At 44.3% G+C, this 576,716-nt stretch overlaps 1 protein-coding gene across 5 annotated transcripts; it reads right to left on the bottom strand.

Annotated features, from left to right (window-relative positions):
* Nucleotides 1–276,811: 276,811 nt before the first annotated feature.
* On the bottom strand, nt 276,812–569,739 carry TTC39B (tetratricopeptide repeat domain 39B). 5 transcript variants are annotated; one of them, XM_030194157.1, is made up of 19 exons: nt 569,536–569,739; nt 490,453–490,487; nt 421,660–421,764; nt 405,815–405,946; nt 372,657–372,733; nt 369,732–369,799; nt 365,311–365,375; nt 365,098–365,203; nt 364,264–364,329; nt 362,860–362,968; nt 358,956–359,023; nt 358,787–358,846; nt 345,238–345,399; nt 330,178–330,269; nt 327,838–327,958; nt 312,206–312,317; nt 304,187–304,304; nt 296,328–296,444; nt 276,812–281,382 (listed from the first exon to the last, which is right to left on the bottom strand). In XM_030194157.1, the coding sequence occupies exons 1-19, from the start codon at nt 569,575–569,577 to the stop codon at nt 281,277–281,279; spliced, it is 1,761 nt and encodes a 586-aa protein (XP_030050017.1). In that variant the 5' UTR covers nt 569,578–569,739; the 3' UTR covers nt 276,812–281,276. The 5 variants fall into 5 exon arrangements, with proteins under 5 accessions (XP_030050017.1, XP_030050019.1, XP_030050021.1 ...); XM_030194159.1 differs by lacking the exons at nt 490,453–490,487; nt 569,536–569,739 and adding an exon at nt 437,016–437,033; XM_030194161.1 differs by lacking the exons at nt 490,453–490,487; nt 569,536–569,739 and adding an exon at nt 425,238–425,253.
* Nucleotides 569,740–576,716: the final 6,977 nt, after the last annotated feature.

Here is a 576,716-nt window from a genome sequence, read left to right as displayed (position 1 = left end):
TTTAGTCATCATACTTACATATTGCTATTAAACAACATGTGAATTATCTTAAGCTATTTTGATGTTACTAAGATTTTAGCATTACTACCTAGCGATTTTTAGTCGTTAAAAATGTTCAAGCTAATATGCAGTAAAATAACATCATTCAACTGATATAATTAACTATGGAGCTCATTTTCAAAGCAGAAAAACATCTGAAAGAGCCCAGATAGACATTTATCTGGTGAAAAAGCACAAATCACCATAATCAAACAGCTGCAACGATGTTAGCGGTCACTTGACTGCATTGACATATTGTGACCGATTTTACCTGAATCCCGGTGCGGAAGCTACAATGAAGCTATCGGTCGTGCATTGCATTGATATAAGGGCACTTATCTATCACTTTAAGAGCAAGATTGGTAGCAGCAACTGCTTTGTTATCCCACTGTTAGTTGGGAGTCTGTGTATGTTTATTTATTCTTACAGATACTGTGACTGATTTTACCTGAATTCTTGTATGGAAGCTGCAGTGAAGTTAGCGGTCATGTGACCGCATTGACTTAAGGGGACTTACCTATCACTATAAGAGCAAGTTTGGTAGCAGCAACCATGCCACAGCAGCGTGCACCGGAGGAGTACACCCAGGAAGTATGTCCTGTTCCTTGGGGTGCGCTCTGGAGCGAGCTTTTAAAAAGCTCAAGGACATGTTTCATTTCAGTTTCTGTATATTTAACTTTATTTAGATAGTTCTTCTGTTGTTGGGTAAGGTAGGTGATAATATTTTTGATATGTCTACAGATTCTTCATCCACTCCAGTCATTTGGGGTAATAGACCACAACCTAGATTCATTCCCAGCAGGGATCCATCATGTTACTTGTATACTATTACTAGTAAAAGAGGCCCGTTTCTGGAGCAAATGAAACGGGCGCTAGCAAGGTTTTCCTCGCCAACACCCCCCCTTCTCCCTCTCTCCCTACCTATCTACAAACCCCTTTGTCGTTCTGATGCCATTGCTCTGCACCTCCTGAACGCACACCGTACGCCATTGCTTGACCCTCGGTGTGTGACGCCATTGCTTCGCCCTTGACGTCATCACGTTTGATGTGAGGGCGGGGCCCGGAGACTTGGCGATTTCAGTGGCTTCACCACCACGAACCCTTCGAACCTGTGTTGAAGGAAGTGACGTCAGTGGCTTGGCTTCACTGACGTCAGTGTCTTCAGAACGTTGAGGGTGAGTTTTATTATATAGGATGTCTTCTCTAACCCATAAATCATATTCCAGTGCTGCTGCTAACTATGAAACGGTGCTATTGAATTGCCATTCTTTGAAAACTAAGATGATGTTAATGTATAATTTTCTCTTAGATTATAAGATTGATATCTTATGCTTGACAGAAACTTGGTTAAAAGATAGTGATTAATCCTATTTATTTAGATGTGTGCCTCCAAATTATTCTATTTGTTGACTTTCTCAGTCAAGTAAAAGAGGTGGCAGTTTAGCAATTATAAGTGCACCAAATGTCTTCATGACTGAATTGAAACTGCCAAACCTACCTTATAAAGAGATTCTTTTGATTTACGTGACTATTACTAGTCCACTTTATTTAGCTTTCTTCTATTGCCCGCCTGGATTAACAGCTAAAGTTTGGGATAATATGTTTCAATCTACGGCCAATTTATCTATACACTATCCTGATGTTTTTATTTTAGGTGATTTTAATATCCATTTAAATAATACTCATTAATCCAAAGCTGTGGGGGGTTTTTTCATTCTTTTTTAGATGAATTAGGTCTTTAAAATGGTTTATTGGTTCTAAGCAAAATTACTAATCAAAATTTAGATTTCATTATCTGAATTTAAGAAACTTACTTTTCTTGGACTGATCATTTAACAATACTATTTAAGATTCCTTTGTGTATAGGTTCCGCAGGACATAAAACTAAATCAGAATATAATACATGCAGATGAGGAACCATAGATCCAGAATGTCTTTCTCCGTTATTTCCAGCAGATTTTCTTTCCAATACTTTAAATGAGCAGGCAAATATTTGGAATGATATTTTGCCTAAAGAGATGGGTTGTATTGCTCCTGTACAAACATTTTTGAATGCGCGGAAATCACTGGGTGGTCACACTAAAAAAAAGTCTGTAAATTCACTCTGTTTAAAGATAATCTCATTAAACTTGGCACATAAACGTTAATTGTAACAGCAAATAAAGCTGTACAATTTCATGTTGAAATCCCAAGCGGTTGCTGAAAAAACAGCAAAAATCTCTAGGGGGATACATTTTTTTAGTCTCACCCTATATAGGGTGTGTGCATTGCTAGGCAGACTGACCAGGACACACCCATGCTCCACCCATTGGTATGGCCCATTTGCTGTTATACACCATGTAAGTAGCATGCCAATTTTATAGAACAGCGCCTAGCACATGCATGTAAACATTATTCATGTGTGTGAGTGCGCCTATTCTATAAATTAGTGTACTCAATTGATGCCTATAGTTAGGTGCCTTTTATAGGCTTGCCCTGTAAATCTTTGTCATTTTATCATATTTTCCTTTTTGATATGCTAGCACCAGGAGCATAGCCAGACATCACGGCAGGAGCGTAGTTATGGGGGGCCACGGGGGCCTGGGCCCCCGCAAATTTCATCTGGGCCCCTGGTTTGGCTGGTGGGGGTCCCCAACCCCCGCCAGCTGAAGCCTTCTTCAGCGTTGGTCTCTGGTGCAGCTGCGTTCGCTGCCCTGCTCTTCTTTCTTCTTGCTCCTCCTGTGCACGCTGACGCTCCTTCTCGGTTTCATGTAAAGGAGCGTCAGCGTGCACAGGAGGAGCAAGACAAAAGAAGATCAGGGCAGCAAACGCAGCTGTGCCGGAGACCGGTGCTGAAGAAGGCTTCAGCTGGTGGGGGTTGCGGACCCCCGCCAGCCAAACCAGGGGCCCGGACAAAATTTGCGGGGCCCAGGTCCCCGTGGCCCCTCGTAGCTACGCCCCTGGCTAGCACAGTATATTTCTTTAGTATTTTCCCTCCATTTATTAAGTCAAATTTGACTGTGTTAAAATCAGTTTTGTTAAGGAGCCCTATTACTAAGCTGCACTAAAAAGTGGCCTGCGGTATCAGTAGCGTAGGACTTTCCCATGCACCGAGGCCACTTTCAACATGGCTACAAAATGGATACAATTTCCCCATTCATGGCCCTGTTTTAATTTCCCAATTAGCGTGCAGCCATTAGCGTGTGAGTCCTTACCTACACATATTTACTGTGGTAAGGGCTCACATGCTAACCCCCCCCCCCCCACACACACACACACACACACACACACACACTAATCAGGCATCATCAGGCGATTTACCACTCTACCTGATTAATGCAGGGCATGCCCGATGCTAAAAAAGAAAAACTATTCCTTAGCGTGCGGTAAGCAAGAGTTAGTGCTTACTGCTGCTTAGTAAAAAGGTCCCCAAATCCTGTATTCCTAAGGACCAAATATAAAATTGCTCCCCCTCCTGCTGTTTTCTGATCCAGCTAATCCATGAAACAGTCATTTATTTCACCTAGAAACTTTACCTTTCTAACATGTCCTGATGTGTCATTTATCCAACCATTACTGGGATAATCGAAATCACACATTATTATTGCACTGTTAAATTTCTCAGCTTCCTTAAATTCAGCTAACATTTCATCATCCGTCTGTTTATTCTACCAGGTGGATGATAGTCTACTCCCACCATTATTCTCTTCCTCTTCACACATTGAATTTCTTTTCGTACAGAGTCTACACTGCATTTTGTTTCATGCAGAACTTTTAGGTTCAGGGTCGGATTCAGTTTTACGTAATATACTGCATATCAAAACTATCTAAGCAGTTTACAAGAATAAAAATATAAAGGGAACATAAGAAAAGAATAGAAAAGGAGAGATGAATGGGAAAACACAAAGGCAACTAGGATACAATTCTGCATAATAAAAAGAAGGGGATACAAGGGGAACATAATTAACCCTACGAGAGCAGAGAAAAAAAAAGAGGGAAAGAATTTGGGGAAAAGAGATAAGACATAACTTATGCACATCCCAGGGCCTACAAATGTAGATAAATGACCAATAACAGGGAATCATTTAATCCAGTTTAGGTGTCTATAAAGAATTTATTGAAAAAGAAGGTTTTCAAAGATGCCTTGAAAATGTTACGCGAGAATTCAATTCGGATATCATGGGGTATTGAAATCCAGTGAGAGGGAGCAACAACAGAAAAAACAGGTTGATCTGGCTCAGTAAGAGCCCTTATTAGAGGAGTGCAAGGAGGATGCTGGTAAGTAAGGGATGAGAGATCTGAACAAAAGTTGTGGGATTCCGGAATAAAGAATCTGATGTGTCAATATTAATACCTTAAAAGTAATATGGATGAATGGGAAGCCAGTGCTCAGATTTCAGGAGAGGAGTGGCACTATCATATTTTTTGGCAGTGGCGTAGGAAGGGGGTGGTGGGGCGGTCCGCCCCGGGTGCACGCCCGTGGGGGGGTCCGCCCCGGGTGCACGTCACTGGGGGGGGGGGTGTCGGATCCGCTGGTTCCCTGCTCTCTCTGCCCCGGAACAGGTTACTTCCTGTTCCGGGACAGAGAGAGCAGGGAACCAGCGGAGCCGACGCAGCTCCCAGCGACGTGCACTCCGGGCGGAATGGCACTCCCGCCCGCCTGCCCCGTTTTCTATGGTAGTGGTAAGCGCTCCAGGGGGTGTACACACTGAGGGGGGTGCACCGTGCTGCACCTAGGGGGGTGCGCAGCGGCAACCCGCCCCAGGTGTCAGCCGCCCTCACTACGGCACTGTTTTTTGGTACCGTAGATTAACTTCACTCCAGTGTTTTGGAGCAACCATAGACAAAGTAATTGGTAATGTGGAAGACCATGGAAAAGAGAATTACAATAGTCCAAATAGGAAAGGACCTTTAGCCTGTTTGACTCAATGCCCTCCTTAACATATACAGGCTTATTTTCGAAAGAGAAGGATGCCCATCTTTCTACACAAATCGGGAGATGGGCGTCCTTCTCACAGGGTCGCCCAAATTGGTATAATCGAAAGCTAATTTTGGACATCCCCAACTGCTTTCCGTCGCAGGGATGGCCAAAGTTCACGGCGGCGTGTTGGAGGCGTAGCGAAGGTGGGACTTGGACGTGCCTAACTCATGGACGTCCTCGACCCATAATAGAAAAAAAAGGGTGTCCCTGATGAGCACTTGAATGACTTTACCTGGTCTTGTTTTTCTTACAACCAAGGCACAAAAAGGTGCCTGAAGTGACCAGATGACCACCGGATAGAATCGGGGATGACCTCCCCTTAATCCCCCAGTGGTCACTAACCCCGTCCCACCCTCAAAAAAATATTTTATGCCAGCCTCAAATGCCATACTCAGGTCCATGACAGCAGTATGCAGATCCCCGGAGCAGTTTTAGTGGGTGCAGAGCACTTCAGGCAGGTGGACCCAGGCCCATCCCCCCTACCAGTTACACTTGTGGTGGTAAATGTAAGCCCTCCAAAACCCACCACAAACCCACTGTACCCACATGTAGGTGCCCCCCTTCACCCATAAGGGCTATGGTAGTGATGAGTGATGCACAATTGTGGGTAGTGGGTTTTGGGGAGGGGTTGGGTTGGGAGGCTCAGCACACAAGGTAAGGGAGCTATGTACCTGGGAGCAATTTAGGAAGTCCACTGCAGTGCCCCCTAGGGTGCCCTGTTGGTGCCCTGGCATGTCAGGGGGACCAGTGCACTACAAATGCTGACTCCTCCCATGACCAAAGGGCTTGCATTTGGTCGTTTCTGAGATGGGCGTCCTTGGTTTCCATTATAGCCAGAAAATCAGAAACGACTAAGTCTAGGGACGACCATCTCTATGGACTACCTAAATTTCAAGATTTGGGCTTCCCCGACCATATTATCGAAATGAAAGATGGACATCCACCTTGTTTCGATAATATGGGTTTCCCCGCCCCTCCATCGGGACGTTTTGCAAGGGGATGTCCTCAGCAAAACTTGGGCGTCCCTTTCGATTATGCCCCTCATAGTGTGCCACCCCTCCACTAATTTGAACCATCCTACCATTGTGATTTAATTTGATGTCTACCAGGTCTCTAAGATGCCTATTATATCTATGTCTTCATTTAGTGCTATATAGCAGTGGTTCCCAAACCTAATCCTGGAGGCACCCGAGCCAGCCTGGTTTTCAGGATACCACAATGAATATTCATGAGAGAGATCTGCATGCACTGCTTCCACTTCATGAAAATCTATCTCATGAATATTCATTGTGGTATCCTGAAAACCTGACTGGCTGGGGTGCCACCAGGACCAGGTTTGGGAACCACTGCTATGTAGTCTTCCATCTTTTTAGACTTCTAGCATTGGTATATAGACAATTCAAAGTGTGTTATTTGTTTGTATTTACAATCTGCTTCTCAGTTGGCAGGAATAGTTTGGAATGTAGCATCAAAACTTCTTTTGCCTTTATTGCAACCTGTCCATTAGGATGCAAAATATTGGGATGCAAACTTTCAGTATAAAGCAGAGGCGTAGGAAGTGGGGGCGGTGGGGCGGTGGAGCGGTCCGCCCCGGGTGCACGCGCTGGGGGGGTGTCGGCTCGCTGGTTCTCTGCTCTTTCTGCCCCAGAACAGGTTACTTCCTGTTCCGGGGCAGAGAAAGCAAGGAAGCAGCAGAGCCGACGCAGCTCCCAGTGACGTGCACTGGGGCGGATCGGCCCTCCCGCCTGCCCCCTGCTGCAAGGTAGGGTGCATTTCGGGGGGGATGCGCTCCAGAGGGAGGGCGCCGTGCCCTGCACCCGGGGGGGGGGGGGCGCAGCGGCGACCCGCCCCTGGTGTCAGGCACCCTCGCTACGGCACTGGTATAAAGTCACCTCCCTAATTAATTTTCAGGTCCTCATCACCCCTCCCCCAAGATTTTGCTAAATAAACTGAACAATCATGATCATCCCACAACAGCCCTATGATAACTGTATAACTGGACTTCATACTTTTTAAATTAAAATTTATATATATATATATATATATAGAGAGAGAGAGAGAGAGAGAGATCTATAATACACATCAAGGGTAATTTTCAAAAATCATTTATTCAGGCAATTAGGCTATTTGAAAACTTTTTCCAGCGGGTAACATTGATAGTTATTTGCTTTTGTGTGGCTGTCAGGATCATTGCTTTGCTTTCATTGTTGCTGCTCCAGAGAAACTGCTGCCTTAGGCGACTGCCTAGGCACTGTAAGATACTATTCTGTAAAGGGTGCTCACCCTTAGCAAAATACTAGCTTAGAGCGGATCTCGTGACTAATATTGGACACTGGATTTATATCTAGTGTGAAGCCGGCAGCTATGACATTGTTTTATAACATCATTCCTAACTTCTAGGAATGCCCTCTGATCCGTCCAGGAATTTGAGGTCAGAGACAACAATGCATCTGTCATCTGATGTAGTGTCTCCTATTAGATACTGTATTACTAGATCTGCTACTTTTTCTGTGGCTGGGGTGGAGCTATGGAATGCATTAAAAGGTCAATTGAGATTATGCACTGAAATTTCACAATTTAAGCTGCTATTGAAGACTTCATTGTTTGTTGAGACATGTATGTAAAGCTAGCTGTTATAATGGCGCAATTTTGATGCAAGTTCTGGTTATGATACAGTGATGGCATGCATTTTGTTGCTTTTGTTGCTAGTGTTCTTTTGTATTTTATTTTGTATGTTTTTATTGTTAACCGCTTTGATTTAAGCGGTCTATAAATGTGTAAAATCTCTATATATAAAAGGCACCACCAACGTTCTAAATGAAGCCTCAAGCCGGAAGTGTGAAGGGGGAGAGATATCCGGTTTCCCCATGAGTGTCTGCCCCGCCCTCGCTCTCTCTGTAACACAAACAGTGAAGGAAAACACAGCAAAGCACGAAATCAAATCGCTCTCTCTGTAACAGTGAAGGACTCAGAGGGGGGAGGGGAGAGAGGGCAGAAGCCCTCACTATCTCTGTAACACAAACAAACAGCAGGAAACTTAACACTGAAGGACTCGACTCCGAGGGGGGAGGGGACAGAGAGGACAGACAGCACAGGGGAAGGGAGAGAGGGCAGAGGGCAGGGACACACACACACTCCCACATGCACACTCTAAAGAAAACCTTGCTAGCCCCCGTTTCATTTGCATCAGAAACGGGGCTTTTTTACTAGTAAATAAATAAATACTTCCATAGCTATGTCCCTTTTCAGTTGCATGCTATGAAATGTAGGCACAGGTGTTATACAATAGCAACCAGGGCAGATGTGCCCATAACTTCTCATTACTGGCACTTAAATGACAATTAACTCATTAACTCCAATAATTGATTGTTAGCACCAGATTGATTAGTTTACGTGGGCATCTCGGATCTGCGCCCAACTTTGGGTGACCTATTTGATCCGAGAGCTGGTGCTCATCACCTGATACAGCAAAGAGATGATAGAATTCATGATGTCTCCACCTCGTATCCCTCCCATAATTTTAGAGCGCTAAAATCTGGGATTAATGAGGGACTTTCCCACACACTAAGCTCAGATTTTACACAATGCTGTTTTAAGACTGCATTGTTTTGTTTCCAAGTCATGCACTAATGTTCCCATTAACGTGCCTTATCTGCTGAGAATTATCATCTGCTCCTTCGTCAACTCTGCGTTAACCAGTTAGCACACATTAATAATAATGCACTAGCTGGCTGATGCCTTCATGCTGGCTTTTTCTTCATGCAGTATTTTTATTGTACTTAAGTCATTTTACATAAGTACTTAAGTATATTGCCATACTGGGAAAGACCAAAGGTCCATCGAGCCCAGCATCCTGTTTCCAACAGTGGCCAATCCAGGTCACAAATACCCGGCAAGATCCCAATAATGTACAAAACATTTTATACTGCTTATCCCAGAAATAGTGGATTTTCCCCAAGTCCATTTAATAATGGTCTATGGACTTTTCCTTTAGGAAGCCGTCCAAACCTTTTTTAAACTCCGCTAAGCTAACCGCCTTTACCACATTCTCTGGCAACGAATTCCAGAGTTTAATTACACGTTGAGTGAAGAATTCTTTTTTGTATTCTAGAACATATTTTACCCCTGAAGCAAGCAGTTTTCTGGCAAAACACGGCCCCATGTCAGGTCTTTTTAAGTTGTTGCTTTGTCAATAAAAGACTGTTCTTTACACTTGACTGCTGGAAGTTCTTTGGTCCACCCCTATTCTAGGCATTCTCAATACAAGGAGTTTCTCCTTTCCTTTTGGTTGGTATTTAACATTTCCATGCCTATTATTCACCCATGCCAAATCCCCTAAGATGAAAATACTTTAAAAAGAAATAACCCTTGGTATAATGTGTGAAATCAGAGTAAATGGCACAAGACACTTTAATCCATTGTAGTGTCTCATATTTGTTTTTAGAAAAAAGCACTTATGGCACTTGTATAATTAAATACTTACCCTTTGAGCATGGGAGAAGCTGCGTAGTCTGCTTTACTTGAGTGCAACACTTTAATGATATTCTAACTTGAAGGAAAGAGCAGATCTCATCTTGTCTATTCTTCTCATTTGACATATTATTAAAAAAAAAAGTCATTTGAAATTTAGACTTTTCTTTTTCACAATAAACTCTTGGTATAACTAGGAACCTAGGTTAGAATAAAAGATATCTGGAGCTGCCTCTGCTATTGGTATTAAAAGACCTAACCCTCTTGATAAGGAACCTTTGTAATGGAAGTCTGAAGCTTTTAAAATCACTTCTATACTTGTATCATACACTACAATTTCAATGACATAAAAGTGGTTCATATTCAATTGTGGATACAAATTATTCCCCTGGCTCCTGCTTCATGATTATAGAATGCCATTAGAATACAATCTTTTGGGATAATTCTGCATGGCTATTGATTATAAAAATACAATATATACTAAGAAAGACTAAGCTATAATTAGGCCTGAAGCGGCGGGGTTTTTTAGATATATAATTTTCGTAGATCTTTTGAAGACTTCTTGTCTATAGTGCATTTTACAATAACAGAAGATTGGAAATGGAATCTTATTACATTCGCTATTCATATCCCTTTAGACTGCCACCTCTCCTGTGAAGTTTCAGTGCAATTCTATGTTCCTGGGAGGCAAAGCAATTGATTTACCAGCTGATTCACTGAAGTGTGCTATCCTGTAATAAAGTGCATTATTAGTGAACAGGCCCCATTGGAAACAACTTGTAAGTTCACATTTATAAGGGGCAACTCTATAATGTGGTGCCTCCAGTGAGGCGCACCAGTTCTAGAATGCACCAAGATTCTGTTATAGAATATTAACATAAACTTACATAAGTGCATAAGTATTGACATACTGGGACAGACCAAAGGTCCATCAAGCCCAGTATCCTGTTTCCACCAGTGGCCAATCCAGGTCACAAGTACCTGGCAAGATCCCCCAAAAAGTACAATACATTTTATGCTGCTTATCCCAGTAATAAGCAGTGGATTTTCCCCAAGTCCATTTTAATAATGGACTATGGACTTTTCCTTTAGGAAGCCATCTAAACCTTTTTTAAACCCCGCTAAGCTAATTGCTTTTACTACATTCTCTGGCAACGAATTCCAGAGTTTAATTACATATTGAGTGAAGAAACATTTTCTCTGATTCATTTTCAATTTACTACTTTGTAGCTTCATTGCATTCCCCCTAGTCCTACTATTTTTGGAAAGAGTAAACAAGCAATTCAAGTCTACCCATTCCACTCCACTCATTATTTTATAGACCTCTATCATTATCTCCCTTCAGCTGTCTTTTCTCCAAGTTGAAGAGCCCTAGTGGCAAAACTTAGGCATGACCATCTATTCCAATTCTGTGGCAGGCATGAATGGGCATGCCTAAGTGTGCCATGCAAAGTGCATAACTTTTAGTATTCTGTAAGTTACATGCACACTCTTTTGCTAGAAGGCACATTGGTGGGGGGAGGGGGGGAGTCAGTAAATGGTGCCCAAAGTTAGGCACCAGGAAGATCCATGCTAAATTAGCATTCTGTAAGAGGCACTCTGTGCAAAGCACATTTTACAGAATACTAGCTTAGCGCGGATCTTGCACCTAACTTTAGATGCAAGCACTTATGCCTGCTGAAACCTGGTGTAAATGCTGACGTGCAACTAACGACAGTTGGGCACATAAATGACACTATTTAATACCATCACGTCTAAATTCTGGAAATGCCCCTGAACCTCCCATGCCCCTCCCATGGCCAAGTCCCCTTTTGAGTTGTGCGTCATAAAATTTAGGTACGCATGTTATAGAATAGGGTTCAGGGCACAGCCATGCATAACTCCAAATGACTTCCAATTAACACCAGTTATTGACTGTTAATGGCTCATTAACTCATTAGTTTGTGCGGGATCTGGGATCTGCGTCCAACTTTGGGTGACCTATATTGAATGTGAGGGACTGTATGCAAAGAGTGCACATTATGAATACATGTACAGTGATTCGCACATGTGTGATAGTTCATGCATGTGCAATGGGCATCCACTTAGCAAACTGTGCACACTTTCAAAACAGTGCACACTATTATCGGCAAGATAAAAGATTTTTCTTGTCTGCTTTTTCTGTTCAATTTTGTTTGATAGTGACATGCAACAACATGGGATATGTCTTTGACATTTCTCATATCACTGCAAATGAATGCCAATCCCTAATATTTAGTAGCATTGTCATGGGGCAAGCAGCTGAAAGCATTGAAAGTAGTGACATGGTACATCGAATGATTGCCCTGGATGACCAGCCCCTGCTGGTGCTGGAGAATGTGGGACTCAAGAAACTGCAGCATCTTGCTCTCAAGCAAGTGCTCTGCAGGATAATGTTAGCAGGTGACCCTCCTGCCTGTGTTATCAATTTTGTGCCCAGCTGCTGGCAGAGGTGTCAAAGGCAGAGGCTTTGTATTTTATCAGTGATATGTGGACTAGTCAGAATGCTTACACGTCTACCTCTCCCTGACGGTGCAATGGTAGATGCTGAATGAGGCAGGGACAGGCTGTATGTTTAAGGGGGTGGGGGGTGGGTAACAGCAGGAAGGAAACTGTGAGGATAACAGTTAATACTGGCCCCTACTGGTCAATATATGATATACTGACAATATTTATCAAAGGAGAGAAACAGTTTATCAACTGAAAATCAAGTAATTACTGTCTCTTATAAATGTGAAGGACAATCAACCACTGAATGCCAATAGTGTCTAATTTAAATGAATGAATACATATGGTGGAGAGAAAAAAACCTCAGTGCACTCACCTCAACCAACTTATTCAATCTGTGAAAATAAACAGGGAGTGGGTGATCACATCACAGGTCAAAAAAAAAACACACCATCATCTCAGAATAGCCATTGCTTCAATCCTTCACAAAATGAAGCAGGACAGTGTTTGGCAAACTGCTTTCAAAATCATCCATAAATCAATAGCCATTACTTAACATCTTAATATTGCTGTACTCTTCAATCTTCAGTACTTCATAGAAATAAATATAGCCAACATCCTGACAAGGAATTCTGGTTTCTCTTACTGCTGCCTCAGGGGAAAACTGTTCTGCTATCTCGGGGGCTATTCCATGAGCAGTGGTTTTGCTCACTGGGATGTCTCAGGGGTGCCTACCATCCTCAAAATAAACCTATATCCCCTTTTAGTGTAGTCTAAGGGGCTTACAATATCCTGTCATGGAACCCAGGATGGTGAGCCCTTGGGCTGCAGCCAGGCTGCAGCAGACAAGTCCTCTGGGGAGGCGCAGAGCAGAGGCGAACCAGGCACTGAATACAAACAGGATACCGGACATGGCAAATAGACAGAACACACTCAAGACAAGCAACAAGCAAGACAATACACAAGGTAGGAACAGGATTCAGGATTCTCAAACAGGATTCAGGATTCTTAACCAGGCTTGGCAGGAACAGGATTCTCAAACAGGATTTAGGATTCTCAACCAGGCTTGGCTAGAACAGGGTTCAGGATTCTCAAACAGGATTGGCTGGAACAGGGTTCTGGAACAGACTTGGCTTAGCTTGACTGAAACAGGATTCTGGATCAGGCTTGGCTGGAACAGGATTCTGGAACAAGCTTGGCTTGGCTTGGCTGAAACAGGATTCTGGAACAGACTTGGCTTGGCTTAGCTGGAACAGGATTCTGGAACAGACTGGCTTGGCTTGGCTGGAACAGGATTCTGGAACAGACTGGCTTTGCTTGGCTGGAACAGGATTCTGAAACTGGCTTGGCTTGGCTGGGACAGGATTCTGGAACAGACTCAAACACAAAGCAGGGGCAGAACCTGGCTCAAACACACAATAGGAACAGAACATGGCAGAAACAGAGCTCAAGAGCCGGGAAGCAAACATAGCAGGCAAAGGATTAAGCAGACTAAGGGAAGACAAACAAACAAACAAAGAAGCAATGTTCTTACCAGCACCCACAGCTGGAAAGGGAAAGGCCAGGCAGACTGAGAGGCAGAAGACACAACTACATAACAAAAGTAATCAGGGATGATGCTGGTTTCTACAGACTCTCAGAATAAACAAACAAGATCCACACACACAGGAAACAGAACAAGAAATACAAAAATAGAGCTTGGCTAAATACAGAGGTTGGCTTAAACACAGAGGTTAACTATAGCAAGAGTCAAAAGCAGGGCTAGACTAAAAGCAGGAGCCAAGGGTAGAGTCAAACAGATACAGACACCAAGGGCAGGGTGAGGCTCTAGATCCAGGCTTTCAGGATCAAGGTTCAAAAGCAAACACACAGAAACCAAGCAAAGCATTGAAACACAAGACTCAGAGAAACACAGAACAGACCTTCAGGAGCAAGACTCTCAGGAACAGAGCCGTGCCAACACAGTAAGCGGGGTAAGCACCGCAGGGGGGCGCCAACCTCTGGAGGGCACCGCTGCAGTGCTTACCCTCGCCGCTTACCTCAGCTCCGCCCTGCAAGCAGTGCTCACTTTTCCTCCAGGCCCGCCCAGTGCGCCAGTGCCAGCCCCAGCTCCCATTGCCGGCGACTGCTGTTTTTCCTGTTGAGCATCAGGGCTGGCGCTACAAAAAGAAGAAGCGCTCAGTTGACTGAGCTGAGCACTAACGACAAAAAATGTTTTTTAAAAAAAGCGCGGCACCCCAGGGGCAGTGACGTAAGAGACGGGATGAGCCTGCAGAGCCAGCAGCCAATGCCTCAAGGCTGCCTGCGGTGCCGTGCTTTTTTTTAAAAACATTATTTGTCATTAGCGCTCAGCTCAGTCAGCTGAGCGCTTCTTCTTTTTGTAGCGCCAGCCCTGATGCTCAACAGGAAAAGCAGCAGTGGCCGGTAATGGGAGCTGGGGCTGGCGCTGGCGCGCTGGGCGGGCCTGGAGGAAAAAAACAGGTACTAATAACAGAGAAAGACACTGGATGGAAGAATCGGGAGAGGGAAAACAGATGGAAGGATAGAAGAGAAAGAGGGAAAATGGAAGGATGGAGAGAGAAAGAGGGAAAACAGATGGAAGGATGAGGAGAGATAGAGGGAAAACAGATGGAAGGATGAGGAGAGATAGAGGGAAAACAGATGGAATGATGGGGAGAGAAAGAGGGAAAACAGATGGAAGGATGGGGAGAAAGAGGGAAAACAGATGGAAAGATGGGGAGAGAAAGAGGGAAAACAGATGGATGGGGAGAGAGACACTGGATGGAAGGATTGGGAGAGAAAGAGGGGAGATGAATGAAAGGATGCAGAGAGAAAGAGGAGAGACTGGAAGGATGTGAAGAGAGAGAGAGAGGGGACACAACAGAAAAGGGTAGAGAGATAGAGAGTCACTGGTTAGAAGGAGGGAGAGAGAGACATTAGATGGAAGGATCAGGAGAGAGGGTAGATGGGTGGAAGGATGGGGAGAGAAAGAGGGAAGGCGCTGGATGGAAGGGTAGGGAGAAAGAGGTGACACTGGATGGAAGGATGCAGAAAGAAAGAGGGGAGACTACTGGAAGGATGGGGAGAGAAAGAAGAGAGCTGCTGCATGGAAAAGAAGAGTAGTGAAAGACTGGAGAATAAGAGGAAGGGGCATGGGGAGAACAAGGGTGAGAAAAAGATCAAAAGCCATAAGTAGATGAAGGAAATTAAAGAATGGATAGTAAGAATGAATGAAATCTGGACAGAGAGAGAGAGAGAGGCAGAAAAATATTGAAGAAAGCAAAGAAAAAGGAGAGCAAAATGACAAATGGCCAGGAAACCCTGGCAGAAGAGTTAAGCGAAAATGAAAGAAAGCAGAATCTAGAGACTGGGAGCAACACAATGAGAAAAAGTAAATGGCCATATAACAAAGGTAAAGAAAATAATTTTATTTTTAATTTAGGATAAAGTAATATGGTACCTGTGTTAATAAAGTTTCAGAGACCAATACTTCCTTCCTTAGGTCAGGAGAGGATACCGTAACAGCATTATACTGACCTGAGGCAGGAGGTTTTGGCCTCTGAAAGCTCACTGAAAAGGGTGTTAGGCTATTAAATAAATTTTCTGAAATCTGATGCACTGAAAAGCAGCACTTTACCCTGTGTGACAAATGCGTCTGATTAGTGTGACTAAATTTTGCTGGGGGAGGGGGGTAGAAAGAAAATTTTGTGCCCACCCACTTTGGGTTCAGGCCCATCCAAAATTGGCAGTCTGGCTACGCCACTGGCATGGCTATGACAAAAGCAATATAATGTACACTGTTCACACTCTTCTATGCGCTTTGGAGCCAGGCAGGTCTGGGGGGGGGAGCGAGGGGGGCACCAACTGATAGTCTGCAGGGGGGCGCCAGAGACCCTTGGCACGGCCCTGCTCAGGAAACAAGCCAGGCATGGATATGATCTAAACAGGTAACACAAGATTAAGAGACCGCTTGCAAAGGCAACGTAGGAAAGTTCCCTGAGTCCTTATAAAGGAGTAGGCTGATGATGTCACAAGTAGGAAATGAAGCAGAAGCAGGGAGACCAAAGAAGCGAGGATTGGCTAACAGGAAGAACAACAACAGGAAATGAAGCAGAAGCAGGGAGACCAAAGCAAGGCTTGGCTTAGAACATGAATTAATTTGGGGTTAATTATCCCCTAGGTTCTGCCTGGTATTGCAGTTCAGCTGTCTAGTACCAGAGAGAACCCCGAGAAGGATGATTGCATCCTAAAACTGACTCCATTACTGGATAGAATAGTGCACTTATTGTTTAACCAAACCAAGGGATTATTAACAGATATTAATAAAGAGAAGGAGAGATAGTACAGTTCCAAAGGTTATAAATTTATTTACTTACCAAAGACATCAAAGAATATGCAAGTGGCATGTACAATCAATTGGTTGTAGGAATATAATCCCCCAGTTGCAAACAGGTGCTATCTGGGTTTTAGTCTTATGTGATATATTTTATCACTCAAAGGTAATCATGGGAAAGCAATTGGGTTTTTAGCCAATTCTGGGGTGCTGCAGCTGTTTCCCATGGAGAGAGAGTAGCCGTGGCCGCCCCTCTCTAACTTGAAGCAGGAAGTACCCTAACTTTTATAGGTTTACTCAGGATATGGGTAATATGCCAGTAAGCCCATCTGATTGGATCTATGTTAATGTCATGGTTAGCACTGATTGGCTTATGCTAATGAGTAGCTTCAAATCTTAAACATGTTCTCATCCTTAGCTTGCTTAACCACAAATGTAACCAATTCCCTTGCACCTGGCTGTTCTGACCACAAACACTTCCTTTCCCACCATGTTGCTGAACACAATGTCACTCTGTCAGTTAGACTCCCACCCTTGTGCTTTCCTGTTGTTCTCTGCAGTGCTCCAACACTGGAGATCAAGTCAGTTACACAGGCCTGCAAGCTTTTCTCTCATTTTGGAGCCTGAACCAAAGTCTCAGGCCTGGGCTGTCAAATAACAATGCAAACAGCAATAGGGAAAAAGGCTGGCATAGAGGCTGGCAATCAATATTTTGAAAGATATTTTTTGAGGGTGGGAGGGGGTTAGTGTCCACTGGGGGAGTAAGGAGAGGTCATCTCCGATTCTCTCCAGTGGTCATCTGGTCATTTCGGGCACCTTTTTGTGCCTTGGTCATAAGAAAAACACAACCAGGTAAAGTCGTCCAAGTGTTCCTCAGGAACGTCCTTGTTTCTTTCGATTATGGGTCAAAACAACAATAGGGAAAAAGGCAGACTGAAGCGTTCACAGAGCTAGATACAGAGAAATAGTAGGTCTGACCATAAGGGCACTGTATACCACTACAATAGGCCTTGCGGGTGAAGGGGGGCACATAGATGTGGGTACAGTGGGTTTGTGGTGGGTTTTGGAGGGCTCGCTGTTTCCTACACAAACATAACAGGTAGGGGGGGTATGTGACTGGGTTCCGCCTGCCTGAAGTGCACTGCACCCACTAAAACTGCTCCAGAGACCTGCATACTGCTGTCATGGACCTGAGTATGACATCTGAGGCTGGCATAGAGGCTGGCAATCAATATTTTGAAAGATATGTTTTGAGGGTGGGAGGGGGTTAGTGTCCACTGGGGGAGTAAGGAGAGGTCATCTCCGATTCTCTCCAGTGGTCATCTGGAGAAATACACAACCAGGTAAAGTCATCCAAGTGTTCCTCAGGAACATCCTTGTTTCTTTCGATTATGGGTCAAAGAGGTCCAAGTGTTAGGCACGCCCAAGTCCCGCCTTCGCTATGCCTCCGACACGCCCCCTTGAACTTTGGCTGTCCCTGCGATGAAAAGCAGGTGGGGACGTCCAAAATCGGCTTTCGATTATACCGATTTGGACGTTCCTGGGAGAAGGACGTCCATCTTCCGATTTATGTCGAAAGATGGGCGTCCTTCTCTTTCGAAAATGAGCCTGATAGTAACCTTGCCTTACATACCTCCTCCCTTGAGAAACAGCAACAGCAATTTGTGGTGAATCTGGCAGAATGAAAAAAGGTTCACATGATATAGAGGCTATAGGGGCCAAAGGTTGCCCAATGTGATGTTATTGGTGCATCAAATGACTCAGAGCATCTCTGGCTTCATGTAGAAAGAACAATCAAGTTCAGATAAAAGGGGGGAGGGGAAAACCAATGCTCTGACATATAAAAACAATTTTAAAAACTACTATAAGAGCAGAATAAAAAGCAAACTATGTAAATAAATATACCAAGTGTGATCAAATTTGGGTTTAAATTTGATCACACTTGTAGAAGCTGCTGTATTCACATTTTAGGCAAGGGTTATATTCAGTGGTGTGCTGGAGCCGGCTCGCACCAGCTCACAAGAGCCGGTTGTTAAATTTTCTTCCGACTTGCGAGCCGGCTCTCCTCCCTCCCTCCCTGCTCCCTCCCTCCGGATCCAGTCCCTCACCGACCTGACTCTGAGTCACCCTGCCTTGACCTTCGAATTCTTCGGGGCAGGCAGTCTTGCCTGCCTGCTGCCAGCGCTGACTCTCCCCCGCTGCCGGTTTGCGCTTTAAAAATGGCCGCCGAGACTTCTGCTGAAGTCTTGGAGGCCGCCCTTATACTGTTTAGAGCACAAAATGACATCAATAATGCTTTGCTCCCACAGACGGTTGGCATCCTGAGAGAAATAGATGCCCTCAAATGTAAAATGAGGTATTTCCAGCACAAAGAACCTACCATCATTGTCCAAGTAGGACTGTACTGAATAGTCGGCCTCCTAGTGCCCCAAATGCATTATCCATATTTGGCCAAATACGAATAATGCATTTGAGGTACTAGAGGGCCGATTATTTGGTACAGCCCTACCAGATATGCCAGGAGGTGGCATTTGCCAAAGGGAAAGGGCATATCTGATTGTGGGATAAGGGATGAGCCTCTCTTCATAAAGGCAGTTGTGTTGTAGGGGTGGGATAGGTGTGGTAGAAAGAGAGGTCCTGCAGCCTGACCACTGTATGCAAGTGCAGGGATAAGGGTCCACTGATATGGCAGTATATAGGGGATGTGCAACTTATACTATTATGTGAAGCCTTCTAACATTATTCAGTGGATCAACTTGCAGAATACAGTGCATGTGATTGAGTCAGCCCCATTCATTAGACTAGTTGTGGCATTTGCTGAAGGCACCAACTTCCGAGGGACTAGCTATTATCACTCCCCATCTTCTTATAAAACTTGATCCTGACAGGCACACTACCTCAATGATATTTCACCACATACTTTTACCATTTCTTGGAAAATGATTTGTGATGATGGGTGGGATGGAAGACAGGGAGAAATGCTAACCCCTGTGGGAGTGGACAAGAGAAAAGAGAGAAGGGACAGGAAGATACTGGGAGGGGGAAGAGGGTGAGGAGAGAAGAAAGAGGGAGCAGATGCTGGGTTAGAAGGAGAGAATCACTGGGATGGTGGAACCATGTGGGAGAGGCCAATGGGGTGGTAAGGAAATGAACAAGAGGAGGATAGTGATTACAAAGGATAGAAATATGATAATGGGGAGTAGATTAAAGATGGAAGAGAATGGGAGGCTGGGAAAGGAGTGAGATGGGGAATAGGAGAGCTAGTGGGTGAAAGAAGGAGATAGAAATTTGATAGGTATTCAAAATGTAAAAAGAAGAAAAAGGGTTAGAAAGAGGGTGAAATTTGAGTGGACAGAAAGCAGAAAAGAAAAAGAGAAAGAGCTAAAATGGAAAGGTTAATATGTCAGAGGCAAGTGTAGTGAGGGAATGGAAAGAGAGTGGAGAAAAGACAAATGAACAGAAGCTGTTTGAAGGAGAATTAACAGAAGACAGGAAAGTGGAAAAGAGAAACTGAAATCAATATGATGGAAAAATAAAATGAGCAGACAACAAAGGAAGAAAAGGCATTTTATTTTGAATTTATTGACTGAAATATGTTAGCTTGAGAAATGTGCATAGCGGATGTCATTTTATTGTGTTCAGTAGAAAAGGAAATGCACTTCTGTTTTTATTTCTCCACTGTTGCAGTTCAGTTTTTGTCTACATATTTTTATTTCTAATTTGTGATCCCTTGTTCTGTATTTGGTGAGAGTCTGTCAGTGTGATTGTAATGGTTGGTGGAAAGATTGAAGGGGAAGCAGGGAAGTGAGGAAATTGGGGGGGGGGGGTCCTTCTTTATTTTCTGCCCTGGACGCTAGCATGTCTAACACTAGTCCTAACCCTTGTTATAACTGATAGGGATCCCCAAGCTCTGTCAGCTGAGGACCTCCTCTGAAGGCAACCAAAACTTGGTAGATGGTGGTAACATCCTTGAGCCACTGATAACTAAGCATGCCTGGGGTGCTAGCATCAGTGGCTCAAACAGTTGCTGCTGCTGCCTGCCAAGCTTGGTAAAAGGGAGTTCTGGCTGTCTTTGAAGGAAATCTTCAGCTGAAAGAGCTTAGTGATCCTCATGAGCTATTTTGGGTTGGGATATGCTGGGGGAGGGGTGGAGAGTGGGGGGAAGGAAGGGGGCTGGCCGAAAGGGAAAATTTTGTGCCCACCGCCTTTGGACTCAGGCCCACCCCAAATTGGCTGTCTGACTATGCCACTGGATAGGAGGCACAGAGTTTGGAGTTGGAGGTAAAGGAGAAAGGTGCAGATGAGAATGGCTTGCCTGATGAATGGAGTTCTCAGCAAGATGAGTTTGAATTGTATGTGGACACAGATAGGGAGCCAATAAAGTGACTTGATAAGAAGGGTTGTGTGAATGTAGCAACACTGATGGAAGATAAATACTGCAGAATTTTGAACATATTGAAGGGAAAAGAGATGGTTTAGTGGGAGACCTTGAGATGTAAATTGCAGTAATCTAACTGGGAGGTGATGATAATGTGGATTTGTAGCTGGCTAAAATGACTAATAATATGACCTGATAAGGTACTTTTTCTTTCCCAAATGAACATTTAGAAGAACTGCTCTTTTTCTTTGATTTTTCTTTTTGTATTCATTTTTCCCATAAATAGTTTTCCTTGCCCCCCTCCCCCCTCCATCTGTATATTTGTTTCCTTATTATACTTTGGCTAATGATATTAATTAGCTTATGGAATATCACTGAATTTCTATTCACAGTTTATTCTTTGATATAATATATAAATCTAAATTTACAAAAAAAAAAAAAAGAAAACATTTAGAAGAACTGTTGGAAACTGCCCCTTTAGTTGATAATGGTTCAGTTTCAAATCATGATCTACAGTGGATTGATCTCCTACAGTTATAAAAACATTGAGGGGTCCTTTTATAAAGCTTGTTTTTAGCACCGGGGGGGGGGGGGTGTCTGGGGCGGAGAGTAAGCATGTTTTGCACTGATTGATTAGCGCAGCTACATCACCATATGCTAACCAAATAATGTGTGGCTAATGTGTGAGCTTTTACTGCCTATAAAACAGGCGTCGTCAGGGTTCACACGCTTATGGCCACACATTCTAATTTTGATACACATCCAAAACGAGTGGCAGAAAATAATTTCTACTTTCTACCACGTGGCGCTAACCAGGCAGTAATCGGCAGTGTACCTGCGCTGACGATTACCGCCCGGTTAACATGTGAGACCTTACCGCTTAGTCAATGGGTAGCAGTAAGGTCTCAGGCCCAAAATGGACACGCACTGATTTTTATTTTGCCGCACGTCCATTTTCTGCAAAAAAGGCATACTAAAAAATGGACATGCATGTATCCAATACATGCGCTTACACCAGCGCAGGCCATTTTTCAGCGCATCTTAGTAAAAGGGCCCCTAAATGAATATTCAGTGCTGGCCGGTTAAGCTTATAGCGACCAAAGGTAGGACTGCCATTTACGCAGTTTGATTTGGCCACTAAACTTAGCTGGCCAGCACTTGAATATTTGCAGATAGCTGGCTGTTTCATTTGATTTAGCCGGTTAACTGCTATGCGCTAACCATGAATGTTCAGCAGAGATAACCGGTTATCTCCCACTGAATATTAGCAGTTAGCTGGCTAAATGCTATTTAACCGTCCAGGAGCCATTCCTGGCTGGTTAAATAGCACTGAAAATTGGCCGGTATGTATTCAAAACAAATCTAAATTATAGATGCTTCTTTCCTCTATAAGAGAAATAGTATTTTGAATAAGTGCTCATTGAAGTTAATGATTGAGATTCATTTAGCAACTGTTAAATTATATCCTGCTTTGGATACTTCTGAATCAAAATATATCTTTTAAAAAGACACTAGTTACCTTAAAGTTTCAAAGAGATGAGACTGATTATTTAAAAAAGGTATTAATTATACCTGGATGACAAGGGAGAAGTTTCAAAAGAGACATAGGTTTCTTTTGAATTCTCATTAAAGAAAGTACCTGTATATCAAACATATAAATGGCAAGTGGCCGACTCATCTGCAAATGCGCAGTAGAGACTTCCCTCTCTGTGCCGCCCTCGCGTAAAGACGTGATGATGTCAGAGGGCGGAACAGAGAGGGAAACGGAGTCGGACTTCGGACGCTGCCGCTGGAGCCTGGAAGCGAACATCGCGCGCACCAACCTCCACCCTCCCCCCCATCCCCGCCGCCGCTCCCGCCCCCCTCCGTATCGGGCCCCCTGCACTGACCTGACAGCGCCTCTCACCTCCATGTGGAAGCGCTGCAGTCAGCAGCAGAGCGATCTGCTGCTGCCTGTAGCGCTTTCACACGGAGGTGAGGGGCGCTGTCAGGTCAGTGCAGGGGGCCCGGCACGGAGGAGGAAGGGAGTGGCGGCGAGGAGGGTAGCTGGAAATCTTGCCCGTTTTAACGGGCTTAACGGCTAGTAATATATAAATTGCTTTGGTTCTAGAACAGAAAGGCAGTATATGAAATGCATGACCCCGACCCCATTTCAGTTTGTAATATTATATTTCATTAATATTTCTTTAGATGATAGCTCTTCTGCTATTGAAGGCATTTATGAATTTTCATATTCTAAATTCCATTACAGTTTTCTAGGACATCAAGTACAGAGGGTGAGAGAATGAAACATTTGTTCAATACAATGACCATTCACAAAGTCTCAAATGAAGAATCTGCAGTGGTAAATTTGAGTAACAGATCATTATCCCATCACCAGCTAAGGCTCTTTAAAACAAGGATTGTCTTGTTCTCCAAAAGGTAGGATGGAACTGTTTTCACTGAAAATTAGCGTATTTAAGTGTCTATTGTTATTAAGAATTAAACATTATTTTGTCACTGATGAGTCTGGTATTGACTGTTCCATCATTTGTGGTTAATCTAAGTGGATTCTTCCTGGCTGTTCTGATGCTGCTAGACACACTTTTCATCACCTAGAGAATAAAGAATTGATTTAGATGCACAAACATTCAAGCTCTAGATATTACAATCTGACTTGAACTGGAAACAAACTATTGAAAGAATTACATAGTGATGGCACTTTGACTATAAAAGCAGCTGATAAAGGAGGCTTTGTTGAAATCAAGACTTCCTCTGAATACATTGCAGAAATCAAACAACAATTATGAGATGCTAAACTTTGTTTAAAATTACTTATTATTATTTATTTTATTATTTGTGACATTTATATCGCACCTTATCCCATACAAGTTTGAGTTCAATGTGGCTTACAATAAACAGTATAGGATGCAAAACAAAGAATAATGCATAAGAAAGTAATCTGTTGTAACAATCCAATTTTACAATACAATATCATAAACATAGTGGGATAACTATGGATGTTTTACATTTAGAAAATCTATTATGAATGAGAAATTGTACATGAAGCAAAGAGAAGGTTAATGGTAAATAGAGTAATATCCAATTCAGGTAATAATTAATTGTTTAAGATGTGGTCGTTCTTTGCGAGGGCTTGTTTGAATAGGAACAATTTGAGGATTTTGCGGGATCTAGTATATTCCTGTATATTTCTTATTTTGGGTGGTAAGGAGTTCCACCATTTGGTTACTAGGTAAGTGAAGTCTGCAGAGTGGACAGTTCTGTAGATCACTTTTTTGCAATTTGGGAGGTGTAGTCTGAGATAATTTCTTGCCTCATATTTAGTGTTTTTTTTGAGGTAAGTTTATTAATGGTACCATATAATCTGGAGCTTTGCCATTTAGTATTTGAAAGATAAAGGTACATAATTTGAAGGTGATTCTCGCTTTGATGGGAAGCCAGTATAATTTGATTAATAAAGGGGAGGCACTTTCAAAACAGTGTTTTGAGCTGTTTGGAGTGTTTTCAACAGGTACTACTTACAGCCAGCATATAAGGCATTACAATAAATGAATTGGGATAATGTTAATAATTGTACCAATAGTCTGAATGTTTCTGATGAGAAATGGGGTCTGATTCTTTTAATTTCCAAAGAGACCTGAAAGATTTTGTGATTACTGAGGAAACTTGAGTGTTAAATGTTTGTTTATAATTTTCAGCTTATTGTCAATGGGAAATGAAGTGTTGTCAATTGTGAAACTGTTGTAGTTGTTTTGGTCAAATAGGTTAATAATGACCATGAATTTAGTTTTTTCTTTATTTAGCTTTAGTTTGGATTCTGAGGCCCAGGTTTCCATCAAATTTAAGCCAAGTTTTGCCTTTTGTAAGATGACTTTAATGTTCTTTTTGAAGGTTATGTATATGGTAACATCATCAGTATATATGAATGTTTTGAATCCTGCTGTTTCTAGTCTGTTGCCTAGTGGTGACATCATTACATTAAACAGAATGGGCGATAATGGAGAACCCTGAGGGACGCCACAGTCCGGTGAACAAGGAGAGCATAAGGCTCCTTTCATTTTCACTTTGTAAGATCTTGATTTCAGGAATCCTTGAAACCATTTGTGGACTGTGCCACATATACCAAAATTGTCTAGTATGTTTAGTAGGATATTATGATCTACTACATTGAATGCACTAGACATATCAAACTGCATTATTAATATCCTAGACTCTATGCTAATTTCTTTTCTGAGATTTGATACTAGGGTAGTAAGGACAATCTCGGTGCTATAGCATGGTCTGAAACCTGATTGCGATTTGTGTAGTAGGGAGAAACGTGAAAGGTAGTCCATAGTTGGTGCTGTTACTATTCTTTCCATCACCTTTATCATCACAGGAATGGAGGCTACTGGTGATTGAATTGTTTTTTTTTGGTATTGGTGTTAGGATAATAGAACCTTTATTATCATGGAAAGTGCCGTGGAATTGTAGGAAGGAGATATGCTGCTGGAGCAGATTGATGAATATATTAGGAACTTCCTTCTTAAGATAACTAAGACAAGGATCTAGTATGCAATGTGAGTTTGAATATTTTAGGAGGTAATATTTTACTGTGTCATGAGTTGGTAGTTGGAAGGAAGACCAGATTCTGTTGGTAGCTATTCCTATATGTGTTTTTGACTGTTTTTCGTAAATATCTTGATGGTTGACTTTTAATTTGAGGACTCCTTCTCTGATTTTAACTATTTTTTGTTTGAAAAAAGTAGTCAGTTGTTCTGCTGTTGGTGGAGACTGTTGCTGTGGTTATTTCTTTCGTGGATAATAGGCTTTTTATCAGATTGAAAAGTTTACTGGTATTAAGGAAAATTACCACCAATTATTTTGTTATATTATTGAGCTTTTGCAATTTTGATCTCATTTTTATATGTTTTGATGGCAATTTTCCAAGTTAATTGTTTTCGTTTGATTTGTCTTTAGCCCCTTTTCTTTCCAGTTTTCTACAATTTTCTGTTTTCTACAATTGGACATTGATCCTATTGTATCAGTTAACGTACTTGTAGATGAAGTTTTGTCAGCAGCAGATATCAGTGGCTTTTTCACTCCAAGAGAACAGGCATTTTTGCAAGTGAAGCATCTGATTATGCCAGGTCTGAACATTTTGTCCAAATTGCACAAGAGACTTGAAGCCCAATCAGTTCTTCTAAGGAATTCTTACTCGAGCAATTATCAACATGTGTTGACAATTTTTTTTAATTTGTTTTTAATTTATGCCATTAAAGTTTACAAAGACAAAACATCTTTTAAAGAAAATATGCTGAGGTATGCACATTAGTAATAATAAGAAGAAATAATTTGAAGAAATATTTTTAAAATATAAACTAGGCTCATTAGTCCACAAAATATGAGGATCCAAAATGATACATCCAAGAGAAGCTGGCTAAAGAAAAAGTAACAAAGAAACAGGGTAATCTTCCCCAAACACATCTAACCAGCTGTCCTGCAAATTAAGGGGGTCTTTTACTAAGATACACTAGTGTTTTTAGTTTCCACTAAAAATCAGCTGGCACAAAACACTGAGATGCCCATAGAACTATAATGACTGTCAGCATTTAGCACCAGCTGATTTTTACCGTGAGCTAAAAACGCTAACACACCTTAGTAAAAGGCCCCCCCTAAGAAAGCAGTACAACTAAACAGGTTTAACAAAATATACTTCTTATTCTTAAAAGAAGGACACATTTACAAGGAAAGCGAAGCTGGAATCAAACTGCCATAGATAGCACCCCTTGAAATTAAAGTAGTCTTTATTAAATAATGAGAGATAATACAAAGAGTCAATCACAACAGCATATGCAAACAATAATAAACAGCAGAAAAGTATCATAAACCCCCATATAATATCAAATAGAACACAATATAACAGCTTCTATATTTTATAGTAATTTTTGAAATATAACCCCCAAACGCAATTACAGTTAGAAGGAAGGTGTAAAAGAAGAAGAGAGAAAATAAAACCCCCGCCTCCATAAAATGCTGTGCTTAAAAGGAACAATGTGAAATAAAAGACTCCCAAATCACCTCCCATTTAGATATAGTTTTACAATGAATAGCCCTCAATCTTTCCATTTCACAAATATACCACAACTTATTCAACCACTTAATCAAGGAAGGGACTTGTTGACTCATACCCAAGAACTACTTCATCCTTTCCTGAGACCATTTTGAGACATAAGAGTAGCCATAGTGGGTCAGACCAATGGTCCATCTAGCCCAGTACCCTGTTTTCCAAACAGTGGCCAAGACAGGTCACAAGTACCTGACAGAAACCCAAATCGTGGCTACACTCCATACTACAAATCCCAGGGCAAGCAGTCGCTTCCCATGTCTGTCTCAATAGCAGACTATGGACTTTTCCTCCAGGAATTTGTCCAAACCTGTTTTAAACCCAGTTATGCTAACCGCTGTTACCACCTCCTCCGACCAAGAGTTCCAGAGCTTAACTATTCATAGAGTGAAAAAATATTTCCTCCTATTTGTTTTAAAAGCATTTCCATATAACTTTCTCAAATGTCCCCTAGTCTTTGTACTTTTGGAACAAGTAAAGAATCAATTTAATTCTACACGTTCTACACCACTCAGGATTTTGTAGATCTCAATCATATTTCCCCTCATCCGTCTCTTTTCTGGAAATATTTGTACCTTTCCACCTAAAAAGATGGGTTGAGATTTCTGAAGATATAGCCTCAGCAAAGCATCCTGTCTTGCAAGAAAACAAATGAAACAGGCAATGATTGAAGTCTACAAAATCCTGAGTGATATGGAGCAGGTGCATTTGAATTGATTTTTCACTCATTCAAAATGTACAAAGATCAGGGGACACTCAATGAGATTGCATGGAAATACTTTTAAAACAAATAGGAGGAAATATTTTTTCACTCAAAGAATAGTTACACTCTGGAACTCGCTGCTGGAGGATGTGGTAACGGCGGTTAGCGTATCTGGGTTTAAAAAAAGGTTTGGACAAGTTACTGGAGGAAATGTCCATAGTCTGTTATTGAGATAGACATGGGGGAAGCCACTGCTTGCCCTGGGATTGGTAGCATGAAATGTAGCTACTAATTGGGTTTGTGCCAGGCACTTGTGACCTGGATCAGCCACTGTTGTGGCACTTGTCTTCATTTCCTCCACCATCTTCTCAATCAATGTTGATACATCCAAACATCCAACAGTACTGCTCATCCTGCTTTTCCTGCTTTCCCCCCAAATTTGACGGAATAGTATGAACATAATATAACTTTTGCACAGGTGGGAAAGACTTCTCTGGATACTTAGAAGTTTCCTTTAAAAGTCTATGAAACATATTTCTAGGCAATATAAGTCTAGAATAAGGAAAAGTAAGTATTCTCAGGTTTACACTTCTCATAGAATTTTCCAAATTTTCCACTTCACGGTGAAGCAACAGTCTGTCTTTAGCAAATTGAGCCTGATTGTCCTGAATTTTTGTCACTACTGATTTCATCTGAGTAAGTTTAATCCCAATAGAACCAACTCATCCCTTAACTTGTCTTATTTGCACAACATTATTTAAGGAAATTGAGACAAAAGATGTGCAAACCTTATACAGAGATTCAAGTGCCGTCCAAATTGAGTCCAGCAAAATCTCTTGTGGTCCTGCCAATGGCTGAAGCGTGGCAGCACATAAAGAAACTTCTTCCAAGGTGTAGCCAAATGATGGGGGACCTACCTCTTCAAGGGTCTCCACTGACACCATAGCCAGAGATCACTGACTTCCCTCCACTATATGCAGCAGAAATGTCCCCCAACACAACCACAGAAGGGGACTGCTTCTTCTCCAGCTCCCCTGAACCGCTGCCTACGGAACCAGGAACCAGTACAAACCGCTCACCAGGTTGCAGATGTGAGGGGTTGCCGATCTTGCCAGTGCTTTCCAGTCCGGGTCTCTTCCCTGTCCTGCAAACAGCAGAAACACCCAAAATCAGGGAAGGAATGGCATAGGCTGCAATTCAAGCTTGCCAAAAGGGGGAGAAGACTCTTCAGCTTCCCCTTCCTCTTCAGCATTCTTATGGTCAAGAACCAAAGGTAATGCTGAAATTGCAAATCAAACAAGAGCACTCCTGGGAGCTGCCCCTATCAAGCCGCCATCTTGGATCCTCATGCATTGTTGACAATTCTTTACAAATTAAAGTGACTTTCCAGCTTATTTTCGAAGGAGAAGGGTGGCCATCTTCTGACACAAATAGGGAGATAGCCAGCCTTCTCCTAAGGCCAGCCAAATCGGTATAATCGAAAGCCAATTTTGGCCGGCTTCAACTGCTTTCCGTCGCAGGGACGGCCAAAGTTCAAGGGGGCGTGTTGGCAGTGTACCGAAGGCGGGACGGGGGCGTGGTTAAGGGATGGCCGTCCTCGGCCGATAATGGAAAAAAGAAGGGCAGCCCTTACGAGCATTTGGACGACTTTACTTGGTCCCTTTTTGTTCACGACCAAGCCTTGAAAAGGTGCCCGAACTGACCAGATGACCACCGGAGGGAATCGAGGATCACCCCCCCTTACTCCCCCAGTGGTCACCAACCATCTCCCACCCAAAAAAAAAAAAAACATTTTTTTGCCAGCCTCTATGCCAGCCTCAAATGTCATACCCAACTCCATTACAGCAGTATGCAGGTCCCTGGAGCAGTTTTTAGTGAGTACTGCAATTCACTTCAGGCAGGCGAACCCAGGCCCATCCCCCCTACCTGTTACTCTTGTGGTGGTAAATGGGAGCCCTCCAAAACCCACCTGAAACCCATTGTACCCACATCTAGGTGCCCCCCGTTACCCTTTAGGGCTATGGTATTTTAAATTTTTGTTACATTTGTACCCCACGCTTTCCCACTCATGGCAGGCTCAATGCGGCTCATGGCAGGCTCAATAATAGTGGTGTACAGTTGTGGGGAATGGGTTTTGGGGTGCTCAGCACACAAGGTAAGGGAGCTATGCACCTGGGAGCAATTTGTGAAGTCCACTGCAGTGCCCCCTAGGGTGCACGGTTGGTGTCCTGGCACGTGAGGGGGGCCAGTGCACTACAAATGCTGGCTCCTCCCGTGACCAAATGGCTTGGATTTGGCCGGTTTTGAGATGGCCGCCATTAGTTTCCATTATCGGCGAAAACCAATGGCGGCCATCTCTAAGGATGGCGATCTCTAAGGGTGGCACGAATGTTGAGATTTGGCCGGCGCCAACCGTATTATCGAAACGAAAGATGGCCACCCATCTTATTTCGATAATACAGTCGGGTACGCCACTTTACGGGGCCATCATTAGAGATGGGTGCCCCCCGTTCGATTGTGCCCCTCCACATCTCCTTCTTACATGAGGGATTTAGCAGACTCCATTTCCTCAGGTACAACACTTAGATTGTGAGCCCACTAGAGATAGAGAAAGAATCTACATATATGTAACCCTACTTTGGTTGTACCACAGAAAAGTGGAATATCAAATCCATAACATTGTAACAACTCTTGAAAAACTTCCCCATGCCATCCCTGGGCTTGGCATTGAATTTTTATACATGAATGTCCCCTAGGCCTTGATGTTGAACATCAGACATGTTCTTCTGTGAAGCTCTAAGCAGGATTCCCACATCCTTTTTATGTAAAAACAATTCATCAGTTTTACAAAAAAACGTTTTTTTGATTTGATGGCACATATATTCAGATTAAAGGGACAGCCATTTTGAAAAGTTGTTCTTTTCAGTGATTAAAATGACACCTCTAAATATCTTGAGCATTTTTGATTGGTTAAATTTAATGTTAATTTGTTTCTTCATTCAGTTCTTGTACTGTAGATTTTCTAGACATCACTGTTTCCATTATGAATGATCATTTTGAATTTTCTTTTTTTTTACATTATCGTTATTGTGATTTCCAAAGACTGCAATTTAAGACACATAAAACTGCCCCCCTACAATAACATAAATACAGTAGAGCAGGGGTCCTCAACTTTGTCCTCAGGGGACACCTTGCTAGTCCGGTTGCACAAATTAATTCACTCAGTAGAAAATTTTTCTTCAAGCTTAGACAGTTTTGTTTAACCAGAGCATCACTCCATCTGCATAACTGTGGATACTGGCTCAGGTTATTTTGCTACCATTGTTAGATTATTGTAATTCCCTGTATGGGGGGTGTTTTAGCTAAATTGCAATATCATCTATAACTGTTACAAAATACTGTGGTGAGGCTGATATTTAGCAGAGGTCATTTTGATTCAATATCTTCTTTTATGAGACATCTCCATTGGATAACTATTAATAAGTGCATTAAATTACAGCTGACTTGTTTGGTTTGTATATCACTTTGCAGCTTGAATTTAAAAGATATTGTGGATCTTTTGGTTTTTCCAACTTAGCAAAGAAACTGTTTTTTTATGTACTCTGCAATTGAGTTATCCCTCTTCTAAAAATATTTGCTTAAAATCACTTCATGAGCACTCACTTCCTTTTGAAGCACTTAAAATCTGGAATGATCTTCCCAGGGAAATTTGATTTGCACCATCATATTTTGTGTTTAGAAAGGTACTGAAAACCTTTCTTTTTGAACTAGTATAATCGTATGATTTACAATGTAATTCCCTTACATGTGCAGGTCTATCTTGTTTGTAAACTGCTCTGAATCCCAAGAGAGAGCTAGCGGTATATATATATATATATAACATGTATAGACTAGAATAGACAAAAATGTATGGGATCTGCACCAAAAGATGTATGAGAAGACATGAAGACCTGAATGTATACCCCAGAGGAAAGGGGGGACAGCGAAGATATAGTACAGACATTAAAATACTTGGAAGATATTATACAAGCAAATCTTTTTCAGAGATAAAGTTATTGCAGGGCCTCCAAGAAGGGGGGAAGATTCTCCAGACCCGGCCTCCAAGGGCAAGGCTTCCAGTGGCAAGTAGGCAGAAGAAGTCTGCATTGGTCTCCTGCTCATGTGTGCCGGCCGGAACCCAGGGGTTATCACGTTAATGCGTTGTCTTCTCTGCCGTAATAGGTTCTTCTTCCTGCCTTGTCCCACTTCCTCCTGTGTGGCGTACTTCCTGTTTCCGCCTGGGAGGGAACACGGCAGGAAGGATCAGCGGTGGTAGAGAAGATTTAATGTGCTAACCTCTAACCCAGGTCCCAGTCAACGCACACAAGCATGAGCGTAGGAGAGAAGACAGATGACCAAGGGAGCACTGCAGATGCTCAGGTGTGGGGGCTGGGCTGAGTTCACACAGCTAAGGAGCCAACTCCAAAACTCACTGTTGTTCCCCTGGCAGGCAAGAACAGAACAGAGGCAGCTGCCATCATCGAGTTTGCCCAGAGCTGTACCGAGGGCTGTGTGCCCTTCTTAACATCTTCAAGTTAATATCATTGCACACAGGCTAGTAAGTAGCAGATCTTTGAATTTAAAGGCAAGAAACTAATATAATTTGTGGGGAGGAGAGCTATCTGAATTTAAAGCAAGTAATATAATTTGTGGAGAGAGGAGAAGGGAAGGGAAGGGAGAGGGGAGGTGAGCAGCATGGAGAATTTCTGTTTTTAGTTTTCACACAGTGCAACTGCAATTTTGTTTGGAAATGGTATGGAATGTAATATTTAAACCATGTTCTCAATTAAACATGATGCAGGAATTAGGAAATACCACTGATTGGAATCTGTATCAGTTTTGCTTGTTCAAAGCTTAAACTCAAGTTTGAACAAGCAAAACTGATGCAGATTTCAATCAGGGTTGTGGGAGTGGAGGGGCCACTTAAGATTGTTTGCCCCAGACCCAGCTTTATCTTTCGATGGCCCTGAGTTGTTGAACTAGTGGACATGAAGTGAAGTTACAGGATGATAGACTTAGGAGTAACATCAAGAAATACTTTTTCATGGAGAAGGTGGTGGAGACCTGAAATACCTTCCCAGGAGAGGTTGTGGTAACAAAAACAGTGACGGAATTCAAAAAATGTGGTATAAACATGGAGGATCCCTGTAGAGAACGAGGATGGAATCAAAACAAAATCACCTCCACCCATTAAAAAGGACATAGAGCGGTGTAGCCTTCATGGAGCAGCAGGTATAACTCCGGCCTCCTTTTCGGGCAGACTGAATGGACCGTCCTTGACATTATGTGCCTTCGTTTACTAGGTTATGGTGCTCATTTCCAAAGCATATGGACATCCAAGTGCTTGAAATGTCTAAATCCTGATTTTGCAAAGGCAGAATAGGGATGTCCAACAATGTAGTATGTCCAAATAGCAAGATGGAATGTCCAGAGTGTTTTACAGATGGGACTACAGAGGGCCTGAAATTTGAGCATCCAACAGCAATTACCAAAGGGGAAGAAACATCCATGTCTAAAAGGATGTCCTTGTTTAAACCTTGTTTCAGAAACATCCAGGTTATAGAAAGGTGCTCTGATTGAGCAGCTGTCCACTGGAAGGATTAAGGCATGACACCTCCTTAATCCTCCAGTGGTTGCTCTCCCCCTCCCTCTCCCCTGAAAGTGAAATAGGAAGAGGATACCAGACTCTATGGCAGCTTCAGGTATTATGGGCATTCTTTAAAAGGCAGGAAGCAAGTCTGAGGGGTAGCCTAGTAGTTAGTACAGTGGACTGTAAACCAAGGGACCCAGATTCAAATTCTACTTTAACTCTTTTTTTTTTTTGTGAGTCTTCCAGAAACAGAAAAATACTTACTGTACCCAGGGCCGCCGAGAGGGGGGGACAGGGGGGACAAAAGTCCCCGGGCCCGGGCCTCCGGAGGGGGCCCGGCGCCACCGCAGTCAGGCCCGCCCGCCGTCACTCCCGAGCTAACCTTAAAAGCCTCCTTCCTTTCCTTTCACCACCTTCGCGGCAAGCAGCAGCAGGGCAGGCCACGCCTTCCTTCCATTTCCCACCCTCGCCTGACGTAACATCCGCGAGGGCGGAGAACGGAAGGAAGGAGAGGTCTGCCCTGCTGCTGCTTGCCGCGAAGGTGGTGAAAGGAAAGGAAGGAGGCGTTTAATGTTAGTTCAGGGCCCGGCGACCTTGGGTGGGGGGTCCCGGCGGTGACGATGACCTCGGATGGGGTGGGTGGGGGGGCCCGGAGGCAGCCTTGTCCCGGGCCCAGCTCTGGCTCTCAGCGTCCCTGACTGTACCTAAATATATAAGCCACCTGCAAGCCTGAAGGCTATTGAAGTAATGTACATTCAGGTATAGTAGATATTTTTCTGTTCCTGGAGAGCTCACAATTACCAAAAAACAGAAAGAAAAAAAAGAGTTCAAGGGATTTAAACCCAGGTCCCTTGATTTACAGTCCACTGTTCTAACCACTAGCCTTCCAGCTGGTTTGATTTACATGACAGACTAAGGATCTGAGCATCCCTTGGCTGGATTTCTTGTCCCAAGTCAATGCATTATTTTCTTCTGACACATTTCTAAAGATTGCTTGATATGCTTTCAGGTTTGATCTCAGTAGCTGACATCGATGTGTGAAGTTTTTAATTTTAATACAAAATTGCTACATACTTTGACAACAGTTCTCCCATGGACAATGAAATCAATGACAACTGTCAGAGTCATCAGGGGCTCATAGGAAACTAAAGGAAACATTTGGTCCCAGGTTTTTTTTTTATTCCACTTTGGGTATTAAAAGTTGGCAAGGTAAAAAAAAAAACATTCATTTGTGAATTGATATAAATGAATGCTGTTAGAATCAGCAGTATTTGGCTTTCAAAAAAATTTAAATTGTGCCTGTTTCCATGTATTTTTTATGGGAACATACATTTGTTTAGACGCATTTGCATTGACAATTATGTAAAGTAGAAAAACAAATTTATTTTTTGACAAATTAGGGGCATGGTGGAGGAGTGGCCTAGTGGTTAGGGTGGTGGACTTTGGTCCTGGGGAACTGAGGAACTCAGTTCAATTCTCACTTCAGGCACAGGCAGCTCCTTGTGACTCTGGGCAAGTCACTTAACCCTCCATGGCACCATGTAAGCCGCATTGAGCCTGCCATGAGTGGGAAAGCGTGGAGTACAAATGTAACAAAAAAATATATATAGGCTACTGTTAAAGATGCATTATTTTGCCACTAATGTGTGCTATTTTGAGGCAGGTCCCCCTTTATGCAATGAGACCACTAGTTACTAATAACTGGGGTTAACAGTAAAATAACCCATCTTAATGGTAGCCCATATTGATAACATCCTCTCTTAGATTATAGATATAGAGATATTTCTTTGAATTGCCCCTTTTTCTATTGTTTGAAGAATCTATGTTCCAGGTGGAAGCTGCCTTCCCAAGGGAGGCCTAGGAGAAAATCCTGTATGTGAAGGCAGTGTAGCTGGGGGATGCTTAACACAGAGGACAGCAACTATCAGAATGAAGATGCACCTCTCTGTTGCATCAAGTTATAAAAGCCATTGCCCTATCAGGCAACATTAATTTATAGACATTTATAAGCAGCTTGTTTTAGCACAGATGGTGGTGCAGGATGTATTGATGTCCAGGAGTTGAGACAGGGTGAGTTATTTCAGATTAGCCAGCCTTCCCAATACAGACCAGCAGTATGGCCCATCTAGTATCCCCAGCAAAGTGGCAACATTTGTAGCTGCCATGCTGTATAAAACCTTCAGGTTACCTCCTCTATGCCTTTGTATAGGATTGCATCTACCACACTGTTACATCCCTCTATGTTGTTCTTTTTCCTTTAATCCCATCATTTTGCAATATAAAGATTCTCCTAACAGAGGGTAGGGTTAAAAGGCAATTTCTCTCAATGAAGGAAGGTGAATAATGGCGTGCCCCAGGGATCTGAACTGGGACCGGTGATATTTAACATATTTATAAAAGGTCTTCACGCACATTCCTAAATCTTCACTTCCCTAGCTGCAAAGGACTAAAATATAAGTTAATTCATTCATCCAGTTTTTCTTACATAGGAGCACAGCTTTGGAATGCATTAACACCTGATGTGAAAAAAATAAGTGACCTTATCAATTTTCGGAAATCACTGAAGACCTATCTCTTCAATAGAACATATCATAACGACCCATCACTTGAACTCTAGTACATTACTGTTTTAACTGTTATTTCATTATTGATCTTGTTGTACCTAATGCCACCATGATACTCATATTCTTGTATTATTATTATTAATTGTATTTCTATTCAGCCATGGCAATAGCCAGGGCAGGGCAATGCAAGCCACATTGAGCCTGCAAATAGGTGGGAAAATGTGGGATACAAATGCAACAAATAAATAAATAAATCTGGAAATGGGAACAACTAGTGAGGTGATCAAATTTGCAGATGATACAAAACTATTCAAAGATTTTACAATGCATGCAGACTGTAAAAAATTGCAGGAAGACCTTAGGAAATTGAAAGACTGGGCATCCAAATGACAGATGAAAATTAATGTGGACAAATGCAATGTGATGTACTTCAGGAAGAATAATACAAATTATAGTTACTTGATATTAGGTTCCACCTTAGGAGTCACCACCCAAGAAAAAGATCAGGGTGTCATTATGGACAAAATGCTGAAATCTTCTGATAAGTGTGCAGCGATGGCCAAAATATCAAACAGAATGCTAAGAATTACTAGGAAAGAGATAGAAAATAAGGCAAATATTATAATGTCTCTGTATTGCTCCTCACCTTAAGTACAGTATGCAATTCTGGACACCACATCTCAAAAAAAAAAGATAAAGCAAAATTAGAAAAGGTTCAAAGAAAGGCAGCCAAAATGATTACCGGGATGGAATTCCTCTCATGTGAGGAAAGGCTTAAGAGGTTAGGGCTCTTCAGCTTGAAGAAGAGACAGCTGAGGGGGAATATGATAGCGGTCTACAAAATCATGAGTGGGGTCAAAGGGGTAAATGTAAATTGATTGTTTACTCTTTCAAAAAGTACAAAGACTAGGAGGCGCCGTGAAATTACAAGGTAATGCTTTTAAACAAATAGAAGGAAAAAAATGTTTCACTCAACGAATAGTTAAGCTCTGTAACTCGTTGCCAGAGGATGTGGTAATAGTGGTTAGCAATAGCATATTTGGGTTTAAAAAAGGTTTGGACAAATTCCTGGTGGGAAAGTCCATAGTCTGCTATTAAGATAGACATGGGGAAAGCCACTACATATCCCTGGAATCGGTAGCATGGAATGTTGCTACTATTTGGGATTGTTGTAAAAGATAAAGAGGAGTATCCAAACCGATCAAGGGTGGTGAAAATCATTTAGGGCTATACAGACAAAACTACCCAGCAGTTTTGAGGCTTCAGCAGCAGATAGTGTAAACCTTGACCCCTGAGACAGGCAGTTCTTCCTGCCGAAACATGGCCCCATGTCAGGTCTTTATTTGGCTCAATAAAGGTATTTTGATAAACACGCACATACACTTTCTACTTCTCTACTTTTCAAAGAGTTGGCTAGAATAGCAACCCGACTGAGAGGAAAAGCTGCAACTCTCAAAGGAAATAAGGGCGAGAAACTCAGGGTAAATAAAAGGGGAATGACTTAAGGAGATGGTGAATATTCTGGATAGAATTACAGCAAATTAAGGAGGGATGAGCCCCTAGAGCAGCTGCTGATCACAAAGGTATGCTGGGAAGACTGAACTTTCTCGTACAGCCTGCAGGGGCAGAGAGGGAAGGCTAGCCCTAGCTCAGAGCTAACAGCCAATTGGGAAAGCTCACAAGGAGTCAATCACAGGATACTGCAAACTATAGGGGGGGGGGGGGAAGAGCCCCAGTACACAGTGCTATCTATACACAGACAATGTATTGAATACAAATAATACTCATATTAATATACATAAAAATGCACCCTGCCTCCAAGAATATTGGGGCAGAACAAAATCTCAGCTTGAATTCTAAACTGTTTCCCTGAAATTCTTTTTGGATTTAGAGCATAGCTACTCTTAAGTGCTTCTTTAATTTAAAATGTCCAAGTACTTTGGCTATTATCAATTAGATTTTTATTATTTTTATTATTATTACAGTTCTCCTGTTTACTAAGGTGTGTTAGCATTTTTAACGTGCCTGTAAATTTAAGGCATGTTAAACGCTAACGCACCTATACATTTCTATGGGTGCATTAGCGTTTAACGCACGTAAAACATTTACGTGCGTTAAAAACGCTAATGTGCCCATAGCCTCAGTTAATAAACATAGGCTTTAATTTGGAGTCACTGTTTTCTGGTAAATATTTGTTTTTGCTGTGACTTAAGTCACAGCTAATTTGCTTTAAGAGATACGCTTTCCTTTTTAATTTTCTTTAATACTGAAGGATTTTTTAAAATCAACCTTCAGTTTATATCTCTCAGGTTTCTGAAAAAATTTCTTCAAAGTTGTTTAAGCGATCATTTAAAGCTGTCATTTAAACAGGTGTGGTTGGCTTCTTTCTCAAATATCACGTAAGCATAAACAGCTTTACTAAAGAGAACTTTTACCAGAACATTGAGTTCTGTATTCTAGTCCATTTTAGTTTTTCAAGTCAATTTAATATTTAGATACTTTTTGTCAATGTTAATATGCTGGGAACTCAACCATATGAGAATGGTGTCCGTGTTTTTCAATAAAAAATATTGAACTTAAAAGAGAAATCAAAGCAGAATAATCCAGAAATGTAGAGGAGTTGGGTAAACAGTGAACAAGACTAATGGGCTACAGGGCACAAAATTAAATATCAGGGAACAACAGAGCTGAGAAATATTCATAGAATTAACTTATGTTGCAAAATCAGCTATAACTAAGGCTGAAGTTGCTTAGGATCATAAAAACATATTTATATCCTTGGTATTTTACAACACGCTTATAAGACAAATCTGATAAATACCTCTAACCCAGCTGAATTACAGCAAGCTATAAATTCGTAAATGTTTTGTGTTTTGCTTGAGAAGCCCACGAAATGCCAGAGAAAAGAAAAATCTAATAACCCAGAAGGCTAGCGTTCTTTTCATGGAAACACAGCTTTTGAAACCAAGTCTTAACCAGTTCTAAAATAAAGGTTACCAACGAGATAGTGGTTCCAATCACAGTGTTGTGCTCTGGGTCAGTCACCTGGGTGAAGTTCTTTTAGGAAAAAGCCCTGCTTGAGCCGTAAATATCGCTGATGCTCAGAATCCTTGACCTTCATAACTGAAATAGAAAGACAATATACATTTTGGAAGTAGGAGGTACGCCACATCATTTTGAGGGATAGATAAAAACATCTGTTAAATATATATTTTTTAAAGTTCAGGGGCAGCACCATTAGCATTTTTTGGAATCCTTAAGGAGACAACGGATTCTGTTTCATTGCTTCAGCCTCATGATTGAAAAGGATGCATAAGGGTACATGCAGATTATATACAGCTAATCATATGCCTCCACTAGGAGGCGCACATGACAAGTTAAAGAGTAGGAGAAGTAGGTGATAGAAGCAACCCCCACTGAATGGTGACTGTGGACGTAGAGTAGTTATAAAAGCAGAAGCTTGGAATGCTGTGGGGCGTTTGAAATTGGATCCAGGGTTCTAGGAAGAAGCCTATGGGTTTCACAAGAAGACAGTTTCTAGAACAAATTTCAGGAGAAATCTGGAGAGAATTCCTGGAGAAAGAGTATAGGAGACTCAGGTGGTCTTTTGAGATCATTTGTACTTTTAGAACTGAAAAAATAAATAGCATAAAAAAGTCAAAGAACTTAAAAAAAAAGAACACGGCGATGACTATTTATTAAAACTGATGGAAACAAGCAAAGAAGTCAGAATGGCAAAAATGTGAGCAGAAAAAAAGCTAGTTAAATACATAAAGGGTCCCTAGTGGCAACGGGCTTGCTGTGCGTCAATCCAGAAATACCACAGGAGCCCGGCAGTATTTTCCACCCCCAGCACATGCCATTTCCAGCACTACAAAAATATTTTCAAATTTGTAGCACCGGTGCTTACGCAGCGGTAATCAGACGGTTACTGCCAGGTGACAGTAGGGTTGATCCTTCTACTCATAATATTTACCATTCGTCAATTTCTACACGGGTTAGCACAGGAGCCCTTACTATCACCTCAATGGATGAAGGTAAGTTCTCCCTCCCAAAATGACTACGCGGCAAATGGTTCACTTACCTCATGGCCATTTCTTTTCCCCAAAAAAGACAGCCTTTTACCCACTGTGGTAAAAGGGGGCCTCAGCACACATCAAAAACATGCACTGATACGGTGGAGTCAAGATGGCGTTTGAGCTACTCACTTATTTATGAGCTCTGCAATGACCTGAGTTGTAGCTGCTGCGGACTGCTTTCTATCATGGGGAGAAAAAGAAAAGGAGCAGTCAAGGTTGCTCCCCCAGCGGCTGAACCAGCCACGGCTCCTAGACAGCTCACTTTGGAAGCTTGTGGGGTAAGGACTGAGTCAGCACTACTGGCTTTGTCTTTGACCAGGTCCGTGCTGTTGGACTGCATTGCTAAGGAGGTCTCTTTGAGTCCCATAAGGACAGTACTCTCCCAACCTGGAAGTGCCTTGCCTAAGGGAGGAGAACGAAATGGTGGAGCCCAACTGAGGCAGACACCATCTTAGCTGGGGGGGTCTTCCTGTGGTGTTTTCCTCTCCCAGTGCTGGGAGTATGGTAACATCATTTCCACAACATGGCTGCTCCCTCTGGATTGCCTGGAGAGAGTCGAGTAGACGAACTGCAATCCAGAGGTTTGGAGATTTAAAAACCCAGCTGCCGTGACTTTGGAGTCACTCTGGGAAGTGATTCGGGCTGTGAACTGTTCTTTACAAACTGTTGTTCAACAATTGATGTCAGATATTAAAGATTCCAAAAAGGTCCAGCAGGAACAGGCTGTCTGTATGGAACAATATGATGAGAGGCTAAAGTCCATAGAGGGGAGATCTGCTCAAACCCAGGAGGGAATGGTTGTCTTGATGAAGGAGAAAGAATATTTGCATTGTAAGCTTGAATTTTGGGAAAATCAAATGAGGAAGAATAACTTGAGGTTATTAAATTTTCCATGTTCCCCATTAATTTCTGCTCTTGATATGATTCGCAAGTACTTCCTTGAAATACTGAAGATTCCATCTGAGGCATGCCCCCCCCCCCTCGCCCCTGGTTAGAGCTTACTATGTACCTGGCCTTGGAAGAGTAGCTGCATAACCAGGTGAAGAGATAGCTACTATGGACTTGATTGGCTTCCTTGAGTCATCTTTGGAAGTGGTAACACAGATGTCAACTATGATTGTTACCTTTGCGTTGGAACCTAACCAGGACTGAATATTGTGTATTTACTTTGGTCATTTAAATCCTGTTTTTTGGGGGTCACAAATTTGTATATTTCCTGATTTATCAAGAGTTACACAACAGAGATGTCAGTTTTCTTGGCTTTAAGACCTAGAGCTCTGGCTCTTGGAGCAAACTATAAAATAAAATTTCCTTGCATTTGTCTGGTTGTTTTTGAGAGCAAATCTTTTTTATTTTTTTGACCCAAAACAACTTCTTGAGTTTCTTAAGTTAAAAAAGAGTTCACATGCAAGGCAGTCATTACCAGAGAATTAAGCACTGTTAAGGTTGGCTGATCAGTGTTGTTGTAGTCTAGCTCTTTGATTATATTGTAATTATTACCTTATTATAATTTTGATGACAATGCCTTATATTTTGGTGGTCTGTTGAGGTATTTTCATTGATAATGGTTGTATAAACATTTTCCTTTTTGTATTCTTTGTGTATATTTCTTTGTTCACTTTAATTTATGAATTGATCTTTAAAACAAAAATAAAAAGTTTTAAAAAATCACATGCTGATGCTAGTGCAGGCCCCCATGTACTGCAGCTTAGTAAAAGGACGCCGAAGTGAGGTGATAAGACATTTTTCAGGTATGTGAAAGAAAGACAGGAGGCCACAGGTGGAACTGTAAGGTTGGAAGGTGGTGAGGGGCAGTATGAGGGCAGTTCTATAACAGTGTTCCTTTATTCCAGTGCCCAGGGGGTACTTATGTGGTGGTTATTCTTGAAAGCAAAGTAGGTATTTACTTTCCTTTATAGAATATGAATTTATTTATTTATTTGTTACATTTATACCCCACATTTTTCCACCTATTTGCAGGCTCAATGAGTCTTACAAGTAACCGTAAAGGCATTTGCCGTTACAATTGGTAACAAATACAAGATTGTGTTGTGGACAGATGAGGTAGATGTGATTCAGGCGTCATTGGGTTGAGGAGAATGATGATAGTAGGTTGTCCAGTACGATCCTTGATTATGTTGTGTTGCTGGGTGTGGGGAGTTATGTTGGATCGGAGGGATGGGCGTTTTTGAAGAGGTAGTTTTTAATGATTTCCTGAAGTTTAGATGGTCATGTATTGTTCTCACAGCATGCGGGAGTCCATTCCATAGTTGTGCGCTCATGTAGGAGAAGCTAGATGCAAATGTTGTTTTGAATATAACTGCATATAGACATGTGTATTCAGTTAAGAAGCAGAAACATATCACCCATAGATCAGATGTAAGTGCTTATGCCTAAATGCCAGATATACACATGTGATTATAAATGACATGTGTAAGTGTGGGTCCCTGCCCACACTCCACCAAGAATCCACTCATGTGTGCACCTGCCTGTAAGACATGCATGATGTAAGATATGTGTGTATTTACAGTATAGTGCTAAGGTGGATTTTTGGCCCTATTTATTTATTTTAAAAACGTATAACCCACTCAAAACCTAAGTTGCTACCATAAAAACATGCATAATAAAAAAATGCAAGCAAAATGTAAAAATCAAGACAAATGCACTGCTACAGTCATCCCTACCATTTTTCGATGTACCACCATTAAACATTACAAAATGAACCAAAAGCTGTGCCTTTAGCGGTTTCTTAAATTACAAACCATTTGAACATAAAGGTAGCTGACCAGATAAAGCATTCCACTTCATTGGCCCTGCTAATGCTGAAGCCCTCATCACAGCATTTATCTATGCTGGTATTCTAATTACATTCATGCATATTTGGAATGTAAATATTAGCACCTTATACACATAATTACCCCCATGTGGAGAGAGATGAGGAAAAAGCAGAAATATTTTTTAAAGTCAGTAGTGAGGATGGGAAGTCATTTCAGAAGACAGCAACCCCCAGATTCTACATATGGCACTCAGACTTGGATGCCTAGCTTTGCATGCAATCTCAAGATGCAGGCACAGCTTAATTGGCTAACGAACCATTAACAAGCAATAATTGACCGCCAACAACCAATTATTGACATTTCGGGCCAAATTATATATATGCTCGTTCCTTCCTCCACCTTCACTTCCCAAACTGTAAGGGTGTCAAGTACAAGTGGATCTTCGCCTCATCTTTCCGCTATTGGAGTCCTAAGCACTGGAATTCTCTCCCGCAACACCTTAAAACTCAAGTGGACTACGCCCTCTTCAAGAAGTTGTTGAAGACCTACTTCTTTGCCAAGACCTACTCCTCACTTTATACCGCTGCCTGATGCACCCTCCCTGGCTCCTACCCTGCTAGTTCACCCTGTTAGATGCTTCTCCCCCTGCATACTCCTTGTATATTCTTGTAAGTTTTCTTATTCTGTATTTTATTTAATGTTTGTAAGCCGCATTGTGCCTGCATGAGTGGGAAAATGTGGGATATAAGTGAACAATAAATAAATAAATATGTCGCTTAAAAAATCCACACAGAAAACATTTCCACCTAAGCGCATTCTATAAGTGGCGCCTAGATTTAGGCATGGTATATAGAATACGGTTAGTTGATATCCTAGCACCTAAAACTACATGTATCTATTAACAGCAACAAAAAAGTGGCATAAATCCCAGCACATTGATTTAGGTACAGCGATCCATATTCTATAAACAACATATGTAAATTTTGGAAGGCCCATGAAATGCTCATTTCCCTACCTATAACCATGCCCTTTTTGCCTGCATGCATTAAAATTTAGGCTTTACAGAAAACGCTGAAGCCCTCATCACAGCATGTATCTATGCTGGTATTCAAATTATATTCGTGCATATTTGGCATGTAATTATTAGCACCTTATATACAGAATTACAATTAGGGAATTGTGCATGTAAATTCTAATTATTGCCAATTAGTGCTCATTATTGCTTGTTAAGTGCAGTTAAAAATGCTGATTGGCTTGTTAACCCAATTAAGTTACGTGTGTTGTTATAGAATACACTTGGATTTTGGCGCAGAACGCTAGTAGAGGCATATTTTCAAAGCACTTTGGGAGGCTAAGTTCCATAGGTTTCTATGGAACTTTGGGAGGCTAAGTGCTTTGAAAATGAGCCTCTTGGTGTGCTATATAGAATCTGGGGCTAATTGGCTCCAATTAGGATTTGTGCATGCATCCAACTGTACACTATTCTATAACACACGGTGCCCCAATCCCATCACTTGCAACTCAAAAGGGGGCATAACCATGGGAGAGGCATGGGCGTGTCAAGAGCATTTCAAAAAGTTGTGTGTGTTGTTACAGAATACTGGTCTCTGCACTCAACTTGGATAGCAGCATCTACACCCAACTTGGACAGCAGGCATAAGTCTGATGTCCAAAGTTAGGGCACGGAAAAATCAGTGCTAAGCGTGATTCTATAAATGGTGCATGTGAATTCATCTGCCTTTGGGACCTCACTGTATACCCATGCACCTGTTTGACTTATCATCAGCACTGTTAAAATAGAATGACTTTATTGGGGAACATCAGGTTGGAGAATTGCCACTGGGTCACACCATAGGTCCATCGAACCCATCATGTTATTTCTAATAGTGGCCAGTTCAATACACAAGTATCTAGCAGGACCCAAAAACTAGCAAGATTGCATGCTATCTATCCCCGGGGATAAGAAGTGGCTTTCCCCAGGTCTACCTTAATAACAGTTTATGGACTTTTTTTCCAGAAATCTGTCCAAACCTTTTTTAAACCCCAGCTATGCTAACTGCTTGTACCATATCATCTGGCAACAAGTTTCAGAACTTAACTATATGCGGAGTGAAAAAATATTTTCTCCAATATGTTTGTAATGTTCTAATTAGTAACTTTATAATGGGTTCCCTAGTCATTGTACATTTTGAATGAGTAAACAATCATTTTGTATCTACCTTTTCCACTACACTCAGGAATTGTTATATCTCTGTCATATCTCCCCTCAGCCAGCTCTTCTCCAAATTGAAGAGCCCTAGCTCTTTATCCATTCCTCATAGGCAAGTCATCCTATCTCTTTTAACATTTTGATTGTCCTTCTCTGTACCTTTTTCTAATTCCGCAATATCTTTTTTCAGATGCTGTGACCGGCCAGAATTTCACACAGTGCTCAAGATGGGGTTGTACAAGGGACTTCTGGTTGACACGCATGGGGATTGGACATGCCTGAGGGAGCTCCGGTATACCTATCTTAACTTCCCCACAGAGATCGGGAGTATAGTGTTCTTCAATAACACTAAAGGGAGTAGTGGATGATCAGGATAGCCAAAAGCTAGAGCTATGCGGAAACAACTGAAGTCTAAGGTGCCTACCTCGATCAAAGACATGCACGTGGCCAAAGCTGCCAAGGCCCTGAATGACAACAGGAGGGAAAAACCCAGGTACATCTTCTTTTGCTTTGGAATATGCGGATTCAGCTCCAGATGGGTGGCAAAGAATTCTTGCAGAAATCCAATCCTCCAAAGCAGAAATTGCGAAACTAGTAGTGATCAAATTAGAAGGGAAACTCTCGGAGATCAGTACATGTGTGGATGCCACCAAGGCATGCATAATGGACCTGGAGGAAGAAGCAGCAGGTGAGTGCAATGAAAGTGCATGACTTATGCAAACGTTGAGGACCAAGAGAACAGAAACTGGAGGTCGAACATCAGAATTGTGGGAATGCCGGAAGGAGCAAAGGGAACGACTCCAGCAGATTATGTTCATAAGTTTTTGTTGACCTGCTTTCCAGATTACCCCAGCGCCTCACTGCATGAAATCGAAAAAGTGCATAGAGAGTTACGTCCATGTCCAGACCGCAATTTGCCCCCACAAGTTATAATTGTAAAATTGCTTAGATATTCGGATGTTGAATATATATTGTGCAAGGCCCACAAGGACAAGAAGGCCCAGTTTGATAATGCGGAGATTCGGGTATATCCTGATTTTAGTCTGGAAACCATCCATAAGTGGAAAGAGCTTTGAGGCTATAAACAGGAATTGCAAGACAACGGCTATCAGGTTGGCCTAAGGTATCCAGCGAAGCTGATGGTGCTTGTCGACGGTAAATGCCAGTTTCTTGCTTTGCCTAAGGAGATTAAATGTTTCCTGAAATCACATGGCAAAAATGGCATCTCAACAGCGACTGTGAGGAGGCCAGCATCGAAACCGTTGTTCCAAGGAGGGACGTGGAAGGTACTGCCGCAAAGACGTAAAGAGAAGGACAGTAAACATGGGCAAAGGATAACTGAGGATTCAACAAGAAGAGTCCCAATTCGTAGCCCGGAAAGAACTACCTGGAGGTCAGAAGAGGACAGTTCATCCAACATGGAAGATTGCCATGTCTTAGAACCGGAAGGGCAAGCACGAGGAGATGGATCAGAGGCTGTGGTAGCTATTTCCTGAGAACTGAAGGCTTTGTGACAGCCTTATTCTATGTGGAGTGATGGTGGATTTCAGCATTAGTGACATGTAGAGGTTGTTTTGGTACTGCTGGGGAACCAAGCTGGATAAGACTGCTGGAGGGAAAGTAATGAAGATAAGAGGCTGATGTTTTGCTTAACCCCCTTGGAAGTTTTTCTTCTTTTTCTTTCTTAAAACTCATACCTTAGTTGGGCTTACTTCCCGCAATGTCTGTTAATATTATTGTAATGATAATTTTGCTAGCCTAGCAGAGAAGGGGTACAAAATCTTATGTTGGTTGGGGGAGGACAGGTTTTGTTGGGTTAACTAGAGAACCTGATGTGGTGCTGTGTTGGGATGGGGAAGGGAGGGGCGTGGGGGAAAGAGGAGTGGGGGTAGGGGGAAGGAGGACAGGGAGTGCATTGATATGGACGACTAAGTGTGAGGTGAGCATGGCACCAGTACAAGACGGATGGATGCTGTACAATGGAGTGTTGCATATGAAGTGAATGATCCATTTTGATACCTGTGGGTCAAATTAAGTTTGGTTATTGGAATGTCAGGGGGTTAAATAGTCCTATTAAAAAGAAACAGATCTTAGCAGCTTTGAAAAAGGAATATATTGACATAGCATTGTTGCAAGAAATCAAGCTTACCCCAGAGGAATCTCTTAAGTTAAAAAAAGGGGGGATGGAAAGAGGTATACTTCTCGACAGGAAGCTCCAAAAAGAGGGGGGGTCATTATCTTAGTTAGGAATACCTTACCTTTTGTTTTACAAGAATCTAGGGCAGACGAGGAAGGGAGAGTTCTCTAGAATAAAGGCAGGGTAGATTATATGAATCTTGCAATTCTTAACCTTTATGCAGCAGTAGAAGCCAATCACCACTTTTTTGAGAAGGCATTTAAAATGTTTCTACCACCTGAGGAGGGGGTTTACTTAAAGCAGGTGATTTTAATTGTACTGTCAGATCCTTGGACTCTTTGAGTAAGAGTTCTTGAGCCTCCACTCATGACAGTAAATGTCTTCGGGTTCTTTTGACTAAATGGAATTTAGTGGACCTGTGGAGGGAACAGAACAAAAATGCACATAGTTATATATACTACTCAGCCCAACATCAGTCTTATTCAAGATTAGATTCTATGGTGGGTTCAGTTTCGTAATTGGGACAGTCGATAGAGAGAGAACAAAGAAAAGAGGCCCTGTTAGCTGAAATTGCCTCACTTCAGGCCTCACATGTGTATAGGGAATCCAGCAGTATTGGGCAAGCTGACCAAAGCAAAGCAACAACTAGTCAATAGAAACACACCACATGGAGTATTTGTTGCCTAGGGCAAAATGTCAGTACTTAGAACATAATAACAAGTTGGGTAAACTTTTAGCTTGGCAGCTTAAAAAATAAAGGGAATCTGGGTGGGTGCATTATTTAAAGAATTCAGAGGGTAGTAGTATTTTTTCCAACCAGGACATAGTGGCTGAATTCAAAAAAATTTATGAAAAACTATATACTTCTGAAAATATTGCTTCAGAGCCAGATATGTAAATGATCGGACTGGACAATATACAACCTTCCCTCTCTTCAACCCCATTGTGCCTGTATCGTACCTACCTATTCGACCACAACATAACCTTGTATTTCTTTCTCTACCGGACTTGGCGAACACCTTACGGTATTAAGTAATCCACATTGAGTCTGCAAATTGGTGGGAAAATATGGGATATAAATGTAACAAATAAATAAATAAATATGTGAAACTACCTTGACAGGTTATCTCATCCTCAATTCCCAGAAATGGATCAGTTGTAGCTAAATAGAGATATTGATAGGAGGGAAGTGGAGGACGCTATAAAAAGCTTAAAACCAGGTAAAGCAGCAGGAGATGATGGCTTTCTGACAGAATATTATAAACCATTAGCCCTAATAATGGCCCCCTTTTTTTGGCTAAGCTGTTTAATTCGATCAAAGAAGGGACTCCGCTTCCCAACAGTATGTATAAAGCCAAGGTTGTAGTACTGCCTTAACCATGGAAAGATGCCACTCTGAGTGCCAGTTACCACCCCCATTGCCCTCGAACACTGACATGAAAATTTTTGCCAAGATTCTAGCATCTAGGTTAGAGAGATACTTGCCTAAATTAGTGCACTGTGACAAAACTGGGTTCGTACATGGCAGACGGTTGGGGGGCAGATGGTTGGGGGATAATGTGCGAAGGATGGTTAATTTAATAGCCCGGATTCAGCATGATAAACTTCAAGCTATGTGTGTAGCTATTGATGCTGAAAAAGAATTCGATAGAGTTGAATGGAAATTTCTGTTTTTTGTAATGCAGAAGATGGGATTACAAGGGCAATACGAACAGTGGGTTAGATCCTTATATGTGGCCCCCTCCAGCCAAATTATAGTTAATGGGGAAGAATAAAAGCCCTTTCTACTGGGGAGGGGGGTACACCAGGGATGCCCAATGTCCCCACTCTTGTTTGCCTTAGCAATAGAGCCGCTGGCGCAAGGAATTCGGTTTAACTGCCAATTCGGGCAGGGCAGCAAAAGCACAAAGTTCTGCTTTATGTAGATGATACTTTATTTTTAGTTAAAAACCTTAGGACCTCGCTGGCCCCTTTGTTAACTGAACTAGAGGAGTACTCTACCTATTCGAGGTATAAAATCAGTAAAGATAAAACAGAGGCCTTATTATTTAATATCTCTGCTGCAGATGGTCTGCAAGATCTTCTGTTCCAAACTAATACGAAAGGCTTCACTATTTAGGGGTTAAGCTATCGGGGAAGGTTCAGGATCTTTTTCAACTTAACTACTTACCCGTAGAACGTGGAGCGTGGAGACAGCTTATGCTCTCTTGGATGGATAAGATAGCAGTTATTAAAATGATGATCATCCCTAGATTTTTATTTTTGTTCTCCCAGCTTCTCATCTTGTTGCCTAGAGTCTTATTTTGGAAGTGGGAGAGCATGATCAGACATTTTGCTTGGGAAGGTAGGAGGTTCAGGCTTAGTTTAGCCAGACTGACCCATGCAAAGGAGGCTGGAGGTTAAGCTCCCAAATTTATGGCTTTACTATAAAGCTGCGGCACATCGATCTATAAAGGAACACCAGGATTGCCCAGTAGAAAAGTTGTGGGTTGCCCTTGAATGGGACCATATGTTCCCCCTATTCCATTCATGAATATATGTGGAGGAGACAGCAGGGAGAGTCAGGGGGGGAGGTATCCACCAGTGCCCATATTTTTTTGGATGCCTTGAGTAAGTGTTGGACTGAGGTGAAGCAGATGCTGGGGATCCCATGGATGATCCACCCATATTGTAGATCATGTGACTATCTGCCCCTTGCCACCAGGTACTTCAATAGGGAACTATTGGGTCTGTCCCACTGTAAAGATGTATGCCCTTTGGGTACTATGCCTTCGTTAGCTCATTTGCAAGATCTGCTGGGTGTTAAAATTCCCTTCTTTCAGTATTTTCAAATTAGGGATGTTCTACAGTATCCACTGGCACGGGCTCATTTATCTCGTAAATTATAACTCTTGGAAACTTTTTTGTTTAAATCAAGTAATGCGGCAAATTTTTTGTCCCGACTTTAGAGAACTCTTTACACTATCTCGGAGTCAGTACATGAAACTAGTTGTGAAATATGGCTGGGGGGTCACAATGAATGGGAGAACTGGTTACAAATTTATGACTATGCGCTTCGATGTTCTGCAGTTTCTAATTACCAGCTGTTACAATTTATACTGGTTTTAAGGCTTTACTGGTACCCAGCAACTATACGGGGTTCTGGAGCTCTCTCTGCAGAGACCACCTTTGTTGGAGAGGTTGTGGGGAAGTGGGCAGTTTTGAACCCTTGTGGTGGGAGTGTACCTGCAGTTGGGCCTTTGGAGTGAGGTGTGGCAGCAGATACAGTCTTGGTGTCCCTGTGGATGGATATTTGGTCTGGAGGTGTGTTTGTAGGGGAAAGCCCCTGTATCTTGGCCGGGCTCCCCATCTGACCAATTGATCTTGATTCTGCTCTTAGCAGCTAAGATGACCATTGTTAGGACATGGAAAGACTCAGAGGGTCCTCCCGTCACCTTTTGGCTGCGCATATGTGTGAAAAAATTAAATCCACCATGCATGGGAAGACTAAGCTATTTGAGACTTTATGGTCTGTAGTATCTTGCTAGTCTTTCCATTCTGCTGTAACCCTGTTTATGCTAAACCCGGTGTATCATGAAAATATGATATTATGTTCATGCTTGCCTCAAGAGATTAGTATAGATACTAGTATTTGTAGATATCAGGAGAAGGGGGATAGGGGAAGAAGGGAGGGAAGGGGTGGGTTTAGGGATGGGAGGATGGATGCAGTACGGGTCTGGTGTGGAAAACTGTTGTATAGTATATCAGAGCTTGTCAAGCATTAGACTGTTGATCTGTGCAGTTGTTTTAATACTTGTACTTGTTAATGAACCTTGATGCTGGATTTTCTTTGTTAAAATTGCAATAAACATGAATTTACAAAATAAAATGGGGTTGAACCATGAGTGATATAAAGGTATTATGATATTCTTTGTTTCATGCTCTATTCCTTTCTTAATAATTCCTAACATTGTTTGCTTTTTTTGGCCATCACCACCACACACTAAGCAGAAGATTTCAACATGCTGTCCACAATGACACATAGGAGCTCTTTTACTAAAGGGCATTAAGCACTTCACACATTTATTTATTTAAATTTTGCTCACACCTTGTTCAGTAGTAGCTCAAGGTGAGTTACATTCAGGTACTGTGGATATTTCTCTGTCCCAGGAGGGCTCACAATCTAAGTTTGTACCTGAGGCAATGGAGGGTTAAGTGACTTGCCCAAGATCACAAGGAACAGCAGTAGGATTTGAACCGGCCACATGTGGATTGCAAGACCGGTGCTCTAACCACTAGGCCGCTCCTCCAATCCACATGGTTAATGCACGGAAACTACTGCATAATACCTTAATGCAGTGGTTCCCAAGCCTATCCAGGGGAACCCCCAACCAGTCAGGTTTTTAGGAGTTCCACAATGAATACTCATGAGAGAGATTTGCATGCTGCTTGCAGATCTCTCTCAAGAATATTCATTGTGGATCTCCTGAAAACCTGACTGGCTGGGAGTTCCCCGAGGACAAGTTTGGGAACCACTGCCTTAACATAATCATGCAGTAGCATTACCAAAATTTTCAAAACTTTTCTGTCCAGGGGCGTAGCATGGGTGGAGAGTGGATATGGAAGAATTAGCCAATTAGTTCATTACATTTGCCAAGTTAACCTGAAGCAGGTACAGCACATTAATCTTAATGTGCAAAATAAATACTGAGAATGCCCCTTCCTGATACAGTGTTAGTTTGGGGCTTGCTGTGTATTACAATCCTGTGTTATAACACTTAAAAAGGCCCCATAGTTCCTCTTCCTCGGTGGTGACTCCTAATGTTCTAACCACAAAATAAGTTTACTGATACATAAAGAACTAGTAAAACAGTAGGAAGATGGTGAGAATAAAATAAATAAAAATCAACTCAAGTCTGTAAATTCTACAAATTCAATCTTCTGCAAATACACAGATATGAAATGGAAAAAACCACACAAAATGAACTGGAAATCTAATTCTCCAGTTTTTCTAACGCAATGGCAAGAAACTGAAATTCCTTAATATTACCACTGAAGATTTTCTCCCTTCATCTCAACAAAACAGCAGAAACATCACATGAAATGTCTTGCGGTGACCACTGTTGCAAGGAGCAAGACTGCTATCTCCATAACATGGTAATAGTCACCTTCCTAGAAACTGATCAAATGAATCCCTCTTCAGGACCCCACTGCTGGTGTCAGGAGAGCAACTCATCCTTCTACTAAGAAGAAAGGGATATCCTGAAACTTGACCTGTTTGCAGCAGTCAAACATCTGCATCCCTGCACTATAGGTATCTTCCCAGATCTGAAACATTCCCTACCCATAGCCAAAGAAATATTCCAGCAGAGTTCTATGGATCTATATGACTGTCCAAGGTAGAACTGAGAGTGTGCGAGAAAGAAAGAATTAAGGTATCAGTCAGTGTATGAAAAAGTAGTTTAATATACACAGTGGCAAATTCTATCTGGAATTTGAGTAGTTTAAGTTTAGATATATTTATTAATAGACATCTGTCAGCATTCCATGGATGTCTCAAGGTACATAACAGAGAATCAATGAAGCCTATTCAGTGCGCTGCATTTACCTTGGTGCATGTGGTACAAATGGATACACAGTGTTCATACTATAGGCAATTTAAACAATACTGAAGTGGTTTTTTTTAAAGAAAATCTTCAGGCAACCCCCCCACCCGCGAAACCTAAGAATAACACTAACAAATAGATGTTAAGGACTTTTAGGAGCAGCTTCCAACATGAATTAAAGAGGGGAAAAGCACTTTTCTTGACAAATAAAGCACATTAAATAGAAAAATCATGCATTATTTCACCTTTATTCGTGATTTTTTAGTGCAATGCAGATTACGTAATAATGAGATGCAAACTGTACAAATGCAAAGCAGCTAATTATTATAGCAAATGAATAAACTAGGTTGCATTTGACCTCACATGCTGTGTTGTTCATTGTAAGATAATTCCAGATTTAAGCTGGTATTATCTTTCCTCCCTCGGGGCATCTGGCCACTAATGTTTGGCCTGATGCTTCTAAGGAGACTCTTAAAGGAGTTTGTATTCAAACAGCCCCACACCCCTGAATCCCATGATTGCAGCTCTTAGACCCCCCCCCTCCCGAAAGCTCCTTCTCAGAGGCAGATGCACTAAACTTTAATGACCCTTTAACGACCAATTTTTGAACAGTGGCATGCATTAAAGGACATTTTCCGATGAGAGTAGCAGCTAACGAAAACGGAATGCAGATGAGGGATTCCTGTAGAAATTGTATTGTAACGAGATGCACTAACCTTTTCCGATTGACTTAACGCAGGAAAAATGCCGGAAAATCTACGAGAGGTCTGTACCTCTCGTTGTGGCTCTGTGGACTCGCAAAGACTATCATGTAAAAAAAAAAAAAAAACCTAGCCAATCCAGATCATGTGTGAGCCTTACCCAACAAAAAAAACAGAAACACGTGGCTCCCCGCTTCCCCCTGCATATAGAAAACAAAAATAAAAAAAAGGATCGGGAGGGGGCAAAGGCGCTCGTCAGGAGTGTCCTGTATGGACGGCCTTGCTCCCCACCCCCCCCCCCCCCGCCCGAGGTCGCCACTGCTCCCCGCTTCCCCCTGTATAAAATAAAAACAAAAATGAAAAGTTTAGCAGCCCCGGCCCCCCTCCCTTCCTGTGTCTCTCTCTTGCTTCTTTTGCCAATAGCTCTGTCTCCCGCCATCCTCCGCCCCGTGCCCTTCCCCGCTTCCCCCTGTATTACATAAAAAATAAAAACAAAGATGAAGAGTTTTGCAGCCCCGGCCCCCCTCCCTTCCCGTGTCTCTCTCTGTCTCCTTTTTGCCATAGCTCCGCCTCCTGCCATCCTCTGCCCCCTTGCCCCACCCCCCTCCACTGGACCCCCCCCCCCTCCGCATTACCGGGCCCGTGCAGCGCCTATCACCTCTGTATGAAGGTGCTGCATGGGCAAGAAGACTGTCTGATCAGTAAGTTACTTACATCAGATGGGGGCGGGCCCAGCTCAGGGAAGACGAAGGAGAGAGACGTCCTGAAGACTCACACTGATCAGACGGTCTTCTTGCCCGTGCGGTGGAGGGGGGGAGCAGCAGCGAGGACCTCAGGAGGGCGGGGCTATGGGAGAAGGAGTACAGAGAGACACAGGAAGGGAGGGGGACCGGGGCTGCTAAACCTTTTAGTTTTGTTTTAATTTTTTATTTTATACGAGCAGAAGCGGGGAGCAACGGTGACCTCGGGGGGGGGGGGCAAGGGGGGTGCAAGGCCGTCCATACAGGGCGTTCCTGACGAGCGCCTTTGCCCCCTCCCGATCCTTTTTTTGATTTTTGTTTTCTATATGCAGGGGGAAGCAGGGAGCCACGTGTTTCTGTTTTTTTTTTTTTTTTGGTGTTTTGACATTTGTGGCATGCGCAGAGCAGCCAGCAAAACGCTTGGCTGCTCTGCGCATGCTTTAGGGACCCATTACGGACGGGGATTACGATTCTTTGATACATTGTACTTTTCAATACCGCACCGAGCATGTGCGAATTGTTTTTTTGGTGCATTCTTCGTTTTTTAAAAATCGTTAGGGACTTTAACGATTTAGATTTTTTAACGTTTGGTTGATGCATCTGGCTCTCAAAATCCCTAAACTCCCTATCCCCCTGACACTTCCTGGAAGTCTCTCTAGTAGCTAATTGGGAGAGGAGGGTTAAGCATGATTCCCAGTCACTCTTGCCCTATCATTGCCTATATTAGACAGCTTGAGCTCTAGCAGTAGTACCACAAGATTGCCACTAGGGGGATTTGGGTGCTATTGTGAACCTGGGCAACAATTAGGCAGGAACAACTAGGGATTGCTCCTCCCCATCCCCACTCCTCTCCACCAACTAGTAACTGAGATCCCCAGTAGGTATCAGGGGAATCAGGGGTATGGGAGTATTTTATGAAGGGTCTTTCAGGGACTGGGGAACTCATGATTGGGAATGTTAGTGGTGAGTGGGTTGTGATCACAGGTATCTGAGGATGGGGAGCTCAGGATCATGAGTGTCATGGGTGAGGTTTATTTGAATATGCACCTGTCTTTTATAAGATGGCAATTCCCATTTGGAGCCCGCTCTCTTTGTGATTCTGTGTCTGGGTCCATACAATATTCCTGTCCACAGCAAAACAGGTACTGAGATTAGAGACTCAGGTAGTAAATATTTTTGCAGAAAACTAATTTTATCACAGCTTCATAACTACTCCTTTTTATGAGCACATGCTGTACTCAGGCCTAGCGTGCTCATAAAGAGGGGTGGTTACAGGACAGACTCAGGTCTTAGGGAGGTATTTGCAGGGCCGGTGCTAGAGTTTCTGGTGCCTCCCCGCAACATAGCGGTCGGTCCCCCATCCAGCATCTTCCTTGCAATTAGATACTCAAAATGTACAAACCTCACCTGTGAAAATTCAGCACTGCAGATATTCTAGAATAGCAGTTCACCTCCACCTTAACTCCAGTATCTATCCTTCTGCCTCTCCAAATGTAAAACATAAACCATTACCTTGATTAAAAGAGAGAGAGAGAAAGAGAGAGAGAGATACTACAGATGAGAAACATATAGCTAGACAAAATCTGAAACTGAAAAGTCAAGAAACCAGACTGTGAGCAGCAGAACACTACCTCTCCTAAGTCCTTTTCTAGGCTCTAATTTGCATTTTTTTTGTTTCTTCCCTGTCCATCTTATTCTTTCTTTCTCTCTTTCTCTCTTTCTTTCTTTCTTTCTTTCTTTCTCTCTCTCTTATATCTAATTCTGACTGATCCTTCTGTTCATTTTTTTTCTCCATTCTCTCTTCTGCTTTTGCTTTTATGTACCAGTAGCTAGATTTTATTCTTCCTCCCTCTCCTCGCCCTTCCCACCCAGGTGCATCTCTAAACAGAAATATTTGGGTGGCAGCAGGGGGGCAACTAGGGATGTCTTTTATGAAACCGCGCTACAGTTTTTAACTCGCTGTAAAAATCAGCTGGCGGTCAATGTTATGATGCCCATAGTAATATAATGGGTATCTCAGCATTCATTGCCAGCTGATTTTTACCAAGAGCTAAACATGCTAGCGTGGCTTTGTAAAAGGCCCCCTAGGTATGGGGGAGCAGGTCAAAGTGACATTTCCACACATCCCACCCTTCTTTCCCTCCACTCTTAAATTAGCATTTTAATTGGTATCATCTTTCAACATATTCTTCTGTACGGATTCTTTACAGGATTGGTCAGAATCTGAATATAGACACTGAAGCTCCAGTTCTATATTCCCCAACAATGGAATTGTCCCTCTTACAATTCACTATATAAAAAAAAATTCAGATTATGATTATCACCTCATGAACAACACATGCTCCTTCCACTGACAGACACTGTTTACAGCTGATGGGTTTGGTTTGTGTGGTGACTCTACTGGATGTGGAGACCACTAGTCCTGACTATTTTAATTTCGGGTGACAATGCCCCAGAGACTGCTTTCACACAGGCCAGACCATTTGCAAAATAACACAAAGCCCTGCAATTTGATACTCAGAACCTAAATTGGAAAAATTTACCAAACCATTACAGCCCTAACAGCACTATAAATATTACACTGAGCCCTAGAGCACCAGTATACCTGCTATTGGGGAAACTGGAACAAGTGGGACTGTTATACATTCCTGCATAGACAGTACATGCTAACAGAATTCTTCACCTCAGTCCACATGCAGATCACAGATGGACCCTTCCCTGACACAGAATAGGGAACCACAAAAATCATGCAGACAAAAACTGAAATGGAGACACCCATTACCCCCACCCCAAGAAAGCCAGACTCTATAAGCCGTGAAACGGAAATGCATTTTCTCCTGTATTCTGCTAAATACTAAAACAGAACAGATGTACATTTCCCCCAAAGTAGACACCTTCCAATCCTTTAAAGTATTAAAAATATACATTTCCTCTTTTTATCTTTGTTGTCTAGGCACATTTCTAATTGGGCTGGTCCCAGTATGTTCCACTTTTTCTGTCAGTCTTCTCCTAAATTATTTTCCATGTTTGCCTTTCTATTTTTTCTCCCTCTTCTTGTCCTTCTTCTCTTCCTTCTCTACATCTGCCTGGAACTGAACTTTTTTTATGTTTCTTTTTTCACTTTTCCCTTCTCTGCCTCTATATCCATCCACATATGATTTTTACCCCTCATTCTCCCACTCTCTCACCCTCTAGTCTCCTTTTCACCTCTCATCTACCTACCAGCTTTTCTCATCTCCCTCTCATCCCCTCTCTAGCAAATCCCATTTCCCCCTCTGCCTTTATTCTTCCCCAATCTGCTATCCCCCTCTATCTTTAACCCTTTCTACAATCCCCCATTTCCAGTACTCACCCTCTCAGTGCTCATCTACCCTCCACTGCTTCTCATTCCCTCAGCAGCCCCAGCTCCATCCCTGCCTCTCTTTCCTTCCCTTGTCTCCAGGCCACTTTGTCTCTTATCTTTTACCCCTTCTCCTATTGCCTCTCTTTGGCCATATTATTTATTTATTTATTAGGATTTATTTACTGCTTTTTTGAAAGAATTCACTCAAGGCAGTGTACAGTAAGAATAGATCAAGAATTAATTAACTCTGTTTCCACTCTCGCTCAACCCCTTCAGAGACCTATCTCCTTCCTCTTTCATACCCTTCTACTGCACCCCATCCTGACCTCAGTCACACATGCAGAACACAGTTCCTGTTCAAATACAAGATAAGCAACCACAAACTAAAAGTACTAATGCAGACAAAACTTAAACTGAAATCCGAGATGCCAGACTTTGCAGAGATGCCAGAGAAATAGAAAGAAATGCATTTCCTCCTGTACAGTTCAAAATAACACTGGCAGATGTAAATTCTTAAAACTGACATAATTCAATCATCAAACTGAAAATAAAATTATTTTCCCACCTTTGTTTTCTGGTGACGCTATTATTCTAATCATCTTATTCCCAGTCTCTTGTTCTGCCTCTCTCTGTCTGAACTCTTAACTCTGTTTGCAGAGCCTCCTATCCATCTTTTCTCACATCCTTTCTTCTTCACTTCCTTCCATACATCCATCTTTAGCACTGGCCTTTCATGTTCAGCTTTCTTCCATATTTCTGGTTTTCCATCTTTTCCCTTCTCTTCCATTCACATGCAGCATTTCCCCCTTCTCTCTTCTCTTCCCTTCCATTCCAGGTACAGCATTCTCCCCCTCTCCCTCTCCCTTCCTTTCCATCCATGTGCAGTGTTTCCTCCAATTTCTTTCCTTCCATCCATGTACATTTCCTCCCTCTCCCTTCACTTCTCTTCCATCCATGTGCAGCATTTCCCCCTTCCCTTCCATCCATGTGCATATGCAATAGCAGTACAAGCGGTATATTAGGTTCAATAAATGAAAGAATGAATCCCTCCTCTCCCTTTTCTTCCATCCATGTGCATTCCTTCTTCTTTCCCTTCCCTTCTATCCATGTGCATTTCACTCATCTTCCCTTCCATCCATATACAGCATTTCCCTCTTCTCCCTTCTCTCCTATCCATGTGCATTTCCCCCTCTCCTCTCCTTTCCTTTCCCTATATGTGCATTTCTCTCATCTCTCTTCCCTTCCATCCATATGCAGCTTTTCCCACCTTCTCCCTTATCTTCTATCCATGTATATTTCCCCTTTTTCCTTTCCCTTCCCCTCCATCCAGATGCATTTCCCTCCTCTTCCATCCATGTGCATTCCCCCTCCCTTCCCTTCCATCCATGTGCAATTCCTTCCTCTCCCATTGCTTCCATCCATTTGCACTTCCATCATCTCCCTTTTCTTTCACCTGCATTTCCCCCTCCCTTCCCTTCCATCCATGTGCAATCCCCCTCTTTCTTCCCTTCCTTTCCTGTGAATTCCCTCCTTTCCCTTTCTTTCCCTTCCATCCATGTACAGTTTCTCCCTTCTCACCTCCCCCCCCCCCCCCCCCCCCCACCATTCCCTCATGCAGGTCTGGCAACTGTCCTTACCTCCCTCTATCCCCCCTTCTCTCCTATAGGTCTGACATCACCTTCCTACATCCCTCTGTTTGCCCCTCCTCCCCACCAGCCTTACAGTATTTGCTAGCACTGATAGCGGTAATTATATCAGGCTCCCTTCGGCTGCCCTGAGGCTTTCCTTCTACTGGGCCCTGACCTTGTTGCAGCAGGAAGTTGTGACAAAGGAAAGGACCCCAGGGCTGAGTGGAGATAACCTGATATAATCACTGCTGGCAGTGCCACTGAAGACCACAAGTTGGTAAGGTTCGTGGAGAGGGGAGAGCTGAGGGAGATAGAAGGCAATGTTGGACCCGCAGGAGGGATGAGGATAGGGAGATAAGGAAGCACTGCCAGAAATGTGCTGATTTTGGGGTGGTAAGGCAGTTTTTTTGAGGTAACACTGGCCACCTGTGCCACCCCATAGTGATGCCTATACCCCCTCTCACAATTCTCGGGCTTCTCTGTTTACCTACTTGCCAGTGTTTTTACTTCCTGTGCTTTCCTCCCTAATTCTCCCATTCCAACCTGTGTCTTATTACTACTACTACTACTTAACATTTCTAAAGTGCTACTAGGGTTACGCAGCGCTATACAATTTAACATGGAAGGACAGTCCCTGCTCAAGGAGCTTACAATCTAAAAGACAGGTGTACAATCTAGAGACAAGTGTACAATCTAAAAAACAAGTGTAGAGTCAATCTGATAGGTCATACTATATTTCTCGAAAGGTTAGGTGCCGAAGGCAGCATTGAAGAGGTGAGTTTTAAGCAGAGATTTGAAGATGGGTAGGGAGGGGGCTTGGCGTAGGGGTTGAGGAAGATTGTTCCAGGCATAGGGTGAGGCAAGGCAGAATGAGCGGAGCCTGGAGTTGGCAGTGATCCCCTATTGCCTGTATCTCACCCACTTTTTAGTCTGCCATTTCTGCCCTCTGTATTCATTGCCTCCCCAGCTTATCTGCCTCTGCCTCTCCTCCCCTTATGAACCTCAGGTCCTTCACTGTCACGCAATACCTCTCCAGGTTTAATCCCTTTAAAAAGCAATTCTATAAGCTGGCACCTAAATTTAGATGCCAATAGTGCATGTATGTTGTGGAATACTAGCACTTACGTATGTGATTGGTGCCAGTAATTGAAATTTACATGTATAAGTGCTAAGCGCTATTCTGTAACTAGTGCACATAAATCACGTAGCATGCAAATTCAAGGGGGCATACACCAGGGTGGATCATGAATTTTATTGAATACCATCAGCTGTGCATGTTGAATGGTCCACTTAGACAAACTAGCTTACATCAGCCATTGACATAAGTTAGCACGCCTAACTTTTGGTGCAACAAAGCTGCTTTGCACTACTAGTTTATCATAGCTTAGGCACTTCCGGAAGCCATTTCTAAAGTCCACTGCAGTGCCTCCTAGGGCGCCCAGTTGGTGTCCTGGCATGTCAGATTGACCAGTGCACTACGAATGCTGGCTCCTCCCACGACCAAATGACTTGGATTTGGTCGTGTCTGAGATGGGCGTCCTCGTTTTCCATTATGGCCGAAAATCGGGGATGACCATCTCTAAGGACGACCTAAATTTCACAATTTGGGCATCCCCGACCGTATTATCGAAACGAAAGATGGACGCCCATCTTGTTTCAATAATACAGGTTTCCCCACCCATTCACCGGGATGTCCTGTGAGGACATCTTCAGGAAAACTTGCGTGTCCCTTTCGATTATGCCCCTCCAAGGGGTTCTTTTACTAAGGTGCGCCGAAAAATGGTCTGCACTAGTATAGGTGCGTGGTTTGGGCGTGCACAGATCCATTTTTCAGTGCGCCTATAAAAAAGGCCTTTTAAAAATTTTAACAAAAATGGATGTGCAGCAAAATAAAAATTGGTGCACATCCATTTTGTGTCTTATTTAATTATTTTTATTTATTTGTTACATTTGTATCCCACATTTTTCCACCTATTTGTAGGCTCAATGTGGCTTACATAGTACCGGAGAGGCCTTTGCAGGCTCCGGTGTGAACAAATACAGGATGATGTTGTGGTAAGATCAAGTTCATGTGGCACAGCCACATTAGGGAATCGGAGAACGGAAGAGTTGTGTTATATCCATTACATGCTTTAGTTTGGTTGTGTTGCAGAGATTAGGCATTTAAGTTCGATCGGTAGGGTATGCCTTTTTAAACAGGTTGGTTTTTAGTGATTTCCAGAAGTTTAGGTGGTCATACGTCATTTTCAAGGCTTTTGGTAATGCGTTCCACAGTTGTGTGCTTATGTAGCAAAAACTAGATGCATAAGTTATTTTGTATTTAAGTCCTTTGCAGCTTGGGTAGTGCAGATTTAGATAAGATTGTGTTGATTCGGATGTATTTCTAATTGGTAAGTCGATCAAGTCTGTCATGTAACTCGAGGCTTCTCCATAGATGATTTTGTGAACCAGGGTGCAGATTTTGAAGGCGATGTGTTCTTTGATTGGGAGCCAGTGTAGTTTTTTGCGGTGGGGTTTTGCGCTTTCAAATCACGTTTTACCAAATATAAGCCTAGCTGCCGTGTTTTGAGCGGTCTGAAGTTTCTTTAAGGTTTGTTCTTTACATCCCACATAAATTCCATTGCAGTAATCTAAGTGGCTTAGTACCATTGATTGTATCAGGTTGCGAAATGTTTCCCTCAGGAAGAATTGCTTCATGCGTTTGAGTTTCCACATTGAGTGGAACATTTTCTTTGTTGTGGTGTTAAGATACGGTCCATTGTAACGCCGAGGATTTTCAAGCTGTCTGAGATAGGAAGGGTGTGATCTGGGGTGCTGATACTTGTGGGGATGTCCGCGCTGTGTTGGGATGAGAGGATGAGACAATGAGTTTTTTCTTTATTGAGTTTTAGTTGAAATGCATTTGCCCATGAATCCATGATGCTCAGGCCGAGCTTGATTTCGTTGGTGATTTCTGTCAGTTTGGTTTTGTGACTACCTTACCGCCAGCCATTGACATAGCAGTAAGATCTCATGTGATAACCGTGTGGCAATCGTCTACACACATATAATGACGATTGCTGCTTGGTTTCTGGTGCACGTAAAAAATGAAATTACCGCATGTAGGACTCGCATACATGCCTACACGGCTTAGTAAAAGGGTCCCTATATTAGTAATCACGGGAAGAAGAAGAGCGGGATATGACTGGATCCATCTTGTATTCTTGTGTTTAGAATTTGGCAGAAAAGCCATTTTTATCAGTGGCTCATCTGCATTTGGAGAGTAGAGTCTTTCGGATCATTGCTCAGGAGAATGGATGAGTGAATGGTTTTCTTCTGAAAACCTTTTAAAGTGTACATGTGATAAATAAAATGCCTTTAGTATTTGATTCACTCTCCCACCCCCACATAATGCAAGTTAAAAAAACTCAAAGCCCAGGCTTATGAAGAAACTAGACCTTTTACGAACAGATTTACCATTCAAATTATTCATTCTTCATATTGCTTAGGGTTATTTAAATTCATAGATTTTCAAACTGGTGTCAAGGTACGCACACTAGGAAGAAAATAGATACTGTTAAGGGTTAAATGGATGGTTCCATAATTTAAAGTCATTATAAATTCACTCCAGGCTATCTCCCACTGGTTTTTCTTTTTATTATTTTACCTTGCAATCAAGATTTTGTCTGTAATTGTGGCCCATGCTGACAGTCAACATGACAGGAAGATGATTCAAAGAAAACAAACCTGGTACAGAAAAGATCATGTTTGTTTAAAAAGCAATGCAACAGCAGTAGAATACTTTTGCCAATGTGACTTTCCTAGAGGACAAAGACAATACTACTCAACCGAACTCTTCTAATCTATAAGGTCTGGAAAGTGTGTTTGTAGCTGGCTGCAAAATATATTTCATTTAAAGCAAACTAATGCATGCCTGCCAGGCTTCTCATTATGAGTTACAGTTCTATATCTGTCGTAGTGGGATTTTAGAATTTTAGTGTTACATTTTCAAGCATGTAATAAGTATAATGACATACAAAAATAATTGAGAAATAAATATTAGATGCACAAACATCTAGATAGAGCAGGCACATCTGAACTGTCTCTGTGTATCAGTGCCATACCTAGTAGATGTAAAAAGAAAAAAAAACCCTTCAGTGCTAACAATATTTTGCCTTTTCACAAGTACAAGCTGAGTTGGCGCAAAAATAAATTAGCGCTCCTGGTGGGGTGTGGGGGCGGAAGCACGGGGTGAAATAATTCAGAGAATAAGTAATAAACCTTTAATCCTCATTCAAATGCCAGAAACTGTTCTGAAAGACCTGTCTATAGTCAAATATATTAGTGCATTCTGTATCCATGTTTGTCCACATTTAGTATTTCAATTGGCCACACACACAGTGCTGCCATTGGCTCTCACAGTCCAAAGGATGGCCTCCTCCTTCACTCATAAGCAAAACAGAGATGGGTCAAAAATGATATTCTTTGGTTTTGCAAACCAAAGATTTTGAGGTTTTCCCCAAAGCATCCTAATTTGTTTTATTATAGTATTGTGGTTCCTTTTTACCGTTATTTTAAATTATGTTTCCTGTAGTGAATTATAAGATGGTCTAAAATATGACAATCATTTTATTTTTTTTTAATTATTATTTTACATAATATCGCAAGTATACCACTTGCAAAATAAAAGAAGAGATTACAGGTAAAAGATAAAACAATCAGGAAATCAAAGAAGGTACTATACAAATGTAAAATCTCCTACTAGTCCACAGTTTTAGGGAGGACCAAACCACAATACAAAGCAATTTACAAAAAGAAGAAATAGGATCTATGAAAACACTCTTTCATAGAATCACTAGGACAATCACCGAACCTCCACCAGTGGTTCAGCTACGGTTCTCTGAACTCCCAGAATCACACGTGCTGTAATTTTATAATCATTTCATATTTGTCCCAAGATGGTTGGAGCAAAACTCTCATCTACTACCTCCTTCTCCAGCCAAGCTCAATGGGATTCTGCTTCTCCTTCCCTCATCTAGGGATGATGAGATGCTACTGCTTCATCTCCTTCTCCTCCTAGGAATACTCCACCCCCATCCAGGAGTGGTGGAATAGGCTGGTGGTTAGAGCAGTGCATAAAATTCAAGGTTCGAATCCTGTTTCTTCCACTGATGATTCTTGTGATCTTAAGCTAATTGCTTCCTCCCCAGGGTTGGCCCTGCAACTAAGTGAACCTGTTGTTCACCTATTGTGGCAGCATTTGGGATATGATAGCACAGCAAGAGAGCAGCATCTTCTCTCCTCTCCCTAGGACTGGCTTTAGGAGAGGGGGGCAAACAGGCAGTGGCGTTCCTAGGGGGGCTGACACCCGGGGCGGATCGCTGATGCGCCCCGCTACCCGGGTGCAGCGCCCCCCTGGAACAGCGCGACGCCCCCCCTGGCGAAAGAACCCCCGATCCCCCGGTGAAAGTGAGGCAGCCTGGGCAGCAAAAGAAATCATATTAATTATTAATTTGGTGTTTAAAAGTTTGGTTCAGTTCTGCAAGTAAAGTGGAGGAATGCCATATGGTTTAGATTACTTAGAAGTCTAACTTTTGCTAGACTACAGGTTAGAAAGGTCAGTGAGAAATGAAACTCTGTCCCTTTTTGAGTGATGGATTGCTAATGCTACCACATATGGATACCATTATGAGCCAGGCAGACTGTAGTTTTAAAAGGATTAGTTTGATGCTTGTTTAGAAGAAGATAGAGTAAATAATTCTAAATAATTCTAGAGAGTTAGATTTTGTTTTATAAGGAATTCTGATTTCTGCTTATTTTAGAATATGTTTTATTCTGTGTAATTAATAATTCTATGTAGAATATCTTTTTAAATCCAGTTACATCTTTGACTGACTTTTCAAGTGAAGCTTTGTCTGCAGTTTAAGAGGTCAGCATCTGGTTTGAATTATCCACAGTCCTAGCGAGTTCTATGTAAGAAGCTAATAGGTGAAAGAGGTCAGGATACGTCAACTCTCTTCTCCTTGATGAATAGCTAAATGAAGGACTGGTTTTCTGAAAGTAATAATAAATGTAAGATTGGCCCCTTAGCCCCTCAATGAACCTAAGTTATGAAGTTAGCTGAGAATTTAATCATAATAAAATGCTAAGAGATAGGTGCCCAATTGTCTAGTGTGAGAGGCCCCAGGTCATAGGTCAGTTTAGGAAATATCAAACCTATGTAACTGATATTTTGGAATAAATGTATACAGATGATTGGTTCAGACAGGGTAATCAATCTATTCCTTACCATCTGGAAAGTAAGGGGGGCTAGGAGGGGGTTAGAACTGTATATAACTGGGAGCAGAAGCAGCTTACGTCAGAAGAAGGAGAGAAGAGAGCTGAAGAGGACAGACAGAAGCCACAAGATCCAGAGAGCTGAGAAAGAGAAGAAGAGACTTAGTGCTGATGTCCTACTTTGTTTGCTGGCAAATAAAGAAGATTTCTCTCTCATTCTGGTGTGTGCTGTTTGACTCCTGAAGTACCACAGATTCTGCTAACACTAGTGGTAATTCCTGCAACAAAAGAACCCCCCCAGGTGCACGCCGTTGGGGGGGGGTTCCGTGCGCCTGCTGGCTCTTTGTTTTCATGCTCCCTCTGGCCCGGAACAGGAAGTAACCTGTTCTGGGGCAGAGGGAGCATGAAAACGAAGAGCCGACAGGCGTGCGGCACCCCCCCAGCGGCATGCACCCGGGGCGGACTGCCCCACCGCCCCCCCCCTTGGTACACCACTGCAAACAGGGCAGCTACCCTGGGCCCCATAGCCCCAGGGGGGCCACACAGTCCAGGCATCTCTTCCCCTTCTCCCCACCACAGTCCATCTCCTGCTCCCTTCCCCTCAGTTTCCCAATCTTCTTTAAAATCAATTCCCCTTCTCAGAGGGACCCCAGTGTGGCAGCTATCCTCACAAGCTTCCTGCAGCTGCCCCGAAGTTTTTCCAATGCCATGATCCGCCCCATTGTGATGCAACTTCCTGTTTCCTCCTGGGTGGATCACGGCAGAGGGAAAGTTTCAGGGCAGCTGCAGGTAGTTTGTGAGGATGGCTACCACGCCGGGACCAGTCTGAGAAGGGAAATAAATTTTAAAGACCGAAAAGGTGAGGGGAAGGGAGGGAAATGGACCATGATGGGGAGAAGGGTAAGAGATGCCCGGACCACATTGTAGCAATGGCAGGTGGGGAGATTGGGGGTAGGAAGGGAGGAGAGGGGATCAGGGGCTCCCTCCTTAATTTCTGCCCTGGGCCCCAGCATGTCTAAAACTGGCCCTACCTCTCCCCTTCCCTATCCCCCCATTCAGTGTCCAGCATATCCTCCTTTTCCCTGCCTCCACCACTGCCCTATCACTTCCTGGACCCAGGTCATATTTGCAAAAAGACTCAGCCCCAGCATGGGACCTTGAAAACACAGACCTGCACTCAAGCACTACAGTGTACTGCTCTCACCCTGACAAGAAGTCCTGTATTTAAAAACTCTGTTTCCTCCCCCTGGCAGGAACTTCTGTGTTTAAAGGCTGCATGCTGGCACTGAGTCTGCTTGTAAGTCTGGCCTGGGTGTAGGAAGTGGTAGGGTAGTGGCAGCAGAAGCAGGGAAGAGGGAGGAAATGCTGGTCATGGGATTGGAGTAGGAAAGGAGAGAAGAAATGCTAAATGAGAGGCGCAGAGAGTGGAAAGGAGATGCTGGATTTCTGGGGGAGTTAGAAAAAAGACGGCGAGATGCTGGACCAAAGGAAGAGAAGAGGAATGGCGATACTGGACTACAGGGACCTTGGACCTTAAGGCACCCTGGGGGGAGGGGAGGTGCACATAGCTAAAGGTTCATCTTGGTATCAGATACTCTTGCAACAGCCCTGTTGAACCCCCACTACTTCAGGTACAAGATTTAGATTATCAAACCTGATGCTTTTTATGAAACAAAATAGCTACCCCCTTTACCTACTATTAAAGGAGGAATAAGATAGCTTACCCACCCATTGGTGCCTCAACTTTAAATGTTCCGTCTGCGAGAGGTGCGTCTCTTATAAAAACATGACATCCACCTTCATTTTAGAACAATAGGACAAAATCTTTGTGCACTTTATAGGAGAGTGAATGCCATCTACATTCAGGGAACCAAATCTCAGATTACTCATATATCGTAAAACATACATTCATACTGCCTAGACTATCAAAAAAGAAAACAGTCCGAGGGGCGACGTCCCAGTTTCACCGCCCCCTTTGCTCGCACCCCAAGTATCAAAGAGACACTTAAGCAAAGCCCAAGAGAATCCCCAAGTATCCAGAAATCCCACCCTAACCTTAGACCACTGCCTTAAAATCAAGAAGGGCGTTTTTGACGAGAATTTGGTCCGCTTTATTTGGACCCTTTTTTTTCAGGTCCAAGTCCCAAAAAAGTGCCCCAACTGACCAGATGACCACCGGAGGAAATCGGAGATGACCTCCCCTGACTCCCCCAGTGGTCACTAACCCCCTCCCACCAAAAAAACCCCCACTTTACAAACTTTTTTTTGCCAGCCTGTATGCCAGCCTCAAATGCCGTACCCACCTCCATGACAGCAGAATGTGTTCTATCCTCTGACAGCCTTTCCATGGTTCTGATGTGGCTCTCGGGTGAGTGTGACACCTTTTCTGTTAAGGGCACTGCAGAGTCACATCAGCAATGCATTGTGGTGGGTGTAGGGTATTGGGCTCCATGATTCCACTAGCTTGTTTTAAATGCTCACGATGTTGGTAGTTGGTAGGCTCTACTCCCATGGTGCTTTTCCCTCTGCTTACTGGGTCAGAGTGTGCCCTGTTTTGTTTCCGGTAGTCCATGAGGTAGTGGCCATTTGTGTAAGACACTTTTAGATCCCTTTCATGTGTTAGCCACAATACAGCACTTAGTTCTTACCTTGAATGTTGAATGTTGCTGAAAGAGGGCATTGTACACCATTCTGCCAGCTCGGACCTACTGCTAATCTCAGTACCAGTGAGACTCATTGCCAGTGGAGCACAACCTCTGATCTGCAGTTAACTGTGAGTAAAGGTGCTTATTCAAATAAAGAACGTTTTCAGCTAGATTAGTCTTCAGGTGTCAACTGCTGTGCCAAGGTTATACACCAGCACCAAGTCCTGTCCCTGGAGCACTTCAGGCAGGCAGACCCAGGCCCATCCCCCCCAACACCCGTAACACTTGTGGTGGTAAATGGGAGGCCTCTAAAACCCACTGTACCCCTTCACCCCTAAGAGCTATGGTAGTGTTGTACATTTGTCCCTTCCACAACCAAATGGCTTGGATTGGGACGGGTCTGAGCTGGGCGTTTTTAGTTTCCATTATCGCAAAAAAAGAAAACCCATCCATCGCAGAAGGGACCAAATCCATGGCATTTGGTCCGTCCAATCCGTATTTTCGAAACGAAAGATGGATGCCCATCTTTTTCGATAATACAGTCTGTCCCGCCTCTTCACATACATGTTTTCGGACATAGACGCCCATGCAGATGGGCGTTCGCGTTCGATTATGACCTACATTATCTCCTTAATCGCTGCCTCCTGCAGCGCGATCACTGGCAGTGCTTGGGTCTCCCCCTACGTTCCCTGCTCAGATGCCATTTTGACTGCGTGGCTCCCTCCGCGCTTTCTAGCCACCTGCGGGGTCTTAGCAGGCATATCCAGTGCACCACCCTTCCACAACACCGCAGATTGGATCCCGAACAAGGTGGAAAGCAGGTAAGAAAGCTGTTTTTTCATAACAGGGGTGAGGAGAGCAGCTGGCAGGCATCTGCTCAGGTCTCAGTCATCACGTGACCCCCAGCCCTATTTTCAGACTTAATGCAGAGGCTTGGTACTGTGTGAAGGCCTTGAGGTGCATAAGTACTCATCCAGTCTGAGAAAAGGCAAAACAACTGGACATTAACAATTTAGTGTTGTTATATTGTTATCAACATGGACGTCACTACTGGAACGATAGGTTGTCAGTTCCAGACCAACTGGCACTAAGAAAGGTTTAAAAATCCCTTCCTTGAAGGTGTTATCAGCTTAGCTGGCATGTGCGCTGTTATCTCCTCAAACTCGGTAACAGCCCTCAGCTGCCTCCGAGCCCTGCCACCCGATGAAGGCTCGATTGCTACCTGAGACTTCCTGGCTGGGGAGTCCACCTGCTGCCTGTGCCTGAGTTCCTGATCCATCGTGAACCGGTGTTCCTGATTCTGATCTACCATCATCGAGTGCCTGTGAGGTTTCCTGATCCAGTGTCCTTGAGTGAGGCCATCGGTCACGTCTGAGCTGTTATCTCCTTCGTGCTTTTAAGTGCCTGGGGTTTGTTAAGTTATCCTAATTTTAGGATTAGATGAGTGTGTGCCTTCTTGGCAAAACCTAGACCCTTTTGCCTTAATTTTGGGTTAGCATGATTCATTGTCTCTGAGTACATCTATTATTATTTGCTGCCTATGTCATAATAAACAGCTTATCTTTTTATAATAACATCTGAGCCTTGTGTCTTACTCTCAGTATAAAGTATACATGTGCATAATATATTAGGACTGTGAATTCAGATTGCTAGAGTGAGAAAAGTTTTATTTTCCATTGTGCTACATAATAAATCATTCCTCTCACTCATTTCCCAACTCCCTTTTGGATTTGGTAAAAATGTGATTAGTCCCCACAACACGATGTGATACCCGCAAGCGTTCCTTCTCTGGAGTAGCCCCCATACTCTGGAATGCACTCTCTGAAAGGCTCTGCTTAGCACAAGACTATCTCTACTTCAGGAAGCAGATAAAAGCTTGGATCTTCAACCAAGCCTTTAATGGGAAAAGTAACTAACTTGTTAGTCTAATTCACACACACAAGGAGTGACATGGGCTGCACTGACTGCAACAGGATATGTTTATCCACTCCTACCCTAGCTGAGATAATATTTAATTACCTCTCTGACCTCATGTGTAATTTTCTTTAAATTAGTCCCCTTATTTTCTAACTCCTCTCACTCTCTTACCTATTTATATGTTCCATCTTTGCTTTCTAACTTTCAGCGCTGTTTCCATGCAAGTGGCCTAAGCTAAGTGGTCATAGTTTTATAGCTTAATTTGTGAATTCATTTTGATATTAGTTTAATAAATGGAAAGGTATTTATTGGTGAAATAGATTTTTTTTCAAGTTGTGTTAGCACTCCAAAGGCAAATGATAGATGACAGTATAAGAGAGCTAGGATTTGGAACAGCTGTGCACTGTAAAAGATCCAATAGCTCACGTTCAATACTCTTCTGATGCCTCTGGGCATGATTTATGTTATTGCTAAAGTCTACTCCTCTGATTCTTTTTGAAGGCTAAGGGCAAGGCAGGAACCCAGCATAGGTACTAGTGCTGGGATAAGGAGGTTTCCATGAAGTAGAATCAGGCTCTGAAATGCAAAAAGAAGATATTTAGGAAGCCAACTATGAGGCAACACTGAAATAGTGTAGAACAAGCTATGGCAAAGAACCAGCAAAGACTGGGTTTAACTACAAATCTACCAGAAAGAAGATAGCATCTGAATGGAAGTGGCAGGCATGCAGCAGACCAAAGCAGCCAGCCAGAATTCCTGATGAAGCCTTCTGATATCTACTGACTGGAAGTCAGAGGTTCACCTGGGCAAGACTCTCCCAGGAGCTGAGAAAGAACCTCTCATTATTCCACCAATACACCCACTCCTTCAGGGATGGCATCCAGATGATCCACTGCATGTTTGGCCATAAGTTCTTCAGTAGGGCAGGAGTATGAGGCCCTTCCAGTGTACTAGATATCATGTCTTCTAAAAGAATAATATGTATACCAAAATCTCCTGCACCTCAAATTTTGGCGGCCCTGCCCCACCACCAAATGGGATCAAGAGGAGCTCCTTATCTGCCAAAAGGATTAGGCATGATGAGTTTCAATAAGAACACATAGAATATGGCATATAGCTTCCAGGGTTAATTTTTTGTGATGATATAATGCCTGATGAATCTCAGACCTAGCTTAGTATATGGAAAATTTAGACATATATTGTGGACAACCAAACTTTTGTTGATACATGACTCTCTCTAGACTGCAGTTCACCTGATCTCAGATGTTCTGGAGGTGCTGAACCACATCATCAACTGTAGGAGCTTCTGTAGATGAAGTAGAAGAGGGAAGACAGACAAGATATTGGCCATACATGGCAAATAATTTAGAAATACATATGGACATTGATTGTTTTCGGTGTAATTGGCCTAAAGAAGCAGATTCACCCATTAATCCTGAAGATCCAATACAAAGCATCAAAAGGATTTTTCCAGAACTTGAGTAATTCTTTCTGTCAGGTCATTAGTCTGAGGATGGTATCCAAGGCACAACTGGAAAGTGATACACAAATTGTTATAAAAGGGATTTGGATTTAACTCGTGTCTTTCTCAGTAATTCAAGGCAAGTTATTCAGGTACAGCAAACATGTTCCTGTTCCTGAATGGTTTAAAACCTAAGCTTGTACCTGAAGCAATGGAAATTTAGGTGCCTTAGCCAAGATCACAAGGAGTGGCAGTGGAATTTGAACCTGGCATCTTTGGTTCTCAACCTGCTTCTCTAACCAATTAGGTCATACCTCTATTCCAAAAGACCCTCTAAATAAACTGAAGGCAATGATCAGATGTAATACAGGCAGGAATCCCATGGAGGAATACAATCTCCTTAGCAAATATCACCTCCAATTGAGGAGTGGACATCAACTTAGCAACAGGCCCAAAATGTACCATGTGGGAAAACTGATCAATTATCAAGATCACTGTACTGGTGTTTGAAAGCAGAATATTGGATATAAAGTCCACAGACAGACAAGACCACAGCTTAACTGGTACAGCCCATGGCTGTAGGAAGACACAATGAGCGATCTCGCTCCAAGCATACCTAAGGTAGGCCAAAATATAAGATGCAAAACATCTGCACATAGAGAACCACCAGAAGGCTCTGGAGGTTAGTTCAACAGTCCTTCTAATTTCTGGATGACCAGGCAATTCTGTTTCCCCATTTGAACACTTCTAGACAACAAGCACTAGGAACAAAGGTCTAACCATCAGGGACAGAACCATAGGTTTCTTGCAAAAGTTTCTTCAGAAGCTCTGAATTTACAATATCCTCAATAGGTGTCATTAAGTGTAACTGCATTATCTGCAATGCAGTTAAGGTATAATAAGTGCATTATCTCCACGTTTCCAAGTTTAATCAATATTTTTCTTTTTTAAGGAATGCAATTTGATATACCTATTATTTCATGGAACATGCTAAGTGGTGTTCATAAAACAATATAAAATCAGCAAGAAAAGAAATCCATCTTTAATACAAAGAAGAAAATATAGTTAAAAGCAGAGCAAAGTGACTGCACATTACTTCCACCCCCCCACAAGGCTACCCGAAAAACCACCAAAACCACTAGCTACCACCAGAATTAAATGCATCCCTAAATAAAAATATCTCCAAACTTTCTTTAAATGTTTGGAATTCTCTTTCCAGTCTACGATATTAAAGCAAGGTGTTCCAATATGTAGGACCCATAACACTAAAAATGTGTCTATGTATGGCATCAAGACAAATGATCCTAAAAGATGATATAACTTAAGTGTTATGTTGAGAAGATCAAAGAGATATATTGGGAATATAGAGAATAATAAAACAAGATAAATAAAGTGGATTACCAGAATGCAATTGTTAAAATTTTATTGATAATTCTATGGGAAACTGGAAGCCAATGTTCAGTCTTGATCAAAGGTGTAACATGGTCAAAGTTCCCAGAATTTAATAACAACTTAACCGTCATATTCTGGACAACTTGTAGGTGTCGCAAATCTGATACACAAATACCAATTAATAATGCATTGCAATAATCTAAGTGGCATATAACCAGTGCATGAATCAATATATTTAACGCAGATCTAGTAAACAGATCCTGATAGAAAAAAATCATTCTTAGTTTATATTAACAATGTTGAACTATAGAGGAGACCTGTTGGTGAAAGGTTAAATGCTGATCCAAAATGACTCTAAGAATTTTCATTGTAGATACAAATAATATCTTGGAATTAGCAATTATATTTAGAATAGATAACACTGAGCTTTCATAACAAGAAAATATGAAGCCCTTAGATTTTTCTGGATTTAATTTCAATCTGTGTGTATATGTAACCAATCAGTGATAACAGATTTTTTTTTTTCCTTTATTTATTCATTTCACACATACAAGATCAAGAACACCTCTTGTACAATCTAGGAGATCTGTAAGAACATCTTTTCACAGGAAATCACTACCCGCACACACTCACCCGCCTCCCCCATTAGTCCACAAATAGAGCCAAGGAACCAATCTCCATCTTGGGCAAATCAAATCCATATAAACCAACACAAAAAAAAAAAATGACTCTGATGGGAGTAGTGGCAGCAATTATAACTGAGGTGGGGATACAATCTCCGCCCCTGCCTCCAGAGAAGGAGCTCCCCTATCCCCCCGGGACTCCAGGAATGCTTTCAACTGCTCAGGTTCAAAAAACACATACTTAACAGCAGTCATCTTCACCACACATTTACAGGGATAATTGAGCCAAAAGAGGCCCCCCAACTGAAACACAGTAGGGCGCAACTTAAGAAAAGCTTGTCGCCTCCTCTGCGTTACCTTGGTCACATCAGGATACATCCGTACTTGTACATTCAAAAACTTTTCTTTCCGAAATTTAAAGAATAACTTCAATATCCGATCTCTATCAAACTGAGAAACAAATGTCACTATAAGAGTAGCTCGCTCCTGCCGCTCCTCATCACCCTCCAACTCCCGAATAAAGTCCAACGTGTCAAACCGCCCAGTGAGATCCTCACCAGCAGTCCGCTCACCCTGGACCGCTCGCTTAAAGGGCTGCAAATAGTAAATCTGCGAGACAGGCGGGCATGCCGGTTCAGGCACTTTCAACACTTCAAGAAGATATTTTGTAAAAGTCTGTAACGGTGCAGTCAGCTGCACCTTAGGAAAATTGATCAACCGCAGAGTTTTTACCCTCTGCCGGTTTTCAAGCGCCTCGATCTTCCTGTGCAACCATTTATTCTCCCTTATCATGGTGGCTTGCACCTCTTGAACCGATTGAATGGCCCGGTCATGGGCCTCAGTTCTTTCTCCCACCTTCTTTACTTGCAAACCCAACTGAGTAACAGTCTCAGTTGGAAGCTGAGAGGCCTGCGACAGTAACAGCATTTTAGTAGACAATGAAGTTTCCAGAGTTAATAATGCATCCCAAATCGTTTCCAACGTAAAGTTAGGAGGCTTAGGTAACAGTGAAGACTTACTCAAGACTGCAGCACTCCTCTCGGATCCCAAGGCAATACCAGCTCCCTCCTCCAGAAGCGATCTCACCAGAGCAGTATCTCCCTGCAAGCTGAAACTCCCCCCTTCCGGGGATTCGTGCGAGCTCCCAGCTGCAGCGGGTCCCAGCACAGAGCCAACCGCCCCTTCTTCGGGAGCCAGGAGACCCTTTCCGCTGACAGCCCGAACCGACGCAGGCATAGGAGGCGGTTCCCGCACCTCCTGGCTAAGCTCCGTCTCCGGCAGCAGGGACGCTTCGCCTCTCTCCGCCCCTCCCGACAACGAGACACCCGAACTCAGCTGGCTGCCGCCCACCACAACGAAGCGGTCCAGCGTTCCCAAAGCGGTCCCGCGAGTGCCCCAGGACCAGGCACCCGCTTCCCCTTCCTCTTCGGCATTCTCCAGGCAAACAGAAATGAGGTAAGCAAACACCGCCGAACTGCCACGCCGTCCTCCCTTCAGGCCACCATCTTGGTTCCTCTCCTTCCTCCGTGATAACAGATTTTAACCGCAAACTGAATATTAACTCCTATTGGTTATCACTATTCAAAACACCTAGGATCTGAATATCATCTGCATATGCATATGATGTAAGATCTAGAGATTGAATTAAACACAATAGGGGAGCCAAAAAATATTAAATAAAGTAGGAGCTAATAATGACCCTTGTGGGACATCACAAGTGAGATCATAGTCCTAGAGCCCTGCTGTAGTACTGTACTAGTACCATCAGAAAAATAGGAATGAAACCACTGTAATACAGTTCTCGCTAAACCAGTTTCTGATAGTCTATCAAGCAGAAAACTATGATCAATGAGATCAAAAGCAGCCAATAAATCCAATGATACTAATGATCAAAATGATATTAATGATCAAAATGTTGTTGAATGACTGTAGTAAGACCTATAAGAGCAGTTTCTACACTATGCAAATGTTGAAATCCTGTCTGGTTAAGTTGAAGTATATATTTTTTGTTATGTAATCTTCCAATTGTTCCAGGACTACAATTCAACAACTTTAGCGATAAAGGTAAGGTTCAGGATCAGTCAATAGTTGGAAAGAGTGGAGGATCCTAGGTTAGGGTCCTTCATATGTGGGCAATATACCCACATTTATATAATTTTGGAACCAAGCCTTGTGCTAAACTTGAACTAACCTTCTGATATATAAATGGAATCAATAAAGTGGCACAATTTTGATTAAAAAAAAAAACTAATGGCAGAGGATCATGTGGCATAGTAGTAGGTTTTACACCAAAAAGAAACTGTTAACGTTGAACGAGAAGGAATTTTCAAACTTGAAAATGTACTACTCAGGTGAGTTCTAGGTGATGATATCACAGAGGTAGATAATGGTAAAATAGCATTGGACAAAGAGACCTGAAGAGCAAGGGTTTTATTAGAAAAACGTGTTGCTAAATCAACTGCTGATATAGCTCAATCAGGGATAGTAGAGTTGCCAGGTGGTGTAGTCAGAGAACACGTGAAGGGGCATAATCGAACGGAAACGTCTATCTCCATGGGCGTTTATCTCCGAGAACGAGTCCGCGACGGAGTGCAGTTGAAAACGTCCAAATTCAGCTTTCGATTATACTACTTTATTCGTTTTAGTGAGATAAACGTCTATCTCCCGATTTGGGTCACAATATAGGCGTTTTTCTATTTCGATTATAAGCAGGATAATCTTGTAAAGTTTTGCTGAGTGAAAAGCTCTAAGAATTTGTTTAGAGCAGTATTCTTTCTTAGCATTTTGAATCAAGGATGTATGTAGTTTTGCTGTAGATTTATATAATGCTAAATGAGGAGTCTTTCTCCATGGCTAAGTTGGCGTATAAGAGTAGCAGTGAGTGGTTAAATCACGGATCTTTATTATGACTAGAAATATTTGATGTTGTAGTTATAGGAGGGGCCAAAGAGTTGCATACCTGTGACAAGGCTACATTCCAAATAATAAATTGTATTTTCAATGTACAGGTACTGAAAGTGTCCTCTGAAAGAGTAAGAGAACAGGCAAAATTATGTTGTTATTTGAGTAAAATCTCTATACGATTTAACTGCAGTAAGTAACGGTCTTGAATCCTGAAAATGTCTCACTGTAATTGTAACTAAAAAATGATCAGATCATGGAATCAGTATAGAATGTGTAATAAAAATACTGTTTAAAAATACTTGAGGAACAAGTATGACATCCAGTGTTTGACCCGCAGTGTGTGTAGAATGAATGACCGGAGGTGTTAAACAGAGATCATATATAAGATCCATAAATTCCTTACTGAATGGGGCAGACAGATTATCTAAGTGAACATTAAAATTAACAAGCACAAATGAATATTTCAGTCCTAAACAATGTGAACTCAGTAGGGATTGCAAATTATGAAATGAATGCATGGAGAAAGGTGAGGGTGAGTAAACCAAAAGAAAATCTATAGGAGAATCAACTATTAAATGAAAAGCCAATGATTCTACTAATAATGAATGAGGAAGGGAGAGGGGCTAAATCTGCAAACTAGATTGATATAAGACAGCAACGCCACCACCCCTTCGACCCTTCCTGGCAGAATATAGGTAAGAATATTCAGCTGGGGAGGCGTGAAGTAAGTATGCTACCTCTGAATTCTGAAGCCGTGTCTCAGTTAAACAAAGAATTTCTGTGTTCTTAGTCTCAGTAAGGTCTCTTGGAAGAAACTATTTCCCCTTTAGGGATCTAGTATTAAGAAGACCTATATGATAAGATGCCTTAATGTCATTGGAGTTGATGTTAAAGGAATTAGAGGGAGACATCAATGAGATAGGACACAATGTTCTTACCTGGGTGGAGGTATATCGGTGCCTTCTGGTTGGTCTGAGGCCCCATTGCACCGGGATATGGAAAACTGGATCCATAAAGAGGGAACAAAATAAAACAATGGATAACAGAAATAAAATATAAAAAATCCAAAGCTAAAACAGGAGCATAGTGAAAACCAAAGAGCTACAGATAATATCGACAATTATGCCCAAAGTTGCACATAGCCTGCTTTTTATATGTGTACCACGGAGCATACCACTAACTACAACTAAAATGTAAAGTAACCAATATCATACTTCAGGAACTGAGCAAAAGAGGTAGCACTCAGATCTGCAAGAGTTAAAAGGAACATACAGCACACTTCAGCACAGAGTATAATAGTTACATGTGACACTAAAGGTAACTAAAATCTCCACATAAATGGTGAGGTTGATGCAGACAACCACACGATAGAATGAATGTAAGACTTCTAATACAAAATTATCTCCAAAATATCATGTGGTGATGCAGTAATCAATGAGCATGCAGATAAGGTGGCAGTAATCTGCAGCTCATTGCAAAAATGCCCCTCTTCTTGTCCGTGCACATTAAAAAGAAAGTTGTCAGGTCTGCATCCCCCAACATCACAAATTCCTGATGGTCTAGCCGTCCCCTCCCATTCCAATCCTCCCCACCCCCACCCCACCATAAAAATTCCTTGGTAGTCTAGTGGCCCTCTCCTACCCCCGACTCAACCTCACTGCTGCCACCATTTAAAAATATCCCTGGTAATCTAGTGCCCCCTCTCCTGTACCCCCAACCGCTCTGACAATGCCATTAAAAAAACTCCCTGATATCTAGTGGCAACCCTCACCCATCATAACCCCCTAGATCTCTCCATCCCCCCCCCCCCCCCCCCCCAGTGTACCTTCAAGACACAAGAGCAATGCTCACTCATTCCTGATTCCATTCCACCACCTTGGAAAATTTGGTAGACTGACCCTACATGGTGCATCAGGCCCCACCATTTTCCTAGATTGCAGCACAAAGGCAAGAGTGAATTGGCAGAACTAGGGAGGGGAGGCAAGGGGCTCAAAGATGGTGGGGGTGCCATTAGACACCATGCAATATTTTTAAATTACAGTGGTCAGGAGGGGAGCCTATCAGGGCTAGACTATCAGAACCTTTGTTTTGGAGGTCAGAGGTGGTGGGTTACCAGTAGACACAGAGCTATTGATTTAGGATTCAGGGTGGTGAGTGCTTCTAGACACCAAGGCTATTCGGGGGGATCAGGGTTTCAAGGGGTGGGTGATTAGAAGATCAAGGGTCATCTTGGGAGGTGATTGAGGATTTGAGGGACTCAGGAAGGGGGCTATTAGCTATTCTGCCCCAATGCTGTGAGCTAACCCTTCTATGCCCCCTCGGACTTGGCGCAGATGTCTACTGTGTATGGTAACTCCCATGCTGAACCTGTTTCTGCATTGTTCTCCTGCTAACATGCATGCATTCCTCCAATCAATCACGCCCTGCCGTCCAAGGTAGCTTTCTGTATTGGTTGCTGTGTGGAAAGATTTTGGGCATACCCTGAACAGTTAATGCAGTAGCTTAATAGTTTACACATTAATTTTGACAATTAATATATTCTAAGATCTCATAATCTCAAAGTAAGTATATTCTCAGATGGAATGAATGCTACTCAAAATAAAAGGAAGAAATATTTTGCTTTTATGGCCTGGGATTTACAACCAGGGGCCATGTTTTGGTTACCTTTCCTTTCTACGTGTGTTAATTAATATCAGAATATGAAATGTATATTTTATGGTCCATCTCAGCTTATTACATTTTTGACCAATAAGTCAGTACATGATATACTCTTCACCTCATCTCCATTTAATACCCATGCAAGCACTTAAGGTATCCAGAATGGAGGAGTTATCTAATAGTTAACAAAGTGCTCTGCAAACTGGGGGAGATGGGTTTAATTCCCACTGCAGCCCCCTATGATTCTGAGCAAGTCATTTAACCCTCCATTGCCCTAGGTACAAAATAAGTTCCAATATATATTCTGCTTTGATTGTAACTACAGGAAGGTCATATGCCAAATCCCAACCTCTTTTCATTATATAATTTTTGTATTTAAGTGCAATGTTATCACCTTCAAATCTGAATTTTAAAAAAATGGATTCAAACAGCTTGATCTTTATCATATCTTTGCTTTTGTCTGTTAAGCTTCATGAGACATCTAAATGTCCCACGATAAGGTCCAGAAAGTGCAGTATCTAAATGTTGATATTTTATTCTCTCAAAACTGTTAGGGACTATTTCCTTAACTGAAAGATTAAAAAAATCTTTCCTTTAATCTGGAGGCCACCTGCTCTTAGAATATAATGAAAGATATAGGAAACCCTCCTGGACCAAATTATTATTCAGTGTCTATACAAACAAATCTCCAGTATAAACTGCAAAATGCTCAGCGTTCCCTCCAGGATTATGATAGAATTACAGTTATACACAGCTCTCAGTATTCCAAGGTATAAAAGAAAGCAGACCAAAAAATTGTTTTATCTCGGCTGCGAAAAGCACATTAAAGCTGAATGAAAATTTAGGCCCATGAGGGTAAGTGTCTGAAATTCACAGATCCAATATGGTTATGCATGTAACAGTATATTGTTTGTCTTTCTGCCCCCTTGAGTGTATCATAATCACTTCTAACCTTGAAAACTTAAAAAAAGAAGATGCTAGATATTTCTTTTCAATGAAATGCGCAACTAGGAGCCAGTTTCCTCACATCCTTACCTTTATGTACAGCAATGTATACTTTCAGCAATCTAGAACTCTAAATCTCAACACAGTTCTAGCAAATGAAAAAAGAACAGAGGACCTACCATACCAGACCAGACCACACAAGCTTATATCCCGCTAGTACCTTGCAGTTCAAAGTGGGTAAGAAGGCAAGGCAAACCAGAGCAGACCTCTGGGATATAATTTTTAAAAAGAAGCAAATAAAATAAAGATTATGTTAAAACAAATTTCTGAAACATTGATTTTTTTTTTACCTTTCTCCTAAATATCATATGTAAATCAGGAGAAAAGAATATCCGAGCAAGCTCTTTCCAGTGCTGAGCGGCTTGAAATGCTAAGGTGAGTTCTAGCATCTTTAAAAGGCCCTATTTACTAAGTCATGTTATAGGCGCGGTAGCGTTTTTAGCACATGCTAACGCTAGAGACACTCATATATTGCTATGGGTGTCTCTAGCATTAGCACATAAGCACATAAGCAGCAGTCAAAATATTCAAATAACAATACAAAGTATGACATAGTACACTACTTACAATGTCAACACAGTATGTACTAGAACATTTTAATAGACAGTGTTGGGTATAAGCAAAGAAGGAGCATATAGATAGGTAAGAGAGTAAGAGGAGTTAGAAAATAAGGTGACTAATTTAAAGAAAATTGAGCATGAGGTCACAGAGATGATACAGCTTAAAAAAATATTGCAGTTGGTAGAAACAGCAGTTATAAACTCTATTTTGTGCTGACATTTCTGCACTGTTCTATACAATACAGATGGTCAAATTTCAGTGAGGATATCTTGTTTCCTGATGGGTTCATAGTAACTGTTGTAATCTGCCTTTGGAAGTCTGGTGTTATAGAGATGGAATATACTGAAAGTAAATGGAAGCAAAACTAAACTCTCCTTTCATTGGGGCACATAGAATCACATCTTCACTTCATCTGTTTTGTAGAAATTTACATTTTAGATATAGAAATGGATTATTCTGTTTTGACTATATTTCAGGGACAACTGGTTTTATAAGTCAAAATAAAAATACATATTTTGTTTCATGCAGATCTCTTTTGTTTAAACATAATTAAACTAGGAGAAAAGGCCAGTTTCTGACACAAATGAAACGGACGCTAGCAAAGTTTTTCTCGGAGTGTGTATGTCTGAGAGAGTGTGTGTGAGAGTGACTGTGTGAGAGAGAGAGAGAGAGAGTGAATGTGTGAGTGTGTGTGTGTGTGTGTGTGTGTGACAGAGAGAGAGTGAGACTGGGTGCGAGTGTGTCTGTGAGAGAGAGAGTGTGTGTGTGAGAATGAGAGTGTGTGCCAGGGCCCCCCCTCCCTCCCAGTTACAGGGTCGTCCCTCCCCCCTCCCTCCCAGTTACAGGGTTTTTCTCTCCCCCTCCCTCCCAGGGTCATCCCCCTCCCCCCTCCCTCCCAGTTCCAGGGCCTCCCTACCTCCCAGTTCCAGGGTTGCCCTCCCCCCTCCCTCCCTCAGTCACCTTTGGGGGCATACCTTACTGCAAGGTCCCCGCCTCACCCTGTAGTCTCATCTGACAGGATTCTGTGCTCTCTGCTTGGCTCTCTCATTCTCTCCTCACTTAAAAAAAAATCTGAGAACCATAAAATATATTTTAAACAAAGAATTTGCGGAGAGTTAGGGAGTTAGTTTCTGTCTGACTGACTGCTGCTGTTCTCGGAGCCAGAGCATTTCCCTTGGCTCCGGCTGTCAGTGCTGCGCTGCAGGGGGGATCAGCTGGTAAGTGCCAGCTTTGATTTTCTTTTTTTGTAGTGGCATGGCGGCGGAAACTGTTAAACACTGTTCCCATTGTGGGAAGTGGCATTCAGCGGTGGCAGTTTGTAGTGCTGAGTGTGCTAATGAGTCTGAGGCAGAGGGGCCTTCCTCCATCACAAAGTTGATATTTTCCCACGCTAGGAAGGCGAGGGGCTGCCAGAGGACAGGTCGTGCTTGGAGGGCTGAAAGAGAGAGGGATGGAGGCACGGGGGCTGGCAACTCTACAGAGTTCCCTCGAGGCGGAGCAATTACAAACCCTCATGTGGTTGGTCACTGCTTCTTGTGATGAACCTGGAAGTATGTGACATCAATTCAGGAGATGGATACAGAGCACGAATGCTTCAAAGGTTTCAGTGCCATGGAGTCAGCTTCAGAACGTTGGAGGTGCTTTTCATTATATAGGATGGGCTATAAGCCCCTAATGCAGTCCATTGGTTTTCTTATATTTTGTTCTTGTGATGACTTATACTATTATCCTAACCCTAGGGGTTACTCACAATGTAAACTAGAGCAAAAAGTAATATCAATTTCAAAACTAAATACTCTAGATTTTTCTTACAAAGAAATTTTGTATTACAAATCTCTTGAAATAATATCAAATTGTAAGTATACCATTCACTCATCCATTCATCCCAGTCATACCATACCACCATGTGAACAAAAATATTTCCCCTCAAAAATTATTAGTAATGTCAATAAAAAAAAATCCAATGGAAGATTTCAAAAGCCACTTATTCCTCTTGTAAAAAGAATGACAAGTCGAAATCGACCAAAGTCCCTATTCTATAAATCCACACAGGTAATGTCACTGTTGTGCAGATTTAACCTGCTGAATCTCTCATGATGTTACATCTCTGTGGCCATTTTTGTATAAATGATGCCAGACAGAGGGTTTTTAGCATTCATATTTTGGACATTTCATTTTGGAAAATGGCTGTTCATTTTGGAAGTTTTTGGTGCAAGAACATCCTTCGCACATTCTTGAATAGGAAATCCTGATGTTTTTCCTGTTCGAAAAGGGCTGTGAAATGGACAATATTTTTGGATGTTATGAGCAGAACATCCCAAATCTGACTTGGACAGATGTTTTTTCTAAAATGCTTCTCTGTGGATTGGACTTAACTACTCTGAGATCATTATGTCTTTTTTCTTTCTCAACCACCGCAGCTGTCAGTTAACTAAACTATGCAGCCATTTATTTCCTCCTTCCTTTTGTATATCTTACATTGCAATTTACAATAATTTAGTTTTGTATTCCTCTCCCTCCCCCATGCATTTTCCTATATATGTTAGTACTGTAACATTATTTACACAGGTTTACCCCAGTCTTCATTAAAACAAACTCTCCAGAATATTGCCATCCGACTGCTTTGTCACACCCACTACTCAGACCATACAGCTCCACTGCTTAAACGTTTCCATTGGCTGCCCGTTGAGTATTGATTAACCTACAAGGTAGCTTTACTAAAATTCAAGGTGCTGAGAGTGGGTCTCCCAGATTATTTTGCTTGTCCCATTGTCCCTTACTTGCCTGCAAGGGTCCTCCATTCCCTCAATGATCACCAGCTCGTCCTTCCTGGTCTCAAATTTGCTCATTACAAGTCAACCAGGCGTTGTGTCTTTTCTTTTTCTCCCCTCACATTTGGAACAATCTCCTACTCCCTCTCCATAGTGAACTCTCCTTTAAGAACTTTAAAGTTAACTTAAATGCCTGGCTCTTTAGGCAGGCTTAAAAGGGCCTGATTGATGGGATCCACTAGCTGGAGGTCATCTTTAATCCACCCTCCCTGCCCTTATCTGACTCTCTTCTTTTCTCTCCTCATGAGTGTGTAAGTTTACTATTATTAAATGGTGTTCCTTTCATGTTCTGGAAGTTTTTTTTTCTTTTTTTAAATTTTAGCCTGTACACCGTTCTGCCCTGCCCAGGCAGCTTGAGCGGTCTAGCAAGTTCAAATGAAAACTCCTCCGACTTCTGAAAAAAAACTACAAAAAAGAGAAGGTAGGCTCGGGGGATGAGGGAGAGATGCTAGATCTCAGCTGGAGGGGCAGAAAGGAGTTTGTGAGGGGCGTCATTTCATCCCTGCCTCAGGTGGCAGATTGCCTTGGGGTCCCCCTGTTAGCATTGACACACATATATGCACATATACACGTGTATATACTAACAGGCCACCTAAGCACTTTTCTGCAAAACCTGCTTAACTTACATAGCGTGCATTTGCATAGGGGGCATGCACATAGATGGAGCATGTAACTTAGGGCCCTGTTTACTAAGCCGCGCTAGAGGTTGTGATAAACACAGGACTGCCTTACCCTGAGGAGGCCGCCAGAGGGCGCTCTCCTACAGAAAGCATGGGAAATGCCATGATATGGTCCCTAGAGGGAGCTCCAAATGGGACATCAGGGTAATGACCTGAAGGAGCCAGTAGAGGGAGCTCCAGCCAAGGCCTGAACATGGGGACCAGGGAGTATCTGTAGCAGGGGTTCCCCATTAAGAGAAAAGGACACACAGAAGGCTCTGGACTCTTCCAGAACTAGGAGGAGGGGCCCAGAAATGGTGTGGTGGGCTATTAGCAGCTCTATATAAACAGTACCTTCTGTGGAGCTGGAGGAGAGGGGATGGGGGGCCTGAAGCCAGTTGGAGATGGGGGACCTGGAATAAATGGAGCCTGAGGTCAGAATGAGAAAGTGAAGGAAGAGACCTGCTGGAGGAGAACTCCTGGAAGCGGAGAGAGAAAGTTCCCTCAAAACCCCAGAAGGTACTTACCTGACTGTGGACATGTTGTTAATGGCATTGAGGATTATTGGAGATGGACTAACAGCCGTGGGGTGGAGGACAGGATGGTAAAGTTAGAGAGAGTGAAGAACATTCTGTCCAGGAGAGGAGGCTGTTTTACACTGAGACCCAGGTCCCCCAAGAGAGTGGGCTCAGTAAAGAGGAAACCAATTGAATAATAAGCTGGAAAGAAGTTGTTCCCCCACAAGACTGGCTCCAAGTACTAATAAATTGTATTTGCATTTACTTGACTAATTTGCATATTTCTGGAAGCAGAGAAACCCTGGTTATATTCTTAAGGAGGGTGTCCCAGGGACTCAGCCGGAGTACCAAAAGGGTGACCAGTTACCAGAGGATGCAGTGGAGAAGAATTTCCAGAATTGGGGTAATGAAGGACCAGTCACCTGAGTTGAAAGGGGAGTCTAAATATTGAGGCTGGGATTACAGGATGCTGTAAATGAGAACTGTCTGAATCCTTCTCAAGAAGCCAAGTGCTAGTGAGGCTGGGCAGAGAGTATGTGAGACAGGCCAAGAGCCACTAGAGGGCCTCAGCACATGTGAGAGACCCCTGGGGGTTTAGAAGGTCTGTTAGTGTTTTTAGTGTGCGCTAACTGTGTAGGTGCCCACCATATTCCTATGGGTGCCTACACAGTTAGCGTGTTCTAATTTTGTGCATGCGCTAAAAACATTAGCGCACCTTAGTAAACAGGGTCTTTAAAGATTACAATGTTACACACATATCTGCAGCATTTATGCAGTAATATTTACAGTATACCAGCTATAATGCAGAGTTAAGTCACCTTGTAATACATAGTAATGAGATGCAAAACATGCAAATGCAAGTAAAGCAGCTTATTGCTATCTAATGAGACTACCACTGGGGGTCACCAGCTCCATTTTGGATTCCAGCACTGACATGTGCGGGAGAGATTGGGGATTGCTCTTGCCTGGACTCTACTAAACACTACAGACTTGTTACGGTAGGCCCAGGGGGACCTTCAGGAGGGTGGGGTTCCTAGTGGGGTGGGTGTCTACTCTGGGAAGCGTCTTCCAGTTGGGGGGGAGGACTTCCAGGGGGTGCACTTGATGAGGGGAATCAGGATGGAGTGGTCAGATTGGGGACTGGTACTGGTGGGACACCCTTATTTTGGGGGGAGGACTCAGCAGGGGGTTTCTGCTTGGAAGACTGGGTGTCACCTGGAGGATGCTATGGTGTCCCCTTTAAGAAGCAGCCAGGGAGTATCAAGCAGCAGCTTTGCAGCCCAGTGCTCCTGGATCATGGCATAACGCTGCTTGCAAGGTTGTACCCAGTCAGCATTATTTATATCCCATGGGAGATAGGAACCTGTAGTACTGCAATACTGCAGGTTGGTGACTACCATGGTAAATCAAGGTGCGGTATAAACCCAACTTTTACTGCACCTTGATAACTTCCCCCTCCCCTTAATTGGAAACATGGAAACATAGGGACCCTTTTACTAAGACGCATACGTGCCTACACGCGTACAATGTGCATCAAATTAGAACTACTGCCCGGCTACCGCATGCCTGGGGTGGTAATTCTAATTTTTATGTGCGTCTGTTACACGAACTGGAAAATTTCTGGCATGCGGTACTAACCGGGCGGTAATCGGCAGTGTGCACGCACTGACAATTACCACCCAGTTAACACGTGAGACCTTACCGCTAAGTCAACGGGTGGCAGTAAGGTCACAGACCTAAAATGGACACGCGCCAATTTTTATTTTGCCGCACATCCATTTTTGGCTAAAAAAAAGGCCTATTTTGCAGGCGCGCTGAAAAATGAACCTGTGCATGTCCAAAACACACGCCTACATTAGCACAGGCCATTTTTCGGCATGCCTTAGTAAAAGGACCCCATAGTGCAATTTAAATATATTATTATTATTTATGCTGTCACTTTTCTACAATTCTTTACCCCCTCATCTGCTGTGAATATTGCACAAAAAAGTACTTATTTAGTGTCTCTGCTTAGTTTTGCTCCCCCTCCACACTTTCTACCCTCCCTTCCCATAGTCTCACTCCTGCAAGTTTCCCTTTCATTAATACATTATTTACCATAATTAATCATTTCACATGTTTCTTCCTGTTTTAACTATTTTCTGATTTCCTTCCCCATTGGCTTCTATTTTTCCAGATATTATATAATCATCCACAAGTTTATCCATGGAATCTATCAGTAAATTCATAACATTACTTAATGCATTCACAGCCCAACATTATCAGCAGAGCTCAGAATCTACCATACCCTGGGCAATAAATTGATTTTCTAGCTATTCACTTATGTGAAGGTAATAAAAGCATTACTTAAGAGTCAAATGTAAGTAATGGTTTAAAACATTTGTTTTGTTCAATGAACAAATGTGTTTTCTTAAACCCTAAAATTTTCTTTCCTAGAGCATTTGTTCTTTAGTCTCGAGATTGCTAAAACATTTTTCCAAGAGATCAAATTTTGTCTAAATAACTCATTGGCTGTATTAAAGACTGAATTTATACCTTTAACACGTTTGTGCTATAAAAGCTGTCAAAAATGCAACAGTCCTGCCTCCTTTAATTTCTTCTGCTTCTCCTGAAGAGTAGGGAAATGCCTTATTGGTATGCAGTGTTACCCGTTATCTGACAGAACCAGACTGTATTTCCAGCTAATCAGAAAGAAGCGCACAGAAGTACATCTCCTGTGTGAAATCACCATTTGCATATTTATGATTCAGAAATGATAATACAGCTAATGAGAAGCTCACGCACAGTCTTTAAAAGTCAAGCCAGTGTTACATTTCATTTTCAAGAGAGATAGCTCCTTCTACATAGCACTCCAAAAGGTAACGTTTGTGGATTGCAGTTTATTTTAATTAAAGATTACACACTATTTGCAGGAATTGGTGTTACAGCCTGCATTAAAGAAAATGGTCAGAGGTTATCAGGCTTATTTTCGAAAGAGAAAGGCGTCCTTCTCTCAGGGTCGCCCAAATCGGCATAATCGAAAGCCGATTTTGGACGTCCCCAACTGCTTCCCGTCGGGGGGACGACCAAAGTTCCCGGGGGCATGTCAGAGGCGTAGCGAAGGTGGAACTGGGACATGCCTAACATATGGGCATCCTCGAGCGATAATGGAAAAAAGAAGGGCTTCCCTGATGAGCACTTGGGCGACTTTACTTGGTCCATTTTTTCTTACGACCAAGCTTCAAAAGATGTCCAAACTGACCAGATGACCACGGAGGGAATCGGGGATGACCTCCCCTGACTCCCCCAGTGGTCACTAACCACCTCCCACCCCGAAAAAAACAACTTTAAAAACTTTTTTTGCCAGCCTGAAATGTCATACTCAGGTCCATCGCAGCAGTATGCAGGTCCCTGGGGGTGGGGGGAGGTATGTGTATGTCAGCGGAGGCATAGCAAAGGCGTGGACGTCCTTCTTTCAAACATTGTGGACATTCTGAACTGCCCCCCCCCCCCCACAGGGACGGCCAAATTTTAAGGAACTGAGTGGAGGTGTGGCCTAGTGGTTAGAGTACTGGTCTTGCAATCCAGAGGTAGCCAGTTCAAATCCCACTGCTGCTACTTGTGATCCAAAATCCAAATAAATCAAAAGGGGTGTGGGAGGCATAGCTAAAGGCATGGATGTCCTTCTCCCAGAAATATCCACATCCTGAACTGCCATCACCGAGACATAGCCTCCTTCACCCATACTCTAAAAAAAAAAAAAAAAAAGACATCCCTGACAAGCACTTGGACACTTTCACCTGGACTTGTATTTTTCTAAGGCTGTAGAAAAGGTTCTATTTTTCAAAGGTTGTAGACGCCAATTTATTTAAGGTTGTAGATGGCTATTATACATGCAGCTTGTATGCATGTATGAAGCCATCTTTGGCATGCGCAGAGCAGCCACGCATAATGCTTGGCTGCTCTGCACTGGCTTCCCCTCCTTAGGAAGGAAATCGTGTGCAAATGAGCTAACAGTGAGCAGCTCATTTGCATGCAATTTCCGAATCACTAAGGGAACGGTAAGGGAAGGGCTTTTTCCATTCAGTTAGTGCATCAGTTAGTCCACTGCAGTGCCCCCTAGTGTGCCCGCTTGGTGTCCTGGCATGTCAGGGGGACCAGTGCACTACGAATGCTGGCTCATCCCATGACCAAATGAGTTGGATTTGGTCATTTTTGAGATGGGCATCCTCAGTTTTCATTATTGCCGAAAACCGGGGACGTCCATCTCTAAGGTCGACCATCTCAACATTTATATCGACCATCTCTAAGGTCGACCTAAATGTTGAGATTTGGGCATCCCCCGACCGTATTATCGAAACGAAAGATGGCCACCCATCTTGTTTCGATAATACGGGTTTCCCCACCCCTTCGCTGGGACATCCTGCGAGGACGCCTTCAGGAAAACTTGGGCACCCCGTTCGATTATGCCCCTCCACGTGATATAGTAGCTAGTTCTGTGTTTACTAATTTTCTTGTGGCTATGACCCCATGATTAAGGCCAAATAAAATTCTGTGACCCCTCTGGAGGTGCAAAATAATGATGCATTTATGGGGAGCCTATCTAGGCCATGACCCCAAACTTAGGGGCCCTTTTACTAAGGCGTGTAGGCGCCTATGCATGTATAACACACGTCAAATTAGAACTACTGCCAGGCTACCATGTGCCCCGGGTGGTAATTCCATTTCTGACGTGCGTCCAAAAAACGCAGTAAAAATTTTATACAGCGCGGCGCTTCCACGGCAGTGTATGCACGCTGACGATTACCACCCAGTTAACATGTGAGACCTTACTGCTAAGTCAATGGGTGATGGTAAGGTCTCACGCCAAAAATGAATGCACACTGGTTTTAATTTTGCCGCACGTCCATTTTCGGCCACAAAAAAAGGCCTCTTTTGCAAGAGCGCTGAAAAATGGACCTGCGCACATCCAAAACACATGTCTACACCAGCTCAGGCCATTTTTCGGCATGCCTTGGTGAAAAAGCCCCTTAGGTCTTCTGATTCCCACAGTTTGGGAAGCTCTACCCTAGCTAAGATAATGTTCAAGCAGCTTTTTGACCTCATTTGCAACTTTCTTTAAATTAATTCCTTATTTTCTTACTCCTGTTACTCTATATTATCTATCTATATGTTCCATCTTTGCTTATACCCTAGGCTATGAAAATGTTTTATTGTGTATTGTGTTGCTATTATAATGTAGCATATTATCAGGGGCATTTTAGAAAGAGAAGGGCGCCCATCTTCTGACACAAATCGGGAGATGGGCGTTCTTCTCTCAGGGTCGCTCAAATCGGCATAATCGAAAGCCGATTTTGGGCGTCTTCAACTGCAGTCCGTCGCAGGGACAGCCAAAGTTCACGGGGGCGTGTCAAGGTGTAGCGAAGGAGGGACTGGAGCGTGCTTAAGAGATGGGCGTCCCAATAACGGAAAAAAGAAGGGCATCCCTGATGAGCATTTGGTTGACTTTACTTGGTCCAATTTGTTTCACGACCAAGCCTCAAAAGGTGTCCAAACTGACCAGATGATCACCGGAGGGAATCAGGGATGACCTCCCCTTACTTCCCCCTCCCACCCTAAAAAACATTTTTTTTTAATTTTTTGCCAGCCTCAAATGTCATACTGAGCACCATGACAGCAGTATACAGGTCCCTGGAGCAGTTTAGTGGGTGCAGTGCACTTCAGGCAGGCGGACCCAGAACCACCACCCCTACCTGTTACACTTGTGCTGGTAAATGTGAGCCCTTCAAAACCCACCTGAAACCCATTGTACCCACATGAAGGTGCCCCCCTTCACCCCTTAGGTCTATGGTAGTGGTGTACAGTTGTGGGGAGTGGGTTTTGGGGGGTTTGGGGGGCTCAGCACAAAGGTAAGGGAACTATGCACCCATAGGCGGTCGGTGGCCCAACTGTTTGGGAAGGCTAAAAGGGGTGGGGTTAGGGGTGGGGCCAGGGGCAGAGCTTACATCCATAATTGTCTGACAACACACAGAAAAAAAATAAGTAAAAATAAAAGTCACAATTAATACCTTTTATTAAATGTAGATACTAGATATGTATCACATGTCAAAGAATAAAGTGGTTGCTCAAAGCATGTATTAACCACATCGCTCAACTGCAAAACATCAAGGTCAAGTATACATATAAAGTAGCGCATATGAGTTTATCTTGTTGGGCAGACTGGATGAACCGTACAGGTCTTTTTCTGCCGTCACCTACTATGTATGTTATGTTACTATGCACAAATTTGTGCAAAAACACACTCAGAACCTTACTGTAACATAAATATTACACTGGGCAGATCCTAATACACCATGCACAACACTATTGTAACTCAAACAAAATGGTAAGCCACTTTGAACCAAAACTTATTTTTGGATAATAATGGGTACAAGAGTGCATAAATAAATAGATAAATAAAATACATATTTCCTTTTGCTCTCTGTCACATGGTCCATTCTGCTGCGTGTTGCACAAATGCTCTAACCTTCAGCACAGTAAGACACACCGTAAAGAGAGGGAACAACTCATAATGTGATCTGCACAGGTAGCTTTCTACAGAATGTGTGTTTGGGGGCCTTATTTGTCTTGGTCCCAGGAGTTCGGCTATTACCAGTCTTGATTCTAAGTGTTTTTGCAGCTGGGGGTGGGAACAGTGGGCTAGATACAGAAGGCTTGAAATCTGTCTGTGCGACCCGCTCAGCAGGTTCCTGCTAGAAAGTATACATGGATCTCAGCACACCCACAGGCAGGAGTAATGGGAAACCATTCCCTTGCAGAGTTTTCTGGGAAAAATGTTTGAAATCCTTCCCAGCACAGCTTTTTAGTAGGGGTGGGAGTGAGAGAAGCTGAGAAGGACTTAAATCTATGCACATTCTTTCTGGGGCTTCCTGAAGCTCAGCAAAGCACTTACCAGTAGGTGGGTAGGTAGAGTATTTGACTACCATTCAGTGGGCCATTGATCTTTATCTGCTATGTTACTTTATATCCAGAAGTCCTGGGACAAGCTCACTTCTTGTCACAAGTGACACATCTCTCTGAATAATAAAGAACTGTTATAATCATCTCAAAATAAAGAATTTTGTGTCTTTCATTTGATGTACTTTCCTTTTGAATATATGTAATAAGGCAGTGACCAAACACTTCTTCAGAATATTTTTGTTATTATTATTATTTAATGATGACCAGTATATTTCTGCAAGCTGGCGCGTGTTTACCTGTTTTACTTTAGTGGCAGCGAGTGGCGACGGCAGTGATAAAGAAGAAAGCACTGCGGGATCCTCAAGCTTCTCCCTTCCCTTCCCTCACACGTGTCCTGCCCTCACGGAAATAGGAAATACGTCATCGCAGATGGCAGGACACGTGTGAGGGAAGGGAAGGGAGAAGCTGGAGGATCCCGCAGTGCTTACTTCTTTATCACTGCCGTCGCCACTCGCTGCCACTAAAAGTAAAACAGGTAAACACGCGCCGGAGGGGGGGAGGGCTGTCATCGGGAAGCTCAGCTGAGGGCGGGAAGGATCGGAGGAAACTTCCGACAGCTGCTTGGATGCAGTGCCAGGCAGACCCACATTTGGGGGGGGGGGGGGGGGTAGCAGCAAGGGGAAGGTTACAGTTGGGCTGGGGATGCTTAGCCTCCCCAAGCCTCTTATACGGGGTGCCTATGTATGCACCTGGGAGCAATTTCTGAAGTCCACTGCAGTGCCCCCTAGGGTGCCCAGTTGGTGTCCTGGCATGTGAGGGGGACCAGTGCACTACGAATGCTGGCTCCTCCCATGACCAAATGCCTTGGATTTGGTCATTTATGAGATGGGCATCCTCGGTTTCCATTATCGTCGAAAACCGGGGACGACCATCTCTAAGGTCGACCTAAATGTTGAGATTTGGGCATTCCCGACCGTATTATTGAAATGAAAGATGGACGCCCATCTTGTTTTGTTAATAGCGGTTTCCCCGCCCCTTCGCCGGGATGTCCTTAGAGATGGTCGACCCCGTTCGATTATGCCCCTCTACGCCATACTTGTACTGTTATTTTAATATTTTTACTGCTGTAATTGTCTATTGCTTATGTTTGACATTCTTGCTGTACACTGCCTTGAGGGGCCTTTTTACTAAAGGGTTGGCCTGTGGAAATGGGCTTGCAGCACGCCAATCCAGAACTACCACCGGGCTACTGCAGGAACACGACGGTAGATCCCACCCTTAGCACGAGCCATTTCTGGCACTGTAGCAACGGTGCTTACCCGGCAGTATTCAGGCAGCACGCAGTTACCACTGGGTTAGCATGGGAGCCCCTACTACCACCTCAATGGGTGGGGGTAAGTGCTTCCCTGCATAATAGCCACACTTACCGCATGTCCATTTCTTTTGGAAAAACAAAAATACAGCCTTTTACCCACTGCAGTAATAGGGGGCCTCAGCGCATGTCAAAAACACATGTTGATGCTAATGCTGGCCCCCTTTTACCGCTGCTTAATAAAAAGACCCCCGAGTGAATTATTTCAAAAAGGCAATAAATAAATCCTAGTAAATAAGTAATAAACTGGTAAATTGCATTTATCTCGGAGAGAGTGTCTAGTGCAGAGCTTCTCAACCCAGTCCTCGGGACACACCTAGCCAGTCAGGTTTTCAGGATATCCACAATTAATAGGTATGAGATAGATTTGCATACCAAGCGGGCAATGCATGCAAATCTATCTGATACATAATGTGAAAATCTTACTGGCTGCGTGTGCCCCAAGTACTGAATTGAGAAGCTCTGCTCTAGTGTCCTATGATTCTACAGCTGTGGCTTACACCAACTGCCACAGAATCAGCCCCAGTGCACAACGTGGCCCGGGCTACAACATCTTGGAAAACTGCCCAGTACCAAGCTGCCCTCTCTGCTGACAGAAGAGACATGGCCCCAGTCTGACCTGACTTCTTCAAATGCAAGGCAGGTTCAGAAGAGTGGACAGAGAGGAGGAAAAGAGAAACTGAAAGGGTTCAATGCAAGGAGGAAAGAGAGAATGGGAGGGAGAGAAGATTGCAGGAGGGAGCTGTTTATTCTTAATACTGGGGAAATTAAAGGAAAGGAGAGCAGAGTGTCTTGAATTCCATGCCTTGCAGTATCCATGGCAGCATGTTTTATGATAGGGAAATCATGTCAAGCAGAGCAGAACAGAGAAAGAAAGAGACAGCAACACAAAACCAAAATGCAATAAGACAGTGAAGTTGGCCGCAGATGGAACAACGAAGCAGAGCCAATCACGGGAGGAAGCAATATTTAAGGGACCTGACACGGCCCGTGTTTTGGCAAACGCCTGTGTCAGGGGTCTATCTGCATAAAAATACACAATATACTTAACACTTAAAAATATATTAAAGAATAAATACAAATGGCATGTGTACAAAAAACTCGAGTACCGGATGGAATCCCAGCACAATGTATCTTCTAAAATCTTCCACACCTCAGCAACAAATGAGGAAACAGTTAAAAAACCACAGCAATAAAAATTAAAGAAAACAAACACAAAAGCACAAATCATATGGACATAATATATAATACAATCTTGCAAAAATCTATTTAGGCCGCAATGGAAATGTACCAAGTTACCTATCCACGTTTCTATCCTGTCACCTAGCAAGTTAAGTGGGAGCTTCATAAAAAACTTTTGCACAAAAGATGTTCATTTAGCACTTGGAGGCATTATTTTAAATGGTAGAGTCGTACTATGATTATATGCCTGGACAACTTTGAAGACCACCGAGTCTGTGATTATCCCTTGGAAACATATGAACATGTTCCTATATACACACATATATGAAAAACTTGCACTGAAAATCAACTGTTAGCGTTATATGGCATATTTTTGTATTTGATGGTAATTTAGTATGGTATATATTCTATATTTGTTGGCCATGTTTTCCATGAGTCACTTGACCGTGTTTGGTAATATGGAATCCCTGGAGAACCTCATCTAGCTACCTACCACTAACCAATAGGCTACTCTTCCACTCTGCTAAGCTTTATAGGTTGCTGTGATCCCATGTCAGCTATGGCCAAGGGCAGAGTGTGCCAATATACCAACTCAATGCCTATATGACACAGTACTTTTAGCTTGGTTCTTAGAAGTACAGCATACTAGTCTGTACTACATTGCCTTTTCATTTCGGTTACTATACTATGGCTCCATACTGCACCTCTCCTTTTAGGTTTTCTCTGGGTATGAAGCTCCTTGGTTATAATGTTTGAGCAAGCATGCCCAGACCTGGCTCTGGCCTTCGGTAAAGAACAACTTGTGTTGTTGCTCCACTATGAGTTGAGCCAGTAGAAAGGTATCAGCATGGCCAAAATTAGACTTTTTGGCCTTAGTTGCCCTTTGCTGATGTTCCTGTGGGCACATGTCAGCAAGCAAGGGGAAGAACGATCCATCTGAGGATTAGCTACCTGGTTGAAATCACCAACCATGAAAAGAGGGATAGTCATATCTGTCAGGGCCACTTTAACCAATTTTTGAAAAAAGGCATGTTCATAAGTATTAGGAGCACAGACCACAAGGAGATGAAATGCAAAACAAAAGAAATCTACCATATGTGTCTTTTGTAACTATGGAGGCCTGGCAATGCAAATCTTTATGGATCAACACTGATCCTAGCATGCCTACAGTTGGTGGAAGAGTAGAAGGTCTCCCCCACCCAACCCTTACTCAGTTTCCGGTGTTCCTGGTCCATCAAGCAGGTCACTTGGAGACAAGCAATATCCACCCACCTTGCACGATTTCAAACAAGTTAGAATCTTAGTCCGCTTGATGGGAAAGGACACACCAGAAACATTCCATGATACAATCCTGAGAGAGCCTATATGCATAGTAAGATGTCATTGTGGAACAAGTATGCACAACCAATAAAGTTTACCATCAGTTCCAGGCACCTAGCCTCACCTAGAACATGGAGAGAATAACCCAGCCTATACACCACATGTCTAGCACTTAATAGAAGCAGAACATCCCATTCAGACAAGAGGGACTTTCAGAGCTTCTTGACAGAGACATATACTTCCTTTCTCTTAAAATGAACAAACATTCCATCCCCCCAAATTCACATAGCCCAATTCCAAAAAAACACCAAACAATGTAAGAATAACCTTCTCCACCCCTCTCCTCCCACTCCCACCCTCCACATTTTGTAGGCCCTGCATGATCCTCCATGCTGTGAAGAGAGGCAAGCCATCACTGAGGTTCCCCCCTTACTACAGATTAGATAAATGGATGCAGAAAATACACTCCTAAACGGACACAAATTAATGTAGAAAGTTGTAATAAAAGATTATTACATACAGCTTCATGTGGTCTACCACAGTCTATGAAACCACCCTTAAAGATTCATATTGTCAAATTAGGAAATGTAATATCTTGGGTCCGTAGAAAATAATCACAGCTTAAAGCTCACACTGGATCAGGTTCATTAAGGTACACAGCTAGATCATCTGGAGAAGAATATCTCACCTACCAGCCATCTATAAATATGACCGGGTACTGAAGTGCAAAACGATATTTATGTGCAAAGAATTTTGAGCATACCAGGCAAAAGGCTCGACGCTTCTTTGTATGATCCACAGAGGAGGAGTGTTGTCATAGTGTATGGCCTTGCAACAACCCTTGTACACTCTGAAAAAATCTGCTTTTTGACTGTATGAGTGGAACTTAGCTACTATGATGTACAGCCTGGTGTCTCCCGCATGAAGGTTGTGCCCACCTCCGGAAATGTCACCTGCAACCAGGTTTCCAATGTCTGGCAGAGAGAACAGTCAGGGACAGACTCAGGGAACCCAACAAATCGTATGTTGTCTCTCCACGACCTGTTTTCCACATCGAGTTTTTGTTGCTGAGTTGCAAGAAGTACCGCCATGTGTTTCAACTCTCCTGCCTGTGTCTCCACCATCAGACGAGACATTCACGTTCTCCAGTTTGCTGAGATATCAGAGGTAAGTTGAGAAAGATTGGCAATTTGCTCTGAAAGCTGTTGAAACTGCAGGTCTAGTGCATGCACTACTGCCTCAATAAGTTCCATAATCATCGCTGTAGAACAGGCCATCTTTGGGGCCGGGGACAACTCCGCTATCTTGCTGGTGCTCTGTCGATGCAAGCCTCTCTTTGCGTTGCTGCTTTTGTGCCATCGAGGGGCTGAATCAGATTATATACTTGTCCATAAAATGCCAGAAGCTATTAGTGTCCAGGTGGTATTAAATAGATGGTCCCGGGATACAGATTAAAATGATTTATTGGAGGATCCCAGAGCAGCCTCCAAACATACACCCGGAGCTCCTCACAGCATCACTTGACTCCAGCTGCACACTTTATAAGATACATACTTTTAGGCAGTCCCATTTCCTAGCAAACATCTTTTCTTACCCAATAGATTTAAAATTATCATCCATGAGGCCAACATGCTAAGTGCAAATAAAGGATGTAACATGAAAAAATGCATAAAATGCTCAGAAATGCCCCAAAATGGAAAAGATTTGTATTTTGCATTTTTATCATATGTTGCACCCTTTTGCAAACTGATTATATAAAATATGACAAGCTTCTGAAGTAAATTTATTCGTATGATAGTCCACTATGCATGAAAGGATATGAACTCATAAATAAGAACATAACAGCCATACTGGGCCAGACCATTGGTCCATCTCGTCCAGAATCCTGCTTCATTTAATTTCACTTTTTTATTTGTTCATTCTTGTACCCAATTATCCAAAAACATGTTTCAGTTCAATGTGGCTTACAATAATATGAAATTACAATAAGCAAGGGGAATACTAAATAAAATTAGCTGAAAATTCTTAATTATCCAAAAACTTTCTAAAGGTTTACAAAATCTATATATATAAAAAGCACCTCCAACGTTCCAATGAAGCCTCAAGTCGGAAACTTGAGGTGCCAGAGATATCCGGTTTGGCCTGCAGTCAGTGTAGCTCCGCCCTCGCATCAAAACGCGATGATGTAGAGGGCGGGGCAGGCCTGTAGTCACTGTACCTCCGCCCTCGCATCAAAATGCAATGACGTGCAGGGCGGGGAAGGCACAACGCACGAGTTCCACAGATTCTGTGACAGCAGCGGGGAGTCCCACACATTCAGTGACAGCAGCGGGGAGAGCACTGCGAACTTTAATCACAAACTCGCAACCAAGTGACTGAGGGATGGAGGAAGGGAGAGGGGTGTGTGGAAATTGGAAGAGAGGGACGGAGGAGGGGGTCTGGAACTCGGGAGGGAGGGAGGGAGGGAGGATGGTGGGGGGGGGGGATTACCTTGCTAGCACCCGTTTCATTTTTATCCGAAACGGGCATTTCTCACTAGTAGTATATAATTACTAACATGCCTTATATTCTTGGGGATTAGATTTCACCATTTAGAGCCCTGGTAACTAAAGCCTGCCTCATGAACCGGCTTATCAACCACATTTGTTTACAACTAGGGAGATGAAGAAACAAATAATCCCTCGTTTGTAATCCTGTATTCCTAGCTGATAGATCTATTAAGAACAACATGTATCCTGGTGCCATACCAAACAATATTTAAAAAATTTATGAACATGCCTTCAACATTAACCTCCAGATTCTATATACAGCACCTAGAGTTATGCATGCAAATTGGTACACGTAGTCAATTTGCATGTTTAACTTAATTGAGTAATGAGCCAATCAGTGCTGATAACTGGATGTTAACAAGCAATTATCGGCACTAATGGGCACTGCTTAGAATTTACATGCAGTACTCATTAAGCATATTCTATAAAGTAGTGCACATAGGAGGCATGGCTACGGGAGGAGCATGGGCGAGTTGTAGACATTCCTAAAATTTACATGCAGCATTATAGAACAATACCTTCCACACCTAAAGTTAGGCATAGGCATTTATACCAGGTTTTCATTGGCGTAATTGCTTGCACCTAAATTCTAGGTGCGTGGACGAGTTTAGGCATATTCTGTAAACTGCGCCTAACTTTTGGCACAGTTTATAGAATACACCTAAGTCTGTTTTCCATTAGCACCAATTTTTTCAGCCCCATATATAGAATCTAATCCTAAATGAGCCCTGATTGGAATCCAGTGAAGCACATAAAGCAACGGAGTTGCACTTCCATACCTTGATACCCTAAAACTTAGATGAGCTACTGTATACTAAGCCATCTGCAGCATCTTAAGCACATATTCTTTAAATCCCACATAGACTACACTACAGTGGTCACCCAGAGCAAAAACCAAAGTTTGTACTAACAATTGAAAGAACTTGTTCAAAAAATGAACTTTAATCCTCTTCAATTTCCACAGAGTCTGAAAAATCTTAGCTACTATAGCAGATACTTGTTTCTCAAAAGTTAGATGTTGATCAAAGACTACACTTAAGATTTTCAACTGGGTTTCAATTGGATACAGTTTGACCAATCTTAAAACTAGTGTAAGAAGTATGACAATAGGGATTAAAAATGACCAAAATTTTCATTTTATCCCTATACAGCTTAAGTTTGAATGTATTTGCCCATTTAATTGTATCCACTATCTCTGAAATGTCATTATTACAAGGAATATATATAGTTATATCATCTGCATATATGAAGGGATTAAGCCCTATTTGTGCTAATTTCTTCCTAATGGGGTCATTAGAACATTGGATAAGATGGGCAAAATAGGGGAGCCTTAAGGTACTCCACACTCTGAAATCCATGGAGATGAAACAATAGACATCTTAACCTGATAAGACCTATTTTTAAGGAAACCACAAAACCAGGTGAATACAACTCCGTTATTCCCTATGTATTATCTAACAATCTCAACAAAACAACATGATCCACTACATCAAATGCACTGGACATATCAATTTGAACATAATTTTCTGTCCCTTGCTAATTCCTCTTCTAAATCATGCCACGAGTGTTGCTAGTACAGTCTCAGTGCTAAATTGTAGCCTAAAACCAGACTGAGATTCATGCAAAATTGTGTAATGAGATAAATACTCCATTAGCTGTTGTACTACCAGACCTTCCATAATCTTAATTACGAGTGGAATAAAAGCAACTGGTCTGCAATTGATAACCTCATTTCTTTTGATCGCAACATTCTTAAGGATAGGCATTAATATAATGTTACCTTTATCTTCCGGAAAGAGATCATGAGAAAACATAAAACCCAAATGCTGTGTGTGACATTCAATAAACCAATCTAGAGATTCCTTCATAATATAGCTTCCAACAGTGGCAGAAACCCAAATAGTAGCAACATTCCTGCTACCGACCCCAAGGCAAGCAGTGGCTTCCCCTATGTCTATCTCTATAGCAGAATAAGGAGCTAATGCAATGCAAATACATACAAAGCAGCTCTTTTTTATGAACTTTTTGAAATCCATCATTCAAAAATGTGTTCCTAGGCCAGCTTTCACTAAAATACTAACTATTCCTCAATGAATTGGAGTTGTCTATTCTTAGTCCATTTTGGGAGCAAAATCTTACCTGTAATTTTAGCTGATTCACATAGGTAGAAAAGTTACACTTGAATAAAACCACTGTCTCATGGGTTATTACATCAGCCTCTTTCTAGCAAACCATAGAATGAGGTCTTTTATGGGGGAAGTTATCAACAGAGTTAAGATGGGTTATTTTACTACAAGTTGTGTTAGAACAGCACAATCCGTGGTACAATAACCACAGTTGCTCAAATTGCTAGAGTTAAGGAACTAGTGGTAATTCTTTCAGGGGCCCTTGTATTAAGCTGTGGTAGGGCCTATCCGCATTCAGCGCACACCAAAATGAGACTACCGCCAGGCTAGCGTGCTCCCGGTGGTAATTTTAAATTTGGCGCACGCTCGTTCCGGCAGTAGAAATTATTTTTTTATTTTCTACCACATGTAGCATTTCCGGCAGTAATTGGCAGTTGGCATGCGCTGAATAGATACCACACATGTAGCACGTGAGCCCTTATCGCTAGATCAATGAGTGGCAGTAAGGGCTCAGGCCATAAACAGGTGCATTCTAGTTTTAATTTTAGTGTATGCCCATTTTATGGCCCATTAAAAAATGCCCTTTTTCCCCAGACGTGGTAAAAAATGCGCCCACATTACTAAATGCAACTTTTTACCACGGCTTAGTAAAAAGGCCCCTTAATGTTGCTACATCAACAAACTTGTTAATTAGATTTTCTCCTATTTTGAGATTTTAGTTTTGAGATATATTTTTCTATAATCCATTTTGTCTCTATCATTTACACATAAAATTACTTTTCTTTGTAATTGGTTTATTAAATATAATTGGAGGTTGTTAATCTGAGATGAGCAGCTATGTAGATGTTTAACATTAGATTTTTAGCTCTATAAAATTTCCAACTGAAGCATGAATAAAGTTAGTTATTTAATATGTCTTCTTGTTTTGAATATATTCACACATTTACTAATTAGCACTAATTGTATTTTGTTTATATAAATGTTTGGCTTTTTGTTTAATCAATTTAACTGAAATGTCTTTATGGGGAAAATAACAGGATTTTCAGTTTTAAAAAAATTTCAAATAAAAAATTCTATTAAATAATTTTTGCATTGAATGAAATTGTGAGTCTCCAGCCATACTCTAGAAATTTTACTCTCAATGCTTATTTACACAATTTTGTCTGCGTTGGGTATGCATAGCTTAGCCTACGTATTGTATTTAGATGTGACACAGTTGTTCATGAAGTTGTGCTGTTAAGGCTATCCAAGATTTGATGTACACATCTTGAACTGGTTTTCATCTTTCCCAACTAAGCTTACACAAAGGGTGAACATTGAATTAGAATTGCCCATCCAGAGTACACCTGGAGAGAGGATCTGTATTACCATTGTTCTATTTAGGGGCCCTTTCAAAGGGTAAAGTATAAAAGGTCATGGATTTGATATACTGCTTTTCTGTGGTACAACCAACGCAGTTTACATTATATACAGGTACTTTCTCTGTCCCTAGTGGGGCAAAGTTTTACTAAACCGTGTTAAAAATGGGCTTAGCGCATTTTAACACAGGACTTTCCTGCATGCTAAGCCTATTCTTAACGTGGCCAATAAATAGTACTTTATTTTTTTCTTTTTGCAGGTCCCACTAGCTGATTAACACATGCATGCCTATTTCCCGCCCATGATATACTTCCTTCAAAGAATACACTTACGTGTGCTTAGCACACAGAAAATGCAAAGTTAACACAAAATGCTTTTAACATGTTTTGTGGTAAAGTGTTTTCCTGTGAACTAGGGCTTTGCCCCTTAATTTGTAGATGATTCCATTATATAGATTATTTTGACCTCATAATATCAATGTTAGATTGTTAGCAGACAATATAGTATTGATGTCACCCTATAGGGATGGGGATGATATTTGGATGGTCTTACAGACAAGTGGGTTAACCATCAATTTACTAATTTGCGGCTTTTTGGGTTTACTGCATCAAGACATCAATATTTACCTATGGACAAGTGGACTAAGCTAAAAGCCAATGAATTTTGCAGATTTTTGCACATGATTGAACTGGTCTACAAAATCCTGAGTGGCGTAGAACGAGTAGAATTAAATTAATTTTTTTACTCGTTCCAAAAGTACAAAGACTAGGGGACACTCAAGGAAGTTACATGGAAATACTTTTAAAACAAATAGGAGGAAATATTTTTTCACTCAATTAATAATTAAGCTGTGGAACTCATTGTTGGAAGATGTAGTAACAGCAGTTAGTGTATCTGGGTTTAAAAAAGGTTTGGACAAATTCCTGGTGGAAAAGTCCATAGTCTGCTATTGAGACAGATATTGGTAGCATGGAATGTTGCTACTAATTGGGTTTCTGCCAGGTACTTGTGACCTGGCTTGGCCACTATTTGGAAAACAGGATACTGGGCTACATGGACCATTGGTCTGACCCAATGGCTACTCTTATGTTCTTACGGCTATCTCCATTGACCACATAGACATTTGGGCCAGCCATCTCAGGTGTGAAAAACTCGGTTAGCCCACTTGTCCATAAGATCATCCATTTAGCAGATGAAATTGTTATCCAAATATCTCATTCAGTTATGGCTTATCTAAGAATAGATTGGTTTTGATCTTTTTTTTTTTATTTACTTTCAAAATATACATTAAGAAAATCTTGAAACACATCAAGCATGATTATAAGTAAATATAGCAAGTTAACATTATTAACATAAACATAAATATAATCAAACTAGCATAGACCACATAGTAGGAGAAAATCCAGTCCCATAAACCAGAGGAAGTTGGTCTAACTAAAAGAAAAACATTTTAACAAAGAAATTGCAGAGCATTGATCTATAATCTAAATTGAGTGACTCAAAGCCAGAGGAGTTGACAATGATATACCCTCTTAAGAAAAAAATTTAAATGGGAGGGTTCATAAAACATAAGTATTCTGATCCAGAAAAACTAAACATTTACAGGGAAATCTCATTTGCAACCTTGCTCCCAGAGAATCCACATAAGGCTTATATATTAAGAACTTCTTCCTTTGAGTGAGTCCATTTAGATATATCAGGAAAAATAGACAATTTCCCTCCCCAAAAAGTGGAATCCAAAAACCTGAAAAAGAGGTATAAATCCCCTTTCTCTGTCTTGAGGTACACGTCAGGGTTGTGCTTTGTCCCCTTTACTTTTTGCATTGACAGTTGAACCCTTAGCTATCAAGATACGGGCACATCCGAATATTAGAGGTCCTTATTATGGGAGTATTGAATCTCGGGTTGTACTCTTTGTGGACGATGTACTTCTTACGTTGATAGAACCGCTGACGAACATTTGGTCAACTTTACTTGGTCCCTTTTTGTTCACGAACAAGCCTCAAAAAGGTGCCCGAACTGACCAGATGACCACCGGAGGGAATCAGGGATCACCTCCCCTTACTCCCCCAGTGATCACCAACCCCCTTCCACCCCCAAAAAAATGTAAATACATTTTTGCCAGCCTCTATGCCAGCCTCAAATATCATACCCAGCTCCATGACAGCAGTATGCAGGTCCCAGGAACAGTTTTTAGTGGTTGCAGTGCACTTCAGGCAGGCGGACCCCCCTACCTGTTACACTTGTGGTGTTAAATGTGGAGGAGTGGCCTAGTGGTTAGAGTGGTGGACTTTGGTCCAGGGGAACTGGGTTCGATTCCCACTACAGGCACAGGCAGCTCCTTGTGACTCTGTGCAAGTCACTTAACCCTCCATTGCCCCAGGTACAAATAAGTACCTGTATATAATATGTAAGCCACATTGAGCCTGCCATGAGTGGGAAAGCACGGGGTACAAATGTAATAAAAAAAATAATAAATAAATAAATAAACTGTACCCACATGTAGGTGCCCCCCTTCACCCCTTAGGGCTATGGTAGTGGTGTACAGTTGTGGGGAGTGAGTTTTGGGGGGATTTGGGGGGCTCAGCACCCAAGGTAAGGGAGCTATGCAGCTGGGAACAATTTGTGATGTCCACTGCAGTGCCCCCTAGGGTGCCCGGTTGGTGTCCTTGCATGTGAGGGGGACCAGTGCAAATGCTGGCTCCTCCCACGACCAAATGGCTTGGATTTGGCCGGGTTTGAGATGGCCGCTATTAGTTTCCATTATCGGCGAAAACCAATGGTGGCCATCTCTAATGCCAGCCATCTCTAAGGGCGGCCCAAATGTTGAGATTTGGCCGGCCCCGACCGTATAATCGAAACGAAAGATGGCCAGCCATCTTGTTTCAATAATACAGTCGGGTATGCCGCTTAACGGGGCCGTCATTACAGATGGTTGCCCTTATAGATGGCCGGCCCCGTTCGATTATGCTCCTCAATGTGTCCCAGAAGGGTGCAAGTCAGGTTATTTTAGTACAAGATCTCATTGCATAAAATGAGACCCTGTGCTAAAATAACTGAACTTGTGGTAAAATAACCCAACTTAACATTAGCCCATGTTGATAACTTCCCCCCTTAATCTCAATATTTGTTTTTTTTATTTTTTTGGATTGTTATACCCTCTCCTTTTTAACTTTGCTGGTTCTACTAACTGGCAATATTTCTGACAGTATTATCCGTTAAGACTGTTTCTGAAGGTGACAGTGATAAGAACTGCTTTGATGTATATGTTTCAGGATACCTTTTGAGGTATGTTATGCTTTTGGTTTAGTTTTTGGGGGGGGAGGATAGTTTATTGCGCTTGAAGTAATGATGATCACTTGAGGGTGTTTGTGGTGGTTGTAATTGATTTGTGGTTTCTAATTTTTTTAAATGTTCTTTATCTCCCCCCTTTTGTTCTTTTTTGTTTGTTTGTTTGTTTTCTTTAGTGCCTCTCTGGTATTTTATCCTATATAAGCTTCCATGCTTTGATTATGCTTTTATGATGTTGCTTCCCATTTATCTCTTTTGATATGTGCCTCACCTAATTTTATGTACAATCAAAGATAATTTGGGTGATTGGATTCTTGTAGTCAATTAAAGGCCTAACCTTGTGCCCCCCCCCCCCCCTCCATTCCTCCACCAAAGTGTAGATTTTGGTATTTATTTTCAGAGATCATGGTACAGAGAATTTTGGTTGAAACATAGAATCAGAGTAGGACAACAGGGATATCACTTCTCTTTACATAAGGGGCAGAAAGTTCAACAACAAAAGTGTTATGTTCATATCTGACTACATGCGGGTCATGGAAGTCATTACTCATTTCATATTATGTGTCTGTTAGAACCCTAGCATATGGTTTTCCTACTGAAAGGCTTGCATTTGCAAGTCTGCGGCTATCAAACATTTACTCTTCACAAAAGCTAGAGATAAATAATTACATAGATGACTCACTCTCCCATCTTAAGTAGACCACTTTTAAGTCCCTGGTTGTGTCTACTGATGCTGAAAGAATTCTTGTTCCCATACTTTTCCCACAGGTGCATGGCAACTGATGTTGAGATCTCTATTTCCGAATTGCAGACCTACTATTAGTAATTTGTAAACTATCATTAAAATTGTCAGTCGTACCTGAAGATTGGAGGGCGGCCAACATCACACCAATTTTTAAAAAGTGTTCCAGGGGAGATCTAAGAAATTACAGAATACTAGGAAAAGCAATATTGGAGCTATGCATGGGAGTAGTTTGGGATAGTGAAGAGGCAAGGGGGGGGGGGGGGATTCCTCCACACACACTCCAACATTGTTCCCACATGGTCCATCAGCTACACCCTCTCCCTTTCCCAATCCAACAGCTTCCCCACTCCTCCCCTTCCCCTCAAACCTTCCTGTTGCAATTATTTCCCATTACTCCAACAGAGTCATCAGAAAAAGGTAAAGCAATGCACAGTGGAGCCTTTCACTCAAGCACAAGGCAAGTTCTTGCTGGGTCGGTAAGCAAAAAATAAAGAATTTGGTAGAGAGACAAGGATCAACCTAACTGGAAAAATAAAATGATCACACAAAAGGTACAAAATATTTATTTTCAAGTTTTAGAGAACAAAAACTACCAACTTTGAAAATATGCATTACCTGATATACCAAGTCCCATTCCCCCTGCTCCTTCCTATCCTCTGCTCTCCTTGAGTCTCTCTCCCCCATCCATCTCTCCCTCTCCCCTTCTGTCCCCTCCCCTGAATCTCTTTCCTTTTCCCCATTTCCCCTCCACCCTCCCCAACTCCATTTCTCCCTCTTCCCCTTTGGCCCCCTCTGTGCTCCACTGAGTCCACCTTTCTCTCTCTCTTCCGCCCCATTTCTCCCTACCCCTTCCACCCCTCCATCATCTCTCCCTGGCCTCCTTCTACCTCTTCTGCCCTCCCCAAGTCCACCTCTCTCTGTCCCCCCTTCCACCCCATCTCTCCCTGTCCCCTTTCCATTCCCCTCCTCCATCTCTCCCTGTCTTCCTCCTTCCAAGCCGCCACCATCTCTCCCTGCCCTCCCCATCTCTCCCTCTCCCTCTTCTGCCCCCACCCTTCCCATCCATCTCTCCCTCTCCTGTCCACTCCCAAGAATCCCATTACCCTATTCCCAAGACTGACATCCCTCTCTCCCCAGAGTCCATCGCTCTCATTTCCCCCACTCCCTCCCCCAAGTCCATCTCTCTCTCTCCCCCTTCCACCCCTCCCCTGTGTCTGACATGTCTCCCTCCTTTCCTTTCTAGCACCCCCTCAGCCCAACATCTCTTCCTTCTGCCTCCTGTAATCCAGCATCATTCATTGTCACCCCACCTACCAGGCAGTGATCTGGTATCTCCCCTTCCTTCCTCCATCCCCCCCCCCCCAGGCATCTTCTCCATTCCTTCCTGAACACCCCCCCCCCTTCTGGGTGGCATCTCTCTCTTCCTTCACCCCCTATCTCTTCACTTCCTTAACCCCCCACCCCACCCCCAATTCTACCTTCAATTTGTTCTAAAAGTCATCTCTCCACTGTGGGCCACACTGTCTGACATAACTTCGTGTTTCCGCTGGGGAGGGCCACAGTAGAGAGACAACACTGAGGCAGGTGACAAGGTAGCATGTGTTAATTGCTGCTGCTACCCAGCAACTTTAAGAACAAATTGAAGGTGGACCCGAGGGTGGGGTTAAGGAAGGGAGGAGATGCCGCCAGGAGAGGGAGTTTGAGAAAGCTGACAAGTAGGAAGATGCCGCTCCTTTAAGAATGCTGCCTGAGGCCGCCACCTCAGTTGGCCTCATTATAGGGCCACCCCTGGGTCAAGTGGTCCCTGAGGACTGGGTTCAAAACCACTGATCTCCACCATCTTTCTGCTTGTACATACCATATTTGTAAGGGCCAACATGGCAACCATAATGTTTTTTCCAAGGTAACTGCTCAAAAACTTGTCCAGTGAGAAGGATGATCAGCTCCCTCCAGGGTAAGACACCAAATTAAAATGAATCAGATAAATTAGGGGCTTCTGACAGATGTATAATTCATACACATTTAATTAATTAGTTAACTGGTAAAACTGACTCAAAGCAAATACCTGCACATCAATAACGATACCCTATTCTTTTCATATTATGTTCTTGACTTTTGCCTTGTAAAGTAAAATGGATGCTTTGCATAAAGCTTTAATGTCATTCTGGACATTTACCATTTTATCACTAGCTTAGCAGATCCCACTCCCCAAAATCAATATGCATTCTTTTTCACATGTTGCAAAGCATAACAGAGCAACAACTTTTTCATAAATAGTCTAGCAGTGTTGACATTTATATCAAATGGATTACAGTGTGGTTGTTGAACATGTACTGGGATGATTTTATAATCCCATTTTAATTAGCTGGATGCTGCAGGCATACAGAAATCACAGGCTACACTCCCCCCCTGGCGATGCCACACTGGCAAGGAATTGATCACCAGGCTCCGGTTTCCATGGAAACTGATAGCGCCTGCATTACCAGCTAAGTGGCAAATGATTGGTGGTATATTCACAACAGAGGGGAAACAAATGAGCTTTATATCCTGTGCGGCGGCGATGCCAGAGAGTTAATTAAAAGTGTATACAACGTGAAATAAATCTAAATCTGTGAAGAAATGAAATGTACAGTACAAATTGAATTCCCACGTTGGATGGAAAATTAATATGGAGTGAAAACCAACAGCCTTGCCTGAACAAGCAAGAGGGGTGGAGAGCAATCCTGAGCAGACAGGATACCCGAAGCCCTTGGAGTTGAAGAGAGCGTCTCCTTATCTTTTGACTTAAAGAGGCACTTTGCTCAGCGTTTGTGCTGATTGATAAATGCAAACTACAGCCTCTCAAATGTTAAAGGTTTGCTCCAAAGCAGGAAGGACGAAGAATAACCAAAGATTCAATTAACAGACTCTGAGCAGCTGCATCTTATCAGCTCTGAACATGTTGGCAGCATTCCTTGGTTGGAAAACCCACCGGACAACCTCTGTGAAAGTCAGTGGAGCTTTGTTTACCCAAAATAGGCCAAGAAAGGAAGACTTGCCACAGATATTCAGCTTTTACAGCTAAGGACAGTCATTGGATTATATACTCAGGCAAATAATAAAATATATTCACCATGACTTTGAAGAAAGAGTAACTCTGCATAAAAGGAAGGGTTGCTACATATAATCCACTAGTGCCCTCAGTTCTGCCTAAGGATATTACAGTAAAGAAGGACTGATTCACTCAAATAATACACAATCTGCATGATATTCAAAACGATTTAGCCAGCTGCTGACCAGTTAAATTGCTTGGTCAGGGCTAGTTACTAATATTCACTGACACATAACTGGCTAAGTGCTGCTGAATGTTGCAGTTAGAGCCAAATACAAAACTGGCTATTGTGGGGGTGCTCCAGAGATGGTCAGTGCTCAGCCACTTAAGTGCCAATATTCAGCACTTAAGCAGCCAGGATTAACGTATAAATGGAACCGCATAAATGTCTGTCCCATTTATACACCAACCCATGGTCACTTAACTCCTTCTGCCTCCACTAAATGCAAATCTCTCTCACGAATATTCATTGTGGATATCCTGGAAACCTGACTGGCTGGGGTGCCTCCAGGACCAGGTTTGGGAACCACTGGCTTAAGTGATGAGTATTGACTTAAGCAGCTATGTGTTAGCCAGCTTAAAAATAACCAGTTATTCAAAACCAAAGCTCGCATAGGTACTGGGCTTTGAATATCTGGGAATAACACCATTGGCAGTAAGTAAAACACTCACCACCGATGGTTGAATATTGACCCCACTTATTTACATAATTTCTGGGGTCCTCAGATTTGAGTAGAATTACTCATCCTGCCTCAGACTAGATTAGTGGGCTTGGATAGCTATCCCACCCCTCACCTGGTTCAGGCACCTAATAGAATCCTGCAGCAGAGTGCTCTACACTCCTCCAGTGCTTCAGCAACAGGCTTCCAGAATTGCTCTTACTCTAGTGTTTGTTGACGTGCCATTTCTGTTTATCCTAGTCTTCCAGCCCCACTTATTCCTATACCTAGTTCTGTTGTTCCAGTCTTCCAGTCCTGTGTGTTCCTGCATCCAGGCCTACGTGTTCCAGTCCTCCAGTCTGACTTGTTTATGCTCCTAGTCTTATCCATTCCAGTGACCCTGCCTTTCTCTGTTCCTGCTTGGCCTGTTCCTGAGGTCCTGTCCTGTGGACTTCCTGCCCTCCTTCTACCCAAGGGTCCTCTAAAGGGCCAACCCCCAAGGGCTCTTCTAGAACCAACAGCTAGACTGTTCCAGCCCATCAGTGTTAGGCACTGCCTAGCTCCTGCCTTACAGCCAGTCCGAACCATGTCCTGCCTTCTGCAGCTTCCTAAATTCTGCCAGGTGTTCCTGTCAGCAGCTGTTGGTGAGAACCACTACAGCCAGCCTCAACACAATACAATGGCTCACTTTTCTTAACTGTGACAACAGCTAGTGTCACCATACAGAACCAGTAATGTCTATGTATGAAAATATTTTTCTTGATAGCCATTAAAATGATTTTCCTACCTTCAGCTAAAAATCTGCCTTTATATAATCGTTCACCTGCTTCCTCTATTTTAATGAATTCTTTTCTTTCAACAAGCCTGTGCTATTGCTCCCTGGAGTACAAGGAATGCTTTACCTTCAAAAAACACCTGATCCTTATTATCTCATAGACTAAGGTAATATTCCTTCTAGTTTCCTCTCTTGCTTTCCCTTCATAATATACTGTAGCTCAGTGGTTCCCAAGGCACCCTTAGTGTATCAGTAATATTTTCACAGTACCCCCATTCAGAGTCTCTCCTTCCCACCCACCACAGCCTGGTTTATATGCAGAGAAAAAGCATTTAAAATGTTAGTACCACGCTAAAGGAAAGTTTCTGCTTCAACAGATCTGTGGCAGTGATTCACACATGCTGTCCGCCTACCCCAGGGGCGGGAAGTGGCAGGCAGCATGTTGGAATCGCTACCGCTGTTGCGCTGCAATTACCTGAAAACCCCCAGAGTTTAATGGATCTGCATGTTATTTCCTACTCCCAGGATAACAGCAGAGAGCATGTGTGAATTGCTGACCATGATCCATTGAAGCAGGAACAGCAGTAGATTGAGCAGACAGTCACCTTAAGAAAAGTAAGTGAAGAGGAGTCTTGAATATCCCTGGCCCACCCGTGACGATGCAGTATAATACCTTTGTAATGCTTCAACCTCTGGAGGTGGCAAGGCCTGGGATTAACTGTGGCATGTGTATGGCACATGGCCCATGCCCTTAATAAAGATCACTCCCATCTCCCCCTGCGGCACTCCTGTGAGTTTGCCGCAGTGCGCTGGGGCACCACGGTGCACAGTTTGGGAAACCCTCCCCTAAGTCTAATCTGATTTAAAGTTTCTCTCTTCTATTTGTCTTGGTCTGTGCCCAGTGGTGTACTGGAAATTTCTTAACTGGCTCTCTCTCCGGGCATAGCCAGTACTGAAATATTTTTGTAGGGGGGCTGAGGTGGACTGGGGGGCAATGCATTCCTCTCTCTCCCTCTCCCTTTCCCCCATGCGGGCATGCTAGGCATACCTTTGCTGGAAGGGAGGCTGAGCCCCACCAGCCAAATAAATGGACTACTGCCATTCCACACTGCTTGTTTCTGGCTCTGAGCAGTATGCCAGGAATTCTCACGCACACTTGCACGAGAAGTCCTGGCATGTTGCTCAGAGCCAGAAACAAACAGAAGGGAGCAGCGGCAGTCTGTTTATTTGGCTGGCAGGGCTCAGTATCACTGCCAGCAGGTAAAGGAGTTCAGAGATGCCAAGGGTGGCCCATCTCAAAGCTGGAGATTTATCATCGCTATTCTGGAGATTGAAGGCCAATGAGTGAGGTTCTTGTGGTGGGCTCCAGCCATGTCTAAAACCAGTTCTGACAGATGCACATTCAAAAACTGACATATACATAATTCATTTAAAACTTAATTATTATCTTCTCATTTCCAGGTTCCAAAATTCCAGACAGCAGCTTTATAGATCAGCAGGATCCAGAGTAGTCCAAAACAAGTACGGCCAGAATTTACGCTTAATTATTCAACCACCTTAGGATTCACCTTTGCGTTTAAAAAAGCAAAACAATGTGTATATTAGGACTGGATAAACGAACTAAAACAAAGTTTAAAACAAATACCTTAATATGTAATTATTGGTAGCAATAATGAAACAGTGATAGAATATTCACATAGCAAGCAGCCTTAGCCACCAGATTTATTTTCCATTGAACATAATTAACTTTGTATGAACTTGGCAGCTAATAGTGTGCTGAACTGGACAATGTTGGCATATTTAAACTGACCAAAGTTCAATGAACAGTATGGGCTGTTAATCACACTAAGGTAATCTAATACTGCAAAAACTGAAAAACAGCCAAATCCAATCTCAAAGGGTCAAATATAGTGAATATACACTACATTACTGAGCACAAAAAAACTCTCCAAGCAGCAGCATTACTTAAATAAACAAACTTAGCTGTCTCATTGCTGGCTGAATGCCCCACACTTCAAACTGGTGACTTTCAAGGGGCCCAGATCATTTCGCCCACCTCAGGGCTTTGTCAGGAACCACTCAACTTTAGCATAATTGTTGGGGTATGAATCTACAAAAGAAAAGTTTTGTGTCTCAGAAAATTCAAAGTAAATGCACCATTCACACACTCTCACCATCCTATCCCACAATTAAAATGTTCAAAGATAAAAGATAAGAAATGAAGAAACCCACCTAATCCAATAGCACTTACTTCTAGCTATCCAAACTTTTTGGAGACCAGCTCTGAATTCCACCTACACTCTCAATGCTTCACTTGTAAAGACATTGAAAAAACAGCCATCCTACAGAAAATCTAATGTCAGAGCAACCTCAGCTGTATCCTATCTTAACTAGGGATTCAGTGGAGCAATTTAAAGGGACTGCAGACAAGAATTGTTTAAAGTGACAGTAACCAAAAAACGAGACAAGGCAACCATGATTCAAAAGCCACAGTCACCATCCACTGCACTGTTCTTTAATATCACACTGATTGAACTTTCTCAGCCACATTTGCGAACAGGGGAGGGGAGAGAGGAGAATCGCTGGACATGGATGGGAGGGGATGGGAGGGGAGAGAGGAGACATGCTGGACATGGATGGGAGGGGAGGGCAGGAGAGAGAGGAGAATCACTGGACATGGATGGGAGGGGAGGGCAGGGAAGAGAGAATTGCTGGACATGGATGGGAGAGGAGGGCAGGGGAGAGAGGAGAATCACTGGACATGGATGGGAAGGGAGGGCAGGGGAGAGGAGAATCACTGGACATGGATGGCAGGGGAGGGCAGGGGGCAGATGAGAATCACTGCACATGGATGAGAGGGGAGGGCAGGGGAGAGAGGAGACATACTGGACATGGATGGGATGGGAGGGGGGGTCAGTGAAGAGAGATTCGCTGGACGTGGATGGAAGGGGAGGACAGGGGAGAGAGGAGAATCGTTGGACATGGATGAGAGGGGAAGGAAGGGGAGAGAGATACGCTGGACATGGATGGCAGGGGAGGACAGGGGGCAGAGGAGATTCGCTGGACATGGATGAGAGGAGAGGGCAGGGGAGAGAGGAGACATGCTGGACCTGGATGGAAGAGGAGGGGAGGGAAGAGAGAATTGCTGGACCTGGATGGAAGGGGAGGGGAGGGAAGAGAGAATTGCTGGACATGGATGGGAGGGGAGGGCAGGGGAGAAAGGAGAATCGCTGGACATGGATGGGAGGAGATGGGAGGGGAGAGCAGGGGAGAGGAGAATCACTGGACATGGATGGCAGGGGAGGACAGGGGGTAGAGGAGAGTCACTGACATGGATGAGAGGGGAGGGCAGGGAAGAGAAAAGAATCACTGGACATGGAGGGGAGGGCAGGAGAGAGAGGAGAATCGCTGAACATGGATGGGAGGGGAGGACAGGGGGCAGAGGAAAATCACTGTACATGGATGAGAGGGGAGGGCAGGGGAGAGAAGAGACATGCTGGATATGGATGGAGGGGAGAGAAGATAGGAAGAAGAAGCACATGGATGGGAGGGGAGGGCAGGGAAGAGAGAATTGCTGGACATGGATGGGAGGGGAGGGCAAGGGAGAGGAGAATCGCTGGACATGGATGGCAGGAGAGGACAGGGGGCAGAGGAGAATCGCTGCACATGGATGAGAGGGGAGGGCAGGGGAGAGAGGAGACACACTGGACATGGATGGGATGGGAGGGGAGGTCAGCAAAGAGAGATTCACTGGACATGGATGGAAGGGGAGGGAAGGGGAGAGAGGAGAATCGCTGGACATGGATGGCAGGGGAGGACAGGGGATAGAGGAGAACCTATGGACATGGGAGGGGAGGGCAGGGGAGAGAGGAGACATGCTGGATATGGATGGAGGGGAGAGAAGATAGGAAGGAGAAGCACATGGATGGGAGGGAAGGGCAGGGTAGAGAGGAGAAATGCTGGAAATGGATGGAGAGGAGAGCAGGAGATAGAGGAGAATTGCTGGACATGGATAGATGGAGGAGTTGGCGGGGAGAGAGGAGAAATGCTGGACTTGGATGGAGGAGAGAGGAGAGAGAATTATTGCTTTATATGGATACAGGGGAGGGAAGAGAGAGGAGAAGTGCTGGATATGGATGGAGAGGAGGAAAGAAAAAAGAAGAAGATGCACATGGATGGAGATGAGGGAAAGAGAAGAGAGGAGAAAAACTGCACATGGATGGAGAAAATAGTCAAAAGCTGGATCCACGTTATACCTCCTCCAGTCAATTCCATGGAGGAGGACCCAGCTTTTACTTATGGATGTAGGGCAAGAAATGAAGAAGAAAGGAGGAAAGTAAAGAAATATATGGAAAGGAAGCCCTGGAAACGGAGTTAAGAGAACAGATAGAGAGCAGCAGAATCAGAGACTGGGACCAATATAGAAAAACAAAGTCACCAGACAACAAAGGTGGAAAAAATCATTTTATTTTCATTTTAGTGTTTGGAATATGTCCAATTTGAGAATTTACATCTGCTGTCTTATTTTGCACTGGGTATACTGGAGCTGTAACAGCTTACAGAAATTATTTATAAAGAAAAAAAATCACGTTATTTTTTTCTCCTATACTAGTATAATATTTTCAATGATGTCTGTTTATATGCGCCATGACTGGTATAAGGGGTGTAGCTAATGTGGATGTGGCTATAATAGGGGTGGAGTCATATGTGGTGACCACGCCCATAATGAGTATCAGCACCTTTTTTCTACAAAAAAAGCACTGGTTCCTACAAATAAGCTCAATTTTTTATGTGTCTTATAAAGTATGTTTCGGGTGTCAGAAGGCAGCCCTAATATAGGGGCGGTGCATGTTGTGATTAACTCCTTCCATAGCCAATGAGGAAACGAAAGAGGACAGGAAAAGGTGGGACTGAGTGCCGGCTGACACACTTACTTGTAATGTTTTACATTTACTTGCAATGTTATCGTGGCAACAATTGTGGACAATCAGCAGTATATAGTCATATAAAAGAAAAAAGAACAAGCCCAAAAACAAACTACCCGCAAGTTCAGAAAAAAAAATGCAATTTCAACAAATAACAAGCCCAAACTCGTGGGAAATAAGCTAGGTTGGCAACACTTGCATTTCCCTTTCTAGACTTCTAGCCTTTTCCAGGCCTACTAATGTCAGGCCTTTCAAGACTTATAACTCTAAAGCCTTATTATCCTAGGAGTATAACCTTGGCACACCAGCACACACCTGAAGCCTCTTTATTTTCTAAAATGTCCTTTATTGAATAAATATAGATAATTTCAGTCAGATGTTCAGAAGTATTGCCCCATGGCAACAGAGACTCCATAATTCTCAGAGCTGAATCAGTGGTTCAAGGTAGAAATCTGAAGAAAGGCAGCTTTATTGCAGAGGTGAGAAAATAGTTAAACAGGTAGAAGTAGCTCAGAGCTGGGTGGTTGGAAAGTGCAATATCTCATTAGAGAGATATATTACAAGGTAAAAACTGAGTTCATTACAGGGAGTTTAGCAGGACAAGTGCTGTCTGAAGCAAGATGGAGAATGCCTCAAGGAGAAAGAGAGGCCAAGAAGGGGCTCATACAGGCCCAGGGAGGAGGAGGTAAAGGGACCAATAGGGACAAGGCTTGCCATCAGGTAGCAGGGGTGGTCCCAGAGGGCAGCCCTCGATTGGAGGGAAAGGTCATACCTGGCTCGCCTCTCAGGACAGAGATAGTAAGAATGACCAGGAAATGATAGCAGGTAGACAAAGAAGCCAAGCTTCACTGAGAAAGAGAAGAGGTCTTTGCAGCAGGATAGACCAATAGTAAAAGTCCTTATACAGACACTGGACTACCAGGCTCTCACATCTTTGGGGGTAGGGGGAGTGATTCCTGACCCTTTCTGGTCCCTCCATTCCTTTGCAATGCCTTAGCAAATCCTAACACCAAACTGGCACAGGGTTTGCTCCAAACTGGCATAGGGTTTGCCACGGGAGGAGCACCCTTGTTTAGTGCGCTGCCCACTGAGCATTGAGGAGGAATAGGAAATTAGCTCATCAGCATACATTTGCATGCTTGATGTGCTATCCCTCAGCACGCTCGTTATTCCACTCAGTGGGGGCCTTCGAGCATGATGCAGGCGCTAGTCTGGCGCTAATGGCCTCTAGCACCCGCGTCATGCTTGAAGGCCCCCACTGCAGGGAATAATGAGCGTGCCAAGGGATAACGCTTGCTTCTGATCATCGGGGCTTAACTGTATTGAGTAGTTCATACATAATCTCCACCCACTCCTACCTAGTCACTACCCCATTCAGTAGTAAGCAGTTAGCATTAGTTTACTATACTAGCCACTTGAAAGAAACATAGAAGCATAGAAAATGATGACAGATAAAGACCATATGGTCTATCCAGTCTGCACATCTATACCATCTACTAATCTCTACTATCCCTTCCTCTCCCTTAAAGATCCTTTCTGCTTGTTCTATGCGTTCTTGAATTCAGATACAGTCCTCATCTCTACCGAGTTGGCCGTTCCACGCATCCACCACCTTTTCCACAATGAAGTATTTCCTTAGATTACTCCAGAGTCTGTCCCCTTTCACCTTCATTCTATGCCCCCTCATTCCAGATCTTCCTTTCAATTGAAAGAGACTCACCTCTTGTGCATTTGTGCTATGGGGGTGTTTAAATGTCTGTATGTGATCTCTCCCCTCCCCCTACCCTCGCCTTTCTTCCAAAGTATACATATTGAGATCTTTTATCCCCATACACTTTATGATGAAGACTGCTGACCATTTTAGTAGTTATCTGCAATTTGAAGTTTGTACAGGTGTACAGAATTATCATGAGCTGTTGAAGTGTGGGTGTGAAACAGGGAGACATTTTATCAGGAGTTTTGCTAAAATCTGGATGAGTTAAGTAAGTCTGAGGTCAGTCAGCATTTTTCAAGGAGCCAGTTTTCTCATCTCCTCTTTCAGCTCTACGTACAAACTTACTGGTTTCTTAGCTTGCACCAAAATTTATTTTATTAAAGAACCCCATGGGTTCTCTGGATATAACTCCTCTGAGTATGCTTTGCCTCTTTGCTTTAGAGCTCGGCTCCGGATTAAACAAGAACTGAGAACTACAAAGATTGTAACAACATGGACATATAAATATGATGGTATCTTGTGATCCACAGAAATGTTATTAATGATGTTGTGAATTTAATGAAACATTGTGAATTACGATATTCTCGTTCATGATTAATATTCATGAAGATTGCAGTTTGATGAAAATACCAACACCAGGGCACTAAAAGATATGTGGAGATTTTTGTGGAATTTTAGTGATATGGATTCAGAAGTGGTATGAATGATTGAGTGAAAGTGGTGGGGAGTTTTAATAACAATGTTAATAAATTGTCATATTTAAATATTTAATAAAGATTTGCATAAGAAGCAACGGTTGGTGTAATTAGTATATAGTTTATATGCAACCAGTTATTGAGTGTTAACTCAAGTGAAGAATTTTGCTTTAGAGTGAAGACATCTAAAATAGTTTTGGTTAATTTCCTAAAAGAAAAGTCCATAAGCCAATATTAAGATGGACTTGGAAAACTCCACTGCTTATTTCTAGGATAAGCAGCATAGAATCTCTTCTACTCTTCTGTGATCTTGCCAGGTACTTGTGACCTGGATTGGCCACTGTTGGAAACAGGAAACTGGGTTTGATGATCCTTTGGTCTTTCCCAGAATAGCAATGCTTATGTTCTTATTATTTCTGAAAGTTAGTTTTTGAAATCTGCAGACCAGAAAGGATTGCTATGCCAACGTTCCTTGCATAATGCTAAGGTAAATGGTGAGTTGACTGGCCAGGGATTAAAGATAAATTTAATGGGGTTGCAGCCACACCATAACAGCACTATCATGCTATCATAATACAAATAAAATAAATCTAGATGAAACTAGATTTTCATATGAACTCCAATAATGGCCAGATTTCCAGAAGTCTGGGATCACAGCCAAGAGCTACTGTAACTCACTCAGCTCTAATTATTGTCTTAATAATTATGTTCTTACTTAGAGATCATAATATTTAGACAAAACACCCTTCAGGGTATATGCAGCAATAAACTAAATGCAACATTAAAAGCGCTGAACAATGTGATAAAGTGAGCTGGCAGAAGTACCCCATCATTTTCCCACGTGACTCGATTGAACTAATAATGTTCTGCTATGCTGCCTTTTGTCATCAGGCCTAACAATTTGCAATTAAGAATGAAGAAAAGGAAAAGAAATCTGTGATGCAGAAGAAAAGAGCCACACCCTTGGATCCTGGTGGTTTCATTTTGTTTCATTCACTCTACCATAGATAATAACAACGATGTCATAAAAGAGGCAAGACTGTCTGTCCCATCATATTCTTCCTATCTCTTTCTCTTGGTACCACATGCAAAAACTGACCAAAGTGGGTTCACTGGAAATTAAAGGCCACATTTTTATTAAAGTAATAATTAAACAACCAAGTGGTCCTTACAAACTGTCTTCCACTGCCTGCCATAGAAAGTTTGATATATTCTTCCTCTTGCTCAGTCTGATATGGTAAAAACTAGGGACTCCTTTTACAAAGCCTGCACTAGCAATTCCAGTGCGGCAAATGCGATGAAGCCCATAGGAACTGAATAGGCCTCATTACATTTGCCGCACCAGAATCGCTAGCACAGCTTTGTAAAAGGAGCCCTAGGTCTGACTTAGTACCTCTGTCAGTGGGCCCTCTGTCATATTTCTCAGTCAAAATACACTCTTCAAGGAGGCTATACCCACCAAAATGCACCTATTATTTCACTGGAACTGCTCTGTGTTGTGCAAGTGTGTCAGGCCCATGTAGTCAGAATGTCCATTTGACAGGCAACCTCTCAAAAGATGGTCCTCCCACTCTGACAGTATGCATTCCACCAGTGTATGACTAACGTTAAGCCTTCAATTTTGCTTCCTATTTAACTCTTGATTCAGGTATGTCATGGGGTAATCTATGACTTGGTTTGCTCCACACAAACACACACAGCCTGTACATAAGCAGCTATTTGCTATGATTATATGTACAATCATTCCAGTACTGGTATAATACAATAAAATGTTTATTTAGGGGTTCTTTTTCAAAAGTTGTCCAAGGATAAAATACAACAAATAATAAGGCAAAGCAAAACAATCCATTAAAAAATAAAATGAAAAAACAATGCCTCAAAGACATAAGTTAAAAACACAAAATTATAAAACATAATCTTATAAAATAAAATACAACTAATTGGTGTCAGAGTAAGTAGTGTGGGCAGGCTACTCCATCTTACCTTCTGAATTATCCTTGAAATCTTTTTCTTTTCATGCCAAAATGTTGGGGCAGAACTAAGGAAACTCTTCCCCCTGTGTTTTTACCTGTTAGCATTCATCAGACCACAATAACTTCTTTCGTGGTCTCTACTACCAGGGGCAATGCCATTGCCAAGCATAGAAATGGCCCGGTTTTGGCCAGTGATGTTTCACTGAGACCTTCTGAACCTGAGCCTCCTCATGCCCAGAATTAATGGCTGGGACTCTGAACCATGAGGAAGGAGAGCCTGGCATTTCAGCCAGTAGTGCGGGACAGGTTTTCCAGTCGACTCCTGAGAGGGTGATACCAATCAAGATGTCTAACACAATTCATTTTCATCGATGAAGGAGAGCTATATTCTGGCTGGATTACAGGAAGGCACAGATTCTGGTACATCTCTGATTTTTCTCGAGCCATTGAAGGGACCAGAGATTGTTACAGTGGATTGTAGTATCTACAACATTAGAGGTTAAAAATAAAGTTTCTCAGCAAACCACTAATGTTGAAGATTTTGAAAACACAGTTAGGGCCAGATTCAGTAAATGGCGTTCAAAATTAGGTACCGATAAAATTCAGTGCTCAATGCTATTCTGTAAAGGGCGCCCAGGATGAGTGCTCTATGTAGAATAGAGTTGAGCAGGAGGATTTATGCCAGCTGAAGCATGGTGTAAATTCAGATGTGCAAGTTTGGCATGGATGCCCACTATTCTGTAGCACTGCGTGCAGCTTTTGGAAACATCCCTGACCCACTCATGCCCCTCCTATGGCCACACCCCCTTTTGAGTTGCACGTGATCCAATTCAGGCACCCTTTTTACAAAATAACGTGCAGCCTAGAATTGGTATATAATATGGAATATAAATTTTGAAACAAATAAATAATTAGTGCCAATTAAGTTCTTGTTGGAGCCCATTAACTAATTATTTTGGGCACCGATCTGGAAACTGTGCTTAATTTTGGGCAACTTTTATAGAACCCAGGGATTAATAACAGTGGGGCCAATATTCAGACCACTGGAGGCAGTTAACTCCTGCGGTTGGTGGCGAACCTGGAAATTCAATGCCAGGCCTTATCTGGTGACCAGCATTGAATTTCCAGGGTTGTTTTGACTGCTATGAACATAGCCAGTTAAGCCAATATTCATCAGCTGATTGGCTAAGTTATAGCGGCCAAAGATAGACCTGCTATTTATGGGGGTCTACTTAGCCAGTCAGCGTTGGTGCTAACCTGTTGTGTCATGCGACATAGCCAGTGACCCTGCTAGCTGCTAAGTGCTAATATTCAGCCGAGATAGCCGACTATTGCATGCTGAATATTAGTGCTTATGGCTTTAGGCTATTTAACCAGCCATGAGTCGACCCTGGCCAGTTAAATAGCACTGAATATCAGGTGGAGTGCAGTCAATCTGATAGAAGATAAATTACTGATATTTTAAAAAAGTGAAGAATTTTGAAAACTTTAATAAAAGTCTTAATTTATGGTTTCTCATTTTCCATTATTCTAATGTTACCTCAGCAGAAGACCTTCTCCTTAAATTTATCACAACAGTGCTTGGTTACCAGGATCATCTAGACCATTGTTTCAGAAAATATATTATTTGTTTCAACCAAATAATTCTGTGGGAGAACAGAGTCCTTTAAATGTATCTACTATTCTGGAATTTTCACAAGAGGAAGTGATGATAGAAGCACACTTCTGGTTTCATTTTTTTTTTTTTTTTTGCAAGACAAGGAAGCCATAATGAAACTATTCTATCATGCCAGAGATACTACATTTCTTGGTTCTAAAGTTCAGTTCTTTCCTGATGTCTCAAGGTGGACCCAAGTAAAAAGAAAATAATTTCTTGAACTGAAGTAGCCTACAGTATCGTTGGGAGTATCTTTTCAGTTAAGATTCCTATGCAAATGTGTTATTTTCTAACAAAATGTTCATTATATATATTTTTTTGAACCAACTCAGCAAAGACTTTGCTAGAAGAAAGGGGTGTTTCCCTATAGAGTGTAAATTGTAACTCCTATATCTCTTTTCAGGTTAGTTATGATATTGGTAGATAGGTTGTATTATTTATTATTATTATTAACATAGTAACATAGTAAATGATGGCAGATAAAGACCTGAATGGTCCATCCAGTCTGCCCAACAAGATAAACTCATTTTACATGGTATGTGATACTTTATATGTATTGTAAACATGATGAGGTTAATTGTGAGGATGGAGCTCTCACCTCAGGCTCCCAGGTCCCTCTTTCACTCAGGGTGAGCTGGTTTAGTATGCAGAGTTTATGCAAATTCAGATCCTACCCCTTTTTACTCGGGGTGACCTGGTTCTCAAAAAAAGCAAACAGAGTCAGGTCTTATCAACAGGATTTCTTCCACACAAATCTTTATTTCAGCCCATGGGGCACACCTCTCTTAGCTTAAAACACTTTCACAAGCTCAACAGTTCTTCCAGCTTAACCATTTCCTTTCTTCCTCTCAGTGCAATCTTCCAGTTTAAACATTTCTTCTTGCACAGTCCCATGTCCCTTTATTTCTTCCCCCTGAGCCCTTTCCCACTGGCATTTTGGCTCAGTACTAGCTCAGTCCAGGACACCCAGTCTCTTCTCAATATTAACTCTGGGACACACAGTACCTCTTCACTGTTCTAACCACAGCCTTGGCATCTGGGACACACAGTAGTTCTCTTCACTGTTCTAAACATAGCCTTGGCATCTGGGACACACAGTAGCTCTCTGAACACATAGTTCTTATCCTGGCACTCTAGGGCCTTCTTGCCCCAGCCAGCTTCCCTGCCTTGCACCCAGTTCACCACAAGTCAAAAGGGCTCAGCCAGTACTTCACCTGGGGATCTCCAGCTCCAGCTCTCTTCTTCAGCTGCTAGCTCTCCCCTCCCTTCTCCCTTTCTCAGGTGGGGTATTAAGGATTTAATGGCAAACAGGACCCAGCCCATAACCGGCTGCACCTGTTTCCACCCCCAGGACTCTCCCTGGTCCTAGTGAGCTCCAGCTATACCTCCCCTTTGACTCACCTAGCCCTTCTCCCTGGACATTTTAGGGGGGTCAGCGCCCTCTAGGGGCCTAACCAGGGTAGGACAGCCTCATAATCTTTACATACCCCCACCCTTAAGATAATTGCTGCTCAACCTCAGCAACTCTTTAAGCCTTTTCCACTGAGGAGCAGCAATTCCTCCATGAGGGTACACTTTTCAGGCTCCTTTTTTTATCCCTGGGTCTCACCAACCCCCCCCATCTAGGCTCCTCATCCCCCTCTTAGCACATCCCATGGTCCCGGGCCCTTCCCATTCACCAGGCCCTGAGGGGTTTCCACTGCAGCGGGCCCTACCTGACCCTCTTCTCCCGCAGCCCCCTCCCGCCTCTTCGGCGCCCGCCAATACCATGAGCCCTCCGAGGGAGGGGTCACCTAGCCCGCCTAGGTCCCTTATCTTTCTCTTAGCACCTCACATGGCTCGGCCCATCCCCCCGTTCCCGGGGACCTGAGGTGCCTAGCCGCAGCAGGTCCTGTCTGACCCTCCAACTGCAGCCACCTCCTACCGCCTGGGGCTTCCGACCTCACCACGATCCCTCCGAGAAAGGGGTCACCTGACGACTCTTCTCTTAGCACCACACATGGCCCGGGCCCTTCCCTCTCACTAGGGTGCCCGCCGCTACCATGCTCCCCCAGGCTGGGACCCCTGCAGTAGGTCCCTTTTGACCCTCCCCCTGCAAGTCCCAAAACCTGGTTCTTAATGTCCAACTTTAATAGATCCTCTCCAGCGGCAGTTGACTCCGGTGAGTGCTCTGGCCTTCCCCTCTGTGGCTTGACCTTTTCTCCAGCTTCTCAGCCATCCTTCCTGGCTGTCCGATGGGGTGCAGCCTGCAATCACACAAAACAAAATCCAAGTGTGGCCTGTTTTGTCTCCTGGCCCCCTCACTTGTGCTGCACCTCCCTGTGTGTCCGCCCCCCTCCCAGGGAGGGTCTTGTGGCCTCCTCCATCCCCTACAGCCACTCCCAAACCTCCAGTTCTCACTTACGTATCCACTCTCACCTCCCCCCTAGGTACCCTTTACCTGGGGTAGGTGAGCAAAGTGCTTTTGCTAGTGTTGGCCCCCTTGACGGGCTTCTGGAACCACCGCCTCTGGAACCTCCAAGGACATCTCCATCTCACGCCAACCCCTCCTCTGTTTTTGAACCGGAATCCAACTGCTCCCACGTGGATGTTCAGTATAGATCCCACCACTGCCACCATTTGTAAACATGATGAGGTTAATTGTGAAGAATTGTGAGGATGGAGCTCTCACCTCAGGCTCTCAGGTCCCTCATTCACTCAGGGTGAGCTGGTTCTTAGTATGCAGATTTTATGCAAATTCAGATCCTACCCCTTTTTACTCGGGGTGACCTGGTTCTCAAAAAAAGCAAACAGAGTCAGGTCTTATCAACAGGATTTCTTCCACACAAATCTTTATTTCAGCCCATGGGGCACACCTCTCTTAGCTTAAAACACTTTCACAAGCTCAACAGTTCTTCCAGCTTAACCATTTCCTTTCTTCCTCTCAGTGCAATCTTCCAGTTTAAACATTTCTTCTTGCACAGTCCCATTTCCCTTTATTTCTTCCCCCTGAGCCCTTTCCCACTGGCATTTTGGCTCAGTACTAGCTCAGTCCAGGACACCCAGTCTCTTCTCAATATTAACTCTGGGACACACAGTACCTCTTCACTGTTCTAACCACAGCCTTGGCATCTGGGACACACAGTAGTTCTCTTCACTGTTCTAAACATAGCCTTGGCATCTGGGACACACAGTAGCTCTCTGAACACATAGTTCTTATCCTGGCACTCTAGGACCTTCTTACCCCAGCCAGCTTCCCTGCTTTGCACCCAGTTCACCACAAGTCAAAAGGGCTCAGCCAGTACTTCACCTGGGGATCTCCAGCTCTCTTCTTCAGCTGCTAGCTCTCCCCTCCCTTCTCCCTTCCTCAGGTGGGGTATTAAGGATTTAATGGCAAACAGGACCCAGCCCATAACCGGCTGCACCTGTTTCCATCCCCAGGACTCTCCCCGGTCCTAGCGAGCTCCAGCTATACCTCCCCTTTGACTCACCTAGCCCTTCTCCCTGGACATTTTAGGGGGGTCAGCGCCCTCTAGGGGCCTAACCAGGGTAGGACAGCCTCATAATCCTTACAGTATACCCGAGTTTGATTTGTCCCTGCCTTTCTCAGGGCACAGACCGTAGAAGTCTGCTCAGTACTGTTCCTGTACTAAAAGTTCTGAAGCTAACGTCGCATCCCCTTACAGTTTACACTCCAGACCATCCATATCTATTCAGCCATTATCAGGGCACAGACCGTAGAAGTCTGCCCAGCATTGGTTTTACTCTCCAATTACTGGCGTCGCCACCCAATCCCGGATAAGATTTCATAGATCCATTCCTTCTAAACAGGATTCCTTTGCGTTTATTCAACGCTTGTTTGAATTCCATTCATCTCCACCAGCAGCTCCCTAAAGTACAGTTAGATGGCCACATGCACACCTTCTTTACCCCCGTCCACCTCGGCTGACACACCACCTTTGTCCATATAATGCATACCCTCCCACCAAGGCCCACAGCTCCCATTTGCCTGTTGCCATCTGTCACAGCATATGTGAAGAGCATTGCACAATTGGTATGAAAACATAATAATGTAGGGAAAGGCAAGAGGGCACGTCATCTGAACCCTGTCTGTATGTGCTGCAGGTGGTTTGCAGTGCACCAGGAGGTTGAGTGTGAAAACCCAATGCTGATCCAGCATATGAGGGAACACCTCCGGCGCCAAAGTAAGTACCAGTACCAGAGCACCCCTATAACACCTTTGTCCTGAATCAAGGGCTAAGGGTGCAGCTACCCTCCTTAAAGTGAGCCTGCAAACCTCATATGTGTTATACACAACCCACAACCTATGAGATGGCATAGAAAGGAATGGAAGGAACCCTTTGCTCACCCTCCACCAGCCACCAATAACAAAGGTCTTGGTGTGGTACACACAACAACCTACTTAGCACAAATCAGCTGCAACAGCAGGAAAATAAAAGTTACTTCAAACGCCCACTGTAGGAGTCAAACCATCAACCCTGCATCCAGAGTAACCCCTCTGATCACAAAGGACTCAGAGGGAGAAGAAGTTAGGAGTGCAATGGGAGGAGGATGTTTGGAAGAAGATCTTAGGAATACAGACAAACTGTCACTCCACTGCTGTAGTGGAGAATGCCTATAAAATCCTATATAGAGCCTATTTTCACCATTTAGGCTAAATCTGATGGTCAAGTGTAATAGCCCCCAATGCTGGAGACCAAGGATTCAAGAGCTTTGGCATTGGAGTAATGGCCTTTGTCAATGAAATAATTGGATTGGAACTGAAACGTAGCAGTGAAGCAGAAAAATGGTAAATTAATATTGGTTTGTGCTAGAGTAGAATTAATGGAAATTGCAAGGCAGTGGAAGTATCCAAACCTACCATGAACAAAAAACAAACAAAAAAAGAAAGCATAAATCAGATGATTAGAATTTGTATATCAAATGACAGAAATTACAGTGTACAAAAACCATAGTGTGAACGCATTTCAGAGAGTTTGGACACCCTTTATGAATTGGAGGAAGAAAGAAATACTATTATTTGTAAGCTATAAGAAAATAACAACTATCTGCATAAGAACGGATGATGTTAGAAAATTCCTTTAAATATTAGGAATATTCTTTTTAAACAGATATGCCAGAACCAGGGGAGGGTGGAAGGCATAAGGGATTCAACAAAGTATTGGCAAGTAACAGTTCTTGTTGACTGGAATATTCTGGTTAGAGTCAATATTATGTATATGGAAAGTTCTATGTTCTTTAAATATTTAAAAAAAACAAAAAGAAATAAGAGTTCTATAATTTTTGGCCTTTTAATCTCAATAAATTGTATTTTTAATGAGATTCTGGCCTGGATCTTGGATTTTGTAGTGTGCCTAATGGGGTAAATGATTGGTATAGCCAGAGGAGAAAGACAACATCCCACAGTAGGTAGGGCCATGAGAATCAGTTCTCCCTTTTCCCAACATGGTCTCAAGGAGGATTCTGAGAAGGATGCAGAGGGAAGCATGCCATGTGCAGAGACTCATTGCTGGCCTTCATTTCCATACGTCAAAAGGGGTTTAAAAAAAAAACAGAAAACTGGAGTCATGTGTCAGTTGCTCAATGATAGGGCTGAACTTGAAGACCCTAATGCCCCAAGGGTCAGAAGAACATAAGTAAATTAGTAAATTAACATTGTCATACTGGGACAGACCAAAAGTCTATCAAGCCCTGCATCCTGTTTCCAACAATGGCCAATCAAAGTTGCATGCACCTGGCTGGGTCCCAAAAGAGTAAAATGGATTTCATGCTGCTTTTCCCAGGAACAAGAAGTGAATTTTCCCAAATCCACCTTAATAATGGTTAATGGACTTTTCTTTTAGGAACTTGTCCAAATCTTTTTTTTTTAAACTTGTTTCACAACCTGCTTGGAGTTTGGCATCTCAAACATGACACTCACTATCAATGGGTCATGCATTTGATATACTGCCTTTCAGTGATGCATTGCCCTACATTGTATACCTGCTGTTCAGCTTCCCAGCCACCCAAGACCATTACAGAAAAATTCATTATCCTTATTAAAATGTGTTCTACAACACCTTTCCTCGAGGATTTTTGAAGCCATATGGGGCAAATATCATATTCACAGATTGTATACGGTAACATACAGTATTAGATGACGGCAGATAAAGACCTGTACAATCCATCTAGTCTACCCACCAAGATAAACTCATAGCATAGGGTATGATGTGATACTATATATGTATGCTTGATCTTGATTTGTCTTTGTCATTTTCAGGAAACAGACCACAGGAATCTGCCCCACTCCAGCTAATCCAAATCTGTCCAGTCATGATCAGGGCACAGAATATAGAAGTCTGCCCAGCACTGTCTTTGCTTCCAAATTACGCTGTTTGTTTGGTTCCATTCTTTTTCCATACAGAATTCCTTTGTGTTTTGCTTTCCATGCAGGATTTCTTTGTGATTTGATCTTTTCTAACAGCTTTTCCGTAGTGATAGTACAATCAACTGAATTAAGGTATTGCATAGGCCCAGAGAGTTAACACCAAACCTAGTAATGTATTTCATAAGACATTTTGGAGCACAGAGGTGATGAAAAGGGAGCAAGCAGAAACTGAGACAGGAATGGAGGACCCCAGGATTGAAGCACTGAATTCTAGCTTCTGAACATTAGTGGTCTGAAGTTTTGTGCTTTTCAGCATTCTACTCACAAGAATATAAGAAGAGTGTGTTTTTCTAGAACCTGTAACAGGCTCACAGGTATCTCGTGTTGTCAAATCTGAATATGAGTGTTCTAAAGGGATGCTTCAAAATCTAAGAAAGTGAGAAAGGTATCATTTCAAATCAGCAGATTTGTAAAGCATCCAAAGATGCTTCAGGGCAGAGTAAGTGGAATGAAGGACTATGTCGCAATATTCTGAAATGAAAAAATATCTATAAGGTTAGAGTGACAGCTCTATTAACCTTGTGCACTGTCTAAAACTGCTTGTCATTGTACAGTATCTGCCTTGGAGGCAAGACCCCTTAATCTTGCATCAAAAGAAAACCTTGTTTCTGTATTGCTTCTGCTTTTCCACATTTCATTGTACTGTGAAGGCTCACAGAGAACTTGTCATTTAATGCGGAAAACAACTTTTGTATTTTTGGAACTGTTGAAGCTATAGAAAATGGCACTGCAACTTAAGCAGCGATGATATATTACATGTTATGTTATACGAGGCTTATATTCTGCAAATTCCAAAATTAGTTCAATGTTTATTTGGATTTAGCTCACACCTTTTTCAGTAGTAATGTGGATCACAGAACCAAGATAACCAGAATACAATCCAGAAGCTAGAAACTCTACGTACAACCCAATATTTAGATCAGAAATGTTCACAAAATAAATAAGTTTTAAGCGCCTTTCATAAAATTAAATAACTTGACAGAACGCAAATTTGCAATGGTAATATGTTCCAAGTAGAGGCGACTTGGTAGTAAAGGGAAGAATTGAATATTCGTCACCTTGTAACCTGCTTTGTAGAGGGAAAACATAACAACATTTGATTAAGGGCTCTGCCCCGGGTTATCTAGAGAGAAATACAACCTAATCAGCTAGGTAAGATGGAGCAGTGCCATACATAACCTTAAAACTAAGTGCAAAGCTTAAACTGTGCCCTAGCGTGAACAGGTAACCGATGCAATTGAGCAAGTAGCAGAAAGGCAGAATCAAACTTGCCAGCAAAATATATTTATTTATTTATTTATTTGCATTTGTATCCCACATTTTCCCACATAGCAGTAGGCTCAATGTGGCTTACAGGTTCCGGAGAGGAGAGTACCAACTCCGGGAATATATACAGAGTGGAAAATAGATTAAAAGTAGGTGCAAGGAAGCTGATAAGGTTCCAGAAAAGAGGATAGTGACCATTGGGGGAGTCAGGGGAGGTCATTCCCGATTCCCTCTGGTGGTCTTATGGTCAGTTCGGGCACCTTTTCATGGCTTGGTCGTAAAAAAAAAAGGACCAAGTAAAGTCATCCAAGTGCTTGTCAGGGACGCCCTTCTTTTTTCCATAATGGGTCAAGGACGCCCATGTATTAGGCATGGCCAAGTCCCACCTTCGCTACGCCTCTGACACGCCCCTAGGAACTTTGGTCATCTCCACGATGGAAAGCATTTGGGGACGCCCAAAATCGGCTTTCGATTATGCCAGTTTGGACGACCCTGGGAGAAGGATACCCATCTTCCGATTTATGTCGAAAGATGGGTGTCCTTCTCTTTCGAAAATAAGCCTGTAAGCCAAATCAACAAGTTAAAGAGTGATAAATCACCTGGACTGGATAGTATACACTCCAGGGTACTGAAAGAACTCAAATATGAAATTGCTGATCTGCTGTTAGTGATCTGTAACCTGTTGTTAAAATTGTCCATAGTACCTGAAGATTGGAAGGTGGCCAATGTAATGCCAACTTTTAAAAAGGGTTCCGGGGTGATCCGGTAAGCCTGACTTCAGTGTCAGGCAAAATAGTGGAAACTATTATAAAGAATATAGGGTGTCTTTTACTAAGGTGCGCTCACGTTTTTAGCACTTGCTAAAATTGTGGGCACGCTAAACATTAGCGATGCCCATAAGAATGCATTGGCATTTCTAATGTTTTGCGCACCCACAATGTTCACATTTGCCAAAAACGTGAGCACGCCACAGTAAAAAACCCTCATAATTAGGGATCACGTGGACAAACATGTTTTAATGGGACAGAGTCTACATGGGTTCAGCAAAGGGAAGTCTTGCCTCACCAATTTGCTTCATTTCTTTGAAGGTGTGAATAAACATGTGGGAAAAGGTGAGCTGGTTGATGTAGTGTATCTGGATTTTCAGAAAGCTTTTGACAAAGTTCCTCATGAGATACTCCTGAGAAAATTAAAACGTTGTAAGATAGGAGGCAGCTTCCTTCTGTGGATTAGGAATTGGTTATTGCATAGAAAACAGAGGATTGGGTTAAATGGCCATTTTTCTCAATGGAGAAAAGTGAATAGTGGAGTGCCGCAGGGATCTGTACTGGGACTGGTGCTATTTAACCTATTCATAAATGATCTGGAAATTGGAACGACAAGTGAGGTGATTAAATTTGCAGATGACAGAAAGCTATTCAAAGTTGTCAAAACTATTCAAAGATGTGAAAATACAAGCTGTGATAAAGTCACATCCAGGATAGTTGGGTTAAGGCAGCTTCAGTCTGAACTACAAGTCCCAGAAGGCATTGCAGGCAAGGAGCCAGGGGGCGAGATGGAAAACCCGGACTGGACTCCTAGCTGCAATAAGGGAGGACAAGGGAATAAGCTGACAGGATGTGTAGATTGGCTGCCCCTAGGGGGAAAGAGAGCTAGGAAACCCTGTGTGCAGGAGCTCCTCATTAGGCTCATGCTCAACTCAGCTGCTTTGGGTGTGTAGAGACGCTAATGAGTGGAGAATGATTGGTTGTGAAGGCAGAAGCCAGGGATTGATTAGGCAGGTGGGAAGGAGTCTCAGCAGTTCAGTTCAGGGAGAGCAGCAAGGAAGGTGAGAAGCAGTTGTAGGCTGAAAACCCTTGGGCAGGGAGGTCCCTAAAGTACTGAAGTCTGAGAAGTATTTGTAGGCTGAAAACCCTTGGGCAGGGAGGTCCCTAAAGTACTGAAGTCTTGGAAGTATTTGCAGGCTGAAAATTCTTGGGTAAGAAGAAGTCCCTGAAGTATTGACCTTACTAGTGAAGCTGTTGCAGGGGGAATCCCTTGGGTGTGAGAAGTCCCTAAAATATGGAGCTTATTATGAGGGTGAAGAGAATAGAAAGTATAACTGCAGCTTTGTGATTTAACTATGATGATGAATTGAATGGACTGCTGCTGTTTGGAATTGGACTAATGTTTATGGTGCACTGGATAAAGAACCTAGACTAAAGCCGACTGTAGCCTATATTGAGTCCTGACATGTGCTAAGAGCCTTCTGCTTAAAGGGGACTACTGGCCACACCCTTTCAGGTGGCTTATAGGTGTTTAGGATTGATGGTGAATGCTGCTGTTGGAACTGTGTACTAGAAACCTGCATGGAATAAAGTCCTTGAGTTTGAAGTTACTGGTGAATATCTGTTTCTTCAGTGTACTGGGAGCCTGTGGTTAGAGGATATTGTTCTATTCCTGGCTGCACAAGAGAGGTGCCTGGTTACAAAGCACACTGTGAAAATTGCAGGAAGACCTTAGGAAACTGGAAGACTGGGCATCCAAATCGTAATATGAATAAATGCTAAGTGATGCACATTGGGAAGAATAATCCAAATCATAGTTACCTGATACTAGGGTCCAACCAATAAAAAGATTTAGGTGTCATTCTAGAGATAACGCTGAAATCTTCTGCCCAGTGTGTGGTGGCAGCCAAAGAATCTACAAATTCCTGAGTGATGTAGAATGGGTAAAAGTGAATCAATTTTTCACTCTTTCAAAAAAATACAAAGACTAGGGAACACTCAATGAAAATACTTTTAAAACAAATAGGAGGAAATATTTTTTTCACTCAAAGAATAGTTAAGCCCTGAAACTCATTGCCAGATGATGTGGTAAAAGCAGTTAGCGTATCTGGGTTTAAAAAAGGTTTGGACAAGTTCCTGGAGGAAAAGTCCATAGTCTGTTATTGAGATAGACATGGGGGAATGTTGGTGAGGAGGCTTTTTTTTAATCTTCTGATCTCTAATATAGTCTCTTTGATTGCTTGTTAACTTGTTTATTTTGTTTTATATTTATACCTCTATTTTAAACTATTTTGTTATAAATATTATGAAAGAGGATATAGAAAATCTGTGAATAAACTAAAGTAGCTTTTCTGTAATAGGCTGGTGTATGTAGACATTTTTTTTCAAGAGGTGAACCTCTTGTCACCTTTCCTTTTTTGGCACTTAAGAGCGTAACCCCCCCCCCCCCCCCCCAAACACACACACACACACACACTTTTACAAAACTGCGTGGTAATGCTGAATCAGCCCATTACCACACCGGCAGCTGCTAGCGCGGCTTTGTAAAATGGGGGGGGGGGGGGGTAAATTTGGCACTGCTTATTTTAGTTAGATTTGTTGACTTTGCAATTAATAATTACTTCCATAGACTATATTAGACTATATAACAAGAGCTCTGGTTTTGTAAGAAGGGATGTTCTGGAGATCCTAGAACCCTAGGTAAATGTATTTACATTATAGGGCTCTGACGGGGAAAATCAAAACAGCGTTAAGTATTGGTAAATAACCCTTTGTGGACTGGTTTGTGGCAGTCTATGATGAATTGATGATTCCGCTTCTGGCTTGCCTCTTTTTTGGTAGCTATAAATATTTGCATTACTCCCCTCCCCCCCAACACACACACACACATATTGCCGCAATAGCCCGTTTTAGGCAAGTTGCTATTCAACAAAATTCAAATACCCCCAGATATTCAGCCTCCAGAGCCTACAAAATACTAGGGATAAATTGACTCTGGTGTGCTTTATTCAAGAAATATTTTTTTCTGTGGACAGAGACATGGCAATCTGATTGACTGACCATGTTGGTATAATTTTTAAGGATCAATCATCTTGACCTTTTTCAGTCAATTCAAAGATGCTCTATAGAGTTCAGGACATTTTTTTATCCATGCTACTTTCATAGTCTCAAAGGAAGTAACTTCAAAGTTTTTCAAAGCTTTAAACAACCACTTTTTAATGACTAAAATTTGAATTCTTGCCATCTTTGAATAAAGAGCATCTAAGCATGTGAATCACCCATGAGTATTTTCCATTTGTTCCAGTCATGTCTGTCTTCACTAGATAAGTCTCTCAGGTAATTTAAAACACAAAACATAAAACAAAATCTGTTTCATAGCATGAAACTAGCAATTAATTGCCTGTTTTTGTTTCTTTCTAAACTCTCATTCTTGTTATCTCAAAGGCCAAACCCCACCCTTTACTCTCATCCACTGATGAACTATTCACGATTCTCCCAAATAGTTGACCATGGCAATGACGGCAGATAAGGACCAAAATGGCCCATCTAGTCTGTCTGGAAAAGTGGTTAGGTTTGTAATTGCTCCTCTGTGGAGGTTAGTACCTCCCTCTCCATATCTTCATTTAGGATTGTAACTGCAACTCCATGCTGTCAGTCACCCCCTTCGACTCCCTCCCCACCCGATCTTCTTAGAAATGCAGAAGTCATTTCACTGCTGTTCTGAACTGAATACCTTGATGCTTTACAAATCATTTTATTTTCTCTCTAATGTTTTGAAAAGGCATTCAATCTCACTTTCAGATTACTTGAAGCTGAAATGGAATGAACATTGAGTGCATGTATTGTGATTTTTTACTGTAGAAATGGTTTCATTTTGTGATGCACAAAAAAGCATCTACTTCGCCTGCTATTAGATTGTAAGCTCTTTGAGCAGGGACTGTCTCTCTTTGTTAAATTGTACAGCGCTGCGTAACCCTAGTAGCGCTCTAGAAATGTTAAGTAGTAGTAGTAGTACTATATAATTCTAAATCAAATATTATGTACATTGGAAGATAAGCAAAGAATGTATATCAAAATTATCTATATTGACATAGTATAAAAATACTGCCAGCTGGCACAATGCAAAAAACAGAGCCTGTTTCACGATTTTACGTATAATGCATAGGCGTAGTTTGTTTCATTTAGGGGGGAAGGGTGGGTTGTGACACATTAGCATACTCATTTGCATATATACATCTCATACATATTCATTATGGTTATCTCAAAAAATAGACCAGATAGGAACCCAGTTTATTGTACAGTGAAGATTTATTTTTCATTGAAATGAGCTAGCACCAAGGGAAGTTTGTCTCATAGTGCCCCACACTCACATCCACATGAATTAGCAGGGGGAGCGCACACTGTCACTCTTCCCTTCCCCTCACTCTCCAAAGCCCTGCTCGTTCTTTCTTTCTTCCTCTTCCCTCCTTTAGCCAGCATTCTCTCTTCCACCAGTACTCCAGTATTTTCCCCATTCACCATAACATGCCAGTGTGGACCTTTAGAAATACACAGGCTTTAATAGAAATGCTGTATTGGGGAGGCAAAATGGCTGACAGTGACAGCACGTAGTTTCTTATCTTCCAGAATAACATTTTTTAGTTTGCTTAGTTTTGTGTATTCCATAACAGTTATTGGAATGAACCTCACTCTTTACCTTGCCAGGAGCTCTCATACTTTCAGATGTACTGTTAATGCTCATCTCAACACTTCATTGTGTCAAAAACATCCTACTTGAGAAGTTTATAGGGTGTAACATCGACAAGCAACATATCTAAGTGTAGATGTTGCTTGTCGATGATACATCGTACAAATTTCTGAAGGAAGCTAACACAATTAGAAGGTTGAGATGAGCATTAACAGTACACCAGTTTACCATGTCACTATTTGGAAAACACTTCCTTGAACATCAATACACCTCCTACTGAGAAAACAGAACAATCTGGACTTTTACAAAACCCTAGGTGGAAAATATACCCCAGCAGAACACGAACACCACACCAAAAAAAGGGACTCGGCAACCCCACCCTTCATGAGAGACTCCTGCGAAAATTTAAAAAGTCTTGGGATAGGAGGCAATGTCCTTCTGTGGATTAGGAATTGGTCACTGGACAGAAAACAGAGGGTAGCGTTAAATGGCCACTTTTCTCAAGGGAGGAGGGTGAATAGTGGAGTTCTGCATGATCTGGATCTGTACTGGGCCTGGTGCTATTTAACATATTTATAAATGATCTTGAAATTAGAACAACAAGTAAGGCGATTAAATTTGCAGATTACAGAAAACAATTGAAAGTTGTCAAAACACGTGCGAACTGTGAAAAACTTTAGGAAGATCTAGGAAACAGGAAGACTGGGCAACCAAATAGCAGATGAAATGTAATGTGGACAAATGCTAAGTGATGCATATTGGTAAGAATAACCTGAATCATACATACCTGATGCTAGGGTTCACTTTAAGAGTCAGCACCCAAGAAAAAGAGCTAGGTGTCATTGTAGATAATACTCTGTGGGATGGCACCAAAAAAGCAAATAGGATGCTAGAAATTATTAGGAAAGGGATGGTAAATAAGACCAAGAATATTATTATGCCTCTATTGCTCTATGATGCAACCTCACCTTGAGTATTGCATTCAATTCTGGTCAACATATCTCAAAAAAGATATGGAGGGGCATAATCGAAAGGGGCGCCCACGTTTTCCTGAGGACGTCCTCGCAGGACGTCCAGGTGAAGGGGAGGGGAAACCCGTATTATCGAAACAAGATGGGCGTCCATCTTTTGTTTCGATAATACGGTCAGGGACACCCAAATCTTAACATTTAGGTCATCCCTAGAGATGGTCGTCCTTAGACTTGGTCGTTTCTGATTTTTGGCGATAATGGAAACTAAGGACGCCCATCTCAGAAATGACCAAATGCAAGCCCTTTGGTCATGGGTGGAGCCAGCATTCGTAGTGCACTGGTCCCTCTGACATGCCAGGACACCAACCGGGCACCCTAGGGGGCATTGCAGTGTACTTCAGAAAAAGCTCCCAGGTACATAGCTCCCTTACCTTGTGTGCTGAGCCCACCAACCCCTCCCCCAACCCCACTCCCCACAACTGTACACAACTACCATGGCCCTTATGGGTGAAGGGGGGCACCTAGATGTGGGTATAGTGGGTTTCTGGTGGGTTTTGAAGGGCTCACATTTACCACCACAAGTGAAAGTGCTAAACCCCTACGAGAAAAGCTACACTGGCTCCCACTTAAAGAGCGTATCATGTTCAAAATATGTACCCTAGTTCACAAAATCATTCACGGAGACGCCCCAGCCTACATGTCAGACCTGATAGACTTACCACCCAGGAATGCCAAAAAATCATTCCGCACATTCCTTAATCTTCACTTCCCCAACTGTAAAGGTCTAAAATACAAGCTAACACATGTGTCGAACGTTTCCTACCTGAGTACACAATTCTGGAATGCGCTGCCGCGCAACTTAAAAACGATCTATGAACTAACTAACTTCCGCAAACTACTGAAGACCCAACTCTTTAATAAGGCATACCACAAAGATCAACAAATGTGAATTCCTATACATATATCCAGAACTGTCTTACACTACTTGCTTGTTAAACTACTATCATGTTCTATCATTATCATTATCCTTCTGTAATACCAAATGTATATTTTCTTATACATTTCCACCATTCATGATGTATTGTAAGCCACATTGAGCCTGCAAAGAGGTGGGAAAATGTGGGATACAAATGCAACAAATAAATAACAGGTAGAGGGGATGGGCCTGGGTCCGCCTGCCTGAAGTGCTCTGCACCCACTAAAACTGCTCCAGGGACTTACATACTGTTGTCATGGAGCTGGGTATGATATTTGAGGCTGGCATAGATGCTGGCAAAAAATATTTTTAACATTTGTTTTGAGGGTGGGAGGGGGTAAGGGGAGGTCATCTCCGATTCCCTATGGTGGTCATCTGGTCAGTTCGGGCACCTTTTTGTGGCTTGGTCATAAGAAAAAAAGGACCAGGTAAAGTCGTCCAAGTGTTCATCAGGGACGCCCTTTTTTCTTCCATTATGGGTCGAGGACGCCCATGTATTAGGCACTCCCAAGTCCCACCTTCACTACGCCTCCAACACGCCCCCAGGAACTTTGGTCATCCCCACAACGGAAAGCAGTTGGGGATGCCCAAAATCGGCTTTCCATTATACCGATTTGGGTGACCCTGTGAGAAGGATGCCCATCTTGTGATTTGTGTCGAAAGATGGGCGCCCTTCTCTTTTGAAAATAAGCCTGATTGCGTAATTAGAAAAGGTTCAAAGAAGAGCGACCAAAATGATAAAGGGGATGGAACTCCTCTCCCATGAGGAAAGGCTAAAGAGGTTAGGGCTCTTCAGCTTGGAAAAGAGACAGATAAGGGGAGATATGATTGAGGTCTACAAAATCCTGAGTGGTGTAGAACGAGTAAAAGTGAATTGATTTTTCACTCTTTCAAAAAGTACAAAGACTAGGGGACACTCAATGAAATTACATGGAAATACTTTTAAAATAAATAGGGGGAAATATTTTTTCACTCAAAGAATAGTTAAGCTCTAGAACTCATTGCTGGTAACAGCAGTTAATGTAGCTGGGTTTAAAAAAGTGTTGGACAAGTTCCAGGAGGAAAAGTCCATAGTCTGCTATTGAGAGAAACATGGGGGAAGCCACTGTTTTCCCTGGGATTGGTAGCATGGAATGTTGCTACTATTTGGGTTTCTGCCGGGTACTTATGACCTGGATTGGCCACTGTTGGAAACAGATTATCGGGCTAGATGGACCACTGGTCAGACCTAGTATGGCTAATGTCCTTATGTTTATCGCTTATCGTTTATTAGTTTACTATACTGTCTCTCTTGCAAGGCAAATCAGAATGGTTTACAATGACTGACTATCATACATAGAATGAAGGAAATCCATACAGTGATAGGAAAGTAAAAACAAAGTACATTCAAATTAACAAGAACATACAATTCTAAAATAAAAATTACAAAGGAATGTCTCCACAACATAAGTCAACATTCCTGCATCATGCTAAATTTCTACATTGCAGGATATCCACAAAGTCTCACATTTTGTTGAACGTTGCATCATCGGGAGCCAAATGCTAATTGAAAGAAATGTGTTTTCAGCATGGTATGGAATAGCCTATATGATTTTTCTAGTCATATGTAACTTGTCTTGAGCTACTACTGAAAACAATATAATCAATTCAAATCAAAAATGCACTATCAGACATTTCTTAAAGTAATACAAAACCCTTTAAGTGTCACTCAGGAATTATAGAGCAATTCTACCATACCATAATAGCGCTAATTTCCAGGAGTCGCGCAACAAGGGCCTACCTAAGAAAAGGTTGCACTGTAAACATTGTGGTGGGCACTGGAACATAAACACACTTATTGGAAAAATAAACAAGCCAGATTAGTACAGATTGATCCTGCACAGACATTCGTTGCTAACAGAATAGCTGGTCCCTTCATACATGCAGAATGTAGGTAGACCCTCACCAAATATAGAATAAGCAACTACAAACTAAAAATAGAAATATAAAGACAAAAAATAAATTAAACTCCCAATAAACCAGACTTTGCACACAATACAACACCAGAGAAACAATAGTGTGTGTCCCTCTATACTATACAAAATAGAAAAATAGCAGGTGTAAATTTCAATACCTGATCTATTCCAAATACTACATTACAAATTAAGGGCCTTGTTTACTAAGCTGTGCTAGAGGCATGCTAGTGTTTTTAGCATGCGCTAAGTATTAGTGTGCGCTAACCGTGTAGATGCCCATAATATTCCTATGGGCATCTACATGGTTAGCATGCGCTAAAAACGCTAGCGCACCTTAGTAAACAGGGCCTTAAATATAGTATACTGTCCTATACTGGAAGAGGGAAGTTTTAGCCTCTGAAAGCTAACTGACAATTGTAATAACTTAGTCCAATCAACAGCTAGATCCTACTTTACATTTTTTTTTATATTTGTAATGTACTGTTTGGAAAATGTCAGTTTTTGACATTTATACCTGCAATTTTTATATTTTCCACAGTACAGGTTGACATACGCGTTAGGAGTTACGGATCAAGAAAGGGATCTGGGTGTCGTCGTCGATGATACGCTGAAACCTTCTGCTCAGTGTGCTGCTGCGGCTAGGAAAGCGAATAGAATGTTGGGTGTTATTAGGAAGGGTATGGAGTCCAGGTGTGCGGATGTTATAATGCCGTTGTATCGCTCCATGGTGCGACCGCACCTGGAGTATTGTGTTCAGTACTGGTCTCCGTATCTCAAAAAAGATATAGTAGAATTGGAAAAGGTACAGCGAAGGGCGACGAAAATGATAGTGGGGATGGGACGACTTTCCTATGAAGAGAGGCTGAGAAGGCTAGGGATTTTCAGCTTGGAGAAGAGACGGCTGAGGGGAGATATGATAGAAGTGTATAAAATAATGAGTGGAATGGATCGGGTGGATGTGAAGCGACTGTTCACGCTATCCAAAAATACTAGGACTAGAGGGCATGAGTTGAAGCTACAGTGTGGTAAATTTAAAACGAATCGGAGAAAATTTTTCTTCACCCAACGTGTAATTAGACTCTGGAATTCGTTGCCGGAGAACGTGGTACGGGCGGTTAGCTTGACGGAGTTTAAAAAGGGGTTAGATAGATTCCTAAAGGACAAGTCCATAGACCGCTATTAAATGGACTTGGAAAAATTCCGCATTTTTAGGTATAACTTGTCTGGAATGTTTTTACGTTTGGGGAGCGTGCCAGGTGCCCTTGACCTGGATTGGCCACTGTCTGTGACAGGATGCTGGGCTAGATGGACCTTTGGTCTTTCCCAGTATGGCACTACTTATGTACTTATGTACTTATATGTACGTCACTGTTTCTCTTTCTATGGTGTTGAATTGTATGCCGAGTATGGCTTTGTAAGGGTTCAGTTTAATTTTTGTCTCCATATTTATTTTATTTTTATTTATTAACCTTTAGAGAAGAGTGACACAGCTGTGACACTACTTTAGCCATTTAAAATAAAATTCTTTTTTCTGCCTGTGTGGTCTGGTCATTTCGGGGCTCTTGTGGAGTGAAGGAGTAACCTAGTGGTTAGTGCAGTGGACCTTGATCGTGGGGAACTGAGTTCAATTCCCACTGCAGCTCCTTGTGACTCTGGGCAAGTCACTTAACCCTCCATTGCCCCTGGTACAAAATAAGTACCTGAATATATGTAAACCGCTTTGAATGTAGTTGCAAAACAAAAACCTCAGAAAGGCGGTATATCAAGTCCCATTTCCTATTTGAGATTCTACATGGAATGTTGCTACTATTGGAGATTCTAGATGGAATGTTGCTACTATTGAGATTCTGTTGCTACTATTAGAGATTCTACATGGAATGTTGCTATTCCACTAGCAACATTCCATGTAAAAGCCTGCCCTTGCAGATCAGCAATGCGGCTGCGCAGGCTTCCGTTTCTGTGAGTCTGACGTGCAGGACGACAGACTCACAGAAACAGAAGCCTGCGCGGTCGCATTGCTGATCTGCAAGGGCAGGCTTCTACATGGAATGTTGCTAGTGGAGGAGTAGCCTAGTGGTTAGTGCAGTGGACTTTGATCCTGGGGAACTGAGTTCAATTCCCACTGCAGCTCCTTGTGAATCTGGGCAAGCCACGTAACCCTCCATTGCCCCTGGTACAAAAGAAGTACCTGAATATATGTAAACCACTTTGAAAGTAGTTGCAAAAACCTCAGAAAGGCAGTATACCAAGTCCCATCTCCCTTTCCCTTTTACCAACCGGCAGTGAAAAATGGCCCGCAAAAATGTTGGCACATAGGATTGTGGCACACCAAGGCCACTTTTTACTCTGGTGGGTGGGAAAGACTTTTTTTTTCTGCGTTGTTAATGGCTGTGTGCTAATATCAAAATTAGTGTGTGGCCATTTATTGCCTGAGTCCCTACCGCCACTTGTTTAGTGGGCTGTAAGGGCTCATGTACTAACCTGGCATTAATTAGGCAGCGCATAGCAATGTGTCCCCACTGTCCGATTACTGCTGGAACACCTACTCCCCATCCTTATGCTAGAAAATAAAAATTAGTTTCTCACACAGGAAATGATGCATGGCAAACTCAGAACTACCACTGAGAGCCTGGGCACACTCAGCAGCAGTGCTGTTTTGCTGCATGTTACCCACATGGTAGCCCTACCGCCCTTTTGTAAAAGGGTCTCTTAATTTTTCTAATCATGTTGATTTCAGTCTCTAGTTTCTGCCTTCCTCTGTCTCTTTTTAACTCTCTTGCCAGGGTTTCCTGTCCATTTGTCGTCTTCTGCCTTCTTCTTCATTACATCTTTTCCTTTCAGTTTCTTCTTCTCCTCCATTACATCTTTTCCTTTCAGTTTCTTCCATTTATTTTTCTGCCTCTCTGTCCAGATTTCATTATTACTACCCAGTCTTCAGTTTTCCTCTTCTTACTGCATCTACCTACAAGTTTCCATCTCTTTCCCTTACCCTGGCCTTACTATTCTCCTTCTTCATTTCCCCCAGACTTTCACTAACTGTTCTCTTCTCCTTCCATCCTCTCTCTTTCCCCATTCTATCCCACATCTCCTTTTATTCCCTTTCACATGTCCTTCATCCCCTCTCTCCCCCTATTCTCCTCCCTCTCTCACCCCGTCATCCAGTGACTCCACTCTCTTCCTCCCCCTTCCATCCAGTGTCTCCCCTTCCCCTTTCCATCTAGCATCTCCCTCTCTTGCCCCTTTGTCTTCACCCTTCCACCCACTGTTTCCTCATTCTATCTCCTATTCCATTCAGTGTCTCTGCTTTTCCATCCAGTGTCTCCCCTTCCCCCTTCCATCTAGTGTCTCCCCCTTTCCATCCAGAATCTCCTCTCCCCCTTCCCCACTACAGCCATCCAGGATCGCTTCTCTCCCCATCCCCCATTCTTCCCTCCCCTGCCCCACCCCACCTCAGTGATTCATGATCTTCTCTGTCTCTCTCTTATGCCCCCATCATCCAACTCACCCCTCTGTCTCTATAACCCCTCCCCACCATCCAACATCGCATTTCTTTCTTCCTTCCCCATCTTTCTATTTCTACCATCTCCTAGTCATTCATTTGAACCTTCTGGCTGCTTTCCGCGGTGTCCTGGAGGAACCACACGCATCCTTTCCCTGACCTGTCTCTCACTCACTTGTTTTGCCCCATCCCCTTTGCTGCCTTGTGGCTGCAAACAAATCAAAACCATGCATGGATCTGTAATCCTTGGTGTGCCACTGCTGGCTTGCCTCCTCATCTTCCCTCCTGAAACAGGAAGTTACATCATGATGAAAGGTGAAGGGAAACTAGCAATGGTACACACAGGGTTACGGCCCCATGTATGATTTCATTTTGTATGTAGCTATGGAGTAGCTGCAGGAGGGGAACAAATGAATGAGAGGCAGGGAAGGAAAGTTCTCAGTTCCTCTAAGCTGCCACTGAGTCCATAAAGAAGCAGCCGAGATGAGTATCTAGTGGTTGGGGCCATGAAGGCTTATATGAAGCACCTGGTAAGGGCAACTTATTCCCCCCCCCCCCCCCAAAAAAAAAAAAACTATGCCCATGGAATAATGGTATATCATATACTCTTATCAACTCCGGTCTACCTGATGCTTTTGGCACTGTTGATCAACACCTACTCCTACTCCTTGATAGGCTATCCACACTTGGATTTCAGGGCTCTATTCTTTCTTGGTTTTCTTCTTATCTCTCCTATCACACTTTTAGTATATGCTCTGGTGGTTCTCTTCCACTTCTATCCCACTTTCACTTGATGTACCTCAAGGCTTTGTCTTGGGACCTCTTCTTTTCTCTTGTAAGTCAATAAGAGGAGTTTGAACTGTAGGCAGAAATGGATAGGGAGCCAATGAAGTGGCTTGAGGAGAGGGCTAATATGAACATAGCGACACTGGCGAAATATAAATCATGCAGCAGAATTTTGAACAGATTGAAGGGGAGATAGATGGCTTAGTGGGAGACCTGTGAGAAGCAAGTTGCAATAGTCTAAGCGAGAGGTGATGAGTGTGGATAAGGGTTCTGGTAGTGTGCTCTGAAAGGAAAGGATGAATTTTGGTGAAATATAGAGAAAGAAGTGACAGGATTTAGCAATCTGTGTGAGAAGAGAAAGGAGTCAAAGATGTCCCCATGGTTACAAGCTGATGAGACAGGGAGGATGAGAGTGTTATCTACAGAGGAGAGGTTGGTTTGGGGGAAAGATAAGAAACTCAGTCTTGGTCATGTTTAGTTTCAGATGGCAGTGAGACATCCAGGCAGCAATGTCAGCCAGGCAAGCTGATACTTTGGCCTAGATTCCTGCTGAAAATCCTGGTGTGGAGAGGTAGATCTGGGAGTCATCAGCATAAAGGTGATAATGAAAACCATGGGATGAGATCAGAGTACCAAGGGAAGAAGTATAGATGGAAAAAAGAAGAGGTCCTAGGACAGATCCCTGACGTACACCAACTGATAGTGGGATAGAAGTGGAGAAGGATCCACGAGAGTATACACTAAAAATACAATGGGAGAGATAAGAAGAAAACCACGAAAGAGCAGAGCCCTGAAATCCAAGTGAGGACAGCGTATCAAAGAGTAGGCAGTGCTCAACAGTGTCAAAAGCAGCAGATAGATCGAGAAGGATGAGAATAGAATAGAGACTTTTGGATCTGGCCAGCAACAGGTCATAGGAGACTTTAGCAAGTGCTGTTTCAGTTGAATGAAGAGGGCAAAAGCCAAATTGAAGTGGATCAAGAATAGCTTGAGATGAAAGAAAGTCAAGACAAAGGCTGTGAACAGCCTGTTCAAGTATTTTGGATAGGAAAGGAAGAAGTGAGATGGGGGCGATACTTGTAAGGTCCAATGAAGGTATTTTGAGGAGTGGTATGACTACAGCATGTTTGAAGGCATCAGGAACAGACACAGTGAAAAGTGAACGATTGAGGATATGACAGATAAAAGGGATAACAGTAGGGGAGAGAGTGCTAAGTAGATGGGTAGGAATAGGATCAGAGGAACAAGTGGTTAGTTTCGAGGAGGAAAGAAAATTTGCAGTTTCCTCATCAGTGATTTCAGAAGAGGTAGGGGTTGAAGGAGGGTTGAGAGACTGGACTAAGGGAAGGAGAGGCGGAGGTGACTTGGTTGAGAATTCAAGTTTAATCTTGTGAACCTTATCATGAAAGTACTCAGCCAGAGTCTGTGGAGAAAGTGAAGGGGGAGTTGGAGGTGAAGGCACTTTGAGGAGAGAGTTCAGTGTGGCAAAGAGACATTGAAGGTTTGAGCCAAGAGAATTTGTCAACTGTATGTAGTAGTCCTGTTTGGCAAGTGAAAGAGCAGACTGGAAGGAGGTCATCAAGAATTTGAAATGTATGAAGTCAGCATGGGCACTAGATTTCAGCCAAAGGTGTTCGGCAAAGTGGGCACTGGAATGGAGAATGGGAGGAGTGACAGTCTCCAGAGGAAAGAACAGTATTATAGGAAGAGAGAGCCTCACTGACAGACTTGGATAACATAGTGGTTGAAAAGAGATTTGAAACACTGGAAGATAGAGTAGAAGGGTCAACAGCCTGAAGATTCCTAAATGTATTGGTTGAGATTGGACAGGACTGGGGGGAGGGTGTTTAAGTGTGATTGGATGGGACTGGGGGGAGGGTGTTTAAGTGTGAAAGTTATCAGATGATGGTCAGAGAGGGAAAGAGCTGAGGCAGAAAAACTGGAGAATAAGCAGTTTGAAAAGATAAGATCAAGACAGTGGCCATACTGGAGAGTGGGGATAGTGGAGCACAATTGAAGATTGAAAAAGGATGTTAAAAGCGAGAAACTGAGAAACATAAGGGTCAGAGGGATCATTAGCATGAATGTTAAAAGAAGGAGATGAAGGTTCAAGAAATAAGGAAAGGCAGGATTCAAAGTCAGTGAGAAAGGAAGAAAGGGACTTATCAGGGGGTCGATAAATGGCTGCTACTTGGAGAAGCAGAGGAGTGAATAAACAGATGGATTGGACTTTGATGGAAAAAAAAGCAATGAGACTGAGGTGGAAGAAGAGGTTGAAATCTTTAGGAGAGTGAAAATAGCAGCCCAACACCACCTCCCTGGCCAACTGGGTGAGGAGTATGGGAGAAAAAGTAACCTCCATGACACAGGGCCGCGGCTGAAGCAGAGTCTTCAAGGCAAAGCCAAGTCTCAGTTAGGGCAAGGAGATGGAGAGTACGAGAGATAAAGAGGTCATGAATGTAGGAAAGTTTGTTGCAGACAGAGCAGGCATTCCACAGAGCACATGCAGGGAAGAAGAGAGGAGGAGAGGAATAGAAATTAGATTGGAGACATTAGTGTGACCTGCACAAATAAGATGAGAACTGATGTGGAGGACCAGGATTGGGATTGATATCCCCAGTGGAGAGCAGGAGAAGGAGCAAGAAAGAACGGAGAAGAGTAGGAGAGGCATGACAACAGCGCCGAAGGTGAGATGTACTCAGATAGAATGGAAATGGTTGAATGGAAGGAAGGAAATGTTGAAGGTTGAGAGCTGAGAAGAAGGAAGAAGACAAAAGAGATGGTGAGATGATGAAAGCAGAATGTGTTCCTGCAGTATACAGTGGTATCAGATGGAGAAAGAGATTTGGATGGGACAGTACCAAGAAGAGAAAGTGTACTGGAGCCATGAGTAACTGGGAGAAAATACAAAGTGTATAGAGAAAATGCTTCGGATCAGAGTGGACCTGGGAGTCACCCCGGCGAAGGCTGTGAGGATATGCAGATGGGATGCAAGTCCTCCACAGCACCTGGAAGGCAGCTGGTGGGAGTGCTGGACACCTGGAGCAAAGGCCCTGAGCGAGCTGAAGTAGACCTGGGAGTCACCCCGGAGAAAGCTGTGAGTATATGCAGATAGGCTGCAAGTGCTCCACAGCAGTATAAAGTGGCCTTAGCATGCACTTAAGTAGTTTTTTCCAATGCACTAAGACCACTTGTACTGTAGCAGTAAAATGGCTGATTTGCCATTTTTCAATTAAGGGCCATTAGCATGAGGCCATTAAAAATTATTAGTGCATGAGCCCTTACTAGCACTTTATTTTGTAGGCGGTAAGTTGGTAAGGAATCACGTGCTAATTCTGTGCTAATCAGCGCACAGTAATGTAGCTGTACTAACTGATTAACACAGAAACACTCACTCTGCACCCTCAGACATGCCCCTTCCATAATAAAATAAAATATACTTTTTTAGTGCACAGTTTGCAAGGGATCATGAAATTACCACAACACCTGACTGTGTCCTGTGGTTAGCCATTTTAATTTGCAGTAAGCATTCACTAGCACTTATCAAAACTTAGTAAAAGGATCCCTTAGGGTCCCTTTTACTAAGGTGCACTACCATGTTTAGCATGCACTAAAAATTTGTGTGCACTAACCATGTAGATGCCTATAGGAATATTATGGATGTCAACATTGTTAGCACATGCTAAAAATGCTAGCGCACCTTTGTAAAAGACCCCCTTAGTTATTAATTCCCGAGGTGCTGGTGCTGCTGCAAAAAAAAAAAAAGTTACTTTGTAGAGTGGGGGTGGGCAGATTAAAAGGGGGTGACAAAGGCTTACTTGGACTCCTGCCCCAAGGTGCCTCCCAGTGGCGATCCTAGGTCAGCTGCCACCGGGGGCGGATTTCCGCTGCACCCCCCCCCCCCCCAGGGTGCAGCAGCGTCCGTCCCCCCAGGGTGCAGCATGACACACACCCCCGGCGCATCAATCCCCCCTCCCTGGCACAATGACACCCCCTCTCTTGCGCATCAAGCCCCCCCCCCCCCCGGTGCATTCTTGGCTGCTGGAGAGTGCAGAGAGCAGTCGCGCGCCTGTCGGCTCCTCTGGCTCCCTGCTCTCTCTGCCCTGGAACAGGAAGTAACCTGTTCCGGGGCAGAGGGAGCAGGGAACCAGTGGAGTCGACAGGTGCACGGCTGCTCTCTGCACCCTCCAATAGCGTGCACCCGGGGGCAGACCGCCCCCACCGCCCCGCCCTTGCTACGCCACTGCTGCCTCCAAGTCCTGGTGGTTAGTGAGCCCAAACGCCCCTCTCACCTGCCTTAAGAGGCATAAAAGTTTAAAACTCCCTTCTGACAAAGCTCTGATTGGTCCATCCCCAGTTCCTCCCCCCAATTGATCCCTTACCACTGGAACTCTAACTCATTCCAAGTGATCCAGAGGGCCTCCAGTCACTATTGTCCTGTCAGCTGATGCTTCAAAAATGGTGCCCCAAATTAGAAAAACAAAATAGCCGGATAACAAAGGCAGAAAAAAAGAATTTTATTTTTTGTTTAGGATAAAGTGGTGCGGTAGCTCTGTTAATAAATGTTAATAAATAGAAATGGAAATGGAAATAAGGTGATATCTTTTTTTATTTTATTTTTATTCAAATATTATTTTGCATCCAACAAAGAACTGAATGTCAGGAAATCAGAACTATCAAAAGGAAATAATACAGAAATCATCAGTCATTGAACACTAAGAAATATTGCTTCTGGTAATTAGTCCACAACAACAAAGAAAGGAAACAAATTAAAGAGGAAAAAAAGAAAACTAAATGAAATGAAGCTGGATGAAAGCATCCCAGTGAGACCGGCTAGTATAAGCTTTTAAATTTTAAACACAAACAGAGTTAACCTACGTCAACCCTCTTTAGCAGCTAAGAAATTTTCTAATTGTTTAGGATCAAAGAACAAATAAGTTTATCCATAGAACAAGACAAAAAGGAAGAACAGGTTCCTCACAAAGAAATCAATTCAAAATGCGGGCATTACATCGACATGCATCTAAGTGTACACACTGCATCCTTTTCACTGGAGTTCATGTGCCAATGTGATTTTTATAGAACCATCAGCTTTGGCGACTCCTGATGCAGGCAATTCTGCCCAAACACAGCTGTGTCAAGTCTTTGATCTCTACTTTATGGTTGTATGACTGAGATTTGGTTGTGTTGGACATTCAATAAATTCATTATATTCCATTGGAAGTCTTTGAATTCCATCTTTTCCGTTGTACTTCCTTGGCCATTGTGTGGACTTCCTTGCTACATTTTGCATGAAATATCTACAGGGAAACTTTATATTTCAACATTTTAATTAATGAATTCTCAAAGCATACACACCAACAAAGAAGCATAGAGAGAGTCAAATATGAGAGAGTGCATAATAGGACCAAATGGTTAAATCAGTCATCACTTTAAACCATTTTATCTCCCCTCCCACCCACCCCCCCATAACAGTCAATATCTAAATATCTAAAGACCAACTATAGGTCAACATCCACCTACTTTAGCCAGCATATAATACCAACAAATACTAGGACTGTATACCTTCCCTCCCTCCCCCCTTTCCCCCTCGTCCCTGCCCCCCTTTTTAAGCACCCCCCCCCCCCCCTCTTGCAATCATTAAAGGTCTGTTCCACCAATAGACAGTGTCTGTCCATGGAAGAAGCCTTCCAAGCTTCCAGCGTTACTGATAAATCATATGGGAAATTTTAGACACTTACAATTCCCCATCTAGGCATATGGACACTATACCGCATTACAGTCATGCAAAAGCATCCATACCCCTTACTAACACCTACCTTACCCTATCCTATACCCCCCACCCCCATATATATTACTTGTTGAGCATGCTATATCGAGGCCTAGTTTGTCTTGGAGACAAAGCTACTATATATGGTTCCCAAATTGACCAGAATTTTTTCGCATGCTTTGGAGTCCAAATTTTGAAGTGCATTTCTCCAAGATCAGAAGTTGGGAGCCGAGCTCTGCGTCCAGCATTGCAGTATGCATTTCTTTCCCACCACACATGCTTTGTAAACAAATAGTCGTTCACTCTTTGAAAGGGTGGCACTGTCTTCTATCAAAGACGCACATAAACTCTACCAACTCGTGAATAAACTAATAGACACCACACCAATCACCACAACTAGCACAGACACCCCATCGGCAGACCAACTTGCCAAATACTTCAATGAGAAAATTATAAAACTCTGATCCACATTACCACTCAATACCACTGATCACGAAAAATTCATGGACTGCCTGGACCCTACTCCCGGTGAATACCCAGCAGACAGAACCTGGAATGACTTCGAATTGCTAACCGAAGATACCATCATTCAAGCACTCAACAAATTCTCCAAAACCCACTCCAAACTGGATATTTGCCCCAGTAGCCTAATAAGATGCGCCCCCAAATGCTTCATAACAGTCCTTACATCACACCTGAACTACATGTTACAACACGGACTTTTCCCCAAGGACAAAGGAAATATATTACTTACACCCATACCCAAAGACTTAAAGAAAAAATTAAATGACACAGCCAACTATCGACCAGTAGCATCCATCCCCCTGATAGTAAAACTAATGGAAAGTATGGTAACCAAACAACTCACCAATTACCTAAACAAATTCACAATACTACATGAATCACAATCAGGATTTCGATCCAACCATAGTACTGAAACAGTGCTAACCACTCTCATAACCAAATTTAAACAACTAATTGCAACTGGAAACAATGTGCTACTCCTACAATTTGATATGTTCGACATGGTCAGCCACCAAATACTCCCGAACATCCTAGACTACTTCGGGATTGGAGGAAACGTACTAAGGTGGTTTAAAGGTTTCTTAACAGCAAGATCTTATCAAGTGATTTCAAACTCAAAAACGTCAGCACCATGGAAACCTGAATGTGGAGTACCACAAGGATCACAGCTCTCACCAACCCTTTTTAACTTAATGATGACAACTTTAGCCAAATCGTTATCCAACCAAGGACTCAACCCATACATCTATGCTGATGATGTCACGATATACATCCCGTTCAAACAAGACATAACCAAAATAACAAATGAAATCACACACAGCCTCCAAATAATGAACTCATGGGCGGACGCATTCCAACTAAAGCTAAATGCAGAAAAAACACAATGTCTCATCTTGTCCTCACAATATAACACAAACAAACCCGATACCATAAACACCCCAGACTACACACTTCTGGTCTCAGAGAGCCTGAAAATTCTGGGAGTCACAATTGACCAAAATCTCACACTTGAAGACCATGCGAACAATACAGCAAAGAAAATGTTCTACTCAATGTGGAAACTTAAAAGAATCAAACCTTTCTTCCCAAGGAAAGTATTCCGCAGCCTAGTACAATCAATGGTGCTAAGTCATCTATGCCGGATGCCATTTATGCCGGATGCAAAGAACAAATCATTAAGAAGCTTCAAACCGCTCAGAACACAGCAGCCAGACTCATATTTGGGAAAGCGAAATACGAAAGTGCCAAACCCCTAAGAGAAAAACTACACTGGCCCCCACTAAAAGAACAAACTATGTTCAAAGTCTGCACCCTGGTCCACAAAATCGTCTACGGGGAAGCCCCGACCTACATGTCAGACCTTATAGACTTGCCTACTTGGAACGCAAAAAGATCATCACGTATATTCCTCAATCTCCACTATCCTAACTGTAAAGAGCTAAAATATAAATCCACATACGTGACCAGTTTCTCATACATCTGCACACAGCTATGGAATGCACTACCGAAGGCCATAAAAACAACGCAAGACCTAGCCATCTTCCGAAGGCTACTGAAAACAGATCTCTTCAAGAAGGCATACCATAAACACTCATCTTAAATATTAAATAATAACATTAAACATGACCTATACAAAACCGAACTTTTATCACATGACTGACTAAACACTCTGTTATTAATGATCTAGCATTACCACTTTAAACCTTATGTTGAATAGGGTCTTTCTACAGTCAATGACCTAATGTATATTACAATCCAATGTGTTACTCAGGAACCTTCACACAATACCATAATGTATTCTTCTTTAGCATGCATGTATATACATGGTATATATATATACCATGATCTGTTCCATATATATATTATGTTCCATGTATGTTACCATGTATGTATGCACCTTAACGCAATACCATTTGTGATTCTGTAACCCGGAAATGGCAACCGCCATTACGGCAAATGTAAGCCACATTGAGCCTGCAAATTGGTGGGGAAAATGTGGGATACAAATGCTATAAATAAATAAATTAAATAAATCTGTCCAAGTATTAGACTGATAGGAGTAGCAATTATACGCTTATGCAACAATTGCTCCCAATATCTAATCAACTGAGTCCAAAACAATTGTATAGCCGGACAGTACCACACTGCATGTGCTAAAGTAGCAGTGGAGCTACCACATTTGATACAAATTTATGTGTCTAAGCATCCAGCATAATACGCTTGTTTAGGGGAAAATAGGATCTGGTAAGAACCCTATATTGACATTCTCTATAATTTGTGCTATATATATATCTCATCTGAATTAGCCGCAAAATACCTTCTTCACTCAAAGAGTACCCAATGTTCACTCGCCATCTCAACCTCAGGTCAGTGAAATCTTTGTTTGGAGCAGCTAAGATTAAAGCTTTATGTACTGTAGCCACCGATATAGAGGTTTGACTAGACGGTTTAAAGAACGCTTCCAATAGCAAAAAAAAACCTCGAGAACAGTTTGACAAACAAGTCTTAACATAATGGGACACCTGTAAATAGGCAAAAACATTCAATGCATGTGTTTGTAAAGTATTCAACAAATGATCAAGAGATTTCAATTTACCATCCTCCTGTAACAAATCTGCCACATAAAAAAATACCTTGCAGTGCCCACTTATGGAATATCCCCCTAGTTTGGCTTGGTTCGAATTCTAAATTACCCACTATTGATAAAAAATCAGTTCAACATGGATTTTTTTGTAAGAGCTGCAATACGTACTACCAAGCCTGTCGCATAGAGTATAGTAGAGCATGATTCTTCAAATCCGTAGGCAGCTTATGTCAAGGGGCATGTAAAAGATAATGAGGGTGACTTGGCCAAAATAATTCTCTTTCCAGTGACTAACATGTATAATAATCGGTTCCAAGCAGGGGTGTGCTGGTAAATGAAAAAATTGTGTTCCCTTTTGTTTTTAAAGGCCCTTTGTGCTGTTTTTTTGTGCTTGGTAAATTTTTAACAACAGGCTCTTTCTCCAGACGTAGCCAGCTCTGCAGTTGGAAGGGCCAGGGGTGGCCGGGTGAGGGTGGGGAGCAACACTTGCTTCTCTCTCCTCCCTCCCTTCGTGCGGGCACGCTAGGCATACCTTTGCTGGCAACCAATAAATGGACTGCCACCACTCCCAACGTCTTGCTCTGAGTAGCATGCTGAAACTTCTCACACATGCTGGTGAAGTCCTAGCCTGCTGCTCAGAGCTGGAAACAAGCAGCTGGGAGCAGCAGTAGTCTATTTACTTGGCTGGCAGGGCTCAGCATCCCCACCGGCAAAGTACAAGAGAATTCAGCAGGGGGCCCAAGCCCACAATTTGGGAGCCAGTTGTTAAAGTAGCCATGGAGGGCCCTACTTTAACAACCATCTTCCAAAATTCTTAAAAACTTAACAACCGGCTCTTGCGAGCCTGTGAGAGCCTGCTCCAGCACACCACTGGATCTGGGGCTATGAAAACGTTTCCTTGCTAGGCTGCTATTGTCTAAAATTAACCACGTGTTTTTAACTGTAGTATTCTTACGTTTCAATTCCCACCATAGTTCCTAGTAACTGTGGGTGAGTCACTTTAAACTTCTATTGCCCTAGGTACAAAAAAGTTAGAGTGTGAGCCCACTAGGGATAGAGAGCACCTGCAGGAGTTTAGGATAGCAGTGAGTTGGGAATTTCAGTGGAAAGCCCCAAGGTACTAAACCCTGGTGATTGGGGTGAGAGTCTTCTCTTGAATAATTGGTTCATCATTTCGGTCCTTTTACTAAGATGTGTCAAAAAATGGCCTGCGCTGGTGTAGAAACGTGAGTTGGATGTGTGCAGGTCCATTTTTCAACGTGCCTGCAAAAAAGGCCCTTTTTTTGGCTGAAAATGGATGTGCAGCAAAATTAAAATTGGCGAGCGTCCACTTTGGACCTGAGACCTTACCGCCACCCATTGACCTGATGGTAAAGTCTCATGAGTTAACTGGGCGGTAATGTTCTACACGTGTACAATGCCAATTTTAGTGCTGCGCCCCGGAAATTTTCTGGCGCGCCTACTGGACGCACGTAAAAAATGAAATTACCATCTGGGCCTCGCGGTAGCTGGATGGTAGTTCAAAACTGATGCATGTAGGACGTGCGTACACACCTACGCAGCTTAATAAAAGGGTCCCCAACTTAGGTGAAACAGTAGGATACTTGTAAAAATCCCAGTTTGCAGTGCCTTGCTTGATTTTCAAGTCTTTCCATCTTACAATACCTAACTCAGTTATCCTTAATCACTATGGATGTTTGTGTAACCCACTTTTAGTAAAAGAGAATGAAATTGTATAAGATGTCTTACTCATGGAACTGAATGGCAGAAAACAGCACTGTCTCTTTAAGATCAATACTTAGCTTGTAAAAGCAGTCAGCTGGAGCTTGCTAGTCCATTGCAGAAGGGAATGGGTTCTGGTATGGTGTCTAAAAATTATTATTTGCCTTTAATTAAGCTTGGCAGCCCTCCATATACACTGTCACTAAAAACTGAGCTGGGGATTGTTTGTGCCTCTTTGTTATCTACCTGTATTTTATCTCTGTGTATTAATGCAGGCTATTAGCTATTCAAGCCACTATTATTTAGTTGCATGGGCAGAATGAGTCAATGCAAGGAAAGCATTTAACATTTCAAGAGTATGTAAGGAGGTAATCAATTCCCTTTACTATAACAAGCTTACTTTCTCTGGGGTTTCTGCTAGCAGTGTGTGATAATGTGGTAGTGGGAAGTGGGAACGTTAATGCAAATTTGCCTGCCTAAAGGTGGAGAGATTTATGAAGTAATGGAAAAATCTAAAACCCTTCATAAAGAGGGGATTCTTGATTAATGTGTCCCCCCCCCCCTCCAGTCTTTGGGAGTAGTTGGGGCTCAGGCGGTATCCCAGGACTACTTCTAATTGTGTTTAAATCCATGTTGATTATAGGGCTTAGTTATGAGTGTGGGCGACCATTAAGTTGTGCTATTTAACTAGGTGCCATTGCATAAAATGGGACCTGTGACAAAATAGCACGAGTTAATGGTAAAATAACACATCTTAACAGGAGCTCCCATGCAGGGCTGCCGAGAGGGGGGGACAGGGGAGACAAAATTCCCCGGGCCTCCGGGGGGGCCCAGCGCCGCCGTCTGGCCCGCCCGCCATCGCTCGCTGGCATTGAATTTAAGTGCCTCACCTTTGAAAGCATAGCAAGCACCGGCAGACCACTCCTTCCTTCCATGTCCCGCCCTCGCCTGACATAACTTCGGCAAGGGCGGGACACAAAAGGAAGGAGTGGTCTGCCGCTGCTTGCTGCACTTTCGAAGGTGAGGCGCTTAAGGTCAGTGCAGAGGGCCTGGGGGTGGAGAGAGGGCCCGGTGGCGGGTGGAGGAGGGGCCCGGCGACCTCGGGTGGTCTTGTCCCGAGCCTGGCCCAGTCTCTCGGCGGCCCTGCTCCCATGTTGATAACTAAGCCCCTACACCTCCCCCTCCCCCATTATTCAAAGTTATAAAGTGTCCAGACACAACTGTTGACCGGTTAAACAGCATATCAACACCTAAATGCTAATATTCAGCAGGAGATCTCTGGTTAGCTCTACTGAATAATGCCGGCTAGAGCCTAGTGCATAACCGGCTATATCACGTGACTTATCCGGTTAGGTACCGATATTCAGCGCTTAACCAGATAAGTTTAGTGGTCAAACAGGATCACTTAAATAGCTGTCCTATCTTTAACCGCTAAAAAGCTAACCTATTAGCGCTAAATATCACCATAAACAGTTAACTTTTCAGTGATTAAAAAAAACCGAGATAGTCAATGCCGGTCACAAGAAGTAGCCCAGCATTGAGCATCTGAGTTTAATGCCGGTAATGGACAGCAAAAGAGCTGCCCACCGCCAGCTGAATATCGGGCCGTATATTTAAAAAATGAAGATATTGTACATGTATATAAAATTTACATTTGGTGTAACATGCGAATTAGGACTGCACATTTACAGGAGTCAGCTGGATCCTGGCAGTCCAACAGGGTAGCGAATCTGTTCTAGTGCAATGCCAAGAAGTTACTGTTTGTTTGTGATTTAAACTCAATGCACGGTGAGGACTTTAGGTTTTCTGGTACAGGTGAGGCAAGAGGATCTCTTCTGCTGTCTGTTTTGCCAGGGAACTCATTAGCAGAAGCAGCTGCTAAAACTGCCAGAAAATTGTGCTGGAACACTGCTAGTTTCAGTGAAAGGACTTACTGTAGTCTATAGCAGGGTTTCCCAACTGCTGGTCCACAGACATGTACGGGTCCCTAAAATGTTTCTGCTCGTCCAACTGTAATGGTAACTGGCGGGGATCCCAAGTCCTGCCAACTTCCGAAAAGCACTAAAAACAAACCTGTTCAGAAAAGCATACCCCACCGACCCAACATAAAAAACCTGGATACCTGCAACATAACTTAACCAAAGACCGTAATGGACATATCCTAACTCTTCCTCTCCCTCTCTAAGTTCCCCCAATGTATTTACCATACATGAACCTCAATCTACCACAATATCACCTTGTATTTGTTCACACCGGAACCGCTAACGACATTACGGTACTATGTAAGCAACATTGAACCTGCAAAAAGGTGGGAAAATGTGGGATACAAATGTAATATATAAATAAGACTCCCCTCCGCCCCATAGGCACCCACTATAGGCAAAACCTCCCCAGCCTGAAACATAATTTCCCCACCTCTCTCCCACTGCCACTGCTGCCACTTCTTCCAACCAGCAACAGCAGTGGCAAAAGAACAAGCAAGCATGGGACCTCAGTGTTCGGGTGCACACTTTCGGCTCTGCTGATCCCCTGCCCTGGAACAGGAATTGACCTCAGATGGGGCAGAGGACCAGCAGAGCCAAGAAAGTGTGCCTGAACACTGTGGCCCTGTGCCTGCTTGTTGTTTGGCCACTGTTGCTACTGCTCAGAAGAAGCAGCTGAGGTGACAGGGAACAGAAGATGATGGTGACCTGGGAAGGAAGAGAGGGCACCAGATGGAAAAGAGAGTGAGAGAGAGATGGATGCTGAATGGAAAGGGGGAAGGAAATGGTGATAGAAGAGGGGAGAGATGAGAAAGAAAGGAGACACTGGATGGGAGGTAAAGAGAGAGAAAATTAGTGGAAGGATAGGGAGAGAAAGAGAGGACACTCTGGGTGGAAAAGGGGTAGAGAGAGAAGATGCTGGTTAAAAGGATTGGAAGAGAAAGAGCAGAGATGTTGGATGGAAGGGTGAGGGGAGAAAGGGGGAGACCCTGGATGGAAAGGTGAGGAGAGAAAGAGAGGATACACTGAATAGCAAGGGGAGAGAGAATGAGGAGATGCTGGATGACAGTAGGAAGAGAAGGGGAGATGCTGGATGGAAGTGGTGGGAGAGAGGGGGCACACACTGGATGGAATGGGGAGAGAGAAAGAAAGATGGAAGGGGGAGAGGATAAAGTTAGTAAAAGACTGGGGAATAAGAGGAAGGAGAATGGGAGGGCTGGTGTGAGAGAAAAGAGATGGAAAGCTGTAGGTAGCACAGTAAAAAGAGCAAAATTGAAGATTGTATAGTAAGAATGAATGAAGAGAGGGAGAAAAACACATGGAAGAAAGCTGAGAGGAAAAAACAGTGTTAGAGATAGATGTAGTGGAGGAGATAAAGAAGACAGGAGGAGAGAGGAAAATGATAAATGGCATGAGAGTTAAGAGAATATGGAGGAAAGCAGAAATTAGGACCAATACGATTTGAAAAATTAAATGGTCTAACGACAAAAGGTAGCAAAAAGAATTTTATTTGTAATGTTGGATAAAGTGGTGTAGTAGTCATGGAGCTAGAGAGAGATGCCCAACAGTTGGTGCCAAAAATAGAAACACTGCACAGGCCACCCAAGAGGTCCCCGAGGGCCACCAATAGCTCGCAGGCATTACATTGAAGAACATTGATTTATGATGTGGATAACATGAGGAGACACCTAGTGAAGCTTGAAGAATGGTCCAGAATTTGGCAGCTAAGATTTAATGCTAAAAAATACAGGGTCATGTATTTGGGTTATTTGGAGGAAGCATTTTTATGCATGAAACAGGAGCAGAATTCGGGTGTGATCATATGTGATGAACCTAAGGTGGACAAACAGGTAGAAAAGGTGACAGCAAAAGCCAGAAGGATGTTTGGGTTAATAGGAAGAGGAATGGCCAGCAGGAAAAAGGAGGTGATAATGCCTCTGTATAAGTCTTCGTTGAGACATCATTTGGAGCACTGCATATAATTCTGGAGACCGTACCTTCAAAAAGATATAAACAGGATAGTCAGTCGAGAAGGCAGCTAATAAAATGGTCAGTAGTCGTTGTCATAAAGGATATGGGAACAAACTTAAAGATCATATACTTTGGAAGAAAGGTGAGAAAGAAGAGATATGATAGATTTTTTTTATTAGCAATTCAATATGCATCAAAAGAAATTTGAATCAAGATACAAAGTTTCAATGGATAATTAAACTAATAATAATATTAGAAAAAGAAAACAAATAGAAAACAACAATTACTGAACTTATCTGTAAGACCACATCAAGGGGAGAAATCACAATTTACACTCTAGAAAAAATATAAATTGGAAGAAGTGCTGGTTTGGTGAGAAAACTGTGTGTGTTTTAACTAGATATTTGATATCAAAGACTGCTCTCTTGTTTGAAATTCCTCCTTGCTACTCCATCTTGTGCATGGGAGTAAATTCCACCCAATTCTTTGACAGCTGAATTGAGGCGTGGGAACAAGCTCCGCCTACCAGTGACACATACACACTGTGGGGAACTTAACAGTGGCATCTAATGCCACGTAATGTAAGGCGCAAGTCAAAGGCACGTGCCTTTGCATAGTGCCTGAAGGAGCTCCATTGTTATAATTGTTTTTTAAATTTTTTTTAAAATTTGATTGCATTTATAATTTAAAATGGGCGTGGTTGCTTTGCTATTTTGTTTTTTATCTTCAGTAAATATGTGTTTTAGCGCGCATTTTTTAATTTAGTAAATAGCTTTATTTCTTGCTATTCAGTTTATCCACACAGACGTACTATAGAATTGCTTTCTGATAATGCACTCTCTTACTCTCAGATGTTTCCTATTAACGTGTTACAAAGATCAATACGTTCACAACGAACAGAATAGGAAAAAGGTTCCGTTGGGTCTAAAGGATCACAAACATTCATCACTTAAAAATATAAAATGTGAAAGAAGTTATAATTCAGACTATGTCCCCATTCCCTATTATTATATCAATATCCAATCAGTGGGTAATAAATTAACCATAATTAAAGATTGGTTGAAGGAACATCAGCCAGGCTGTCTGTTTTTGACAGAGACCTGGCTTTTTGCTGACGAGGATCCTCGTCTTAACGATCGGTTAACATGCATTTTATGTTACTTTCCACTAAGTAAATGGTCTTCAGCTTATCCTCGCTTTTGTGATTTTATTTAAAAAAAAATACTCTATGGAAAGTATTTATAGCTTAATCTTGGGTGACATTAATATACATATGGAAGATCTGCAAGACAGGAGGAGAAATGAATTATATTCCTGCTTGTCTGCTTTAAACTATGATATCCCACCTTCATGTCCAACTCACAGCAGAGGACATCAATTGGATTTGGTGACCCTTAGTGAGGGTGAAGTGTTCAACCCCAGTATTTATCTGATATTGTTTGGAAGAGTCTTTGTGGTCTGATCATTTTAAATGTTCTTTTACTATACTGGAATCATTTTCAATAAGCAACCAATGTAATCCCCCCAACACATTACTGCTAAAGGGAGAATAGATCTCAACATTTTTGGGGATACTTTATTACCGAGATTACCAGTGGGTAGAGATTTGATGTGGAAAATGAATGTCTAGTTCTTGGTCAAGAAGTGTTAGATAACATTGCTCCACTCTCTTCCGGAACTGTTGGAAGTTAAAAAGAGAATGTAGGAAATTGGAGCGAAAATGGCTTAAAGTAAAATTGCTACAACTAGAGGCTAGTGGAGGAATGCAATCAATAATTACAAGAAAGCAATCACTTTAGCTAGGTGAGCATATTATTCTCAGTTAAATTTTTTTTTAAATGGTAATACGAAGCAACTGTTCTCTATTGTTAATTCATTTTTCAAACCTGTTGATTGCATCAAAGCTGAATAAGCAAAATATCCTAGTGCTTAACAGTTAACCTCTTTTTTCTATGATAAAGTTTGTAAATTAAGATCTACTTTTTCCTCAGGCAATAAATTTGATTCAGAGTTGTTGTTGGGTCAAATTTCAGGACGGGGCATACCTGTAGATAGAATATGGAAGGAGTTTTCAGTTCTTTATTGGACACTATTTCATAGATATTGTTCTGCTCATTGTATATTGGATATCTGCCCCCCGCCCCACCATATTTGATGGAATGTGCCCCAACAATTTTCTGAGTAAATGTATACTTATGGATTGAAAATCAATTAGCTCAGGGAGTCTTTCTTGCCAGTTTGTCAGAAATTATAATTAAAAATGAAAGCTGTAGAGGCAAATGATTGATAAGAAATTAAAAATAGAACTCAGATTCAGAACAGCTGTGTGCTGTAAGAGATCCAATAGTTCTTGTTATATATATTTTTATCTGATGCCTCTCAGCGTTATCTCAGTGTTACCATCACTTTTACTACTGTGTTAGTTTCACTCTTCTTTTTGTGTTTGAGAAATTATAATTACGCCAATACTAAATGACTCAATGAAATCTAAAGAATTGGTCTTGAATTAAAGGCCGGTGACATCAATTCCTTTTTTTGTCAAATTAATGCAGGGATTAGTGACTGTTCAGCTCAATCACTATTTAGACTTACGTGATGTGTTGCCTCCTTCACAATCGGTGTTCCGCACATTTTTCGTATGGAGACAGTATTGTGTTCTTTGTTAGGTCATGTAAAGTTATTATTGAGCTTAGCTTAAAATGCCTTATTTCAGTTTGATTTATCATCGGCTTTCAACCTTGTGACCACTCCCTTCTGTTGTATGAATTGAAGGATTTATGGATTACAGAGGTGTTGTTGGATTGGTTCAGAGGATTTCTGATGAGTAGGTTATATAGAGTAAAATCACATGGGGAATTGTCCATTAGTTGGAGTAACCCTTGTGGTATTCTGTAGGGTTCTCCACTTTCTCCGGTATTATTCAACATCTTTATGATGAGATCCTTAGCCTTTTATTAGAGAAACATGGCTTCATTCATTATATTTTTGCTAATGATATTTCATTACTAATTCCTATACAATCGATTACTAATTTAGATAATACAAATATTCATTTATGTATGAAATTGGTAGAAGGATGGATGCAGGATCATAAGCTAAAATTAAACTCGGAGAAAGCTAAAGTTTTATGTTTTAATTTTCATCCACTTTTAAATCCTCTGATGATTACAATTAGCAGTGTAAATTTCACTCTTTCCCCAATTATTAAAATCCTGGGTGTTTATTTGGATTGTTCTATTTCATTAGAATTTCACATAAACTCAGTTATTAAAAATGTTTTTTAGGTTGAAAAAATTATCTAGCTTATTTTTGAAAGGGAAGGATGCCCATCTTCCAACACAAATCGGGAGATGGGCATCCTTCTCCCGAGGTCGCCCAAATTGGCATAATCAAAAGCCTATTTTTTGCGTTCTCAACTGCTTTCCGTCGTGAGGACAACCAAAGTTTATGGGAGTGTGTTGGCAGTGTACCGAAGGTGGGACGGGGGCGTGGTTGAGAGATGGGCATCCTCGGCCAATAATGGAAAAAAGAAGGGCGTCCCTCTCGAGCATTTGGTCGACTTTACTTGGTCCCTTTTTTTCATGACCAAGCCTCGAAAAGGTGCCCGAACTGACCAGATGACCACCGGAGGGAATCGAGGATAACCTCCCCTTACTCCCTCAGTGGTCCCCAACCCCCTCCCACCTTAAAAAAATTTTAAAAACTTTTTTTCCAGCCTCTATGCCAGCCTCAAATGTCATAGCCAGCTCCATCACAGCAGTATTCAGGACCCTGGAGCAGTTTTTAGTGGGTGCAGTGCACTTCAGGCAGGCGGACCCAGGCCCACCCCCACCCCCACCTGTTACACTTGTAGTGGTAAATGTGAGCCCTCCAAAACCCACCCGAAACCCACTGTACCCACATGTAGGTACCCCCCTGCATCCCTAAGGGCTATGGTAGTGGTGTACAGTTGTGGGGAGTGGGTTTTAGGGGGGGGTTGGGGGGGGTTGGGGGGCTCAGCACCCAAGGTAAGGGAGCTATGCACCTGGGAGCAATTTGTGAAGTCCACTGCAGTGCCCCCTAGGGTGCCCAGTTGGTGTCCTGTCATGTGAGGAGGACCAGTGCACTACAAATGCTGGCTCCTCCCATGACCAAAGGGCTTGGATTTGGTCATTTTTGAGATGGGCGTCCTTGGTTTCCATTGTCACCAAAAACCAGGGATGACCATCTCTAAGGACGACTATCTCTAAGGTCGACCTAAATGTTGAGATTTGGGTGTCCCCAACCATATTATCGAAACAAAAGATGGACACCCATCTTGTTTCGATAATACGGGTTTCCCCGCCCCTTTGCTGGAACGTCCTTAGAGATGGACGCCCTTAGAGATGGTCATCCCCGTTCGATTTTGCCCCTCCACGTTTTATAAGGATTTTTTTTAATTAGCTCAATTTGAGTGGCTGGTTCTTTCATTGATATTCTCATCACTTGATTATTGTAATGTGGTATACTTGGGCTGTACTAAGCATTCATTTAAAAGACTTCAAACGGTGCAGAATACTGCAGTTAGATTGATATATGGCCTTTCTAGATTTGGCAGTGCTTCTCCCTTCTACAATAGACTCCATTGGTTGACTATAGAAGCTCGGGTAAACTTTAAGGGGGTCTTTTACTAAGGAATGCTCACGTTAATAGCGTGCGCTTTAATTGGGCGTGCGCTAAACGTTAGAGACGCCCATAGGAATGCATTGGCATCTCTAATGTTTAACGCATGCCTATTTTTAGTGTGCGCTAAAAACGTGAGCGTGCCTTAGTAAAAGACCCCCTAAATTTGCATGTTTCCTTTATAGACCATTGCATGGTCAAATTCCTGGTTATTTACTGACTCATTTCTGTCTCATTTCAAAGAGCCAGAAGAGTTGATATTAATTTTTTTTTACTTTCCCATCATCTAGAGGGATAAAGAGACATTCAGTTTTTGATACATTTTTGGCTGTTCAAGTAGTACGTCTATGGAAAGGCAATTTTCTTTTTTTCTCACTCGTATCTCTCCTTTAGGAAAAATGTAAAGACTGCCTTGTTTAGAAAATTCACTTGTTAATTTGATATCCTAGGAGAATGTCCTCTTAGAACTTAGTGGTATTAGCGGGACATAAAACAGAGTGTAATGTAATACGTCACTTCCTATTACCTATAAAAGAATAACTGTGGACAACTCCAATAATACTAAGTCAGACCGAACTTAGAGAAAACCCTCAAGACAGACATTCCTCTACCTTCAAGAAAACATTGCAACTGTGAGGGTTCATAAAAAAAATATAAGAATGTTGGTCTAAATAGATCAAACCTTTACCTGGGTATCACAATTGAAATCTAGCCCCCAAAGAAATAACCTGTTGTTTCAAAGACAGGAATTTCTTCCTCCTGGTTTGAGTCCACTTGGAAATGTCCAGAAAGATAGAACTTTTTCCATCAAAATGAAGAATCTCAGCAGACCTAAAAAAAAAAGAGGCACATTATTGCTTCTTTATCCTGCTAAAAAACAAAAGTCACAAGCAATGTAGTTTTTAAAGTTACTTCTTCAACTGAACTTTCCAAGATGTTGGTAATATTCAATCTATCAGAAGACACTTCCACCAAAGAATTGCCAGCAGGGGAACTCGTACATCTAGAAACTGGCAAATAATATATTTTATGAAGAGGTGAAAGACCAGAGTCAGAATATTTAAATTTCTCTTTTAAGAATCTATCAAATAATTCTTTAGGAATAGAAGTCAGAATCATAGGAAAATTCAGAAGTCTCAAATTTAAATGTCTAATATAATAATCCAAATTTGAGACTTCTGAAATTGTGAATCTAAAGTATTCAACTTATCTGACTGATTCTTCAGTTCCTCTTCACACTTGTCTATTCTTAGAGCATGTTGCTGATTGAGTGAAGAAATTTCTGCACAGACCTTATAGATAGTCCAGGACTGTCCAGATGGCGTCAAGCATTACCTCCAAGGGACTCACCAGGGGTGAGACAGCTGGAATTGTCACTTCTCCCGGTAGACCTTCCACCCACCCACCACTTGACTGAGGGGTTTGAGTCACTTCCCTCAGCGTTGTTCCAACCAGTATAACTTCCTGGAGAGCCGGTATACCCTTGGCTGTATTAGACAATGCCTCTTCCATATTCTGATGCAAATCCAGTGCCACAGGTTTCAGGGGAGGTGCCATTCCAGTGGGGCTGAGTGAAACTTCACTCCCGAGGCCCGAAGTGTCTCCTTCACCATCAGGCCAAATGGTGCGCCCCAAGGCGAAGACGTCGTGAAGCTGGTGATTGTGGCTTGCCGCACCAAAGAAGAGTCTTGCTGCGACCAGGCATCAGAAGAAGAAGAAATCCAACAGGTAATCTACCAAAAAGAGGAATCTAGGCAACAGCGAGACAAACCAGCATTCTCACCGTGCGGCCATGATGGATCCTCCACAGAGTGAGAGAGATATGAATACTTCCATGGCATAAATACACAGGAGACAAGTCTCTTTCAATTGAGAGAAAGCTCTGAAATGAGGGGGCACTTAACTGGTTAGTACCTAAAGCTAAACTGGATATTTTGGACGCATTCCAGGGTGGATTTGGCACTTGGTTGGTTAAGTGCTGGTATTCAGCATTTAACCAAAGTCACCGCAAAAAAAGGACTGTATAAAAGTCAGTTCTATTTTTATACGGTGTCCCTTAGCCGGTTAAATGCTGAGTATTGCACTTAACTGGCTATGGTTTAACCGGCTCCATAAACCTGGAAATTCAATGTCAGAGACTGGACAAAGTTCGACATTGAATTTCTGGGCATAAAGCCAGCAGCACTCCGCTACGCACCGCTGGCTGAATATCAACCCCAGGATTTCTAAGGGAGAGGAAGGGATAGTAGATGCCATGCATAGACAGACCAAATAGGCCATATATCTTTATCTGCCTTCATTTTTTTCTGTTTCTATGTTTCTCCCCAGTCTTCTACATTCTCTAGTCAGGAAACAAAGAGAAGTACCCAAGGGATGTTTACAAGCTTTTGTATTTTGCACTGACTTGTTTAATTGGACATTTTTCACAAGCATGGACCAGTTTAACATTTGTGTGTGCTCATTACACTTAGCCAAAACTGCACTGCTGTTGCTACAATTGTCATAATATTAAGTAGGAGAAGCACAGCATTTATGAATATACAGACATATATGGGGTTTCTTAAATATTTGTTTTTTTAGTCTTCCATAATAGTAGATTTATCAGAGTAGTTTTCCTTTTCCTCAGGGTTATCCGAGTCAGCCTTGAGCTGTTTAATATGATGGTTATATCCTCTCAAACACTAACAAGATCTGATAGGTGCTGTATCAGTCAATCCCATTTCTCCATTATTAGCTTTTATTTGGATTTAGCGCGTGTCTTTTCATTACAAGCTCAAGGCCAGTTACACTCAAGAACAGTTGGTATTTCCCTTGCCTCAGAGGGCTTCAAATCTAAGGCCCCTCTTTACTAAGATACAGTAAAACAGTTTAGCATTGTGCTATTTTACCACTCAAAATTTTACAGCATTGCTCACGTTACCTGAGTACTGTAGGATAGTGAATTCTGTGTAAATCTACTTTTGTGTTACTGCAGCCAGGAACATTGAAGTTCTCAGTTGCAACAATGCAAATATAAATGGCTCCTTTTGACCCTGGGCAAATCTTTTGATCTTATATTGCCCAGATACAAAACTATGATTGTGAACCCACTAGGGACAGAAAACATACTGTACCTGTGTGTAATATGTAAACCGCTTTGGTTGTACCACAAAGATGGTATATCAAGAAATGGAAAAACAAAAAGATCTCAAGTCTGGCCCACCATCTTTTAAAAGGAGGGGCTACTGTTTATAGAAATATACAGAGTGGAGGAGTAGCCTAGTGGTTAGTGCAGTGGACTTTGACCCTGCGGAACTGGGTTCGATTCCTACTGCAGCTCCTTGTGACCCTGGACAAGTCACTTAAGCCTTCATTGCCCCAGGTACAAATAAGTACCTGTATATAATATGTAAACTGCTTTGAATGTAGTTGCAAAAAAACACAGAAAGCCCCTTTCCCCATTCAAGAACACCATACATCGCCAATCCCATTTCAAAGAGTAGCTGAGTGGTTAAAGTAGTGGGCTAAATCCAAGCCCAGTTGCTGCTCCTTGAGATCTTGGACAAGTCACTTTCTGTGGTCTCAGCTACAAGCTTACACATTAAGTCCTGAATGTAACTTACTTTGAACTATCAATGAAAAAGTGTGAGCTACATATAATAAATTTTTATCTGGATATCATTAGGCCTGCTATATATGTGGCTGAGGTAATGGATAGAAGTTAAACATGGTTGCTATCTAGTTAACTTTTTAGTATCAGACCAAAAGTTATCCATTTGCTAGGCTAGAAATTTTGCAACTAAAGACTGATCCAGGTAACTCCCTATCTTCATTTTACTTGCATTCCCTCCATACACCTGATAGTTTCTCCTGGTGATTCTCATTAATCTAATCTGTTTACTAATCTGTTCTATTTGATTTATCCTGTAGTTATTTCTGGAATTTCTAAAAATGCTTTACATTCTTTCTCTTTGGTTTCTTTGAGGATGTCTGATTGTTTCGCCAGTTCTCTTTTCCTTTCTTAGCTAGGAAAACTAGAAAAAGGTTCAGAAAAGGGAGACAAAATGATTAAAGGGGATAAAACAACTCACTTATGAAGAAACACTAAGCAAATACTACTACTACTATTTATCATTTCTATAGCGCTACAAGGCATACGCTGCGCTGTACACCAAACACAAAAAGACAGTCCCGCTTCAGCTTGAAAAAGACAACAGCGAGGTGATACACGTGGAGGGGCATAATTGAACGGGGCGCCCAAGTTTTCCTGAGGGCATCCCCGCAGGACGGCCCCATGAAGGGACAGGGAAACCGCTATTATCGAGACAAGATGGGCGTCCATCTTACATTTCGATAATACGGTCGGGGACGCCCAAATCTCAACATTAAGGTCGACCTTAGAGATGGTCGTCCCCAGTTTTCGGCGATAATGGAAACCGAGGACGCCCATCTCAAAAATGACCAAATCCAAGCCATTTGGCCATGGGAGGAGCCAGCATTTGTAGTGTACTGGTCCCCCTCACATGCCAGGACACCAACCGGGCAACCTAGGAGGCACTGCAGTGGACTTCACAAATTTCTCCCAGATGCATAGCTCCCTTACCTTTGGTGCTGAACCCCCCAAACCCCCCCCCCCCAAAACCCACTCCCCACAACTGTACACCATTACCATAACCCTAAGGGGTGAAGGGGGGCACCTACATGTGGGTACATTGGGTTCAGGTGGGTTTTGAAGTGCTCACATTTACCAGCACAAGTGTAACAGGTAGGGGGGGATGGGCCTGGGTCCGCCTGCCTGAAGTGCACTGCACTCACTAAAACTGCTCCAGGGACCTGCATACTGCTGTCATTGAGCTGGATATGACATTTGAAGCTGGCAAAAAAACATTTAATTTTTTTTTTAGGGTGGGAGAGGGTTGGTGACCACTGGGGGAGTAAGGGGAGGTCATTCCTGATTCCCTCCGGTGGTCATCTGGTCAGTTCGGGCACCTTTTGAGGCTTGGTCGTGAAAAGAAATGGACCAAGTCAACCAAATGCTCGTCAGGGACACCCTTCTTTTTATCATTATTGGCTGAGGACACCCATCTCGTAAGCACGCCCCAGTCCTGCCTTCGCTACGCCTCCAACACGCCCCCATGAACTTTGGTCGTCCCCACGACAAACTGCAGTTGAGGGAGCTCAAAATCAGCTTTCGATTATGCCGATTTGGGCGACCCTGAGAGAAGGACGCCCATCTCCCGATTTATGTCGGAAGATGGGCGCCCTTCTCTTTCGAAAATGTCCATGTTTGTAACATAGTAGATGATGGCAGAGAAAGACCTGTATGGTCCATCCAGTCTGCCCAACAAGATAAAATCATATGTGCTACTTTTTGTGTATATCTGACCTTGATTTGTATCTGCCATTTTCTGTATGTGCTATTTTCAGGGCACAGAACGTAGAAGTCTGTCCAGCACTAGCCCCGCCTCCCAACCACTAGTCCCACCTCCCACCACCGGTGCTGCCACCCAATCTCCACTAAGCTTCTGAGGATCCATTCCTTCTGAACAGAATTCCTTTATGTTTATCCCACACATTTTTGAATTCCGTTACCATTTTCATCTCCACCACTTCCCGCAGGAGGGCATTCCAAGTATCCACTACTCTCTCCGTGAAAAAATACTTCCTGACATTTTTCTTGAGTTTGCCCCTCTTCAACCTCATTTCATGTCCTCTAGTTCTACTGCCTTCCCATCTCTGGAAAAGGTTTGTTTGCGGATTAATACCTTTCAAATATTTGAACGTCTGTATCATATCACCCCTGTTTCTCCTTTCCTCCAGGGTATACATGTTCAGGTCAGCAATATGATAGAAGTTTATAAAATTATGAGGAGCGTGGAACAGTTAAATAGAGAACAGGTTGTTTAACCTGTCAAACAACAGAAAAACAAGATGACATTCCACAAAACTAAAGACCGACAGATTTAAAACAAATGGTAGCTGTGATATATGTTACCAGAGAATGCGATCAAGGCAATTAGTATAGCAGGGTTCAAAAGAGGATTGAACTAGTTCCTGGAGCAGGAGCATTGACTTCACTGAAAAACATATTCAAGAAACAGTGGCATCCCTTGGGGCTTTACATATTTATTTATTTATTGTTCACTTATATCCCACATTTTCCCACTCATGCAAGCACAATGTGGCTTACAAAACATTAAATAAAAGTACAAAATAGGAAAGTATACAAGGAGTAGATAGGGGAAAAGCATCTAACAGGGTGAACTAGCAGGGTAAGGGCCAGGGAGGGTGCATCAGTCGGCAGTATAAAGTGAGGGGTAAGTCTTGGCAAAGAAGTAGGTCTTGAACAGCTTCTTGAAGAGGGCGTGGTCCGCTTGAGTTTTGAGGTGTTGTGGGAGGGCATTCCAGCACTTAGGGCTCCAATAGCGGAAGGACAAGGTGAAGATCTTCTTGTACTTGACACCCTTACAGCTTGGGAAGTGCAGATGGAGGTAGGAACGGGCAGCAGGATTGGCATTCCTGGGCGGAAGGTCTATCAAAGGGTGCATATACTCCGGGGCAAGCCCATAGATGATTTTGTGGGTCAAGGAGCAGAGCTTAAAGGCAATGCGCTCCTGTACAGGCAGCCAGTGTAATTTGAAACGCAAGGGTTCGGCATGTGCAAAGCATTGTTCTCTTAGATTGAGTCTCGCAGCAGTGTTCTGAACTGTTTGGTACTTTTTCAACAGTGAGGCCTGGCAGCCCGCATAAATTCCGCTGCAATAGTCCAAGTGGGAGAGGACAAGCCAGTGGACAAGTGTGCGGAACAAATCTCTAGTAAGGAAGTATCTTATGCGCCGAAGCCTCCACATGGCGTGAAACATTTTTTTAGAGACCACGTGCACATGATTGTCCAGCTGGAGGTGTGCGTCCAGTTGCACACCTAAAAGCCGCAGGCTGGTGGCAATCGGAAGGGCAGAGCCCAGTACTGGGAGCACTGTGTCAAGTACTGGGGTGTGGATGGACGAGAGGATGAGACACTGTGTTTTGTCCTTGTTTAATTTGAAACGGAAGACCTGAGCTCAATGTTCTATGGTGGAGAAGCAGGCATCAATGAGGTGAACAATTTCCGACACGGTGGTGCGAAAGGGGATGTAGACTGTAATATCGTCGGCATAGATGAAAGGGTTGAGGTCCAACTTTGCTAGAGCGGCAGCTAAAGGCATCAACATAATATTGAATAAGGCAGGTGAAACTGGAGAGCCCTGCGGAACCCCAGAAGAGGCCTTCCACGGATCAGAAGTGGCCGGATTCACTGTGACCTGGTAAGTTCTTGTTGTTAAAAAGCCCGCAAACCAGCATAAGACAGGACCTCCTATGCCGAAAGAATCCAGCAGATGAAGTAAGATTTCATGGTCCACCATATCGAAAGCACTAGACATGTCGAATTGAAGCAGTAAAACCTTCCATCCGATTGATAGCTCTCGTTTAAAGTCAAATAAGAGGGTAACCAGGACAGTCTCTGTGCTATATTGAGCACGGAAACCAGACTGAGAATGGTGGAGGATATCGAAAGCAGTCAGGAAGTCGTTGAGCTGGACGTCGACCATACTCTCCATTAACTTGGTAACTAGGGGTATCGAAGCCACTGGGCGATAGAGACAACATCTGGCTTAATCTTTAGGTTCTTCGGAATGGGGATGAGAAGGATATTACCATGGCCTGGCGGGAAAGATCCAGTACTTAACATGAAGTTAAGGTAACTAGTCAGATCTTCAACAAAACACTGTGGTGCAACTTTCAAGAGATGAGCCAGACAAACATCCAATCTGCAGGGTTTGTTGGAGAACTTACGTAAAGCAGTGGATACCTTGTCAAGTGATAGGCGGTTGAAGTTGGTCCAAATGCGATCAGCCGGGCAGACACCCGTCGGCATGATCAAAGATTCCAGGAAGTCATCCACATCGGAGAGGCAGCTAACAGTGGAAGACCGTAAGGTCAGGACTTTCTCATTGAAGTAAGTTGCAAGTTGGGAAGCAGAAGGAAGATCAGCTCTGGAGAATTCTAGAGTACAAGTGTCAAGGAAAGAGTTTATCAGCTGATATATCTTTGTGGTGTCCCGGCCAGCAGACTGTAGCTTGGTGGAAAAGTACTTTCGCTTTGCTTGCCGGATGGCATACTTATACCTGCGGTGACAGCTTTTCCAAGCACCCAGTGCAAGATCCGATTTCCGTTTACGCCAAGTTCTTTCCAGACATCTTGACTCTGTTTCTAAGGCTCTGAGATCAGCTAAGAACCAGGGTGTAGAGTTGCGGATGTAGGAAGTCTTGAGATGGACAGGTGCAATATGATCCAGCACAACCTTGCAGTGGTTTTCCCAATTAGAGAGGTAGGTGGGCGTGATTGGTTGCAAATCCACGCCACAACTGTAAAGCACATACAGCTCCTGTTTACCACCACTCGGAGCACATACAGTGGTGGTAAACAGGAGCAAGACTGGGTTCTTCAGAGCCAATACTGAAAGTGCCACAGAAATAAAAAGTCACAACGAATAGTTAAGCTCTGAAACTATTTGCCAGAGGATGTGGTAACAGTGGATAATGTATCTCGGTTTAAAAAAAGGTGTGGACAAATTCCTGGAGGAAAAGTCCATAGTCTGCTATTAGTGGTGGAGCCAGGGGTGGAGCTTAAATCCATAATTGTCTGATAACACACAGAAAAAATAAATAAATAAAAATAAAAGTCACAATTAATAACTTTTATTAAATTTAGATATTAGATATGTATCATATGTCAAAGAATAAAGTGGTTGCTCAAAGCATATACTAACCAGAATCGCTCAACTGTAAAACACTATGCACAAATTTGTGCAAAAACACACTCAGAACCTTACTGTACCATAACACTAGGCAGACCCTAATACACCAATATACCACCCATATGGAAAATGCAGACCGTCAACAATATGAAACAAGGGATCATAATAACACAATTCTCATGTAGAGCCACAAAACACCCTTTTAGGGTGGATAGTGTTCACAATGAGCTCCTTTTATTAACGACTATATGTAGATCCTTCAAGAGGTACTGTGTCATGATTTAGGCTCTAAAACGCTTTCTGATGTTTTGGTGCCACCTTAGTAAGGCCAATACACAATCTCTCCACTGCAAAACACTATACACAAACTTGTGCAAAAACACACTCATAACCTTAGCAAACCATAACAGCACTAATTCCAAGGACAGGACGAGCTACAACCTTATGCATGGAAAGGCAGCACTGTAATTACACCGGGCTCTAAAACCTAGTGAAACAAAAAAAAAAACCAAAAAGGGCTGTAAATACTACACACTAGTAGAATACTGCACCTTGATTACACATGAAAAACACATGACACAACAGATATGAAGGCAAAACTGGAAAGTTACCTCAAGAAGTCAGACTCAGCATGCAGCAATACTAGAAAAATTGAAACTTACATGCAAAATATCACAGATGCACATTTCCAAAAGCTGACATATTCCAGTTAATAAATTCTGAATAAAATACTTTTTTTTACCTTTGTTGTCTGATCATTTAGTTTTTCTATTCGCTTTGGTCCCAGTGTCTTCTTTCCATTTGATATTTTTTCTCTCACCATGTCCTCCATCCTCCTGTGTCCTTATGCGTCCTTGTGTGTCCTTATGCGTCCTGTCTACCATCTGTAGCCCTGTCCCTATCCTTTCTCCAGTTTCAGCATCTGCCCTCAAAGTGTTCCGATCCAGCCCTTAAATTCAGCAATTTCCCCTCCATCCATATCCAGCATTTCTCGTCTCCCCTCCATCCATGTGCATGTACTTCCTTTGTCTTTCCTTCCCTCCATCCTTGTCCAACATTTCTCCTCTGTTCCCTGCCCTCCACTCCATCCATGTCCAGATTTCTCCTCTCTTCCCTCCCATCCATCCATGTCCAGCACCTTCCCTCTTTCTCTCCTACCCTTCCATCCAGTGTCATCCCTCTTTCTTTCTCTCTCCATCCTTCTACCCATTACCCTCTCCCAATCCTTCCGTCTATTGTCTCCCTCTCCTTCCATCCATTGTCTCCCTCTATATCTCCTTCCTTCTAAACAGTTCTCTCTCTTGACCCTTTTCCATTCAGCATGTCCTCTCTATCCCCATCCTTCCAGTGTCTTTCCTCTTCCCCCCCTACCCTTATGTCCAGTGTCTTCCCTCTTTCTGCCCCCTCCTTCCAGCTTTTCCCTCTTTCTCCCTCCTTTCATTCAGCATTTCTCCGTCTGACAGCAAGGGTCTCCCCCAGTTTCTCCCCAGCAGCTTCTGCCCATGTCCCCTCTTTCTCCCCCCATCTTTCCACTAATCTCTCTCTCTCTCTCTCTCTCTCTCTCTCTCTCTCTCTGTACCCCTCTTCCATCCAGCATTTTCTCTCTGGCTCTCCCCTGCTCTTTTCCATGGCCCCTCTTTTTCTCCCCATCTCTCTCTGGCTCTCCCCTGCACTTTTCCACTTTCTCTCTCTCTCTCTCCTCCAGCGTCCTCATGCATCTCTCCTCTACCTCATGCATCCCACCTTTATCTTCCCTCCCCTTCTTGCTTCCATCACTCTTACTCCTTTCTCCACCCCCCTTTTCCAATTCCCATGCCCTGCCATTGCTTTCCTTCCTCCCTCTTCCCCTTAGATGTGGCATCTCACATCCTCCTCTCTCCACCCCCTTTCCCTTTGGTCGGTCTGTCTGTCTGGCATCGCTTCCCCTCCCCCCCCAGACTAGTGTGGTACCGTATCGCTCTCCCCCTCCGCTCCTGTCACGTCGTCTTTCAACTTCGAGGCTTCCTTACCGTAGCAGCAGCATCAGCAATGATGTAAGCAGCCTGCCCCGGAAGCACTCTCTGTACAGCTTTCCGCATAGGAGGGACACTATCCAGAGAAGGCTTCCGGGGCAGGCTGAAAGCAGCGGCGCTTAAATCATTGCTGATGCTACAGGAAGGAAGCCTCATTGAAAGATGACGTGACAGGAGCGGAGGGGGAGAGCGGCACCGCACTAGTCGGGGGGACGGGGGGGTAAAGATCGGGACCGGCATGCACCAGTCGGGGGGGGAGGGAGCTGGAAGACGACATGACAGGAGCGGAGGGGGAGAGCGATACCGCACGAGTCGGGGCTAAAGATCGGGACCGTCGCGCACCAGTCGGGGGGGGGGGGAGGGAGCCGGGAGGGAGATGTTCACGAGCTGCACCTGCCCCGCCCTTGCTGCACTTTCTGGCTGGGGAGGCTTAGCCTCCCCAAGCCTCTTATACCGGGCGCCTATGGAGTTCACATGGGATGTATCATGCTGTTTCAGAACTGATAGGAAAGAAAAGTTCTTTGAATGAACCTACAACATGACTCAAAGCAATTAAACATATTAGGGACATATGCTTTACACAGTTCTAGTTATATTTAATGCAGAACAAAATCACATTTAAACAGTGCAAATTAATGAAAATAAAGTTCCTAAGAAAAGTAATTAATAGCTTGCATGACAAATAAGATTAGGGCACCAAGTAATCAAGGAGGTGCACTGTTTCTCCATTGATACAAAACAAGGCTCATAAAGGACACAAAGTGGGAGAATAATTTTAAACAGCTGGAATGTTAAATTTAACATCTAAATTGTATATATGCTAGGTAGAAACATCAATCTTGTTGCTAAAATAATAAAGGAGACAAGGAACTCTTCCTAAGTTAGGGGGAAATGCATTTCAATTACTACTACTACTACTTAACATTTCTAGAGAGCTACTAGGATTACGCAGCGCTGTACAAATTAACGAATAAGGACGGTCCCTGCTCAGAAGAGCTTACAATCTAAATTAACCAAATTAACCTAAAACAATACATTTAGAAAGGGGGGTCATTCAGATAATGGTTCCAGATGGGAAATCTAACGACCTATCTCATATTTGGTGAAAGGGAAAACAATGTAAACAAATTAGGAACATTTTTTTTTCGGGAAGCCCAAAACATGTTCATGCAAGGTACAGAAAAAATCTTAACAACTGCTGAAGCTAAACATTCATCTAGATTCACTCTTCCTGGGATACAGAACATATATGTTGTGATAAGCACAGGGATGGCCCTAGCCTGAGGTGGCCATCAGAGGGCGCTCTCCTACAGGAAATCAGGAAAAGGCATGATACGGTCCCTAGAGGGAGCTCCAAGGAAATAACTGGGTAATGACCTGAAGGTGCCAGTAGAGAGAGCTCCAAGGTGAAATCAGGGAAATTCCCCAAAGAGACAGCTAGAGGGTGCTCAGGTCATAGGACCGGGTTTTCCCCCAAAGTAGCCACCGGGGGGCGCTGTCAGAGTGGGGGGAGGGAAAGGTATTGAGGGAGAGTTCTAGACCCAGATCTTTCTGGAACCAGGGGGCCGAGGTCTAAAGAGGTGGAGAGGTTTATTGTCCCCTCCATCCACTGTCTGCCCTCTCTCTCCCTGCCCCTGCCATCCACTGTCTGCTCTCTCTCTCTCTCTCTCTGAGCCTTCCATCCACCATCTGCCCCTGTCTGCCCTCTCTATCTCCCCCTTTCATCCACTGTCTGCCCTTTCTCTCTGCCCCCTCCCCCTTCTGTCTAGGATCTGTCCCCTTTCTCTCTGCCCCCTCTCTTTGGCCCCCAGTTCCAGCCCCATTATCCCACCTGCCCCTAGTTCCATCCCCAGCCCATGCTTCCCACCTGCCCCCCTTTTCAGCCCCCAGTTCCAGCCCCAGCCCTTTTCTCCCACCAGTCCCAGCTTCAGCCCCAGCCACTTCTCCCTGTCCCATTTTTAGCCCCCAGTCCCCATAGTTTCAGCCCCTGCCCCTTTTCAGCCCCCATATCCCACATACCTTCCTTTTCAGCCCCCAGTTCCAGTCCCCTTCATCCACCTGCCTTGCATTAGGGCTTCCCCTTTCAGTCCCAGACCCATTCTCCCACCTGCCCCTGCCCCAGGCATGTCCCATTCTCTCTCCTGCCCCCTTCTCAGACCCCAGTTCCAGCTTCAGGTCCCTTTTCCCATCTGAGCCCCCCCCCCCCCCCATCCCAGTCCCCTTCTCCTATCTGAGCCCCCTCCGACCCAGTCCCCACCTGCCTACCCTCAGCTCCCTCGACAGCCCTCTTCTCTCTGCCACCCGGCCCCCTGCATTTTAAAAAATCTCTGAATCGGCGGTTCAGCACCTCGCGTCTGCCTGTAAAAGAAGCGGATCGCCTTGTCGGGCCTTCCCTCACTATGTCCTGTCCTCCTCTGATGGTGGGACATAGTGAGGGAAGGCCCAATGAGGTGATCCGCTTCTTTTACAGGCAGACACGAGGCGCTGCACCACCGATTCCAAGATTTTTTTTTAATGCAAGGGGCCGGGTGGCAGAGAGAAGAGAGCTGTCGAGGAAGCTGAGGGTAGGCAGGTGGGGACTGGGGGACTGCGGCGCCAGCAGCCTTTGGGTCGGGAGCAGTGAGAGTGGAGCACCCCCTCCTCGTTCTTACACCCGGGGCGGACCGCCCCCACCGCCCCGCCCTTGGTACGCCACTGGGCCTTGCAGTACCACTTCCTTTATAAAGCTCTTTTGCTCATCAAGAAATTGATTCTGGAAGATTCATCACCACTATCTGCAGCTATGGTTGTTAATATAAGAGAAATGGCCTTTTTTGAACTTAGGATCTAACAGCACAGCAGTCCCACTGTCTCCCACAGCTGATGATAAGAAATTCTGTGGTACAAGTTTTTACACTTGTACCCTGCAACTACTTAGACAGTAGACTCATTCATTTTCAATTTGGTATTGCTCTGTTGTTATTGTTTTAGCTGACTGTTGCAAGAAAATATATAACAAAAAAAAGAAAGGTGAATGTAGTCTAAGACTATTTTTTTTTGGCGGTGGCAGGTGCTGGTGGGGGATATTGGGTTGCGTTCATTCAGCACCCCCAATCGTTTTGAAAAGTTGGCTCTTGTGCGTCTGGACTATGATTTCTCTCCTTCTGCAAACCCACAGGTTGCCAGTTCTTAACCAGGGACTCCTTTTTACTCCACACTGGTCTGCGGCAGGGGAATTCTGAACAGCCAAAAGACCATGTGCAAACACATGGTAATACTTTTTATCACCCAATATGCCACTCATCCCTTTGCTGCACCATCTTGCTTCATTTTGTTTCCCCGTGGCCTCCAGGACCACTCCCCCCAGTGACCTTCTCTCAGGGCTCTATCCTCTCAGTAACCTCATACAGCAGGGGGGGTTACATTTAGGTGAGAACAATATATGTTTCATGAATTCTTTTATAGTGAAATATTTTGGGGAAAAAAACACATTCTGTGCTATGACAGACCCTGTGAAGAGAGCTGCGCAGCTGGAGAAAAGGGAACATTGGCTATAGAAGGGTCAAATCCATTTCTAAAAAGTTGAGCCTATTAAGAGGGTTTCTGTCTCAGGGCCAATGCTTACAACCCCTGCGCTAAAGCCAACAGCACAGAGTCCATACCGCTGGAACAGCGCAGAAAACTAGCTCTCTAATGCTCAAAGGAAATGGTATTTAAATTATATGCATGCTATATAAGCAAAAGAATGGGACAAGGGGGAGGGGGAATACGCTTGGCGCACATAAGCGCAGCTCTTGTTCAGATGTGCCAGGCAAACCCAAAAGTGAAGCAGACATTAGCATCTCTCTCCTGCGCCTTTAAATATACATGTAAATTTTATTTTTATTAGGAAGGCTTATATTAAGTACAGAAAACAGGTGCCATTGTGTGCTTACACTTTCAGGTTTACCTCTGACTGGTGCACACTTCTTTCTCAGTACTGGCACTTGCAAGCTTCCACGGGCTTTCTTCCGCTTCAAAAAGAAATCAAAAATGGCAGATTTTAAACTGAAAATCAAGAGATACTCTTCAAACTCCCCTGCTCTCAGCAGTAAGACTGGACTTTGTGCCTTGTTCTCCAATCATTACAAGGGTACAGCTAATCACCTCATTAACATCCGTCTGACTATATTTAAATACAATTTGCGGCCCTCTCTGGCACACGTTGATTCCTGCATTAAAGCTCTCTGTATATTCTGTGAGATGAAAAAGAATATGGTAGGATGGTGCTGACTTATGAGGAAGGGTTGGCGCAATATGAAGTTTGCGCTTCGGCTCTGGATAAAGGAATTGTAGCCATTTTTGACCCACTATATTTCTGAGGTCCGCCATAGTGAAAAAAATAAGTAAAAGAAAAAGGAGTACAATGGATAAGACATATGGAATTTAGAATTATTTTATTATCAGTGACAGAAGTTGAATGGGAATTATAACTGACATTTGAGTGCGCTGGGCAGTCTACGTTATAGTGACATTTTCAACTCTGCAGCATGGAGCTTTCTTCTCCAAACGTGCAGCAGAGAATATTGGGAGGGGTGCTCAGCTACCCACAGAGCGGGTGCCTAGAGTCAAACAGTGGATAGAATTGAGGTGGAGTCCGTTAATGAGAGTATAAGTGTTCCACTTCCTGCATGGCCTGAAAACATTAAAACACAGCAAATAGCGGCCAGATATCTCCTTTTACAACAGTGGAAGTTAAAGTTCAAGGTGAATAGACCCTTTATGGATGGTTCCCTAGACACAGAATGGGACACATGCCTTAAAGAGATTTCACTGCAAAATTCATCTTACAGATTAAAAAAAAAAGAATCAGAAAAGCTGAGGGCTAGGTCTAGAGTAATGATGGCACAGAAGCAGCATTCTGACCTAGAACTTATGAGGTCATAGCTGTTGTCCAGGGAGACTCAGCTTGTCCTGCTGCTCATTCCATTTATTGGTTTCAGAGCGAGAGTAGGATCTGTATCTTTCTCTAGCTATAGTCGGCATTGAGTGCCTGTGAGTTTGTACATTTTAGTCCAGCAGAGATAGTTCTCTGAGGACACCCTGGAAAGGGAATATTACCATATATAAGACCCGAATTCAATTGAATCTCTCTGGGTAAGTGAATGTTTGCTCTGTTCTTTGGTGACTTAAAGCATTGGGATAGAAGATAATTTGTACATCTTTTGAGAAAAACAGTTTGAATTTCTTAAAAAAACAAACTTTATTAACTTTGTTTAAATAATGTAAACCTCTTTTCTCCATAGTTTTAAACCTAAGACTTTCTTTCTTCCAGAGGCTTGTGTTCTGTCCTCTGACAGCCTCGCACTAGTTTATAACATGATCCTAAAATGTATGTAATGCTTTTACTATTATTCTCATTTCTAAGGACTATCATTGCTGCAGTTCTCACTCTGCAAAGATACGTGAGCAAGGCATTGTGTGTAATGTAGTTCACAAGCAAAACAACCACACTTGCTTGGCTGTATAAGAACTGTTATCACTGGTTGTGAGGCTGCCCAGACCTCCTCTCTCTCTCTCTCTCTCTCTCTCTCTCTCTCTCTCCCAAGCTTGGCTCTTTTGTCTTCCTGCTATCATTTCCTGGTCATTCTTACTATCTCTGTCCTGGTAATCAATAGAAATCAAACAAAATAAAACATGGAAAAGAAAATAAGATGATACCTTTTTTTATTGGACATAACTTAATACATTTCTTGATTAGCTTTCGAAGGTTGCCCTTCTTCGTCAGATCGGAAATAAGCAAATGTGCTAGCTGACAGTGTATATAAGTGAAAACATTCAAGCATTACTATGACAGTCTAACAAGGTGGGTAGGAGGTATGCATGGGGACATCAAAGCATTCAATTGATAGTCTAACAGGATGGGCGTGGGTAGGTGAGGGGAGGGTGATAAACAGAGAAATACAACTTTATGGTTTATAATGGGCTAGAAAACCCAGATCCTTGTTAAGTCCTGTCTGTTGGGTGTCAAAATATTTAATCATTCTGACTTCAAAGGTGTTACGTTCCTGTATTGTTTTAAAGTTACCTTTCAGGATTCTTACTATGAAATCACTAGTACAATGTTCTGGTCCTGTAAAGTGCTGACCAACAGGGGTGGGAACCCTACTGGCACCAGTATTGTTCATATGATGTCTATGTAAATTAAATCTTGTCTTAAGCATCTGGCCTGTTTCTCCAATATAGCATCCTTCATTACATTTTTTTACACTGAATGATATATACCACATTAGAAGATGAGCAAGTGAAAAATTCCTTTCTGTTGAATATCTTTCCTTTGTGAATGACTGTGGGGTCCTGTGAAATGTTTTGGCATAGCTTGCAGCTGGATATATTACAGGGAATTGTGCCCTTCTGTTCCTTTTGAGTCTGTGTTGGGAGTTTACTTCTGATTAGCTTGTGTTTTAAGTTGGGTGGCTGTCGGAAAGCCAGTACTGGTGGGGATGGGAATATCTCTTTCAGTAATTCATCCTCCTGGAGTAGAGGTTGTAGATCTCTTATGATTTTCCTCAGTTTTTCCAGCTCTGGGTTGTGTGTCACTACAAGGGGGATTCTGTCTGTGGCTTTTTTCTCCCTATACTGTAGCAGATTTTCCCTGGGTGTTTTGAGGGAGGAGGCAATATTCTTTGAGATTATTTTGGGGTTGTAGCCTTTCTGTTTGAAGGATGCAGTCAGGCTTTTAAGGTGTCTGTCTCTGTCCCCTGGGTCAGAGCAGTTACGGTGGTATCTTGTGGCTTGGCTGTAAACGATGGATCTCTTTGTATGTGAAGGGTGGAAGCTGGAGTTCTGGAGGTAGCTGCATCTGTCTGTGGGTTTCTTGTATCTAGATGTTTGTATACAGCCATCACTGATTGAGACCTTGGTGTCCAAAAAATTGACTTTTTCTGGGGAGTAGTCAATTTTGAATCTGATTGTAGGATGGTATGTATTGAAGGAAGAGTAAAATTGTTTCAGAGTTTCTTCACCCTCCGTCCAAATCATAAAAATGTCATCGATGTACCGGTAGTATTTTAGAGGTTTGGTCTGGTGTGTATTCAGAAATGTCTCTTCCAGCTCAGCCATAAAAAGGTTGGCATACTAGGGTTGTCAGGTTCTCAGGTTCAGAGCCCGCGGGGCCGGGCTCTGGAGCAAACGTGAGCCCTTGGGCTGCTGACGAGGAGCGACAGCAGCAGGCAAAACCCACCAACCAACACTGGGTAAGCACAACGGCAGGGACTGCAGGCACTGCCCAGCGAACCGGAACACCTGGACTGGAATCCCCCGGACTGGAGGACACAGGACTGGAACACTGGACTACAATCCCCCGGACTGGAACACACACCGGACCGGAACACACTGGACTGGAGTACACTGGACTGGTCCCCCGGACTGGAGGACACAGGACTGGAACACAGGACTGGAGCACACTGGGCTGGTCCACACAGCTTCACCTGCACTTAGCTACTAAGCCCCCCAGAAGTTGAGCTTCTGGGTTCGAGTAGCCGACAGGACTTACTGGATACCGGATGACATAGGGACCAGGACTGGAAACAGAAGTGCTCCTAAACCTAAACTGATCTACGTGCTCCCAATCCCTAAACCAGCAGGAGTGTTCCTAACAGTAAACTTACAAAAGGACTTCCTAAGCCCTATACTAAACAGGAGCTCCTAAGCCCTGCTCAAGAAAGGGACTTCCTAAGCCCTAAACTAACAGAGCAGGGAACTAAATACAAAGCTAACACAGGTGCTACTAAGCACCAAGCTACAAGCAGAGCTTTACACTAATAAGCTAAACACCAAACTAAACCAGCTACCTAAGCACTGCTCTAGCAAGCTAGATACAACTAACAAGGTGCTTCCTAAGCACTACTCTGGCAAGCAACCAGAAGAGCTCCTAGCACTAAAAGGGAAGACAGGGGAGCCACAAGGAGGGAAGCTAACACATAAGCCAAAAGTGCTTCTAAAGCACCAAACACCAACAGCAAAGACTGCAATGCTCCTAATAGCACAAACACCAGAAGTACTTCTAACAGCAAACTCTGCAGTGTTCCTAACAACACCAAACCCTGAAGTACTTCTATCAACAACAGAGCTTCCAAAGCCCTACACACAGTAATGCTACCAAAACCAAGAGGGAACAGAAGGGAACCAAAAGGGAAAAGCAGGAAAGCTAAACACACAGTCACCAGTGCACACTGCACTAACACTAACCTGGCCCTTAGCAAAAGCAAGCAGGGAAACTAGACACAACGTCAGAAGTGCACACTGCACCACCCTACCTACAGCAAACACCACTGATGCCAAGGCCCTGAAGGAAAGAACCCACTTCCTTATCAAGGCCCTCCCAGATGATGTCACTCTCCCTAGACCTAGGCAAAAGCACACTGACCCAGAGAGGCCCAACCCACACCAATGCAAAACCGTGAAACACTTGAAGCCAGTACACCCAAAGAGTGTTAGAGCAACTCAGACTACACCCACAGCTGCAGTGAAGAGACAATCAGAGCCCTGCTGCTGGAAGCTGCCAGCACAGAGAGACAGAGCCAGCTCAGAAAGGACAGACAAAGAAACAGAAGCCAGCTAAGAAGCTGACCCCCAGGAAAGAGGTAAGTTTGAGAGGGGTTCAGACCCCAATCATAACAGCACCTCCCCCTCAAGGCTCCCGTGTCCCCACGGGAGCTCCAGGTCTCAAAAGACAATTTAGGTCTCCATGGGTAGCTGTGATGAAATCTCCCAATGGGTTTCACAACATAAATCTGGGCGGCTGGGCAGGACGTGACAAGTACATCTGGAACTAGGAAACCAGAATGGCTTTGGCCGCCACGAGGCTCTTTAGAACGGCTGCTAGGCAGGATCAGAGTCTTGGATGCAACAAGCGGAGTTCTGTTCAACAGGAACCATCTCCTGAAGGAGTCCACAACTTCCTTGACTTCTTGGCACTCTACTGTAGCAGCCAGAACTGGGCTAGAGCCAACACCCATCCTAGAATCTGAAGCCGGGAAAGAACTTGAACTGGACTTCAGACTAGACCTTGCCCCTTGGCTGGAGCTGGAACTCAGAAGGAGTTCAAAATCTTGGCTGAAATGGGAACTCGGAGTAGACTCAGCATCTTGCCTGAGACTGCAACCTGGTCCGGCCTCAGCATCTTGGCCGGAACTACCACTCAACTCGGACTCAGCATCTTGGCTGGACTCGGTACTCAGCATAGACTCAGCATCTTGGCTGGCACTGGAACTCGCTCCGGACTCAGCATCTTGGCCGGAACTGCCACTTGACCTGGACTCAGCCTCTTCACCGAGACTGCAACTTGACCCGGACTCAGCATCTGGCCTGGGACTGGAACTCCAACTTGACCCAGACTCAGCATCTTGGCCGGGACTGCAACTTGACCCGGACTCAGCATCTTGCCTGGGACTGGAACTCCAACTTGACCCGGACTCAGCATCTTGCCTGGGACTGGAACTCCAACTTGACCCAGACTCAGCATCTTGGCTGGGACTGCAACTTGGCCCGGACTCAGCATCTTGCCTGGAACTGGAACTCCAACTTGACCCGGACTCAGCCTCTTGCCTGGGACTGGAACAACTTGACCTGGACTCAGCATCTTGACCGGGACGGCAACTCTCACCGGACTCAGCATCTTGGCCAGGACTGTAACTTGACCCGGACTCAGCATCTTGCCCGGGACTGTAACTTAATTCTGATTCGGCATCTCGGCTGAACTCTGCACTCGGTGCAGACTCAGCACTCATCGTGGACTCGTCATCTTGGCTGGACTCTGTACTCAACGTAGACTCAGCATCTCGGCTGGCACTGGGACTTGCTCCGGACTCAGCATCTTGACCGGGACTGCAACTTGACCCGGACTCAGCATCTTGCCTGGAACTGGAACTCCAACTTGACCCAGACTCAGCATCTTGGCCGGGACTGCAACTTGACTCAGACTCAGCATCTTGCCTGGAACTGGAACTCCAACTTGACCCGGACTCAGCATCTTGGCCGGAACTGCAACTTGACCCGGACTCAGCATCTTGCCTGGGACTGGAACTCCAACTCGATCCAGACTCAGCATCTTGACTGTCAATGCTGCAACTCACTCCAGACTCAGCATCTTGACTGGAACTACAACTCGATCCAGACTCAGCATCTTGACTGGAACTAGAACTCGATCCAGACTCAGCATCTTGACTGGAACTAGAACTCGATCCAGACTCAGCATCTTGACTGGAACTGCAACTCGATCCAGACTCAGCATCTTGACTGGAACTAGAACTCGATCCAGACTCAGCATCTTGACTGGAACCGCAACTCGATCCAGACTCAGCATCTTGACTGCCAATGCTGCAACTCGCTCCAGACTCAGCATCTTGACTGGAACTACAACTCAATCCAGACTCAGCATCTTGACTGGAACTGCAACTCGATCCAGACTCAGCATCTTGACTGGAACTACCACTTGATCCAGACTCCGCATCTTGTCTGGAACTCCAACTCGATCCAGACTCAGCATCTTGACTGGAACTGCAACTCGATCCAGACTCAGCATCTTGACTGGAACTACAACTCGATCCAGACTCAGCATCTTGACTGGAACTGCAACTCGATCCAGACTCCGCATCTTGACTGGAACTGCAACTCGATCCAGACTCAGCATCTTGACTGGAACTCCAACTCGATCCAGACTCAGCATCTTGACTGCCAATGCTGCAACTCACTCCAGACTCAGCATCTTGACCGGAACTACAACTAGATCCAGACTCAGCATCTTGACTGGAACTGCAACTCGATCCAGACTCAGCATCTTGACTGGAACTGCAACTCGATCCAGACTCAGCATCTCGGCTGCCACTGCTGCAACTCGATCCGGACTCAGCATCTTGGCAGGCAAAGCCCTTCAAGCTGGACTCAGAAGTTTGGCGGGAAAAATCAGGAAGCCACCTTCTTTCAGCTTGGGCTTCAGGAGTATCCCGTAGGGTTGGCTCCGAGAGGAGTTGGAAGCGGTAAAAGAACAGCTTGGTAGATGGATCAATAGCAGAAACTGGGTTTTCTTCGAACCCAAGCCAGGAGACACGCCTTCTTTCCGCTGCAGCTTCAGGAGTATTCTTCAGGGCTGGATCAGACAAAAGTGCAACCCGGTAATCCTGGAGTGTCAGAAACGGATCCAGATCAAAAATGGGGTTGGAACTGGGATCCAAACTGGTACTAGGAGGCTCAGTAGACAGCGCCACTTGAACTGGATGCAGAGACTTGGCTTGAAGCGCTGCTTGGACTGGAATCGGAGACTCGGTCGAAAGCATCCCTCGGACTGGACTCGGAGACTCGAATGGAAGCGGCACCTGAACTGGGATAGGCGGCTCGGTTCGAAGCGCCCTCTGGACTGGACTTGGAGGCTCGGTCAGAAGCATCCCTCGGACTGGACTCGGAGGCTGGAATGGAAGTGCCACCTGAACTGGCATCGGAGGCTCGGTCAGAAGCGTCCCTCGGACTGGACTCTGAAGCTTGGCTGGACGCGCTGCTCGGACTGGATTCAGAGGCTTGTCTGGGCGCACTGCTTGAACGGGACTGGACCCCTGCTGGGCCCAGAGCATGGAATTCCCAAGATGTCTCCTCTCAGAGCTTCAGGAGTATCCCACAAAGCTGGATTCAAGACCAGGCTGCGGCGATATTCAGCGAGCGTGATAAAAGGGTCCATATCTGAAACTGGGTTTTCAGCGATTCCAAGCCACCGGACACGTTTTCTCTCAGCTGCCGCTTCAGGGGTCTTCTTCAAAACAGGATGAGACAAAAGTTTCCCACGATACTGACGAAGAGTCATAGAAGGATCAAGCACAATGATGGAGCTGGACCCCAGCTGGGTCAGCTGGGCGGGGGTTCTTGCCGGGCTCATGGCCTTTGCAATCTGTCAGGTTCTCAGGTTCAGAGCCCGCGGGGCCGGGCTCTGGAGCAAACGTGAGCCCTTGGGCTGCTGACGAGGAGCGACAGCAGCAGGCAAAACCCACCAACCAACACTGGGTAAGCACAATGGCAGGGACTGCAGGCACTGCCCAGCAAACCGGAACACCTGGACTGGAATCCCCCGGACTGGAGGACACAGGACTGGAACACTGGACTACAATCCCCCGGACTGGAACACACACCGGACCGGAACACACTGGACTGGAGTACACTGGACTGGTCCCCCGGACTGGAGGACACAGGACTGGAACACAGGACTGGAGCACACTGGGCTGGTCCACACAGCTTCACCTGCACTTAGCTACTAAGCCCCCCAGAAGTTGAGCTTCTGGGTTCGAGTAGCCGACAGGACTTACTGGATACCGGATGACATAGGGACCAGGACTGGAAACAGAAGTGCTCCTAAACCTAAACTGATCTACGTGCTCCCAATCCCTAAACCAGCAGGAGTGTTCCTAACAGTAAACTTACAAAAGGACTTCCTAAGCCCTATACTAAACAGGAGCTCCTAAGCCCTGCTCAAGAAAGGGACTTCCTAAGCCCTAAACTAACAGAGCAGGGAACTAAATACAAAGCTAACACAGGTGCTACTAAGCACCAAGCTACAAGCAGAGCTTTACACTAATAAGCTAAACACCAAACTAAACCAGCTACCTAAGCACTGCTCTAGCAAGCTAGATACAACTAACAAGGTGCTTCCTAAGCACTACTCTGGCAAGCAACCAGAAGAGCTCCTAGCACTAAAAGGGAAGACAGGGGAGCCACAAGGAGGGAAGCTAACACATAAGCCAAAAGTGCTTCTAAAGCACCAAACACCAACAGCAAAGACTGCAATGCTCCTAATAGCACAAACACCAGAAGTACTTCTAACAGCAAACTCTGCAGTGTTCCTAACAACACCAAACCCTGAAGTACTTCTATCAACAACAGAGCTTCCAAAGCCCTACACACAGTAATGCTACCAAAACCAAGAGGGAACAGAAGGGAACCAAAATGGAAAAGCAGGAAAGCTAAACACACAGTCACCAGTGCACACTGCACTAACACTAACCTGGCCCTTAGCAAAAGCAAGCAGGGAAACTAGACACAACGTCAGAAGTGCACACTGCACCACCCTACCTACAGCAAACACCACTGATGCCAAGGCCCTGAAGGAAAGAACCCACTTCCTTATCAAGGCCCTCCCAGATGATGTCACTCTCCCTAGACCTAGGCAAAAGCACACTGACCCAGAGAGGCCCAACCCACACCAATGCAAAACCGTGAAACACTTGAAGCCAGTACACCCAAAGAGTGTTAGAGCAACTCAGACTACACCCACAGCTGCAGTGAAGAGACAATCAGAGCCCTGCTGCTGGAAGCTGCCAGCACAGAGAGACAGAGCCAGCTCAGAAAGGACAGACAAAGAAACAGAAGCCAGCTAAGAAGCTGACCCCCAGGAAAGAGGTAAGTTTGAGAGGGGTTCAGACCCCCAGTGCTTTTTTTGTGCCGGTACGCAACGGTACGGCGTACCGGCACCTTTTTCTCCTCCTCCCCTCCCCTCCCATTACTTCCAGCGATTCTCCGCCTCTCTCCTGCCCTCCCATCGACGTGCAGCGATTTTTCCGTCCCTCCCCTGCCCTCACCTCTCTCATATCCAGCGATTCTTCGTCCCCCAGGGTCTTCCTTCACTGCCTGTCAGCCAGTCGGACTCAGAAGCGAACGGTGCTGGCAGCGTCGTAGCTTCCCTCTGCAAGTCCCGCCTATGCGTAAACAGGAAGTTGTAGGCGGGACATGCAAAGGGAAGCTACGACGCTGCCAGCACCGTTCGCTTCTGAGTCCGACGCTAGCTGGCAGGCAGTGAAGGAGGACGCTGAGGGACGAAGAATCGCTGGATATGAGAGAGGTGAGGGCAGGGGAGGGACAGAAAAATCGCTGCACGTCGATGGGAGGGCAGGGGAGAGGCGGAGAATCGCTGGAAATAATGGGAGGGAAGGGCAGGGGAGAGAGAACTGCTGGAAATCAATGGGATGGGAGGGAAGAGCAGGGGAGAGAGAATTGCTGGACATGGGATGGGAGGGAAGAGCAGGGGAGAGAATTGCTGGACATGGGAGGGAAGGGCAGGGGAGAGAGAATTGCTGGAAATCAATGGGATGGGAGGGAAGGGCAGGGGAGAGAGAATTGCTGGACATGGGATGGGAGGGAAGAGCAGGGGAGAGAGAATTGCTGGACATGGGAGGGAAGGGCAGGGGAGAGAGAATTGCTGGAAATCAATGGGATGGGAGGGAAGGGCAGGGGAGAGAGAATTGCTGGACATGGGATGGGAGGGAAGAGCAGGGGAGAGAGAATTGCTGGACATGGGAGGGAAGGGCAGGGGAGAGAGAATTGCTGGAAATCAATGGGATGGGAGGGAAGGGCAGGGGAGAGAGAATTGCTGGACATGGGATGGGAGGGAAGGGCAGGGGAGAGAGAATTGCTGGAAATCAATGGGATGGGAGGGAAGGGCAGGGGAGAGAGAATTGGACATGGGATGGGAGGGAAGGGCAGGGGAGAGAGAATTGCTGGAAATCAATGGGATGGGAGGGAAGGGCAAGGGAGAGAGAATTGCTGGACATGGGAAGGGTAGGGGAGAGAGAATTGCTGGAAATCAATGGGAGGGAAGGGCAGGGGAGAGAGAACTGCTGGAAATCAATGGGATGGGAGGGAAGAGCAGGGGAGAGAGAATTGCTGGACATGGGATGGGAGGGAAGAGCAGGGGAGAGAGAATTGCTGGACATGGGAGGGAAGGGCAGGGGAGAGAGAATTGCTGGAAATCAATGGGATGGGAGGGAAGGGCAGGGGAGAGAGAATTGCTGGACATGGGATGGGAGGGAAGAGCAGGGGAGAGAGAATTGCTGGACATGGGAGGGAAGGGCAGGGGAGAGAGAATTGCTGGAAATCAATGGGATGGGAGGGAAGGGCAGGGGAGAGAGAATTGCTGGACATGGGATGGGAGGGAAGAGCAGGGGAGAGAGAATTGCTGGACATGGGAGGGAAGGGCAGGGGAGAGAGAATTGCTGGAAATCAATGGGATGGGAGGGAAGGGCAGGGGAGAGAGAATTGCTGGAAATCAATGGGATGGGAGGGAAGGGCAGGGGAGAGAGAATTGCTGGACATGGGATGGGAGGGAAGGGCAGGGGAGAGAGAATTGCTGGAAATCGATGGGAGGGAAGGGCAGGGGAGAGAGAATTGGACATGGGATGGGAGGGAAGGGCAGGGGAGAGAGAATTGCTGGAAATCAATGGGATGGGAGGGAAGGGCAAGGGAGAGAGAATTGCTGGACATGGGAAGGGTAGGGGAGAGAGAATTGCTGGAAATCAATGGGAGGGAAGGGCAGGGGAGAGAGAACTGCTGGAAATCAATGGGATGGGAGGGAAGAGCAGGGGAGAGAGAATTGCTGGACATGGGATGGGAGGGAAGAGCAGGGGAGAGAGAATTGCTGGACATGGGAGGGAAGGGCAGGGGAGAGAGAATTGCTGGAAATCAATGGGATGGGAGGGAAGGGCAGGGGAGAGAGAATTGCTGGACATGGGATGGGAGGGAAGAGCAGGGGAGAGAGAATTGCTGGACATGGGAGGGAAGGGCAGGGGAGAGAGAATTGCTGGAAATCAATGGGATGGGAGGGAAGGGCAGGGGAGAGAGAATTGCTGGACATGGGATGGGAGGGAAGAGCAGGGGAGAGAGAATTGCTGGACATGGGAGGGAAGGGCAGGGGAGAGAGAATTGCTGGAAATCAATGGGATGGGAGGGAAGGGCAGGGGAGAGAGAATTGCTGGACATGGGATGGGAGGGAAGGGCAGGGGAGAGAGAATTGCTGGAAATCAATGGGATGGGAGGGAAGGGCAGGGGAGAGAGAATTGGACATGGGATGGGAGGGAAGGGCAGGGGAGAGAGAATTGCTGGAAATCAATGGGATGGGAGGGAAGGGCAAGGGAGAGAGAATTGCTGGACATGGGAAGGGTAGGGGAGAGAGAATTGCTGGAAATCAATGGGAGGGAAGGGCAGGGGAGAGAGAACTGCTGGAAATCAATGGGATGGGAGGGAAGAGCAGGGGAGAGAGAATTGCTGGACATGGGATGGGAGGGAAGAGCAGGGGAGAGAATTGCTGGACATGGGAGGGAAGGGCAGGGGAGAGAGAATTGCTGGAAATCAATGGGATGGGAGGGAAGGGCAGGGGAGAGAGAATTGCTGGAAATCAATGGGATGGGAGGGAAGGGCAGGGGAGAGAGAATTGCTGGACATGGGATGGGAGGGAAGAGCAGGGGAGAGAGAATTGCTGGACATGGGAGGGAAGGGCAGGGGAGAGAGAATTGCTGGAAATCAATGGGATGGGAGGGAAGGGCAGGGGAGAGAGAATTGCTGGACATGGGATGGGAGGGAAGGGCAGGGGAGAGAGAATTGCTGGAAATCAATGGGATGGGAGGGAAGGGCAAGGGAGAGAGAATTGCTGGACATGGGAAGGGTAGGGGAGAGAGAATTGCTGGAAATCAATGGGAGGGAAGGGCAGGGGAGAGAGAATTGCTGGACATGGGAAGGGCAGGGGAGAGAGAATTGCTGGACATTGGATGGGCTGGGAGGGAAGGGCAAGGGAGAGAGAATTGCTGGACATGTGAAGGGCAGGGGAGAGAGAATTGCTGGACATGGGAGGGAAGGGCAGGGGAGAGAGAATTGCTGGACATGGGATGGGAGGGAAGGGCAGGGGAGAGAGAATTGCTGGACATTGATGGGAGGGCAGGGATGAGATAATTGCTGATCATGGAGGGGAGGGCAGGCAAGATAGAATTGCTGGACATGGAGGGGAGAGAGGAGAATTGCTGGACGGGGAGGGGAGGACAGGGAAGAGAGAATTGCTGGACATGGAGGGGAGAGAGGAGAATCGCTGGACAGGGAAGAGAGAATTGCTGGACATGGATGAGAGGAGAGAGAGGAGAAATGCTAGAAATGGATGGAGAGGAGAGCAGGAGATAGAGGAGAATTGCTGGACATGGATGGAGGAGTTGGCTAGGAGAGAGGAGAAATGCTGACTTGGATGGAGGAGAGGAGAGAGAATTATTGCTTTATATGGATATAGAGGAGGGAAGAGAGATGAGAAATGCTGGACATGGATGGAGGGGGAGGAGAGGAGAAGTGCTGGACATGAATGGAGGGGAGGAAAGAAAAAAGAAGATGCACATGGATGGAGATGAGGGAAAGGGAAGAGGAGAAAAACTGCACATGGATGGAGAAAATAGGCAAAAGCTGGATCCATGTTATACCTCCTCCAGTCAATTCCATGGAGGAGGACCCAGCTTTTACTTATGGATGCAGGGCAACAAAAGAAGAAGAAAGGAGGAAAGTAAAGAAATAAATGGAAAGGAAGCCCTGGAAACGGAGTTAAGAGAACAGATAGAAAGCAGCAGAATCAGAGACTGGGACCAATATGGATAGAAAAACAAAGTCACCAGACAACAAAGGTAGAAAAAATCATTTTATTTTCATTTTAGTGTTTGGAATTTGTCTTATTTTGCACTGGGTATACCGGAGCTGTAAGAGCTTACAGAAATTATTTATAATGAAAAAAAAATCACATTATTTTTTCTCCTATACTAGTATAATATTTTCAATGATGTCTGTTTATATGCGCCATGGCTGGTAAAAGTGGTGTGGCTAATGTGGGTGTGGCTATAATAGGGGCGGTGCCATGTGTGGTGACCCCGCCCACAATGAGTACCGGCACCTTTTTTTCTACAAAAAAAGCACTGCAGACCCCAATCATAACAAGGGTGCTGTCCTCGTGCCCATCGCAGTGCCCATTATTTAAAGATTGATATCATTGCTAAAGTGGAAGTAGTTGTGAGTTAAAATAAATTTTATTAATTTTGTAATAGTTTCTGGTGAGTATTGATGGTCCAGTGTGGATGTTTTTAGGAGTCTCCCACATGCAGCTATGCCATCCGCATGTAGAATGTTGCTGTATAGTGATTCTACATCCATCGTGACCAGAAGGGTGTTAGGTGGTAGTTGCTTGATATTTTTCAATTTATTCAGAAAGTCTGTGGTGTCTTGTATGAAGCTGTTAGTTTTGTGCACAAGAGGTTTCAGAATTCTCTCTATGAGTCCAGATATTTCCTCTGTGAGTGTGCCAATACCTGATATGATTGGCCTGCCCGGGTTTCCAGGTTTGTGGATTTTGGGTAGCATGTAGAATGTGCCCACAGACGGTTGGTTTGGTATGAGTTTCTTCAGGTGTGGCTGTACTCGTTTAGGAAATGTTCTGATAAGGTCTTTTAGCTGCTTTGTATAATCCTGTGTGGGGTCCTCAGTTAGTTTCCTGTAGTATGTATTGTCTGAGAGCTGTCTGTGCCCTTCTTCAATGTATTTTTGTGTGTCCATAATTACCACTGCGCCTCCTTTGTCTGCGGGTTTGATGGTAATGCATTCGTTAGTTTGTCTCTGTCCTGAAAGGTCAGCCAGGTATGACCTTTCCCTCCAATCGAGAGCTGTCCTCTCGCACCTCACTTGCCATCCGGTGGCAGGCTCTGTCCCTATTGGTCTTTACCTGCCCCTCCCTGAGCCTGTGTGAGGCTTCAAGTCCTCTTTGTCCCCCCACCATAAGGCATTTCACCATCTTGCTAGAGACATGGGGCATGCACCATCTTGGCCCAGACAGCTATGTCCTGCTGAAACTCCCCGCAACGAACTTGGTTTTTTACCTTGAAAATATCTCCTCCTTAATGAGATATCGCACATTCCAGTCACCCAGCTTTGAACCATTTCTACCTGTTCAACTAGCTTTCTCCGCTGCAATAAAGCTACCTCTCCTCAGATCTCCACCTCCAACAGCTCCCAGAACTGAGGCAGCACTTATGAACATCTGACTGTGAGTAAATTATCTTTGATTTATTTATCAGCAATCAATCTTCCACTACGAACTCACAGGTCACATTAGGAACAGAGATTCCAGAAACTTCCATATTATATCAAATAGGGCAAGGGTTTGGTGTTCTACTATCTAATACTTTCAGGTTCCGGGAGAATATATAAGCATAAATAAATACAATTATATCAGTTATAGAAGATCAGGTATCTTATGTGATGTGATTTATTTAGCATTTGCTTCTCAGCAACTATAAAATTGTTAAAGCCAATCATTTACAACTCCCCCTGGTTCTCTTAATTGGATTAATTTGCTACAAATTAAGTGTTTGCAGACAAGTCCTAAACTTCTCTTTCCTTTTCAGGAGCAGAGGAAGCATAAGGCGTGGGTAATTATAATAAATTTTTAAATTACCGGAAAGGTTTTTTTTTTTTTTTTTTAACTGTGAGACTACTGCTAGGGGTTATCACTGGCATTTTTGAACCCCAAGCCAGAAGAGGGCAGGAGCCTAGGGGGACAGCTCTCACCATAGCCCACTAGATGCTAGGAATCACCTCTTTGGGGGGTTGGGAAACAGAGTGGGGGGGGGATAGCATCAGAGATCCAGGAGGATTAGAACTGGGGAGGTTGTAGCAGCAGGTACCCGCAGAGATAAATCAGCCTTCTGTATAGTTCTATCTGGACACAAAGGTGCCAGCTTCTCCTCGACTATGCTTGCACAATCTGAGCCGATATTCTGTAGCACTGCCCGGTTAACTGCTGCTAAATATCAGCAGCCAACCTGCTCAGTGGAGTGTAAGTGAGTGCAAAATACATTTAACTGCTATATAAACTCTCTCTAATATTTTATCCAGCAATATATATTTCTAACAAACATTTCATTTCCTGGGCTATATGTGACCATTTCTGGGAAAACATGATGAAAGACTGGTGACTTTACTCATTCATGTTATCCCAGAAGAGGTCACATATTTCATTTTAAAAGATGTAAGTACTTAAGGCTTCATTTACATCTATTTACCTGAAAATGCTTGAAATAATGTTTGTAATCTGTTTTATTATATACAGAATAAGAAGATTATGCAGAGAAATATGCTCCTGCTTTAGATGTTGTTCTAGCGAGACTTCCACTTAATGAGCCCTGCACCATCTGTTCCATCAAGACATCCATAAGTCCTGCACCATCTGTTCCATCAAGACATCATGAGCCCTGCACCATCTGTTCCATCAAGACATCCCCTTCATGAGCCCTGCACCATCTGTTTCATTGAGACATCTTGAGCCCTGCACCACCTGTTCCTTCAAGACATCCTCTTCGTTAGCCCTGCACCATCTGTTCCATTGAAACATCCTCTTCATGAGCCCTGCACCATCTGTTCCATCGAGACATCATGAGCCCTGCACCATCTGTTCCATCAACACATCCTCTTCATGAGCCCTGCACCATCTGTTTCATTGAGACATCTTGAGCCCTGCACCACCTGTTCCTTCAAGACATCCTCTTCGTTAGCCCTGCACCATCTGTTCCATTGAAACATCCTCTTCATGAGCCCTGCACCATCTGTTCCATCGAGACATCATGAGCCCTGCACCATCTGTTCCATCAACACATCCTCTTCATGAGCCCTGCACCATCTGTTTCATTGAGACATCATGAGCCCTGCACCATCTGTTTCATTGAGACATCATGAGCCCTGCACCATCTGTTCCATCAAGACATCATCTTCGTTAGCCCTGCACCATCTGCTCCAGCGAAACATGCTCTTAATGAGCCTTGCACCATCTGTTCCATCCAGACATCCTCTTCATAAGCCCTGCACCATCTGTTCTATTGAGACATCATGACCCCTGCACCATCTGTTCCATCAAAACATCCTCTTCATGAGCCCTGCACCATCTGTTCCATTGAGACATGGTCAGGGTTAGGGTTAGGGTCAGGGTTAGTGTCAGGGTCAGGGTTAGGGTTAGGGGATAGGGTTAGGGCTTAGGGATTAGAGTTAGGGTTAGGGGGTTAGGGGTTATGGTTAGGGGTAGGGGTAAACGTTAGGGTTAGGTTGGGTTAGGGGTTAGGGTTAGGATGAGGGTGAGGGGTAGGGTTGGGGTTAGGGTTAGGGGGTAAGGGTTAGGGTTAGAGGGTTAGGGTTAGGGTTGGGTTAGAGGTTAGGGTTAGGGGGTACGGGTTAGGGTTAGAGGGTTAGGTTTAGAGGGTTAGGGTTATGGATTAGGGTTAGGGTTAGCGGGTTAGTGGGTTAGGGGTAGGGGTAGGGTTAGGGGTTAGTGGGTTAGGGTTAGGGGTTAGAGTTGGGGTTAGGGGGTAAGGGTTAGGGTTAGAGGGTTAGGTTTAGAGGGTTAGGGTTATGGATTAGGGTTAGGGGGTTAGTGGGTTAGGGTTAGGGGTAAGGGTTAGGGTTAGAGGGTTAGGTTTAGAGGGTTAGGGTTATGGGTTAGGGGGTTAGTGGGTTAGGGTTAGGGGTTAGGGTTAGGGTTGGGGTTAGGGGTTAGGGTTAGGAGGTAAGGGTTAGGGTTAGAGGGTTAGGTTTAGAGGGTTAGGGTTATGGATTAGGTTTAGGGGTTAGTGGGTTAGGGTTAGGGGTAAGGGTTAGGGTTAGAGGGTTAGGGGGTTAGGGTTAGGGGTTTAGGGGTGGTTAGGGGTAAGGGTAGGGGTAAGCGTTAGGTTTAGGGTTAGGTTGGGTTAGGGGTTAGTATTAGGATGAGGGTGAGGGTGAGGTTAGGGGTTATGGTTAGAGGGTTAGGTTTAGAGGGTTAGGGTTATGGATCAGGGTTAGGGTTAGGGGTTAGGGTTAGGGGTTAAGGGTTAGTGTTAGGTTTAGGGGTAGGGGTAGGGGTTAGGGTTAGGTTGGGTTAGGGTAAGGGCAGTGGCGTACCAAGGGGGGGCAGTGGGGGCGGTCCGCCCCGGGTGCACGCCGCTGGGGTGGGTGCCACGCCGTTCGGCGTCATCGGTTTCCATGCTGCCTCTGCCCCGGAACAGGTTACTTCCTGTTCCGGGGCAGAGGGAGCATGGAAACCAACGACGCTGACCGGCGCGCGGCACCCCCCCCCCCCCCCAGCGGCGGGGCACATCGGCGATACGCCCTAGGTGCCAGCACCCCTCAGAACACCACTGCCCTTACCCAGTGGCGTTCCGAGGGGCGCTGACACATGGGGCGGATCGCCGATGCGCCCCGCCCCCCCCCCCCCGGGTGCAGAGCCCCCCCTACGTGCAGTGCGACCCCCCCTGGCAAAGGGACACCCGCCACCCCGGCGAAAGAAACCACCCGGGTGCACGCCGCTGGGGAGGTGCCGCGCGCCGGTCTGCGTCATCAGTTTCCATGCTCCCTCTGCCCCAGAACAGGTTACTTCCTGATTGTCAAAGTGAACATATTCCAAACACTATAATTAAAATAAAATGATTTTTTTTTCTACCTTTGTTGTCTGGTACTGTTTTTCTGATCATACTGGCCCAGTGTCCGATTCTGCTGCTATCTGTCCTCTTAACTCCGTTTCCAGGGCTTCCTTTCCATTTATTTCTTTCCTTTCCTCCTTTCTTCTTCATTTCTGGTCCTAAGCTTCTGCCTATTTTCTTCACCCATGTGCAGTTTTTCTCCTCTCTTCCTTTTCCCTAATCTCATCTCCTTCCTCACTCTTCCCACCCCTCCGTCCATGTCCAGCATTTCTTCTCTCTCCTCTCCTCTCCCCTGCACTCCATCCACCCATGTCCAGTGACCCTTCTCTCCCCCTCCCCTCCATCCACCCATGTCCAGTGACCCTTCTCTCCCCCTGCCCTCCATCCACCCATGTCCAGCGACCCTCCTCTCCCCTGCCCTCCTTGCACCCATACCCATCGATCCTCCTCTCCCCTGCCCTGCATGCACCCATACCCAGTGACCCTCCTCTCCCCTGCATGCACCAACACCCAGTGACCCTCCTCTCCCCTGCTGATCATGCACCCAAACCCAGTGACCCTCCTCTCCTTTGCTCTGCATGCACCCATACCCAGTGACCGTCCTTTCCCCTACCCTCCATCCACCCATCCAGCAGTGACTCTCCTCTCCCCTGCCGATCATGCACCCATACCCAGTGACCCTCCTCTCCCTTGCCCTGCATTCACCCATACCCAGTGACCCTCCTTCCCCTGCCCTCCATCCACCCATGTCCAGTGACCCTTCTCTCCCGCTGCCCTCCATCTACCCATGTCCAGCGACCCTTCTCTCCCCCTGCCCTGCATGCACCCATACCCGACGACCCTCCTCTCCCCTGCCCTGCATGCACCCATACCCAGTGACCCTCCTCTCCCCTGCCCTGCATGCACCCATACCCAGTGACCCTCCTCTCCCCTACCCTGCATGCACCCATACCCAGCGACCCTCCTTTCCCCTGCCCTCCATCTACCCATGTCCAGTGACCCTCCTCTCCCCTGCCCTGCATGCAACCATACCCAGCGACCCTCCTCTCCTCTGCCCTGCATGTACCCATACCCAGTGACCCTACTTTCCCCTGCCCTCCATCCACCCATGTCCAGCGACCGTCCTCTCCCCTGTCCTCCATGCACCCATACCCAGCGACCCTCCTCTCCCCTGCCCTGCGTGCACCCATACCCAGTGACCCTCCTTTCCCCTGCCCTCCATCCACCCATGTCCAGCGACCCTTCTCTCCCCCTGCCCTGCATGCACCCATACCCAGTGACCCTCCTCTACCCTGCCCTGCATTCACCCATACCCAGTGACCCTCCTTTCCCCTGCCCTCCATCCACCCATGTCCAGCGACCCTTCTCTCCCCCTGCCCTGCATGCACCCATACCCAGTGACCCTCCTCTACCCTGCCCTGCATTCACCCATACCCAGTGACCCTCCTTTCCCCTGCCCTCCATCCACCCATGTACAGCGACCCTTCTCTCCCCCTACCCTCCATCTACCCGTGTCCAGCGACCCTTCTCTCCCCCTGCCCTGCTTGCACCCATACCCAGCAACCCTCCTCTCCCCTGCCCTGCATGCACCCATACCCAGTGACCCTCCTATCCTCTGCCCTCCATCCACCCATGTCCAGCGACCCTTCTCTCCCGCTGCCCTCCATCTACCCATGTCCAGCGACCCTTCTCTCCCCCTGCCCTGCATGCACCCATACCAGTGATGTTCCTAGGGGGGCGGACACCCGGGGCAGCGACCCCCCCCCCCCCCGATGCAGCGCGACCCCCCCCCCCCCACGAAAGAGCCCCCCAGGGAGCATGCCGCTGGGGGGGGGGGGTGCCGCAGCACGCGCCTGCTGCGAGTTTACTAACTTTGCTCGTTCGCTGCAGCTCCCTCTGCCCCAGAACAGGAAGTAACCTGTTCCGGGGCAGAGGGAGCTGCAGTGAACGAGAGAAGTTAGCGAACTCTCGCAGCAGGCGCACGCCGCGGCACCCCCCAGCGGCGTGCACCCGGGGTGGACCACCCCCCCCCACTTGGTACGCCACTGATCCATACCCAGCGACCCTCCTCTCCCCTGCCCTGCATGCACCCATACCCAGTGACCCTCCTCTCCCCTACCCTGCATGCACCCATACCCAGCGACTCTTCTCTCCCCCTGCCCTCCATGCACCCATACCCAGCGACCCTCCTCTCCCCTCCCCTCCATCCACCCATGTCCAGTGACCCTCCTCTGCCCTGCATGCACCCATACCCAGTGACCCTCCTTTCCCCTGCCCTCCATCTACCCATGTCCAGTGACCCTCCTCTCCCCTGCCCTGCATGTACCCATACCCAGTGACCCTCCTTTCCCCTGCCCTCCATCCACCCATGTCCAGTGACCCTTCTCTCCCCCTGCCCTCCATGCACCCATACCCAGCGACCCTCCTCTCCCCTCCCCTCCATCCACCCATGTCCAGTGACCCTCCTCTGCCCTGCATGCACCCATACCCAGTGACCCTCCTTTCCCCTGCCCTCCATCTACCCATGTCCAGTGACCCTCCTCTCCCCTGCCCTGCATGTACCCATACCCAGTGACCCTCCTTTCCCCTGCCCTCCATCCACCCATGTCCAGCGACCCTTCTCTCCCCCTGCCCTCCATCCACCCATGTCCAGTGACCCTTCTCTCCTCTGCCCTGCATGCACCCATACCCAGTGACCCTCCTTTCCCCTGCCCTCCATCTACCCATGTCCAGTGACCCTCCTTTCCCCTGCCCTCCATCCACCCATGTCCAGCGACCCTTCTCTCCCCCTGCCCTCCATGCACCCATGTCCAGTGACCCTCCTTTCCCCTGCCCTCCATCCACCCATGTCCAGCGACCCTTCTCTCCCCCTGCCCTCCATGCACCCATGTCCAGTGACCCTCCTCTCCTCTGCCCTGCATGCACCCATACCCAGTGACCCTCCTTTCCCCTGCCCTCCATCTACCCATGTCCAGTGACCCTCCTCTCCCCTACCCTGCATGCACCCATACCCAGCGACCCTTCTCTCCCCCTGCCCTCCATGCACCCATACCCAGCGACCCTCCTCTCCCCTGCCCTCCATCCACCCATGTCCAGCGACCCTCCTCTCCTCTGCCCTGCATGCACCCATACCCAGCGACCCTCCTCTCCCCTGCCCTGCATGCACCCATACCCAGTGACCCTCATTTCCCTAGCCCTCCATCCACCCATGTCCAGCAGTGACCCTCCTCTCCCCTGCCCTGCGTGCACCCAAACCCAGCGACCCTTCTCTCCCCTCCATCCACCCATGCCCAGCTACTCCCTTCTCTCCCCTGCCACCCCCTCCCGAGTTGTTCAACAAATTCTCCTCCCTCCCTCCTCTCTCCGGATCCATATGGAAGTAGCTATCTAAAAACATACACGTAAATTTACCAGCAGCTATACATTTTTAAGTGCTAGATTCCAAGACTGTACATACAAGAGGTAGCAATGAAGGACTTGAGTGAAGCAACTTTTTTTTTTTAGGTGGTGCTGAGATCCTACTCCATATGCCCTAACTTAGGAGTGAGGTTCATGCCTGTCAAAGTATGCACAAAACTAGTCTATTTGGAGAAATTGCCCTCAAGATTTTCTTAGCATCAGGGACACTATTCTGCATGAACTAGTGTTATCCCTTCCTACCAGCAGGTGGAGGTAGAGAAAAGATTGAACTCTACCAGAGACATCACCAGTAATATGCTGTGGTGCTCCCTTGAAGATTCCAGTATGCATCTGCCCAAGCAGCAGGAAGTCCCTTTGTAACGCACCCATCAACCACTGCAACTACTGCAGCTGCAATGATAACCAAGCAAGCATAACACCACAGAGTGGCACTCGCTACCCTGCATAAACCAGGATATAGCAGCTTCATAGGAACGCCATACTGCTGCCAAATGTTTTTTAAAACATCAGAAACAATACTGAAAGAAAGCCCAGGCCTCCACCCAAGACATAGCAGGTGCCCTAGTCGAGTGAGCCTTCAAACCTATGGCACCGGACGATTCTTGCAAATGTAGATGGCCTCGATAGCCACCTTAAGCCACCTCAAAATTGAAGCCTTGGAGGCTGCCTGGCCCTTCCAAGGGCCATGGAAAAGCATGATGGGGTGATCAGCGAGAAGAAACTGATTTGTCTTCTGTAAGCAACGTCCTCGGCATCCAGTTTATAATGCCTCCACTGAACCCTCCGCCAAAAAGTAGGGCAAGCAGATCTCCTGATTTATGAGGAACGCTGACACCACCTTCGGCAAAAGGAGGGAACCGTGCGCAGAGACATGGAGTCCTCCATAAAGAAAAGGAATGGATTCCTGAGGAACATTGTCTGCAACTCCAAAACCCTCCTAGCAGAAGCAATAGCCACCAAGAACACCATCTTGAGAGTCGGATCTCTGATCGAAACTGAGTGAAGGGGCTCAAAGGGAGCCTCTGACAATGCCTGAATAACCAGATTGAGGTCCAGGAGGGGAAGGAAGGACATAAATGAGCCACCCCTTCAGGAAATGGGTGTCACACCTCTCACATATTTTCTGTGGTCTCCAACAGCATTCCATGCCAGAAGAATCTGTTTTATTTCCTGGAACCCTGCACTTCCTTTTATAGTCCTGTGAAAGGGTGCTGACTGATGATGTCACGTCCTATCTAGTGGTATATAAGGAAGTTCCTGACTCTCAATCAGTGCCTTTGCAACAGGTCTCCTAGCTTTTGCCTGGTGTGTTGCTATGCCTGTCCTGGTTCCGGTTTGTATCTTCAGTCTGCCTACTCTTGTTCCATTTTGACTCTCCAGCCTTGCCTAGCCCTATTCCAGGTTTCCTGCCTTGTTCCTGAGTCCTGTCTGTCTGTTCCTGCCTTGCCTTGCTCTAGCATTCCTGCCTGTCCGTCCATGTCTTGCTCCATTGGGTCATCCAGCTGGTTTACTCTACCCAAGGGCTCTTATAAGAGCCACCTACTGACCTCTGGCCTGTTCCTGACTTCATCTGCCTGCTACTTGCCCTGACCTCCAGGATTGCTTGGACTTTCTTGAGCCTATTCAGTACCATTGTCCAGACCTGCTAGCCTGCTGTGGCCTCTGTTACAGTAATCCTACTCTTCTGGTGTACCTCTAGACTTGGTCAGCCCTGGTCCTAGCCTGGGCATGACTCACCTGTCACCAGTTGGGGCCCACCTAGCCTCTGGTTTAGTTAGGTAGCGTCAACTCGGTTGCACCCAAGTGCTCACCCTCCTCAGCTCATGACAATGGGACGTCTCTCTATGCAAAGCCAAAGAGACACACTGCACATTCCCATGAATTCTGGCCAGGGCAGCCACATGATCCCTCAGCGCATTCAAGGTCAGCCCCTGCTCCAGGTCTCACTGCAGAAACCAAGGGACTGTTCCCCACACCAGGACTCAAAAACATGCCAGACCCTAATATAAGTCAGGGACATGGAGAACTTCCTGGAATGAAGAAGGGTAGAGACCACTGCAGGACAGAACCCTCACTTCTCAAGCCACCTCCTCTAAATGGCCAGACTGTAGCTCAAAAGGTATCTGGATCTTCCATTTCTTCTAGCCCTTGCTGAAGTAGAACCCAACCCCTGGGGAGTGGCAAAGGATCCCCCACCAGAAGGCACTGCATATTCACATACCACAGCCTGTGAGGCCAATCCAGGACCACCAGGAGGACCAGATATGGATGATGCCTCAAATATTGTTCTGTTCTTACAACTACCAAATATATTACATTCCTGCTTTTTATTTTGGGAGGTAAAAACTTTTATCCACTACATTTAACAGGGGTTAAAGGTGAGGATCTCATTTCAAAACTTAGCCCTAACTAAACTATATGGAGGAGTAGAGCCTCAAATGGAGTGCTTGTCTGTGAGCAACATATTGATATGGATGAGCCGGGGGAAGGGAATTATTTGCATGGATCGAGTTAGAAGTATGCTGGTTGAAACCATTACCTCTCCCACTTATGTCTTTATAGATGACCCCCCAGTGCCTGGGTTAGAGCAGGGGTTCTCAGGACACACCTTGCCAGTCAGGTTTTCAGGATATCCACAATGAATATGCATAAGATAAATTTGCATGCACTGCCTCCATTGTCTGCAAATATAACTCATTCATATTTATTGTGGGTATTCTAAAAACCCAACTGGCTAAGTGCACTCTGAAGACTGGGTTGAGAACTGCTGGTCTAGAGCAGTGGTTCTCAACCTTTTTTCAGTTGGGACACACCTGACAAACAATGCTTACATATGTGACCTACCACACACATGACCTTCACGAACATTTGGTCTGACACAGTAAAGCAATTTTTTTGAGTTAAATGTAAACATGCTCTGCGTACACAAAACTCATATTCCCCATCTCATGTCATCTGATTATTAGCAACATAAATCTCTCCACATTGTTTAATACAAAATCTGAAAAAGAAGTCCTAACTCTACATGTAGCGAACCTACCATAAAAAGTAGCACTAATTCCTATGATTCAAACAATTTGAACCCTACCTTTGAATAAGCAGCACTACAAATATTACATAGGCCCTAGAACACCCATACACCTACTATTGGTAAAACAGAATATGCAAACAAAATACCACACCTCAGTCACAGGCAAAACATATACAGACCCTCACCAAATACATAACAAGGAATCACAAATGAGAACTAGAAAATAAAATGAAAACAAAAACTGAACTGGGAATCTCAGTAAGGCAAACTAGGCGTGCACCACAACATGGGAGAAATAAAAACAGAAATGTCTTTATATTTTGTTCAGTAAAAAGGAAATGCGTCTGTGATATACATTTCCCAAAGCTAACATACAGTGGAGCAACAGTTGATAGTAAGCCAAGACCTTGGAACTGCGTACTATCAGTGCGCATATTAGTGAATCTGTCTTCGGAAGTGCTCATACAACTGTTGAGGCAGGCGGGAGGCCCCCAAAAAACCTTGTTGTATGCATGCATTTGTGGTGACTTTTGTAAGACAACTCCAGAGGCAGGCAGGGGACCGCTGATTTTTTAGAAAAACAAAAAAAACTAGGCATAGGGAAGTCATCCCATCTCCGCTATCATTTTAGTCGCCCTTCGCTGCACCTTTTCCAATTCTACTATATCTTTCTTGAGATGCGGCGACCAGAATTGAACACAATACTCAAGGTGCGGACGCACCATGGAGCGATACAACGGCATTATAACCTCCTCACACCTGTTTTCCATACCTTTCCTAATAATACCCAACATTCTATTCGCTTTCCTAGTCGCAGCAGCACACTGAGCAGAAGGTTTCAGCGTATTATCGACAACGACACCCAGATCCCTTTCTTGGTCCGTAACTCCTAACCTGGAACCTTGCATGACGTAGCTATAATTCGGGTTCTTTTTTCCCACATGCATCACCTTGCACTTGCTCACATTAAACGTCATCTGCCATTTAGCCGCCCAGTCTCCCAGTCTCGTAAGGTCCTCTTGTAATTTTTCACAATCCTGTCATGATATAACAACTTTGAATAACTTTGTGTCATCAGCAAATTTAATTACCTCGCTAGTTACTCCCATCTCTAAATCATTTATAAATATATTAAAAAGCAGTGGTCCTAGCACAGACCCCTGAGGAACCCCACTAACTACCCTTCTCCATTGTGAATACTGCCCATTTAACCCCACTCTCTGTTTCCTATCCTTCAACCAGTTTTTAATCCACAATAGGACATTTCCTCCTATCCCATGACCCTCCAATTTCCTCTGTAGCCTTTCATGAGGTACCTTGTCAAACGCCTTTTGAAAATCCAGATACACAATATCAACCGGTTCCCCTTTGTCCACATGTTTGTTTACTCCTTCAAAGAATTGAAGTAAATTGGTCAGGCAAGATTTCCCCACACAAAAGCCGTGCTGACTTGGTCTCAGTAATCCATGTCCTCGGACGTGCTCTGTAATTTTGTTTTTAATAATAGCCTCTACCATTTTCCCGAGCACTGACGTCAGACTCATCGGTTTCTCTTTTCTGCTTTCCTATCTTCTCTTGTCCAGTGTGTGCTGTCCATTTGTCTAATTTCCAATTTCCATCTGTCTTCTTCCATTCCCTCACTTCCCCTCCACCCTTATGGTTCAGTATTTTTCTGTCTCTTCTCCCTTCCTCTCCACCCTTATAGTACAGCATTTTCCTGTCCTTTTCCCCTTCCGCTCCACCCCTATTATCCAGTTTCACCCTATCTCTCCTGCACCCTTATGGTTCATCAGCTTCATGTCCCCTCTCCCCCCCCCCCCCTAATAATCCAGATCTGTGCCACCTCTCCAACCCACTACCACCTCTATAGTCCAGCAGCTCCCTGTCCCCTATATCTTATGGTGCAGCAGCTCCTTCAACCCATGATTCAGCAGTTCCTCTCTTCCCTCACCCCTGCAGGTCAGCAGCTCCATGCCCTCTCCCCCCCCCCCCCCTTGTGGTCCAGCAACTCCCTGTCCCCTCTCTCTTAAGGTCCTGCAGCTTCATGTACCCCCGCTACCTTCCTCCCCTACCACCTCTATAGTCCAACAGCTCCATGTCCCCTCTCTTTCCCCTACACCTATAGTCCAGCAGTTCTCTGTTCTCTATACTTTATGGTGCAGCAGCTCTGTGTCCCCTCTAACCTATGATACTACTGAAAATGGAGATGTCCCGACCTGGATGTCTTGATTCTGACTTCTACATCCTTTCTAAAATGGGCCTGATTGTGTGAGGTAGCCCAGGGGCACATGGTTGCCCAGGTCATTGCTGGCTGAGGCTGTCTATGTGTCACATGTTATCTAAACATTTATGTCTGCAGCCGGAGCCTGTATGGATAGCACTATACATATGACACATGAATCCAGCACTATATCTTTATTGCTACATGTTATTGCCACTGCTGGAACCATTCCACATAGTAGTAACAGACAGCAGATAAAAACTAGGTCCATCTAGTCTGTCCAGCAAGGTGGCTAGAGTCATATCTCCTACTCTGCAGAACACAAAAAGTTGCCTCCTCTATGCATTTGTTTAGGATTGTACTTGTCATCCTGTTCAGAACATGCAGGTTACATCCTCTCTTTTTTTGTTTAGGATTGTATTTGTCTCTCTGTGCAGAATATGCAGGTTACCACCTCTGTGCCTTTGTATAGGATTGTATCTGCCACTCTGTACAGAACACGTGGGTTACCTCCTCTATGCCTTCTTTAGGACTGTATCTGCTGCTCTGTGCAGGTTACGCTCCTATGTGCCTTTATTTAGGATTGTACCTGTCAGTCTGTGCAGATCATGCAGGTTACCTTGTAGGGGTAGGACCCCTGCCTGTAGTACTACGGAGCCTGGCTAGTTAAAACTCACTTGCAAGAGCACTCAGTGGCGTAGGAAGGGGGCGGTGGGGCGGTCCGCCCCGGGTGCTTGCCGCTGGGGGGTGTTGGCGCCTCGCTGGTTCCTTGCTCTCTTTGCCCCGGAACAGGTTACTTCCTGTTCCGGGGCAGAGAGAGCAGGGAACCAGCGAGGTGCCGACACCCCCCAGCAGCGTGCACTCGGCGGATTAGCTCTCCCGCCCACCCCTCACCGCCTTCAGGTATGTTCTCGGGGGGGGGGTTGCTCCGGAGGGGGGAGGGTGCGCCGCGCTGCACCCGGGGGGGGCGCAGTGGCGACCCGCCCCGGGTGTCAGCTGCCCTCGCGATGCCACTGAGAGCACTACATACTACAGGCATGGATTAAATTCAGTATAACATCTGACCTGAATTGGCCAAGGCCACTGAGCAGGCAGGAAGGTGCCTATGACATATTTGAGTGATGCAACCCTTGTGCTTTGTTTCCTCAAGAAACTGTGTTTAATCTAGGCAAGGACAGTACCCCAGACACTTTGGTGCCTGAATAAGGGCCTTTCCAAAGTGATATAAAAGAAAACATTCTTGGGGTTCATGGAACCAGAATGTCTGAAGATAGGTCCCGAAGTGGTGAACTGGATTAGGAACTGGTTGATGGATAGACGACAGAGGGTGGTGGTAAATGGAGTTTGCTCGGAGGAGGGAAAGGTGAGTAGTGGAGTGCATCAGGGATCGGTGCTGGGGCCGATTCTGTTCAATATATTTGTGAGTGACATTGCCGAAGGGTTAGAAGGTAAAGTTTGCCTCTTTGCGGATGATTCTAAGATTTGTAACAGAGTGGACACCCGGGAGGGAGTGGAAAGCATGAAAAAGGATCTGAGGAAGCTAGAAGAATGGTCTAAGGTTTGGCAATTAAAATTCAATGCAAAGTGATGCACTTAGGGAGTAGAAACCCACGAGAGACTTATGTGTTAGGCGGTGAGAGTCTGATAGGTACTGATGGGGAGAGGGATCGTGGGGTGATAGTATCTGAGGATCTGAAGGCGACGAAACAGTGTGACAAGGCGGTGGCCATAGCGAGAAGGTTGCTAGGCTGTATAGAGAGAGGTGTGATCAGTAGAAGAAAGAAAGTGTTGATGCCCCTGTACAAGTCATTGGTGAGGCCCCACCTGGAGTATTTTGTTCAGTTTTGGAGGCCGTACCTTGCAAAGGATGTTAAAAAAATGGAAGCGGTGCAAAGAAAAGCTACGAGAATGGTATGGCATTTGCGTTCCAAGACGTATGAAGAGAGACTTGCTGACCTGAACATGTATACCCTGGAGGAAAGGAGGAACAGGGTTGATATGATACAGACGTTCAAATATTTGAAAGGTATTAATCCGCAAACAAATCTTTTCCAGAGATGGGAAGGTGGTAGAATGAGAGGACATGAAATGAGATTGAAGGGGGACAGACTCAGGAAAGATGTCAGGAAATATGTTTTCACGGAGAGGGTGGTGGATGCTTGGAATGCCCTCTCGTGGGAGGTGGTGGAGATGAAAACGGTAACGGAATTCAAACATGTGTGGGATATACATAAAGGAATCCTGTGCAGAAGGAATGGATCCTCAGAAGCTTAGCCGAAATTGGGTGGCGGAGCAGGTGGGGGGAAGAGGGGGGTTGGTGGTTGGGAGGCGAGGATAGTGGAGGGCAGACTTATACGGTCTGTGCCAGAGCTGGTGATGGGAGGCGGGACTGATGGTTGGGAGGTGGGGAATCCTGCTGGGCAGACTTATACGGTCTGTGCCCTGAAAAAGACAGGTACAAATCAAGGTAAGGTATACACATATGAATTTATCTTGTTGGGCAGACTGGATGGACCATGCAGCTCTTTTTCTGCCGTCATCTACTATGTTATGTTACTATGTCTGAACAAAGAGCACTGTTGTGATAATCCTTGGAGTCACAGATTTTCCAAGAACTGAACATAAGGAGCATCTTTTGAGCTGGAAGTTTGTCTGGTTGTAACTGTTCCAATTATATAGTGCTGGAAATATATAGGTGCTCCAATAGTTGTGGGTCTAGGGTACAAGCGGTGCATTGCCTCTAAAATATCTGATATGTTCTCATTGCTTTCCTCTAGATAATGTAGTGTTGTACCTTATTCTCGCATGTTTATTATTTTTACCTGCTGCTAAACAAATAAACAAGCTATCTATTTTTTTTATAATACTTGGGCCTTGTGTCAGATACTTGTTAGTATAATTGGAGCTGTGGACTTGGATTTATAAGTCAGGGAATGTGTGTCTGTTTTCTCAGAGTGCTAACGACAATAAAATTAACGTTCCTATTTGCACTGTCCTCTAAGAGGCAGTGTGATCTGCTTTGCCCCTACAGATTTGGAGGCTCCACCAAGATACAGATTTGGACTGGTACCACCGTATTTTAAATTTGAAAGTAGTTCCGCATTTTATTGTAATTCTTTTTTATTATAATCACTTAGTTAATACACTGACAAGGTTTTAGTATTATAATTTACAAGGCTCTGGTGTGAAGCACAAAGGTTTTAAACTTTTGTTGTGCTTCCCAGTGTTTGCCTCTTATAACTTTTTCAGAGCTAAGTGTCCTTGATTAAAGTAAGCATCTGTGTAGCGGAAAGCAACTGAGAGAACCAGATAGGCAGTTCTGTAGTGCGAAGCAAGGCCGCGGACTGCAATAAGAATTAATTGGTTTTAGATTCTGTGTTTCTCTTGCTTCAAGCAAGAGGATTTTTCTTTTTATACACTAATTGCTAGTAATGTCAGAAGCCGTTTTGAGTAAGATGCCTATACACAAGTTATAAGTAGGTTAGCAATAGCCAGCCACTCAAAAAGACAGGCCAAGGCTGAGTTGGCACAGTGTCAGAAAGATTTAAAGACCACATGTCAAGTATGAGATCAGACACATAGTGTTTGTTGAGAAGCCCAGGACCACTCCCAAGCTCTAAGATTAGCCAAGAAAAGGATATGTTTTTGTTTATATTTAATAAAAAAAATTACTATACCACCTAATCCAAGTCAATCAAGAATCTAGGCAGTGTTCATTAAAATTCAAAACATAAAATTATGAGTAAGGAATGCCATTAAATTATAGGGCAGAAGACAAGCATTCAGTCAAAGAACATAAAAGCACATCAAATCTCTGAAGGTCCAGGATAGACTCCAAATTGTTCTAGGTCTTAACTGAAACATGTTGATAAAAATAAGTTTTAAGAAAGGTTTTGAATTTTACAAAAGATTCTTCACTGCAAATGTTTTGGTCAGGTTATTCCAAAGTGAAGGGGCTAAATAGAAAAATGCAGACTGACACGTGGACTCATAGTGGATTTGTCTAGGACATGGAAGTTCAAGATAGTTGGCATCTAGAAACCAGAGATTATGAGAGGGAGTGTACAGGATGACTAAAGATGATAAATAAGCTGGGTCTCCAGTGGAATAGGCTGTGTGGACCAGTACAAGAATTTTAAAAGGGAATAGGGTCCTGCAATGAAGCTTTTGAATTATTTAACTGAACAAGCATCGTGGGCTTAGGAGCCACATGTACAGGTCAATTACTAGGCTCAACAACAATTAGCTCTAGAAGGCCTAAGCAATTTGATACTCAGCACCAGAAAAATATAAACTGGCCTTTGCCAGGTGTCCACAAACATTGCATTATTGCAGGAAAAGGGACAGATTGTGTCTGCTAAGTATCAAGAATTACAACAGTGTGTTTCTTATAATATCACCCAGCTTAGATTGCTTGAGAGTGATATACAAACCTTGTTTCAGATGCTTGGTGAAATGTCCATTTAATTTCTAAAGACAGTAACCATTCTTTTACTCACAAAAGAGTTAAAAGACTACCAAGGGTTCTTATCTTTGTTGCCTTGCTACGCAAACATGGCATCTAAAATAAACCCAGGTAATTTCCAACTTAAGAGTAGAAGCAAGAATTTACATCATGTAGGTGAAATGTGTGACACTTTAACCACACCTACTGTAGCTACTAAAACATGCATGAATTATGTGAAACCCTTCAAGCATTAAGCATGCAAACACCCAAATGATTTCAGGGTCCAATAAAACATGTGATGTTTCTGTATAAAAATGTCCTGATCCTAGAGCATCCCAGTGTTTATGTATGAAATTTGGTAATGCTGTTATTTATAAGCACTATGGAGTGCCAGACTCTGTACAGAAAGTTGAAAGTGTTGCCTTTGAATGCATTCCCTGGAGCTGAGACAGAATTGTTTACTAGGTCAGTCTCTGCTATGGCCATGGAGAGGGGTGTGGACACACATGCTTCCCCTGTGCGTAAACAGGACATTGTACTCCTTAGAAACTCTAAGCAAACATCCACCTTGGGAGATTTAATTAGTGATAAGGAACAAAAGCAGACAGGTAAAGCAAATGTCAGCTCCTCAGATGAAGAATCTTTAAAGCACATACATTCCTCTAAATTTTATGAGAATTTCCCTACCAGAATAGTTAGGCTTTATCAAGAACTAACAGAGATGAAGGAATTATTGATACCACTTTTAATCCAAGTGTTGTTAAGACAAAGCAATTAACATTTCAAAAGTTGGTGTCTCCTACTGATCCTCCTTTGGGCCTTTGTTTAGGATTGTACCTGACACTAGAACATGCAGGTTACCCCCTCTATGTCTTTGTTTAGAACTGTGGCTGCCACTCTGTGCAGAACATGCAGGTTACTTCCTCCATGACTTTTCTTTAGAATTGTACTTACCATTAACTACAGAACATGCAGGTTACCTCTTCTATGTCTTTGGTACGTACCTGCCGCCATGTGCAGAATATGTAGGTTACTTCCTTTGCGCCTTTGTTTAGGATTGTACCTGACACTAGAACATGCAGGTGACCCCCCTCTATGTCTTTGTTTAGGATTTTATCTGCTGCTCATGGCAGAACATGCATGTTCCCTTTGTTTAGGATTGCAGCTGCCACTCACTGTAGAAAATGTAGGTAATCTCTTCTGTTTTTAGGATTGTGTCTGCCATTACGTGCAGGTTATACCCCTCTGGAATTTGTTGCCAACAATCACTCAGGAGCGCATGGTTCGGAGTGAGATATCCTTGAAGGATACTATTATAACAGGACATTTAGGGAATCCTAATAGAGAGGTTTCAACAAAGGTGAAAGAAAGCCAGGAGTATTTAAGGGTAGAAAAGAGCAAAGGTTGCAAATTATCCCTGTCAACTTTAATCAAACCCTGGTAGACGTTTTTCCATGCAGATGTTAGAAGAGCAGCTTCAATAGTGGGGGGAACCTTGTGGATGTTAATTATTACATTTCCAGTACTGGCGCATGCATGTGATTACTCATGTGGAGCTGGATTCTGTGTCATAGGCATCCTTTTATAACATTCTGAATTTCCACATTTACCAGAGCAGTATTTTATGAGACCGACACTTACACCGTATCTCCTATATGATTTTCGCTCTTTTTATATGTTTTGGTAGGTGGGAGGGGGGGAGATACCCTGATTTACTGTTCACTTATATATACGGCACTGGTAATCTAAAATATGTAACTGGTTTGACACATTTCCGCTAAAACATTTATAGTCCAACATCCACGACTTATCTAAAATGGCGCTGCATGTGTATTGTATGGCTTTCCTTTTTCTGGATGTGTCTGTTGGATACTTGTTAATAAAAAGAATTGAAATTGGCAAAAACAAAATCTGTGATATTGTCATGCTCCTCACCTCCTCGGTGACGGAGCACTCCTGCGATGCGGAGCGCCGACCATCTTGGCGGGCTCGGCGCTCCGAGCGTTGCTTGGATCCTTGGACATGGAGCTCCGGCCATCTTGGCGGGACCGGCGTCCCAGGAATCGCCCCTGCCTGCTCCTGCCGGATGCGGGATTCGTATCAGTAAACCAGCTTGCGGCGTGCCTTGCCCTCCTGGAACGCTGAGTTCTTCGCCCCACCTTCTGCTCCACAGGATTGGAGCCTCGCAGCCAGGCCCCACCTCCTCCTCTGGTGGACCAGCCAACGGGAGGCTCCGTTCGCCAGCTGATCCTTTTCCCCTTGATGTTGGGGGCTATTTTAGGAGCAGCTTCTCCCCACTTCATGGCTTCGGCTTCTACTTCGGTAGGTTGGCTTGTGCTCTTGTGTGGTTTTCTACTACTTTCATTGCTGACTATCCTGTTGCTGACTACTGCCTGGACCCGGATACTCTCTGCTTGCTGCCTGTCTCTGACTACTGCCTGAACCCGGATACTCTCTGCTTGCTGCCTGTCTCTGACTACTGCCTGAACCCGGATACTCTCTGCTTGCTGCCTGTCTCTGACTACTGCCTGAACCCGGATACTTTCTGCCTGCTGCCTGTCTCTGCCTACGGACTGAACTCAGATTACCCTCTGCCTGCTGCTTGCGGCCCTCTGACCCCTGCCTGCATCCAGAAGTCCTGTCGGCCTCCCGCACCTGGGGGCTCAACCCTCGGGGAATGGCGGTCACCACAGGTGAAGCCTCGGGGTTGTTCGGCTGCCCAGCAGAGCACAGGTTCAAGTCTTCATCTCTGTGCTCTGCCCAGCACAAGGACTCACGACTGTGTCAGTAAGCCGAAGCCTTGAGTTTGCTGGACAAACTCGACATGGTGGACCTGGCACAGGTCCTTCAGCAGCAGCAAGCTCAGTTGAACAGGCTGTCTGGAGTGTTACAAGACGTGTGTTCTCAGATGTCCGCTCTCCATGCCCAGCGTCAACCTGCTGTTCCAGTTCCTAGATCTGCTCTGTCTACTCCAGGACTGTGACTTCCAGAGCCTCTGCGGTTTCACGGCACCCCCTCTGCATGTCAGGGATTTTTGAATCAATGCCAGATGTTCTTCGAGATGCAACATGGGTCTTTTCCCTCTGACAGTCTTAAGATCACCTACTGTATATTGTCTCCGTGCTCTCTGGCCCGGCCCTGGCCTGGGCCTCCCCTCTCTGGGAGCAACGAGATTCACTTCTCTCGGACCTGGGGGAAGTCCTTCGTCGGTTCAGGATGGTTTTTGATGTTCCTGTATGGCCCTCCTCTGCGGCGGCGGATTTACTACATATTCAACAGGGTAGCAGCTCCGTTGGAACTTATGCAGCTCACTTTCGAACCTTAGCTGCTGAATTACGCTGGAACCAAGAAGCTCTCACTGCCATCTTTTGGCAAGGATTAAATGGTCGGATCAAGGACGAGTTGGCTGGTGGGGACCTTCCGACCACCTTGAACGCCCTCATCACCCTTTGCATTCGCTTTGACGTCTGATTCCAGGAGAGATTGCAGGAGCATACTTCTCAAGGCCTGCCTCTCGGACGTCTCAGCCTACTTCACCTAAGGGAGCAACGAGTTCCATAGCGGGGGCCTCTGAGGAACCGATGGTGATTGGGCAACATCGCCTCTCTGAATCGGAGAGGTCTCATCGACGGAGCAATAGACTCTGTCTATATTGTGGCCAGCCTGGTCACTTTGTAAACTCATGTCCGAATAAGTCGGGAAACGCCAGGACCCAGGCCTGTGAGGGGGGTGGCTTTGGGTCGGTCCTCTCCCTTCACAGAGAATCTGATTTTGGTTCCTATCACTCTGCGTTGGCAAGAATTCTGTATCGATACTATGGCCCTGCTTGACTCTGGAGCAGGAGGGAACTTCATTAATGCTGACCTCCTTGACCAATTGGGAAACCTTTCTGTTCCATGTAAGCCTGCTCTGCAGGTAACCTCTATTCAAGGATCGACCCTACATCAGCCCATCACTCAGGTCACACCACCCTTGCTGATGCAAGTTGGGGTCTTGTACCAAGAAGAGATTCAACTCTTGATACTCCCTCAAGCTATCCACCCAGTCATCTTGGGGCTGCCCTGGTTGCGCCTCCATGTGCCCAGCATCAATTGGGTCAGCAGCGAGATCAGCAGTTGGGGATACCGCTGTTTTCACACTTGTCTCACGTCGGTCGAGCCTCCTCTGAAGGCCATTTTGGCTCTTCCCGGAGCCCTTTGTTCTTGCGAAGCCTGTTTACCTGCGAAGTACCAAGATTTCCAGGACGTCTTCAATGAACAGGAGGTGGAATCTCTGCCCCCGCATCGCCCTTTCGACTGTCCTATTGACCTGCTTCCGGGCAAGATGCCCCCCAGAGGCCGTCTGTACACCCTCTCCCGAGAGGAATCGAAGACCATGTGCTCGTGCATTCATGAAAATCTCCAGAAGGGTTTCATCCGACCATCCTCTTCCCCAGCGGGAGCCGGGTTCTTCCTTGTGTCTAAAAAGGACGGATCTCTGCGACCCTGCATTGACTATCGGGGTCTGAATGACATCACTATCAAGAACCGGTACCCACTTCCGCTTATTCCTGAGTTATTTGATCGCCTGCAAGGGGCGGTAATTTTTACCAAGTTAGATCTCCGGGAAGCCTACAACCTGATCCGTATCCACCAGGAAGACGAGTGGAAGACGGCGTTTAAAACCCATGAGGGCCACTTTATTTATTTATTTATTTATTTATTTATTTATTGCATTTGTATCCCACATTTTCCCACCTCTTTGCAGGCTCAATGTGGCTTACAATACATCAAGAAAGGTGGAAATATATTAGAAAATAGACATTTAGTGTTACAGAAGGATCTTGGGCAACATGATAATGATAAAACATGATAGAAGTATAACAAACAGATATTGTAAGACAGTTCTGAATATATGTGGAGGAGTTGTGTATTGGTTGATCTTTGTGGTATGCTTTGTTAAAGAGATGGGTCTTCAATAGTTTGCAGAACTTCGTTAGTTCGTAAATCGTTTTTAAGTTGCGCGGCAATGCGTTCCATAACTATGTGCTCAAGTAGGTAAAGTTTGACGCGTGCATTAGTTTGTATTTTAGACCTTTGCAGTTAGGGAAGTGCAGATTAAGGAATGTGCGGGATGATCTTTTGGCATTCCTGGGTGGTAGGTCTATCAGGTCTGACATGTAGGCTGGTGCATCTCCGTGAATGATTTTGTGGACTAGGGAGCATATTTTGAACGTGTTGCGTTCTTTAAGTGGGAGCCAGTGTAGTTTTTCTCATAGGGATTTAGCACGTTCATATTTTGTTTTACCGAATATGAGTCTAGTTGCAGTGTTCTGGGCTGTCTGACGTTTCTTGAAAATTTGCTCTTTACAGCCGGCGTAGAGTGAGTTGCAGTAGTCTAGATGACTGAGCACCATTGATTGTACCAGGTTACGGAAGTCAGTCCTTTGAATATCTCGTGATGCCTTTTGGCCTCTGCAATGCCCCAGTAGTCTTCCAAGACTTTATTTTTCAAGATCTCCTGTACTCATCCATTATCGTGTACCTAGACGACATCCTGGTTTTCTCTGCCTCGATTTGAGACCATACCCACCACGTTCGCATCTTTCTTCAGCGGCTTTGGGACCATCGCCTCTATGCCAAGTTGGAGAAATGTGCCTTTCATCAGCAGGTAATTCCCTTTCTGGGATATATTGTCTCCTCTGAAGGGCTCCAGATGGACCCCGCAAAACTCCGAGCTATCCGAGATTGGCCGGTACTCCAGGGACTCAAAGCCTTGCAGCGTTTCCTGGGATTTGCCAATTATTATCGATCACCGCACCATTGACCGCCCTTACTAGAAAGGGGGCTGATGTTAAGAATTGGTCTCTTGAAGCCCAGAGTGCCTTCTCTACATTGAAGGAGGCCTTTTTGTCTGCCCCGGTGCTCCGTAGCCCAGATATAACAAAACCTTTCATTGTGGAGGTTGATGCCTCTTCCCTAGGAGCCGGGGCAGTGTTGTCTCAGATTGCCCCTTCCGGCAAGTGGCACCCCTGTCCTGTTTGTTTCCCTCCCTCACCCTACCCTCCAAACAGGAGTTGCCTTTCTCCCCTTGTCCACCACAGACTGTGTTTTGGGCCTACCAGCCAGAGGCCTGCTTAAGACTGTGCTTCTTTAATTATAGAGGAATTTTATCTTGTGTGCCTGGTCCTATGATGTAACAGGCCTCAGTATTCAATTAAATAAACACTTATTTTCAATTATATTCCTTTGCCCGGCTGTGTTATTTCACAGGCCAACACTAAACTCTCACTCTGGGTATCACACACATTCTCACAAAGTTTCTGCCTCAGAGGATATTTAACTACATCTGCATTGACTTGAGAAACTAAATATGCCAGACTTGCTGAGAGAAGTCCTTGTTAAAATGCGTCCCCCCAGTTGTCAGCCCATGCTTGCAGTTCCTAGAACTGGAGGGTAATTGTGGGTTTAGCAGAGGGCTGCCATCTGCAAGCTCTAACAATCCCCAGTGGGTTTCATTGGTTCCCATTTACACAACCAAACTTTAATTTTCAGTTTTGGTTTCAGCAAAAAAATAGGTGATAAGTTTTGATTTTGGTTGAAAGTGTTTAGACAGTTTTGGTTGCAGTTTCAGCCGAAACTGGAAAAAAAGGTTTTGGTCGGTCGGCCTTTAGATGAAATATATTTTATGACCGAGATAGGAGTGCCCTAGAAGAGAATTACAATTACATAGGTGATTCCACCCCCTCAGCAGTGAAATCATAGAAAGTGTGACTCTCTCCTGTATACATAATCACCAACTTGCTCCAAGCCTGTGGATCATGGCACATAAGAAAAATTATCAAGATTCCTGGTTTTTAGTTTATTTTGGTGCCCCCGCCCCAGTAGCTTCCTTGTGCTCCTTTGCCTTTTCAGCTCAATAGAAGCCTCTATCTAGTATGGCTTTCACATTGCAAGCCTCCATTCAGGGCTACGTTAACTTTTTCCTTCTTTTCATTCCTTTTTCACTTCCTAAATAGCTTAATCATTGCAGATATGATCCTCTGGCTTAGAGATACAGGCTGTGAGTTTTTCAGGTGGTCTGCTCCAGTGCATCATTAAACAAATCTCTGTGCCATTCCAAATAGCAATTCACTTCTTCAGAGCAGTGAAACCTACCTCTGAAGCATTCTCCAGTTCCTGCTACCCACTTAGCAGGAGCCAGGTCTGGGGTTTGAATCCACACTTCCTGCATTATAGAATATAGCACATCTGGTGTGCTATCTGACCAGTACTCTTCTAATTTAGGGGGGGTTGCAAGTAAAATTCCTCCCCAGCTACACACAACATACTATAAATGAATTTGATGGGCACCTAGAAACAATGGATTAAATTAACATCTCGTTCCCTAGAAATGCCTGACTGACAACTTCAAAGGCTGACATCCAGGTGGGGAAAAGACATTTGCTTTATGCCACAGGCTCTTTGCTTTGTTTCCTTGTCTGAGATGATATCTTGGTAGGGGGGAATGAAGGAAGACATTCTTTTTCCTGAGGGAATAATGGTTTGAATAAGAAATATTTTTTAGTGAAGGATCAGAGCACTGCAAGTGTATAGACACACAGTTGGATTTCTATAAACAGATGTTAGGAAGGTTAGGCAAACAATTTCTTGCATAGTTTCATTACAGATTTTGAAGTCTTCAAAGCTATAACTCCTGTGGAAATACACTATTTGTTTTAAGCTATTAAAATTGTTTCAATATAGTTTTTCCTTTATGTTCAATCCCTTTTTCTATTGAATTTTACTGTAAAAATCTGTATATAATTTGCAGTTGCTGAACTACTAAGATTAAATCAATTCTTTAATTAGTTATTGTATTTGGTTTCTTATAGAATCTATTAGTTCCTGAATATGATTTAAAATTGGTATGCTTATCAGTTTAATTGCTTTTTCTCCGGAGACACAGAATGGGATAAAAGCATTAGTGAATTAGGTTGCATTTGGCTAATGTTAAATTATATTCAATGAAGCATAAATTACTACAGTCTGGATTTAAGTCGTCTAGCTGTGTTCAAAAGATTAATCTGGTCAAGTTTAGGACTTGACAGAATAAATACTAACTTTGGAATTTCCTGTCCTGCTGACCAGTTAACTTTTGTCCAGAAAACTTATTAAGCATGGGAGGAGACAGAGATATGCCAGGGGTATGGTACATTTAACTTAATTATACCAAAGTTCAGCAGGCTCTGCTTAAAATTAACTTGTACACTCGGGTCTAAAAAAATACCTGTTCATAAAGACATAAGCAAATTATTTTCTTATGCATTATTCTTTGTTATGTATCCTATACTGCTTATTGTAAGCCACATTGAACTCAAACTTGTTTGGGATAATGTGGGATATAATTGTCACAAATAAATAAATAAATAAGCATTGCCATACTGGGACAGAACGAAGGTCCATCAAGCCCAGTATCCTGTTTCCAATAGTGGCCAATCCAGGTCACAAGTACTGGCAATGTTCCAAAAAAACAGATTTTATGCTCCTTATCCTAGAAATAAGCAATGGATTTTTCCCATGTCCATATTAATAATGGCTTATGGACTTTTCTTTAAGGAAATTATCCAAACCTTAGCTCTGTTAAGCTAACTGCTTTTACTATATTCTCTGACAACAAATACCAGACTTTAATTACACATTGAGTGAAGAAATATTTTCTCTGATTTGTTTTAAATTTATTACTTGATAACACCCTCATCCTCCCCGTCTCATCTGCCCGCAACCTCGGAGTCATCTTTGACTCCTCCCTCTCCTTCTCTGCGCATATCCAGCAGATAGCCAAGACCTGTCGCTTCTTCCTCTTTAACATCAGCAAAATTCCAGACATTGAATCAGGCTGCCTTGGGGGGACGTTTAGGAGAAAAGATTCGAGGGTTTTTCGAGGACCTGGCGTCTGAGAGGCACACGATTTCTGATTTATATGGAGCCCTGGTCCGGGGGGGACCAATAATAAAATATGAAGATATTAAACTAAAATGGGAGCAGGATCTTGGGACGTCCTTGGCGTCCTGGGACATAGCGGCTTCACTGAAGGGGATCCGACAGTTAGTTAAGGACGAACGACTGAGAGAATGTGGCTATCGGGTGATCCTACGGGGTTACATGACCAAGAAACAGCTGGCTCACATACAGAGGTCGGAGAGTGCTAATTGCTGCAAATGTGATGGCGGCCCAGGCTCATTTTACCATGCTCTCTGGCAATGTCCAAAGGTGCGGGCATTTTGGCAACGTGTCCGTGGTTTTTTGGTAAAGCTGGGCAATAAAATCCAGGGAACCGACAGGCAATTTTTGCTGGATCAATCTAGAGCTTTTGCCCCTCTAAAGGCGCCGGCGGCTCTTCTGTGTAGGAAACTGTGCTTGGTGGCTCGCAAATGTATTATGCAATACTGGACTTCCAAGGAAGCTCCTGCTTATTGGCATTGGAGAAACCAGGTACATCTTCTGGCCTCATGGGAAGCTCGTGACGCTAAAACATCACCCAAGCGCAGAAAGCAATTCCTTCAAATATGGGCCCCTTATCTGCAAATACTGAGTCCGAGAGGGAGAAGCTTGCTCGTTAACACCAGTTGAGGGCCCCAGAGGTTTGTTCGAAACTGCTGCTTAGCTAGGGAAGGCGGGGAGGGAGGGTGAGGGGTAGGGAGGGGGGGGGGATGGAGGGGGGGATGGGGAACATCTGGTTTTGCACTTTGTAGTTCACTGGGTGCAGTGTTGGTATATTAGTTTGGGCGGATGGCGAGTTTTGACTGTTTTGTGTTATGGTTACATAGTGAAATGTTTACAGTTCTGTACCACAGATTGGCGCATAAAAAAAACTGGCAAATACTCATTTTTGTATGGAAACAGCTTAAGTAACTGCGGGGGGGAAAGTAGTTGTACGCTACCCGTAAGTAGTTGATGAGTACAGATGCACAGTGCACAAGTAATGAGGGTTCGCACAGAGGAAGAGTGTATAGGCAGGGGGCTATCAGACACAAGGCCCTTTTGCCTTTTGTGATGTATTCTCTTGACTGTATTGGTTATGGTGTCACAGGTCTTATTATGTAATAGCCATTTCCTTTTGTGTACAATGTTATATAAACCTCAATAAACAAATTTGAACACATAACATCAGCAAAATTCGCCCTTTTCTCTCTGAACACACCACCCGAACTCTCGTCCATGCTCTCATTACCTCTCGCCTTGACTACTGTAATTTACTCCTCACCGGCCTCCCACTTAGTCATCTATCCCCCCTTCAATCTGTTCAGAACTCTGCCACACGTCTTATATTCCGCCAGAACCGATATACTCATATCACCCCTCTCCTCAGGTCACTTCACTGGCTTCCAATCAGATACCGCATTCAATTCAAGCTTCTCCTTCTTACCTACAAATGCACTCAGTCTGCTGCCCCTCACTATCTTTCTACCCTCATCTCCCCTTACGTTCCTGCCCGAAACCTCAGTTCACAGGACAAGTCCCTCCTCTCTGTGCCCTTCTCCACCACCGCCAACTCCAGGCTCCACTCATTCTGCCTCGCCTCACCCTATGCCTGGAACAACCTTCCTGAGCCCATACGCCAAGCCCCCTCCCTGCCCATCTTCAAGTCTCTGCTTAAAACCCACCTCTTCATTGCTGCATTCGGCACCTAACTCTTACCATTCAGTAAATCCAGACTGCCCCAATTTGACCGTTCACTTGTCTACTAGATTGTAAGCTCTTTGAGCAGGGACTGTCCCTCTATGTAAATTGTACAGCGCTGCGTAACCCTAGTAGCGCTTTAGAAATGTTTAGTAGTAGTAGTAGTATTACTTAGTAGATTCATTGTGTTCCCACTAGTTCTATTCTTGTATTTCTGGAAAGAGTAAACAAGCGATTCACGGCTATCCATTCCACTCTACTCAGTATTTTATAGACCTCTATCATATCTCCCCTCAGCTGATGAGATCATAAGAATAGCTATACTGGATGAGACCAATGATCCATGTAGCCCAGTATCCTGTTTCCAACAGTGGCAAATCCAGGTAACAAGTGCCTAGCAGAATCCGAAATAGTAGCTAGATCCCATGCTACTGATCCCAGAGCAAGCAGTCGCTTCTCCCATGTCCATCTCAATAGCAGACTATGGACTTTTCCTCCAGGAACTTGTCCAAGCCTTTTTTAAACTCAAATGTGCTAACGCTTTAACCACATCTTCTGACAAATTCCAGAGCTTAACTATTGTTAGGTTGAACGTGAGCCCTTGGACCTAGGCCGAGTCCTAGGACAGACCTAGGCCAAGGACAAAGCAGACCAAGCTCATGCTACACAGAAACAACAGGCTACGAAGCCCAGCACACTCAGGGAGATCAGCAAGCACCACAAGAAAGGGAAATAGACCATTCATACGGTCTGCAAGGGCAAACTGGAACCCTCACGTACAGAGTCCAAGCATACGGGCTGCACGGCCAAACTGGAACCCAAACATGCCTTTTTCTTTAGGGTAGATACCCTGCTGAAGCATGAAGTTTAAGTGGGATGTGAGATCTGTTATGAAGTGGTGGGGGGCAGATTGTATTAGGTAGTTGGGGCAGGTGTCCAGTTGACAATGGCTGTTGGAGTATTGTTTAATCGCCTTGGTAACTGTGTCAGCGCTGAGGAGAGCAAAATTTGACCATATTCGGTCAGCAGGGTATTCACCAGGGGTTGGGTCTAGACCATTAATGAAGTTTTCTATGTCCATGTTGTTCTGAGGTAGGGTTTTGCGTAGGTTTACAATTTTTTCATTGAAATATTTAGGAAGGATGTCTGCAGATGGGATGTCAGTGTTGGTTGTGGTTACCGGCATTGTGTCTAGTAGTTTGTTCACGAGATGGTATAGTTTCTTCGTGTTTTTGTAGTCTGGCCCAATTTTAGTTTTGTAGTATGACCTTTTGGTCTGTCTTATTGCGTATTTGTATTTCCTTTGTAGTTGTTTCCATCAGTGGCATAGCCAGACTTGACATTTTGGGTGGGCCCAGAGTTAATATGGGTGGGCACTATGTATATAGGTATGAGTAGTGTTTCTTGGGATACTATAAAATAAGGCCTTAGAATGCACTTGATGATGGATTTCTAAGTAGTCTCCCCCTAACAGCTGCATCAGCGTAAACCACATACATAACAGAAAAACCAATTTTTTTAATATAATTACATTTTCCCATATCTTAAAATTGACCAGACATAAGTCTACTACAGTGGCAAACCTCTCAACACACAACAGGATCTTGCAATATAAATACACAGGAAAGATGTATTCAAATTCTGGTAGCACCTCAATAATAGCAATACAAAATCCCTTAACTGTCAGGTACTTTGTGAAGTAACACTAAATCCTGCAAAGAAACTTCTTAGAGCCTATGTTGCAAATCTCAACACCAATTCTGAACACGAATACCAATAACAGTACTTTTATAAATGCAGCAATGCATATACATAACAGCAATACACTTCCTATTGGAAAAGTCAGACAAGTCAGACTCATACAACCCGACACAACCTACATGCCAGCAGAATCTCTCACCTTGGTCACATGCAGAGCACATACCAACTCTCATCAATTATAGAATAGAGGACCAAACATTAGCAATTGTCCTGTAGACTGGCATCAGTCCATCCCTGCCCTTCAGCCTGGCATCGGCTTTTCCCTTCCCTACCCCACCTCACCATCCATCTCCATAGCCCAGCATCAGCCCTTCCTACCTTACCCTCTTCCCCATTTTTCCCCGTAGCACTGTATCAGCCTTTCCCAATCATTCATCCCATAGATAAGCCCTACCATAACCCCCACCCCGCCCTTTAGCCTAGCATCAGCCTTTTCCTATCCCCTACCCATCCTCCCATGGTCTGGGATCTCTTCCCCCAACCATGAAGGACACCAGCATTAAATATAAGACTTTTTTTTATGTCCTGGGCACTGCAGAGCCCACCTCCACCCAGAAACCTGCCTATATTAAATTTAAAACACTGCAGAGAACAACCCCCCAAACTCATCAACATGAAAAATATACAACCTTTTTTAGATTGCAACCTGAGCATTAAAACAAATTTATTGTTGGTGGGCTACTGGGTGGGGGTGGGCTCTTCTCTGCCTAGTGAAAAAAGGTATATGAAAATTATTAAATATGCCTTTTTTTTTTTTTTTTTATCTAGGCAGTGAAGAGCACACCCCCACCCACCATTACACTGTACAGGATGTTAAAATTTAAAAAAAAAATATTTGTTTTACCTGGCCTGGGCAGCTGGGCTTTGGTGGTGGTGGAAGATAGTGGAGCAGACTCAGAGCGCAATCATTGTGCTCTTGCTCCATGTGTTTTGTTATGGGGCCACGGGGGAGTGCTGCTGAGGCAGGGCAGACCGGCAGAGTGGAGGAACAGGAACCGCAACCGCGACTCCCCTCCCATGCAGCACTGCGGTGCCGTTGCGCATGAGGGAGGGGAGGAGCAGAGCTCAGGGAGTGAGGTGAGCGACGGAGTAGCGGCTCCCAGCGTCTAACAGTACAATGGCTGCAGCCGCTGCACTAAAAACAAAATTAGGCAGAGGAGGACCGGACAGCTGCCGGCTGCCTGGGTGGGCCTGAGCTGAGATTGGGTGGGCCTGGGCCCACCCAGGCCCACTCGTAGCTATGCCCCTGGTTTCCATGCGTTGAGTGTGTGTTTGTCTTTTTTTTTTCCATGCGGGTTCCAGTTTCCTAGATTGTGTTTTTAGTTTTTTCAATTCTTCATTGAACCACGGCATTGAGTTGTGTCTACGTGAAGTTCTTATTTGTATCACAAGGGAACATGTCTGGGCAGGATTTTGGCATTCCCAAAACTTGGATGTTTTTCTGCCATAATGGAACAAAACAAAAATGTACAGGGCTAAAAGTTAGACAGTTTGGTCTAGACCTGTTTCAATCATGACTAAGTAACAAAAGGTGCCCTAAATGACCAAATGAATACTGAAGGGATTAAGGAATGACCACCCTTTACTCCCCCAGTGGTCACTGAACCCCTCCCACCCCCAAAGATGTGAAAGAAACAGTACCTACAAGTCTCTATGACAGCTTCAGATGTGATGGCCAGTCCTATTAGAGCAGCAAGCAGGTCCCTGGAGTAGCCTAGTGGTAGGTGCAGTACACTGTAGAGAAGAGGACCCAGGTCCATATCCCAATCTGTTACATTTGTAGTGGAATGTGTGAGCCCACCAAAAACCTATTGTACCTACATATAGGTGACACCTGCAGCCATAAGAGCTTTTGGAGTGGTATATAGTTGAGTACAGTAGGTTTTTGGTGGGTTTTGGAGGGCTCACCATACAATATAAGGGGGTGAGATGTGTACCTGGGACCATTTTATTTGAAGTCCACTGCAATGCCCCCTAGGATGCCCCACTGTTCTGCTGGGATAGCTATGTGGTCAGTCTACTAAGAATGCTGGCCCCACCCCATACATCCCAATGACTTGTTTTTGTGCATTTTTTACCTTGGATATTTTTTTGTAAATGGTCCAAAAAGATTGACACACTGAGCAAAAAAACATCTAGCAAATAGCTATTTTTGAAACAAAAAGTTGGACTGTTTCTGGTTTGAAAACAGCCATGTTTACTATTGGATTTTTGGACGTTTTCTGCAAAACATCCAAAAATAGAATTTAGATATAATATCAAAAATGCCCCTCCACACCAACTAACTCATTTCCTGACCCTGGTGGGGAGGAGTCACCCCAGAATCTTTCTTAGTAGCCAAAGAGGTGGTTAGGTGTGTAAAATATTTTTTTTAAAAACATATTTAAATGACTGATAGACAATAATACATTTACATGGAAATTTAAGATAGAAAGTAGCATCTAACTGGAGAACCCCGGGGCAAAGCAAAACAAAACAAACTGCTTTCACCATTTCTGAATCATCCTACATGTATCAGGAAAAAGAAACACTATAATGCATGACTCTTCTGGGGTAATGGAGAGTTAAGTGACTTGCCCAAGATCAAGAGGAGCTGTAGTAGGAATTGAACCCAGATCACCAGGCTCAAAGCCTACTGCACTAACCATTAGGCTATTCCTCCACTCCTACCATTGACCTGGTATAAGTGGGTGCACCAAAATGGAGATTCAGCTTTTGCTAATATTCTGTAATGGAATCTTGGCACCCAAATTCCAATATAGAATTAGTGCTCGGCATGTGGAATTGAGGTGTTTACATTGTGTCAGCCAGTTATAGAATTGCCCCCTGTATTTTTTTATTTCACTGTTTTTTCAAACATAAATTGTAAAACAAGTTACAGTGTACAAGTTACAGAGTTATGGTTCACTCCGCAGATCCAGGGCATACAAAGCAAAATTTAAACCTCACGCTTATGAGCCTGAAAGTAGGCCAGGTGGCTGTCTCCTAAGGTGGCCTAGTCAGTGGCGTTTCTAGCTTGGATTGCACCCGGGGCAGATCGCCGATGCACCCCCCCCCCCCCCCCCCCCCGCCTGCGAAATTACACCTTCCCCCCCCCCCCGGCGAAATGACACCCCCCCCCCGGGTGCACGCCGCTGGGGGGGGTGCCACGGCGAGCGCCTGTGGGCTCCGACTTTGCTAACTTCCCTCATTCGCTGCAACGCCCTCTGCCCTGGAACAGGAAGTAACCTGTTCCGGGGCAGAGGGAGCTGCAGCGAACGAGCGAAGTTAGCGAAGTCGGAGCCCACAGGCGCGGGCCGTGTCACCCCCCAGCGGCGTGCACCCAGGGTGGACCGCCCCCACCGCCCCCCCCCCCCTTAGTACGCCACTGGGCCTAGTCAATATGTCACTAGATACATTCCCTCATTCCCTGTCAGAGTCATACCACCCCATCTGTATCAAATTAAAACAGAGGTTTTCATGATGTTATTTGATTGCACGTCTAATACAGTCCTATGTCCAGAGCATTTGACCTGGTTGAAGGGGAGATTTTAACTTTTATTTGCCATCTATCTGGAATACAAGCTAAAGCTCTCACTTGGTTGGAAGGCTTCCTGACAAGAAGTTATAGGGTTAAGAAAGATGGAGTACTGTCTAAAAAATAGGAGGATGCAAGTGGTGTGCCCCAGGGATCACAACTTTCCCTGTTGTTATTTAATGTACTGATGAGATCATTGGGCATGTTATTAGATAGATTCCATTTTACACATTATATCTATACGTATGACATCACTATCTTTCTCCCATGTTCTTTAACTTGGGCGGAGACATTATTACATATAAAATTATGTCTGTCTATAACAGATTCTTGGATTACTAATCATCAGTTGAAATTAAAGTTTTTTTGGTTACAATGAAAGATTTACAGTATGTCTCAGTTTAAAATAGATGGAAATGAATTTTTATTAAATCTCCAATCCAAAGTCTTAAGTCCTGAATTAGACAACCTACTTACAATGCAATCATATGTTTCAATGATTTTGCAGAAAATGTACTGTGCTTTACAGTAACTTAGAGCTATCAAAAACTTTTTGATTATTTGTGCAAATATTAGTGTTAGCCAGACTTGATTATTGCAATTCAGTACTAACCAGTAGCTCCTTGAAATTATTAGATTGATTGCAGCTGTCACGACTGTGGTCGTGACTCCACTTTTCAGTCTCACCTTGTCTTCCGGTGGTCAGCTTCAGAGGTGGCTCCAGTCTGTTCCTTTCTTTGAATTGTTGCCTCTGCTTCCACTTCCTATGTGTTCGAAGTCTCTTTCCTGTAGTTGTGACATCATCAGTGAGGGCCTTCATAAGGAAGGTGAGGACATTCATTCAGGGCCTTTGCAAAGCCAAAGGTCTCCAGGTTTGTCGGTGTGCTTGTGTACCACTTCTGCCCTGTTTCCTAGTTGGTATGCGTGTATAGCACTTCTGTCTTGTTTCCTAGTTAGTGTGCCTGTGTGGCACTTCTGCTTTGGTTCTTTCTGTCTGTCCACGTACTAGGGATAGCACTTCTGCCTGAGTTCTTCTGTTTGTCTTTTGTGCAAAGGTTAGCACTTCTGCTTGATTTCTACTGTTTGTCTTTGTGCAATGGTTAGCACTTCTGCCTTAGTTCTTCAGCTTATCTGTGTGCTAGTGTTAGCACTTCTGTCTTGGTTTGTGCCTGTTTGCTCTGTTGTGTGTTTGTGTGGCCATGTGGCCCAGCCTTGAGCTCTGCCTAGTCTGCCTCACCTAGAACTCTGCCTAGTTTCTTCTTCCTTCTGCTGTTGTGTTTGGGTTCCCGTTCGGCCTTGCGGCCCGCATGAGAGGGCTTTGTGCGCATCGGTTCTAGGTCAGCCTTGCGGCCCATTTGAGTATTTTCTCTTCTGGCTTTACTTAGTTCTGTTCCTGTGTTCCCTGCCTAGTCCAGTCCTGGTTTGTGTCTTAGTACTGCCTGTGTGCTTTGTGCACGTCTGGTCTGTTCTTGCCTGGGTGCTTATTGCACTTCTAGTCTGCTCCATTCCTTCTTGGTTAGTCCAGTCCTGGTTGGGGGGGTTTTGCCTGCTGCTGCCGTTCCGTCAACAGCAGCCCAAGAACTCACATTGTTCCTGAATCCGTGACAGCTAAGAGCCTGGGACTGTGACAGCAGGTAATGCTAAATATGGCAGCAACAAATTACAATTCAGTAAAAATATATTACCTGAAAATACACTGGCTACCAATTAAAGAATGTATCAAATTTAAAGTATATACAATGATATTTAAGATTCTGTTGAGAGTAGCCTCTTTGTACATGATGGATTTAGTAATTCTTCTCCACAGATCCCAGACACAAAATCAATTTTTCTTATGATTTCCTAAGGTTACTGCTTTAAAATCGATTAGACATTTTTCTGCCTCTCTCCCCTACCAGATGGCCTCTTTTTGGAACTCACTACCTCAAGTTTTGCAATGTTGTTCACAATATACTATATTTAGAAAGAACCTGAAACCTTTTCTGTTTCTGTGAACTATGTCTAAATTGTGGTACTTTTTGGTTCTTGCTTTTCGCTTGTTGGAATTTGTAATTCCGAGAAGATTGTATCTGGTTTCTTTGATTTTGTAACCCATTTTGAACTGATAAGGCATATGGCAGGCTATAAAACATGTAAATTAACATAATCTTCTGTCAGCACAGAGCACTCAAGCAGATTGAGAAGGAGTGAATTAGAATTATGCCTATCTGTCTCTTGTGTTTCCTCTTGTCTTTCTCTTTCTCTTTCTCTCTCTCTCTCTTTCTCTTTCTCATCCACTTCCTCTCCATGTTCTCTCCTATTGTCTCCATTCATAGTGTTACCAGCTGCCCTACTATTCACCAGAAACTCCTCATAAAATTCTACACAGAACTCTTACAGATAGCCCCTTTCATAAACCTGTGATAAATCTGCTGACAAATCCCACCAAACTTTTCTAGGTGATGGATCATTCCTGCAAATGTATTAAACCCAGTTTGAATTCCATTGGCTTTGCCAGACTTCCTAGAAATTTTGAAAAAATCTGGGAAATTTCTATCAACCACTTTCTGAAAGATGCACTGTATATGTCTCTACTGGAAGGAAGGGAAGTGGTTTCTGTCACTTTGGTGGCTGTTACTGGCTGCAGACCTATGCCAAAGGATCCTTGCAAGGGGGTCATTGCTCCACATCCTCGGAGTCAATAAGAGTATAACAGTCACTTGGGCATGTTTGAGGGTGGGTGGTGAGAGGGGGGTTTATACGTGGAAGAAGATGGGCATGAAAATTAAAGCAACATCAAACAAGTTTAGTAATCTGCTAGGCAAAAAAACAGTAAATACGATTGCTTTCTTGTAAGATTGTCAATTTTGTTACAAAGAAAGTTTTCTTGACCTAGTTGCAGTCTATGTATATTAAAAAAGAAAATATTATTGAACTCACAAGCAAAACAACTCATGGAAAGTGTGTAAGATAGTGACATTAACTTCCCCATTTTCCATTATATGCATTGAATGCAAAGGTATGTGTAAAACAATTATCAGTCTGCTGGAGATCAAAGTACATTGTTTGCACAGCTTGGGTTGCTGCTTGATTCTTGAACTGCCCCCATTCCTCATTTTACTAGCTTGACAACTTCTAAAATGTCTGGAGTGGATACTACTAAAGATTATGTTGCTACTTCTCAAAGTACCAGGTGTCAGTCTAGTGACGTTAAAACATTTACGAGAAAAGCTCTCTGACAGAGCCTCTAACACATTTTACAGATGCATCATGAATATGCAATCAGAAAGCAATTTCTGAGCCTGATCACCATCTCTCAATTACAGCAGTCACTTTCTGAGGTGTTGCCTTGGCATTTTGACAGTGATTAGTCCTTTCTGTGGTGTACTGCAGATATCATGCTTCAGTTGTTTACAAATAGAACCATATCTCAAACTTTCAGAGTAAAGGAATGCTTTAAGTAGGCAAAACATTCCCTATGATAATCCTACCACTTAAGCCAGCCATGCGTAAGTCAAATGGTAGCAGTTGAGAAAATCCTGCTGTGCCAGAACGGCATGACAGAAAGAGTTCCAGCAATATTTTTTATACCTTAAATGCTAAATCAAATGAAACTCGTTATGTTGTTAAGGTCAAACATACATAAATCTATAAGCAAATCAGTTCACATTACTATGTGGTTTCAGTTTCTGGTAAAACTGTTCTAACAAGCTGTGTTCTCTGTTTCAGTGATTTGCATTTTATGAACACAAAAACATAAAGAAAGCAAAAATTGTAAAGATCAGGAGTTCTAAACCTTTTTGACTGTACAGACCTAGTATTGGCCTCAGAAATCTTTGGGTAGCTTCACTACAACCTCAACTGCCCCCCCCCCCCCCACCTTCCAGCCAGTGATGTAGCCATGGGTGGGCCTGGGTGGGCCAGGGCCCACCCTATTTGGACTCAGGCCCACCCAAAATTGTGGCACTCTTGCTTTGGCTAGTAGAGATCCTCAAACCCCTCTAGCTGAAGATTTCCTCCTCAGGCAGCTGGTGCTCTTTCAAATGGCAGCTGGCTTAACTTGCCTCGAGCTGACACCAGCACCAGCCCCTCTGCACATGCTTAGTTTGTTTTCATGCACGTAGAGCCTGCTGGCCATGGCATCAGCTCGAGGAAAGTGCTGCTGGCTGCTGTTTGGAAGAGTGCTGACTGCCCGAGCAGGAGGAAATCTTCAGCTAGCGGGGTTTGTAGATCCCTTCCTGCTTAGGTATTTAATATTGTGGGCTTGCAGGTGGAGGGAGGGATGAAGAGAAGACAGCGGAGCAAAGCAGAGCAGAGGGGGCCTAGGGATAGGGGGGCATGAATTCTGTGCCCACCCACCTTGGACTCAGGCCCACCCAAAATTGGCTGTCTGGATACGCCCCTGCTTCCAGCTTGTCCCCTTCTAGTCTTATCCCTCACACTCTTCCTTAGCGAGCCTCCTTCAGTTTCTCTCCTCCTCCTCACACCCATCAATCAATATATCTCTTTCCCAGCCATCCCCACTTACCCACATTAATCTTTCTATCCCCCCCCCCCCTCACCTACTGCTACTAAACTGTTCTTTCTGTCCCTATGAGCTATCGTTGGCCTAGCTGCTACCAAAATTCCCACTGCACCTACTTTGGGTCAAGGCTCCACAGCTGATCCCTGCCACTATCATGCCTGCTGATTCAAGTCATGGAGAGGAGCATTTTCGATATGATGTCCAAGTCCAAAAGTAAACGCCTATCTGAAAATGACCAGAAAAGCACTGGTATGTCAAGAAATGCATCTATGAATGTTCAAAAATACCTAGATAAACTGTCCAAAATAAAGACACACAGCAGACTGACATAGACGTAGTCAGTCATGTCCACAAGTGGAAAATAGCACTCGAAAAACATCTACATGTGGAAGGGATCCCACGCTGAAAAAAACGTCATCTGTGAATGTCAGGATGTCCCCTCCACATGTACCATATCTATATATGGTGCTGCACATGGAAGGGTGTTTTCTATAGTGCATCAACTCCCAACCACCTTTTATCTTTCCTTCTGTTAGAGGTAGAAAAAGATTTAAGATACAAGAGATGTCGCTAGCTTATCAGGCTCCTAAAATTTAGCAAGAGATTTCTATGTTTTCATAAGTTTTATTCTCCTGTCAGGTTTTTAGAAAAAATTCTCAAGACTTTGCTATTTAGGAAATAGGTTTTGAGCTAAAATGTTGTCACATTATTCTTTATCACTGTTGTACTGTATTCTCTGTAATCCTAGGAGTGTGTCCTGGTATCTTGGATTGTGAACTGCTTAAAACTTTATGGTAGTAGCAGTACACAAGTATCAATGTTACGTTATGTTAGATCTAGCAGGAAAAGGTAACCAACACTGTTTAGGTCACTGGATCCCAGACCGGTCTTGAGGTCATCCAATCATGTTTCCAGGATATTCACAATGAATGGCACTGTTCCCTCTAAGCTGAGTAGGAGTCCTCCATCTACAGTTCAGCCAGCAGGGTGTGCTGTTTCACTATCACATGTTCAATAGTGAGGGACAGGAAAGCTCTGCAGGATTACAGGGAATGCTAGTGATTGAAAACACAATATTGAAGCACAAACACCCCCCCCCCCCCCCCCCCTCGGCAGCAATAAAGTTGGAGGACTCCTGCTCAGCTTAGAGGGAACAGTGCTCATAGGTCATACAGACCAATGATGTCCTCCAGCCACCCACATATAGGCCTCTAACTCGCCCTGTACTTGCCTAGCACTGCCCATCTAGCCCTTGTTACAAGAAACAGAATGCAGGCCAGGTCTCAGATCATCTCCCATCAGAAAGAGAAGGGTGGACTCGGTGGTGTATAGGTAACTTATCCAGATGCGTTTGGGAATTCTTTTCGATCAGGTATGAGGCTCCCAAAACAATGGGAAATATTTCTTTATCTTTCTGCCACATTTTCCTGCTCAGACTGCATTTTCTGATACTTCAGGATCTTCTCACTCCACAAAATTCACAAATAATCACTTGGGACTGATGCCTCTATGGTTAATAATGTTTTGGTGTGTTTTTTTTCTCTTTTAGTACTATGTCCAGTTTTCTTTCTTTCTCTACTTTGTGAAACCTTTTATGGGCCTAACTCTGTTAGATGACTCTTTAGTGAAAGTGGCTTTTTGGTTTACTGATAATTGCCTGGTACTTAATCCACATTGCCTGACGCTTTGAAAGATTACTAGGACTGTTGCAGTACCTTCTCAGTCTCCATATATTTTAGATCATTGCATTGCTTTGCCACCCTCATTAAAAATTCTTGGTGTCACAGTTGACAATCAATTGTCTTTTGAGTCCCATATCTTCTCAGTTGTTAAGACCTGCTTCTTCATGCTATGCCAAATTATATCCTTTCACGCATTACTGACTACAGATGCTAATCACATACTCATTCACACCCATATTACTAATCACCTTGATTACTATAATTCCCTCTTTAATGGTATTCATCAAGTGGGTAACAGATAGCTCCAGTTGGTTCAGAACATGGCACTTAGACTTCATAATGCTCAAACCAAAGACCATGTTATTCCCATCTTTGCTCAATCCAATTGGTTACCAATCAGCTATCGGATAAAAGTTTAAGATTCTGGTAATGACTTGCAAAGTCATTAGAGTGGGCCTTCTAGCTACACTATTTGATGCTCTGATTCCCCGAGCTTCTCCACATCTTTTGCACTCATTCTCCACATCTTTTGCACTAACATTTATGTGCTGATTACATATGTAAATGATTAGAATGATGGCATATATGCATGTATGTGTGCACATATGCATATAAATACCAGAAACCTTTTGGAAAGCAGTTCAATATAGACTCCAGGGTTGGCTTTCTAAACCTATTAAGTGGCCCCCCCCCCCCCCCCCCCCCGAATATTTTCTGTTTTTTAGTAAACCTCCAGGACTAACAATGCCTCAGTCATTGTTGGTGCGTCATGCCATGTCCACTGCAAGAGTTACATTAGCTGCTTCTTGAAAGTCCCCACAGGTCCCTTCTTTAATTAAGTGGTTAAATAAGTTGTGGTATGTTTGTGAAGTGGAAAGGTTGAGAGGTATTAGTGGTAAAACCTTATCAAAGTGGGAGGTGGTTTGGGAACCTTTTACTTCACATTGTTCTGTTTAATTATAGTCTGCAGAAGCTTAAGGGGTAATATGATGGGGTTGAGGGGTGGGGGGGGTTTCCTTTCTTTTGGATGGGTTGAGTTTTTGTTTCCTTAAAAGTACTATAAATTATGGAAGTTTCTAGGTTGTGTACAGATAATTGCTTTTGGGTCTCGCTTCCATTTGGGAAATTCGATGTTGTTTGTTTTCAAATTTGGCTTTCGCTGTAACAGTTATTTTCTTGGTTTTTACAAGTGTCTCTGAGTGTTTAATAAAGACTTCTTTAAATTTCAAATACCAGAAACCTCCGTAAGCACTAGCCACCCAATATTTAAAACCATTTAACCAGCCAGCAATGGCTCCTGGCTGGTTATATGGCACTTAACCAGTTATCTGGTGTTAATCAGCGGGAGATGGCCAGCTATCACTGTTCAGCACTTAGCAGATACTGGGTTACATCATGTGATATAACTGGCTATCTGCCAATATTCAGCACATCACCAGCTAAGTTTGGCAGCCAAATTAGGTTGCTGAAATAGTACGCCTATCTTTGGCTGGTTTCAACTTAAACGGCAAGCGCTGAATATCAACTTGGCCGGTTAAGCCAAAACCAGCCAAAAAACACCCGGATATTATCCGGGCTCAGCACCAACCATGGGATGTAGCCTGGCTACCTCCCGCGGTCTGAATATCGGCCCCTATGTATCTTACATAGCCTGTAATTTGCAGGTTGGCATTAAAAATAGGTGGAATCTGGGTGGGGCATGGGTGGGATTCCCACTTATGCATGCAGCTTCCAGAATTTGCATATCTCTGGCATTTTGGTGCACATACCCCAACCCTATAGCTGGCGTAATTGCTCGTGTCTAAGTGCATACACACTATTGTGGATTGTGAACTGGTTAAAAGATAGAAAACAGAGAGTAGGGTTAAATAAGTCAATATTCTCCATGGAGAAAGGTGAGTGGTGGGGTTCCCCAGGGATCTGTGCTGGCACTGCTGCTTTTAGACATATTTATAAAAGTCATGAAAACAGAAATAACGAATGAGGTGAGCAAAATTTCTGATGATTCAAGATTATTCAGAGTTGTTAAATCCCAAGAAGATTGTGAGAAATTGCAAGATGACCTACAAGGCTGGGAGACTGGGCATCCAAATGGCAGATAACGTTTAGTGTAAGCAAGTGCAAAGTGATGCATATAGGAAAGAGGAACCCAAACTATAGCTACATGATGCAAGGTTCAGTGTGCAGCGACGGCTAAGAAAGCAAATAGAATGTTGGGAATTATTAGGAAAGGAATGGAGAATGGAGGAGTGGCCTAGTGGTTAGCGTGGTGGACTTTGGTCCTGGGGAACTGGGTTTGATTCCCACTGCAGGCAGGGGCACCTCCTTGTGACTCTGGGCAAATCACTTAACCCTCCATTGCCCCAGGTACAAATAAGTACCTGTATATAATATGTAAGCTGCATTGAACCTGCTATGAGTGGGAAAGCACAGGGTACAAATATAAATAAATAAAAAATAAAACTGAGGATGTCACAATGCCTCTACATTGCTCGCTCCATGATACAAGTGTGTCTCAAATATTGTGTACTATTTTGGTCACTGCATCTCAAAAAAAGATATAGCGAAATTATAAAAGGTACAGAGAAGGGCAACCAGAATGATAAAAGGATTGGACTGGCTCCTCTATAAGGAAAGGCTAAAGAGATTAGGGCTCTTTAGCTTAGATAAGAGACAGCTGGAGACATGATAGAGGTCTGTAAAATCATGAGTGGATTGGAATGGGTAGATGTAAATCGCTTTTTTACTCGTTCTACAAGAACTAGGGGGCATGCAATGAAGGTTTTAAGCAGTAAATTGAAAACAAATCAGAGAAAATATTTCTTCTCTAAAGGTATAATTAAACTCTGGAATTGATTGCCAGAGAATGTGTTAAAGCCATTAGCATAGCAGGGTTTAAATAAGGTGTGGACACGTTCTTAAAATTAAAATCCATAAACCATTACTAATGTGCTGTTTATCTCAGAAATAGGCAGTGGATTCTCCCCAAGTCCACAATGGGAAAAATCCACAGCCTATTTCTGAGATAAACAGCATAAAATCTGTTTTACTGTTGGGATCTTGCCAGGTACTTGTGACCTGGATTAACCACTGGGCTTGATGGATCTTTGGTCTGTTTCAAAACTTCAGTGCTTATGTACATAACTGGCATTGCTATTATTCTATAAAGGAAAGTAGGTATACACTGTAGAATTACTCCATACAGAGTACATATACATACGTTTACACATATAAACTGTGGACAATGTCAGAAAGTCTTTTTCTGTACTTAAAATACAATTTTACTTACAGAAATCCCTTATAAAATTATCCACTAAATGGATCAGGCTACATGTTTGATTTTTAAGCAACAAAGCAATGCATGCTTGTTTTTTTAAAGAATTTTTTGCTATAATATCAGGATAAAGAAAAATCTTGAAGAGAAACATGCATAAATTCAGTACAAGGTGGTAACCTACAAGGAAATATAAGAAAGAAAGAAAGAAAATGAAATGTAAAACACTGTAGGCTTTAATTAAAGAATGTTCTCTATTTTATGTGTGGCCCATGATGCGATAAGGAAAACTCAGCATGCATATAAATATAGATATAGATATACATCTTTGACCTGGATCTAAAGTAGGAGTAGGAATTGGATTCTGCTGCGCGCCAGAAAATAAAAATTATTATCCGGTGCGTGTAGCGGATACGTGTCAAAAATGAAATTACCACAAGGGCCAAGCGGTAGCTGGGTAGTTACTCCAAATTGACGCATGTTGGGCACGTGTAGATGCCTATGCGGCTTAGTAAAAGGGCCCTTCTATCTCCACCAACCCATCGCACTCGTTTGCCAGAAATTTGTTTCACTCAGAAATTTACTTTAAGAATTTTTCTATTTAACTCTCTCTCCACAGCTTTTAGTAGTTCCGTTGTCCTTGTGTCCTACAATTTAATCCCTGAAAGGATACCACATATGTCCCTTCTCCTCAATAAATACCTTCCAGCTGTCAAATTTTGACAGTTGAGAACTTTACTGTTCCGCTTACGGTTTGTGGCGGGCTTGAGGCAGCCAAGCCAGCACGAGATAATGATACCCTGCAGGCTCATGCTCCCTCCAACCCTGGATCCACACTGCCTCCAAAAGCAATTCCCATATTTCAGCATTCACACCTCTTGGCCATACACTCACAGTCTATCAGGTTCACCCAGTACTCACCTATATATATATATATATATATATATATATATATATATATCGCCGTTCCCAGTCCTTTTTGTTGCCTCCACTGCTTCATGTGCATGCAACCGCACACACCCTCGCAGGTCCTGGGCATGTGCTTACCAGATTTGTTGGCCACTGGCAATGGTGATGCCCTTCCCCAATCTTCCCCCTGCAAAGCCTTAAACTTGGCAGCTGCAGTCTACTGAATTTGACTTTCTCCATTGGACAGAACACTATACCCAAACTAATGCTGTTTAAACTTCCCCAACACTTCTGTGTCTCTCACCTCTAGGCTTGCATCCATACACACGGAGGCTTGCGTGCATGCACACGTGCCCAAAAAAAACTCCTCGGAAATACAAGGTCACTACAACTGTGCTACCCCTTGGAACCCCAGGTCATTTAAAATTTTCTCACTCCTCAAAAAAAATGTGAGAAATGGAATGCAGGTTCAACAGCTGGAAATACAAACTATTGTGTGGGCAATAAGTACATAAGTAATGCCATACTGGGTAAAGACCAAGGGTCCATCGAGCCCAGCATCCTGTCCACGACAGCGGCCAATCCAGGCCAAGGGCACCTAGCAAGCTTCCCAAACGTACGAACATTCCATACATGTTATTCCTGGAATTGTGGATTTTTCCCAAGTCCATTTAGTAGCGGTTTATGGACTTGTCCTTTAGGAAACCGTCCAACCCCTTTTAAAACTCTGCTATGATAATCGCCTTCACCACTTTCTCCGGCAACGAATTCCAGAGTTTAATTATACGTTGGGTGAAGAAAAACTTTCTCCGATTTGTTTTAAATTTACTACACTGTAGTTTCATCGCATGCCCCCTAGTCCTAGTATTTTTGGAAAGCGTGAACAGACGCTTCACATTCACCTGTTCTACTCCACTCATTATTTTATATACCTCTATCATGTCTCCCCTCAGCCATCTCTTCTCCAAGCTGAATAGCCCTAGCCTCCTTAATCTTTCTTCATAGGGAAGTCGTTCCATCCCCGCTATCATTTTAGTCGCCCTTCTCTGCACCTTTTCCAATTCTACTATATCTTTCTTGAGATGCGGTGACCAGAATTGAGCACAATACTCAAGGTGCAGTCGCACCATGGAGCGATACAACGACATTATAACATCCTCACACCTGTTTTCCATACCTTTCCTAATAATACCCAACATTCTATTCGCTTTCCTAGCCACAGCAGCACACTGAGCAGAAGGTTTCAGTGTATTATCGATGACGACACCCAGATCCCTTGCTTGGTTCGTAACTCCTAACGTGGAACCTTGCATGACGTAGCTATAATTCGGGTTCTTTTTTCCCACATGCATCACCTTGCACTTGCTCACATTAAACGTCATCTGCCATTTAGCCGCCCAGTCTCCCAGTCTCCTAAGGTCCTCTTGTAATTTTTCACAATCCTGTCGCGATTTAACAACTTTGAATAACTTTGTGTCATCAGCAAATTTAATTACCTCGCTAGTTACTCCCATCTCTAAATCATTTATAAATATATTAAAAAGCAGCAGTCCTAGCACAGACCCCTGAGGAACCCCACTAACTACCCTTCTCCATTGTGAATACTGCCCATTTAACCCCACTCTCTGTTTCCTATCCTTCAACCAGTTTTTAATCCACAATAGGACATTTCCTCCTATCCCATGACCCTCCAATTTCCTCTGTAGCCTTTCATGAGGTACCTTGTCAAACGCCTTTTTAGAAATCCAGATACACAATATCAACCGGTTCCCCTTTGTCCACATGTTTGTTTACTCCTTCAAAGAATTGAAGTAAATTGGTCAGGCAAGATTTCCCCACACAAAAGCCGTGCTGACTCGGTCTCAGTAATCCATGTCCTCGGATGTGCTCTGTAATTTTGTTTTTAATAATAGCCTCTAACATTTTCCCCGGCCCTGACGTCAGACTCACCAGTCTATAATTCCCCGGATCTCCCCTGGAGCCTTTTTTAAAAATCGGTGTTACATTGGCCAAAAGATATTGATGGAAATTGTGACAAAAACCTGTCATGGCCATAGATAAATAATAGAGCACAAAAATAGTGGTGGAATACTCATAGCAGCCTAAGAACAGGCTTTCTAAACAAATGTCATGAAAGCTAAGACCGAAAAAATTTTCAAATGACAGCAAATGCCAATTTTGCATAGCCAAATGTGAAACCATAGACTATCTAATCAGTGCCTGGAGAAAGAAAGTCCAAACTGACTATAAAACTACCATGATCAAGTGGCCAAACTAATCCACTATAACCTCTGCAAAAAGTATGGTTTTACTGTAGCAAACAATTATTGGGATTATACCATTAAAAGGTTATAGAAAATGAGCAGGTGAAGATATTTTGGGACTTTAAAAATACAAACCAACAGGCACTAGAAGCACAACACACCTGACATCACCGTTTATAGATGTGGCAATACCCAGTGACAAAAAAAACTGATGTAAAACAGCTGGAAAAAAATTGAAGTGGAAAACATTTGGAGCAAAAAAGTGAAGGTAACAGCAATTGTGAATGGAGTTCTTGGAAGCAACAGTGACTGGATTCCCAAAATTCTTGGGGGCCCTTTTACTAAGCAGTGGTAGGCTCTACACACATGCAACGAGCGCCAAAATGAGACCACCGCTAGGCTAGCGCACTCCTGGTGGTAATTTCAGATTTGGCGTGCACCCATAATACCCGAATGAATTATTTGTTTATTACCTCCTACGCATGCCGGTTCCAGTGGTAATCGGCACTTGACACACGCCAACCTGTCCCCGCGCATATAGCGTGTGAGCCTTTACCACTAGGTCAATGGTGGCGTTAAGGGTTCAGGCCAGTTTTGGGCGCACGCCGGTTTCATTTTTACCGCAGGCCCTATAAATAACATTTTTTCAAAGTCATTTTTTGTAGATACAGTAAAAACTGGCCCGGCACATACCCAATACAAGCATCTACGCTACTGCAGGCCACCTTTTCCAGCAGCTTAGTAAACGAACCCCTTGGAAATTTAAAAGACATAACTCCATCAATTTTGCAAAAACTGCCCTATCTGAAACAGCATATATTTTTTGCTCTCTATGATTCGCAGGTCCTTGGATAGGACCAGAAGTAATGGAGTTAAAACCAGTCAATGTTGCCTGTGATGTGCCACAGAGTGAGAAAAAGAAGAAAAGCTGATATAACACTGACTTTTATTGACCAAGCTTTTGAAAATGCATCTCTATATGTATATGGAAGCAAATGGGTGTTCACAATTAATCACAATTACCCTAGCGCCTTGTCTTGGTTAACTACTGCAGAGGTTTACCAATGCCTCCTGAAACCCAGAAGACCCCGTCCATCCTTAGCGGTCTCCTAGCTGGCGGATAGGGAGGCCTGGCTCGGGTTAGCTTCTCAAAGCCAAAAAATTCAAGGTGAAGGATCATAGAAACAGTAATACCAGGTAAACTTGTACTATCTTTAATACCTAATGTACCTGAATGTGCTTCACTCAGTGCTGTAGCGAGGGTGCCTGACACCCAGGGCGGGTCGCCGCTGCGCACCCCCCCCCCCCCCCCCGGGTGCAGGGCATGGCACACCCCCCCTCCGGAGCGCACCCCCCCAAAACGCACCCTACCTTTCAGCGGGGGGCAGGCGGGAGGGCCAATCCGCCCCCAGTGCACGTCACTGGGAGCTGTGTTGGCTCTGCTGCTTCCCTGCTTTCTCTGCCCCGGAACAGGAAGTAATCTGTTCCGAGGCAGAAAGAGCAGGGAACCAGCGAGCCGACACCCCCCCCCCAGCGCGTGCACCCAGGGCAGACCGCCCCACCGCCCCCCCCCCCCCTTCCTACGCCACTGGCTTCACTTCGATAGCTTTTGGGCTTGTAGGTGGTATATGAGAAAGTAAAATAAAATAAATAAATAGATCTCTCTATAACATCAATAGAGACAATAAAAGTGCTACAGCCAGAAGAGATACAAATTACCATTCCTAACAAAATAACATCTAAGCAGAAACATCAAAAAGGATGAAAGTCTTCTCTGTATAAAACTGGTAATGACCACATATATTCATCCACAGCAGGTTGCTGCCTGGTCCCTGCAGGAATGTGACAAATAAGTGAGTCTTTAATATTTTGCTTGAATGTTTTCTTTTTCCTTTCAGAGAAAACTATTTGCTGCAATAATGAAAGAAACAATGCTACAAAGAGAAGCATATCATCTCATAATAGTTTCTGTACCCTGAGTGAGTTTAGTAGCTAAAATGATCATGCCCATTTTGCATTACTTCTTCCAGCATCTACTAAGGAGGTGACCCGTGGAGTCACTTGTGTACTGCAGCCTCCCACATTTCTCATGCATTTTTAAATTTAGCCATTCAAGAAACCTACAAAAACACTCCGAGATCAATATTCAAAAAGTACTTAGACCGGTGGTTCCCAAACCTGATCCTGGAGGCACCCCAGCCAGTCAGGTTTTTAGGACACCCACAATGAATATTCATGAGAGAGATTTGCCTGCAGTGGAGGCAATGCATGCAAATCTCTCTCATGAATATTCATTGCGGATATCCTGAAAACCGGGCTGGCTGGGGTACCTCCAGGATCAGGTTTGGCAACCACTGACTTAGACATTTAGCACTGCACTGAACATATAAGTGCTTTTCTACTTTAACTTTCAGCACAATCTATATATATAAAAGGCAAGACCAACGTTCTATGAAGCCTCCAGCCGGAAGTGTGAAGCGCCAGAGATATCCGGTTTCCCCATGAGTGAAGGAAAACAGCACAGCACGAAATCCCTCTCTCTGTAACAGTGAAGGACTCAGAGGGGGAGGGGAGAGAGATGCCCTCACTCTCTCTGTAACACAGAACAGCAGGAAACTTAACACTGAAGGACTGGACTGGGAGGGGGAGGGAGAGAGGGCAGGGACACACACTCCCACATGCACACTCTGAAGAAAACCTTGCTAGCCCCCGTTTCATTTGCATCAGAAACGGGGCTTTTTTACTAGTTATATACATATATGGCCAGATCCTATATATAAGTAGACAATAGTAGAAGATCACCATACAGGACTCCAAGATATAAGATCACCAAACATATAAAGAGGAATCCAATAAAATTTATATGGAAATATGATGTTTGATTTTAACAAAATATTTCTAAAAAGCAAGGAAAAGACCTCAAAACGCCCGACTGCTTACTTTCAGTTTTCAGCAGCTTTAACTGGGGGCGTGGTGTTCATCACTGGTCATAAAAACCTTGCTTGGAAAGAACTGTTTTAATTTTTATTTCCAAAAAGATTTTAGCAATTTTGCTCTTTTTTTTACAAAAAAGGTTTTTTAACTATATTGTCAATATCAATGCTAACTTCAAATTTTATTTGGTTCATGAAAACCTTCATTAATTCTCATGAAGTGCTATAAAGCAGCACTAAGCTATGATCAGATCAAGAGATAGGAAATAAATTTTCTCAATGCTTTCTCTGTTGAAGCACAGCCCTTGAAAAAGCCTACACGCAAAACGGATGGGGCCACCGTCGGGCAACAGATAAGTGCTCAACTTTACTTTATTTTTGTAAAGCTGCTTTATGAATCAAACATCATATTTCCATATAAATTTTATTGGATTCCTCTTTATATGTTTGCAGATCCTATATATGGCACCTAGAAAATCCACACAGAAAACATTTCCGCCAAAGCGTATTCTATAAACAGCGCCTAGATTTAGGCACGGTTTATAGGATAAGATTAGTTGCTATCCCAGAGCCTAAAACTACATGTCTCCATTTACACTGAAAAAACACGGTGTAAATTCTGCCACAGAGATTTAGGCGCGGAAGGACAAATTCTATAACTATGTGCGTAAATTTTGACATACCCATTACCCTTTCCATAACCACACCCCTTTTGCCCGCACGCATTAAAATTTAGGTGCAGTGCGTTACAGAATACGCTTAGGAAGTTGTGCACATTTCTAATTATTGCCAATTAGTGCTCATTATTGCTTGTTAAGTGCTGCTAACAATGCTGAGTGGCTTGTTAAGTCAATTAAATTATGCGCATTGCTACAGATTATGCTTGGATTTTGGTGCCGATCTCTAGGCACAGTAAGTAGAATCTGGGGGATAATATTACACATATGGGACTCAATTCTATAAAAGGTGCTGAAAAATAGGCGCTGTCAGGGGAGCTATTTTATACACAGTGCTCTAATTTAGGCACCATTTATAGAATAGCGATTAGTGCTGGACTCGGCATCTAACTTTAGGTGCAAGGATTTACACCAACTAAACCCTGGTATAAATCTTCATACCTAAATTAGGTGCAGAACCCCCTTATTCTATAACAGCATGCATGCATTTTAGGAATGATCCTGTTCCACCCATGAGCCTCCCATGGCCACGTCCCCTTTACACACTACTCCCAGCATCTAAAAATGCACATGTAATTTTAATTGATGCCAATTAGCACCAATAATTGATTATTAGCACCCATTTATCATGCTAATTGGCTTGTTATTCAATTAAATTGCACAAGGAAATTGAGCACAACATACACACAAATACAGCCATCACCACCCTTAGAGTATACCAAAACAGAGAGAAACAAGATGCACACACAAGCACAAATATATGCATGCCCACCTGTGCTTATTCATATACAACACAGATGCACATACCCATAAAACAAACACATATAGACACACAACACAGACATCCACAGCCACATTCATAAAATAAACTCATATACAGAAGATATAAACACAAACAAATCATACATATAAAATACAGGTACACAAAACAGATACACTCACAAACAAATCAGACTAAATGGACACATACACATGCACATACCTGGAAGCTGGTTGGAAATAATACCTACCTTCCTATGGGAAGGGACAGAAAAGATTGCAAAGGACTGAGAATTTCAATAGCTGGCTCAAAGCCTGGTGTCACCAAGAAGGATGTAGGTACATAGGAGGATGGGGCAATACATGGAAAAACAAAAGACTATACTGTAACGATGGGCCGCATCTCACTGTGGCAGGAAAAAAAATCCTTGGGGAGAAATTCAGACAATATATTTTTAGGCATTTCAACTAGAAGGCTGGGGTGGCATATGGAGGCAGTTCACTTCAAGTGGTCACTCCCAGCTAAAGCTAAACACAAGATGCATCAGTAGATAAGAAAGCAATGAAAACAACAATCTTAGCAAATCACTTCTTACCAACACAGCAGGAAGTGAGACTAAACAAGAAACTAAACAGAAGATAAAAATTCCACGGAAATGTAGATGGAAAGCGATGACCACAAATGCTTGCAGTCTAAGCAATAAAGTTCATGAACTTCAAGCCCTGATGTTGGAAGCAGATTTAGATGTTGTTGCAATCACGGAGACATGGCTCAATGGTTCCCATGAATGGGATGCAAACATACCAGGCTATAATCTATTTAGGAAGGATAGAGATGGTCGTAAAGGTGGAGGAGTAGCTCTGTATGTGAGAAATGATATCGCAGCGAATGAAATGACAGGTGCCTGGGGAAAGGAAGAAGCGATATGGATCACCTTAAAAAAAGATGATAGAACCTCTGTCCATGTGGGTGTTGTCTACAGACCTCCGACACAATTAGAGGAACTAGATAAAGATCTGATCGCAGATATTCAAAAGTTGGGAAAGAAGAGAGAGATGTGCTGTTGCTGGGAGATTTCAATCTGCCAAATGAAGATTGGAAGGTTCCATCTGCGGAATCGGAAAGAAGTAGAGAGATCGTGGATACTTTCCAAAGTGCTCTGTTCAGACAAATGGTGACAGAACCCACAAGGGAGGGAGCGACGCTGGATCTGGTGCTCACAAATGGGGATAGTGTGTCAAATATCCGAGTGGGTGCCCACCTTGGCAGTAGTGACCATCAAACAGTTTGGTTTGATATGACAGCTGAAGTGGAGGACAACCACTTAAAACTCAAAGTCCTGGATTTCAAGCATGCTGACTTTAGTAAAATGGGGGAATACCTGAGGAAGGAGCTGATGGGCTGGGAGGACGAACGAGAAGTGGAAGGACAGTGGTCCAGGCTGAAAGAAGCTATAAATATGGCCACAAACCTTTATGTAAGGAGAGTAAATAAAAGCAAGAGAAAAAGGAAACCAATATGGTTCTCCAAGCAAGTGGCTGAGAAAATAAAGGCTAAAGAGTTGGCATTCCTGAAATACAGAAAAACTCAAGAAGAGGAACACGGAGAGGAATACTGGATGAAACTGAAAGAAGCCAAGAGAGAGATACGTCTGGCAAAAGCGCAAGCGAAAGAACAAATGGCTAGAAATGTAAGGAGGGGTGACAAAACTTTCTTCAGGTATATTAGTGAAAGGAGGAAGACTAAAAAGGGAATTGTGAGACTGAAAGATGCTGCGAACTGCTATGTAGATAATGATGAAGAAAAAGCAAATTTGCTAACTAGACACTTTTGTTCTGTTTTCACAGAAGAAAATCCTGGAGAAGGACCATGATTGACTGGCAAAAGTACATATGAGGATGGAGTGAATATAGCACCGTTCACGGAAGAGAATGTGTATGAAAAACTTGAAAATCTAAAGGTGGACAAAGCCATGGGACCAGACGGGATCCACCCCAGGATATTGAGGGAGCTCAGAGATGTTCTGGCGGGTCCTCTTAAAGATTTGTTTAATAAATCCTTGGAGACGGGAGAGGTTCCATGGGATTGGAGAACAGCGGATGTGGTCCCTCTTCACAAAAGTGGTGATAGGAAAGAAGCTAGAAACTACAGGCTGGTAAGCCTCACTTCAGTTATTGGAAAAGTAATGGAAGCAATGCTGAAGGAAAGGATAGTTAATTTCCTGGAAGTCAATAAGTTGCAAGATCCAAGACAACATGGTTTTACCAAAGGTAAATCGTGCCAAACGAATCTCATTGAATTATTTGACTGGGTGACCGGAGAATTGAATCATGGACATGCTATAGACATAATCTACTTAGATTTCAGCAAAGCTTTTGACACGGTTCCCCACGGGAGGCTCTTGAATAAACTTGACAGGCTGAAGATAGGACCTGACGTGGTGAACTGGATTAGGAACTGGTTGACGGACAGATGCCAGAGGATGGTGGTTAATAGAATTCGCTCGGATGAGGGAAAGGTAAGTAATGGAGTGCCTCAGGGATCGGTGCTGGGGCCGATTCTGTTCAATATATTTGTGAGTGACATTGCCGAAGGGTTAGAAGGTAAAGTTTGCCTATTTGCAGATGATACTAAGATTTGTAACAGAGTGGACACCCTGGAGGGAGTGGAAAACATGAAAAAGGATCTGCAGAAGCTAGAAGAATGGTCTAAGGTTTGGCAATTAAAATTCAATGCGAAGAAATGCAAAGTGATTCACTTAGTGAGTAGAAATCCACAGGAGACATATGTATTAGGCAGTGAGAGTCTGATATGTACAGACGGGGAGAGGGATCTTGGGGTGATAGTATCTGAGAATCTGAAGGCGACGAAACAGTGTGACAAGGTGGTGGCCGTAGCTAGAAGGTTGCTAGGCTGTATAGAGAGAGGTGTGACCAGCAGAAGAAAGGAGGTGTTGATGCCCCTTTATAAGTCGTTGGTGAGGCCCCACCTGGAGTATTGTGTTCAGTTTTGGAGGCTGTATCTTGCTAAGGATGTAAAAAGAATTGAAGCAGTGCAAATAAAAACTACAAGGATGGTATGGGATTTGCATTACAAGACATATGAGGAGAGACTTGCTGACCTGAACATGTATACCCTGGAAGAAAGGAGAAACAGGGGTGATATGATACAGACGTTCAAATATTTGAAAGGTATTAATCCGTAAACGAACTTTTTCCGTAGATGGGAAGGCGGTACAACTAGAGGACATGAAATAAGATTGAAGGGGGGCAGACTCAAGAAAAATGTCAGGAAGTATTTTTTCACGGAGAGAGTGGTGGATACTTGTGGCAGAGCCGGTGATGGGAGGTGAGGCTAGTGGTTGGGAGGCGGGGCTAGTGGTTGGGAGGTGGGGCTAGTGCTGGGCAGACTTCTACAGTCTGTGCCCTGAAAATGGCAGATACAAATCAAGGTCAGGTATACACATAAAGTAGCACATATGAGTTTATCTTGTTGGGCAGACTACATGGACCGTGCAGGTCTTTCTCTGCCGCCTTCTACTATGTTACTATGAGTCAAGCTGAACATGCTTTTCCGACCACACACTCTGTCACCTCCTGCTGTCATTCTTCTATTCCTACTGGGATGGCTCTTAGTGATTCAGATGTGCACTTCATTTTCTTTGTTGTAAATTCTACCATGGAACCTAGCAACTCAACTATATAGCTTTCTTATGTATGGTGTGACACCTAATGACTGTGTTGGCTCTCTGTTTCTCTAACCTGGAGAGGAGAGGAGAGGGGAAGGCAGTTTAAAAAAGTGTAATTCTCTAACCAATATGTTACAGTCATTCAATGTTTATTCTGCAGCTGATGGAACTGCTTCTCCCCTTCTTTTTGCCAGTCTTTGCTTCATGCTGCATTTAGTACCATTATGTTGAATTTTCAGATTTATTTTGGCCCCAGAAACAGACATTTTTCAACCCCTTTCCATCACCATCTACAATTTATACAATGACTTTTTCTACATATTCAAGAAGACTAGCGCAGCAGTTATAATACTTTATCTGCCTTGAAAATTTAAATGCACTGTATCTTTAAAATGTGCTTTGATGCTCTGCTTCTAATATCTGTTGTGTTTATTTAGTTTAGCAAAGGGGTATGAAAACAAGTAACTGCAGAGCATGTCAAATGAAAGTGAGGTCAAATGTGAGGTGAAAAAATCATCAAGTCCCTCAAATGAGGTCTAATGAGAGTTCTAATGAGAAGTAAGAAATCCTTTGAGGAGGTTTAATGAGAGGTCAAATGAGAGGTGAGAAAATAGTAGCTGCAATGAATTAGTGTTAGGTCTATATTTGAAATAGAAATGAAAAGAGTGTGAGAGAGAAAAAGAATTATGGAAGAGCTGAGGATAATTTGTCTAGAATCCTGAATAGAGAAAATGTAGAGATATAAAGGGGGCCAAACCTGTATTTAATAGACTAGACTAATACTTGATAGTCTAAGGGGGGGGGGTCTTTTGCTAAAGTGCATTAAGCACTTACCCCTGGATTCTATAAAGGGTGCTCAAAACTGGGCACAGATCACAGATCCGCACGCAAAACAATTAGTCAATGAGCTCCAATGATTTAATTGTTGGCATTAACAAGCACTTAATTGACACTAAATATGATTTTTGTACAGTCGGCTGCACGTTATTCTATAACAACGGGTACCTAAACTGGAATGCATGCAACTCAAAAGGGGGTGTGGCCATAGGAGGGGCATAGGCGGGTCAGTGACATTCACAAGATCTAGATGCAATGTTATAGAATAATGGAGATTTATGCCCAACTTGCGTGCCAGGATTTACACCAGGTTTCAAAAGGCATAAGTCCTCGCCCCCAAAGCTGGGCTCGGAAATCTGCAACAACCCCCAAATTCTATATATATGGCGCCCTAAGTTGTACGTGCTAATTTGACTGCATGGCCAAATTGCGCCCACAACTTAATTGATCGACAAGCCAAACACCACCAATAATTGATACTTAACCAATTAGCGGCACTAATTGGCTTTAATTAGAATTTACTCACACAACTTTCAAGGCATATTCTATAACGCGGTGTGCGTAAATTCTAATGCACAAGTTGAAAAGGGGGTGTGACCATGGGCATAGAATGGGCAGGTCATGGATGTTTCTAAAATCTATGTGCACTATTATAGAATACACCCGATCTGCGCCTAATTTAGGCCTGGTTTTAAATGGCCTAAATGGATGCGCCTAAATTTTAGTCACAAGAACAGCGTGTGAGCGTATGCTATAAACTATGCCTAACCTTAGGCATAGTTTATAGAATCACACTGTGTGGTTTTACAGTGCGGATTTTTAAGACGCCATATATAGAATTTCACCCTAAGTGCTATTCAATAAAGGGTGCTCATCCTGTAACACCCTTTAATGAATAGCGCTGACCACGGATTTTTCCTGGCACCTACTTTTCAGCACCATTTATAGAATCTGGCCTTAACGTGTGACTTAGTTTGTATTAGCTGCTACGGCGCAAGTGTGCCCACTGCTAATGCGTTGGTTTAGTCAACACTAATTCTCGCAGTGCGTACTTTTTGTGTCAGGGGGTGGGAACTAGGCAGGGCATGAGCAGAGAATGGACGTAGGTAGAATATTGAAGTTGGCACAGGAAAGATACCACATGCTCTTGGTGCAGGATCACTTCGCACCTGGGAGGCGCTAAGTATCCACACTACTTGCATGCAGTGTTAACACATGGTAATAAACATTTCAGGATGGTAATTGCAGAGGACCTGTTGGGTACGCCCCCCACAATTAGAGTGCAGCCTTTGCACTTAAAGTGCATTCATCATGCAGAATTAAAAGGTGGATGAATAAAGCAAGAGGGGGTGGGTGGGGGGAGGGGTCTTTAGAGGAGATGAGTAAGGGAGGCTGGGTGGGGGGAGAAGGGTGGTTTAAGCGTTATTGAGGTACATGGAATAATGTTGTATATGATTATGGCTGCTGTTATACCAGAGTATTGTTTCAGAATATGGGGAAGCGGGGAGATAATGGTTAAATAAACTAATTGATGGAGCAATGTCAGCTTAGTTAATGTACAGATTCTGTTTTTCTAGTCCAAAAGACTGTATATGAAACATTTGTAATGTTCTATAACTGACACCATCAATAAAAAAATTGTGAAAGTTAAAGTGCGTTCATTTTTGCTGTTGAAGCACATTAGGGGGCCCTTTTACAAAATGGCGGTAAGCCCAACACAGGCTTACCACGTGCCAATCTGGAGCTACCACCACTGAGAAAAATAGGGCTGTATTTTTTAGCATGGTACTAACCCAACGGTAATCGGGCATGACCGTGCACTACCTGGTTACCGCTGGGTTAGCACAGGAGTCCTTACCGTCACCTCAATGGGTAGCGATAAGTGCTCCCCCGTCACATGGTCATGCAGTAAAATCAATCATACCGCATAACCATGGCTATTTCAGCCTTTTTTTACCCACTGCAGTAAAAAGGGCCGTAGCGTGCAGCAAAAAAAAAAAAGCTCCTGCCGCTAGCGCAGGGCTTTTTCTACCGCAGCTTGGTAAAAGGACCCCTAAGTGCAGAAACTTTGCACACTTTACTAAAAAGTTTTATAGCCTGCTTTCCCTCAAGGGAAATTGTTCTTTATCCCAGGCAGGATGGATTTCCTTGCATGAAATGTGTACATGCAGACAATCATACACATATGGCCAAACATGAGTAATGTAATAAAAAATGCCCACTATATAGTATCTCTTAGCAGCAATATATATTACGTATACTCACACAAAAAGAATATATTCTCATTACTGCTATAACCAATCAACACACATTCATATAGAAAGGTATCTTCGGACCATCAGAGGCAGTACTCCGCTGTCAAATACTGGTGCAATAGCAATATCCACCATTCTCGTCATCAGTCCATGATATAAAAGACCTTTCAAATCTTTTTTTCACCTTTTTAGAACAGCACAATGCTTATAGTCAGAAATAAATTTGTACTTATCTTAAAGAATTCAAGGTTTTTTTTCAAAATTGTATGGGGCTGCATATCGACACGTGTTTCGCTTCAGCTTTTTCAAGGTATGCCCCTACAGAGAAGAGAAGCCGATGAGAAGTTCCCAATATTCATAAAAATAACAAGACTCAAAGAACAATAGAAAAGGGGGTTTGGCCATGGGCATAGAATGGGCAGGTCATGGGGTGTTTCTAAAATCTATGCGCACTATTATAGAATATAGGTATTTAGGCCTGGTTTTAGGTGGCCTAAATGGGTGCGCCTAAATTTTCCTTTGGAAATTGATGTAAGGTATGCAGGTCTAGCTTAAATGGTTGTGGCACCCTGATCGAACTTTTGCTTTCGTGACCCCATCTTTGGGCCTGTTTTCCAGTATAAGCCACACAGGTAAAGGCAAATTTTCATTGTGTCACCTGTGTAAAGCCTTCTATAGGCTCTTTCCTTCCTATCTTTTTGAGATGCTTACCCATATGTACCCCAATGCTTCAATGTTCACAGACTCAGAATCTCAGTGCTTCCTCTCCTGTACTTGCTCGCTTGGACAGCACTTGTGTAGGGCTACCATATTTGCCTTACGGAAAAAGAGGACACATGCCCCACCCCCTGTTATGCCCTGACCTGCCCCCCGTCACACCCCCATCCTGCCCCATCATACCCTGCCCCACCCCCTGTCACCCCCAAAGAAAGTCAGATTCCATCTCTCTCCCCCCATGTATATCCCCTCCCCAATTTTCCAGCCTCCCTCCACCCACATGACACCATTCACTACCCCTCCCCTCCCCTCCTGTTCCTTATTGTAGTGCCCTGGTGGTCTAGTGGTCTCTTTGGGGCAGGAAAGAGCCCCCTCTTTCCTGTCAGGTGTGGCTGTAGACCTCTCTTGCTCTTGGTGCCGATTCAAAATGGCTGCCAAGAGTTCAAGCAGTGGCCTTGCAATACTTCTGCGGAAGTCTCACAAGGCCGCTGCATGAACTCCCGGCAGCCATTTTGAAGTGACGCCGGGAACAAGACAGTCTGCAGACGCGCCAGGCAAGAAAGAGAGGGCTCTTTCCTACCCGGAAGAGATCACTAGACCACCAGGGCACCACAATTAGGGGAGGATAGGATAACCGCCCACCCATCCGCCCGCCAGCCAGCCTGCCCATTCGTCCACAAATCCAGACAAATGGACAGGCTGGCAAAACCCACATGGATGCCCAGCCATGTCCTCAAAAAGAGGACATGTCCGGATAAAACCGGACATATGGTAACCCTACACTTGTGAATCTATGTTCTTTTATCTTGCCCAGCATTGTTAAATTCCCTCCTACAGTTTCTGATGGGCCAATACTCAGAAACTAAAGGTCATTAGTGCCAGACTAATGTAAATGCATTTAAATGTCATTAAAAACCTCACAGCAATGCTTAAAAAATAAAGTCTCTCTCACCAAACCGACCACCCTACCCCAAACAGGCTTCCCCAAAAATGCCACTACCCCCTTCCCCATCAGCCTGACCCCTCCAGCCCCCAACCTTAAAAAAAGTCCCCTGTGGTCCAGTAGACCCCTCCCGGCCCCTCCACAAATAATTAACCTGGTGGTCCAAATCAAAACACAAAATAAATATAAATTACAAAAGATAATTGCAAGACAAATATGTCTTTAAAAGTCTGCAAAATCAAAAATAAGCGTTAGAAGATCGCAAATCATATGGAAGAGAATTCCAAATCTTTGCTGACTGGTAAAAGAAAGATTATTCATGGAAAGTCTTAAGCTACAAACCAATCAAGGAAGGGAAACTTAATAAATAACAATCTCTACTTTGACATGAGTAATCATAAGTACATAAGCACATAAGTATTGCCATACTGGGAAAGACCAAAGGTCCATCAAGCCCGGCATCCTATTTCCAACAGTGGCCAATCCAGGTCACAAATACCTGGCAAGATCCCCAAAAAAGTACAAAACATTTTTGTACTGATTATCCCAGAAATAGTGGATTTTCCCCAAGTCCATTTAATAATGGTCTATGGACTTTTCCTTTAGGAAGCCATCTTAACCTTTTTTAAACTCCGCTAAGCTAACCGCTTTTACCACATTCTCTGGCAACAAATTCCAGAGTTTAAGTACAAGTTGAGTGAAGAAAAATTTTCTCCGATTCGTTTTAACTTTACTACATTGTAGCTTCATCGCATGCCCCCTAGTCCTAGTATTTTTGGAAAGCATAGACGCTTCACATCTACCCATTCAACTCCACTCATTATTTTATAGACCTCTATCATATCTCTCCTCAGCCGCCTTTTCTCCACTTTAGCTTTTCCTCATAGGGAAGTCATCCCATCCCCTTTATCATCTTCGTCGCCCTTCTCTGCACCTTTTCTATTTCCACTATATCTTTTTTGAGATGCGGCGACCAGAATTGAACACAATATTCGAGGTGTGGTCACACCATGGAGCGATACAAAGGCATTATAACATCCTTTTTGTTTTCCATTCCTTTCCTAATAACACCTAATATTCTATTTGCTTTCTTAGCTGCAGCAACACACTGAGCAGAAGGTTTCAACATATCATCAACGACGACACTTAGATCCCTTTCTTGGTCCGTGACTCCTAACGTGGAACCTTGCATGACGTAGCTATAATTCGGGTTCCTCATTCCCACATGCATCACATTGCACTTGCTCACATTAAATGTCATCTGCCATTTAGATGCCCAGTCTCCCAGTCTAGTAAGGTCCTCTTGTAATTTTTCACAATCCTCCCACGATTTAACAACTTTGAATAACTTTGTGTCATCAGCAAATTTAATTACCTCACTAGTTACTCCCATCTCTAGGTCATTTATAAATATGTTAAAAAGCAGCGGTCCCAGCACAGACCCCTGGGGAACCCCACTAACTACCCTTCTCCATTGAGAATACTGACCATTTAACCCTACTCTCTGTTTTCTATCTTTTAACCAGTTTTTAATTCACAATAGAACACTACCTCCTATCCCATGACTCTCCAATTCTGTCTGGAGTTTTTCATAAGGTATTTTGTCAAACGTCTTCTGAAAATCCAGATACACAATCCTGCTTATAATCGAACGAGAAAAATGCCCAAGTTCCGACCTAAATCGGGAGATGGATGTTTATCTCACAAAAACGAATAACGCGGTATAATTGAAAGCCGAACTTGGACGTTTTCAACTGCACTCCATCACGAAAGCGTACAAAGTTGACGGGGGCGTGTCGGAGGCGTGGTGAAGGCGGGACTGGGGCATGGTTATCACCCGAACAGAGATGGGCGTCTTTCGCCGATAATGGAAAAAAAGTATGCGTTTGTAGCTAGAATTTAGGGCACTTTTCCTGGACCCTGTTTTTTCACGAATAAGGCCCCAAAAAGTGCCCTAAATGACCAGATTACCCCCAGAGGGAATCGGGGATGACCTCCCCTGACTCCCCCAGTGGTCACTAACCCCCTCCCACCACAAAAAAATGATGTTTCACAACTTTTTATTTTCACCATCAAATGTTATACCCACCTCCCTGGCAGCAGTATGCAGGTCCCTGGAGCAGTTGTTAGGGGGTGCAGTGGACTTCAGGCAGGTGGATCCAGGCCCATCCCCCCCCCTACCTGTTACAATTGTGCTGCTTAATGCTTATTAGTCGTCCAACCCCCAAACCCACTGTACCCACATGTAGGTGCCCCCCTTCACCCCTTAGGGCTATAGTAATGGTGTAGACTTGTGGGCAGTGGGTTTTGAGGGGGATTTGGGGGGCTCAACACACAAGGGAAGGGTGCTATGCACCTGGGAGCTCTTTTACCTTTTTTTTTGTTTTTGTAAAAGTGCCCCCTAGGGTGCCCGGTTGGTGTCCTGGCATGTGAGGGGGACCAGTGCACTACGAATCCTGGCCCCTCCCACGAACAAATGCCTTGGATTTATTCGTTTTTGAGCTGGGCGCTTTCATTTTCCATTATCGCTGAAAAACAAAAACGCCCAGCTCACAAATTGTCGAATAAAACATGGACGTCTATTTTTTGCGAAAATACGGTTCGGTCCACCCCTTCACGGACCCGTTCTCTGAGATAAACGCCCATGGAGATAGACGTTTTCGTTCGATTATGCCCCTATCAACCATCTCACCTTTATCCACATGTTTGTTCACCCCTTCAAAGAAATGTAGTAGATTGGTGAGGCAAGATTTCCCTTCACTAAATCCATGTTGATTTTGTCTCATTAATCCATGCTTTTGAATATGCTCTGTAATTTTGTTCTTAATAATAGTCTCTACCATTGTGCCCGGCACCGACGTCAGACTCACCAGTCTATAATTTCCCGGATCTCCTCTGGAACCTTTTTAAAAAATCGGCGTTACATTGGCCACCCTCCAATCTTCCGGTACCACGTTCGATTTTAAGGATAAATTGCATATTACTAACAATAGCTCCGCAAGTTCATTTTTTAGTTCTATCAGTACTCTGGGATGAATACCATCCGGTCCAGGAGATTTGCAGCTTTTTTTGGGCATGTGTATTTGTTTATTTGTTTCCATAATGCTGTCATTCTGGAACCTAAACAGGAAGCTTGCCTTTGCTGTAACAACATTCCAACCCCCTGACACAGGCATTTGCTGAAACACGGGTCATATCGGCTCCAATAAAAGCTGCTTCCTCTGATCTCTGGCTCCATCTGGTTGTTCCATCTGTCTTTGTTCTACATTTGGTCTGAGTTGCTGTCTCTCTCCAGTCTGCTCCCCTTCCTTAATATTAACCATGCAGTAATAATTTCTATTAATTGAATCCTATTTAATAACTTACTTAGGAAGATCAGAATTCAGAGAATTGCAATAAACCAGTTGTGAAAATATTAACAACTAGACTAGCATCGCATAACTGTTTGAGTTTGAAAAAAGGTTTTCTTAATTAAATTGTTAATTTGGGGTTCCATACTTAAGGTAGAACATAATAAAACTCCCAGAAATCTTCAGGACTTTTCTGCTTGAAAAGAAGTACCATCACTACTCAGCATACAGTTAGGAATTTCTTTAACATGTAGACTAAACTAGAGAACTTTAGTTTTGTCAGTATTACGTTTCAACAAATGATAGAAAGATCAGTCTTTAATTCTCTTTAAGCATTGCTCTTGACTGAGGGAAACACTATCCAAATTATGAATCATGGGAACTAACATAAAAATTTCATCTGCATACAAGACGTATGAGGAGAGACTTGCTGACCCGAACATGTATACCCTGGAGGAAAGGAGAAACAGGGGTGATATGATACAGACGTTCAAATATTTGAAAAGTATTAATCCACAAACGAACCTTTTTCGGAGATGGGAAGGCGGTAGAACGAGAGGACATGAAATGAGATTGAAGGGGGGCAGACTCAAGAAAAATGTCAGGAAGTATTTTTTCACGGAGAGAGTGGTGGATACTTGGAATGCCCTCCTGCGGGAGGTGGTGGAGATGAAAATGGTAACGGAATTCAAACATGCGTCGGATATACATAAAGGAATCCTGTGCAGAAGGAATGGATCCTCAGAAGCTTAGCCGAAATTGGGTGGTGGAGCCGGTGGGGGGAGGAAGGGTTGGTGTTTGGGGGGCGGGGCTAGTGCTGGGCAGACTTCTACAGTCTGTGCCCTAAAAATGACAGATACAAATCAAGGTAAGGTATACACAAAAAGTAGCACATATGAGTTATCTTGTTGGGCAGACTGGATGGGCTGTGCAGGTCTTTTTCTGCCGTCATCTACTATTTTACTATGTATAGAGTTTCTCCTACTTCCAAATCGATTGAACCTAATGTACTCATATAGATGATAATGTCTATTCTTCAGAAAGAAACTAAACCAATCAAAAACATCAGCAAATGTAAATTCACATAATTTAAACAATTAGAAAATAAAAGAGTTAAACTAGGATTTGAACCTGGGTCCCTTGGTTTAAAGTCCACTGCACTAACCATTAGGTTGCACTTCTGCTCCGCAGGAATATCTGTGTGGCCATTCTTCTATGAATGCTACCAGACTGATGTTCTTGTCCTTGTTTTTTTTTTCTCATTCATTTGTTGAACGTTCCAGTTTGTAAAAAGGCTGTTCATGCTGGACATCCTCAGCACACAGACATCCATCTCATGTATTTTTGAACAGGAAAGCCTGGCATGAAACTCCGTTTTGGGTTGTTATGAGCTGGACGTCTCTATTCTGACTTGGCTATCCTTTCAAAAATGCCTCTCCATGGTTTTTAAAGTTATTAAATCATGAGTAGATAATGATAAGCCAATGTTTACATTTGCATTCTCTGTCCCCCAAATGCAGTCAAATCCAATTTAACAGCAAAAGACTTCACATGGGATATTTAAAATGGTTTCAATCTTTGGATGGGCAGATCTTGTGCCACACCTAGCCTTGTCACTCCTGAGTTTACATGCATACTCTGGTCTCTGCCTCTTTTGAAGTCACAGTGGCTGAAGTTTATTTGTTTATTTCATTTATCAGTCATCAAAATTCCAAAAGACTCAGGATGGAAAACAAGATGTAGCTGACATTGAGGGGCATAATCGAAAGGGGCGCCCATGTTTTCCTGAGGACGTCCTCGCAGGATGTCCCAGCGAAGGGGCGGGGAAACCCGTATTATCAAAACAAGATGGGTGTCCATCTTTCATTTCGATAATACAGTCAGGGACACCCAAATCTTGACATTTAGGTCATCCCTAGAGATGGTCGTCCTTAGTCTTGGTCATTTCTGATTTTCGGTGATAATGGAAACTAAGGATGCCCATCTCAAAAACGACTAAATCCAAGCCCTTTGGTCATGGGAGGAGCCAGCATTCATAATGCACTGGTCCCCCTCACATGCCAGGACACCAACCGGGTACCCTAGGGGGCACTGCAGTGGACTTCATAAAATGCTCCCAGGAATATAGCTCCCTTATCTTGTGTGCTGAGCCCCCCAAAACCTACTCCTCACAACTGTACACCACTACCATAGCCCTTACGGGTGAAGGGGGCACCTAGATGTAGGTACAGTGGGTTTCTGGTGGGTTTTGGAGGGCTCACAATTACCACCACAAGTGTAACAGGTAGGGGGGGATGGGCCTGGGTCCGCCTGCCTGAAGTGCACTGCAGTACCCACTAAAACTGCTCCAGGGACCTGCATACTGCTGTCAGGGAGCTGGGTATGACATTTGAGGCTGGCATAGAGGCTGGCAAAAAAATATTTTTAAAGTTTTTTATAGGGTGGGGGGGGGGTTAGTGACCACTGGGGGAGTAAGGGGAGGTCATCCCCGATTCCCTTCGGTGGTCATCTGGTCAGTTCATGCACCTTTTTGTGCCTTGGTCGTAAGAAAAACTGGACCAGTTAAAGTCGTCCAAATGCTCGTCAGGAACGCTCTTTTGGTTTCCATTATGGGTCAAGGACGCCCATGTGTTAGGCACACCCAAATCCCACCTTTGCTACACCTCTGACATGCCCCCATGAACTTTGGTCATCCCGTGACGGAAAGCAGTTGGGGACGCCCAAAATCGGCTTTTGATTATGCTGATTTGGGCAACCCTGTGAGAAGGACAGCCTTCTTCCGATTTGTGTTGAAAGATGGGCGTCCTTCTCTTTCGAAAATGAGCCTGAAAGTGGACTCTGGTTCTTCAAAAGCTCATGCCTCAATAAACTGGTTAGTCTATAAGGTAACACAACAGCAAACAAGGGAACAGCAGACTCCCACAGTACTCAAAACAAACCAAAAGGAGTGGAAGAATAATGTTCCAGGAGATCAGAATAAAACAAAATGTGAATTCCAAGTCTTCTTAAAATTCTTTATTCTTCAAAAAATGCTCCAATATACATACAGTCTTAGCCCATCGAAAGCATATGGAATCTTATCCCTACACGGGCCATGTTTCAGCATAAAATGCCTTCAGCAAGGGTCTTCTGTAGAATCTTCAAGGGTAATAAATGCAATTGGAGAACAGCGTTGCTACCACCAATCATTGAACTGTTGACTGGTACACAACAAAAATCATAATAAGAGTCTGAAGTGTACAGGATGCCAAACATCTGAAAAGAATTGGGAAACCCTGAACCATAAGAGGAAAATTCCTTTCTCTCACCCTTCTACTCTGTAGCCTCGGAGTCCAGATGGGGTGATGAACTGGTTCCTCTTCAGACTCTAGCTAGTTTGTGGTTTTTGCCTATGAAGGACAGTTTTGCTCAGGTGCATGGTCATTAGCCTACTTTACTGCTAAGATGGTGCTCTTAGGATATATTGTACTTGTGTAATTACATGTACCCTACGCCTTGAATAAACTTCCTGAGCCCCTACGTCTTGCCCCATCCTTGGCCACCTTTAAATCTAGACTGAAAGCCCACCTCTTTAACATTGCTTTTGACTCGTAACCACTTGTAACCACTCGCCTCCACCTACCCTCCTCTCCTCCTTCCTGTACACATTAATTGATTTGATTTGCTTACTTTAGTTTTTGTCTATTAGATTGTAAGCTCTTTGAGCAGGGACTGTCTTTCTTCTATGTTTGTGCAGCGCTGCGTACGCCTTGTAGCGCTATAGAAATGCTAAATAGTAGTAGTAGTAATTTTCATATATCTATTGGTGTAATCCTTAGTATATTTTGTGCACAGTACATATTTTTGTATATTGCTTTCCTATATTACTATTTTTATATCTATAATAAATAATATATATTTTAATTTTGGCATTATTCCTTCATTGGTGGACAGCCTAGGAAGAACCTCTAGTTATAGGAGTCCAGTGCATTGATGTCTAAGTGATTTTCTGTCACACTAACAGTGCCTATATAATGGGAGCTCGTCCTGTAGGTCGTTAGTGATTTCTGTCTATTGAAGGGATTTTGCTGTGTACATGCATATATTCTTGGCAGCTCATCCTATAGGTTGGTGGTCACTGTCTGTTTGCTGTGTGTGTTGGCAGTATGGCACCTCTTGCAGTTTTGTTGTCTGAGCCAGCGTTCTCTGCCTTTTTTAGGGTTGCACCTGTTGTTTTGGGCCAGTCTACGTCTTCTACTGTTGCTGAGCTCAGTCGCCAGGCTGCTTCCATGCTCTTGCCTGCGGGGGGGGGGGGGGGGGGTGGTGTTGGGAATGACCAGGGCTCTGCCATGATATGTCTCTCTCAGCCTTGTGTGAACTGTCAGCAGCTTCAATGGCAATGCAATTCATTGCTGGATGACAAATGCACTTTAGAGGGTCGCCTAAGTGAGTTGCAGTCTCTTTTAGATCAGAGGTGTGCAGCTTTGAATATGGATTTATTACGGTCATATACTGATAAAGATTCTGTCAGCCATGCTCTTTGCAGAGCTAATCTGGAGTTAGAGACACTCCAGGAGAAACATGATTCTCTGCCCATTTTCAGCATGTTGTTCGTGAGAGGGATGCTTTCTCCAGGTCACTGACACATTATGCTGGGGAGCTTCACGCTCTAATACAGGAACTGCAGTTTGTGAGAAGTGAAGTGGATCTTTTATGCAAGGATTCCAATGGAAGCTGTGGTTCTCGGACTGCCATCCCTACTTTTCCTTCTGATCTCCTTTTTCCTGCGGTCTCAGATCAACAGCTCGCTGTCTCTGAGGGCTTGTCTTTCAGACAGTCTCACCCTGCCCCCCTTCCGAGCGGGTTTCTGCTACTTCCCCAGTTAGCTTTCACTACCATTGTTTGCCTGGGGAGGGGAGAGGATAATGGTTACTAAGATTTTTGCTTTCTTTTTGGGGATAGGACTGCATCAGACCTCAAGCTATACCCTTCAAAGTCTAGTTTTGCATTTCATGATGTTTGCTGTACACATGATACCAAGTTACACCCACTGAGCTCTGAGTCATCTGCATTCACTAATGATGTCTTCAGTAGATCTGGATGTCTGCTTTCTTATACTGCTGGTGAACAGTGTTCCCACAAGTCATCACAAGAGGGAGCTCCTATACCTCCTGACTTGCCTACACTGGAACATGACATGCAGCAAGCACCTTTTCCTAGCCTTCTTAGGTAGATAATGGACAGCTTTGCTGTATGTCCTGCCTGGACTGACAGCGGAACCTGCTACTACGTCTAATCCTAAGACTAGACCTACGGAAAATCAACTGTCAGTGCTATTCGATCCTCACTGTCTCTTCAGAATAATTTGCTCCTGCTTTATAGGTTCCTTCTGGTAATAACCTTGGTGACACGGCTACCCACAAACATTGAAAAGGCCTGCATCCCTCCAAAAAGAAGTGTTTCTACAGAAGGAAGTGGGCTGCAGAGAAGCTCCAGACTATGGAGGCACATCTCGTCCAACTTAAAGCTGCACAGCATGCCCTTATTGCTAGTCCCCAGCAGAAGCTGCCCTCTTCTCCAACAGGGGGAAGGAAGTTCCAGAAGCTGCAAGATCAATCTTCTGGGTCCAAAGCTGCTGCGGAGCCTAGTATCATCAACTCAGTAGGTGGTCTCTCAGTCCTCTTCAGAGGAGGATGAGGAATGACTAACCTCTCATCCTTTTTCTTCACAGGCTGTTGTCTCTACTGTGCAAGTGAGTGCTCCATCTGCTGCCATTGAGAAGCTTGTCACTATATCCGCAGCTGACCAGTCTATGGACCCGGAGTGGCTTCCTTTGTTGGACTCCGTAAGGGAACACAAGCGCTTTTTGGTTAATCTTATGCCTATGGGCCCCAGGTATGCATTGCCTTTGTTGGCATGTGTTCCAATGTCAAGGTCTGTTTGATACTGCCTCTGAGCTCACGCTCGTTACCCGAGGCCTGTTTCTTAAGTTTGAGGCTTTCCAGGTGTTACGTTCCTCACCTGGTTCCAGGCCTGAGCGGCCGATTCGCCGGCGAGGCACGGTCCGGCAGAGATAGCCGGCTATTTTGGATGTGGTTTCTCCAGGATGGGTCTGTTTCTGTTTCCTATTTCTGGCAGCCATCATCTTGGTTGGATCAAGAACAGCAGCCATCTTGGCTAGCTCAGGAGGGGGCAGCCATCTTGTATACAAGAACAGGAAGAAAGCCCATATTTGGGTGTTGTGCTACTCTGCTGATGGGGGCAGCCATCTTGGATCAGCTGCACATGCTTGAGCCTAATTCCTTCCCTACTTAAGGCACTGCCTCCAGCCCTTTGTTGCTTCGGCTTCTGCTGCTTAGAGGTTGTGGTCCACATCCGTGTTCCTTGTCGGTTATCCTGGTTCCAGTATTTTCGGTGTTCCAGACCTGACCACACGTTGTGTTGCTGCCTGCCTCTGACCCTGGACTGTGTTTTGACTATTCTCAGCTCTACTGTTTTCCTGGCTCTTGGACTGTGTCTGTTGGCTACCTGTCTGGTCGGTGGTCCTGCAACCCCGCCGGTTCCGGAAGTCCTGCCGGCCGCTTGAACCCAGGGGCTCAACTCCTGGGGAATAGTGGCTAAGTGCAGGTGAAGCTAGGGGTTGTCTGGCTGCCTGACAGAGTGCAGTGCACTCATCTTCACTGTGCTCAGTCGCGGCACAAGGGCTCACATCCCCAGTCATAATACCAGGAGGGGGCCAGGAGGGGGCATGTTATTCCCTGCAATATATCACTTGTTGCTTTTGGCGATAATTGGAACATTGGATCAGGCTTGGCTTCCTTTGCAGCTTGGGACAATGACTGTCACACATCCTGTCAGCACTGTCACACATTTAGGTGCGGCCTATTTTGGATTATGTCCAGGAAGTGATCTGGTCATAAGTTAACTGCCCAGTTCCTTATGGGAGAATTAAGCGCTTGAGCAAAGGCAGAGGTTCCAGCTCCATAGAACTTAGAGACACTTCCATTCGAATTCATTACCAGTGTTCAGTAGACCCTCATGTTTTGGAGCTCCGGTTGGATAACACTTCGAGGGGGGTGGGGGGGGGGGGGAAACAAGCATGGTGAAGTGATCAGAGTCCAGAAAGATCTGGTAGCTCACACAGTTCTTAATGCTGATAATTTGGAGATTGTTTGGACAGACTTGTAAGTTGCATGTGATCAGCTGAATGCTGCCAAGGATGCGCCTCAGGTAACCTCTTCTGCTCTTTCCAATCCTGACATATCAGATCCTGGCATGTTAGCCGGCCTTCACCAGGAGGGTAATTATTTGACAGTCAGCGTCCATTTGGATGGTACCCAGCCTATCTGTTGTGAGTGACATCTCCTTGATCAGTGAACCAATTTGCTGAAGGCTTGTGACGTTTCTGCAGATCCCATCTGTGAAGTATCCTTCCACTTTTGTGCAGGTACCTGGGCATGGTGACAAGCCACATGGGGATTTGCAGCCTTCCCTTGACCTTGGGCATTAAGACTTTTACCCACCACTTCTCTATTGTCTGAGGCCTGCAACAGTCCTTATGTTTGGGTTCAGAGAGTTTAATTTTACTTCCAATCTTTATAACACCAGGCTTCCCAAGGCAGATTACCTCAAAAGTTAAGATGAACCCTTCAGTAAACACGATATCCTCACTGAAATTTGGCCATGTATCACTATATTGTATAGAACCGTGTAGAAAAAGGAGCACAAAATATAGCCTTTATTAGTGCTGTTTCCACCAGCTACAATAATTTTTTTAAGCAATTTTAGTGATATTCAATTTTATTTCAATATTTATATCTACGGCAAGCTTTCAAATAAATTAAAAAGCTGTGAGTTAAAAAAAAACTTTTGTTCTTCAACTTTTAAGGCACTGGGATGAAAAAGGGTGCAGATTGGGAGAAGGGGGAGGGAAAAGAGAGAAAGGAGATGCTGGACTGGGGGGGGGGGGGGGCACCAACTGACAGTTTGTGCCAGAGACCCAAGCATCAGCCCTGTTTCTAGCCCAGGTACTATGCTGGTAAGGCAGACTGGAAGGTTCTCCCTAGCTGTAGTCAGAAGTGGGAGATTCAAACCTAAGAAATGTTTGCAAGGGGAAACCTCCATTTTATAGTCAAAAGGGGATTCTGCTGCCACCAAAGCCTCCCACTGATTATAATGGATACTCTTTTTGTTTTTCAAGTTTCCTGCATCTTCTATGCTCTTCTAGAAAGTCAGGAACTTAGAAAGTTCATTTTTCCTGTCTACATATGAAGTCAGCCAGATGGTTTTATTCTATTGGTGGATTAAAGTAAAAACACTGAGGGTTACTGCTAACCTCAGACTGTTACATATCCAACTCCTATTATTTGTATCTCTGAAGCAACAGATTGATGATCTTGACTTTGCCTTGTGGAAACGTGGTGGTATCTTTCTTCCTTCCAAGTTCATCCCATTTCTTATCAAAGAGAATTGTGCTGTAAGGCAAGCCACTTTTAAGATGAACCCTTCAGTAAACACGATATCCTCACTGAAATTTGGCCATGTATCACTATATTGTATAGAACCGTGTAGAAAAAGGAGCACAAAATATAGCCTTTATTAGTGCTGTTTCCACCAGCTACAATAATTTTTTTAAGCAATTTTAGTGATATTCAATTTTATTTCAATATTTATATCTACGGCAAGCTTTCAAATAAATTAAAAAGCTGTGAGTTAAAAAAAAACTTTTGTTCTTCAACTTTTAAGGCACTGGGATGAAAAAGGGTGCAGATTGGGAGAAGGGGGAGGGAAAAGAGAGAAAGGAGATGCTGGACTGGGGGGGGGGGGGGGGGCACCAACTGACAGTTTGCAGGGGAGTGCCAGAGACCCAAGCATCAGCCCTGTTTCTAGCCCAGGTACTATGCTGGTAAGGCAGACTGGAAGGTTCTCCCTAGCTGTAGTCAGAAGTGGGAGATTCAAACCTAAGAAATGTTTGCAAGGGGAAACCTCCATTTTATAGTCAAAAGGGGATTCTGCTGCCACCAAAGCCTCCCACTGATTATAATGGATACTCTTTTTGTTTTTCAAGTTTCCTGCATCTTCTATGCTCTTCTAGAAAGTCAGGAACTTAGAAAGTTCATTTTTCCTGTCTACATATGAAGTCAGCCAGATGGTTTTATTCTATTGGTGGATTAAAGTAAAAACACTGAGGGTTACTGCTAACCTCAGACTGTTACATATCCAACTCCTATTATTTGTATCTCTGAAGCAACAGATTGATGATCTTGACTTTGCCTTGTGGAAACGTGGTGGTATCTTTCTTCCTTCCAAGTTCATCCCATTTCTTATCAAAGAGAATTGTGCTGTAAGGCAAGCCACTTTTAATGGCTGACTCACTGTGATTCTCACGCATTAGCAGGGTTGCCAGGTGGAAAATTTTTTCCCACCCAAACGAGCCCAAATCCAGCCCAAAACCTGCCCAAAGTCAAACCCCGCCCCTGACACCCCCACCCCCACGTCATCAACCCCGCCCCCGCCGTCATCAACCCTGCCCCGCCGTCATTGGCCCCGCCTCCCCCGTCATCGGCCCCGCCTCTCACATCATCGGCCACGCCTCCCACGTCATCAGCCCCGCCCAGAATGTCAATAACCCCGCCCAAAACGTCACTAACCCCGCCCCCCACGGCCGAAAAAAACGCTTAAAAAACCCCCCCAAAAGACCCCAAACAAGCCCAAAAAACCACAACCCGCCGCGGGCAAAAATTTCCCGCGGCGGGTCACGGAAAACCGCCCAATTGGGCGGTAAAACCGCCCACCTGGCAACACTGCGCATTAGTACCTTTAGGGACTGCAGCTACTTCATGAACTAAGGGAGGTTTCAGTTTCAATATCTTTTTGACCATCCTGTTTGGAGCTTTTGACTATGTGTAGTGCTGCCAAAGTTGTTTCTATTTTACCTGATTCAATACTAACCGTGGCAAATATTAGAAAGAAGCAAGTTTGATTATATGACTTACTAATTTTTGGCTTGTTCATCAGACAGCAGCAAGCTCTCTAGAGCCCCCCCCTCCCCCCCAACTGGTAGGAGGGAATTGTGAGGTAAGAATGGAGTGGTGGAATGATTGTATTGGGCCTGGGACCACATCATAAATTGTCATGGGAACAGTGATGACATTTATTGAGTAGAAATGGAAGGGGGAGTGAATTGGTGAATTTGGGGGTCTCATGTGAAATTCTAGCATGCTAGCCTGGATGAATGGTTAACTGTGGCTGATGAAACGAAGAGTGGTGGCAACCAAGGGGAGGGATGATAGACAACTCAGGAAGTCCACCAGGATGCAAACGTTTTATTATGTATAACAACCAAATAACAAGGCACTCATAATTACCCAATAGGGCCATGTTTCAGCGTAGTATGCCTGTGTCAGGGGTCCACACTGGATAACACACATAGGGGGGTCTTTTACAAAGGCACACTAGCATTTTTAGCACACACTAAACACCAGAGACACCCATATATTCCTATGGGTATCTCTAGAGTTTAGCACGCACCTTATTAAAGGATCCCATAAAAACTAAAAAAAAAACAACTTTAAAAATCATAATCATAACTCGTAGCATGGAGTAAAGAATGACTACAACAGAAAATATATCAATAACGGATTTGATAATGTACACATATAAAACATAAGTTGATAAATAATGTACATTTCTAAAAACATACAGAAAACAGGTCCAACCTGTGATATGCCAAAATTCTGTACACTAAGTAGTGAGAGATTTTGAGTGTTCCCTTTGAATCCTAGTGGTCTCTTGAGTTTTCTATCGTCCCTCCCCTTGGTCACACGCTCCTCATCTTCATCTTTGTTTCTGCGGGGCCTCCTTCTCTTGCTTTTTTGTGGTTAATTGTGAGTGCCACAGAGGGTACACAGTTTAAAGGTAATGCAGAGGATGGAAAATTCTCATGGGCCAATGCTCAACTCCCACAGTAAACGAACACAGAAACCATACCGCTGGAACAAGACAGAAACCTATCTCATTAAGGCTGGTATTCAAGTTTCAAGCTATGTTATTGCTTGATATACCGCTAAAGAGCTAGAGCCATCAAAATGGCTTACAAAAAATACATAATATATATATATTCAAATTATATACACACTGTAAAAGCAAAAACGGGGGGGGGGGGGACATACTTGATGCATGCGCATAAAGGTTTTGCAGCAGGGGCGTAGCCAGACTTCGGCGGGAGGGGGGTCCAGAGCTCGAGGTGAGGGGGCACATTTTAGCCCCCCCCCCCGGTGCCACCGACCCCCCACCGCCGCCGCCATCACCACCACCAACTTTGACCCCCCAGCGCCAACCCTTTCGACCCCCCCTTCCTGCCACCACCTACCCTCCTCCGCTGCCACCATCACCACCACCGTTGGGTACCTTTGCTGGCGGGGGAATCCAACCCCTGCCAGCCGAGGTCCTCTTCTCCAGCGCGGCCACGTTGCTGGCTGATCTGCAAGACGTCGGACGTCAGACTCACAGAAACAGAACGAAGCCTTGCAGATCAGCAACGCGGCCGCACCGGAGAAGAGGACCTCGGCTGGCAGGGGTTGGAGTCCCCCGCCAGCAAAGGTACCCGATGGCGGTGGCGGGTTGGCAGCGGGAGGGGGGTCGAGAGGGTCGTCGGCAGGGGGGGGCCAGGGCCAAATCTATGGGGGCCCATGCCCCCACGTAGTTACGCCCCTGTTTTGCAGTAAGCTCAGCTCCTGTGCACATGCGCCAGGCAAACCCAAAAGTGAAGCACACATTGGCGTCTGTTTTATGCACCTTTAAATATAAGCGTTTCAATTTTTTTTTTTACTTGGAATGCTTATATTTAAACACAGGAAACAGTCACCAATGTGTGCTTTCACTTTTGGGTTTGCTCTGACTCACAACCATTTCATCTCTCACTACCAGTGCTTAGGGGCTTACACGGGCTTCATTCTGCTTCCAAATTAAATAAAAAATAGCAGATTTGAAAGGCAGAATCATGAGAAATCCTCTCTTCAAACACCCTAACAGCTGCTCTGAGCTGGCATTATTTTTTCAGCAGTTAAGGCCAGGGGCGTAGCTACGTAGGGCCACGGGGGCATGGGCCCCCGTAGATTTGGCCCTGGCCACCCCTGCCGACGACTCTCTCGACTTCCCCTCCGCCGCCAACCCTCCCCCGCCGCCGCCGTTGAGTACATTTGCTGTCGGGGGACCCCAACCCCCGCCAGCCGAGGTCTTCTTCTCCGGCACGGCCGCATTGCTGATCTGCAAGGCTTCATTCTGTTTCTGTGAGTCTGACGTCCTGCACATACGTGCAGGACGTCAGATTCACAGAAACAGAACCAAGCCTTGCAGATCAGCCAGCAACACGGCCACGCCGGAGAAGAGGACTTCGGCTGGCGGGGGTTGGGGTCCCCCACCAGCAAATGTACCCAACGGTGACGGCGGGGGAGGGTTAGTGGAGCTGGGGGAGCTAAAATGTGCCCCCTCACCTCGAGCTCTGGCCCCCCTCCCGCCGAAGTCTGGCTACTCCCCTGGTTAGGGCAGCTTTGTTTTGTACGCTGTTCTCTGAGCATTGGGAGGGAATAGAGAAAGACCTTATTAACATCCATTTGACTACATGTGCATGTAATTTGCACTCATCATTAGCATGCACGTTGTCTCCCGTGCTAGAGACTAGGACCTGCGCTGACTAACGCCAGCGCTAATTGTCTCTAGTGCCCGCATTTGGTTCTGAGCATCGGCCCACCAGTTTGCCAGTTTATAGAGGATAATGTTTGCATTGATTCTTGCTTGGTGGTGGCCTGGGTTTGGCGAGTTGGTCTATTTTCCCGATTTCTCTGTAAACATGAATGCTGTATCTTATGGATGTGATGCCATCTCCACTTTATTTTTAAATGTGCTGATGTGTCTGCTTTGTTCAGATGGGGAGGAAATATGCTAGTGTTATGCTTGCTAGGAGCACCCCTTCAGGTTAATTCAAAAACATGTGTGGGAGATGATTAAGAGCTAAACAGTGCTAGAGACACCATATTATACAGAAACAGAAGAGTATTAAATGCATAAATGCATGTATATTAGGTGTATAAAAGAAATCAAGTGTGGGGTAATGTCCATGAGAAGAATGTGAAGCTTCAAATGTGTTCAATTTCTGGTCTCCAGAGCAAAACAGTTTAATATTATTTTCTAGTGTTCTTTCATAATAGCAGAAGACACGTATTACCTTGTTTAATGCAGAGTGTAGTTGATCGGTGAAAGGTTGTGACTGATTTAGGGGAGATTTTAGGTAGCCTCTGGGGTTCTGACATATTCAAGAGGTTGTGGGAGTGATGTTGAATAAATTTACCATTTGTTGTGTTTTTCATATTTTACAACTTGAAATTAGGGGAAACATGATGAGAGTGAGTAGAGGAGTTGCATGTGTGTATAGTGCCATCTAGTGACGGTATAGGAAAACTACAAGCATATGGATAATAATGAGGAAATAAGGGTGGATTTTCAAAGGCTTAGTTTGGATCTACACTGGTAAAAAAAAGAGGCTGCCTGGAAACAATGCCTGAGTTTGTATAAATGGATTTTAAACTACCAAAAGGTATGAGTAAGCTGCCTCATCATTTAAAAGCCAGCTGTTTAATTGTACCTCTGTGGAGGGTTTGGCCTTGGCTTTGTAAGATGAACCATATTGACAGCAGTGGCATAGCCAAGGGTGGGCTCGGGTGAGCAGAGGCCCACCCAGCAGAAGCACAACAGCAATATGGCTAGTGGGGATTCCCAAGCCCTGCCAGCTAAAGACTCCCAGCATCTCTCCTTCCAGGAGATCAGGTGGAGGGTCACTTAGCTCTACTCCTCTGTCCCCCTCCCCTGATACCTTTAAATCCTTTAAGTCTTGAATGGCAGTGAGCAGCAACACATTCCCCCTACTTAAGCTAACCCGAGCCATTCCTCTGATGCAAACTCTTGTTTGCGGAGACTAGGAAGTTTGGTCAGAGGGAAGGCTTGGAGCCGGCACGAGCAAGGGGAATGAGATTTACAGGTTCCAGGGTGGTCGAAGGAATAGAGTTAAATGGCACCCCCCCCCCCCCAATTCACCAGGCTGGGTTCTCAGGCATGCCCACCCAAAACTGGGTGTTTTGCTATGTCCCTGATTGACAGGAGAGTAACAGCTTGGTGCCTCTAAGGGATCATTTGGATTTTTCTGTGGGACTTTCAAGCAAATCTTTTAAAATTTGGGTACAAAAGGGTGCTTCTTTGTTAAAACATTGTGTTGATGAAGAAGGGGAGCAACTTTCTTTTCCGAAATTATGTGATGAATACCACATTGCGAGAACCAATTGTCTGGCATATCTACAAATTGATATTATAGGTCTCCTGCCTTTGAATTTTATATATAAAAAAACAAAAAGTAAAAGAAAAAAGTAAAGAAGAAGAAAGATAAGTTCTATATGTACTGTTATATTTGAATAACTTGGATCAAATGAAGATTATGAATTCGCCCTGTTGCTTCTAAGCTGGTTAAGGGCTGAATATTATTACTCTGATGGATCCAACAATATTATAACGTGCTAAAATAGATGATTTATAGTAAGCTGGAGAAAGTGTTTTATGCATATGATATCTACAAATGTGACATTATGGGGCTTATTTTCAAAAGAGAAAAATGTTTAAAAAATGTGATAAAGCACCATTTGGGCGGATTTCTTCTCAAAACGTCCAAATCAGTATTTTTGAAACCTGTTTTGCAGACATCTATCTATGCATTTCACCTGCAGTGCATCCAAATCTCAAGGGGGCGTGTTGGGGTGTTTAAAAGGTGGGCTTAGGGTGGGCTTAGGGCATGCCTAACACTTGGATGTTTTACAGCCAAATGGACTAAAAACACCCCCCCCCCCCCCCAATTTTTATTTTTTATAACTTCATTTTTTTATGTATTTAATACATCAACTCGAGGGAAAATTCTGAAAAACAACAATTTCTCTGTTTTCAATCCAATATATCAAAAAAGGGAAAGAAATAAAACTTATCTCAGACTCTTCCGTCCTGTTGTGTGTGAAGTAGGCAAGTTCCAGCTCATAAATGAATGAGCGTGCGGTCCCGTTTCGCTTTGCTTCTTCAGGGAACCACACCGCAAAATATTAAACTTTATGGATTGCTGGAGCGTACGCTTCTTTCCGTCCCACTCGCAAACTTATTTGCCACAGATTGATGAGACTTTTTCCCCATTTTTTGACAAAGTCGCTTTTCACTGCAAGGGGCGTTTTGTGACATTGATCAGCATTGAGGTACAGTGAGTTTGATCTGTGGGGTTCTTTACAGCCAAATGGAACAAAACCAAAACGTCTAGGGTGAAAACTTCAACGTTTTTGTCTAGCCTGTTTTTTTAACGAATAAGACACAAAAAGGTGCCCTAAATGACCACTGGGGAGATTAAGGAATGACCCCCCTTACGCCTCCCCAGTGGTCACTGACCCCTTGCACCACCAGAAAATGTGAATAAAAAATAATACTATCCAGCCTCAGATGTTATAGCTAGGTCCAATAGAGCAGCATGATGGTCCCTGGAGTAGTGTAGTGGTGGGTGGAGTGCACTGTAGACAGGTGGACCCAGGCCCATACCTCCTCCTACCTGTTACACTTGTGGTGAAAACTGTGAGCCCTTAAAACCTCACTAAACCCCCACTGTACCCACATATACCCACCCCTCAGGGCTATTGTAGTGGTGTACAGTTGGGACTAGTGGGTTTTGGGTAGGTTTAGGAGGGCTCAGCAGACAAATTAAGGGAGCAACGGTGAGATGTGTACCTGGGAGCATTTATTTGAAGTCCATATCAGTGGCCCCTAGGGTGCCCCATTGCTCTCCTGGGATGGCTGGGGGACTGGTCTACTAAAATGCTAGCCCTTTCTACATCCCAATGTCTTGATTTTGTGTGTTTTAACTTGTGCTTTTTTTTTTTTTTTTTTAAATAGCCTACAAAGATAAATGCACAAAGCACAAAACCTTGTTCAAAACAGTATTTAAAAAAAAAAAAGCTAGATGTTTTTCTTTTTCAAAAATGGGTATATTTGCTATTCGGATTTGGTACATTTAGTTCAAAACACCCAAAGTCTGACTTAGACACACTATTGAACATGCCCCTCCACATCTCTTTGCTACCTATAACTACCTTAAATGATGATGCCACTGAGCTAGTGAAGGAAGCTTTTCTAATGGGGGGCGATAGCCTAAGAGTATTCTTCTATTTTAAAGTTCTGAGAGCTGACCTGCTATCCTTAAACTTTCAAAAGCTAACTGATGTTTGGGAACACCAATTGTAGCGAATTTATTATGTGCATTAATCTGCAAACCTTTAGTAAACCTGACCTCCATGATATAAGGGCCTCTTTTACTAAGGCACACTAGCGTTTTTAGTGCATGCTAATATTTAGGGCGTGCAAAATGTTAGAGACGTCTATTTATTCCTATGGACATCGCTAACGTTTAGCACGCCCTAAATATTAGTGCGCACTAAAAATGCTAGCGCACCTTAGTAAAAGAGGCCCTAAATTTCTTTCTAGAGCTTATATATCTCATCAAAGGACATTTTTGATAGGAGTGGCACAAAGCAATCAATGCTTAAAATATATGGGGCAGGAAGTGAATTTAGGCCATATGTTCTAGTCTTGTCCTATTTCTCAACCCTTTTGGGGGTGAAGTTTCCAACAAAGTTAAACAAATTTTTGGCTTTCATCTCCCCCTCCTACCAAAATGTTTTTGTTTGACTGTTATGATACCATTGTGCCCAAACCAAATAAGATCATAAGAACATAAGAATAGCCATACTGGGTCAGACCAATGGCTCATTTTGAACCTGTCTTTTAATTTCACCAAAATACTCTATGTGGCAGGTTTTGAGGAGAAGTTTTGAGGAGAAGTTTCTGACTCATTGCACATTCAAAGGATTTGTTACAGCAGAACAAGACCGACTCTCTTTTACAAGTACACTCAAGAAAAGCTCGAGACAAAATAGTCTGTATATTATATTATGACCATTTGTCTACAGACATAATATGTGTACTTAAGAAACATTAGCCAATTATACAATGTATACCAGAATTTGAGAAGAAAGAGATAATGGTTGCGTTTAAAAGAAATAGAAATTTGAAGGATATATTGGCACCTTCTGCTCTCCCAGTTCCACAAAAGATGGATACTGTTTGGGAACATTTTCTCTGTCTAAATTGTTCAGTCTGTCATGTCATTTCTAAGACTAAGGTTTTTGTTCATCCCATTACTGTTAACAGAATTGAGTTACGCCAATACCTTCAATTGTAAAACCACACATGGTGCATGTAGTTTTCTGCCCACGCAAGTCGCCTTATGTTGAAAAGGCAAAGCATGTACTAAATAAGCGCATTATTGAACACCAAAGTGTCATTAAAAAAACATAACCGAGAAACCTTTAATAGAGCACATGCAAGCCAAAGGACATAGGTGTGATAATTTGAGATTTACAGAGGGGCATAATTGAATGGGGCGCCCAAGTTTTCCTGAGGGCGTCCTCGCAGGATGTCCCCGCGAAGGGGCGGGGAAACCCGTATTATCGAAAGAAGATGGGCGTCCATCTTTTCTTTTGATAATACGGTCAGGGACGCCCAAATCTCAACATTTAGGTCGAACTTAAAGATGGTCGTCCCCAGTTTTCGGCGATAAAGGAAACCAAGGACGCCCATCTCAAAAACGACCAAATCCAACTCATTTGGTCATGGGAGGAGCCAGCATTCATAGTGCACTGGTCCCCCTGACATGCCAGGACACCAACCGGGCACCCTAGAGGGCACTGCAGTGGACTAACTGATGCAGTAACTGAACGGAAAAAACCCTTCCCTTAGCGATTTGGAAAGGAATGGGCATGCATTAAGAAAATTGCATGCAAATGAGCTGCTCGCTGTTAGCTCATTTTCACACGATTTCCTTCCTAAGGAGGGGAAGCCAGTGCAGAGCAGCCAAGCGTTATGCGTGGGTGCTCTGCGCATGCCAAAGACGGCTTCATAAACGCAGAAAAGCTGCATGTATAATAGCTGTCTACAACCTTAAATAAATTGCAGACTACAACCTTAAAAAAACACATCCAGATGAAAACGTCCAAGTGCTCATCAGGGACATCTTTTTTTTTTAGTATGGATGGACGTCCAAGTGTTAGGCGCCTTTGCTATGCCTCCGTCCCTGCGACGGGCAGTTGAAGACGTCCAAAATGTGGATGTTTCTGTGAAGACATCCATGCCATTGCTATGCCTCCAACACCCCCTTTATTTATTTATTTGGATTTTGGATCACAAGTAGCAGCAGTGGGATTTGAACCAGCCACTGCTGGATTGCAAGACCAGTGCTCTAACCACTAGGCCACTCCTCCACTCCACTCCTTTGAAATTTGGCCATCCCTGGGGGGGGAGAGTTCAGGACATCCAAAATGTTTGAAAGAAGGACATCCATGCCTTCACTATGCCTCTGCTGACACACACACACACACCTCCCCCCCCCCCCCCCCCCCCCCCCAGGGACCTGCATACTGCTGCGATGGACCTGAGTATGATATTTGAGGCTGGCAAAGAAAGTTTTTAAAGTTGTTTTTTTCAGGGTGGGAGGGAGTTAGTCATTACTGGGGGAGTCAGGGGAGGTCATCCCCGATTCCCTCTGGTGGTCATCTGGTCAGTTCGGGCACCTTTTTGAGGCTTGGTCATAAGAAAAAATGGACCAAGTAAAGTCGGCCAAGTGCTTGTCAGGGACGCCCTTCTTTTTTCCATTATCGCTCAAGGACGCCCATCTGTGAGGCACGATCCAGTCCCGCCTTTGCTACGCCTCCAAAACACCTCCGGGAACTTTGGTTGTCCCTGCAATGGGAAGCAGTTGGGGATGTCCAAAATAGGCTTTCGATTTTGCCGATTTGGGCGACCCTGAGAGGATGTCCATCTTCCGATTTGTGTCGAAATATGGGCATCCTTCTCTTTCGAAAATAAGCCTGTTAATCTCCCATTGCCTCAGGTATCAACTTAGATTGTAAGCTCTTTGGGGCAGGAGTATATCGTGCTTATCACTACTGTACAGTGTGCTGTGAACATCCAGTAGTGCTATAAAAATGGTATTGTGGGTGCTTATTATAGAAGCTCTATTCGTGTTTTGGATGCCTTAAACTAGCATTTAGACATCTGTATAGTATGGGTATTGCCAGTGCTTTTTTTGTGCCGGTACACCGGCACCTTTTTTGTGAGATCCTGCTCACCTGCCCGCTCCCTTCCGTTCGTGCACCCGTGCTCCCCGACTTTCCTTGAAATCTTTAATTTACCGGAAGTTGCGGCAAACCGGCAGTAAAAACAGCTGGCTGGCAGGCAGGCAGGCAGGCAGGCTTGCCTCCTTGTCGCTTCCCTTCCCTCTCAGTGCATCCCGCCTTCCTCTGATGTAATTTCCTTTCCGCAAGGGCGGGACACACTGAGAGGGAAGGGAAGCCATGAGGAGGCAAGCCTGCCTGCCTGCCAGCTGTTTGTGCTGCTGGTTCGCCGCGACTTTGGGTAAATTAAAGATTTCAAGGAAAGTCGGGGAGCTGAGGGAGGGGGCTGGGGTTTGAATGAATCGCTGGACATGGAGGGAACGGAGGGCAGGGGAGAGAGGAGACATGCTGGACATGGATGGGAGGGGAGGGCAGGGAAGAGAGAATTGCTGGATGTGGATGGGAGGAGAGGGCAAGGGAGAGGAGAGGAGAATCGCTGGACATGGATGGCAGGGAGGACAGGAGGCAAAGGAGAATTGCTGGACATGGATGAGAGGGGAGGTCAGGGGAGAGAGATTCGCTGGACGTGGATGGCAGGGGAGGACAGGGGGGCAGAGGAGAATCGCTGGACATGGATGAGAGGGGAGGGCAGGGGAGAGAGGAGACATGCTGGACATGGATGGGAGGGGAGGGAAGAGAAGAGAGAATTGCTGGACATGGATGGGAAGGGAGGGCAGAGAAGAATCACTGGACATAGAGGGGAGGGCAGGGGAGAGAGGAGAATCGCTGGACATAGAGGGGAGGGCAGGGGAGAGAGGAGAATTGCTGCACATGGATGAGAGGGGAGGGCAGGGGAGAGAGGAGACATACTGGACATGGATGGGAGGGAAGGTCAGCGAAGAGATTCGCTGGACATGGAGGGCAGGGGAGAGAGGAGAATCGTTGGACATGGATAAGAGGGGAGGTCATGGGAGAGAGGAGAATTGCTGGACATGGAGGGGAGGGGAGAGGGGAGAATCGCTGGACATGGATTTGAGGGGAGGGCAGAGGAGAGGAGACATGCTGGACATGGATGGGAGGGGAAGGCAGGGAAGAGAGAATTGCTGGACGTGGATGGGAGGAGAGGACAGGGGACAGGAGAGGAGAATCACTGGACATGGATGGCAGGGGAGGACAGGAGGCAAAGGAGAATTGCTGGACATGGATGAGAGGGGAGGTCATGGGAGAGAGATTCGCTGGACATGGAGGGCAGGGGAGAGAGGAGAATCGTTGGACATGGATAAGAGAGGAGGGAAGGGGAGAGAGGAGAATCGCTGGACATGGATGGCAGGTGAGGACAGGGGATAGAGGAGAATCGCTGGACATGGGAGGGGAGGGAAGGGGAGAGAGAATTATTGCTTTATATGGATACAGGGGAGGGAAGAGAGAGGAGAAGTGCTGGACATGGATGGAGGAGAGGAAAGAAAAAAGAAGAAGATGCACATGGATGGAGATGAGGGAAAGAGAAGAGAGGAGAAAAACTGCACATGGATAGAGAAAAAAGGCAAAAGCTGGATCCACATTATACCTCCTCCAGTCAATTCCACGGAGGAGGACCGAGATTTTACTTATGGATGTAGGGCAAGAAATGAAGAAGAAAGGAGGAAAGTAAAAAAATATATGGAAAGGAAGCCCTGGAAACGGAGTTAAGAGAACAGAGAGCAGCAGAATCAGAGACTGGGACCAATATGGATAGAAACACAAAGTCACCAGACAACAAAGGTAGAAAAAATCATTTTATTTTCATTTTAGTGTTTGGAATATGTCCAATTTGAGAATTTACATCTGCTGTCTTATTTTGCACTGGGTATACTGGAGCTGTAACAGCTTACAGAAATTATTTATAATGAAAAAAAAATCACATTTTTTTCTCCTATACTAGTATAATATTTTCAATGATGTCTGTTTATATGCGCTATGGCTGGTATAAGGGGTGTGGCTAATGTGGGTGTGGTCATAATAGGGGTGGAGTCATATGCGGTGACTCCGCCCACAATGAGTACCAGCATCTTTTTTTCTACAAAAAAAGCACTGTTTAAAACAGCCACATAAGACACAGAGTTTAACATCTATCTCCAGGAAGAGGAGGAGAAGGAAGAGGAGGAGCAGCCTGATTGAGCTCACACAGACTGGCACAGTTTAAGACCAGCATGATTGCTGATCTCTGTGTATGAGAGCTGTCCTGCAGAAGGACCACGATTGACTGGAAAAGTACATATGAGAATGGAGCAGATATAGAACAGTTCACAGAAGAGAGGGTGTATGAACAACTTGAAAATCTAAAGGTGGACAAAGCCATGGGACCGGACAAGATCCACCTCAGGATATTGAGGGAGCTCAGAGAGGTTCTGGTGGGTCCTCTTAAAAGATTAATAAATCTTTGAAGACAGGAGCGGTTCCGTGGGATTGGAGAATAGCAGATGTTGTCCCTCTTAACAAAAGTGGTGATAGGGAAGAAGCTGGAAACTACAGGCCGGTAAGCCTCACTTTGGCTATTGGAAAGTAATGGAAGTGATGCTGAAGGAAAGGATAGTGAATTTCCTGAAAGCCAATAAGTTGCAAGATCCAAGACAACATGGTTTTACCAAAGGTAAATCGTGCCAAACGAACCTCATTGAATTCCTTGACTGGGTGAGCAGAGAATTGAATCAAGGATGTGCTATAGATGTAATCTACTTAGATTTCAGCAAAGCTTTTGACACGGTTCCCCACAGGAGGCTCTTGAATAAACTTGACAGGCTGAAGACAGGACCCAACATGGTGAACTGGATTAGAAACTAGTTGAAGGACAGACGCCAGAGAGTGGTGGTTAATGGAATTCACTCGGAAGAGGGAAAGGTGAGTAGTGGAGTGCCTCAAGGATCGGTGCTGGGGCCGATTCTGTGCAATATATTTGTGAGTGACATTGCCAAAGGGTTAGAAGGTAAAGTTTGCCTTTTTGCAGATGATACCAAGATTTGTAACAGAGTGGACACCCTGGAGGGAGTGGAAAACTTGAAAAAGGATCTGCAGAAGTTAGAAGAATGGTCTAATGCTTAGCAATTAAAATTCAATGCAGAAATGCGAAGTGATGCACTTAGGGAGTAGAAATCCACGGGAGACGTATGTGTTAGGCGGCGAGAGTCTGATATGTAGAGATAGGGAGAGGGATCTTGGGGTGATAGTATCTGAGGATCTGAAGGTGACAAAAGTGTGACAAGGCAGTGGCTGTAGCCAGAAGGTTGCTAGGCTGTATAGAGAGAGGTGTGACCAGCAGAAGAAAGGAGGTGTTGATGCCCCTGTACAAATCGTTGGTGAGGCCCCAACAGGAGTATTGTGTTCAGTTTTGGAGCCCATATCTTGCTACGGATGTAAAAAGAATTGAAGCAGTGCAAAGAAAAGCTACAAAAATGGTATGAGATTTGCGTTACAAGACGTATGAGGACAGACTTGCTGACCTGAACATGCATGCCCTGGAGGAAAGGAGAAACAGGGGTGATATGATACAGGCGTTCAAATATTTGAAAGGTATTAATCTGCAAACAAACCTCTTCTGGAGATGGGAAGGTGGTAGAACTGGAGGACATGAAATGAGGTTGAAAGGGTGCAGACTCAAGAAAAATTTCACGGAGAGAGTGATGGATACTTGGTATGCCCTCCTGCGGGAGGTGGTGGTGATGAAAACAGTAACAGAATTCAAAAATGCGTGGGATAAACATAAAGGAATCCTGTTCAGAAGGAATGGATCCTCAGAAGCTTAGCAGAGATTGAGTGGCAGCACCCGTGGTTGGGAGGCAGGAATAGTGCTGGGCAGACTTCTACGGTCTGTGCCCTGAAAATGGCAGATACAAATCAAGGTCAGGTATACATATAAAGTAGCACATATGAGTTTATCTTGTTGGGCAGTCTGGATGGACCGTACAGGTCTTTCTCTGCCATCATCTACTATGTTACTATGTACATTTAGAGGAGAGGGGCATGAGGATGAGAGGAAGAGGAGGAGGGAGACAAGGCTTTTTGCTACACCGTTCAAAAAAGGAGTTTAAAAACAGCATGATTTGATATATGAGCCCTGACAAGCCAGACCCCTCTGGGTTTTGTGAAAGTTAGGATGGAGTCAGGGGCATTTGACATTACTTCCTGTCACATGACTCAACCAAGATGGTAGCGAGTACTGTGAAACAGGACATGATGGGGCACCCAGTAGTCACTACTATCTTGGAAATGGGGCGTGGCCTGGGTGGTTATGTCATCACTTCTTGTGATAATCCCAAAAGGGGCAGGATTTGGGGCATGGTTATGTAAATAAGGTGGGGTTATGGGTGGAATTATGCAAAAGTGTGGGGCTTGGGCAGGGCTATTACACCATATCTGGTGCTGTCATCAAAGGGGCAGGATGGGCAGGGCATAAGAATAGAGGCCAACTGAATTTCAGTTTCAATATTTGCACCGAAACCAGCCGAAATCCGGGTTTCTGTTTCAGCTGAAAATGCCATTGCATTTTAGCTGAAACCAAAACTCTCTCCCCTCCCCCCCCTGCGATCACTCTCCACCCCCCCTTGGGTCGCCAACCACCCAAAGGCCCTCCCCAGGCCTACCTTTAAATGCCCTGGTAATCTAGTGGCCTACTACTACTTAACATTTCTAAAGCGCTACTAGGGTTACGCAGCGCTGTACAGTTTAACAGAGAAGGGCAGTCCCTGCTCAAGGAGCTTACAATCTAAAGGACAAGTGTACAGTCAGTCAAATAGGGGCAGTCTAGATTTCCTAAATAGAGGCATAAAGGTACTTTCTCTGTCCCTAGTGGGCTCACAATCTTAAGTTTTTGTGCCTGGGGCAATGGAGGGTTAAGTGACTTGCCCAAGATCACAAGGATCTGCAGTGGGAATTGAACTCAAGTCACTAGGATCAAAGCCTGCTGTACTAACCATTAGGCTACTCCTCCGCAATCCCCAGTTGCTCTTGCTCCTGCTGATTCCTCAGTCAAAGTGGCTTGGCAGCTTCACAAGACTGCCATGGGAAGTCCCAATGGTCATTCTGAGATTGGAAGTCGCATAAGCAGGGAAAGAGATGATGAATGAGGAAATTACAGAGAAGTGGGGAGGAAAAATGTGTGTGGAGGGGTGAGTGAGGGATGTAAGCAGGAGGAGGAAAGGTCAATGGAAGAGATTAGGTGGGATGAAAAGAAACACAAGAAAAAGATTTTTTTTAAATGAGGGGAGAAAGCTAATCAATGCCTATCTGAGGGGAGGGGGAGAAAACTCTCCCTCTGCCACTATTCTGAACTCCCTATCTTATTATGTCCCTCCCCCCAACGAAGTCAGTAAATCATGCCTATGGGTTTTATACGGTTTGTCAGCCCTATAGATACCGCACACACCCTCCCAAGCACAATGGGCCTTGTCCCACTACTCAGTGGGAATTCCTGTGGAGGAATTTATCAGCCCTGTGGTATGCTGCTGCTAACATTGTATTCATCCTGAATGAATACTATTGTAGGTCATAAAGTTGCTTTTAATGATCATTGAATACTTCTGAACGATTTGACTTGAGAAGGCAAAATTTTATTATTATTTTAGAACAGAAATACAATCTGACATGGATGCCGCATGGGATCTAGACAGTACACAGGAACTGTTCAGAAGTCTGTCCATCACCCTGAAGGAGAAAAATGCATGCTCTAGGCATGACTGAAGAGAGAAACTAGAGAAAGGCTATAAGACACCAAAGGAAAATTAACCTGATACAATGGTAACAGCTGCTTATACAAAATCCTGTCATATATCGCCACAAATGAATTTGGTACAACCATAACAACTAAAAGATCAATTCTGTCCACTTTGGGACTTAGAAAAATATCAGGCAAAAATAGTATGTGCCAGAGACTGGGAGAAGGCCTAATGCTTAAAGGATTTTAATCAGGCTTACTGAAAGGGCCAGAACCACTTAAATATGCATGTTCCCCATTATACTTTCCATGAGGATATGTAGTCGCTTCTCTGACCCCTTGGACCTCATGACATGGCATCAGCGCATTGTAGTAGGCATTAAGCTGAATAAAGCTGCCCATTTGCTGTCAAATATTGCTCAGGTTACTGTTCCAAATGTTTACATAACCTTCTTCTCATGGGAAAAGTATTGAATAAGCAGAGTAAGACAAACATGTTAATCACATACAAGAAACAGAAGCTAGTTATCTGACAGAGTTTTAAAAACAAAACTAAAAGAGAAAAAAGTTAATCAATGGAATCATATCACTCAATGAACATCGTTATTTCTACCAGTGTTCTATAAGATCATAAGACTTGCCATACTGGGTCTGACCAAAGGCCCATCTAGCCCAGTATCTTGTGTCCCACAGTGGTCAAGCTAGGTCGCAAGTACTTGACATGTTCCCAACGAAAGGCATTCTTCCACTGTTCCTGCTGCCTTACAACACAGAAGTCATGAATAGCTCCATAACCTCTCATAAGTGCAAATAATAAGTCACAAGGCCAAGATGCTACGCACATGACCATATCATTACTACTGCTACTTTTATAGCACTTTATTGATAGCAAACCTGGTGTCCTATGTCCTTCTGCTTAATAGTCAGGCAACTTTGGGGATATTCAAAGCCTAAGGAGTGGGTAACTTTGCCTGGTTATTTCCAACCAAGATATTCAGCTATGTTTACCCAGGTAATTTTGCAGCTGAATATCTAGGCTTGTGGCTAGATGTACCCATTCTAAAGTTTGAGCAGGTACATGTAGGCACCAAATATCACATTCACTGGCTAAACACTGAGAACCTGCTCCAGGAATGCTTCTGGCCCATTCCTTTTTTTTTCTCTCTCTTGCTGAGATTAATTTAAGCAGCTTGAAGTTCTATCCGTGCAAATTTAGCCAGATCAAGGGGCCAGATTTTGAACTGGTTTTAACCAACCAATCTTTTGAAAGTCGATCCCTTCATGCCTGCTTAAAATATCCATCCAATTGAAATGGTGTACATGAGATGGCATGCTGACCTCATGGTGTTACTGTAGTGAATGTACCTGCTTTCTCTTTTTGCACACGTTATCTAAGCTTATCAGCACCTGCTATCTTCTAACCAACCCTGGCAGTGGCCCTGAAGACCCTTCTTCCTACAGATAATTCAGAGAACGGAGGGTAGGGTTATGGACAAAATACCCTGACTTGTCCTCCTGCTACATAAGGTTACGAAAAAATGCCCCCCTTTATAATCTTGCTTTCCCTCTTATATGTGCTTACAGAGTTCATGTGTCCTTTATGCATTAGCTTTATTACTACTATAAGGCTGTACAAATTTGCATTCAAACTTCAAAAAAAAATATAAAGCTATTTATGGTTTTTTTTATGAATTTCATTGAGATCTGGAATCCTAGAAGTGCATTTTTATGATCTTGGGCATCTAGAGCAACGAATGGTTCTCAACCCGGTCCTTAGGTACATTCCTTGCCCTATAGGAAAACCTCATGAATATCAGACTGACTAGTGGGTACTCAGGGACAGGACTGACAATGGATGCTCTACAGCAGACTTGTCCACTATCTCCCATAGTATGCAACTCTCTTTCTCATACATATTCATTAGGGAAATCCTGAAAATCTATCTGGTTTGCAGCTATTGAGGGCTGAACCTGCTCTAGAGGGACAGTCTTGCCAAGCTCCTCTGTTGGGGGGGGGGGGGGTATTTACACTGGTGATGCTGACCCTCTGACACTGGGAATGCCCCAAACAGGGCTGTGACTCTTCCAGACACGAAGAGAGGGAGATCTTTAGTCATCCCATAAATATTTTCTTTCATTTTGTCCCATTTCTGCAATTATGCTTTTCCTATGACTATACCCATTCCTTTTATCACTAAAGTTATAGACGTCTTGACTTCTGATGACTGCTATTAATGATCTCACTGATTGGCTCTTAGCAGTGACTGAAACACCCTTGAGATGACATCTGGGAGTCATGTCCTTTTAATCCTTCATCTTATAGTGCTCAACGTTGACACGGTGTAAATAATAGAGCTTTGTATATATCTTACATTAATTTTCATTTGTTACCCTGTTTACAGATGGAGAGGGGACTCTCAATGAATGTTACTTCCTGCTAATGTTCCACAACATTTATACTGTATGTTTTTCATATAGAGATCTAACTTATATGCTAAGACAATTGTACATATATTTTTCCTACAGATGAGTCAAGGTTTATTCACACTTGTAGTTCCACCTGGACCTACTATGTTGGAGGCAGAGGAGGATCCGTCCTTGTCAGAAGAAGAGGAGGAGGTCCAGCCACCTCCAGTGTTCCCCAGAAACCAGAACCCCTGAAAGCGAGCCACACATAACAGAGAAAAAGGCATTTGTAATATTCCCAATATTTAAAAAATATTTTGCGGGGTCCACTGTTTTAGTTCTAGTTCTCTATTAAAAGGATGCCTGCAGATATAACCAGTCAACACAACCTTTTGTTTGTACATGCTTGTGTTGTGTGCTTTCATCCAGAGGTAGGTTACAATTGTGAAGGATGTAATAGGAAAACGTGATGTGATATTATGTGAACAGGCGGGTATGATTTAATAGATAGGTTTGTACGTGTGTTAAAGTTTATACAAGGGTAGTAGAAACTAAGGTGATGCGATACAGCACAAGTATGCATGGGCACGAGCTATACCAATTGTAGCAAAATATACAAGACTGGGCTATGTTTTAATGCTTGCCTCTATGAGTTGAAAGCATATGTGTTGGAGTGACTGTGGCACTCTGCAGACCCTGGAAGAGTACATGTGACAAAGTGCTGTGAAGTAGGTGTTAGGGAAGTGACAGTAGTGATGTGAAGGGAGGCCTGCACAGCAGTTTAGAAAAGTTTCCGCTAAACACTGTGCACTGGATAAAGTGGTACTGTTCTTTTAAAATCGATGAGAAATGGCTTCTGAAATGGGACATTTTTATGAGCTTTGCTCTCACCTTTCTTTCCTATTCCACAGAAGGCATGAGTTGGCTCTCTTGATTTTCAGCAGGACCTATATATTCTATTTCAAGCCTGCTGGAGACCAGTAAAATATTACATATACCTGTGAGTGGACACCTTACGTGGATAAATCCTTGTGGGCCGTTTCCAGGATGCAGAGGCCATTAACAAATGAAATTGAAGAGGTGAATTCCAAAAACTCTTAAGTACATTTTATGTTTTTAAAAAATAAGTTCATACCAGAAACAGACTGCCTTTATAGATAGCCATAGGGTGTGTGAAATTTGCACATTTATTCATAAGGTATATGATATTCAGTGAAAAGAAAATGTCTTATGTTAGCCAGAATTCTTGAAAATAAAATTTGCATTTATTCAGGGAACAGCTTTTCATACTTAATATAGGTTTTGAAACTCACTTCTTCAATTATACAGATTCCTGTGTGTTCGTTACACAGATCTCCCCAGGAGACCATTTCAGAAAGACAGTTGCTACTTGTCAATACACACTTTTCCCAAGATATTTGCTCTTTGGAACCTAAAAACAGAGGACATGTTTTGACCCCATAACTATGGGTTGGACAGCATGCAATAATAAAACATAATGGCGCTTTAGTAGGCAATACAGAGATTGTCATCATAGCTAGAAAGGATCTGATAAATAAAATTCTTTGAACACATAAACAACGTTCATCTCTATGTAGAAAAAAATAAATTGTATTATAATTTATTGTGCCAGCAATGCTCTTTAGAATACCTTCAGTCAGGTCAAACATTAAATTACCCTGTCATGAAAGAAAATAGAGACATTTTTTTTCCTCAAGTATTTGATAAAATCACCACAATTTGAAAAAAAAAACCCATCTACACCAGTAAAACAATAGCAGATCATACAGAAGCTAATTCGAAAATATTTATAATTTAAGAATACATTTCTTCTTTTCATCTGCTTTGCACTTATACAATCATTCCTATGCTTGTAAACCAGATTTTAGTTACTGTAGGCCTCTGTACCAATGAGGCAACCACAGAATCAGCCATTGAACTCATGTGAAGGAGGTGCTTGAAGGCGATGAGCCTTTGAGGCTGTTGAGTGCTGCATGAATCCTGAAGTGCAACCTGGACTCCATGGAGTAATCTTTGTAATTAGTCCTACAATGCACAAAACCATTCCGTTAGCGCGTTCATTTTGTTATCTGTGTTTTGCAGTTGCTCAGGGTGTGTGAAAGAAGCTGCTAGGCAACACAAAGACAAATAAAAAAAAAAAACCCAAACAAATCAATCTTATTCTGATCAATTTCTCAGCTACTCTTAGAGAAAGCTTTTTCTAAATCTTGCATTCAACAGTGAAACTTGCTTATTGAAGTCTGGCTTACAGTATAAGACAAGCACCTGCTCTGTGTCAGAGGGCCAGGTGTACAAAGCATTTTTTCCACAAAGATGAAAAATATTTTGTAGATCAGCCCCATAGACAAATGAAAGGGGTCACAAGAGTACTTTTTCAGTATTTAGCTCCTGTGTTTTACTGAAGTACTTAAAAATTAATCTGCCTGCTCTCCCACTGATGCATGTGCTTACATTTCAGAGCATGCATGATAGGAAGAGGAAAGCCATGTTGCAATATATGTCATCTCTGTGTTTGGATGGGATAATTAAGGAGCCACCTAGTCAGTAGTGTAGCCAGACCTCAATTTTTGGGTGGGCCTGGGGGTGGACTGGGTGGGCATGACCCACATATTTCCTCTCTGTCCATCCCCCTCCCGTAAAGATAAATACCTGGGCTGGCGGGGATCTCTGGGCCCTGCCAGCTGAAGAATCTTCTGGAGGCCCCCAAGGCTTGAGAAGTCTCATCCCTGCACCAGTCACCAGCGTGGCGGGAAGCAGCGTTGCCTACCTGCTTTTTAAAATAATTCGTCTCCCCAGGTTCCGCTGCATTTACTTCTTCGCCCATCGCAAAGCGCTGCCATTTGTACAGGCAGCTCCGCTCCCCTTTGCCGCGTCCATCTGGCCCTCTCTGATCCACTTCCTGTAGTGGATACTTAGGGCAGGATGGACGCGGCAAAGGGGAGCAGAGCTGCCTGTGCAAACGGCAGCGCTTTGCGACGGGCGAAGAAGTAAATGCAGCGGAGCCTGGGGAGACAAATTATTTTTGCAGGCAGGCAGGAAACACTGCTGAATGCTGCTTCCTGGACCCGGCGGAGCCGCGGGAGAAAAGGTAGCGACAGCAGCAGGATGTTGAATGGGTGGGCCTGGAGGGAAAGTGGCTGGGCCTGACCAGGCCCACCCATGGCTACGCCCCTGCCTAGTCTGAGGAAGCAGAATGCAAGCAGATAACAATATTCTGGACATTTACCATGAGGTGGTTGCTTATAGGCGTAAGTGACCTCTTACAGAATACCAAGAAGGAAAAGAATGTGTAATGTTTGGTGACACATACTTTGCCAGTGGGCATGCGCATGGGTGGAGTTTGGGTAGAGCATGAGCAGAGCACACAGATATGCTTGTTAATTATAATACTGTATAAGTTACATGTGCTTTGACTAATATCTATGCATGAGCATTTACGCAGCTATGAAGAAATTAGATCTTACCTGCTAATTTTATTTCCATTTGTAGAACCAGACCACTCCAAACTTGTGGTTGTTGTGTCCATTGACCAGCAGGTGGAGACAGGGAGTGCAGAATTGTGCTGTGCCTTGATAGGAGTGCAGTATTTAGATAGCAACACCGTAAAAACATGATCAAAACAGAACATCCTCCTTCTGCCAATAAACATAGCAAGAACTAGAAACACTTGCTTAACAAGAGAACCTAGAAGATTAGATGAAAAAGGTTTTGTCTGCGATAAGTCACAAAAATCACATGGAAATAATATCAACAGGTAGTTGGACTGGTCTGGGTGCTACTAAAGGAAAGAAAATTAGTAGATAAGATCCAATTTTTGCTTCCTTAGTGTTGGCACCAGACCAGTCCAAACTTGTGCAATGTAAAAAAGCAGCCCTAAACACAGGAGGGAACCAAACACCCTGCTCTGAAGCACCAAACACCACTTTCTCTTTAGTTGCCGAATCCAGAAGAGTATGAAGGGAGAACCACTTGGCTGCCTTACAAATATCTAAAGGCGAAACAGAATTATGCTCCACCCAAGATGGTGATTCCCTCTTTGTAGAGTGAGCTTTTAACACCGTAGGCAGCTGCTTTCCTGCCAGAAGATAAGCAGAAGAAATCATCTTTTTCAACCAATGAGCATTAGAGGCCGACTCCCCTTTTTTTACCCTACCAGAAAGAATAAACAATTTGTCAGATTTACAACAATCATTAGTAACCTCCAGATACTGCATGAGAACTCTTTTTGACAGCCAATATATTGCAAGGAAGAAAACTCCGAACCATAGTCCTCCCTGTGAAAGGAAAGAAGATTGACTGACAAGATAAGGCTTGACGTTGCAACACTCACCTAGCTCAAGAAAGGTCTGCTAAAAACACAAGGATAAATATTCAGCTGGCAGCAGTCAGCAATTTTTTAGCTGCTGCTGGATTTATGACCAGACATTCAATAATGAGCCATATCTGAGCACCAGCATTAAATATCTGGGTATGTATGGCTGACCAGCACTTATGTAGTTAAGGACCAATATTTAGCCTTTAACTGTATAAATGAAACCAGACAAAGATAGGACTATTTTATAAGGTCCAATTTGTCCAGTTACCTTATCCAATAAAGTATTTAATATCAGCACTTAACCACATAAGTGCTGACTCCGCCCCGGACCAGCCAACATAGCCAGTTGAAATTTAGGTCGTTCGAAGAGATATTCAGCAGCACTATCTAGTTAAGTGCTGCTGAATATCTCCTGGTAGCCCCACACATGCGATTTAATAGGGCAAGAGAATCGTTTTGAATATCGACCTCACAGTCTTCAAAATAAGATTCTTAAGTGTGATATTTTCAAAGATTCAAAAGGTTCTCGCTGAATGAACTTAAGAAACAGATTCAAATTCCAGTGTGGACAAATCATGCAAAAAGGGGGACACAAGTGCCTGACTTATTTAAGGAAATAAACCATATTAGAATGTGCTGCTAAAAAAGAATTTTGTAAGGGACTTCTAAAATGCTAAGGTTGCCACCTGGATTTTCAAGGAGTCTAAGGCTAACTCCCTTTTAAGACCCTCCTGAAAAAAGGCTAAAATGTCAGCTATTAATGAGTGGAAGGGAAGAAGACATCTCCGAACACACTAGCCTTCAAAAATTCTCCACATTGTTGCATAGGCCACTGACATAGATCTCTTTCTCGACTGAAGTAATCACTACCTAAAAATAGTCCTTATTCTTTAGTCGAGACCTCTCGATAGCCAAGCCACAAGACCAAAATGGGATGGATCTTCCACAAGACTTGGCCCCTGACTTTAGAAACCCTTGTGCTGAAGAAGAACAAATGGTAGATTATTTGAAGATGGACTAGATCCATGAACCAGGGTCTTCTGAGCTAATACGGAGCAATCAAAGTTATTCAACCTGGTTGACTTGCAATACAACATAGCACCTGGCCTATCATTGGGCATGGTGGAAAGACATATGTCAGATCCTTTATCAACAGCCAAACAGGGGTGAAGTAACAACACAGAGTAGGATGTGCAAATCCAAACAGCCTTTATTAATGAGACCTGACATGACCACCGTGTTTTGGCTGTAAAGCCTGCGTCGGGAGTCAAAGATTCAGGCTGATATACAAAAACCTTCAGATATGTATTGTAGAAATAAACACCAGAGCCAGCAAGAGAACTGGCTCAAAATGTGGTACAATGTATCAGGTAACAAATAAATGTTGTGTAGCACTTCAAAGAGCTGGAAAAGATATTGCGTTTTGTATATCCTTCTTTGTGTTGTTACTCAGATCCTTTATCAGCAATAATTTCTCCTTCTTACCTACAAATGCACTCAGTCTGCTGCCCCTCACTATCTTTCTACCCTCATCTCCCCTTACGTTCCCGCCCGTAACCTCCGTTCACAGGATAAATCCCTCCTCTCAGTACCCTTCTCCACCACCGCCAACTCCAGGCTCCGCTCATTCTGCCTCGCCTCACCCTATGCTTGGAACAACCTTCCTGAACCCTTACGCCAAGTCCCCTCCCTGCCCGTCTTCAAGTCTTTGCTTAAAGCCCACCTCTTCAATGCTGCGTTCGGCACCTAACCCTTACTGTTCAGTGAATCCAGACTGCCCCTATCGGACCGACCGTTCACTTGTCTATTAGATTGTAAGCTCTTTGAGCAGGGACTGTCTCTCTTTGTTAAATTGTACAGCGCTGCGTAACCCTAGTAGCGCTCTAGAAATGTTAAGTAGTAGTAGTAGTAATAATTGCAGCATGCATCTTTCCCTTCCATGCCATACTCCTTCCAACAACTCAAGAAGCGTGGAGCTTTGGCATTTGTCCTTGTTGCCATGAAATCCAAGACTGGAGGGCCCAAGCAACTCACTACTAAAGGCCACTTGGGACAACTCCTTTTCCCCTGGATCTAGGGAATGTCTGCTGTATGCTGCCGATAAGCTACTGAGGCTCTTCACCCAGCTGAATAGAAGGTGCACTTTCAGAGTCAACGGAATGAAGGCTCATTAATATAAGCTACTGCTGAGGCATTTCCCAATAATATTCAGATTTTCCTGGAAGGTGGTTGGCAAAAGCAAGAAGAGCATTCCATATTGCTTTCAATTCTAGGAGTACAATGCCTCCATCAAGGACCATTTGTTCTGAGCCCGCTGGTCTTGAAAGTGAAACTAGCTGGTAAAACTAACATCTATGGTAACTACCACCACTACCAATCCAAGATCGTTAATGGAATTCCTTTCAACAAATCGAAGGGTTGAAACCACCAATGCATACTGTGTCTCGCTCATGGCACCACTTCCAAGGTTGGAGCCACAGACCCTAGGACTTGCATGTAATCCCAAGCCTGAGGAATGTGCTGAAGCACATGGAGTCTTATTTCAGACTGAAGCTTTCTAATTCTGTGATTTAGGAGAAACACTCATCTCTTCTGTCAAACAAAATCCCTAGATATTCCAGTGATTGAGTGGGAAGGAGCTTGCTCTTGTCAAAATTGACTATCCAGCCAAGATTCTAAAGGAGCTACAGCACTCATGACATGATTTGAATACTCTCCTAATGGGAGGACATCCAGATAAGGATGAACTCGGATCCCCTCCAGATAAAGAAACACTGTCACTACTACCATTACCTTTGAAAAGGTTTGAAAGTTGTCATTAAACCAAACAGCATTGCTCAAAACTGAAAATGTTGGCCTAGAAATTGCAAATCTGAGGAATTTTTGATGCAAAGGCCAAATGGAAATGTGGACTAAGCCTCCTTGAGATCCAGAACAATGAGGGATTCCCCCGACAAACAGATGTTTTCATGGAGTGCAACATCTTCATTGTGAAATGAGAAACTCAAAGTCTATGGTTGAAATTCTTGAGGTCCAGAATGGGTTGAAAAGTTCTCTCTTTCTTGAGAACTACAAAATAGACAATGAAGCTCATTTTCAAAGCACATAGACTTACAAAGTTACGTGGAGGGGCATAATCGAACATCACCAGCAAAATAGATCGCCGGCGATCTATTTTGGCAGCGGCGCAACAGCTGGCTGGAACCGGCGATCTTTTTTTTCGATAATACGGTTTAGCCCGGCCAAATGCCAGAGTTCGCCGGTTTTGTTTTTCAGCGATAATGGAAAAAAATGCCAGCCATCTCAAACCCAGCGAAATCCAAGGCATTTGGTCATGGGAGGAGCCAGCATTTATAGTGCACTAGTCCCCCTGACATGCCAGGACACCAACCGGGCACCCTAGGGGGCACTTCTAAAAATGCTTAAAAAATACACAAATAGCTCCCAGGTGCATAGCTCCCTTACCTTGGGTGCTGAGCCCCCCCCAAACCCCCCCAAACCCACTTCCCACAACTCTACACCATTACCATAGCCCTTATGGGTGAAGGGGGGCACCTACATGTGGGTACAGTGGGTTTTGGGGGTTTTTGGAAGGCTCAACCCTTAGCACCACGAGTGTAACAGGTAGGGGGGGATGGACCTGGGTCTGCCTGCTTGAAGTGCACTGCACCCATTAAAAACTGCTCCAGGGACTTGCATACTGCTGTCAGGGAGCTGGGTATGACATTTGAGGCTGGCATAGAGGCTGGTAAAAAAAGGTTTTGATTTGTATTTTTTTTAGTGTGGCAGGGGGTTGGTGACCACTGGGGGACTATGGGGAGGTCATCCCCCATTCCCTCTGGTGGTCATCTGGTCAGTTGGGGCACCTTTTTGAGGCTTGGTCGTGAAAATAAAAGGACCAAGTAAACCTGGCAAAATACTGCTTAATGCCGCTTTTTTTTCCATTATCCGCGAAAGCCGGCTATCTGGTAGCCACACCCATGCCCGCCCATGTCCCGCCTTCACTATGCCGCCGACACACCCCCTTGAACTTTCGCCGGTGCGGCGACAGGAAAGCGGCGATAGTGTCAAAAAAGCCACTTTCGATTATACCGATTTCGCCACCTCCCGATTTATGTCGGAAGATCGCCGGTGATCACTTTCGAAAATAAGCCTGAGAGGTTACTATCAGGCTTATTTTCGAAAGAGAAGGACGCCTATATTTCAACACAAATCAGAAGATGGGCATCTTCTCACAGGGTCGCCCAAATCGGTATAATTGAAAGTCAATTTTGGGCGTCCCCAACTGCTTTCCGTCATGGGGATGACCAAAGTTCACGGGGGCATGTTTGAGGCGTAGCAAAGGCGGGACTTGGGCGTGCCTAACACATGGGCGTCCTCGACCCATAATGGAAAAAAAAGAGCGTCCCTGACGAGCACTTGAACGACTTTACCTGGTCCTATTTTTCTTACGACCAAGCCACAAAAAGGTGCCCGAAATGACCAGATGACCACCGGAGAGAATTGGGGATCACCTCCCCTTACTCCCCCAGTGGTCACCAACCCCCTCCCACCCTCAAAAAAACATCTTTAAAAATATTTTCTGCCAGCCTCAAATGTCATACTCAGGTCCATCACAGCAGTATGCAGGGTCCCTGGAGCAGTTTTAGTGGGTGCAGTGCACTTCAGGCAGACGGATCCAGGCCCATCCCCCCCTACCTGTTACACTTGTTGTGGTAAATGTGAGCCCTTCAAAACCCACCAGAAACCCACTGTACCCACATCTAGATACCCCCCTTCACCCATAAGGGCTACGCTAGGGGTGTACAGTTGTGGGTAATGGGTTTTGGTGGGGGCTCTGCACACAAGGTAAGGGAGCTATGTAACTGGGAACAATTTGTGAAGTCCACTGCAGTGCCCCCTAGGGTGCCCGGTTGGTGTCCTGGAATGTCAGGGGGACCAGTGCACTACGAATGCTGGCTCCTCCCATGACCAAAGGGCTTGCATTTGGTCGTTTCTGAGATGGGCGTCCTTGGTTTCCATTATCACCGAAAATCAGAAACGACCAAGTCTAGGGACGACCATCTCTAAGGACTACCTAAATGTCAAGATTTGGGCGTCCCAGACCGAATTATAGAAACGAAACATGGACATCCATCTTGTTTCGATAATACGGGTTTCCCCGCCCCTCCAAAGGGACGTTTTGCGAGGACGTCCTCAGCAAAACTTGGGCGTCCCTTTCAATTATGCCCCTCTATGTGATTTTGTAAGTCTCTAAGTGCTTTGAAAATGAAGCACCTAAATATCTGACTTGATGCTTTTCTGCGCTTGTAACTAGAATACCTGCTCCCAGAATTTTGAGTTCAAGCAAAGTGGAGTTCACTGCCCACTTCCTGAAAGGATTTCTGCAAAGAGATTCTAAGAAGAAATCTGTGATGGAGCAATAAAATCCCAGTTTGTACCCATCGATTATTTCCCGGTCCCTAGAGGAAGCTGGAGAGATGACTTCCTATCACCTCCTTCTCAGGCATTGTATATCATGAACGATTGTCTTTACTTTGGTTCAGGGCTCAAGTCCTCCTAAAAGCTGACAGGCCCTAAGTTTGCGTAATACTGCCCTGAGCTTCAGATCAGTACCAAGCCACATGATCAATTGAGAAACCTAAGTGCAAGCTAGAATGAGGAACGGGCATAGGTGGGCTGACAGATTAACATAGTGCAAACATCATATTGTCACAGATGTTCTGCAGTTGCAGAACCTGATAACTCCAAAGGAAGGTGACTTTGTATTCCTAGAAGAACCAATATTATTATTAGCATTTCTAGGTAAAATTATTATTAGTCTTTCTGAGTACTAACCAACTTATTATCATATATCCAATAAGTGCTAACCATGATATTATCATAGCCAATAAGTGTGTTTATTGCCTTATTACCTATGAATAATTTGTTGCCACCATGAAGGTATAAGAGTGATTGTAGTTCCTACTTCTAGGGAGATCTGGATTGCGAATACCTTTGTATAACAACCGTTCTCCCCAAAGCAATTACCAATTGTATCAGTATTTGGTAAGTTACTAATAAAAGATTTGAATTGCTTTCTCAACTGCACGTAGCCTCGGGTGATTTATTTCCCACTAACAAATTACAAGTGGCTGGCCCATTAGTATTTGGGAGGAGGGATAAATTCACCCTAAAATTCAGCATGGATCTAGACACCATCACTGACTGCTTCTAGAACAATGGTTCTCAATCTTTCTTTTCTTGTGAAATACCTAACAGAGTGCATGTACGATACAATTTGCAGCTAAATAAAGAAAAAACCCTCTATATCATTTCATTGTTGCTAAAAATGATGCAAGAGAAATACAGACACCGGAATCTGTATGAAGTTGGGGTGGAAGAGAGGGATGGTCCAGAGGCCTGCAACATTTCCAGTTGGGGCTTGTGATAGAAGTAGGGGACTTGTAAAGGAGATTTCAAGTACCTGACTTCTTGGATCTCAACTTTCCCTGACCTGCCACACATGCTACGTTTTGGTGACACACCTCCCAGATCATGGTAACACACCAATGTGTCCTGACACACTGGTTGAGAACTACTGTTATAGAGGCATCTGCAGAGCAGGATCCCTGCAATGTCAACCTTGCTTGAAAGGAAGTTTGTCTGGGTTGGAACCTAGATCACTGAGAATAAGTAGCCTACAACACTTGACATTTCAGAATTTTAACCTGCTAGAGGAGGCCTTAGAAGATATCTTAGGCTTGTCTTCAAGAAGCCTATGAGGCTTAATCTATCCCAATTCCTTGACAATCTTGTTCAGCTCCTCATCAAACAGTAATTTCCCTTTAAATGGACATTTACTGAGCCTAGCCTTAGATGCTGCCAGCTGCTGACCAATTTCTCAACTAGAGAAAGTGTCAAGCTATCACTGAAATAAAAACCATATTCCAAGAGAGAACGGTAATCAAATCATAAAGACCATCAGCTATATAGGCCATAAGTATTGCTATACTGGGAAAGACTGAAGGTCCATCAAGCCCAGCATCCTGTTTCTAACAGTGGCCAATCCAGGTCACAAGTAGCTGGCAAGATCTTTAAAAAGTATAATACATTTTATGCTGCTTATCCTAGAAATAAGCAGTGGATTTTCCCCATCCATCTTAATAATGGTCTATGGACTTTTCCTTTAGGAAGCCATCCAAACCTTTTTTAAACCCTGATAAGCTAACTGCTTTTACTACATTCTATGGCAATGAATTCCAGAGTTTAATTACATATTGAGTGAAGAATATTTTTCTCAGATTCGTTTTAAATTTACTACTTTGTAGCTTCATCGCGTGCCTCCTAGTCCTAGTATTTTTGGAAAGAATAAACAAGTGATTCACATCTACCGTTCCACTCCACTCATTATTTTATAGACCTCTATCATATCTCCCCTCAGCCATCATTTCTCCAAGCTGAAGAGCCCTAGACACTTCAGCCTGTCCTCATAGTGAAATCTTCCCATTCCCTTTATCATTTTCGTCACCCTTCTATGTACCTTTTCTAATGTTTTTTGAGATGCAGTGACCAGAATTGAACACAATATTCGAGGTGAGGTTGCACCATGGACCGATACAAAGGCATTATAATGCCCTCATTTTTGTTTTCCATTCCTTTTCTAATAATACCTAACATTCTATTTGCTTTCTTAGCCACCACTGCACACTAAGCAGAGGGTTTCAATGTATCATCAATGACGACACCTAGATCCCTTTCCTGGTCGGTGACTTCTAACGTGGAACCTTGCATTATGTAGCTATAATTCGGGTTCCTCTTTCCCACATGCATCATTTTGCACTTGCTGACATTAAATGTCATCTGCCATTTAGATGTCCAGTCTCCCAGTCTCGTAAGGTCCTCTTGTAATTTTTCACAATCCTCTCGTGATTTAACAACTTTGAATAACTTTGTGTTGTCAGCAAATGTAATTACCTCACTAGTTACTCCTATCTCTAGATTATTTATAAATATATTAAAAAGCAGCAGTCCCAGCACAGACCCATGGGGAGCCCCACTATCTACCCTTCTCCATTGAGAATACTGACCATTTAACTGAACTCTCTGTTTTCTATCTTTTAACCAGTTTTTAATCCACAATAGAACACTACCTCCTATCCCATGACTCTTCAATTTCCTCTGGAGTCTTTCATGAGGTACTTTGTCAAACACCATTTGAAAATCCAGAAACACTATATTGACCGGCTCACCTTTATCCACGTTTGTTCACCCCTTCAAAGAAATGTAATAGATTGGGGAGGCAAGATTTCCCCTCACTAAATCCATGTTGGATTTGTCTCATTAATCCATGCTTTTGAATATGCTCTGTAATTTTGTTCTTTATACCATTTTGCATGGCACCGACGTCAGGCTCACCGGTCTATAATTTCCCAGATCTCTTCTGGAACCTTTTTTAAAAATCGGTGTAACATTGTCCACCCTTCAATCTTCCGGTACCATACTCGATTTTAAAGAGAAATTACATATTACTAACAATAGTTCCGCAAGTTCATTTTTCAATTCTATCAGTACTCTGGGATGACTATCATCTGGTCCAGGAGATTTGCTACTCTTCAATTTGTCAAATTGCCCGATTACATCCTCCAGTTTTATAGAGATTTCATTCAATTTCTCCGACTCGTCAGCTTTGAATACCATTTATGGCACCGGTACCTCTCCAAAATCTTCCTCGGTGAAGACCGAAGCAAAGAATTAATTTAATCGCTCTGCTATGGCTTTGTCTTCATTGATTGCCTCTTTTACCCCTTGGTCATCTAGCGGTCCAACCGATTCTTTTGCCGGCTTCTTGCTGTTAATATACCTAAAAAAGTTTTAACTGTGTTTTTGCCTCCAAGCAATCTTTTTTTCAAAGTCCCTCTTTGCCTTCCTCATCAATGCTTTGCATTTTACTTGCTTTCAATAAAAACAGGTGATCCTGGTGGGGCTCCTGATCAAGAGTACAAGAAGGGGGTCCAAATCTTCCACAAAAAAAGAGAAAGCAAAAACACAGGGGTGGAGGTGAACCAAATCCAAATGACCAGCCCAAAACACAGTAGTAAGAGCACCGAAAACAAAGTTTATTTGGACCCTACACGGTCTGTGTTTTGGCTAAAAGCCTTCCTCAGGGGTCTAAAAATGTAAAATATGGCATCTGAATATACAATATAAAATATAAAAAATATATAAAAAAAATATAAGTATAAGACATGATGTATAAGGAGAATAAAAAATTAAAAATAAGAGTAAATACAGATATATTTATATATATCTATAAAACACACACACTATGAAAAATGAATAACAAATAATTATAGAGATATATACATAAAACTATAAATGTATATAAAACAAGGCACATATAGAAAAGACCACATGAAACCTCAATGTGCCAATATAAAAATGACAAGGTAAGGAATATCTAAACTGCAGCTACAATTGTGCATCACTGGAAATTCTATAAATGAAAATGGTAATAAAGTTTTACATACCAAAAAAGCATTTAAGAATGGAGCTACGGTCAGGAGCAAATGAATTTCTAGGAAAGAGGTACAAGTATACTGCTGAATCCAGTGAAGACAGGCTTTCACTACATAGGAACAAATAAGAAGCCTGAAGACCTACAGCATCTACCTCGGAGGAGTGCTTTATCGCTGCCACTATCTTATGATCTTGGAAACCCTTCAAAGCTATACCGTTTCCATAGGAATGGTAGCCTTCTTTGTGACTACTGAAGCCACAATATCTATCTTGGGCTGCTGAAGCTTTTCTTTTTCAGCAATGAGCATAGAATATAATCTAGACATGGCCCTGCCAACATTAAATCCTACTTCAGGGGAATTCAGCTCCACCAAGATGGTCCTGAATCACTGTATGCATATGAAAGACTTCTGAGCATCTACATAAAAGAATCCACCAGAAGGGAAGAAGGCTGATCTAGAGAAGGTTAAATATTCAAAGATTCCAGATACTTAGTAATCAGGAGTAGAAGCTCATCTTTCTTAAAAAGATGAATGACCTTAAGGTCATCTCCCTCCTCTGAGGAGATTTTTTTTTCCTCCTCTACAGGTTCTCTAAGGAATGAAGATCTAGGTGTGAATGGAGTACGCTCAGACCCACCAGAGTGTAAAGATTCCATCACCAAGGTCTAAGTGCTCCAATGTAAGTCTCTTAGGGAAAATAGGATCTGTATAGGAGACTGACTGAGAAGAATCCTGCAACTGAGACCTTTTTAATAGATAAGTCTGATGTAATGATAAAATATGGAGCTTATAGCAGGTGGAGGAAAGAAACTGAAAATAGCAGGCTGCTGCTCTGTGCGGGGTACCATGGTCTCTGAAGCCACTGAGGCCAACTGTAAAGCAGACCTGGAGATAGAGCATCCACCCAAAATAGATGCCATGTACACAGTTCTCTCGGGCAACTCTGATGACTGCAGTGATTCTGAAATACAGTTGCAAAGCAAAACTCCCAAAGGACGCTCTCCCAGACTGACTCTACCTTGCTGTTTCATGCAGCTGGCAAGACAAACAATAAACCGATGCTGCACACCAAGCTCTGTGGTGGGAGTACCTTTTTACTCCTTTAGTGGAAGATGCCATGACGTAAAAGAATAAGCTTTGCTAATGGCAATAACAGCACTTAGAGCAGAAAAACCCTGCAGCTGAATAATAGGGTGTCCACAATACTGCACTCCCTCCCCAAAAGGGCCAGCACAAAGTGGAACTGAAGAGAAGACTAACCAAAGCTGAGTTTCACTCAAGCCCCCGTGCTCTCAACAGCAAATGCCGAGGTTCCTCAGACACTGAAGGGTCCAGCACAGAAGAAATGGCAGAAGGTTGGGGCGGGGGGGGGGGGGGGGGGTTAGAACCTGACACTGCCATGAATACCCTCCAAAGACTGAGCCTTTCAAATGGGAACAGTTTTTCCCATCAGCTGCTGAATCACCTATCACCAACTGGTTCAGGAGCTATCACAATTGTCCAGACCACCCCTCTCTCTGAAATTTTCTTCTTCCTGACCTCCAAGCTGAACTATCCTATTTCCAATTAAAGGCTTCCCTAAAAACCCACCTTTTTTCCAAGGCTTTTGATGGTGTTCCATAGCTTGGCCAGTGGACTAGCGGAGCAGCAGATGTCCAGGCTCTCTGCTCCCTTTATTCCTTAATTTCTTCTCTCTTTGGCTTTCCTATACTTTACCGTAGTTCTTTTCTATCTATTATTTTAGCTGTTAACTGCTTTGATTAATGTTTGTGTTAATCAACCTGCTGGTTGATTAACACAGCAGCCACAAGTCTGGATTGGTCTGGTGTAAAGTATCATACCATAATGTTTAAGTATGTTTTCTGCTACTTGCGCCTATTTTTCTTTATAGAATAAGCTTGAAATAGGCACCCACTCACTCTTTTATACTAAGCATCCTGTTATATAATTAATGGAGCATTTTATAACGTCAGTTTCATGCATATTTGGCCATATTCACACATAAATGATCTCTTATAAGTAAGCGCCAAGACATCATGGCATGTACTTTGCCACTAACATAGTAGGCGATGGCAGATAAAGACCTGTATGGTTCATCCAGCCTGCCCTACATGATAAACTCCTAGGATATGACAGCATAGTATTGTCCTTCTCTTCTACATTTCTTTTGGACAATTGTAACCTTCTTTTCATCTTTTTGTACAATGCTTTCTGTTTGTAATGATATGATTTTATTGTGAACTGCTTAGATAGTCCTCCAACATTATCCAGAATGTACAATATTATTAGTTCATTGATATATCCATCAATATATACCGTTATTCTATAATACTAAGCCACTGTAGTATATTATTTTAATATTGTTCTACTCTATACTTTGAATTTTAAGCTAATTTTAAGCCACATTGAACTTGAGTCTATTTTCGGGATAAAGTGGGCTATAAATGTCATAATAATAATAATCAAATGAATACAAAACCTGCAATGAATTACACACATTCAGAAGGACCAATCACACTTTACTTGATGAGCAATTCTCTGCCCCCCCCCCCCCCCCATAAAAACCTCAGTAAATTCATCAGACAACACAAAGGTATTGTTGAGGTCATGTGATCAGTTTCTACAGCAACCCTCTGCAGCCTTATCAGAGATGAACTTAGGTCCATGGCACTGGTTTGCTTTAGTGATACCTCAAGCTTACTGGTGGTTTTAAACCATGGGGTCAATATTCAAGTGTTTATCTAGTTAGTTTTTGAGGTTAGTGGGACAAAGCTTGAGATTCGATTCAACCCTTACTCACTGGCTAAATTTCATCCAGTCAACTTGCAGACCTTAGAATATACATTCGAAAATAACCTGGTGGCAGGGGTGGTTACACTCTGTCTGGGCAGAGCCAATATTCAAAGTTATTCAGCTAAGTCAGGACATAAAGATTTGTAACCACTGGATTACCTTAGCACCTAAAGACCTGCTGCATATTTCCCTCCATCGGTACTACAGAAGGCAAAAAAGTGTTTACTTATGTACCACCTCTAAGATGATTAGCATTAATTATTGCACCACTATACCCCCTCCGAACATAGTACTGTATTGGCTTCATAAGACAAATCAATCTTTTCCAGGACAAAGACAGACGTATGATGGCAAGCACTTACTTTGCAGTTTCTATGTGTTTGATTGCTTTGTCTCTCTCTCCTCGCTCTTTGTACAGAAGCCCAAGCTCGTAATAGGTGAATGGCACCAAATAATGGTCATACTTTAATCTTTTGTCACTGAATCAGCAGTCAAAAAGTTGGTTACAAGAACAAAACAAAATTAAGAGTGACACATGATCTGAGTTGCACAAAGTACCAAAAAACATATTTCAGATTCTATTGGTCAGGCTCATTTAGACACAACTGACCTCTCCATCTTTTGTCTGAACCACAGCAGAAATTCCAACATTACATTTGTTAAACTTATGAGCAGAGACCCTTAACTGCATTTATTTTCCATTCAGACTACATGTAGACTTCCACATGGCACATCTCCGATACGGACAGAATATGCTGGAAGCTCACATGTAGCCCATTAGGAAGTTTTTCGCCTTGATGGTGAAAGTTTCCTCTGTGAGGAAAATGAGCATCATCCAGACAAGCTTCTATCTGACTTCATATTTTTATGACAGCTGAGGCACTACAAATTTTAATAGCATGCTCAGTGCAAGATTCTCTAGAACATACACTCCAACCTTCAAACCACCACCACCCTCCCACCTAAAAGAAAAATGTTAGCATGACTGATGTGTTCTGCCCCCACTTTGTGTGTCCACGTTATGCTGTTCGCATTTGTAGTCCAAGTTAAGTTTTTAAGTACTGATTGCCTTACTTCCTGGTTAACTTGTAGTTTCACCCTCAGTGGTCACCTCCCTATGCATGTGACACTTGCTCCCACTGTCACATGCTCTTTCCTTATTGGCCAAAGGGCTGCCCAGGCCCAGCCACTTTGAACGCAGGCCAACCCAGCAGCGGCACATCCATGATGTGGGTGGTGGGGATCCCTCCCTTCCCTTCCCCCAGATGATAAGGAATCCCCTAACTGCACTCCTCTACCCCCCTCCTCCAGTACCTATTAAATCCTTCACTTCTTCGCCAGCAGTGAGTAGCGACTCATACTTGCTGTTCACGCCGGCCCCAAGCCTTCTCCTGATGCAACTTCCTGTTCAATGGGCCAGGAAGTTGCGCTCAGGAGACTACACTCAGTAACTACACTCGCAACCCTTCTTGGTCTGAAGGGTTGAACTGAAGTAACAGACTGTCCTGCTTGGGGTAGCGCTCCTGGTTCATCTGCATGTTCACTGTAAGTGCTTATTTTGTTTGTTTGCATTAAAAAACAGATGGAGCTGAGTTTCCTCCTGGTGAATGTTGGGATGATGGTTCAGCTCTCTGCCAATCATTCTGCTGGGAGGGGGGACAAGGGAGGGGGAGGGAGAGGGAGGGGGGAATGGCACTTTGCGATAAATAATTAGATTTTGGGTTGCTGTTTGGGCACTCGGTCTCTGAAAGGTTCGCCATCACTGATCTAGGGCCTTGCTGTCACACCAGACGGCAAACCTCCTCCATTTGAAAGAATAACACTTTTTCGTGGAATCTTTCCTGGAAGCAAGCAAGACTCGGGAGACACCCTCTGAAAGGCCTAAAGAGGCAACTTCTAAGCTCTCAACATCAAGGCTGTGACAGCCAGAGACTGGAGGTTGGGATGTAGAAGCGACCCCTCGTTCTGGGTGATTACACTCCAATCTCCACGGTTCTTCGGAGGACAACTCCAGAAGAAGAGGAAACCAGATCTGACGAGGCCAGAAGGGAGCAACCAGAATCATTGTTCTGCGGTCTTGCTTGAGTTTCAGCAAAGTCTTCCCTACTAGAGGTATGGGAGGAAACGCATACAGAAGGCCTGTCCCCCAATGCAGGAGAAAAGCATCTGACAGCAGTCTGTCGTGGGCCTGAAGTCTGGAACAGAACTGAGGGACTTTGTGATTGATCTGAGTGGCAAAAAGATCCACCGAGGGGGTGTCCCACACTCAGAAGATCTTAAGGACAACGCCCATGTTGAGCGACCACTCGTGAGGTTGCATGACCCTGCTCAACCTGTCGGCCAGACTGTTGTTTACGCCTGCCAGATACATGGCTTGGAGAAACATGCCATGACGGCATGCCCAAAGCCACATCCGAATGGCTTCCTGACACAGAGGGCGAGATCCGGTGCCCCTGCTTGTTGGTGTAATCCATAGCAACCTGATTGTCTGTCTGAATCAATATGATATGGTTAGACAGCCGGTCTCGGAAAGCGTTTAGAGCCTTCCAGATCGCTCATAATTCCAGGAGGTTGATCTGAAGACCCTTGAGTGTGAAGTCCATCTACATGAGCTCCCCACCCCATGAGGGATGCATCCGTCATCAGCACTTTTTGCGACTGAGGAATTTGGAATGGACATCCCAAGGTCAAATTGGATCGAATGGTCCACCACTGAAAGGATCTGCAAAAGTCAGTGGAGAGATGGATCACATCCTCTAGATCCCCTGTGGCCTGGCACCACTGGGAAGCTAGAGTCCATTGAGCTGATCTCATATGTAGGCATGCCATGGGAGTTACATGAACTGTGGAAGCCATGTGTCCTAAGAGTCTGAACATCTGCCGAGCTGTGATCTGTTGAGACGCTCGAGCCATGGTCACTAGAGCTAGGAGATTATCTGCCCTTGCCTGGGGAAGATAAGCTTGAGACGTCCATGTGTCCAAAAGAGCTCCAATGAACTCCAATTTTTGAACCGGGACAAGATGGGACTTGGGATAATTGATCACGAAGCCCAGAAGTTCTAGCACCCGAATAGTCATCCGCAAGGACTGTAGAGCGCCTGCCTCTGAGGTGCTCTTTACCAGCCAATCGTTGAGATAAGGGAACACATGCACTCCCAGTCTGCGTAGCGACGCTGCGACAACTGCCAGGCACTTTGTGAAAACACTGGGCGCAGACGCGAGACCAAAGGGCAATACACAATACTGAAAGTGCTGAGTCCCCAACCAAAATCGAAGATACTTCCTGTGAGCTGGGAGTATCGAGATGTGAGTATAGGTGTCCATTAAGTCCAGAGAGCATAGCCAATCATTTTCCTGAATCATGGGAAGAAGGGTGCCCAGGGAAACCATCCTGAACTTTTCTCGGACTATGAAATTGTTCAGGGCCCTTAGGTCTAGGATGGGACGCATCCCACTTGTTTTCTTTTGCACAAGGAAGTACCTGGAATAGAATCCCAGCTCTTCTTCCCCTGGTGGAACGGGTTCAACCACATTGGCCTTTAGAAGGGTGGAGAGTTCCTCTGCAAGTACCTGCCTGTGCTGGGAGCTGTAAGAATGAGCTCCCAGTGGGCAATTTGGAGGTCTGGATATCAGATTGAGGGTGTATCCCAACCGGACTATTTGAAGAACCCACTGGTCGGAGGTTATGAGAGGCCAAAAAATATCAACCTCCCTCCGAGAGGCAAGTCATCTGGCACGGACACTTTTTCTGAGGCTATGCTGCACTGGAGCCAGTCAAAAGCCCGTCCCTTGCTTTTGCTGGGGAGCCGCAGGGGCCTTAGGCGCACGCCATTCACGGGAACGAGCGCACTGGGACTGAGCCTGGACAGGCTGCCAAGAAGCAGGAGTGTACCTACACCTATTGTAGGAATAGGGAGCACTCCTCTTTCCTCCAAAAAAACCTCCTAGATGAGGAGGTGGTAGCAGAAGACGCCCGGGCGGGAGAGATAATCCATAGCATCATGGTGCTTCTTGATCTGATCGACCATATCCTCTACTTTTTCTCCAAAAAGGTTATCCCCCTGGCAAAGGGCATCCGCCATCCGCTGCTGGGTCTTATGATCCAGGTCAGAGACGAGCAGCCATTAGAGTCTGCGCATCACTATACCTTGAGCAGCTACTCGGAATGCCACATCAAAAGTGTCGTAAGTACCCCTGGCCAGGAATTTACAACACGTCTTCTACTGCCTGACCACCTGGTGAAAAGGTTCGGCAAGCTATGGAGGAAGTGCTTCGACCAAACTGGACAGTTGCGTCACCAAGTTCCGCAAGTGGATGCTTGTGTAGAGCTGGTATGTTTGAATCTTGGCTGTGAGCATAGCGGCTTGATACATGTTTCTCCCAAAAGAATCCAAGGTCCTAGACTCTCTGCCTGGGGGAGCTGAGGCATAGTCCCTAGTACTCTTGGCTCTTCTGAGAGCAGAATCCACCACCATGGAATCGTGAGGTAGTTGAGACTTCACCATTACAGGCTCTCCATGGTGGACTCTGTACTGGGACTCAGCGTTTCTGGGGAACTAGATTAGAGAGAGGGAACGACCAGTTTCAAATAAGAACGTCCCTGAGTGTGTTATGCAAGGGAGCCATTGCAACCTCTGTAGGTGGAGAAGGATAATCCAAGACCTCGAGCATCTCAGCCCTGGGCTCATCCACAACCTCCATAGGGAAGGGAATATCCTTGGACATTTCCAGAATGGAGGAAAAAAAAAGACTCTCAGGCGGAGACATCTTTCTTTCAATTGGTAGAGTAGGATCAGAGGAGACCACATATGACTCTTATTTATTTATTTATTTATTTATTGCATTTGTATCCCACATTTTCCCACCTCTTTGCAGGCTCAATGTGGCTTACAATACATCATGAATAGTGGAAATAAGAAGAGAATAGACGTTTGGTATTACAGAAGAATTTTGGGTTACATGATAATGAAAAACATGATAGTAATATAACAAGAGAACATTTTAAGACAGTTTTGGATACATGTGGGGGAGTTCACGTATGTTAATCTTTGTGGTATGTCCTGTTAAAGAGATGGGTCTTCAGTAGTTTGCGAAAGTTGGTTAGATCATAGATCGTTTTTAGGTTGTGCGGCAGCGCATTCCAGATTTGTGTGCTCATATATGAAAAGGTTGATGCGTGCATTAGTTTGTATTTTAGACCTTTACAGTTGGGGAAATGAAGATTAAGGAATGTGCGAGATGATTTTTTAGCATTCCTGGGTGGTAAGTCTATCAAGTCTGACATGTAAGCTGGGGCTTCGCCGTGGATGATTTTGTGAATTAGGGTACATATTTTGAACGTGATGCATTCTTTGAATGGGAGCCAGTGTAACTTTTCTCGTAGGGGTTTAGCACTTTCATATTTTGATTTTCCGAATATGATTCTGGCTGCTGTATTCTGGGCTGACTGGAGTTTTTTGAGTATTTGCTCTTTGCAGCCAGCGTAGAGTGCATTACAATAGTCTAGGTGACTGAGTACCAATGATTGTGCCAGGTTACGGAAGACGGTCCTTGGGAAGTATTGTCTTGCTCTTTTTAATTTGCACATTGAGTGGAACATCTTTTTGGTTGTGTTTTTCGCGTGACTCTCAAGCGTTAGGTGTCTATCAATGGTAACTCCAAGAATTTTTAGGGTATCCGAAATTGGTAGATTCAGTTTTGGTGTGTTGATGGTGGTGAATTTGTTCGTATTGTGTTGAGAGGTGAGTATTAGACATTGGGGGTTTTTTCTGCATTAAGTTTCAGCTGAAATGCATCTGCCCATGAATGCATGTGTAGACTTTGGTTGATTTTGTTGGAGGTTTCCTTCAGAAAAGTATCTGGGATTCCTCTTCCTCTCACGAGCGCTTATCATTGGTATCGGACAAAAGCTCCCTAAGAGCAGCCCGAACCTGAGCCTGTCTCAACGTCGAGGAACGGCGACCTCGAGGGGGATGTCGAGGTCGACCCCTGCCTGGACTGCGGCGAAGCTTCCTCCGCTGACGTCGAAAAAGAGTCGACCCGGGTGGCAGCCGACGCCGATGCGGACCTCACCAAAGGGGAAGGACCAGTTGGCGCTTCAACAGTCGGCGCAAGCACCCCTGGCACCGAAGTAGACTGGCGCAGCAATCCCTCCAGAAGCTCTGGAAGAAGGGCCCTGATGCACTCATTGAGAGCTTCCATCGGAAAAGGCTGAAGGGCTGGCGCAGGAGTCAGTGGCAGAATCCAAGGGGAATTGAGAGCCAGTACCAGGCTGCCAGAAGACTGACACATCGGCACCTCCTGTATAGAGGGAGAGCGGTCCTCTCGGCGCCGACGTTTCTCGGGTGCCGAATCCCTCGGCTCCCCGGAGCTCTCGGTACCATGCATGGAAGAAGATGAATGACGTTGTTTCTTAGCCTTCGCTCGACACCCGTCATCGAGACTCCTCGGTGCCAAAGAGGAGGGTGTGGAATCCTCATGCCTCCTTGGGGCCGGGGCCGACGAAGGTCGATCCCGGGGGGGGCCTGCATAGCACTAGGCCTCGAGACAGGTGGAGACCCACTCGATGCCTCGCTGTTCCCAACGTGAAAAGGTCGTTTGGCAGCCATTACCTGCGCTCTCGAAGACGATGCTTCCCTCGACGTCGACGCCACCGACCTCGGTACCGATGCCGAAGGACCGGACCGATCAGCAAAACGTTTTTCACGTTGAGCCTCCCGAGACACTTGGGTTCGTTTTTTCATTAAAGAGCACAGCTTACAAGCAGCTGGCAAATGATCGGGCCCAAAGCACTGGAGATACCACACGTGGGGGTCGGTACCCGAGATGGTCTGGTTGCACCGGGTACAACACTTGAAGCCACTGGGTGTCCTCAATGACATGGACGGAAAAACGGCGGCTGCGAAATTAAAGGACTCGATTGTGCCAATTAAAAAGGCACAAAAAAAGAAATAAAACCCGGCTGAGCAGCCTAAAAGCCGGCCGTGACAAAAAAAGAAGGAAACTTAAACTTAGTAAAAAAACTAAGACAATAAGAGAAAGCAAAATGTTTTTTTTTTAATATTTATGATAAACACAACAACAAAGAAAAAAGGGAAGCGGTAAACGCTAGACGAAGTCTCCTGGGCCAAAAATGAGCACAGCGGAATACTGTGTCACTCAAGACACGGATGAAAAAGAACTGAGGAGGGCACGCTTGTGCCGCGGGCGGAAAGCCGTTTGCGCATGTGTGGTGCGCTCTGCCCGAGCGCCGGACCGCTCTCGAAGGATTTTTGTTTTGCCTAAAGATTTGCCGATCTCCTGGGCCATCGCGGACGATGACCCAGTCATGAGAACAAGCAGCCTGCTTGTCCTCGGAGAATATCCATTATCAGTGAAAAAGAACAACGGTATACAGATGGTACTTCATGATGAGGAAAAAACCAACACTGCAGCGTTTCGGCAAAACCTTACCTTCATCACGGGTCCAAAATTGAAGTACTCTTAAGACATGTACTAAACCACACATCACTGCAGGAATATCATTGAGAAGCAAAAACTAGCAAAACATTGACGGCGTCTCTGGTGTTGAAAATGTGGTTTACCTCCTTCCGTCCTCTTTTTTCCCTTTGGCTGCTAGGTAAACACATGCATTCCTCTTGGAATTTGGGATTTCTTATAGCTTAGCCCTGACAAACAACATATATTTTACTTGCTTTCTAGCCTTTCCCCACTTAAGGCTATAAATAGGCTTGCTACAGAGTGATCAGTTGCTAACCCTCAGCCCAGTGACTAACCTCTCCTACTGAAATCTCAATACCTGTCTCCCTTCCCATCACTTTGGCAGTATGTGCATGCTATCAAAATTATAGACCCTTTCCATGGATTATCCAATTGAAATGATTTACAAAGCATAAAAATCATTCAACTATAATTTTTGAAGGCTATAGAAAAAACCAACAATAAGGTGCAACAGCAACAATCCTAATACCACAATGTCATAAAAAAATAACACTTCAAACCTCTCCTAAACAATGCTAAGGATATAATTGTTTTTAGTTCCTCAGGAAGCTGACTGTAAAAATTAATTATATGATTGTAAGAAATGTTACAATCTCAGAGAATGATGTTAGTCCTCTAAAATATGAGATTTATTCTCTGGTCCACAGCATACTTGCATTGTATGATGCCCTGGAAGGATATACACATTAGCTACAGACACATCTTAAGAAATGATTCATACCTTTCAATAACTTGATTGAAGCAAAGCTCAGCTAGCAAAAGTCGCCCCATATACTTCAAACACAGACCTTTCAGTAGTTGGACCAAACACTGGTCATCCTCATAATATTCTGTGGAATCTTAAAATGGAGAACAGACTAAGGACAATGATACTGAAGTATTAAAGGAAATGAACATTAGAATCATAGTGGTCGATATTCAGGAGAACTTATTCAGGTAGGAATGACTCCTACCTGGATGACTCCTGCTCACCCAAGGCTTTCAATGGCAAGTATTACAGCACTATTCCCCAGGTCCTCTATAGTGCAACTTGAGTTGTGCACACAATTCAGGTCGTATTCTATATTATGTAGGTAACTTAATTATCTTAACAAGCCAATCAGCACTGATAATTGCCACTTAACAAGCAATTATTGTCACTAATTGGCTTTAAATAGAATTTACGTGTATAACTTGCTAAGCGTATGCTATAAAGTGATGCTCATAAATTCTAATGTATACTGCCAAAAAGGAGCGTGGCCAATGGGCATGGAATGGGCTGATCGTGGGCATTTCTAAAAATTATGCACGCTGCTATAGAATGCACCTGCTCTGCGCCTAAGTTAGTCACCAGCATTTACACCAAGTAAATACGTAAATTCCCACAACTAGATTTAATCACACTGACGGGCCCTAGGCGTATTCTATAAGCCGTGCCTAAAGTTAGACACAGTTTATAGAATATGCCTAGGCATATTGTTATGGTGCCATATGTAGAATCTAGCCCTATGTGGCTAGTGCTGAGGCAGTCTGTGGACAGAGACAAGGCACAGCTAGGAGTTATCTAGGCACCGCATATACTGAGTGCTGGTACCCAGATATCTACCCAATTAACTTAGAACAGAAAAAAGGCTGTCATAAGCCAACTAGGCAGCTACCCAGGTACTGCTTCTGAATATCTGCAGTACCTGGGTAACTCCCAGCAGCTACCAAAGACCTGGATCTTCAGTGCCAGTAAATTGCTAGGGGCTGGCAGTGAATATCTGGGTGAAGACAGCTCCAGCTGCCGACTTTTAAAAGAAACGTTGACTGCCACTGGCTAAATATTGACCAGATAGATTCCTCAAGTGAATACACACTTATTCATGTGCCTGTGTTTGATGAGAAAAAAAAAATAAAGAGGCTCATTTTCAAAGCACATAGATTTACAAAGTTATATGCTACTATGGAACATTGTAAGTCTATGTGCATTGAAAATGAGCACCTAAAGCAAATTGATTTATCGATGGGACATTTATTTATAAGCAGGGCATTTTTGAGGGGGTACTTGGAGGTACTGAGTACCAGAACCTTTTCCATTGTCTGCTAAAATTGACCCATGGTCCCCAAGTTTTAATGAAAGAGCTCTGACTCTACACACTGATTCTGCCTTGTCATAGATTGTGACTGGTTGCAGGGGGCCTGGCTATTGTGGGGTGGGTCCCTCAGTGATCACCCCAACCCTGAAGGGTGGCCTGGCATTTGAGTACTGGCACCTTTTTTGCTAGAAAAAATGCACTGCTTATAAGGTATAAAGAGCACCTTAGATCAGTGGCTCTCGACCAGTGCGTCCCCAAAAGGTGGGAGGTGTGTCAACAAATTTGGTGTAGATAGTACACCTGTGTTTTCTTTACAAATATCAGTGCCTGCAAGCTGGAAAGACCAGAAATCTTGAAAATCAGGTTTTTGAAATCCCTCTAACTGGTTCCTATTTCTGCTTCCCCACTACCCCCAATAATAACAGCTGCCTCCAGCTCCAACTGAAAATGTTGCAGGTCTGCTGTCCATAGATTCTGAGTAGCATTTTCTTGTGTTGCTTCACAGTATCTGGCAGTGGGATCTGGTGTTGCTGTTACTGAAGTGACAATAGAATTTGAATATATATTTGTTTTGTTGTATGACAAGTGAAAAATCAGGGAAAGATGTGTTCCATACAGCATTTTCATATTGGATAGGCAAATTCATACTAAACGTACAGTTAAACAATGAAAATGTAGGTATGGTTTGTTGAGCTGTGAATTTTAGTGTTTGATGTGTCACATACATGAACGTTATCTGTCAGGTGTGTCCCAACAGAGGAAGGTTGAAAACAACTGCATTAGACAAATGATGAAGATGCTATTTGACATTTTGATGATTCAAGAACTTATTTGAGAGGGTCTAGAAGTTTAGCAAATTCATCTCTCTGCTTCATTCTCCGTTTTTGCCAGGTAAATGGCTCTTATGGATAACCATGAAAAATAGCCCAGTCCATTCTGTAGCTGTTGCCCAACATGGGAGGCTTGACGCCACTGCTTCCTGCTTGTTCAAGTAGGACATGACTCCTTGGCTGTCAAAATTATACTAGGTACACCAATTTTGGCCATTCAATTGCCTATATGGGGCAATTCTTTAACTTGGTGCCAAGATGTAGCACCACAATGGGAAGTGCTTAAGCCACACAGTCACTTTGGTGCACTGAAATAAGTGCGCCCACTTATAAAAAGTCAATGGCTGAAGTTGGCACTTCTAAGTGTACTATGCAATGCCCGCAACTGATAGTATTCTATACGTTGTGTGCATTGCTTGGCAACATGTCCATGACCTGCCCATGCTCCACCCATGTATACAACCCCCCTTGCAGTTAGTCACTAACCCCTGAATTCTATAAATGGTGCACAAATTTCTCTGCGCAGAATTGCACGCTATCCTGAGATGTGCGCATTAAATTGGCTAACAACCCAATTAGTGCTAGTAATTGAGTGCTATCAATTACTAACATTAATTGGCACCAATTTGAATTTTGCATGCACATCTTGCCAAACACTATTCTATAAAGATCCGCACGCAAATCTTATAGTATGCAACTCAAAAGAAGGTGTGGCCATGGGCGGGGCAGGGACATTCACTAAATCACTAAAGATGTGCACAGTATAAATGAATTCCATCCACGGCTATATTACGCGTCCGGATTTACACCAGGTTTCAGTTGGTGCAAATCCTTGTGTTCAAAATTCGGTATGGAAATCAGCTCTAAGTGCTACTGTATAAACAGCACCAAACTCACAGCGCCGTTTATAGAACAGCACTCTGCACGGATTTTTTCGGCGACGTTTTTTTGAGAACCATTTACTGAATCTAGTCCTATGCGACTTTGGCATGTACGTTATAGAATAGTGCCTAGCATGCATGTAACTGCCAATTATTGACGTCTCTGGTACGTGTAACTGCTATTATTCTATAACTTACATGTGCACTTAACGGCCAATATTCAGCGCTATTTAATTGGCCAAGAATGGCTCCTGGCCGGTTAAATAGCACTTAACCATCTATCAATGAATATCCAGCGAGGGCTAGCCGGCTATCTCCCACTGAATATTCATGGTCAGTGCATAGAGTCTAACCGGCTATATTGTGCAATATAGCTAGCGAGCCGCAAATATTCAGGATTTCACCGGCTAAGTTTAGCAGCTATACTGGACCACGTAAATAGCAGGCCTATCTTTGGCCACTATAAACTTCATTGGCCAGCGTTGAAGATTAACTTAGCCGGTTAAGTTTATAGCGGCCATAAAAACCGGATATTCAATGCCGGTCACTGGAAACATCCCAGAATTGTGACTATCTGGGTTCGGCACCAACTGTGGGACTTAGCCAGCCTGCCTCCCATGGGCTGAATATTGGGCCCTTAGTGCCTAACATTAGGTGCTAACCCATTCAATTGCCCTTTTAGAGTGTTCACCCAGATCCTCATCTTCAGGAAGTCAATGTGACATCTTTTCTGGAAAGGACCAGGAAAACCTTGGATGTGAAGATCTTACAAGGGAGTAAATTTCTAAAGCCTATTTCATGTGAATATGCCACTATATGCATACAACAGGGTTCATATAAAATTACCCAAGGCATAAAAGTACATGCAATGCCAAGAACACAGACTTTTATGTGTCCCAGGTGTAAATGTGTTCTGGGGGAGAGTCTGGGCATGGAGTGGGTGGAGTTGCACATAAATGTTCACAGCTTCATTTTAGCCATGATTTCTGCAAAATTTGTGCTGATATTTTATAGACAAATTGGTCACTAAGGTGCTCATTTTGAAAGTATATAGACTTACAAAGTTCCATACTAACATTTGTAAACATTTCCATGACATACCTGAAAAAGTTTTGTCACCTCTCTTTACATCTTTAATCATATTTATTTATTCACCTCTTTGAGCTTTATCTGGCATTCTTCCCTGTGTTCCTCTTCTTGCATTCTACTGTATTTCGTGATTGCTATCTCTTTTACCCTTATTGTTTTAGCCACTTGCTTTAAGAACCAAATCGGTTTCATTTTCTTCTTACTTTTGTTTACGTTTTTTTCATGAAAATCTATTGCCATTTTTATAACTCCTTTCAGCTTGGTCCACTGCCTTTCCACTCCTCTCTTCCCATCTTCAGGTGTTCCCCTATCTTACTCAAACATGTTTGAAATCCAATACTTCGAGTCTAGTGTGTCTGCTCTCTTCTTTAGCTCTTATATCAAATCACACCATTTGTTGATCAAGACAGCCCAAATGGGCAACCACCCAGGCATTAGACACACTTTCTCCATTTGCGAGTACTAGATCCAAAGTTGCCTCTCTTTCCTCTTGGGTTCCATCACCATTTGTCTAAGCAGAGCACCTTGACAGGCACCAACAATCTCTCTAGTATTAGGATATTTCAATCCATATCTAGCAGGTTAAAATTTCCCAGCAACAGCACCTCCCCTTTCTACCGAACTTTTGGATATCCATAACCAGATCTCTGTTCACACTGCAAATAATGCATGTTTTCCCAGCCTATGCAGATATACTGCAATGGAGAATAGTCGGCTGATGAATATGCAGATGCCAGGCCAAAAGGCAAGACAAAAAAGCAAAGGTGCTGAGTCACTACCAGAAATCTGGTATCTCCTGGAGTATCTCACCTTGAATGTCTTTTCTTTTTAAGGTACCCATACAAGTCCCTCAGGTCTTGAAAAGGTTTGAATCCTCTGGTTTCCTTCAGAATCAGGAATTACTGCACCTAGAGTAAAATCCCGGTCCTTTCTATTTTGGTGGCCCAGGTTCAACAGCATGGCCAATGAGGGAGATCTGAACTTTTGGAAAGTCCTAGTGATCAGTGGGTCTGAATTCCCTTTTGAGGACAGTTTGGAGCAGTGAAACATGTAGAAGTGAGAGGAGCAATCGCAGAAAGTAATGTGTACGAGAACAACCTTTCTGGAGATCCATTTGCTGGTTAATGAGAGCTTCTGGATATTCAACCTCCAGATAAACAGTGCTGTACTGTACACTATGGAAGTACATTTATAAAATACTTTCTAAATGTTAAAAAAAAAACCATGCGGGGATACACATGTGAAACGTGGGTGATTCAACAGTGTACACCAACTCTTACATGATCTGTATGTAGGCATTCCTTGGGGCATAGGCTGAGTACAGACAGGGCACAGTAGCAATGTATGCACATATTTTATATAATAAGTGAGTACATGCATAGAATGCATGCACAAATTTACACCATCTAACATGTATACATTTATGCTGTACCTCATTGATTGTATTCATGACTATATTTGACCATTTTACCATTGTTTATATGTTAACCAAATTTTAAGTTTATGTTGTATTGTACCTGCTGTACACCACCTTTGGTGAATCCATTCATAAAGGCACTTAACAAAATAGAATACAATTAAATACAAACAAAACAGAACAAACCATAGCAAAAGCTAGTAACTCCCGGCAAGACCAGAGAAGACCTGGAATGTCAATGTCATAACAAAACTATGTAAGCCACATTGAGCCTGCAAATAGGTGGGAAAATGTGGGGTACAAATGCAATAAATAATAATTAACTCTTATTTTTAAATTCACATGAGAACACTAATTTATCCTTTCAGAATTACAGAATAGAAAACTTATGCAGCTTTACCTCTCCTAAATAGTAGCCCAAACTCAGCAGATTATTCTGCCAGTGTCTTATTTTGCTGGAAGTTCTTTCTCCGGTATAGTGAAAGGCACTTTGGCATTACTATTTGGATAAAAATGGGTCAGTGGAAATGTATCCTGCTACAGTTTCTGAATTGTTAAAGATATCACTGTAGCTTTCTTAGGGTATATAATGACATTCTGTTATGAATGTTAAACTTTCTGCTTCATTCCATCATGGACTTGTCTCGAGGGGCAATTTTGAAACACTGCATACTGCGACAAAGCTTGCAAGTACTTTTCACTCAAGGGTTGTTTGCACTAAACTGCAAAGCACCTACAGATATTTGCACCTGCTTTGTATGCAATCACTATTTGAATGGAAGAATGAGTGTAGGGTTCAAAATGTACTCTAGAGATAATTTTATAACTTGGCACTTTAAAATATGTCAAACACTACACCTATTTTATGCCTACTTTTTAAAGATAGACACCTATGTACCTTCATAAAATAGGCTTCCAGAACTACCCCCAGTAGCTCACACAAGAGTCTAGTTTTACTTGGTATATCAAAATTGGAAAAATCCTTGACTACTACTACTATTAAACATTTCTATAGCGCTACTAGACTTACGCAGCGCTGTACAAATTAACATGAAAAGACAGTCCCTGCTCAACAGAGCTTACAATCTAAATTGGACAGACGAACAGACAGCTAGGGGTGGGGAAATTGCAGTGGTAGGGGTGATAAGTGAGGGTGTTGAGTAAGAGAGTCATGGTTAGGAGTCAAAAGCAGTAGTAAAGAGGTGGGCTTTAAGCCTAGACTTGAAGACAGCCAGAGACTGAGCCTGACGTACTGGCTCAGGGAGTCTATTCCAGGCATAGGGAGCAGCGAGATAAAAGGAACGGAGCCGGGAGTTAGCAGTAGGGGAGAAGGGGGATGACAGGAGACATTTACCCAGCGAACGGAGTTCACGGGGAGGAGTGTAGGGAGAGATGAGAGCAGAAAGGTACTGAGGAGCTGCGGAAAGAAAAATCCTTGAGCTCAACAATAGCACAAGTGCATATTGCAATGGTAGCAGTCTCTCCAGAAACAACCTTCCAGCAATACTGAAAGGTAGCCGGAAGAGTTTTTCTGGAGAGACTGTTACTAGTGTGATATGTGCTTGCGCAATTGCTCAGCTCAAGGATTTTTCCAATTTTTTTTTTTAATTTGTAACCAGAATCTTTATTGAGTGAATCAAGCAAATATACAGTATCAAAACCATATACAACTACAATTTTGATATACCAAGTACATCCAGACTCCTGAGGCAGGCGCCAAAACACGGGCGCTGCGTCGAGTCGATTTGGTGTGCTTCCAATAAATATCCTTGGTTGTTTTCTACATCGTCATCCTTGTAGATTTTGGACGTGCCTTCCCTACCCTACTCTACTCCCTCACCCGTCTTGGGTGTTTTTCCTTCTAAGACAATTTGCAGACAGGCAGACAGATGGTGTAAAACTTAAAAATACTTTTTATCTTCTATACATGGCTTGAGAAAACAGCATGTATCTTGTTTTAACTCCCAATAAAATTATGTTTAAATAAAAATGTAATGATTTATTAGCAATCAAGATTAGTCTGAAGTAATAGCCTTCATAGCAAGTTTTAATCTTGTAAATTTTAAGCTAGCTCAAGGCACATAAATCTAGTTAAAACTAAAATTGTGTTCACTCATTTTTATAGCGATGCTGGGGAGGGAGAAAGGGTCTTTATTTTACCCTTCGTTTAAAATGTATTCTTTTCTTGAAGCATGTTTGGCAGTGGTGGCTTTCTCACTTCAGCAGAGTTCAAGAGAGCAGAAGGCAAAGAAGAGAAAAGGAACAAGCTGAAGGGATGATTCCCAAACCAACCTATGTTCCCAGGGTAGGGGAACACACCCAAAACTCTCAAGAGTCACTATGGTCAGTTATCCAAAATTGACTCTCAATTCAATCAGTTCCTTTATGGATGGAATTTCCTGTGGCCTGCAAGACTGACTAGATAGCTTGGGTGACTGTAGGCAAACATGACAAATTCTCACTTACTTTTTTCATTTTGTAAAACAGCTTCTCCTTTTTCAACAGTAGACAACAACAATTCAGTGACATCCTGTCTATTCCCAGCTATTGTAAAGCCATTCCAGACATACATCATTTCCTGCAGATAAACAGAAACCCACAGCAAAGTTATGGAGCTTTCTAATTTCTATAATTTCTTCCTGAAAACACACATTATTATTACTTGAATTCCTGTTTTCTATTAAAGCATACCTATGCTATATGTTCTTAGAAAAGTACAAATGTTACTAAACACATTTAAGAGGTTAAGAATTGAATGAACGGAACAGACCTGCCCCTTCTCTCCTCTATAGATACATAGAAAATGAAGGCAGATAAAGACTACAGGGCTATCCACTCTGCCCATCCATATCATCTACTATCTCTTCCTCTCCCTTAGAGATCCTATGTGTTTGTCCAACGCTTTCTTGAATTCAGATGCAGTCTTCATCTCTACCACCTCCACTGAGAGGCTGCTTCATGCTTCCACCACCATTTCCATAATAAAGTATTTTCTTACATTACTCCTAAGTCTATCCCCTTTCACCTTCATCCTATGCCCCCTCATTCCAGAGCTTCCTTTCAACTGAAAGAGACTCACCTGTGCATTTATGCCACCAAAGATATTTAAATGTCTCTTTCATATCTCCCCTCTTCCACCTTTTGTCCAAAGTATAAATATTGAGATCTTATGTCTGTCCCCATGCACTTTATGATGAAGACCATTTTAGTAGCCGCCCTCTGGAATAACTCAATCCTGTTTATATTTTGTTGACGGTGTGGTCTCCAGAACTGAACACAGTTCTCTAAATAGGGCCTCACCAGAAACATGCACAGGCATTATGACTGCCTTTTTCCCACTGGCCATTCCTCTCTCTCGGCACCTTAAGCACCCTTCTTGATTTGCCATCACCTTTTTCTGCCTGTTTGGCCACCTTAAGATCTATAGGTTAAGTCCTTCCAGGGCACAGTAAAGACTGAAAATAAATCAGCATGGGAAAGCCTGTGTTCTTACTGCCCTGCTCATACAGATTCTTACACTGCTTTCTACTGAACATACTGGACTGAATTCTCTCTAATTCTGTTGGCCATTGGAGAATGGAAAATGGACGAGATCCAATGAACTGCCATAAAAGCAGATAGTTAGAAGATATTTTATAAAACTAGAAAAATATTTCTCACTGGTTGAAGAAAATATCTGAAGCAGAAAGGACAATAAGGGAGCACATATAGAGACAGCACCATACATGAGTACATGGTCACCACATCTCAAAAAACAATAGTGTGGGACACCTCCCGTCTGGTCTTTGGTAGCACACCCCAGTAGAGACCTCTAGCACTGAGGGGAAGTCCTGAGTACCAAGATAGGAAATTTGCAAGTATGGTGTTTGGAAGCTTCTGCACCAGCCAGAAGGTGTCTGGGAACATAGGAGGAGTGCTTGTGGATAACCGCCTCAGGTGGGAAAAGTGGGAGCAGAAGTGACTCACTTCTGACAGAACTTGCTTTGCATGAGTGAATGGATCCTGTTACAAGATGGGACAGAGTGATTGAAGAGATCATGTAAAACTGATTCAAAACTGATGGGGACATAGTGCAACAATTACCATGCTCTATCTCTCCAGTCTTGAACAGAGCAGGCTTAAAAAAACTGAACAGGAGAAATAAGTGAAACTGCAACCGTTTTGTGTGGAAACGATTGTGGACTGAGTTTAATCAAGAGGAGAACCACTAAATACTGTTTCTGGTTTTTGTAAACAAAGGAAATAAGATTCGAACTAAGAACCCTAAATGCCCTGATACTGACTATTCTGTTTTGAACTGTGCTGACCATCTGAAGGAGAAAAACACCCTGAATTCTACAGACCAATTTGACATTTATGAACTGTTTTTCCAAGTTTGCTAGTAAAGGAAGTTAAAGTTTTCTGCAACTGGGACTGCTGACTAGTCGTTGGTGTGCAAGACAACGAGAGTGTGCCCAGAGAAAGAGTACCCTCGGCCTACCCAGAGTAAGTCCAGCCTCGGCCCACGCCCAGCTCGAGTGATCCAGCAAGTGGGAACTGTGTGTGCTGGCACAGAAAGAACTGAACTGGGAAATTTCATTTGTGTGTGCCTGTCCAGGACCCTGGGTGGAACGGGGGAGCTGAGCCGGAGGTGTGTGTGAGCTGTCCAGGTGGGTAACAAGTGGAATTAGAAAAAGCACAGAAAAGGGCAACCAAAATGATCAAGAGGATGGAATGATTCTCATATGAGAAAAGGCTGCAGAGGTTAGGTCTCCAGCTAGGAGAAGAGATAGCGGAGGGGGAATATGATAGAGATCTACAAAATCCTGAGTGGAGTGGAACGGGTAAACATAATATTAATACGTTTAAAACAAATGGGAGAGGACTTCCGGTTGGGTCGCTGCTCACTACTCCTGAGTAACCACTATAATCTGCTATAGAAAGCCTTTCCCCCCCCCCCCCCCCCCCCGCACAGAACTGAGAAAGAAAAGCTGCCAGGAGAGAGTGGGTCCTACCAGGGTGATTACTGTGCCGGGTCCAAAAAGCGGATGGCGTCCAAGGTCGCGAGGAGAGAGACTAAGGAGAAAAGTCATTAACATGAGACAAAGATGGTAGTTATAGGCATGCCGCCTTCGCCAACACCAAGCTCACAATGGACAGCTGAGATTACAGCAGAGGTGAAAACGGCTGTGGAACAAATACTTGGCAGGAAGTTACAATTAATTGTGGATAAGCTGGACGGCATGGAAGAGCATTACATAACTTTTTTTTTGTTTTTTTAACATTTGTATCCCACATTTTCCCACCTGTTTGTAGGCTCAATGTGGCTTACATAGTACCGGAGAGGCCTTTGCAGGCTCCGGTATGAACAAATACAGGGTGATGTTGTGATAAGATCAAGTTCATGTGGCATAGCCACATTAGGGAATCGGAGAACGGAAGAGTTGTTATGTCCATTACGTGCGTTAGTTTGGTTGTGTTGCAGAGATTAGGCATTTAAGTTGGATCGGTAGGGTATACCTTCAGGTTGGTTTTTAGTGATTTCCGGAAGTTTAGGTGGTCGTACATCGTTTTCAAGGCTTTTGGTAATGTGTTCCATAGTTGTGTGCTTATGTAGGAAAAACTAGATGCGTAAGTTGTTCTGTATTTAAGTCCTTTGCAGCTTGGGTAGTCTGTCATGTAACTCGGGGCTTCTCCGTAGATGATTTTGTGAACCAGGGTGCAGATTTTGAAGGCGATGCTTTCTTTGATTGGGAGCCAGTGTAGGTTTTCGCGGAGGGGTTTTGCGCTTTCAAATCGCGTTTTACCAAATATAAGTCTAGCTGCCTTGTTTTGAGCGGTCTGAAGTTTCTTTAAGGTTTGTTCTTTACATCCCGCATAAATTCCATTGCAGTAATCTAAGTGGCTTAGTACCATTGATTGTATCAGGTTGCGAAATGTTTCCCTCGGGAAGAATTGCTTCATGCGTTTGAGTTTCCACATTGAGTGGAACATTTTCTTTGTTGTGGATGCCACTTGGCTCTCTAGTGTTAAGTTACGGTCCATTGTAACGCCGAGGATTTTCAAGCTGTCTGAGATTGGAAGGGTGTGATCTGGGGTGTTGATACTTGTGGGGATGTCCGTGCTGTGTTGGGATGAAAGGATGAGACAATGTGATTTTTCTTTATTGAGTTTTAGTTGAAATGCATTTGCCCATGAATCCATGATTTTGTTGGTGATTTCTGTCAGTTTGGTTTTGTAAGGAATGTATATTGAGACATCGTCTGCATATATGAAAAGGTTAAGGCCATAGTTGGATAAGGACTTGGCAAGTGGGGTCATCATTAAGTTGAATAGGATCGGTGATAGCGGTGATCCTTGCGGTACTTCACAGTCTGCTTTCCACGATGATATGTTTGAATTTGATTTTACTTGATATGTTCTTGTGGTTAAGGAAGCCCTTGATCCAGTTAAATATGTTTCCACCAATCCCGAACTTATCTAGTAATCCTATTAATATATTATGGTTTACCATGTCGAATGCACTTGACATGTCGAATTGGAGGAGAAGGATGTTTTTTGCCTGTTGCTATTTCCTGCTTGAATTTGGCTAGAAGAATGAGTAATACTATTTCCGTGCTATGGGAGGGGGCGAAAGCCTGACTGTGATATGTGTAATATTGAGAATTTGTTTATGTAATCTGCAAGTTGTTTGGTTACCATGCTTTCTATCAGTTTGACCACCAACGGGATAGATGCTACTGGATGGTAGTTAGTGATTTCGTTTGTTTTTTTCTTGGTATTTTTTTGGTATTGGGGTGAGTAGGATATTGCCATTTTCCTTAGGGAAGAGGTCTTGCTGAATCATGTAATTTAGGTGGGATGTGAGGTCTGCTATGAAGCGGTCAGGGGCGGATTTCATTAGGTAGCTGGGACAGGTATCTGCGGGTGGGGAATATCGAGGACACCATGCAACAGACGGCGGCAGAACAGCTGCGGCTCATAGCACAAATTATGGATTTGGAATCGAAAGTAGAGAACCTAGAGAACAGGTCCTGCCGCAACAACCTCCACTTAGTCAGATTGCCAGAAATGCTCCCTGAGAGGGACCTTCGCAAGTTCCTGGAATCATGGCTCCCGCAAGTGTTAACGCTAAACAGTCCGGGCAGGCACCCTTCGGGTGGCGAGAGCCCTAGGATTGGTGCATTGGAAAGAGGGAGCTGACAAACCTTGAGTGGTAATCTTTAAACTGTTAAATTATGTGCATAAAATGGCGATATTGCAGGCCTTACGGGGGGGAGCGCAATTGGAGTACCAAGGCGCACGAGTATTGTGTTTTCAAGATTACTCCAAAGTATCGGTTGTACGCAAAGCATTTGCTCCGCTGTGTTCCAAGTTGTTTGGCATGAAAATTCGTTTTAGTCTTCTCTACCCAGCGAAGCTTAAGATAGTGAACAATGGGCAAGTTCACCTGTTTGCTAGAGTGGCTGAAGCACAACCATATGTGGATGGGTTACAAGCAGCATGCGATAAGTTTCAGATCTGAGTTGCCTAAGAAGGAACCCAAGGAGCACTCCGTATAATTCTGTATAGTTCTCTGGATATGGCTGGCTTGATTCTATGTTCTTAATAAGTGGACAGGATCATTTGGCGTATCGAGATGCAACAGACGGCGGTACCAATGCAGTCTTGACTGGATGAAGCAGAATTCTGGGGTTTTTTTGGACATGGATTGCTTGTCTTTATGATCTTTATAATTGGAGGAGTGAGTGGATGAACAGGATCGTTCAGAGTATGGAGATGCAACAGACAATAGGGGCGTTGGAGCCTCAAACAGATGCTGCAGCTTATTTTTTTTCCTTTCTTTTTATGTGTTCCTCCCGAAATGGCAATAGAATGGGCTGATGTTGTTTTATATGCTCTATTGCTGGGGGCCCAGGGACCCCTGGTGGACTTGTTAGGAGCATAATCGTTCCCAGCCCGGCAGGACAGAAGCATGTGGGACCTTGGTTGGGAGGAGGTGGAGGATAAAAGGGATATTTTTTTTCTCTTTAACTGTATTATTTACATGAAGACTGTTGAATGAAGGAGCATAAAGGAGCTCACTCAAGTGTGTTTGGAGGGAGGAGGAATGAAATAAAAGGCAATACCTTTGATAGGTTTTGGGGTTACTCTGGACTCTTTTACTGGGGGGGCTTCATTTATGGAAGTGGTGAGATTGGGGAAAGGCAAGGGGTGGCACAGGTAGGGGGGGTTATAGTAGGGGTCGGGAGAGGAGGGGAGGGGATAGGGTGGTTGTGGGAGAAGTGATGCCTGGTTGCTTGTCTGGTTGCCCTCGAAGGATATATGAAGTAAAAGTTGGCAGATTTCAATTTTACCTGGGGGGATGGTGGCTGGGACGCCCCCTCGGAAGGTTACATGTATTTAGACCAGGGCTTGGACTGAGTCATTTCTCTTTAGGCTCACTTACTTAGAATATGAGTAGCATACAAATATTCACTTGGAATGTTGGAGGAATCCACTCTCTCGGATTAAGAGACAAAAGATTTTAAAGACTCTCAATGACCAGGGGGCCTCTGTTGCTTTCTTACAGGAGACCCATCTTTCTGCTTTGGAGCAGGCCAAGCTAAAACAGTGGTGGGTTGGAGAGATTTATGGTGCCCCGGCAGTAGGTAGACGTGGAGGGGTGGTGATCCTGATTAGAAAGGGGTTGCATGTGGAAAAAAAGCAGGTGATTACAGACCCTGCGGGCTGTTTTGTATTGGCATCTGGGTCTGCTCATTTTAATGATGGGGTTCAAAGCCAGTTTGGCAAGGACGGAGTGCACTAGTCTGTTCAACATAATCAGATAACTGAGTTGCTACAAAGTTTTCCACAATTTTGGATATAAAAGGTAAATTAGAGATGGATTATAAATGATTTGGAAACAGAAATGACAAGTGAGGTGATTAAATCTTTAGATGACACAAAACTATTCAAATTTGTTAAAACACACAGGGACTGTAAAAACTTGCAGGAAGACCTTAGGAAATTGGAAGACTGGGCATCCAAATGGCAGATGAAATTTAATATGGTCAAATGCAAAGTGATGCATACTGGGAAAAATAATCTGAATCATAGTTACCTCATGCTATGGTCCACCTTGGGAGTCAGCTCCCATGAAAAAGATACAGGTGTCATCATAGATAACACACTGAAGTCTTCTGCCCAGTGTATGGCGGTGGCCAAAAAAGCAAACAGGATGCTAGGAATTATTAGGAAAGGGATGAAAAATAAGATGACGAATATTATAATGGCTCTGTATCTCTTTATGGTTTGATCTCACCTTGAGTATTGCGTGCAAGTCTGGTCACCGTATCTCAAAAAAGATATAGCAGAATTAGAAAAGGTTCAAAGAAGGTCAACCACAATGATAAAGGGGATGGAACCCCTCTCTTAAAAGGAAAGGCTAAAGAGGTTAGGGCTCTTTAGCTTGGAAAAGAGATGGCTAAGGGGGGATATATTTTTTCACTCAACGAATAGTCAAGCTCAGGAACTTGTTGCCAGAGCATATGGTTAGCATATCTGGGTTTAAAATAGGTCCTAGAGGAAAAGTCTGCTATTGAGATAGACAAGTGGGAAGCCATTGCTTGCCCTGGGATTGGTAACATGGAATCTTGCTACTATTTGGCATTCTGCCAAGTACTTGTGACCTGGATTGGTTACTGCTGGAAACAGGATACTGGGCTACGTGGACCCAGTCTGATCCAGTATGGCAATTGTTATGTTCTTATGAACAGAAGATGGATGGGACTGATGAGGGTGGGAAGAAGGGGAACAGAGCATAAGATGTATGGAACTAGGGGGGGGAAGAAGAGGAACAGAGAAGAAGATGGATGGGAGTGGGACTAGGGAGAAAAGGGAAACACAGCAGAGGATGGATGAGACTAGGGAGAGAAGTGAAACACAGCAGAGGATGGATGGGACTAAGGACAGAAGGGGAACAGAGCAGAAGATGGATAAGACTGGAGGGGAAAAGGGAAACAAAGCAGAAGATGGATAGCACTGGGGGGCAGAAGAGGAACAGAGCAGAATATAGATGGAACTAGGGATGGGAGGAGGAGAAGGGGAACATTGCAGAAGATGACTGGGACTTGGTGATTGAATGGTGGAGTGTTGGGGAGCAGGGCAGAGAATTATGGATGGGAAAGATGGAGTGGAAATTTCAAGGGGTTAGTAAGTACTTGGCAATTGGTGGGTATGTTAATGGGTTGGAAGAATGAGTGAGGGTCTGAAATGAGATGTAAGAGAACGGAGATGAAGTGTAGAGAAAGGGTATGATACATACCTGTAGCAGGTGTTCTCCGAGGACAGCAGGCTGATTGTTCTCACGACTGGGTGACGTCCGCGGCAGCCCCCACCAACCGGAAAAAAGCTTCGCGGGACGGTCGGGACGCAGGGCACGCCCACCGCGCATGCGCGGCCGTCTTCCCGCCCGTGCGCGACCGCTCCCGCCAGTTGAATAACTAGCAAAAGATGAAACACACAACTCCAAAGAGGAGGAGGGAGGGTAGGTGAGAACAATCAGCCTGCTGTCCTCGGAGAACACCTGCTACAGGTATGTATCATACCCTTTCTCCGAGGACAAGCAGGCTGCTTGTTCTCACGACTGGGGTATCCCTAGCTCTCAGGCTCACTCAAAACAAGAACCCAGGTCAATTGAACCTCGCAACGGCGAGGGAACAACAGAAATTGACCTACGAAGAACAACTAACTGAGAGTGCAGCCTGACCAGAATAAATTCGGGTCCTGGAGGGTGGAGTTGGATTTACACCCCAAACAGATTCTGCAGCACCGACTGCCCGAACCGACTGTCGCGTCGGGTATCCTGCTGGAGGCAGTAATGTGATGTGAATGTGTGGACAGATGACCACGTCGCAGCCTTGCAAATCTCTTCAATAGTGGCTGACTTCAAGTGGGCCACTGACGCTGCCATGGCTCTAACACTATGAGCCGTGACATGACCCTCAAGAGTCAGCCCAGCCTGGGCGTAAGTGAAGGAAATGCAATCTGCTAGCCAATTAGAGATGGTGCGTTTCCCGACAGCGACCCCTAGCCTGTTAGGGTCGAAAGAAATAAACAATTGGGCGGACTGTCTGTTGGGCTGTGTCCGCTCCAAGTAGAAGGCCAATGCTCTCTTGCAGTCCAACGTGTGCAACTGACGTTCAGCAGGGCGGGTATGCGGCCTGGGGAAGAATGTTGGCAAGACAATTGACTGGTTAAGATGGAACTCCGACACCACCTTCGGCAGGAACTTTGGGTGGGTGCGGAGCACTACTCTGTTGTGATGAAATTTGGTATATGGAGCATGAGCTACTAGGGCTTGAAGCTCACTGACCCTACGAGCTGAAGTAACTGCCACCAAGAAAATGACCTTCCAGGTCAAGTACTTCAGATGGCAGGTATTCAGTGGCTCAAAAGGAGGTTTCATCAGCTGGGTGAGGACGACGTTGAGATCCCATGACACAGTAGGAGGCTTGATTGGGGGCTTTGACAAAAGCAAGCCTCTCATGAATCGAACGACTAAAGGCTCTCCAGAGATGGCTTTACCTTCCACACGATAATGGTAAGCACTAATCGCACTAAGGTGATTCCTTACTGAGTTGGTCTTGAGGCCAGACTCTGATAAGTGCAGAAGGTATTCAAGCAGGTTCTGTGCAGGGCAAGAACGAGGTTCTAGGGCCTTGCTCTCACACCACACGACAAACCTCCTCCACTTGAAAAAGTAACTCTTTTTAGTGAAATCCTTCCTAGAGGCAAGTAAGACCCGGGAGACACCCTCAGACAGACCCAACGCAGTGAAGTCTACGCCCTCAACATCCAGGCCGTGAGAGCCAGAGACTGAAGGTTGGGGTGCAGCAACGCTCCGTCGTTCTGCGAAATGAGAGTCGGAAAACACTCCAATCTCCACGGTTCTTCGGAGGACAACTCCAGAAGAAGAGGGAACCAGATCTGACGGGGCCAAAAGGGCGCGATCAGAATCATGGTGCCGCGGTCTTGCTTGAGCTTCAGTAAGGTCTTCCCCACCAAAGGTATGGGAGGATAAGCATACAGGAGGCCGGTCCCCCAATGGAGGAGAAAGGCATCCGACGCTAGCCTGCCGTGTGCCTGAAGTCTGGAACAGAACAGAGGCAGCTTGTGGTTGGTCTGAGAGGCGAAAAGGTCCACCGAGGGGGTGCCCCACGCTCGGAAGATCTTGCGTACCACTCTGGCATGGAGCGACCACTCGTGCGGTTGCATGACTCTGCTCAGTCTGTCGGCCAGACTGTTGTTTACGCCTGCCAGGTACGTGGCTTGGAGGAGCATGCCGAACCGACACGCCCAACGCCACATCCCGACGGCCTCCTGGCACAGGGGGCGAGATCCGGTGCCCCCCTGCTTGTTGACGTAATACATTGCAACCTGATTGTCTGTCCGAATTTGGATAATTTGGCAGGACAGCCGATCTCTGAAAGCCTTCAGTGCGTTCCAGATCGCTCGGAGCTCCAGGAGGTTGATCTGCAGATCCTTTTCTTGGAGGGACCACAGACCCTGGGTGTGAAGCCCATCGACATGGGCTCCCCACCCCAGGCGAGATGCATCCGTCGTCAGCACTTTCGTGGGCTGCGGAGTTTGGAATGGACGTCCCAGGGTCAAATTGGTCCGGATGGTCCACCAGAGCAGTGAAGTGCGGCAACTGGTGGAGAGGCGGATGACATCTTCTAGATTCCCGGTGGCTTGGAACCACTGGGAAGCTAGGGTCCATTGAGCCGATCTCATGTGAAGACGAGCCATGGGAGTCACATGAACTGTGGAGGCCATATGACCCAGAAGTCTCAACATCTGCCGAGCTGTGATCTGCTGAGACGCTCTGGTCTGCGAAGCTAGGGCCAAGAGATTGGTGGCCCTCGCTTCGGGAAGGTAGGCCTGAGTCGTCTGGGAATTCAGCAGCGCTCCTATGAATTCCAGAGACTGAGTTGGCTGGAGATGGGACTTTGGGTAATTTATCACAAACCCCAGCAGCTCCAGAAGGTGAATAGTGCACTGCATGGACCGGAGGGCTCCTGCCTCCGAGGTGTTCTTGACCAGCCAATCGTCAAGATATGGGAACACGTGCACTCCCAGCTTGCGTAGGTAGGCCGCTACCACCACGAGGCACTTGGTAAACACTCGTGGGGCAGAGGCGAGCCCAAATGGCAGCACACAATACTGAAAGTGGCGTGCGCCCAGGCGGAATCTGAGATACTGTCTGTGAGCTGGCAGTACCGGTATGTGAGTATATGCGTCCTTTAAATCCAGGGAACATAGCCAATCGTTTTTCTGAATCATTGGCAGAAGGGTGCCCAAGGAAAGCATCCTGAACTTTTCTTTGACCAGGAATTTGTTCAGGCCTCTCAGGTCTAGGATGGGACGCATCCCCCCTGTTTTCTTTTCCACAAGGAAGTACCTGGAATAGAATCCCTGCCCTTCCTGCCCGGGTGGTACGGGCTCGACCGCATTGGCGCTGAGAAGGGCGGAGAGTTCCTCTGCAAGTACCTGCTTGTGATGGGAGCTGAAAGACTGAGCTCCCGGAGGACAATTTGGAGGCAGGGAGGCCAAATTCAGGGCGTATCCGCACCGCACTATTTGGAGAACCCACTGGTCGGAGGTTATGAGAGGCCACCTTTGGTGAAAAAATTTTAACCTCCCTCCGACCGGCAGATCGTCCGGTACGGACACTTGTAGGGCGGCTATGTTCCCGTGGATCCAGTCAAAAGCCCGTCCCCGGCTTTTGCTGTGGAGGCGCAGGGGGCTGCTTAGGCGCACGCTGTTGACGAGAACGAGTGCGCTGGGGCTGTCCCTGTGCCTGACGAGGCCTTCGGGCCGGCTGGTTGTACCTACGCTTCGCAAAAGAATAGGGTGCAGCCTGCCGGGCCCGGGAAAAACGTCCACCTGTGGAGGTGGATGCTGAAGGCGCCCGGTGGGAGAGCTTGTCGAGAGCGGTTTCCTGCTGATGCAGTTGGTCCACCATCTGCTCGACCTTCTCACCAAAAATGTTATCCCCCCGGCAAGGGACGTCGGCCAGTCTCTGCTGGGTACGGTTGTCCAGGTCAGAGGCACGCAGCCATGAGAGCCTGCGCATCACTATACCTTGGGCCGCAGCACGAGATGCCACGTCACAGGTGTCAAAAATACCCCTGGACAGGAACTTTCTGCACGCCTTCAGCTGCCTGACCACCTCCTGATAAGGCCTGGACTGCTCCGGCGGGAGCTTATCGACCAGGTCCGCCAGCTGTTGCACATTGGTCCGCATGTGGATGCTCATATAGAGCAGGTATGACTGGATGCGGGTCACGAGCATGGAGGATTGGTAGGCCTTCCTCCCAAACGTGTCCAGAGTGCGAGACTCCCGCCCCGGGGGCGCCGAGGCGGTATCCCTCGAACTCCGTGCCCTCTTGAGAGCAGAATCCACGACCGCTGAGTCATGGGGCAATTGGGGCCGCATGAGCTCTGGGTCAGAATGGATCCTGTACTGGGACTCTGCTTTCTTGGGAATGGTGGGGTTAGTTAATGGTCGCACCCAGTTCCGAAGCAGCGTCTCCTTTAGGACATTGTGCAGCGGCACCGTGGAGGACTCTCTAGGTGGTGATGGATAGTCGAGGACCTCGAGCATCTCGGCCCTCGGCTCTTCCACAGAGACCACGGGGAAGGGAATGCTGATAGACATATCCCGTACAAAGGAGGCAAAAGAGAGACTCTCAGGAGGTGAGAGCTTCCTCTCCGGTGAAGGCGTGGGGTCCGAGGGAAGGCCCATAGACTCCTCTGAGGAGAAATATCTAGGGTCCTCCTCTTCCCCCCACGAGTCCTCATCCTCGGTATCGGACATTAGCTCATGTAGCTGAGTCCTGAACCGGGCCCGGCTCGACGTCGAGGCACCGAGGCCTCGGTGTCGTCGAGCGGTGGACTCCCGCGCCGGCGGGGACGGAGCTCCCTCCATCGACGTCGACGGGGACTCCACCTGCGTGGCGGTCGAGACCGGCGCCGCAAGCGGCGGCGGTGTCGACGGCCCCGGCGCCGGGCTAGAGCTCACCGGCGCCACAGTCATCGGCGCCGAGGGCGCAAGCACCCCCGGCGCCGGCACAGCCTGGCGCATCAGCCCTTCCAGGATCCCCGGAAGGATGGCTCTGAGGCACTCGTCTAGGCCCGCTGCCGGGAAAGTCGGTGGGGCCGGTAAGGGTGTCGGTGCCGGAAGCTGCTGGGGGCCAGGAGACGGCACCGAGGTGCCGGAACCCCGACGCGTCGGTACCTCCACAACCGACGGAGACCTCTCCTCTCGACGATGACGCTTCGGCGTCGCCTCCTCTCCGACATCCGGATGCACCGAGGGCGACCGGTGACGGCGCTTCTTATCTTTCTTCCGATGCCCGTCACCGGTGCCGGAAGGCATGGAGGAGGAGGAGGTCGATCCCCCTCGGTCTCGAGGTACCGGGTCAGACAGGGTTCGGTCCCGTGGCCCACGAGCTGAGGGAGTGACCGGGGCCGATTGCCCACGCGGCCTCTCACCCCCACTCTCACCGGCGGGCCGACGGGACCTGTTCTCCTGGGGTCGCTGCCATCGGTGCCGATGTCTCGGGCATCGATACCGGTACCGAAGGACCGGCCGTCGATACCGATGCCGTCGAGGTCGACGTCGAGGGGCCGGCGCAAGTTCCAAAAAGACGGTCCCGCAGAACTTGCCTCGCAACCTGAGTCCGTTTCCGGAGACCTAGACACAAAGAACACGACTTGAGATTGTGCTCCGGCCCGAGGCACTGGAGGCACCAAGCGTGGGTGTCGGTCTGCGAGATCGGCCGGCCGCAGCGACCACACTTTTTAAATCCACTCGGGACCTTCGCGGACATCGACGGAAAAATCGCGTCGGCGAAGTCAAAGTCGTCAATGGTGGCTGGAATCACACCACGGAAAAAGAAACGACCGAGCGACCACTAGGCCGCAACGTGGCGTCCCCGCTAGAAGCGAGGGAAAAGGGGGAGCGCGTGCTCCACACGCGCAGGTTTTTTTTTTTTTTTTTTTCTTTGTTTTGAAACAAAAAGGGAAACCGTACGGTAACCAGAAGCAAAGCGACGATCCGCGTAAACGCGATCGAGAAAATCCGGCGGCTGAAAACAGAGAGAGTGGCAAAAGCACAACTCTCTCCAGTCGCGGAAAAAAAGGAACTGGCGGGAGCGGTCGCGCACGGGCGGGAAGACGGCCGCGCATGCGCGGTGGGCGTGCCCTGCGTCCCGACCGTCCCGCGAAGCTTTTTTCCGGTTGGTGGGGGCTGCCGCGGACGTCACCCAGTCGTGAGAACAAGCAGCCTGCTTGTCCTCGGAGAAAGGCTGAGACATAGGTTGAATGACCTGGAAGAATGGAGAGAGGATGAGAGACATTGAAAAGGGATGGGGGTACTGGGGAAAGATATGAGAAGAAGGAGATGGGTCTCCCAAGGGATTGAGTGAGGGTGGAAATAGGGTTAAAAAGATGGAGAGGGCAAGGATATGGGGTATAGAAGAATGGCCTGGAGGCAAGAGAAGGAAGGAGAGACAGGGATGGGGATGAGAAGCAATAGAGAGTAGATGGAAATGTACAAAAGATGGAAATGGGGGACTGAGGAGGGGAATAGGAAACTTGTGAAAAAGAAAGACAGACAGAGGGAGCAATGAGATTGCTGGAGAGGGGATGAGAGGGAGATGGGAAAAGCTGGTAGGTAGATGAGAGGTGAAATAGAAATTAGAGGGTGAGAGGGAGAATGAGGGATAAAAATCATGAGAAAAGTAAGAAAAGAAACATAGAAAAAGAAAGATCAGTGCCAGATAGATATAGAGAAGGAAGGGAAGACAGACAAGAGAATAGAGAAGAAACAGAAAGGCAAACAAAAGAGTTTAGGAGAAGGCCGACACAAAAAAGTGGAACAGATTAGGCCCAACCCAATTAGAAATGTGCTCAGACAACAAAGATAGAAAAAATTATTATTATTTAATTCGTTTTAATGATTGAAATGTGTTCAAGAAATGTACCTTATCAATTTTTGTATTTTAGCAGAATGCAGGAGAAAATGAATCTGTTTCTTTTACCAGAATTGCACTGCTTATAGAGTCTGGCTTTCTTTGGCAGAGGGGAAGAGGGTCTCTATTTCAGTTTTTGTCTGCTTGTTTTTTGTGGTCTCCTATTTTATATGAGGCATTACTCTGGAAGGTATGAAACTACCTACTATCACTGTCAGCTATTTTGCTTCCCCAGGACTGCATTTATACATTTAGAGCCTGTGTATTTCTAAGGTCTACAGTGGGGGGATTGTTTGCATCAACACTTGAGATACAACTAGCACGTTATATGGTGGTATTGTGAAGAGTAACCCAATGAATGAAATGCTATTCCACCTGGCATAAGTTATTATTAACTACTAAAGCAGTGCATATCTCTGAGGGTACTCTTCTTAAAAAAATCTTTAAAAATCTAAAAAAAATATTAAAAAATAATATGAGGAATTAGTAGCAGTTGTCCTGGCTTTTGTTTACAGTACTTTGGAAGAAAGGCAGGAGAGGAGACATATGATTGAGAAATTTAAATACCTGAATGGTATAAATGCACAGGAGGAGAGTCTCTTTCAATTGAAAGAAAGCACTGGAATGAGGGGATACAGGAAGAAGGTGAAAGGGGATAGACTCAGAAGTAACCTGAGGAAATACTTCTTCATGGAAAGGGTGGTGAATCACAGAACGGCCTCCCGGTGGAGATGAAAACTGTATCTGAATTCAAGAAAGCTTGGGACAAGTGGATATGATCTCTAAGGGAGAGGAAGGGACAAGTAGATGGCATGGATTGGGAAGAATGGATAGGCCATATGGTTTTTATCTGCCTTCATTTTTCTGTGTTTCTATATGGTATACTTTTTAATTTATTTGAACATTTTTTTGTCTTTGGGAATGAATGATTCTCAGAAAGAAAATAACTAGAGGATTTTACTGGTTTTAACAGCTGAAAGAAATACTGAAAACAATATTGGATTTGGCAGCACGTTTGCTTCAAGAAGAAAGCCCTCCCTCCTGCTCCTGTGCTAGAAGCTTTGCAATACAGCACTGTACAATGTCAATAGTGCCCACCAATGCAGGGAGAACCAACTTCACAGGAGTGGCACTGTTGTAGCGCCGCGACTTCCTCACAGCAAACTTTTCTGTTGGTATGGACTTCCCTGCAATCTTTTGTTTCAAACCTTCCACTTGCCTGCAAAAAATAATAAATACAAAGCAATAAAACAATAAGCATAGAAATAATATTTTTCGAATTTATTTTCATCACATAAATGCAGTTTTCTTGGGGTCAAAAATTCTGATTTTTCCTGATTTAGCAAGGGAAACACAAAAAAAGGACAGAATTCTTGGCTTTAAAACCTAGAATTCTTAATTTAGGTGGTCTCTTTCTGTTGAAATTCTCTTGTAGGTGTTTAGTGTCTTTAAATTTAATTATGTTTTTTTGACCCGAAGAAACTGTTAGAATTTGTTAATTCCAAAAAAGGTATTAGGGACGCCTTGGTCGCATCTAATAATTGATTATGCTGTAAATTGGCTGCGAGTGTTTAGCTCTGTACTTCTCTATTGATGATGTTTTTTTTCTTTTTGTCCTTTTTTTTTTTTTCCTGGTACTTGGATCTTATACAATGTGGACAAAGTTAATAGTTTTATTTCCAAGGTAAATTTTATTTTTCCTGTTGGTTAAAGATATTGCTTAAACATTTATGTTAATTATGTAATTATGTTAATTACCTCTCAACCCTCATCTCCCCTTACGTTCCTACCCGTAACCTCCGCTCTCAAGACAAATCCCTCCTTTCAGTACCCTTCTCCACCACCGCCAACTCCAGGCTCCGCCCTTTCTGCCTCGCCTCGCCTCACCCCACCCCACGCGTGGAACAAACTCCCCAAGCCCATACGCCAGGCCCCCTCCCTGCCCATCTTCAAATCCCTGCTTAAAGCCCACCTCTTCAATGTCACCTTCGGCACCTAACCTCTACACCTCTACCCAGGAAATCTTGACTGCTCCAACTTGACATTTCGTTCTTTAGATTGTAAGCTCCTTTGAGCAGGGACCGTCCTTCTTTGTGTATTTTGTACAGCGCTGCGTAACCCTAGTAGCGCTCTAGAAATGTTAAGTAGTAGTAGTAGTAAATGTAAAATAAAAACATACGAATCATAAAAAACAATGGGAATCATGCTCCAAGAAGGTGTAGATTTATACAGAAGGCACAGAGATGTGCAAGATATCGGAACACTATGGGAGCAATTCTATTAAGGATGCTAAAGTTAGGTGCCAAAAATCTGAGTATTAAGCTAGTATTCTGTAAGGGCAAATTTTCACATCAAACCCATTCTAGAATACTAACAGAAGTTGGCAGTTACACATCAACATTTAATCGCACCCACACACACCATGTCAACAGCAGCCATAAATATGCAAGCCTAAATGTGGCAGTCTGTACACACAACTGACAGTATTCTATAAGTTGGGCAGATTGCTTGGCAACACTCCCATGGCCCGCCCACGTGAACACCCTCCTTGCAGGTACATATGAGAACACTTAGGTACCAGTTACAGGATACTTAACTGCCTTAAGTGCAGTTACACACATACCTCACTCACATCCAGACCCAGCAAAACTCCTCTTAATCTTCTTACATAAGATCTTAATTAGACATGATCTCAATCAGGAAACAGCCCTCAGCGGCGACTCTATTCATATGAGCATACAAGCCCATAGCTCACCTGCTTGTTCATCAGTCTTGTTTTTTTATCATATTTTACATGTTTTTACAAACACTCAATAAACTTTACTTCAATATATGAAACTGCAAAAGCAACACTTAACTTATCAAAGCACAGGACACGGATACTTAAGAGGCGTATTTTCAAAGCACTTAGACTTACAAAGTTCTTGGAACTTTGTAAGTCTAAGTGCTTTGAAAATGAACCCTTAATCACCTTGGAATGTTTGCAACTGCTGCCTCAGGGTGTGGGTCCGGCATTCCTCAAACTGCTCTCAAACATAACTCTGAACACCAAGTCCTGCTTCTTTCATTATTGAGTTTTTGTAAAAGTATGGAAAAACAAGACCGATGAACAGGCAGGTGATCTGTGGGCTTATATGCTCATATGAAAGACGCTGAGGTCTGTTTGCTGATTGAGATTATGTCTAATTTAAGATCACATGTAAGAAGATTAAGAGGAGTTTTGCTGGGTCTGGATGTCCCTGCAAATAATCTAAAACTGACCATTAATTGGATTACACACATACTTGCTATTCCCCCCCCCCCCCCCCCCCCCTCTGTTTTGGCACATAACTGCCAGTGTAATGTGAAAGTAATAAACCATATTGTTTTGGCGCACTATATAGAATGAGAGTGTGTGTGAAATAAGTCATAATGCTGAAAATAGTACAATTCCAGTACCTGAACAAGGCTACAATATCCTCTCCTGTCGTTTGCACAAGATCATCTGGAAGCATACTCAGAATTGCTGCTTTCTGATACACGTATATTGCCTGCAAAAAACATACATAAAGCAAAGTTACTCAACTGTAGCAGATATTTTCCAAGGACTGCAGGCCATGACTTATCACAGTTGGGTAATGTCATCCAATGGAGCCTGGTGCAGATGCTGACTAGTGAGATTAACTGAGTACTTTCTAGCACTGTCTCACCGCACATGCGCTGATATCTTCCCACCTAATGTGGTCATGCGGATTCCTCAGTTATTTAAAAAAACTAAAGAAGGGGAGAGGAAGTGACATCAGCTGCCTGAATGGGTGCCTGATTTTGAATTTCTGCTCTCTCTCTCCCGATTAAAAGCTATTACACCCAAACACATCGGGCCCTCTGAAGCTTGGATTTTTCTTATATTGTGCTGCAAATATCCCCTGATGTCGACAGACATTAAAGAGACTTTGAAACAATTCCACCAGATTGGCTCAAAAGATTCCTCGCAGTCTGCATCTCTGTCACATCCCTTTATAATGAACCCGGTAGTTGCTCGAAAGATGATGGAGAATCGGAACTGGTAAACCTCAGAAGTCTTGGCCAAGAGATACAACAAATCTTTCGCCCTTTGCATTTAGAAATAAAAGAAACTAGGGGGGAACTCGTGACCCACATTGATACCATACATCAGGACCTGTGCAAACTCGAAGCATGCTTTGAGGAAATGGAAATGCAATTCGAAGAACAAGGGGAAGCAGTTTTGGACCTACAAACTAAGTACTCTACCTTGGAAACTCAATATGAGGAGCTGCAGTATAAATTGGACGATGTCCAGAATAGAGGGCGCAGGAACAACCTTCGTTTTCAAGGGGTACTGAAAAATAATAACCAAGAAAATGTGTGGGAGGTGATTCAATCATTATGCCGCCAGCTGTTGGATCTTAAAGAGGTTGATTCCGATACTGGACTGGAGAGTGCATTGGGCCATTTGGGCCGCTGCTACTAGACCGCAAAACATTGTGGTCTGCTTTTCTCGCTTTGCAGACAAGGAACTGATCCTGCAGAAGGCATGCTCGGTATCCTTGATCCAGTTTCAAGATGCAACTGTTTTTGTTTCAAGACCTGTCAGCCTTCACTCTGGTGAAGTGGCAGGAATTCAAAGCTATGCTTGAAGTTTGGCGCAAGGAACAGATCAGATATCGCTGGTCTTTCCTGCTGGTGCTCAATTTTCCTCTGCAAGTCTCTCTGTAAGGTCTGAAAACCTGATGAAGCCTTGAAAGTGCTCAAGGAGGTTGGATTGGGAATGATTCAGCAACTGTGAGTAAAGCTACCTCTTCCGCCACTGGTAGCAAAGCCAAGTGATGAGCCTGTGCATCTAGCAGGGGCAAAAGACTGCTGTGTAATTTAGATACAGCTCAGATTTGAGCATTTTTATGTGACTCTTACATTAGGTCATTTTTGCTTTGACTGCTATCCTTTTGGTACTGGTTTGTATCCTGCAGGGATATTGTCCAGGGCTCTATACTTGATATAGGGGGCCTGGACATTTTTTTTTTTGTTCTGCTTTAACTTGTTTATTGCTGAGATCAATGTTTTGTGTTAGCCATTTGTTCTGGGGAAGGGGGAGGATATCCCTGCAGGGGAGGGACAGACTTACTCTCACTAAAGTCTTATCCTTCTTTTTGAGGGATTTTTGGGAGATGCATAGGGGGGGAGGGTTTGGGGGTGGTTTGGTGGAGTGTGGGGGATTGGTGTATGTGGGGGGGGAGAGGATTTATCTTTTGGTGTGCATGGCTGTTGGGATGTGTTGGTGTGATTGTGTTTTCTTGGGTGCTTCATGATGACTAATGTTCGTGCTTTCACAATTAATACTCATGGCCTTAATTCACCTAGGAAGCACCATCTATTGTTTCAGGAACTGACTCGACAAGGGGCTCATATGGTTTTTGTGCAGGAGACACATTTTTGTAAAATACATGAACATCTATTATACCATAAACTGTATCCATATATTTTCTTTGTCACTGATACTGCTGGGGAAAAAATGGGGTGTTGCTGTGCTTTTGCATAAAGATTTAAAGATTCAGGTACAATTCAAAAAGACCCTCAAGGGAGGTATATATTTGTTCAGGTTCAAACACAGGAGGTTGAGTTGACCTTGGCCAACATATACGCTCCCAACATGGGTCAAATAGACTTTTTTGCATCCATTAAGCTTTAGTTGAGAGGGTTTATAGAAGGTTCATTTTTGTGTGCTGGGGATTTTAATGCTTGTCTTAATTTAACCTTGGATACCACAGGCAACTGTGCTCCTGGGGACAAAATTGTTACAAAGGCTTTTGTTAATGATTTGGGCCTCTATGATGTTTGGAGAGCATAGTGGTTCCCAAAGGGATTATATATATTATTTCTCTCCTCATGCTCAATATTCCCATATAGACTACATACTGTTAGACACATCTTTTAAAGATCAAGTGTGGGGTGTATCTCTTGGTAATATCACCTTTTTGGACCATGCCCCTTGTAGGGTGGATTTCTTGACATTGAGATCGGAGGAGCCAGTGGACAGATTCTGGATATTCAATATCACCTTACTTAAGGATGAGTTGGTGGTGCAGGAACATAAGGCTCTTTTGAAAGACTATCTAGCTCAGAATCTGTCATCTGGTCCATCTTTCTCTATGGCCTGGGAGGCTTTGAAAGTTGTTACATGAGGTTTCTTTTTAAAACATGCCTCTAGGAGGAAGAAGCGGAAAGAATCTCTAAAACAATACTTTTTGTCATTGATCTCTCAACTTGAGACTCAACTTAAGAGGACTGGCTCTTTGAACACCATGAAGGAGTTTTGTGAAGTTAGGCTCTCTCTTGAGAGTATGCATCGAGAAGATCTTCAATTTGCACTGGATAGGGTGAGACAGAGGCACTTTAAATACTCTGGAAAAGCCAGCTCTATTTTAGCTTATAAACTGCGAAATGCCCAGGCAGATAGGGTGGTGGGGAAAATTAAAAATTGGGGGGGGGGGGGCAGACACACTTGCTTTTAGGGCCCGTTTTAGGGAATTCTTAGAGGGTTTGTATACCAGGGATAGTACTATTGGAGTCTCCTGGCCTGGATGGTTTGCCATTGTAATTCTATAGAGATTTTGCTCCTGAGTTAGCACCTTTGCTTGCTGGCATTACGAACAGCAGCTCATATACCTCCTTCTATATTGGAGGCTTGTATTTCTGTCCTGTCAAAAGAGGGAAAAGATCCTACTGATTGTCAATTCTATCATCCAATCTCTGTTCTTAATGTGGATGCAAAACTTTTAGCTAAGGTCCTGGCCATCCGGTTAAGCTGCATGCTGCCTTCTCTTGTGCATCCGGATCAAGTGGGCTTTGTTACAAAGAGGCAGGTGGCAGACAATATTCATATGATTATTAACTTGAATTATGTGTCTCGTAGATTTGAGTCTCAGTCTTTTCTCTTGGGGTCTTTGACAGGGTTCACTGCCCGTTCTTGGATGGGGTTTTGTTCGTTATGGGGGTTTGGACTGTTTTCTGGGCCTGGACTTATGAATTTTATTCTAAATCTACTACCTGTGTGCGTGTGAATGGAGGTAACTCAGCTAAGTTCCCACTTTCTACAGGAACGAGACAGGGGTGTCCCTTATCTCCCTTGCTTTTTGCCCTTGTGATGAACCCCTGGCCTCGGCCATTAGATCCAATCCAAATGTTAAAGGTGTTAGGGTGGGTGATGAGGAGTACAAGATAAGCTTGTTTGCTGATGACATCCTATTGTCTCTGACTTCTTCTCTCACTACTCTACCTAATCTGATTTCTGCTTTAACAGCATATTCCCAGGTTTCGGGATCCAAAATCAACATAAGTAAGACTGAGGCACTTAGGTCCTGATGATCAAAACTCCAGTGCAGCACAGAACAGCGCCAGAGTTTACCACCCCAACAGCACCCTAATATAACTCCCTCATGATCAAAGCTGATAGTATGCAAATGATATGTATGCTATTAGTTTTGCTCATGAGGGAGCAAATTGGGCGGATGGTGCCCAGCACGTTCGCTGAACAGTTGTGCATTAAGGACAGCTCTCCTGCATATGTGCTGGAATGCATGGGCGGAGGCGGGGGGAGAGGAGGAAGAGGGAGAACAGCACAGCTCCCCTGCACATGTGCTGTAATGCCTAGGTGGAGGGGGGGGAGAAGAGGGAGGACAGCTGACCAATAAGGCTCCAATGCTGCCAGGTTGTTTTCTAGTCTCCCCTGCTGCAGCAAATGCTGCATTGAAAAGTGGACGAAATGTTGGACGACAATGCTTTCCCTTCTCCTCCCCCCCCCCCAAGTGGGAGCCCGAGTCCTGGAGAAGATGGTGAGTGGCTAGTTTGCAGACTATCTCTTGAAGGCTCAGCACTGCTTCTCCCTTCTTAACCCTAACACTAGCTCCAAGCTGGCATAGAGTTAAAGCATTAGGAGTGACCGAGTTCTGAGCGTAGTTCTCTGAGCATGGGGGGGGAGGGGGGACAAAAGAAACTATAAATATCATTTAAATGAGCTCTGTGGTATCCCTTGGCTAGGAATAATTTGTGATAATATCCCTCTTTGATTTTTCAGCTTCCTCTTGTATTGGGGACTAAGAGGCTAAAATATTTAGTATAACATTTATTTTAGGATCTGTATATTGTTTTTGCAGACCTATTTCATAGCACTCGACTCGGAATCCTGAACTCTATTACTAAGACTTTTTCTTTGCAACTTATATCCTGCAGTGCACTTCCTCTGGGACAGTGCCCTTGCATTTCATATTTAAAATTACACTAATATTTTTGTTTTCTTTTGCAGCATGGGACAGATGATTTTGAAGGGGCACTTTTGTTGTCTTATATACATTGTCATGTACTTATGCTAATTTTCTTTGTATTTTTAATTTCTTGTAATGTCTTTTTCTTTTCAAGTGAAAGATTGTATTTTTGCTTGATGGAAATTTGAAATCTAATATATATAAAGTAAATTTAAAAAAAACACAAACAAAATCAAGCCATTGGGATGTAGGAGGGCCAGCATTTTTATTTATTTATTTATGTCATTTATACCCCGCCTATTGCCACACAGAGCAGCCTCTAAGCGGCTTACAATGAACAAATAAATCAGTTACAATGGCAGAAGAGAAGGACCGGAGGAATAAGGGAAGGAAGGGGCGAGTTAGAAAACAATATATCATAAGTAGAAATAGAAAACAAAAGAAGAAGAGAAAGCAGAAGTTCTAAATCAGGTCTTGACTCGCCGGGACACTCAAGGCAGGAAACCAGGAGGAAACGGGCCCCTTCATCATAAGCACGGAGAAGCCACAGAAGAGAAGACCAGCTGCCCGATCAATCCAAGGGATCCAGGCAGTGCAGGTTCTAACGGACCACCTCCTAATGTCCAACCATCGGGCTCTCCGCCATCCGCTACTGCTCTGCCGGACCGACAGAAGAGGCGGAGCCAGCGAAGACAGGGGGAACAACTCCAGGACTAGAGCCAAAAGCTCGCCGGGAGAAGGACAGCAGAGGCAGCAGACTTCCCTCAAGCGACGAGACCGCAGCGCCAATTGCGGCTCATGGATCCAGCTCCATGCCCGGTAGCACTCACCACCCGTCTCCTCCATCGGCAGCACCTCCCCGCTCGAGTCCACCACAGGTGAATCACACCGCAGCACTAAGGGCCTGAACTCCGTCCCTCCTGACATCGGTCTCCCCTCAGTGGCGCTGGCAGGAACGGGAAAGCAAGCAGGGAACCAGACAAAAGACTAACAGATCTCCACAGCATACAGCAGAGCGACAGCAGAGAAGATTGGGCCAGATTGAAGCCAGGCAGACGGTACGGTACAGCAAAAGCATCAGGAGCCAACAGATCCTGCGTCCGTTAAGCGGCGGCCATTTTAGCAGACTGATCCCCCAGACATCCCAGGAAAGCAATGGGACACCCTAGGGGACACTGCTGTGGACTTCATATAAATGCTCCCAGGTATACACATCTCACCATTGCTCCCTTATCTTGCCTGCTGAGCCCTCCTAAACCCACTACCCCCCAACTGTACAGCACTACAATAGCCCTTATGGGTAAAGGGGGTACTATAAATGGGTACAGTGGATTTCTGGTGAGTTTTGGAGGGCTCACAGTTTCCGCCACAAGCGTAACAGGGTAAGGTATGGGCCTTGGTTCACCTGGCTATCAAACACTGCACCCACCACTACACTAATCTGGGGTCCTGCATGCTGCTCTAATGGACCTGGCTATAACATCTGAGGCTGTCATAAAGGCTGGTGAGTACTATTTTTATTCACATTTTTGGGGGGTGGGAGGGGGTCAGTGACCACTGGAGGAGTAAGGGGGATCATCCCTGAATTCCTCCAGTGGTCATCTGGTCATTTAGGGTAACTTTTTGTGTCTTTTTCGTTAGAAAAACAGGTCTAGACCAAAATGTTGATGTTTTCGCCCTAGACATTTTGGTTTTGTTCCATTATGACTGTAAAATGTCCAAGTGTTAGGCACGTCCTAAGCCCGTCTTAATCCCACCTTTAAAACACCCCTGACATGCCCCCTTGTGATTTGGACGCACTGCAGATGAAATGCATAGATAAAAGTCTGTAAAACAGGTTTGGAAAATACCAATTTGGACTTTTTGAGAAGAAATCCATCCAAATGGTGTTTTATGACAATTTTTGGACGTTTTTCTCTTTCAAAAATGAACCCCAAAGGCAGTTAAGTGTTGCGGATCACAAAAGATATAACCTGCACCCTGGTATTGAACCAAACATTTACAAGGAAAGTGCAAAAAGAATAACACTCATAATTTCAATAAAGCAGGTTTTAATAGTAAAAATTGATGCCTCCTTTTCTGTGTATCCTTAAACACGTCAGGAAAAACCTGCACGTCCGCATTCTTTAAAAGTAGTATCTTTTGTACGAAAACACATCCTGAGAAGTCAGTCTCTATCTGGTCTAAGACACATTTTATTAGAAGAGTAGCCACCAGAAGATCTGAGTCAGATCTTTGCAATAAGTTAGTGAAGTCCAAGCTATCCATCTCTCCAGCAAGGGAACTCACTCTGCACCCTCCTTCCTCTTTGCTGTGGAAGATAATACATACTGGAAACTGGGGGAACAGAATCTACAAAAAAAGAAAAAAACTGCCCATCCCTATCATAAGTCTTGACGCAGTTACTTAACATCCAAATTTGAGTAAACCATCATGGGGTTGGAACATATATTCTGGCATTACTATTTATTGCCCAAGAAAAGTGTGTGAAGTCCTGATCCTGACCTTCAAAATCCAGTCCAGGAACTCTTTAAATAACTTGCACTGAGGTTCACAGGCAACATAGGGTTACATTAATCATAAAGGAGGTTGATGGAGGGGGAGGATACAAAGCAAAGCTTCTGATCTTTTCTCATCCTAAATGTTATCATTACAAAAAGTCCATCTATTTGTACTTAAGATCACATGAACAAGTGAGCATTTTATGAGATGAGATCGGAATAGAGCATTGGCTTCCATTAAAATTAGTTTTATGGAGTGGCATTGGGAAGGGGGGGGGGGTCTGGTTAAGTACATAAAAAACGTTATATAAATTTTGGAGTGTGTTTTTTTGCTTTCAAATGAAAGGTTGAACAACAATAACAGGACTGTTACTGTTAGGTTTTTAATAATTGCGTTGAATGTCGATTGATCTAATGTGGCTTGGTGTTATTTTCTTCTTCCTCTTGTTGTATGTTTACCTTGTTAATAAAGACTTCATGCAAATAAAATAAAAAAAAATTCGTTTTATGGGGAAAAGTTCTCCCAAAATGTTTTAGTATCGTGCCCAGGGGCCAATAAAACATGAGCTATGGACTTCTAGCCCCTCTCAGGGGGCTTCCACGCTTTGGTGTGCTAACTGAGGCCTGTCAAGTCCAGCTATTGGTTAATGATACTTCAAGTCCTCCTTACCAACAGGAAGTACAATGGGTAGGGTTTCCCACATTCTCTTCCATGCATCCTGAATGACGTTTGGATGGGTGCTGTTAGCAACTCTTTAGTGGGATCCAGGTACTTCATGAAATTGAGAATAGATAAAATCTAGAAAGCACAGCAGACAAAAGCACAAAGGGCCCCAAGTATTGGAGTGAAGGAACAAAATTTATTAGAAGGCCCGACTCGGGCCTTGTTTTGGTGTTATGCCTGGATATGCTGTATGAATACTACTACTACTACTACTACTACTACTACTACTATTTAACATTTCTAAAACACTACCAGGGTTACGCAGCGCTGTACAATTAACAAAGAAGGACAGTCCCTGCTCAAAGGAGCTTACAATCTAAAGGACAAAAAGTGCAGTCAATCAAGATTGAAGCAGTCTAGATTTCCTGGATAGAGGTACAATGGTTAGGTGCCGAAAGCGACATTGAAGAGGTGGGCTTTGAGCAAGGATTTGAAGATGGGTAGGGAGGGGGCTTGGCATATGGGCTCAGGGAGTTTATTCCAAGCATAGGGTGAGGCGAGGCAGAAAGGGCGGAGTCTGGAGTTGCCGGTGGTGGAGAAGGGTACTGAGAGGAGGGATTTGTCCTGTGAGTGGAGGTTACAGGTAGGAGCGTAAGGGGAGATGAGGGTAGAGAGGTAGTGAGGGGCTGCAGATTGAGTGCATTTGTAGGTTAGTAGGAGAAGCTTGAACTGTATGTGGTACCTGATCGGAAGCCAGTGAAGTGACTTGAGGAGAGGGGTGATATGAGCATATCGGTCTAGGCGGAAGATAAGACGCACAACAGAGTTCTGAACGGATTGAAGGGGGGATAGATGGTTAAGTGGGAGGCCAGTGAGGAGTAGGTTGCAGTAGTCAAGGCGAGAGGTAATGAGAGTGTGGATGAGAGTTCGGGTGGTGTGCTCAGAGAGGAAAGGGCGAATTTTGCTGATGTTATAGAGAAAGAAGCGACAGGTCTTGGCTGTCTGCTGAATATGGGCAGAGAAGGAGAGGGAGGAATCGAAGATGACTCCGAGGTTGCGGGCAGATGAGACGGGGAGGATGAGGGTGTTATCGACTGAAATAGAGAGTGGAGGGAGAGGAGAAGTGGGTTTGGGTGGAAAGACAATGAGCTCGGTCTTGGCCATGTTCTGTTTCAGGTGGCGGTTGGACATCCAGGCAGCAATGTCGGATAAGCAGGCCGATACTTTGGCCTGGGTTTCCGCAGTGATGTCTGGTGTGGAGAGATAAAGCTGGGTGTCGTCAGCATAAAGATGATATTAGAAACCATGAGATGAGATCAGCGAGCCCAGGGAAGAGGTGTAGATTGAAAAAAGAAGGGGTCCAAGGACAGATTCCTGAGGAACTCCAACAGAGAGCGGGATGGGGGTGGAGGAAGATCCATGAGAATGTACTCTGAAGGTATGGTGGGAGAGATAAGAGGAGAACCAGGAGAGGACAGAGCCCTGGAACCCAAATGAGGATAGTGTAGCAAGAAGTAAATTATGATTGACAGTGTCAAAAGTGGCGGATAGGTCGAGGAGAATGAGGATGGAGTAGTGACCTTTGGATTTGGCAAGGAACAGGTCATTACAGACTTTAGTGAGTGCCGTTTCTGTCGAGTGTAGAGGGCGAAAACCGGATTGAAGCAGATCGAGGATGGCATGAGAGGAGAGAAAATCAAGGCAGCAGCTGTGAACAGCGCGTTCAAGTATCTTGGAGAGGAAGGGTAGGAGGGAGATGGGGTGGTAGTTGGAAGGGCAGGTAGGGTCTAGTGATGGTTTTTTGAGGAGTGGTGTGACTACAGCATGCTTGAAGGAGTCAGGGACAGTTGCAGTGGAGAGAGAGAGAGGTTGAGGACATGATAGATGAGGAGGTGACAGTAGGAGAGATGGTGTTTAGTAAGTTAGTGGGGATGGGATCAGAGGAACAGGTGGTGCATTTCGAGGAGGAAAGAAGGTGGGCGGTTTCCTTCTCGGTGATATCAGGAAAAGAGGAGAAGGAGGCCTGGATTGGTTGGTTGAGGGAGTGGATTAAAGGGTGACGAGGAAGAGGTGACTTGGTAGTGAATTCGAGGTTGATCTTCTGCACCTTGTCGTGGAAGTAATCAGCCAGTGATTGAGGAGAGAGTGAGCGGGGGGGTGGGAGCGGAGGGCACTTTGAGGAGGGAGTTAAGGGTTGTGAAGAGACCACAAGGGTTGGAGCCGAGAGAATTAGTCAATTGGGTGTAATAGTCCTGTTTGGCAAGGAATAGGGAGGACTGGAAGGAGGATAGCATGAATTTGTAATGAATGAAGTTGCTATGGGTGCGAGATTTCCTCCAGAGGCGTTCAGCAGATCGGGCGCAGGAGCGAAGGCATCGGATGCAAGGGGTCAGCCAGGGCTGGGGATTAGTACACCTTGTGGGATGGGAGATGGATGGTGCAAGGGTGTCCAGAGCAGAGGAGAAAGTGGCATTGTAAGTAGAGACAGCTTTGTCGACAGACTCGGAGGACATGATGGAAGGGAGGAGATTAGAGATACTAGAGGATAAGGTGGGAGGGTCGACAGCCTGGAGATTCCTGAAAGTAGTGGTTAGTGTTGGGCTGGACTGAGGGGGAGGGTGATGAAGGTGATAGGTGATGATCTGAGAAAGGAAGAGCAGAGGTGCAGAAATTGGAGGGGGAGCAGGTAGAGGAGAGGATGAGGTCAAGACAATGGTCAGTTTGGTGAGTAGGGGTGGTGGAGCTCAGCTGGAGGTTGAAGGAAGATGTCAGAGTGAGGAACTGAGAAGCGTAAGAGTTGGATGGGTCGTCAGCGTGTATGTTAAAGTCTCCAAGAATGAGGGACGGAGATGAGGGTTCAAGAAAAACAGAGAGCCAGGCATCGAAGTCAGTAAGGAAGGAAGAGGGGGACTTATCAGGGGGTGGTGGTAAATGACTGCAACTCTGAGTGGCAGCGGGTAGAATAGACGGATGGAGTGAACTTCAAAGGATAAGAAGCAGTGAGACTGTGGTAGGAGGAGGGGTTGAAAACTACAGGAGGGTGAAAGTAGAAACCCGACGCCTCCTCCGCGGCCAACTGGGCGGGGAGTGTGGGAGAAAAGATAACCTCCATGGCATAGGGCCGCGACTGAGGCAGAGTCGTCAGGGGTGAGCCAGGTTTCAGTTAGGGCGAGCAGTTGAAGGGAACAGGAGATGAAGAGATCATGGGTGAAGGGAAGTTTGTTGCAGACCGAGCAGGCATTCCACAGGGCACACGAGAAGGGGAGGGAGGAGGGGGGAAGGAGGGGAATAGAGATGAGATTGGAGACATCCCGGAATCGTTTGCATGGTTCTGCTCAATCACAGGGGAATGCTAAATGTTAACCACTGCAAATGAACTGATTCACCCTGCAGTACAAAGTTTGTATGATTATTTGATTGATGCAAGTTACATCCGATGTCTCTGCAACTGACACCGTGATCAACATTTACCATTCCCCGTGACTGAGCAGAACTATCAAATTGTATTGAACAGCATATCACCTAAACACAGTCCCTGTCAAGTCATGTAATAAATTTTGTTCCTTCACATCAATTCTTGGGGCTTTTTGTTTTGTTTTTTTTCTGCTGTGCTTTGGACGCTGCATTTCAGATTCCATCTCTTTTGTTTGTTTCTTTCTTTCTTTCTTCCAAATCTAGAAAGGCCAGGTCTTCAGAGAAAGAATCATTCCCAGGATAAGATGAAGAGGACTCTGATTAGAAGTCAGTAGACTTTTCCTCACTGGAACAGAACTTCTATGACAGGTAAATAAGATCTCAGGACTTCTCAGATCCTGACTCAGAAAAGACAAATTGGATGGATGCCTGGGAGTGCACTGGATATGGCATTAAATACCTTGGTTTGAAAGTTGACTTCTTGGGCATCGAAGTCAACGGTGTCAAGAAATAGCAGAGTTTTATTGCTCCAGATCTGTTCCATCTGGGTTGGCACAGATGGAAATGAAATTCACATGGGAGGTCCCAAGCAGAGGGTCACTTGATCCACCAAGAGATGTTGAATTTCTTGACACATACATCTTAATTTATTTAGTAGCTCATGCAGGCAACTCAGGAATTTTTCTATCCTGATCTGTCTCAAAGAGCGCTGAAGATAACATCAAAGTCAGTCTCAGAAGGGAATGGTTATCTTCTGTAGATTTTGAGGCCAAAGGCTGTGGTCTGGACCTCTGGAGACAGTGCACCAGTGTGAGAGTGTCTGGGAGGCAGAGTTCATACCTCCAGACATGGATGCTCCTGATGGTGCAGAACTTCCAGCACCGCCTTGCTCTCAGAGAGATATGGGACAATCCACTGAAGGTGAAAAAGCATTCCATTGAGAGGCCTGGATCTCTCAGACATTGTAAGCCTCTTTTTTTGTTTCTTGTTGATTAAGGGAGAAAGGCCTTCAGAGTTTTTCTGCTCAGGTTGAAATAACTACAGTTTCATCGTGCCACTGCAGAAAAATAGTTGTGGAGAAAAGAAATATATTATCCAGACCCAAGATTATGATCCTGGACTCCATGTGGACTGCTAAAACTGGTATAAAAAATTCTCAGCTCAACTGGGAAACAAAAGGCTTCTCAGTTTCTAGGTCATCCTTTCACCAACGAGGCAAAGATATTAAAAGCCTCTTTGACATGGCTTCATAGTCCTCGTGTCAAGTCCTTGGCATTAGGTTCTAAGAAGTGGACTTCATCTGTACCTTGCTGTAGAGCATAAATATGACCTTATCACCAAATATCTCTAGGTAACACCCTCATGCACTTTTATTTATTTATTAGTATGTATTTACTGCCTTTTTGAAGAAATTCACCCAAGACGGTGTAGAAGATCAAACTGAACATAGGCAATAGACATTATCAACAGAAAATATATTCAAGTAACAGTACATATAATGGCACAGTATGCTACTTACAATATTCACACAATACACAATTAAAGGGACCAAGAATATTATAATGCCTCTGTATCGTTCCATGGTGTGACCTCACCTTGAGTATTGCATTAAATTCTGGTCACCGTATCTCAAAAAAGATAGAGTGGAATTAGAAAAGGTTCAAAGAAGAGCGACCAAAATGATAAAGGGGGTGGAGCTCCTCCCATACAAAGAAAGGCTAAAGAGGTTATGCCTCTTCAGCTTGAAAAAAAGACAGCTGAAAGGGGATATTACTGAGGTATACAAAATCCCGAGTACAGTGGAACGGGTAAAGTGAATTGATTTTTCACTCTTTCAAAAAGTACAAAGGCCAGGGGACACAGAAATACTTTTAAAACAAATAGGAGGAAATATTTTTTCACTCAAAGAATAGTTAAGCTTTCGAATTCATTGCTGGAGGATGTGGTAAAGGTGGTTAACACATCTGGGTTTAAAAAAAAGTTTGAACAAGTTCCTAGAGAAAAAGTCCATAATCTGTTATTGAGATGGACATGGGGGAAGCCACTGCTTGCCCGATATTGTAGCATGGAATGTTGCTACAATTTGTGTTTCTGCCAGGTACATGTGACCTGGATTGGAAACTGTTGGAACCCAGGATACTGAGCTAGATGGACCATTGGTCTGACCCAGTATGGCTGTTCTTATGTTCTTAACAGACAGCAAAGGGTATAAGAGAAAGTGAAACTAAAAAGGAAAAACCAGGCTCTATGTCAGCTGCAGGTATTATGGTCATTCTGAACAAAGCAGTAAGCAGGCAAAGTCCTATTTCAACTTTTTTTTTTTTTTTTAATAATTTTGAGCCTTCCAGGAACAGAAAAATACCTGTTGTCATTGGAGCCGACTCTGTGGGTGCTGTGGGTGCTTGAGCACCCCCAATGTTGAGAAAATTCCTTGTATGTGTCCAGGGAGGGGTTATTTTCATTGGGCTTAGCACCCCCAATAATTTTGAAAAGTTGGCTCCTATGCCTGTTGTACCTAAATATATGACAACTACATGCCTGAAGGCTATTGAAGTGGTGTACATTCAGGTACAGTAGGAATTTTACAGGTCCTGGAGGGATCACATTTACAAAAAAAAAAAAAAAAGAATTATTGTACGGTTTGAACCTACATCCCTTGGTTTACAGTCCACTGCACTAATCACTAGACTACTCCTCTGTACTGCAAGGACATCTATAGCCATATTTTTGAAAATTATGCCAAACAGAAATTCATATCCCTGGGCTTTTGTCGTTCAAAAGTTAGATGTTTCACTTTAGAAAATGGCAAATCATTTTGGATGTTTTCAGTGCAAAAATGTCCATCTCATAGCCATAATCGAACAGGAAATGTAGACGTTTGATTATGGCTGTGAGATGGCCCTTTTTGTTTTTTTGGACATCATAAGCAGGATTTTTTTTGAACTTAAGATATTTTTTTTGAAAATGCCCCTCCACATGTGTGAGACTAGCAAGTTAGTTCCTTCTTCTAGTAAAGGCTTAGGAGAAGAGTAAAGCTTTCACCGCTTCCTGAAGTAGAGACAGATATCTTACTCCCATGTACTTGTAGAAAATTTCACAGTGGACAGTGATGGATATCCTCTGTTTGCACTTGGAACAGATTTTAAAGCCACTTGTCTTGACATTGTGAGAAAATTCAAAGAGGAAAAAACAAATATGGAGTTTTCTCGTTTTAAAGATGGCTCAACAGAGAAAATATTTTGACAGGCAGATGGATTAGATTGACTTTGGAAGGAAACATTCCATGAATCAATTCACTAGGAAAACAGACATACAAAAAAACTTGTCAAAAGTGAAGGAAAACCTAAGGAAAATCTATAGGGTTTTCAAAAAGAAGCCTAAAGATAAAGACAGAAGACCTGAAAACATATTAGCAGTGCTGAAAAAAAAAAGTAAACCATAACAGATAGTCTTGGCAAGAAAAGAAATTAGTAAGAAAGCACAGGGCTATGCCAGTGCTGAAACAATAAGGCCTTTAGGTTTTTCCAGAAATTTCTGGATCTGTCTGCTCAGCCCCCAGCAAGGCCACATGTATGACTCACTGAACCTGCTTATCTGCAGGGAAATAAATGTCATATTTTTCATGTCATATCATGACAATTACTTTGATTGGCTGAATTACCTTTGACCACCTGCTCTCTTTGCAAAGAAGGTCTGCATAGCGATATGCTTGAAGCCAGTCCTGCTGGTAAATGTATGACCACATCAGCTCCCAGTAACAAAGGTGGTGAATCTGCTTCCACTCCTGCTGGGCAGCAACGCATTTCTGAAAGGTTGCCTGTGCCTACAATTTAAGAAACCAAAGATAACAAAAGTAAAGTGCATCACATTTGTAAAGGAGTGTGTTCAGGGCCTACAGACTAGATAGGAAGAAAGGTTAGAACTCTTATCTTTCTGGCAAAACCAATATGTCAGTTGACATCAAAAAACAAGATGCCTGAGCTCCAAATCTGTCCTGAGCAACTGTAAACAATTTGCCTATATACCTGGCCAGGGCTAGACCAAGGCAATCTGCCGCCTGAGGCAGAGATGAAATGCCGCCTGCCCCAGTGCCTGGTCTAGCATCTTCCCCCGTCCCTATATTTACCTTATTTTTTTCCCCAAAAAGCGGCAGCAGCAGCGATTCCCATAGGCTGCCCTGCCACCAGAACTGGCCTCTTCACTACTGCGTTCCGCCTCTGAGGAAATAGCAAAGATACATACCTGTAACAGGTGTTCTCCGAGGACAGCAGGCTGATTGTTCTCACTGATGGGTCGACATCCACGGCGGCCCAGGAACGGCAATTTTTCACAGCAAAAATAGACAAAGTTTTGCCAGAGCCTTCTGGAGGACGGGGCGCACACACCGCCGTCTTCCCGCCCATTGTGCGAGTCCCCGCTCAGTTATATTAAAAAGCAATAACAAGGAGAACAACAACTCCAAAGGGGAGGTGGGTGGGTTTGTGAGAACACCTGCTACAGGTATGTATCTTTGCTTTCTCCGAGGACAAGCAGGCTGCTTGTTCTCACTGATGGGGTATCCCTAGCAACCAGGCTCACTCAAAACAACAAAAAAGGTCAATTGGGCCTCGCAACGACGAGGACATAACTGAGACTGACCTAAAAGCAGAAACATCTAACTGAGATTGCAGCCTGGAACAGAATAAAAATGGGCCGAGGGGGGTGGAGTTGGATCTAAACCCCGAACAGATTCTGCAGCACCGACTGCCCAAACAGACTATCGCGTCAGGTATCCTGCTGAAGGCAGTAGTGAGATGTGAATGTGTGGATTGATGACCACGTCGCAACCTTGCAAATCTCTTCTATAGTGGCTGACTTCAAGTGGGCCACTGACACTGCCATGGCTCTAACACTATGAGCCATGACATGACCCTCAAGATTCAGCCCAGCTTGGGCGTAAGTGAAGGAAATGCAATCTGCTAGGCAATTGGAAATGGTGCGATTTCCGACTGCGACTCCCCTTCTGTTGGGATCAAAAGAAACAAACATTTGGGCAGACTGTCTGAAGGGGCTTGTCCGCTCCATGTAAAAGGCCAATGCTCTCTTGCAGTCCAAGGTGTGCAACTGACGTTCAGCAGGGTGGGTATGAGGACTGGGAAAAAATGTTGGCAAGGCAATTGACTGGTTCAGATGGAACTCAGACACCATCTTTGGCAAGAACATAGGGTGCGTGCGGAGGACTACTCTGTTGTGATGAAACGAGATAAGGAGCATGCACTACCAAGGCTTGGAGCTCACTGACTCTACGAGCTGAAGTAACAGCCACCAAGAAAATGACCTTCCAGGTCAAGTACTTCAGATGGCAGGAATTCAATGGCTCAAAAGGAGGTATCATCAGCTGAGTGAGAATGACACTGAGATCCCAAGACACTGGTGGAGATTTGATAAGGGGCTTTGACAAAAGCAAACCTCTCACAAAACGAACTACTAAAGGCTGTCCAGAGATAGGCTTACCTTCTACACGTTGATGATAAGCACTAATTGCACTAAGGTGAACCCTTACGGAGTTGGTCTTGAGACCAGACTCTAAGTGTAGAAGGTATTCAAGCAGGGTCTGTGTAGGACAAGAGTGAGGATCTAGGGCCTTGCTATCACACCAGATAGCAAACCCATTTGAAAAAGTAACACCTCTTCGTGGAATCTTTCCTGGAAGCAAGCAAAACCCGGGAGACACCCTCAGAGAGACCCAAGGAAGCTAATGCTACGGTCTCAACATCCAGGCCGTGAGACCCAGAGACTAGAGGTTGGGATGTAGAAGCGACCCCTCATTCTGAGTGATGAGGGCTGGAAAACACTCCAATCTCCACTGTTCTTCGGAGGACAACTCCAGAAGAAGGGGAAACCAAATCTGACGCGGCCAGATGGGAGCAATCAGAATCATGGCTCCGCGGTCTTGCTTGAGTTTCAGCAAAGTCTTCCCCACCAGAGGTATGGGAGGATATGCATACAGAAGGCCCTTCCCCCAATGAAGGAGAAAGGCATCTGACACTAGTCTGTCGTGGGCCTGAAGTCTGGAACAGAACTGAGGGACTTTGTGATTGACCTGAGTGGCAAAAAGATCCACCAAGGGGGTGCCCCACTCTCGGAAGATCTTGCGTACGACGCCCGAGTTGTGTGACTACTCGTGAGGCTGCATAATCCTGCTCAATCTGTCGGCCAGACTGTTGTTTACGCCTGCCAGATACGTGTCTTGGAGAAACGTGCCGTGACGGCGAGCCCAAAGCCACATCTGGACGGCTTCCCAACACAGGGGGGCGAGATCCAGTGTCCCCCTGCTTGTTGATGTAGTACATTGCAACCTGATTGTCTGTCTGAATTTGGAAGATTTGATTGGACAGCCGATCTCTGAAAGCCTTTAGAGCGTTGCAGACCGCTCGCAACTCCAGGAGATTGATCTGAAGACCTTTTTCCTGGAGGGACCAAACTACTTGAGTGTGAAGCCCATCGACATGAGCTCCCCACCACATGAGGGATGTATCCGTGGTCAGCACTTTTTGTGGCTGAGGAATTTGAAAGGGACGTCCAAAGGGCAAATTGGATCGAACTGTCCACAACTCAAGGGAATTGTGAAAATCGGTGGACAGCTGGATTGCATTCTCTAGATCCCCCGCAGCTTGATACCACTGGGAAGCTAGGGTCCATTGAGCTGATCTCATGTGAAGATGGGCCATGAGTGTCACATGGACTGTTGAGGCCATATGGCCTAGAAGTCTCAACATCTGCCGAGCTGTGATCTGCTGAGACACTCTGGCCATAGAAACTAGAGACAGAAGATTGTCTGCTCTCGCTTCGGGAAGATAGGCACAAGCCATCTGTGAGTCCAGCAGAGCTCCTATAAATTCCAGTTTCTGAACAGGGAAAAGATGGGACTTGGGGTAATTGATAACAAACCCGAGTAGCTCCAGCAGTTGAATAGTCATCTGCAAGGACTGTAGAGCTCCTGCCTCTGAGGTGTTCTTTACCAGCCAATCGTCGAGATAAGGGAACACATGCACTCCCAGTCTGCGTAGCGACGCTTCAACTACTGCCAGGCATTTTGTAAAGACCCTGGGCGCAGACGCCAGACCAAAGGGCAGTACACAATACTAGAAGTGCTGCGCCCCCAGACGAAATCGAAGATACTTCCTGTGGAGCTGGAAGTATCGGGATGTGTGTATAAGCATCCTTTAAGTCCAGAGAACATAGTCAATCATTTGCCTGAATCATGGGAAGAAGGGTGCACAGGGAAACCATCCTGAACTTTTCTCAGACTAGGAATATGTTCAGGGCCCTTAGGTCTAGGATGGGACGCCTCCCTCCTGTTTTCTTTTGCACAAGGAAGTACCTGGAATAGAATCACAGCCCTCCTTGCCCTGGTGGGACGGGCTCGACCGCATTGGCGCTGAGAAGGGCGGAGAGTTCCTCTGCAAGTACCTGCCTGTGCTGGAAGCTGAAGGACTGAGCTCCAGGTGGACAATTTGGAGGTCTGGAGATCAAATTGAGGGAGTATCCTAACCGGACTATTTGAAGAACCCACTGATCGGAGGTTATGAGAGGCCACCTTTGGTTAAAAAATTTTAACCTTCCTCCGACTGGCAAGCCGTCCGGAACGGAGACCTTTATAGCGGCAATGCTCAGCTGGAGCCAGTCAAAAGCCCGTCCCTTGCTTTTGCTGGGGAGCCACAGGGGCCTGCCTTGGCGCACGCTGTTGATGAGAACGAGCGCGCTGGGGATGAGCCTGAGAAGGCTGTCGAGAAGGAGGTTTGTACCTACGCTTGTTATAAGCATAGGGAGCATTCTTCCTTCCCCGGAAAAATCGTCTACCTGATGAGGTAGTAGCAGAAGGCGCCCGGCGGAAGAGACTGTCCATAGCGGTTTCCCACTGCGTGATCTGATCAACCACTTGCTCGACTTTCTCATAAAAAATATTATCCCCCCGGCAAGAGACATCCGCAATCCGCTGCTGGACTCGATTGTCCAGGTCAGAGGCACGCAGCCATGACAGTCTGCGCATCACTATACCTTGGGCAGCGATTCTGGATGCAACATCAAAAGTATCGTAAGTACCCCTGGACAGGAATTTACGACACGCCTTCTGCTGCCTGACCACCTCCTGAAAAGGCCTGGGCTGCTCCGGAGGGAGCTTATCAATCATGTCCGCCAGTTGCTTCACCTTATTCCTCAAGTGGATGCTCGTGTAGAGCTGGTAAGATTGAATTTTGGCCGCGAGCATAGAGGCCTAATACGCCTTCCTCCCAAAAGAGTCCAGGGTTCTAGATTCTCTTCCATGGGGCGCCTAGGCAAAGTCTCTAGAACTCCTAGCTCTCTTGAGAGCAGAATCCACAACCATAGAGTCGTGACGTAACTGCGACTTCATCAGCTCAGGTTCTCCGTGAATCCAATATTGGGACTCAGCTTTCTTGGGAATGGTGGGATTACTTAGTGGTTTCATCCAGTTCCGCATAAGTGTCTCCTTGAGCACATTATGCAAAGGAACAGTGGATGACTCCTTAGGTGGCGAAGGATAGTCAAGGACCTCGAGCATCTCAGTCCTGGGCTCATCCTCAGATACCACAGGGAAGGGAATAGCCACAGACATTTCCCGGACAAATGAAGAGAAAGAAAGACTCTCCGGGGGAGAAAGCTTTCTTTCTAGTGAAGGAGTAGGATCAGAGGGATGAGCACAAGACTCCTTGGAAGAGAAATACCTGGGATCCTCCCCTTCATCCCACGAGGCATCCTCATCGGTATCGGACAAGAGTTCTCTTAACTGCAGTCCAAAACCGGGCCCGTCTCGACGCTGAGGAACCCTGTCCTCGATGGCGATGTTGAGAAGTCAACTCCCATGCTGGCAGCGATGAAGCTCCCTCCAGCGATGGGGAGTCGACCTGGGTGGCAGCTGACGCCAATGCTGCAGGCGGCACCAGCGTAGGAGACCTCAGCACAGGCATAGAGCCAGCTGCTGCTTCCATCAACGGTACGGAGGGTGCAAGCACCCCCGCTACTGGAGTAGACTGACGCAGCAACCCCTCCAGAAGACCTGGAAGAATGGCTTGGATGCGCTCGTCTAGAGTTGCTGTCGAGCAAGGCTGTGGGGTCGGTGCAAGAATCGGTGTCAGAATCTGTGGAGGTCTAGGGGGCGGTACCGGGCTGCCCAAAGACCGACTCTCCAACACCTCTTGAATGGAGGGTGAGTGGTCCTCCCGGTGTCGGCGCTTCACGGGTGTTAATCCTTCGACGCCCCAGAGCTCCCGGTAACATGCTTGGAAGGAGACTGATGATGATGGTTCTTCGCCTTCACTCGATGCACGTCATCGATACTCCTCAGTACCGACGAGGAGGACGTGGAATCCACATGTCTCCTCGGGGTCGGGTCCGAGAGTGGTCAGTCCCATGGGGCCTGCACAGCAGGAGACTTCGAGGCAGGTGGAAACCCACTCGACGACTCACTGCTCCCAGTGTGTGGTGATCTCCGGACCACCATTACCTGCGCTCCTGAAGTCGATGCCATCTTCAGTGCCGATATCGACGCCGCCGACCTTGGTACCGATGTCAACGTCAACGCCAAAGAACCAGTTGAAGCTCCGAAAAGATGATCCTGAAGAGCTTTTCTCGATGCCTGCGTCCGCTTTTTAAGGCTAAGACACAACTTACATGTGTCTGGGAGATGGTCGGGCCCAAGGCACTGAAGACACCAAGCTTGGGGATCGGTACCTGAGATCGACCGGTTGCACTAAGTACACTTCTTGAAGTCGCTGGGAGTCCTCAATGATATGGACAGAAAAATAGCGGCGGCGAAGTCAAAGTTTGCGATTGTGCCAAAATAAAAGGGCACAAAAATGAGAAACAGAGTATGTGCGGCCTAAGAGGGCCGCAACGGAAACAAAAAGAAACTTAAGAGGGCTAAACTAAGAAATAAAGGAGTTTTTTTATTACTTTTGAAGGAAACAGAGTAAAAGAAATAGAACAGGACAAAAAGAGAGAGAATAACTCTCAACAACGAAGCTCTTTCTCTGAGCCTGAGGAGAGAGATGGACAAAAGCAGCCACTCTCCACCGCGGAAAAAGAAAAACTGAGCGGGGACTCTCACACAACAGGCGGGAAGACAGCCGCGCATGCCCCGCGCTCCAGAATGCTCTGGCAAAACTTTGTCTATTTTTGCTGTGAAAAATTGCCATTCCTGGGCCGCCGTGGACGTCGACCCATCAGTGAGAACAAGCAGCCTGCTTGTCCTCGGAGAAAGAAAGTTACATCAACAGGTGGGCCGCAGTGGAAGAAGAGGCCAGTGCCGGTGGCAGGGCAGCCTATGGGAATCGCTGCCACTGCCGCCTTTTGGAAAAGAAACAAATAAGTTAAAGGGTTGAGGAGGGAGGGGAAAGTGCAGATCCTAACAGAATGCTTACCCTGTGGTTTCCGGATAACACAGGGAGACACAGCAAGCATGTGTGACATCTACAACATTCTACAGTCTCTGTACTACATTTACTTTCACATATTTGTATAAAAAAAACAACTTTGGAGTGGTGACGTCATGTCCTGACATGGCTGCCTGAACAAGAAGTTCTGCATACCCCTTCATCAATATAAGCTCAATCCCAGCCAAATCGGAGGATTTCGAGGCTTACTTTACCTGTAATCTCTCTCTTAACTTCTTCTGCAAAATGGGTGGAAGTGATATTCAACATGCGCTGCGTAAATCGCTGAAAGATTTTGCTTATCATTCGCAGCCACGAGCTGCCAAGATGGCGTCCCAGTCAGACCACTTGGATAAATGCAGAAGAGCAAACTGCCTCGTGTGCTCAAACAATGGCACAGGAGGCTTAGGAGAATCCCCTTTCAGAATTTCCTGAAATATTACAGGAAATTCGTTCTGACATTAAAGTGGTCGGTGAGGAGCTCTCAGCGCTAGCAGCTGATTTGCACTGAGAAATTTCAGAGCTGGGCCATCACATAAAGGATACGGAAACCCGCATTGATGAACGTCAGAAAGCCTTGGTATCCCTGGAAACTACTATAGTGGAACACCAGCATATTCTCCTCCTGGACAAGGTTGAAGACCTGGAAAATCATGGCTATCAGGCCAACATACGCATCTGGGAGCTACCTGAGCAGGCATAATATATTAATTGTGAGCTGGAGATTCAGCTGATAGCGAGTATGTTTCTATCTTCGGAGGAGCAAGCAGTACTTCTGGAGATTTTAAAAATAGAACAGGCCCTTAGAGTGGCAACTCGACCGAGAGCCAATGTGCCATGAGATATTATAGCCTGTTTTGTAGACTATAAAATTAAAGAACAGGTGCTGGCTAAGGCTTGGAGTTCCGCCTCACTGAAATGGGATACATTCCCAATAGAACTTTATCAAGATCTGGCAGCAACAACTCTGAAGAGGCACTCTGAGTTTTGACTCTTCACTAAACACCTTCAAGAGAAAGAGATAAAATACTGATGGCAACATCCTTTTGCCCTGTACTTCTATTTGGAAGGGAAGCTTCATTGGGTGTGCATGCTAGAGACCTGAGCGATTTTGCCTGAGGTGGATCCTCCATCATCTCCGCTACAGGGCCAAGCACCTTGGACCAAGGCCTTAGTGGTACATTCATCACGTTCCCAATGGCAAAGAGTCATGCGAGGCAAGGGTCGCCTCACTCGCCAACATTCTGGGCTCAAATAATACCTCTGAATGCTAATTGACTCTCTCCTCTGGCTAACTCATGGAGATTTACAGATTTATTGAGATTCACTATCTCTGCATATCTTATTTTGTCTTGAAATGTTACTCTAGTTATCATGATGGAAAGGTTGATGTTTTGCCATTATTTGTTTTTCTTTTGTAAATTGAAAGTCTGGGATTGTCTGTTGTAATTATGCAAGTTTGTGATATGTCTTACATGGGGTATATTCTCTTGCTGCCGTTCTCTTTGTTTCAATGAGGCTGTTATGGCTCGCCTTCTGGTCTTTAGGGGCTTGGGGGTGGGAGGGGGGATACGGGATGGGTGCGGGACTGGTTGAGCTGTTATCGAGATTTGAAGTTGTTCTTGGGGCATGTGAATGTATATAAGTTGGAACTTATACTATGCTGTTTATTTCTTTTTTAAATCGCTGTCTTTAGTGAATTTTATGTCTCTTAATGTACAAGGCCTTAATACACCCATCAAACGCAAATTGCTGTATAAGGAGGTGAAACGGTTGGAGGCTGATATATTATTTATACAAGAGACCCGTCTGCTTACAAAATATGAGTACTTGCTTACTCATAGTCATTATTGAATGTCAGCAGGGGTGGGAATTCTTTTAAAGGGACATCCTTGGAATGTTCACAAAAGTATCCTCGATAAAGAGGGTTGGTATATTTTGCTAATAATAGACCTAGGGGGGTTCTTTATACTTTGTTGAATATATATGCTCCCAATCAAGCACAACGTGATTTCTTTGCACAGATATCCTCCCTGTTGACCAAACATATAGAAGGGGAGTTGCTGATAGGTGGGGACTTTGTTCTCAGGTAGAGGGTATTCATGCAGAATATTTAGCTTATTATCAGCAACTCTATATACCAGAATGGAAGATATTCACGCCTTCTTAGAGGGGGTGGATTTACCTGTTTTATCCCCCTCGGAGCAGGATATGATGTCGGCCCCAGAAGAAGATAATACTGCTAATGCAGTCTCTTATGCTAAAACTGATAAGGTGATATTTCAGAGATTTGTTGTTCGGTGGGGGCTGGTGGATTTGTGGCGGGTTACACACAGGATAGAGTGGGACTGTACTTATTAATCCGCAGTATATGACTTGTATTCTTGAATAGATTTATAGCTGGGAGATGCCTCGGTTTATGTATGTACTTGGTCAGATCATGCCCCTATAATTTGCTTTCTGAGGACATGGGGAATCCACCCCCTATAGCGGGTGGAAATTTCCTGACAATTTATAAGATGAACCAACAGCTTGAAGGGGAGCTGCAGGAATTTCTCAAACTTATGATACCCCTGAGACATCTCCATGGGTACTGTGAAAAAGTTTAAAAGTGGTTCTACGGGGAATAATTTTCTCTTTACAGGCTTATATTTTTAAGTCCACTAAACAAAGTCTGATCTTAGACAACTTATACAACATCTGGAAGGCTTAAATATAAAGCAGCAGGCCACCCCAATGCAACTTGCAGCATTGCATAAAGATCAACTGAAGCTTTCCTCGTTAATATTATACAAGAGCAAACGCAACGGACACAGCAAGAATATTATGAATTTAATAATAGGGCTAGCCGGGTCTTAGCATATAAATTGAAATAGGTGACACAACATAAATCTATTAGCTCTTTGATGACTAGAAATGGGCAGCTTTGTTCTCAGGTGGAGGGTATTCATGCGGAATTTTTAGCTTATTATCAGCAACTCTATATATCCAAGGGGACTCCCTCAGTGGAAGATATTCACTCCATCTTTGGGGAGGGGAGGGATTTACCTGTTTTATCCTCCTCGGAGCAAGATATGATGTCAGCCGCCATTACAGTTGATTAAATTATTTGGGCGATTAAGAGCTTGCCCAATGGAAAAACCCAAGGTTTAGATGGTTATAGTAATTGTTTCTACAAATGCTTTAAGAAAATGCTGGCCCCAACATTAGTTAGAGTATATAACTCTATAGATGAGGATACGACCTTGCCACTTTCTTGGAGAATGGCAGGAGTTACAGTGTTACTCAAGGCGAATAAAGATTCGCCTTATTGGGCTATTGTATTCAATAGAACGCATGCTCAGGGCGACTCAGTGGTGCTGTTGTCATTAGATGTGGAGAAGGCCTTTGATTGGGTCCTCCGGCCCTATCTGTTTGAGATTTTGTGAACAATAGGGATATCAGGGCCTTGTCTGCATTGTATCCAGGCTTCATATAGACATCAATTAGCCCAGATAAAAATAAATGGTGCCCATACATCCTCATTTGAGTTATTTCAGGGTAGTCGACAGGGATGTGCTCTCTCGCTGCTACCTTTTGCTCTCTCAATGGAGCCTTTAGCCCACCTGATACGTGCTTCCCCATTTATTAGAGGGATCCAGATTGCAGGTCATGACACTAGAATTATGTTACTTGCTGCTGCTGCTGCTGCTGCTGTTCTTCTTCTTACATTAGTTAATCCACAAGTTTCACTATCGGCTATCATGATTATTTTATATTCTCATAGTAAAGTTTTGGGGTTCAAAATTAATCTCCAGAAATGTGAAATCCTATCTATTGGAGTTTCTCTGGCACTAGCAACCTCCCTGCAGTCAAATGTTTCCAATTCAATGGGCCCAGAGGTCTATTAGATATCTGGGGGTCAATTTGGCTCCTACTTTAGTTGAGATGTATCAATTAAACTTTCCACCTAAGCTGCGAGAACTGATGGTAGAATTGGATAGATGGGATGGCCTACAGTTGTCATGGGTGGGGCAGATAGCAGCTGTTAAGATGACTTTACTGTCTAAATTGCTTTATTTATTCATGGCCCTGCCTATAACTATCCCAAAATCATTTTTTCGATCCCTCATAAGAAAATGTTTTGCTTTTATTTGGCGTAAAAGACCTCCGTGGGTGAACTGGAAAGTCTTTTATCAGTCTAGGAAAGACGGGGGAATGGGAGTACCTAATTTTGAGTTTTATTACACTGCAGCTCTTCTTCAAACCACGGCAACATGTCAAAGGGGGGACCTCAAACCATGGGTACATATTGATCAAAAATTAGCGGGGGTACTCTTCTCTGGGCCCTCCCTTGGCTCCCCTTGCGCATACTTTCGGCCATAGTGGGCGGCCAGACCAGCATTTCCCTGGAGGTCTGGATTTGCTGTACAACTCAAATGTTTCCAGATCACCAATACTATTTAACTACTCCTACCCTATATGCCTCGGGGTTTGTCCCTGGCACGCTTGACCCTGCATATCGGCGTTGGGCTGCTTCATCTCTTTGCACAGTAGGTCAGGTATGGGAGGAAAGGGAATTTATTTCCTTTGCTGATTTAAAAGGTGAATATGGATTATTGGATAGGGATGCCTACCAATATAAGTTGAAAGATTTTAACACTCGCAGAGCCAAGACTGAGCTGACATTAGCTGAAATGGATGGAGTGTGCACTACGCTCTGGTACAGGGAGGGGTGGGATCTCTAGAATGTATCAAGCATTGCTACACAGGGATCAAATGATAATCCCTTTTCAGGCTAGGTGGGAATCTATGCTACTTTCTCATTATGAACAACCACAATGGATGAAAATACTTGTTTAAAATTTAAGTGGCTACCCCCTTGGTAGAAAATGAGAAAATGGGTACAAGAGGTTCTATCAGTGGTATTTCACACCTCAAAAATTGTTAGATATTTAAAACGGGGTCGGAGAGCTGCTGGCGACAATGTGGGGGAGTGAGTACTTTTTACCACAAATGGTGGACCTGCTCTAAAGTTCAGGCTTTTTGGTCTGCTCTGCATACTCAGCTTCTATGATTTCTACCGGGGCTTTCCTCATTATAACCGGCTAGCCTCTTGTTCAATTTCTGAACAGCTGGTATTAAGAAAGAACTTCAACTTTTGATTCATATTTATAGTGCTGCTCGGATTTTGGTGGCAAAACTTTGGAAACAGATTTCCCTACCATCAGTGGACAGTGTATTTAACAAGGTGGACTATTGTTGTTTAATGTCTAAGCTTACAGTTAAAACATATGGGCGCCTTATTCAATATCACAAAATCTGGGATGCTTATTTGCCATGGTGAGGATCTTTGACATAGTCGATATAACGTTCTTCATGGACTGTATTTGAGATGCATCATGACTCCTGGAACATTTGCGGTCCTGTAGGGACGGGAGGTAGGTGGGATCCTTCAGGGTTGGTATATTGTATTGCTTGTTTTTCTTATTTATTGCAATTGTAAACGAGCTGTTTTTGTGCTGTTGGAAATTAAGAAAAAAAAAAGAAAAAACAACTTCCACAGTCAGCCTTTTATCACCGCTTTACAAAAAGAATTGACAATATGTGGGTAATAAAATATATCCTCAAAGTACCAATGAACAGAATTAATTAGGCATCACAAAACAGAGACCAGGCCTGTAGAATTCTGATCGTCCCTGGAATAAGATGTACTTATATGAACACTGGCTACGGACTTGCCCTTTGGGGAGGAAAACAGTAGGGGGGAAGCGCTCAGGCTCAGACACTGAGAGGAAGTGGATACCAGTGATGTGTATCCAACTGAAATGACATGAGAAATGTCAACACTTCCCATGTCATTTTTACCTTAGATCAACAGGGATCCCCCCCCCCCCCCCCCTAAATCTTGGGAGGAGGTCCCTGTGCTGTCATAGGATGCACTATTGCTCAAACAGCACACCATATTGTTCAATAATGAATACTATGTATCACTAGGCCCCTTTTGACAACACTTCACCTGAAATGAAAAAAGAAATTTAACTCACAAACCTGAATAAAATGAATAATGCTGCAAATGGCATGTGAAAGAAAATGAAAACTTTTGGACAGCACACTACTAATACAGACAGCTGTAAAAACAGGTTAGATTCCTGAGACAAGTTATTTTTTACATTTATTTTCAACATGAATACTATACGTTCTGACTCAGGCATGTCTGTGACTCAGTGGGCAGAAACATGGCAAAGTGTCTCTTAGGGGGAAGGATATGTGAGTATATGGGCAATTTTTCCAAATGGGCAAGTTTTGCGCATACTATGACAGGAATGAACCTCACTCCGAAGACAGGACTATTATGGGATGGCTGATGGCATATTGTGCAGGTTTCTGGGTGGGATGATGTCTTATGTACGTGTTTGCGGGTATGTCCTGCAGATATATGGTCTGTGTGGGGAGATGTTGGGAGTAGCTGGGGTCTATCATCTGATGGTTGGTGGGGCAGGTGAGGAGTTCAGGGGGTATCTTATAGGAGTGTCAGGTTGCTTGAGGGTATGCTGGGGTGTGGAGGTGTCGGAGATATGTTTCAGCGTTCTCACTGTTCTTTTCCCTCCCACACTCTTTCCCCACTCCTACTCCCTCTGCCCCATGAATTGTCCTTCACTCCCTACCCCTCCTGTCCTGTAAGAATGGATGGACAGACAAACATGGGGACAGACTCACCCTAACAAGTCCTACTGCCAGAGCAAAATGCATCTTAAAAAGAAAACTAAACAGAAAGTAAAATATTAGACAGGTTACCTTTTCAAAGTTTCCTTTCAGTATATCTATCCTGGCAGCATAAAACAAAATTATTGAACCCTATAGAAAAAAAGAGAAAATGGGCAAAATAAATATTCTCCAGCACAATGTCAGGTTTATATTGTTTATCTTTTTTGCATTCATTGTAACAGATATTCAGTATACATACATTAGGGAACTTCTTGAGGTAGGGTTGAATGAGCATTTCTGCTTCCTTAAGATTAGATTCTCCAGTACCTGAAAATAAACAAACAAACAAAAAAAAGATTACCTCAGACGCACATGCAGGATGACACACACAGAAGTGCTAAGTAAAAACAGAAATAAAAATAAACACAGGCATCCAGTCCCCCGCTTCAATAATTTATCAAGTTTAATGTTACCACAGAGCATCTATGTGTGTTTAGTGCCTGATGAAGACTCATGATTGAAGTTTGAACGGCTGGAACAGTTAATGTTGAAAATACTGGGACCCAAGTTCTATCTGGTTTCCTGGTAACTGAAGCACCCTTCTTCTCCTCTGGGCTCCCTCTTTTACCTTTTTTTTTTAAGGCCAATTAGGATCCCTGGAACACTAGAAAATGACCATTTGAAAACAAAGGGGTTGATATTCAAAGCGATTTAACCGGCCAGAAGCAGCTCCTGACTGGTTAAATCGCCTGTTCTGGAATAACTGCTAATTTTCAGTAGTTAGTCCAACTAGTTATTGATGCTGAAAATAACCAGTTAGTGCCACTGAAAATAACCAGTTAGTGCCAAACTGAAATCAGATATTTTGGGAGTGTTCCGGGAGACGAAGTTGACACTTGGTCGGTTAAGTGCCAATATTCAGGTTAACCACGCTCTCATTACCTCTCGCCTTGACTACTGCAACTTACTCCTCACCGGCCTCCCACTTAGCCACCTATCCCCCCCTTCAATCCGTTCTGAACGCTGCTGCACATCTTATATTCCACCAGAACCGATATACTCATATCACCCCTCTCCTCAAGTCACTTCACTGGCTTCCGATCAGTTACCGCATACAATTCAAGCTTCTCCTCCTTACCTACAAATGCACCCGGTCTGCGGCTCCTCACTACCACTCTACCCTCATCTCCCTCTATGTTCCCGCCCGTAACCTCCGCTCACAGGACAAATCCCTCCTTTCAGTACCCTTCTCCACCACTGCCAACTCCAGGCTCCGCTCATTCTGCCTTGCCTCACCCTATGCCTGGAACAATCTTCCTCAACCCCTACACCAAGCCCCCTCCCTACCCATCTTCAAATCTCTGCTTAAAACTCACCTCTTCAATGCTGCTTTCGGCACCTAACCTTTCGAGAAATATAGTATGCCCTATCAGATCGACTCTACACTTGTCTTTTAGATTGTATACTTGTCTCTAGATTTACACCTGTCTTTTAGATTGTACACTTGTCTTTAGAATGTACACCTGTCTTTTAGATTGTAAGCTCCTTGAGCAGGGACTGTCCTTCCATGTTAAAATTGTACAGTGCTGCGTAACCCTAGTAGCGCTTTAGAAATGTTAAGTAGTAGTAGTAGTAACACATGAAAGTCTGTCCTATCTTTGGGGCCCTTTTACTATGCCACGGTAGGGCTAAAGTGCGGGTAGTGCATGCTAAATTGACACTACCGTCGGGGTACCGCAAGCACCCTGAAGTAGTTTCAAAGTTAGTGCTCGTTGTTTCCCGCGGTAGAAAAACTTTTCTGTTTTCTACTGCAGGGGGTGTTCCCGGCGGTAATTGGCAGCACGGCCACATTAACGCGTGCTGTCTGATTACCAAAGGAGTAGCACGTGAGCCCTTTCCACCAAGTAAATAGGTGGCGTTAAGGGCTAAGGCAGTAAACAGACACGTGCTACTTTTAATATTAGCGCACAGCCATTTAACTCATCATTAAAAAAAGGCCTCTTTACCTGCCATGGTAAAAAATGGCACAGTGCACGCTAATTTCACTCGTCCAAACTAGCACAGAACACTTTTTACTGCAGCTTAGTAAAAGGGCCCCTTTAGGCAGTAACCCATAGCCGGTTAAATGCTGAATACCGCACCTAACTGGCTATGCGTTAGCCTGTTATGGAAACAGGAAAATTCAATAGTGGAGCCTGGATGTGGTCCGGCACTGAATTTCTGGGTTTAACACCGGTGGCAGTCAGCAAAATGCTGATCGCCACCGGCTGAATATCGAGCCCATAATGCTTTGGGAATATGTGCAAATGTGATAGTGATTTGTGTCTGAACTGTGCAGAGTCAGGTATGATAATTCCCAGCAGCTTTTATGGTTAAGTTCACCTTATAATACCACAGGGAATGTCTCTGGTTCCCCTGCCACCTCCTGTTTCACAGAATGGAGGATCTGAGTAACACTGTAAAAACACGCCCCTTCCAGGTCCCATGAGGGCCATTTGTGGGAACCACTTTGTACTTCTTTTCTTAAAATCACAGGGTCACCAAACAGAGAACTGAACTGCATCCTTCCTGCATCTCAAATGCCCGATGCATCACTTAGGTACAAATGATCAGAAGCCCTGCACTGTTCCAAACAGCGCTCTAAAATTAGCACTGGAACAGAGCGGGGCATTAATGCCCCTATGATTAGAGCTAATAGCATACAAATGTAGGCATGCTATTAATTCTGATCATAGGGGTACTTCTGCAGGAGGATTGTGCCTGGGCATGCGCCCAAGGCACAATCCTCCTGCAGAAGTTGTCTGACAGCTCTGGGCTGTCAAGAAAAAAAAGCCCTGCCCTGTCAAACCTAAGCCCACCCTCCCAAACACAAGACCTGGAGGTCCAGTGGAACTCTAGGACCCCCTTCCCCCCACCGTACAAACACTAAAAAAGACCCTGGTAGTCCAGTGGGACTGCTAGCTCCCACCCCCAACACTATAAAGACCTCTAAGCCCTCCACACCCACACCAGCACTGCCCCCCCCCCCCGCAGCCTACTTCATAGTTGGAGGAAGGAGGGACTAGCACTCACTCCTTCCTCTGCGGGTGTCTCCTCAAAATGGCAGCGCCATGCCCGTTGCATCCTGGGATGCGCTAGGCAGGGCTTAACTCATACAAGGTAGGCAGGGGGGGTACAGGTGCGGGTGTGAAGGGCTAGCAGTTCCACTGGACCAACAGGGTCTTTTTAGTGTTGGAGGTGGGGGGGCCTGGAGGTCCACTGGACCTCCAGGCCTTGTGTTTGGGGTGGCAGGCTTAGGTTTGACATGTCCGGGTGAAAATCCTGGACCTGTCAAACCTCTTCTGTTGGTCTCCCCCATTCCTCCCTTGCTGGAAAACCCTAACGCCATTTCCAAGCTGGTGTAGGGTTTGCAGCGGGAGCAGCAGCCTTGTTTGGCGCACTGCCCACTGATCCTAAGGGAAGAATGTGGGAGACTCTCGTTTGCATGCAATTAGTGATCAGAGCGGCTCTGATCCTGGGGCGCAGGCAAACGTGGGCGCTAGTCTGGCGGTAAAGGCCTCTAGTGCCCCTGTCTGCTTTAGATCATCTGGCCTTAATGAACATAAAACATCTGTCAGAACACCGATTTCAGCAACAACAGTTTCCATCTTGCTGGAACCAGATGCTACATTTCGTACAGATATTTATAACAGTGTTGAATTGCCCCAGAAGCGGGTGTGCAAAGGTTCTGCTCTTGAAAATAAATTCCAGGACTTCTCTCTCGAAATGTCTGCATCTATTTACATGGGCTGCTGAGGATTTCAGCTAACTAACCTTCAGAACAAAAAAGACAACCAAGCGTAAATTCAAGTGCAGTGCTTAGAGTGCAGACACTACTTTGATTCACTTGGCCATCCCTTACTCTTTTTGGTAATGGCACTGCCACCAAAGAAACCATTTGTGTGTGCATTGAATGCGTTTCAGAAATAATAATCTCGCAATGAATAAAGCGAAAAGGTAATGCGCTATAGGGGTTTGCAAGCATCTTACTTTTTACACCATTCCACCAAATTTTAGGATATTTTACAATCCAAAAGAGAATTGCTTCAATTAAAAATGAGATATTTCAGACTATGAAAGAAGCATATGGAAAGCAGCTCTAGCACACTGAAGGGTCTTCTTACCGAGAATTAAACAGACATATGTATGGTATAGCAGCAGGGTCAGCGCACACAGTGTCGCTCTTAAACTGGTACCAGCCGCACCTTCCCTTAGCTGAAAAAGGCCCAGGTCCTGTGAGGGATCCAAACAACACAAACTACATAGTACATCAAGGTGGTATCTTAAAACACTAGGGCAACATACAAAAGCAGTGTCGTATACAGCCTGGTGCTGCATTCAACTTTACCTTCTGTTACCTCATGCTGGCACAGACAGGACTTACAAAGCAACTGAGAAAGCAGCAAGGTCTCATCCACTAGCTGACTACATGAAAGCAGGAGTGAGGCAAATGAAATTTATCTCTTCTGAACTTGTTTAACCTTCATTGACATCTGGGCTTTCAGGGCATCTGGAGCCTGCTCCCAATGCCTCTTGCATACAGTTATGACAGGACAGGACCACAGGTTGAGACAAAGGCCGGTGGAAAAGGAGTCCTTTGGCTGAGACACAGTGACTGCATCTCCTTTCATAGCTTGCTCCATTTATACCTCTAGACCAGACCCTCAGGACTGCAGTCAGGGCCTCTTCCAGTCTAATGAGCAGGCTTAACGCCTGGGATTAAAACCTATGGCCTACATATGATAGCAGCATTATTAAGGCAGAGGCTAGGCTCCAGGTTTGTTTATATTTTTGGAATCTTGAAGCTGCTCAAATGGAACCAGCACTAGGATCCAGCCCCTCTAACAGCTGTTCAGACATTTTCCCCCTATTTTGTGGTTCCATTCAAGCTCTCTAAACTCAGTCATAAAAGCAAAAACCCTCAACTGGGGCCATGCTCTAGGCTAGGGCTTCTTATAGAACAGTACAATCTTGGGCCCTATATCCGGCCACTAGGTGGCACCATTGTGTGATGACTGGAAAAACTAGCTTCAGCCAACCCAGGGAGTACAAGACCTACCTGAGCAGGGCTGTTGTTAAACACACTGTGACCCTGGGTAGAAATTTGGAAGGGGGCCCAAAGCCCACTAAGCAGGCTGTACCTGCAGGTTTAGGCAGGCTGGAGCTCTCTATAGCATGGGTATCCGGAACAACTGTCTTGTTTGCACCCCTCACTAACACCGGCCCTGGACCTCAGAATCAAATCCTAGACTCAGACATGGCAGTGTACAGCATAGAAATTTTAAAAACTACGAGGGGCACTGGCATTAACACTTCTACGTTTGCAAAAACCTACTCTGACGTTAATGGCCACATAGCGAGTTTTACAGTTAATGCTAAGGATGACATTTCCAATCACACATCAACTCTTTATAATAGGGTAGTCTCCAGTAAGAGATATCAGTTACTGACTCAGTTGGGAGGGAGCATTTTTAGGTGTCATAAAAAAGCAAGCTACTGAACACACAGCAAGAAAATACACTTAGTACCCTATTGCCTGAAAAGCCAATGAATTCTAGCAATCGAAGAATTCTTGCTGGTAAAAGGGACAGCATCTGAAACCAATAAAGAAAAGGAATGTTATTAGATAAAACATACAAATTTTACAAATGTTACATCCAGTCACCCTGATGAAGAGAGGGAGACTCTTAAAAACTAGTCACTGGTATATGAAGGGCCCTGTTTACTAAGCCGTACTGTAGGAGCGCTAGCATGTTAGCACGTGCTAACGCTAGAGACACCCTAGCGCGCCTTAGTAAACAGCACCCTAAGTTACTGAAACAATACGGTTATCACCTACAAACTTGCTTAAAACCAAACCAGAAATGTTGAAGTGATTTTGCTGAGTGATTTCAGCACTTGCTGAATGGAACCTCACTGCAGGTTTGGTAGACATTGGTTTATGCCAGGTCTCAGAAAGTTGTTCAGTCATAGGCAAGATTTTTTGCTTTTCTACTTTTTCCCCTAAGTCTGTTTAAGGGGCAGCTGCCTGCTGTACAAAAGGAATCAAAAAGTTTTTACTTTGGAGGAATACATTTATGAGTTTCTTGAGTAACTGTAAGCAAGTCTCAAGATGATGCCCTCCACCAGGTATTTTTCTTTTAATTATAAGTACAGTTTTAACTAATCACATGCATTCACACATGTGCACTTTCTCTTCTCTTTCTGTAGGGATAACTTCATAAATGCTGCTCCACATTGCAAACCCCTTCCCTTGCCAAACTAATAAATCAAAAAACCTCATCCACATCATCCTCTGAAAAAAAAAATAACTACAAAACCCATTACTTTTTTTACATTCCAGAAAAAAAGCAAATCCTTACCAAGTTGAAAGTGCCTATTCCAAGTTTGACGCCTCCTTCAAACTGATGGTATGTTTCAGGTTTCTTCTTGTTGACCAATGTTCCTTTCAAAATGTGGTGACATTCTCTAATGAGGTGGAAAGTAAGTTAAGACCAGAAAACTATCTCTTTATACTATAAACAGAAATAGCACATAATACGATAAAAATAACGTTACCATTTGCAATCACATACTTGTATATTTGGTAGCTTGTCCTGATTTTGATCCCGCCTTTGATAAAGTTGATCATATTTTCATCCTGAAAGAAATCCAATGCACTTGTGTTACAGAAAAATGTACAAGGGCTGTTTCTCCTTAAAACACGGACGTGCACTTCAGCGATCAGTGAAATTCTTCACTTTTCTCTCAGCAGCTCCAGCACACACTTATTCTGGATATAAATCCATCATTACTTTGTGACAGAAATCATAACTAGCATTTTCCCCTAGAAAAGTCTCAAAAGAGCTTCTCCCTATTTCAGGAAATAAAAACTTGGTCTTGAATGCAACTTAAGACATGACAACATTAATGCAGCCAGTATAGAAGCATACATCATGGAAATACATTCATCCAAAAGAATAACAGGAAAGTCAAACTGCAAACAACCTGTAATTAATATACCTATACATGGAAAATAGGTGACATCATCTAGTCAATTGCAACTGTGTTATCTTGTTACAAGTGCTTTCCACTCAAATCGTTATCTATAGATCATCTTTATTTTACTTCACCAAAATCTTCAAATTTTTGTTATTACTTTTCCTAATTTAATAACTAGTACACTTCAATCTAAAATAAACTAATATTATAATATAACATAATAATAATGTAACAACTATAATAATATAATAACAAAATAATAAGGGAACTGATTTTACCAGATTCAACATTTATTCTATACCATTTATTCAATGGTAATTCTATACCAGCATGCTTTGGAAAAGGAAGGGATCATATATGTACTGGGCTTCAATCAACAATGCCACCACATAGAACAAGCTGCATAGTCTCACACGAAACCCCCCTAATACTGCTACAGGACAGTCCAGCAGCCAAAACTGTTTTTATCATGATTTCTTGGGACATGGTCCAGCTAGCATCTATACTCTTTACCTGAACTAATGAGCCAAATATTTCAAAGCACAGAATCACTATTTAAAATAAGAGCATAGCTCATCAGGAACAGTTTCAGCACATCGTGGCTTTATTTTCCAGTACCAGTAAAGGAAGGGAAATGGTAACTTTGCTAGTTAAAAAAATTAAATTAATTACAGAACTACCATCCATGCATGTATTAAGATGAAAAGCAAAACTGATTCAGCCTGTCTATCTCCTCAGAGTTCTTTTATAACCTAGCACGATACTTCTCAACCCTCTCCCAGGGTCATAGCTAGCAAATCGGGTTTTCAGGATTACACAATCAATATACATAAGATAAATTTGTATGTAACGGGTTTCCAGTATATTATCTGGCTCAAACACATTCAGAGCACGGTTTTTTAGTTGTGCCTAGTTAATGTGTGCTGTCTTGTGCCTATTTTATAAAATGAATCACGTCTACTTGATTTTATTAAATACTAGTGCAAGTGTGAAAGAACTTGTGTTCATGAAATGTCGAGGGCTAGTGTAAATGTTAGCTTGTACATGCGGATTCTGCCCATGCTCTACCCAAACTCTGCCCCCTGTGCACGTCCACATGTTATAACGGGTCATTTACGCATTTAACTGGTCACTTACCTGCAGAAATGCATTTATTTATTAGGATTTATTTACCGCCAATTACAGCAGTAAAAATATTCAAACTAAAATACAAAGCATGGCATAGAGGGGCATAATCAAACCGGGGAGTCCATCTCTAAGGACGTTCCGGCAAAGGGGGGGGGAACCCGTATTATCGAAACAAGATGGACGTCCATCTTTCGTTTCGATAATACGGTCAGGGACAACCAAATCTCAACATTTAGGTCAACCTTAGAGATGGTCGTCCCTGGTTTTCGGCCATAATGGAAACCGAGGACACCCATCTCAAAAACGACCAAATCCAAGCCCTTTAGTCGTGGGAGGAGCCAGCATTAGTAGTGCACTGGTCCTTCTCACATGCCAGGACACCAACCGGACACCCTAGGGGGCACTGCAGTGGACTTCAGAAAAAGCTCCCAGGTACATAGCTCCCTTATCTTGGGTGCTGAGCCCCCCAACCCCCCCTAAAACCCACTCCCCACAACTATACACCACTACCATAGCCCTTAGGAATGAAGGGGGGCACCTACATGTGGGTACAGTGGGTTTCGGGTGGGTTTTGGAGGGCTCACATTTACCACCACAAGTGTAACAGGTGAGGGGGGGATGGGCCTGGGGCCACCTGCCTGAAGTGCACTGCACCCACTAAATCTGCTCCAGGGACCTGCACACTGCTGTGATGGAGCTGGGTATGACATTTGAGGCTGGCATAGAGGCTGGAAAAAATGTTTTTTAATTTTTTTTTTTTAGGAGGGGAGGGGGTTGGTGACACTGGGGAAGTAAGGGGAGGTCATCCCTGATTCCCTCCGGTGGTCATCTGGTCAGTTCGGGCACCTTTTCGAGGCTTGGTCATGAAAAAAAAGGGACCAAGTAAAGTCAACCAAATGCTCATGAGGGACGCCCTTCTTTTTTCCATTATCAGCCGAGGACGCCCATGTCCTAACCACGCCCGACCCACCTTCGGTACACTGCCGACACGCCCCCGTGAACTTTGGTCGTCCCTGCGAAGGAAAGCAGTTCAGGATGCAAAAAAAAATCGACTTTCGATTAAGCTGATTTGGGCGGCCTCGGGAGAAGGACACCCATCTCCCGATTTGTGTCGGAAGATGGGCGTCCTTCCCTTTCGAAAATAAGCCTGCTAGTATGCTACAGTACAATGTCAACTCAATACACAATAAAACGTTTTAATAGCATAGGGTGTGAGCAAACATAGAACATATAGATAGATGTGTAAGAAAATAAGGGACTAGTTAGAGATGCAAATGAGGTCAGAAAGGTGTCTGAACATATCTTAGCTAGAATAGGAGTAGATACTACAATGCTTGCATTTATGCCAATTCTTAGCACCTAAAACTAAGCCAACTCCTTATAAAATTACCCCTTAATAATAATAAGAAGAAGCAGAAGAATATTTATTAATAATTAGAAATAATAACAAAAAAGGAAAATAAGGTGATTATCTTTTTTATTGGACTAACAATACATTTTTGACACGCTTTTGAAAGCAGAACCTCCTTCTTCAGGTCATGTTTGAGCAAAAACGACAATATAAGAATACATAATTAAGTAAAACATGGAAGGAGTTGCGATGACAGTCTGGAGGGAAAGGCAGAGATCGGGGAGGAGGGGGGACAGAGTGAGAAACAGGGAGAGAGAGTTGGGTGATCAGAGGGTGACAAAGCAGTATAATTTTATGGTTCATAATCTCATAGGACGCCCAGATTCCTGTTAAGGTGGGTGTCAAGATATGTCATCATTTAAACTTCAAAGGTCTTACATTCCTGGATTGTTTGAAAGTTACCTCTTAGTGTTCTGACTGTAAAGCCATTGATGCACTGCCCAGATCTGGAAACATGTTCACCTTTATTTGCTTTGTGGTGTTTGATGTGGTACCATGTCAAATATCACAAAACAAATAACAGTGACAACTCTGTGGCTGAACATTTTTCAAAACCTTGGCAATATATCAATGACTAGGGGTCAGGCTGCCGAAGTAAACTTCACTGCCTTAGGAATTATAATTAATAAATCAGAAATTCACTCTTCTTCCACTGGTGGCTTCATCTCTTTCCACTTCAAGACTATTCTCCTACATGCCAGTATGCAGAGATACCCAGATTGCAGTGCCAGTAGATTTATTGGTATGCATAAATAGATTCAGAGGAGTTTTACTTTTGTAGACAATAAAGGTCACCTCTATCCAATATCTATGAGAACACTCATTTCGCCAAACCAAATTTAATTTTAAAAAATGCACCCACACTATATAAAACTTGAAGATCTAAGCCAACCAATTTTAAACATTCTATCTGCTGTTGTATTCATAGTAACATAGTAGATGACGGCAGAGAAAGACCTGTATGGTCCATCCAGTCTGCCCACAAGATAAAACTCATATGTGCTACTTTATGTGTATACCTGACCTTGATTTGTATCTGCCATTTTCAGGGCACAGACCGTAGAAGTCTGCCTGCCACTAGCCCTGCCTCCCACCACCGGCTCTGCCACCCAATCTCCGCTAACCTTCTGAGAATCCATTCCTTCTGAACAGGATTCCTTTATGTTTATCCCACGCATTTCTGAATTCCGTTACCGTTTTCATCTCCACCACCTCCCGCTGAAATGTTAACTGACACAAATCTTGGAGACAAAAGCAGGCTCTTCCAGTTTTCTATTATCATCAGCTGCTGGGCCATTTCTACTTTTTTGTCTCAGGGTCTTAAACTTTTACTGGTAGACCTGTACCTGTTTCTGGTAGGGGAGCAATTACAGCTCAGTTATCCACCCCATGATGTGACAGCGGCTGCTAAAATAATCCAGCTATACCAGGCTATTCAGTTGCTGGCTAGTAAGGAGGAGAAGCTTGCTTCATTACCTGTACAAAGGTCAGAGACGCTTTCTGCAGCAGACATTCAGCATAACATATCTCTGCATGCATTTCCTCTGTTAAAACAAGAGAAAGAAGCAAAATATAATATCTACATTATTTGTTGCAGATACAGTGCCATAATAATGCTCATGCTAGGTTAGTAGCTTCCACTTCTAAAATCACCACTAAAACACAGCAGAATAACAGTTCATTAATGTGAAATTTATAAGGTGAGAATTTGTGACATCAGATATGGCCAGGATAGGTGTCAAGAACGTGTCATCACTAATGCTGAAATTAGACATCAAGGCTCTAATTTAGAGACTGTGCATCATTAATGTTGTCCAATTTGAGGTAAAGTCCACAAACTTTTATCCTCTCTCTCCCCCCATCTGCTGGTATGGGTGGGAAACCTATGTGTCTGGACTGCTCTGGTGGGACGATAAGGAAGTTTAAGTTAGACTTCTAAGTGCCATCACCCCTGGAATGCCCTAAATCCTGCCCCTTTTCAGATGGATAATTTTGCTTAAATTTCTTTCTTTGAAATAAAAGTCCTATATGCGCCATTTGCATGGTTTAATCTATAGAATACTAGCAGAGAAGGGCGATGAAAATGATAAAGAGGATGGGATGACTTCCCTATGAGGAAAAGCTAAAGCGGCTAGGGCTCTTCAGCTTGGAGAAAAGGCGGCTGAGGGGAGATATGTTAAAGGTCTATAAAATAATGAGTGGAGTTGAACGGGTAGATGTGAAGCGTCCGTTCACACTTTCCAAAAATACTAGGACTAGGGGCATGCGATGAAGCTACAATGTACTAAATTTAAAACGAATCTGAGAAATTTTTCTTCACTCAACGTGTAATTAAACTCTGGAATTCGTTGCCAGAGAATGTGGTAAAGGCGGTTAGCTTAGTGGTGAATGCCCTAAGAGAAAGTACCTCCTCTCTCTCCCCAGGGCAGGAGGTAAGGCCAGAAAAATGGGAGTCTATACTCCCACCTGTTCACCCCATACCCCCTCTCTCTCCCTTCCCTGCTCACTTCTATGATGACAGGCAAAAACAAATAGCAGAGCAGAAGGAAGCTGTCTCGAAAAAAAAGTGTTCGCAGAAACAAAGGGCCACCAACAAATCGGGGTTAGGATATCCCTAACAAATATGCATAAGAGTTGATTTGCATGACTGCTACCTCCAATGTATGCAAATCTCACTCATGTATATTCATTAGTGATATCCAGAAAACTTGACCCATTGGTGACCCTTGAGGACTGGAAGTGAAGACCAAGGTCCTTATCCATTCTGCCAATCAAAGAGGAACGAGGACTGAGAGGGTTACTTGTTGAGCTATGTTGGAGCCTTATTTTACAAAGGCGCCTTTTGTAGTTAGTTTTGTATTTTTGGGAGACAAACACTATGGAACAGAATGGGCAAAAAGAGAGAGAGTGGCGGCATGGCTTATGTTCATAGGGGCCCTTTTACTAAAGGGTTGCCACATGGCCAACCGGAACCCCTGCCGGCCCAATGCGGGTGCTGGCAATAGTTCCACCCCCAGCGTATGCCATTTCCAGAGCTAGCAGAAATATTTAAAAAATATTTCCACAGGGGATTACCGAACCGGGTTAGCGTGGGAGTCCTTACTGCCACCTCAATGGGTGGCAGTAAGTGATCCCCTTGAAACAGCCATTTCATTTTTTGGCCTTTTTACCCGCTGCGGTAAAAGGGGCCCTGGCACATGGCAAAAATGGCTGTTGCCGCTAGCACAGGGCCCCTTTTATCGCAGTTTAGTAAAAGGGTTCCAAAATGAGGGCACCTTTCCTCACTTCACCACTCATTGACTAGAGCTGAGGAGGATTCCCCTTGAAACCTAGTACCTTGGAGGAGGGGGGGATCTATCTCATACCTTATCTCAGGCAGAAGACTGCCTTGAGCCACCCTGATAAAATGGCCAGGGCTGTGCCGATGCAATAAGCGGGGTAAGCGCCGCAGGGGAGCGCTATCCTCTGGGGGGCGCCACCGCTGCGTGCTTACTCTGCCCTCCCGCTCCCATGTAGGAACTACCCGCCCTCTTCTCCCCCCCCCCCCAAGATCCCGTTCCTTTTTTTTTCTTTTAAATTTACCTTCCTCCGGCAGCGCAGCATCAGTGAAGGAGGCGGCGCTCCCAGTCCCGACGTCAAGGATGACGTCAGAAGAAGGCGGGACAGTGAGCAGCGAACAAGGGAAGGCTAGAGACGTCGGGACTGGGAGCGCCGCCTCCTTCACTGACGCTGCGCTGCCGGAGGAAGGTAAATTTAAAAGAAAAAAAAAGGAACGGGATCTTTGGGGGGGGAGAAGAGGGCGGGCAGTTCCTACATGGGAGCGGGAGGGCAGGGGAGAGAGGGGAATCGCTGCCTTGGAGCCAGGCAGGTGCGGGGGGGGGGGGGGCGCCAACTGGTAGTCTGCAGGGGGGCGCCAGAGACCCTTGGCACGGCCCTGAAAATGGCCTATCCCTAAATCATACTAATGAGGTTTATGTTAATTCACTTTTTTCCTGTTGTTATTCTTGTACCTTTCTGTATTTGAATTTCACTTAATATTAATTTGGAAGTTTAGTTTTAAAAAAAGAACAAAACAAAGAGTAATAAAGCTGTGAAGATTTCACCCCTCCCGCTGAGTTTCTCAAATTTTGGCTGGCGTCTATTTCTTAATAAACAGATTACAGAAGTTCACTGAAATTTCAAATCACTTATCTGTTGAGCAAAAAAATTTTTTCTTTTTTTTATTAGTTTCACAAATCTAAATGGAAGCCATTGAATAACATTTATGATTGTAGGAAACCACTTGAGTGCTACATGAACACAAAAGCCTACATTAAATCAAGAACATTAACCAGAATGAACACGTTAACCAAATTTTGTTTTCTAATTTTAATCCTTAATGTAATATTACCAGTCTCCTACCTTCAGAGAACTGTTCCCCCATCTGCCTAGTAACAAGGTTGGAGAGAGACTCGACCACCGAGTTTTTTTTTCTGAATCTAGAGAATGGGGATAAGAAAGCACACAGGAGGGAGATTTTAATTGAGAGCCTTCCTCTTCAGGGTTTCCAAAATCTATTACAATTAACTTTCATTTACTGGAAATCTATTTAGGAGGGAACAAGAAAACCTGAAATCAATACTGTCATTCTACCTAGTAGAAAACAACTTAATTTAAAGTGTGGAAATAAAAAAGCTTTATGACAAGGATGCTACTTCTCTGCTGATTTAGGAAAAGATATTGAATGCTAAGTTGCATTTTCTCTTAAACACATTTCACTGTACAAACGTCCCAAGGCTCATAGGGGTCCTTTTACCAAGCTGCAGGAAAAAAGGCCCTGCGGTAGCAGCGGGGGAGGTTTTTCAAGTACACCAGGGCCCTTTTTACTGCAGTGGGTAAAAAGCCCCAAAAACAAAATGGCCATGTGGTAAGAAAACTCTTACCGTGCGGCCAAGAAGCGGGAAGCCCTTACTGCCATCCACTGAGGTGGTAGTAATGGCTCCAGCAGTAATCGGGGAGCGTGCGGCAATGTGTGATTACCGCCGCACTAACCATTTTATGGGGGGTGGGGGGTTCCCCCGGAAATGGCACACGCTCGACCCGGAACTACCACCGGCGGCCACATTGGGCCAGCAATAGTCCTGAAATAGCAAGCAGTAAGCCCACATTGAGCTTACTGCAGCTCTGTAAAAGGGCCCTATAGTTCCAGCATACCCCTCACATTAGAGTTGTAGGCCGGGGAAAAGAAAAGAGGAAGCCTCTCTCTTCAGAAGCACTTCAATAATCTTCTTTCTTTAAAAACACAAAATATAAAACAAAAAAAACCAAAAAGGCACACAACTGCTTACAAAACAGTAGATAAAAAACAACAAAGCAGTGGAATCAAATGCATTTATTGGAACAATACCCGACGTGGCCACGTTTCGCCCTCAGGCTGCGTCAGGGGTATAAACTATAAAAACAAAACACAAGTATAAAAACATGTATAACCATACATATTAACAATGTCATAAGCATGATTCAACTAATAAAAGGCAATTATATAAAAAAGAGATTCAACATATATAAAACAATCCTTTAAGAGTTCTAAAAAAACATGTATATACATGATATCATCTGTAAAACAAAATATTTATAATTATCATTAAAATCATACATCACATAAAATTTTATCAGAACATCTACAATTACTCATATTGTTGCAGGAATTGAGATAGGAATTTGTGATACTTCAGGAGTCAGACAGCACACACCAGTATGAGAGAGAAATCTTCTTTATTTGCCAGCAAACAAAGCAGGACATCAGTTCTAGCTCTCTTCTCTTCTCTTAGCTCTTTGTGTCTTTCTCTCAGCTCTCTGTGTCTTTGTCTCAGCTGCTTCTCTTCTTATGCTGTCTTCTCCTTCTTCTGTCTGTTCCTTCTGTCCTTCTCTTTCTTCTGAGCTCCTTCTGACGTAAACTGCTTCTGCTCCCACTTAAATAGGGTCCTAAGCCCTCCTCCTAGCCTAGCCCCCTTTACTCCCAATTGGTTAAGAAACTGATTGGCTACCTTGCCTCAACCAATCATTACTTTTGAAATATCAGTTACATAGGTTCCAGACATCCTAAACTGACCTGTGACCTGGGGCCCCTCATGCCAGACATTTGGTCTCCAGTCTCTTACATTTCTCATTATGATTGATGTCTCATCTATAGCTTAAACTGGATTCCCTTTGAGACTAAGAGGCCCCATCTAACATTGGTTATTCTCATATTCCTAATCAGCTTCATACTACCTACTAACTAAACTCTGGCATTCATTAAAGAGGTCAAAAGTCAGTCTTACTTAATAGCATACATATCAGGCTATTACTTCCAGGAGGCCAGTCCTACACTTAGCTATAATTAATCAAGGAGAAGAGAGCTGACTAGCCCTGACCTCGTTCACCTTTCAGCTTCCTTCACAAAACTAGCTAAGACCACAGAAAACTCAAAACATATGTTGGCCTCTCCACAACAGACAAAGAGTAACATTAGATTTAAAAAAGTATTCTACATTTAACTACACAGAGTAAACATATTCTAAAATAAGCATTCTTATAAGACATATCTAAACATCAGGAATATCTAGAATTATTTAGAATCTAACTATTTCCTTATAACAAAATCTACATATCAAGAACTTCTGAAATAGTATTTCAGCCTTTTAAACTTCAGCATGTCTGGCTCATTCCTTTGTTCATTCATAATAGTTTACAGCTGTGCCAGCATTTAGCAATCCATCCCTCACAAGGGTCTTTCTGACCTTTCTGACCCAGCCCGGCAAGACTTTCAAATAATATGAACCATCTGGCATACCTTCACTTCAGTTGCAAAGTAAAAAGTTAGAATTCTAACTTCAAGCTTTTAACAGAATTAACCCTTCATATGATTTCTTATATATATAATTATTCTTTGCTCATGGCTGCCTCATTCCCCCCTTTGAGACTAAAATCAGCTTATGCAGAGATAAGTCTCACAACTCAAACTCTGGAGATTATAGTGATCCTAATTAGGAATAGACTTGTGAATCACCATTACCCTACTTGTTAAGGTCCGACGGCATACTGCCGAAGCACATGAGGCCAGGAAACAAAACAAAAACCCTGCTAAAACTAAGACTATTAGGGAAATGAACAAGGGACGTATCCAGGAGGTCAATGACCACCACCAGGAGGTAAGGTCTAATCCTCCTCGGTAATCCTCCACATTAAGGCTAGCCAACTGTAGGACTTTATCCATGGCATGCCTAACTACATGCGTCCTATTTATGACAATAGTACAGCACTCTGAAGAATTTAACACTGTGCAGAGACCACCCTGGGCTGCAAAGAGATAGTCAAGGCCCATACGGTTATATCTAGAAACTATACTTAATTCATTAATTTGATCCTGCAATGCATTGACTACCACGTTCAGCTCATGAACTAAAACATGGAGTAGGGATTGAAGTCTCCGGGTAGCCATACCTAGTTCAGTAATACCCGCTACCGGGCCTCCAATTGGAATCCAGGCCGTGGCAGAAAGGGCTACAAGTCTCTTTTTAGTCAGAGGATAAGTAGAATTAATATACTGGAGGGCTAATTCAATCGCCTCATCCTCTGTGGCAACGGAGGAGGGTAAGGACAAAGCCTCTCGCTTAGAGCGGTGCGGGAATAGTGGCTTAAGAGGAATAACTTTAGGAAAATAATTCAAGGTTACCAATACACAAAAATCATATGTGGAGGGAAGAATCATGTGGAGGACATTATCACAGAGCCAGTAATGACCAAGGAGAGGGCGACGAAAGTTCCCAATAAATGTAGGCACAGGATGGAGATTAGGATGCCCATAATGCGAGCCCCTATCCCAGGGGGAACGAAGAAGAAATGGAGACTTTGTACACCATAGGTGCCAATCCCCAATTGTAACAGACCGCTCATATGATGCAACCCCTTCATACCCCGGGGACTTATGAAAGTAGAAAATAGGATGGGACACTATAGTCTTCTCAGTAGTATAGTTAGGAGCCAGATAATCACCTTGGTCATAATCTACAGGTATGGTAGTAGGGCACATAGGAGTACCTGGAGAAACTACCCACACAGGTTCCTCCTTCTCTGGGAGAACATTAGTATAGTTACAGGGAATGGGAAGAACAGTTGAGATGCTTCTTGTTAAACAAAACACTCCAGAAGCTGGATAGGGAGACGTAAAAACTGGCCTTAGAGAAGAGTCAGAGGGGGAAGTAGCATTATAAAAGGACCACCAAGTATAATCCTGGCTCCAAGGGCCTGAACTCGAAAAGTAGGGAGGTATAAGAGCTGGGAGTTGCACAGGGACAGGAACAGCTGGGACATCTGTAGTATAAGGAGAAAATCGGGAACACACAATACAAGGGGAAGTAATCTTTGCCTGGCTAATTAGTTCCTGGACTGAGTGTAACCAAAGGTTGGAGCGAGTTGGGGTATTAGGAACAAGGAGGCAAGGAGTAGAAAACAACAAAAGCATCCAAACTACTAACATTTTCTTTCTTCCTAATCTAAAACAAATACAGCAAACTAATTAAGCAATAATATTTCGACAGTCTGTGCTAATCACAGATTACTCTAATATAGTGTTCTCAGTCTTTGAGTTCTTATACCAGTTGGGATAGACCCTCAACTGACAAGGATCAAGCTCTCAAATTCCAGGAAAGCCAGAATCCGGCAAGAAAGAGTCTCAGTATGAAGCCGAAGTTCAGCCGCTCCTGCAGTATGCAGTTGACCCTTCTTTTCAGCTAGTAGATTCTTTGGTTCGGGTCAGGCGCAACTTCAATGGCTCCGCTGGATCTCTTTCTGCTCTCCACTGTCTAGGCTCCGTCTGATCCGTGCTGGGCTCAGTCTGGTCAGCAGACTTAATTCGAGACCAATGGACCCATGGAGTTATCCCTGCGACCTTCACAGCTGCAGGGGTAGAAAGCAAAACAGTAAAAGGTCCTTTCCATCGGGGCCCCAGAGGCTGGAGCTTCCAGTCTTTCACCCAAACTCTATCCCCTGGCAGGAAGGAATGTACCTGAGCCTGGAAGGGGACAGGGTTTATTTCTCTCACATAAGACTGAAGCTCAGAAATTATCTTCCCCAAGAGGGCTACCTGCTCCTGCACCTGGGCAGACCCTAAAATCCCTATGTCTCCCTTAATTCCTTGTAAAATGGCTGGGGGCTTCCCATACACAATTTCAAAGGGAGAGAGGGCTGTTCCTTTAGTTGGGGTGCATCGGAGGCGGAAGAGGGCTAGTGGCAATGCCTGTGGCCATTTCAATTGGGTTTCCTGACAAATCTTTGCTAGGCTATTTTTCAAGGTTCTATTTGCTCGCTCAACCTGCCCTGAACTCTGGGGACGATAGGCACAATGCAATTTCCAGGTAATGCGCAATGCGCGGGACAGGGCCTGAAGTGTAGCTTCAACAAAGGCGGGACCATTATCTGAACCTATGGCAAGGGGCAGTCCATACCTGGGGATGACATCCCTAAGGAGAGCTCGAGCTACTTCTGTGGCTTTCTCAGTGACTGTAGGATATGCTTCCACCCACCCAGAAAAGGTACAGACCATGACTAAGAGGTATCGGAACCTACCACTCCTGGGCATTTCTGTGAAGTCTATAACTAGGGACTCAAAGGGTGTTAGTCCTCTAGACTGAACTCCTGGTGGAATACGGGGTCCCTGACGGGCATTATTCTGGGCACAGAGAGTACATCGGGCAGAGGCAGTGGCAACCAGACTATCCAATCCTTCCAGCACCACTACTCGACTGAGTAGGCGGGCTAGTGCTGTTTTCCCTAAGTGTGATAGGTCATGAGCTTGAGACACTACAGGCCAAGCTAGGTGGCGTGGCACCAGAACTCTGGTATCAGGGAGATGTAACCAGCCATCAGGTCTCCTTACTGCACCTTCTTCTTGAGCCCATTTCTCTTCCATTTGGGTATACATAGGTGTCCATTCTTGCAGTCGAATTTGGAACAGGGGGGTCACAGTACTTGCTGGGGGTCCTCGAGCAGCTTCCTTGGCCACCCGATCAGCATGGCGGTTCCCTCGGGCCACTGGAGTATCTATTCTTTGGTGTCCCCTGCAATGAATAACAGCTACCTTCTTAGGGGCCCACACAGCCTCTAGCAGCTGAAGTATTTCAGGTCCATACTTAACAGGTTGGCCTGCAGCATTTATAAGTCCCTTTTCCTTATACAAAGCTCCATGAGCATGTAGGGTTGTGAAAGCATACTTAGAATCAGTATAAATGTTGGTCACCAGTCCTGCTGCTAGCTCCAGAGCTCGTATGAGGGCCACAAGTTCTGCTTTCTGGGCTGAAGTTCCTTGGGGCAGGGCTCTTGCTTCTATCACCTTGTCCTCTGTCACCACAGCATAGCCTGCCAATCGCTTGGAGTTCTCCACATAACTGCTTCCATCTGTGAAATAAATTACATCTGGGTCCCTCCACGGAACATCTTTAAGATCTGGTCGACTGGAGTACACTTCATCCATAGTTTGGATACAGTCATGATCTGGTGGTCCCTCAGATGCTGGCAAAAGAGTGGCGGGATTAAATGTAGCCACTGTTTCCAGGTGTATCCGTGGATTCTCACACAAGCTAGCTTGGTACTTAACCATACGGTTATTTGTAAACCAGTGGTTGCCCTTATACTCCATGAGGGTGAGAACTGCATGGGGGACTTTAACAACCAGTTCTTGCCCCAAGGTCAACTTATCAGCTTCCTGGACCAGTAAGGCTGTTGCTGCAATGGCCCTCATGCAGGCTGGCCATCCTTTAGCCACTCCATCCAGCTGTTTAGACAGGTATGCAACAGGCCTCTGCCAGGATCCCATCATCTGGGTCAGCACACCCAGAGCAACCCCCTGTCGCTCGTGGACATACAATGAGAAAGGTTTCTCCACATCAGGAAGGCCTAACGCAGGGGCTTGGAGTAGGGCTTTCTTTATGGCAATGAAGGATTGTTGAGCAGTAGGTCCCCATTCAAATGGTTCCTTTTCACCCCCCTTTGTGGCTTGGTAAAGGGGTTTCGCCATCAATGCAAAATTTGGAATCCAAATTCTGCAGAATCCGGCTGCTCCCAGAAATTCCCTAACTTCTCTTCTGGACTTGGGTTGGGGAATTGCAGCTACCGCTTGCTTCCTACTAGCATCCAGTCTCCTACTTCCCTGGGAAATGCAAAAACCCAGATACTTCACTTCTGACTGACAGAGTTGGGCCTTTGAGCGTGAGACCTTATAGCCTGCATCCAAGAGTAGCTCCAGCAATTCTCTAGTAGCCTCAAAACACTCTTCCTGGGTCACTGCTGCAATCAGGAGGTCATCTACATACTGGAGTAAAACTCGCCTGGAAGGCTCAGATTTAAAAGTCTTAAGGTCTTGCCCTAGGGCTGTCCCAAAAATAGTGGGGGAATTCTTGAACCCCTGTGGCAGGCGGGTCCATGTATACTGAAGCTTCCTTCCTGTTACTGGGTTTTCCCATTGAAAGGCAAAAAGCAATTGACTGGCGGGGGCCACCCGAATACAAAAGAAGGCATCTTTTAGGTCTAGTGTCGTGAAATGGGTAGCTCCAGAAGGTATCAATCCTAGCAGGACATATGGATTAGGCACTACAGGGTGTAATGAGATAGTGGATTTGTTGACCACTCGTAAGTCTTGGACTGGCCGGTAGTCCTCAGTCCCTGGCTTCTGAACTGGCAATAGTGGCGTATTCCATGGAGACTGGCAAGGTCGAATAATTCCATGGGATAACAGACGATTCAAATGTGCTTGAATCCCTTCCAGAGCCTTTCTGGGAATTGGGTATTGGCGAAGATGGATTGGCCGGGCACTTGGAAGTAAGTCTACATGTACAGGAGGAATATTTCGGGCCAACCCTGGGGGATTATCTTCTGCCCATACCCCACTGACCTGAAAGCTGTCTGCCAGGGGTAGGTCAACTTGGCCATGCGACTGATGCAGCCGCCATTCTTCTTCAAGAGGGCAGCAGAAACTCAATATACCCTTAGGGCTGGATGTCGGAGGCCGAAAGGAGACTGAAGTCTGGCCATCAGAGTCAAAAGAAATTTGGGCCCTAAGCTTGGACAGCAGGTCTCGACCTAACAAAGGGATTGGACAGTCTGGCATATACAGGAATTCATGAGTGACTATGTGTGAGCCTAATTGGCATCTACGGGTTGTCAGGAAGGGCCTCCGGTTCTGCACCCCCGTGGCTCCCACCACTCGGACAGTTTTTCCAGACACAGGCGCTAATCGCTCCGTCACAACAGAATGTTCAGCTCCTGTATCAATCATGAATGGAATTGAGCGGCTCCCTATAGTTAGCTTGACCATAGGTTCCTGGGAGCCCAGTTTATAGGAACCCGGTCTGTCCTATTCGTCCCATTCTGCCATCTCGGCTATCCCGATGATGTCAGATTCAGGAGGCTCATATCTTCCCTCTCGAACTCGGCCTCGGCTTCCTCGATCTCCTGGTCCCCTTCTCAGTCCCTGGCGCCTCTGGGGGCATTCATCTTTCCAGTGCCCTCTTTCCTTACAATAGGCACACTGATCCCTCTCCAATCTTGGTCTGGGATTCTCCCCCCTTGGCCGGGATTGATTGAAGGAATCTCGGGCCCTGGCTGGTGGTCCGGGGTCCCACTTTGGCTTCCCATTAGCTAGAGGTCGACCTCGGTTAAGGGTGGAATTAGTAATGGCTGCCGCTAAAAGGTCGGCCTTCTTCTGCATCTTCCGGTCAGCCTCTCGGCGCACCTCCTGATCTCTATTAATGAAAACCTTGGTTGCGATCTCAATTAGCTGGGTGGTATTCATCCCTGCGAATCCCTCCTGACGCTGCAACTTCTTCCGGATATCTGGCATACTCTGGGCCACCAATGCGCTATTCACCATTCTCTGGTTTTCTTGGGCTTCAGGGTCAAATGGGGTGTATGTTCTGTAGGCTTCAATTAGTCGCTCTAGAAAGGCCCCAGGGGATTCAGTTGCCCCTTGGAGAATTTCAGAGACCTTTGCCAGATTAATGGGCCTCTTTATGCCTTTCCTCATACCTTCCAGTAAGTCCCGGCAATAGCCAGACAACAGTTCATAGTGCTGCCCATCATTTGGATCCCAATCTGGAGCTGCGCGAGGAAACCGAGCTCTAACCCATCCCTCTGGGTCCTGTGTCCTCTCGGGAACACGCTCTCGCGTGATGGCCTCAGCATTTTGCAAAATCTTCCGCCTCTCCTCAGTTGTGAAGAGGGTCAAGAGAAGTTGTTGACAATCAGTCCAGGTTGGGTTATGGGTGGCCATAATGCTAGTCACTAGGTCCACCACTGCCTGAGGCTTTTCAGTATAAGAGGGGTAATGCGTCTTCCAATTCAGGAGATCGGTGGTTGTGAAGGGTACATACTGGTAGGCCTGTGCCTGTATAACCTGACCCTGATTATTAGGATCCGGTCGAGTGGTAGTTACCTGACGAAGTGGCAGAACTCTCGAGGAAGTGGGAATGGAACCTGAGGTAGAGCTAGGAGCTACCCTCCTATCATGCTCAAAGGTGATTGCAGCAGGTCTAACCCATTCAGTGGAGGTGTGTTGAACCCCTGAGGGATGGGGAGGGGTACTCATAGACTGAGAGGTGGTCACAGGTGAGTCAGTCCATTGAAAGGGATGCCGGGCCCCTAATGAGTGGGTAGGGGTACTAGAGGGAGAGGCTGGGCTGTCAGGAGTTGAGGAGTCAGGGAGTGGAGCCCAAAGTGGGTCTTCGGAGGTTAACAGGGGAGGATGTGGCACAGAAGGGTAGAGGCCAGGTGAAAAGTCCAACCTAGGGTGTGGCAGGTTTGGCACAGGAGGGGAAGAACTATCCGGAGAAGCCTGTGCTGGAGAGGCTTGGGCTGGGCGGCGTGGATCTCTAGGGGTGGCACGGAACCCCAACAATGGGCCATAAGGTGGTGGCTCAAGATCTGAGGGATCATCAGAGAGTATGGGTTTCTCAGACAGGGTAGGGGCGGAAGCCACCGATTGGGTGGTAAGCTTCCTGGGGCTCTTTCCCTCTTCTAGTTTAGATTTTCTAATCTTTCTTTGAACACGGCCTAACATGAATTTTACTGGGGATCCCATATAAGTTTTCAACCAGGAGGGAGGGTCAGTCACAAGGCTGTCCCAGGAATCTATATAAGGGAGTTGTTCAGAATATTCTGATTCTCCTACTACTATGCTATAGACCTTCCGGATTACTTCAATATCTAAGCTGCCACTAGGGGGCCACCCCACTCCCATAGATGGCCACTCAACTTCACACAAGGTTCTTAAAGTACCTGAGCTTAAAGTCTGTCCATAGTCATTAATTAAAAAGCCTTTTTTGAAATTTCTAAGCATACAATCTAGGGGGGTAACAATTTGTCTAGATGATGTCCCACCCATAATGCTTACAATTACAACACACAAAAGGGAGGGAGTTTTTGAGAGTGCAGTAAGGGGTCCGCACTCTCGAGACACTAGGTAGACAGACAACAATCGCTTCCTTCCGTTGCTGACCAATTGAACTCGCGTTAATTGGAAATGCAGCTATAAGAAGTCCGCACTCAGTTAGCATTCACGCATCACACATTCCATACAGAAAATCCCACCCAACAATTTCAGATTTCTCAAATACAGATAAGCTCAAGCGTTTTCGCTTCTAGTCCCCGCGACTAGAAGGTACTAGGGCCTTTGCTGAGAATTGATCAGATTCTCCTTCCCTCCTTCTTGAGGGGCTGGTTTACAATTTCCTAGCTAGGATTACAATACAAAATACAGAATACATACCCGGCGAATGTTCTCCAGTCAGTTGGGTGCTGGGATTAATGCAGGATTCATCCCACCGCTGCCACCAAGAATTGTTGCAGGAATTGAGATAGGAATTTGTGATACTTCAGGAGTCAGACAGCACACACCAGTATGAGAGAGAAATCTTCTTTATTTGCCAGCAAACAAAGCAGGACATCAGTTCTAGCTCTCTTCTCTTCTCTTAGCTCTTTGTGTCTTTCTCTCAGCTCTCTGTGTCTTTGTCTCAGCTGCTTCTCTTCTTATGCTGTCTTCTCCTTCTTCTGTCTGTTCCTTCTGTCCTTCTCTTTCTTCTGAGCTCCTTCTGACGTAAACTGCTTCTGCTCCCACTTAAATAGGGTCCTAAGCCCTCCTCCTAGCCTAGCCCCCTTTACTCCCAATTGGTTAAGAAACTGATTGGCTACCTTGCCTCAACCAATCATTACTTTTGAAATATCAGTTACATAGGTTCCAGACATCCTAAACTGACCTGTGACCTGGGGCCCCTCATGCCAGACATTTGGTCTCCAGTCTCTTACATTTCTCATTATGATTGATGTCTCATCTATAGCTTAAACTGGATTCCCTTTGAGACTAAGAGGCCCCATCTAACATTGGTTATTCTCATATTCCTAATCAGCTTCATACTACCTACTAACTAAACTCTGGCATTCATTAAAGAGGTCAAAAGTCAGTCTTACTTAATAGCATACATATCAGGCTATTACTTCCAGGAGGCCAGTCCTACACTTAGCTATAATTAATCAAGGAGAAGAGAGCTGACTAGCCCTGACCTCGTTCACCTTTCAGCTTCCTTCACAAAACTAGCTAAGACCACAGAAAACTCAAAACATATGTTGGCCTCTCCACAACAGACAAAGAGTAACATTAGATTTAAAAAAGTATTCTACATTTAACTACACAGAGTAAACATATTCTAAAATAAGCATTCTTATAAGACATATCTAAACATCAGGAATATCTAGAATTATTTAGAATCTAACTATTTCCTTATAACAAAATCTACATATCAAGAACTTCTGAAATAGTATTTCAGCCTTTTAAACTTCAGCATGTCTGGCTCATTCCTTTGTTCATTCATAATAGTTTACAGCTGTGCCAGCATTTAGCAATCCATCCCTCACAAGGGTCTTTCTGACCTTTCTGACCCAGCCCGGCAAGACTTTCAAATAATATGAACCATCTGGCATACCTTCACTTCAGTTGCAAAGTAAAAAGTTAGAATTCTAACTTCAAGCTTTTAACAGAATTAACCCTTCATATGATTTCTTATATATATAATTATTCTTTGCTCATGGCTGCCTCAATATCACATTTATAACTCTCAATAAAAAATGTTAAGATCATACAATTAGAATCAAAACATTTCAATGAAGAGGGGAAGAAATTTCTTTATACATACCTATCAAAAGTGTATGTAAATATATCAATCTTAAAAACAACATCTAGCTGTTTATTTTAAAATCTGGCTCTCCAATGTAAAATAGCTATCTGGCCCTTTAAGATACTTGCAATGTGCTTAGAGATGACCTTTAACCTTATGATGATGCTATATGAGTCATGGGTCTCAGAAGCTAGTAATGCTAATGCATATCAGTTTAGTTGGAAGTAGCAGATAAGTGGGTAAGTGTTTGCTTTATTTCTGTTCATCTTGCACATCTTTGGAATATGTAGGGAGTCTAGCTGTGATCTGATGGAGATGTACTAGATGTTGTTTTTAAGATTGAATGCTTGCAGTGCTTCCTCTGTTGTTATATTTTTGTGAGAAGTCTTTTATTCAGTGAACTGTTTTCTGCCTCTAGCAGTAATGTGGACTGGTTATTTATTTCTAAGGAGTTTTTTTGGTTTTGTGTTAAGAATATCAGTGGAGAAACTAGAATGTCTAGAGTCTTTTAAAAGTTTTGTGCACATTTAGATATGCTTCTTGTCTGATGATGTTTTTATTTTTTGTTTTTATATCTGTGTAGAACTAGATTTTTGGAACTACTAGTGTGTATGATATATTTACATACACTTTTGATAGGTATGTATAAAGAAATTTCTTCCCCTCTTCATTGAAATGTTTTGATTCTAATTGTATGATCTTAACATTTTTTATTGAGAGTTATAAATGTGATATGAGTAATTGTAGATGTTCTGATAAAATTTTATGTGATGTATGATTTTAATGATAATTATAAATATTTTGTTTTACAGATGAAATCATGTATATACATTTTTTTTAGAACTCTTAAAGGATTGTTTTATATATGTTGAATCTCTTTTTTATATAATTGCCTTTTATTAGTTGAATCATGCTTATGACATTGTTAATATGTATGGTTATACATGTTTTTATACTTGTGTTTTGTTTTTATAGTTTATACCCCTGACGCAGCCTGAGGGCGAAACATGGCCACATCTGGTATTGTTCCAATAAATGCATTTGATTCCACTGCTTTGTTGTTTTTTAAAACACAAAATATATACAGTGATGTGAAAAAGTCCAACCCTCACCCCCCATTACTCCACTATTGCAAATAAATATCACACTGAATGGTTTCTCAACTTTAGAAAAAAAAAAAAGGTAACATTAGGCAAAGGGAACCTGAGTAAACACACAATACAGTTTTTAAATTATTACTTTATGTATTTTAGAAACATAGGGCCCTGTTTACTAAGCCATGCTGTTGGAACGCTAATGATTTTAGCGTATGCTAACACTAGATACACCCATGGGTGTCTCTAGCGCTAGCGCGCACTAAAAACGTTAGCGCACCTTAGTAAACAGGGCCCATAGAGGCCTTTTTACTAAGCAGCACTAAAATGCCACCTGTGCTAGTTCCAACACTGGTCTTTCCTGCGCACTACGGCCACTTTTGGCACTGCTGGTAAATTGCCGAATTTTCCATTTTTGCAATAATGGCCATGCACTAATTTTCCCATTAGTATATGGCCATTAGTGCATGAGCACTTACCGATACTTATTTTGCAGGTGATAAGGGATCACATGCAAATCCTGCACTAAGTGCATAGCAATGTCCAAGCGATAACCGATTAGCATTACCTTGCCCACTATCCACCCCCAAAGATGCCCCTAGTTCTTAAAAAATACATTTTATTTTTTAGCACGTGGGTAGAGAATGAACATGCAAAAACTATCATGGGACGCTTAAGCATGCCCCACAGTAGTGCATTTTAACCTGCGGTAAGCGCACGTTAGTGCTTACCACAGCTTAGTTAAAGGGCCCCTAAAGTCAGTCAACACCCATATCACCCACATGAAAATTTAATTGCCTCTAAAGTTAAGAACTGGTTACAACACCTTTAGCAGCAATAATTGCTTCAAAATGCTTTCTAGAATGCTCACATCACTTTTGGGGAATCTTAGCTCACTCTTCTTTGGAGAACTGCTGTGTCAGACACATGTGTAGGTGTTTGTGCACGAACTGCTTGTGTGAAGTCCTGACACAGCATCTCCACTGGGTTCTAGTCAGAACTTCAGGCCAATCCAAAACTTAATTATGTTTCTCCTCAGCCATTCAGATATAGACTTATTTTAGTGTTTTGAATCATTGTCTTGCTGCATAATCCAATTACATTTCAGCTTCAGCATACAGATAACCAAACATTCTCCTTAAGAATTTTCTGGTACTGTGCAGAATTTATGGTTCCTTCAATAACAGTAAGATTTCCAGGTCCTGAGGCAGAAATGCATTCCCACATTATCACCATCATATTTGACTGTTGGTATGATGCTCTTACTGTGGAATGCTGTATTTGTTTTATGCCAGACATAATTGGGCCTATGTTGAGCAAACAGTTCCACTTTTGACTCATCCATCCATAGAACATTATCCCAAAAGGCTTGAGGATCATCCAGTTGTTTTTGTTAATGTGAGAACTGCACCAATGTCACTCTTTGACAGCAGCAGTGTCTACTGATCTGCTCGTCCATGCTGGATCCCATTTTTGCCCAGTGTCTTATTGTAGAGTCATGAGCACTGACCTTAGCTGAGGCTAGAAAGGCCTGCAGTTCTTTGGATGTTCTTCTGGGAAGTGTGACTTCCCAGATGAGTTGTCGCTGCACTCTTGGAGTAATTTTGGAAGGGAAGCCACTCCTGGGGGGATTCACCACCATTACAAGTCTTCTCCCTTTGGAGATAATGGTTCTCACTTGCCTCAATGGAGTCCCAGAGCTTTAGAAATGGCTTTGTCATCCTTTCCAGACTGATATATTTCAACAACTTATTTTCTCATCTTTTCTGCAATTTCCTTTCATTGTAGCATAGCATTCTTGTAGAAACTTCACTTTCATGGTAACTTTTAATATATAGTGAGGTTCAGATTCAACAAGCCTGACTGTCTTCATTCAGCTGAATCTAATTATCAATTAAATTGGTCAATTGATTGACTGAGTAACTAAGGGCATGGTTACTTTTTCAAATGGACAATATGGGTATTGGATTACTTTCATCCTTAAATAAATAAGTAATCATTTAAAAATTCAGTTCCCTTTTGCTAATGTTGCATTTTGATTAAAGATAAGAAACCATTCAGTGCAACATATATGCAATGAAACAGAAAATTGGGGTAGGGTGACTTTTTCACATCACTGTGTATCAAAGTTATTCACCTGAAGCAGGTGCTCTCCAAAGACAGCAGGCCAAGTATTCTCATAGCTGGGTGATGTCATCCAACAGAGCCTGGTGTGGATGCTGACTAACGAGATCAAGAACTTTCTAGTAGCATTCCACCGCGAATGCACTGGTGCCTTCCTGCTTGACGCACAAACAAGGGTCCCTCAGTTATTGTAAAAAACTAAAGAATTCAACTCCAGGGGAGGTGGGAGAATATGTGAAAATACTTGGCCTACTGTCCTCAGACAACACCTCTTACAGGGGAGTAATTTTGTTTCTCAGAGGACAAGCAGGCTGTCGTATTCTCACAGCTGGTAATCCCTAGCCACCAGACTCACTGAAAGCAACAATGCTAGGACAATAGGGACTCGAAACGTCAACGCATGTCATTCAATCAACCTGAAACAATTTGCTTTTGTTGTGAAGGCACAGCCTGTAACAGAAGAAAATTGGGCCTAGGGGGATGGAGATGGATTCTAGACACCGAACAAATTCTGCAGGATGCTTGCCTGAACCGGCTGTCTCATCAAGTATCCCACTCAAGGCAGTAATGAGATGAAAACGTGTGGACAGATAATCACTTTGCAGCTTTGCAAATCTCCTCTACGAAGGATCACCTCAAGTGGGTTACTGACATATCTATGGCTCTGGACATAAGTAAAGGAGACAAAATCTGCTAGCCAATTGGAAATTGTGTGTTTGATGATGGCTATCCCCAACCTTTGGGTCAAAAGAAACAAAAAGCTGGGTGGACAGTATATGGGCTTTAGTCTGATCCAGGTAGAAGGCTAAGGCTCTCTTGCAATCCAAGGTATGGAGTACACGCTCACCAGGATGGGCATGTGGTTTGGAAAAAAATGTTGGTAGAAAGATTGACTGATTACGATGGAACTCTGAAACTACCTTAGAAAGGAACTTAAGGTGTGAGCGGAGAACTATTCTATTGTGGTGAAACTAAGTGTAAGATGGGTCAGCTACTAAGGCCTGAAGCTCACTGACCCTGCGAGTTGAAGTGACTACCACCAGAAACACAACTTTCCAGGTCAAAGCTGAGTGAGAACAACATTGAGATCCCATGACACAGCTGGAGGTTTGATAGGGGGTTTTGTTATTAACAAACCTTGAAAGTGAACTAGAGGCTGTACAGAGATGGGTTTACCTCCCACACAGTGAAAAGCACTAATTGCATTGAGATGAACCCTTACAGAGTTGGGTTTCAAACCAGACTCAGAGAGGTGCACGAGGCATTCAAGCAGTTTTTGCGTAGGAAAAGTGATGGAATCTAAGGCCTTGCCCTGGAGTCTTTCCTGGAAACCAGCAAGATGTGGGAGACACCCTCCGGTAAATCCAAGGCTTCAAATTCTATATTAGCAACATCCAAGCAATGAGGGCCAGGGCTTGGAGGTTGGGATGGAGAAGAGACCTCTCGTTTTGCATGATGAGGGTTGGAAAACAATCTAATCTCCACAGATCTTTGGAGGATAACTGCAGATGATGAGGGAACCAGATCTGCCTCTGCCAGTTATGTGCAATGAAGATCACAGTTCTCTGGTCTTACTTGAGTTTAAGCAAAGTATGAGAGGTATTGGAGGATATGCAAACAGAAGACCCTTCCCCCAAATGTAAGAGAAAAAGCATCCGACACTAGTTTGCTGTGTGATCTGTGATGTGAGCCTGGAACAGAACTGGGGAACCTTGTTGTTGAGGTGAGTGGCAAAAAGATCCACTGAGGGGGTGCCCAATCTCGGAAGATCTTGTGGACTACGCCCATATTGAGAGACTACTCGTGCGGTTGCAAAACCCTGCTCAGTCTGTCCACCAGGCAACTGTCCTTTGCAATTTTCCTTTCCTGAGAGGTATGTGGCTCAGAGGTCCATCCCATGAAGGAGGGCCCACTGCCACATCCCCACTGCTTCTTGACATAAGGAGTAGGATCCCATACCCCCCTTCTTGTTTACATAAAATATTGCTACCTGGTTGTGCATTTAGATAAAATAATTTGGTTTTGCAGCCAATCTCTGAAAGCCTGTAGAGCGTTCCAAATGGCCCTGAGCTCAAGGAGATTGATATGGAGATCTGTTTCCTGAGCAAACCAAGTCCCCTTGATCTGAAGGTCATCTACATGAGCTCCCCACCCTGGGTTGGATACATCCATTTTTAGCACCTTCTGAGGAAGTGGAATTTGGAATGATAGTCCCACAGTCAAATTTGTTCAAATTGTCCACCAGAGAAGGGCATGAATCAACTCTGGAAGGATCTGGATAGCATCCGCTAGATTCCCAGGCACCTGAGACCACTGGGAAGCTAGGGTCCACTGGGCTTCTTTCAAGTGGAGATGTGCCATGGGTGTGACATGGCCTACCAATCTCAACCTTTGTTGAGCTGTGACCTACTTGCTGCTTCAGACTTGCGAGGTGAGTGCTGATAAGGTCTCTGTTCTTGCTTCTGGAAGAAAAGCCCAAGCAGAGCTCCTATATATTCCAATTGCTGAACTGGAATAAGGTGGGACTTGGGGTAGTTTATGACGAACCCTAGTAAATCCAACACTTCAATAGTTAGGTGCATTGACTGTGACGCCCCCTCCTGTGTTGTGCTCTTGACTAGCAAATCATCCAGTTAGGGAAGCATGTACACTCCTAGCCTGCATAAAGACATTTATGTTACTGTTAGACATTTGGTGAATTCCCTGGTAGCTGATGCAAGGCCAGTGACAGTGAGGGATCTGAGCCCGCTGGAGATAATTTGATTGAGAGAGTAGAAAACAGCTTTTGGGATTGCCTCACGGAATAGGCATGGAATGAAGAAAACTGTATAAATGTACATAACCCTGGGAAGAAATATCCCCTGTAAATATTCCTTAGAAGCATAGTGGTGAAGCTGTTCCTCATGAAACCACAGAAGTCAGAGTTTGCTGTACATAACAGTTTATATTAAATATCCAGAGTACCTAAATGTGACTCACCTTGAGCTACTACTGAAAAGGGTGCGAGCAAAATCTAAATAAATAAATAAATATTATTGACTGAGGTGAAGCATTATTGAAGTTGTCATCTCCATGCGACACAATTGTAACCAAAGACCGTAATGGGCACTACCTGACTCTTCCTCTCCCTCTCTAATTTCCCCCCAATTGTACCTACCCTACACGCACCTCATTCTATTACAATATCACCTTGTATTGTTCACAACTTGTAATTTGTTTCAGACAGGAATCGGCTAACGCCATTAACGGTACTATGTAAGCCACATTGAGCCTGCAAAAAGGTGGGAAAATGTGGGATACAAAAGTAACAAATGAAATGAAAGGCCAAATGCCAGTATACAATACTGGTAATGGTGTTTCCATATTCAAAATCTGAGAAAATGTCCAGAGAGCATAGCCAATAATTTTCCTGAATCATGGGGAGAAGGGTGCCTGAACTTTTCTTTAACCAGGAAGTTTTTCACGGCCCTTGGGTCTAGGACAGGACAAACTCACCCCGCTTTCTTGGGCACAAGGAAGTACCTGGAATAGAATCCCTTCCTTTCTTCCCCTGGTGGCACGTACTCGACTGCATTGGTCTGAAGAGGGGAGGAGATTTCCTCTAAAAGTACCTGCTTGTGCTGAGAGCTGCATGACGACGATCTCAGTGGGCAATTTGGTGGTCTGCAATGCCAATTCAGGTTGTAACCAAGATGGACTATTTGAGGAACCCACTGGTCAGAGATTACAAGGGGCCATCTGTGATGGAAAAAATTCAGCCTCCCCACTACTGATAAGCCGACCAAGATGGTTACTGCGAGTGTGTCTATGCTCTCTTGGAGCTAGTCAAAAGCTCAACCCTCACTTCAACTGGGACACCAGTTGGGGCTTCTGAGAACAGGGTTGGCAAGGCCGAGAACACTGGGCCTCTGTCACGTTCCCAGGCTTTGAACAACCAGGCGTGAACTCTGGAATAACGTGAGCCCTTGGCCTACTGTCGTCGAGTGGCAGCAAGAGGCAAAACCCTCCAAGCAAGACTGGGCAGGATTCAGGATGCACTTGGCTTGGATAGAGTCAGATACTGCAACAAGCTTGGCTTGACTGGGCTGGAGCCAAAAGCTGGAACCGACTTGGCTTCACTGGAACCGGATACTGGGCCTGTAAGAGGGACATCCTTCAGCAGTGCTGCAAGAAACATGTCTTTGTTACTGTATTTTGCACATTAATATTCTTTATATTTCCTGTACCTGGATGTCCGCGACTACATGCGGAACATGCAGCTATGGGAAATATAAGGAACATACATATTTTATTGTGTACATACGAATAGGTTTGCACACTTGATAATGATCCATATAAGGAAGACTCCGCACATATGAACACACACTCATCCAGATAAGGCCCCGCACGCGTGACGACAGTCCATGCACGTCATGGACGTCCTTGCATGACGGCCGTCCACGTGCGGACCCATTATATATGCCAGGACATCCACGTGCTGACCCATCCATATATGGGATGGTTGTCCATATATGGAACTGTGCACGTAAGGACGTCCATCACGCATGGGCGTCCATATAAGGCGATGCACGCTTTCCAACAGTTATTCCTTGACAAACATGTCTTTACGGCGAGAGCCAAATTTCAGCAATGCTGAAAGCTTGTGTCTGGTCTACCATTGTCTGAAACACCGGCGCATTCTTTTTATGCACCACCACCACCTGCCCCCCAGGACTGTCTCTATCCAAGCCTGGTGTCAAATAAGAGACAGGTTGGAAAGGTAAATGTTTGCTTTCCCCCCCACCCAGGCTATCAGGTCCCACTCCTGTAGCTACACATATAAGAGCTCCCTCAGCAATGTACGCACTAACTGTAGTCTGCATTCAAGGGTAATCAGTGATATGTGCACATGCACATTCATTAATAGAATCTATGTACTACAAAGGAAAAACATTCCCACATCCCTATAATACTGCACACAAACAGTACTCTCTGTCCTCATGGCCACCTCAATGACATCACCTGTACCAATGTAATGTGTCCCCCCCCCCTCAATCAGTGTTGTGTGTCTCTCCTATTTGATTTCCAAATGAATTTGTGTGCTGAAGGCAAGAAGGGCCATCCCCTGACTCTTGCTGTACAAACATATCTTACAGAAGATTTGGCATTCGGAGGGACCTCAAGTCCTTGCGGCGCAGGTTCTGCCGAATCAAGCAGGATAGCCCTGACATGATAAGAGTAGTGAGACGGCGCCTCAGGGCTCGAAGTAAGTATTATAAACAGGGCACCTGTACTCATTTGTAAATGTATTTATTTAATAATGCAAATGTTGTGTACAATATCAGTTTCCATGTGGCTAATAGGCAACTAGTAAGTCGTAACACCTCTGTCCCAGATCAAGGCCTGAGGTTGCAGCTACCCTCCCATGAGTGTGGCTGCAACTTCCAACTAACCTCCTCTGAGATGAATGAGATGACATGCCTCACTTCTGTATCCCTCTTTCTGGGGTGGATACTGTTTCGTGGTATTCCTGCCTGAGGTCCTATTCTTAGTGGATGTCATTCCCTCATATTAGAGTTATGTGCTTCCCCCCCCCCCCCCCCCAAAAAAAAAAAACAACAACAAAAAATAAATTAGTCAGCCAACCATAGTCACAAATCATAATGCAAACATGCTGCTGACCAATGAGTGTGGTCTGCCAACATATCCTGTGTACTCTGTGTCAGACCATCTTCCAGGGTTCCCTGTCATGTCATCTCATGCATCTCACATTCCATGGGTATAGCTGAGGGCTCACCACACCTTTCCCCATCTCCCGCCTCAGGCCAGCCAGCTCCTGCACTATGCAAGCCATATTGGATGTGCTGATCTCAAGGACAGTCCTTTTACATACACAGGGCGGCAGCAGCAGCTGGAGGAGGCGGTGCCATCACCAGTGGCCGAGGAGGAGGAGGAGGTGGTGCCACCACCAGTGGCCGAGGAGGAACAGCAAATGGTGGTTGTGGGTGGTGAATGGGCAGATATGCCTCCTCTGGAGGGGGAGGAGCAGGAGGAGGAAGAGCACCCACCAGCCCCAGCCACACCACCACCACCAGCCCCAGCAGTACCACTGGACAACAGTGCCACAGCACTGCAACTCCTGCAGCAACTGATCGCAGTAGTAAACCAGTTGCTGCTGGAGGTTGCAGCACTGTGGCAGGAAACACACAGCCGTCTCCTGCTGCTGATAATAGACATTTTAAGAAGGGTCATGGAGGGACAGGAGAGGCCTCATTGATGGGACCCATAAAATGTATTGTAAATAGTTAATTTGTTTAATATTATATTACAATGTTAAACTTTTTCACCAACCAGGGTCTGTGTCTCTACTTTGTTCACTACATATGTGGCATTATCAAATGCTGGGGTTGATGTGAGAGGAGGCAGCAATCTGGGTTGCATGACAGGTGAACTGTGACAGACATATGTGTCATATGTGTGGCCATACAGAAGGCCACCTGTTCCTTTCAAACTGCATGGCTGTATGGTAAGGGGGAGGCTGGGTGGGCATTTCTGTTAAGGAACAGAAATGCCCATCCAGCCTCTCCCCCCCCCCCCCCCTTACCATAGAGCCCCACAGCACAAAGTTGTGTAAATAATAGGTATGCTGTCTAGCACTAGTGATCTGCCAAGTATAAACTTGCAGATAAACATAGATAGCGCATAGACGATGTTTGCTCTCTGATCACCAGACACCCTTACCCACAACCAAACCACATTGGTGAGGGCCAGGAAGGAGCTACAAACAGCTGGGTCATCTTTTCACATTGAATGTATCAGCAATGGTATATACTGCTGAGGAGAAAAGGGAAAACAACTGTAAAAGCATTAGATGGATGTTTACTTCATCACAATTGCAATATAATACATCAGGTACAGAAGGGCACAGGCTAGGGGAATTATATAGGCACCGGGCTGTAGCCACCTGCAGGTAATTTAGAGTAGGAACTGTAACCAGAACCCCTCTCCCTCACCATGACTTAAGGGCTCAAGGCCATGGTAGGCACGCACCTGTGGCCACCTTGAAAATAGTTTGCAGGATAGAATTTAGAAATGTTGTTGTTCCATAACTATGGAGGATTGTAGGGCTGTGTTAAATAATGTTGAAAAGACATTCAGTGCATATATGCTTCCCCCACCTCCCACCCCCAGCAACCATGAGAATGGGTGGGCACTTCATAAAAGGGGACTGGGGTTCACCACATAAAGAAGGATGGAACCTGGTGATCCAAGATGGCTGCGTAGTGACTTACTGCTGAGGATGTGCCCAGAACTTCTCCAAACGCACGCTGCGAGGATCTCTTAGACCCCTGAGATATGGGGAAGCAGAGAGGCAAAGTGCAGGAGGTTCCCTCTACCCACACTGGGTCTAACCTTCGACAGCAAGCAACATTGGAGCAGTTCGGGATGTCGACCACTCCCAGGCAAGCTTCCTCCCCTGCTATCGATGCCGACGTGTCAGCGTTGGCCGGCAATGTGAACGGGGTTTCTCTAAGCCCCGTACAGCATGCGGCCCCCCCACAGCCAAGAGGGAGAGGAGTGGAGGCAGATCCTGTAACACGGATTCCAGAACGGAACACGAATGTTCAGGGAGGGAATCTGCTCATTCCAATGGAAACGCTGAGGACAGCTTCAATGGAAGAACAAATTTCTTCAAATATGCCTATACAAATTATGAGTACATTGAATCAGATTCTGAGCGCTCCCCCTCCTGTCTCTATTTTGGGAAATTTAGAAAAACCAGCCGTAGTGACAATGGAGTGACTCTGGGACCTAACTTATACATTGCATTCCTCTTTGTTACAAATGACTGAGAAAAATGCTGGTGAAATTAAAGTATGTCAGAAGCAGTCCTTTCACAGGCACAGATATCTACCCAACATACTTCTCAGTTAAAAAAGATGGGGGAAAAGTTACAAACACTAGAAACAATGGGACGTCTCAATAAGAGACCAGAATTTTACTTTCCGGCTTTTAGAATATTTGGAAAACCAATCTAGGAAGTTGAATTTGAGACTAACTAATTTTCCAAGATCCCCCTTGATTTCCTCAGTGGTTATGGTAAAGAAATACTTCATAGAAATATTAGGAATGTCAAGTGAATCACTTCTTCCTATTGTGCAGGCACAATATATACAAAGTAATAGAAAAATGGATGGAGAGATTTCTCAACCACAAATAAAAGATGCTATGAACTTGACAGCATTTTTGGAGTCGTCGCTGGAAATAATTACTCAGAGAACAGTGGTGGTATCTTTTGCACTTGAACTAGATCGTGATGCTGTTTTAAAACTTTCCTTTAGACATTTGGACTCATTGTTTTTGGTGCTAAAATAAGAGTTTATCCTGATCTTTCCAGAGAAACTCAGAAGAGGCGTAGGGCTTTTTTGGCCATGCATGCTAGGACTCTAGCTCTTGGTGCGAGTTTTGTTTTAAAATTTCCTTGTATTTGTCGTATACTTTATCAATCTAAGCAATTTCAGTTTTTTGACCCTAAACAATTAGAGGAATTTTTGTTAATTAAAGAGGATGTTGTTGTAATAGTTAATCAACAGACAGCATACTGTAAGATAGGTTCAGAGGAGATGTGCTGGGAAGTAGTAAATATTAATTTCTTTAATCTATTGTTTGATTATATGTAAATTTCTTTATCTTGGATCAAATTGCTTATTAGTTTTTTTGGTCAAAAATTATTATCTTTTATTTCTGATATTGCTCAAATTTGGACAATTGAAATAAGACTAGTGTTGTATTTTTGTTATTACTAATTACTTATCATCTCTTATTGCGTTGTAATATTATAAATGAATAAAAACAAAATATTAAAAAAAAAAAAAAAGGATGGAACCTAGCGGGGAGACTCATGAGCTGCAAAGCGGGAGAAAAACTACCAGCTGTGGATACCCGTGAACCTGGTGAAAATAGAGGTAAGATTTGAATGCAGAGAACATTCAGAGAATGGGGAGCCCTTGACTATGAGGGATGCACACATCCATTCTCAGGGCCTCTTCCCCTCCCCCTCCCCACCCCACAGGCAGCCACAACTGAGTGTGTCCAATAGAGAACAAGACATCTGTACAATGAATTGGGTAGAAACAATCATGGCTCTCAGAGTGCAATGTATTACAATCCACTGCTGTCTCTTGCAATCCTCTTGACCAGATGTCCTGCAAGTTGCAAGAAGTGCTTGTTTAGCACCTACATAGCATAAAGGGAAGAGGTGGCTGAGAGGTGTGAGCTTACCTTGAACTTGTGGTGCAAGAATCTGTTGGCTCCAAGGGACCAGTGGCTGCCTGCTTCCACAAAGGAGAGAGAGAATGGGGGCAGTGAGGGAGCATATCACACACAGCAAGCAGCTCCTGGAGGGTAGAGAATGGAAAGTATATGCTAAGCTACCAGCTAACACCCAGTCTGAAACTTTTGGAAAGGAAAAGAACAAAGCCCACACACCAGTTATCTTTCAAGAATTGGCAAAAAAGTGCCCCTCCCCAAAAAAAAACAAACAGGTGTACAAAAGCATATAGTGGCAAAAACAAGGTTTACTATAACTGAAGCTAAAACGCTTTGAAATACCACCCCATAATCTAAAGGAAAACCTCTAAAGTGCAAGCACAGAGAAAGCAGTTTTAAAGAGGCACCAATAAAGGGAAAGCAAGCTTCCAAAGGAGAATAGCAGCTGGGGACGTTTATCATTTTCACCCATAATCGAAATGAGGACGCCCAAAACACAGAGCAGCTGGGGACACCCCAGCGATAATCGAAATGAGGACAGCTGTGGACGTTTAGGGATTTTGTCAATAATTGAAATTAGGACACCCATCGCGTTCTTACATGGGCGTCCCTGGGAGAGTATTTAAGCACCCTTCTTTGTATTTTCAGTTCTTTGCATCGCATTGGTACAATGACACCAAAGCAACCACCCACCCGCAAGGGTAATTTCAGCGACCCTGAAACTGAACTGCTGGTTCAGGAAATCCAGAGGAGGCACACTCATCTCTTTGCTCCACAGGCCAGATGCTGGCTGCTACAACAAAGCAGAGAGAATGGGAGGCAGTAAGGGACCGGCTCAACACGGTCTTCCACTGTGGCAGGGATGTGGAAGACTGCAAACGGAAGTGGTGCTGAGGCGTGATGTCAGGAGGAAGGCTGGAGCCAACCCCCCAGCAGATGACACCGCTAACGACCCCCATCAAGCGCATCATTCATGGGCTCTTGAACCAGGAGGGGATCCGTGGCATTGGGTCCCTTGACACATCAGCACAGCCTGAGGGCTCAGGTAGGTTCACCATTAGGAAGCTGGGGTATCTGTTGTGCTGCACTACACTCTGTTTTACACAAGTGGGGGGACAGTGTGGTGCTCCTCAGTAGAGGAAGGGGTGAGACCACAACATGTAATACAAATCACTATTCATTACAGACCATGACACAGGGAGTAGCCGGGGGAGGGGGTGGGGGGAGAGTTTCCAGCAATGTGTTTGTAGGTTACCACTGTTTCACAGCTTTGGGGGCCTTCCCCATCCCCAAACTCTGCATATCTCCTTCCCACACCTCTGTGCTGTAGCCACTGTGTCCGCTGCACTCCTTCTACAGTTATCTTACCCACCTGCCTGTGTGGCTCTCTTGCACATCAGTCTCTGTACTACACTGCGCTCCTCATCTCCAGCTCTGTACCATGTACAATGACATCTGCGGCTTGCCTGCCAATCCCATTCCTCACCATCTCTTTGCTGGTTCATTGCATGTGGGGCTATGTATATGAATGCTGAAAAACAAAAGTGGGTTATTTTGACCAACACACTTCCTCCCCTTTTGCTATGCAGGTGATGACAGCCAGTCAGAGGAAGAAGCTGGCCCTAGTGGCCACCAGCCCCAGCACACAGGGCAGCACCCTCCAACATGTAAGCCACCATAAGAAACCACACAGGACCATGGGGTGGAACCACAGGACCCAGCAGCAGCAGCAGTAGCGCCGGCTCTCCCTCCACCACCTGCAGCAGAGGCTCACCCGCAGCAGAGGCTCTCTCTCCACCACCCGCAGCCTTTGCCGATGGTGGCACTGAAGAAGAAGAAGAAGATGCAGAAGTGGGGGGCCCCTCCTCAGCAGAGGCCATCCAGCCAGAGGAGGCAGCTACTGTGCCTCATCACACATTGCTGTGCCAGAATGTGCACACGGAAGACTACCAGCGCCAGAAATTGGAGCTGCAACGGGAAGTGCTCCAGGTACAACGGGAAGTGGTACAGGCCCAATGTGAAGTGATACAGCATCGAAGGCCTACGCCGTGACCTGAAAGCACCTAGTACAGCCCTGATGCAGCAACAAGTGGCGTCTACTTCCACCACTGCACAGCAACCACCCACTAAGAAAAGGAGCTTGAGATACTCAGCCTCCACACCAACTCCCCTTCTGGGACCTGTGCCCAGGTTGCAGGGCAAGCCACAGACTGCAAGGTGGACGGACTTCCACAGGGCAGCCGAGGCACAGAGGAGGAGAGTGGAAGCTCATCAGAGGACTCTCACCAGAGTTCCCCTGCAGCACCAGCTGCAAAGGAACACGGTGGGAGGTGTATTAGGGGACGGGGACGGGGCCAGGGGAGGGGGCAGGGAAAGTGATGGGACATGCTAGGGGGGTGGGGGGTGAGGGTTGGAGGGAGAGCAATATGCACAGAGCAGGTGATGGTGGTGGGAGGGGTGATGGTGGTGGTGGTGTGTAACTACTACAGTGGTGGAAATAAGTATTTGATCCCTTGCTGATTTTGTAAGTTTGCCCACTGACAAAGACATGAGCAGCCCATAATTGAAGGGTAGGTTATTGGTAACAGTGAGAGATAGCACATCACAAATTAAATCCGGAAAATCACATTGTGGAAAGTATATGAATTTATTTGCATTCTGCAGAGGGAAATAAGTATTTGATCCCCCACCAACCAGTAAGAGATCTGGCCCCTACAGACCAGGTAGATGCTCCAAATCAACTCGTTACCTGCATGACAGACAGCTGTCGGCAATGGTCACCTGTATGAAAGACACCTGTCCACAGACTCAGTGAATCAGTCAGACTCTAACCTCTACAAAATGGCCAAGAGCAAGGAGCTGTCTAAGGATGTCAGGGACAAGATCATACACCTGCACAAGGCTGGAATGGGCTACAAAACCATCAGTAAGACGCTGGGCGAGAAGGAGACAACTGTTGGTGCCATAGTAAGAAAATGGAAGAAGTACAAAATGACTGTCAATCGACAAAGATCTGGGGCTCCACGCAAAATCTCACCTCGTGGGGTATCCTTGATCATGAGGAAGGTTAGAAATCAGCCTACAACTACAAGGGGGGAACTTGTCAATGATCTCAAGGCAGCTGGGACCACTGTCACCACGAAAACCATTGGTAACACATTACGACATAACGGATTGCAATCCTGCAGTGCCCGCAAGGTCCCCCTGCTCCGGAAGGCACATGTGACGGCCCGTCTGAAGTTTGCCAGTGAACACCTGGATGATGCCGAGAGTGATTGGGAGAAGGTGCTGTGGTCAGATGAGACAAAAATTGAGCTCTTTGGCATGAACTCAACTCGCCGTGTTTGGAGGAAGAGAAATGCTGCCTATGACCCAAAGAACACCGTCCCCACTGTCAAGCATGGAGGTGGAAATGTTATGTTTTGGGGGTGTTTCTCTGCTAAGGGCACAGGACTACTTCACCGCATCAATGGGAGAATGGATGGGGCCATGTACCGTACAATTCTGAGTGACAACCTCCTTCCCTCCGCCAGGGCCTTAAAAATGGGTCGTGGCTGGGTCTTCCAGCACGACAATGACCCAAAACATACAGCCAAGGCAACAAAGGAGTGGCTCAGGAAGAAGCACATTAGGGTCATGGAGTGGCCTAGCCAGTCACCAGACCTTAATCCCATTGAAAACTTATGGAGGGAGCTGAAGCTGCGAGTTGCCAAGCGACAGCCCAGAACTCTTAATGATTTAGAGATGATCTGCAAAGAGGAGTGGACCAAAATTCCTCCTGACATGTGTGCAAACCTCATCATCAACTACAGAAGACGTCTGACCGCTGTGCTTGCCAACAAGGGTTTTGCCACCAAGTATTAGGTCTTGTTTGCCAGAGGGATTAAATACTTATTTCCCTCTGCAGAATGCAAATAAATTCATATACTTTCCACAATGTGATTTTCCGGATTTAATTTGTGATGTGCTATCTCTCACTGTTACCAATAACCTACCCTTCAATTATGGGCTGCTCATGTCTTTGTCAGTGGGCAAACTTACAAAATCAGCAAGGGATCAAATACTTATTTCCACCACTGTATGTGATAGAAATAAATGTCAACTTACTCTCACACAAAACTTGTCTCAATCAGTCTTTGCCTGGCTCTGACCCCCAGCTGGTGTGCACTCTGCTCTGCTCTGTGGGCGGGAGGTGGAGGGGGCTCCTCATCCTGTTCATCTGGGGCCTGCTGCTGTGGTTGCTCTGGCTTTACTGGGAGGGCCTGTCCTCTGCGGATTTCCAAATTATGTAGCATGCAGCAGGCCAGGAATATATCTTTGCCACCTTTTGGGGGCTGTACAGGAGCTCCCCTCCAGAACGGTCCAGACATCGGAACCTGTTCTTATGTTGTTTGAAGGTGCACTCGATGATGCCACGGGTGGTCTGATGTCTACAGTTGTAGTTCTCCTCTGACCCTGTTTGTGGGTGCACTATGGGGGTCATGAGCCAACTCCGCTGTGGGTAGCCTCTGTCACCTTTGGGGAGAAGCAGGATGAGAAAGATGAGTGTGCATTGTTTGGAGCGGGTACCTTGTGGAGGTGGGGGGGGGGGGGAATAGTGGGTTGTGGAGTGAGCTGGAGGGAGACAGTGCTGAGGGTTGCCCGGTGGAGAAGGTATAGTTTGGGCAGATCCATGCTGCACTTACCTAGGAGCCATCCGCTGGTGATCTCCCCTCAGCCAAACCTGCGGAAGATTCCTGAGTGCTGCAAAATATAGGCATCATGGGTGGAACCTGGGTATCAGGCACACACGTCTAGAATATCCCCCTGGGCATCACACACAACTTGCATATTGAGTGAGTGGAATGCTTTCCTGTTCCTATAAGTGGCCACTCATGGCCGGGGGGGGGGGGGGGGTCTGAGTGCGACATGTGTGCAGTCAATGGCGCCTATGACCGAGGGGAAACGAGCTACGGCATAGAAGTCAGCCATGTTGTTCTGCAGGGCATAGGGGGTGGTGGAGAAGGTGATGTACTCAGAGGTGTGGGTAAGGAAGGCATCAAGGAACTGGGTGAGGCAGTTAGAAATGGAAGCCAGGGTGAGACCCGTGTTCACAGATAGGACAGACTGGAAACTCCCAGTGGCCAGAAAAGATAGAGAAGCAGTGATCTTTAGGTGCACAGAGATGGGGTTGTTCCTAAGGGTCCTGGGCTGCAGGAGGGGTTGGAGCTGGTCACAAAGCTGCTGAATGGCAGCCCTATCAAAGTGGTACCTAGTGAGACACTGCAGGTCAGTGAGGTCTAGGAAACTGCTACGGGGCCTGAAAACTCTGGGGCGCGAGTATCTCCTGCGGTTACTCCCCTCTTCCTCCAACATGTAAGCCACCAGTGCATTTAGTGCCTCTATTTCCCCACACTACAGGTGCAATGCAGTGACACCAGTACTCACCTCTCCCTACCAACTTGGTGAAACCCAGCAGCAACAAACAGAAGCTGACACTCACTCTCCCACCCACTCTCCCACCACCGACAAACAATGCGGTCACACACAGCAGAACCACACTGCAAGCACTCTCTGACCCACTACAAACTCTCCTGCCACACCCTCTTCAAGCAGCAAATGACAGTCTTCACAAACACGCTGCAGCAGTACACAGGACAAAGAGACAAACAGAGACTACAAACAGGTAAGGGAATGAACTATGAACTTGGGGACAGTGAATGGAGAAGAATAGGGAGAGGGGATGGGGGAGATAGAGGAAGGAGTAGTGGTGTCTGGGTTTGAGGGCTAGAAAGGGTAGGGAAAGCTGAAAAGGTAAAACATAAATGAGGCAGGTGAGGGTGAAAACGTTCCGACTACGGCACACAGACAAAGGTAACAGGTATTGAACAAACTCTCAGCTTTCTCTCCCAACAACGCTCTCGCCACTCTCCAACTGCACAAAATCACTAATGGGTCTAAAGACGACTTCCCCCTTACCTTGGTCGCTTTTATTTCAGATCTAACTAAGGATGCCCATGTTCCCACCCATGCAAAACCATTTTGCTAGCCATTATACGCTGGGGGCACCCATCTCGTAACGCCACCCATAACATGCCCCCTGTGGGGATGACCATAAATGGGCGTCCTCGCGCTGAGGACATCCTTACAGCCCTGTTTCGATTATTGGATTTGGGCGTCCTTCTTTCACGGGGACACCCATGGGTCTTTTGTGTCACTTTTTGGACGCCCTTCTCTTTCAAAAATGAACCTGTTAGTGTACTGTGGACCAAAGACTGCAAAGTAAAGGCTCATGTAGAGCTGATAGGACTGGATATGGGCAATGAGCATTGAGGCCTGAAAAGATTTCCTCCCAAATGAGCCTAGAGTCCTGGCCTCTCTACCCGAGGATGCTGAGGCATGAGTCATGGAGCTCCTACCTCATTTGAGAGAGGATTCAACCACCAGAGAATGGTATGGCGGTTGAGCCTTTTGTATACGGTACTGTGTATCCATCTTCTTAGGTGCAACCTGCACTGAGAGGGGAGATTTCCAGTTCTTCATTACTGCATTCTTAAGGCTAGGGTACAATGGTACAGTGACCCCTTCCTTAAGAGAAGACTCATAGTCCAGGACAGTCAACGTCTTCGCCCTTGGCTCTTCATCCATTTCCAACTTAAATAGGATGGCAGAAGCCATCTGACTGATAAAACTGGTGAAAGAGAGATTCTCAGGTGGAGATTTACATCTCTCTTGATGTGGCAAGGGATCAGAAGGCATCCCATAAGACTCCTCCTCCAAGAAGTAATGTGGGTCCTCCTCTGAATCCCATGAGCGGTCCCATTCAGACTCTTGTATTCAGGCTTTATTGAATGAGTCTATGCCTGCCTCAACTCAGTGGATCTATGTCCATGCCCCAAAGAGCACTGAGTTACAGCCCTACTCTCTGACTCCAGGAAAGCTTCTTCTTCCAACGTCAAGAGAGGTACTGTATGCATCCAGGTTGATGCTGATACCCTTAAAGGTACGAGCTTCGAGGATCTCTGCACCAGCATGGAAGAAGCCTCAGGAAGAATATGGGCTGGATCCTAAGCTGGCGCAAGTGCCCTCGATGCCTGAGCGGTTTGCAACTGCAGCATCTGCACCAGCTTCTCCCTGAGAATGGCTTGGAACCATTTACTGAAGGAAGGTATCTACAAAGGCAGGAGAGCAGGAAGAGAGGCAGCCTGAGATGGTGTCAGTTTCAGACCGGTGGTGGCAATCTGGCTGCTGTGAGACTTGTGCACTGGCACCTCTTGCAAGGAGAAGAGCGCTCCATCCACTGCAGGTGCTTCTTGTGTACCTGTGATGCTGGTGCTCCTTGTGCATCGAGGGAAGCATAGCATTGTGATCATTCAGTGCCGACGATAAAGGCGTAGAACCCATGCATGTTCTTGGTGTCTGGTCTGATGCTGACTGGTCCCAGGGCCTACTCTCAGCGCCCATTGTTGAGGGAAGTGGAGACCTACTTGATGCCGGTGCACTCGCAGTGGATACTGAAGTCTTGGCAGCCATCGTTTGATGCTTCTGGTGCCAATGTTGACGTATCGGCTTTCAAGGAGCCAAAAAGCTTCTCCAGTTGAATCTGCTATGACCTCTGTGTCCTCACCTGCATTTGCAAATAGAAAGAACAAGAGTGAGTCTCATGGTCAGATCCAAGGCACTCAATGCACCAGTTGTACGTGTCCATCACAGAAACACTCAATTACATTGGGCGAATCTTTTGAAGTCACAGGAGGTCTTCTTGGACATCGAGAAAAGAATCGCTGACAAATTAAACTCCTCAATCTTGAACTGGAAAAAGGGGCAGTGCTTAAATCGAGGTTGGGGCTCTGGTCTAAAAGGGCTTAGCAATACATGAAAAGGACCAAAAAAACTAAAAGAAATTAAAAGGGAAACTGAAGAAAGGGTAAGATGACAGAAAACAGTTATCCGAGAGGAGTTGAAAACACACACGGGAAGGCACAAGAAAAGAAGCACAAACTGAACTTGTAGAGAACACGAAGATGAGTCCTCCCTGCTCCACAGAAAAACCAAGACTGAGGGACCCGCACTCATACATTGGGTGGGAAGGCACCAGCGCATACACACTGGGATGCTACTAAAAAGTTCTTGATCTCATTAGTCAGCATTCACACCAAACTCCATCGGATGGTGTCACCCAGTGGTGAGAATACAACAGTCTGCTTGTCCTCTGAGAAGCTCTTTTACATTTTTTAAAAACTTTTTTGTTTCTATTCCCTGCCAGTAGAATGGTATATATCATCAGAAAGAGAAAGAGGAAATCATCTCGCATTTCACCAGGGCATTTCCCCTACCTTGTATGTCATCCTTATGCAAAGTAATCAACCCAACAATTATTGAAATACTGTGGAAACCACGAAGGGTTTTTGTCTGTATGCTTTTGATTCTATTAAATAAAAAGAAGGGTTTTTATCAAAATCCAAATCGCTCTCCTTCGATCTGATCACCTTACAGCTGGGATGTACATTATCAGATACTATCATGCATACAGTATCACTGAATACAGTCAGTACAAATATTTCCACCAAACCCTTCAAAGGTTTCATGAAGACAATTAAATAAAATAATTCATATTCTGTTTCAATGCCATGGCACCTGGTCAGCTCCACAGATGAGAGACAATCTCATGTCTATTTGTACAATGCTGTGTAGTCTCGTGGACCTACAGAAATGCTAAGTAGTCCAAGTAATGTTATGCAAAAATATGTTGATGTACAGTAATCAATGGTACGACAATTTCAGTTATTTTACCAGCTCCTGTATACATTCAACCAGAAAATATCAATGACTCCTTCCCTACCCCTTCATCCAGACTGCCCAGATATAAACATTGCACAAAAAGCGAGTGATTTGCAAAAGCCAGCCACATGCCTGAATTATTTAGTCTTACCTCTGACAGGTCTGCAGCGCTTCTTTCATGGTGCTCATTCCTGTTTGGATGTCCTGCTGCTCGAAGGTCATCATAGCCTGCATAACTAAAATGGTGCTGTAGCCAAGGGCATGATACATACTGTCTTTAGACCTGGATGGAGGAGGAAAAAAATACAAAATATTCTCAAGCGCTTAAGCTGAGCAAATAAGACAGCACGTCTAGTGTTTAAAAACAAACTCAAAAGTCTGCCTACATGGGTATATAACAAGAGATTACAAATGGACTCAGTATCCCTTCTGAGGGTGCTAGCTACTAAATTGCATTAACTGCTTAACATGGGAATAAATGTGCAGTAACAATTAACCCAGCACATTGTTACCGCATGCAAACTGCTATGTCCAAGAGTTAATGTGGAAACGGGTGTGAAATAGGCCGGGTCTTTTCCTTACAGTTAACTCAGAAGTCAATGTCACATATTACTTGCTAATGCAGCGAATAGCACAGGTAAGTGCTACCTTAAGAGATGTATCTAACTAAACTGCACATTATCAGCCTTGCCATCAATGTGCAGGTACGGACTTTCTCTGCGTTAACTGCACAGCTGCTTTCCCCAAATTACCAGAGCATCCCCAACAGCTAACGCAGAAGTTTTGCAGTAACTGGGGTTTAATATAATTTATTACATACTTTAATAGCCTGCCACTTTCCACCAACTGGCTGTATAGAGTGTATTACAATTAAAAGTTAAACAAAATGACAGAAATTATTAGGAAAGGGATATAAAACAAAACAAAGAATATTATAATGCCTCTGTATCGCTCCATGGTGCGACCTCACTTTGTGTGCAATATTGGTCTCCGCATCTCAAAACATACTTAGCAGTATTAGAAAAGGTTCAAAGAAGGGTGGTCAAAATGATCAAGGGGATGGACCTCTTCTCATACAAAGAAAGACTTAAGAGATTAAGGCTTTTCAGCTTGGAAAAGAGATGGCTGAGGACGGATACAACAAAATCCCGAGTGGTCAACAAAATCCTGAGTGGTGTAGAACAGGTAAATGTGAATCGACTGCATACTCTTTCAAAAAGTAAAAAGACTAGGAGACACTTCATGAAGTTACACAGTAATACTTTTAAAATAAATATAAGAAAATATGATTTACTCAACAAAACGTTAAGCTCTGGAACTCATTGCCAGCAGTTAGCCTATCTGGGTTTAAAAAAGGTTTGGACAAGCTCCAGGAGGAAAAGTTGATAAACTGCTACTAAGGTACACATAGGGAAAGTCACTACTTATCCCTGGCATTGGTAGCATGGAATGTTGCTACTCTTTGGGTTTCTGCCATGTACTTGTGACCTGATTGGCCACTATTTCAAGCAGGATTCTGGCCTAGATGGACCATTGGTCTCTGGCCCAGTATGGCTATTCTTATTAAAAGGAAGCTGAAAAAATGAGTAATATAATCAAGCAAAGGAAGTCCAATCTGGTTTAAAAAGGAGTCTAATAAATACTACATGCATCTACAATAGTCAGTGGCACAAAACAGAAGGATTCGACATGGCCGTATTTTGGCGATGATGCCTTCGTTGGGAGTCACAAAATCTAGGACTATCACTAAAATAACATGAAGAACTGTATCTAACAGACTGCTACACACAATACATAAGAACATAATAGACATACTGGGTCAGATCAGTGGTCCATCTAGCCCAGTATCCTACTTTCAACAGTAGCCAATCCAGGTCACAAAAGTGCCTTGCAAAAACCCAAGTAGTAGCAACATTCCATGCTACCAATCCCAGGGCAAGCAGTAGCTCCTCTATGTCTATCTCAATAGCAGATTATGGACTTTTCCTCCAGAAACTTGCCCGAACCTTTTTTCAACCCAGATAGTCTAACTATTTATGACTTAACCAACTTTCGAAAAATACTAAAAACTTATCTCTTTAATCAGGCTTATCATAATTAATCAATTATAAGAACTGTATAACATTACTACTTCTTGATAGTTTGTCTGTTTTCTGATGTCTGTATAGATTTTACCCTTCTATGTTACATCTATTTCTTTGTGTAATTCATTTGTTTACTTATGATGATTGATGCCTGTCATGTTGTAATATTGTATGCCACATTGAGACTGCAAATAGGTGGGAAAATGTGGGATACAAATGCAATAAAAATAAATAAATAAATAAAATAACCGCTGTTACTACATCCTCCAGCAAAGAGTTCCGGAGCTTAACTATTTGTTGAGTGAAAAGAATATTTCCTCCTATTTGTTTTAAAAGTGTTTCCATGTAATTTCATTGAGTGTCCCCTAGTCTCTGTACGTTTTGAAAGAGTAAAATATCGATTCACTTCTATTTGTTCAACACCACTCAGGATTTTAAAGACCTCAATCATATCTCCCCCCTCAGCCATCTCTTTTCCAATCTGAACAGCCCTAACCTCTCATCATATGAGAGGAGTTCCATCCCCTTTATCATTCTGGTCACTCTTCTTTGAACTTTTTCTAATTCCGCTATAGCTTTTTTTTTTTTTTAGATATGGTGACCAGAACTGAACGCAGTAGGCAAGATGAGGTCACACCATAGAGAGATAAAAAGGCATTATCATATTCTCAGTATTATTTACCAACCCTTTCCTAATAATTTCTAGCATCCTGTTTGCTTTTTTGGCTGCCACCACACACTGGGCAGAAGATTTCAGTGTATTATCTACAACCACACCTAGATCTTTTTTTGGGGTGCTGACCCCCAAGGTGGACCCCAGCATCAGGTAACTATTATTTGGATTATTCTTCCCAATGTGCATCACTTTGCATTTGTCCACATTAAATTTCATCTGCTATTTGGATGCCCAGTCTTCCAATTTCCAAAGGTCTTCCTGCAATTTTTCACAGTCTGAATGTGTTTTTAACAATCTTGAATAGTTTTCTGTCATCTGCAAATTTAATCGCCTCACTTGTTCTAATTTCCAGATCATTTATAAATATGTTAAATAGCATCGGCCCCAGTACAGATCCTTGCAGCACTATTCACCCTCCTCCATTGAGAGGAATGGCCGTTTAACCCTACCCTCTGTCTTCTGTCTAATAACCAATTCCTAATCCACAACAGAACATTGCCTCCTATCCCATGACTCTCATGAGGAACTTTGTAAAAAGCTTTTTGAAAATCTAGATACACTACATCAACCGGCTCACCTTTATCAACATGTTTATTTAAATGAAGCAAATTGTGGAGGCAAGACTTCTCTTGGCTGAAACCTGAAACCATAATGACTCTACACTCCACCAAGGCCTAGATCTAAAATGGATCCCTCTCTTGTGTGTTTATTTCTTACCATGATACCCTTGTTTAATTGAACATGTCATTTACTATGCAATTTGAAAGGATATAATTTAAACAATTCCATATTCCCTGAGACACGCCCCCTAATTTTATAAAACTGGGGACCCAACTTTAAGCTTTGCATGCAAGTTGGCCTCTCAATTTACAGAATAAGGTCAGTTGTAAGCACACTTTATGTAACAGTTGGCTGTTACTTGGAGTTAACACCAATTTAAGCCAATAATTGGGTGTTAAGCGACACCAATTGACAACTGTGTGTGCAACTGGCCCTTAGTTGATAATCTGGAAGCTGCACAAGCCATTTCTATCATGCACAATTTCTAGGCAGTGTGGCCATGGGAGGAGTATGAGGGGTCAGGTCAAGCCTATAAGTTACACATACAGGTTATAGAATACTGGGGGTTACATGCCTAAATCAGTGGCATATCCAGTAGGCAATTTTTGGGTGGGCCAACAGGTTGGATGGGTGGGCACTAGCCAGCTTTTTGAAATATAAAAACCCATCACCTGATGCACCCATGACCTGCCTCACCCCATGCTCCAACCGTACCCCACACCATACAAATAAATATTTGTCTCGTGTAATCTCAATAACAGACATAGTGTAAAGTAATATAAGTTACTCAGAACCTAGATCAAATCTACAATGCCAACATTAACTCCCAAAACAAGGATTCTACTTCCAATATTTTAAGGCCCTAAATATTACAGTGAGGCCCTAAAATATCAATACATCTATTGGGAAAACTGAACAAGCCAAATGCCAAATTACTACATAGAAAATTCATACAAACAGAAATTCATTTGTGTTCTGTGGTCAAACACACAGAACACAAATGCCAAATATAGAATAGGTGACCACAAACATAAACATAAATTAAACCGAAATCCCAAGAAGTCAGACCTTTCATATAGTACAACACCAGAGAAATAGAAAGAGATGCATTTTCAATTATACTGTGCAAAAAAGAAAGATGGCACATGTCAAGGATGGTGTTAGAGGAGTGCAGCTAGGGCAACAGCCCTTGGCCCTCTGAACAGAGGGAGACCCAAGCCTATAGGAACCTGAAGGAGGCTAACACCACACACATCAGGATATATATTCCAAATCTGACATATTGTAATAAAAAAATATCATGTTAATCCCAGGCTCTAGTTTCTGCTTTCCTCTGTTTTCTCTTAACTCTCTCACTAGGATCTCCTGTCCATTTGATATTTCTTCTCTCTCAATGCCCACCATCCATCTTCCATCTCTGTGTCCCTATCTTTCCCCATGTTCAGCATCTCCATTCTCTTGTGTCCCTATATTTCTCTGTCCAGCATCTCCCTGTATCCATATCCCTACATCTATCATCACCACTCCATGTCCCTATCCCCTCCTCCAATCTAGCACCATCCCTCTGTGTCCCTATGTCCCCCACGTCTAGCATCTCCTATCTGTATCCATATACCCCCTTCCTCTCTGCATCTATATACTGTCCCTATATAGCATCTTCCCTTTGTGTCCCTGTCCCTATGCTCTTCCATAAGTACATAAGTATTTCCATACTGGGAAAGACCAAAGGTCCACCAAGCCCAGAATCCTGTTTCCAACAGTGGCCAATCCAGGTCACAAATACCTGGCAAGATCCCAAAAAAGTACAAAACCTTTTATACTGATTATCCCAGAAATAGTGGATTTTCCCCAAGTCCATTTAATAATGGTCTATGGACTTTTCCTTTAGAAAGCCATCCAAACCTTTTTTAAACTCCGCTAAGCTAACCGCCTTTACCACATTCTCGGGCAACAAATTCCAGAGTTTAATTACACATTGAATGAAGAAAATTTTTCCCTGATTTGTTTTAAATTTACTACATTGTAGCTTCATTGCATGCCCCCTAGTCCTAGTATTTTTGGAAAGCGTAAACAGACGCTTCAAATCTACCCGTTCAACTCCATTCATTATTTTATAGACCTCTATCATATCTCCCCTCAGCCGCTTTTACTCCAAGCTGAAGCGCCCTAGCCGCTTTAGCCTTTCCTCATAGGGAAGTCGTCCCATCTCCTTTATCATTTTCGTCGCCCTTCTCTGCACCTTTTCTAATTCCACTGTATCTTTTTTGAGATGCGGCGACCAGAATTGAACACAATATTCGAGGTGCGGTCGTACCATGGAGCGATACAATGGCAGAATAATATCCTTACTTTTGTTTTCAATCCCTTTCCTAATGATACCCAACATTCTATTTGCTTTCCTAGCCACAGCAGCACATTGAGCAGAAGGTTTCAACTTATCATCAACGGTGACACCTAGATCCCTTTCTTGGTCCGTGACTCCCAACGCTGAACCTTGCATGACGTAGGTATAGTTTGGGTTCCTCTTTCCCACATGCATCACTTTGCACTTGCTCACATTAAACGTCATCTGCCAATTAGACGCCCAGTCTCCCAGTCTCGTAAGGTCCGCTTGTAACTTTTCACAATCCTCCCACGATTTAACAACTTTGAATAACTTTGTGTCATCAGCAAATTTAATTACCTCACTAGTTACTCCCATCTCTAGGTCATTTATAAATATGTTTCCACATGTTTGTTCACCCCTTCAAAGAAATATAGTAGATTGGTGAGGCAAGATTTCCCTTCACTAAATCCATGTTGACTTTCCTGCTTATAATCGAAAGAGAAAAACACCTATATTGCGACCCAAATCGGGAGATGGGCGTCTTTCTCCTGTGGGCGCCCAAATCGGTATAATCAAAAGCCGATTTTGGGCGTTTCCAACTGCAATCCATCGCGGAAATGGGTAAAGTTGACGGGGGCGTGTCGGAGGCGTGGTGAAGGCGAAACTGGGGTGTGGTTATCGGCCGAGGAGAGATGGGCGTCTTTAGCTGATAATGGAAAAAAAAATGGTGTTTTGACAGCGATTTTGGGTCACTTTTTTTTACCCTTTTTTTTCACGAACAAGTCCCAAAAAAGTGCCCCAACTGCCCAGATGACCACGGGAGGGAATCGGGGATGACCTCCCCGGACTCCCCCAGTGGTCACTAATCCCCTCCCACCAAAAAAAACCCACTTTAATAACTTTTTTTCCAGCCTCTATGCCAGCCTCAAATGCCGTACCCACCTCTATGACAGCAGAATGTGTTCTATCCTCTGACAGCCTTTCCCTGGTTCTGATGTGGCTCTCGGGTGAGTGTGACACCTTTTCTGTTATGTGGGTGTAGGGTATTGGGCTCCATGATTCCACTAGCTTGTGGCAAATGCTCACAATGTTGGTAGTTGGTAGGCTCTACTCCCATGGTGCTTTTCCCCCTGCTTACTGGGTCAGAGTGTGCCCTGTTTTGTTTCTGGTAGACCATGAGGTAGTGGCCATTTTTGTAAGACAGTTTTAGATCCCTTTCATGTGTTAGCCACATTACAGAGCTTAGTTCTTACCTTGAATGTGGCTGAAAGAGGGCATTGTACACCATTCTGCCAGCTCTGACCTACTGCTCATCTCAGTACCAGGGAGACTCGTTGCCAGTGGGGCACAACCTCTGATCTGCAGTTAACTGTGAGTAAGCGTGCTTATTCCAATAAAGGACGTTTTCGGAGAGATCAGTTTACACCTGAAGACTAATCTCTCCGAAAACGTCCTTTATTGGAATAAGCACGCTTACTCACAGTTAACTGCAGATCAGAGGTTGTGCCCCACTGGCAACGAGTCTCCCTGGCCTCTAGGACTTGTTGCTGCTATATAACATTGGCACACCAGTTTACACCTGAAGACTAGTGTGCCAATGTTATATAGCAGCAACAAGTCCTAGAGGCCTGCGTGTATGCAGGTCCCTGGAGCACTTTTAGTGGGTACCGCAGTGCACTTCAGCCAGGTGGACCCAGGCCCATCCCCCCTACCTGTAACACTTGTGCTGGTAAATGGGAGGTCTCCAAAACCCACTGTACCCACATGTAGGTGCCCCCTTCACCCCTAAGAGCTATGGTAGTGTTGTACATTTGTGGGTAGTGGGTTTTGGGGGAGGGGGGTTGGGTGCTCAGCACCCGTGGTAAGGGAGCTATGCATATGGGAGTGTTGTCTGAAGTCCACCGCACTGACCTCTAGGGTGCCCAGTTGGTGTCCTGGCATAACAGGGGGGCCAGTGTACTACGAATCCTGGCCCCTCCCACGACCAAATGGCTCGGATTAGGATGTTTTTGAGCTGGGCGTTTTTAGTTTCCATTATCGCTAAAAAAAAAAACAAACGCCCAGCTGAAAAACGTCCATTTTTTCAAAAATATGGTCTGTCCCGCCTCTTCACGTACCTGTTTTCGGACATAGATGCCCATGGAGATAGGCGTTCGCGTTCAATTATGCCCCTCTTTGTCTCATTAATCCATGCTTTTGAATATGCTCTGTAATTTCGTTCTTACAGAGTCTCTACCATTTTGCCCGGCACCCATGTCAGACTCACCGGATCTCCTCTGGAACGTTTTTTAAAAATCGGCATTACATTGGCCACCTTCCAATCTTCCGGTACCACGCTCATTTTAAGGAGACTATCATCTCTCCTCTGTTTCTGTATACCTCCTGTGTATAGCTTCTCCCCTCTCTTCCTCCCCCATACCCAGAGGCAGCATAACATCTTTTAAATTGAAGGGGCCAAACAAGTCAAACTCCTTAGTTGCTGATACTGTTTGGGCAAAATATTGGTGGGGCCATGGCCCACCCTATGCCATTGTCTATGCTCACACCAATGTGCCTCTCCCCTCTGACCCACCCCAACCAGCTTCTCTCCCCTCCATCCTTCCCCTGCCCACCTGAATCTGGCTTTCCTGCCTTCCCTTCTTTTCTCATTTGTGCTGTGCCTGTTCGTTTATCCCCTGGCTTCGGTATCTTTCATGTCCCTTCCCTTCCCTCCTCCCTCAGGTCCAGCACCTTTCTCAGCCACCCCCTCCCATGAGTCCAACATCTCTCTTCCTTCAATCCAGCCCCCTCATGGGTCAGTGGCATAGCCAAACAGCCAATTTTGGTGGGCACACAAATATTCTCTCTGTCCCTGCCCCCTTCCTCCTCAGCACCTCCCAACTCAAAATATACATTGGCTCATGAGGATTCCCAAGCTCTGTCAGCTGAAGATTTCCTCCGAAGATGGCCAGAACTCCCTTTTACAAAGCTTAGCGGGAAACAGCAGCATCGATGCCAGCACCCCACACATGATTAGTTGTCAGAGGCTCAAGGATGCTGCTGCCGTCTGCCAAGCTTTGCAGAAGGAAGTTTTGGCTGCCTTCAGAGGAGGTCCTCAGCTGATGGAGCTTAGGGGTCCCCCACCAGCTACAGTGTTAGGCATGCTAGGGCCCAGGGAAGAAAATAACCCCCCCCCCCCCTCCCAACCAATTCCCTCTCTTTTCTGCCTCCCCTCCAATCTTCCCACTTACCATTACAGTCACACTGACAGCCTCTCACCAAATCAGAACAAGAGCTCAAAAGTTAGAAATAAAAATAAGTAGACAAAAATTGAACTTGGAACTTCAACATATACTACAACAGTGAAGAAATAAAAACAGAAATGTATTTCTTTTTCTACCGAACACAATAAAATGATATCCGCTAAGCACATTTCTCAAGCTAACATATTTCAGTTAATAAATTCAAAATAAAATGCCTTTTCTACTTTTGTTGTCTGGTCATTTTATTTTTCCATCATTTTGGTCCCAGTTTCTCTTTTCCACTTTCTGTCTTTCTGCTAATTCTCCTTCTAGCAGTTGCTGTTCATTTGTCTTTTCTCCACTCTTGTTTCATTCCCTCACTACACTTGCCTCTGACATATTGATCTTTCCATTTTAGCTCTTTCCTGCTTTCTGTCCACTCAGATTTCACTCTTTCTAATCCCTTTCCTTCTTTTTACTTTTCAGATACTATCAGATTTCCACCTCCTTCTTTCATCCACTAGCTCTCCTATTCCTCATCTCATTCCTTCCCCAGCCTTCCATTCCCATCTATCTTCAATCTACCCCTGTAATCACTATCCTCCTCTCGTTCATTTCTTTACCACCCTCCCGTTGTCCTCTCCCACATGGTTCCACCATCCCAATGTCTCCCTCCTTCCAACCCTTCTAGCCCAGCATCTGCTCCCTCTTTCTCCTCACCACACCCTCCACCCCCTCCCAGCATCGTCCTATCCCTTCTCTCTTTCCTCTTGCCCCTTCCCCTGGGGGGCAGTATTTCTCCCTCTCTTCCCTCCTACCCCTAGTCCAGCATTTCTCCCTCACTCCCTTCAACCCCTGAATCCAACATTTCCTTCCTTCTTCCCCCCTCCTGTGCAGCACCTCTCCTTGCCTCTTCTTCACCCTCATATGCAACATCATTCCCTCTCTTTTTCCTCTTCCCTCTCTGCCATTGTTCCCCGTCTCTCTCTCTCTCTCACTTTTGTATCCCAAGTCTAACATCTCTCTCCCCCATGCAGCATCTCTCCATCCCCTCCACTACCATGTCTAACATTTCTCCCTCATCTCTCTCTCTCCCCTATGCAGCATCTCTCCCTCCCTCCCAGGTCCAACAGTTCTTTTCTCTTATCCTTCACTCTCCTATGCAGCATCTCCCCTTCCCTACGACCCTACCTCTAACAATTATCCCACTCTCCTCCCTCCTTGCAGCATCTCTTCATCTCTACCCCCATGTCCAATAATGATCCCTCTCTTCTACCTGCCCATGTAGCATTTCTCCATGCCCTCCATTCCCATGCCCAACAATTTTTCCTCTCCTTTACACCTCCCCTGAGCAGCATCTCTCCTTCTCTCTCTCTCCCCTCCACTCCCATGCCCAACATTTTTCCCTCTCTCCTACACACACCCCCTGTGCAGCATCTCTCCTTTTCTCCCTCCCCTCCACTCTATTCCCATGCCCAAAAGGTTTCCCTCTCTCTAACCCCTCCCTCCCCAATGCAGCATATGGACCACAGAACTTCAAACTTTGAAATTCAAAGGGTTGCTGGCAGCATATAAGAACTGATGTGCTGCTGCCGGCTGACCCGGAAGCCTTCCCTCTGCTGCATCTTTCCTCCTAGGAAATTACTTCATAGTGCGGGGGGGGGGGGAGGCTTCCGAGTCAGCCAGCAGCAGCAGGAACAACAATTTTTACATGCTGCCAGTGACCCTTTTGAACAACAGCAGCTGCAGAGGGAAAGGCGGACACAAGAGCCTAGCTTGCTCTGGCATTGGTAAAGGTGCACTGCTGCTGGGTGGGCCTAAGCCCAAACTGGGTGGGCCAAGGCCTACTTGTGGCTATGCCCCTACTGAATAATATGGCTCCTATCAAAGTTTTGCCCAAACTCATCTACAGGATGTCACCCTGGTACAATCAAGATATTCTTCTCCTGAAGAGGCAGTGTAGAAAATTAGAGAGAAAGTAGTGCAGGCATAAATCTGATGAGAACAAAATGCTTTGGAGGAAGGCTATCAGAGATTTTATGAAAACGACTGTAGAAGCCAAAACCCTCTGCTACAAAGAGCAAATTGGTTGCAGCCACTTAATACCAATAAGCTCTTTAGCCTTCTTAATAGGCTTCTGCCAAGTGAAAACATAGCACTCCCTCTGCTGATCAATTAGACAATGTACTTTGAACAAAAAGTAACTAAAATTAGGGGGGGCTGTACTGCACCTTAAGGCCATTAGTGTTCAATCTCGCATCAAGCAGCCTAGTCTGGATGCTGGTATTGCAGCTGACTGACTGTGGCCCTCCTTTCTGCTATCCACTCATGAGACTATCAAATCCTTTCTCAAAAAGTATCTTCTTCCCATTGCCTACTGGATGCTTGCACTGGCAGGATTAATTGACCTTCTACAAGCTCATATCTCATTTATGCTGACTCAAGATGCACCAAGGACCACATGTACAGGCTTGTGTAGAGCTGGTATGATTGGAAATGGGAGAAGAGCATGGAGGCCTGATGCATCTTCTGTCCAAAAGAATCCAGGGTTCTAGCTTTGTAGTAGTAGTAGTAGTAGCTTCTTTGCCAGGGGGTGCCGAAGCATAGTCTCTAGAACTCATGGCCCTTTTGAGCATGGATTCTACCACTACAGAATGATGTGGAAACTGTGGTCTATCAAACCCAGAGGAAGACTGAATCCGGTACATGGTATCAATCTTCTTGGGGAGGAGAGGGACCGACAGAAGAGACTCCCAGTTCTTTACTTGAATGTCCTGTAAGATCTCATAAAGTGGTACCATCACAGCCTCTCTAGGAAGAGAGTCATAGTCCAGGACTTCAAACATCTCAGCCCTGGGCTCTTCCTCCATGTCCAAAGGAATTGGGATGGCAGCCGCCATCTCCTTTACAAAAGAGGGGAAGGATCAGATGAGATGTCATAGGACTCCTCTTCCGAGATGTACTGTGGATCCTCTTCTGAGTCCCATGAATGGATCTCAATGGTGTCAGCCAAGATTTCCTCATGGGAGGGCTGAGATCAAACCCACCTCAACATACAGTACCATGACCCCAAGAGGGGTGTCAAGGTGTCAGCTCTGGCTTTGACTCTGACGAAACTGTCTCCACTGATGTCGAGGGTGTGCCAATACGGGTGGCAGTTGACGCTGAGACCACAAGTGGAATTGGTATCAGAGACCTCACCGAAGGCTGATGGCAATGCGGGACTGTAGGAAGAGACATGGCTGGCGCAAGCATCACTGATGGAGTCTGTAAGAACCCTGCCAACAGCTCAGGGAGCAAGGCCCAGAGGCGCTCAATGAGGGCCAACATTGGGAAAGGCTGGGGTGTCGGTGTAGAGGCAGGCTGCTGAATCTGTGGGGTCGAAGTGGGTGTGGGTGCCTAGTCCTGGCTGTGTCGAGACCCATGCAACGGGACCTCCTGTATGGAAGAGAAGCAGTCCTCCTGACACCAATGCTTCTCGGGGAGCAGTGAAATCCTCGGTGCCCGGAGCTCCCGGCACCATGTGTCGAGGGGGATAGATGCCGATGCTTCTTCCAGTGCCTGGCATTAATGTTCCCCTGTGCCAAAGAGGACGAAGTTGAGTCCTCCCATCACCTTGGGGTCGGGTCCAACATCGGTCAGCCTGCATAGCATCCAACGTCGAGGCAGGTGGAGACCCATTCAATGCATGGTCTCTCCCAGGGTGCAAGGATCTTACAGTCATATGGATCGACGCACCCGATGCAACATCCGATGCTGAAGACACTGATGCCAATACTGACATTGAGGATTTGGACCTGGCGCCAAAAATATCTTTTCTCTCTGAGCCTCTCTGTCCAATTGTGTTCTCTTCCTCATATGAAGGCAGAGAATGTAATTTGTAGGGGTATGATCAGGCCTCAAACACTGTAGACACCAAGAATGGGTGTCCTTGCCAGAGATGGTCTTGACAGCACTTGAAGTCACAAGGAACCTTCGATGACATGAAAGGAAAAACAGCTGTAGCCAAATCAAATGACTCAATGGTACTAAACAAAGGAAGAGCACCAGAAAAGAGGAAAAGGAAAAAACATCACTGGAGATCAGGCCTGAACGCAGCCTAGCAAGCGTGGTAAAACAAAGAAAACTTAGATAAAAGGCAAAAATAATCTAAAAAAATATACAGAGAAGGAAATAAATAACTTAAACCCTGAAAGAGGTACTAAAAAAGAAAAAGGAAGGCACAAAAAGACCAAATCCAAACCAGCTGTGAGGAGTCGATAACGAAGCGTCCTCTCTTCACTGTGGACAAAAGAGAACTGCTGGTCCTATGCTCTTGCACCAGGCAGGAAGGCACTTATGCATGCATGGTGGAGCTTGTTTCACACTCAAAGTCCTGTTTTTAAGCTTGTTACAAGCTCCGGACCGGCAATGCGTACCTGTGTTACCCATATGTGAGAATTTTAGGCCTGCTTGTCCTCGGAGAAAATACCACTACACTGGTGGTAACCTTTGGAAATGGCTACACTTTCTATACTAAAGGCTTTCTTTTTAAAAAAGGATGATCCTTATTGTGAACAAAGGATACATTTTTCCCCAGTGTCTCCAGAGTAACACAGATGAGGATGACACAGTTTCAAGAGATGAAGAATCATATTTTGGCTATTCGTGCAACTTTTTTTTGTGCTTCCTTTGTAACTGTTTGACAGTTTTGTATATACAGATCTTTCTCAACTGGAAGCTTTTCTTTCTAATAAGTTATTTTCTAATTGTCCCATCCTGTTAATGGGTTTTCTCCTTTTCCTTGGTGTATGTTTCTTGTTTTAATTTTTTCTATTCAGGTGAAGATATAGCTCCTTTATTTTGGTATATTTTCAGAGCTTGGATACTTTGGTAATTCCTCTGTGATGTGGTCCCATCTGCTGACAAGGTCCTTGTTTGGCAGACAACAGTTGCTGCTTCAGGGCACAATCAGAAGGCACTGCTGGTGCCTGGATTGTTATTTTCATTTTTTGATTTTGAACATGCAGTGCCTTTGAATGGTCCGATTGTGCCCTGAAGCAGTGGCTGTTGTCCACAAAACAAGGACATTGTCAACAGCTAGAACCATAACCTACTTATATTGTTCCAATGGAGGAAATACTTACACGATAAGTCTACATTGTTTTGAACCTTTTTTTTTTTGGTCATTTATAAATTGTGATGCTATTGAAATAAAGAAAAATCTGCACACTGCACTGCTCTTTCCATATGGAGGGTTTCTTATGCCTATGATTCAAGGTGGGAAGTACGAATAAGTACTCCAAAATATTCTGGGGCTTTTTCCTCCATTTATGGTTTCCACTATTAGCAAGGTGTTTTTGTTTTCTTGTATCTAGTACCTCGTTCTCATATTTTTTTTTATTTTACTAAAGCAAGAGTATTTTGATCTCTACCAGGCATTAATTTTGGCCCTGTACATCTAAAAAATTAAACCTGGGGCTGCTATTGTCAAAGAAACGCTAATCCTTAATCCAATTCTTCTAATACAGTTGACGGCAAGATAAAACAAATCAATCATTTACAATTGTGTTGAGACAGATTATGGATTCTGTACATACAGAGTGAGTTCATATCTGATTAGCCCCTCTCCCAGAGAGGTGGAACTGTCAGTGACTGATAATTTGAAATACTGAAACAGAGCACTAACAGTGACCGCAGCAGCTGCAACAGGTGAAAAATCACTATCAATTACTACTCTGAGAGCAAAAACAAACAGTAGTTTACTACCTCAGGATGGAGAGTTCAAACTCTCTGCAAGATGGATCTATGCCCTGAAGGAAAAGTCCATAGTCTGCTATTGAGACAGACGTGGGGAAGCTACTGCTTGCCCTTGGATTGGTAGCATGGAATGTTGCTACTATTTGGGTTTCTGCTAGGTACTTGTGACCTGGCTTGGCCACTGTTGGAAACAGTATACTGGGCTAGATGGATCTTTGGTCTGACCCAGTATGGCTATTCTTATGTTCTTATGTACAATTACCATCTCTCTCAATTTACAGACAGCCATCAGCGGGAGGAGGAAATTCTGCTCCTCCCAGCATGCTCAGAGGCAGGCAGTAACAACAAAGCTCCAAAGGCACTGAGAGCAGAAAGCTAGTGTTCATAAACGCTAATCACAGAGGACCACAGAAATGCAGGGACCAGGTCTATTATACACAGCTTAATCAATATATAGAAAGCACAAGCTAACTTATGTAAGGGGGCAGAACACAGAGTATTTTAGAAATCTATACAATATAGACTTTATACCTTGTTGGGCATTTTGATACCTTAGGACCTGCAAGGTTTTTGCTTTATAAAGCTGTACCAGCAATTTGTTACCCATTGTTTGAAAGCAGCCTATCTGACCTTACCTACTGCCTAAAGGTCAGACGGGGTTCCCCTGGTCTATAAATGGATTTCTAAGCTCTGGTTTATTTGTGATATGGAGAAACTAAGAGCTCAGTGTAACAAAACTTTAGTTAAAAGAGAAAGGACAGGGGACCTTACGGGATCTAAAGAGAGTTCCTTTGGGATATTATTGTATTACTGGGTTATGCCACTTTTTTTTTCAGTGGTCTTTATTAACACATGCAAATCTGAATACAAAATCACAGAACCTATAATAGATCACAGTATATATAAACATATAAAAATGTACCTCTACTTTTCTTATTTTATATAGAAAAAAGGAGGACAACCCCTAAATAGGAGGCAGTAAGTGCTCCCACATTCATATTTTTGCAGGTCTTGCATGCTAATCAAAAAATAGCATTAGAGCCACAAAAAGAAAAAAAACCTTATTTTTGAGCTGCATTAGAAGTGGGCTTAGTGTGCAGGAAAGTACCGTGTTAAAATGCACTAAGCCCATTTTTAACGCTTTTTTAAAAAAGGGCCCCTAAAGTTATTGGTAAATTAGAAAAACACATCTATACGACCATGACCATAAGCTACTGAACCTGTGGCGCAAATGAGAATCACAGGCTTGTAAAGCAGTTGTATTGATTGTTATGGTGATGCAGTATGACTATTTTAGTAAGAGACAAGAGAATCTAAATAACATTCTATAGAAAACTAAATCCTCAGAAAACAGATGGCACATGAACTCTAGGAAACAAATTACCTTACCAAGGACGCAACAAATTCAGTGCTTCTGAGAATTTGTTATTTAGAAATAAATTCAGTGCCATTGTACATTCCTCCAGAGAACATGTAAGATCCATCTTGGATGCCCTAATAAAAAGAAGGTATATATTAATAACAGTTATAAACATCATGAGAGTGGCCTACAACACTTGCATGAAAATCAAGTTCTACATGCCTTGAACTTTTTTTTTTTTTAATCTCAAAGGCCTATTAGCCTAGTAGTTGGTACAGTGGGCTGAGAATCTGGGGAACTGGGTTTAGTTCCCACTGCAGCTCCTTGTGGCAAGTCCATTAATCCTCCATTGCCCCAAGCAAAATATTTAGCCCCCTGTTTACTAATCCGCACGCTAATGCTGACACAGTCCATTCACTTTGAATGGGCTATGTAGGCATTGCCACGCAGCTTATTAAACAGGGGGGCTAGATTGTGCTTGGGGCAATGGAGGATTACGGGACTTGCCACAAGAAGCTGCAATGGGAACAGTGAAAAATACATGTAAATAATAAATGTAAACCGCTTTAATTGTACTACAAAAAGGCAGTATATCAAATCCCAATACCCCTACCCACTGGTAAAGCTGTCAGACACAATGTTCATGATGACAGGTTTACCATGGTCTTAAAATTTTAACTGCAGCTATACTTTTTTAACTTATAATTTTGGTTTACAGTTGTAATACAGCAACCTTTAGGGTCAGGGAAATCATGACACTAATAAACTACTAGGTGACGTGCTCTTGGCTTTATGGCTTTACCTTACCCCATAACGTTTTTGCATCAGATCATACCTGGCAAGATATCCTCACTATTGATCATAATTGCATAATTCAACAATGAAAGAGATCATCCAAATGAAAACAAAAGGCTGCCAAGACATCCAATAGCTGTGGTCATCAACAAGTCCCATTAACGGGATCGTCAGAAAGAGTTCAGACCTTGAACCCATTGTTATTAGGTCACATGGATTATTTACTGTATTTGAATATTATGAAAACAGGAAACTGCCCAAATCTGGGGGTCATTCGCTAATGGTTATTGAACATTATATGTCACAGGGCCAATTGAATAAACTGGGCACTGTGGCCGATAACAGCATTATCATGTGTACAGGCCACAAGGTTCTGCTCTCTTAAGGAACTGTAGAGACTCCCAGGGTTCCACTTAATAATTGTACTTGACTTTTACATACTCCCACAGCTTCAGTAACAAGGGTTTGGCATTGGTAGGAGGAAACACCTCTTAGAAGAAAAATGTATCGATATAAAACCCCAGCCCAATTCAAATTCCTTGTCTTTGGCTCTTGCTTCCCTGACCACTATGCTAGTTAAGAACTGGAACTCATTGTCGGAGGATGTGGTAACAGCGGTTAGAGTTTCTGGGTTTAAAAAAGGTTTGGACAAATTCCTGGAGGAAAAGTCCACAGTCTGCTATTAAGGTAGACATGGGAAAAGCCATTACTTATCCCTGGGGTCAGTAGCCTGGAATCTTGCTACTCTTTGGGTTTCTGCAGGTACTTGTGAGCTGGATTGGCCACTGTTGCAAGCAGGATACTGGGCTAGATGGACCATTGGTCTGACCCAGTATAGCTGTTTTTATGTTGTTAAAAAGCATCAAATTGCCGGCAACTAAGTGTTGCACCAAGCAATCTCTCTTTAAGACCAGTTTGGTTCCTCAGAGGCATGACTGAAGTTCTCACTCCATCCTAACCAGATAAAAACGGATTCAGTGCCAGCTAAAACATTTAAGTACTTGAGTTAAAGCCAGCAGGTTGCTATGTATAATCCAGGAAGGCCAGATGGTCTGATAACAACCTCACTAATTTTGGTAGCTGTTTATACTACTATAAAGCTTGGTGATAAAACACATGGAGACAGCTGTTGGATTAAGTTTGGGAACTGGCAGAGGACCAAAAAGGAACACAACAAAAACTCACCTGGAGAAGGCTAAATACCTTATCAGAACTCAAGCTTGTAAGTGCCTGGTGACTAGATCCTAGCGATGTAATAAAAATGTACTAAGTTGGCTCTTAGGGGTATGTTTACTAAGGTGCGTTAGCGTTTTTAACACGCCTGTAAATTTAAGGTATGTTAAACGCTAACATGCCTATACATTTCTATGGGCGCGTTAGCGTTTAACGCATGTACACCATTTACACGCATTAAAAAAATGCTGCTAACGCACTCATAGCGCCGCTTAGTAAACCTAGCACTTAGTCTAGTATCAGAGATCATGCCATATGTAAACCGCTTTGATTGTACCACAGAAAGGCGGTATACCAAATTCTATCCCCTTTCCCTTTCAGCCTAGCAGATGGGATATTTATTATTCATTTAGTTCATACCTTTTTCCAGCAGATATTTCCCTGTCCCCAGAGAGCTCACAGTCTTTATACCTGAGGCATTGAAAAGGGAAAGGGAATGAGACTTGATATAACACCTTTAAAGCGGTTTACAGCAAGCCAGCGGAGGAGGCGCAGGTGGAAGGGCACTGGTGGTCCCTGACTGGACGGGAGACAAGTCCAAGGCGCTGCATTGGAGCGGTTAAGGTGCCACCGTGACAGAAGATGATATTTATATTATGTTACTAGGGTCCACCGAAGGATTAATCATTCCCTGTCTAGGAGCTAAGGGAAGGAGAGAAAGCACAGGGGTTGCCAATCTGGTCCACAGCTGTCCCCTGGGGCTGACAGACAGAAACAGAGGCCTGGTCTTGAACGAATATCAGAAGAATCAGGGGTTGCCAGCTTAGCACACTACTGTCCCCTGAGGCGCAGAGTGCCCTAAAGAGGACAAGAGGTAGATCAGAAGGGAGATCTGAGCCTCTTTTTAAAAGAGAAAGATGAAGCCTGAAGTTGCTATCTTCATCTCATGAGAAAATTCTGATTGTATTGTCTTCAATTACAGGTATTAAGACACAACATTTGGTGGGATACTGAAAGTACACACTGAGGGAAAGGAAAAAAAATGAATCATTAAGAAGGTAATTGTATAAGGAGCTGCCAAACAAAGTACATGCATAAATGCTGCTTTCCAGTCATTTATGCACATTTTTTAAAAATGATTTATTTATTGGGATTTATTAACTGCCTTTATGAAGAGATTCGCCCAAGGCGGTCTACAGCAAGTACAGTTTAACTTAAAGCGTACAATTTTTTAACAGCATAACAATAGCACAAATAGCCAAATATAAACATAACTATAATAAATGAGGTAAATTTGAGAACAGCAAATTAAAACCTAATAATAGGACTACCGTGAAACAGGATCAAAAATATACACATTTAACAGCACTGAATTCAAATAACAGAGATATAACACAATGTCAGCATAATACTAATGAAACCCCTAATAAGCACACATTAGAACATTCAAACAACATAGATATTATGCTAATGCTTTTCTACAATACAGCTTACCATATGGCTGAGGGGCCAAGTGCAGATATATAGATGGGGACAAGATGAGTGGTACAGAGTCAGTTGGGAAAAATAGATGGGTGTCTAAACTCAAGGCAAGTTCTTTGCACAGTTAATTGAGATATAAGGAACTGATCTAAGTTACCATGTGTGTAGCAAGCTAGTCCAGGTGCAGAATGAGAGTACAGTCAGTCACCCTATGTATTAAAGGCTTTGGAGAAGAGCCAGGCTTTCACCTGCTTCCTGAAGTAGAGGTAGTCTCGAGTTACATGTACCACATGAACACCTATGCACACAAATAATAATGCTGCTACTGGCTATTTCTGTACATACACATACATATCTTCGATACTGCATATTTTGCAGGTAGACATTAGAATGAGTGGAGGTAGGGTGGGGCCCACATTTACAGGCTTCAATCATACCGTGAAATACTAGAAAGGTTATGTGTTTATCTCCCAAACCTAGGCGCAAGCGTATGACTGGCTGATGTGCTCATACCTAAATACATACGTGGTACTTAAATACAGGTACTTCTTTACAGAATTACCTACCATTGCCCTAATTCTACAAATGGCGCCCAAAGTTAGGTGTGAAGTTACAGAATTGGATCAGTTGCGCGTACAACAATTAACATTCTCACTAGATTGGTGATTGGTATCAACTTGTGATAACTGGCGCTAAGTTGCTGTTGCGTGCATAACAGACCTACGCCCCCTATTCCATTAACAGCATGCTCGACTTCTCTCGCGTGCAAATGCAAAGGGGATGTTAACAAGGGAGGGGCAGGGGCGTGTCAGGGGCATTTTGACCATTCTCGCATCTGATTATAGAATGCTTGCATTTACGCGCTCGTCTGCCGCATTTAGGAGCCACCATGTACGCCGGCCGTAGACATGGCGTAAGTGGTCGTTCCTAAGGTCTGGAGCATAACTGTGGACTTACGCTAGCATTCTAAAACAGATTTGGGGGGGGTCATTTAAAAAGGCGCACTAGCGTTTTTAGTGCACGCTAATGATTAGTGCATGCTAAATGCCAGAGACGCCCACAGGAATATACGGGCACCTCTAGAGTTTAGCACTTATTTTTAGCAAGCACTAAAAATGCTAATGCAGCTTTGTAAAAGGGGCCCTTGACGTGCAATTCTATCATTATAGAATACTAGCTTAGCGCCCAGTATTTGGCACCTTTTACGTAGACGTTTTTAGCGCGCATTAAAAAAGGCACACGCTAAACGTTAAAGACACCCATAGGAATACATTGGTTTCTTTAGCGTTTAGCATGCGCCTTTAATGCACGCTAAAAACGCCAGCTCACCTACGTAAAAGACCCCCTCTCCCAAGTTAGTGCATCACTAGTATAGCCAGAGACCAAGGTAAGCCAACAAATCTGCTGCAAGGGTATTAGATACCCTAGCGGACCCTTTAGCATTGCAAGTTCGCACCCTGCCCCCCCACCCCACCCACCCACATACACGCACCTGCAAATTAAACTGACAGATCCATAGGCCACTTTATTTATTTTATTTAAAATGTATATCCCACCTTAACAAGGCAGGTTACAGATACACATATATAATCAATATGCACTTACAATTAGAGAATGACAGAGGGACAAAGTTTGTCCCCGTCTCCGTGAGTTCTGTCTCTGTCCCCACCCATCCCATCCCCGCAGGTTTTGTCCCCATCCCTGCTCCATAGCAGGCTCTGTCTCCATCCCCGTAGATTCTGTCCCTGTCCCCGCAGGTTCTGTCTTCATCTGAAGAAGCCTCAAACAGTTATGATTTTATATTTAAATCTTTTTATTAAAGTATAAAAAGGAACAATATGCTGTGCAACTGTTGTTTATAAATCACAAATAGAAAACAATAATAACAACGAGCAACTATAATAACCCCACCACCACCACCACCCTCTACCAACCCCAACAATAGCTGACTTCTACTATCCCAAGAAACCCTAATCTACTCTGTTAAAATGTCCAGGGGTACAAAATACAACCCGTTCTATATGTCCTAGTGGGGGAGAAATATGCCCTATGAAGCACTGTTATGATTTTTTAATCTGTGGATGAACATTACGGCAAATGTAAGCCACATTGAGCCTGCAAATCGGTGGGAAAATGTGGGATACAAATGCTACAAATAATAATGTCATCAACAATCTCAAGATTCAGTCTAGCTCTCCTGTCTTCCACAGTCCTTCCTGCAATGGAAAATGTCTTCTCAGAAGATATGCTGGTAGAAGGAATGTACAGGATCCCCCATGCAAATTTTGCTTATTTTTCCAAAAAATGAAATCAACCTGCATCACTTGAACATAAATAACTGTCCAATTCATTAACAGCCTTCAAAGTAGAGAATGACATGGGGATAAAGTTTGTCCCCATCCCATCCCGATACCGAGAGTCCCCTTCCCCCTGCCATTCTCTACTTACAGTCAATAACAGGCCCAACACAATTGCATTTCCCAACACAATTACATCTCAGTAATTCCATCTGTCCAGAGAGGCCTATCATAGTTGAATTAAATTATCATGATGATCCCATTACAACCCCTTTTAGAAGAAATTTATAAAACATAATTGGACACAGACAGAACAATTTTCAAGTTCTTTTACACAAAACAGTAAATTAGTCAAGTAATATATTTTCTGAAGCCAGCCCTTCTTCCGTGCCTAAAAGAATGCACAATTCAAAGGGATAGCAGGCTCAGTTCCCTTTGAAAACTGGTGTAAAGGCCACAAAAGTACACACAGCCTTTGCATTGAAATGCAGTTATAAATACTGTATCCTGTACCTTTAATATGCAAACTTTATTTTCTAGATATAGTGCCTTGTAAAAAAGTTCACCCTCATACATTTTTCACATGTTGCTGACTGAAAAAAATGCATTTCAAAATGCATTAAAAAACGGGAGTTGTTTCATTGGTCTACACAACCTATGCTACACTTTCAACATGAAAAGACAATGACAGAAATATTCAAAACGAAATTAAAGAAAAAGAATCATAAAGTCTTGACTGCCCAAATCTTCAAGCCCTTTGTCAATGTAAACCCTATTGGAATTGGAGATGAGCCCCGGTTCCAAAAACTGACTTAACAAGGCCCATGTTAATAGAGCCGACCTGTAGCTAATCACAATAGTCAAGCTAATTCAAATACTGATTCAAATGAGGAATTGAGCTATTTCACATGTTCTCAATCCAGTCCTCGGGACATATTTAGCCAGTCAGTTTTTAAGGAGATCCACAATGAATATGCATGAGATAAATTTGCATGCACAACCTCTACTCTATGCAAGCATATTCATTTTGGATATTGTGATCACCTACCTGGCTGGGTGTGTCCTAAGGACTGTATTCTGAACCCCTGTCCTAGCGCCTTGGAAACAGATTCTACAAAATACAAAAATTGTGCTGTAGTCCCATTAATCCATCTCAGCCAAAAACATTTTTTAATGTTTTTAAAAAGGGGTGGCTCACCACAGACCCATCAACACTGCAAAAAGGAGATTCCACCAAGTACTGAATCAAGGAGTGAAAAAAACTTATGCAATCAAGATTTGTTGGCTCTTGTATGTTGGAAGTGTAGAATATGTTGTGTGTACATCAATGAAACAAAATTCCTAATTTAATTCATTTCGAAGAAACGAGAGATTTGCAGAAGGATAACGTAATGACTCACAGAGCTACCTTTAGTTAAGGCCTTCCAGAGTAGTACGTGACCTAATGCATTTCATTTAAACCAATCAGATGGAGACAAGAACTCCTTTTTGCGGAAAACAAATCTACAAATCACAGCCCACATTCAAGAGTGCTGAGCTTCACCTCAGACTCACCAAGGACTGCTGATCATCACTTCAGGGATCAGAAGACACATTCCTGGTCACGGGGCTTTCCCGATTGATTATGTGTATAAGAGATGTCTGCATACAAAGCTAAATAATCTTTATATTACCCCCATAATTCACTGTGCAACACAAAGGTAGTATTTAAGAAAAAAAAATAAGCTATTTTCTCTCTCTCTTTCTCTCCAGGATAATTAACTAGATTTATCTTGATACCTGCTAAGATATATTTGAATACCTGGAATCACTGTGCTATTGCTGAAGTGGTTCCTTTTTTTCTTGTTTACAAACTGGATTTTTTTTTTATACAAAGAATACAAAAAATTTAAAAGGGTGTGATGAATGCACACAAAAACTGAACTCTCATCTGCCTCAGTCTCACTCCCTCCACACCCACTGTCTGTAGAACAGAAGTGAAAGGGGGCCACAGGCAATGCTGTTCAGAGTACTAGGTCAAAGTACTTAAGTAAAAATAAACGTATATTTTAATACTTAAGTAAAAGTACAACGGACACAGTTAAAAATATCTTCTTATATAATAAAACTCACCCTCAACATTCTGAAGACACTGACGTCACTTCCGTCAGGGTTCGAAGGGTTCGTGGTGGTGAAGCCACTGAAATCGCCAAGTCTTGGGGCCCCGCCCTCGCGTCAAACGTGATGATGCCGAGGGCGGAGCAATGGTGTGCGGTGCGTTCAGGAGGTGCGGAGCAATGGCGTCAGAACGACAAAGGGGTCAGTAGGTAGATAGGGAGGGAGGGAGAAAGGGGGGGTTGGGGAGGAAAACCTTGCTAGCACCCGTTTCATTTGCTCCAGAAACGGGCCTCTTTTACTAGTATTTAAATAAAAGTAAAAAAGTTACTGCTTAATATAGGGGCCCTTTTACTAAGCCGCGGTAGGCTCCAACCATGTGCAGAGCATGCCCAAATGAGGCTATCACCAAGCCAGCACGCCCTCCTGGCGGTAATTTCAGATTTGGTGCGCGCCCATAACACGTGGGTGAATTATTTCATTATTTCCTCCTATGCGTGCCAGTTCCGGTGGTAATCGGCACTTAGCGCACACCGACCAGTCATCGTGCATGCAGCGCATCAGCTTTGACCGCTAGGTGGTGTTAAGGGCTCAAGCCACTTTTGAGCACGCACTGGTTTCTATTTTTATCGCCGGCCCTTTTCCCGTCCCATGTTTAAAAAGTCCTTTTTTGTAGATGCAGTGGCCCGGCGCGTGCCCAATACACACGCTACATTTCCGCAGGCCACTTTTTACCGCTGCTTAGTAAAAGGGTCCCATAATACCATCTGAGTAAAAAGTACTGTAACTACAGTGAACGCAATTGTTGTTAACATTTTTATCCCAACTATTTTATTGCTCTACAATTCAATCTACTTTGACTTTAGTAAAACTAAATTTTGAAAATGGCTGTCACTCATGCGAGTGCGCTTGTGAGTCTTTAATCCACCACAGCTAAAAAGATGTTCTATAACTGAACTATCAGGAAGTGGATTGTTCAGTCAGATAAAAAGTTCCATCAAATCAAGCTGGGCCACAATATTATGGATGCCTTTTAACTGGGTCAGTAGGCATTTATCAATGGAATCTGTCTGAAACACTTGACTTCCTTATAGCAAAGAATACTTTATCATGATCATTATCTTTATCATCTGCTTTAGTAGCAGTGCTAATTCATCACTTGCATCTTTATCTTCATTATTATCGTCATCATGCTGTCCAATTACAAAGAAGGTTTTCACAAAGTTGAAATCATTGCCTGTTGTTGTCTTAACTATTTTTCGTCTGATGGCAGACTCTGAATATCTTCAAGAACTGATGCAAGAATGTCAAATGTATGCAAACCCAGTCTTAAGGCCAGACAAGCAGACTACCGATCCAGTGGTCTGTCACGCCAATGTAAAATTTTCCATGGGATGTCCAGCAGTCTGTTGTGATAGAGACATAATGTCTGTTCACCAAGAACTGCAACCTGCTTCAGCTTCATCTCCGCTTCAAAGTGACTGAACTCATCACTCTACTGTTCTCATAGGCTGTATTCCCTGAACACCAGCATTTAAGATGGGATGATCCACTGTTTATGTGGCGAGGTTTGCAATAGCAAAATCCTGTTCCAGGTTTTGTTGTTTCATTTGGTTTACTGAGGAATCATCATATAGGTCTCTCTGCCACTTTTACTTTTTACTTTTAACTGCAAACACTACTACTACTACTACTACTATTTAGCATTTCTATAGCGCTACAAGGCATACGCAGCGCTGTACAAACATAGAAGAAAGACAGTCCCTGCTCAAAGAGCTTACAATCTAATAGACAAAAAATAAATAAAGTAAGCAAATCAAATCAATTAATGTGAACGGGAAGGAAGAGAGGAGGGGGTAGGTGGAGGCGAGTGGTTACGAGTCAAAAGCAATGTCAAAGAGGTGGGTTTTCAGTCTAGATTTAAAGGTGGCCAAGGATGGGGCAAGACGTAGGGGCTCAGGAAGTTTATTCCAGGCGTAGGGTGCAGCGAGACAGAAGGCGCGAAGTCTGGAGTTGGCAGTAGTGGAGAAGGGAACAGATAAGAAGGATTTATCCATGGAGCGGAGTGCACGGGAAGGGGTGTAGGGAAGGACGAGTGTGGAGAGATACTGGGGAGCAGCAGAGTGAGTACATTTATAGGTTAGTAGAAGAAGTTTGAACAGGATGCGAAAACGGATAGGGAGCCAGTGAAGGGTCTTGAGGAGAGGGGTAGTATGAGTAAAGCGACCCTGGCGGAAGATGAGACGGGCAGCAGAGTTTTGAACTGACTGGAGAGGGGAGAGGTGACTAATAACAGTAAATAACTGAGTGAAAGTCGTAAAATTATTACTTCAGTAAAAGTAACAACTGCTATCCTGTACTTCTTTACAAGTAAAAGTACAGTAACTAGTTACATTTACTTACTATACAACACTGGCCACAGGAGGGAAGGGGCTGGATTAGCTCTTCTTTATTTTACTCTATTTTGCTCTGTCCACTCTGGCCTTTCTCACACACCACATAGGAGAACAGGTGCAGGAAGCTGTTTTCTGCTGACTGAAATTCAGGACACTGGCCAATAAAAACAACATTCAGAACTTTGTGATCTTACCACAACATCACCCTGTATTTGTTCACAAAGGCCTCTCCGGTACTATGCAAGCCACATTGAGCCTACAAATAGGTGGGGAAATGTGGGATACAAATGTAACAAATAAATAAATAAATAAAATATCGAAGCCTCTGGCAGTGCCCTCAAAATTACTGCGCTCACTCTGTGTGATTGACTGATCCTAACAGAAGTGTAATTTCTTCAGTTCAAGCATAGGGACAACAGCATGGCACCATATGTCGCACTCACTAAGAAACCCACAGAAAGGTGGTAGAAAAAATGCAATTCAACATGAGCATTTATAGTCACTGTATCAAACATCTCAATGAAGATACTTGTGAAAAAGCCAAGTTTTTAAATGATCATCTACAAGTTTGACAACTAGTGACAGTTCTCAATTCAGTTGGCGATTATTTCTCCAAAAAAGCCTTATTAATACCACCTAGTGATCTGCTCTTTTGTTTGCTTCCACGTTGGATTTGGCAGATCATCTGCCCTCTTGTTTTCTTGGCATTCTGGAAAGAATGTCTTAAGCATCTTAAGGAAGTACATAAAGAAATGAAGAGAGAGAAAGTACTTGGGGCTGAGGCCATATCGAATTATTAAAATAAATGTCAACAATTTAAACTTGATCCTTGCTTCCTGAACTGGTAGGAAATAAACAACCAATCAATAACCTCTTCAAGTATAAGACAGTTATTCTCTGGGAAAAAATAAATCTATTCTACAATGCTGGGGTACAATGCCTCCCAACAGGTTGTACCAAAGGTTGACTATTTATTAAATAGAACCAGATAACCCAGTAGTTTATCTCTAGTGAGATTTTAAAAAGGCTGGTTAAAAAAAAAAATTATAATTACAGGGTTCATTTAAAATAAAATCTGCGCATGACCTTTCTAGAATACATTATACTCAAGTCCATTCTTCCATGTTGGAAAATACCAGGATCTGATATGTTTATGAATCAATTTAGTGCACCATTTAAAAAGGACACACAAACCCTTATGACCACTGCTCCTACAATAGTTTCACTACAGACCACACTTCTTACCCCCAGACAACACTCTAAAACTACTAGGTGTAATTATAGACCAATACCTAATGTTCGAATCCCAGGTATCTTCAGTAGTTACCGTTTACTAAGGTGAGTTAGCATTTTTAATGCGCCTACAATTAGCACACATGCTAACCGTGTAGGCACCTATAGAGATATTGTAGGTGCGTACATGGTTATCGCGCGTTAAAGACATTAACGTGGCGCGCCTATAACACGGCTTAGTAAACAGGGCCCCAAATCAAGTCCCTTTGGAAACTGAAATGAATTAAGTCCTTCTTTTCATCTGATATCTTACTTGCACAAACTCTTGTCCTAACCCAATTTGACTACTGTAATGCCATATACATAGGTTGCAAGGAGTGTATTTTAAAGAGACTGCCTTTTGCATATCCAAAATAAAGCTAGAATCATTTTCAAACTCTGTGCTTTTATCTTTCAAATATTACATGATACTGCCCCGGACTATATACATCCTCTTATTGATCTCCCTCTATGCTATATCAGTTATGGAGCTAGGGATTACGTAAAAATTAATTTCTTGAACAGCAAGAGAGTAATATACAAATCAGTTTATTCTGCCAATTTCACCTATCAGAGCACTAGATGGTGGAACTCTTTGCCGAAAACAATGAGATGTCAACAAAATTATTTGATATCCCACAAAACTCAGAAAGTATTCCTCTTCAAAAAGTTTCTATCAATTGAAAACGAATCTCAGGTCTAATCTAACTTGTTGACAAACTATGTTATTTTCTGTACCTTTATCCTTCTATCTGTCAACTATTTTGAACGTAATATATACATTCGTTCACAATCAGCCCATACTTCTATATTGAATGCATTATACTATAAATTACTGTATACTTGTTACAGTACTTCTTTACTGTAAGCCACATTGAACTCAAATTACTTGGGAAAATGTGGAATATAAATGTCATAAATAAATAAATATTTCAAGTTCTTCTAATATTTTAGAACAATGTGCCAGCATGGAGACTGTTCTAAAATATGCTGAGGAATGGACGTTTATACATCAGTTACACATAGTGGAAACATCCATTTTCCCCTGGATTCTATATAGGACGCCTAGAGATCCGCGCTGAAATCTAAGCATATTCTATAACAATGTGCGTAACTTAATTCGTTTAACAAGCTAATCAGCTCTTAACAAGCAATAATGAGCACTAATTAGCAAGAATTAGAATTTACACATACAACTCGCTAAGCATATTTTGTAATGCAGTGCACCTTAATTCTAATGTGTGCAGGCAAAAAGGGGTGTGGTTTTGGGTGGGGAAATGGGTGTTTTGTGGCCATTCTGAAATTTACATACATAGTTATAGCATATGGTCCAGTGCGCCTAAATATAGACACTGGGATTTATGCCACGTTTTTGTTGGTGTAAATGGAGGCTCACAGTTGTAGGTGCTGAGATATCAACTAACAGTATTCTATATACCACACCTAAATCTAGGCACCGTTTATAGCATACTATTATGATTTCTGAGCTGATTTTTTTTAGGTGCCATATACATAACCTCCCCCTTTAGGAACATAAACATCTAAACTATGAACACGGCAAAACAGGCACATACATATGTTTGTTCTGATATAGCTTAACAGGGTAGGCAGTCCACCTAAGTGGATGAACACCAAATCCCATGAAGTCAAAACATAAACAGAGAAGTGGGAAGTTGTCTTTTTTCAGATATACAGTCCTTTCGCTCTTTATTGAAGCAGGAAGATATACTCAGACAGGGCCGCCGAGAGACTAGGCCAGGCCCGAGGCAAGGCCGCCCCGCCTCCCCCCCCAGTCCCCAGTTTCACCTGCCTGCCTCCTTGGCTCCGGGCCCCCTGCATTCAAAGCGGCAGTCGCAGATCGCCTCTCTTCTGGCCTTCCCTCCCTGTGTCCCTCCCTCGTCTGATGTAACTTCCAGTTTCCGCAAGGGCAGGACACAGGGAGGGAAGGCCCGAAGGGAGGCGATCTGTGACTGCCGCTTCGAATGCAGGGGGCCCAGAGCTGAGGAGGCAGGCAGGTGAGACCGGGGACTGCAGCGCTGGCAGCCTGACCCCGGTGCCGGGCCCCCCTTGGAGGCCCGGGCCCAGGGAATTTTGTCCCCCCTGCCTCCCCTCTAGGTGGCCCTGTACTCAGCGCTTTACTGTGTTTTCAAATCGCAAAAGGTCTTTTCCAAGACCAGTTTATATCAGGACTGTATATCCAAAAAAAGACCACCAAAGACTCCTTAGGCAGGCCTGTGGCCGAAACACATTGGTCCACTTCCCACTTCTCTGTTTATGCTCTGAAAAAGCAACATATACATGTATATGCCGAAACACACAAGTATTTTTCCTGTCATCGCGGAGCCCGATATCCCTTGCCAGTTTCATTTCAGGGGCATATAAACAATGGAGGAATTTAGATTTAGATTTATTATTTCTACTCCTCTTTTACCCAAGGCGGAGTATAAAAATACATACACAGTGCAATTTTTCTAGCAAAAAAGGTGCCGGTACTCAAATGCCAGGCCACCCTTCAGGGCTGGGGTGATCACTGAGGGACTCACTCCACAATAGCCAGGCCCCCTGCAACCAGTCACAGAATCTATGACAAGGCAGAATTGGTGTCTTGAGCCTGAGCTCTTTCATTAAAACTTGTGGTCCATGGGTCAATTTTAGAAGACACTGGAAAAGGTGCCGGTACTCAGTACCCCTGAGTACCCCCTCAAAAAATGCCCTGTACGTACATAATAAAACAAAACAAGTGACTACACTAAAAGATTCCACATTAGGAAAGGAAACCTCTCCTAATCCCTCCCGTGGTCCACTGCTCAATACAACTGTTCTCAAACTGAATGTCCCATGTAGTAGGTTTTATCCCATCATTGATCTGTTTAGAAACAGATGTGCATTCGTCCTGCCTATAACACGCCCTCTTGTCTGATGCACATTTTTCAGTTTTAAACCTTTATGCAATCTAAATGTCTAAATGCCAGTTTGTACATGTCTAAAATGCAAATAAGTGCTTCTAAAATAAGCAGCTTTGGAAAAAGGCAAACACAAAATGACATTCATATTCATTTTTAAATGTTAGGTAGGTTTTAGGAGATTCAGCACATAGCCCAAAGCCTATTCCAAGCAGTCCTGCTATCAATACAAACGCTAGCCTGGATAGCACAATCAAACCAGATGTTTATAACACTAATAAGGATCTCCTTGCAAATGCTGGCCCCAGTCCAAACAATTAGAACTAAGTGGTCGGACACTGCCACCAGTCTAGTATTTATATCATAATTTATTCCTGTATCTGTGTTACTCAGTGACGTAAGCTTCTGTTATGCACCATGCTGCTATCTGCCCTTCAAAATCTGCACTAAATAAACCCCACGCACTAAATAAACCCCACACCCAATTCAAGCACTTTCAGAAACCTCTTCCTAAATCTACATTGGGCGCAAAAGAAGCTGATAACATGCATACGTACATCGGTCAGCAAGCTGGGGCTGCAGGGATACAGGAAGATAACTGCAAACAAACAGTACTGCAAATAATCCCAAGGCTACTGCCTTTAGGAAAGCGGAAATTGGCATCTCAAAAAACGCATACCTTGCAATATTCTACATCCCAGCCTCCTGCTCTCTGGCACAGTGATCACTCGTTTAAGAGACTGAAGTCCCGAGGATACATCAAGGTGAAATGCAAAAATACAATCACTCATCCTCTGCATCGCCTACTTTATTAACTTTCAAAATAACTGTGACCTAATACTTAAAACTGCACATTTCTGAGCTATATTTCTGACTTTTCACTATAAGCTGCAAGTTAAAACAAAACCAAAGCACAGGGCTGACAAGCTGGATGTGAAACCAGCAACCATGATGTTCACCAAGTAATACTTACAGAATGAAATCAGCAAAGTTCAGATGAATAAATACAGTTCCACTAGAAATTGAGGAGGGGGGACCCCCAGAGGATATCCACTTCCTTCGTTTTAGTTCTTTTTATCTATGGGTTTCTAATTCATTATCAGGCTGAAAACAAAGGCCAGATGAAGTTCACAAGACAGCAGCTGACATCGCAGGAGCTCTCCATATCAGAATTTAAAAGAAATGTCAACCGAGCAGGGAGCTACAGAGGCTGCTGTTAGCTGCTGATGCAGGAAAGGGATGCTGGGAGGTTGGGCTTTTTTCTTTTTTTTTTTTGTCCAATCTCTACTGCAGCCTACTTCTACTCCATTGCTACTGAGCTAGGAGGGACAAAATGAAAAATTAGAAACAGAGCAGAAAAGAATACACAATGAGCTTCATTTACACAGCGTACCCTTACAACACGGAGACTCGTGCTACAATCAAGGTAGGGGTGGGGAAATTTGCAGTCTGTGAATCAGGACACAGAAGGGCAGAGAAATGTTTTCTCTAGCTTTTGCCATCCCCGGAGAGTGTTGGTATAAACTAACCAAATCTCTCTGATGTTATGGTCCTGATACCTCACTTGTGGCTGTACCACAATATGCAACAAAACATTAATTTAGTGTTATTGCCTACCTGTTCCCACAATTTTGTTTTAGACATGCAATAGGTCAGTGAGAAAAAAAAAAACTGGGAAATTTACTTTAGGAACAGCAGCAAGTTTTGCTATTTATGGAAAGGAGACCTTATTTATTTATAACGCTTTTTATACCATTTTCTTAATAAAACAGTATCATTATCATTTAAGCGATCACTATAAAGAAATTAAGCTATCCAGTTCTTTCAAAAGGAGAGACAAAGACTAATGACCTTAACAATCAAGCTTGAGCAAATAGTCTTCAGTCCCTTTCTAAATGAAAGCACAGACCAGCGTTTCCCAAACTATGTGCCGCGGCAAACTCACAGGGGTGCCGCGCAAGGAGATGGGAGATAAGGGCATGCGTCATATGCATGCTGCCACCATGCAGCTGGCCTGTAACTTGGGAGAAGGCAGAAGACTGCAAGAGCAGCGAATCCTCGCCCCCCTTCCGCCACTGCCCGACGCACAGTTTACCCAAAGCTGCAGCTGAGAAACAATGCTGCAGTGATTTATAATCATTGCCTGCGCCGACCCCGCAGGTTTCCCTCAGCCGCATCCCGCCCTCACTGACATCACTTCCTGTTTTCTCAATGGTGGGACGTGGCAAAGGGAAGCCTGCGGGGCCGACAAAGGCAGCGAATATGAATTGCTGCTGTGGCCGGTGACAACTCGAAGTGGGACAGGGATTCAGAGAGAGAGGCAGATGCCATGAAAACAACTCTCCAGCAAGCTCAGGTATTTTTCTCACATTGCAAAGCTGCCAAAGCCACTCACAGACAACTCCTTGTGACTGTGGGCAAGTCACTTAACCCTCCATTGCCCCAGGTACAAAATAAGAACCTGAATATATGTAAACAGCTTTGAATGTAGTTGCAAAATACCACAGAAAGGCAATATATCAAATTCCATTTCCCTTTCCCTTCCCACACCATCCTCTCCCTCAATTCCCCACAAAATCTCCTCCTCACTTTTTTCCATGTTCAGTACCCTTCACCCTTGCCTACTACACATTTAACCACATAGGGGCCCTAATATATATGATTTTAAGACTAAATGATATTTACGATTTTCATCACATTGCTCTCATTTTTAATATTAAGATCAATAATATAAAAATTTTGAAAGTAGTATGCATATTGCTTGCCTCTGACGTAGTAGCAATAAGCCGCTGGCAGCAGGGGGAGCGGACCTGGCCCTATAACCCGGCATGTCTTTCCTCCATTTCTCATATTTCACAGCCTTATCATCTGGAACCAATAATACATTTCTGTGCCAAAGACAACTTTAAACACTAAGGGCCCTGTTTACTAAGCCACTTTATAGGCGCATTAGTGTCTTTAATGTGCATTAACCATGTATGCACATTAACCGTATAAGTGCATACAATATCCCTATAGGCGCCTACATGGTTAGTGCGCACACTAATTGCAGGAGCATTAAAAATGTTAACGCTCATTAGTAAACAGGGCCCTAATGATAATTTTACACCATTCTTTTCCAGGAAGCCAATAAAGTTGAAATAAGGGGTGGGCACTTTCCTACTTTATATTCCTAAAAAAAAGTATAGCTGCCATATTCTAAAGTATCTGTAATTTTGTCATCATATTGACTAACCTTCCAACGTACAACACATTGCAGTAATCTAATAGTAATCAATGATATCAAGAGTGGATTGAACATCATGCACTCATGGGCAAACTCATTTCAATTGAAGCTGAACACCGATAAAACGCATTGCATTATCCTCTCATCCCAGTACAACAATTACAAACCCACAACCTTATTCACTTCAGATCATTCCCTTCCCATCTCTGATAGTCTTAAAATACTAGGTATTATTGTTGACCGAAATCTTACACTTGAGACTCAAGTCAACTCCACCGTAAAGAAAATGTTTCATTCAATGTGGAAACTCAAGCGTATAAAACCTTTCTTCCCAAGGGATGTTTTCCGTAATTCAGTTCAATCAATGGTATTAAGCCACGTTGACTACTGCAATGGAATCTATGCAGGATGTAAAGAACAACTCACAAGGAAACTCCAGACGGCACAAAACACAGCAGCCAGATTGATATTTGGTAAGACATGATTCCAAAGCGCCACACCACTCCCGTGAAAAATTGCACTGGCTTCCTATCAGAGAACGTATCTCTTTCAAAATCTGCACCTTAGTCCATAAGATTATCTACGGTGAAGTCCCAGGTTATATGACTGACCTAATCAACCTCCCAATCAGAAATAGTACCATATCATCACGGTCTTACTTGAATCTTCATTACCCAAATTGCAAAGGACTGAAATACAAGACAGCCCATGCATCCAACTTCTCTTACATAAGCACGCGACTGTGGAACGCACTGCCACAAGTGGTGAAAACAACCTACGATCACCTAAAATTCAGGAAATTATTAAAGACTCACCTTTTCGGAAAGGCATACCCGACTGACCCAACTTAAATGCCTCAACCCTGCAACACTTAACAATCAAAGATCGTATTAGACATTAACAAACCCTTTACCTTAAACCCAACTTGACTGATTCTTAGCTTCCCTATCCCACTACAACATTTATGGTACTTATCCCCTACCGGACTTGGTGAATGTCTTTACGGTATTATGTAAGCCACATTGAGCCTGCAAATATGTGGGAAAATGTGAGATACAAATGTAATAAATAAATAAATAAAGGCATATGAATAAGGTCTGCATCACTATCCTTAAGTTTTATCTTCTAAGTAATGCTGTAGTCAGCGAATAGCCTTCGATTTAATCATAGTTCTGCGTTTCAAAAAGCCTTCAGAGCAAAAGTGGGCCATGTCCACTTTTTTTGCATTATTTCAGCTTTGCACCGATTCATAGCCTCTATAGCCTAATGACTCAGAACAAAAATCAGGCCATTGGGCTATACCAAATATTCATATTCGATTCGGCCCTGAATACATTATTCGTATTCAGCAGAATAGTGATTTATTTATTTGTTACATTTGTACCCCACATTTTCCCACCTATTTGCAGGCTCAATGTGCCTTACATAGTACCATCAGGTGATAGCCACCTCCAGTGGAAAACAAATACAGAGTGATGTTCGTGTCAATGAAATAAATATGTACAGACATATCAGGGAATCGTAGAGAGGGAAGTTATATAGTGATCATAGTGTTCATTACAAGTTTAGGTTTCTTTGTGTTGCTGGGTTCAGGCACTTAAGTTAGGTCAGTGGGGTATGCCTTTTCGAACAGGTAGGTCTTTAGTGATTTCCAGAAGTTGAGGTTTTTACAGCTTTTGGAAGTGCATTCCAGAGTTGGGTGCTTATCTAGGAGAAGCTGGATCCATAAATTGATTTGTACTTGAGTCCTTTGCAACTAGGATGGCGGAGATTTAAGTATATTCGTGATGATCTGGTTGAGTTTCTGGTTGGCAGGTCTAAGAGATCAAACATATATCCCGGGGCATCACCATAAATGATTTTTAAATTCCAATATGAATAATCTGGGGCTCTACTGTGCTAAATCCTACGGAAATAAACACTTGATCTCTGATTTCACATTGCTTCTTTTATTATTTATGTTAAAGCACCATGCCCATTATACGCATTCGGTATTCATAATAAACTATGCTATTCTGTACAGCTCTAACATCCATACTTACTGATATACAGATTAAAGCTGATTCAGGCACTGCTTATTCTTTTTCTTGAAATGCACACCTCACAACTTAAATGGCCAATATCTTCCACTGTAACAAAGTGGATTTGGCCCACTTTTGTTCTCGGGGGCTCATATGCTCTTGACCCCCCCCCCCCCCCCCACACCAAAGTACTACAGACAACCATAGAATAAATTTGGTTAAACCATGGATTTTCACTCAATTCATTTTGATCTTTCATAAAGCCATTCCTTTAACTGAACCAGGCAGCGGGTTCAATGTAATAATTTGCTCCTTATATTATGTGTTAGTGGGACCAGAATTTGAATATCATCTCCCTATCCTAAACCCTGCTTGAGCCTTATCTAACAACCTGTTGTCTTCCAAGAAACCTGAAATAGGAAGAAAAAGATACTTCTGTCTCAATTAGCACATTTGAAATGAGTCTATAATTATCATAGCTTAATCTAATGCTTCCTTCCTTCTTTAAAACTGGAGTTACAATTGCAGGTTTCAAACATGGGGGGGGGGGGGGAGGTAATATTTGCTGTTATAAGAAAGCATTCAGCAAATCAATAAGCTACCCCTCAAAGAGAGTATGAACCAGAACTATAAAACAGTCTGATGGAAAAGGATCCAGAGCACTGTTCCCTCTAAGCTGAGAAGGACTCCTCCAACTGAATTGCTGCCAGTGGTGGGTGGTGCTTCAATATTGTGTTTTCAATCACTAGGGGCAGGCAAGTTCTTTGGAGACCTGCAGAGCTTGCCTGTCCTTCACTATTGAAAATGTGATAGTGAAACAGTACCCCCCCCCCCCCCCCCACTGGCAGGACTATAGGTGGAGGACTCCCAGTGCACAGAATGAATCATTTAATGCCTTGACCAACTCCTTCATTCTATTCAATGAAACCAAAGAAAACTACCTCCCCTAGAAACAGCCTCTTCAATCATAGCTAACATTATATTCTGATGCTGTCTATTGCCTTTTCATCTTCTTAATTTATCTAGAAACAGCTGGCCAATTATCAAATTATTCCACAGATGGGGTAGGAACATCAGCAAGCTTAACAGGACCCAACAAAAATTTCATAGCCCAAAAAAATGTCTTTGGTTTTATTCTTAGCTTTTTCAATCATGAAGCCAAACTAGGCTTTCTTCGTCAACTTAATATTTCTCAAAAACAACTTAACTTGCATTTTCCCTTTTATCTTCTACCTTTCTAGATCTTCTCCAACATCTCTCCAACTTACGTAGTAAAACTCTATGATCCCTTAGCTCCTTAGCGTATCATCTCCTTTTCCAATAAGGGTGAATGCATCATAACATCATCAGGACCATCTCATTTAGCACTAAGGAGAAAAAAGAACAATGCTCCTCTAGCTGAGCCTCTACAGCAGCAGACACAGTTAACTTTCTATTGTTTTTTAAATGATCTCTTCCCATTGACTTTGATCAATACACCCTCTAATCATATTGGACTCAGTAGATAATGAATTCTTATGCATACCACTCCAGAATTGTAACCCAATTGTAACCCAAATTCAATAGGAACAAATACCAACATGTGTACTACCTATAATTGTCTGAACAAGACCACTCAATTATTATTGTTTTTTTTTTTGGGGGGGGGGGTGTTTAGGGAAAGGGGATGGGATTTGATATACTACTTTTCTGTGGTTACTATCAAAGGGGTTTATATATTATATACAGGAACTTAATTTGTACCTGGGGGAACAGAGGGTTAAGGGGCCCATTTACAAAGCAGCAGTAAACCCAATGCGGTTACCACTCGCTAAAAAGGAAGTACCGCTAGGCTGCTGCAGCAGCCTGGCGGTAATTCACCCCAGAACACCGTCATATCTAGCGCTACAAAAATATTTTTATTTCTTTTCGTAGCGCCGGTGTGTACCCGACAGTAATCGGGCAGTGCTGCACGCTGCCCAGTTACCACCAGGTTAGCGCGGGAGCCCTTACTGCCATCTCAATGGGTGGCAGTAAGGGCTCCCCTCCCAAATGTCTGCGTGGCAAGTGCTTCACTTGCCGCACAACCACTTCCTGAACAAAATAAGGAGCTACCTTTTACCTGCTGCGGTAAAAGGGGGCCTCGGAGCGCGTCAAAAACATGTGCCAATGCCCCCCTTTCGCCGCAGCTTGGTAAAAAGGGCCCTAAGTGACTTATCCAGTTCCCCTGGTTCTCAGGCCACTTCACTAACCATTAGACTATTTCTCCTCTCTGTAATACACACCTCAGAGATTGCACCCTAATGTCCTGTAATTCATTCATATTTATATTAAAATCGCCTAAAATCATTAAATGATCAAAATCTATACTCAACATGAAAAAAAATCTTCTAAAAATTCTTCCAGTTCTGCAAACAACAGTCTGGGAGGACAATATATGGATACCAACCTCTTTAGAGTTATTACATTTGATTAGTAATCCATCAGTGTTCTTAGTATATGAGATCTCAACGCAATACCAATACAAATAATCTTGATATATACATGCCAACCCTCCCCTCTTCTTCCCACGTCAAATTAGAAGGACCAAAGTGCACCTCCCCCATAGCAGGACAAAAAGAGTTCACTGTAGAAATGCATTTTCCCTAACGCTCCTAGGATTTCCCTGCTAGCAGGACTTCCTGCAGTTGTTCCTGCCCATGAAGCAGTTTGATCTGTCAATCAGGGAATCCATTGCTTCAGCAGCAGAAAAAAAACGTGCCAGAGTTCTGCCGCTAGCTCACATATGTTGCACAGTGACATCCCCTGTCAATATTGTGTGTGTAAGGGGGGGGGGGGGTAGGAGTGGTGTTCTCTGCAGTCAAAGAGGATTTGTGCTGAAACTTCCTACCTGCCAGCACTATCACTCCTACAGCCACAGAAAGCAAGAGCTTGCCTTCTCTTGTTACAAACACACCTTTATGGAGCTCTCACTGCTGCTAAAGAGAGGGAAAGTGGCTACTCTTCCATCCTCCTGTGTCCCACCTGTCCCCCCACAAGGACAGGGATCTGTAAAACACACTAGGGGAACCTATTTCCAGAAGGTCTGGTTACCAAGGAGGAAGGGAGGATCAGTCACTTGTTGTGCTGTCACCTGTAAACCTCCTGACCCTAGGGTCTTAGCCACCATTGTATAAGCAGCCCCAGAGGGCCTATGCCATGGGAGTATGCTCTTCATTGATAAAACAGTCCAGGCAACTGCTCTACTGCTGGAGATAATGAATACAGATGATTTCCGCTGCTGCACCAGCCTCTATATCCAGAAGGCAAAACTCTGTCTCCCTCTGTTGGCAGTGGGAGATAACCTACTTATCCGGTCTGGTCTGACAAAAGCAAAAAGGGAACTTAAAATTAAATCTAAGGCAGTGGTTCCCTCAATTTTAATGAGGGAGATTTGCATGCACCACCTCCACTACATGCAAATCTCTCTCATGAATATTCATTGTGGATAACCTGAAAACCTGACTGGTTGGGGGTGCCTCCAGGACCAGGTTTGCGAACCACTGTCCTAAGGCCTTATGGGTTAGAAAATCTATTTAACAAAAAAACAGTAATTGGGCTGGATTATGTGACTTTCTTGCACAGATTAAGCCAGATTTTGGGTATTATTTGTGGGCTCTGACCTGAAATTAGTTAAGTTATAGTTAAGAAAATCTTCTTGTGTCTGTTTGCTTTTGGCAGATCTGTACAAGTCTGTTCAGTGTCTAAATTGCACATGGACTATTGTGATATCTTGTTTCTGGACCTGCTAAAAACAGTATTATGTAAATTTCAGTTGGTTCTGAACAATGCTGGGGAATGGCTACAAGAACATATTTAACTTGTGCAAGAACTGATCTGCTTAACAGTAACCAGTGTTATTTGATTTAAAACACTGTATGTTCTAGCAGCTGAACATCTGAAAGAGCTGCTGGTAACGTACAGGAACAGCTTTGTTGTTCACCAGGTGCAAATGTATTACAATTTCCCTCCATGAGGGGCCCTTTTACAGCCCAATGCGGGCTTAGCGTTCACTTTTCTGGGACTACCGTCAGCCCAACGCAGCCGCTGGCAGTAGTCCCGCCCTGAGTGTATGCCATTTCTGGGGGAAAAAGAAAACCCCCCAGAAATGGCTTGTGTGGCAGTAGCTGGGCATTGCTGTGCACTGCCCGGTTACCACCAGGTTAGCGCGGGAGCCCTTGTCGCCAGCACAGTGGGTGACAGTAAGGGCTCCCTGTCACATAGCCACGTGGTAAGAGTTCTCTTACTGCATGGTCATGTGTATCTAAGGGCTTTTTACCTGCTGCAGTAAAAAGAGCACTGGCACGCAGGAAAATGTCCCCCCCCCCCCCCCCCCCCCCCCCCCCCCCCCGCAGGGCCCTTTTTCCGTAGCTTGGTAAAAGGACCTCTGAGTGATGTAAAGTTACAGAACAGACCCTATGCGAAATGTGCTAGCCATGAAGCATAATTGATTGTGGGTTACTTATCCTTTAGAAAACAGGTTAAAATCGATTTCAATCTCTAGCAAATAAAGAGCAGAAGAAGTGGAGCCCTTGCAGTACACACTGTAATGTGATGAGATATTTTTGATTTGCATAGTTATATCTGGAGTTTGTGAGGAAAGGAGGGTGGTTTGGGGCATATTAATTGGGTGGATACACACATCATGATGTGCATTTTCTTTTGCTGATGAGTAAAACTCATGTATGCTTCAATTGCGCTGCTATTGTACTTCATGTTCTGTATTTTGTATGCTTTTCTTTGAAGTATAATTGATAATATGGTGACTTGCCTGGAAAGGAAATTAAATAATTATTTTGTAATAATTTTATTGATTTTCAAAATAATGTAAAAAGAATATACAGCAACTATTGAAATAGTTGAAATAGATAAGTGGCAGCATAAATGCTCATAGATATTGAACACACAGACAGTTTAATGATATAGTAGAAGATAAATAATCATCTAGTATTTGCCATCTACGCACTTTGGCAGGAATATTTGGAGAATGGAAGATCATTGACTGCTCATATTTTTTATATAAAAGTATCCAATTACACCACATATAGATATTAATGATGGAATAATTTTTACAGTTGGACATAATTAGTTTTAAAGCCACTGTGATCAAAAAGTCAAACACTGATTTTTCATCTTCTGAGAGGTGAAAGGGAATAGAAAGCGAAGATACTTACCTGTAACAGGTATTCTCCGAGGACAACAGGCTTTATATTCTCACAAGTGGGTGACGCCAGTGCGCGTCACCCGATCCGGTATTTACCAAGCTAAATGAGAGCTTTTGTGAAGCGCGAGCCGCACTCCACCTAACATGTGCGACTGCCTTCCCACCCGTCACGCGAACAGGGTCTCCTCAGTTTAATACTAAAGCAAAAACTAAAGTAAAAATAACAAAGGAAACAACTCCAAGGGGAGGTGGGAGGGATTGTGAGAATATAAAGCCTGCTGTCCTCGAAGAATACCTGCTACAGGTAAATATCTTTGCTTTCTCCGAGGACAAGCAGGCTTCTGTCTTCTCAGAAGTGGGGAATCCCTAGAATCCAGGCTCACCAAAAACAACAAACATTTGTCAATTGGGCCTCGCAATGGCGAGTACATAAGTACATAAGCATCGCCATGCTGGGACAGACCAAGGGTCCAAGGAGCCCAGCACCCTGTCATCGACAGCGACCAAAAGAACAAGCAATTTGTCCCGCCCCTCCTAGAAATTGTGTATTATTCCCTTGTCCATTCAATAACATTCTACGGCCACTTCCTCCAGGAAGCCGTCCAACCTTTTTTTGAAGTCCGCTAAGTTAACCGCCTTAACCACTTTTTCCGGCAGCGAATTCCAGAGTTTTACGTATTGAGTGAAGAAAAATTTCCTCCGATTCGTTTTAAATTTACCACACTGCAGTTTCATCGCATGTCCCCTTGTCCTAGTATTTTTGGAAAGCGTAGATGCTCCACATCGACCCGTTCCATTCCATTCATTATCTTATAGACCTCTATCATATCTCCCCTCAGCCGTTTCTTCTCCAAGCTGAAGAGCCCCAGCCTCTTCAGCCTTTCCTCATAGGGAAGTTGTCCCATTCCCTGTAACATCTTTGTTGCCCTTCTCTGCACCTTTTCCAATTCCACTATATCTTTTTTGAGGTGCAGCGACCAGAATTGAACACAATACACGAGGTGCAGTCGCACCATGGAGCAATACAATGACAGAATAATATCCTTATTTTTTGTTTTCAATCCCTTTCCTAATGATACCCAACATTCTATTTGCTTTCCTAGCCGCAGGAGCACAATAAGCAGAAGTTTTCAACATATCATCAACGATGACAACTAGATCCCTTTCTTGGTCCGTGACTCCCAACGCTGAACCTTGCATGACATAGTTATAGTTTGGGTCCTCTTTCCCACATGCATCACTTTGCACTTGTTCACATTAAACGTCATCTACCATTTAGACGCCCAGTCTCCCAGTCTCGTAAGGTCCTCTTGTAGATTTTCACAATCTTCCTGCGATTTGACGACTTTGAATATCTTTGTGTCATCGGCAAATTTGATTATCTCACTAGTTACCCCCATCTCTAGGTCATTTATGAATATGTTAAAAATCAGAGGTCCCAGCACAGATCCCTGGGGGACCCCACTAACTACCCTTCTCCATTGCAAATATTGACCTTTTAATCCTACTCTCTGTTTCCTATCTTTCAACCAGTTTTTAATCCACAGTAAGACACTACCTCCGATCCCATGTCCCTCTAATTTCCTCTGTAGTCTTTCATGAGGGACTTTATCAAACACCTTCTGAAAATCTAGATGCACAATATCAACCGGCTCACCTTTGTCTACATGTTTGTTTACTCCTTCAAAGAAATGCAGCAGATTGGTGAGGTAAGACTTCCCTTCACTAATCCATGTTGACTTTGTCCCATTAGTCCATGCTTTTGAATGTGCTCTGTAATTTTGTTTTTGATAATAGTCTCTACCATATTGCACAGCACCAACGTCAACTCACCGGTCTATAATTTCCCGGGTCTCCTCTGGAACCTTTTTTAAATATCAGCGTTACATTGGCCACCCTCCAATCTTCCGGTACCACGCTCGATTTTAAGGATAAATTATGGACGGGAACATCAAAGCATTTCAGTGACAGTCTAACAGGATGGGGGGTGGATAGGTGAGAGGAGGATGACAAACAGAGCAATACATCTTTATGGTTTATAATGGGCTAGAAAACCCAGATCTTTGTTAAGTCCTGTCTGGTGGGTGTCAAAATATTCAATCATTCTGACTTCAAAGGTCTTACGTTCCTGTATTGTTTTAAAGTTCTTACAACGAAATCACTGGTACAGTGTTCTGGTTTTGTAACGTGCTGCCCCACAGGAGTGGAATCCCAGGATTCCACTCCTGTGGGGCAGCACTTTACAATATTTTGACAACCACCAGACAGGACTTAAAGATCTGGATTTTCTAGCCCATTATCCTATATAATAATTCTCACCTCCAACGCTCTAATCTTGCTGCCTCAGACCGTGGCTCCTTTGGAGTTGGTCTGCTGGGCTCCGTATATCGCCGACGTCACTGGACTCATTATGATCCGCAACCAATGGATGCACAGGAAAACGTCAAAACCCAGAGAGTCAGCGGGGAGGAGGAACAGAAAAAGAGAAATGTAAAGAAAAAAACAGCCAGCCAGCTAGTTGCGGATACTATTATAACAACAACCGTGCTCCCGCTGCTTTCTTCCTTCAACACCAGCCTCTATTGTGCCGAGAAAAAAGGCCGAATGAGTCATTCCATGCCAAGTGGTCTAAACCTTCCCACCATCATGTCTCCAATTTTGTTCAAATTTTATCTGTTGCGCGAGTCAGGTGTTAAACGAAGTTTCCCAAAATTTGAGGTCTCTAACTGCAATAGTTGCAGATCTAGACCCCCTTTTCTGAAAGGTTGTCAGTCCATGAGCGCGCGACATTTACCAAAATGCCATTTTTGGGGTCTAATAAAATCCAAACACATTTATAAGAATGGCTAAAAAATTTAAATCCTGTACAGTTTTTGATGCTAATTCCGATGAAATACATTTTAACATTATGGAGACCTGGCCGAAGTCAAGGCCTGAAAGTGGCCCAATGACGATGGATAAACAATAAAACTTAAAAACCGGGCAAAACAATTCTAAAGAAATTAAAGGAAGGGAAAAAAAGGTTCCAATAAAAAGAGCCCACTTATAAAGACAGAAAAAAATTGCCAGAAGGCACAAAAACAGCTCTCTAAGACGAAGTGAATGAGGAGAGGACAAAAAAAAAAAAACCCATACCTTCTAACGCAGAAAAAGAAGAACTGAGGAGACCGTGGAGCGCGGCTCATGCTCCACAAAAGCTCTCATTTAGCTTGGTAAATACCGGACCGGGCAACGTGGACCAGTGTCACCCACTTGTGAGAATATAGAAGCCTGTTTGCCTCAGAGAAACAGATTTCCATAAAATTGGTTTTGAAGTGACAAATATCTTGGATTCTTATCCAAATGTCTTCCCAAAATGTCTGCAGATTAGAACATTAAAAAATGAGATGAAGAAGCATACCAGGAGCTGATTGGCATGACCAACAAAGATCAGAAGTACTTGAGCCTGATAGATTACTTTTTCTGGGTGTCTATACGGCTCTCTGGTACAGGGAGAACAGACTGAGTCAATGAAGCTGACATTAAGGCTCTGGGGCCTGATAACCAGACTTCAACCCACTGGAGATCAGTCAGTCACCCAAATGAAATTAAATAAATAAAATGCGCAGGTCAACTGAATTCTGAGTAGGACAGTAAACCATCCCTAACAATGGCACCCCCCCCCCCCAACACACACACACACATACAAGGTACATTTTTAGGCAGATCAGACTTCATATTGATTGCCTAAAAAAGGAAGCAGAATCTTTATAAATTAAACACATCAGATGTGAATCTGAATGCAGGCTGATTCAGGACCGTGCAGGTCTTTTTCTGCTGTCATCTACTATGTTATGTTACATGTACTGTAGTTGAATACGATATACAGTGCACTCCATTTAAGTGCACGTCGGATAAGCGCATGCTCTGTTTAACTGCATGCCGTACGGGGATCACGTGGGGGCATGAGCTGAACGGCGGCACGTTGCTGGGGCTCCGAGATCCGTGCCCGATAATTGAATAAATAGAGCTTCTCTGGACAGTATTCTGCCTAGCGAATCGATCATTGTATGGACAGATACTTGAGGAAGACGGAAGGGGCGATGGCACAGCGATCTTCCAAGAAAGAAAAGACAGAAAAGGTAAAAACAAACAGCCCCGGCCAAAACAATATGGCGGAGGACGATGCGTTGCAGCCAGGAGGATTCTCCGAGGCACAACTCGCGCAAATAACTACAGCCGTGGCAAAAGCCTGGGACCCGAAATGGGCAGAAATGGAGAAGAAACTAGAGAGCCTAGCTACGCGGTTGGATGGTGTGGGAACGCGCGTGGGAGATCTTGAAACGCGCGTGGCGGCCCTAGAAGATGATGGCCGCGGGTATGGCCCAGATATTGCGATCCTTACAAAACAATTAAAAGAAAGCCATGAGAAACTGGAAGAGCTAGAAAATCGCTCTCGCAGGAATAATATCCGAGTAGTCGGTTTACCAGAGACTATTCCAGAACGTAATCTGACCTGCTGGCTCGAGAATTGGCTTGCAAAAGAGCTCGCGCTCTCAGACACCATAGGCCCCCTCGTAATAGAGCGGGCCCATAGAGTTGGTCGCAGGGCAGAAAAACAGACACGACCAAGAATAGTAATGGCAAGAATCTTTAATTTCCGCCATAAAAATGAAATCTTACAAGGCTTCCGATTGCGTAGAGGATCTTTGATGCATGATGGAAACAAAATCCTAATATTTCAGGACTTTTCAGCAGAGGTGCAACAACAACGACGTAAATTCCATCCGATATGCTCTGCCCTGGCACAGAAAAGCATAAAATTCACCCTAAAGTTTCCAGCCACCTTGAGAATCTTAATCAAAGATCAATGGGAATCATTCCAAACAGTACCTGCAGCTTCAGCTGCAATAAAGGAGGCCGGTTTGATGGAAGCTACCTGAAAGTCGATCACTAATCCAGGGAAGCAGTGAAAAGTATTAATGTCGGGTAAGCGAAGGGCATGGACTCACGTCCTAAGGTGATCTCCACATCCATCTTCGAGGTTTTAGAAGATGGAAATTGGGTGTTTATGGTTATGGGGAAGGGATAGTTGGGGGAAAGGGTTAGTGGAGGGGGGGGCACAATTAGGATACTATACACCTTGGCATAAGAGATTTGGAAGGAAGAAGTGGAAAGGCATCACGTGTTTGATACAAGCTATTGTAAATACTGGACATGACGGTTAGAATTGTAACATGGAATATAGGGGGAGTAAGCTCACCAATTAAGAGGGCAAAAATCCTAACAGCCTTACGGAGACACAAAACAGACATTGCCTGCTTGCAGGAAACACACCTAAATGACCTAGAGCACAGTAAACTGCAGAAGATGTGGGTGGGGGAGGTATTCTCGGCACCCGCACAAGGGAAGAAAGGAGGGGTGGCCATACTGTTCCGTAAGGGGTTAATATACAAAGCGACACAGATAGCCACTGGGAAGGATGGGAGATATATCATCATTAAGGTATGGATGCCGGGAATAGAGATAAGACTAGTGGTCCTCTATGGACCAAATAATTATGACCCAGCCTTTCTTCGAAATTTGAGAGGCAAATGTGTTACCAAAGGGAGAGAGAAATTGGTAATAGTGGGAGACTTCAATTTAGTGGTGGACCCTCAAATAGATTGCTCAAATAGCACCTCCACACATCACATTGGACAAAGAGCAAGGGCTATGACATCTTTTCTTAGAGACCTTGAATTAATGGACATTTGGAGAGCCCTACACCCTACAGAGAGAGAATACACACATCGGTCTAGAGCGCATGGCACACAATCCCGGCTAGACTATATATTGGTGGAGCGGTCAATGTTCACACACGTGGTGACGGCGGACATCGGCCCTGAGGAAATCTCAGACCATGCCTTTGTGTGGGTAGACTTAGAAATGCACATAGATCGTGAAGGACATAGGGGCTGGAGATTCCCAGCCTACTTGTATACAGACCCAAAATTTGCAAAATACTTAGCGGCCAAGTGGGAGGAATATGCAAAAATAACGCGCAACATGTGCATACTCAGCCTACTCTGTTCTGGGCAGCTTCTAAAGCAGTCCTGAGAGGGGACATAATTGCTTATTGTAGTAAACGTAATAAAAACAGGGTTGCAGGTATTCTACTATTAGAAAAAAGACTTAAGAGAGCCCAGAGAGCACATGCGCAACGGCCGTCACCAGCCACATTAGATGCCCTCAAGTCCATACAAGTTACACTAAATTCCCTGTTGCACGAGAAGGAAAGTAGATCCACTCTGTATTATAAGTATAGATTACATAAATTCGGGAATAGAACAGGAAGGTTACTAGCTAGAGTAATATGGTCGCAGGGAGGCCCCAGGGCAGTGACCACCTTGCAGGACACAGCAGGGAACTTAATACGAGATCATGAGGAAATTGGCCACCTATTCACAGAGTATTTCACTAAATTATATAAGAAGCAGCAGACAACTCAAAGGGCAGAAATGATAAAATATCTAGTTGAGGCTCAGCTCCCCAGACTGACAGACCACCAATTAGGACTGTTAAATGCCCCACTGACAATAAAGGAGCTACAGAAAGCGGTAAAAGCGCTGAAACTCCGATCAGCCCCAGGTCCAGATGGACTCTCCGGCGAGTATTACAAACTGCTCCCTCCCAAAGCAATAGTGCACCTTTTAAGTTACTATGAGGAAGTGCTTGGTGATGGTTGTTTCCCAGCTTTTGCTAACACAGCTTTAGTGTCGCTAATTCCTAAAATGGGGAAACCGATAGAACAGCCGGGGTCTTATAGGCCCATATCTCTACTAAATGTAGAAGTAAAGCTCCTAGCAAAAATCTTGGCAGATCGCCTCGCACTGTGTTTGCCTAACATTATTGGACCCGAGCAGATGGGATTTATAAAAAAACGGAGAGCAGTCCACAATGTACGGAAATTGCTACTGGCGATGGCAATATGTAAAGAGAGGGGGGTGCCAGCGTGGGTGGTTAGCCTGGATGCGGAAAAGGCTTTTGACCAAGTGAGTTGGGAGTTTTTATTTCAGGTGTTGGCAACCATAGGTATTACGGGCTGGTTTGCGAGAGCGGTCCAGGTCCTCTATACAAAACCCAAGGCTAGTGTTATAGTTAATGGCAGGAAAGAGAGAGAGTTTCCCATCTGTAGAGGCACCAGGCAAGGCTGTCCGCTTTCGCCACTGTTGTTCATATTGGCATTAGAACCCTTATTAAAACACCTGCTCCGCAACGAAGAAATAAAAGGAGTTGAGATGCAGGGCAGGCCACTGAAAGTACTCGCATATGCGGATGACCTGCTACTGACACTGACAGACCCTAATAGTTCCTTAGCAGCAGTGCTGGGAGAGATCGAAAATTATGGTATTTACTCTGGGTTCAGATTAAATTACAACAAATCATTCATACTTCCCTTAAAGGATGGGGAGGGGGGCAGGTGGAGAGGCCCCAGATCTTTGCAATGGACCCAGAACCCAATCACATATCTTGGTATACAATTGCCTGCAAATTTGGAAGCTCTATATAAAGAGAATGTTAGGAGGTTATTGACAGAGATAGAGGAGAAGTTGAGCATGTGGAGATCACTGCCCATTACGCTTATGGGAAGAGTTGCCCTTTACAATATGTGTATAATTCCCAAGTGGTTGTACGTATTCCAGACTATACCACTATACTTGAAAAAGACAGACGAGAGAAAATTGACTAACATTACGCAAAGATTTCTCTGGCAGGGGAAGAGAGCGCGCCTTCCATTGTCCACCTTAACAATCCCAGTGGAATATGGAGGTCTTGGACTACTAAGTGTGAGACATTTGACAGTGGCATGTGGAATGCGGCATATAAATGACTGGTACCGAGGGACAGAGGAGTTCTCTAATACCACTCTGGAGACATAATTAGTACCCCGAGTACACTTTTCTAACTACTTGCACGTGGGAGGAGGACCCATTCCGGAGGTGCTAAAGTACTCAGGGATAATGACTTCAGCTAAAGCGACGTGGGCCTGGATATGCCGGCTACACAATTTCTCCGCAAGAGTGACTCCGTTCCGGTCCATCTGTGGAAACAGAGACTTTGTGCCTGGAAGTTTGTACGCGGTATTCCACAGGTGGAGACAAAAGGGGGTGGAATACCTGTTGCAGGTACTCACCTTAGAGGGCAAGATAAAGCCGTTCCCGGATCTACAGAGGGAATATGGGCTGGAGGAGCGAGACAGATTTTATTACTTACAACTCAAACATTATATTGGAACTCTGTCATGGGAATGGCTGGCAGAGGATGTGCAAGAGGAGCTGGGGACAGCATTTTCGCTGGGGGCGCAGCAAGAAGTACCTCTAACCTACCACCATAGACACATTCGAGACACAGCGGCGGAAGTAGATTATTTGCGACTGGCAGAACAGTGGAAAGAAGACTTATTGATTGACATCACGGTGATGCAAATGAAGGCACATATTCTATCCATCAGGCGCTTAACTAAAGCAGTGAGTCAGTGGGAGGTGCAATACAAATTTGCGATGAGACTGTATGTTGCCCCCCGTAGAGCTTTCCATTTGGGAGTGTCTCCTTGGGGCTCATGCCCCAAATGCGGAAGAGAGGGGGCAACACTGGGGCACATGTTCTGGAGATACAAGGCAGTAGAGAAATTTTGGAGAGACTTACTAATCTATGTATCTCAGATATGGGGCTCAAAGTGGACATATGACGCTATCCTGCTGTTCGGACACCCTAGACTAAACACGCCTAAGCCCAAAGGATATATGGAATTTGTGTTGAAAGCAACCATCGTTGCCAAGCAAGTGATTTTGGCGGAGTGGATAACAAAGAATCCGCCCACCCAGCAGTCATGGAGAGTCAGAATGTTATATCTAATGCGCCTGGAGCGTCAAGAACATTTCACCTTAGACTCGGTAGCGGGGAAGAAATTCCAACGATGCTGGGCACCCTTGTGGCAGACTCTCACTCCGGCAGCCCGGAGTCACCTGTTAAATCTCTAGAGATTACCTTGACTATATTGAAGCGAGAGACTGATGTTTAGATACTTATGCCTAAATTGGGAGATAAAAAGGGGGGGAAGGTTAAGATAGATAAGTTGGGGGGAGGGGGAAAGGAATAAATGATGTAACCAGATATGAGATAACTAAGTAAAATGCAAATTTCGTAGTTGCCCTATCTGTACATGTTTGAACTGTTGGACAGTCACTGTTTATTATATTGCTATAGTTGGTTACAATAAAAAAGATTGAAACATAACTGCATGCCGTACTTCGGTCCCGTTTTTGGCGCCATCAATTTCTATGGGGACAAACTTCGGTTTAGTGCACAACTGATAAGTGCAAGATTCGCTTATATGCATGGTTTAAAACTGCTCCTCTGCAGGAAAGACTCCGCATAAGCGCACGCACGGAATATGGAAGCTGACTGGCACGTGACAAAGGGGTGGTAAATTTGAAATCTCGGTTAACTGCCACAGGCAGAATAAGTGAAAGAATGTTGTTAGAGTATACACTGGAGTCGTCGTCGTCGCACAATTGTAAAACTTTAACACTGGCTGAACAAATAGAAATTCTTAAAAAATTAGAAAGCAAAGTCAAGCATCTATTGCTAAAGAATATGGTGTCAATCCCAGTCAAATTTCATGTATCTTGAAGCAGAAAGATCAATTTCTGGAAGACTGGCAAAACAATACAAATCCACATGGGAAACGAAAATGGGCGGGAAAAGCTGAGGATGTAGAAGATGCTGTTCTTCGGTGGTTTTCTTAAGTCAGGAGCAGACAGTTTCCTGTCAGTGGCCCACTGCTTATGGAGAAAGATAATCAGCTAGCTGAAAGTCTTGGACTAACTGAATTCAAAGCCACTGTTGGATGGCTGGAAAGATGGAAGGAGAGGATACAGCCATCAAGCTCCATTCAGACTACTCATTTTCCCTTCCTACTACAGTTAAGGTAGACCCTGCTTAATCTTTTGGATTTATCAGCACTTCTCGGCATCTAAGGATCCTTTGCGCTTGTCCCATGTTTTTTTGAATGTTGATACCATTCTCCCTCTTTCCCCTGAACCACCATCAAGGCTGTTCCATGCCACTGTGAATGGAGCTGATGCCATAGGTAAAAATGAATGGCAATTACTACCTCTTTTATATTAGCAGCAGTTAAAACAAGGGTGTATTTCTCTTCTCCCTTTTTTAGGATGGAGTAGCAGTGAACATCTGCCTATTTATGGAATGGATGGGAAAACTGGATAGGCCTTATTGAGGCATATTTTCAAAGCACTTAGCCTCCCAAAGTTCCATAGAAACCTATGGAACTTAGCCTCCCAAAGTGCTTTGAAAATATGCCTCATAGCCTTTATCTCCTTTCATTTTTCTATGTTCTAATGCATCCAGGAACAGGAGAACTGCTCGCTTCATTTTTATCTATTGGACCAGCCAAAGTGAAGTCTGCAGCTTTACACCAGCTGGTAATCTTGCCCCCGACGTAACATAGCCATGTCGGGCACAGATGTTTGAATTCCTGAGAGTTTTAAGTTAACAAATAAAGGGGGTCTTTTACTAAAGATTAGCTCGAGTTATCTGCAGCGGGGCCCATTTTATTCCAATGGGCCCTGCTGCAGATAACTCAAGCTAAGCTTTAGTAAACAACCCCCTGTGTTTTTTCTTACAAGGTCTGCCTCTTTGTTTTATCTTCCATGTTGGATTTGGTCAACCACTTGCCTTGTGGTTTTCTGATTCATTTTTGTATATTCTGTTTTTTAATCAAGTCAAACTCTAACAGCAATATGAATATGAGATTATAATTTGCATAATAAGTGAGAAAAATGTTTTCAGAATATATCTTATCGAGGTCTGTATTGCTCTTTGTACAGATGGTGCAAAGGTCTAATTGGGACGAATTTGTGTTTGTCTATGATTCTTAGATTTGCCCAGTGACAGACTATTTCAACTGGCTGAACAACTTCTGTTCTTGATAGCTCTACAGAAACAGTACACAACACCAATTAAACCCGACATTTTAGGAGCTAGATATGGAAAACTAAGATAAATAATTGAGTTGATTTGTGATGGTATTATGCTTGGTTTAGTTGATTTCTTGTAAAAAAAAAAAATTTTAGGGAAAGAGGATGGGACTTGATATACCGCCTTTCTGTGGTTACAATCAAAGCAGTTTACATATTATATACAGGTACTCATTTTGTATCTGGGACAATGGAGGGTTAAGTGACTAGCCCAGAGTCACAAGGATCTGCAGTGGGAATCGAACCTAATTCCACAAGATCAAAATCCGCTGCACTAACCACTAGGCTACTCCTCCATTCCTTTCATTTATATGAACTTTTGTTTATACACATCACAAAGGTTGAAGAAGAGAAAGAAATATTCAGTTAAACCGCTTCTGCAGGGCTATCTGCTGATATTCAGCAAAACTTAACTGATTAGTGCTGCTATATATCAGCACTAACCGCTAAACTGTAAACTGATATTTTGTGGACGATCTAGGTGTTGAGTCAGAACTTATGTGGTTAAGTACCGATATTCAGAACTATGTTAAACAGACAAATCAGACTACATTAAATATAGCTCTGTCTTTATATGGTTTCACTTGGGCGGTTAAAAGTGCTGAATATCATACTTAACCATAAAAGGCACAGCCGGTCGCATAAACCTGGATATTTAATGCGGTGCCTGGACATTACCCGGCATTGAATATCCAAGCATAACGTTACCACAAGCTAAAAGAAAAAAAAACTGTCTGCCACCAGCTGAATATTTATCCCTAAAAAAAACAAACAAACAAACACGCGTGTTAGTCATTTTAGAAATATACACATACATCTATGTTATACACATCTATACATTCCAAAGCTGACTCAATATCCTTTTGAGGAGGGAAGAGGAGGATTAAGGGGGCAATCATTCCCAATCCCTCCAGTGAAGCCCTGCAAAAAATCTAACCTGGATGTCCCTAGGAGCAGATGTAAATCCAGACATCAACATCAGAAGCTAAATGTGCATTCTCCATCTGAAATGGGGAATGCACGTGAATCTTTTAAACCTGCCGAAAACAGCCCAGAGCACACTCTTGCAATATGCATGTATTCAAGTTTCAGAAATGTATATTCTGGTGTTCTAAAATCAAGACTGCAAATGCAAATATACTCATCTAAATGCCAGTTATGTAGGTCTCAGAAGCCCTGTGCATGTTTAAACAACTGCTCAAATATTTAACCGAATAAACAAGGTGACCAGCCTGCAGTCTCACACCCCTTTACTGTTAAAGTCCTGGCATTGTGAGCCTTTGTTGGATGATGTCAACAGAGATGGCCATGAAACAACTGTGTCCTCGTTTCCCCATTCAGCATGGGATGGGTAAAAAAAAAAAAAAAGTGGCATTTATGCAACTGAATAAGGACCAAGCTGCTGGGCAGATAGAAGGAGGATCTGCCAGCTACCACATGGCAAAAGCTTGTGGTAGCTCACTGGACAAAAATGAAAGAGTGTCAGAGGTTCGGGGGGGGGGGGGGGGGAATGCTGGTGTCTGGTTGAGAATACAGAGTCAGTATATTTTTTTTATACTCTCAGGCTACATTAAACTGCTACAAGCACTGCAAATTTTATTTTATTATTTTTTTTAATGTAGCCTATGAGTTGTAATTTTTTTTTCTTCTTTTAGCAACAAGCAAGAGCCACAAATGTGGTCCAGCATACAAAAAATGTTTGCCCTGGCGTAGACTCTATATGTTATGCTACCATCTGTTAACTTTCCAAAGAATTCCATCAACATCTTAACATATATAATTGTTACTCTGATAAAAGACAAGCTGCTCAGAGAATTATGGAAATTTTCTCCTGTGGAGTCTTCATTCTGTGGGCCAGAACTCTAAAGGTTCTACAACTCGGCCTCATCTGCCTGCCTTTTTGGAGTATTCAGAAGGAAATTTTTGTTTGTTTTAGTTACCAAATAATTCTACAAATATACTCTGAGAACTCATAACTGTTCCTGGCAGCTTGAGAACATTAAGACTGTTATTCTTGATTCTGTTTCAGTAGAATATTAAACAAGTAACACCTGCATCAACTCAGAAAATCCATTGTGGTATAAGGTGGAAGAGAAGGGCACAAACAAGAGCCAACTGCTCAGTGAATGAAGATCAGAAGAAGGGGTATAGGGAATAAGAAAAGAGATAGTGACAATAAATGCACTAGTAAGTAAGTGAAAGAAGCTTCAACTATACATGGTATCTGATAGGGAACAATGTAGTGATGTGAAGAGAGGGGTAACTTGGGTAGGTATATCGACGCTGGGATAAGCATACCTCAAGCAGCTGAATGTTGAACAGACTGAAGTGAACATAGATGATTCACTGGGAAACCTGGGAAAAGCAGGCTGCAGTAGTAGTCTAAGCCAGATATAAGAGTGTGGATGGCAAGGTGAGCAGCAGAAAACAGGCTTCCCAGTGAATCATGGAGCCAGCATAATGCCCTGTAAATTACCTCAAGGAAGCAGCCTGTGCCCTGGAAGAGTGGGCCTTCAGCCTCTGAGGCACCAGACGATTCCTGCAGATGTCGGCGGACTCAATAGCCACCTTGATCCACCTCGCAATGGAGGCCTTAGAGGCTGCCTGACCCCTCCAAGGTCCATGAAAAAGCATAAAGAGGTGGGCCGAGAGATAAAATTAATTCATCTCCTGAAGATATCAAAGGAACATCCTCCAGACAGACAGCTTGTGAAGCCTCCGATCCACCGAAGTCAAACCCCCTGCCAAAAAGGAGGGCAAGCAAACCTCTTGATTCAAATGGCATGTAGAGGTAAGACTCTTGCATAGGTAACCACTAACAGAGTTGGTAACAACCTCAACACCAGATACTCAAGCCATGTATTAATACAGCATGAAATGTACCATGTTTTATCAAGGTTCTGCTTCAGCAAGAAGGAATTGCTTAAGAACTGCTTGCCTAATGCAATCACCTGACAAACATTCTTGCACAGTGATACATACCCCAGGACAGGCTAACCCAGTCATTTCAGAACCTTGATATGAAAGAAGGCCACAGAGCCCATGTCACCAGAATCTTCAGTGCTCGAGTTCCAGGAATTACAACTTTATTGACGCAAAATGGACATTCCAGTAATTTCTCAGGAGAGCAAGTTCGGAACAAGGAGCGATAGTCATTTTGCTTTTATTGTTTTCAATTTGTACTGCTCTGTGAACTCCTGAGCAAAGCAGTTGTGCGGAAACACAGTCCGTGTCAAGTCCTATGTATGAACTAGGGACTCATCAGATTGCACCGGGTTCAGCGCTTAAAGCCACTGAAAACCTTTGTGGACATGAAAGGAAACACTTCCTTGGCTAAATTAAACAAAGCGAAGGTGCCCGAAAAAGGGGCAAGGCACTGAAAAAGAAAGAGAAAAACCCAGCCCAAGTCAAGGCCTAAAAATGGCCGGATGACAACCCACTTGTGAGAATAAATAGGCCTGCTTGTCCTCGGAGAATGGAAGTAATTGTCTATCCCCAGTGGGCAGCATTGTAGTGATTCAGATGTATTTCATTTTCTTTGCTGTTAATTCTACTGTGATCCCACTTACTGAAATCATATACAGTAGCTTTCTTGATGGTTGCTGTGTGTATCTCCAGTTAATACAGGTTGCCAAGGGAGGGCTGGATTAAGGCATATGCAAACTAGGGCCAAATTTTTAGGGAGCCCTGTCAGTTGTGCTCAGGATTTGGGAGGCTAGGATTTTAAACTGGCTTTTTCAAGAAGCTACATATTTTGCATTGATATCTGAGTAAAGTGGTGTGGTAGCCATGTTAGTCCACTTTCAAAAGGTAATAAATAGAAATAAAACAAAACATAGAAAAGAAAATAAGATGATATCTTTTGTAACTCGAGTCTCACAGTCCCCACTAACTCAGGTCCCTCCTGAGTCACAAAGCACAAATTCTCTTTACCACTACTAGATGTGTTAAGGGACCACACAGACACACTCAGAATTCCAGTTCGCCTGTAGCCGGGAGTGGGTTAATAGTCTGGAATAGTGCTATTTGAGGTGTTGGGAAGCTAAGAGATTTGTTACCAATACCATTGTCTTAGTTCAAGATCCAGCGTACTCACTCTCTACCAAGAATCACTCTGGACTCCAATAGTTTTATTTAAATGCAAACAAACTTTACTGGAACTTTTGCAACTGGCAATCAAACTCTTCAATTCTGTTATATACACTGTCCATCCAAGACTATTTATGGTAATCTTGGCCACTCCACCCCAATCTTTAGGAACATTCCAGACTATAGCGAATGCTACATACCTGTAGAAGGTATTCTCCGAGGACAGCAGGCTGATTGTTCTCACTGACGGGTGACGTCCACGGCAGCCCCTCCAATTGGAAACTTCATTAGCAAAGGCCTTTGCTAGCTCTCGCGCGCCCATGCGCACCGCGCATGCGCGGCCGTCTTCCCGCCCGAACCGGCTCGTGTTCGTCAGTCCCGTATGTAGCAAGACAAAGACAAGGGAAGACACAACTGCAAAGGGGAGGCGGGCGGGTTTGTGAGAACAATCAGCCTGCTGTCCTCGGAGAATACCTTCTACAGGTATGTAGCATTCGCTTTCTCCGAGGACAAGCAGGCTGCTTGTTCTCACTGATGGGGGTATCCCTAGCCCCCAGGCTCACTCAAAACAACAAATATGGTCAATTGGGCCTCACAACGGCGAGGACATAACTGAGATTGACCTAAAAACTTATCCAACTAACAGAGAGTGTAGCCTGGAACAGAATAAAACATGGGCCTAGGGGGGGTGGAGTTGGATTCTAAACCCCGAACAGATTCTGAAGCACTGACTGCCCGAACCGACTGTCGCATCGGGTATCCTGCTGCAGGCAGTAATGATATGTGAATGTGTGGACAGATGGCCACGTCGCAGCTTTGCAGATCTCTTCAATAGTGGCTGACTTTAAGTGGGCCACTGACGCAGCCATGGCTCTGACATTGTGAGCCGTGACATGACCCTCAAGAGCCAGCCCAGCCTGGGCGTAAGTGAAGGAAATGCAATCTGCTAGCCAATTGGATATGGTGCGTTTCCCCACAGCCACTCCTCTCCTGTTGGGATCAAAAGAAACAAACAATTGGGCAGACTGTCTGTTGGGCTGTGTCCGCTCCAGATAGAAGGCCAATGCTCTTTTGCAGTCCAATGTGTGCAGCTGACGTTCAGCAGGGCAGGAATGAGGACGGGGAAAAAATGTTGGCAAGACAATTGACTGGTTCAGATGGAACTCCGACACTACCTTGGGCAAGACCTTAGGGTGAGTGCGGAGGACTACTCTATTATGATGAAATTTGGTGTAAGGGGCCTGGGCTACCAGGGCCTGAAGCTCACTGACTCTACGAGCTGAAGTAACTGCCACCAAGAAAATGACCTTCCAGGCAAGATGACTTCAGATGGCAAGAGTTCAGTGGCTCAAAAGGAGGTTTCATCAGCTGGGTGAGAACGACATTGAGATCCCATGACACTGTAGGAGGTTTGACGGGGGGCTTTGACAAAAGCAAACCTCTCATGAAGCGAACAACTAAAGGCTGTCCTGAGATCGGCTTACCTTCCACACGGTAATGGTATGCACTGATTGCGCTAAGGTGAACCCTTACAGAGTTGGTCTTGAGACCAGACTCAGACAAGTGCAGAAGGTAGTCAAGCAGGGTCTGTGTAGGACAAGAGCGAGGATCTAAGGCCTTGCTGTCACACCAGACGGCAAACCTCCTCCATAAAAAGAAGTACCTCCTCTTAGTGGAATCTTTTCTGGAAGCAAGCAAGACACGGGAGACACCCTCTGACAGACCCAAAGAGGCAAAGTCTACGCTCTCAACATCCAGGCCGTGAAAGCCAGAGACGCAGAAGCGCCCCTTCGTCCTGTGTGATGAGGGTCGGAAAACACTCCAATCTCCACGGTTCTTCGGAGGACAACTCCAGAAGAAGAGGGAACCAGATCTGACGCGGCCAAAAGGGAGCAATCAGAATCATGGTGCCTCGGTCTTGCTTGAGTTTCAACAAAGTCTTCCCCACCAGAGGTATGGGAGGATAAGCATACAGCAGACCTTCCCCCCAATCCAGGAGGAAGGCATCCGATGCCAGTCGACCGTGGGCCTGAAGTCTGGAACAGAACTGAGGGACCTTGTGGTTGGCTCGAGATGCGAAGAGATCTACCAAGGGGGTGCCCCACACTTGGAAGATCTGGCGCACTACTCCGGAATTGAGCGACCACTCGTGAGGTTGCATAATCCTGCTCAACCTGTCGGCCAGACTGTTGTTTACGCCTGCCAGATATGTGGCTTGGAGCCACATGCTGTAACGGCGAACCCAGAGCCACATGCTGACGGCTTCCTGACACAGGGGGCGAGATCCGGTGCCCCCCTGCTTGTTGATGTAATACATGGCAACCTGGTTGTCTGTCTGAATTTGGATAATTTGGTGGGACAGCCGATCTCTGAAAGCCTTCAGAGCGTTCCAGACCGCTCGTAACTCCAGGAGATTGATCTGCAGATCGCGTTCCTGGAGGGACCAGCTTCCTTGGGTGTGAAGTCCATCGACATGAGCTCCCCACCCCAGGAGAGACGCATCCATAGTCAGCACCTTTTGTGGCTGAGGAATTTGGAAGGGGCGTCCCAGAGTCAAATTGGCCCAAATCGTCCACCAGTACAGGGATTTGAGAAAACTCGTGGACAGGTGGATCACGTCCTCTAGATCCCCAGCAGCCTGAAACCACTGGGAAGCTAGGGTCCATTGAGCAGATCGCATGTGAAGACGAGCCATGGGAGTCACATGGACTGTGGAGGCCATGTGGCCAAGCAATCTCAACATCTGCCGAGCTGTGATCTGCTGGGACGCTCGTACCTGGGAGACGAGGGACAGCAGATTGCTGGCCCTCGTCTCCGGGAGATAGGCACGAGCCGTCCGAGAATCCAACAGAGCTCCTATGAATTCGAGTCTCTGTACTGGGAGAAGGTGGGACTTTGGATAATTTATCACAAACCCTAGTAGCTCCAGGAGTCGAATAGTCATCTGCATGGACTGTAGAGCTCCTGCCTCGGAAGTGTTCTTCACCAGCCAATCGTCGAGATAAGGGAACACGTGCACTCCGAGCCTGCGAAGCGCTGCTGCTACCACAGCTAGGCACTTCGTGAACACTCTGGGCGCAGAGGCGAGCCCAAAGGGTAGCACACAGTACTGGAAGTGACGTGATCCCAGACGAAATCAAAGATACTGTCTGTGAGCTGGCAGTATCGGGATGTGTGTATAAGCATCCTTTAAGTCCAGAGAGCATAGCCAATCATTTTGCTGAATCATGGGAAGAAGGGTGCCCAGGGAAAGCATCCTGAACTTTTCCTTGACCAGATATTTGTTCAGGGCCCTTAGGTCTAGGATGGGACGCATCCCCCCTGTTTTCTTTTCCACAAGGAAGTACCTGGAATAGAATCCCAGCCCTTCTTGCCCCGGTGGCACGGGCTCAACCGCATTGGCGCTGAGAAGGGCGGAGAGTTCCTCTGCAAGTACCTGCTTGTGCTGGAAGCTGAAGGACTGAGCTCCCGATGGGCAATTTGGAGGCTTCGAGGCCAAATTGAGGGTGTATCCTTGTCGGACTATTTGGAGAACCCACTGGTCGGAGGTTATGAGAGGCCACCTTTGGTGAAAAACTTTCAACCTCCCCCCGACCGGCAGATCGCCCGGCACGGATACCTTGACATTGGCTATGCTCTTCTGGAGCCAGTCAAAAGCTCGCCCTCTGCTTTTGCTGGGGAGCTGTGGGGCCTTGCTGAGGCGCACGCTGCTGACGAGAGCGAGCGCGCTGGGGCTTAGCCTGGGCCGCAGGCTGGCGAGAGGGAGGACTGTACCTACGCTTACCAGAAGAGTAGGGAACAGCCCTCCTTCCCCCATAAAAACGTCTACCTGAGGAGGTAGATGCTGAAGGCTGCCGGCGGGAGAATTTGTCGAAAGCGTTATGCCGCTGGTGGAGCTGTTCTACCACCTGTTCGATTTTTTTCTCCAAAAATGTCCGCTCGGCAAGGGGAGTCCGCAATCCGCTGCTGGATTCTATTCTCCAGGTCGGAGGCACGCAGCCATGAGAGTCTGCGCATCACCACACCTTGAGCAGCGGCCCTGGACACAACATCAAAGGTATCATATACCCCTCTGGCCAGGAATTTTCTGCACGCCTTCAGCTGCCTGACCACCTCCTGAAATGGCTTGGCTTGCTCAGAAGGGAGCTTGTCCACAAAGCCCGCCAACTGCCGCACATTGTTCCGCATGTGGATGCTCGTGTAGACGTGGTAGGACTGAATCTTGGCCAAAAGCATAGAAGAATGGTAGGCCTTCCTCCCAAAGGAGTCTAAGGTTCTAGAGTCCTTGCCCGGGGGCGCCGAAGCATGCTCCCTAGAACTCTTAGCCTTCTTTAGGGCCAGATCCACCACACCAGAGTTGTGAGGCAACTGAGTGCGCATCAGCTCTGGGTCCCCATGGATCCGGTACTGGGATCGATCTTCTTGGGAATGTGGGGATTAGTTAGAGGCTTGGTCCAGTTCGCCAGCAATGTCTTTTTTAGGACATGATGCATGGGTACTGTGGACGCTTCCTTAGGTGGAGAAGGATAGTCCAAGAGCTCAAACATCTCAGGGGAGGGAGTGGGATCAGAAGGCAGGCCATCAGACTCCTCGTCAGAGAAATATCTGATGTCCTCCTCCTCCTCCCACGAGGCCTCACCATCGGTATCAGACACAAGTTCATGAACCTGCGTCTGAAGCCGTGCCCGACTCGACTCCGTGGAAACACGGCCACGGTGGCAGCGCCGAGAGGTAGACTCCCTCGCCAGCACCGGTGAAGCTCCCTCCACCGACGTCGTCGGGGAGTCTTCCTGGGAGGCGGCCGCAGCCGGGTACCGCAAGCGGTACCGATGTCGGAGACCTCACCCTGGGCAAAGAGCCAGCCGTCGCCTCGCTCGACGGTACCGGTGGCGCAAGCACCCCCGGTACCGGAGAAGGGCGCAACAGCTCTCCCAGAATCTCTGGAAGACCGGCCCGGAGACTCTCGTGCAGAGCGCCTGTGGAGAAAGACTGGGAAGCCGATGCAGGCGTCGAGGTCAGAGTCTGTTCCGGGCGTGGAGGCGGTTCCGGGCTGTCCAAGGTGGAGCGCATCAACACCTCCTGAACAGAGGGTGAGCGATCCTCCCGGTGCCGATGCCTACTGGGTGCCGACTCCCTCGGCGACCCAGAGCTCTCGGTACGGAGGCGGGAAGGAGACCGGTGTCGATGCTTCTTTGATTTCTTCAAACGAAGCATGTCACCGGAGCTTCCCGGTACCGACGAGGAGGACGTAGAATCCAACCGTCTCTTCCTCGGGGCCGAGGCCGAAGAAGGTCGGTCTCGGGGGGGATGTACCGCAGGAGCCCTCAGGGCAGGAGGAGACCCACCCGAAGGCTCACCGCCACCAGCAGGGGAATGAACAGCCCTCACCTGCACTCCAGTCGAAGCACCACCGTCCGACGACATCAGCAACAGCGGAGGTCCCGGTACCACCGACGTCGACGCAGCCTTCCGATGTTTCGGTACCAACGATGCAGAGGGTCGAAGCCTCGATGCCGTCAATGCAGTCGATGCCAAGGTCGAAGACTTAGATGCTGTCGACGTCGATGCACTCGATGCGTCCTGTGCTGTTGTCGACGAAGAGCCCGGGAACAACACGTTCCACTGGGCCAATCTCGCTACCTGAGTCCTCTTTTGTAAAAGAGCACAAAGACTGCAGGCCTGCGGGCGGTGCCCAGCCCCCAGACACTGAAGACACGAAGCGTGCCTATCAGTGAGCGAGATTACCCGGGCGCACTGGGTGCACTTTTTGAAGCCGCTGGGAGACTTCAATGACATGGGCAGAAAAATCACGCCGGCAAAATCAAAATTCGCGATGATGACGAAAGGCACCAAAAATAAGGGAGAGAAAATCTGTACCGAGGCCAAAAAGGCCTATCCCGAAAGCGAAAGGAAACTTACGCTGGGGGAAAAGCTGGACACACGGGAAGGGACAAAGACCGAAGGTCTCTCTTTTTTTTTTTTTTTAGCGAAATCGCGAAGATGCGCGAGGGTCAACTTGAGGGGCACGAAACGGCGGCAAAACATGACCGTCCCGAGCGCGGACAAAAGAAGACTGACGAACACGAGCCGATTTGGGCGGGAAGACGGCCGCGCATGCGCGGTGCGCATGGGCGCGCGAGAGCTAGCAAAGGCCTTTGCTAGTGAAGTTTCCGATTGGAGGGGCTGCCGTGGACGTCACCCATCAGTGAGAACAAGCAGCCTGTTTGTCCTCGGAGAAACATATTTACATATGCTCCTGTCCTTGACCTATCCTATAGTGACAGAAACGACAAGCTGCTCCTGTTACTCCTGATATCAATCCAACTCCTTCAGGCACAGACTCTCTGTCCTTCTTCCAGCAGTGCACCTTGCTGGGCTACACTCTGTCCTTGGGCAGGTTTCCCCTGTCCTGGTCTCACTTTCAGGCTGGATTTCCCGTATCTACCTGAAGCTCTATCTCCTTTCTCAGCTGCCCCCTATAGGGGCAGCAACTCTCCTGTTCAGCTTGAACTTATCATTTTCACTCCAGGACCTCCCAAGGTTCCCAAGGGTCCTGGTGGGGGTCCAACCAACAAAAGACCTTACAGTGGGGGAAATAAGTATTTGATCCCTTGCTGATTTTGTAAGTTTGCCCACTGACAAAGACATGAGCAGCCCATAATTGAAGGGTAGGTTATTGGTAACAGTGAGAGATAGCACATCACAAATTAAATCCGGAAAATCACATTGTGGAAAGTATATGAATTTATTTGCATTCTGCAGAGGGAAATAAGTATTTAATCCCTCTGGCAAACAAGACCTAATACTTGGTGGCAAAACCCTTGTTGGCAAGCACAGCGGTCAGACGTCTTCTGTAGTTGATGATGAGGTTTGCACACATGTCAGGAGGAATTTTGGTCCACTCCTCTTTGCAGATCATCTCTAAATCATTAAGAGTTCTGGGCTGTCGCTTGGCAACTCGCAGCTTCAGCTCCCTCCATAAGTTTTCAATGGGATTAAGGTCTGGTGACTGGCTAGGCCACTCCATGACCCTAATGTGCTTCTTCCTGAGCCACTCCTTTGTTGCCTTGGCTGTATGTTTTGGGTCATTGTCGTGCTGGAAGACCCAGCCACGACCCATTTTTAAGGCCCTGGCGGAGGGAAGGAGGTTGTCACTCAGAATTGTACGGTACATGGCCCCATCCATTCTCCCATTGATGCGGTGAAGTAGTCCTGTGCCCTTAGCAGAGAAACACCCCCAAAACATAACATTTCCACCTCCATGCTTGACAGTGGGGACGGTGTTCTTTGGGTCATAGGCAGCATTTCTCTTCCTCCAAACACGGCGAGTTGAGTTCATGCCAAAGAGCTCAATTTTTGTCTCATCTGACCACAGCACCTTCTCCCAATCACTCTCGGCATCATCCAGGTGTTCACTGGCAAACTTCAGACAGGCCGTCACATGTGCCTTCCGGAGCAGGGGGACCTTGCGGGCACTGCAGGATTGCAATCCGTTATGTCGTAATGTGTTACCAATGGTTTTCGTGGTGACAGTGGTCCCAGCTGCCTTGAGATCATTGACAAGTTCCCCCCTTGTAGTTGTAGGCTGATTTCTAACCTTCCTCATGATCAAGGATACCCCACGAGGTGAGATTTTGCGTGGAGCCCCAGATCTTTGTCGATTGACAGTCATTTTGTACTTCTTCCATTTTCTTACTATGGCACCAACAGTTGTCTCCTTCTCGCCCAGCGTCTTACTGATGGTTTTGTAGCCCATTCCGGCCTTGTGCAGGTGTATGATCTTGTCCCTGACATCCTTAGACAGCTCCTTGCTCTTGGCCATTTTGTAGAGGTTAGAGTCTGACTGATTCACTGAGTCTGTGGACAGGTGTCTTTCATACAGGTGACCATTGCCGACAGCTGTCTGTCATGCAGGTAACGAGTTGATTTGGAGCATCTACCTGGTCTGTAGGGGCCAGATCTCTTACTGGTTGGTGGGGGATCAAATACTTATTTCCCTCTGCAGAATGCAAATAAATTCATATACTTTCCACAATGTGATTTTCCGGATTTAATTTGTGATGTGCTATCTCTCACTGTTACCAATAACCTACACTTCAATTATGGGCTGCTCATGTCTTTGTCAGTGGGCAAACTTACAAAATCAGCAAGGGATCAAATACTTATTTCCCCCACTGTATGTATCTCCTTACAGTATTAAACCCAATCTCCATCCCTGCTGTCACTCTCTACAGGGAAACACTTTCTCTCTGCAAATTATTTCACCACCACTCCCTTGGGCTGGGCTTCTTCCCACCCAGAGACATCCCAACTCTCCAGCCCACTGTCTTCTGGAAATAACTAGTACAACTGATTCAGTAATACCCATATCATGGGCTATTACACTTTTTTATTGGACTAACTGAATACATTTTTTGATTAGCTTTCAAAGGTAACCATTTTTTTTTTTTACATTTGTACCCCGCACTTTCCCCACTCATGGCAGGCTCAATGCGGTAGGCAATGGAGGGTTAAGTGACTTGCCCAGAGTCACAAGGAGCTGCCTATGCTGGGATCCTCCTTCAGATCAGAAATGAGCAAATGTTGACACATATCAGAATATATAAGTGAAACACAAAAGCATTCCAATGACAGTCTCACAGGAAGAAGGTGGGATGGGTTATGTGAAAAACAGGGAGAGCTGGGTGGGTGAGAGACAGAGAGAGATGGATGGTAATAAGAGGGTGACAAAGCAGTATAATTTTATAGTTTATAATAGGATAAGTACATAAGTACATAAGTACATAAGTAGTGCCATACTGGGAAAGACCAAAGGTCCATCTAGCCCAGCATCCTGTCACCGACAGTGGCCAATCCAGGTCAAGGGCACCTGGCACGCTCCCCAAACGTAAAAACATTCCAGACAAGTTATACCTAAAAATGAGGAATTTTTCCAGTCCATTTAATAGCGGTCTATGGACTTGTCCTTTAGGAATCTATCTAACCCCTTTTTAAACTCCGTCAAGCTAACCGCCCGTACCACGTTCTCCGGCAATGAATTCCAGAGTCTAATTACACGTTGGGTGAAGAAAAATTTTCTCCGATTCGTTTTAAATTTACCACACTGTAGCTTCAACTCATGCCCTCTAGTCCTAGTATTTTTGGATAGCGTGAACAGTCGCTTCACATCCACCCGATCCATTCCACTCATTATTTTATACACTTCTATCATATCTCCCCTCAGCCGTCTCTTCTCCAAGCTGAAAAGCCCTAGCCTTCTCAGCCTCTCTTCATAGGAAAGTCGTCCCATCCCCACTATCATTTTCGTCGCCCTTCGCTGTACCTTTTCCAATTCTACTATATCTTTTTTGAGATACGGAGACCAGTACTGAACACAATACTCCAGGTGCGGTCGCACCATGGAGCGATACAACGGCATTATAACATCCGCACACCTGGACTCCATACCCTTCCTAATAACACAGATCTTTGTTAAGTCCTGTATGGTGCAGAGTGTCAAAATATTTCATCATTTTGACTTCAAATGTCTTACGTTCTTGGATTGTCTTAAAACTTCCTTTAGTGTTCTCACCATAAAATCTTTGATTCAGTGTTCTGGTTTTGTAACTTGCTGTTCCACAGAGCTGATATCCTAGTTGGCACTGTGATGCTTAATATGATGTCCATGTAAATTGATTCTCGTCTTTAGCATCTGGCTTGTCTCTCCAATACAGCACCCTTCTTCACACTTTTTGCATTGAATGATATATATACCACATTTGAAGATGAGCATGTGAAGGATCCCCTTATACTGAAAGTTTTTCCCATGTGAGTGACAGTGGGATCATGTGAAATGTGTTGGCACAGTTTGCAGCTTGGTATATTGCAGGGACGTGTGCCATTCTCTTCTTTTTGAGCTCGTATTTGGAGCTTGCTTTTTACTAATTTGTGTTTCAAATTAGGTGGCTGTTGAAAGGCTACCCACTGGAGCTGGGAATATCTCTTTCAGTAATTCATCCTTCTGCAGTAGTGGCTGTAGATCTTTTATGATTCTTCTCGATTTTTCCAGCTCTGGACTGTATGTCACTACAAGAGGGATTCTCTCAGTGGTTTTCTTTTCTTTGCACTGCTGTAGGTTTTCTCTGGGTATGTTAAGGGAAGAGGCAACATTATTTGGGGATTGTAGCCTTTTTGTTTGAAGGATTCAGTCCTTCAGCATATTAAGTTGGTCCAATAAAAAAGGTATCATCTTATTTTTTTCTGTGTTTTATTTCTATTTATTAGCATTAATATCTGGAAGCTTGAAGTACAGTTAGCTTGTCTGAGAATTTCTCAGAGTTTACAATCTGTATCTCTCTAACTCTCCCCCCACCCCCCATGTGAGTGAGTCTGCCCTGCTTGCTACCAGCATAAGGGATAGCAGAGACTGTGGGTAGGACCCAACCAATGGAAACGCATTTAAGGTAGAGCACTAGAAAACAGGGCTAGTCACAGGAAGGGAAGGGTGAGCTGGGGGAAGTTCTCATGCTGTACAAGCGAAATTTCTGCATATGAGAGTGGGGCAATAGAGAAATGAAGCACCCACAAAAATGCCCCAATGCATTCTTGAGGAAGAACTAGTTCCAACAGCTGCAGCATAAAAACACTGATTCACTGTAATATAGTGATTAAGGAATTGTTTCAAATTGCCTTCCCCTCTCATCTCTTCTCCAAATCAAACACACAGAGACCCAATATAAAATACACATACCTACACACGAACACAACCACATATGCACTGGAACACACGTAAAGCGAAGATACATACCTGTAGCAGGTATTCTCCGAGGAGAGCAGGCTGATTGTTCTCACATGTGGGTCGATGTCCGCGTCGGCCCGGGAACCAGCATTTTTGCAAGCAAAATATTAAAAAATCTTGCCAGAGCTTTCTGGCGCGCATGCAGCGTGCACCACACTTGCGCGGCCGATTTCCCGCCCATCGCATGAGCGTTCCCATTCAGTTTAATCAAAAAGCAAATAATAAACAAACAACAACTCCAAAGGGGAGGTGGGCGGGTTTGTGAGAACAATCTGCCTGCTGTCCTCGGAGAATACCTGCTACAGGTATGTATCTTCGCTTTCTCCGAGGCCTGAAGCTCACTGACTTTACGAGCTGAAGTAACAGCCACCAAGAAAACAACCTTCCAGGTCAAGTACTTCAGATGGCAGGAATTCAGTGGCTCAAAAGGAGCTTTCATCAGCTGGGTGAGAACGACGTTGATATCCCATGACACTGGCAGAGGTTTGACAGGGGGCTTTGACAAAAGCAAACTTCTCATGAAGCGAACAACTAAAGGCTGTCCAGAGATAGGCTTACCCTCTACACGGCGATGATAAGCACTAATCGCACTAAGGTGAACTCTTACGGATTTGGTCTTGAGACCAGACTCTGACAAGTGTAGAAGGTATTCAAGCAGGGTCCGTGTAGGACAAGAAAGGGGATCTAGGGCCTTGCACTCACACCAGACGGCAAACCTCCTCCATTTGAAAGAGTAACACCTCTTCTTGGAATCTTTCCTGGAAACAAGCAAGACCCAGGAGACACCCTCTGAAAGACCCAAGGAGGTGAATTCTAAGCTCTCAACATCCAGGCCATGAGGGGCAGAGACTGGAGGTTGTGATGTAGAAGTGACCCCTCATTCTGAGTGATGAGGGTTGGAAAACAGTCCAATCTCCACGGTTCTTCGGAGGACAACTCCAGAAGAAGAGGGAACCAAATCTGACGCGGCCAGAAGGGTGCAATCGGGTGTTGCTTGAGTTTCAGCAAAGTCTTCCCTACTAGAGGTATAGGAGGATACGCATATAGAAGGCCTATCCCCCAATGCAGGAGAAAGGCATCTGACGCTAGTCTGTCGTGGGCCTGAAGACTGGAACAGAACTGAGGGACCTTGTGATTGATCTAAGTGACTATTTGAAGAACCCACCGGTCTGAGGTTATGAGAGGCCACCTTTGGTGAAAAAAATATCAACCTCCCCCCCGACCAGCAAGTCATCCAGCACGGACACTTTTACTGAGGCTATGCTGAACTGCAGCCAGTCAAAAGCCCGTCCCTTGCTTTTGCTGGGAAGCTGCAGTGGCCTTAGGCGCACGCTGTTGATGAGAACAAGCGCAGTGGGACTGAGCCTGGACAGGCTGCCAAGAAGCAGGAGTGTACCTACGCCTAGCATAGGAATAGGGAACACTCCTCTTCCCTCCAAAAAACCTCCTAGATGAGGAGGTAGTAGCAGAAGACGCCCGGCGGGAGAGAGAATCCATAGCATCATTGTGCTTCTTGAGCTGGTCAACCAGATCCTCTACTTCCTCACCAAAAAAGGTTATCCCCCCAGCAAGGAACATCCGCCATCCGCTGCTGGACTGAATGATCCAGGTCAGAGACATGCAGCCATGAAAGTCTGCGCATCACCATACCTTGGGCAGTGATCCTGGATGCTACATCAAAAGTGACAAACGTAACCCTGGAGAGGAATTTTCAACACGCCTTCTGCTGCCTGACCACCTGGTGAAAAGACTCGGCCTGCTCCGGAGGGAGTGCATCAACCAAGCTAGAGAGTTGCCTCACCGAGTTCCGCAAGTGGATGCTCATGAAGAGCTGGTATGTCTGGATTTTGGCAGCGAGCATAGCAGCCTGATATGCCTTCCTCCCAAAAGAGTCCAAGGTTCTAGATTCTCTGCCTGGGGGTGCCGAGGCATACACCCTAGTACTCTTGGCTCTTTTGAGAGTGGAGTCCACCACCATGGAATTGTGGATCCTATATTGGGATTCAGTTCTTTTCGGGATCACGGGATTAGACAGGGGGAATGACCAGTTTCACATAAGGACTTCCTTCAGTACATTATGCAAAGGAGCCGTTGCAGCCTCTCTTGGTGGAGAAGGATAATCCACGACCTCGAGCATCTCAGCCCTGGGCTCATCCTCAACCTCCATAGGGAAGGGAATAGCCGCAGCCATTTCCCGGTGGAGAAAGTCTCCTTTCTGGTGGAGGGGAAGGTTCAGAAGGAATCCCATACGACTCATCAGAAGAAAAGTACCTGGGATCCTCCTCTTCCTCAGATAATCGCTAGAACAAAATGCAGTGTTATTGGAGCAAAGCATGTAAACTAATACCAAACAAAATAGCTCCAACGTAAAATCGTTTGTGTTGAATTGGTATAACAGAGAAAAGCCCTCAGAAACCGATGGTAAAATACCAACGGTTTTGTGCGTGGTTATATGTTGCTCAAATTATAACTCACGCAGCGTTTCTATCACTGGGCGAAAAACTCTGTAAACCTCGGGCTAAATTTTTTTAAAAAGCCTCAAACAAGAAAATATATTCACTGGCAGCAATAGATTTAAATGACAGGCTCAACTTATGGCCTGGATCAATTCAGCATGAAAAAAGAAAAAAGCACTTAGCTTAGATTGAGTTCAAGCACTCTTCATTGTCCGTTCTACGGAGATCACCGTTTCACCTAAGACCACGGCTTCATCAGGAACGGAGTGCTCATTGTATGCTGAAATCTAAAACAAAAAATATAATTTAAATCTGCTGTCACAGAACAAATATTCATGAAAATACAGCACACAAAAGGGTCACACCACAGACAGACATACTGAGTTGAAGGCGTGAATTTTTCAAAATGGCGCCTCAGCGTTCACGTACAAACAGCTGATAGAAATACTGGCGTGAACGTGACGTATTGAATGCTAATAAAAATTGAACCAATCAATTGAACTGTTCAGCCCATTGGGCTCTAAAGTGTCCCATTCAAAAATCCACCTAGCCTCTTTCCTTGCTAATTTGAGCTTACGATTACCGCCCCTATGAGACGGTTCTATCCAATCAATTGCGATACATTGTAAATCTTCAAATTTATGTTTGTGTTCAATACAATGTTCAACAATGGGTTCCTTGATTGCTGACCTCCTAAGGTTTGATCTGTGTTCAAGTATCCTGACCTTTAAAGGTCTTGTAGTCATCCCTATGTATTTTTTATTACAAGGGCACGTCAAACAATACACTACATGGTCAGAAAGACAGTTGGTAAAATGTGTCAGTTTGTATGTTTTTTTTAGTCTTGGGATTTGTAATTTGTTTAGTTTGTGTGGTAATATTGCAAATTTGGCAGCGGCCACATTTGAAATGCCCACAGATTCTAGTCAAACTTCTGTTGATCGATGGTCTGATGTCAGCTGGGCTAACAATTTCTTTGATATTTCTAGTCCTGGAAAAGGCAATCCGTAAGTCAATGTTTTCAAAAGTATGTGTAGTCTTCATAATTTCCCATCTTTTCTTTATCATGGTCGCAAGATGTTCACTATGTTCACTATGTTGCATGACCATGGTAAATTTATTGTCTTCTTCTTGATATTTCAAATTTTTAGAAAGGAGCAGACTTCTGCTATTGTATTTAGCCCTCCGGTATGCTTTCTTTAAAGTAGACCTGGTATAACCTCTGTCAAGTAAAAGACATGAGGTTGTCAGCTTGAACCTTGAAAGTAGGGAGATCAGAACAGATACGCCTTATCCTGAGCATTTGTGAAAAGGGAAGACTTTCTTTTAAATGTGTGGGGTGACAACTGGAACTGTGTAGGAACGTATTCCTATCTGTGTCTTTTTTGTATACTTTTGTGGCGAACCCATCTGATGTGATATTCACTTCTACATCTAGGTAGTGGATACATTCAGATGAATGATGCTCAGTGAACTGAATATGCTGGTTACAACTGTTAAGCCAGACCATAAATCTATGTAGGTCTGCAACTGAGCCTGCCCATATCATAAAGATATCATCGATATATCTCCACCTCTGTGCGATAGCTTCGTAGAAAGGAGATTGCGCAATCCATGTTGATTCAAACTGAGACATATATAGGTTGGCGATGGATGGGGCGAATGTGGCCCCCATCACCACACCACTTGTCTGTAAATATAGTTTTTCCAAAAACAAGAAGTAGTTCTCTTTCATCGCGATTCTCGCAAGTGTTAGAAGGAAATCTGTGGGTATGTGATGCTGTCTTATTCTGTTTTCAAGTATCAATTTGATGTTGTTCAAAGCTTCGTCTTGAGGGATGGACGTGTATAACGAACACACGTCCAAAGTGACCATCAAGACATTCCTGCAATCAAAATCTATTTCTTGAATTTTCTGAAGGAAATGAGTGGTGTCTCTGATATAAGATGGGTATTTGGACACTTCCGGTCGTAAAAATATGTCGATGAAAGTGGATAACGGTTCTAAAACAGAATTTCTCCCTGAAAGGATCGGTCTCCCTGGTGGGTTGATGAGGCTTTTATGTACTTTCAGTAAAAAGTATAACTGGAATAGTTGGTGAACCACAGCATAGAAATTTCTTGTCTTTGAAGGTAATAAATCCTTCATCCAAAGCTTTAGTGGTAACTCTATTGATAAGAGATTTAAGCCTGTTGGTTGGATTGAGCATTGATCTTTCATATGATTTGGTATCATTCAATTGTCTTAATGCCTCATTGACATAGTCACTACGATCTTGGACTACAATCCCACCACCCTTGTCTGCTTTTTTAATAATAATACCGTCATCGTCTCTTAATGTTTTAAGTGCTTGCATTTCTTCTTTGGTAATGTTGAACTTTTTGAAATGTAGAAAACTCCTGTTATTTTTATATTTTTCCAAATCATTAAGAATCATGGTTTTGAAAGTATGCAACGCTGGAATTTGCAAAACCGGAGGTCTCCAAATGCTTTTGGGTTTGATGATCGTTCTGTCATGTGTTGCTTCATGACTATCAAAAAATACATAGGGATGACTACAAGACCTTTAAAGGTCAGGATACTTGAACACAGATCAAACCTTAGGAGGTCAGCAATCAAGGAACCCATTGTCGAACATTGTATTGAACACAAACATAAATTTGAAGATTTACAATGTATCACAATTGATTGGATAGAACCGTCTCATAGGGGCGGTAATCGTAAGCTCAAATTAGCAAGGAAAGAGGCTAGGTGGATTTTTGAATGGGACACTTTAGAGCCCAATGGGCTGAACAGTTCAATTGATTGGTTCAATTTTTATTAGCATTCAATACGTCACGTTCACGCCAGTATTTCTATCAGCTGTTTGTACGTGAACACTGAGGCGCCATTTTGAAAAATTCATGCCTTCAACTCAGTATGTCTGTCTGTGGTGTGACCCTTTTGTGTGCTGTATTTTCATGAATATTTGTTCTGTGACAGCAGATTTAAATTATATTTTTTGTTTTAGATTTCAGCATACAATGAGCACTCCGTTCCTGATGAAGCCGTGGTCTTAGGTGAAACGGTGATCTCCGTAGAATGGACAATGAAGAGTGCTTGAACTCAATCTAAGCTAAGTGCTTTTTTCTTTTTTCATGCTGAATTGATCCAGGCCATAAGTTGAGCCTGTCATTTAAATCTATTGCTGCCAGTGAATATATTTTCTTGTTTGAGGCTTTTTAAAAAAATTTAGCCCGAGGTTTACAGAGTTTTTCGCCCAGTGATAGAAACGCTGCGTGAGTTATAATTTGAGCAACATATAACCACGCACAAAACCGTTGGTATTTTATCCTCCTCTTCCTCCCATGAACGCTCATCTTCAGTATCGGACAAGACATCTCTCAGAGCAGTCCGAAACTGAGCCTGTCTCGACGCCGAGGAACGATGTCCTCGATGGTGGTGCCGAGAAGTCAACACCCGCCTGGACTCCAGTGAAGCTTCCTCCACAGACATCGAAGGGGAGTCGATCTGGGTGGCAGCTGAGACCGATGCCGTAGGCAACACCAAGGTCGGGGACCTCACCACAGGCGAAGGGCCTGATACTGCTGCAGCAGACGGTACAGAAGGCGCAAGCACCCCCGACACCAAAGCAGACTAGCGCAGTAACCCTTCCAGAATCAGGGCCCTGATGCGCTCATCGAGAGCCGCCGTCGGACAAGGCTGCGGGGTCAGTATAGGAGCCGGTGGCAGAATCTGTCAAGGCTCGGGATAAGGTACCGGGTTGCTAGACCAACGCATCAGCACCTCCTGAATAGAGGGAGAGCGATCCTCTCGGCGCCGACGCTTCTCGAGTGCCGAATCCCTCGAAGCCCCGAAGCTCCTGGCACCGTGTGTCAAAGGAGAACGATGACGGTGCTTCTTCACCTTCACTCGATGCCCGTCATCGAGACTCCTCGGTACCGATGAGGAAGACGTGGAATCCTCACGTCTCCTCGGGGCCAGGTCCAACGAAGGTCGGTCCTGGGGGGGCCTGCATAACAGGAGGCCTCGAGACAGGTGGAGACCCACTCGATGCCTCACTGCTCCCAGCACGAGTTGGTCGCTCCTCAGCCATTACCTTTGCTCCCATTGATGCATCCCTGAATATCAATGTCGACGCCCTGACCTCGGTACCGATGTCGACGTTTAAGGACTGGACTGAGCCCCAGAAAGCTTTTCTCGTTGAGCCTCTCGAGACGCTTGGGTCGGTTTTAAGCAAAGACACAGATTACAAGCAGTTGGGCTGTGGTCGGGCCCAAGGCATTGGATACACCAAGCGTGGGTATTGGTACCTGAGATAGTCCGGTTGCACCGAGTACAACGTTTGAAGCCACTTGGTGTCTTCGATGACATGGAAGAAAAAACGGCTTCGGCAAAATCAAAAGACGCGATCGTGCCTGTTAAAAGGAAAAAGGGCACAAAAAGAAGGGAGCAAGCCCGCCGCAACGAAAAAGAAAGGAAACTTAAAAAGGGGCAAAACAGAAGTAAGAAAACGAAGAGAAATTTTTCTTTTTTTTTTTAAACGTAAATTTTACTAAAATAACAAAAGAAAAAAGAGAAAGTGGACTACCAGAAAACTCTTTCCCGGGCCTGAGAGCAGCGGAGAAGAACTCGACCGCACCTCACCGTGGAGAAAAAATAATTAAGCGGGAACGCTCATGCGACGGGCGGGAAGATGGCCGCGCATGCGCGGTGCACACTACTCGAACACCAGAAGACTCCAGAAAGATTTTTTCAAATTTTGCTTGCAAAATTGCGTCCGATTCCCAGGCCGACGCGGACATCAACTCACATTTGAGAACAAGCAGCCTGCTTGTCCTCGGAGAATAACATGGACCACAACATAGTAGGGGTGGACGTACAGGGGTGTCAGATTGAGGCACTGGCCTTTGCTGACGATTTGTTGGCTCTTGTTGACAGACCCCACTCACTCTACTCCCACAATGTTACAGCTGATTCATAGTTATGGTACAGTCTCAGGTTTTCCGCTCAATTTGGGTAAATCTAAGGCCCTTCCAATTCTCTCTGTGATGTTCCTTCATGGGTGTGGCCCTTCCCCTTTTATTGGGAGGATACAGCTTTTCATTACCTGGGTATTTTCCTCCCCCACGACTTGAAAACTTTATATGTTTCCTATGTGGGTCCATTGTTAGAAGATACCTGTAATAAATTACATATGTGAGCAACGTATCCTTTTACTCTCTGGAGCAGAATAGGATGCTGGCCCCTCGCTGACTCTACACATTTCAGATGTTGCCCATATTCTTATCTCACAAAGATGAGTGTGCTTTGCATCAGGCTCTGCAGCATTTTCTCTGGAAAGAGACCAAACCCAGACTCTCAATGACAGTGTTGCAGACCCCAAGGCAGAATGGGTCTTCTAGACATAAAATATTTGACAGTGGCTTGCGGTATGCACCACACCAATGACTGCCTTTGGGCTTCAAATCAGTTTTCAGTCACTGAGCTGGAAGCTCATTTGATACCTTCCATGCATTTTAGCTCTGTACTTTATGCTTCTGGTACTTTGTCATTGGGGAGATTCCAATGTCTTCCTATTTTGAAAACGGACAGGGCAGTAATAGAAGTGGCTTTCTAAGAGACATTCCTTCTCCCTAGGGTTGCTACTGCCTGTGCCTTTCATCACAGATTATCTTCAGGATACAACTCCAGACATTGACTATGCTAAGTCAGTATCTGAATGGAATGCGGACTTACACTTCACTACTTCTACTGCACACATACAAGCCTTTGTAGTGGGCATCTCAAAATATACGGACTTTGTATCTAATTGGGAAACATTGTACACATTTGCTCTAGTCTTTACATCTCACCCCACAGGGCCTGGAGGGCTGGAGTTGCTTTGAGCAGAGCTTTCCCTATGTGTTTGGCCACGCAGGCCCAGTTGGGCCATATGTTTGGCATTGCCCACAGATCGCCTGGTTTTGGCATCATATCCTGCTCATTGTATCCACTCTGGGACTGCACAGTATCTTTTGACCCTCTCCTGCTTTTTGGATATACTATTTTGAATACTCCTGTGATTAATGATATGTTATTTATTTATTTTCCCACTGCAGCTCCTTGTGACTGTAGGCAATGATGGGTTAAGTGACTAGCCCAGAGTCACAAGGAGCTACAGTGGGAAAATAAATAAATAACATATCATTAATCGCAATTAAAATTTCAATCAAAATGTTGCCCTAATTTATTTGTGTAGCCTATTTGGGGCTCATATCCAGCCCAGGGTTGCATATCCATCAGGGGTGGACTGAGGGTGGACTGATAGTTTGAGCAACCGTGCATCTCCCTGTCTGTCACCTCTCCATCATAGGCACCTATATGACCATTAGATTCTCCACCTCCCTCCCACTGTCACCTTGGTTGCTGCTGCTCTGCTTCTTTAGACCACCAGCAGCAGCAGCAAAACAAAACAAACAAAAAAAAAAACGGTGAGGGGCCGCAGTCTCTATGTGCAACCCTGCTGGCTCTGCCAGTCTTGCCCCCTCAGATTTTGACTATGTTTTGAAGAAGCAGGACCAAGAAAGCCGGCACAGGTCCAAATAGATACCATGGCCCCATACCTGTTTTTCTTTTTTGTTTTGCCACTGTTGGTCTCAGGAAGCAAAAAGCAGCTGGGGGGATTGGGAAGGAGAGAAGAGACGCTGGATGGAAGGAAGACATACTCATCTACAGTATATGTCTACCAGCAAGCAGGACAAAATTGATACAGCTTTTAGTATGAGAACCAGCTCAAAATGTTCCAAGCCAGAACCATCCTCTCCAGACAAGTCGGCCAAAGAGAAACCTGACAACAATGGTTCCCTCACTGTGATCACAGAACAATTAAATACAATCACAGGTATGCTCTCTGACAACTCTTCTGACATTAAAAGCATAAAAACTGATATCACTGAAATTAATGCACACACGGAAGCGTTCGAGAGTAGAGTTGATCACTTTGAGCAGAGAGTCAGCTACGTGGAATATCAGGCCATGCTCTTTCAGTGCAACTCTAAAGTGACACGGGATCTTCAAATCGCTATGGAGGTCACTGGGAATAAACAGCATCATAACATTAGACTGCTTGGTCTCCCTGAAAATATCGAGGAATACAATCTGATTGAATTTGGTGAAGCTTTTATAGATATGATATCTGTTCTCTATGCTTTACCAGCTGCTAGACTACTAACTAATTCCTCCATTACAGACTCATTCAATCTGTCTTGTGGTAGTAGAATTTCAGCATTGCAAAATATTTGGTCCATAGACACTAATTACTATTTGTCTGAAAAAAGTTGGAACTGATATTGGGTAAAAACTTTAAAACCAGTTGCTTCTGCACCTGTCTTACAATCCTTATATCTGTTGGCACATAAGGCTCTATAGCCACCCAGCAAGCAGCATAAGGCCAATTCTAATCTATCTAACAAATGTTGGTCTTGTAATTTATTTATTTATTTATTTTATTGCATTTGTATCCCACATTTATCCCACCTCTTTGCAGGCTCAATGTGGCTTACAATTCTTCGAGGGTGATGGAGGTAGAAGAGAACATACAATTGGTTTAACAGAGGGTTTTGGGTTACATGGTAGTGAAATACATGATGATTTTAGAGCAAAAGACATTAAAGAGCATTTCTGGATATATTAATAATATAATATAATATATAATAATGGTATAGGTACTTTAGAACCCAAGTGTTTTACTTGTCCTGAATTGCATTCTTATTGATCAGAGGTTTGGAACAGGAAATCATTCAAATTAAAATTCCCCTTTCATATGACATTATAATTTTTTGTTCTTCATATCTATCCAATATTTTACTCAATCATAATTGGAAACTATTTAACATGTTACTAGCCATTGCTGTTACTATTATTCATAACTGGAAAAATCACAAATTGGTTACTTTCTCCTTCTGGTGGGCTTCTATTTGTAATGTTCTTAAATATGAACGGATTATAGCAGAATGTAATAATTTTTTGACACTTTTCAAACAACTTGGGATCCCTTGATTGAATTTTGTATACTACTTATGTTACATCTTGAGTATTCTCTCTCTTTATTTCTTGATGGTTTATTAACTAATTTGATAGCAGTATACAGTTGATGTCACTATATATGGTTGTTCCTTGTTCTGTTTTTGCTTGTTCATTTATATTAAAAATTCAATAAAGATACCTGAACTTAAAAAAAAAAAAAAAAAGGAAAACAGAATCCAGAGACTGGGAACTACATGGTTAGAAAAATTAAATGGCTAGGACAACAAAGGTAGAAAACATCATTTTCTTTTTAATTTAAAATAAAGTAGCATGGTAACCATTTTAGTCCATGCTAAAGATTAATAAATAAAAATTAAACAAAACATGGAAGATAAGGTGATAACTTTTTACTGGACTAGCTTAAGCTAATTTAGGGGCCCTTTTACTAAGCGGCGGTAAGCATTAGCGCGTGTTTACAGCAGGTTAAAAACCTACTATGGGGCGCACTCAGAAATCCTGCAGTAGTTTGGAGATTGATGCACGCTTCCCACTCGCTAAAAAATATTTTTTATTTTTTAGCACAGGGGATATGTTGGGAGGTGGAGAGTGGGTGTGGGCACTGCAGCAAACTAACCCATTAGCGTGTAATTAGTGCGTGAGCCCTTACAGCCTAGAAAATAAGTGTAGTTAAGGGCTCACGCGCTAATGGAAAAATTAGCACATGGCCATTAGTGCCAACATACAAAAATTGCCCATTTTACTCCCACATTAAAAAGTGGCCTCAGTATGGGGCAATGGTGAGGGGTGTCCCGGGTCTTACCTTTGATGAGAGACTACGAGAATATGGGTATAGGGTGGTCATGAGGGCCTACATGTCTAGACAACAGTTGGCTCATGTGGGTCCCTCACAGGAGGCTAAATGTGTTAAATGCGGCCTCGCCTCACACTCTTTTTCATGCCTTCTGGGCTTGCCCAGGAGTACGTGCCTTCTGGGAGCACATCCGGGGATTCATGATTAAAACCTTAGGGACCCCCTGTGGCTTGGACCTGGGAACATTTTGTGTTGGATACACAACTAGCTTTCTGTACACAGACTAAGGAAGCACATTTATGGTGTTGTAAGCTGTGTCTAGTGGCTCGATAAAACATTTTACAGAATTGGATAACTCCAGAACCACCAGCTTATTGGCATTGGAGGAACCACATACATATGTTAGCAATGTGGGAGGCAAGAGAGGTGAAGGGATCCACGAAACGGATGCAACACTTTCCGCAGATTTGAAGCCCTTATATACAAGGATTAAGTCCTCGATGGCGAAATCTGCTTCTTAACAGGTTAGAATAATATACTCTTCACGGAGACTATGTATGACTTCTTATGATTCTCCCTGGCTGGTAGTAAGATCTATGGGGGGGGGGGGGGGGGGGGGGGGGACTCACATGGACTATCAGAGCAAGTCCACATGGGTAGAGGGTAGAAGGAGCTAGAAGATGGGAGGGAGGGTGGAGGGGGAGGGCGGTAGATGGGGGGTAATTACAAATTGCTGAAGGTAGGGGGGTGGGGATAAAACTGTTAAAAATTTGATGACGGTCTGTATAAGTTTTGTTTTTACTGTATATATTTTCCTATAGGAATCTTTGTATACTCTGAATTGTCATCAATAAAAATGTTGAAACCTTAAAGTGGCCTCAGCTTGTGGGAAACTCACACACTAGTAATAGCACAGGTCACGTTTTAGCGTGGCTTAGTAAAAGGGCCTCTTAGTTTTTCTAATGGGTGTATTCACGTTGTACTGCCCACTGCAATGCTTTCATTGCTGCTTTTTTTGAGGTAGGCCTTTGTTATGCAACTCCTGGAAGTTAGTGCTATGTGCTATGGTAGAATTGCCCTACAGAGCCCATGACATTTGTAGGGTTCTATATTACTTCATAATATAATACAAAAAAAACTGGGAGTATCACACAATATTTAACCCCCAACTGTTACATCTATTTATACTAGTTCACAATGGATTTTGGTTTTGGACTTAGATTGCACCTTTATATGTGCATATGTGTGCACATACACGTGTATATGCCAAAATTCCACCTGCTGGATGGGAGGTGGGGCCATGACTTTTATTGTCAGGAGGCCAAGATCATTACCAGTCCACCCCTGTTATCCATTATGTTAAAGTTGAGAAATTTCCTTGTAGAGATCTGAGAATTCTCAGCTTTCAATAGTCCTCACTGCCACTAAAACAATGCCTGTAATCATTCTGCTTTCCACAGCACAATGGCAATAGGGATTTGATCCACATGTGAAAAGCCTTAGGGGTCCTTTTACTAAACTGCGGTAAAAATTGGCCTGTGGTAGTTTGGATGCGTGAAATTGGCGTGCGCTGGGCCAATTTTTACCGCGGCTGGGAAAAAAGGCTTTTTTATGCGCTGCAATCAAAAGTAGCACACGGCTGTTCACTGCCTGAGCCCTTATCGCCACCCACTGATTCATGCACTAACCGTGCGGTAATCATGCAGCACACACCAATGTGGCCACGCTGCCGATTACAGCCAGGAACGCACCCCCCCCCCCCCCCCCAGTCTAAAATAGCAAAAATATTTCCTACCGCAGGAAACAGCATGCGCTAACTTCAAAATTACCGCCGGGCACCGCGCTACCCCGGCGGTAGTGCCAATTTGGAGCACGCTACCTGCGCGTTAGCCCTACCGCTGCTTAGTAAAAGGGCCCCTTAAATAGCTTTTACTACAATACAGCTATTATAATTGGTCACATCAGCTTCCTATTGAGATAGCAGAGTATCTGTATTGCTACAATTAGAAGGATATAACCCAAGGCGTCCTCTTTCCTGCTGCAACTCAAGAATGGGATCACCACCACAGTTAAAAAGAAATACTCCGCTTGACAATTCAATGCATTTTCACATACTTACATGTTATTCAGAGGTCCTTTTACTAAGCTGCAGTACGCAGGTTAAAAACGTTTTACGCAGGACACACTCAAGCAACCTGCGGTAAGTTTTGGAGCTGTGCGTTCAGACCATGTGCTAGAAAACATTTTTTAATTTCTCTGGGAGGGAATATGTCTGGGGGGGGGGGGGGGAATGGGAGCCCGCCTCTTCAATGTCGCCTTCGGCACCTAATCACTATACCTCTTCTCAGGAAATCTAAACTACCCCAACTTGACATTTCATCCTTTAGATTGTAAGCTCTTCTGAGCAGGGACTGTCCTTATTTGTTAATTTGTACAGCGCTGCGTAACCCTAGTAGCGCTCTAGAAATGTTAAGTAGTAGTAGTAGTAGCTTCTGTGCTTATCAGTGTACCTGAATGTAACTCACCTTGAGCTACTACTGAAAAAGGTGTGAGTAAAATCCAAATAAATAAATACATCAGTTAGTACATCTACATTACCACACACTAAGGGGTCCTTTTACTAAGCCACGCTAAAAAGTGGCCAATGCTGCTGTCAGAACGTGAGTTTCCTGTATGCTGCAGGAACATTTAGTGTGGCAGTAAAATGGCAGCATTCATTTTTTTTTATAATGGTCATACGCTAATTCTCCCATTAGCATGTGGCCAGTACTGGTTGAAGCCCTTACCGCCGTGTATTTAGGAGGTGGTAAGGGCTCCCACGCTACCCTCGTACTAATCAGGTAGTATGCGGTAACATGCCCACACTATCCAATTAGTGAAAGCACACTTACTCTCCACCCCCAGACGTGTCTCCAGCAGCAAAAAAAAATAAAAAAATATTTTTTATTGTGGGAGCACGCTGATGGCCACATTACTGCAGGATGCCCTGGCGCACCCTGCGGTAGTGCCCTTTTAACGTGCAGTAGGTCAGCATTAGGCCTACTGCGCCATAATAAAAGGGCTCCTAACTGAATAGTGCAGGATTAGCACTTACTGCCTACAAAATAGGTGTCAGTAAGTGTTCACGTGCTAATATTTTTAAATGGCCACATGCCAATGGCACATGGCCATTCATTTTAAACATAGGAAAATCAGCCATCTTCTGGCTGCAGTAAAAATAGGCTTAGCATGCGGGAAAGCGAAAGGGAGCACTAAGGCCATTTTTTACCGCTGCTTAGTAAAAGGGCCCTTTAAAAAAACACTAATTATGAAAGCTTTTCACATTTTAAATACACTAAAAGCAAAATAAATTTACATTTTTTGTAAACTTGCATAGTCTCTCATTCTATTTTAGCCTTCAGTTTTCTTTTTACTGTTTTTCCCCTTTCTCATTTTTATTCTTATATCTTTTATCCCACTATTTTTGATTTCAACCTCTCCCTTCCCAGAATTGCCCTTCTTTCACCCTTTCTCTACTTCTGAATTCTTCTTTTTTTTACCCTGTAGTTTCTTCTTGTTCTTTCCCACTTCCAGCTCAATCAGAAACACACCAGCCTTTATTCACATCTCTTAGGGAGCTTTACTTTATTTCAGATTTTCTACTAACTTAAGTCAGTCACTGCAGCTACAGTCTTCTGCTATAGGTCATGCACTAGTGCTTCTTCCAGAACCTTGCAAATCACAGGTTTATATCTGGCCACTACATGTTATCACTATAACTACTACGACTATTTATCATTTCTATAGCGATACAAGGCATACAAAGAACGGACTCCCTAAAGAGGCATGAATGTTGTCTCTGAAGCACAAACAGCCCTGGCTGACACTTGGTAGTAAAAGACCAGCAATCAAACTGGGGCAGTATGCAGCACTTCCACTGAGCTCCAAACCGCCTTCCTGGTCTCTCATCTTTCTTATGTTCTTTCTTTCCTCCATTTTCACATCCAACTCTCTGGTCTTATCTTCACACTGCTATCTCTTACCTCCTCTGTTGTGTCTCTCATCCCCTTTCTCATCTTATAGCCTCTTCTCATCTCTCCCCTTTTTTGTCCCACTTTTCCCCTCTTCTCCCCTCTCACAACTTTTCTTCCTCTCCTCTCTTATTCTAGCCCTTTAGGATATCCTTCTTTGCCTTCCTCATCAGATCTCGCATCCTTCCCCAGGGCCAGCATCTCTCCCTTGTCTTCCCTCGCTCCCTCCTGTCCACTCCTCCCATGAGTGCAGACTGTCTCTCTCTCCTTCCCCAAATAACCCTGGCATTTCTTCCTCTCCTCCCCCCCCCCCCCCCCAGCATCCTTCTCTTTCTCTCTCGCTCTGCCTCCTTCCCCCAGAAATCCCAACATATCTTCCTTCTCACACACCCCCCTCCCAGTCAGGCATCACTTCCTCTCTCATGGCCCACTGGCCCGCCAGTCTTGCCACTGTGGCCAGTAGCACTGAAGACTCACTGCCTCCAGCCAGCAGAGGCTCTTCCCTCTGCCATGTCCCTGCTCCTCTGAAGCAATTTCTTGTTTCTGATGGGTGGGATGGGGCAGAGTGAGGGGGCTTGCACCAGCCAAAGGCAGTATGTTTTCAACACTGCAGACCACAGAGACCTACCTAGTGGGCCATGGGGGAGGGGCAGCAATGAAAAACAACTGGGTCATGGGAAGGTGAAAAGGAAAAGGAGTGAGAAAGAGATGCCAGACTGTAAAGATGGGGAGCAGCCAGGAGCCAATGAGTATGAAGAGGATATTTAGGCATATGAGCTGGAAAAGATGCCCAAAGGCATGTAACACATATCTAATGTGTGTGACTTGGCATGTCTGTGACTGATCATAGGTTACAGCAGAGGTCCAGAGGGAGGACATAAATCCCGATGCATAAATCTGGCACAGTGTGGGTGTATTCTATAACAACGCTCATAGATTTTAGAAATGCACATGCCCATGCCCCTTTTCAACTATGCGACTTAGAATTTAAGCGCACCACATTACAGAATACGCTTAGCGAGATGTGCATGTAAATCTTAATGCCAATTAATGCTAACTGCTTGGTAACATCCAATTAATAATGCTGATTAGGTAGTTTACCAATTAAGTTGCGCACATTGTTATAGAATACACTTTGATTTCCGCACGGAAATTAAGGCGCCATATATAGAATCCTGGGGATAATGTTCAGACCAAATTACAAGTTTCCACTGAAAAAAAGATCAGAATGAATATCCACGTTATAAGCCATAAGATCCAAATGATGACCATTTTTATGTGATTTACTAAACTTAGGGAAGGTCAATCCCAATGACTCCATGAACTGACAAAAATCAACAACCCTTTCCAGTAGCATTAAACATGTAAGCTTGAGTCATTTAGGCATCATCAGGACAGAAAAGGCACCAAAACTGGGTAGAAAATCCAAGACAAGCCTAGAAACATATGAGAAAGCACTATGGGAAGAGGTGTTTATTTAGTAAATACTTACTTTAAATCAGTTAAAACCTATAATCAAAAGCCATACAGATATACGTATATATAGTAAATATCCGGAATACCTAGCTAGCTGCAGCATTACCACAGGGAAAGAAGGTGGGACAAAACTGGCAGAAAACCCAAAGATGGCTGTGAGGGTGGACAAGAGACCAGACAAGAGCAAAGAAAATAGGAAGCAAGAAGACAGCATCAACAGGGAAGAGAGAAAAAAATGGCAGGGGACTGAAATAAAGTGCTGGGAAAAAAGGGGTAAATCGATTTTAATTGTCTATAATTTCCACGGTAAGGGTAATATACAATTCAATTCAACTCAATTCAATACAATATAAACCTAACACCTACGAGCTTTCTTAATATAGCGGGCATGTCTTCCCTTGACCTCAGCAGTGACTCATTTCACACTGAGACACAGCTCAGTGATTCAATGAACTCATCATCAGTCCTCTATTATCTTATAATCTTTTAATCTCTTACAAAACTCTTTGTATATATATGTTTTTATTTTTAAAAAAAACCCTAGCTTTATTGTGCTGAGGCTAGTGAGGACCAAGCCCTGATGCAGATTCTCGAAACATGGACCATGTTGGTGTGGGTCCTTCAACAATATGATATTTTTAACAAAGCTAACTAAGTAGCTTTTTTAAAATAAAAACTAAAAAAAATATATATAAAGAGTTTTGTAAGAGATTATAAGATAATACTAGTGGACTGAAGATGAGTTCAGTGAATCATTGAGCTGTGTCTCAATGTGAAATTAGTCACTGCTGAGGTCAAGGGAAGACATGCTCATATTAAGAAAGCTCATAGGTGCTGGGTTTATATTGTATTGAATTGGGAGAAATAAGGGAGCACTAACAGCTGGGAAATGAGAACGGACCTGCAGCAGGAAGGATATGAACCTGGCACAGTGGTAGAGCAAACTGGATTTTGACCAGATTCTGTAACTGGGGGCATATTCTATAACAGAAAGCAAAATCTGTGGCACCTGCCATGACACTGCACTACACCAGAAACTCTGGATATACCTTTCATTATTCTTATCTTTAAAAGGAAGCAGTGATTTACTCTATCACCACAGTGATAGTGCATGAATAGCAGTTTTTAGAGGATCGGTATGCGGAATATCCATATAGGGTAAAAAGTAGATCTGTATAATGATAAATACATGAATAGAGCTCAGAAGATATAACACATCTTTGAGTGACAATGGTCAATATGCAGTCAGATAAAAGGTTTGAATTGAGCTCCATATGCTCATGTGAGTCACAGAATCAAAAGAAGAGACCATGGAAAAAAGAACGGCACTTACACTGGGATGCATTCCAAGGCATCTTCAAATTGGTCCTGCATGGAAAAAAGAAACCAGAATTAGTTTCTCAAAGTAAAAGGTCCAAAAATTGTTGCATCAAATTGAGGTGTGAGATAACAAGTAATATGTGCGGTGCAGTGGCATGGTCATTGAACTACAGAGTTACAAACAATTGCAATTATAAATCAGATCTGAAAAAAATGTGAAAGTGCTACTAAACCATACTTATAATCTTACTCAACAGTGATATAGCTGGATCAGGCTTCCAAGAAGCCCTTGGGTAACCTGCATGACATAATCATGTTTAAAGCCAAATTATTAATGAGCCTGGGGAGGCCACAGGTTTAAAGACAATAGCTTTGGAGGTTTCTGTGGCAATGTATACTGTTCCCTGGGTTTCATAATGAAGGGTGAACTAGGTATTGGTCTTCTAGAAATAAAAGAGGAAAATTAGGTCTACTTTGACCTGCCAGCAGAGTATGAGAGTGTGTGTTTATATGTTTCTTGTTCCAAAGAAATTCCACTGGCTGCTATCCTGTTCCCACACCAGAAATGAAGAAGTCTGAAGGATGCTGGTTTTGGGAAGTACTAAGGAACAATAAGCATAAAGGCACCACATCATCATTATTCATAGCCTATTTCGAGATTCCCCAAGTGCTCCAACAACTCCCACCCTACCACTCCTTACTATTAGGCATCCAAATCACAGAACCTTCACACAGGCCAGTAAATATTACAAGAACCAGGGAAACTTGGCAGCACACTGGGACTGATCCTGCCACCAATACTAGCCCCTCTTCTTGGTACCCATACTAAATCAATTCACTTGGTTTGAGGTCCAAGTCCCATAGAACGTTGCATGTATTCTTCACTTTGGGGCCCAACATGTACTATGAAAATTCAAGAAGACACTTCAAGCAATAGTAAGCCTTTACTAAAAAATGTCTCTTCGAATTAAACAGTGCATATGCTAATAATCTCAGTTGCAGATTCACAATATACAAATATAATGTTTCTACTACACACTTCGGGGACATCTTCCTTCCCTTCGATTTTGGGTTCCCCTGGTCCTTTAGCAAGTTCTCTGACTCTCAAGAACTTTTTTTTTTTTTTATCTGCTGCTCACAGTGCTTTTAATTTGCTCTTTGCATTCCTTTTCTCTTTACCACCTCCAGACTCCTGAATCAAACATTGCTTGGGTAGCTATCTCCTTTTCTGCATTCCCATCACCACCCTGCTGAACTCCTCAGAACCATTACTTCACTGGATGCCAGACATATCACCACAGGAACTCATTTGCAAAGTCTTGCAATCAACCACAGGACACTAAAGGAAAGAGGCACCCTTCCTTCCTCTTCAACTTCAAAAATGTGCAGGGAACAGGAAGAAAAAGGTCTCTCCTATTGCTCCCTCAAAGGATGGAGTACAGGAGATACAGCTTCACTTTTCCATCTTAGAACTCTCCTCAAAGAGACAGGAAGCCAACTTCCTTTAGTTTTTTTTGTGTACAAACTGAGAAATCCTTAGGCAAAATGGTTAAATCCACTCTATATTCACCACTATCCATGTACTCTCCACATTCCGCCGCACGTCTTATCTACCGCGTGAACCGATACTCTCATATCACCCCTCTCCTCAAGTCGCTTCACTGGCTCCCGATCCGCTACCATATACAGTTCAAGCTTCTCCTATTGACCTTCAAGTGCACTCAATCTGCAGCCCCCCATTACCTCTCTACCCTCCTCTCCCTGTATGTTCCCACCCGTAACCTCCGCTCTCAGGACAAATCCCTCCTATCAGTACCCTTCTCCACCACCGCTAACTCCAGACTCCGCCCCTTCTGCCTCGCTTCACCTTATGCCTGGAACAGACTTCCCGAGCCCATACGCCATGCGCCCTCCCTGCCCATTTTCAAGTCCTTACTCAAGGCCCATCTCTTCTCCCTTGCTTTTGGCGCCTAACCACCTTCCCCATTCATGATACCTACACTGACTACATAGTTTGTTACCTTTAGATTGTAAGCTCTCTTGAGCAGGGACCGTCCTTCCCCACGTTTAAACTTGTACAGCGCTGCGTAACCCTGGCAGCGCTATAGAAATGCTAAGTAGTAGTAGTAGTAGACCACAGCAAAGAGTCCAAAGGCCCATTTACATTATTTTCAGCAGCAGCAAGGAATCCTGAAAAACAGCTCGTACAGCGCTGCGTATGCCTTGTAGCGCTATAGAAATGATAAGTAGTAGTAGTAGCTCACCTATTCCTCCCCACCAGTAATAAACACTACCCCTTGCACCCCTCTGGCTCAGTTCGATCTACATTTTTTTTCTCCTAAAAACATCCACAGATGTATTTTAAAAAAAATAAAGTATGGCTCAACAGGATTATCTTGTTGAATCAATAAGCAAGCATGCATAAGGCCTGGCTACCTGCAACTTCTGATATAAAGTCAGTCTTACTTGAAGTGTCAAAATCATATTCAGCAAGCAGTAAGGGTACAGAGGAGAGAACTCAAAAGAAAAACAAGGGAAATACAGAACCCCAATGGAAGCTGGAAGGACTCAAAGGGAGACTACTCGGGAGGACAAAGAGGAGGCAATACTGTGCACGGTGTGTGTGCTGTACAAAGCAGAGCCTATCAACGCTCTACCTTTTGTCTCTTAATTCTCACACTCTGAGGATCAGTCCGATTTCAAGGAAGGAAAGATGCATGTGCAAATACATGTATGTTCAGAAAGAATGGACTTCCAGCACATTTAAAGAGCCACTGTTCATGTCTCTTCCTACTGTGAAGAGCAGAAACCTTGTGCTGGTCTGGACCTGAGCAACAGACAATGGCCAATATTCTCTGTACTAGAAGGAACCTCACTTGGGAGAGGTAAATATGGAAACTAAAGTAAAATAAAATCGTAAGTACATAACTGTTGCCATACTGAGACAGATCAAAGGACCGTTAAGCCCCGTATCATGTCACAAGTACCTGGCAAGATCCCAAAACAGTACAATACATTTTATGCTGCTTATCCCAGAAATAAGCAGTGGATTTTCCCAAATCCATTTTAATAATTGCTTATGGACTTTTCTTTTAGGAAGCTATCCGAACCTTATTTAAACCCTGCCGCTTTTACCACATTCTCTGGCAATGAATTCCAGAGTTTAACTACATTTTGAGTGAAGAAATATTTTCTCCGATTCGTTTTAAATATACTTTGCAGCTTCATTGCGTGCCCCCTAGTCCTAGTATTTTTGGAAAGACTAAACAAGCGATTCACGTCTACCCGTTCCACTGCACTCAGTATTTTATATACCTCTATCATATCTCCTCTCAGCCATCTTTTCTCCAAGCTGAAGAGCCCAAGCCGTTTCAACCTTTCCTCATAGGGAAGTTGTCTCAACCCCTTTATCATTTTCATCGCCCTTCCCTGTACCTTTTCTAATTCCATTATATCTTTTTTGAGATGCAGCAACCAGAACTACAAATGTAGAGCTCTTGGTACAGAATGAATGATAAGGTGTTTCAGGAGAATTCAGTATAGTCTGCATCTGCAGCAGATCTTAGTTATCAATGAACCATGCCAGAAACCAGCTCACATGACCACTCTATACATCAATGTTGATGGTGCAGCGCTGAACCCAGATAAGTGGTTTGCTGTTTGTATCAATATAGAGGTGCTGTGCAAAGACTGCATACATATATATTTTTCCACTGCATAGCTGATATATAGTTTGAAAATGTCTTTAAACAAACAAAAAAAAAGTTTTTGTAGAGACTGTAGTACTATTTGCTTAAGTTCACATTCTATATCTTGTAAAATAGGGATAAAAATTCGCATAGTAATTGGTGTAATTCTTAAGGCGAACTGTGATGTACAAAGTGGTCATGTGAGCCGGTTTCCGCATGGTAGCCAAACTACTACTACTACTTAACATTTCTAGAGCGCTACTAGGGTTACGCAGCGCTGTACAGATTAACATAAATTGACAAAAAGGACAGTCCCTGCTCCAAGGAGCTTACAATCTAAAGGGCGAAATGTCAAGTAGGGGCAGTCCAGGTTTCCTGAATAGAGGTATGATGGTTAGGTGCCGAAGGCGACATTGAAGAGGTGGGTTTTGAGCAATGCGTTGAAGATGAGCAGGGAGGGGGCCTGGCGTATGGGCTCAGGGAGATTATTCCAGGCATGGGGTGAGGCGAGGCAGAAAGGGTGGAGCCTGGAGTTGGCGGTGGTGGAGAAGGGTACTGACAGGAGGGATTTGTCTTGAGAATGGAAGTTACGGGTAGGAATGTAAGGGGAGATGAGGGTAGAGAGGTAGGGAGGGGCTGTAGATCGAGTGCATTTGTAGGTTAAAAGGAGAAGCTTAAATTGTATGCGGTACCTGATCGGAAGCCAGTGAAGTGACTTGAGGAGAGGGGTGATATGAGTGTACCGGTTCAGGCGGAAGATAAGACGTGCAGCAGAGTTTTGAATGGACTGGACTGAAGGGGGGATAGGTGGCAAATTGGGAGGCCAGTGAGGAGTAGTTTGCAGTAGTCAAGGCGAGAGGTAATGAGAGAATGGATGAGAGTTCGGGTGGTGTGCTCAGACAGGAAGGGGCGAATTTTGCTGATGTTATAGAGGAAGAAGCGACAGGTCTTGGCTATCTGCTGGATATGCGCAGAGAAGGAGAGGGAGGAGTCAAAGATGACCCCGAGGTTGCGGGCAGATGAGACAGGGACGATGAGGGTGTTATCAACAGAGATAGAGAGTGGAGGGAGAGGAGAAGTGGGTTTGGGAGGGAAGACAATAAGCTTGGTCTTGGCCATGTTCAGTTTCAAGTGGCAGTTGGACATCCAGGTCGCAATGTCGGCTAAGCAGGCCGATACTTTAGCCTGGGTTTCTGCAGTGATGTCTGGTGTGGAGAGATAAAGCTGGGTGTCATCGGCATAAAGATGACATTGGAACCCATGGGAGGAGATTAGGGAACCCAGGGAGGAGGTGTAGATTGAGAAAAGAAGGGGTCCAAGGACAGATCCCTGAGGAACTCCAACAGACAGCGGGATGGTGGAGGAAGAACCCTGAGAATGTACTCTGAAGGTACGGTGGGAGAGATAAGAGGAGAACCAGGAGAGGATAGAGCCCTGGAACCCAAAGTGAGGACAGTGTGGCGAGAAGTAAGTTATGATTGACAGTGTCAAAAGTGGCGGATAGGTCGAGGAGGATAAGGATGGAGTAGTGACCTTTGGATTTGGCAAGGAACAGATCATTGCAGACTTTAGATAGTGCCGTTTCCGTCGAGTGTAGGGGGCGGGGCGAAAGCCGGATTGAAGTGGATCGAGGATGGCGTGAGAGGATAGAAAATCGAGGCAGCGGCTGTGAACGGCGCGTTCAAGTATCTTGGAGAGGAAGGGTAGGAGGGAAATGGGGTGGTAGTTGGAGGGACAGGTAGGATCAAGTGATGGTTTTTTGAGGAGTGGTGTGACTACAGCATGCTTGAAGGTGTCAGGGACAGTTGCAGTGGAGAGACAGAGGTTGAGGATATGACAGATGGGGGGGGGTGACAGTAGGAGTGATGGTGTTAAGTAAGTTGGTGGGGATGGGGTCTGAGGAACAGGTGGTGCATTTCGAAGAGGAGAGAAGATAGGCGGTTTCCTCTTCGGTGATATCGGGAAAAGAGGAGAAGGAGGCCTGGGTTGGTTGGTTGAGGGAGTGTGTTATAGGGTGAGGAGGAGGAGAAGATGGTTTGGAGGTGAATTTGAGGTTGATTTTCTGCACCTTGTCGCGAAAGTAGTCCGCCAGTGCTTGAGGAGAGAGTGGGGGGGGGGGGGGGGGAGCAGAGGGCACTTTGAGGAGGGAGTTAAGGGTGGAGAAGAGACGACGGGGGTTAGAACTGAGGGAGTTGGTCAATTGGGTGTAATAGTCCTGTTTGGCAAGGAATAGGGAGGACTGGAAGGAGGATAACATGAATTTATAATGAATGAAATCAGTGTGGGTGCGAGACTTCCTCCAGAGGCGTTCAGCCGATCGGGCGCAGGAGCGAAGGTATCGGGTGCAAGGGGTCAGCCAGGGCTGGGGATTAGTACGCCTCATGGGACGGGAGATGGACGGTGCAAGGGCATCGAGAGCAGAGGAGAGGGTGGCCTTGTATGTGGAGACAGCCTTGTCGACAGTCTCGGAGGACATGATAGGAGGGAGGAGATCAGAGATAGTAGAGGATAAGGTGGGAGGGTCGACCGCCTGGAGATTCCTAGAAGTAGTGGTTAGTATTGGGCGGGACTGAGGGGGAGGGTGATGAAGTGTGAAGGTGATCAGGTGATGGTCAGAGAGAGGAAGAGCTGAGGCGCAGAAATTGGAGGGTGAGCAGGTAGAAGAGAGGATGAGGTCACGACAGTGGCCAGATCGGTGAGTGGGGGTGGTGGAGCTCAGTAGGAGGTTGAAGGAGGAGGTTAGAGTGAGGAATTGAGAAGCGTACGAGTCGGAAGGGTTATCAGTGTGTATGTTAAAATCACCAAGAATCACCAAATCAAAACCTTAAACCATACATATACGCGGACAACGTAACGATTTACATCCCATTTAAACAAGACCTAACGGAAATCTCCAATGACATCAACCAAAGTCTCCAGGTCATGCATTCATGGGCGGACGCATTTCGGCCTAAACTTATTGCAGAAAAAACCCAATGCCTAATACTCACCTCTCAACATAACAAGAACAAATTCACCGCCATCAACACACCAAATCTGAACCTTCCTATTTCGGACACCCTAAAAATTCTTGGAGTTACCATCGATCGACACCTAACACTCGAGAGCCACGCGAAAAACATAACCAAGAAGATGTTCCATTTAATGTGGAAATTTTTTAAAAAAAAGAGTAAGACCTTTCTTCCCAAGGACTGTTTTCCGTAATCTAGTACAATCAATGGTGCTCAGTCACCTAGACTACTGCAATGCGCTATACGCCGGCTGCAAAGAGCAAATAATCAAGAAACTTCAAACAGCCCAGAATACTGCAGCTAGACTCATATTTGGTAAAACAAAATATGAAAGTGCGAAACCTCTATGAGAAAAACTGCATTGGCTCCCATTTATATTTCAACGGTTTTTATTGATGATGTACCACGTCAAACAAAACCAATAAAGTCAAACATTTTGTAAACATTCAGTCATGTCATAATTGTACATGTGCATCTAGTCTAACATCATCATCATTATTTTACATCCTTTCCTCCCCCTTCCCCCCCCCCCCCCAACCTCCCCTTTATTTTACTCCTTTACCTTTATCTACTTATTTCATGGTAATTATACTAGCAATATCTATTATAGGTCTTAACCGGTCCAAAATCCGGAGCAAATATCTGCTGGATGTCTCACTATCTAGGACGTATCCAATTTGTTAAGCACTGCACTTCTAGCCTTGTGGGAGATATTTTGTAAATATTTAGACCATATATTAACAAAGATCTTTCTTTTCTTTGGGTTACCATAAGCCTCCCTGGCCTCCCAGAGCATTAGCTCATGGAACCTATTTCTCCAGTACCAAAAGGAGGGTGGCTCAGCATTGGCTCCCATTTAAAGAACGCATCACGACTTCCGGTGGAGACGAGCAGCGAGATGGAGGTCGCGTTGTGAGCTCCGCTCCGCCCGAACGAAGCCCCGAATTTTTTCAGCGCCGATTCCACTCCTAAAAAGACCCAATGAGCGCAGGGGGCTCCCGGGACCCGGATAAACAAAGAAACGGCGCTGCCGGCGCCCTGCCCAGCATAAAAAAGAACTTTTAAAACGCTCGCGAGCGCTTCCAAGATGGCGGCGGCAGAGGAAGTACGGAGCTTTTGAAGAGAGCTGCGAGCGGCTTGCAGGAGAGACGGGAGTCCCGACGGATGGGGGAAAGCTGGGACCTGCTGCGAGGTCGGAAGCAGTGAGTACCCATTACTGAATTTAGGGCAAGAGCCAAAAGCCAACCATAGTAATGGTTTAGAAGGGGCACCACAGGAATCAGAAGAGTGAAGGAACGCCAGCTGGAAGACACGCTCTCTCGGTGGTCGCAATCGTGCAATTGGTGGATGCGACCCCGGGATAGAGGAAAGAAACTTTAACAGAGTGGGCTTGTTGGAAGGTTCCTAGGGGTCTGGAATTGCCGCTCTTTGAAAGGATACTTTAGTGTGTGTAATCACGACAGCGCGAGGTGGCGGGCTGAAGGCCCAGTATAAGAAACCCACGAAGCTTGAAGCCCAGAATAAAAACGGCGCCCGGATAGAGGCCACTTGTCTTAGAGCGATTGAGCTGCACGTTAAAGTGTCGGGAGAGGTCTGAGGGCAGTGCTGCTGAATGTATGGAGCAATATTTGAAACCCATGTCACCTGGAATCACCCGTAGAGGCACAAAATTTGATAAAGAAAGGTCCTCACCTCATAAGCCTGGCCATAAAATGGCGGACTTGAAAGGTACAACCGGGGGAGAATTCACTGAAAAACAACTGGCGCAAATAACAGCAGCGGTGAGTGCAGCTCTCAACCCACGATTCGACCTGTTGGCCGGACAGTTAAAGAACTTAGAATCTTCAGGAGCCGAAACGGAGAAGAGAGTAGGAGAGGCGGAGACCCGGATAGCAGCAGTGGAGGACTCCAGCTCCCAAAACAAGCAGGAGCTTGCCAGGCTCAGGACTCAACTTAAGTTGCAACAAGACAAAATGGATGATATGGAAAACCGAGCCAGGAGATGCAACTTGAGAATTGTGGGGATCCCTGAAAAGGTTCCAGAAAGACTTCTTGGACAATTATTAGAACAGTGGTTGAAAAAAGAGTTGGCTCTATCGGATAGCCGAGGGGAGTTGTGCATCGAGCGAGCCCATAGGCTAGGGCGCTGGCAACCAAATCTGCAGAGGCCACGAATTGTCATTATTAAGGTGTTTAATTACCTTCATAAAGAAGAAATATTACGAGGATTCCGGACGAGGCGAGACTCTCTTCAGTATGAGGGTTCCCCAATAAAGATTTTTCAAGACTATTCGGCAGGAGTGCAGGAACAAAGACGTCGCTTTCATCCTATATGCTCCACACTGGTCGCCAAGAACACTAGATTCATGTTATTATACCCAGCCATTTTAAAGATTCAACATGGAAACCAGTGGAGATCCTTTCAGACGGCCCAGGAGGCTCAAAGGTTCCTGGACGTGGAAATGAAAGAACCAGATACATGACTTTGCAGCAGAGTCCGAGCAAAGACAGGCACCTGGGGGAGTCTTCCCTTTGGTGAAAGAGGTTACGGGGGTTAAACCCGCATGAAGTGGTATATGGTGGGAGATGTATTGCAAGTTCAATTTACTGTTTCAAGGTTCTTGTTGTTCAACCGTTACGGTTAAAGTGGGCTGAGTTATAAGGGACCCCAGTATATGTTGGGGGATGGGGGATGTGGGTGCCCCGGACAAATAACTTAGTTGATTACTATGGGGGAGGAGGATTAAGGGATCAGAAGGTTATAGATAACCTAGGGGCTTCAAAGGGCGAGAGAAGTCAAAGGCATGGAAGGGCCTTGGGAGAATGACAGGAGGGATAGAGGGGGGAGGGGGAGAGGGGAGGGACGGAGAGGGTTGGGGGGGGTGGGGTGGGAGGGAGGGATAAGATTTGGGAAGAGAACAGGGTGTGTGTATACATGCAGTGATGTTATGATTGATACATGGTGTGGTGCACGAGTAAGGATAATTTGGAAAGAGGAGTGGGAGGGGTGGTGGCTGGGACACCCCTCCGTAAAGATTGTGGAAAGATTGCAGAGAAATATTGATGACCCAATGAAGATTACATGACCCCAATACAAGTAGTAACTTGGAATGTAGGGGGCATCCACTCGCCCATTAAACGACAAAAGATTTTAAAAATCCTCAATGATCAAAAGACATCAATTGCATTTTTGCAGGAGACACATTTAACAGGCATAGAACATGCTAAATTGAAGCGATGGTGGGTGGGAGAAATTTTTGAATCCCCGGCAGTGGGGGGGAAAGGAGGAGTGATTACACTGATACGGAAAGGTATACACGTGAAAGTAAATCAGGTAGTAGGAGATACTGGGGGAAGATATGTATTAGCATCCGTAGTATTAGACAGGCAACCAGTCTTGCTTTGCAATATTTACGCGCCAAATAAGTTTGACCACTACTTCTATACACAGCTCACTAGTGCCATGCAAGGGATGGGAGGAGCCCCGATTATATTGGGGGGAGACTTCAATGAAGTCGCAGACCCGGCACTAGACAGATCGGGCGTAAGTGGGAGAGGGAGAGCCAAACCAGGGAAGGGCATAGCAACATTGGAGGAAGCCTTCGCAGTAGTAGATGTGTGGAGAACTCTGAACCCCCTAGAGAGGGATTACACCCATTTATCGAGGGCCCATGCCACTTTATCCCGAATCGACTACATATTGGTAACTGGAGACATCTTCACACAGGTGGACACAGCGAAAATAGGGCCCATAGCGGTTTCTGACCATGCTTGGGTTATGGTGAGGTTGGAGTTGGATGGAGGGATAAGAGAGGATTACATATGGAAATTTCCAACTTGGCTATATAGGGATGGACAATTCTTACCCCATTTGACTAAATGTTGGAAAGATTTTGGCATCAACAATGAGATTCATAAGAATGACCCGGTATTGTATTGGGAGACAGCCAAAGCAGTGCTTAGAGGGGAGATTATAGCATATGTTAGTTTTAAGCGGAAAATGAGGCGCCAAGAAATTCTTAGATTAGAACGGAGAGTGACTAAATTGCGACGTCAGTACAGCATGGGACACACTCAGAGTCTCCGAGTGCAATTGCTAGAGGCCCAACAGAGCCTTAATGAATTGTTGCATCGAACAGTTAGAAAATCCCAAGCTTATTATAAATATCAACTTTATAAATTCGCAAATAAGGGAGGGAGCTTCCTAGCGAAGGTTATGGGCAGAAGAGTAGGTTACCAAAAGATACTCTCACTCAGGGACCATCAAGGGACATTAGTACACAAGGACAGTGAAATCTCAGGAGTCTTTAAAGATTTCTTTGCACGGTTATATAAACCACAGGAGGATCTGGTCAGGCCTGCTGAGACATATTTGGCTAGCGTTGATTTACCTCAAATGGAGGCTGAGGAGTTAAGGGTGTTGAACGCAAATATCACTGTAGATGAAGTTATGTGGGTGATTAAACAAAGCCCTTTGGGGAAGGCACCGGGCCCTGATGGAATGAGGAATGAGTTCTATAAGTTACTGCAAACTGAAATTAGCCCGGTGCTGACTGAGGTGTTCAACTTAACGGTCCAACGGGGCTCTTTACCATTATACATGAACCAGGCCCATATAACAGTACTGCTTAAACCCGGTAAAACAGCTCTCCATCCAGAGTCGTACCGACCAATTTCACTTTTAAATTCAGAAGCCAAGTTCTTGGCTAAATTGCTGGCAAATAGGCTGGCCAGATATCTCCCCTCCTTGGTAGAAGAGCCACAAGCAGGATTTGTCCAGGGCAGAAAAATAGCAAAGAATATGAGGAGAATACTTATAGCGTTGGAGAAAGCACAATGGGAAAGACAGCCAACCATGTTAATTAGTTTTGATGCCGAAAAGGCTTTTGACCGGGTGGATTGGGGATTCCTATTGGAAACACTTAAAGCATATGGGGTGACTGGGTTTTTTATGCAGGCGATTAGAACTCTGTACACTGATCCTAGGGCGAGAATTCTGGTTAATGGTCTGGCCTCGGACTGGTTCCCCATTGGCCGAGGTACACGTCAGGGCTGCCCTCTCTCACCCTTACTTTTTGTTCTAACACTTGACCCATTGATACGGGAGATAAGTGACAATGTAGACATAAAGGGAGTACAAATAAAAGACAGGGAATTTAAAATAGCAGCCTTTGCAGATGATTTACTGGTGTTAATAACAAACCCCAAGAATTCTTTGGGACATCTAATGGAAAGTATAAAGGAATATGGGGACTTTTCTGGCTTTCAATTAAATTTGACAAAATCGGAGGCCTTGGCGAGCCCAGACATTAAACAGGCAGATTGGGAGAAATTCCCCTTGCGGTGGGCGACGGGGTCCTTCCGATATTTAGGTGTTCAATTGGCCCTGGACCCGGCTCAGATATACACTTCTAATGTCCCACAATTGTTGAGAGATACGAGGGAGCAATTGAATAGATGGAGTTCTTTGCCATTAACTCTTTTGGGCCGGATCCACTTGTATCGTATGGTGGTGTTCCCGAAATGGTTATACGTACTGCAGGTATTACCAATACGGCTCTGGAAAAAAGACCTTCGGGCTCACCAGAGACAGGTGGCACGATTTTGTTGGGCTGGAAGGAAACCAAAACTTAGATGGGAATATCTCAGTGGGGCACAGGTGAAGGGGGGCTTGGGGATCCCCAATATGCGTACATACAATCAAGCATGCCTCTTAAGACACTTAGGAGATTGGATCATGGGTACGAACAATTACACAGATGTACAACTAGAGAGATTGCATTTCAGCCCCTGGCACTTTAATTATTTAATACACGCAAAAGGTAGAAATCTTCCGCAGCAAGTAAAGCATAGTCTACTTTTACAGCCTTTAAGATATCTGTGGAAAGAGATAACGAAACTTTGGCAACACAGCTCAGAGTGTAGCGTGCTCTTGCCAATCACGGGTAATGCGGAGTTCGCACCTGGGAGAGAAAGTAAATTCTTTCAAGACCTGGGGAAGCAGGGTGTCATACTATTGGAAAACTTTTTACAAGCGGATGGGACCGCTATGGCTTACTCAGAGTTTGAGAGACACTATGGAGGGGGGATGTTAGCGAAATTAGCCTATTTCCAACTCTCACATTATATACATGAGCTCCACACCGCAAGTCTCCTACCAGGTTTTGAGAGGGAAATTAGGGAGCTTCTAGCTGGGGATGCAGTAGGACAGATCTCAGTGTCCGGGTTCCACAAGGTGCTGGAGGGGAAGCAACCACAAAGAGATGTTAAGATGGTCGTGGAAAGATGGAATCGGGAGGTGAAAGATCAAATAACAGAAGGGAAGATATTAGCGGCACTTCAGGGAGGGGTACGGGTGGTGCATAGTGCTGAGTTACAGGAGTGCCATTTCCGCACCATACATAGGGCATATTTTTCAGTTAAACAGGCATGGTATGCAGGAGTGGTGGAAACACATAAGTGTCCCAAATGTGCAGAAGTAAATGCATCACTTAGCCACGGCTTGTGGCAATGTAGAGAGATACGGGGGTTTTGGATGGCTCTCTCCAGGTTCATGGGCTGGGTCCTGGGGTATCGGGTGGATCTATCCTTTGAAAGGGTGATACTAAGCTCCATGGCGGCATGGCACAAAGGAACGTTGGAAGAAAAGATGTTCCTCAGTAAACTTTGTATTTTGGGGAAAAAATGTATTCTAAATTGTTGGACAATGGATAGAGGACCCTCATACTGGTATTGGAGAAATAGGCTACATGAGCTCATGTTATGGGAAATGCAGGACGCCCGTAATACACCCAAGAGACGCCAACGATTTATAAAGATCTGGGGGGCATACCTACACAAAATATCACCACGAGCACGTAGCCATGTGTTGAATACACTGGGTTAGTCTATAAACATGGCAAGAGTATAATTAGAAATATGAGACACAAATACAAAGTCAAAGTGGGGAAGGGGGGGGAAGAGAGGGAAACCAAAAAATGATAGTATCACGGATAATGAATATTCAACTGCCTGAAGTGTCAAGGTATGATCAATGGTTCTGGCATTGGTATGATACAAATTAGCAGAGCATTACTAATTGAAGAAGATATTGACTAGATGGGCATGGGAGGGGTGGAAGAAAGGGGGAAGCGACACCAGTTTGTTGATAGAGGATACCCACATGTATTAGTTGTTTGTCTAACCATGGTTCAGTTAAGGTACTTTTTCAAATGGAATGTAGTACTTATTTTGCAATGTTAACGGGAAGTGCCGAAATATTAGAGGTAATATTGGGAGGGGAGGGCGGAGAAGTACCACAGAGCCTATAAGAGTACAAGGCTCTGTGGGGAGCTATATGGGATGGATGGGTGGGAGGGAGGAGGGGAGAAAACGAATTAAAAAGTTTGATGATGGATGTTATTGCTGATTGGTATGACGGAAATCCTTGGGGCAGCTCTGAGTGTACCCATGATTGTTGTTGTAATAATATGTGTCATCAATAAAAAATGTTGAAACATAAAGAACGCATCACGTTCAAAATATGCTCCCTAGTCCACAAAATCATTCACGGAGAAGCACCAGCCTACATGTCAGACTTAATAGACCTGCCACCCAGGAATGCCAAAAGATCATCCCGCACATTCCTCAATCTACACTTCCCTAACTGCAAAGGTCTAAAATCTAATATAATAAAACGCACCATGAACGTTCTAATGAGGACAACGTTCTGTGAAGCCATCTGACGTCACTGAAGCTGTAGGGTTCGTGGATTCGTGGTGTGAAGCCTCCCTTCAAGCCAGCCAGCCAGCCGTCTCTGCCCCGCCCTCGCGACAAAACAAACAAATCCGGAAGCGAAACGTCAGGGAAGGAGGCGGCGCTCCCGACGTCTAGCCTTCCCTTCGCTGTGTTCCGCCTTCAAAATAAGGCGGAACACAGCGAAGGGAAGCTACACGTCGGGAGCGCCGCCTCCTTCCCTGACGCTTCGCTGCCGGAAACGCCACGGAGGTAAATTGAAAAAGAAGAAAAAAAAACCAAAACGATGCATGGATGCGAAGGGGGGGGGGGACATGGATGCGAAGGGGGGGGAGGAGAAGAGGGCGGGCCAGGCTGGGACATGGGATAGAGAGGAGCATGGATGCGAGGGGGGGGGGGTCATGGAAGGGAGAGAGGGGACTTGCTGGAAAAGGATGAATGGAGGCGGCAGGGGACAGAGGAGCATGGATGGGCATGGATTGGGAGGGCAGGGCTCAGGGAGAGAGGGGAATTGCTGGAAAGGGATGAATGGAGGGGGCAGGGGACAGAGGAGCATGGATGGGCATGGATTGGAAGGGCAGGACTCAGGGAGAGGGGAATTGCTGGATAGGGATGAATGGAGGGGACAGATGGGCATGGATGGATATGGATTGCAGGGCAGGCCTCAGGGAGAGAGGGGAATTGCTGGATAGGGATGAATGGAGGGGCCAGGTGACAGAGGAGCATGGATGGGCATGGATTGGAAGGGCAGGACTCAGGGAGAGGGGAATTGCTGGATAGGGATGAATGGAGGGGACAGATGGGCATGGATGGATATGGATTGCAGGGCAGGCCTCAGGCAGAGAGGGGAATTACTGGAAAGGGATGAATGGAGGGGGCAGGGGACAGAGGAGCATGGATGGGCATGGATTGGAAGGGCATGACTCAGGGAGAGGGGAATTGCTGGATAGGGATGAATAGAGGAGACAGATGGGCATGGATGGATATGGATTGCAGGGCAGGCCTCAGGGAGAGAGGGCAATTGCTGGATAGGGATGAATGGAGGGGCCAGGTGACAGAGGAGCATGGATGGGCTTGGATTGGAAGGGCAGGACTCAGGGAGAGGGGAAATGCTGGATAGGGATGAATGGAGGGAACAGATGGGCATGGATGGATATGGATTGCAGGGCAGGCCTCAGGCAGAGAGGGAAAATGCTGGATAGGGATGAATGGAGGGGGCAGGTGACAGAGAAACATGGATGGCCATGGATTGGAAGGGCAGGGCTCAGGGAGAGAGGGGAATTGCTGGAAAGGGATGAATGGAGGGGGCAGGGGACAGAGGAGCATGGATGGGCATTGATTGGGAGGGCAGGGCTCAGGGAGAGAGGGGAATTGCTGGAAAGGGATGAATGGAGGGGGCAGGGGACAGAGGAGCATGGATGGGCATGGATTGGAAGGGCAGGACTCAGGGAGAGGGGAATTGCTGGATAGGGATGAATGGAGGGGACAGATGGGCATGGATGGATATGGATTGCAGGGCAGGCCTCAGGCAGAGAGGGGAATTACTGGAAAGGGATGAATGGAGGGGGCAGGGGACAGAGGAGCATGGATGGGCATGGATTGGAAGGGCAGGACTCAGGGAGAGGGGAATTGCTGGATAGGGATGAATAGAGGAGACAGATGGGCATGGATGGATATGGATTGCAGGGCAGGCCTCAGGGAGAGAGGGCAATTGCTGGATAGGGATGAATGGAGGGGCCAGGTGACAGGAGCATGGATGGGCATGGATTGGAAGGGCAGGACTCAGGGAGAGGGGAAATGCTGGATAGGGATGAATGGAGGGAACAGATGGGCATGGATGGATATGGATTGCAGGACAGGCCTCAGGCAGAGAGGGGAATTACTGGAAAGGGATGAATGGAGGGGGCAGGGGACAGAGGAGCATGGATGGGCATGGATTGGAAGGGCAGGACTCAGGGAGAGGGGAATTGCTGGATAGGGATGAATAGAGGAGACAGATGGGCATGGATGGATATGGATTGCAGGGCAGGCCTCAGGGAGAGAGGGCAATTGCTGGATAGGGATGAATGGAGGGGCCAGGTGACAGGAGCATGGATGGGCATGGATTGGAAGGGCAGGACTCAGGGAGAGGGGAAATGCTGGATAGGGATGAATGGAGGGAACAGATGGGCATGGATGGATATGGATTGCAGGGCAGGCCTCAGGCAGAGAGGGAAAATGCTGGATAGGGATGAAGGAGGGGGCAGGTGACAGAGAAACATGGATGGCCATGGATTGGGAGGGCAAGGCTCAGGGAGAGAGGGGAATTGCTGGAAAGGGATGAATGGAGGGGGCAGGGGACAGAGGAGCATGGATGGGCATTGATTGGGAGGGCAGGGCTCAGGGAGAGAGGGGAATTGCTGGAAAAGGATGAATGGAGGGGCCAGGGGACAGATGGCCATGGATTGGGAGGGCACGGCTCACACTCTCTCTCTGATATACAATGTCTTTCTGACTCTCACTCTCACACACTCTGTCTCACACTGTATCACATTCACTCTCTATGTGCCACACAGTCACTCACACACTCGCTTGGTCTCATACACTCACTCAAACAGAGAATCTGTGTCTCACACACACTCTCTCTCTCGCCCACACACACACACTCTCTCTCACACTGTGTCTCACATACACACTTGCACACACTCTCATTCTCACACACACACTCTCTCACAAACACACTCACACCCAGACTCACTCTCTCTCAAACACACTCACACTCTCACTCTGACTCTCAAACAGTCACTCTCACATACACTCTCCCAAACATACACACTCCGAGGAAAACCTTGCTAGCGCCCGTTTCATTTGTGTCAGAAACGGGCCTTTTTTACTAGTACAAACTAAAGCACGCGTCAAACTTTACCTACTTGAGCACACAGTTATGGAATGCACTACCGCTCAACTTAAAAACGCCTGACGAACTAATGAACTTCCGCAAACTGCTGAAGACCTACCTCTTTAACAAGGCATACCACAAAGATCAACCAATGTAAACATACACAACTCCTCCACATATATTCAGCATTGTCTTATAATATCTGATTGTTATACTACTATCATGTTTCTTCATCATCATTTTGCCAAATGATCTTTCTGTAACACTAAATGTCTATTCTCTATGTAATTCCACTATTCATGATGTATTGTAAGCCACATTGATCCTGCAAAGAGGTGGGAAAATGTGGGATACAAATGCAATAAATAAATAAAAATAAATAAAGTAATTAAGCTCTGCTGCAGGTGCAGCCTATACTGAATTCTCCTGAAACACCTTATAATTCATTCTATAAGTACAAGGAGCTCTACATTTGTAGTTCTGGGATTGGTTTTTCTTTTTAGTTTCAATATTTTCTGTGACACATATGATCAGATCTGAAGATACACTAATGTGTCATTGCCTACTGGTTGGGAAACACCATGTTAAAACTAATCCTTAATTAATAAAGCTAAAATAAACAAACTTGTATCTCTCTTCCACTGTGTGGTCTTGCAAGTTTGAATTACAAGTGTAACTACGCCCATCCTTAGCTGACCTCCTTGCAGAGGTGTGCACAGCAGTTTACTCTGGATCATAGGTCTATAAGCCTATTCATCCAGTACATAACATCAAAACATAAGAGTAGCCATACTGGGTCAGACCAAAGGTCCATCTAGTCCAGTATCCTGTTTTCCAAACAGTGGTCAAGCCAGGTCACAAGTACCAGGCAAAAACCCAAATTGTGGCAACACTCCATACTACAAATTCACGGCAAGCAGTTGCTTCCCATGTCTGTCTCAATAGCAGACTATGGACTTTTCCTCGAGGAATTTGTCCAAACCTTTTTTAAACCCAGATATGCTAACCGCTGTTACCACATCCTACGGCAAAGAGTTCCAGAGTTTAACTATTCGTTGAGTGAAAAAATATTTCCTCCTATTTGTTTTGTATTTCCATGTAACTTCCTCGAGTGCCCCCTAGTCTTTGTACTTTTGGAACGAGTAAAAAATTGATTTACTTCTACTCGTTCTACACCACTCAGGATTTTGTAGACCTCAATCATATCTCCCCTCATCCGTCTCTTTTCCAAGCTGAAGAGCACTAACCGTTTGCCCAGCACCCTAGATAAGGCTGAGTTGATGGTACTAGCTGGTCTTAGGTTGGGCTGTTCAAAAGTTGTCCAGTTGAGAACACATCAGGTTGCAGTGCTATCTCATGTTCATAGTTTGGGATGATCCTTGATCCCTTGCTTTCGGTGAAATCACAAATAAAGGATGTTGTTGTACATTCTTCCTTTTTAAAGTTGTATTTATTGCAAAGACTGTGAGATCACCTGCCCATAGTTAATTTTTGAACTCTACTGCAGGGCTTGGTTATTTTGCGGTTAGATTACTGCAACTCATTGTACGTAGAGTTACAAAAAATTAAAAAAATTACAGCCAATTTAGAATGTGGCAGTCTATCTGTAGTCAGGGGCAATTCATTTTGATCACATTTCAGCTTATTTGGTCACATTATATTGGCTCCCATTAGCCTAGAAGGCGAAATTCAAAATCTAACTTTGATTTGCCATACACTAAAATGTGAAGCCCTGTAGTATACACACCCAGCGTTAAGGAAGTTATAGACCAACATGATTACTAAGATCAAAGGGTTCTTACCAGTTACATCCTATATAATAAGTAGCCGTTAAGCCCGTTAAAACGGGCGAGTTTTTTAAATTTCACCTCCATGTGCAGCAACTCTGCTGTGTCCCCTGCCCTCTCCCCATGTCCAGCAACCCTCCTCTGTCCTCTTCCCTCACCCCAAGTCAAGCCACCGTCCTCTGTTCCCTGCCCTCCCCTCCATCGTTTTTTGATCCCTGCTTGGTTTCTGCTGCGGGTTTTTTTTTTTGCCTCAGCCACTTCGTCGTTCCTGCTGTGCCTGCCCTTGTACATCGTGGTTCTCTTCTCCATCCTCCCTCCCTCCCCCACCGATGTCCACGCCCCCTTCTTCACTCCCTATTGGCTGCATTACGTCCTCCTCCGATGTCCATGCCCCCTCCCCTCCCTATTGGCTGCATTACGTCCTCCTTCGATTTCCACACCCCCTCCTTCCCTCCCTATTGGCTGCATTACGTCCTCCTCCGATTTCCACGCCCTCTCCCCTCCCTATTGGCTGCAGTATGTCCTCCTCCGATTTCCACACCCCTCTTTCCCTCCCTATTGGCTGCATTACATTCGGTACAGGAGCTGCTGGTGGAGGCGGGGTTTGGAGTGTTGCTCCTTGAACGTTCGGTCTCTACTGCGCATTTGCGGGTGAGTACGGTCACTCGCAATTTATATGTTTGATTCTCACCTCCAACGTTCTGACTTGCCTGGGACCGTGGCTCATTCCGAGTTGGTCTGCTAGGCTCCGTAGATCAGGTTGACATCACCGTAGCCATTATGATGTCAACTTCAGAACCCGGGGGGGGGGGGGGGGGGGGGAAACATGCCTCACAGCTGAACCATGTCCAGAGGAGGGTCGTGGACATGGGTGACTGGAGGGGGGGCAGGGGGTCGCTGGACATGGGTGGCTTGAGGGGGGGCAGGGGAGAGAGGAGGTTTGCTGGACATGGGTGGCTGCAGTGGGTGCAGGGGGAGAGGAGGGTCGCTGGACATGGGTGGCTGCTGCAGGGGAGCCGAAGAAAACCTTGCTAGCGCCCGTTTCATTTGTGTCAGAAACGGGCCGTTTTTACTAGTATTATATAAATTAGACAATGTAATTTGGCTTTTTCAGCATCCGGTAGAATGAAACATGTTGCCACAGGAATTTAGGAAGATTGAAAGCGTCACCAATTTTAAAAAAAGAGATTAAAAGCAAGGATGTTTCAGCAGGCTTTTTACTTGTATTTGGAACAAGTAACTGTATGAAAAGAACAAAACAGGACCTTAAATGCAGAGCAGATCACAGGATACAATGGGGAAAGTGTATTGTCTGATATAGTACAATGACTGCAATTGAAGCTGTATGTTCAGTTTGATTCGGATGTTTGAGAAAGTTAGTCTGTTTTTTTGTGTTTTGATCACTGACTTGTCGTTACCCAGCCAGCGCAGTGAATTGAGGATGCTATACATTTTTTAAATAAAATAAACACACAAATGCATATTCAGCCCTTGTGGTAGCCTTGACCATTCCTCCCACTGGACTGCAAATATGCATTCACTCAGTGAAGCCTAACCTCTTTTACTTCAGAGAACAGCACCACACACAAGACAAGGAGGAGGCATAGGATGGAGTAGGTGGATTAGAGTAATTAGAGTAAAAATTCAAAACCATCAGTTGCATTTTATGAGTGGCGTTCTTGAAAGCTGTATTAGGCACAGTTAACAGTTGCACACAGAAAATAAGAATTCAGTACACGTGGAGGGGCATAATTGAAAGGGACGCCCCAGTTTTGCTGAGGACGTCCTCGCAAAACGTCCCAGCGAAGGGGTGGGGAAACCCGTATTATCGAAACAAGATGGACGTTCATCTTTCGTTTCAATAATACGGTCGGGGAAGCCCAAATCTTGCAATTTAGGTCGTCCCTAGAGATGGTCGTCCCTAGACTTCGTTTCTGATTTTCGGCGATAATGGAAACCAAGAAGACCCATCTCAGAAACGACCAAATGCAAGCCCTTTGGTCATAGGAGGAGCCAGCATTTGTAGTGCACTGGTCCCCCTCAAATGCTGGGGCACTGCAGTGGACTTCATAAATTGCTCCCAGGTACATAGCTCCCTTACCTTGTGTGCTGAGCCCCCCCAAAACCCACAACTGTACACCACTACCATAGCCCTTACAGGTGAAGGGGGCACCCACATGTGGGTACAGTGGGTTTGTGGTGGGTTTTGGAGGGCTCACATTTACCACCACAAGTGTAACAGGTGGGGGGGGGGGGAGAATGGGCCTGGGTCCGCCTGCCTGAAGTGCACTGCACCCACTAAAATTGCTTAAGGGACCTGCATACTGCTGTGATGGACCTGAGTATGACATTTGAGGCTGGCATAGAGGCTGGCACAAAATATTTTTAAAGATGTTTTTTCAGGGTGGGAGGGGGTTAGTGACCACTGGGGGAGTAAGGGGAGGTGATCCCTGATTCTCTCCGGTGGTCATCTGGTCAGTTCGGGCACCTTTTTGTGGCTTGGTCGTAAGAAAAACAGAACCAGGTAAAGTCGTCCAAGTGCTCGTCGGGGACGCCCTTTTTTTTTTCATTATGGGTCGAGGACGCCCATGTGTTAGGCACGCCCAAGTCCCACCTTCGCTACGCCTCCAACACGCCCCTGTGAACTTTGGTTGTCCCCACGACGGAAAGCAGTTGGGGACGCCCAAAATCGGCTTTTGATTATGCCGATTTGGGTGACCCTGTGAGAAGGACAGTTTTAATGGAGAAAGATAAATACTAGCGCAGTCACATTTGAAAATGGGACTTATCTGATTTTGAAAGCATATGTTCTACCCCACCCTTGGAATATTTTTGCTGTGCAGGACCACCACAATCTCTCCTTTGCCGGATGAGGTAGTAACAGCGGTTAGCGTACCTGGGTTTAAAAAGGTTTGGACAAATTCCTGGAGGAAAAGTCCATAGTCTGCTACTGAGACAGACATGGGAAGCAACTGGGAAGGCAGGGCCCAGGGAGAGAGGAGAGCTGCTGGATATGGATGGCTGGAGGGGGGCAGGGGAGAGAAGAGAATCGCTGGGTATGGATGGCTAGAGGGGGGCAGGGTTGAGAAGAGAATTGCTGATATGGATGAATGGAGGGAGGGCAGGGGAGAGGAGAGTTGCTGGACATGGGTGGATGGAGGAGAGGGCTGCTGGACATGGATGGAGGAGAGGGAAGGAAGAGAGAAGAAATGCTGGACATGGATGGAGGGAAGGGAAGAGTGAAGGAGATGAGATGAGGAAAAAAGAAGAGAGGCGAAAAACTGCACATGGATGAAGAAAATAGGCATAAGCTGGATCTACTGGACAGTCAAAGTCTGCTGAGGACCCAGCTTTTACTTACGGATGTCGGGCGAGAAATGAAGACAGGCGGAAAATAAAGAAATAAATGGAAAGGAAGCCCTGGAAACGGAGTTAAGAGGTCAGATAGCAGCAGAATCAGATACTGGGCCAGCATGATCAGAAAAACAAAGTCACCAGACAACAAAGGTAGAAAAAATCATTTTATTTTCATTATAGTGTTTGGAATATGTCCACTTTGAGAATCAGGTGCTCAACATTAAAAGTTTATATTTATTTACTTATTTATGGCATTTTATCCCACATTAAACATGAATTAGATTGGAACCTGGGATCACTTAATTTTTTTTCCTGAAGTAATGCATTTCCCCCCCCCCCCCCTCCCGCAGCGGTGGACGGGGGGGGGGGGCATACAGGTGGACCGGAGAGAGAGCCTGTTAGACATTTACCAGCACACCACTGGACATAACCCACCAGTTCCCCCTATGGTATAGGGACTCAGGACAATTGCCCTGTTTGCCACCCCTTAACGCTGGCCCCATGGGCACTCCTCATCAGTGATCATCTTTGCATGTTAACCTAATTTGCTTTCTGTTTCTATGTGTGTCAGAAAGGTCAAAGGTCTCCATGATCAAATAAGAGGGGGGGAAAAAAACAGTCACAGGGGGTAAAAATCCACTGCCTAAGAGTGCTGTTAATACTAAAAAGAACACCATGTTCTGCTGACAAGCCTTTTATCAGGCACCTAAAGTAAAAAAAAGTGGACTCTTATCCCTTGTGACTGTTTTTTTTACTCTTTTATTGGATCATGGAGACCTTTGACCTTTCTGATACACATAGAAACAGAAAGCAAGTTAACATGCAAAGATGATCACTAATGAGGAGTGCCGACGGGGCCAGCGTTAGGGGGTGGCAAACGGGGCAATTGCTGGGCCCCCATACCATAGGGGACCCCAAACATGCCTCAAGCTAAAGAAGGCATAGGCTGAAGGCCAGTTCCTTGTCACCTGCAGCAGATGAATCCATGATTCTAATTAGGGTAATTATATTATCTTAATACTCCTATAGATCTTACATGCTAATTTATTTTCATTTAGCCCACCAGATCACTCCAAGACTTGTGGGTACTGACCATCAGCCAGCAGATGGAGATACAGAGTACAGAATTGTGCTGTGTCCATAAAAACCTTGTAAAGCTCCAGCAACTCAGTATTTTAGTAACAAAGCAGTGAAACCCTTCTAAAGCAAAACTTTAAAAAGTGTTCTTTTTTACATCTAGAAAAATTCCTAAGAAATGATCAACTATGAAGTAAAACATCACCAACAAAAAGAAACTGAATTTTGAGCACAGAAGACGCTTCAACAAAATAACTGACATCAAGAGAATAGAAATAGGGTGCTATCTGAACTGATCTGGTCCTGGGACTAAAGGAAAAAATAATAGCATGTAAGAACTAATTTCCCCTTCCTTAGCATCCCTACCAGATCAGGACTTGGGATATAATAAAACAGTCCTCAAAATAGGAGGGACACAGAAGCCCCCACCGAAATTACCAAAGATGTGAATGAGGCTGCCTCCCTAACTGTGACAAGTCTGTAATATTAAAAAAAAAAAAAAAAGATATATCTGATGGAACTACACATTTAAGTTTCACCGAAGTAGAAACCACAGCTCTGGTACAGTGGGCTTTGAGCACCAATGGCAGTTGCTTGCCTGCCAGATGATATGCAAACAAAACTGTTTCCTTTGGTCCACAAGCAACTGTAGTTTTAGAAGCCACTTCCCCTCTTGGTTTCATAAAAAACAACAAATATTCTATCTAATCTTAGAAATTTGTTAGTGACATCCAAATATCTCAGATGACTCATTTCATATCTAATAACCTTAAAGTACAAAAACCAAGACCCAAAATCCTCTGTACGAAAGGAAAGAAGGGCTATTGATTGATTCAAATGAAGCAGAGAAACCACTTTTGGAAATACCAGCAACTGTAAAACAAAACCTTTCCTGGCTGAAAAATGGCAGTGAACTACAACATCGTCAAGGTTAGGTCTTTTAAGAGTTGCATCCTTTAGGGTTTGAATGGCTCAGGCTGAACAGTCTTTAAAACTAGATTAAGATTACATGTCCCAGACTGTCTTATTACTCTTGTGAAAGTACTCTTCTGATGGTGCTGGGCTACATTTACCTGGCTAGCTAAATCCTTTCAAATGGGCTCCATGAAGTCCGTGCCTTCTGTACTTATTACATAGTAACATAGTAGATGACGGCAGAAAAAGACCTGCACGGTCCATCCAGTCTGCCCAACAAGATAACTCATATGTGCTACTTGTTGTGTATACCCTACTTTGATTTGTACCTGTGCTCTTCAGGGCACAGACCGTATAAGTCTGCCCAGCACTATCCCTGCCTCCCACCACCGGCTCTGGCACAGACCATATAAGTCTGCCCAGCACTATCCCCGCTTCCCAACCACCAGTCCCATCTCCCACCACCGGCTCTGGCACAGACCGTATAAGTCTGCCCAGCACTATCCCCGCCTCCCAACCACCAGCCCTGCCTCCCGATCTCGACTAAGCTCCTGAGGATCCATTCCTTCTGCACAGGATTCCTTTATGCTTATCCCACACATGTTTGAATTCCGTTACTGTTTTCATTTCCACCACCAAATCACAAGCTCACACCACAACCCTCACTACCCTCTTGGGAACTCTTCTAACGGATCGCCAGCCCTGACTCTACCAACATCAGGGGCAGCACTGTCAGTGAGTACAGGAGCTGTGAACAAGCACTTACTGGAAAGCCCCATGACAGCTCTGTCCCCTCATCCCTTACCCCCAAGTAGGCTTCTTGTTTCAAAAGGAAGGCTGGAACAAGAGGGGCCATTGTTGAAATTCTGGATTTGTGCTGGTTCATAACCCTGTGTTCATTGAAACCCTGCTGCCACTGCTAACAGCAGCTGGATGCAGCATCACTTAGCACAGCAAAGGGATGCTGAGCAGGAGAGGCAATGGAGGCAAATATGAAGGAAGTGAAAGTGATAGCCTGCCTCCTCCTTCATGCAGAAGCCAGTGCCAATCCCACTTTCTGGCATGCTGTGGCATGTTGGGCCAAATGATCATGGACATCACCCACCCCAAAACTCAGTCTCTGTCACTGCCGTATTCATGCTATGCTCTTCCAGCCATGTCTGCCTTACCTCTTCCTCCAGTGGCTTCCCAGTAAGTGTCATGTGGCCCACAGAAGATTGCAGTGTCCATTCTTAAATAAACATACACTCCTTTCCCAAAAAACGTCCACCATTGTGCACCTCCTCAAACCATACCACTGCAATGTGTTCCTATGCTTCAGCCTTTCCCAACTCCACTCTGGCCCAGCTCCCCACACAAAAGCAGTGTGGCCACTATCCAACTCTGTGCAGAGCACAAAGATAATATCACTGGCCTGCTTCCGTTACCCCAAACTTCAATCTTTGCCATGGCTATGAGCATGGTGTATTACACCCAGATCTCTCTTCTCTTTACAGCTATCATAACCAAGTAAAAGACATCACAACCATGATGTGTTGTGTGAAGGAAAGAGGTATGAATGGGAAACATAGCTGTGGAGCAAACAGCAATGTAAAACTCAAGATGCCGTGGGAGCCTCCAAGGCACTTACAAGTAGTAGTAGTGGTAAGAGGGACAGGGTAAGGTATGGTAGAATCCAATCCTTGACCAGGTCTTTTAATCCCTTTCACCCACTGACATATTATACCTACCCCAGGACATCCCCTGAATACTGAGCATTTATACATGTGGAGGCATAGATGTAGGGTCAGTCCCATTACTGTATACCCTTTGAAAGCCTCAACCCCCGCAACCACGATGAGCTTTAGCCTCTTCTTCAGCTAAAAACTTAAGCCAGGATGGACTCAGCATCCACCTACGAGTCAGCCATATTAGTGCTGCTGTACATCTAGTAATGCTATAGAAATAAGTAGGAATAGCAGCCTAGGGATCCATGAGTTGTGTGTGCCACGACAGGCTGATTGATACATATGGATGTGGTGCAGCAGTTGCTGCTGTGGGCATGTCATTTTTGAAGAACCTTCAAATTAAATGCATGTTTTCCTATTTTAGATGCCTCAAAGTTAAAACACTTTGCCTGTTGTAAGTTATTTATATTTTGCCTCCACAAAGTATACAAATGCTACCATGGAAAATGTGCATTCGTCATGGAAAGTGCTTTCCCCTCTGGTCATTAAAGCACACATCAACAAACACAGAGAAGATGACATTAACAAATGCCCACACAAGCAATTTTATCTGGATTTATATACTAAATACTTGTACTGCCACTGCACTAAAACTATCTGTTAATATACTATGTTATTTTAACATGTAAAGTTACATATTCATATTTTCCTGTGTTGTCTGGTGGCAGGAGGATCACCAAATCATACACAAATCTGTAACAGAACAAGCAATACAGATGAAGCAGAAAATAAGGAGTGAACAAAACAGTGGCAAGTAAGATTTAATACAAAAACTTGTAGTGACATGCACTTGGGCCATAAAAATCCAAGAGGGCAGTAAATGATGGGATAGTAAGGTACAAAGCTGCACTAAACCATAAAGTGGTATTTATGACCTGAAGGTTACTGTTTGGCCACAGCCAGAAGAGTATCATTAGGGAACAGCAGCTGCAGTTTAAACACAACAATAGGCCACCACAGCCACACAAACTCTATGTACCATCAGCACACAGTTTTACCCCCAGGGAGGCAGGCCAATTTTCAAATACCACATTTATTGGGTAAATATATTCCTGAGTAAAAGGTCTAACTTGTACAGATTGTCCTATTAATAACAAGATTTTGGACCCTGTTTACTAAGGTGTGCTAGAGGTTTTCGCATGTGCTAAAAATTAGAACTCGCTAACCCGTATAGACGCCCATAGGAATATTATGGGCACCTACACAGTTAGCGTGCGCTAATGCTTAGCACATGCTAAAAACACTAGCGTGCCTCTAGCGTGGCTTAGTAAACAGGGCCCTTAATATTTATTTCTTATACATCACCTGCAAGCCCAAAACCTATCAAAGCAACGTACATTCAGGTACTGTAGATATCTCCCTGTTCCCAGAGAGCTCACAATCTAAGTTTGTACTAAGGCCAATAGAGGGTTAGTGAGTTGCCCAAGATGAAAAGGAATCTGAGTAATTTGAACCAGATTCTCAGCCCACCGCTCTATGGAATATATGCGGGATGTAAAGTACAGCTTATGAAGAAACTCCAGACAGCCCAAAACACAGCTGCCAGGCTGATATTCGGCAAAACACGATTCGATAGCGCTAAACCTCTCTGATTAAAACTGCACTGGCTCCCAATCAAGGAACGCATTACCTTTAAAATTTGCTCTTTAGGCCACAAGATTATCTAAGGTGAAACCCCAGGATACATGGTTGATAGATCTTCTGACCAGAAACAGAACCAGAGCGTTACGTACCTAGTTGAACCTCCACTATCCAAGCTGCATTGGTCTCAGATACAAATCGACCTATGCATCCAATTTCTCCTACTTCTTAGGTACACAAATGTGGAATGCACTACCAAAGAGTGTGAAAACGATCCATGACCATCTAAACTTCAGGTGATCATTACAGACCTATCTGTTTTGCACGGTCCACCCTACTGACCCAACTTAAATGCCTCAACTCTGTAATGCATCAAAACCTTACATCGTATTGGACATTATATATTCCTTATTTCCTTGACCCTTATTGTACTTGTATACCCTTACCTGACCCTTATTTTATACTGTATTTTTTTAACATCTACCGGACCTGGCGATTGCCTTTACGGTATTATGTAAGCCACATTGAGCCTGCTAATGGGTGGGAAAATGTGGGATAGCGAATGCTACATACCTGTAGAAGGTATTCTCCGAGGACAGCAGGCTGATTGTTCTCACTGATGGGTTGACGTCCTCGGCAGCCCCCTCCATCGGAAAGTTTACTAGCAAAGGCCTTTGCTAGTCCTCGCGCGCCCATGCGCACCGCGCATGCGCGGCCGTCTTCCCGCCCGAAACCGGCTCGAGCCGGCCAGTCCAGTATGTAGCAAGACAATACACTTCAAGGGAAGACTCAACTCCAAAGGGGAGGCGGGCGGGTTTGTGAGAACAATCAGCCTGCTGTCCTCGGAGAATACCTTCTACAGGTATGTAGCATTCGCTTTCTCCGAGGACAAGCAGGCTGCTTGTTCTCACTGATGGGGTATCCCTAGCCCCCAGGCTCACTCAAAACAACAACCATGGTCAATTGGGCCTCGCAACGGCGAGGACATAACTGAGATTGACCTAAAAAATTTACCAACTAACTGAGAGTGCAGCCTGGAACAGAACAAACAGGGCCCTCGGGGGGTGGAGTTGGATCCTAAAGCCCAAACAGGTTCTGAAGAACTGACTGCCCGAACCGACTGTCGCGTCGGGTGTCCTGCTGCAGGCAGTAATGAGATGTGAATGTGTGGACAGATGACCACGTCGCAGCTTTGCAAATTTCTTCAATGGAGGCTGACTTCAAGTGGGCTACCGACGCAGCCATGGCTCTAACATTATGAGCCGTGACATGACCCTCAAGAGCCAGCCCCGCCTGGGCGTAAGTGAAGGAAATGCAATCTGCTAGCCAATTGGATATGGTGCGTTTCCCTACAGCCACTCCCCTCCTATTGGGGTCAAAAGAAACAAACAATTGGGCGGACTGTCTGGTGGGCTGTGTCCGCTCCAGGTAGAAGGCCAATGCTCTCTTGCAGTCCAATGTGTGCAGCTGACGTTCAGCAGGGCAGGAATGAGGACGGGGAAAAAATGTTGGCAAGACAATTGACTGGTTCAGATGGAACTCCGACACAACCTTTGGCAGGAACTTAGGGTGAGTGCGGAGGACTACTCTGTTATGATGAAATTTGGTGTAAGGGGCCTGGGCCACCAGGGCCTGAAGCTCACTGACTCTACGAGCTGAAGTAACTGCCACCAAGAAAATGACCTTCCAGGTCAAGTACTTCAGATGGCAGGAATTCAGTGGCTCAAAAGGAGGTTTCATCAGCTGGGTGAGAACGACATTGAGATCCCATGACACTGTAGGAGGCTTGACAGGGGGCTTTGACAAAAGCAAACCTCTCATGAAGCGAACAACTAAAGGCTGTCCTGAGATCGGCTTACCTTCCACACGGTAATGGTATGCACTGATTGCACTAAGGTGAACCCTTACAGAGTTGGTCTTGAGACCAGACTCAGACAAGTGCAGAAGGTATTCAAGCAGGGTCTGTGTAGGACAAGAGCGAGGATCTAGGGCCTTGCTGTCACACCAGACGGCAAACCTCCTCCAATGGAAGAAGTAACTTCTCTTAGTGGAGTCTTTCCTGGAAGCAAGCAAGATGCGGGAGACACCCTCTGACAGACCCAAAGAGGCAAAGTCTACGCCCTCAACATCCAGGCCGTGAGAGCCAGAGACTGGAGGTTGGGATGCAGAAGCGCCCCCTCGTCCTGTGTGATGAGGGTCGGAAAACACTCCAGTCTCCACGGTTCTTCGGAGGATAACTCCAGAAGAAGGGGGAACCAGATCTGACGCGGCCAAAAAGGAGCAATCAGAATCATGGTGCCTCGGTCTTGCTTGAGTTTCAACAAAGTCCTCCCCACCAGAGGGATGGGAGGATAAGCATACAGCAGGCCCTCCCCCCAATCCAGGAGGAAGGCATCCGATGCTAGTCTGCCGGGGGCCTGAAGCCTGGAACAGAACTGAGGGACTTTGTGGTTCACTCGAGATGCGAAGAGATCCACCAAGGGGGTGCCCCACGCTTGGAAGATCTGGCGCACCACTCTGGAGTTGAGCGACCACTCGTGAGGTTGCATAATCCGGCTCAGTCTGTCGGCCAGACTGTTGTTTACGCCTGCCAGATATGTGGCTTGGAGCACCATGCCGAGACGGCGGGCCCAGAGCCACATGCTGACGGCTTCCTGACACAGGGGGCGAGATCCGGTGCCCCCCTGCTTGTTGACATAGTACATGGCAACCTGGTTGTCTGTCTGAATTTGGATAATTTGGTGGGACAGCCGATCTCTGAAAGCCTTCAGAGCGTTCCAGATCGCTCGCAACTCCAGAAGGTTGATCTGTAGATCGCGTTCTTGGAGGGACCAACTTCCTTGGGTGTGAAGCCCATCGACATGAGCTCCCCATCCCAGGAGAGACGCATCCGTGGTCAGCACTTTTTGTGGCTGAGGAATTTGGAAGGGACGTCCCAGAGTCAAATTGGAGCAAATCGTCCACCAATACAGGGATTTGAGAAAACTCGTGGACAGGTGGATCACGTCCTCTAGTCCCCCAGCGGCCTGATACCACTGGGAGGCTAGGGTCCATTGAGCAGATCTCATGTGGAGGCGGGCCATGGGAGTCACATGAACTGTGGAGGCCATGTGGCCCAGCAATCTCAACATCTGCCGAGCTGTGATCTGCCGGGACGCACGCACCCGCGAGACGAGGGACAACAAGTTGTTGGCTCTCGCCTCTGGAAGATAGGCGCGAGCTGTCCGAGAATCCAGCAGGGCTCCTATGAATTCGAGTTTCTGCACTGGGAGAAGATGGGACTTTGGGTAATTTATCACAAACCCCAGTAGCTCCAGGAGGCGAATAGTCATCTGCATGGACTGCAGGGCTCCTGCCTCGGATGTGTTCTTCACCAGCCAATCGTCGAGATATGGGAACACGTGCACCCCCAGCCTGCGAAGTGCCGCTGCTACCACAGCTAGGCACTTTGTGAACACCCTGGGCGCAGAGGCGAGCCCAAAGGGTAGCACACAGTACTGGAAGTGGCGTGTGCCCAACTGAAATCGCAGATACTGTCTGTGCGCTGGCAGTATCGGGATGTGTGTGTAGGCATCCTTCAAGTCCAGAGAGCATAGCCAATCGTTTTGCTGAATCATGGGGAGAAGGGTGCCCAGGGAAAGCATCCTGAACTTTTCTTTTACGAGATATTTGTTCAGGGCCCTTAGGTCTAGGATGGGACGCATCCCCCCTGTTTTCTTTTCCACAAGGAAGTACCTGGAATAGAATCCCAGCCCTTCTTGCCCGGATGGCACGGGCTCGACCGCATTGGCGCTGAGAAGGGCGGAGAGTTCCTCTGCAAGTACCTGCTTGTGCTGGAAGCTGTAAGACAGAGCTCCCGGTGGACAATTTGGAGGTTTTGAGGCCAAATTGAGGGTGTATCCTTGCCGGACTATTTGGAGAACCCACTGATCAGAGGTTATGAGAGGCCACCTTTGGTGAAAAGCTTTCAACCTCCCCCCGACCGGCAGGTCGCCCGGCACTGACACTTGGATGTCGGCTATGCTCTGCTGGAGCCAGTCAAAAGCTCGCCCCTTGCTTTTGCTGGGGAGCCGCGGGGCCTTGCTGAGGCGCACGCTGCTGACGAGAGCGAGCGCACTGGGGCTTAGCCTGGGCCGCAGGCTGTCGGGAAGGAGGATTGTACCTACGCTTACCAGAAGCATAGGGACCAGTCTTCCTTCCCCCGAAAAATCGTCTACCTGTAGAGGTAGAGGCTGAAGGCTGCCGGCGGGAGAACTTGTCGAATGCGGTGTCCCGCTGGTGGAGAGACTCTACCACCTGCTCGACTTTTTCTCCAAAAATGTTGTCCGCACGGCAAGGCGAGTCCGCAATCCGCTGCTGGAGTCTATTCTCCAGGTCGGCGGCACGCAGCCATGAGAGCCTGCGCATCACCACACCTTGAGCAGCGGCCCTGGACGCAACATCAAAAGTGTCATAAACTCCTCTGGCCAGGAATTTTCTGCACGCCTTCAGCTGCCTGACCACCTCCTGAAAAGGCTTGGCTTGCTCAGGGGGAAGAGCATCAACCAAGCCTGCCAACTGCCGCACATTGTTCCGCATGTGTATGCTCGTGTAGAGCTGGTAAGACTGGATCTTGGCCACAAGCATAGAAGAATGGTAGGCCTTCCTCCCAAAGGAGTCTAAGGTTCTAGGGTCTTTGCCCGGGGGCGCCGAAGCATGCTCCCTAGAACTCTTAGCCTTCTTTAGGGCCAGATCCACAACTCCAGAGTCATGAGGCAACTGAGTGCGCATCAGCTCTGGGTCCCCATGGATCCGGTACTGGGACTCAATCTTCTTGGGAACGTGGGGATTACTTAGTGGCTTGGTCCAGTTCGCAAGCAATGTCTTTTTCAGGACATGGTGCAAGGGAACAGTGGACGCTTCCTTAGGTGGAGAAGGATAGTCCAGGAGCTCAAACATTTCAGCCCTGGGCTCGTCCTCCACAACCACCGGGAAGGGGATGGCCGTAGACATCTCCCGGACAAAGGAAGCAAAAGACAGACTCTCGGGAGGAGAAAGCTGTCTCTCAGGAGAGGGAGTGGGATCAGAAGGAAGACCCTCAGACTCCTCGTCAGAGAAATATCTGGGGTCCTCCTCTTCCTCCCACGAGGCCTCACCCTCGGTGTCAGACACAAGTTCACGAACCTGTGTCTGCAACCTCGCCCTGCTCGACTCGGTGGAACCCCGTCCACGGTGGGGGCGTCGAGAGGTAGACTCCCTCGCCCGCATCGGCGAAGCTCCCTCCGCCGACGTAGTCGGGGAGCCTTCCTGGGAGGTGGCCGCTGTCGGCACCGCACGCGGTACCGACGTCGGGGACCTCAACCTGGGCGATGGGCCAGCCGGCGCCACGCTCGACGGTACCGGAGGCGCAAGCACCGCCGGTACCGGAGGGGTAGGGCGCAACAGCTCTCCCAGAATCTCTGGGAGAACGGCCCGGAGGCTCTCGTTTAGAGCGGCTGCAGAGAAAGGCTGGGAGGTCGATGCAGGCGTCGACGTCAGAACCTGTTCCGGGCGAGGAGGCTGTTCCGGGCTGTCCAGAGTGGAGCGCATCGACACCTCCTGAACAGAGGGTGAGCGGTCCTCTCGGTGCCGATGCCTGCTGGGTGCCGAATCCCTCGGCGACCCAGAGCTCTCGGTGCCGACATGGGGAGGAGACCGGTGTCGATGCTTCTTCGACTTCTTCCGAAGCATGTCACCGGAGCTCCCCGGCACCGACGAGGAGGACGTAGAATCCATCCGTCGCTTCCTCGGGGCCGAGACCGAAGAGGGTCGATCCCGGGGGGGCTGTACCGCAGGAGCCCTCAGGGTAGGAGGAGACCCACCCGAAGGCTCACCGCCACCAGCAGGGTAATGGACAGCCCTCACCTGCACTCCTGACGATGCACCTCCGTCCGACGACATCAGCAGACGAAGTCTCGGTACCACCGACGTCGATACAGTCGCCCGATGCCTCGGCGCCGATGCAGAGGTCCGATGCCTCGATGCAGTCGATGGAGCGGCAGCCAAGGAAGATGGTCCGGACGCTGATGACGTCGATGCACTCGATGCCTCCGGTGCCGATGCCGACGAAGAGCCCGAGAACAAAACGTTCCACTGGGCTAATCTCGCTACCTGAGTCCGCCTTTGTAACAGGGAACACAGACTGCAGTTCTGAGGGCGGTGCTGGGCCCCTAGACACTGAAGACACGCAGAGTGCCTATCAGTGAGCGAGATTACCCGGGCGCACTGGGTGCACTTCTTGAAGCCGCTGGAAGGCTTCGATGTCATGGGCGGAAAAATCACGCCGGCGAAATCAAAAGCCGAAATGGCGAAAATTGAAGCACCAAAATTTAGAGGGAGAAAAAATCTCGACCGAGGCCAAAAGAGGCCTACCCCGACAACGAAAGAAAACTTACGGGGCAAAAACTGAGAAATACGGGAAGGGCAGAAAACCCAAAAGGGTCTTCCGGACACTACCGGAGCGCTTCCCGAACTTTTTCTAAGGAAAAAAGGACAAAAACACGTCGAAAAGGACGCGCGAGGTCGACTCTCTGGGGCACGAACGGCGTAACACGACCGTACCGAGTGCGGACGAAAGAAGACTGGCCGGCTCGAGCCGGTTTCGGGCGGGAAGACGGCCGCGCATGCGCGGTGCGCATGGGCGCGCGAGGACTAGCAAAGGCCTTTGCTAGTAAACTTTCCGATGGAGGGGGCTGCCGAGGACGTCAACCCATCAGTGAGAACAAGCAGCCTGCTTGTCCTCGGAGAAACAAATGTTACAAATAAATAAATTAGACTACGCCTCTAATTATGTGCTTGTACAGAATTATTCCAGAAGAAACAGTGTTGGGGGCTATCAAGATAGTTGAGTTTAATTATAAGAATCTTTGGGTGGGGCGGAAGGAGGAAGCAGGGCAAGATGCCTGAAAACTAATTGAGAGGAACACAAAGCTAAGGATTTGTCTACTGCAACTAATATATTTGCACCAGCCCTGGCCATGCAGCTTTTTGGTAAAATTTCCCAAAGCATAAAATTTACCTGAAAACCAAGGAAGAGAAGGTGACATTAACGTTATAGTCTATATAAGAAGAGTTGGTATCTTCTTAGCTGTGTGGGCAGGAAGATAACTGGGCTGGGATGGAGAAGAGAGAACTTAGAGAGGAAGAGATGGAGGAGAGGGTGTTGACAAGGGATGATGGAACAGGTAAGGGAGATGAGAAGGGGATATAACTTGAGGCAGGAGAAAGAGAATATGAAGGGGGGGTGTGGGTGTGTGTGTGAGAGAGAGAGAGAGAGAGATCTACTGCCAGTTTGCCAATCCTTTAGTGTGTCCCAGCATGTCACAACACAACATAATCTTCTTGTGATCCCTTCACACCAAATGAGTGTTGACTGAACTAGGTGCTCCACATTTCCAGTAGTTGCTCCATTCTTATGGAATGCTGTAACTCTACACTTGTGCCTGGAAACCTCCTATCAGAAAGCTTAAAAATAGTTTATAAATTTATTACTTTGGACTACTATTTAATTCATGACTCTGTAATTCATATACAGAACTGGAACAACACCTGGAATCCCAAGACAGGCAGAGGCATGTCTGAAGTATTACTGTGTATTTGTTTATCTTCAATTACTAATTTTGTTTTAACTTGTACTTTGTTGCTTTTTCTTTTTATTGTTAAGTTTTATTGCATGTTTGACTATTTTATTGTAAAACCACTCAGATATGCTTTGATGATCAGTATGTCAAAATAAATATGAAATGTGATACTTATAGTTAGGGTTTCTGAATTACAGGGATTCCCATTTGACAATCTGCTGATCCCAAGAGAAGTTGCACACAGCACAACTTCCATCAATTGCTGACATTTGTAGCAACAACCATGAACACTCCTATGTTGCCTCAAACACTGGCAACTGAAAATCAGAAGCCTAGTCACTGCTACTGCACTCCTGATGAAGTTTTAATTACTAAAGGTGTAAAAGCTTAAGGGTCATACATTTGATATACTGACTTTCTCTCATACAATCAAAGCAGTTTACATACTATATCAGCAAGTGTAGAAGTGTGTAATTTATTAAAAACAAGCATTCGACATGGACACGTTTCACGTTTCATGGGTAGAGCTGTCCAGTTAGCCATATTGATATAATTGTTTTTAATTATTGTATATGAAATAAAATTGACATGCATAAATATAAACCAGTATTACAATTTAAGAGACTAAGGGGCTCGTTTTCGAAACAGAAAATCCTACAATAAAATTGCACAAAGTGGCAGATGGCCATCCAAATCGCTATTTTCAAAACTCATTTTTAAAACTTTTTCTATGCAATTCATCTAAATCTCAAGGGGGGGGGGTTGGGCGGGACTAGGGAGGGGAGGGCCACGGGTGGAGGCATCGCAAGGACGTGTCTGTGAGACAGAGGAGGGGGGACTGGAACTCAGGAGAAGGACAGAGGGAAGGAGAGAGAGGGAGGGAGAGAGAGAAAGAGGGAGGGAGGGCCTGGAAATCGGAAGGGAAGAAAGGGGGCCGTGAGACTTGGAGGGGACAGAGGGAGAGAGCGAGGGAGGGAGAGAGGGATAGCCTTGCTAGCGCCCGTTTCATTTCATACCAAAACGGGCCTCTTTTACTAGTGTTTCAATAATGCACTAAATGATAAACACACTCATTATATTTCTATGGACATTTTATCATTTAGCGCATGCTAATAATCGTTAGCGTGCACTAAGGGGTCCTTTTACTAAGCTATGGCAAAAGGGTGCCTACACTGGCATCAGCGTGTATTTGTGACACACGCTGAGGCCTCCTTTTACCAGAGTGGGTAAAAGGCTGTTTGTTTGTTTTTTAAATGGCTGTGCGACAACTAAAGCACTTGCCATGTGGCCATTTCGGGGGGGGGGGGGGGAGCACTTACTGCCACCCACTGAGGTGGCAAAGTGCTCCCACCCTAACACAGCAGTAACTGGGCAGTGTCAATTACCGCCGGGTAAACATCAGCGCTACAATTTGTAGTGCCGGAAATGGCACGCCCAAGGGGTGGGAACTACCGCCGGGCTGGTCCGGTAGCCCGGTGGTACTTCCGGTTTAACAAATCTCTTAGCGCGCATTAGTAAAAGTGCTCTTAAGTATCAAAAAGATGCCCAAACTGTTCAGATAACCATCGGAGGGATAAAGGTGTGACTCCTCTTAATCCCCCAGTGGTCACTGACCCCTCCCACCACCTAAGAGGTGAAAGTGACAGTACATATCAGGCTCTATGACAGCCGCAGATATAATAGCAATTCCTCTTAGAGCAGCAAGCAGGTCCTTGGAGTAGCCTACTGATCGATGCAGTGGACTGTAGAGAAAGGGTCCCGAGCCCATATCCCACTTAGTACACTTGTGATGGAAAGTGTGAGCACCCCCAAAATCCTCAAAATACCTACTAAACCCACATATAGGTGACACCTGCAGGCATAAGGGCTATTGTAGTGGTGTACAGTTGGGTACAGTACATCTTTTCTATTCCTCGAGGGTTCACCATACAATATATGGAGGTTATGATGTGATGTGTACCTGTGAACTTTTCTGTGTTATGTGAAGTTCATACTGTGCCCCCTAGGCTGCCCCACTGCTCTGCTAGGATGTCTATGTGGCCAGCCTTATAGGACTGCTGGCCTCCCGGACATCCCATTGGCTTGATTTTGTGCGTTTTCCCTTGGAAATGTTTTTGTTTGAAATGGCCCTATAGAAAGATGCGCTGAGCACAAATTGTCTAAAAGAGGACGATTTTCAAACCAAAAAGATAGATGTTTTTCTGGTTCGAAAATGACCATGTTTGGCACTAGATTTTTGGACTTTTTTGGAAAACGTCCAAAATCAGATTGGGACACAAAATGTGCATGGATGGCAGTTTGACTCCTGAGGAAGCAAGCTGTGAAACGGAGGTGCTCTGTTCAGCAAACCAATGAGAGCCATATCAAAAGTGTCATCGAGCCTTAGTGTTCCTGATATATTTGTAGCATTATTTTATAAAGAGAAGAGAGAGAAAAATAAGAAAAAAAGAATTAACAACATTTATCCAACGGAGGTTTTTATAACTGATGAGCAAGTTCCCACGGCAGTTATAGTTGAAAATATACAACATTAAGCTGAGCATCTGAAGTCTTTTCCTTCATTTCATGTGATAAGTTACATGGGACTTTGTATACTTAACTGTGTTTGGCTTTATTTAAACATCTCTATCAAAATGAAGAAAAGGCAAGCATGGTTAAGGTGGAATTAGACTCAGGACTATTTTAAGAAATATTTTTTCACAAAAAAATGGCAGAAGCATGGAACAGTCTATCAAAGTGGTAGTGGGAGAGTATGAGATAAGCAAAAGGACCCTTAGCTGCAGGAAAATGAAGGGAAGGTATAAACTGGACCAAGTAAAATCTGCCGTGTACTGGCAGATGGGTCTTGAAAGTTTTCCCTGTCATTATATTCGACAATTTTCTGAGCCACACACAAAAGCAATTCTCCAAGGACCTTACATATAGGTCAGTTTCTAATCCTTAAAAATGTGAATGTGCTTAGCATCTGTCAGCTTTGTTATTATTCTAAGAATCATGACTTGTATTCCGTGTGTTTCCTAGTAGGCATTTTCATTGCCAATTGCTCATCCTATCATACTAAGCAGTAATGGATTTTCCACCCAGACATTTAGCTTATCAGCTGTGTTTATGCTACCGCAACCTGTGACATCTAAAAGGAGTACAGGCTATATTACATTGTGATAATGAAGGGCATTATGGCTATTTTGAATACAATTTTATAGAAAAACATGTAAAACCAATGTACTGTAACCTTCAACAGTACTAGCATTCTGTCATCCTGCTTGTAATCCACTCCTGAAACTGCATAGTGGCATGCTTTGGTACAATATCACACTGTGGATGTTTCAGGAGAATTTTCTCAAGGGACAATCCCATCTGGGGACTGAAATAGTGCTACAGAAAGGCGGTATATCAAATCCCTTCCCCAAGTGATTTTTTTTCTACACTGGATCTGTTTGGCACACTGATCTATTTATTATTATTATTATTATGTTCAAAGGATCATACAGAACAGCATAACTAAACAACTGTCCCAACTTTAACCAACGTCCCACCTTGTTCCAAGCATTATTGCTCAATTGCTGACCAGACTATTATCATACATTTAACCTGATCGACCTTCCAAAGGGGGTCTTTTACAAAGGCGCGCTAGAATGTTTAGCAAGCTCTAAAAATTCACGTGCACTAAATGCCAAGATGCCCATAAGAACATTATGGGCGTCTTAGAGTTTAGGGCACACTCGTTTTTAGCACGCACTAAAAAAACACTAGTACGCCTTTGTAAAAGGGGCCCAAAGTTTGTTAGTTCATCCTGGCAGTATATGGAAAAGATCACACTGTGCTATAATAAAAAGTATTACTAAATGGGCCATAGTTTTCAGAGTGCTCAATGTCTTAGCTTGCTTCTTTCTTCAACCTCCTGCTTCCTCTTTTCTGACTTGATCCCCCTAGAATCAAATCTGTGCAAAAGTAGTAAATGGAGAATTAAATTGGAAGGACAAAGCTGAATATCATTTCTCCCTAATGCAACTAAATCTTTTATTTTAAGCATGAATAAAAAATACAGGAATCATTTAGGGCCCTGTTTACTAAGGTGCGCTAGTGTTTTTAGCGCGTGAACAAAATTAGCGCACGTTGTGTAGGCGCCTACACAGCATGCGCTAAAAACGCTAATGCACCTCTAGTGTGACTTAGTAAACAGGGCTGAAGGAACAAGACCTTAATGTTTCCCTCAGTTTGAATTTTAATTTTTAACATTTACGGAACAAAAAGGTACAAGTTTTTTTAACATCTCATGTTTGCCCTCATTAAAGACGGTCAAGTCCAGTGGGGAATACAATACAAAGTAGATATAAAGCTTAATCTGTCTTCCAGGGGGTATATACTGCCAAAGGAAATGTACAAGTGAATTTTCTACGAAGAAAAATAAAAAAAGTTTTAAAAAAATATATAAACCTGATAATAACAAAATGCTCTCTCTACCAAATACTTACCCAACACAAGTGGTAAAAGCATGAAAAGACCGGCTCATGGAATTCTTTCCAACCCCTCTGCATGAGCATCAAGATGTTTGTGGCAGTTGTTAAGGCAGTTGTGGGTGGAACCAATTTGTTGCACAATGGAGTAGTTGCAGGAGTGAGGGCTATTTTTCAGAGTGGGGATAAATTGTGGGGTCATGAGCCAGTTGCAGGTGGAGATAATTTAGGGGTTGATTATGGGGCCCTTTTACAAAAGGGTGGTAGGGGTAGCACGGGCTTGACGTCTGGCAATTTGGCCCTACAGCTGGGCTCCTGGGGGAGCCTAGCAGTAGTTCTCACTCCTGCCATGCACCAATTCCAGCGCAAGAAAATATTTTTTTAATTTTCTAGCTCCGGGGGCATGCCCGGTTACCACCAGAGTCTCTATTGCCTCCTAAATGAGGTAAAGGTTCCCCCAGGAAATGGCCACGTAGCAAGTGTTTAACTTACCACATTGCCATTTCCTTCCTTAAAAGAAAAAAAAAAAGCCTTTTAGCAGCGGCAGTAAAAGGGGGCCCCAGCACACGGCAAACCCATGCGCCAACACAGGGCCCCTTTTACCGCTGTATGCTACAGAAGCTAAACTCCCTTCTCCCACAGTAATGCAGTGGGTAATTTCTCTGGAGCCCTTGGTCTGATTTGGCTCTATTTCAAACTTGATGTTCTTTTTACTGATTTTTCCTACATTCCAAGTGTTATCCCATTCCTTTAATTTTCAAAGAATTATTTTGCCCCAGACATAAGGCAGAGCTAAGTGTTTTGTGGCAGAAAAGTGGAGGAGTGGCCTAATGGTTAGCGAAGTGGGTTGCGGACTTGGGAAACTGGGTTTGATTCCCACTGCTGCCTGATAGTCTGCAGTGGGTTGAGATCCAGGGGAACCAGGTTCAATTCCCTCTGTAGCTCCGTGTGACCCTGGGCAAGTCATTTAATCTTCTGTTGCCCCAGGAAGTAGTACAATATACTACTAAGGTTGTTAACCCACTAGGGACAGACCCAGTACCAGTAAAATGAACTGTAAACCACTTAGGTCTAAGCAGTATATAAATACTGAAATGAATGAATGAATCTCTGCAGAAGAAAGCCAGGTCTATAAAACGAGTGGAGTGGAAAGGGTAGATGTGAAGCATGTTTACTCTTTCCAAAAATATTAGGACTAGGGGGTAAATTTAAAACGAATTGGAGAAAAAAGTTCCTCACTCAACGTGTAATTCAACTCTGGAATTTGTTGCCAGAGAATGTGGTAAAGGTGGTTAGCCTAGCAGGGTTTTAAAAAGGTTTGGACTGCTTCCTAAAGGAAAAGTCCATAGACCATTATTAAAATGGACTTGGGAGAAAATCCACTGCTTATTTCTGGGATAAACAGCATAAAATGTTTTGTACTTTTTTGGGATCTTGCCAGGTATTTGTGACCTGGATTGGCCACTGTTGGAAACAGCTTGATGAACCTTTGGTCTGTCCCAGTATGGCAATACTTATGTACTTATGCTCCAAGGAAAATTCTAGAAGCCAGTCACTGAGGTATGGAAAGACTAAACTGCTCCTGCCTGTGTATATGAGTTGGAATATATTGCACTAAATGAAAAATTAGATATAATAGGCATCTCTGAGACCTATTATAACCAGTGGGATAACCAGTGGGACACTGTCATACCGGGGTACAAATTATATCGTAGTGATAGGGTGAATCGGATTGGTGGAGGGGTAGCATTGTATATTAACGAGAGCCTTGAATCAAATAGATTGAAAATTCTGCAGGAAACAAAACACTCCTTGGAATCACTGTGGATTGAAATTCCATGTGCAAAGGGGAAAAGGATAGTGATAGGAGTGTACTACCGTCCGCCTGGCCAGGACGAACAGACGGATGCGGAAATGTTAAAGGAAATCAGGGACGCAAACAAACTGGGCAACACAATAATAATGGGGGATTTCAATTACCCGCATATAGACTGGGTTAATGTAACATCTGTACACGCAAGGGACATAAGATTTCTTGATGAAATCAAGGACAGCTTCATGGAACAGCTAGTTCAGGAGCCGACAAGAGAAGGAAAAATACTAGACTTAGTCCTTAGTGGTGCTCATGATCTAGTGCAGGGGGTAACGATACGAGGGCCGCTTGATAACAGTGATCATAATATGATCGGTTTTGATATTGGCATTGAAGGAAGTGAAACTAGGAAATCAAGTACGCTAGCATTTAACTATAGAAAAGGTGATTACGACAAAATGAGAAAAATGGTGAAAAAAAGACTGAAAGGAGCAGCTCGCAGAGTAAAAAACTTGCATCAGGCGTGGATGCTGTTTAAAAACACCATCCTGGAGGTTCAGGACAAATATATTCCACGTATTAGAAAAAAGGGAAAAAAGACTAAACGTCAGCCGGCGTGGCTAAACAGTAAGATAAAGGAAATCATTAGAGCCAAAAAACAATCCTTCAGAAAGTGGAGAAGAGAACCAACTGAAAGTAACAGGATAGATCATAAGGAATGCCAAGCCAAATGCAAAGCGGAGATAAGGAGGGCAAAAAAGGACTTTGAGAAGAAATTAGCGTTGGAAGCAAAAATACATAGTAAAAATTTTTTTAGATACATTAAAAGCAGGAAACCGGCCAAAGAGTCGGTTGGGCCGCTGGACGAAAATGGTGTTAAAGGGGCGATCAAGGAGGACAAAGCCGTAGCGGAGAAATTAAATGAATTCTTTGCTTCGGTCTTCACCGAGGAGGATTTGGGGGGGACACCGGTGCCGGAAAGAATATTTGAAGCGGGGGAGTCGGAGAAACTAAACAAATTCTCTGTAACCTTGGAGGATGTAATGGGTCAGTTCAGCAAGCTGAAGAGTAGTAAATCACCGGGACCTGATGGTATTCATCCCAGAGTATTAATAGAACTAAAAAATGAACTTGCGGAGCTACTGTTAGAAATGTGCAATCTGTCCCTAAAATCGAGTGTAGTACCGGAAGACTGGAGGGTAGCCAATGTTACTCCGATTTTTAAGAAGGGTTCCAGAGGAGATCCGGGAAATTATAGACCGGTGAGTCTGACGTCGGTGCCGGGCAAGATGGTGGAGGCTATTATTAAGAATAAAATTGCAGAGCATATACAAAAACATGGACTGATGAGACAAAGTCAGCACGGATTTAGTGAAGGGAAGTCTTGCCTCACCAATCTAATGCATTTTTTTGAGGGGGTAAGCAAACATGTGGACAATGGGGAGCCGGTTGATATTGTATATCTGGATTTTCAGAAGGCGTTTGACAAAGTGCCACACGAAAGACTCCTGAAGAAATTGCAGAGTCATGGAATCGGAGGTAGGGTATTATTATGGATTAAGAACTGGTTGAAAGATAGGAAGCAGAGAGTAGGATTGCGTGGCCAGTATTCTCAGTGGAGGAGGGTAGTTAGTGGGGTCCCGCAGGGGTCTGTGCTGGGTCCGTTGCTTTTTAATGTATTTATAAATGACCTAGAGATGGGAATAACTAGTGAGGTAATTAAATTTGCCGATGACACAAAATTATTCAGGGTCGTCAAGTCGCAGGAGGAATGTGAACGATTACAGGAGGACCTTGCGAGACTGGGAGAATGGGCGTGCAAGTGGCAGATGAAGTTCAATGTTGACAAGTGCAAAGTGATGCATGTGGGTAAGAGGAACCCGAATTATAGCTACGTCTTGCAAGGTTCCGCGTTAGGAGTTACGGATCAAGAAAGGGATCTGGGTGTCGTCGTCGATGATACGCTGAAACCTTCTGCTCAGTGTGCTGCTGCGGCTAGGAAAGCGAATAGAATGTTGGGTGTTATTAGGAAGGGTATGGAGTCCAGGTGTGCGGATGTTATAATGCCGTTGTATCGCTCCATGGTGCGACCGCACCTGGAGTATTGTGTTCAGTACTGGTCTCCGTATCTCAAAAAAGATATAGTAGAATTGGAGAAGGTACAGCGAAGGGCGACGAAAATGATAGTGGGGATGGGACGACTTTCCTATGAAGAGAGGCTGAGAAGGCTAGGGCTTTTCAGCTTGGAGAAGAGACAGCTGAGGGGAGATATGATAGAAGTGTATAAAATAATGAGTGGAATGGATCGGGTGGATGTGAAGCGACTGTTCACGCTATCCAAAAATACTAGGACTAGAGGGCATGAGTTGAAGCTACAGTGTGGTAAATTTAAAACGAATCGGAGAAAATTTTTCTTCACCCAACGTGTAATTAGACTCTGGAATTCATTGCCGGAGAACGTGGTACGGGCGGTTAGCTTGACGGAGTTTAAAAGGGGTTAGATAGATTCCTAAAGGACAAGTCCATAGACCGCTATTAAATGGACTTGGAAAAATTCCGCATTTTTAGGTATAACTTGTCTGGAATGTTTTTACGTTTGGGGAGCGTGCCAGGTGCCCTTGACCTGGATTGGCCACTGTCGGTGACAGGATGCTGGGCTAGATGGACCTTTGGTCTTTCCCAGTATGGCACTACTTATGTACTTATGTACTTATGTACTTATGGTGAAAAACTCCAAGTACTCCTGAAAGGACAAAAGGAAGGACATTGTATTGGTAATTGTCATCATGCAGAAGGAACCAAAGGTATTTTCTGCAACTGGGATGCATATAAGAATCCTTGAGATCAGTGGCGTAGCTAGAGTTGAACAGGCCCCAGGCGGAAAACCTGAGATGAGTCCCCTATAACACCATCTCACCCAAGGTGGTGAGGAGCATGGTGGGGGGAGAAGACACCCTTTCAGAGCTCCAGTAAACAAACCCTGCAAACATATTACAATTAATAAATTCAGAAACAAAAAATATTTTTTCTACCATTATTGTCTGAGCAATGGTTTGGACCCAGTGTCTCCTGCTTTTCTCTATTTTTTCTTAACTCTTTCCAGGGTCTCCTGTCCTTTTGACATTTCTTCTCTCTCTATGTCCATTATCCATCTTTCCTCTGCATACCTATCTATCCTGTTAAGGATCTTCCCTCTGTGTCCCTATCCCCATCCTCCCTCCATGTTCACTATCTCTTCTATGTTCCTATTTTATTCCATCCAGCATCCCCCTCTGTGTCTCTGTCCCTCCCCTTGTATCCAGCATCACCTATTTGTTTTTATGCTCCCTCCATGCCCAAATCTCTTCTGTCTCCCTCTCCATGTCTTCCCTTCCTCCTGCGACCCCAAGAACTGACCCCCCCATGGTCCGGCATCTCTTCTTTCTCTCCCTTCCTCTTTGATCCAGGGGGTGTCTCTTTCTCTTTTGCACTCTCTCTCCCCCTTCTGCTTTGATCCAGAGTCTCTCTCTCTCTTTCTACCTTCTTCCTTGGTCCAGGGTCTCTAGCTCGCACGCTCTCTCTCTCTCTCCCTTCCTCCTTAGTCCAGCATCTGTCTCTCTCCCCCCCCCCCCCTTCCCTCTTTGGTTCAGGATGTCTCTCTCTCTCTCGCTCCCTCCTTAGTTGTATGTGTGTCTCCCTCCCTTCCTTCTTAGTCCAGGGTGTGTCTCTCTCAATCTCCCTCTCTCCTGCCTTAGTCCAGGATCTGTCTCTCCTTCCCTTTTTTGGTCCAGAGAGTGTGTGTGTGTGTGTGTGTGTCTCTCTCTCTCTCTCTCTCTCTCTCTCTCTCCCTCCGTGTGTGTGTCTATGTCTCCCTCCTTCCACCTCCCTCCTTAGTCCAGGGTGAGTGTGTGCACCTCCTTCCTTGGTCCAGGGTGTCTCTCTCTCTCTTCCCTTTGCTTCTCCCCGCCCCTTTCCTCCGTGGTCCAAGGTGTCTCTGTCTCTCTCTTCCTCCCTCCTTCCAGGGTCTCTCTCTCTGTTTCTTCTCCTTCTCTCCCCCGCGCCTGGGTCCAGCACCTCTCACCGCTCCACCAAAAGCCACACAGAGAACACTGAAAAGCTGCCCCTCTCTGACCAACAGGGCCTTTCCTCTGCTGGGTCCTGCCTTTCTGATGCAACTTCCTGTGGGCAGGACTCGACAAAGGAAAGGTCCCGCCTGTCACAGGGGCCACTTTGTGTTCTCTGCCGCAGCTTTTGGAGGACCGAGGGACAGGTGAGAGCTGCTGGACTTGGGCATGGGGAGGGAGGAAAGGAAGGGATGGGAGAGTTCAGCTGCAGGTGGCCCCCACCATTGGGCGGCCCTGGACATTTTGCCAGGCTTGCTCAATGGTAGCTATGCCCCTGCTTGAGATTCAGCAAAAACAATTAATCACTCTCTTTTTCTCAAGCAGAGGAAGATAATGGGCTGAGTTCATCTTGAAATTTTCCTTGTATAGGAACATGTTGAAGACTGAGGTCTTAAACAGGACACAATCCTCCTACTGTTTTGGGAAATCAGGAAATATATGGAGTACATAAGAACAGCCATACTAGATCAAATCAATGGCCCATCTAGCCCAGTATCCTGCTTTCAACAGTGGCCAATACAGGTCACAAGTACCTGGCAGAAACCCAATTAGCTGCAACAGCCTTAAACTGGAACACATTCTATTCTGTTTGAATGTAGTAAAGTGATTTCTTCCCGAAACAGATGGATATGGGTTTGAAGTATGTAGGACAAGATAAAGGGCAATCTAGTGGCAGAGACTGAAGTCTGATGTAGCCTAATTTGACAGTGCTAATGCTGAACCAAAGAATCTGTTGTGATCTTTTCCCATTGCTGAAGCAAGGACTATATCCAATCTCCTCAGAAGGGCAGGATGACTATTCCAGAGAGACACGGACTGTGGCTCTGAAGAAGAAGAACCATCAAAATAGAAGGCTGATTTGGTTGAAAATCTGCAGCCTTATTTGTTTGCCTTCTCTAGCTAATATGCTTGGAGAAAGCCAGGTGCTGGGCTTTCTGTGACTGCCTAGCAAAAGAAGCAAAATTTCTTCTGCAATAGTAGAAACCTCTGCAATAATGATTTATGCTCAGTCTTCTACAAAATGTAGATCATGAGGGAAACTCACTTCGCAGAGAGGACAGATTATAGGGTAGTCTCATATTTCTAAAGATGATTCCAAAGGAATAAATTCCAGTTTGAGTAATCATCTAGATCACCATGAGAAAGCTCTAAAAATGGTGAAGAGGGAGGTATAGAACAGTCCACTTGCTGTTCTGACTCTGAACAATAGCACATAAACCATCATAACGAGAAGAACAAGTGTTTCGCTGAGCAGGAGTAACACTCAGAATGAGATGATACATTTGGCTGTTGATATTGCACAATAGGTAGATCATTAAAATAACCCTTGAGAAAGTTTATTAAATATCTTTCATAGAAATGAATATGGTTGCTCAGCAGCAAGACAGATGAAGACTCGTCAGCTACTGTGGCAAGGCCTAGACTAGAAGCCAGTGGATGCTGCTGGTCTGTTGCCCACTGTGAAGAAGATGTCTGTGCACCAATAGGACAGCAAGATGACATCTGTGCTGGAAATGGGCTGTTGGTGCACATTAATTCTTGCACAACGTGTGGTAGTGTGTAGTGGTGTTCTATCTGTACTGAGAAGTCAGTGTGATATTCCCATTGATAGAAGCCCCACCTTGGAGGATCCCTGCTGCTGCTCCTTTCCAGCTAGACTCAAATTCACTACGCAGGGAAGGTAGAGGAAGTGTTTGCAAAGTCAACTCATCTCTGTGCAGATGACATGCTCCTGCTTTGCCAAGGGGAGAGGAGAATCATTATGATCGCAGAAGCAGTTTTTCAAGTTCGTGGACATCCTGCCACAATGCATGCAGTCAGCTAGCCTGTGTTCTGAACACAAACAAATCAGGCATCTTGAATGAAGATTTTTCTTCCACACTAACGGTATGGATGGAATCACAATTTCCTTTGCAACATTTTCCAAAAGGAACAAAATAACACAGTTAAAAGAAAAATTAAATATTTATGGGAGAAATGATACAGAATATACTAGGATAGCTGCTCAGGAATCAGAGCAGAGGAGATAAGTTAGCCCAAATGCAATCACAAGGTGCCACCTGCGTACCAAGTTAAATAGAGAACAAATAAATGAGCTAGCCCACCAGAGCTTTATGCAAGGAATCAGATGAGAAAGGAGCAGATAAACACCTAGATAAGATTTTAGACAGTGCTGGGAAGGAGCCCGCTGTCTTGGTATATGTAGGTACCAAGGACACAGGAAAATGTGGGAGGGAGGTTCTAGAAGCCAAATTTAGACTCTTAGGTAGAAAGATCAAATCCAGAACCTCCAGGGTAGCATTTTTCAGAACAGCTCCCCATTCCACACACAGGAACCAAGAGACAGGCAGAACTCCAGAGTCTCAATACACGGATGAGGCGATGGTGCAACTTTCTGGGGAAGGGGGAGCCTATTCCGGAAAGATGGGTCCCCCCTTAACAAGGGTGGAACCAGGCTGCTGGCATCAACATTTAAAACAAAAAAGACAAAGACAGAGCAGCTTTTCAATAAGAATGGGGGGAGGGGAAGCCAGCAGTCACTCAGGAGTGCATGGTTTGGAGTGAGGAATCCTTGAAGGATACTATAACAGGATATTTTGGGGAATCCCAATAGTGAGGTTTCAACAAAGGTGAAAGAAAGCCAGGAGTGTTTAAGAGTAGAACACAGCAAAGGCTGCAAAAGTGCATGGTTCGGAACAAGGTATCCTTAAAAGATATCCCAAAATAGGGAAGATAGGGCATCCCAATAGTGATGTTGAAACACAAACCATAGTACACCAGGCGTCTCTAAATAAAGAGAAGACAGATTTTCAAGAATGCAAACTATCACTGTCAACTGCTCAGCAAGTTGTAAATATGAACAACAAACATTGTTTGAAATGTCTATATGCAAATGCCAAGAAATAAGATGGGAGAGTTAAAATATATTGCACTGAATGAAAAGGTAGATATAATAGGCATCTCTGAGACCTGACCTGGTGGAAAGAAGATAACCAAAGGGACACTGTCATACCAGGGCACAAATTATATCACAGCGATAGGGTGGATCAAATCGGTAGAGGGGTTGCATTATACGTTAAGGAAGGCCTTGAATCGAATAGACTAAAATTTCTGAAGTACACAAAACACATCTTGGAATCCCTATAGATAGAAATTCCATGTGTAAAGGGGAAAGGGACAGTGTTTGGAGTGTATTATCACCCAGGATGAACAGACAGATGCAGAAATGTTATCAGAAATTAGGGATGCTAACAAACTGGGGAACACAATAATAATGGGCGATTTCAATTACCCTAATATTGACTGAGTAAATGTAACATCAGGGCATGCCGGGGAGGTAAAATTCCTTGATGAAATCAACAACTGCTTTATGGAGCAGCTGGTTCAGGAACCAACAAGTGGGAGGACAATTCTAGACCTAGTCCTTAGCAGAGTGCATGATCTAGTGCAGGAGGTAATGGTTCTGGGGCCGCTTGATAACAGTGATCATAACATGATCAGATTTGATATAATATCTGGCGTACGTACGCACAGGAAATCCAATGTATTAGAAAAACCTTAAGAAGAGCAGCTGCAAACATCAAAAATTTACATCAGGCATGGATGCTATTCAAAAATACTAGGGATGGGCAATTAACATGTTAATAATGCTATTAACGAGTTAATAGCGTTTTAACACCAGTTGATTTTTTTTAATGTGGACTCAGCTCGGGCTCCAGATTTTCCCTTCTTTCTCACTGCCTCAAAGTCCTTTTTCTTCCCATGCACAGCCGTGCTCTACAGCTACATGAGCCACGCCGAGCAGGAAGTTGGGGAAGTCTCATGGTTTCAAGTCCTGCAAGACTTCCCCAACTTCCTGCACGAAAAATACTAAGTGGAGTGGAACGGGTAGACATGAATCATTTGTTTACTCTTTATAAAAATACTATAACTAGGGGGCACATAATCTTTAGCACAAGCTAAAAAGTTAGTGCACCTACAGTGCGGCTTAGTAAACAGGGCCCTAAGTATTTTCCATACCTCTGCTTGTCCCCCTCTACAAACGATGTCAGACTCGGCTTGCAGCTGTTCGGGCTGAACTTAAAGTCCCAGAAACAGCTGCCCATTTTGATGACTCCTACTTGTCAGACTGTACATTTTATCCTTTAGATTGTAAGCTCTTTGAGCAGGGACTGTCCTTTTATGTTAAATTGTACAGCGCTGCGTAACCCTAGTAGCGCTTTAGAAATGTCAAATAGTAGTAGTAGTAGCTGGGACCGGAAGTCCATGGCCAATCACATGCAAACCAGTGACTTACATTACGTGGAAACCCTAGTCCCCCCCCCTCGCCCCGAGTATGATTGGCTGAGGAAGTGTACCATCAGCTTCTCACCTACCCAGAGTACTCTGAGGTGGCCCTCACTCCTGCCTCCTCTGAATTTAGCAACAGACTAGCACGGCTGCACTGACTGAAGTGAGGAGAACTCGGAGGAAGTGGTACTTATGCACTGAAATTGACACGTGTACACTGTGTTCAGCAAAGTCCTGCTCCGGCAGCCTGACCAAGTTGCCCATAACCCCTCCATTAGTGCTGCTCACTTATCTCCAGCTGCCAGGGCTGCAGAACCTGGTGCAGCTCCTTGGCATAGATGGGCTGGCACTGCTCTGCAAGTCTGCAATCAGCCTGCAGAGAAAGCCCTCCCAGAACTAAAGGTCTCTCTGCCTGGGCTAATGTAGCCTTACACTGTCCAACACACACACACACAGGTCAGCAGCATCAGAGGTTGCCTGACTACTGGCGCATGCGTGTGAGGGACCTCTACATGCAGCTGAGCAAATTTTCCAGAGACTTCCACGTGCAGCCAGGAATAGTAGTGCTGCTCGCCTACTGTCTGCGACAGTAGCATTAGTCACTGCTACTAACTAATAGTCAGCTAGCTCAGTTTCAGAGTCTTCAATGTGTCTGCTCTACACTCTGCAGCAGTACTGGGTTGGGTGTATTATTTTTTGCTATAGCTAGCTAAGCAATCAGCCCACCACTGAACCATGAGAGAGATGATCGGATATTTACAGGTACCATTCCCTGGCTTGTCTGACCTCTTTGGTTGCAGAGAATTGGGGGGGGGAAGGGAAGCAGTGGGCACAAGTGGTGTATTGCCTTATTCTCTCGGATAGGGTTTCCCTTTCCCAGTTCCACCCTTTCTTGCTGGTTTCCCACACAAAAGCCTATCATGGAGGTGATTAACAAAACATTTACAAATCTACATTTAAAAATGCTATGCATATCGTTATTAAAAATTTTATAGCATCAATCCTTTGAAAATGTAAAACACAAAACTCCTTCCCTCCTCCACCCTCTCAAATAAAATTTAACAACCTTGTTAAAAAGGTAATAAATTACATTACAAATTTAAATTAATACATTTCTGTTCCACAGAGATGTGGACAGACTACAAGTTGATAGGTACATATTTACAATACAGTATTGCTTGTAAACATACTAGGTTCTGTGGTCCAACTTGCTAAGAATACTTTTTACATTATAATAAAAAAGGTAGTTTAAAGAGCTGTACTTTTTTACTTTTACTTGAGGATTTGGGGTGGGGGGTTTTTTTTTGGGGGGGGGGGGGATAAGACTTTCAACTTTTACTTCACTACTACACTACTGAAGCCAGTACTTTCATTTTTTACTTAAGTACTTTTAGAAAGTAACAATCCCATCTCTGAGGGCAGGATGGGGTGGGGGTAGGGAGTTTATATAAGTACATAAGTATTGCCATACTGGGACAGACCAAAGGTCCATCAAGCCCAGCATCCTGTTTCCAACAGTGGCCAATCCAGGTCACAAATACCTGGCAAGGTCCCAAAAATGTACAAAACATTTTATACTGCTTATTCCAGAAATAGTGGATTTTCCCCAAGTCCATTTAATTTTGTGCTATTGAACATCTTGTTGGTGTTGTTTATGGCTGTTCTTGTGCTATTTTGGCTTGGATGCTCCATTATTATTTTTGCCTTAATAAAAGATATTTCACACAAAAATTACAGAAAGTAGTGGAGTAGAGAAAATACCAAAAACATAATTTATACCAAAGTACTTTGCTGGTTCTTTTTTTTTTTATGTTCGCTTGTCTAACAACTTCCTGATGCACAATATTTTAAAACTATGTGCTTTTATAGAACTACACTGAAGCTCCCCGAGGTTTAAGCTGAATATACTTACAGTAGTACTTTTACAAACATTGGGCACCTGAGTTACACTATAAACAAAGGCTTGAAAGGAACCAGGTGCAAATCTGCAAAATAAAGGTATGCTTTAGGGGATCAAGTAGGGCAATTGCTAGGGGCTGCAGCATCCCCTTGGTACAGTGGAGTGAAATTCTTGAGGAATCAGAGCACTTGGTACTGGCATAGTCCACACCTTAGTTTCTGTCCTGGGCACCAAGCATCTACTATAATAAAATGCACCCTCAACGTTCTGAGGACACTGACGTCACTGAAGTCACTCAGACTCCCAGAACGGTTCATGGATTCATGGTGGTGAAGCCACCCCACAGATCCATGCCCCGCCCTCGCGTCAAACGTCATGACGTCGAGGGCGGAAAAAAAATTTAAACTAAACAAACGGATCGCACCCTACTCCTCCCCCTGCCGACCCACCCGCGGAAAGGGAAACCACCTCCTAAGCTCGACTCCGGAGACCACTGTTCCGACATCCAACACCCCCCCCCCCCCCGCGCGCGCGGCAAAACTCAAAACGCAGCCCCGCCCACAGAATGGTAGATCCGCCCCGACCCGATCCCCCCCCCCAAAGCTGCAGGTCAAAAGAAGAGGTCCAACACCCCCCCCCGCAACAACCCCCTCCTAAGCCACCCACCTTCGCGTTGCTTTGCCGGCGTCATCTTTGGCGTTGCTAGCCCGTGCAGTCAGGGCTTCTGTGCGTCTGACATCCTGCACGTGCAGAACGTCAGACGCACAGAACCCCGACCTGCACAGGCAAGCAACGCCGAAGATCGCTGCAGGAGTCAGACTCACTCAGCACACACAACACAGGACTTCTGCTGGCGGGATTTTGGGTCCCCCACCAGCAAAACTACGCCATGATGGGTGCAATGGCCACGGTGGGTGGGATTGCGGCGGCCGGGTGCATTGCCGCGGGAGGGGGGGGGGGGCATCGCGCGGAGGAGGCGCTTCATTCCTTCTTAAAAGCAGGATCCCTTCTCCCTTCTCCCCCCCCCCCCCCCAAAGAAACTAAACCATACAAAACACACACGCACGCACGCACACACACACACACACACACACACACATACACTCTCTCATCTGCCAGCGCTTCATCACCCCCCCCCCCCACTTACTCACTCACTCTCATTTGGCCACACTTCAACGCCCCCCCCAACACACACACACTCATCTGCCAGCGCTTCCTGAAACCCCTGCCCCCCCACACACTCACTCATCTGGCTGTGGTTCCTGACCCCCCCCACACACAAACACACACACTCACTCTCATTTGGCCACACTTCCTCAACGCCCCCCCCCCCAACACACACACTCTCTCTCTCTGTCTCATCTGGCAGCGCTTCCTGAAATCCCTGCCCCCCCACACACACTCACTCACTCATGTGGCAACCCCACCCCACCCCACCACACACACACACACACACTCTCGCTCATCTGGCAGTGCTTCCTGAAGCCCCCCCACACACACACACACACTCATGTGGAAACACTTGATAAACCACCCCCACACACACTCACTCATCTCGCAGCACTTCCAGACCCCCCACACCCCTCCAACACACACACACACACTCTCTTTCTCACTCTCATCTGCCAGCGCTTCCTGAACCCCCCTACCCCCCACATACACTCTCTCTCTCATCTGCCAGCGCTTCCTGAAACCCCTGCCCTCCCCCCCACACACACACACACACACTCACTCTGTCATCGCTTCCTGAACCCCCCCCCCCCACACACACACACACTCACTCTCACTCGCATCTGGTAGCGCTTCATGAACCCCCCGCACCCCTCTTCTTCCAACCTGACCCCCCCCCCAACACATCCCCCCTCCTCCAGAAAAGCAATTGCTTGGGTGCAGTGGCGGGAATCTCAGACACCAGAGACAGAGGGGGGGGCTTGACACCACAGAGACACAGGAAGGGAGGTATCTCTGTCACACACACACTCTCTCTCTCACATACAATGTCTTTCTGACTCTCACTCTCACACACTCTGTCTCACACTGTATCACATTCACTCTCTATGTGTCACACAGTCACTCACACACTCGCTTGGTCTCATACACTCACTTTCACAGAGAATCTGTGTCTCACACACACTCTCTCTCTCTCTCTCTCGCACACACACACACACACTCTCTCTCACACTGTGTCTCACATACGCACTTGCACACACTCTCATTTTCACAAACACACTCTCTCACAGACACACTCTCTCTCTCACACACACTCACACTTTCACTCTGTCTCTCACACAGTCACTCTCACATACACTCTCCCAAACATACACACTCCGAGGAAAACCTTGCTAGTGCCCGTTTCATTTGTGTCAGAAACGGGCCTTTTTTTACTAGTGTCTTAATATTGATCGTATATGCAAAAACTTTAGCATACTCTATATCAGGGACTTTGATTTTGCTATACACTACATTTCACACTAGAAAATATAAGAACACTTAAAAGGGAAAAGGAAATGGGACTTGATATACGGCCTTTCTGAGGTTTTTACAACTACATTCAAAGCGGTTTACGTATATTCAGGTACTTTATTTTGTACCAGGGGCAATGAAGGGTTAAGTGACTTGCCCAGAGTCACAAGGAGCTGCAGTGGGAACATAGCTGCCAAGGGGGGGGCAGGGGGACAAACTTCCCCGGGCCCAGGCCTCCAAGGGGGGCCCGGCGCCGCAGTCCCACCCGCCCTCCGTCGGCAACCGTCTGCCCCCTGCATTGAAATCACAGTCTCACCTCCGTGAAAGCAACGCTGCATGCAGCAGAACACCCCCTTCGGTCCTCCTTCCCTCCCTGTGTCCCGCCCTTGTCTGACGTAACTTCCGCGAGGGCGGGACACAAGGAAGGAAGTAGGGCCGAAGGGAGGCGTTCTGCTGCCTGCAGCGCTGCTTTCACAGAGGTGAGACTGCGATTTCAATGCAGGGGGCCCGGCCCGGTGGCAGCCGGAGGGGGGAGTGGCGGGGCCCTGGGGACGGCCTTGAGTGGGAATCAAACTCAGTTCCCCAGGATCAAAGTCCAATGCACTAACCACTAGGCTACTCCTCTACTCCATATATCTCAACTGTATTAGTGAAAACCAAAACAAAATAAATTTGGAAACCTACGGAAAAAAAGACAGATGATCCACTCCACTCCTACCCTAGCTGAGATAATATCTAACCATCTCTCTGACCTCACGTGCAACTTTATTCAAATCAATCACCTTACTTTCTAATTCTTCCTACTTTCTTACACATCTATATGTTACAACTTTGCCTTACCCTTCACTACCAATTATAATGTTCTAGTACATATTGTGTTGTCGTTGCAAGTAGTATACCATGCCATACTTTGTATTGTTGTTCAAATATTTTTACAGCTCTAATCCCAATTTACATTAGAACAAGAAAGCATTGTCTGTTCTCCTACTGCTGATAACAAGTCACAATAAAATAAAAAAAATTTAAGAATCACCTTAAACCTGCTTCAAACATCACACAGCTGATAGAAAAATCATGACTTCTGTTATTGTTGCCTAAATACTATTTTCAATATTTTTTTCAAAGTTTACAGTATTGGGATCATTATTTCCCCAATAATGACAAAAACCATAGTCTAAAAAAACAGTTCTGAAAAAACTATGAAATAAGCAAAACACAGTATGCCATAACCAGCAACACAATCACAAGACTTCCATGAATATTATGCCTCTAATTTAGAGTCCAAAGACAAATTTAGCATAATTTTACAAAAAATACTTTAAGCTATGGATAAATAAGAACATAAGAATAGCCATACTGGGCCAGACCAATGGTCCATCTAACCCAATATCCTGCTTCCAGCAGTGGCCAACTCAGGTCACAAGTACCTGACAGAATCCCAAACAGTGGTAAGATTCTTGCTACTGATCCCTTTCTTCATGTTTATCTCAATAGCAGACCATGGACATTTCTTCCAGGAACTTGTCCAAACCTTTTTTGAACACAGATACAATTCCTTGAGTGTCCCTTAGTCTTTGTACTTTTTGAAAGAGTATAAAATCGATTTACGTTTATCCGTTCTACACCACTCACTCTAGACCTCTATCATATCCCCCCTCAGCAGTCTCTTTTCCAAGCCTTTCCTCATATGAAAAGAGTTCCATCCCCTTTATCATTTTGGTTGCCTTTGTTTGAACCTTTTCTAATTCTGCTATGTTTTAAGATACAGCTGCCAGAATTGCACACAATACTCAAGGTGTGGTTGCACCATGGAGTGATACAGAGGCATTATAATATTCTTTGTCTTATTTTCTATCCCTTTCCTAATAATTCCTAGCATCCTGTTTGCTTTTTTGGCCACTGCCACACACCAGGCAGAAGATTTCAATGTATTGTCCACGATGACACATAGATCTTTTTCTTGGGTGCTGACTCCTAAGGTGGATCTTAGCATCAAGTAACTATGACTTGGATTATTCTTCCCAATGTACATCACTTTGCATTTGTCCACATTAAATTTCATCTGCCATTTGGATGGCCAGTCTTCCATTTTTGTGTCACCTGCAAATTTAATCACATTTCCAAATCATCAATACATACGTTAAATAGTACTGGTCCCAGTACTGATCCTTGGGGCACTCCACTATGAGAATTGGCCATTTAACCCTATCCTCTGTTTTCTATCAATCAATCAATTCCTAATCCACAACAGAACATTGCCGCCTATCCCATGAGATGGGGCTGATGAGCTACTGCCTTGATTAAGGATGGTGAGTTCAGATCTAAGCCAGAACTGGAGGAGAGATATTTGGAGATAAGGATCTTTGTATTCCCTTGGCTAAAACTTCAGCACTTTTTTCGAATGTTTAGGCCAATATTTCTTTCTCCGCTCATTAAAATAAAATTTACTTTTTGCACAAGTACAGTATAATAAAATAATGATCTAAATTTTATAGGTCCTTCATAAACTTTGAGATATGCAAAACGTATTTGTATTGATGAAGATGGGAGAAAGTAACTGCGCTTACTAAAGTCTCCAATGACCTATTACTAGCTAAATCCAGAGGTCAATATTCCATCCTCATTCTTGATCTTTCCGCTGCTTTTGACACTGTCGATCACAGCATACTTCTCGATACCCTGTCCTCACTTGGATTCCAGGGCTCTGTCCTTTCCTGGTTCTCTTCCTACCTCTCCCTCCGCACCTTTAGTGTTCACTCTGGTGGATCCTCTTCTACTTCTATCCCTCTGCCTGTCGGCATACCTCAGTTCTGTTCTTGGTCCCCTCCTCTTTTCTATCTACAGTTCTTCCCTTGGTTCATTAATCTCATCCCATGGCTTTTCCTACCATCTCTATGCTGATGACTCCCAAATCTACCTTTCTACCCCTGATATCTCACCTTGCAACCAAACCAAAGTTTCAGTGTGCTTGTCTGACATTGCTGTCTGGATGTCTCAATGCCACCTGAAATTAAACATGACCAAAACCGAGCTTCTCATTTTTCCCCCCAAACCCACCTCCCCACTCCCCCCGTTTTCTGTTTCTGTTGATGGCTCTCTCATTCTGTCTCCTCAGCTCGAAACCTTGGGGTCATCTTTGACTCTTCTCTCTCCTTCTCTGCTCATATCCAGCAGATCGCCAAGACCTGTCGTTTCTTTCTTTACAACATCCGTAAAATCCGCCCCTTTCTTTCCGAGCACTCTACCAAAACCCTCATCCACACCCTTGTCACCTCTCATTTAGACTACTGCAATCTGCTTCTTGCTGGCCTCCCACTTAGTCACCTCTCCCCTCTCCAATCAGTTCAAAACTCTGCTGCCTGTCTCATCTTCCGCCAGGGTCGCTTTCTACCCCTCTCCTCAAGTCGCTTCACTGGCTCCCTATCCGTTTTCGCATCCTGTTCAAACTTCTTCTACTAACCTATAAATGTACTCACTCTGCTGCTCCCCAGTATCTCTCCAAACTCGTCCTTCCCTACACCCCTTCCCGTGCACTCCGCTCCATGGATAAATCTTTCTTATCTGTTCCCTTCTCCACTACTGCCAACTCCAGACTTTGCGCCTTCTGTCTCGCTGCACCCTACGCCTGGAATAAACTTCCTGAGCCCCTACGTCTTGCCCCATCCTTGGCCACCTTTAAATCTAGACTGAAAGCCCACCTCTTTAACATTGCTTTTGACTCGTAACCACTCGCCTCCACCTACCCTCCTCTCCTCCTTCCTGTACACATTGATTTGATTTGCTTACTTTATTTTTTGTCTATTAGATTGTAAGCTTCTTGAGCAGGGACTGTCTTTCTTCTATGTTTGTGCAGCGCTGCGTACGCCTTGTAGCGCTATAGAAATGCTAAATAGTAGTAGTAGTAGTAGTAGATCTATGCTATCAAAAGAGCAGTGGTCAATGAACTATAATATAGTCAGGAAGAGTTCTAGATGCACATCTGGACACACAATAGAATATTTTATTTCAGAGTTACTCAATCTTAGCCATTATTGAAAAGAAAGGGCCTTAAGTACTGGATGTATGCAGAACAGAATACCCAAAAAGACATGTAGACATGTGGTAGGAATGCTCAATGATTCAGCATTTTTGGAAGTTCTAAACAGGAAATAATTAGGAGCACAACACCAGGGGGTTACCTGTTTATGCTGAAAGGATATGATCTACAAGGTTCAGTGGAAATAACAGCAAAAAAAAGTTGGTGAATTTACTACCGATGGAAACTCTTGCCATTATTTTGTGCCTTTTTGCAATGTCAATGATTTGGAGAGAGCTGACAAATCATATCAGCAATTATCTCTGCATTTTGCCTCCAGTTGGAAAAGGTACGTCAAAGAAGACAACGTGGACTGCACAATATCCATACATTCCATCAGCTAACCCAGAGAGAAGGACTGCCTTCATAGAGGCAGGGTGCATTGTTATGTATATTTGAGTATTATTTGTATTCAATTGCAATGTCTGTGTAATAGATAGCACTGTGTATTAGGACTGCTTTTCCTATAGTTTACAGTTCCTGTGACTGATTCCTTGTGAGCTTTCCCTATTGGCCCATAGGTCTGAGCTAAGGCTAGCCCTCCCTTTCTGCCCCTGCGGGCTCTGTGAGAGACCCCAGTTTTGCTAGCATGCTTTGTGATCAGCAGCTGTTCTAGGGCTAATCCCTCCTTAATCTACTGTAATTCCATCAAGATTTTTCACCATCTTCCCAAATCATTCCCCTTTTATTTACCCTATTATTATCTCCCCATTATTCTCCTTTGAGTGTTACATTTTTTTTTCTCTCAGCTGGGCTAGGGTTCTGGCCATCCCCTTGCCTCTGGGGTGGCTAGATACAGACCATGTGCAGAAGGCAACAATTCTCTTCTCAGCAACTGAATTGTAAATTGGATTTTCTTTGTTTATTACGAGTATTATAGTAAAGAAGATTTGCTTAAGAAATGAGACTCTACTGGTAAAGCTTCTACTTAGGGATGGTGTAGCTATTTAGCTACACTATACTTTGCCTACAACAGTACACCAATCCAGGTCACAAGTACCCGGCAAGATCCCAAAAGAGTAAAACAGATTGTATACTGATTATCCTAGAAATAAAGCAGTGGATTTTCCAAGTTCATATTAATAATGGCTTATGGATCTTTAAGTATTTAGCCAAGCCTTTTCTAAATCCTGCTAACTGCTTTTGCCACATTTTCTGGCAACGAATTCCAGCGCGTTTAATTACACATTGAGTAAAGAAATATTTTCTCTGGTTTGTTTTAAAATGTACTACTTACTAGCTTCATTGTGTGCCCCCTAGTCCTAGTATTTTTGGAAAGCAAATTACATCTAACGTTTCACTCACTCTATCATAACTTCCCTCAGCCGTTTCTTCTCCAAGCTGAAGAACCCTAGACACTATAGCCATTACTCATAGGGAAGTCGTCCCATCCCCTTTATCATTTATAAAAAAATTCCAGACCACCCAAAATACAGTAGCCAGGCTGATATTCAGCAAAACACGCTTCGAAAATGCCAAACCCCTCCGAGAAAAGTTGCATTGGCTCCCAATCAAAGAACGGATCATCTTCAAAATCTACACCTTAGCCCACAAAATCATATACGGCGTAGTCCCAGAATACATGACAGACCTCATAGACTTACCAATAAGAAACAAAGTCAGATTATCAAGATCCTACCTAAACCTACACTACCCAAATTGCAAAGGACTGAAATACAAAATAACTTACGCAGCCGGCTTCTCCTACATAAGCGCACAACTATGGAATGGGCTCTCAAAAGCTGTGAAAACAATCCATAACCACTTGAACTTCAGGAAATCACTAAAAACCAACCCTTCAAAAAGGCCTACCCCAACGACCCCACGTAACCCTCTTCACCTACCAACAACAGCATGACTATGATCGAACAGAACAACACGCAATCTTCATCTATTCCGACCCTCCACTTATACCTCATACGATCACTATACAACTTTGTATTTGTTATCCACCGACTGGGCAAACGCCTCTGACGGTACTATGTAAGCCACATTGAGCCTGCAAATAGGTGGGAAAATGTGGGGTACAAATGCAATAAATAAATAAAAATGTTCATCGCCCTTCTCTGTACCTTTTCTCTAATTCCACTATATCTTTTTTGAGACTCGATGACCAGAACTGCACACAGTATTGGAGGTGCGGTCACATCATGGAGAGATACAAAGGTATTATAACATTCTCATTTTCCATTCCTTTCCTAATAATTCCTAACATTCTATTTGCTTTCTTAGCCACTGCTGCACACTGAGCAGAGGGTTTCAATGTATCATCAACGATGACACCTAGATCCTTTTCCTGGGCAGTGACTCCTAATGTGGAATCACGTAGCTATAATTTGGGATCCTCTTTCACACATGCATCACTTTGCACTTGCTCACATTAAATGTCATCTGCCATTGGGATGCCCAATCTCATACGATCCCCATGCAAACTTTTCACAATTCTCTTGTGATTTAACAACTTCGAAGAACTTGTTATTCCCCTCTCTAGATTATTTATAAATATGTTAAAAAGCAGAAGTCCCAGCACAGACCCCTGGAGAACCTCACTACCTACCCTTCTCCATTGAGAATACTGACCATTTAACCCTACTCTATTTCCTATCTTTTAACCAGTTCTTAATCCACAATAGAACATTATCTCCTATCCCATGACTTTCTAATTTCCTCAGGAATCAGTCATGTGGTGCTGTGTGAAATGTTTTTGAAAATCCAGATACACAATATCAAGCGGCTCACCTTTACTCACATTTATTCACCCTTCAAAGAAATGTAGTAGATTGGTGAGGCAAGATTTCACTTGACTAAATCCATGCCTTTAAATATGCTCTATAATATTGTTCTTTATAATACTCGCTACTGTTTTGCCTTGCACCGACATCAGGTCTATAATTTCCCAGATCACATATGGAACCCTTTAAAAAATTTGGCGTTACATTGGCCATCCTCCAATCTTCCAGTACCATGCTTGATTTTAAAGATAAATTACATATTACTAACAGTAGCTCTGCAAGTTCATTTTAGAGTTCTATCAGTACTGTTCTGCTCTCTCTCTCTCTCTCTCTCTCTCTTGATAAGCTCTGTCTACTCAGGAGATTAGCATTCAGTTAACCAAAGTATAGAACATCACTGTGGAGACTCAGAACTCTTGAACCAAACTCTTCTTTAATACAAATCAAACAAAAAATAATAACTTACAGTTGCAAAGGTGCTGGACAAGAGTCTCTGCCTTGCTGAACTGAGAGTCTGTTTGCTACCAGCTCACCCTGTCTCTCACTGCAGAGATAAGCTGGGGTAGATTTCAACAATGAAGAGTGAATGCTGTAAATACTTTTAAATGGGTAAAAACCTGGTCATTTACAGTAGCTTGAAAGAGGGGGAGTATGCAACAGGGACAGCAAAGTCAGCTTACAGTTCTTAGAAAACCACGTTGTAGTCACACACAAACCCCAAAAGGAGAAAAGGGCAGACGGGCTCCAGCCCATATCAGAGGGACAAGGCCAGCTAATAAGAAAAGTCCCACAAGGCACAGGGAACTGGGACATGTGCTCAGGAAAAAACTATTATAGAGCACTGCAAGAAGACCAACATAACTTTGTCAAGGTCATGGACAAGATGAAAGCAGCTTTATAAGTGCCTCCATGGAAAATTTCCAATGTTAAGTGAAGCAAAGATAAAGGAAGGTGTCTTTGTGGATCCTCAGATTCACCAACTTGTTCTATATAATGTATTTAATCATGCACTGTGTGATTAGGAAAAGATGGCAAGGAAAGCCTTTCAGTTAGTGGCAACAAATTTTCTTGGAAATAATGAGGCAGAAACTTGGTAGAAAACCTCCTCAAGGCTTTTGCTTGGCTACTGCATGTCAATAAAGATACATTTTTGCACTCATCTAGATTTTCTTCCATTCAGAACTGCAGAGCAGTAACCACCTCTCCGGAACTATGCAAGCCACTTTGAGCCTACTAATCATTGGGAAAAGGTGGGATACAAATGTAACAAATAAATAAATAAATAAAATTTCACCTGACATCGCAAGAATGGAGAAATGCTATAAGGCAAATGGAACCCATCAATGCTTGCTGGACACTGACAAGAGATGCTCCATTTCATGAATACAAAAGAAAAAAGTCATATATATAAACACACATACACACACACCAGATCTGTGTCTTTTCTTTCATAAATTTATTTATATAAAATCCTTTTGCTGGTTTTACATAAAGAGGACCAGTGAAATAGTAGTATGTAAAGCATCCATATACACATGAAAAGGAGTACAGTTTTAATTTTTAAAAAATTGTAAACCTAGAAATAAGGCTGCATGTCAATTTAAACTTTAATCATGATTAACTGCACGATTAAAAGTGTGTTATTTATTTTTGTTCCCATTACAGCTCCCTGTGACTGTGGGCAAGTCACTTATGGGCTCATTTTCGAAAGAGAAGGACGCCCATCTTTCGACACAAATCGGAAGATGGGCGTCATTCTCACAGGGTCGTCCAAATCGGTATAATCAAAAGACGATTTTGGACGTCCCCAACTGCTTTCTGTCGCAGGGATGGCCAAAGTTCAAGGGGGCGTATCGGAGGCAGGACTTGGGCGTGCCTAACACATGGACGTCCTCGATCCATAATGGAAAAAAAAAGGGCATCCCTGACGAGCACTTGGATGACTTTGCCTGCTAGTGTTTTTCTTACGACCAAGGCACAAAAAGGTGCCCGAAATGACCAGATGACCACCGGAGAGAATCGGGGATGACCTCCCCTTACTCCCCCTGTGGTCAATAACCCCCTCCCACCCTCAAAAAATCTCTTTCAAAATATTTTTTGCCAGCCTCAGATGTCATACTCAGCTCCATCACAGCAGTATGCAGGTCACTGGAGCAGTTTTAGTGGGTGCAGTGCACTTCAGGCAGGCAGACCCAGGCCCATACCCCCCCTACCTGTTACATTTGTGAAGGAAACAGCGAGCCCTCCAAAACCCACCACAAACCCACTGTACCCACATCTAGGTGCCCCCCTTCACCTGTAAGGGCTATGGTAGTGGTGGTGTACAGTTATGGGTAGAGGGTTTAGGGGGGGGGTTGTGGGGCTCAGCACACAAGGTAAGGGAGCTATGTACCTGGGAGCAATTTATGAAGTCCACTGCAGTGCCCCCTAGGGTGCCCGCTTGGTGTCCTAGCATGGGAGGGGGACCAGTGCACTACAAATGCTGGCTCCTCCTACGACCAAAGGGCTTGCATTTGGTCATTTCTGAGATGAACGTCCTTGGTTTCCATTATCGCCAAAAATCAGAAACGACCAAGTCTAGGGATGACCATCTTTAGGGACGACCTAAATTTCAAGATTTGGACGTCCATGACCGTATTATCAAAACGAAAGATGAATGTCCATCTTGTTTAAATAATACAGGTTTCCCCGCCCCTCCATCGGGACGTTTTGTGAGGATGTCCTCAACAAAACTTGGACGTCCCTTTCAATTACGCCCCTCCACGTGTCTCTTTTACCAAGCTGTGGTAAAAGGGGCCCTGCGGTGGCATCAGCCCGTGGATTTGCCATGCGCCAAGGCCCCCTTTTACTGCAGCAGGTAAAAGGCCTAAAAAAAAAAAAAAGAAAAAAAAACGGAAATAGTCATGTAGTAACTTGCCATGCAGCCATTTCCTTAGGGAGCCCTTACTGCCACCCTATTTAGGAGGCAGTAAGGGCTCCTGTGCTAACCCGGAAGTAACTGGGCAGTGTGCACGCTGCCCGATTACTGCCAGGTAAGCCCCAGCGCTAAAAATATTTTTCAAGCGTCAGACATGGGGCTCCTGCAGTAGTGCTGAAATGGCACATGGCAAACCCACGCCTTTGTAAAAGGACCCCTTAACCCTCCATTGCCCAGAGTCATAAGGAGCTGCGGTGGGAACAAAAATTAAAAATAATATACCGTTAATTGCATGATTAATCGCAATTACAAATTTTTAATCAAAATGCAGCCCTAAAAAATTAAAGAATAAAAAGTAATGAAAGATAAGAAATACTAAATACAAACTGAAAAATTACAAATTAAAGAAGCTAAACAGTATGCAGAATAGGTATAAACAGCCTTACAGTTTTCAGCGCCTACCTCAGAAAAGCAAGTCTACTTGGACATAGTAGACAATCAGCTTTTTTTAATTGTCATATTTGAATTCAGCACATAAAAATCCATAATAAATAGCACATTTTATCTCTGAAGCAGATGACTTCTAAAAAATTGTAGAGTAGTTTTACTTGCCAAATCCCAGCATCACTCCGGAGCTCCTTGGACATGCTGTGCCATTAGTGACTAATTTTAAAATATTGATTCACAACTAACTTTTGATCCTTGTATTTTATCAATTATTCAAAGCTGCTTTGGAGCATTACACTTTATTAGATCAGTTTGATCATACACAGATAAACCTTCACATGGCTTTTTTTTTTCTGCCGGTACGCGTCAGTACAGCGTACTGGCACCCTTTTTACCTGCTCGTCGCTAAAGGGCTGGCTAATCCTGTTTCCCTCCCGCTACGGGGCTGATTCCATTTCCCTCTCACTTCCTGCCTCAGAGTCCAGACCCCGGCAGTAATCACTCAGTACAAGGCCTGGCACCAGCACTAACTTCAGCACTCAGCCTTCAAGATTATCCGCTTGTGGAGGCCCTGTTGGTACCGCCACTCTGAAGTATACGTGCAGAGAGGGCAGAACCAACAGGGCTTCACGAGGGCATAGGCACGAAGGCTCCTCAACACTGGTGCCAGGCCTTGTACTGGCTGATTACTGCCGGGGCCAGACTCTCAGGCAGTGGAAGAAGGAGGAAGGTTTGAGTAGAAATGCTGGACATGGATGGGATAGGAGAGGAGTGGAGGAGAATTGCTGGACATGGATGGATGGTAGGGAGGGGAGAGAGGAGAATTGTTGGACATGGATAGAGGAAAGCAGGAGAGAATCTGCACATGATGGAGAAAATAGGCAAAAGCTAGATCCACTCTATACTCCCTCCAGTTAAGTCCGTGGAGGACCCAGCTTTCACTTAAGGGCAAAGGGCAGGAAATGGAGAGTAAAGAAATCAATGGACAGGACGCCCTGGAAATGGAGTTAAGAGAACAGAGCAGCAGAACCAGAGGCCAGGAAGAACATGATCAGGAAAAAAAGTCACCAGACAATAAAGGTAGAAAAAAAATCATTTTATTTTCATTTTAGTGTTTGGAATATGTCCAATTTGAGAATTAACATCTGCTGTCTTATTTTGCACTGTACAGGAATAAACGTGTTTCTTTCTGTTTTATTGGTATTGTGCTGCATGCAGAGCCTGGATTCTTGGGATTTCAGGTTAATTTTTGCCTGTATTTGAAAAGGGGCTATCTCTGTTCTGCATGTGTGATGGCAGGGCAAAGTGTGTGACTAGGGATCTTTTTGTTGTTTACTTTCATATGCTCACTTTCTTGTACAGTTTAAGCTGTCAAGTAGGTTTGTTGGCCTATGATAATAGTTCTATACAGTAAGAGCAATTCTATAAGGAGGGTACCAACATTTAGCTGCCAAAAACGTGCAAAAATGACCAGAATTCTAGCATATATGTACATATGTACGCAAATGCCAATATTTCATGGTAACGAACAGAATTATACTGAGGTCATAATGATAAAAGTATTCTTTGGACTACTGGCATCGTGTTGTGCTTTTGAGGCATCACATAACTGCCTATATGTGAAAGGCATGGGGACAAATTGCTGACTGCGCTGGTTGTGATAGTTGAAGGACTGTAAACTGCAGAATGGTGGCTGCAGCTTTAGTACCTTCTTAGGCAGACTGGATGGGCCTTGCAAGTCTATATCTCCTGTCATTTACTGTGTTACTATGTGCATGATACCTAAATGCAATGGTACGTAATTGGAAAGTGGGCATACCTGGGTGGAATTTACCAAAATATTTTATTAATTGCCTACAATCTATTCACAATGTAGACTTATCACCGGGGCCCGTTCATTCAACCATGTTGCACCGTTGTTGAAGCAGGTATTTTGGTTGCTCTGCATATACAAGATCTTAGTTTTGGCACAGAAGGCGTTTTATGTAGGATGCCCTCAATACTTAGCACATCTTAATTCCTTATAATCCAGTAAGGGCATTGTATTCCATAAACCAGAAGTGATTAGCGATTCCTTCCATAACAAGAGCCCAGTTGGTTCCAACAAAAGAATCAGAATTCTTTTATTTAGCAGGGCTGCTGAGAGAAAGCCAGGCCTGAGGCAAACAAGCCCGCACCAACCAAAGTAATTTTATCTAACAAACATGACCCTACCTCAGCGTCTGCAGTGCTCTCCCTTGGACTGGTTGTGTCTTCTCTCCTGCTGTGCTCATACTGTGTGCCAACCAGGACTGGGTTAACGTATTAACTCCGAGTGTTCTCTGCCGCCGCAGATCTTTCCTGCCATAGTGCCAGTGGAAAAAGGAAGTAGTCACAGTCAGGAAGGAAGCAAGACAAGTGAGGCAGGAGGAAGGAAGGACCTGCAGCAGCAGAGACGACAACGCGTTAATGCAATAACCCGTGAGCAGGAGACCAATGAATAAAGCCTTACATAAGTATTGTCATACTGGGAAAGACCAAAGGTTTATCAAGCCCAGCATCCTGTTTCCAACAGTGGCCAATCCAGGTCAATACATTTTATGCTGCTTATCCCAGAAATAGCAGTGGATGTTCAAGTCAATTTAATAATGGTCTATGGACTTTTCCTTTAGGAAGCCGTCCAGACCTTTTTTTAAACCCCACTAAACTAACCGCCTTTAGCACATTCTCTGGCAACGAAATCCAGTTTAATTACATGTTGAGTGAAGAAAGTTTTTCTCCGATTCATATTAAATTTACTACTTTGTAGCTTCATCGCATGCCCCCTAGTCCTAGTATTTTTGGAAAGAGTAAACAAACGACTTACGTCTACCCATTCCACTCCACTCATTATTTTATAGACCTCCAACATATCTCTCCTCAGCCGTCTTTTCTCCAAGCTGAAGAGCCCTAGACGCTTCAAAGCCTTTCCTCATAGGGAAGTCATCCCATCACCTTTATCATTTTCATCGCCCTTCTTTGTACCTTTTCTAATTCCACAATATCTTTTTTGAGATGCAGTGACCAGAATTGAACACAATATTCGAGTTGCGGTCACACCATGGACCGATACAAAGGCATTATAACGTCCTCACTTTTTCCATTCCTTTCCTAATAATACCTAACTTTCTATTTGCTTTCTTAGCTGCTGCAGCACACTGAGCAGAGGGTTTAAATAAAGACGCTGAGATCCCTTTCTTGGTCGGTGAATCCTAACGTGGAACCTTGCATTACGTAGCTATAGTTTGGGCTCCACTTTCCCACATGCATCACTTTGCACTTGTTCACATTAACCCTTTAGTGTCCAATGTTCCCATCAATCTGTTCCCACATGGCTTATTACAGGAACATTGCACACTAATTAAACATTTGCCATTTAGATGCCCAGTCACCCAGTCTCGTAAGGTCCTCTTGTAATTTTTCACAATCCTCTTGCGATTTAACAACTTTGAATAACTTTGAAGGGCATTTTCAAAAGAAACATCTAAGTTTGGATTTGGACGTCTTTGTAAAACGTCCAAATCTGGAGGCGGGAAAAAGCGTATTTTTGAAAAAAGATGGACGTCCATCTTTCATTTCGAAAATACCAAGGATGTCCTTAGATATGGACATCTTTGATTTTCAGCGATTTTCGAAATCAAAGACGTCCATGTCTAAAACGGACTTTCGCTAGAGACGTCCAAAATCGGGTTTTGATTATACCGATTTGGACGTCTCTGGGAGATGGACGTCCATGTTCCGATTTATGTCGAAAGATGGACGTCCATCTCTTTCGAAGATGAGTTTGGCAGTGTTGTCAGCAAATTTAATTACCTCACTAGTTACTCCCATCTCTAGATCATTTATAAAAATGTTAAAAAGCAGCGGTCCCAGCACAGACCCCGAGGGAAACCCACTATCTATCCTTCTCCATTGAGAATTTACTGACCATTTAACCTTACTCTCTGTTTTCTATCCTTTAACCAGTTTTTAATCCACAATAGGACACTACCTCCTATCCCATGACTCTTCAATTTCTTCTGGAGTCGTTCATGGGGTACTTTGTCAAATGCCTTTTGAAAATCCAGATACACAATATCAACCGACTCGCCTTTATCCACATGTTTGTTCACCCTTTCAAAGAAATGTAGTAGATTGGTGAGGCAAGATTTCCCTTCACTAAATCCATGTTGACTTTGTCTCATTAATCTATGCTTTTGAATATGCTCTGTAATTTTGTTCTTTATAATAGTCTCTACTATTTTGCCTGGCACTGACGTCAGGCTCACCGGTCTATAATTTCCCCTGATCCCCTTTGGAATGTTTTTTAAATAACAGCGTTACATGGGCTACCCTAAAATCTTCCAGTACCGCACTCGATTTTAAATATAAATTACATATTACTAACAATAGTTCCACCAGTTCATTTTTCAATTCTATCAGTACAATTCAATTCTATCAATACTCTGGGATGAATACCAGCCTTCTTCTGCCTGCTTGGCTGCCTGCACCAGCACCACCACCATAAAACCTTGCCAATACAGCAGTAGCGCCAGGCCCCCCTTGGAAGCTAAGCCTGTGGAATCTTGTCCCCCCCCCCCCCCCCCCCCCATCTAGGCAGCCCTGTTAATTAGTACCAGCCCAATGTAGTTCTATGCCTCAATATCCACAATCTGAGGTGTGCCTTGACCACTTCAAAAAGGATTTGAAAATACTTTTTAGGGGTGAGCAATTAATACATAAACACAGCCTTTTTTTTTTTAATGCTAACCCAACCCAATACAATGCACGCCCCACTTTTACCACTATTGCAGGGCTTTTCTCCTTCCTTAGCACTCCTCATCTCCCCCTGCACAGCCGGGCTCTGCAAATACTTGAGCTCCCGCAATGCAGCAAGTTGAGGAAGTCTAGTGGGACTTGAAACTGCAAGACTTCCCCAACTTCCTGAACCGCTGCAGAGAACACAAAGAAATAGGTGCAATTCTGTGAGGACAACAACACTAGACCTCTAAACAAAAGATGAAAGGGGAGGGGATAGGGAAAGAAAGTATTAAACTACAAAAAGAGGTGATACATAACTCTCTTGGTGTCGTGCAACTTATAAGTTTACTTTTTTCATTTTATTTATTTATTGCACTTGTATCCCACATTTTCCCACCTATTTGCAGGCTCAATGTGGCTTACAGAGACCTGTTATGGCATCACCATATCAGGGGAAAGTTTAATGGAAAGGTAGGTTTGTTTGGGGGGGGGGGGGGGGGGTTTGTTTGTTTTTTTACTTTTTATTTATGAAATAATCTAAACAATACATCAACAGAAACTCTACAATCCGAAATCAAAATTGTCCAATAACAAAGAATACCATGCAAAATAAAACATATACAGAAGGGGGGAGGAAGAACTTTGACAACTTACTCAAATCCTCAATTAGGACAGTCCAAGAGATCAAACAATATGAAGAGTAAGAGACAAAGAGCCCTGTTTACAAAGGAACGCTAACGTTTTTAGCAAGCACTAACCATGTAGATACCCAAACGCTAGCGCGCCTTTTTGTAAACAGGATCCAAAATGTTCACTTAACCAAGAAGAAGAAATAAAAACAAAATCTCACATGGGTGAAAGGAAAGCCAGGCTCAGGATATACCAAGGATCCTTGGCCCTCAGAATCCATTTTGTTACTCAAAACGTTTACCAACTGAGATGGATCAAAATATATATATATATGCAGCACACATTTACTTCGGCAAAAATAATGCCCCATGGGCTAAAACCCTAGGATGCATTAACAGAAACCGCTTATAATATTTTTTAGTAGTTTTTTGCAACAGTCTGAAAAATTCTCACAGTCAAAGAAAAGAGGAGTTCCTATGTCTGAAGTAAAGTTCCAGTAACTAATACTGGTCACTAGCAGAAGTGATTACAGTTTCTTCCTTAGAGAACTCCAGCAATTGGAGAAAGAATACCTGGGCCCTCATTGCTAGTTTCTTTTTAAATAGTGGAAGGCATTCCGCCCGAAAGAAGATACCAGTGGTACTGACTGGGCTGGCACATGAAGAATCGCAGCCAAGTAATCCTTGAACATATCAAGTGGAGAAATTCCAGAAAGCTAAGGACAATTTATCAGTTACAGATTTCTATGAAAGACAACATTCTCTAGGTTTTCAACTTTAATAAGCAAATTAGCATTACACTTAACCATGGAGTTTCCTGACCTCTCCACTTTTTCCAAACCTATTTCCAATTTCTTCACCTGTCTCTGAAGAACAAGCAACTGAGTGTCATGTCTCTTGCCTCTTTGGAACTGAACGCAGATTTTGTCATTAGTCTGTGCCAGCTGTACTAACAAAGTTTGACAGAGAGCTTTCAAATTTCCTTCAATGTTAAAATATCAGGCCTTTGAGGAATAAATGAAATTCCTACAGATGCTAAAGGCACTTTTCCCCTCTTAAGTAAGAATATAAGAACTTTTAGATGAGGGTGCCTTTTATTATCTGAAGACTGAAGGGCTGCATTATATGTTTGTAGATGATTTATAATGAATGTTACATTCACTTTTGTAATTCTTTTGTTTTTGTATGTAGGGTTTTCTGTAAATTGAGTGTCCCCTGGTCTTTGTACTTTTTGAAAGAGTAAAAAAAAAAAAAAATTTTTTTGATTTACTTTTACCCGTTCTTCACCACTAAATATTTTGTAGACCTCAATCATATCTCCTCTCAGAAGTCTCTTTTCCAAGTTGAAGAGCTCTAACCTCTTTAGCCTTTCCATCCCCTTTATAATTTTGGTAGCTCATTTTTGAACCTTTTCTAATTACGCTGTATCTTTTTTGAGATATGGCAACCAGAACTGAATGCAATACTCATGGAGAGGTCACACCACGGAGCAATACAGAGTTATTATAATACTAGTAAAAAAAGCCCCGTTTCTTATGCAAATGAAACAGGGGCTAGCAAGGTTTTCTTCAGAGTGTGCATGTGGGAGTGTGTGTGTCCCTGCCCTCTGCCCTCTCTCCCTTCCCCTGTGCTGTCTGTCCTCTCTGTCCCCTCCCCCCTCGGAGTCGAGTCCTTCAGTGTTAAGTTTCCTGCTGTGCTGTGTTTATGTTACAGAGATAGTGAGGGCTTCTGCCCTCTCTCCCCTTCCCCCTCTGAGTCCTTCACTGTTACAGAGAGAGCGATTTGATTTCGTGCTTTGCTGTGTTTTCCTTCACTGTTTGTGTTACAGAGAGAGCGAGGGCGGGGCAGACACTCATGGGGAAACCGGATATCTCTCCCCCTTCACACTTCCGGCTGGAGACTTCATTTAGAACGTTGGTGGTGCCTTTTATATATAGAGATTCTTGGTCTTATTTACCATCCCTTTCCTAATAATTCCAAGCATCCTGTTTGCTTTTTTGGCTGCCACCACACACTGGGCAGAAGAATTTCAGCATATGGTCTACAATGACATCTAGATTTTTTTTCTTGGGTGCCAACTCCTAAGATGGACCCTAGTATCAGGTAACTATGATTCAGATCATTCTTCCCAATGTGCGTCACTTTGCATTTGTGCACATTAAATTTCATCTGCCATTTGGATGCCCAGTCTTCCAATTTCCTAAGGTCTTCCTGCAGTTTCTCACAATCTCTGTACCACTCCATGGTGTGACCTCACCTCAATTCTGGTTACCGTATCTCTAAAGAGATATATAAGAATTAGAAAAGGTTCAAAGAAGAGCGACCAAAATGATAAAGCTGGAACATCTCCCATATATGGAAAGGCTTCAGCTTGGAAAACAGATGGATGAGGGGGGACATGATTAAGTCTACAAAATCCTGACTGGTGTAGAACAGGTAGAAGTGAACTGATTTTTCACTCGTTCCAAATGAACAAAGACTAGGGGACGCTCGAGGAAGTTACATGGAAATACCTTTAAAACAAATAGGAGGAAATATTTTTTCACTCAACGAATAGTTAAGCTCTGGAACTCTTTGCTGGAGGAGGTGGTAACAGCGATTAGCATATCTGGGTTTTAAAAAAGTTTGGACAAATTCCTGGAGGAAAGGTCCATAGTCTGCTATTGAGACAGACATAGGAAGCAACTGTTTACCCTGGGATTTGTAGCATGGAGTGTTGCCACAATTTGGGTTTCTGTCAAGTACTTGTGACCTCGCTTGGCCACTGAATGGAAAACAGGATATTGGGCTAGATGGACCACTTGTCTGACCCAGTATGGCTACTCTTATGTTCTGGTACAAAATAAGTACCTGAATATATGTAAACCGCTTTGAATGTAGTTGCAAAACCCTCAGAAAGGTGGTATATCAAGTCCCATTTCCCTTATGTTAGGCTATATCCGCCTTTTGCTGTTGAAGGAGTGTAATATTTTTTGGCTCTTAATGGACAAGGTCACCCCTCCTACATTCCACTAAATTATTTTAAGTGACATTATCCCTAATAAACGGATGCCATAGAAAACCATAACTCTGTACTGTCAGGAGCGAGATCATCCCAGCCCAAGCCTCTCTTGCCCGCTGCAGGTGAAAAAAAAAAAAAAGAGATTCTCCAGACCTCGGCCAGCCGTACTTACAATTCTCTTTAACATAAAAAACACACTGAATTGGTTGCAGAAACTGTGTACCTATCCAACATAAGGTAGCTGCATGTTGTTTCTCTAGCAGGACAAAAAGTTCTCAAAATAAAAATTAAAGCTCTGAATAAAAAAAATACAAAAAAGAATACAGCAGTAAATACACCAACTGAAAACACAGAAAACCAAGTACAGCAAGAACCCAATTTACCCCCATTTCCCCAATACCCTTCCCATAATGATCCAATGCTCACTAAATTGAGCTGGTCACCTTATGACACCCTCTCCCACCTCACAGATATCCCCTACAACACCTTGGAAACCAGCTGCCTATGGTCTCCCACTTTGGCAGCTAAGGCAAATTACCCAGTTTGTAAAGTCATAAACTTAGTAAACAGTGCATCTTCAAAAGGGAACAGAAACAAACAAACAAAAAAAAGATTAGTCTGCAGTATCCTGTGTATCTCAGTACTGCTAACAACTTTAATCCCATGGTTTGGTTCCCCACATCTAGATAGTCATCTCAGCAGCTTCATTCATTCCGCCCAGTGAACAATGCTGGTCCTAACCTCTGAAAGAAGCCTGAACATCTCATTCAACCATTACTTAATCTGGCTCACTGCATCTAGTAGATGGAAGCTGCTATGACTGACCATTGTTAAATCCTCTGTAAAGCCAATCATTATATATGTAACTAAAATGTCCCCTTTCATAACAAATTCCTTGGGATTCATAGACTCATCCAGGCATCCCCGACCTTCAGTTCCGTCTGACTTCTACCCCAGGAGTGTGGCGACACAGCTCGTTTCATCCACTTCTGCCTCTGATATACCTGGGGACTGGGGATGCCCAATAGCCGAAGATTGTTCCTTCAGAAGCGATTTTCCAGCTCCTCGAGTATCTTGACAAGTAGTGAGCTCTTTCCGCAGCTGTTAGTTTCAGCTGCTTACATGTGCTCCTTGAATTCACTAACCCACTGCTGGTAAAGGGCCATGTCTTTACCCAGCTCCATTATTGCCGTTGGGTTTGGCTAATTTTCCCTTCCAGCGGGGCCAAACATTTATCTAAAAGCGTTTTCATTAGCGTTGCTACTTCAGCCGCCACTTCCGAAACCCAAAGCGAACTTGGTGCAGAACCTTCCGGGCTCACTGCCACAATTTTATCATTCTGCACATGGGCCCTCTCATGCCCTTTCCTCACCGGTTTCGTCAAAATTACTGCAGCTAGCTACTGAAATTCACTCCGCTTTGCTCTCAAAGGTGTCAAGATGGTGATGGTGAATGAAGGGACCAACTGGTAAGTAAAATAATGGGATTTTAGAGGTAGGAGAGTTGCAAGTCGGCATCTTCTCCTTCCCATAGTGTCACCTGACCCCTCTGGGAATTTGATATCTTAAACACAAAAGGATCAAAAGAATACATAAAAAGATTAATTATTACAGGAGCAAAGGTTAGTTTACTAATGTGGTCCTGTATATAGATTCTAGCCAAATATTAATACTATATTAAGTATATTTCTAAGGTAGAATTTTTTTCCACATTGTCACTCACAGTTTGAGAAGCTCCGAGTTAGGGAATTCTACTCTCCCTACCCTCAAAACGGCTTCCACGCCAAAAAAACGCTACAACTGCCCCACCATCCAGCAAACTGCCTCTGCCCTCCAAACTATACCCTACAATTGCCCCACCCCAAAAAATTCCTTCCCCCACAACTGCCAAAGTCCACTGGAAAGCCTAAATAATTGAGGCCCCAGCGGTGCTTTCAGTTGCGGCACCCACGTTTTCGGTGCTTCTCCAACCTGGAGCCCTCTCAGACCCTCTCCGGACCCTAAACAGGTCCTGACAAAGTTGGCACGTCTGGGCCAGTCCCAGAAAAAAAAATAGTAGCATCCCGGATCGACCCAGCAGCACCCCAGGACCAAAAACAGCCACTGGCCATCAATACACACAGCAATTTGGCCAAAAATGTCCCGGACCACACCAGAATCCAGGTAAGCCCTTGGGATGGGCAAACTTTTTTTTTTTTAAATAATTTAAACCCTTTACAATACTCAGAAGTAACCTAAGGGAATATGTCTTCGTGGAAAGGATGGTGAATTCATGGAATGGCCTCCCAGTGAAAGTGGTAAAGACAAAAACAGTATCTGATTCAAGAGAGCTTGGGACAAGTACATAGGATCTCTAAGGGAGTGATAAGGAGAACAGATGGCATGGTGGGCAGACTGGATAGGCCATATGGTCTTTACCTACCTACATTTTTCTCTGTTTCATAAAAATACAATAGGTAATTGTCTTCTTTGTGTGGGCAGAGCTTATTTCTCTGAAACCCCTGGCCTATTTTTTTAATTTAATGGCATGTGGCAAAAAGTAGTAAAAAGAGCCAAGTTTAATCTCATGTTGCTAAATTTTCAGAAAGCTATTTTACCCCCAGAGACAGAAATTTTCAACTTCTTTTGTATAATTTTTTTCCAATTTCCATAGAGCTGCAAAGAATAAGTGTCCATTTTTACCATTATTATTGACATACTGCATCTCTCTGCAAACGATTCTCATCTGTTTTGCTCATTGGCAAGATACATTTGTCTTTGTCTTGCCACAAAACACAAAGAATCAGAATTTTAATCTGAATCAGCAGCCTGTTAAACTCGGGGATTGGAAAGAGATAAGGTTCATTCATATACAATAAGAAAGGTATTTGTACACAGTACAATAATGTTTCTCAAGCTTCTTATTTGTCACATGGCTCTCCATGATAAAAGGCTGTTTGGTAAAAATACATCTGAGAAGCCTAATCTGCCTACAGGCCTATTTTTGCCCAGATCCATCACACAGTGGCTCACAGTTTGTTTGTTTGTTTATTGCATTTGTACCCCACATTTTCCCACCTATTTGCAGGCTGAATGTGGCTTACATAGTACCGTCAAAGGCGTTTGCCCAGTCGGTGGATAACAAATACAAAGAAGTTGTATAGTGATCGTATGAGGTATAAGTGGAGGGTCGAAATGGATGAAGATTGCGTGTTGTCCTGTGCGATCAAAGTCATGCTGAGTTGGTAGGTGATCATAAACCTATAAAATTATAGAGACCAACCACCTCATCTACCCAATACTACGACACCTTTGACAATTACCACTTGAGCTTCATTGTTGTGGCTTGCTGACATTTACAAAATCTTTTGGTATCAAAGATGGCAGATACTGCCTACACCCTATTTATCATCCAAGCAAATCCCAAAACATCAATGAAAACATTATTAAGCAGACCTACAGGAACCAGTTACTAACACTTGCATTACACATCTCCTTTGTATATAATGCTAAATCATGCTGTTTAAATGTCCAATTTACTGGGCTAGCCCAGTGGTGCACACTGCCATGCCAGGAGACTAAAGGGGTCTTTTACTAAAGATTAGCTCGAGTTATCTGCAGCAAGGCCCATTTTATTCCTACGGGCCATGCTACTGATTACTCAAACTAATCTTTAGTAAAAGACCTCCTAAGGGCCCTGTTTACTAAGGTGCGCTATATAGATTTCTATGGGCAACTTAGCATTTAGCGCATACTAATCATTAGCGTGCGATAAAAATGGTAGCACAACCTGAGCACGGCTTAATAAACAGGGCCCTTAGGGTTAGATCCTGAGTCCAGCTTCTGCTCTTCAAGTCAGCCAGAACCGAGGGGTGCTGTGGAGACAGTGCAAAGAGCAAAGTGTGTCACCACCACCACCTCTACACATTACCCCCCTAAAAAAAAAAATTCTCAAATAACCAATTAAAAAAATTCTCACCACCCCTCCCACTCAACCATACAGCTTCCCTTGCCCTACCACAAACATGCAAACCATCTCCAATATATATATATAGAGAGAGAGAGAGAGACAGACAGACAGACAGACAGACAGAGAAAGTGCTGGGCAAACTTATACAGTCTGTGCCAGAGCCGGTGGTTGGGAGGCGGAGATAGTGCTGGGCAGACTTATACGGTCTGTGCCCTGAAGAGCATAGGTACAAATCAAAGTATGGTATACACAAAAAGTAGCACATATGAGTTATCTTGTTGGGCAGACTGGATGGACCGTGCAGGTCTTTTTCTGCCGTCATCTACTATGTTACTATGTAAGTGAGAGTGTGTGAGTATGAGTAATGAAAATTAATCTGGCATTTAGTACACTGCCATGGCAAAAACACAGGCATGCATTTTTCATTTTTAATGTAGCTTGGATGCCTAGATGCAGTATGAATTTGGAAATTTAGATTTATTACTGCCTTTTCCAAATCCACAAGGGCTGACAATCTGAGTTGCACCTGAAGCAACTCAGACTGTGGTGCAACACCGATTGCCAGGCCACACCAAAGGAAAAGTGAATCCTGTGAATAAGTTTTATTGTTCTTATTTGTGATATGTCTTGGTCTGGATACCTTTCCTATCAAATTATTGTAGTTCCTTTCACTTTGTGTATTTTAGTTTATATACCGCTCTGCTCAACAGTTAAAAGCATAGTAAGTCTCTTCTAAATAAAGACCTGCCCATGGTCACAAAAAGCCTCAGTGGGATAAGCATAACCGGATTTAAAGGAACCAAACTTTGTTTATATGCTGGTATTGCAGAGGGACACAGTGTGCATAAATAGGATCAGTGATCATCATTAAAGATATATTTTATATTGTTGCACGGATATGAAGTAGGCTCAGTGATCATCATTAAAGGTATTTCCAATAGTTAAAACTATATTTCATAATGTTGCACGGATATGATTGATGCTGTTTGACACAAACAAAATAATTACGGCTCCGGGGAAGGCGCCTTGTGTTTAGCTGCTGAATGATGAACCTAAGAAGAGGTACTAAGAGGTAGATGGCTGGTATGGAAACTTTATCAGAGAAAGAAATCATGAAAGATATCCAGCATATAGCGTTAACAATAATCACAGAACAAAAAAACACGTTTGCCCATCCTCAGGCAACATCACGCGGTATGTGTCTGCACTACACACCTGTTGTTCTTTCGTCCCTATATCGACACGAAAAATAGTACTGTAAGCCAAACCCTTCAACACATCTAACCCTAAAGCGGCAAATCTACTCATGGGGAAAAAAAGATGACTGTTCACAGCTTTCCTCCCCCGATCACTAGCGATCGACTGCTGCCAGCACTGAACAATTTTACTCAAGCATCCTCCTGTTGGACGTTTTAGTTTGTATGGCAGCAGCATGTGTGGGAACATCAGGAAGAATAAGGGACTACATCAATCACCCCCCCCCCCCCTCTCCCCCACCCCAGGCTCATAAGAGAAGTTAAAAAATAACAGAAAGCACCGCGCAGTACCCCCCCCCCCCCCCCCCCCCCCCCCCCGGAGCCTGTACAATGAGTGAGGGCAAGATGCGACCCCTCTTTGATCGTTCGGTTACTTCCTGGTTACACAGCGAGGAGCTCATCAGGGCCAGAAATGTGTGGAGTTAAGTACTGCATCTGGTGTAATTCTTTTAAAATGCCTTTCAGGCCGCCAGGTGAGATGGCGGGCTCTCTGATCCTTGGCTAAGGCTGAGGGAGGAAATTAGGAAGAAGCGACTCCAGTACGCAGAGCCTGTGCTGGGTGCTTCTTTCGTTAAATTCCAAAGCCTCAAACGTTTTGAGCAGAGAAATTGATCGCCTCCGTCCTTAACTCTCCCCATCAACACATTTTTCTATTTTTTTGCTTGCTTGATTATTATTTTTTTTTTTATGCTCTAGCAAACGTGATGAGGACGACCTGTTCCCAGCAGCCCACGGATTTCCCGTCTACTGAGCACACTGACAAGCTGGAGCCTGCTTTCGGAAATAGGTAAAAGCCGGATCATCGGGCAGATCAGAAGTGCTGCTCTCCACCCCGGATCGGCTTACCTAAAGTTTGACACGCGAAGCCACTTAGCATAAAAAAATACAAATCGGATACCAATTTCCCCCCCCCCCCGCGCGTCTTCCTTCAGCGCCTCGCAGTGGCCACTTACCTCCTCCATGTCATTTTGGTCGGCGTTGCCCACGCGCGCCATTTTGCACCCTTTCGGCAGCAGCTTGATGTGGCAGAGCCACCTGTGGGTTTAGGAAGGGGCCCGGGATCACCGCCTTCCTCTGATCCAAAAGGTGACCGGCTCCTGTGCGCTGTCAGATCAGTTTTCCTCCCCTTGGGGCGTGCATCCACCTCCGCCGCGCCCCCTTCCGCAGCAAACTGGCAGCACTGCCAAACCTTTTGAAGGCGCCGCTTGTGTAAGTAGCGCAGTAGGGAAACGCTTAGGAGAGGGAGCCAATAGATCCCGCTTACCTGTCAGGATCCTCTCGCACCACCCACCACTACCAAGTTTCCTCAAAATTGCGTGCGGGTGGGGTACATACTACACACCGTTTCCATTCTACATGTTATATAAGTGTGTGCATAATATGTATGGCTTCCCTGATGCAAGGAATTTAATTTCTTTCTTTATTTATTTATTTATTTATTGCTTGCATTTGTATCCCACATTTTCCCACTTATTTGCAGGCTCAATGTGGCTTACAGAGTTTTATTATGACATAGTCATCATTCCAGAATATCAGATACAATTGGAATCTATAAAGATTGAATAAGACGGGAGAGGAAGTTGTTAGGCAGGTTAGTATAGAAGGTGGGTTTTTATAACTGGATGGGTTGGGTGGTAGTCTTGTAAAGCTATGGGTTCTCTTTTTAGGCCTTGCTGAAGAGGTGAGTCTTCAGAGATTTGCGAAAGTTAGTTATTTCGTCAATAGTTTTCAGGGCTGTAGGTAAAGCGTTCCACAACTGCGTGCTCATGTAAGAGAAGGTAGTGGCATGTGTCAGCTTGTATTTTAGTCCTTTACAGCTGGGGAAGTGCAGATTGAGAAATTTGCGGGATGATCTTATAGCGTTCCTGGGAAGTAAGTCCACGAGGTTTAGCATGTAGATTGGAGCGTCTGCGTGAATGATTTTGTGTACAATCGTGCACAAAGCGTTTTACACCTATTTAATATCAACCCCCCCCCCCCCCCCGCAAGTGCGGTAATGCTGACACAGCCCGTTCAGGGGGCCTTATACGAAGATGTGCTAGCATTTTTTAGCTTGCTCTAAACACTAGAGATTTAGGGTGTTTCTAGCGTTTAACACACGCATACGCGCATGCTAAAAATGCTAGTGCACATTTGTAAAAGGACCCCTCAAAGTAAGTGGGCTGTGTAGACATTGCCATGCCGCTTTGTAAAAAGGGGGAGGGGTAACAGTGAAGCAACATGTCTTTTGGGATCTAGAACATGAGTAACTATTTATTTGGCTTTTATTTATTTGGTTAAGGAGGAAAAAATGCCAGGAAATAAAAATGATTTTTGGCATCAAAATAAAATACAAAATAGGTTCCTACAAAATTCTTTTTTAAATCACAATTTACACGCTGTTAGCACACACAAACAGGCTACACAGAAATGTCTTAAAGCATTTTACTGTATTTTGCTGTTTATGTGTGCTAACTAGGGTGTTACTGATTTCTTTTAAAACTTATGGGGAGTGGGCAAGGAAGTATTAACTAGCTAGTGCATTATGGGGCCCTTTTACTAAAGGGTTGCTGCACGACAGCCCAAAACTACCAGCCCCACCAGGGCCTTTTCTTTGGTGCACCCAACCCACAGGAAGTTATATCAGAGGAGGCAAGATGCAGTAGAAGAAATACCCTGGTGAGTCCAGCTGGAAGCAGCCTGTTTTGATCATGCCTCTGATGGCCACCCAGGGTGGGGGTGGTAGAGCCAGAGAGCTGGAGCCAGTCAAAAGCTTGTCCCTGATTTTAAATGAGAAGCTGATTGGGACTTTTCGGCCCTCTGCTGTCTCGGAGTCATTTGGGAGGAACCAGAAGGCAAAGGATACCTACACCTTTGAGATTAGTAGAAACTTCGTTGCCCCAACTAAAATACCTCCTGGAAAAAGAGATTGAAATAAGAGTGGGCTTGGAGAAAATTTTAGGTATGTCTGAGTGCTGTTTGATGAGGACAGTAGCCTCTTGCACCTCTTCTCCAAAAAGATTTTCTCTATAGCATGGTACATCCACTAGCTTCTCTTGTACTTCTGACTTGAGGTCTGAGGCCTGCAGCCATGCGAATCTATGAACCCCAATCTCCACTGCAGAGGTATTAGAGTGTGTATCAAAAATATAAGTCATTTGGACCATGTATTTTCCACACTCCCACACTTTGGCTACTAGATGAAGTTTGGCAGTCTTCTTCTGGAGAAGAGTGTCAGCAAATGCTGCCACACTGCACACAATATACCACAGGTTCATGCTAATGAAGAGCTGGTAATAAGCTATGTGGGCTGTAAGCAGTGCATTCTGGTAAAACTTTTTCCCAAAAGATTCTGAAGTTTTTGCATCTTTCCCCAGGTGCACCATGGAGCGAGTCTTCATATTCTTAGCTCTTCTGAGAGCGGATTCAACTACCATGGAATGTTGAAGAAGCTAGCGCTTCTCAAATCTTGGAGTCTTTTGAACTCTATATATAGGGTCGATCTTCTTGTTTACCTGCTGTACAGAGAGGGGAGCCTCCAACATCGTCATCTGTACTTGCCCTCAGTATTCTATGAACTAGCACTGTACCAGCTTCCTTACAGGCATCATTAAACTGGAGGATGTCCAAAGGTTTTGCCCCAAGCTCATCCTTACTCTCCAATGGAAAAGGAATGGATAGCCATCTTCCTGACAAAATCAATGAACAAGAGCTCCTCTGAGGGTGATTTCTGTCTCATGTGGTGGGAAGGGATCTGAAGAGAGACCAGTAGACCCCTCCTGTGAGAACACTTCAAGTTCTCCAGATACCCAACAACAGCAGTCAGACTGTGACTCATAAAAGTAAGCTGTAGGAGAATTGTTTGAGTTTCTGACTGCTTCAAGCAGCTGACCTCCTGGTCAAGCCTGGGCCTGCAGCATCGAGGCACTGGGGATCTCCTGTGCAGCTAGAGAAGCTTCCTCTCCTGATGGGCTTGAGATTGATACCAGTGTGATCTGCACTGACCCCAATGCTCTTTGAGACCTCGGTGTTGATGTATCTCCTGCAGGGAGTGAATGGGTATCAAGCATCAGCTGCACTGCCTTAATTCTCGGCATCCATATGATGTTCAAACTTACTCATGAGCTGCTCCTCAAAGGCTGCCGTTGACAAAGACGAGGCAATACAGTCAAAGGGACCATGTCCCCCTGAGACCTTTGGGATGCATCAGAAGCTATGTCTCAGCTCCTTAGAGGCTGTTGCAACTCCTCAAATGCCAAGAAGGATGACCAACCTTCATGTCAGGAGTGCTTTGAGGGCACCAGTGACCTTGGTGCCTCAATGCTGTTAACACTGCACTTTAAAGTGAACCAATATTGGTGCACCTTGGCCTCCACCCATCTGGCATACATAGTAACATAGTAACATATCTTTGTTCCTTGGCACCAATGAGAACATAAGAATAGCCATACTGGGTCAGACCAGTTGTCCACCAAGCCCAGTATCCTGCTTCCACAGTAGCCAGTTTAGATCACAAGTACCTTACAGCAGGGACGTATCTGCGTGGGGCCACAGGGGCCTGGGCCCCCGCAGATTTTGCCCTGGACCCCCCTACCGCCGTCAACCCTCCCGCTGCCGTTGTTTACCTTTGCTGGCGGGGACCCCAAACCCCCGCCAGCCGAGGTCCGCTTGCCACCTTTAAAGATATTTCTTCAGCTGGCGGGGGACCCCAACCCCCGCCAGCCGACCCAACGTCTTTAAACTTCTTCTTCGGCCTCCGTGGCTGGCCGTGCTGTAGTTGACTGTTCAATCCAGTTCGGAGTCTGACGTCCCCACAACGTGCTGGGACATCAGACTCCGAACTGGATTGAACAGTCAACTACAGCACGGCCACGGAGGCCGAAGAAGAACTTTAAAGACGTCGGGTCGGCTGGCGGAGGTTGGGGTCCCCCGCCAGCACAAGTAAACAATGGCAGCGGGGGAGGGTTGACGGCGGGGGGGAGGGTGGAGAGTCGTTGGTGGGGAGGTTCTGGCAATGGCGGCAGTGGCGGCGGGGGGGGGGGGGGGCATTGGGGGGGGCTAAAATGTGCCCCCTCTCTCTGGCTCTGGCCCCCCCTACCGCCAGAGTCCAGATACGCCCCTGCCTTACAGAATCCCAAATAGCAGCACAATTCATGCTGCTGATCCCGGGGACAAGCAGTGGCTTTCCCCATGTCTGTCTCAACAGTAGACTCTTTTCGTCCAGGAACTTGTCCAAAATTTTTTTAAACCCAGATATACTAACTGCTGATACCACATATCTAACAAGTTCCAGAGCTTAAATATTCATTGAGTGAAAAAATATTCCTTCTGTTTGTTTTAAAAGTAGTACCATGTAATTTCCTTGAGTGTCTCCTAATCTTTGTTTTTGAAAAGAGTAAAAAAAAAAAAACGAGTCACGTTTACCTGATCTACAGCACACAGTATTTTGTAGACCTCTATCATATTCTCCCTCAGCTGTCTCTTTTCCAAGCTGAGGAGTCCTAATCTCTTAAGCCTTTCCTCACATAAGAGGAGCTCTATCCTCTTTATCATTTTGGTCACCCTTCTTTGAACCTTTTCTAATTCTGCCATATCTTTTTTAAGATATGGCGATCAGAATTGCACAAAATACTCAAGGTGTGGTCGACCATGGAGCGATACAGAGGCATTATAATATTCTTTGTCTTATTTTCTATCCCTTTCCTAATAATTCTTAGCATCCTGTTTGCTTTCTTAGCAGGTGATTTCTGCCCTCGATGACGCCTAGATTTTTTTCTTGGGTGCTGACTCCTAGGGTGGAACCTAGCAACAGATAACTATGATTTGGATTATTCTTCCCAATGTGCATCATAGTAATATAGTAGATGATGCCCAGTCTTCCAACTTCCTAAGATCTTCTTGCAATTTTTCACAATCTGCATGCATTTTTACAACTTTGAATAGTTTTGTGTCACTGCAAACTGTTTAGCCCCCTCACCAATTTCCTGGGAAGGATAATCAGTGGAAGGCTGTTCAGGCTAAACCTTCAGGGGGTGCTTTTCCCTGGATTCACTCTCTTATACTTTAAAGCTTACCTGTTCTATTATCACAGGAAGAGATATACTCTGAATCAATTTGTAAAAGAAATGTCTTTCTTTTTTTAAACTTTTATTGTAGACACCAATCAGACAAAAGCCAATTACATTGTAATTTCATAAAACATATATTCTGTAAGAAGCAATTATAGGGTTATCATATTTGCCCTAAGAAAAAAGGAGGACGCATGCCCCACCCTATCACTTTTGCCCCCCCCCCCCCCCAAGGAAAGCCAGATTTCCTCTCCCCCCCATGTAGATCCCCTCCCCAGTTTTCCAGCCTCCCTCCACCCACGACTCCATTCACTACCACTCCCCTTAGTGTGATGCCCTGGTGGTCTAGTGACCACTTTGGGGCAGGAAAGAGCCCTCTCTTTCCTGCCCAGCGCGTCTGCAGACTGTATTTTTCCTAGCACTGATTCAAAATGGCTGCTGAGAGTTCAAGCAGTGACCTTGCAAGACTTCTGCGGAAGTCTTGCAAAGCCGCCGCTTGAACTCTTGGCAGCCATTTTGATTTAGCACCGGAAGAAATACAGCCGCTTGCTCGGCAACCATTTTGAATCAGCGCCAGCCTGCCCTGGTGATCTAGTGACCTCTTTGGGGCAGGAAAGAGAACCCTATTTTCTGCCCGGTATGTCTGCAGACTGTCTTTCTCCTGGCGCTGATTCAAAATGGTTGCCGAGAGTTCAAGCGGCTGTCTTTCTCCTGGCGCCAATTCAAAATGGCTGCCAAGAGTTCAAGCGGCGGCCTTGCGCAACAGCAGATCTTGACAAACGGGCAGGCTGGCAAAACTCGCCCGATTTCCCAGCCATATCCTGAAAAAGAGGACATGACCGGGTAAAACCGGACATATGGTAACCCTAAGCAATTGGGTCTCTTCCTTCCTGTGAGGGGAACTAGAGCAAAGTCTGCAGCAAGACGCTGATCGGCTTTACTAAGTTCCCTCCTCTTCTCTTTCTTTAACTTTGTTTTTATACGTTTTTTTCTTTGACTTCTAACTGCTTACGTGCAAAGCTCAGTGTCTGCTGACCCCCTCCCACCTTTCCTAGTTTCTGCTGACACTGCAGTTAATTACTTCTACACACTATCCCCTTTTCTTGTTTTACTTTCTCAGTTCCAGCGGCGTACCAAGGGCGGGGCAGTCCGCCCCTGGTGCACGCTGCTGGAAGGGTGCAGAGAAGAAGGTTGTGGGTGTGCATAAGAGAGAAAGAGACTAGGTGTTCTCTGAGAGTACATGAGCACGTGATTCTAAAAAACATGAGCATGTGATTCTAAAAAATAAAAAATAAAAAGAATGTGAGTGTGCATGCATGCCCATGTTTTGGCCCTCCAAATGCTACAAATATAAAAAACAAAGATACTTACCTGTAACAGGTATTCTCTGAGAACTGAAGGTAATATATTTTCACATGTGGGTAACACGGCCCATGTTGCCCCAGTCCGGAGCTTGAAACAAGCTTTCACAGAGCTCTTTGGAGCACGAGTTGCATTCCACTGTGCATGTGCAAGTGCCTTCCCACCCTCCGCGAGAGCAAGGGACCAACAGTTCTGTACTATAGTATACTATAAAATGGAAACAATTCCAAGGGAAGGTGGGAGGGCATGTGAGAATATAGAATCTGCTGTCCTCTGAGAATACCTGCTATAGGTAAGTATCTTCGTTTTCTCAGAGGACAAGCAGGCTAATATTCTCACATGTGGTGAATCCCTAGCTACCAGGCTCACTGAAACCCATAGTTAATGATGAAGTGCACCTCGCCATGGCGAGGTCAGACATAGATAAACCTGAATCCAGATGGAAATCATCGAAAGTGTAGCCTGGGACAAAATAAAAATGAACCTAGGCGGGTGGAGCTGGATTCTAAAACCCAAACTAACTCTACAGTACCATCTATTGAAATCGACTTATGCTGGGCATGCTGCTGAAAGCATGCTACCTGTAGCAGTAAAGAGATGTTAATGTGTGGAATGAAGACTTTGTAGCAGTCTAACATAAGCCGCCAATGGAGACTAATGATAGAGTCAGAGCTCAGACATTGTGAAGCCTCCTGGGCAGCCCAACCTGGGCGTAAGGAGAAGAA

Source organism: Microcaecilia unicolor, chromosome 2 (genome assembly GCF_901765095.1).
Source record: "Microcaecilia unicolor chromosome 2, aMicUni1.1, whole genome shotgun sequence".
NCBI classification, from domain to species: Eukaryota; Metazoa; Chordata; class Amphibia; order Gymnophiona; family Siphonopidae; genus Microcaecilia; species Microcaecilia unicolor.
The sequence above is the reverse complement of the archived record's forward strand: the minus strand, read 5'-3'. Positions and strand labels throughout refer to the sequence as shown.

Coding starts and splice junctions, on each gene's coding strand:
- TTC39B (XM_030194157.1), bottom strand. CDS start 569,577: ATGGCGCGCGTGGGCAACGCCGACCAAAATGACATGGAGGAG. Junction 421,765..490,452: donor GCCTTGGAATGCATCCCAGT/GTAAGTGCCGTT, acceptor TCTTTTTATTAG/GGCATCCAAGATGGATCTTA. Junction 365,376..369,731: donor CGTCTCTGACCTTTGTACAG/GTAATGAAGCAA, acceptor GATTTCTTTCAG/GATGAAAATATGATCAACTT.